General features: G+C 42.2%; 16 protein-coding genes, 5 long non-coding RNA genes and 1 pseudogene across 41 annotated transcripts in view; 9 read left to right on the forward strand and 13 right to left on the reverse strand.

The window, feature by feature from the left end:
• The window catches only part of LOC121629653 (kinesin-like protein KIF2A), a 20,507-nt gene extending 10,494 nt beyond the window's left edge, over positions 1-10,013 (forward strand). The window contains exons 8-21 of one of the 4 annotated variants that reach the window (XM_041969355.1): positions 88-142; positions 1,002-1,164; positions 1,239-1,329; positions 1,421-1,484; positions 1,558-1,649; positions 1,715-1,857; positions 2,785-2,989; positions 4,382-4,492; positions 4,597-4,664; positions 4,921-5,010; positions 6,434-6,578; positions 7,833-7,934; positions 8,369-8,504; positions 9,408-10,013. In XM_041969355.1, coding sequence (XP_041825289.1) covers positions 88-142; positions 1,002-1,164; positions 1,239-1,329; positions 1,421-1,484; positions 1,558-1,649; positions 1,715-1,857; positions 2,785-2,989; positions 4,382-4,492; positions 4,597-4,664; positions 4,921-5,010; positions 6,434-6,578; positions 7,833-7,934; positions 8,369-8,504; positions 9,408-9,493 — 1,551 coding nt within the window. In that variant the 3' untranslated portion in view covers positions 9,494-10,013. Of the gene's footprint in view, positions 1-87; positions 143-1,001; positions 1,165-1,238; positions 1,330-1,420; positions 1,485-1,557; positions 1,650-1,714; positions 1,858-2,784; positions 2,990-4,381; positions 4,493-4,596; positions 4,665-4,920; positions 5,011-6,396; positions 6,579-7,832; positions 7,935-8,368; positions 8,505-9,407 lie in introns of those variants that run through there. The other 3 variants (XM_041969356.1, XM_041969357.1, XM_041969358.1) reach the window with 3 other exon arrangements.
• A 5,962-nt stretch (positions 10,014-15,975) lies between these two features.
• LOC121630392 lies at positions 15,976-19,145 on the forward strand (annotated as a pseudogene).
• Positions 19,146-21,811: 2,666 nt separating this feature from the next.
• LOC121630393 (scavenger receptor cysteine-rich type 1 protein M130-like) lies at positions 21,812-120,339 on the reverse strand. The gene is made up of 8 exons (XM_041970677.1): positions 119,988-120,339; positions 119,613-119,894; positions 108,382-108,687; positions 108,273-108,288; positions 46,256-46,533; positions 45,073-45,378; positions 44,964-44,979; positions 21,812-22,157 (listed from the first exon to the last, which is right to left on the reverse strand). The coding sequence occupies exons 1-8, from the start codon at positions 120,301-120,303 to the stop codon at positions 21,812-21,814; spliced, it is 1,866 nt and encodes a 621-aa protein (XP_041826611.1). The 5' UTR covers positions 120,304-120,339.
• LOC121629654 lies at positions 54,496-61,130 on the forward strand. Of its 2 annotated transcripts, XM_041969359.1 has the most exons (15): positions 54,496-55,078; positions 55,813-56,261; positions 56,354-56,434; positions 56,649-57,029; positions 57,764-57,865; positions 58,189-58,421; positions 58,529-58,707; positions 58,834-58,927; positions 59,050-59,394; positions 59,466-59,583; positions 59,669-59,760; positions 59,874-59,988; positions 60,444-60,710; positions 60,806-60,965; positions 61,059-61,130. In XM_041969359.1, coding segments are annotated over exons 7-15 (1,251 nt in total). In that variant the 5' UTR covers positions 54,496-55,078; positions 55,813-56,261; positions 56,354-56,434; positions 56,649-57,029; positions 57,764-57,865; positions 58,189-58,421; positions 58,529-58,648; the 3' UTR covers positions 61,060-61,130. The 2 variants fall into 2 exon arrangements, 1 of the variants encoding a protein (XP_041825293.1); XR_006008400.1 differs by lacking the exon at positions 61,059-61,130 and having other exon boundaries at positions 54,497-55,078; positions 59,874-59,960; positions 60,441-60,710; positions 60,806-60,897.
• LOC121629666 lies at positions 75,676-76,310 on the forward strand. The gene is made up of 3 exons (XR_006008409.1): positions 75,676-75,761; positions 76,051-76,109; positions 76,187-76,310. It is a non-coding gene; the product is annotated as an uncharacterized LOC121629666 (long non-coding RNA).
• On the reverse strand, positions 77,109-89,583 carry LOC121629659 (scavenger receptor cysteine-rich type 1 protein M130-like). Of its 2 annotated transcripts, none has more exons than XM_041969369.1 (4): positions 89,235-89,583; positions 88,851-89,141; positions 77,411-77,493; positions 77,109-77,328 (listed from the first exon to the last, which is right to left on the reverse strand). In XM_041969369.1, exons 1-4 carry the CDS (start codon positions 89,548-89,550, stop codon positions 77,209-77,211), a joined length of 810 nt encoding a protein of 269 aa, XP_041825303.1. In that variant the 5' UTR covers positions 89,551-89,583; the 3' UTR covers positions 77,109-77,208. The 2 variants fall into 2 exon arrangements, with proteins under 2 accessions (XP_041825303.1, XP_041825302.1); XM_041969368.1 differs by having other exon boundaries at positions 77,411-77,502.
• Positions 120,340-120,770: 431 nt separating the features above from the next.
• On the reverse strand, positions 120,771-306,088 carry LOC121630394 (scavenger receptor cysteine-rich type 1 protein M160-like). Its single transcript, XM_041970678.1, has 15 exons — positions 305,984-306,088; positions 303,848-303,880; positions 303,462-303,749; positions 302,128-302,433; positions 301,753-302,034; positions 229,590-229,895; positions 229,487-229,496; positions 198,756-198,795; positions 181,339-181,570; positions 157,424-157,729; positions 157,315-157,330; positions 137,978-138,255; positions 122,611-122,916; positions 122,233-122,517; positions 120,771-120,778 (listed from the first exon to the last, which is right to left on the reverse strand). The coding sequence occupies exons 1-15, from the start codon at positions 306,066-306,068 to the stop codon at positions 120,771-120,773; spliced, it is 2,781 nt and encodes a 926-aa protein (XP_041826612.1). The 5' UTR covers positions 306,069-306,088.
• On the reverse strand, positions 124,156-136,415 carry LOC121629664. The gene is made up of 3 exons (XR_006008407.1): positions 136,359-136,415; positions 124,266-124,571; positions 124,156-124,172 (listed from the first exon to the last, which is right to left on the reverse strand). It is a non-coding gene; the product is annotated as an uncharacterized LOC121629664 (long non-coding RNA).
• LOC121629668 lies at positions 219,979-220,524 on the forward strand. Its single transcript, XR_006008411.1, has 3 exons — positions 219,979-220,064; positions 220,354-220,412; positions 220,490-220,524. It is a non-coding gene; the product is annotated as an uncharacterized LOC121629668 (long non-coding RNA).
• LOC121629665 lies at positions 232,956-234,788 on the reverse strand. Its single transcript, XR_006008408.1, has 4 exons — positions 234,430-234,788; positions 234,215-234,279; positions 233,307-233,383; positions 232,956-233,175 (listed from the first exon to the last, which is right to left on the reverse strand). It is a non-coding gene; the product is annotated as an uncharacterized LOC121629665 (long non-coding RNA).
• On the reverse strand, positions 252,238-255,586 carry LOC121629658. The gene is made up of 3 exons (XM_041969367.1): positions 254,405-255,586; positions 253,180-253,297; positions 252,238-253,087 (listed from the first exon to the last, which is right to left on the reverse strand). The coding sequence occupies exons 1-3, from the start codon at positions 254,470-254,472 to the stop codon at positions 252,335-252,337; spliced, it is 939 nt and encodes a 312-aa protein (XP_041825301.1). The 5' UTR covers positions 254,473-255,586; the 3' UTR covers positions 252,238-252,334.
• A 10,392-nt stretch (positions 306,089-316,480) lies between the features above and the next one.
• On the forward strand, positions 316,481-316,951 carry LOC121630222. Its single transcript, XR_006008490.1, has 3 exons — positions 316,481-316,510; positions 316,586-316,693; positions 316,849-316,951. It is a non-coding gene; the product is annotated as an uncharacterized LOC121630222 (long non-coding RNA).
• Positions 316,952-328,460: 11,509 nt separating this feature from the next.
• Positions 328,461-393,602, reverse strand: LOC121629854 (membrane-associated phosphatidylinositol transfer protein 2-like). The gene is made up of 27 exons (XM_041969695.1): positions 393,416-393,602; positions 382,641-382,682; positions 370,311-370,541; positions 350,962-351,176; positions 349,025-349,146; positions 348,440-348,673; positions 346,172-346,510; positions 345,485-345,580; positions 343,548-343,652; positions 342,799-342,863; positions 340,604-340,688; positions 340,156-340,309; positions 339,879-340,068; positions 339,655-339,774; positions 338,136-338,347; positions 337,879-338,054; positions 334,934-335,104; positions 334,716-334,856; positions 333,797-333,952; positions 332,846-332,994; positions 331,775-331,891; positions 331,160-331,276; positions 330,927-331,075; positions 330,696-330,845; positions 330,437-330,620; positions 330,225-330,353; positions 328,461-328,897 (listed from the first exon to the last, which is right to left on the reverse strand). Exons 3-27 carry the CDS (start codon positions 370,386-370,388, stop codon positions 328,529-328,531), a joined length of 4,023 nt encoding a protein of 1,340 aa, XP_041825629.1. The 5' UTR covers positions 370,389-370,541; positions 382,641-382,682; positions 393,416-393,602; the 3' UTR covers positions 328,461-328,528.
• Positions 393,603-394,215: 613 nt separating this feature from the next.
• Positions 394,216-430,100, reverse strand: LOC121629855 (M-phase phosphoprotein 9). The gene is given in 28 exon segments (XM_041969696.1): positions 394,216-394,974; positions 396,432-396,467; positions 396,469-396,501; positions 397,509-397,628; positions 397,631-397,707; positions 398,514-398,532; positions 398,534-398,563; positions 398,565-398,604; positions 399,007-399,127; positions 400,927-401,196; positions 401,822-401,991; positions 402,070-402,303; positions 402,542-402,643; positions 405,903-405,967; positions 406,087-406,134; positions 409,413-409,628; positions 409,841-409,928; positions 411,744-411,893; positions 412,609-413,075; positions 413,163-413,270; positions 413,470-413,573; positions 419,735-419,807; positions 419,946-420,108; positions 421,836-422,344; positions 422,418-422,507; positions 426,480-426,627; positions 429,031-429,302; positions 430,006-430,100. Coding segments are annotated over 27 exon segments (3,819 nt in total). The 5' UTR covers positions 429,267-429,302; positions 430,006-430,100; the 3' UTR covers positions 394,216-394,872.
• Positions 430,101-430,718: 618 nt separating this feature from the next.
• Positions 430,719-433,769, reverse strand: LOC121630116 (cyclin-dependent kinase 2-associated protein 1). 2 transcript variants are annotated; one of them, XM_041970200.1, is made up of 4 exons: positions 433,654-433,769; positions 432,369-432,460; positions 431,402-431,528; positions 430,719-431,327 (listed from the first exon to the last, which is right to left on the reverse strand). In XM_041970200.1, exons 1-4 carry the CDS (start codon positions 433,679-433,681, stop codon positions 431,260-431,262), a joined length of 315 nt encoding a protein of 104 aa, XP_041826134.1. In that variant the 5' UTR covers positions 433,682-433,769; the 3' UTR covers positions 430,719-431,259. The 2 variants fall into 2 exon arrangements, with proteins under 2 accessions (XP_041826134.1, XP_041826133.1); XM_041970199.1 differs by lacking the exon at positions 433,654-433,769 and adding an exon at positions 433,134-433,326.
• Positions 433,770-434,912: 1,143 nt separating this feature from the next.
• On the reverse strand, positions 434,913-456,426 carry sbno1 (strawberry notch homolog 1 (Drosophila)). 2 transcript variants are annotated; one of them, XM_041969864.1, is made up of 33 exons: positions 456,103-456,426; positions 454,228-454,347; positions 454,026-454,124; positions 453,507-453,734; positions 453,269-453,407; positions 449,328-449,428; positions 449,136-449,232; positions 448,741-448,901; positions 448,241-448,374; positions 448,034-448,124; positions 447,800-447,961; positions 447,522-447,657; positions 447,338-447,443; positions 447,081-447,234; positions 446,804-446,986; positions 445,349-445,446; positions 445,112-445,263; positions 443,987-444,187; positions 443,735-443,905; positions 443,475-443,644; positions 443,240-443,371; positions 442,103-442,238; positions 441,884-441,996; positions 441,728-441,799; positions 441,548-441,647; positions 441,377-441,451; positions 441,140-441,286; positions 440,924-441,018; positions 440,762-440,848; positions 438,656-438,793; positions 438,504-438,580; positions 438,193-438,386; positions 434,913-437,023 (listed from the first exon to the last, which is right to left on the reverse strand). In XM_041969864.1, exons 2-33 carry the CDS (start codon positions 454,345-454,347, stop codon positions 436,851-436,853), a joined length of 4,242 nt encoding a protein of 1,413 aa, XP_041825798.1. In that variant the 5' UTR covers positions 456,103-456,426; the 3' UTR covers positions 434,913-436,850. The 2 variants fall into 2 exon arrangements, with proteins under 2 accessions (XP_041825798.1, XP_041825797.1); XM_041969863.1 differs by having other exon boundaries at positions 453,269-453,410.
• Positions 456,427-458,261: 1,835 nt separating this feature from the next.
• kmt5aa (lysine methyltransferase 5Aa) lies at positions 458,262-472,944 on the forward strand. Its single transcript, XM_041970765.1, has 7 exons — positions 458,262-458,502; positions 461,731-461,884; positions 462,037-462,322; positions 465,135-465,222; positions 467,469-467,528; positions 469,219-469,409; positions 471,819-472,944. The coding sequence occupies exons 1-7, from the start codon at positions 458,494-458,496 to the stop codon at positions 472,027-472,029; spliced, it is 999 nt and encodes a 332-aa protein (XP_041826699.1). The 5' UTR covers positions 458,262-458,493; the 3' UTR covers positions 472,030-472,944.
• A 5,361-nt stretch (positions 472,945-478,305) lies between these two features.
• Positions 478,306-492,411, reverse strand: rilpl1 (Rab interacting lysosomal protein-like 1). Of its 5 annotated transcripts, none has more exons than XM_041970410.1 (9): positions 491,861-492,411; positions 489,240-489,387; positions 487,887-488,005; positions 487,297-487,542; positions 484,914-485,084; positions 483,705-483,755; positions 483,432-483,586; positions 482,421-482,519; positions 478,306-479,034 (listed from the first exon to the last, which is right to left on the reverse strand). In XM_041970410.1, the coding sequence occupies exons 1-9, from the start codon at positions 492,146-492,148 to the stop codon at positions 478,902-478,904; spliced, it is 1,410 nt and encodes a 469-aa protein (XP_041826344.1). In that variant the 5' UTR covers positions 492,149-492,411; the 3' UTR covers positions 478,306-478,901. The 5 variants fall into 5 exon arrangements, with proteins under 5 accessions (XP_041826344.1, XP_041826340.1, XP_041826343.1 ...); XM_041970407.1 differs by lacking the exon at positions 484,914-485,084 and adding an exon at positions 480,491-480,578 and having other exon boundaries at positions 478,908-479,034; XM_041970406.1 differs by lacking the exon at positions 484,914-485,084.
• A 1,037-nt stretch (positions 492,412-493,448) lies between these two features.
• LOC121630276 (huntingtin-interacting protein 1-related protein-like) lies at positions 493,449-511,408 on the reverse strand. 4 transcript variants are annotated; one of them, XM_041970467.1, is made up of 34 exons: positions 510,964-511,102; positions 510,417-510,480; positions 508,678-508,820; positions 508,528-508,584; positions 508,327-508,407; positions 508,059-508,135; positions 507,884-507,945; positions 505,794-505,934; positions 505,644-505,701; positions 505,411-505,486; positions 505,172-505,309; positions 504,975-505,097; positions 504,568-504,751; positions 504,402-504,490; positions 504,195-504,311; positions 503,994-504,095; positions 502,729-502,923; positions 501,013-501,123; positions 500,728-500,922; positions 500,501-500,648; positions 500,200-500,286; positions 499,224-499,331; positions 499,015-499,151; positions 498,655-498,765; positions 497,547-497,605; positions 497,424-497,454; positions 497,274-497,336; positions 496,823-496,923; positions 496,607-496,712; positions 496,380-496,503; positions 495,954-496,015; positions 494,268-494,614; positions 493,916-494,195; positions 493,449-493,832 (listed from the first exon to the last, which is right to left on the reverse strand). In XM_041970467.1, exons 1-34 carry the CDS (start codon positions 511,042-511,044, stop codon positions 493,797-493,799), a joined length of 3,894 nt encoding a protein of 1,297 aa, XP_041826401.1. In that variant the 5' UTR covers positions 511,045-511,102; the 3' UTR covers positions 493,449-493,796. The 4 variants fall into 4 exon arrangements, with proteins under 4 accessions (XP_041826401.1, XP_041826400.1, XP_041826398.1 ...); XM_041970466.1 differs by having other exon boundaries at positions 494,232-494,614; XM_041970464.1 differs by adding an exon at positions 511,330-511,408 and having other exon boundaries at positions 493,621-493,832; positions 493,916-494,614; positions 510,964-511,137.
• Positions 511,409-511,644: 236 nt separating this feature from the next.
• ccdc62 (coiled-coil domain containing 62) lies at positions 511,645-521,467 on the reverse strand. 5 transcript variants are annotated; one of them, XM_041970470.1, is made up of 14 exons: positions 521,376-521,467; positions 520,818-520,956; positions 520,674-520,714; positions 520,323-520,466; positions 519,689-519,881; positions 519,224-519,390; positions 518,748-518,849; positions 518,486-518,657; positions 517,402-517,503; positions 515,349-515,437; positions 514,776-514,876; positions 514,087-514,237; positions 511,928-512,131; positions 511,645-511,784 (listed from the first exon to the last, which is right to left on the reverse strand). In XM_041970470.1, the coding sequence occupies exons 2-14, from the start codon at positions 520,891-520,893 to the stop codon at positions 511,704-511,706; spliced, it is 1,623 nt and encodes a 540-aa protein (XP_041826404.1). In that variant the 5' UTR covers positions 520,894-520,956; positions 521,376-521,467; the 3' UTR covers positions 511,645-511,703. The 5 variants fall into 5 exon arrangements, with proteins under 5 accessions (XP_041826404.1, XP_041826403.1, XP_041826406.1 ...); XM_041970469.1 differs by lacking the exon at positions 521,376-521,467 and adding an exon at positions 521,129-521,172; XM_041970472.1 differs by lacking the exon at positions 521,376-521,467 and having other exon boundaries at positions 520,323-520,463; positions 520,818-521,202.
• Positions 521,468-521,523: 56 nt separating this feature from the next.
• Positions 521,524-527,610, forward strand: denr (density-regulated protein). 3 transcript variants are annotated; one of them, XR_006008521.1, is made up of 9 exons: positions 521,525-521,683; positions 522,710-522,822; positions 522,920-522,939; positions 523,048-523,132; positions 523,639-523,728; positions 526,766-526,882; positions 526,969-527,108; positions 527,292-527,398; positions 527,498-527,610. XR_006008521.1 is itself a non-coding variant. In XM_041970656.1 (8 exons), the coding sequence occupies exons 2-8, from the start codon at positions 522,720-522,722 to the stop codon at positions 527,334-527,336; spliced, it is 591 nt and encodes a 196-aa protein (XP_041826590.1). In that variant the 5' UTR covers positions 521,524-521,683; positions 522,710-522,719; the 3' UTR covers positions 527,337-527,610. The 3 variants fall into 3 exon arrangements, 2 of the variants coding, with proteins under 2 accessions (XP_041826590.1, XP_041826589.1); XM_041970656.1 differs by having other exon boundaries at positions 521,524-521,683; positions 523,648-523,728; positions 527,292-527,610; XM_041970655.1 differs by having other exon boundaries at positions 527,292-527,610.
• A 134-nt stretch (positions 527,611-527,744) lies between these two features.
• LOC121630380 (hydroxycarboxylic acid receptor 3-like) lies at positions 527,745-529,282 on the forward strand. The gene has a single exon (XM_041970653.1). The coding sequence runs from the start codon at positions 528,019-528,021 to the stop codon at positions 529,009-529,011; it is 993 nt and encodes a 330-aa protein (XP_041826587.1). The 5' UTR covers positions 527,745-528,018; the 3' UTR covers positions 529,012-529,282.
• The last annotated feature ends 3,903 nt before the right edge of the window (positions 529,283-533,185 follow it).

A 533,185-nucleotide genomic window follows, 5' to 3' on the forward strand; every position in this document is an offset into this window, starting at 1 on the left:
CAACACGAGAAACCGAGCCGCTGAAACGTGTACAGTCAACCCATAAATTCATAAACCGAATTTCCTCTGTTTATTCTGACGTTTCAGATCGAGGAGCACAGAATATGTGTGTGTGTCCGTGCACGTCCCCTCAATAAAAAAGGTAAGATGGCCTTCATAAGTCCAGAGAGACGGTGTCCTCTGAGTCTGACTGCAGGTCCTGTTTCTCCATCAGAGGGAAACGTTTAGCTCGACCGTTAGCGGGTTCCTCAGCAACATGAAGCACGTGCAGGACTTCTGCCGTGGATGCAGCTTCCAGGACATAAAAACGGACATAAAACCCTAAAACGTCGTCCGCAGCAGGATTTCATTTCATTTACTAGTATTTTTATTGTATAACTAATTTTATTTAATCTTAAATTCTATTGTTTTATTTTAATTTGTTTTCCTTTTCATTTAATTAAGTTAAATTTAATCTTGTTTTATTATTGTTTAAATTTTCATTTATTTTATTTTAATTATTTAATTCTGTTCATTTAGATCTTATTTTATTACTTTGTTTTATATCATTTCGCTTAGTTTGAGTTAATTCTAATATTTTTAATCAGTTCTATTTTAAATGGCAAATGGTCTGTACTTATATACGCTTCACATGTACGTCACATTCACACACACATTCACACACACATTCACACACTGATGGCGGAAGCTGCATGGCGTTCAACCGCGACCCATCAGGAGCACGTAGGGGTTTGGTGTCTTGCTCAGGGACACCTCGACATGAGCTCGACAGGCCGGGATCGAACCGGCAACCCTTAGGCTACAGGACGACCGCTCTACCCACTGAGCTTTAATTTAGTTTGAGATGTTAAATAAAGAACCACAGATTCATTTCTAACTGGCTGCTTCGTTTGTAGCAACAATGGTCACGTTAACGTTGTGGGAACTAAAGAAGAAATCAGTTACGATGCAGTTTGTTCCAGAAACTTCTGAGGTGAGTAAAAATGTGCTGATCTGTTCAGAGCTATCGGTGAAGGATCTGGACGTCATCACCATTCCCAGTAAGGACGTGGTAATGGTGCACGAGCCCAAACAGAAGGTGGACCTGACCCGCTACCTGGAGAACCAGACCTTCCGATTCGACTACGCGTTTGACGAGAACTCCACCAATGAAATGGTTTACAGGTACGCTGCTTTCCCTCTGCACCGCCGCACAGCAAGCAGAAACCTGCTCACTAACAAACTCACCTGTGCTGCAGGTTCACGGCTCAGCCGCTGGTGGAGACCATCTTCGAGAGAGGGATGGCGACCTGCTTCGCGTACGGACAAACTGGAAGTGGAAAAACACACGTGAGTTCTCTGTCTTGGACATGAGGAGAGTTTGCTTTAGTGCCACGTTGTCATGTTGTCTCGTTGTCATGTTGTCACGTCCTCCTTGCAGACGATGGGCGGAGACTTCTCAGGAAAGAACCAGGACTGCTCGAAGGGCATCTATGCCCTGTCAGGTCAGCTCCTCGTACGCCACCATTTCCACTGCTGCAGGATTCAGGCTGAGCTCATGTTCCTCTCTCCCCGCAGCCAGAGACGTTTTCCTCATGTTGAAAAAGCCGGTCTATAAAAAGCTGGACCTGCAGGTTTTTGCCACATTCTTTGAGATCTACAGCGGAAAGGTGAGCATCACTGAACCATCCAGAAATCACGAAGAAAAAAAGCTAAATCCAAGTTGTACTTGAAGGTGTTTGACCTGCTGAACCGTAAAGCCAAGCTGCGGGTTCTGGAGGACGGCAAGCAGCAGGTGCAGGTGGTCGGGCTGCAGGAGAGGGAGGTGAAGTGTACAGAGGACGTCCTGAAACTCATCGAAGTGGGAAACAGCTGCAGGTGAGCACAGGAGCAGATGAACCAAATGAACTAACTCCAAGCCATTTTCTGCTGTTTGTTTTTGTAAAACTACACGTAGAATCTGAAGCTTTTAATCCGAGTCAGCATCAGACATGATGTTTCTCAGCTGTCAGGTTATGAGGCTAAAATGATGTAAAATGAATGTATCAGTAGATATAGCAGCATAAAGGCTGACCAGAACATTTACCTTCAATTCATTTAAAAAATCTAAAAGAAAATAATGAAATGAGATCAAATTTAAATCCAGTTAGTATCTTTTTTATTTTACTATTTTTTGAAGAAAAAAATGTATAAAATAAAACATGAAATATTTCAAATACCATAGTGTACAAATATGACCCTAAAAGCAAAAAATATAATTAACACTTGTGTTTGAAAAGCAGCAGGATGAAGCAAAAGCTTTTCAAGTCCTACTGCTTGTTACTCTGATTAATCAATAACTATAAAAGACTTTTACCCAGGAGTCTTTTGCTGACTCTCCTGTTCATCAGCTCTGAGCTTCAGTCGTTAAAAGATGGCGACCGATGTGTACGTCCAAAAATACACACAATAAAAATTTGGTCTCTTAGCAACATAGTAGTGATGGTGATGTTTTTATGATGAAATGTGATAAATAATGCTGTTATCATGGATCATTGTGGATTTACCAGATAGAGTCTCTGAATAAAACTACATTTAAACCTCCCGGACGGGATAGAAATGCCTGGAAAACGTCCGTAGATCAGCTAAAGAGTAGCTATCCATCACATTTACCCACAGAGCTACACACCACCGCTCCTGAGACCCTGGTGATGGTAGAGAGAGGATGTTGGAGATCTAATGGAGTTGCATTTGTAAAGCAGTTAAACACCAACAAGCAGTGTGAGAGAACCTGAACTCAGCGTCTTGATTTTCTGTCTCCTCCAGGACGTCCGGCCAGACGTCTGCCAACGCTCATTCCTCTCGGAGCCACGCCGTCTTCCAGATCATCCTGCGGCGGCGGGGGAAGATGCACGGAAAGTTCTCCCTCATCGACCTGGCGGGGAACGAGAGAGGAGCGGACACGTCCAGCGCCGACCGCCAGACTCGACTGGAAGGAGCCGAGATCAACAAGAGTCTGCTGGCCCTGAAGGTCTGAGTACGGTTCTTCAGACATCCTGACCCTGGTGGTTCAGGACCCGCCATGTTCCCATTGATTTAACTCTAAAAGCTCAGAGATCATTACAGTGGAGGTCGATAGAAGTCTGGCGCGATCTTTTAAATCCGCACCGATGGATTTATTTCTCAGAAGGAGGCGGAGGGATTTTAATAAACACTTCTCTGGTCTGGAGCAGGAGCTCCAAAAGTTCTTGTATTATCAGGCGAAACCTTATTCTTCTTTCTCCAGAGTTTTATCAGGTTCATTTTCATGCATGTGCTTGTTTCAGAGTTCGTCCAGGTAGGAGGTCAGTAGACCACTGCTGAGGGAGTCCTCTAGTCTAGATTATGTGGACTTGGAGAAGCCTGACAACCGTGTCTGGGTGATTGTTGTGGCCCATCAGATGCTGTTTGGGTAAATCCAGGCTGAGTTTGTTCTCAGTGTGTTGGACCTTGTCACCGCTCCGGTTTGTGGAAGATCACTATGGAAAAAGCTAAAGGAAAAATGGTTATTTTAATGAATGAACACAGCGATTATAACTGGACTAATGTAGATTTGTTTTAATTAGATCTCAGTTAATTGGCTTGAATGGATTATGTCTGTAAAATTCCTCGAGATGAAGAATCTGCAGGCGGGGGTCTGCTTTGTGAAAGGCAGGGTTGCATCCCTGCTTTGTGCAGATGATGAGGTTCTGTTGGCTTCCTCAGACAAACTGGGGAGGTTCATGGCTGAGTGGGAAGCATCAGGATGAAAGTCTGGGGTCTGTCCTGCCCCGGGGGGCTTCCCGGGTAACGTGGGTGCCTGCTGCCACCATCGGCTCACCTTCTAGAGCAGTGTTTCTCAACCCTGGTCCTCAGCGACCACTGCCCTGCATGTTTTAGTTCTTTCCAACTCCAGCACACCTGATGCAGATTAAGTGAACTGCTTGTCAAGGTCTTTGCAGTCCTGCTAACGAGCCATTAATTAGAGTCTGGTGTGTTAAAGAAGGACACCTCTAAAACATGCAGGGCAGTGGTGGTGATTAAGAAACACTGTTCTAGAGCGAAGTTCGCTTTGGAACATTGGGGTGGGTGTCAGACGGTTGTCCTGACCTGAAACAACAAGGACCCCGTACTGAAGACATGTCCGCAGGAAGCACAGGACAAAATAAGACCAGAAACTCTTCATCTCCTGGACTCCTCGATGTAGGGAGGTCTTTAATGTTTGGAAACTTAAAAAGTGGGAAAAACGCTGCTGTTCAAACTAGTTTTGGAATTTGTTTAAGCCTGACATCCAAAGATGGATAAATAGTGATTAAAGAAAAGAAAATTAAAAAAATGAACTAAAATTGAGAATAAAACGTTGGATTTCTTTGCGATGTGAGCTGAGTATCTTGTGTTTGTTCAGGAGTGCATCCGAGCGCTGGGCAGGAACAAACCACACACTCCGTTCAGAGCCAGCAAGTTAACGCAGGTGTTGAGGGATTCCTTCATCGGAGAAAACTCCAGAACCTGCATGGTGAGAAAACACTCCTCATCTGTGGAGCTGTGGACAGAAACACAGATGAAAACACTGCCATGAGTTCGACTTCAGTTTCTGGTGAAGAATTTGTTTATCTGCAGATTGCAACCATCTCTCCCGGCATGGCGTCCTGCGAAAACACCCTCAACACTCTGAGATACGCCAACAGGTAAAAAATTTAAAAATCTGCATGTATCTATAAAATTTAATGAAACTTAACTTTCTGTGTATAAAAAACAGGTTGTTTCAGTAAATATCTGTAAATTTAATCCTTTTAAAAAGTTTTTTCTGTCTCTAAACTCTTCGTTCATTAGCTAAATATTTATCAGTGATGCTTGTAAATGTAATGAATGATGTTTTTTCATATAAAAGTCATCAGAGTCTCCAGCCTGTCTCCTGCTGTCTTTCCTGCTGTGTTTCTGCAGAGTGAAGGAGTTTGGGATCAGTCCCTCCGACATTCCTTTCTCCCAGAGCGGAGGTGGCGGAGGTCGCTCTGAGCTCTCTCCTACCTACGAGTAAGATCACAACTTATCTGACATATTAAACCAGACAGAATCTGGATGGATGGATGGATGGACGGATGGATGGATGGATGGATGGATGGATGGATGGATGGACGGATGGATGGATGGAAGGATGGATGGATGGATGAACAGATAGATGGATGGATGGATGGATGAACAGATGGATGGATGGATGGATGGATGGATGGACGGACGAACGGACGGAAGGAAGGATGGATGGACAGATGGATGGACGGATGGATGGACAGATAGATGGGTGGATGGATGGATGGATGGATGGATGGACGGACGGACGGACAGATGGACGGATGGATGGATGGACAGATGGATGGACGGATGGATGGACAGATAGATGGGTGGATGGATGGATGGATGGATGGATGGATGGACGGACGGATGGATGGACAGATGGATGGATGGATGGATGGATGGATGGATGGATGGACGGACGGATGGATGAACAGATGGATGGATGGAAGGATGGATGGATGGATGAACAGATAGATGGGTGGATGGATGGATGAATGGATGGATGGATGGACGGACGAACGGACGGACGGAAGGATGGATGGACAGATGGATGGATGGACAGATGGATGGAAGGATGGATGGGACGTGGCGACATCAGAGGCTCTAACACTCATCTGGCTGAAGTTCAGCCCAGTTTTAAACTCTGTGACCATTTAATTAACTCCACTGTTTTTGGTCTGCGTAGTTTTTTCTGTATATAAACCAGCCTGTAGAAGCCGAACCCTTTAATCCCAGTCAGCAAGCAGACATGATGTTTTCGGGGCAGCCTAAAGCAGAGACCACCAGCACCGGTCCTCGAGGGAGGGTGTCCTGCAGGTATTAGATGTTTCCCTGCAGCAACACACCTGACTCCAGTGATTGAGTCATTAACAGAACTTGACAACAAGCTGTTGGAGATCAGTTTTTTTCAATCAGGTGTTGCAGTAGAGAAACCTGCAGGACACCGGCCCTCAAGGACCAGAGCTGCTGATCCCTGACTTAAAGGCTGAACGATCCATCACATTTCACCCCACACACTTACCCGCTACCGTTCCTGAGACACTGATGTAAATGATGGCACTCTGGGAGATCTAGTGAAGTCTTAAAGGTTAATCATGTAACATCAGGACCACATCTGTCTGGTTTCAGCCAATAAAAAGCCAACGTTGCAATCTGAAATGGAGACTCACTTCATCCCATCTCTGACCTATTTTTTTGGGTTATTTTTGAAGTTTGCATCTCTGTTCTCCTGTTTCCATCAATTTTATTTTATTTTTATTTCAGATTTTACCTTAAATCTGCATGACGTCCACCTGCATCATGTTCATTTTCATCTTTTTGTCTTTCTCCATTTTTCTTCTTTACCAGCAGCGTCGCAGTGGTTGTTTTTCTGATGTGTTTTCAGGGTGAAGGAGCTGACGGTGGACCTGGCAGCACCGATGGAGTCCCATCAGGGAGGACACATCACCCAGCTGGAGGTGCTGGAGGCTCAGTGGGGAGTCGGCAGCTCTCCACAACGAGACGACCTGAAGCTGCTCTGTGAACAGAATGTGAGCTTTATTCACTCAACTCTGTCACCATGTTTGGACTATTGTAAAAATGGAAGCAAAATAAGAAAAGCTGTGAATTTATGTTGACTGAATTATTCTGTATTATTTTATTGAACTGGTAGATTAATTGAAACACAGTGTCTGACATCTGATACTGATACGTTCAGGAGCACCTGGTTCATGTGTAGCTGAGGAGATTCAGGAGGGAAAGTCTTCCTCCTCAAAGACGCTTTGTGGCGTAGCTGCTTCGTGAATCTGGCTTCGCATCTTGCCAGTTAGCTGAGCTGCTTTCTGTCAATCATTTCTACCTGTTTGTCCCGACCCGCCCACTCTCCGCTCCCTGATCACCCCACACCTCCCAACCCTGCAGTTTCATTTTTCAAATTCAGCAGTGGGTGGAGTTATGCAAAAACTAGGGGGCGGGGTTACACTTTAACCCTTGAAAGTGGTAAACATTCCGGACAGCTGCCATCTTCACAGGAGTGGATGTCTCAGCAACTTCTGAGCCCAACAAAAAACCCATGAGCTCCATCTCAGACTCTCCAGGCCTCAGTTAGCAGTTTAAATGTTAGAGTTCATGACAGTCCAGTTAGAAAAAGACTGAACCAGCATGGCTTGTTGGGAAGGGTTGCAGGGGAAATAGCAACATGGCAGCACGGCTTAGGCTGGCAAGGCTGTTAACGTGAACAAACCACCAGACTTCTGGAACATTGTTGAACAGACCGGACCAAAGTGGACATGTTTGGTCAGAAAACAGCATATCACACAAACAGCTCATAGCAGGTGTCAGCACGGTGGTGGAGGGCTGCAAAAACCAAATGATCGTTGGACAGAAGACTGGAGCACAGAACCACCACCATAAGAAAGACTGAAAACGTGATTACTGCGGCAGCCTGGAGGAGCCTGTAGAAGCTGCTGGACGCAGTTTTCCCCTAAACTGGGATCAATAAGAAAAGCCTTTAATGAAAAAGAGTGAATTTATGTTTGTTAGGGTTCCCACTTCATCTCTGCAGACTTGTAATAACAATAATTATAATAATAATAATAATAATAATAATGTAAAATGGTCCTAAATCTGGTTTCTAATCTTTAAAAAAGTTGATTTTTCTCTGTAATCAAATATTTTTCTGTAGGTTATGATAAGCTTTTATCTGTTAATGAGATTTGTGGAAGCACTGAAGACTCACAAAACTGCTTCTGTGGAGGGTAAAATGCGACGTGTTTGATATGTTTTCTTTTTTTCTGTGGTGGTAGGAGGAGGAGGTTTCACCACAACTCTTCACCTTCCATGAAGCCGTGTCTCAGCTGGTGGAGATGGAGGAGCAGATGCTGGAGGATCACAGGGCTGTTTTCCAGGTACAGGCATAAAAAACATATCTAATATTAATATTAATATTAATCCTCATTATAATCAAAGTAAAATAATTATAATGAGAATAATAATAAAAATCAGGATGTAGTTCAGAAGTTCAGTTTAGATAAAAATTTTAATAAAATAATTATGAAACATAACACAATGATAACAATAACAAAATATTTTAGATAGTGTTAATAAAAATAATAATTATAATGGTGATAAAACAGTGATGGTAATAATAATATGTATTTCAGGAAATTTAGATAAAAATAAAATAAGGACAGCAACAACAATAATACATTTGTAATTTAGATGAATTGAAGCCACGACGTCATGATGAGGTTTTAAGTGAACTGAGTGGGTTTTTCCTCCGGAGGTCGGTATGACGTGGAAACCTCTGAGAAGAGGCTGAACTGTAGCTTGTTGTTTCCAGGAGTCCATCCGCTGGCTGGAGGACGAGAAGGTTCTTCTAGAAATGACGGAGGAGGTGGATTACGATGTGGAATCATATGCAACTCAACTGGAGCAGATCCTGGACCAGAAGATCGACATCCTCACGGAGCTGAGAGGTAAACTTTGAATCCTGATCAGGTCAGATGATGGAGCCGCAGGAAGAAACAGTAAAACCTCCAATAGTTGATCAGGAAATGTTTTAAAAGAGAAAAATCGTTAGTTTCTGTCATGAAATATCGTGGCCACGCTGAGATTTCTGAAGAAAAGATCAGACACTGAATTTATGTCTGATGAAACTCAGGCACAAACCATCATAAAGGCTTCAGAACAAAGTAGCAGGAAGCTAAATGAGCCACAGACGTTCACGAGTAATGGTCGTTAAATGAGGTTGTAAAACTCATTCAGCCACAGGTCTGAGTCTAGATGATGCTTTAGCCCGAGCAGTTTAGTTTAGTCTTCATTACTTTTACTGGAATAAATCACATAAACAGCTGAAGCTACATGAGATCCACAGCCACAACCAGTGGCTCATCAAGGAGAGGTTAGCTTTTCCTGAATAGCATACTCAAACTGTAATTTACCCAGAATATATGACTTACATAACTACAAGGTTGTATCTATAATCCAGGTCTCTACAGGGAGCTGAGACATGTGAGATTACTACAGAAGTATCAGAGTAAATTCACCTGGAACACAGTAGAAAATGTAAATAGTTATCTGCTCTTCCAGTTTATCTAGGAATGACTAAAGTAGTCCCAGGAATGAGTAAAGTTATCCAGGAATGAATAAAGTAGTCCTTGGAATGAGTAAAGTAGTATTAGGAATGAGTACATTCTATTAGCAGAAGCTCTAAAGTGGACAGAGCTGTTCTCACATAGAACTGCTTGGGTTTGGGTTTATTTGGATGCCGATGCTTGGTGGAGTCTTTTAGCTGAGTTGCTATGCTACATGTTAGCATTGCTGCTACAGGTGTCTGCCGGATCGGACCTCTTTACAGACTGTTCTCTTTCTCACTTCAGATAAAGTCAAGTCTTTCCGTTGTGCTCTCCAGGAAGAGGAACAAGCTAGCAAACAAATAACCCCGAAGAGGCCTCGAGCACTATAGAAACCTGCGATTTAACTCCTGACTTGTCCTGCTGCAGAACGAAGGCGCTGACTGAATTCTGTCTGTGTCCACGTCTGTTCTTCATCCATCCATCCGTAAAAACCAAAGAGCCAACCACGTTGCTCTTCCATCCTCCTGTCAGTTTAATCTACAAGGTGTGTGTGTGTGTGTGTAAGTCACAAGTGCTTCATTATAAAACAAAAACCCTTTTGTTTTAAATCAATTTTATAGTCAATCATTGCTTAACCTTCACTTTGGCCAATTTTATAAGCAGCTGTTGCCATTTTGTGCAATATTTGGAGGATTTTCTTCCTGTTCTTCCCCCTCGTTTCAGCTCAGGGGTAAACAGGACACGTGGACTTCATGTTCAGACTGTATGTAAAAACTGGCAAAAAGCTGAAACTAACCCTAACATGACATGAATCAAGCAGAAGGTGCACTGTAACCCAACATGAAGCCATCCAGGCGACATTTATGTAAACAGATTTTTCATTGATCAAAATAAACAGACTTCTCCTTCCGGCTGTGTTTTAGTTTTTTATTGAACCTTCTGTGGAATAAAAGGACCCCAGCTTGGAAGTTGAGGCAGCATGTGCCGCAGGTAAACCTTCGTCTCTCCACCCACTCACATCCACCTTCATGGTGCTTCGCATCAGCTCATGTGCACCATTTCAATGAGAAGAATTTAGAAATCTAAAATATAATAACCTTTATTTCTATTATATTTATTTATTTAGACTATTATTTAGAACCAAAATTACTTAAATTGACTGCAATCCTTTCCACCTTTACTTGTTAGGACTTTGGATTTGTAGTGAAACAAATGCCTAAAAGAGTGAAGTTTACATTCAACAATTTGCCTGAAAATTGGCTGAAAATTCGATGAATTACGAGAGATTAATATTGTGTAACACCACTTCTCTCAACGATTCACTGTGAATGTCTCTAGCACTGTACCAAGATGGCTGCTCTGTCAGCACGTTTCTGCCCTGCTGATGCGGCGTCTACATATTTATGTCTGTTGTAACCCTCCACTGTGAGTTTTATGATATTTGAGCATGAAAACAAGAAATGTTTCTCTTAACTCAAACAATTACACTCTTTATTGAAAAGGGAAGCACTCCCATAGTCAGGGTTTATAATATCTGCTAATGCCTTCTCCAAACACGTGGCCACGACTACAGACTTACAGGCCTGAAACTGGAGGACTTTAAGTATCCCTGTCCTTTTTAGCTAAAACAGATATTAATGCTTATTAAATGTTAGAGGGACATCTATAAATTCTTTATAATACTATGCCAGGAATCCATCCAGACCAGGTGACTTTCCGGTTTTCATACCTGACACAGCGTTCCTAATCTCTCCTTCAGTTATTGTTTTCTCTAACAACTCCACATGTTGAGATAGCAGGATGGGCATATTGATCTCTAAAAAGAACCCTGTCACCTCTTCTTCATTGGGTTTTTTATCTGGTGTGTACAAGTCTTAATAAAACTTGTTTATTTCTCTTGTTCAAGAGACTATGGGATCCCCTTTTCTAATTGCTGATTTAACACTAAGAACTTTGTTGCTTCAGTTGTCTAGCCAGGAGTTTCCCAGTTAAATGGTAAATGGTCTGTACTTCATCCATCCATCTATTTTCTTCCGCTTATCCTGAGTCGGGTCGTGGGGGCAGCTGCCTAAGCAGGGAAACCCAGACTTCCCTCTCCCCGGCCACATTCACCAGCTCATCCGGAGGGATCCCGAGGCGTTCCCAGGCCAGCCGAGAGATGTAGTCCGTCCAGCATGTCCGGAACGCTTCACCAGGGAGGCGTCCAGGAGGCATCCTAACCAGATACCCGAGCCACCTCATCTGGCTCCTCTCGATGTGGAGGAGCAGCGGCTCTACTCTGAGCCCCTCCCGGATCACCGAGCTTCTCACCTTATCTCTAAGGGAGAGCCCGGCCACCCTGCAGAGAAAACTCATTAAGGTCGCTTGTATTTGCGATCTCGTTCTTTCGGTCTCTCTCCACAGCTCGTGGCCATAGGTGAGGGTGGGAACGTAGATCGACCGGTAAATCGAGAGCTTTTCCTTTTGACTCAGCTCCTACTTCACCACGACAGACTGATACAGAGTCCACATCACTGCAGACACCGCACCGATCCGCCTGTCGATCTCCCGCTCCATCCTTCCCTCACTCGTGAAGAGACCCTGAGATACGTGAACTCCTCCATTTGGGGCAGGACCCTATTGCAGACCCAGAGAGAGCACTCCACCCTTTTCCGGCTGAGGACCATGGTCTCGGATTTGGAGGTGCTGATTCTCATCCCAGCCGCTTCACACTCGGCTGCAAATCGCTCCAGTGAGAGCTGAAGATCACGGCCCAATGAAGCCAACAGAACCACATCATCCGCAAAGAGCAGAGACCCGATCCTGAGGCCACCGAACCGCATCCCCTCAACACCTCCATAAAAGTTATGAACAGAATCGGTGACAGAGGGCAGCCTTGGCGGAGTCCAACTGAAAACAATTCTGATTTACTGCCGGCAGTACGGACCAAGCTCTGACACCAGTCGTACAGGGACCGGACAGCTCGTACAAGTGGGTCTGGTACTTCATACTCCCGGAGTACCCCCCACAGGAGTCCCCGGGGGACACAAATGCCTTCTCCAAGTCCACAAAGCACATGTATATTGGTTGGGCAAACTCCCATGCCCCCTCAAAGACACTGAAGAGAGTGTAGAGCTGGTCCACTGTTCCACGACCTGGACGAAAACCACACTGCTCCTCCTCAATCAGAGGTTCGACTATCTGATGGACCCTCCTCTCCAGCACCCCTGAATAAACCTTACTGGGGAGGCTGAGGCGATCCCCCTGTAGTTGGAGTTGCTTATCTATTCAGCAACTAAACCAGAATGAACCACCATCAGCCAGCACCAGCCACCTGCCAGCACCCTCTGCCACCCTAGACCTGGTAAAAAAAACATCCTGTTGCATTGTACATGTGTCTTGTTTAGTGTCACTATATTACACTTCAAAATGTTTTATTTTAGTTGCTGCGTGTTAAGCACCTGTCTCCACTCTCCCTGTTTTTTCCATGACATAAAAAAGTGCTGACACTCTTCTGGCTGCTGTGCAGGACAAGCTGTTGGATGCTGAACAGCGATGCAGCTTCAACATGCTGCAGGTCTTCCAGGAACAGAGCAGCGGCTGGACGGGCAGAACTGAAGCCAGCAGAGATCTGTGATGGAGGGTCTCTGGATGTACTGACTGGACAGGATGGCAAGAAAAGCCAAAGTGATATGCATCATCATAGCACATGTAAATAGTTATTTCTGTATTCACTATAAAAATAAATGACTTTGTAAAGAGTCAGAAGTATTCAGTTTTTGTCAGATGTGGTTTGGCAACATCTATGAAATGTTAGCTAATAAAAATATTGAGTAGTTATTAACTATGAAATATTAAATAATCCATCTTTGCTCTACATTTTAAGTCTTATCCTGGGGTGTGCATTACATTACAGTTTAAATAACTTAAAATGCAGCACAGGATAAAGTTAATCATGTTCAATGAAGATCCAGCATCAAATACTTGTGGACACTTATAAAAGTTGCTTTGGATTAAAAAAAGCATCTGCTAAAAGACTGTCGAAAAGTACACACTTGTAAACATTTCACCACCCCGTACTACATTTTAACCCTCATACTGCTGATTTTGTGTGACTGTATCTCCTCATAATTCTAGACCATAAGTCAGTCACAACCAACCCTCCAGTGACAGATGACTCCTTCACCTTTGCTACTGATAGATTCCATAATGCACACAAAGCTTAAAAGCAGGTGATGAGATCTTTATTCCCTTATGAGATTTTTAATCTGCTCAACACAGACAGTAGAATACCGTCTTAAATGTTTACTCATACGACATGCATACAATCGCCGCATGTTTTATAAGTTAAACTTACATGTCGTCTCTTCTATCTGCTCGCCTTTCTTGCTCCATGAAACGAAGAAATATCGCCTGCCCCTGGATTCTCCATCTCTGGACTCTCTATGTGCATTTCCAGCCTCAACATTAGACGTCTGATTTTATCATCCATCAGTAACATCTCCATCAAGCAGAGCATAAACACAGCGATCGATTCGTTCTCTGTATTAGCTTGATGGTGTTGTTTTGTACTCTCCTTATTTTTTGGGGGTTTTGTTTTGTTGTTATGTGGCGCAAAAGTCATACGTCACTGTCGCAGACAGGTGCATCACACTAGCCCCCCCCCCCAAACTCATGTGTGAATGCAACATGAAACAGTTCCCCTGGGGAAGGTAGTTCCTAAAACTAGGACAGTTCTTAGAACTTCTCTGTCCAAATGTGCCTATTATCAGTTACACTGATTCTGGTAATGAAAGAAAAAAGTATACATACAGGTAAAGAATAATGTGTATTAAATATTTGCCTTTTATCCAACCCATTTTAATGCACTTGTATTGCTTTCTGCACCCTGCTGTAATGTTTTGTGTAAAGCACTATGATAAAAAAAATTTGCCTTGCCATGGGATGGAGGAGAAGAAATTCTTAACGATCATAAACATCACCTGCAGCTCTTTAATTTGAGCTTTATTGTTTGAGCTTTGAATATATGATTAAATAAACAATCTAAACAATAACAAATAAAATTCAGCTATAAGCTAGACTAAAAAGAAAGGTCTTGAACCTAGTTTTAAAAACATCAACAGTCTCTGCAGCCCTGAGGTTCTCTGGCAGGCTGGTCCACAGTCAAGTTCTCTGCCATCCATGATTTAATGTCTAAAATCCAGTTTATAAGGACGTTAACTGGTTCCAGGTCATCAGGAGACAAGGCGATGTAAAGCTGTGCATCATCAGCATAGCTGTGAAAATCAATGCCTTGTCTCCTGAGGATATCCCCAAGTAGCAACATGTGCAAATTAAAAAGAAGTGGGCCTAGAATTGATCCTTGGGAAACCCCACAATGGGTTTTATGGATTGTTGAGAAGGATGTGTCCATTTTTACATAACACTGTTGATCTGTGAGATAGGAATAAAATCATTGAAGAACAGTACCTGAGAGGCCCACCAGACTTCTGAGTCTATTTAATAAAATCTGTTGATCTACTGTATCAAAAGCAGCGTTTAGATCCAGTAGAACCAGTACTGTAAGTTTCTGTGCATCAAAATTATACCTGAGGTCATTAGCAATCTTTAAAAGGGCCGTTTCAGTACTGTGGTTTATCCTAAAACCAGATTGCCTTGCATTAGCGTGGCTACGTAAACAGCTAAACAGACCACCACTCATCCCGGACACAGCCATCAAGCTAGCAGGCCGCACAGCACGCTGGCATGATAGAACTGAGAGCTCCGGTAAAAGCAGAGGAGATGGCCTATACATGTATGTACGCAACAGCTGCTGTACAAACACCAAGACTATAGCCAGTCACTGCTCCCCGGACATGGAGTACATGATTGTGAAATGCAGACCCATTTATATTCCCTGGGAGTTTAATGTTGTCATGCTGACTGCAGATGCTAATGCTAGCTCGAATGTTGGACTTTTGACACCCTTAACATTCAGCAGAGTACCTAGCATGTGGCTATACACCTCATCACAGGGGACTTCAACCATGCTGATTTCAGAGCAGTGCTTATTAAATTCCACCGGCATGTTAAGTGCGTTACCAGGGGAAATAACACACTAGACAAGGTGTACTCCAACATCTACAGTGCCTACAGGGCCAAGCCACTACCACACCACTTGTCTCTGCTCTTGATTCCAGCATACACCCCCCTCAGGAAAGGGGCTCCCGTCTCATCTAGAACTGTAAAAACATGGCCTGAAGGAACCTCTCTTCAGCTCCAGGACTGCTTTGAGAGAACAAACTGGGATGTCTTTGAACAGCAGGACCTGGAGGACTACACTGCAGCTGTCCTGGGTTACATTAAATACTGCATGGACACTGTCAATGTGGATAAATGCACCCAGGTCTATCCCAAGCAGAAGCCGTGGATGGTCAGAGAGGTCAAGACATTGCTGAAAGAGAGGAACACTGCTTTCAGGTCTGGTGATGCTACACAATACAGTGCAGCCAAAGCCAACCTGAGGAGGGGCGTCACAAAGGCTAAGACAGCATTTAAGAGGAAGATGAAGGACCACCTCAGCAGTAACAACACAAGTCAGGTGTGCCAGGGGATCCAACATATCACCAATTACAAGATCTGCAACCTCTCAGTGGGTGAGGATGACGCCTTGTTGGCCAAGAAGTTTAATGTCTACTTCGCCTGCTTTGAGGTGGAGCCACCGGAGGTTGCATCCCTCCCCTCCGCCGATGGCCACCAAATCCTCAAGCTAGAGGAGCATGAGGTGCAATGTACTTTGAGAGGGGTGGACCCACCCTGTGGTGACTTGCCTCTCAGTTTTAATTACACTTAGACATCAAAACACAAGAAACATAACACACAAACAACTTCTGGGGGGAGTCCCATATAGCGCATGTCAGGTGGTTGCCTCTGGGCTCTTGGGGCCCTGGGCCCTTCACCACCCTGGATGGCCAGTGCCTGGCGGGGTCGGCAGCTGCCTATGTTGGCCCGCCTGGGCCTGTGCCCCATGACCTCTGGCTGGGACTCTGGCTGGGGCTCTCCTCAGTCCGCAGACGTCTTTGATGTTGGGTGGCTTGGGTTCATGCTCCAGGATTGCTGCTGAGGACCCAGGTCTCTGGGCTGCCCTGGTTTGTCTTTAGCCTCCGTAGACGCGTGGTCGCATTTGCACAATCTCACTCCCCACTCCTCATCACTGATCACTCCTCATTCCTCATACTCTGCATGCTGACACAGCCTCTGAGTTGTCCAGTGGGTCTATATACTAGTGGTTCCCAACCTTTTTTCCTAATGGACCCCCTTCATACATATACTAAAATGTCATGAACCCCCTGCTCCACCCTGTGCTGAAACGATGCTGGTTTTAGGCTTTCAAAGTAAGATTCTCCCCATAAATAATGTGTTCTGGTTGAGTCCTGTCCTTTGATGTAGCCAAAGTTAAATGAACAACAGACAGCCTTACTTTATATTCATTAAAATAGGGACAATTTGTGGACATTAATCACAATGGCTCTAATGTTCAAAGCCTCAGGGACCCCAGGTTGGGAACCACTGCACTAAGAGATCTTTTTTTTTTTTTCTGTGAGTTTGTATCTGGTTGTTGTTGTGATACTTTTGTGAAATGTCTTTTTGATTTGGTTATTATTTAAGAACTCTTCATCACTGGGCTTGGGTTGAAGGGTCGATGCCTTCTATTTGTTGTGTTTTTGTCTCCTCTTTTCCTTTTGCTGTTTTCCTTCTCTTTTGTCCCCTCTGGTCAGGTCCAGCAAGATTATATAGATTTCATAATTCAAAGTAAATAAATAACAGTAAATAAATAAATGAATCAGGTTATCAAGAGGAACCTTATATCCATAAACCTCCCCTTGGCTATCCCCAGGATACATCACTGATGATGTGTCCTGGCTTTCCATAAGTGTGGGGGGGGGTTCGAGCACCCCAGCCGGACAGATATCAGGTTAATGAACAACGGCAATGATAACCCTTCACTTGGGCTGCCCTGGGTGGCCGGTCCCTGGCAGGGCCAGTGGCTGCCGATCTTGGCCCACTGGGACATGTGCCCCAGGACCGTGGGGGGCTCTTGCTGGGGCTCTCCTCTGCTGCCCTTCGGGTGGGGCTGAAGTCGTCTTTGTGGTGGGGTGGCTTGGGTTGGTGCTCCGGGTCTGCTGCTGTAGGCCCGGGCCTCTGGCCCTGGTCTGCCTCTGGCCTCCGTGGAGGCGTGGTCGCATTTGCATGATCTCACTCACCACTCTTCATCACTGATCACTCCTTGTTTCTCATGCTCTGCATGCTGACACAGTCACTGAGTTGTCCAGTGGGTTTTAATACTAAGCGATAATTATTTATTTATTTATTTTTATTTTTCCTGTGAGTTAGTATCTGGTCGCTGTTATGTCTTTTAGATTTGGTTATTATTTAAAAACTCTTAATGACTGGCAGCCCTGTTTTTTCTGTGTGTGTGTTTCTGCTTTCGTAAAAGTTGTAGGAAATTTTCTGGTGTGTTCATGTACAGGTGTAACAGTTTATTGTCTGGTGATGGTGTGGACTGAAGGGTCGTTGCCTTCTGTCTGTGATCTTTTTGTCTCCTTTCTTCTTTCCCTTTTGCTCTTTTTGCTATTTTCCATCTTTTCTGTCCCCTCCGGTCAGGTCCAGCAAGATTACATAGATTCCGTGATTCAAAGTAAATAAATAAATAAATTAATCACATTATTAAGAGGAGCCTTACCCATAGGCCTCCCTTTGGCAGAGCAAATTTGTTCAGAACGATACTTGGGAAGTTCTTTGACAGCAGCCTCAGGAATACAGCCTCCATTAAGAACACCTGTGAGGAGCTAGAGGGTTGGCTGAAAACCATCGATAGGACAGGACTACCAGGCAAATTTAAGGCATGGATGTACCAGCATGGGATCCTGCCTCGGATACTGTGGCCACTGCTCCTCTATGAGTTCCCACTCTCCACCGTTATAGATCTGGAGAAGAAAGTCAGCCGCTACTTGAGAAGATGGTTGGGCCTACCACGGAGCTTATGTTACATCGCCCTCTATAGAAACACCTGCAAGCTGTCCCTCCCCCTTAAATCCATTGAGGAGGAGTTCAAAGTCATGGAGTCTGGGTGGGGACAGTGGCCAGAGGAAGAGCCGGGCTAGGAGCCATTCCAGTCCCCCGCTAAGATAGGGTACGGGGAAAGGAGCAAAGGCAACTGGTCCAGGATGAAGCAAGAGCAGCTGTGGAGGAAGAGAGGTCTAGCAGAGCAGTGGGGATGAGACAGCAAGGTGCCTGGACTAGATAGGAACAAGTTGTGGAGGGAAAAATCACATGGACTGATCTTTGGCGGGCAGAACCACACCGCATCAAGTTCCTTGTCCAGGCTGTCTATTATGTTCTTTCCAGTCCATCTAAACTGCACTGTTGGGGTTTGGCAAACACACCATCATGCCCCCTTTGCGAGAGAAAGGGGACCTTAGAGCATATATTGAACTGCTGCCCAAAAACTCTGGGCGAAGGCAGATACCATTGGCATCATGACCAAGTGCTAAAGGCCATTGCAGAGAGCCTCTGTGGTGCTATTGCCACCTGCCGAAGGTCAAAACCTAGGAAGCACACCACCAGCTTTATCAGAGCTGGAGAGAAGACAACAGCAACATCTAGAGAAACATCAGGGCTTCTCAACACTGTACAGGACTGGCAGCTGACAGTGGAACTAGGCAAGCAACCTCAGCATGTTGCTAAGACTACTCTCAGACCTGACATCATTTTGGTGTCAGAGGCAACAAGGAATGTTGTCATGCTGGAGCTCACCATGCCAAGGGAAGAGAGAATGGAGGAAGCGAAAGAGGTATCAGGAGCTAGTCAGCGACTGCCACAGACGAGGCTGGAAGGCTGAGTGCTTACCTGTGGAGGTTGGATGCAGAGGCTTTGTAGGACAGTCCCTATACTGCACTCGGCATCACAGACGAAAAGAAGAGGAGAGCCATCTCTAACAGCACAGAAGCAGCAGAAAAAGCCTCCAAGTGGCTCTAGATAAAGAGAAGTGATCCGTGGGTGGGCTGCCAGGGCACATGCTGAGGCCTGATCAACCTCGGCAGGGTCGCCTAAGTGAGGGTGTCTGATGTTCGAGAAACCCGAAACACCCAGTGACCTCAGGATACATCACTGATGATGTGCCCTGGCTTTGCATCAGAAGATGTATCATTACAACAATTGCATGGAAAAGTGCGTTAGATAATAATAATTAAATAATAAAAGGTGGAAAAAATGAGGACTGATAAAATAGACAAATATTTTCTTATAAAGGTTGTTTCTTAAAATTTCAAGAAACGTATGCTTTTGGACAAAATATAAATAAATATAAATAAATGTCTTGACTCAGCTGGTCTCAGTCCTACCTGACAGACCTGGTTCCATCAGATTGATTACTCAGATGGATCTGCTCACCTCAGGTGTTCCTCAGGGTTCTGTTCTTGGCCCAGTTTTCTACATACATACTGCTTCTGGCTTCAACTTTAGAGAAATATGTTATTAATATTTTAATCTGATGTCTGAATCTACTTTCCCCTGAATCTAAATACTAAAATCTCACTGGAAGCTTCAGACTCAGGATATTGTGAACCTGAAGCTCCTCTCCTTAAATGATTAAGGGACTGAGGTCAGAGTTTTGGACCCTCATGGTCCTCTAACCTCTTACATTCAGTCCCTCTGGGAAAAGTTTTGGGGATGATTTCAGTTCCGGTTTTAAATTCAACCAGCAGATTTCCTCAGCTCTCACGTTCAGCATCTTTTCATAACCAAAGTAAATCTCTCCCATAAAGAGTCAGAGGTGTTCCATCTGGTTTTATTATTCTTTATTGGTCCTGATCAGAGTCTATCAGTCATCAGATCTATATTCTGGACCATTCAGAGCCTTGTACACCAGCAGAAACAATTTAAAATCAATTATTTGTCTCATAGAAGGCCAGTATAGAGATGTGACAACTGGAGTGATATGATCCAATTTCTTGTTTTTGTGAGTATACAAGCATGTTGAATTTTTATTTACAGCTCCATTTTTACGCTCAGATCTCTAAAGGAACCTCTACCGAAGCCATGAAAAGAAAAACAAATCTTAGTCTGATAAAAGGGATTTATTCTACTGACTATCTGAGGTTCAAATATAAATTCTTACAAAAGCTAAAAATGTTGATGTCAGCAACTAAAATCTGCTTCAACTCATCAGGACATGAGAGGAGCTGCTTAGAGGTTCTCCTCTGCTTCCTGAGCTCCAGTCGGCCCTCCTTCAGCTGCAGCCACACCGAGGTTTAACTCAACCAGCTCCACATTCTCCTGTCTGCTCCACTTCTGCCCCCTGCTGGCCTGGAGAAACATGACAGTACATCACTCATCTCTTCAGTTTCCAAGCTGACTGCTTCATTCTCAGCTACAGATGTGTTCATACCCGGCAGTAGAAACACAGGACGGTGATGAGCAGCAGCAGAGTCAGAGGCAGGACCACCACTTTGATGAGAAGAACTGTTGGATCTGCTGGACCTGATCAAACACATTCACAATCACACAATTACAATATTTCAGTATCATGTCTGTAATATTTCTGGATTAAACAGTTTCTTTTCTGTCTTGGTTTGTGGGATCTGAGTTTTTATTCTTGGGCAGAACCATGAGAACCAGCGACTCCAGAAACTAAAGAAACTGGTTAAAATGTCCTGATCTGTGTGGAGATGAATCCAGAACTTCTGGAGCTGATTGTAGACAGAAAAATGTTTCCCAAACAAACGTTCGTCTCTCCCTCTGAAATGTTGATCAGCTTGGTCTCCATCAGCTGGTTTGGAGTGTATGAAGCAGTGTGTGTGGTGAGCAGGTGGCCTGTAGGCGACGTTCCACATGGCTGGAATAACCAGAGCTGTGGTCCAGAACCAGAACATGAGGAGAGAAGTCTGCAGGAGTTCTGATCATTACTTCCTGTCAGACATGTTTGTTCTAAAGCCTCATTTCCACCAACAGGTTCAGGTCCGGATGGGACAGTTAGGATGGGACCATAATCTCTTTGCGTTCCCACAGCCAACCGTAACCTTACCTGAGAGGTGGAGTATCAGCTGGATAGCAACAGATGCCTCAGCTACGTAAAAGCATGACGCCATCGCAGCGCCTTCCTTAAAATAGAACCAAAACAGACTCAGAAACAAAGGAGGAGGATGGAGATCATCCAACAGTTGTGTTCTTTCTTCTTGGCGGCGCTTCGTAACGTTATTTTAAACAGATTTAATAAATAAAAACAAACTCAGTTGCTCTAGAAACGGGTCTTGAGAAATCAATAAACTACGGCTCATCTTTTCCTGCAGGTTTCATGTTAGCTTCATGTGAAATGTGCTGTTGATGCATCAGCCTGGAAACTTCTAAACCAGCGTTGTGTAAAGTGATGGACAAACGTGATTTAGTCCAAACTATCACCTTTTCTGAGCCCTCACCAAATAATGTTGGTCCTAAACCTAACCAAAGACCAAGTCAGTGGTTGTACATACAGACTGAGCAGAAACCCAGGTGTGAGTTCATTTCTTCTGCATAGGGAAACCTCTGTTCACATGATGTCCATCAGGTTCACACCAAATTAAACAAATAACTAATAATTATGTGCTGATCATTTCTTAAACTGAATCAGTCCAGTTGGTTTTTTCTTGAAAACTAAAGCCAGAACTCTGATTGGACTTTACTCTTATTTACATGCTGGTTAATAAAAAGCTTTAAAATCTCCTGAAACAACTTCTTGACCAACCTTTGATGATGTCAGAGGTGATGTCACTGACAGGCTTGTCTGAACAGGTGAGATTCAGGATGGAGGAAGTGAAGATATAGGATAATGCACATTCCCTCAGAGGAGATCCAGACTGAACACAGTCCGATTTGATCCTCCACACAAATCTGTTTGAGGTCTCCTTTGTCTCTCCCACAGAAACAGCAGAACCACAGTCCAGAAGTTTACAGATGAAAGCTGCAGTTTTCAGGGTCCATCCATCAACATCCACTGGTGTCCATTCTCCTAGTTTCATCTCCAGTGTACCAGAACAGCGACTGGCTCCTCCCACCAACCTTAAAGATACTGAACAGAGATCAGAGAGTCATCAGTAAAAGAACAAAGTGAGTTTGATGAGAAGAGAAATGAAGCAGATCAAAGCTGCAGCTCCTCTTCTACCTGAACAGGTGAGTCCAGCAGCTCTGCCAGGTGAGCAGGTGTTTCTATCAGAGTCTGAGCTTCTACAGTCCAGCAGAGCAGACTCATGGCCTCCACACTGGAACTCTTTGGTCCACTTGGGAGCCTCCCCTTCTCCATAGAGCGCCCCCTGGAGGACTGAAGGAGGCCCACAGCCGAGCTCCCTGCAGACCACCTCTGCATCCTGCTGGTCAAAGTCAGCTTCACACACTGAGGACCAGGTCTGGTCAGACTTCACCTCCAGTCTGCCTGAACACAGACTGGATCCATTCAGCAGCCTGACAGAGTCTGGACACATCACACACCATCACACACACAGTTACACCATGATGAGGAGGAACTACTTTTTATAAATGGATCATTTTACACATCAAGAAGAAGAACAGATGATGATTTTAGCTTCAGTTCTTTTGTTTTATGATTATTATTTATTTATTATATTAAGGGATTGTGTAATATCTGCAGAATGTAATATGTGTGTGTGATGTTTTTATATCTATTTTAGTATGGTTTTTTATTTATTATTCAACACCGGAAAGATTAGCATTTTCTTAACTTTGTTGTACCTGTAAAATGACAATACAGGCATTGAATTGAATTTTTCTTTTTAAAATGAACATTTTATTGTTTTCAAAAGAAAAACCAACATAAAAATCAACAACATACACAACAGAATGTTGATCCCAGTAGCTAGTAATCCATAGTATACACTGCACTCTGACATGAAAACAGAGATTTAGACTGAACTCCTCCACTCTATCATGCAGCCAGTAGGTCAGACATTGGAGGGCAGCCAGCTGACTGAGGTAGGACGACCATGATGAAGGTGTAGGTGAAGATGAGTGAAGTGAAGCGGCCGACAAAAAGAAAGCTCCATGGAAAAATGCCACAGTGGTAAGAGCTGAAAAACCAGAATGTGGGAAAAGCTGAACGCAGGTGGTGGAAAACAAAGCTGCAGATTTACTGTGAGATCTACAAAGAGAGACTGAGGATTTCTAATCTGGAGCTGAGAAATGCCGGGCCATCTTTCTTTCCTGACATCATCGCTAAGAACAGCAATAATACTCGTGCCTTGTTCGTTACTGTTGACAGGCTAATTAATCCTCCTGGGTCAGTAACCCCAAAACTTCTATCCAACCGGGCCTGGGATGAGGCTTTGCTTCTTTCTTTGTGTTATAATTTTTTTTTTTTTTTTTTTTATAGTTTAGCATCATTTAAAGTCAACATATCTCTTGCATGAATGCAAATGTAATTGCTTAAATTACCATAAATAAATCCTATTAGGCAAAAACATATCACAAATAAAAACCAAACAGAAAACAAAAGAAAAAATCATCATGAAGAAAAAATATACATATAGGGAGTATAATTTTCTTCAAAATGAATCTAATCTTTTGTGAAAAAGAGACTTGGCTTTAGCGGCATAACACAATTAATCAATTTTGCCCAATAAGAAGAGAGTAACTCCAGTCTGCAGTTGACGAGGGCTGTTATCTTTTCCATACTGTGACTGTCTACTGTGATGTCCATCCATTCATTCAGGTCAGACTTTCCTGCCTCGCAGTGTCTTATATATCCCATCCCAGTAATCTTTAAAGGCTGGGCAGTCCCAGAAGACTTGACAATGGTTTGCATTTTCATTATTGCAGTTCCTCCAGCAACTCCCAGTTGTTTCACCATAGTGGGATTTCTGAGATGATGTGATAAAGAATCGAATTAAACATTTACAATTGTATTCCTTCCATTTCTGTGAACTAGTGCATTTCCAAAGGTATGACCACATCATTGTCCATTCCTCCTCAGTTATATTTATCCCTCCTTCCTGCCCCCACTTTCTCTTAATATTTGTATTTGAGTTTGCTTCATTCTTTACTGACAAAATTCAGAAAACCAGGCAATCAATCAGTGCTTCCATGCCAGGGGCAGGACATATGTCCCTGTGTCCACTCAGAGACATGAACACCATGACATACTTTTCTCCAATCAGTCCTAAAAACCTGGATGAAATCATTGGCCATCTGAATACCACCACTTGCTGTCTTGACGCCAGTTCCCCCTACACCCTTGGGGTAACTTCTTCATTCCCGCTTAACCCAAACCAAGCGTTAAAGAAGTCTACGGATGGAGGAATGTTTGTCATAGCTGCTCCCGTTTTTACCAGGAAAGAGAGGTGGGTGGATGTGACGAAGGAGAAGGCATGTCTGTCTGAAAAAAAAAGAAGTGATGTAAATATCAGAAAAAATGGGACAGTGAATTTACTTTCCTAATGAGGAGCAGGATGGGGCCCAATCGCACTCTGTAAGCATTATTCTAGGGGAGGTGGATGCAGAAGGACATCATGGCTGATGAAAAGCTCATTATAGGAGCAGACACAGAGGCATTCATGAAAGCACAGATCTCTGTGGGTCAGCCGAAAAGAAAATCTTTCAGTGAATATATTACCCAGCAATTTTATAATATGACATCTTTTGACAGTATGTGCCGAAAATGTTTCCACTAATGCATATTTTACTCTTATGCTGTTGTAGATCTGTGAGCAGATTCTATGAAGGAGTTCTCCTCCTTTCCCCTCGACCATCAACTCCTGAGGGACATGAAAGTGCTGGATCCTGCTGCTTACTCCAGGGACAGGTAGATGTTAGGGTCAGTTCCCATTAATAGAATGAACGAATTAATGAAATATTGCATGGTTTAGATCTGCAATGTTCAAACACTTGTTTTATTTTAACCTAGAAAAGCTAGGAGCTCTGTTCCCTCAGTTGAGCTTGAGTGAGGACAGGATGAGAAAGGAACTCATTGACTACCAGGTGACAGATAGCAAGAATCTCCCTGAAAAGCCAAAACTGACAGATTCTGGGGCCTGGTAGGGAAAGATGTGAAGTTCAGTGAGCTGCCAAGACTAATGGAGGCTTTACTATGCATTCCCCACAGCAATGCCAGTTCTGAAAGTGTGTTTATTATGGTGAGAAAGATTGTTACAGAGAAAAGGATGTCATTAGACAACAGCGCGGTTTGTGCTTTACTAAGCACTGTAAGTCTTTGGATAAAAGTGTCTGCTAAATGACTGTAATGTAATGACAGCCCTAGGTTTTACTAGTCAAATTATTTCTTGCCCCTTTGCAATTGATTGGGGTACATGTAAGGGTTGACCGCTCTCTCCATTCCTTTTCTCATTTTTGAACCCCTAGCTGCCAGCATCAGATAAAGCACACTGACATCTCCCATTATCTCACGCTCTATGCTGATGACATTCTTTTATATGTCTCCAATCCGCAAGCATCAGTGATTCCACTTTAAACATTGATCAGCAATTTCAGCAGCCCTCTCAGGTTTTTCTATTAATTGGGACAAGAATGAATTGATGCCCCAAAAATTAACTGATAAAATCTGGGATGAGTGTTTATGGAGTATGCATGATTGTTCAGTTAGCGCCAGACACAATCTTATACAGTTCAAAACCCTACACAGACTACTGCTTGAGGGAAAGTCTAAATAACTTTTTTACCAATGCGGCAAGTCTACTATCCACAAATTGATGTATTCCTTCTGATCATGCAGCAAACTGAATTCTTTCTGGAAGAGTTTTTTTCACTGTTTTTCAGTGACTTTTGGGAAACTCTGGGTCCCAGATTCACTCATTGCCATTATCGGAGCTTCCAGCGCATTACAATCAGCCAACAAGCATAAGAGAGTAACTGTTTCATTTGGTATGGTGATCGCTAAAAAGTTGATCCTGAGTGTGGAAGGAGAACTCAGTGGCTATGTTGACCTTTGATTTGGGATTTGATTGTGAGTGACTGACCTTGCTGTCTTTATCATATATACACTTTCTTTATTTGTTGTTGTTGTTTTTTGTTTGTTTTATTTATTATATAATTGTTCATTTGTGGCATATTGATTATTGCCTGGACTGTGTTACTCTTGATTCATTGATGTGCTGTGTTTGTTTGTTTTTTTCTTTGTTTTTTTTTTGTGTGTGTGTGTGTGTATGTGTTTTTTTTTTTTTTTTTTTTTTTTCATTTTGTTAAAATGAATAAATATATATTTAAAAAATGTTATCTGGATTGCAGATCCCTTAAGTCAGGAGTGCCCAACCAGTCGATTGCAATCTACTGATATAATCGCAGGTGACCGTAAGGCGTGTAGGAAAAAATAAATAATATCTGTTCCCTCAGTGCAGTCACTTGTCAAGCACTCTCAACAAGTTTGGAAAGACACCAGGGTGGATCTCTACACAGCCGAACTCAATCACTGGTTAGCAGATCGACACTGCACAACAGCTCCTGTCTATACCCCAAGTCAGTAAGTTTTGATGTTCTCTCGTCACATTTCTGTAAGGATTGAGTCAGGGAAGTTGTTGACCAGATTTAATGGCCCCTTTTCTGTTTCCAATTTAATTAAGCCATTTGCTGTAACACTCAGTCTATTGGTTCTGCCTGACCAGACCATCAATCGCTATTCTGCTTAGAAGGTCTGGTGCCTTGTGAATGTTTGCCATCGCAGGTACAGCCTCCAATATCTTGCGGATGTGGGCACACGCAGCGGCTCCAGGCTCTCGGGTATTTATGTTTGTTTTGATGTTTTGTTTTTAAGATTGGAAGCCTTAATCCAGTACAGATGGGCTGACCTGCTGGAATTGGGGGAAAACTAGGGTATTTCTGCATCTCCAAAGCCAGATTTTATTCCATCCAAACTGCAGCGGACCAGAGAGGTACATTCACATCTCGTGGTGTACAGCTACAAATATTATTACAACCTGCTCTCTCGACCTGGACTACCTGGCAGACCGTTTAAACTGGTTAAAGAAATTAGTTCGGCCCTGATTATAACAGCCTACATACCACCATGAGCCTGTTCATCAGGCAGATGAACACTAATTCAGAGGTGGCTGTGATAATGGCTGGGGACTTTAACCATGTAGAGTTAAAATCAGTCCTCCGCAAATTTCACAAATTTGTACACTTTCCGACAAGAGACTTTAATATATTGGAGCAGGTATAATGTAATATTCTAGGAGCATACACGGCTGCAGTAGCTCCTCACCTTGGGATGTCAGATCTAATTTTTGTGGAGTTGATTCCTGCCTACAGACCTCTGATCCTCAGGACAAAATGCACCACCAGAACCATTCAGGTTTGGACTGAGGAGGCGTCCTTAGCTTTACAGGACTGGTTTGAGCATACATACTGGGGAGTGTTAATAATAATAAAAGGTTTCACTCCTCAGCCATACTTGGTGATGGTAAGCTACATGTGTAGCCATAGCTGCCCTGGGGAAGACTGACAGAAACATGGCAGCCAATCAGTGCCTACAGCCTCTCCGGCCACAACCGAACATTCTTCTATTTTATTTACCAGCGATGCTGATGTTGTGCCCTTAAAAAAAGGGTGATAATGAGAGGAGTGAAGAAATGAGCACACACGCAGTTCTCTCGTTCACTCGTCTGTAATGAGTTTTTAACAATATACAAGTAAACAAATTCACAGCAATAACAGTAAATATATAACATAATGATGCATACATTGCATGATCTCTTCCGATCTCTGGGCAAGTACACAATGAAATCATTCTCACAGTGAGTACATATAATCTCAACTGTCGGGTCTCACAGCGGATCTTACAGCGGGCCACGAGGCCTCCAATAGCTAGCTTACGCACCGAACAGATTAGCCGACTATAGATTAATAATAAAACCTCTCGACTCACAATTCCCAGAAACGTATAGTGGCTTATAATGAAAGATATAAAACTACAAATAATGTATTAGCTGCTTAAAAGTGTATATTTTGAGGTAGTTACCTTAAAAAAAGGGTGATAATGAGAGGAGTGAAGAAATGAGCACACACGCAGTTCTCTCGTTCACTCGTCTGTAATGAGTGAGGAGGAAGCGTGACTCCCCCTAGCGGAACCCCGAGGTAACACCACAGACTAACACAGATAAAGTATACAGAAGCCTCTACTGGCTATTTGCTTTTGTATAACAGTAAAATAACAAAATAACAAGTCAACACAGGAATCCAAATTATGAATACTGAAAGAAAGAATGCCTAAACAACCTATTATACCTGTTACATACCCCCCCACAAAATAGATGTTGTCCTCAACATCTTGAGCTTTGGCCACTGCAGCCAGTTGATGTGAATTTTAAAGACATGCAATGCAACAGGTTAGGCATGGAAACATCTCAAAATACACCATAAAAATACAGACTGGAACTCTTTTCATACATTCTGTAGTGAGGGAAACCCTCAATGTCCATGGCAACTCCAGTTGCAGACATGAAATAGGAGGTGATTACTACACTGATATCCAAAAAAACATAATCCATGACACACTTGAGGAGGAACAAGTACATCAGTGTACTAAGACCGGCAGCCCGTATCATGGAAAACAAAATTCAGGGTTATAACCATGGCCAATAAATGTACCCCAGACACAGTCATCTTCGGGCTGAATTCCATATCCAAGAGTCCACCATATGCTGAATAAGAAATGTACAGGTACTCAGTTCCAAATGACGTATTCCACATCTCTAAACTCTCTGTGTATAAGGTGAGGAAATGTGGTATAAATGTACAGGGTAAGTCCATGGTCCATCATAATCTGAATGTGGTGATGATGTTCTCATGTTGTAACACACTGGTGATCCAAGTCTCTCATATGTGAAAACCTTTGGCCGTCTGCGCAGTCGTCGCGGTCTCTGCGGCTCCCCTGTGCTGTGGCCTGTCGGAGCAGGTGAGTGGGCAGTGTTTTTCACAGGTGACTCCTCAACATGACAGTCCCCTCCTTGTGAGAGGAATTCCTCTTGATCATTTGTTTCCACTCTGTCATTCGGCTCTGATGACGCTCTTTCTCTAGATTGCCTACATTCCTGTCCTGTAAATGTGCTGGTAGACGCAGGATCCCCTCTTTCAGGAGGACATGACGTAGCCGGTAGTTGAAACGATGCCAGATGGTACCCATAGTCGTCATCCTCCTCCTCCTCCGACAGGTCGGTTTTCTCACCCTTATCCACAGTTTCTGCCTTTTTCTTAGGCTGCCTTGGAATTTCCAGGGGGAGACAGTCACATGGAAGGAGAAGATTGCGGTGCAAAATCCTTGATTTCCTTCTCCCTGCCTCTGATCGGAGTTCATACACTGGGAGACCCTCATTCACTTGACGCACAACAGTGTGGACAACATCTTCCCAGTGATTTCGCAGTTTCCCGGGGCCACCACGGGGTGTTAAGTTCCTGACCAAAACCCGATCACCTGGCTGTAGTACTGAACTTTTTACCTTCCTGTCGTAATACCTTTTATTTTTCAGAGCAGCTTTCTGGGTGTTTCACTTGCGATCTCATATGCTTCCTCCATGCCCCGTTTCCATTTTTCCATATAGTCGTGAGGGTCACTGTCTCCCTGTTCAGCGGTCAAGTTGAATAACATGTCAACTGGCAATCGTGGGGAGCGTCCGTATAACAACTGAAATGGCGAAAAACCAGTTACCTCACTACGAGTACAGTTATATGCATAAATCAGTTTGTTCAACGAATCTTTCCAACCAGTTTTTTGTTTTTCTGTGAGTGTCCGTAACATTTGGAGTAACGTCCGGTTGAACCTTTCAACCTGGCCATTTCCCTGGGGGTGGTAAGGGGTGGTCCTAGACCCTGCAACTCCACAGTACTTCTTCAACTGTGCAAACAGCTGATTTTCAAACTCGCCCCCCTGATCATGATGAATGGGGGCTGGAAATCCATATCTCATCGCGTAGTCATTAAATATTTTGTTTGCTGCTGTTTTGCCTGATTTGGAAGTCGTAGCATACGCCTGGGCGAACCGTGTAAAGTGGTCGATGATTACCAGGATATACTCGTACCCACCCTTACATTTGTCAAGGTGCAGGAAGTCTACTGAAACCAGTTCAAAGGGTTGAGTGGTAACTATACTGGTCAGTGGTGCTCTTGTCTCCTGGTTGGGTTTCTTATGTTTAACGCACTCACACTTCCTCATGACATAGTCCTCGATTTCTCGTTGCATGTAGGGCCAGTAAAACCGATCCCGTATCAGCGAAGTGGTCCTTTCTGCACCTTGGTGGCCCATCTCATCGTGGAGCTCCCTTAACACAGTACCCCTATGTAGCTCTGGGAGCACCAGCTGCTTCCTGTTTGCCGTATTCCTGTACAAAATTCCATCCTCAGCAATCTCCAGTTTCTCCCATTCCCTGAGAAGACATGCAGTGTGTGGGCTGAGTTGCTTCAGTTGCGTGCCCAGGGGTCTGTTTCCTGCTCGTTTATGCTGAATCACTGGTCCCACCACCATGTCATTTTCCTGGTCATGTTTGATTTGTTCTGGTGTAAATGGGATGATGGGTGCATCTGCAGCCAATACTGGGGGAGTTGCTAAAACACCCATGGACCATGACACACTGGATTCATCTTGGTTTTCCACTGCTTGAGTCGCTGCTCCAATCACATCATATGGCACTTCCTCTGAACACGCTGTCATAAAAGCTTCCATGTCCAAAGGCATCCTTGACAGACTGTCTGCGTCAATATTCTCTTTGCCTGGTCGGTATTTGACTGTGAAGTGGAAATCTGCTAACTCTGCTACCCATCGACAGCCTGTTGCGTTCAGTTTGGCAGTGGACAATATGTAAGTGAGTGGGTTATTGTCACTATAGACTGTAAAGAAGGGAGCATAGTACAAATAGTCTCTAAACTTCTCTGTTACCGCCCATTTGAGGGCAAGGAACTCTAACTTGCCTGAGTGCAAATGATAGTTTTTTTCTGCCGCAGTTAGAGTACGGGACCCATAAGCGATAACACAAAGCTTTCCATTTTGTCTCTGGTATAATACAGCGCCTAAACCCTGGCTGGAAGCGTCAGTATGAAGGACAAATGGCTGTGAAAAATCTGGGAAACCCAAGATGGGAGGTTGAGTCAAGCAGTCCAACAGCTGTTCCAAAATTGACTGATGTATGGAAGTCCACTTAATTTTTGTGCTGGAAGGGACAGCTCTGTTGCCACTTTTCGCATGCCATCGTCTCTTTCGGTTCGGTGCTATTTCAGTTTCTGCTGGCGCTTTGAGTAGGTCATATAAGGGACTAGCAATGCGTGAAAAATCTTTGATATACTGCCGATAATAACTCAGCAACCCGAGGATGGCTCTCAGCTCACCAACATTTCCTGGCTGTTTATGTCTCAGGGCTGTTACAGCGGCTACATCAGCTGGGTCAATCCTATTTCCCTCCGCGGATACAATTCTCCCCAGGTACCGTATTTCCGCCTTGAATAGGTCACACTTTTTGGGTTTTAATTTTATCCCATGTTTTCTAAGCCGCTGCAGCACTGTCCTAACATGATCGACGTGATCTTCAAATGTCCTGCTGAACACGAGAACATCATCAAGGTAGGGCACACATATTTCATCTCTTAAACCCTCCAGGCACTCCTCCATGCAGCGCTGAAATGCTGCCGGCGCATTCATCAGCCCAAATGGGATCCGTACCCACTCATACAAACCCCACGGGGTCACGAAGGCGGTTAAATGCCTGCTATCTTTAGCCATAAACCCCTGATGATACGCTTTACCCTGATCCAGCAGTGAAAAGAGGTTGTTCCCTCCCAAGTTGTCCATTATGTCCTGAACCCTGGGGATCGGGTGGCGATCGGCATGAGTTTTTCTGTTGAGTTCCCTGTAGTCAATACATAAACGCAGAGTACCATCTTTTTTACGCACGCAAACAACTGGAGAGGAGTACGACGACATGGATTTTTCAACCCAACCCTGTGCTATCAGGTCCTGCAGGTAAGCTTTCATTTCCTGGTACAGCGGTTTTGGCACGGAAAGATATGTTTTTGACACAGGTTCAACATCTTTGAGTGAAATGTCCATTTGTAAGCTTCGCACGCACCCAATGTCATCATCAGATTTAGAGAACGACTCTGATTCGTCCCTCAACATCTGGCTTACTATTTGTCTCTGCTGTTCATCAAGATGGGATAAGTCAACCGGCGGGTCCCATGGTACGTGAGACGAGGTGCCATCGGCGGCACTCTGTGCCTGAATGTGGTTAACCGACATCTTATTGGTAGGAGTCCGATCTACTTCAAATATGCTAGCTGGGTAAACTGACTTAACCGGCTGCACAGTTCCAATAACGGTCCTGCCTGGTAAAATGACATCATGATTGGTAGGATTTTGTACACTAACAATCATTTTCGGATTTGCCCCGGCCTTTACACATACAAGGGTGTCGCAGAGTTCTAACCCCTCAGGGCCCTGTCTGTTTTCACATGCCTCAAAGATGAACGTTTTATCCTCACTAAAAGCTCGGGCTTGAATGCGACACTCAACCTGAATAGAGCTATGTTTTGGCACACTGACTCTTTCATTTACTGTTCTCACTGTGTACTCGGGTGTCTGTCCGGAACTTACAGCATTAATAAAAGCTTTTGCGTCATTCTTCCCAAGGTGAGGAAATGCCATTTTCACTGCTTTCACAAGTTTATCTGTTTCTTCATGCTTTGGCTGACCCCCTTGATTCTCTAGGACAAGACGCTCGATAACATTGAAACCAATGATAGGACATGGCTGCTGGTCGCCTTTTAACACTAGCATAGGTATTAGCAACTCATCGTCACTCACAGTTAGTTTAAAGGGTACTTCTATCCAACCGCTATATGGCATTTCTGTCCCATTAGCTGCTTCCACCTGTAGGGGATCAAGGGTGTCAACTAGTTCTGTAACATCCCTCAGCTGTACTCCTGGTAAGTGACTTTTCTTCCACACCTCATCTACTGCGCAGATTTGTGAACCTGTGTCCCAGAGAGCCTGAGTACTCTGTCCATGCAAGAAACACCTAATAAGGCACTTTTTCCCCACCAGCTCTCTTACTGTTTTTGTTTTTGCATCAGTTCTACTTTTTGTGAGTTTAGGTTTTCCACGGGGTGGTTTCTGTTTTCTAACACCTGAGCATGTATATGACTCACAGTCCACTTTATGTGTAGGCCAGTGGGTTCCCTGACACTTCTTAGAACAATACAGCATAGTTTTACAGAGAGAACAACACTTTAACTCCCTGTTCTTTCTCTCCTGTTGACAACTAGCACAAAATTGGGACTTGTCATTTTTTTCGGCTGCCCCTTGTCCCGCGGAGACAACCCCATTTAGTTTAAAGGGCCCCTACCCGTCTTAATTGGCCTCTCTGCTCTACAACCTGCCCTGAAATGTTCAGTACTTCCACATCTAAAGCAATGCTGGCAGTACTCACTGCCAGACTGAACGCAAGCAAAGCACCTGGGGGCGGGGCGGGGTTTCTGGTACCATCGCTGTGGGGCAAACCTTTGCTGAAATTGGGCCGTTTCCCCCACCCGTCCTGGGCCACAGGCTGGTCGATACTCCGGTTGCTGCTGGTGAGCATAAAATGGCGTAGCATGGGGGTGAAGAGTGTAGTGGGTAGGCTGTGACGCTGGAAGATCAGGGCAAGGAGCCAGCATATTGTGTTGTTCCTGATTTGGTGGGGAATAGTGCAGAGGTGCAGGCGTGGTCTTCTGGATTGTCTCCCTAATCTGAGAAACCTCAGCCCTAAGGTCCTTCAGTAGCACCATATCAGAACGCATTTCCTTAATTTCTGACAACAGAGATGGGGTAAGGGGGTTTGTTTTTTCCTGAGTGTCACTTCTGTTTTCCTTCACCTCACCACTTGACTGTCCTGTGTTCACACTAAATACTCGTGAGGGGGTAGCATGTTTCTTTTTGTCCTGCCTTTCCTTTTCATTGGTGCATGCAATGTTAGATTAGATTAGATTAGATTAGATTAGACTTTATTATCTCACAGTGGAGAAATTCACTTGTTACAGCAGCTCTTGTTATAGAATAAAGTACAGAGAGGCAAAATAAGGTGAACATGCATCACAGCAAGAAAGTGCAATAGAAATTATTTACAAGTCTAAGAAAAGCAAAAATATGTACCGTTATAATATAAAGATATATATATATATATATATATATATATACATACATATACATATACATACATACACATACATACATACACACATACACACATACATACATACACACATACATTATATATATATATATATATACATACATATATATATACATATATATATATATACATACACACACACACACTACATCCATACATAAAATAAAATAAAATATAACAACAACCTCACAGACTATATACATATTTACATGGTGATGGTGGGATATGAAGAATATGATGACATTGATAATGGGGGGTATTGCACAGTAAAATATAAATAAATATTGCACAGTATTATGACTATACAGATAAGTTGTACAGTCTGACAGCAGTGGGGATGAAGGACCTGCGGTAGCGCTCCCTCCTACACTGAGGGTGTCTCAGTCTGCTGCTGAAGGAGCTGCTCAGCCCCCCCACAGTCTGGTGCAGTGGGTGAGAGGTGTTGTCCATGATGGATGTGAGCTTGGCCAACATCCTCCTCTCACCCACCTCTTCCACAGAGTCCAGCCCGCAGCCCAGGACAGAGCTGGCCCTCCTGACCAGCTTGTTCAGTCTCTTCCTGTCCCGGTCGGTGCTGCTCGCTCCCCAGCAGACAACGGCGTAGAGGACAGCAGAGGCTACCACAGAGTCATAAAATGTCCTTAGCAGAGGCCTGCATACTCCAAAGGACCTCAGTCTCCTCAGGAGGTGGAGGCGACTCTGGCCCTTCTTGTACAGGGCGTCTGTGTGGTGTGACCACTCCAGTTTATTGTTGAGGTGAACACCCAGGTACTTGAAACTGTCCACCCGGTCAATCTCCTTCCCCTGGATGTTCACCGGTGTGTGGGGTAGTGTCCTTCTCCGGAAGTCAATCACCATCTCCATGGTCTTACTGGTGTTTAAGCACAGGTGGTTGCGCTCACACCAGTCCACAAAGTCCCTGATGACTGACCGGTACTCCAGCTCGTTCCCCTCAGACACACAGCCCACAATGGCTGAGTCGTCAGAGAACTTCTGGAGATGACAGCTGCTGGTGTTATAGGTGAAGTCCGAGGTGTAAAGGGTGAAGAGGAACGGTGAGAGCACTGTTCCCTGAGGGGCCCCCGTGCTGCAGACTACCACCTCAGACACACAGTTCTGCAGACGCACGTACTGTGGCCGGTTGGTGAGGTAGTCGATGGTCCACGCGGCTAGCTTTCCATCCACACCAGCTCCTTCCAGCTTCCCCCGCAGCAGCACCGGCTGGATGGTGTTAAACGCACTGGAGAAGTCAAAAAACATGACTCTCACGACGCTCCCAGCGGTCTCCAGGTGAGCCAGCGCCCTGTGCAGTAGGTAGATGACAGCATCATCCACCCCGATGTTTGGCCTGTAGGCAAACTGCAGCGGGTCCATCGCGGTGCACACCACGGAGCGGAGGTGACCGAGGATGAGCCTCTCCATGGTCTTCATCAGGTGGGAGGTCAAGGCGACGGGTCTGTAATGGTTCGGTTCCTTCGCGTGTGATATCTTAGGAACCGGAACCACACAGGAGGTCTTCCACAGGACAGGGACCTTCTCCAGGCTGAGGCTCAGGTTAAAGATGTACCTGAGCACCTCACAGAGCTGGTCTGCACAGGTCCTGAGCAGCCTGGGGCTGATGCCATCTGGTCCTGCAGCTTTCCTGTTCTTCAGCCGCCTCAGTTCTCTCCTCACCTGGGCCGATGTAAAGGAGAGGGGGGAGGTGGAGGGCAGTGGGGGGCTGGTGGTCGAGTCCATTGGTGTGGAGTGGAGATGGGGGGTAGGTGAAAGTGGAGGTGAAGATGAAGGTGGTCGGGGGAAGGTGATGGTAGACGCTGGACTGGGGATGTGTGAAGAGGGGGGAGGGGGGGCAGGGAGAGTGGGGTTTGAATCAAATCTGTTAAAAAACAGATTTAAATCATTGGCCCAGCGCTGGTCTCCATCAGCTGTCCCTCTGGCACCACTCTGTCCAAATCCAGAGATCTCCTTCAGCCCTCTCCACACGTCCCGCGTGTTCTTCTGCTCCAGCCGCTCCTCCAGCTTCTTCCTGTAGCTGTCCTTGGCCCGCCTGATCTTATACTGGAGTTCATGCTGAACTCTCCTCTGCTCCTCTCTGTCCCCTGAAATGAAAGCCCTCTTCTTCTGGTTCAGCAGGACTTTAAGCTCAGGGGTCACCCAGGGTTTGTTGTTGGAGAAACACCGCACCCTCCGGGTTGGCACAGTGTTCTCCACACAGAAGCTGATGTAGTCCGTGATGCAGTGGGTCAGGCCATCAATGTCCTCTCCATGAGAGCTGCAGAGTGTCTCCCAGTCTGTGGATTGGAAACAGTCTCTCAGTCTCTCATTGGCCTCATCGGTCCACACTTTCACAGACTTCTTCTGTGCCAGCTGTCTTCTCACCCTGGGTGTGTATTCAGGGAGCAGATGTACGAGGTTGTGATCAGAGCGTCCAAGCGGGGGGAGGGGGGCGGAGGTGTATGCGTCCTTCACATTAGCATACAGTAAGTCCAGCGTCTTGTTCTCCCTGGTGTGGCACTTCACGTACTGGACGAAAGTAGGGAGAGTGGCAGAGAGCGAGGTGTGATTGAAATCCCCGCTGATCAGCAGGAGGGACTGCGGGTGGCGAGTCTGCATCCGAGTCACTGCGCTGTGGAGCAGCTCACAAGCAGCTGCTGCATCAGCCGAGGGAGGGATGTACACATTAAACAGTATAACGTGTGAAAACTCCCTCGGGAGGTAATACGGCCGCATACCCACAGCGAGTAACTCAATGTCCCTGGTGCAGAGCTGTTCCTTTACACAGACGTGCGCCGGGTTGCACCATCTCTCGTTGACATACACCGCGAGTCCCCCGCCTTTCCTCTTACCACTCTCCGCTGCACTCCTATCCGCGCGCGAAAGTTTAAATCCATCCAGGGAAACCACAGAGTCCGGAATAAGTCCATTCAGCCACGTCTCCGTTAGACACATGAGGCTACATTCCCTGAACTCCCGCTGTAGCCGGGTCAGCGCCGTGAGCTCCTCGGTCTTGTTAGAGAGGGAACGAACGTTTCCCATAATCACGGAGGGTAAATATGGCCTGTACCTCCGTTTCCTCTCCTGGAGCTTTCTTCCTGCTCTGCAGCCTCTTCTTTTTCTCCGTATCTCCGCGGGAATCTCCGGCTTCTCCGCGTAGAGAAGATCCGTGGCTGAAACCAAAGGTGTCCCCCGCCGAAGTTTGGAAAAGTGCCAAAAGAAGCAGAAATCCAAATAGAAAAACAATAAAAGTAGGTTTCCCATGTGCAGAATTGCACCTGGTACTGACTACTGTAAAGGAAAAAAGAAAACCACGTCTAAAAACCATATAAAACACTAAAAAAAGGAATAGAGAAGGCAGAGCCGCCGTAGCACGCAGCTGCTCGCACAGCGCCATGTTTTCCATGTTAACCCTCTCCAGCAGGAGTTCATCGGAAGTATCAGGCTGCATCAGGTAAGGCTGCAGGTCACTCTTTATGTTGTCATTCTGTAAGCCAGTCAGGACAGTATGCATGAATAAACTCTGGACAAGGGCTGGGTCATATTTCAAGCCAGACTCCGCTTCTTGAGATGCAAAAAGGATTTTCTGTCTCAGGTCCATTGCCCTTATCAGGAAATTTTGAGGGGACTCTTTGCTACTTTGGGCTTCGGAAGTGAGTTGTTTGTATAACTCCGTGGCCCCTCTCTCCTGATAATGGGATCTCAGAATCCTCCGGAGAGCAGGTAGTGTCAGGTTTTCTTTCCCCTCTAAATAACTTCGTAGTTGTAACCCTGGCATTATAGCCCGAATAACGGCATCAATAATGTCTGTCTCTGAATAACCTTTGTTGAGCCCACTCTCAATTTGTCTAGCCAGGCTAGAGAATGTTAATCTGTCCTTCTGACCCGGCTCGCCGATCTGCCCTGCTATTTTGAAATCTTTCCGCCACACAGAATTGTCAGATGACGCTGGTGCCACGTTATTAACTGGGGTCCTGAAAGCAGGTTTTGAATTTCTGTTCATCAAGTCTTGCACAGTTTTTTCCTTCTCTTGTAATGACATTTTCAGAGCATCTATCTCTTTCTGGAGATTTTCCTGTTCGTCAGTTTGAATCTCCAACTCACTTATCCCTTGGCGTAGTTGTGTATTAGCTATTGTGTCTTGAATACTAAGGAGGTCTGACATGCCCTCATCCTCAAGACTGGCTAGTTCATCTCGCTCAATGTGCTTGGTAATGTATGAGATGAGCTGGCTGCGAGTTTTGCCCGTCATATGTTCCTCACCAAAGCCTGCGATCTGTAATGTGCTGCACACTTTCATTAGCTGTTCAGCGGTCAGACTGTACAATGTTCCTTTAATTTCCAGCTGAAGTTTCTCACTTTCTGACTCCATGTTTCCTTTTTCTTCTCCAAGTGGGCAGAAACAATAAGACTGAGGTTAATCTGGTTTGAATTGGGTTTTGCTGCTCCCTAGTGGTCGGTGCACACTTCAGAATACAACTTGCCAATAACTGCTCGACGATCACCAGCCATCTTTGTTGTGAGCCCTCCTCAGATATCTGGGTTGTTTTAAGGGATGATCAACGAGAGGATGCCACTCGCCGTTCGGGTCTTCCTCCAGCCAAACATCCCAGCAGTGCCTCCAAATGTTGTGCCCTTAAAAAAAGGGTGATAATGAGAGGAGTGAAGAAATGAGCACACACGCAGTTCTCTCGTTCACTCGTCTGTAATGAGTTTTTAACAATATACAAGTAAACAAATTCACAGCAATAACAGTAAATATATAACATAATGATGCATACATTGCATGATCTCTTCCGATCTCTGGGCAAGTACACAATGAAATCATTCTCACAGTGAGTACATATAATCTCAACTGTCGGGTCTCACAGCGGATCTTACAGCGGGCCACGAGGCCTCCAATAGCTAGCTTACGCACCGAACAGATTAGCCGACTATAGATTAATAATAAAACCTCTCGACTCACAATTCCCAGAAACGTATAGTGGCTTATAATGAAAGATATAAAACTACAAATAATGTATTAGCTGCTTAAAAGTGTATATTTTGAGGTAGTTACCTTAAAAAAAGGGTGATAATGAGAGGAGTGAAGAAATGAGCACACACGCAGTTCTCTCGTTCACTCGTCTGTAATGAGTGAGGAGGAAGCGTGACTCCCCCTAGCGGAACCCCGAGGTAACACCACAGACTAACACAGATAAAGTATACAGAAGCCTCTACTGGCTATTTGCTTTTGTATAACAGTAAAATAACAAAATAACAAGTCAACACAGGAATCCAAATTATGAATACTGAAAGAAAGAATGCCTAAACAACCTATTATACCTGTTACACTGACACTGGAGGCAAGGTGGTTGAAGTGTCTTGCCTAAGGACACAACAACAGATTACTGGGGGAGCAGGAACTGAACCACCAACTCTACGACTATTAGATAACCTGCTCTACCACATGAGCCTCTTCGAGTGTTCAAAGAGGAGGCTGACCTAGAGGAATTCACGTCACCTGAGCTGTCCTATGTTCACTTCTGCATTAATGCTGTCCTACCCACAAAGACAATCACTGTTTTCCCCAATCAGAAGCCATGGGTAGACAGCATAGTTTGGTTCCTACTAAAAGCCTGGGATGCAGCCTACACAGCAGGAGACAAACTGGCTTACAACAGGGCCTACAAAGTACTGAAAAAAGGACATCCAGCTGGCAGAACGCAGGTGTAAGCAACGCATTGAGGAGCACTCCAATGGAAACACACATAATATGTGGAAAGTCATTAAGACCCTCACAGAGTACAAGTGCAAAGACGATTAGGTCAGCCATGACCCCACACTGCTTTAAACCTTGAACACTTCGATACTCCAAGCAGCAGAAGTACTGTTCACCCTTCACAGCCAGAGGCACAACATCAGCCTCTTACCCTGCAGCTGCACCAAGTTACCTCCACCCTGAGGAGGATCAACATCAACAAGGCTGCAGGTCCAGATCAGGTGTCAGGTTGGACACTTAAATCATGTGCAAACTGGCAAAAATTTTCTGGACATCTTCAACCTTCAACCCTTTCCATGGTTTCTGTCTGGCTGAAGTTCTCCATCATTGTGCCTGTGCCCAAAAAACAACCATTACCTGCCTCAGTAATTAGTGCCTCGTCGCTCTCACCCCAGTCATCATGAAGTGCTTCGAGTGGATTCTCATAAAGCAGATCAAGGACACCATCCCTGCTCGACTGGACAGCCTCCACCCTGTAAATATTACTGTCTGCTGGAAATCCCCTCATTTTCTGCAAATATAGAGGTGTTCATATATATTTTGTATATTTAATATCTTTCATTTTTTACTTAATGGCAATAAAGATCTTAAATCTTTGAATCCTAAAGGGAAACAGACTTCACATTTGTCAGTGAATAATAAAATGACATGCAATGCTTTCAAAAAATAGCACCAGGGAGCAGCAAATAAAGACAGAACAAGAGAGGACCAAGAACGGAGCCCTATGACATCCCCAGTGGAATGCCGCTTTATTCCACAGCAAAAACAACGCCATCACTGTGCGTGCGCACAACACAAATCTTTTCTAGTCAAGAGCAATCAATCATGCAATCATTGAACTCTTATTAAATTGTTAATATTGTACCTAGTAATTTTTTCCATTTGTAACAATCATGAAAAACATCATGTGTGCGTGAATGACCGGTGAGTTTAACTAGCACAAAATCTTTGTTATGTTTGGGATGACATACTGTGGGGTATTTCTTGTTAGTTACAGCAAGCAAAGCTCAGAGCTTGGGCAAGTCAATTACTCTGCGCCTGCGGCTAATTAGCCACTTAGATTTCCCGTGCCCAAACCTAAATTGTGTTCCGTTCATCGGGTTCAGTACAGTAGTGAGAGTGTTATTCCTGTTGCAAAATGCGCTGTAACTAGCGCAAAGTAGTGTTTTATTGCCTAACGTACAAAGCTAATGTTGAAGTGTTATCGGAAGTAGCAAATTTAGAACTTCACAATAAGAGGGCTTTGCTAGTTCCGTTACCGGAAGTGCTGTTGCTATTATTGATGGTAACTTGACCAGACAGAAAACTCTGCACTGAATGTTGTAGTGGGGGGTTTAGTGTTTGTTTATCATATTGATCAAAGGGACATATGTTTTCAAGTTATTTGATTAGTGTTTATTTCTGGTTATGTCATTTACCCAGACCTAAGTTATGTTTGTATTGTTCCTTATAGAAAAACCACACATCCACACACAATTGAGAAATAAAGTGGAGAAGGAAACTTTACATCGGCCTTTACTTAGGCCATACTCTAAGTGGCATTAAGATGTGCTCTGGCCGGCAACCTTGTGTGAACTTGGTCATCAAACCCTGAGTCAGCACCTCCCAGCTAGTCCATTGCTTTCTCCACAACAGTCATGGTCGACTGCGTCAAAAGTAACTGTTAAATCTAAAAGCACAAATTAAACACAGTCCCCAGAATCAGTTGCTAGAAATATGTCTGTAAAACCCCTTTAAAGAGCCTGGTATAATGATCATGTTCTCTGGAGTTAAAAGCCAATGTAAAATCATTCAAGGTTCTGGCAGACCTCACAGAAAGATGGAGACCATTCCAGAGTTTAGGGGATACTGAGGAAGAAGCTCTGTCTCCTTGAGTCATGGGTTGAGTCCTAGGGACTAGTAACCACATATGATCTTCTCATCTCAAAGCTTTACGAAGACAACAATTGTTTAGAAGCTCAGACAGATGGGGAGGTGCCAGACCATTTAAACATTTAAAAGTCAAAAGTAAAATTTTTAAAGAAATTCTAAAAGACAGGCAGCCAGTGAAGGAAGCGCAGAACTGGAGTGCTCCCACCGTCTGGTCCCTGTTAATAGACAGGCACCTGAGTTCTGGACCAGCCATAGACAGCAGAGGAGAGACTGGTCAATCCCAGAATAAAGGGAGTTGCAGTAGTCCAGTCTAGAAAAGATAAAGGGGTGAATGACCCTTTCTAGGGCATCATAAGATAAGGCTTCATTTTGCTAATAAGCCTCAAATGATAAAATCTAGACTGGACTACTGCACTGACCTGGCTGTCAAATTTAAGGTTAAAAAAAAAGGCAACCCCAAGATTTTTAATAAAATGGCAGGTAAATGAGTCCACAACAGCACGGTTGCTTCCTGTCTGCAGGTAATTTATTCCCCAACAGTGATGACATCTGTTTTATTTTCATTTACAAAGAGGAAATTAATCTCCATCCATGTTGTCATGTCCCGCAAGCAATTCTGTAGTTTCTTTATGCATCGATCTCCAGCAGAAAGGCAGATAAATATAGATGTCATCTGCATAACAATGAAACATGTTTTTTTTTTTTTTTTTTATGAATGCTAGAGGAAGTAAATAAAGTGAAAATAAAATAGACCCTAGGATGGAGCCTTGAGGGACCCCGTAACGAAATGAGGCCTCTAAGGAAGAGAACTGCCTAGGATGTACAGAAAAACTTCTATTTCTAAAAGATGACTCAAACCATTTGAGTACTGTGCCAACATACTGTTTCAAATGAATTAATGAAATGTCGTGATCCACGGTATCGAAAGCAGCAGTGAAGGAAGAAGAACGCCGTCAGAGATGGCTTTCAGCGATCAGGAGGGTTAACTGGACACCGACTGCAAGTAGCCGTCTGTGCGGTGTACATTTCATATCAGGTGAGTTTCAATGCAAGCTAGGAGAGCTAGCTTTAGCTAGCGGGGTTTGATGAACAAACTTTTTAGAGAAGTAAGTGATTGACTAAAATTGACTCAGCATCATTGTGTGTGTGTAATACATGATTTGCTAACTGTGTAATAATTTGGGTGTAAATTTGGGTGTAACACATGGTTTGTCAACCTCATAAATGTAATATTTTTGTTTTCAAATAGGCTTGTACATATACAAATGGTTAAATACATGTGCACTAATCGCCTGGTACACATGGACAAAAGACATTTACATACAGATCGATTTACAAGTGCTCAAGAGGTTTTTAGACTGTTTCATCTTCCAGGAGCCTCACAGCTTTCTGCTGGATGGTGCGTTTAGGTGCTTGTGGAAAGCTGGGTCACGTGGATTTTAATCAGGTTTTCTTCTCTGGCTATGTCAAAGAGGAAAAGACACTGTCTATGACAGAATAGTTTTCCATTCAAGGTGGATAGTTTTTATTCCATGTTAATCTTTCCTTCATTTAACTGTTACATAGCTTCCTGTTAAATAGTGATGTTATGATCAAGCCTGTCAGCTTCAGTCTGCATGGACCTTATGAAGCAGAAGTGTTGCGAGGTAATCATTGTTTCAGTGATTCAGCAGCATGCCAAAAGTCACATGAACCCCCCCGTGCTTCAGATGCATGTCGAGCTGCTTCTCAGGGATTTAAAGGGTCTGTTCTTGTTACCGTCTCAATGCTTTAAAGGGGTTTCAGTTCCTTACATCCCAACTTTATAATTACAGTAACACAAGCATTATTCAAGTCACTGATATTAATATCAGCTTTAGCTCTATTCATACATCCATCCATCCGTCCGTCTGTCCGTCCATCCATACGTGTCTCCATCCATCCGTCTGTCTGTCCATCCATACGTCTCTCCATCCATCTATCCATCCATCCATCCATCCATCCATCCGTCCGTCCATCTATCCATCCATCCATCCATCCATCCATCCATCATTCCATCCATCCATCCATCCATCCATCCATACGTCTCTCCATCCATCCATCTATCCATCCATCCACCCGTCCGTCCGTCCGTCCGTTTGCCCGTCCATCCATCTATCCGTCCGTCCATCCATCCATCCATCCATCCATCCATCCATCATGAGGTGCAAACTATTCTGTTATAGCACCTTTCCAAAGAGAATCCAATGAAAAATCAAATGACCCAGCTTTCCACCAGCACTTAAATGCACCGTGCACATTTAAAGCTGTGAGGCTCAAATCCTCTTGAGCACTTGTGAACTGATCTGTGTGTAAATGCAGCTTTGTCCATGTTTATGAGGTGATTTGTGAACACATATTTAACCCTTTGTATACTTAGAATCCTTTTATAAAACTAAACTATTACATTTCTGAGGTCGAAGGTAAAACTTTGTGTGTAAAATATTAATGTTTGTGCATTTTTATAATTTGTGAATGTGTACATTTTTTGTGGGTAATTTCTAGATATTTGTGTGTGCATTTAAACACACATTTGCAAGTAACCAAAGTTACACACAACATGGTTTATACAGTTTATATATACACACATACACACACGGTGATATTGAGTCGCTTTTCTCTCCATGCTTTACTGACTGCTGCTCTGCAGATTAAAATGTAAATTAACAGCCAGAGATGATTTGAATGGTTTGAAAACTCGATTTTAAAAAACTGAGAATACCTGAGAAAACATTTTGCCAACCTGATCAACTTATGAGGATGTGACAGCTGGGCTTACCTGAGCAGGTGAGATCCAGAATAAAAGAAGAGACTGATGAGCTCACACAGTCCTTTAGAAGAAATCTAGTCAGAAGACAGTTAAGTTGGATCTCCCACACAAATCTCGCTGCTTCCTTTCTCTCTCCCACAGAAATAGCAGAACCACAGTCCAGATGTTCACAGACAGCAGCTGCAGCCTTCAGGGTCCATCTATCACCATACACTGGTCTCCATTCTCCCAGTTTCATCTCCAGTCTACCTGCACAGCGACTGGCTCCTCCCACCAACCTGACATCATCAGGATCTGAACAGAGATCAGAGAGTCATCAGTAAAAGAACAAAGTGAGTTTGATGAGAAGAGAAATGAAGCAGATCAAAGCTGCAGCTCCTCTTCTACCTGAGCAGGTGAGTCCAGCAGCTCTGCCAGGTGAGCAGGTGTTTCTATCAGAGTCTGAGCTTCTACAGTCCAGCAGAGCAGACTCATGGCCTCCACACTGGAACTCTTTGGTCCACATGGGAGCCTCCCCTTCTCCATAGAGCGCCCCCTGGAGGACTGAAGAAGGCCCACAGCCGAGCTCCCTGCAGACCACCTCTGCATTCTGCTGGTCAAAGTCAGCTTCACACACTGAGGACCAGGTCTGGTCAGACTTCACCTCCAGTCTGCCTGAACACAGACTGGATCCATTCAGCAGCCTGACAGAATCTGGACACATCACACACCATCACACACACAGTTACACCATGATGAGGAGGAACTACTTTTTATAAATGGATCATTTTATACATCAAGAAGAAGAACAGATGATGGAATCATGAACCAAGAAATCTGAATTCTTTCTTAGTTTTAGTTCCTCTGTGTTTTCTGACAGTTTGAACTCAGCAGTCACTGTTTTGTTACTGAACTTCTGTGTTCATCACAGATTGTCCATAACGAACATCGTGATCAAACATAGGATGTTCGATAATCTGCACCGATCCACCTGTAGATCTCCTGCTCCGTCCTTCCTTCACTCCTGAACAGGATCCTGAGATACTTGAACTCCAGCTCGGAGGATTGTTGAACGTTTGCTTTCATGAAGGATCACATCAGTAAACATTTGTAAACCTTTATTCCTGCTGTTGCTGCCTCGTCCTGGGTCCAGCCTCTTATATAAGTAGTTAGAACAGATCATCAGAAGTACGTGATAAATAATATTCATATTCATAATATCGGCCTTTCTTTTTTATAAACTATGAACATTTGTTTCTCAACTCAAGGTGAAGCAGATACTGATGGATCTTCACCTGCTTCAGCAGTGACAAGTTATGTTTATTTCTATTTATTTTGAGACAGAAACTGTGAAGATGTCCCCTAATTCCACCTTTACTACCCCCCACACCGATACCTGAACTCCTCCATTAGTTCTGTCTGAGGACCGAGGCTCCCTCAGAGAGAATGAAGGTGACTCCAGAGGTTTCATCACTAAATAAACCTCTTTTGTTCAGACGATAACTTTTGTTTTTATGTTTACCTGCAGTCCTTTTCAGATTGAAACTTTCCATCCTCTGGTTATGTCAGAGATGATCAGTGATAGGCTTACCTGAGCAGGTGAGATGCATTATGAAGGGAGAGCGATCTGACATTAAACATTCTCTCAGATCAAAACCAGGATAAAGACAGTCGGCATAGACTGTCCACACAGATGTCTTTGAGTACAGATGTCGATCTGCTGCAGAAACAACAGAACCACAGTCCAGATGTTGACAGAAGAAAGCTGCTGCCTTCAGGGTCCAGTCCAGGAGTTTCACAGGTCTCCACTGGTCTCCCAGGTGTTTCACCTCCAGTCTACCTGTACAGCGACTGGCTCCTCCCACCAACCTGACAGACACTGAACAGAAACCAGTCATCAGTTATTCATAGAAACTAAAAGTCAGACATGACTGCTGATTCTGGATGTTTTCATTTCTCTTTGATTTCTCTCTTTACCTGTTGAATCAAGTCTTCCTTCAGCCTGGAATCCTGAGGAGAAAACAAGCTTCAGGAAGATGAGAATTTCTAGAAGCTGTGACTTGTAGTTTAGTTTAGAAAGAAACAGATGAGCTGAAAGAGGAACGCTGGCAGAAAGGACTGATAGTGATGATCAGTTTCATGTCTAACACGACCGCTGCACATTTTTTAAATCATGTAGATTTAAACTCAAGAAGAGCATTTAGTTCTGAGACGCTCCATCATGGAAACGTAGGAAGTAATTAAAGTCAGAAACAACCACGGCTAATCCAGTATCCATCTTCATCCTGCCAGAGGAAGACTCCTGCTGGATCTCTTTCTTTCTCTCTCTTCCTCTTGCTTTTCTTTGCTGAATCAACTACGAAGCGTTTTCAGATCGGTCGGTGTGTTTATATCCGTTTTCTAGCGTGTGACGTGGTGCATGACGCTGCAAAAACAAAATGGCTGAGTCATGCTGCCCAGCATGACACAGATTAATGTACTCAGTCACAATATCTGTTATCAGGTACTCTTCATGTACTCTACTATAGTAAAGTGAAGCCCACCCAGGAGGATGGTAGAGGAGAAAGACTGAGTCAGGAGAAGCTACACCAAGAGGTAATACATCACAAGTCTGTACCAGCCAATAAGAAATCAGCATTATTTGTCGTCCCGGCAACAGTCTGGATCTGAACCCAGTTTGAAGAATATAAGGCGGCATTGTTAGTGTGTGTACGTGCATGTTTCTGTGCATGTGAATGTTTGTTTTGATGTGTTTTTATTTGCAGGGAGGAGTTTAGTAAAACTTTACTATAAGATGCTGGACTGCCTGTTTCTGACTGACTGACTGAATTTATGTCAGCAATAACCCTCCTTCCACCAGAGTTTCAGTCAAAGTGTTTTAAGTCGCTGATTGAGTAAAAAAAATCCCCAAACCAGCCTGTTGATGCAACTTTTCAGTGTAGTTTCTCACTTTGAGAGAAAAGATCTTAAAACCAGATAATTCTTCTTCATTTGAGAATTATTAATAACTAGAGCTGTCAAACAATTAGAATTTTTAATCAGATTAATCACATCTTTCAAATTAATTAATCATGATTAATCACCATTTGTGACTATGCCTGAAATTTGCCTGTTTTTACTGAATTGTATCAACAGAAAGAACCAATGCTTACAAATATTTACTGTTAACTGACCTTCTCTTGGGTAAACATCAGATGTCCAATGGTCAGTAAATGCAGCATGTAATGTACTTCTACATGCCGTTCTAAAACATCTCTACCATGTTCTAGACCATAATTCTTAATTAAAACTTTTATTTATATATTTTTAAGAAAATAAACCAGCAGATGTGACGACTGAAGTTAAACAGCCGACACTGATGAAGAAACTGATAAAACTGATGATCTGGATAAAAACAGCTTTTCCCTCTAGATCCTCTAGAGCAGACATCGCAGGATAAGTTTAAAAAAGAATGTGGGAAAAGTGTGTGTGTGGACCCCTGTCACCGGGAAAAGAGTGTGTGTTAATCCACCCACATTCTCCATGGAGGCGACGTCCATGTTGCTCCATTAATGTTGTTTATTCTCAAGTCCATCGATAGAGCCAGCTATCAAAGCTCAAAGTGTTGTTGTTGCCAGGACCTTCTCTAACTATGTAGCTGACAGAAAGTAGCTGTGCAAAGGATTTGAGCTATGCAGGGCTGGGTCTAGAAACGTTCGGACAGGGGCCCAGGCAGGAGCACTGACCGGGGGGGGACTTGTTAGAGACTTGATCTCAAACAAATCTCATGCTGCTGTAGGACTTTTATCACTGCTGCACAAACACCCACACTTCAAAGATAAAAGGAAAAAGCTGTTTTTATCCAGATCATCAGTTTTATCAGAGTTTCTTCATCAGTGTCGGCTGTTTAACTTCAGTCGCCACATCTGCTGGTTTATTTTTATAATTAATAAATATAGAATTATGATCTAGAACATGGTAGAGATGGTTTAGAACAGCATGTAGAAGTACATTACATGCTGCATTTACTGACCATTGGATGTTTACCCAAGAGAAGGTCAGTTAACAGTAAATATTTGTAAGCATTGTTTCTTTCTGTTGATACAATTCAGTAAAAACAGGCAAATTTCAGGCATAGTCGCAAATGGTGATTAATTCATTTAAAAGCTGTGACTAATCTGATTAAGAAATATATTTTAATTGTTTGAAAAAGCCCTAATTTTAACGCAACTAATTACATAAATTAGTTAACGTGTTATTTTTGATAGCCCTATCTAGAAGCTTTTTATAAAAACTGCTTCGGTTTTGATGTTTTTTCTTAATAAAGGATTTGAAATGACTGTTTCACATTTTGTTTTAAGATATTTCTCACGTGTCTAAAGTCCAGATATTTTCTCTTGTTTCAGGAAATGTGTGTGGATAGTTGGTGCTGGGAGGTCCTGAAACTAGTTTTACAGCTAAAATTGGGGGTGAAAGATTCTGTATGATCTCAAACAAGTCTCATAATTTAACTTTATATTAATGTAAAACAGCCAATTTTAAGATTCAGTTACTAAGTAAGAAATAAAAGACATGAATAATAATCGAACACATTCTGCTCTGGCTGAGTTTCTAACTCTCCAAACAACTTCTTGGCTGAATATAAGACGGTAAGACTTGGTTAGACGGACCGTTGCTGTGTGACATTACACAACACTGAAGCTCATCTGCTAACGACATTATCAGTGTTTGCTATCGTCACACTTCAGACTCCTGAAAGACTCGGGACAGCTGGTCTCAGTCCTTCACTCCAACCAGAGATGATGCTCCAGAAAGCCTCATTTCTAAGTCAGAATTCCTTCCATCCGTCAGACTCTCTGCTGGCTCCTCCTCATCCAGCGAGCTGTGATTGGTCCATCGTGTTGCTCTATTTTCATGTTGTTCTGTAAACAGCTGATCTTTAAAGCCGAGTCCTACCTGAGCTCCACAGCAGCATCAGCACCAACAGGTGATCCATGTCCAGGTGGACGTGTCCTCGTCTGTCTCGTCTGGCTCTGATCATCACACCAGCTGTCCTCAGAGTAAATCTGGAAGGGGCGGAGCTTCACCCACACATCTCTGACTCTGTCACATGATCAGCCATCCCACAGTTTCACCAGTGGATCAGACACTTTTCATACTGGTGTCCAGTCTGACACCAGTTCAGTCTTTGGACTGAATCAGATTTAGTTTTTCTCTGAAATCAGAGATATTTAGATATTTCTTCCAGTGTTTGGTCATCAGTAAGAATCCTGCTGTTCCATAAATCTTCTGTTTCCCTCTGCAGACGTCCTGGGCTTGATAACAACACATTTCTGCTTTAATTGATCAGTGATCAGAATGTTTCTGACTGGATTCAGAGTCTAGAAACATGGAGGTTGATGTGGGAGATGAAGCTCACCTGCAGAGCTGAACCACCATCTGTCCTCCTGAAGCCTTCATGGAGAGCTCAGAGCAGCTGGATGGAGCTTCTTCTTTCCTCTGTCCTCACCAGAGAGGACAGGAAGAGGACGGTGGACCAGAGGAAGAAGCCGATCCTCTGATCAATCAAACTTCAGGCTGTTTTCATTGTCAGGACGACCCAAACCCTGAAACATGGAGGTGGTTCTGTGAGGGTTTGTGTGCTTTTCTATCTATGTGCTTTCTATCTTTGTTTCTTTGTCTCCTTTCTCTTCTGTTTACTCTCCTCCTTCCTTTCTTCCACCTGTCAGGTTCAGCATTCATACAGAATGCAGCAATAAACAAATAAATAAGCAAAAATAGTACTAAAGTATCAAGAAGCTTCTATCTATGAAACTCCTCTTAGAAAGTAAACATGTTTGGTCCAACACAGCATCCAGACCATGATTCTGTCCTGATGTTGGACAGGACGGGGTTAAAAAAGGTGTCATGAGTTCCAGCTGCAGCTGATGTTATCTGTTTCAGCAGAAATGATAAGAGGATGCTGCTGCAGCTTTAAACTAACAGGAAAAGCTCAGCCCGTCCCGGTTGTCATGGCAACACGACCACAGCCTCGTCCTCTAATCTGACAGCAGCTTCTTATCAAGTTTGACTTTCTGAGAAATGTAGATCTAAGAAGTCCGCTACGGAGAGTGTTAGAAACTTGTGACCTTTTGACATGTGAGCTTAGACTCGTGGAACATGTCAGTGGGAGTTATGGTGCAGATGATGCAGATGTTTCATGTGTCCATGTGTCTCTGTGTGGACTCTGTTCTGACTGAGGAAACCCACCTCCCTCTGGGACCCTGTCAGTCTGAGTCCAGTATGAACCAGGTCTGGGTTCCTGGTCCTGCTTCTTGACCCTCAGACTGGCTTCTGGCCTGTTTTGTTGTCTCACTAACAGGCACGGCGCCAGGATTTTTTTTCTCCTGGTGCTAATGAGGGACTTGACCAATACGTGGGGGTGCTAAGAAAATAACAGATTTCCATGACTTAGGTAACTTTATACATAGGTTATCGATTTTTTCAATAAAAGTGGCTAAGATACACAGCAATTTAACTGAATTAGCCAAAGAACATTCAGCAAAATAACCAGGCCTACAACGAGCCACAAAGCAACGGCAAAAATGTTTTCACGTGGAAAGGTGCAAGATTCAGCACCAGACAGTGACCATGTGATAAACAAGCAACACATACAGAATGCAACAAACGCATTTATTCTACATGCATAATTAATGAAATCAACTATGCATTGCTTTTATTGCCTCGGATCACAACATAACTTAAGAAATTAAACTGATTGCGAGATAAATTTAACATACTACACAGTGCAGGCGCAACGAGAAGTGCAAACAATTTGTATCTAATGATTCGGACCACAACATGGTAAAAAATGGAGATAATAATACCAAAGCCACAGCGAGAAGTGCAACACTCCGTACCTGTTAATTAGGCACACACAACTCAGCCTAGCGTGAGTTTCAACAAAAAGTTTCCGCCCGCCCTCTGTCCCCTCTTAATCAGTGCACAGAAGAAACATGCAAGCGGAGAATCTCCGCAAACTGTTTTTAAACTAATACATTCCTTTATTATAATATTATATATAAATTCATAATTATATTTTTTATAATCTAATTTCTTGGGGGGGCTTAATGGGGCTACACAGATTTATCACGGGGCTGTAGCACCCCCTAGCCCCGGTGTGGCGCCGTGGATGCTCACTAACAGTCTTGAAAGCTGAAATCTCAGTTCTGGATTGCTGGCCTGCCTGTTGTGTCCTGTGTTGGGATCTTCTTCTCTGAACCGTCACACCTGAGTCAGGTGACCTGACAGCCTTGGCTGCAGGAGTTTACGCTGCATGAGCTGCTTTGTTTGCATCACTGATCCAGTGATAAACATGCTTCCAAAGTTCTGAGAGGTTCTTGTTGGACTTCATCTGAAGCTGTGGTCTGGACCAGTACAGCTTGTTTTCCAGCAGATCAGATCAGAGCCGTGTCCTTCAGGTCAGCATAAACATTCAGAGACGCAGACTGAACCAGAGAGACCACATTCATGACTCGGTTGAACAGTTTGCTCCTGAATCAGGTCTGATGTTTGGAGTTTTTCTCCATGAGGACACTGGCTGATCTTAACCTGGTTAACTCAGGTTCTCTCTTTCAGGTGGTCTCAGATCAGTTTTCAATAATAACTTTGTTTTAGAAAGAAATCCAACATTTCCTCTGAATCTTCTGAAGGATTCACCACGAGCTGAATGTTTCTGAACAGATGAAGCTTAAAAAATTTGGCCTGTTTTGTGCATTTTGTGAGGAACATGGTGGAGAAACAAAGTGGGAAATGAACAAAGGCGACTCCACCTGAGAGGGGGGTAACACCCCAGGAAGAACCTTAAACTGGAGACTTTTACTATAAAACAGTGTGAAATTTGAATGAAAGATGAAGGCTGGAACTTCTAGAACACAGAATAATTCAACTAAATGTTTCCAGAACTGAAGACGAGGACTGAACTATCGACCCCGATTCCAAACAAGTTGGGACATTTTTATGATGTAAATAAATACAGAATTCAATGATTTCCAAACCTCATCAAGCCAAATTTTATTTCCAGTAGAACACGAACATATCAGATGTTGAAACAGACATTTTACTGTTTAATGGAAAATATGAGCTCATTGTGAATCTGATGGCAGCAACATGTAAAAAGTAGATCCTGGACTAAACACACTGTTCTGGCGACAGGGCTGAAGGACGACACGACAGCTGGAAAAGGAACTTTGGAGGACGACCCGGAGGTCACAGCAACTGGAGACGGATCTCTGGAAGGATCCTAGAGGCCGGGCTGATAAGGGCCAGAGAGGCAGGGACCCCATTGGTGGATGGCCAGAGACCAGAGGACAGAGGAGCAGGGACTCCAGCAAGATACACAGTGAGCAGGAATCTCCTCAGAGACAGAAACCAGAGGAGGAGGAGGAGCAACCTCCTCAGAGACAGGAACCAGAGGAGGAGGAGGAGCGACCTCCTCGGAGACAGGAACCAGAGGAGGAGGAGGAGGAGGAGGAGCAACCTCCAGGGAGACAGGAACCAGAGGAGGAGGAGGAGCTACCTCCTCAGACTGGAACCAGAGGAGGAGGAGGAGCGACCTCCTCAGACTGGAACCAGAGGAGGAGGAGGAGCGACCTCCTCAGACTGGAACCAGAGGAGGAGGAGGAGCAACCTCCTCTGAGACAGGAACCAGAGGAGGAGGAGGAGGAGCAACCTCCTCGGAGACAGGAACCAGAGGAGGAGGAGGAGGAGGAGGAGCAACCTCCTCAGACTGGAACCAGAGGAGGAGGAGGAGCGACCTCCTCAGACTGGAACCAGAGGAGGAGGAGGAGCAACCTCCTCGGAGACAGGAACCAGAGGAGGAGGAGGAGGAGCAACCTCCTCGGAGACAGGAACCAGAGGAGGAGGAGGAGGAGCAACCTCCTCGGAGACAGGAATCAGAGGAGGAGGAGGAGCAACCTCCTCGGAGACAGGAACCAGAGGAGGAGGAGGAGGAGGAGCAACCTCCTCGGAGACAGGAATCAGAGGAGGAGGAGGAGGAGGAGGAGGAGCAACCTCCTCGGAGACAGGAACCAGAGGAGGAGGAGGAGGAGCAACCTCCTCGGAGACAGGAACCAGAGGAGGAGGAGGAGCAACCTCCTCGGAGACAGGAACCAGAGGAGGAGGAGGAGCAACCTCCTCGGAGACAGGAACCAGAGGAGGAGGAGGAGCGTCCTTTCCAGGGCTTTTCTTTGCATGATGGAGCTTTAACCTGCATTTGTGGGTTTCAGGGTGAACTGTGTTCACAGTGATTTCTGGAAGAGAATCATGTCTGCTTTTAATGCAGAAGATCACCAGCATCCAGCATTGTCCCATGAGCACAGAGATTCCTCCTGAAAACTTTGATGAAATGCACTGTAGATGGTGGATCTTTAAAGTTTTTACAATTTTACATTGAGGAACATTTTACTGAAATTGTTCCACAGTTTTAAAGCCAGTTTGTCTCAGATTGGTGAACCTCTGTCCATCTTTCCATCTGAGAGACTCTGCCTCTCTGAAATGCTCCTTTTATATCCAGTCATGTTCCTGACCTGTTGCCAGGTAACCTCTCAGTTTAAAGATTTATGTTCTGTGGGAATAAAAGAACTTTTTGTGGTTTTGTGGTGTTGTATTAAAACCAACACGTTCTCACTCCCAGTGCATCAACAGTCTGACGAATGGTCAGGGTTCCATAGCGTCACATGCCGACTCATTAGGTACCCGTTTTTCGTCATTTTTCGACGAGTTGAGTTACCCGACAGATTTACATTGAACTCCCACATAGTCTGAAATTGACGCCACGGGAAGCAGTCGGGGTGTCAACAAGGTCTTTGTTGTCATGGTAACGTGACGGTCTCTCCGTCATATAAAGTTATTTGGTTCTTTTATATGGTTTTATTTTTATAATTTAGGTTTTATATTTTCTGCTTACTTTATGAGTAAGTAAGTCTGAGTAAGGAAAATGTCTGAAACTACTGTTATTAGTCGTTTTAATTTAATCAGTCTATGTCACACCAATGATCAGGCCCATTCTAACTGTAAAATATCACTATTACTCCAACACAACCAAAGCGGCCCAAGACGATCATCTATGTCTACATACAGAATCCAATTTTTATTTAATCGAAAACTGTAACCTGTATTACATTGCAAATAAAGTTGTTTTTTTTTTCTAATTCAACAGTGCTTGACGTCATTGTATGCGACAGTATTTCTTTATGAAATACAACATTATAACACAGTTACAGGGAAAAAATGCACGTAGGAGTATCAGACATTTGTAGAAGTGAAGCAAAATATTATTTAAGTATTTTTATGTTTTTGAGAACGACTTTTCTGGAAAGAGCGCGTACACGGAGCAGATGCTCTGACCGGAAGCGTCGTGACGGTGCTGCTCTTTCGCTCCCAAACTACTGTGAAGGTAAGTTGTGTGACTCGTCTGTTACATGTTTTATTTAATGTGATAAATTACTTGCATGGTTTAAATGTTAGGTTGAAGATTAAATCCCCACCAGTTATTCACTATTTGTTGGCAAAAATGAAAAAGAGTCTTGAATTTAACCTTGCTGGCTGGATAGCATCGTTAGCATAAGCTAACACAATACAACATTAAATCCAATTGTGTAGTTGAGCATTTGCATTTAAATACGAGTTTAAAAACTGTGAGTAAATTGATTGTGTGAGCTCCTCTAGATGTTGACATATCATTGTGGCTCACTATTAAAGTTAACTGCTAGTGGGGGTTAACTCTGTGTTAAGTTGTTAATCAAGGGGCTGTCTATTAACGATTTGTTCAGCACCCATTGTAGGTTGTTCAATGCCTTTCCTGCACTATACTCCTATTGTATTGTGCCGGTCTTAAAATGGCAAAAGTTTCCCAGAAAGATTAAATCCGCTAAAATATAACGCTCCGTACTTCCGGTCTTCTTCAAAATAAGTATAAAAAGTATATTTCAGAGTAAAACGTCTTCTAAAACACTGTCCCTGTTTTGCAGATAGAAAAACGTGAACATTTACATTTTTTCATTAAACTTAAGTAGTTATGAGACCTGAATTCACAATTTCTGTATTTTAAGCCTTAAATATAAACATGCTGTTTCTAGGGATGATTGGCAAATAGAATAAGTAATTAATTTTATTGTTTTCTCTTAACAGGTGTTTCTGATCTGCCATAAAGTCTTTGTTTCATTGGTATTTCCACCAAAACCAACAACACAAAGGCACTTTTAAGAGCCACTTTGTCTTGTTACCACGTCTTTGCTGTGAGTGTACCTGTCTGTCTGTTTCTTACTCGTGTGTGTGTGTGTGTGATTGCCTCTTTTTGTCTTATCTGTTCATCTCTTTGTGAGTCCGTCTGTGTGTCTGATTATTTGTCACCATGAGTGATTCAGAAGATCCACTTAGGAGCCTGGATGACCTGGTTGATCAGTATGAGCTTCATGATCACCTCTACAGTCTTGGGGACTTAACTGGTGAGGTTGAGGAAGGGGCGGCGGCAGTATCGGCACCACCACCTGAACCAAGGGTGAGGTGGAGAAAGAGAGACAGCGATGGAAAAGTGCTCTCTCTGAGGCCAAGATCAAGCAGGAATCAGTCAAATCAGGGTCAGTATTTTTTTCAATCAAGATATTTTGATGATGTGATTTGATTTAATTTTAATGTTATGTATGGAGAAATTAGTTTCTTTCAAATACAGCTGTTCACAGTCGCAAGACTGATCCTCCCTTCAGCCCTCCTCACAGTACATGTGAGGTGGCCTTTGCTCCAGAAACTGTTGGTATGTACTTCAATGTCTCTCCAATAGCTCAAAGCACAATATTCATTTATACTCATGTATGAGTAATGTATCTGACACTAAGTTAGAATTTAAATGTTATGTTGTTTTTTTAATACAAACTTGCCAGAATAATGGACAACATAACTCTTAATCCTTTCACTGCCACAGCCACTCCATACAGTACACTTTTAGTATTGTTTTACTTTTTTAACAGAATGTTTTCTACGAGATCTTCAGCACTCGCTGAATGATGCTGGTGATGAGCAGGAAACATCAAGACCACCTCTTCAGTCTTCCTCCAACTGGAGCACACGAAAAAGTGTCTTGTTAGAGAGCTGGAGGGCAGAGAGACCCCGTCTTGTGAACACCGTGGTTTCACAAGAATATGTGGCTGCACACACATGCCAGCAGTGTGGGATCAATCCAGCTGATGTCCGTTGCTGTGACTGTCGACCACGGCCATTCTTCTGTGCTGAATGTGACGTTGACATGCACACCAGACACGTCCTTCATAACAGAGAAGCAATGACAGCCGGATTCTTTCAGCCATTACCGCCAACAACTGTTGTTGTGGATAAGGCTCTTTCCCACTGTGGTAAGTTGTGGCTTGTGAGTATACAACATACTCTACAGTACACATAATGTAATTCTCATTTTCTAACTCACTAAGCTCATTAGTTGTAGTATTTAAACAATTGCTTTTTATCTCTATTGCTTGATCTTGAATTTATGTAGATACTCACAAATACAAACAGAACTGAAAACGTGGTATATGAAACAAAACGAAACCAAAAATGCTGCTTTTAACCAAAATGTCACCTCACCTCAAACAGGGAACCTCAAACTCAGAACGTAAATAGACTTCAGCAGTACGAATTTAACACTCATTACAAAATTCCTTAGCATAACACAAGACACGAAATCACTCCCAAAAAGCAAACTGTCCCACTGTCCAGTTGCTGGCAAACTGTGTCCCACTGGCCACAGTCGCCCCAATTGCTGTCACAGGTGCAGGTTTAAAGACGAATGTCCTGGGGGATTGGTCGGCCTTCCTGGAACCAAATCGTCTGTGGGCCAATCCAGCGTAGAGGATGCTGAATCTGTCTGTCAATCTTGAACTTGTCCGGGTGCAGCTCTTTGGCTAATCAGTTCCTCATCAGTCTCTTGGGCTGAAGAGCTGTCAGCTGTAACATACTTCATGGCCATTCTTTTTCTAAATGTAATTTCTTCTTATAAAACTTAATTCTCTTAAACTGGTTCCAGAAATCTTTGTCTCATTGCAATGTTATATTTCCCATGGTAGTAATTCACATGTATAATCCCTTTCAGAGCGGCTTGCACCGCTGGAGATGCCTGACAAAATTTGTGGTTGTCAACCAGGGTCACTGAGGGTCAAACCAGGAAAGGCTGTTGCTGTGGTCACAATGAATGGTAAAGACGTGAAGAACTTTGATTTTGTCCCGTTTGAAAAGAAGCTTAAAACAGATCTGTCTCTACACGTTTTGTATCTGTTTTATTGTCCAGCATCCTTGGGCTCCTTGACAGTCAATATATAAATTGAAGTTATTATTTATTATTACATTATTATTATTTATTATAAAATCTATTATTAAATTCATCTACAGAACTATTAAGTAATGTATGCCATATTATACAAAAATAACTAACCCTTATTAAGTGTCTAAGGTTTACATTGCAGTGGATGTATTTTTGTTTTTGTTTTTTGTTTTGTTTTTTTTTCTTCATTTTTCTAGGACGATATGATCTCAGCATGCCTGAATTGGGTTATGATACATGCCAAGCCACTTGCCGTGCTGGACTGGACAACCTAATTAAAAATGACTACTGGCCTGCTACTCTTCACTTCGCCACAATATATTCGACAGATGTCTTTTATTCATTTGAAGAAATGACGATGGCGGCAGCAGGACTGTCCTGCCAGGCATTTTTAAGAATGCTTGATTGACGAACTCTCCGCTTTGGCCGTGTGAGCATTAAAGTTATTTATCTTGCAGCATTGCTCATCTCTTCCTATTGTGGGTCGAAGCACTGATTTGCACATTATTAGAAGTTGTTTTCCTTGGTTTGGAATAGACTGGGAAGGTATCAGCAGACAGCTTCCAAAAAACGTATTTTGAGTGGGAGGCTGTCCGATATGAGGTCGACAACATCTGCGAAGAGGAGCTCTTTACCTGTCCTGCATGCACCCCGAATATGCTTGCGGTTTCAGTGGATGGAAACCGCAAGCATTACCGTTTCAAGAATGCAGCTAGGTACTTCATAATGTGTATAATATCCTGTGTGTTTGTAGTAATCAGAAAACATAAGTCTTTAATGTTCACCAAGTAACCTTAGACTGTAAGATATTGTAAACTTCTGTGTACACTTTTGTTATTTAGATCTGAGGAACAGGCCATCTTTGAAGGCGTCTTCATTGCCAAGGACGAAGATGTAACAAAATTTGTGGACTACATTCACAATACAACCAAACACGTAAGACTACAGACTACAAATATATATACTGGGCCACAATAACCTTCTACTGAAGAGTTTTTTTTTTGTTTGTTTATTTATTTATTTTTAGCTGAATCTGTATATTATTTTCCATATTGTAGGTCTCTGGAAGAGGTGTTTGTGGAGGGGAGTGGTCAGCAGCCAGAGAGACCTCCCAGAAATCCACCAGCAAGATAGATGAGGAAGGACTGGAGCTTGCAGTGTGTCAGCATGGAGTGCTGCTCTGTGCTTTAAATATGTACAGAGGAGAAATTTTTGCTTATCCCCTGTTCCTGCAAGAAAAGCTGGCCAGTAGGCAAGTTACCTTTTTTTGTATGGATGTGACTTGCAAATATTGGCCCTACCTCCAAAGAGTAACAAAAAGTTGTCCAGAACTCCAGCACCTTCTTAACATGAAGCCGTTCCTTTCGGTATTTCATGCCAAAGCACATGATTTCAAGTGTGAGGTAAATAAATATTATTATGTGGTAGAATCACTTTATCTGAAGACCTGCATATGACACCAGCCTTTAACCAGGTGAAATGGAGTGGGGCATATCAGGAGGGAGCTGGTTCAACACTTGGGGAGGAGGTGGAACAATGTAATGCCTTCCTGTCCAGGATTGCAGTGACCACCAAGCATATGTCAAAAGCAGGTGCGATGACAACATACTGAACTAGTTAGATCATCTATTGTAATAAGCGAGGATGATAATGAAAACATATTTTCTGTGCTTGCAGGACGCACAGACATGCTGACTCTCATGGCCATGCGCTGGAATCAGCAAAAGTTTGAGAATTTGGCCGCCTCACTGAGTCACCGATACAGGAAGGTAATAACATCAGTGTTGTTTTTTTAAAATGTTTAATATTTCATGTTAGCAGTATTTGAAGTTGTCGGCTGGAGATTTGTTTCTCATTTCTTATTGTCTGTTTGTCATTGTAGACCGCAGATGCGCTGCACAGCCAACTTCAGAACCTTGAGTCCATGAGAGCCCAGTTAGCAGTAACAGAGAGCCAACTGGAAGATTGGGTCAGTGATGTCAAGGACTGGGCAGAAGGTTAGGAAATTATTACTGATAATACAGTTATTAATGGGTACATTAATTTTAGTTCTCTCAGAATTCAAAATAATTGCCCCAGACCACAGTGCATATGTAGAATTCAATTCAGACTCAGCCCATACCTTGTGTTATAAATACAAGACATCCTGGAGGGCAACATTTTGTATTGAGAAATACATTTTCTATTGATCAGTAAATTGTTAATTCTTATATACAGTTTAGCTCGAGATCATTCACAGTGACCCTGTGCCCATGTGAATGTGATTTTAAAATTACTTTTTTAACTATCTTTGACATTGTTGGCAGCTGGAGTGCTGGAGAGTGTTATTTTAAGTGTGTATTTTAAATAGTCAATTACCTTATCATTAAAGTGTTTAAGAAATACTTAAAATTTAGATTAAATTTCACCAGTCAAAGTTAAGCTGAACCCATCTTTTTCTCCTTTGCTGCAGCAACAACAACCACCCATGATGCCGATGCCTTGGCCAGCAGAATTGAAGTGTTGGTGGCTAGCATCAGGAGGCGGTCTCAGCGTCTTTACAGAGATACTGACGGCAACAAAGGTCGTGCCAGGGTCCGCCGCAATATCAGGGAGGAGAAGGGGATACTCACTTCTGTTGTGGAGAAATACAACAGAATGGTTCCAAGCACAGAAACTGTGTGCTTAGAAACCATTCTGTCGGGCGAGACAGTTTGGCCATGGCAGCTACCACACAGTGGTATGTACACTAACCTGTTGATTACCCATAAAGCCTTAAATGTATCCTTTAAATACATGACAGTGACTCAAGTCTGTGTCATACATGCATTCCAGACTCTGTTGATCTAAGGACGAAGAGACGAGCGTTTGACCTCGTCATGGCGGTGAAGAGACTTCAAGAAGAGAAGACCATTCTTGTTAAGGAGATGGACCACCACTGGCAATCTTTCAAGTCGTGCCAGTACCCTGAGAAAGCTGTCCTGCCTGCTTTCTGGTGATGCAGTAAACTAAATTACATGAACACACACAACATTGATGACTGTGGATACAGTTACTAACACAAGATTTATGTTATTGTACTTTTAAGAATCCCGGTGTGGCCTAAGTGAAGAGGGGATGAATGGTCTGAGAAGCATCATCCTCAGAAAGCAGTGGAAAATCAAAGAGATGAGGATGAGCGCAAGGGACTGCTACCCGAAAGTTTTGGGGAGTGCAGAGGACATCATGTTTCTAAAAAATGCCACTGCTGATGAGTATGACAGTGAATCTGAAATTTCAGATGAAGAACTGTAATTGACACCTTTAATTTGGGGGACAGTGTTGTTTAATCATTGCTGTAAAAGTAGTGGTTTGATCCCTCTGACGTTATCACATATGACATTTTATTATTGTTACCAAGGCATCTGTGTAGGAGCACATGGAGGTGGAGCTAGTTTACACTATACTTATACAGTTAGCTATTTGTATAGCGTTTGACAGTAAAATGTGATGTTTTTTGTTCAATTGTACATTTCAATGACTTATTGTCATCCTTAAAATATAATCTTCATCAATTAGGCCCATGAGCCATGTCATCCAATAAAGCACTCCAGCGCTGTGTCTTTGCTTGTTTCTGTGCATCAAATCTTCTACTTTGCTGGCTATGTCTAAAGGGAATGAAGAAGGGGTTATCAAACTGGACTTTATGTCACACAACCCACTAACTTGAACAATAATGTGATAAAATACCGTCTGACATTGTAATAACCCGTTTACTAATAGTGTCTTTTTTTTACTAGGTAGGCTAATGATTTATGACTATTTGTTTTTCTCGTCAGACAAAGTAGTATGATGTTTACATACCTGACATGTTTTGGCTGTCACCTGCAGCCTTCCTCAGAACAAGGCGTTGTCGACGTGTTATCAGCTGTTCTTTGGAGGCGTGGCCGTCCCAGCAAACCTGTCTGATCTGCTGAGACGGCCACACCTCCTGCCGTGTGGTGGTCTCTGGAGTAGGGAATCCCAGGTGTGCGAGCGCATGTACACCGCTTCGTCCCCATTTATGCTGTTGCTGGCCCGCTTCCTGATCTCTATGTAACTGATGTATGTCTGAAGCCGTTGACCACAATGAATTCCCGTCGGAATTAATAAAGTCTTAATCAATCAATCAATAAATCTTTAACCCAACGTTTGAAATAGCTTTTTCTCCGATCCAATAATCCTTGCGCCCTCCCAATCAACGATGTGGTCTGATATGACAGATTTTAAGTTCTCCTGTTCAGCCTTTAGTGAGCCGTCCAGCTGTTTCCCTCACATTTGTTTGGTTTAATTTTTATGTTGAAAGTCTTCCCTCTCTCTTTTATGTATGTTTAAAATTGAAATAAGACAAAATGAACATCCTGAGGCTACTGATTGGTTGGTAAACTGTAGAGTGGATACATAGCATAATGAAACACACACAAATGATTAGTAGCCTATTAATTAATTCTTAATTTCCAATGTGCGCTTTCATTGATGCGCTCAGCCGCAAGCTTTTGCTCACACTTTGATGAACAAGAACACACCTGATAAGGGAGACATAGCCTACCTAAATTAAAATAGTAGGCTACTTTGCAGGATGCTGCTTAGTTGCAACGTAACTATGGGCTACTAAGATATTCATTAAAAAGTTGGGCCCCGGCAACTTTTAGGTTCTACTTTACTTTGAAGCGGACTTGAGCCCTTTCCACTTAGCCATACAGGGTTTTCAGACTTTGTCCTAATCCGTATTAGGACATTAGCTCCTTTTTTGTTGAGTCAAATGCACTGTCAAGGACTGCAGAAAATACCACAAAAAATCGCAAACACTAAACCTAAAACCTAACCTATAACCTACAAACTTCAGGCCTTCCTCCATGCCTTTTGCTATGCCCTAGGTAGTCAACAGTTTTATAATCTCAGAAGGTGACTGCTTTTGATCACTGTTTGCAGGGAAAAAAACAAAAACAACAACAAATGAACAAAAAGCTTTATTTTCAATATTAGGCTTTCAAAGTGCCCTCTGAAAGTAGACTTGGCTTGACTTGTGCCCATGAAATAAAAAAAAAATCAAAACTTTGTCATAGAGCCAAACCAAATATGTCGTTGGAAAGGTCTAGGCCTGGAGAGTAACATATGTCACTATGAAGACTCTATATGGACCCTGCTTTGAAACACTGACCTTTGAACCTTTACCTTGGTGCATGTTTGAATGGTCATAATTTAGCAACAAAAGGGATTACAGACATGAGACCAACTGTTATAGAAAGCTCTGGACCTCAGCTACCATGTAAATTCAGTGAACAGTAAAGGGTGATTTCAAATAGAGTTAAAATAAATTTTCACCAGTATAATAATTCAATATTTAAATTCTAATTACAGAAATGTAATCATAAACCCCTTAAACCCCTATGTGCACTCTAAATACAGTACTTACAACTTCCAATTTAATGAAAAACACTATATACATTAAAAACTACAAATCCCTAGAGCCCTGCCATGTAGTCTGATACAAATCAGCAGCAGACTTGTATTTTTTTCTGATTTGCAAATGAGGGTTGCAAAAATAAAAAAGAAATGTCTTTACACTGCATCTGTATGATCTATGCAAAGAGAAAGGTAAATATACTGATTCTCAGAATCAAATGATAAATAATTAAAACTGATGCCCATAAAATATACCTATCGTATTGTTGAGTTATCAGTAACACCTTGGTTTTTGTGTTCATGTTAAAGACATCACAAAAAAAAAAAAAAAAAAAAAACAAACAAAAAAAACACACACACAGGTGAATAATTTCTGTGTGGGATTAATAAAAATTGCTTGGTTCACTTTGCAATCAAAGATACTTTGACTATTATGCATTTAACTAATTAAAATTTTAATACGTGAGAAGGATGTGAGTAGGCCTACTCCAACACCTTACAGAATCTGATGGGTAACCAAATACAGCGTAACACCTGTGGTCACCCATTCGCTCTCCCTCTCGGTAAGTAGAAAGGTAGATAATTAGATATCACGTAACCTACAGAGAGACAAATGCTAAATCTTTACCCCAAACCAATCGAGTCAGGGCAAGAAGTTATTGACACCTTCAGAAGTACAATGGTAGCAAGTTTGTAGGACTTTACGTTATCGAAGTAAAAGTTAGCCATCTGCTATTAGCTAACATCGCGCCTGGATGGGAAATTAGCATCAGCCAAATAATAGCAAAATATAAATGTGGCTGGTTGATTACAGACTGAAAAATAATGCTGTACCATTGAGTGGGTGTTGAATTTGAGCATTTTAATGATGTTAAAATGAATTAATTGGAACTGGCTAGCACTGAATATCAAAGTTGTGTTCTTTTCAAATTCAAATGTTTTTGTCAAGTAATCATACAATCAGGTAAAAGCATGATTTCCAGTTGGGATGTATTTCTAGTTACCTGTGTTATATCATCTCCAAGCAACCTGTAGCTATATAGCCACTTACTGATGTAAATATTCTGAGGAAGAGAATACCGGAGTGTAACATATCTGGTGTCTTATTCTGACTAGTTTATTGTTTTCTCTCCATAGGTCCTTTTATCATCCACTGTTTCATCCGCTTTCCTAAAATTTAAACCAAAGGCACTTTTAAGAGCCACATCTTGTTATCCTGTCCTAACCTGTTGCTGTCTGAGAGTCTTTCTCAGTCTTTGTTTAGCTTTTTGTTTGTTTTGTTTGTTTGGTTTGTCGGTCCATCTTTACTCTTGTTGTTTGTTCAGTGTTTTTCTGCCTGTCACAATGACACCACCAAAATTCAGGCCCTGTCCATCTTGTGACATTCTGAATCAGGCAGTCAGAAAAACATGTAGTGCCTGTTATGGAAGTCTGTCCACAAACAAAAAAATGAAAGAAAAGGTGGCATCGTTTGATAACCAGTGGGCAGAAGGAGTCCTCAGAAACAGAAACCATGGGCGTATAATTCATTCTGCCCGTATTGCAGTAAGTAAGAATGCTCTTACTGCATATTTGGCATTAACGGAAAGTTCATATTGTAACATCCTGTATATCATAGACTAGGCATAATATGATCTGGCCTTCATTGTCTCCTGTCACTGATCTTTTATCTTACTTTGTCAAATATTTGTAAGAATGATGTCAGTGAAAGAATGAGAAACAGCAAAATAAAAAAATATATATAAATGATAATGCAGCAGGGTGAACTAATGTGTGCCAACTACTTCTGTTATTTTCAGGTGAAGAAACTGGCGGCAATAGGCTATAAGCCCATTTTATTTATTGGGAACAAAAGAGCTACAAAGAAGTGGGAAGCAGACATAATGACACATCTGTCCCCCACTCCTTCTACGAAAACTTTATTGGAGAAAATGCAAAGAGCTTATGAGTTCATCTTGACCAAGGGTAAGAGAAAGATCTTTTTGGTTCAGACATGATTGTTTTATATACATGTAATTTTGTTCATTATTATGTGTAGATTTTAAAGAAAAGTAAACTTGTATTTTTGCAACCCACAGAAGAGCAGCATGACGGCCCTCAGAAGGAGCAGCATGATGCCACCACAAAGGAGCAGCACGCCAGCCCTCCCATGGATAATGCTGTTTTCACTCTTAATCTTGTTCCTGTATCTCCCACACTCCATTCCACTTCTTGCTCTCCATGTTCCTCTACCACTGACACAGCTGTTCAACCTCTGGACACAGCCGTGCCTCCTCTGGACATGGCCGTTCCTCCTCTGAACACGGCCGTGCCTCCTCTGGACACGGCCGTTCCTCCTCTGGACACGGCCGTTCCTCCTCTGAACACGGCCGTGCCTCCTCTGGACACGGCCGTTCCTCCTCTGGACACGGCCGTTCCTCCTCTGGACACAGCTTTGCCTCCTCTGGACACGGCCGTTCCTCCTCTGGACACGGCCGTGCCTCCTCTGGACACGGCCGTTCCTCCTCTGGACACGGCCGTGCCTCCTCTGGACACGGCCGTGCCTCCTCTGGACACGGCCGTTCCTCCTCTGGACACGGCCGTGCCTCCTCTGGACACGGCCGTGCCTCCTCTGGACACGGCCGTTCCTCCTATGGACACGGCCGTGCCTCCTCTGGACACGGCCGTTCCTCCTCTGGACACGGCCGTTCCTCCTATGGACACGGCCGTGCCTCCTCTGGACACGGCCGTTCCTCCTCTGGACACGGCCGTGCCTCCTTTGGACACAGCTTTGCCTCCTCCAAAATCTTGTCAGTCTTTGGGAAAGAGGAAAAGAGGGACTTTGAGTAAGGCGAGGCCAAAGGTGAAGGCTAAAAGGAAGGGTATGTTTTGTTTTGCATATTTGTTACCTGACACTATTAATATTTTGACTCCCAGACAAATTTCACTTTGGCAGTTATTGATAATTAATTTGATAAATACATAAATAGAAGAGCACACTGACACATTTGAATTTCTGTCAGAGATAAATAAAGTTTCTCTTATACTTATTGGATGGCAAATCCAGCTTTCTTTTTGGGGTCACCAAGCCATTACACAGTACACATTACACCACGCCAGCCAGTACACAGGCATATAGCAATAGTGCTATATGCCTAGATTGTCTTCTCTCCTCTCCAATCATGTCCACTGTTACTATTATTATCATTATTAGTCAGATTTACCGATTCTGTCTCTCTCTCAAGCAAGCTGGTCAGGGTAGATGAAGGGCAGTTTTTCCTTGCTGGTGTTGCTAAATGCTTTCATATAGTGCAGTCTACACCTGCACTATATGAAAGCATTTGATCTAGTGCTATACAAATAAACTTTTCTTGTTTTTCATTATTCTAGGTTGCCAAAAATGTAGTAGGCAGAAAGTCTTCATGTTTTACTGCATAACTGGGAGAAGGATAAAACAGGTAAGATGTTGAAGAATTAATTATTTTTATTTGTGGTATTTTCCATTAGGCTGCTTGCTTGTCTTAGTGACTCATCCTGGCCTTTCAAAGACACTAAAACAATATGATATGCTCTATGCAGTGATTGCTTAAACAGCCTAAATTATTGTTGGTATCTCTTTGTTTGTGTAGGGGAAAGCAGAAATGAAAATTCGCTGGTTGCCTTGCTCTGTGTGGTAAGAACAAGCTACTGTTGCATTCATACAATGGTCTCAGGGTGAAACCACTGTTAAGTGGTATTACAAGTATTTTAGGAAAGTTTGTTGGATCATACTTAAAGTAGCACACAGGAAGTAATGTATAGAAAATAGAGCAGGGATCTCCAACTCCGGTCCTTGTGAGCTACTGTCCTGCAGGTTTTGGATTCTACCGTGATGCAACACACCTGACTCAAATCACTGGACCATTAACAGGCTTGTGCAGAGGTGTGTTGTAGTAGGAGACATCTAAAACCTGCAGGACAGTAGCTCATGAGGACCAGAGTTGGAGACCCCTGGAGTAGCGCCTCAGGTAGAAATGATGAAGGATGCAGTAATAAATAAAATTTATTACTGCAGCATCTTGCAGTAAGAATAACAGCAATGACATCTATGTGATTTGATAAGATTTTATTGATGCCATTATTGATTCTGCTTATTAGTCCGATTCTCAATCAATTCCTTATCTGTTCCTGATAAAAATAGACTTACACAGGTGTTCAGTCTCTCAGTGCTACTGTTTTATCATCTTCTCTATTTACCAATGACCTTACATGCTGATAAAAATACGAGACAACTTTTAGATAAGAGAAATGGTTCGTAGCCATAATTTAACTGCATTAATGAATTAATTAATCTGTCTGTATGATAATGTCAAATTGAGGGAGAGGAGGAGATTTGTTCTGTTTTTAACGTTATATATCCAGCTGTGGAGAAAAGCCTCACTCTGGGGTTCCAAGAAAAGCCATTGTTGTAAAAGATGCTGAACAGGCTCAGCAGGGTTGCTGAGGTGAAACCAATAAAGCTCTAACTTCTTTTCTTCACCTCAAAGTTGGTTAAAGTTGGTTTAGTGATGCTGTGTGTGCTGGTCAGCAGGTCTCATCTCATTTGTCACTGCTGGAATTTGCCGCACCACTCCACCAATGTTAGTCTCTGAGTGACAGTATAGAAAGTTCATAATACACCACTACCTTTTCTGAAAATAAATGACAAGAGAGCTGTAGAAAACTACCCCCACAGTAGAGTTCCACCTTTTTCATTCTGTCAACATCACATCCCTGGGTATCAAAGAGAAATCGATAAGCTCAGAGGCATATGATACCGATGGATCAGACAATAAAAAACAATTCTCAACTGGAAACAATTCTTGGTTCCCATCCATAGTGTCAGCAATGATAATAAAATTCACAAGGAAGACAAGGGCAATGATAAAGATCATGGCTGTGTCCAAATGTCCACCCTACTCCCTAACCACTCCTTCACTACATAGGGCTGCACTATATAGCACACTACATAGTGACTCATTCTCTTGGCCATTCGGACAGGAAGCTACCTATTTTTCCATTGCTGCAGACCATTTGACTACCAGGCATCACCATGGCAACCACAAGGTGTGTCAAGGTGTTATTCCAAACCTATTCTAAAGTTGTGTGTAAATATTTTTATTTTTATTACTTATGTTGTATTTTATTCTTTGTTGCATATCTATTCAATAAAAAATGTTTTTTTGCCTCCTTGCACCATGTTGAGCTTCTGCCCACAATGCATTGTGGTCTATATTGACCCGTCTAGTGGCCATCAATGCTCACTACTTTTCAAGATGCATTGTGGGTAATTTTGAGTGCACTACTTTTTTCTCTCTGGACATTCGGACACCCCTACAAAATGGTGTGACCCCTATATAGGGCACTATGTAGGGAGTAGGCTGCACATTCTTACACAGCCATGGACAATGGAAGGGGAGAGCAGTGATAAGGAGGAGAACATTGGTGGTTTTACTGTTGACGCTAACCTCAAAAAGTTCTTTATTTCCTCTGCTACAATGTCATTGAACTCTCTAAAATAAACCCTCTTAAACATTTATCGGAAAATCATGGTTTTTTTTTTTCTCAAACAGCGATCTTGAAGTTTTTCCTGTGTAATGACACTGTGCACTAATGATACTTTACAGTGGCAAAACCTGGGATGATACATGGGAGCCGGCCAGTGAATTCAAGCACTACACTGCCATGGGTGATTCATCACCTTCCTCTGGTTCAGCCAACTAGCTTCCATCATTCCTCCCAAGCAGACTGCAGCATATAACAAAATAAAACATTGTTATTGTGTATATATTATTGCGTATATGTGCCTAACTTCACTGGCTATATTATTTTATTACTTTTATAGTCATTAAGTACCTTATTTAACATTTTTTTGTTTAAAAACTTGCCACACTAATGAGGTAGATGTGTGTCAGAGGATGTGTTAAATAAAATGCACGTTTGTTTAATATATGACAATGCTCACCTGTGGTATTTTTCTTTGTTGTGAATTTTCCTATAATTGCATAATAAATGATAATGTCAAATCACATGATTACTTGAGCACATACATAGAATGTGTTTTAATGAGAACAATAATAATAAGTATGAAAAAGATAAAATTACTAGATTGTCACTACTGTATGGGTTAGAATTTCAGTTAATTGATCATTTATGTTTATGATTTAACAGAATTAATTATATATCAATTTATGTTTATTTGTATTTGATTAGCACAGTTGAATCTGCTAATTGGAATAAGTTTCAGTCAGGTCTTGCTAGTTCCTGATTTGTCAATTTAGTCGTGTGCCTGTGCTTGCACATGAAGTTGGAATAAAAACGTGGTTGCACAAAGTTATCCGTCTCCGTCTGTGGACTCATCTCTTTGATGAGGGAACTTGCAGCCACCACTGAAGCCGCACGTTACATTATAATAACAAACTCAAGACGCTTCCGGTCAGAGCATCTCCTCCGTGTTCGCGCTCTTTCCAGCCCAGTCGTTCTCAAAAACAAACAAAACAACAAAAAAACAAAAAAAATACTTAAATAATATTTTGCTTCACTTCTACAAATGTCTGATACTCCTACGTGCATTTTTTCCCTGTAACTGTGTTATAATGTTGTATTTCATAAAGAAATACTGTCGCATACAATGACGTCAAGCACTGTTGAATTAGAAAAAAAAAAAACTTTATTTGTAATGTAATACAGGTTACAGTTTTCGATTAAATAAAAATTGGATTCTGTATGTAGACATAGATGATCGTCTTGGGCCGCTTTGGTTGTGTTGGAGTAATAGTGATATTTTACAGTTAGAATGGGCCTGATCGTTGGTGTGACATAGACTGATTAAATTAAAACGACTAATAACAGTAGTTTCAGACATTTTCCTTACTCAGACTTACTTACTCATAAAGTAAGCAGAAAATATAAAACCTAAATTATAAAAATAAAACCATATAAAAGAACCAAATAACTTTATATGACGGAGAGACCGTCACGTTACCATGACAACAAAGACCTTGTTGACACCCCGAATGCTTCCCGTGGCGTCAATTTCAGACTATGTGGGAGTTCAATGTAAATCTGTCGGGTAACTCAACTCGTCGAAAAATGACGAAAAACGGGTACCTAATGAGTCGGCATGTGACGCTATGGAACCCTGACCATTCGTCAGACTGTTGATGCACTGGGAGTGAGAACGTGTTGGCCAAAACAAAGGCCGCAGAGCAAAAAGAAATTCTTGCCCAAGAGGTCAATAAAGCTCTGGACTGTGGTATTGCAGTTACCACTGACATGTGGACGGACGAGTACAATAAACGCGCATACACAGCATTTACAGCTCACTTCGCGAGGACTGGAAATTGAGGAGTCGTGTCATAACAACGGCTGAATTTGACTCTACTCTTAAAAAAACAGCTTTTGACATTCACGAACAGATGATCAAAGAGCTTCATGACTTTGGAATTAATGCTGATCGTTTACAAAAAGTCATGTTTGTGAGTGACCAAGGAGCCAACATTAAATCTGCACTCCGGAGCTACAAGTGGGTGCCATGCACCGCACATGTAATAAACATCATCCTCAAACACACGTTTGCTTAGAAAGAAAACACACCACTATACATGCAAGACATATGTCAAGTTATTGACAAATGCAAAAGCCTTGTGACATACCTCAAGAAGTCCAGTACTGTGGTAAATCTCCCTCACGCTGTCATTCAGGAGTGCGAAACTCGGAATAGTAAAGTTGCAATGATGCAGTCTGTCACCAAACAGTATCGCGAAGTCCAACAAGCAATGCAAGAAAAGGACCAACTTCATCGTCTGGATGGGATTCCGCTGGACGTACTGAACACACTCACTGAGTTCCTGGTGCTTTTTAAAACAGCGAGTGATGAGCTTGAAGGGGAAAAATATCCATCTATTCAGCTTGTTGCGCTTTGGTTCTTTAAACTAAGAAAACACTGCGAGCCGCAATTTGCTGACCCCGAATATATGGTTTACATTAGAGCACGGGTAATGCAGCTATTAAACGAAAAACTGTCCATTACCATCACGCACAAGCTTGGGACTTTTCTTTGTCCACGTTTCAAGTCTCTGAAGATGTTTTCAGTTGAGGAGAGACACGCTGTGTACGACCAGGCCAGACGTCTTGTGAGAGAATTGGACAGAGCGCGTACACCGCCACCAAATGTGCCATCGGCGGAGCCAGAAGCCTTGCTCGCAGGTCAGTACAGAGCGTTATATAATTCTGTGCTTATAAATTTAAGGGGTTAAGGGGTGGCCCGCGCATCACTAATAGACATATATACTGTCTCCCTCTGGTGGACACAAGCTGTAACTACACTTCCAAACCCACATTAGAGTCAATATGTTAGACAATTAGAAAAAACTGAAACTGTGTTTGATCCACGAAGTATTTGATCTCATCGAGTTAACCTTAAAGTACAGATAGTTAAAGACAATACTTTCTATACCTTTTCAAAATAAAATGTAAAAGATATTATTATTTGTTTATTTATTCATTTATTCACCAAACATTTGTCTGTATAATAGAAGGCAAAATAGAGAATTCCAAATGTATCTACTGCATAGAAAAGTGTGTCAGAAGTCAAGCAAAGTAAATGAATCATGGGCAGGGAAAAGGACGACTGATTGAATGGACAAAGGAATAAATGTTTTCTTATAAACGTTGTTTCTTAAAATCTCAAGAGAAAGAACTTCCTCTATATACTGTTGGACAAAAAATAAATTAAAAAATGGAAGAAAAAGGCTCCTAGATTATATTTCTCATTAAGGACTGCTGGTGGAATATTACTTTAAATGGCTAAATCTTATTAACTAGAAAAATTAATTTTATTCTTTACCAGTGTATAAACCTTTTTTTCCTCATTACTTGAAGTACGAGTATAACTGCTTATTTCTGACTTTACACAGTTTTTAATACATAAACATATATGCAGTCTCCCTCTGGTGGACAAAACCTGTAACTACACTTTCACAGCCTTCAACCTCAGCACAGGTTCCCCACTTGGCTGGGTGCTGAGTCCCCTGCTACACCCACTATACCCATGACCCCCACCCACCACAGTAACAGCATCGTCACATTTGCAGTTGGTGGGCCTCATCTTGAGGGGGAATGAGACCTACAGGAACGAGATGGAGCGAATGACTGTGTGGTGTAGGAACAACAATCTGCTGCTCAACACCTCCAAACAAGGAGGTCATTATTTACACCAAAAGAACTCCACAGTTCCTGCTGTCTTAAAAGAAACAAGGACAATTTCCACCCTGGACACTCTGAGCTGCTGCCGTCACACAGACGTTACAGGACAATAAAGACCAGAACCAACTGATTCAGAACCAGTTTTTATCCAGCTGCAGTCACCACACTCAGTACTGGAAACACATCTAATGGCAACATGTTTTATAAGCATCAGTACAATAACAGAACATATGCTGGTGTGTTTTTTAGGTTTTTTTTTCTTTAATCCGTTTGTTTCTGCTGCTTTTATTTCTACGTTTTGTATCAGTTTTATATATGATGTATTGACTGGTTACACTTTTACATAATATTTCACACATAAAACCAAATGACAAAAAGCAGGAGGAATTTTTAACGTTGTTTATCTTTTTGTTTTAGTTTTTTTCTCTTTATCTCCAGTCAGTCAGTTGTGTTTTAATATTCCCAAATCCCAATCCTCCATCCAGTTCCAGGAAAAAGCAGCTGCCACTGTCCCAGTATTTTCCATACAGCTAAATATTTTCAGAGGGACTTGAGAAGCTACCTGCTGCTAATTCCAGCTTAGTTTTCACCAGCAGTTTTTACACCAGTTAGAGCTAAAAGTCAAAGACAAGAAGCATCATCCAACATTCATAAAGGCCCGTTCACCCAGGCTGCATCATCAGAATCCAGCTGATACATCAGTATCTTAACCAGCTGTCTGGCTCTGTGTTCTACCAGACACGTTTACTTTCAGTGTCTAAAATATTCACTGCTTTCACTTTATCATGTCCAGTATAACATGTGAGCTTCTGTTAATCAGCTGCAGTGATTTGTACTAAAGTTGCTGCACCTCCAGTTTAATTCTTTATGTGGTTAATTATGAGTAGTTTCATCTGAATGAATTAAAGCTCTGGTCTAGAGGTTGTTGGGTTGTTGAGGTTGTTCATGATGAGTTAGATTGAGCTCCTTTAGACTCCTGGCTGCAAGGACTGTGAATTGTCTCTTGAATGGATTCATGTTATGTTGATGTGTGTCTTTAGTATGTTGGTTATGTTGATTTTTACCCAGCACACTATCTCAGAAGCAGCATTGAACACATTTTTTTACTTAAGGCTGTTATCTTATGGGCTGTTGTGTTTGATTTGTTGATGGCTGTTCATGTTTCCTCCTGATACAGTTTTTAAAAATTGTATCTTGTTGAGTTTTTATTATACAGAGCTTATTCTGATTATTTTAAATTTTGCACAAATTCCCAAATTTAGAAAAAAGAAAACTAAAACTAATAACAACTAAAATAAAACTTAGCGTGTTCAAAAAACAAAAACTTGTAAAAACAAGAGAATCTGCTCTAAAAACTAATTAAAACTGAATTTGAAAACAAAAAGTCAAAAACTAGTTTTCTAACACCAAGAGACATTGACTTTTTCAACAGCAACTAAAAGGTTTCCTTGGCATACTTTAGCGTGTAGCTTTTATAACCCTTCTTTCTTCTCGTCGGTAGCGTGGACTTCAGTCTCTGAAGGCTGTGGATTAAGGCGGGCTACATTGGAAGTGTTTTATGTATCTTTATTTAGGCCAAACAGCAGAACAGCAACGTACAACCAGCCTCGTGTCGCTCACGTTCCAACCACACTTCTCAAGCTCCTCTTTTTACACTCCCCCTAAAACAAGGGGTGGGTAGGAACCAAAAACATGCAAATAATTATCACGGTCCTCCAACCAATAACCAAGATTACAAATGTACTGTGAAAAGTACTGGATTGGACTCCAGTGTTCACAGATTTTAGGATCACCTTGATAGGCAGGAAGCCCAGGTAGCACAGGTGTGATTCTGTTATGATGGATGGAAAAAAAACTACAAATTCAAGTAAATAAAAGGAGTAAAAGTATTTTTTCCACATCAGTTTGGATTAATGCAGTAATTTCAGTTTCATGGAAGTGATATTGTTCCCTATTAACCAGTTTATAAGTGTATTTTTAGGTAGTTTGCATATTTCGGGAGCAAAAGCAATACAGTAGCGGCAGCAAAAGAACGTGATCCGACATGATAGAAAATATCTGACCGAGTCAATGCGCAAGTAGTATTATTTTTTTATCTCGAGTGTTCCACTTATTAAACATTTGTATCGCACTCATTTGTTCAGGTTAATGTGATGCATCATTGTTGTAGAAGAAATTACAAAGAGTCTGGGATGAGTAAAAGTATATAAGGTTTATTACAGGAGAAGTATAAAAATACAGGCAATACTTGCAAGTTCCAGAGCTGTCTTGCTGACCCCAGGAGCCGACAAGAGGACTCTGCCTTCCTACATTTTAGGAATCAGTTTTATTCAACCTGATCCAAGAAGCTGAAGGCCAGTCTCTGAAGGAAAGGAGAGACTGTGAGGCGCCGCTCTCTTATTGTCTCGCCCAAACAGGCGACTGTTCGTATCTAGCAGCTGCCCATCAGTCTCAACTTTTCCCCATATCACGAGTCTGGAAGAAAAGTGGTCAGCTTGACCTCACACAAGAACACACCAGGAGAATAATAACTTCAATGTTCTATATAAGGAAAATACACATTATGAAATGTAATTGAGGATAATAAATGAATAAATGTATCGTATGAATAAAAGAATGATTACACTTGTTATTGTTATATAAGTAAATATGATCGATTACCATATGCATTAAAATTACTTCCACAGTCACCCATGTGTGTGTGTTTTTAATATGCAGGTGCAACCCAACAGGCAGCAAATGAAGATGAAATATAAAAAAAAACGGGTGAGGTATAATGTCATTGTCGTTTTGCCTTTTCTACCCAATTAAACAGCATTCGGTAGCTACAATCAACATGTGATCTAGTTAAGTGAAATTTCCTAATTAGAAAAAAGGTTTTCTATTGTTTTTTTAAGCTATCTCAACACTGTTAACCAGTATTTAATATTGTCCACTTTGAAACAAACCCACGTCTTTATACATAGCTTACTAGATGTTTAAAATGTTACCTTCATTATAGCCAATAGAAAAAGGCTGAGGGCTGAAAAACAGGGGCAACCACCATTCAGAGGCTGAGGAGATGGCCTCAGTCAGCACAGTGGACGTCCTACTGCAGAGGGAATATGTGGAGGAAGCTCATCTGACCCAACCAGCCCCCAGGACACAAGGGCCTACATAAGAGGTTAGTTCTTCAGATTAATGATACATGTACATTCATCCTTTTTTCCAGTGTTAATTCAGTGACGCACACCCATCCATCTTAGACACAGTGTGGCTGATCTTCTTGTAGCAGGACAGTTCTTTGTGACTGATGGTAGTTTTTTTTTATTCTAAGTTTCTATTTTAAGGTAACTCAGAGTTGTATGTTTGATAAATTGTGATGTGTTGTTAAAACTAGATTCTAATTAGGCTGGGCACTTTTCCTATGTGAAGTTATAATTTTAACTGTTTTAATCTACATTTTCTACCAGTTGCAGATGGTGTAATCTGTCTGGTGGAGCCCTCTGCCATAACAGACCTCCATGTAGCTGTAAGTACTCTTCATACTGCCCAGATTTTTAATAATGGGTGGGATTAGAACATGCATTCATTTAATTTGCATAACAGGAGGATGCAGACGCCTTGTCAGCTGCCACAGAGCGGGAGGGTTCAGAGGCCTATAGGCAAGGCAAATGTATTCGTACAGCACATTTCATATACAAGACAATTCAAAGTGCTTTACATAAAACATTACAGCAGAGTGTAGAAATCAGTACAAGTGCATTAAAAAAACAAAGATTAAAAGAAATAAAATTAATTAAATAAAAACAGAAAGAAAAAGCTAAAATAAAATGGATAAAATGCAAGAACTAAAGTTCCAGTGTGGGGAAAGACAATATTAAAACATGATCAAGTTTAAAGATTCCAGCTTAAAAGATTATAGATTTTAGAGGTTTTACAACTTGAAAATAACATCTTTCAGTTAATCATTGTGTGGTGCTATAATACAACTTGCACTTTTTTTTCTTTAACAGATAAATGTTGGAAGTGACACTGGGGAGGCGATGGGTCACTCAAAATGATGGTGGCATATTGTGTCTCTGACTGCTCTTCCATCTTGTTCATCAGCGGGGGGGTCAGGATGTTCATTATCAGCTGTATTCAGTGGCTGAGTCGGACGTTGCTCTCCTCTCATTGTGGCAGTGTTGTGGAGAATGACACATGCCACAATAATGTCACATGCCCTATCTGGGGAGACTCTGAGCCTACAAAGGCACTGGAAGTGGGCCTTAAGCATCCCAATAGTCATCTCTACCCTGGCTGGAATCCTGCAGTGAGCCAAGTTGTAACGATGCTGCGGGCCGGGCTCAGGATCAGGGTAAGGGGTCAGCAAATAAGGCTGGTAGAGGTACCCTCTGTTACCCTGCAGGTAACCATCAAGCTCCTATAACAGACCTGCAAATTTGTTGCTCTTCGGTGACAATTGTCGTTTATTTGGTCAAATGGGTCATTCACGTTAATCGCTTAGAACTGGAGAGATTTTTTGGGGGGGGGGATGATGATGATTCAGGGCCACGGTAGAGCCTCGGCTGAGCTGACGGTTGGTTGCGTGTCGGCTGTAAAACTCATCAGGACATGAGAGGAGCTGCTTAGAGGTTTTCCTCTGCTTCCTGAGCTCCAGTCGGCCCTCCTTCAGCTGCAGCCACACCGAGGTTTAACTCAACCAGCTCCACGTTCTCCTGTCTGCTCCACCTCTGCCCCCTGCTGGCCTGGAGAAACATGACAGCACATCACTCATCTCTTCAGTTTCCAAGCTGACTGCTTCATTCTCAGCTACAGATGTGTTCATACCCGGCAGTAGAAACACAGGACGGTGATGAGCAGCAGCAGAGTCAGAGGCAGGACCACCACTTTGATGAGAAGAACTGTTGGATCTGCTGGACCTGATCAAACACATTCACAATCACACAATTACAATATTTCAATATCATGTCTGTAATATTTCTGGATTAAACAGTTTCTTTTCTGTCTTGGTTTGTGGGATCTGAGTTTTTATTCTTGGGCAGAACCATGAGAACCAGCGACTCCAGAAACTAAAGAAACTGGTTAAAATGTCCTGATCTGTGTGGAGATGAATCCAGAACCTCTGCAGCTGACTGTAGACAGAAAAATGTTTCCCAAACAAACTTTAGTCTCTCCCTCTGAAATGTTGATCAGCTTGGTCTCCATCAGCTGTTTGAAGTGTATGAAGCAGTGTGTGTGGTGAGCAGGTGGCCTGTAGGCGACGTTCCACATGGCTGGAATAACCAGAGCTGTGGTCCAGAACCAGAACACGAGGAGAGAAGCCTGCAGGAGTTCTTATCATTACTTCTTATCAGACATGTTTGTTCTGAGGAGGCAACAGCTGATCAATCATGTGATCAGTCACATGAGGAGCATGCTCAGAACTGAGTCACAGAAGCTGTTTTCTTTTTAAACTTCTAAACACCACGAGAAAAACCTTAATGGAGACCCTGATCTGTTAGTGATGATAAGCTCACAGTGAGTTTTACCACCTAAATCAGCTGTTTGTTAAAACTATTCATTCAACCGTACATCCGGGGATATGTGAATCAAGTCTGCTCGACATCAAGTCAAACTACATCACTCAGACTTCAACAGGCTTCCTATCAGACTGTCCTTCAGAAAATAAAGCCTGGTTTCCACCAACAGGTTCGGGTCAGGACGGGTCAGTTTGGGTGCGACCAAAATCTTGTTGCGTTCCGACAGCCAACCAAAACTGTACCTGAGAGGGGGAGAATGAGCCGGATAGCGATAGATGCCTCAGCAATGTAATAGCATGACGCAGAGGCGTTGCTAGGCATAAAGCTCTACTGGGGCACAGGCCCCCTACCACATTTTCCCCGTCTTCCATACATACATACACACACACACACACACACTGTCCCATGCCACTGCCACATTCCTACCAAAAATACTAACTGAGATATTATTGAGTGTAAGAACATAGTTATTTTAACAAACATGAACACTTTCAACATGGCAGCAAAAGCATAAATTCCATAACAAACAATGGTAAGTCACCACTCTCTTCATACACACTCCAAAGTAATGGTTATCACCTAGTTTTCAGAGTGATAGTCCAACTCATTCTGAACAGTTTGTTTAATTTTTGAGCATTAGAGCGTACTGCCTATTTTTCAATTCCACAAATTGGTCGATCACTTGACTGTGACTCAGCTTCAAGAAAATCAGGAAGAGTTGTGTCTTGTTTGGATGTTCATCTGCTTCAATTCAGCTTTGCTTTGAAGTGACTGGGTCACTTGATTTAGAAGCTATTGGATTTTTTTTTTCTCCTCCCTGAGCCGCCACCTTATCATGGTGGAGGAGTTTACGTGTCCTGATGATCCTAGCGGCTATGTTGTTGGGGGCTTTATGCCCCTGGTAGGGTCACCCATGGCAAACAGGTGTATAGGGGAGGGACCAGACAAAGCGTGGCTCAAAACACCCCTATGATGATGATAAATCATGGACCCAGGTTTCCCTTGCCCGGATGTGGGTCACCGGGGCCCCCCTCTGGAGCCAGGTCTGGAGGTGGGGCACAGAGGCGAGCACTTGGTGGCCGGGTCTTTGCCCATGGTGCTCAGTCTGGCTCAGCCCAAAAGGGTGATATGAGCCCGCCCTGCAGGGGGGGCCATAGGGGTTGGGTGCAGTGTGAGCTGGGCGGCTGCCAGAGGTGCGGACCCTGGCCAGCTGATCCTTGGCTGCAGAAGCTAGCTCTAGGGACGTGGAATGTTACCTCTCTGGCAGGGAAGGAGCCTGAGCTGGTGAGCGAGGTTGAGCAGTTTTGGCTTGGTATAGCTGGACTCACCTCAACGTGCGGCTTAGGCTCTGAAACCACTGTCCTTGAGAAGGGCTGGACCCTCTTCCATTCTGAAGCATGTGGGGCATTCTCATTGCCCCCGGACTTGGCGCCTGTATGTTAGAGTTTACCAACATACAGGCATTGTTTGTGCTTATGCACCAAACAGCAGTTCGGAGTAACCACCCTTTTTGGAGTCCTTGGAGGGGGTGTTGGAGAGCACTCCTTCCGGGGACTACCTCGTTCTGTTGGGGAACTTCAATGCCCATGTGGGCAATGACAGCGAGACCTGGATGGGCGTGATTGGGAGGAATGGCCCCCCTGATCTGAATTTGAGTGGTGTTTTGTTGTAGGACTTCTGTGCTCGTCCATAACGAACACCTTGTTCAGGCATAAGAGTGTATACATGTGCACTTGGCACCAGGACACTCTAGGCCGTAGTTCGATGATCGACGTAGTCGTATCGTTGGACTTGCGGCCGCATGTCTTGGACACTTGAGTGAAGAGAGGGTTGGAGCTGTCAACTGATCACCACCTGGTGGTGAGTTGGCTCAGATGATGGGGGAGGATGCCGGTCAGGCCTGGAAGCCCTAAGCGTGTTGTGAGGGTCTGCTGGGAACATCTGGTGGAGTCCCCTGTCAGAAAGAGTTTCAACTCCCATCTCTGGCAGAGCTTCAACCATGTCCGGGTGAGGCAGGGGACACTGACTCCGAGTGAGCTGCATTCTGTGCTTCTATTGTTGAGGTGGCCAGCCACAGCTGTGGCCGTAAGGTCATCGGTGCCTGTCATGGCGGTATCCCCAAACTCGTTGGTGGACACCAGCAGTAAGGAATGCCATCAAGACGATGGAGTCCTATCGGGCCTTTGTGGCAGTGTAGTTTTCAACCCGGTCATGGAACAGTAGACCAGCTCTACACTCTCTTCAGGGTGATATAGGGGACATGGGAGTTCGCACAACCAATCTACATGTGCTTTATGGACTTGCAGTAGGCGTTCGACCGTGTCTGGGGACTCCTGTGGGGGATACTCCAAGAGTGGAGTGGGTCCCCTTGTATGAGCTGTCTGGTCCCTGAACGACTGGTGTCAGAGCTTGGTCCACATTGCAGGCAGTAAATCAGAATTGTTTCCAGTGAGGGTTGGACTCTACCAAGGCTGCCCTTTGTCACCAATTCTGTTGATGACTTTTATGGAATTTCAGTGACCTATGGTCACATGCTGTGGTTAGTGACCGAAAGAACAAGATCGTGAATACAAGCGGCCGAAATTAGTTTTCTCTACAGGGTGTCAGGGTTCTCCCTTAGAGATAGGGGGAGAAGCTCCGTGATCCAGGATGGGGCTCAGAGTAGAGCCGCTGCTCCTCTGCATCGAGAGGAGCCAGATGAGGGAGGGAGGGAGGGATGGATGGATTTTTTCTTAAAAAAGTATTAAAATCTCAATTAAAATTTGAAGCAATTCAAAAGATTTGGCACACTGTATGAAAGCAAAAAAAATGTGTTATTTGTCTCTGTTTACATCAGAAGTCCGCTTTTCTTTATAATGAAAATATAGTTTTATGTCCTTAAAGGGAATTTCTGTTTCACAGAAAGCCTATCATTTGCTGATGGCCTAAACCAGAGGCTGGAAGCTGGTATCCAACCCAAGACTGATTTCATCAGGATCTTAACTCACTCTATCTCATCTCATTTGGTTTCATTTTAAAAATTATATTGACTGTTTTTGTGACACGTTAACAAGTCAACAGATTGTGTGGTTCAGACTTCACCCTTGGTTCAGGTTGGTTAGATTGGTACCCCGATGGAAGGGTCCCAGTGAAGTTGGTAGGGTCAGGTCGGATTTTTTTTTTGCATGTGGAAACACAAAAGAATGCGTCGGTGGAAATGGGGCTTAAGAAATCAATAAACCACAGATCATCTTTTCCTGCAGGTTTCATGTTAGCTTCATGTGAAATGTGCTGTTGATGCATCAGCCTGGAAACTTACAAACCAGCCTTGTGTAATGCGGTCGACAAACGTGATTTAGTCCAAACTATCACCTTTTCTGAGCCCTCACTAAATAATGTTGGTCCTAAACCTAACAAAAGACCGAGTCAGTGGTTGTTAAACATGTTTATGTTAGAAAAGTTTTTCTCTTTAATTAATCTGACTTGATGTTATAGCTCCATGCTCCCAGATTTTTGTGCACTTATGGCAACACCAACTACAGGCCTGGGGTCTCATTTATAAAACTGTGCGTAGGATTCTTACTAAAAGTGTACTTACGCCCAAAACCGGAAGTTGGCGTACGCCATAAAATATTCTGATTTATAAAACCGTGCGTACGCACAGGTGCAAGCAATTTCCCCTTTATAAATCACACTCGTCCTTGAAGTTTGCGCAGGTGAATTTGGCCCACTACACACCCACTTTCCACCATAAATGGTCAATGCAAAGTACCTCAGCGTGTATTAAAATGAGCCAGCTGATCCATGTTGTGATCCATGAACAACGGCAACCGCAGGGAAGCGAACCAAAAACGCAACTTCACAGAGGCAGAAATCGATGCATTAGTGAGTGAGGTGGAGAGTCGAAAAATTATTTTGTTTGGTAGCCACAGTAGTGGCGTGACAAATAAGAGTAAGTGTCGTGAGTGGCAACACATAGTTACCTCAGTTAACTCTGTGAGCGGGACAGAGCGGACCATGGCGAGATCAAAAAGAAACCATCAATGAACTGAAGGAAATCAGAACAACACTGCATAATTTGTGTGACATTATGTTCGACATTTCAAACACATTAAAAGAGCTTGTGAAAAAGTGAACCTTATTGTCTGCTTAATCGCTGCATGACCTCCTCACGGAGCCGTGCCCCGTGTTGGAACTCCCTGTGTCTGGGAGGGGGCTGTGGGTGAGGGTCGGCATTCCGAGGAGGGGGGAGGCCAGGAGGTAGTTGGATGCCGTGCCTCAGTGCCAGGTTGTGCAGCACGCCACACGCCCTCACGATCCTGCGCACCTTTTGGGGATGGTACAATAATCTACCCCCTGACGCATCCAGACACCGCCACCGGCATTTTAAAAGGCCGATGGCGCGCTCTACAGTTGAGCGCGCACGGTAGTGAGCGGTATTGAACAGGGTCTCCTCTGCGCTCTGGGGGTTTGGGAAGGGGGTCAGGAGCCAGCGCCGGAGGGGGTAGCCACTGTCCCCTGCATTTCAATGAAACAGTGCATCAGTGGTCTGCATCTGGCTAAGCTGTGTTAAGATGTGAGATTTATCTGTGTACTCAAGTTGTGAATGTAACATGTAATTTTGTTAAGAGAAAGTGAAATGTAATATAATTCTTCACCAGGGTGTGGCGCAAGTTTATCAGGTCAGACGCTTGCTATGTCATCACGTTCATGTCCTAGAGTGCGCGCCCAAGGGACGCTCTCGTTTTCCCTCCCTTTTTTTTTTTGTACTGTTAATGATTCCTTCCTGATGAGATGTTACCAGGAGAGGGACGTTGCTCGTTTGTCTTCTTCATGACAAATAAATATGCCGGATAGGCTAAAGAGGATCACTGCCTCCGTCACACTTCTTCCTCGAGTGAACCGCTAATGAAGCTGCAAAGCTCAACAGGTTATGGGCCCAGGACTCATTCGAATTGAAGAAGTTTTTTTTTTTCGATGCTTAACCCCCGCTAGAAAGTCGCGACGGATAGCGTGCTAACGGCTGGCTAGCATCATGGACCAATGAGGGACAAGCAGGTCTCCTCGCCTCATGTTTGACGGAGATGAGAGCAAGTATGAGCTTTGGGAAACTAAAGTGCTCGGACATTTGCATTTATTAGGACTAAAGAACACCGTTTTGAAGGAACCCAACGGTGAGGCCGAAGTAGCGGCAGACGGCAAGAAAAATGCCGATGCATACGCCGAGCTGATTCAACTTTTGGATGATAGAAGCCTCTCATTAATCATGAGAGATGCCCCCGATGATGGAAGAAAGTCCCTGAAGATATTAAGGGAATACTACGACGGGAAGGGTAAGCCCCGCATCATCAACCTGTACACCACGCTAACGTCGCTGCAGAAGCTAAGTACTGAGGCGGTCACAGACTACATAATCAGAGCAGAGAACGCCATCTCAGCCCTACGCAACGCGGGTGAGACTTTAAGCGACGGCTTACTAATCGCAATGGTTTTAAAAGGGCTCCCGGAAAGTTTTAAGCCATTTGCAATACACGTGACGCACAGTAAAGACAATATCACGTTTCCCGAGTTTAAAACAGAGCTGCGTAGTTTTGAGGCCACTGAAAAGTTAACCGCAGCCGAATCCAGTGATAACATAATGAAGACCGCGGGTAGAGCCATGAAAACGGACATTAGACCGAGGACACAGAGCAAAGACAGGAGTGATGTCAACATGGTATGTTTCAAGTGTGGAACAAAAGGTCATCGAGCAAAAGCTTGCAGACGAAAGACGTGGTGCAGTTATTGCAGGAGTAGCTCGCACACCCATACCACCTGTAGACGCAAAGACAAACAAGATGGGGCGCGGAAGATCGCAGATGAGAGCGGCAACGGATCTGGAGCTGCGGCAGAGGATTTTGCCTTCAGAATCATGGATGCAGACATGAAAGTCCAGCAACCAGCACGCAGCATTAAAGAGAGGGGCCTGATGGTAGATACTGGAGCTACCTCACACATCATCAACGATGTAGCAAAATTCAAGAGCTTCGACGAGACTTTCAAGCCAGAGATGCACTGTGTGGAGTTAGCGGATGGAACCCTTTGCAGAGGCATCGCACAACAACGGGGGGATGCTGAGGTGGTCCTGATCGACAGTACAGGACAGCGACACAGAGCGACACTAAGAGGTGCACTGTTTATTCCTTCATATCCCCAGGACATTTTCTCAGTAAAGTCAGCCACTGCATTAGGAGCTACAGTTATTTTTAAACATGGACAAGACATGTTAACCCACAAAGATAGTACTAACTTTAACATTAATGTGCATGGCAAGCTGTATTATTTGGAAACTGAAGCTGACAACAATGATAAGTGCAACACTTGTCATGATGTACAAGCGTGGCACGTGATATTAGGCCACTGCAACTATGATGACATATTAAGATTGCAAAGTGTGGTTAATGGTATGCAGATAAAGGGTAAAGCAGAAAGACCCAGCCAAGAATGTGAGGTGTGTGTTCAGGGAAAGTTTTCACAAACCAGAAACCGAAATCCTGATGTAAGAGCAAAGGCTCCATTACAAATGGTTCATACTGATTTGGCTGGTCCAATAGCTACTGAGTCTATCGATGGGTACAAATATGTGCAGTCGTTCACTGACGACTATTCAAATGCAGTATTTGTATACTTTCTTAAAGCAAAAAGCGACACACTGCAGGCGACTGAGAGATTCTTAGCGGATGTTGCCCCTTATGGGAAGGTGAAGTGTATCAGATCCGACAATGGGACAGAGTTCATGTGCAGGAGTTTCCAGGACCTGTTAAGACAAAAGGGGATTAGGCACGAAACGTCCGCCCCATACTCACCTCACCAGAATGGCACAGCTGAAAGGGGCTGGCGCACGCTTTTCGAGATGGGAAGGTGCATGCTAATCGAAAGCCAGCTACCTAAACACCTCTGGAACTACGCTGTTCAAACGGCAGCTATAGTGAGAAACAGATGTTTCAATAAGAGAACAGGAAAAACTCCTTACGAACTGCTAACGGGTAAAAGGCCAGATTTATCAAAAATGCATAAATTTGGGTCTGCATGCTACACGTACAAGCAAGATAAAGGGAAACTTGATTCAAAATGTGACCAAGGATATTTTGTTGGTTATGATAAGAACAGCCCCGCCTACTTTGTCTATCATCCTGATACTGAGAACGTCCGAAAACATCGACTTACTAAATTCATGAACAAGGCAAGTGCGGAGAGACAAACACAGACATATGATGTAGAACTAAGTGACAGTTATGACAGAGTAAAACAGCCATCGATTGACAGAGTTACACAAGAAGCAGATGAGAACAATGAGGAGGCTCAAGAACCAATAGTGAGAGAGAAAAAGCCAGTAAATGATGCATCCGATGAGCTCAACCAGAAAGAGCCAGATGTAGCCAGTGATGGTCCTGGTGGGAGATATCCTACTAGGGAGAGAAGAAAACCTAGCCATCTAAGGGATTTTGTAGCTAGTAACAGTGATGGTGATGAGATCCACACTACCATAGATTACTGCTACAGAACACTGTGTGGTATCCCACATACATTCAAAGAAGCTGTAGAGTCAGTTAACTCAAAGAAATGGGTTAAAGCCATGGATGAAGAGGTACAGTCACTAAAAGAAAACAACACGTTTATCCTAACTACTTTGCCAAAGGGCAAGAAAACAGTGGGGGGTAAATGGGTTTATTCTGTTAAGACTGACGCTGATGGAAATGATAAGTACAAGACGAGATTTGTAGCTCAAGGTTACAGTCAGAAGTTGGGGGTGGATTATGGTGAAACATTCTCCCCAACAGCCAACTTAACAAGCATAAGAGTACTGTTGCAAAAAGCAGCACAGGAAAACCTGTTACTCCATCAAATGGACGTGAAGACAGCTTATTTACATGCTCCCATTGATTATGAGATTTACACAGACCAACCAGAAGGTTATGAAGAAGGGAAAGATTTGGTGTGTAAACTAGAAAAATCCCTGTACGGGCTGAAACAGTCTGGCCGAAACTGGAATATGATCTTACATGATTACCTGACTGAAAACGACTTCGTGCAAAACCCAGCAGACAACTGTGTATACACTAAGGAGACAGAGTATGAGAAAACCATCATGGTTATCTGGGTCGATGACTTGATCATTGCAGCAAGCAGCATACAAGTAATGATTGATGTGAAGAAAATGCTTTCTGCCAGATTTAAGATGAAGGACCTGGGTACACTTAAACATTTTCTTGGGATCGATTTCATTCATTCAGACGGATGTGTAAGAATGTCACAACAAAAGTACGTTAACAAGGTACTAACAAGGTTCAACATGCAAAACAGTAAACCCAGAGAAACTCCCTGTGATCAGAAACTATGTTACACAGAAGATGCTGCGAAAATGAGTGATGTGAAGATGTACAGAGAGGCTGTAGGCAGCCTTATATATCTTACTACATGTACGCGTCCAGACTTAAGTTTTGTGGTAAGCAAGTTATCACAATACTTTTGTGAACCAACAGAGGAACAGTGGGTTACAGTGAAGCACGTGATGAGGTACCTAAAAGGTACTTCAAATAAGGAGCTGTGTTTCAGGAGAAACAACAGTGAGAAGCTAGGTCTAGTGGCCCATAGTGATGCTGACTGGGCAGGTGACACTACCAACAGACGCAGCACTACAGGTTACTGCGTAAGCTTAAGTAAGGACAGTTCCTTAGTTTCCTGGAAAACCAAGAAACAGCCCACAGTAGCGCTGTCTACCTGTGAGGCAGAATATATGGCTCTAGCATCTACGATGCAAGAGTGTATATATTTAGAACAACTATTGAAAGGCATCGATGGCTATAACTATGCACAGACAGTAGTTTATGAGGATAACCAGGGAACGATCGCTTTAGCCAAAAATCCAGTGTGCAGACAGCGGTGTAAACATGTGGATATTAAATATCATTTTGTAAGATCCATCGTAAATGAAGGGAAAATGTGTTTGCTGTATTGCACTACTGAGGAGATGGTTGCTGATATCATGACCAAACCTACTTCTAAGCTAAAACTGAGAAAGTTTGCAAACATAATGTTTGGTATCTGAAAGAGTGGAAGAGATCCACGTCTGCAGCAGTATACACTGCAATTTTTTTTTTTGTTGTTCAGATTTACGCAACCTGAGTACAAGTGGGGGTGTTAAGATGTGAGATTTATCTGTGTACTCAAGTTGTGAATGTAACATGTAATTTTGTTAAGAGAAAGTGAAATGTAATATAATTCTTCACCAGGGTGTGGCGCAAGTTTATCAGGTCAGACGCTTGCTATGTCATCACGTTCATGTCCTAGAGTGCGCGCCCAAGGGACGCTCTCGTTTTCCCTCCCCTTTTTTTTTGTACTGTTAATGATTCCTTCCTGATGAGATGTTACCAGGAGAGGGACGTTGCTCGTTTGTCTTCTTCATGACAAATAAATATGCCGGATAGGCTAAAGAGGATCACTGCCTCCGTCACACTTCTTCCTCGAGTGAACCGCTAATGAAGCTGCAAAGCTCAACAAGCTGGTTGTCAATATAAAGTTATTGTCTTACCAAGAAGCCAGCCATCACGTACAGCGCCTGCCTGCAGTCTCTTCTCTACACTGCTTTGCGCTAGGATGTAAGAGTCATGTGTAGAGCCAGGCCATCGTGCAACTACATTTGTCAACATCATGTTGGATTGACATATGACTTGAACATTGATAGTATGCACATGCTTCCTATTGACATACATGAATTCATCGACATATGGGGCCCTTATAGCAATATGAGTGCAGTCAATTGCGCCGATTACATTAGGAAAACCGGACATTGCTGCAAATTGCCTTTTAATGTCGGCCTGTTCTCCTGCAATATAGAGAAATTGGATGTGGAAGAGTGTAGCAGGACGCATAGACAGCAGAGACGGGTTATGAACTCTTGCCGGGTTGAAGTCATGCAGGCTGACCAGTGAGCCGAAATCACATCTGCGGTCATACAGCCAGAGCGCAAAATTAATTGGAGACATGGTGACAGGACCCCACGCTGCCACAAGAGGACTCTGGATGCAGTGTGTTGTTAATTCCCCACCTCTCCATCTGTGTCGCCAATTCCCCCAGCCTCCAAAACCAGCGTACGCATGGGTCAGAGCTGCCGTGAAAGACCGCACATTTTCACGTCAAGTTTGTTTTTTATAAATCACAACCTTTGCGTGAAAAGAGGCGTACGCCAGTTTCAGGCCCCATTTTGTGCGTACGCAACGGTTATAAATGAGACCCCTGGTGTTGATGCTACAGAGTTCTACCTGGAACTGTGTGGACACACTCCTTCCTGGAAAAGCTTTGTCTACAGGAAAAACGTATTTTAACATGGAAATAATTGGTTCTGTGTTTGGATGTGGCCGAGTCCTCAGCTGGGAATAAGTGAGGTGTTAATGTTAGATGTTGTGGATCTAACAGACTGAGCAGAAATCCAGGTGTGAGTTTACTTTTTCTGCAGAGGGAAACCTCTGTGGATATCATGATGTCCATCAGGTTTACACCAAATAAAACAAATAATCAATAATTATGTGCTGATCATTTCTTAAACGGATTCCGTCCAGTTGTTGTTTTTTTTGTTTGTTTGTTTGTTTTTTTTCCCTGAAAACTTAAGTCAGAACTCTGATTGGACTTCACTCTCATTTACAAACTGGTTAATAAAAAGCTTTAAAATCTCATAAAACAACTTGACCAACCTTTGATGATGTCAGAGGTGATCTCACTGACAGGCTTACCTGAACAGGTGAGATCCAGGATGGAGGAAGTGGAGAAATAGGATAATGCACATTCCCTCAGAGGAGATCCAGACTGAACACAGTCAGGTTCGATCCACCACACAAATCTGTAAAAGGTCTCCTCTCTCTTTCCCACAGAAACAGCAGAACCACAGTCCAGATGTTCACAGAAAACAGCTGCAGTTTTCAGGGTCCAGTTAACAACACCCACTGGTCTCCATTCTCCCAGGTTCACCTCCAGTATTCCTGCACAGCGACTGGCTCCTCCCACCAACCTGACATCATCAGGATCTGAACAGAGATCAGAGAGTCATCAGTAAAAGAACAAAGTGAGTTTGATGAGAAGAGAAATGAAGCAGATCAAAGCTCCAGCTCCTCTTCTACCTGAGCAGGTGAGTCTAGCAGCTCTGCCAGGTGAGCAGGTGTTTCTATCAGAGTCTGAGCTTCTACAGTCCAGCAGAGCAGACTCATGGCCTCCACACTGGAACTCTTTGGTCCACATGGGAGCCTCCCCTTCTCCATAGAGCGCCCCCTGGAGGACTGAAGGAGGCCCACAGTCGAGCTCCCTGCAGACCACCTCTGCATCCTGCTGGTCAAAGTCAGCTTCACACACTGAGGACCAGGTCTGGTCAGACTTCACCTCCAGTCTGCCTGAACACACACTGGATCCATTCAGCAGCCTGACAGAGTCTGGACACATCACACACCATCACACACACAGTTACACCATGATGAGGAGAAACTACTTTTTATAGATGATCATTTTACACATTAAGAAGAAGAACAGATGATTTTAGTTTCAGTTTGTCTGTTTTCCTTTTAAAAATGAACATTTTATTGTTTTTAAAAGAAAAATCAACATAAAAATCAACAGCAAACACAACAGAATGGTGATCCCAGTAGCTGGTAATCCATAGTATACGCTGCACTCTAACATGAAAACAGGTTTAGACTGAACCCCTCCACTCTATCATAGAGCCAGTAGGTCAGACATTGGAGGGCAGCCAGCTGTCCGGGGTAGGAGGACTATGATGAAGGTGCTGGTGAAGATGAGGCTCTCTGGTCTTTAACAAGTTTCAGCCCAGCACAAGTGCAGTCTGAGTCCATCAAGAACTGTTGGGGACAGGTGATCTAATGCAGCAGGGTCACCCAGAATGAACAGGTCAGGAATAAAGGTGATACAGAAACCTATAATTTTTCTACTGAGGTGTGTATGACCAACCAGATCTGATCAATTATAGAGCAGCTTCAAAACAAATGCACCAAGGTGCCTGTTTAGGAGGGGAGGACTAGGTGCTAATTCAGATGTATGGATAGCAGGCACCAAGATGCTATGTCGGTCAGGACTTATGGACTGAAGACAAAGAGGTCAGGGATTGTCTTTCACAGGCTTCAGTGGCCAGGCACTTTATTATGCCAACTCAGTGTTGTAACAGTTTTCTGTGAACAATAATAAACATCAGTCGTTTGGAATACACTCACTTGAACATATATACTAATTTGGCAGACAGCACATCAATAATAATCACCCATCAGTCAACATCTAGCCATTTGGCAGTAAATTAAATTACACAGTGCAACAGCACCCTCTACTGGTTAACTCTGGTTATCTCTCCCAGCATAACGCTCTCCCACTGCGCACTCACTTCCCCCGCTCCCCCCTCCCCTTGCGGATCAATTAACAGCTTCTCTGCAGCGGCTCTGTCTGTCACACCCCGTTCACGTGAACACAAACAGAAATTAAAGCTGCAAGCAGCGATGAAGGCCCTCGCACCTCTGGCACCTTCCTCCCCAAGCAAGCTCGCTCTGGCTGGCAGCCTTACGCTCAGTCATCCCCATGTTTCTGCCTCGAGTGGTCATTGTTTCTCTCTGACCATCATCTCATACATCAATGGGCCTAATAATGACATCAGAAGTGTTCATGACCATGTTCTGACCAATAGTGTGAAACAAATCCAAACAAAAGCGTGGTTTTAAGATCTGCAGATATCAACATGGCCAGTAGGTGGCGCTGTAGTGTTTGATCATGTACTAACATCTTCAGGTTGGGACTTTAATGACAACTGCCAAGTGTCACGTCCTTGGGTCAACCGAGTCCAGAGTTATAGCCACTTCCTGTTTGATGGCGAGGGACAGAAACCTCACAGGCAGCCATTTTAATCATGATGGTGTAAGGAGTTTGTTATATTTTGAATCATGAGTTCATCATGGATGATATTGATGAGTTTGAGTTGGTGTGTAAGGTTTTCAATGGTAAAAAATGTGGTACTTCCTGTTTCCAGGGGGCGGGGCTTTGGCGTTGACAACATCTGGACATGTAGATGTGGTCAGCATGGAAATGACATCATATGTGGCCATTTTGGTAACGATACGTTGTTTTATATGTAAGTTATATCAGTATCGTCTGTCATGGCGAGATATCCAAGTTTGAGGCCACGCCCCCGCCTTGCCCTTTCTCCTTTGAGAAAGTTTTGCATAACTTTTGATCACACATGCCTCTGGAAGCTTCAGAGTGATTTTGAGGTAAATATGATAAAATCTGTAGGAGGAGTTCGTTCAAATGCAATGGCAAGAAACAGGCAAAAATTACCCTAAAAGTGACACTTTTTTCAAAATGGCCGACTTCCTGTTGAAATTAGCCTAGAGGTCTAATGGACAATTTTGTACATCCTGGCATGTTAAATGAATGTGGTGAATTTCATGCATGTCGGTCCACGTAGGGGGCGGGGCTGGTTGATAGAAATATTGTAGGGGGCGCTAGAGAGCCACTATGTCACTATTCCAGCATATGTCAATTTGGCTCAGTTCCACGTCTGACTATGATCCTTCTTACCGAGTTTGGTGGAGATCGATGGTACATTGGGTGAGTTACAAGTACTTCCTGTTTGATCGCGTCAGACCAATATTCGCCATGGTTACGTTTGGCGAAGGAACTTGAGATTTTTATTGTGGTATTATGAAAGGGTTTGACCTGTTGTGAAGCACTTTCTTTTTTTTTTTTTTTTTTTAAACCTGTCTTGTCCAGCATCGTTGCAAACAGAATGATTGTCTGGCTGCTGTCTGGTGCTGGGCAATTTTACTCTATCAAGCAGGGATTTATACTACATGTATAAAGTCCCTCTTGATGAAAAACTTTATTAAATCAGACTCTTAATGCTGGACTCGACCGGAGGGGACAGAGAGAGAGAGAGAGAAAAGAAAGTAGAGAGAAGAGGGAGGGGAGAGAGAGGGACAGAAAGGGTGTGGGGAGTGCGGGTGGGGACTTGAAACATCATACAGAAGACCATGTAATCCATACTACTTACAACATATATAGCTAAGATCATCCTAGCCAGTAGGTCATTACACAACTAGCTGATAATAGTAACAATAATAATAATAAGAGTAAGAGTAATAATAATAATAAGAACAGAAATAATTAAAAAAAGAAACAAAATATGATAATAGATATAAGTGAAACTGCTGTATTCAAGAACACGCGCAGAGAAACCTGTGTGGATGTGTTGGAGAACTCGGCCACACGGCGACGCAAAGACTGTGTGGAGACGTTCAGGAAGGAGTGACCATGCAGAGTGATCATGCAGATGCCACCTCACTTGAACAGAGGCCAGAGTCAGGCCAGCGGTCCCGAGACCCAGGCCACCAGCCCCCCCGCAGGCAACAGATCCCGACCGGTCCACAGAGACGACCACTCGCCCGCCCAGGAAGGCAGCAGCAGGAGACCCCAGCAGGAGCCGCCCCGCGGACACAGGGCACCGGCCCCGGCGGGCCGAGGCCAGCAGTCCCCGACCCCCCCGGGCACCGGCCGCCCGGGACAGACGGGGCAGAGGGCCCGGGCCCAGGAGCGCAGGGACACCCCCCTCCCCCACAGGCCGAGGGCCAGCACGCCACCCGGGGGGACCCGGCCCGCCCAGACGGCCACCACCAGAGGCCAGCCCCACACCCCAGCGCCCAGCCGCACACCCCGAGAACCAGTCCTGCCCCCCCCCAGACCAACACACACACACACACAAACACACACACTCTCCTTCCACTCCTCCATTTATCCTCCCACGCATACACCATTCAATCCTCACATACTCTGTCCTCCCACACACACACACCATCCTTCCACCATCCTTCCTCCCACACACTCACCATCCTTCCACCATACACTCTCCCACACCTATCCCATCCTCCCACACACACATCATCCCTCCACCACTCATCCTCCCACACATACACCATCCTCCCTCTCACACACCATTCATCCACCTTCACACCTCCCATACACACACACACACACCTTCCTTCCACTACCCATCCTCCCACACATACATCATTCTCCTACACCAAACATCCACCTTCACGTACCCCATCCTCCCACACACACACACCACCCCTCCATCACCCACTCTCCCAAACATACACCACTCCCCCACACACACACCATCCTCCCTCCCATACACCATCCATCCTCCCGCACACACACCATCCTTCCACCATCCATCCTCCCACACACTCCCCCATCCCTGCACCATACATTCTCCCACACATACCCCATCCTCCCACACATACATCATCCCTCCACCATTCATCCTCCCACACCCACACCACCCCCCCTCCCACACACCACGCATCCACCTCCACACACCCCACCCTCCCACACACCATCCCCCCACACCCACACCACTCTCCCACCCACACACCACCCCCCCCCCAACACACACACACACAAACACCATCCCCCCACCACCATCCTCCCGCCACCCCACGCCACGGGGGGACAGCCCCAGCCAGGAGGCGAGGAGACACAAGCCAGGCCCCCAACCCCCCACCCCGCCCCCGCCCCCCACTCCCCACCCCCAAAACAGCACCTTCCCCCCAGGGCCAGCAGCCAAAACCCCCCGGGACAGCCCGCCTACGCCCCGGGCCAACGCGACAGGCCACCCGGCCCGCCCCGCCCCCGGGCCATCCATGGAGACAGGGGCGCTTGAAGACCCCATCCCCCCTCCCTCCCCCACTAGTGATGGAATATATTATGTGCTGTTTGCAATTAAAAAAAGAGGGTTAAAATTGGGGGGCAGTAACTGCATTGAGGAGGGGGTGGGGCCACCTGAGCAGTCCCACCCACCTGACCTCGCATGTTCCACCCCCCAAAACGTGTTTGTATGTTGCAAATGTTATTTGTGCTCAGTGACTAAGTGGAATTAAAAGCTGGGAGGCATGCTGCCGCTCGGCGAAGCAACAGGGCCACTATGATGACCCCCCTGCCCCGCCCAGCGCAACAAGCACACCTCCCACAGCCCTACCTGTGTATGTAGTGAAGAGTGGGGGAGGGGAGGGGTCAGGAGATGTAGGTCCAGAGGGGAGTAAGCCTCCCCCCTGGAAGACGACCCGCCAGTGGCTTAGGGCGCCCCCGTCCCCCGCCGGCCCCGAAGGGCGTCACAGGCCCGGAGCAGGCACCCCAACCCAGGCACGCCACGAACCCCCCCAGGGGCCAGCCACCAGCCCAAGGGGCCACTTTCCGCTTTCTGAGTGGGAGGGGGGCGAGGCAAAGGAAGGGAACCCCAGGCCCACGCCCCCAACACCTGGCCAGGGCGCCCCCCAGAGGACACGTCCTAACCCCCTGCAAACGCACACACTTTTTTTTTTTTTTCCCCCAGCCACTCACACACCCTCTCACACACCTCTATACACCAACACCTCAATACGTGCACATACCTCCACACACACACTTCACGCACATACCTATAAACACACACACTGGTGCCCACATACACACACACTCTCATACCCCTCCATACACATACACCACTACACACGCACTCACATACATACCTGCATATACACACAAGCACCTCCATACATACTCACGCCTCCACCCACTCCTTCACTCCTCCACACACACCTCGACCTCCACGTGCACACACTCATATATACACACCTTCACACACACCCACACACACATCCCACATAGACCTCCACACACACACCCGCACACCACTCACACACACATACGCACACACCTAGACCTTCATACACACCCACACACACATACAGCACACACATCCCTCTACACCCACCCACACACCCGCATACCTACAGACACACACACACACACACACCCACCTATATACAAACACACCCCCACCCAGGTTCCGGGGCTGCGACCAAGCACCAGGGCACGGACCAACCCCCGGCACGGCACATCCGGACGGGCCCAGCCCCCCCCAGCAGCGGCAGACCCCCCACCCCCAGGAGAGGGGGGAGACCCGACACCCCAGAGCCCGGGGCCCCCACCCGGCCCACCCCGGGCCCGACCAGCCACCCGGCCAGGGGCCGACGGACACCGACCCAGGCACCCCGGCAGCCACCCCCCACCGCCACGAGGCAGTCCCACCCCGGGGCCCACCCAATGCCGCCCGCCCAGACCGGAACCCCCAGCCGACCCAGCAGCGGAGCAGCCGAGATCCCCACCCAGGAGACAACCGGAGACCCGAAGCCACCAGGGACCCCCCACCCATATCCACCCCCATCCCAGCGAAGCCGCAATCCTCCACCTACATTAGGTTATGTAGCCAGTCACAGGGGACCAGAGGGAATGAAAGTCATCTGATTGGTTCCTGGAGGAGGCAGACATTGTCTCAATGCTGATGTGATCTAACAGGAGATTTCTAAACTGCTGGATAGACAAATTATTCTTATCTTTCCAGTTCACAAGGATAGTTTTCTTTGCGATGCATAAGACTGCGAGGACCAAGTTTATGGAGTGTATTCCTATGTTAGTGTCACCCAGGTCGCCCAGTAGGCAAAGTGTGGGGTTTGCAGAAAAACTGGTTTTAAACCATTTTGAGAGATCTTCACACACCTTAATCCAGAACCTTTGGACAGGTGTGCAGGACCACAGCGCATGGATGTAGCTATCAGAAGTGTTCTCAGAGCAGTGTGGGCAGCTATCTGATGGTGAAAGGCCCATCCTGAACATCCTGTGTCCTGTATAATGAGTTCTATGGAGAATTTTGAATTGTATTAGTTGTATATTTGAATTCTGAGTCATTTTAAACGTGTTTAAACATATTTGTGACCATCTTTTCTGATCAAAGTTATTAGATAAATCATCTTCCCATTTTGAAGTTGGGAGAGATATCCTGTCTTCTAGCTTTGCAAGTAATCTATATATTTTTGATAATAATTTTGGAGTATTAAGATTCAAGAATTCTGCTATTCTGACAGGAAGCTGCAAGTCTAACTGTACAGGGGTATACTTCTTACATATAATTGATTTTAGTTGGTGGTACTCTAAGAATTTATTGCTGTTGATTCCATACTGTGAGACAATTGTGTTGAAAGATACAAAGTTTCCATTTTCTATTATCTGTCCTAACTGTTGTATTCCTTTAGTCTTCCATTGAGTGAAGTTTATCATCTTTTTGTTCTGCAGGATGTCAGGGTTGTTCCAGATGGGTGTAAGTCTACATGGAAAGAGGGAAGATCTGGTTATCTTATAGAATTCCCACCAAGCCATTAAGGAAAAACGGATGTTAAGGCTTTTAAAGCACTTATATGGTTTAATGGTTGAGCTGATGAACGGCAGGTCAGAGATGACTAAGTCCTCACACAAAGCCTGCTCCCCATCTAGCCACGGCTCATCCAGATAACTGGGTTTGAGCCACATTGAGATGTACTGCAGCCTGTTAGCTATAAAGTAGTGATTAAAGTTTGGTAGATCCAGTCCTCCTCTATCTTTAGTCTGCTGTAAGGTTTTAAGACTGATACGTGACGGCTTGTTTTTCCAAAGAAACTTGGATATGAAAGAGTCCAGAGATTTAAACCAACTGGTGGAGGGTTTAGTGGGTATCATTGAAAATAAATAATTAACTTTAGGTAGAATCATCATCTTAATGGTGGCAACTCTCCCCATTAGTGAGATGGGTAAGCGCCTCCACCGTAAGAGATCATCTTCTATTGTTTTTAGTAGCTGAACATAGTTTAATTTTGTTAAATCTGATAATCTGGGGGAAATATTTATACCTAAATATCTAATGTTTCCTGTCTGTATTTTGATATTAGGGATGTTTTGTAGGTCACAGTTGATGGACATGGCTGTAGTCTTAGACCAGTTAATAGAATAATCAGATATTGATGAGAACTTATTAATAACTGTGATTGTCTCAGAGAGTGATGTTTGTGAGTTCTGAAGGAAGAGTAATACATCATCTGCATAAAGACTTATTTTATGTTCTATGTTTTTGCCCTGGATTCCTTTAATTTCTATATTTTGTCTAATAGCAGCTGCTAACGGCTCTATGAAAATGGCAAAAAGTGAGGGGGAGAGTGGACAGCCCTGTCTGGTGCCTCTCTGTAAGCGGAAGCTTGGAGAAGTTTGATCGTTGGTTTTCACACATGCATTTGGGTTATTATATAATATTTTAATCCACTCTATGAAAGCAGGTCCAAACCCAAATTTGTCTAGTGTTGCAAATAGAAACTTCCAGTTTACCCTGTCGAAGGCTTTTTCTGCATCTAGAGAAATGATTGTGGATTCTAGATTATGTAAAGTAGAGTAATCTATGAGGTTAATTAGTCTACGCGTGTTAGTAGATGAATGTCGACCTTTTATAAAACCTGTCTGGTCCGGATGTATTATAAGAGGGGTTATTTTTTCTATCCTTCTGGCAAGAGCTTTACTAATTATTTTCAGGTCTACATTTATTAAAGATATGGGACGGTAACTGGATGGAAGTGTGGGGTCTTTGCCTGGTTTTAGCAATAGTGTTATATTAGCTAAGTTCATATTTTGCGGTGTTTTTTGTTTTTCCTGTATTTCTAACAACATATTATAAAATGTAGGAGCTAGCGTTGTCCAGAATTCCTTGTAAAATTCTGCTGAGTAACCATCTGGACCCGGGGCTTTATTGTTGGGCATATGTTGGAGAGCTTCGTGGAGTTCATCTACAGTAATAAGTGCATCTAAAGTTATTTTATTTTCATTTTTTAGTTTTGGTAGATTAATGTTGTTTAAAAATTGTTCAATATGTTCATCTGTTGGATTAATCTGTGATTCATATAATGTTTTATAGAAGCTTCTAAACGTGTCATTTATCTTGTCTGGGTCATGGCTGATGTTTCCGTCTTGATCTTTAACAGAGGAGATTGTTGTTTTCTCCTTGTTTGTTTTTAGTTGATTTGCTAAAAACTTTCCAGATTTGTTACTATGTTCAAAGTTCTCCAAGCGAAGTCTTTGCACTAAAAACTGTGTTTTTTTATCTATAATTTCTTTAAGCTGCAATTTAGTTTTCCTTATATTATTCATTGTGTGCTCTTCGGGGGAAATGCGGTAAGCCTCCTCCAATGATTTAATCCTGAGTTCTAATTCTAAAACTCTTGCTGTTTCCTTCTTCTTCTTATGTGAGGAGAAGGAAATTATTTTCCCTCGCATTACTGCTTTTCCTGCTTCCCAAAGGAGACACGCTGAAGTTTCAGGCATGTCATTTTTTTCTATATAAATTGACCATTCTTTTTTAAAATAATCAATAAACTCAGGATCTTTCAATAAAGAGGTGTTAAATCTCCAGCTTTTACCAATTGGTTTATTATTTTTGATTCTCAGACTGAATGAAACTGGTGCGTGATCGCTGATGCTGATTGGATGTATCTGAGTCTCTGAAATGTCGCCCATTAGTGAATTACTATTTAAAATATAATCTATTCTAGAGAAGGAGTGGTGAACTGAAGAGAAGAAGGTGTATTCTCTTAGTTTAGGATGGTGAGAGCGCCAAGCATCGCAAAGACCAAAATCCTTCATGTACTGTTTGATAGTTTCTGACGACTGCCAGACTCGATGACTACCTGATGTGCTGCAGCGATCTTGTTCAGCACTTTGTGAAGCACTTTCAAGTGTCTGGAGTTCATGCCTGAGGAGAAGGACCCCGGCATCTGCAAAAAAGCACTTCCTGTTGAAAGTGGGCGGGGCTTAGGGCTAGACCGGAAGTGGTCATATGGGTGTGTTCGGGACTGAACCATGAGTATTCCCTGTGAGTTTGATGATGATTGGGTGAAATTTGAGGGAGTTATACTGATTTATGATGTCATGGCGTCTTATCGAAGTTCGCCATGGCGGCACGGTCTCGCAACAGTTTTCACCGGATATCATCACCAACTTGTTTTCAGGTGTCTGACCCACTTTGACCCCGGCTTGATGTGTGTGCCAAGTTTCACAACTTTTCATGGGTGTTTAGCGGGTCAAATTTGGCCTCGAAGCGCTTAGGAGAAAAATAAACATTTCAGGAACAATAGGGTCCTTCCATACTTCGTATGGCTCGGACCCTAATAAGAAGAAAAAACGCTTGCATTACAATAGGCCTTCGCACCGCCTTCGGTGCTCGGGCCTAATAACTTACTGAGGAGATAAACCTATAGCTGTGGCCTTTGTGGTGAAACTAGAAAATACAAGGAGAGTGCGTGCATCGCGTATAAACTGCAACACAAGTATAAACAAACAGTACTCACTCTCGTCACTCACTGAACACTCGGAGAGGCAAAACAAAGGCACACTTGAACGAAAAAAGACCCAACTTTAATTAACTACAAGGAGGGTCGTCAACAGGAATGTGAGAACCGTCTGTTAGCGGCGCTGCATGTTCTTGCTGCACGCTCTAATCAAGTAATAAGCTGCTGAACATTACGTCACTTCCTACCAGCGGCAGGAAGGAAACGGACAATGTCCTTCAACAATAACAGCCTTTTATACAGTGCCATTTTTACACACCACCTCCAGCACTTGGAGCTGTCCACCAGGCCGGCTTTGTTCAGTCTACACGGAGCCCAATAAACTCTGTTAGGAACATGAAAACGAATCAGTCTAGTTCAGAGTGGTCTCGACATTTATTTTTTTCTTGCTTTTTGCGTTGATAACGGCTGGAGATAGACGTAGAAACAGATATTACTTTGGATGCGATTGTGATTAGATTTTGGTAAAATACTAGGGGTGTTCTTCTAGTACATTGATCTATTGATTATTATTCCTTTGATCCATTCACATTTATCTGTGCGCTGCAAGTTGTTAATGAAAATGACATATATCAATATAATTTTAAAAGGTAATCAATTGATTCTATCGATATTAAGAAATAACACATTGAATTGAAGCACGGTAGATTTTATTTAGATGTGATTTCTTTTAGCATTTTTATTGATAAAGACATTAAATGTGACTTGTTTCAGTCTGCCTGTCAATGAAGTCATAACCAGTGCCAGCAGAGAGGACAACAACATAGCATGGTGGATGGCGGCAGAGACGCCACCGAGTGAGAAGTTATCCAGCCACCGCTGCGGTCAAGTGTGTGGAAACATTTTGGCTTTTGCAAAGATTGACAAGTTTAAAATAAGTTAGCAGATAATGTAAAGGTCAAGTAAAATCCAGCGGCAACACGACTCATCTCTACAACCATTTTCTTAGGCGTCATGGAATTTCTCACAACGCTGAATGTCCAGGTTCCTCCTGCACCGTTCCCACTGCAGTAACGCCGTTTTAAGTATAATTCATTTGGATATGACCAAAGCAAACGATAATGCTATAAAATATCAGAGAATTGTATAAAATTAAAAGTTGCATGTCCAAAAGCATTTGCAATGTGATCAATGCAATAAAATATTCTACTCTAATGTGCAGAGTTGACTAATTGTTGTGGAAAAACTAATAGTTATGAGAATCTTAATTCTGTTGTGAGAAATGCACCAAAGTAACTGAGAAAAACTGTAATAAGAAATGAGAAACATGACTGTTTTTTTAAATACATTTCTTATATTGTAGCTCCAAATGAGTCACCTCCTTGTAAGAAGAAAGCCTTAGATGCACTGTTTGGTGTTTCCTTTACCCAAAGAGAAAGAAAATCCACAGGCGAGACAGCCAGAACACAGGTGATCAAGTACCGAACGAAAGATATGTTGCCTTTTACTGAAAATGCCATGTAGTGGTGGAGATCTCTGGAGGAAGAGCTACCTCTACTTTCAGCCCTTGCTGAACAGTACCCGGCATTCCCGGCACCGATGTGCCAGCAGAGCGAGTTTTCAGTACGGCTGGTGACATAATGAACTCACAGAGATCATCATGATATCTATGATTTCTTACATCATGAATGTCCTGCAGCCAGATCACGTTGACCAGCTGATATTTTTGAAAAAGTAAAAAAAAGTAGTCATTGAAGAGTATTTGGTTACACTTGATCTTTTGTTAGATAGGAGTGCACTTCTCTTTGTTTATTAAAACGACAGTAGTAGCTTGTTCAACCTGAAACAATCTCAGTTGCACTTATGTTTTTATATTAATGTTCTATTTGTAATGTTTTGTTGAAAAACAGCAGTGGAAGTAGCAGGTAAACCTACCTTTAATTCAACCTGAAGAGAAGCTGGTTGCATTTAGTTTTATATTAAAGTTGTAATTTTTAATGCTGAAAAGTAAACCTACAGTTAAATATTGTTTGAACTGACTGTACTTTTATAAAAATGAGTTAAATAATTAAAATAATACCAGAAAAGCCTAAATCCCTGTTAAATCAACCTGGAGTCTTTGTTGAACTTAATTAAAATAAAGTGTGAATGCATTTGCCATTAGTTCTTGTTTACTTGTTTGTTTATAGCCATATTTAAATTATACTTCATTCCCTTACATGAAACAACAGGAATCTTGGAAACTTTACCTGCACTCTCCAGTATCCAGGTATTTATTTCACAGTCACACTGGTTGAATCTTTGGCTAAAGATGTACTGAATCGATTTCAGGTCACTGAATCATTTCGGATTGTATCGTTCTAAATGAACCAATATCGTCCATGAACTGTATTGGCAATCGTGAATCATGATATGAATCGAATCGTTGTTAAAATGAATCGTTACACCCCTATAAAAAAAACCGTATTTATGAAAGTGATGCTTGATTTTTGCTAACAAAAAGCCAAACAAGCTACACACTGTACCTTTAACCAGCTTATACTTAAATTGGAGGCATTTGCATGAATATACTAACATTTCTCAAACCTTTGCATTTTAAACTAAGCCAGCGGTGGCAGGCGTAGACATAAATTTTGTCAAACAAGCCTGGTGGGAGACTGGACTGTCCTTTCAATAGGAGCAAATGGTTGTCAGCGGCTCAAAGTCACTTGGGTGGTCGGTATTCATAGTAAAGGGTCTTCCTTGGATAATGCTATTGGACTTTGCAAAGGAGAGTTTGAAGCCCTTGATCCTCCAATTGCTGAAACGGAGCCCAACACGTTTTTTACTGTGCGGATTTGACACTTTCAAATGCCATCCTGATGGGAAGCAGCAGGTGGGTTGAAAATCCACTGCATTCCCTTTATCATCATTGTTTCATTGATCAGAGACTGGTCCAGTTCAGTTAATGCCTCTCGTAGCTCTTTGCCTCTCAAGGCATTGATGATCACACCATCTTTCTGGGAATCAGCATTGTAATGCCTCATTATCACATCTTCAGTGTTCATCACCAAAATTTGGTTGACAAGGAAATTTAGTCTTTCACTTATCTGAGACTTTCTCTTTAGTAATCAGACCGTTGACAACCCAACCAAGTGACGTCTTCACTTCATATGGTTGGTCGTTTTGGTTACTGATGATCTCCCACGGCTGCATAGCTTTGTACATGTTGGCACCAATGAGAAGGCCATGGTCTGCTTCAAGTTTTTGTAGCTGGACTCCGCGCAGATAAGACCACTTCCCCAAATCTTTCTCTTGTGGAATGTTGGCTTTCTTAGCAAGTATGTTTGGTTGAGTGTACACATTTGGTAACTGTACATATTGTTGTTTCTCTAAGCCACACACTTCCAAAATTGGTAGGCAAATAGCTTCTGTTCTTGTGTCATAGTGTGAAGAACGAACTCTGTCTTTCTGCCTCTGACTTTCAACTTGTTCTTTCAGTCTTTAGTGCAGAAGGTCTCTGTGCTTCCTTGTTTGAGGAAAGCATAGGTCTTGACAGCCCTTTCAATCTTGTGTTTTATCAAAACAGGAATAATGGGAAGTATGCACTGTGAAGGCCGCGCTCTTCAATGGTGGCGTGAACACTGCTCTAGGCCAGAGAGCGTTGCTAAGGCAACGGACAGGGAGCAGAGGCCCTTATCTCGACAGATAACTCACACCTGCTGGAAACCCCCGCTTTCTGCTCTCAGTGAGTGAGGGAGGGAGAGGAGTTTTATTAAAGTTTGAATCTATGACTGTTATGACACACATGATGTGAGATGAGGTTTATAATCAAAAGACTGAGTTTATGGACTGCCTGATCAATACTCGGTCATGTTTTTCTATGTGTTATGCATTACCTATTCACATTTCATATATTCCTGTTTGCTTGCTTATTTACATTATTATCCTTAGATTTAGTGATGTTCATTAGGTTTTGGTTTTGATTAATAGAGCTACAGCTTAGTTGTTATTATTCTGCAGCTTACAGACAGTGCATTCACAAATAAGGTACAAATAAAAGGCAGAGTTTTTACACTGCTGAAGAAGTGGCAGAGAGGCCTTGAAGCAGGTCTGGGTGTCTAAGAAGGGAGTTACCTCTTATCTGCTTGCTCCAAAGCAGAGCGGAATTCCCCAGCAAACTCAGAAAATATTAACAAGCAGCCTTTGTGTAAAAACTGTGAGAATAGATAGATAATGGGACAGGGAAAAGTGTCTTCTTTTCCTTCAGCTCTGATGCAACCCAGAAGGAGGGACCACTTTGCAGATGCCCACATGTGCTTTTTCCGCTGATGGAAAAGTACTAAGTGGGTTGGTTCTGAGTGTTTTTCTGTTAGTGGGAAGGTATCAAGTGGGATGGTTTTTAAGTTGTGTATATATACTGGTGATAATTTGAAGAGAGTCAGATTGGAGATTTTGCGGAGGATCTGCAGAGATTTTTGGACCTTCATCCTTTTGCTGGGATAGATTTTTGCCCTTCTTACCAAGGGAGATTGAATTATTATTAAAGAAGATGTAGACCGTGAAAGCGGAATCACCCATTGAGGGAAACTTTTACTTTATACTTATTTCTTATATTCTGCTTTTCAACCCTCACTGAAAGGGAAGCCCCGAAAAGGGAATTTTATTATTTTTTCTTTCTTTTTATTTTCTCTGTATTGTACCAATAATAGAACATTTGAATAAAAGGGTTATAGTTAACTTCGGTTAACTTCCCAACCAAACTTATTTCTCTTATATTTGTCCACATTCACTGAGGAGAGGAGAGGACAACACAACAAGCAGGTGAGCCCCAGATTCCCCAATACCCGAAGAGACATAAGAATTCGCTAGTTTATTATTTCGACACCAGGTAGTTATCCTGTTAGGACGATAGTATGGTAGCTTCATACTCCTAGACCCAAAGGTTGGCTTATCTACCTGAATAACTCCTCAGGCCTACCTCCGCATGAGCGGACGATAATAATCAGGAATTCTAAAGGGGTAAAATTGCTTGTTCCCGCGCCGAAAGAATCGAGGTGGAAAGGTTCGCCCATCACTTCGCGACTGGAGTCTCACCGGTCGTTAAAGATCCAAGAGAGGAAGCAACAGGACGTGAGCCTGAAAGGTCGGTCAAAGAACTGGCAATAGGGTAAACATTCGTCAGCGGTTTCAACAGCACTCACTATTACCAGCCACAGCATGTTCACCAAAGCGCTTGTGACTTCACTTTTAGGACCACCTGAAGCGGAATTCAGGATATCTCCAAACAGTGGATCATTTGCAACTCTTGCTTGATGGTAAACAAATTCCATTAAATCTGAAAACATCTTTTTCTTGTTCTCTCTTGATTGTCATAAGCGTAGCTTCTCTTCTTTTCTTTCAGAATGAAAAGTAGTTTGGATCGAATGCAGTTGTAGATGAGACAAGCTGTTTAATGAGCATCTCAGTGACTTCATTTTGATGCTGTAGGACTTCATAATAATAATAATAATAATAATAATAATAGTAATAATAATAATAATGCTTTTTTCCAGACACAAATGGGAGGTCCATATAAAAATAATTAATAACAACTCATAAAAACACAGAGGAGGCTAGCCTAACACCTACATACAGTCTTACACCGCATAGAAGAACGGCTTATGCACCAGTGTCTACACATACTTGATTTCTATTTTGTGTTACTTTTCTCTGGGTTTGTTAAAGCCACAATGATGTTATTCATCGTCATGTCTAATCGACACATAAATCTGTGCATAAGATTACGTAAAAGTGCGAAAAAATGGGTAAGCTTAGACTGACAAACAGTGGGCTGGTTGTGTCCATCTAGGTAAACATAGAAGTAGACGCAGAGCATCACTGTATCCTAAATTGAGTCTATACATAGACTTTACATGGTAACTAACCCACAGTTGAACAGCATACAGCAGGGTGCAATATGCTCTGAACAGCGAAGCTTTGACATCTAAGGAACACATAAAATTTTCTCTTGAGCATGTTTTCCTGTGCATACAGTTTATGACATTCTCTCTTAATATCATTGTCATCAAAACTACAGTAACCAAGGTATTTCACCACATTTCATATATCAATGACATTTCTCAAAGAAGAAATAGAGAAAAACTATAGGGGCCCCTTGGCTGTGGCCTTCCTCTGACTTCTTCTGTCCGGTTGCATTGCCATTCTTATGGTGGACTGTCTCGGTTCTGTTCTCCGTGGTGGCTCCTGGTTGCCCAGGGCTTGGGTCCGTCTCAGTCTGCCTCTGATCTTTGGAAGTAGCGCAGTTGCATTTGCATGATCACTCAACACAACTCACCCCTAATGCTTAGTATACACCCCTACATTTAGACACATACACCAATGCAGAAACACACACACACACACACACACACACACACACACACACACACACACATATATATATATATATATATATATATATATATAGATAGATAGATAGATAGATAGATATACATACAGACGTGGACAAAATTGTTGGTACCCTTCGGTTAATGAAAGAAAAACTCGCAATGGTCACAGAAATAACTTGAATCTGACAAAAGTAATAATAAATAAAAATTCTATGAAATTTAACCAATGAAAGTCAGACATTGCTTTTCAACCATGTTTCAACAGAATTATTTAAAAAATAAACTCATGAAACAGGCCTGGACAAAAATGATGGTACCCTTAACTTAATATTTAGTTGAACAACCTTTTGAGACAATCACTGCAATCAAACAATTCCTGTAACTGTCGATGAGACTTCTGCACCTCTCAGCAGGTATTTTGATCCACTCCTCATAAGCAAACTGCTCCAGTTGTCTCAGGTTTGAAGGGAGCCTTTTCCAGACGCCATATTTCAGCTTCTTCCAAAGATGCTCAATAGGATTTAGGTCAGGGCTCATAGAAGCCACTTTAGAATAGTCCATGTCCATGTCCATGTCCCAGGTGAGGCGGGGGACATTGAGTCAGAGTGTGCTATGTTCTGTGCCCCTATTGTTGAGGCAGCCAACTGAAGCTGTGGCCTTAAGGTCGTTGGTGCCTGTTGTGGCAGATATCCCCGAACTCTGGAAACCAGTCGTCAACCTTAAGAAGGAGTCCTTTCGGGCCGTTTTGGCCTGTGGGACTCCAAAGGCAGCTAATGGGTATCGGCGGGCTAAGCAGAACGCAGCTTTGGAAATTGCTAAGACAAAAAATCTGGCATGGGCGGCTGTAGTTCAAGAAGAAGAGAAGTCATCTTCTAACTGGAAGGTTCGTGGATCAATTTCAGGCTTTTCGCAACTACATGTCAAATTATCCTTGGGCAAGACGCTTTCCCCACGTTGCCTCCCGATTTTTCTATAGGGGTATGTGTGTGTATGAATGTGTGTGTCAATGGGTGAATGAGCGGATATCGGGGGCAGTGTAAAGCGCTTTGAGTGCCTGGAAAAGAGTTATATCAGTACAAGTTAATTTACCATTTTACCATGAGAGGAGTTTGGAGAGGCCGTGGAGAATGACTTCCGGACGACTTCAAGAAGATTCTGGTCCACCGTCCGACAGCTCAGGAGTGTCAAGCAGTGCTCCATCAACACTGTGTACAGTGAGGATGGGGGACTGCTGGCCACGGCTCAAGACGTTGTGGATTGGTGGAGGGAATACTTCAAAGACCTCCTCAATCCCACCAACACATTTTTGGACAAGGAAGCAGAGTCTGGGGACACTGGCACTGGCTCCCCTATCTATGGGGCAGAGGTCGCTGAGGTGGTTAAAAGCTCCTCAGTGGCAGGTCCCAGGGGTGGATGAGGTCCGCCCAGAGTTTCTTTTCACACTCCTCAACTTCCCTGGTAAGGTATATTCAGGGTTCCTGGAAAGGGGGGTCTGTTGGATAGTCAAATCTCAGATTGAGGAAGAGCAGTGTGGTTTTCATCCCAGTCATGGAACAGTGGACCAGCTCTACATCCTCTTCAGGGTTTTGGAGGGGGCTTGGGAGTTTGCTGAACCAGTCTCCATGTGCTTTGTGGACTTGGAGAAGACGTTTGACCGTCTCCCCTGGGGACTCCTATGGCAGGTGCTCCAGGTGCCCCTAGTACGAGCTGTCTGGTCCCTGTACGACCGGTGTCAGAGCTTGGTCCGCAATGGCGGCAGTAAATTAGAATCGTTTCTGGTGGGGGTTGGACTGCCCTTTGTCACCGATTCTGTTCATAACTTTTATGGACAGAATTTCTAGGCACAGCCGTGGTGTTGAGGGGATCCGGTTTGGTGGCATTTAGATTGGGTCTCTGTTCTTTGCGGATGATATGGTTCTGTTGGCTTCCTCGGCCCGTGATCTTCAGCTCTCACTGGAGCGATTTGCAGCCGAGTGTGAAGTAGCTGGGATGAGAATCAGCACCTCCAAATCCGAGACCATGGTCCTCAGCCAGAAAAGTGTGGAGAGGCCAAATAATATTAATATTATCAAGAACAGAAGGACCAACAGTAGGAAAAACCTCCTTAAGAAGATATGGAGGAACAAACGTCACAAGGAGAGCCAGATGGCTTTTTTGCTGCAAACAGCAGCTGCAGTTTTCAGTTCAGTGCAGTGCTGAAGAGATATGGAGCATTTTTCTTTTATTCATCTGCACAGCTGCAACCACAGCTTCCATTAAAAGAAAATCTAGACCAGCTCTTTTCTTTAGGCAGCCAGAAAACACAAAGCACAGGGGTTAATGACATGAGACACACCTGTTACACTTACCTGAGCAGGTGAGATTCAAGATTAATTTAACATGATGTGGTGTTGCACATTCCCTCAGAGGAGATAGAGACTGAACACAGTCCGATTCAATCCACCACACAGGTCTAGGTGAGTTGTGCATTCTCATTCCCACAGAAACAGCAGAACCACAGTCCAGATGTTCACAGAAAACAGCTGCAGTCTTCAGGTTCCAGTTAACAACACCCACTGGTCTCCATTCTCCCAGGTTCATCTCCAGTACACCTGCACAGCGACTGGCTCCTCCCACCAACCTGACATCATCAGGATCTGAACAGAGATCAGAGAGTCATCAGTAAAAGAACAAAGTGAGTTTGATGAGAAGAGAAATGAAGCAGATCAAAGCTGCAGCTCCTCTTCTACCTGAGCAGGTGAGTCCAGCAGCTCTGCCAGGTGAGCAGGTGTTTCTATCAGAGTCTGAGCTTCTACAGTCCAGCAGAGCAGACTCATGGCCTCCACACTGGAACTCTTTGGTCCACATGGGAGCCTCCCCTTCTCCATAGAGCGCCCCCTGGAGGACTGAAGGAGGCCCACAGCCGAGCTCCCTGCAGACCACCTCTGCATCCTGCTGGTCAAAGTCAGCTTCACACACTGAGGACCAGGTCTGGTCAGACTTCACCTCCAGTCTGCCTGAACACACACTGGATCCATTCAGCAGCCTGACAGAGTCTGGACACATCACACACCATCACACACACAGTTACACCATGATGAGGAGGACCTACTTTTTATAAATGGATCATTTTACACATCAAGAAGAAGAACAGATGATGATTTTAGTTTCAGTTCTCTTGTTTAAAAGAAAAATCAACATAAAAATCAACAACATACACAACAGAATGGTGATCCCAGTAGCTGGTAATACATAGTATACGCTGCACTCTGACATGAAAACAGAGGTTTAGACTGAACCCCTCCACCCCATCATGCAGCCAGTAAGTCAGACATTGGAGGGCAGCCAGATTCCTGAGGTAGGAGGACTATGATGAAGGTGCTGGTGAAGATGAGGCTCTGTCCTTTACCAAGTTTCAACCCAGCATAAGTGCAGTCTGAGTTCATCAAGAACTGTTGGGGACAGGTGATCTAATGCAGCAGGGTCACCAAGAATGAACAGGTCAGGAATAAAGGTGATACAGCAACCTATCATTTTTCTACTGAGGTGTGTATGACCAACCAGATCTGATCAATTACAGAGCAGCTTCAGAACAAATGCACCATGGTGCCATTTTTACACACCTCCAGCACTTGGAGCTGTCCACCAGGCCGGCTTTGTTCTGTAGACTGAACATTGCTTTGTTCAGTCTACAAGGAGCCCAATAAACTCTGTTAGGAACATGAAAATGAATCAGTCTAGTTCAGAGTGGTCTCGACATTTATTTTTCATTTCTCTGTCTTCCAGATCAATTAAACATGGGATATGATGGCTGTGTCCTCCACCACCCTCTTCCCCTAGCCTTCAGCTAATGAGCTTGTGGATCATTTCAATGGTAATATTATAGCATTTTGATGTCATTGCTCCACCATGGTGAAAGTGATCGCTGCCAAAAAAGAGAGCTCAATGGAAAAAATGCCACACTCCTTGTTCATTACTGTTGACAGGCTAACTATTCCTCCTGTGTCAGTAACCCCAGAACTTCTATCCAACCGGGAATGAGTTTGTTTATTTCTTTACAGACAAAATTCAGAAAATCAGACAGTCATTGCTTCCTTGCCAGGGGCAGGACATATGTCCCTGTGTCCTCTCAGAGACACGAACACATGACACACTTTTCTCCAGTCGGTTCTGAAAACCTGGATGAAATCATTGGCCATCCGAAAACCACCACTTGCTGTCTTGACACCCTTTATGCTAACTTTGAAGAATGTTTCAGGATGCATGGCCTTAGATATCTTACAGATTGTAAACACGTCTCTTTTCAGGTGTCTTCCCTCAGACCCTAAAAGCAGCTGTCATCAAGCCACTACTGAAAAAGAAAAACCTGGACTCGTCCCTCATGAGCAGCTACAGGCTGATATCAAACCTCCCCTTTCTTAGTCAGATTATAGAAAAAACTGTCTTTGTCAGCTACACAACTTCCTGAAACTAAATAACTGTTCTGATGTCTACCAGTCAGGTTTTCGGCCACACCACAGCACTGAGATGCTGTAGTTAAGGTCTTTAATGACATCCACCTGAGCACAGATAGTGGAAACATTTCAGTCCTGGTACTGCTGGATCTCAGTGCTGCATTTGACCCGGTCGACCATAACATCTTACTAGACCAGCTAAAAAACTGGGCTGAACTTTCTGGCTCTGCAATTAATTGGTTTGAGTCTTGTTTAAAAAGACAGGGACTACTTTGTGCCTATAGGTAACTATAAATCTGAGCGAACCAAAATAACCTGTGGAGTTCCCAGTCTTCACTACTGTTCAACATCTTCATGCTGCCACTCGCTCACATTATGAAAAACAACTAAATATGTTACCACAGTTATGCTGATGACACACAAATCTACATAACCATCTCACCAGGAGACTACAGTCCGATCCAAACCCTGATCAACTGCATTGATCAAATTAAAGATTGGATGTGCCAGAACTTCCAGTTAAATGAAGACAAAACTAAAATAATAGTTTTTGGAGCCAAGGAAGAAAGATTAAAAGTCAGTACTCAGCTTCAAATAGCTAAGTTCAAAACTAACAACCAAGCCAGAAATCTGGGAGTAGTCCTGGATTCAGACCTAAATTTTAAGAGTTATATTAAGGCTGTTGTGAAGTCAGCCTAAAGGACATATCAAGGATTAAAGGACTGATGACTCAGCAACATTTAGAAAAACTTGTCCATGCATTTATCTTTGGTAGACTGGACTATTGTAATGCTGTCCTCACAGGTCTCTTGTTGTAGAGAAATTAACCAATTGTCTGGATTGAGCAGTGGCATCATCAGCCGATTTTTCTGGGACTTTAGCCCCGGGTCTTTTGAGTCTAGCCCCGACAACAAAGACCAATGTAAGTCACTGTATATAGATGCTGTTAAACTTAACTGCCGCCCGCTCCTCCAGCCACTCAATGAGACTTAAAGCACTTCTGCTGTGACTTCAAATCAAAATAGTTCAGTTTGATCTGTTAGGGGTATAATGTTAGGGGAAACACTGATAGTGTTTTTCTGAAGATTAGTTACGGAAATTGGGGGTTGTCTTTCATATATATATATATATATATATATATATATATATATATATATATATATATATATATATATATTAGGGCTGGGCACTTTAATGCAATGCTTAATTAAAGGCGTTAATTTTTTTTTTCTTTTTTCTGGCCGCCAGCCAGAATATATATATATATATATATATATATATATATATATATATATATATATATATATATAAAATGAAGCTCCCCTAAATTTTAAATTTACATCTGGTCCGGGCTAAGCCCAGGATGTCCTCAAAAGCTGAAGACGCCGCTGGGATTGAGTAAAAGTATATGAAGTTTATTACAGAGAGAATTACTGAACATGGAATTACTTGCAAGTTGAGAGTTGAGAGCGGTCTTCTGACCCACGAGAAGTCAGCAGAGAACTCTCCCGATTCATCAGAGAAAAACAGTTTTACTCAGCTGGTCCTCAGCAGAAGGTCAGTCTCAAAACTGATAAAGTTAGAGAAAGGAGACTGAATGGCGCCACCGTCTTCCCACTTCTCAGAGGAGAATCACACACCCAAGGACCAAAACAGACTGGTATCATAAACAGCTATTGCTATCTAGCAAGTGTGCGTCTTCAAAGTACCAGCCTTAACTTTCCCATATCCAAGGCCTGGGAAGTGAGTGGTCACTCTGACCCATCTCTGACCTCACACAAGCATGAGAACCCAGCAGAAAAAGAGTAGCATCAATATTTAGTAAAATGAGAACACACAATATAAAAATGTAATAGTGAATGGCTTAACAATAAGAAATGAATAAATAAATAAAGAAAAACTGAATATACGTGTGATTATTATGAGTATATATGAGTGATTACCATATGCAGCAAAATTACTTCCACATCTCCCTACAACATTTATCAGACAGCTGTAGTTAGTCCAGGACTGTCATGATCCATGGGTTTTGGTAGGCTTGTCATGTTATGTTTTTCTGGTTTCCTGTTTTGTTTTGAAATTTCATTCCCTTGTGTATTGTATTCTGTTTGGTTTCCTCTTTGTCGGCTCATCTGGTTGATTTTGCAAATTCACCTGTTTCCTATTAGTTCCTCAGTGTATTTGTACCCTTTGGTTTCAGTTTTCCTCTGCCAGTCCATTGTAGTCTTTATGTTCAAGTCTTCATGCCCTGTAACCGTTGTGTTTCCCCATCTTGTCTCCTGTTTCCTCCCAGTAATTTTATCATGGTTTTCAAACAAACTTACAGAAAATTGCAGGTCTGCTGGAACTCTCAGCAGTTTTAAATTAAGGGTTAAAAACTTTTCTAAAGATGACGTTTAGGTCAGGAAATAAAGAGGAGCTGAAGATTGTGCAGAGGGAACAGAGGAAGAAGATCAGGGAGGGAAAGAACAACTACAGAACAAAGACGGAGGCTCAGCTGCAGCAGAACAATGTCAGTGGAGGCTGGAGGAGCTTTAAAACCATTTCTGGCCATTTCTCGACGATGGCCTAATGATGGGCTCAATCTATTTTTCAACAGATTGATTAGCCATGTGCCCCATCCCCCCCTCCCCCGTCCAGGTTTCCCTGCTGCTGCACCCCCTATTGTCTGCCCTGCCTGTATACTGCCGCATGCATACTTACCACAAAATCCAGCCCACAACCACCCTGTACATCTACACTTCCTGTCCAGCACATCACATATGTCAAAAAGGAGCCCGAGTTTTGATACACGTTACTATAACAACAGATCCAGACAGAGACTTTCCTACTCAAGATTCACGATTGGTGCTAGAGCCCTGCAGAGAGCCTTGATTTGCTGAGCTGATGCGGAGCCATCCTACTGACGCTGCACAACCAAGATCCTATAAACAGATCCACAAAACCCATTGTATTGAGTGCATAATAGCAAACCACTGTGATTCATGATGGTTCAGTCCAACACAACCCCAAATCCATCACACATCTGTCCCTATGAAATCCTGAGTCCCTCACAACCCTTTTATTAAAAAAAATCTCTGATCCTAGAAGTTAATACTTAACAAGACAAACAGCATGGAAAAGCAACAGAAGCAGTGGACTCCCATCACTTAACTGGCAGCATAACTTCTAATCTTTCACGTGAAAATCATCTAATTTAAGTTAATGAGTGATGAGGATAACAGCCATCGTCTGGATGGTTTGATTCCTCCAAATGTTTAGTACCAATGACTTGGTCATCTGTTAGATTTACTTGTATTTTTGGCTTTGAAGTGATTGTTTTTCTTCTTCACGCAGTAAACTGATTGCATGCTTAGATCACAATTGCTGTATGTCAATGCCAGCATATGTGTGTTGCACATCTGGTTAGTTTAGGCAAGGCAGTTTATTTGTATAGCACATTTCATGTACAGGACAATTCAAAGTGCTTTACATAAAACAAAGACATTACAGATATTTAGAATAGTAAAAGGCATCAACACAATATCACAATAAAATAATAAATTACATTAAAATGATTAAAAACAAGATAAGTTAAAAAAAAGTTACCGTGCAGATTTTGTGCATAGGCGCAGGAGAAAAGAAATGTTTTTAACCTGGATTTAAAAATGTCTACATTTGGGGAAAGTTTAATCTCCACTGGCAGTTTGTTCCATTTGTTTGCAGCGTAACAGCTAAATGCTGCTTCTCCATGTTTAGTCTGGACTCTGGTCTGGATTCTGGTCTGGACTAGTTGACCAGAGTCTTTGGATCTAAGAGCTCTGCTAGGTTTATATTCTCTGAACATATCACAGATGTATTCTGGGCCTAAACCATTCTGGGATTTGTAAACAAGCAGAAGAGTTTTAAAATCTATTCTGTGACTGACTGGAAGCCAGTGTAAAGATTTCACAACTGGTGTGATGTGTTCAGATCTCTTAGTCCTGGTTAAAACTCTAGCAGCAGCGTTCTGGATGAGCTGCAGATGTTTAATGCTCTTTTTAGGAAGTCCTGTTAAAAGACCATTACAGTAATCCAGCCTACTGGAGATGAATGCATGGATGAGTTTCTCTTGGTCTTTCTGGGAGACTAAACTTTTAATTCTGTTGATGTTTAGACACATTAAGTGACTTGTGCACTGCAATGGTCACCTAGTGGGGGTTTTATCTCTCCACACCGTGTCACCAATAACTGCAAGACACCCATACCTGATGCCTGCAGTACAGGAGAGAATGCTTCCTCTGCTATGTCACCTAGCAGACGCAGGTGGATGTTGGTAAAAAGGTGCCCAAAACTTCTTCACACACTACACGAGGAGTCCAAGTCTCACTCACAAAAGGGGATGATCACCTTGAAGTTTCTGTTTATGGACCAAAGGGTCCATAAATGTAAAATTTTGAAAACCCCAAGCAAAAAAGCACTAGTTATAGGGTGGCACTCTTTGTGTTATCCTACAGTGTGTGTGTGAGTGTGTGTGTAATATACTGAGTTGTATGTAGTGGTGAAAATTCCCAGTCAGTCTTCTTCAGAACAGACTTGACTCAGTGGTGCTGACCTGTACTGCATGATATCCTAAAGGATATGCCGAACCAGGCAGGCTGAGAGGCCAACAAACGTCTTGACCAATAGTTGAACATTGCTGGGAGAAACCAAGCGACAACCTCAGACAGTAAAATGTGAAGCCTATGGGGAAGTATAACAACATATTACCTTTTCCCCCCTCATCCACCAGGGCCTGGCTCCAAAACAGAGCAAATCCCCATAGACTCCCATGTTAAAAAGACCAACGTCACAGCAGAAATAAACATGTTCAAAGCCTGGTACAAAAATCCATTTTAGGATTAATAAGTCAAAGAAAAAGAAGGAAACTTTGAGAATTTCAGAGTTAGAACTCAGAATTAAATCCTTAGAGGACGCTTACCATGTCTCCCCAGAAGAACACATACTAAATGCTATAAGGAAAGCTAAACTTGAACTTAATGAAATAATAGATAAAAAGACACAATTCTTGGTGCAAAGACTTCGCTTGGAGAATTTTGAGCATGGAAATAAATCTGGAAGGTTCCTGGCTAATCAGTTAAAAACAAACAAGGAGAAAACAACCATCTCCTCTGTCAGAGATCCAGAAGGAAACATCGGCCACGACCCTGACAAGATAAATAACACTTTCAAAGAATTCTATAAAACATTATATACATCACAACTAACTACAACAGATGACAACATTGATAAATTTATTAGTAACATCAATCTTCCACAATTAAAACATGAAGATAAAATGGTCTTGGATTCCCCCCTTTCAGTCGGCGAACTCCATGAAGCTCTCCAGCATATGCCCAACAATAAAGCTCCAGGTCCAGATGGTTACCCAGCAGAATTCTACAAAGAATTCTGGACAATGCTGGCACCCACTTTCTACAATATGATATTAGAAATAAAGGAAAAACAAAAAATACCTTCAAATATGAACCTAGCCAATATTACTCTACTATTAAAACCAGGTAAAGACCCGACACTTCCATCCAGTTACCGTCCAATTTCATTAATAAATGTAGATCTCAAAATAATTAGCAAAGCTTTGGCCAGAAGAATAGAAAAAATAACCCCTCTAATAATACATCCTGACCAAACAGGCTTTATTAAAGGTAGACATTCCTCTACTAACATGCATAGATTAATTAACATCATAGATTATGCTACTCTACATAACCTGGAATCCACAGTAATTTCTTTAGACGCAGAAAAAGCATTTGACCGAGTAAACTGGAAATTTTTATTTGCAACGTTAAACAAATTTGGGTTTGGGTCATCTTTTATAGATTGGATAAAGATATTATATAACAACCCAAATGCATGTGTCAAGACCAATGATCAAACCTCTCCAAGCTTCTGTTTGCAGAGAGGCACCAGACAGGGCTGCCCGCTTTCTCCATCACTCTTTGCTATTTTTATTGAACCCCTAGCTGCTGCCATAAGACAAAATAAAGAGATTAAAGGAATCCATGCCAAAAATATAGAACACAAGATAAGTCTTTATGCTGATGACGTATTACTTTTTCTCCAGAACTCACCGATGTCTCTCCCCCAGACAATCACACTTATTAACACATTCACATCAATATCTGACTACTCTATTAACTGGTCTAAGACCATTATTATGCTCATCAACTGTGACCTACAAAACACACCCAATACTACAATACAGTCTGGAAACATTAGATATGTAGGCATAAACATTTCTCCCAGGTTATCAGAACTAACAAAGCTAAATTATGTCCAGTTACTTAAAGCAATAGAGGATGATCTCTCATGGTGGAGGCGCTTACCCATATCACTCATGGGGAGGGTTGCTACAGTTAAAATGATGGTTCTATCTAAAGTAAACTACCTGTTTTCAATGATACCCACTAAACCATCCTCCAGCTGGTTTAAGTCACTGGACTCACATATATCTAAATTTTTATGGAAAAATAAGCCATCACGTATCAGTCTAAAAACTTTACAACAGACTAAAGATAGAGGCGGATTGGAGCTACCCGACTTTAATCATGTTTTCTTAGCTAACAAGCTGCAGTATATCTCCAAATGGCTTAAACCTAGCAGTCTGGATGAAACATGGTTAGATGTAGAGCAAGCATTGTACGAGGATGTGTTTATCTCTGACCTGCTATTCATCAGCTCAACCATCAAAACACATAAGTGTTTTAAAGGCATCAATATCAGTTCATCTTTAGTGGCTTGGTGGGATTTTCTAAAAATAACCAAATCCTCACTTTTTCCATGTAAGTTTACAACCCTCTGGAACAACCCTGACATCCTGCAAAACATAAAGCTTATCAATTTCACTCAATGGAAAAATAAAGGAATAAAACAGTTAGAACATATAATAGAAAATGGAAACTTCTTATCATTTAATATTCTCACTTCACAATATGGAATCAGTAGCAAAACATTTTTAGAATATCACCAGCTTAAAGCTATTATATGTAAAAAATATACCATTAATCAATTAAACTCACAGCTACCTATTAGGGTGGCAGAATTCATGAATCTCAATGCCCCAAAGCTATTATCAAAAACATATAGACTATTATCCAAACTAGAACACTCAATCTGTCTTCCGACTTCAAAATGGGAGGGTGACTTATCCAGTAACTTTAATAAAGATAAATGGTCACAAATATGTTTAAACACCTTTAAAATGACTAAGAATTCAAATATGCAACTAATACAATTCAAAATTCTGCATAGAACTCATTATACAGGACAAAGGATGTTCAGGATGGGTCTGTCACAATCAAACATCTGCACACACTGCAATGAAAACACACCTGACAAGTATCTCCATGCCTTGTGGTCCTGCACACCTGTCCGCAGGTTCTGCCTTCAGGTATGTGTGGACATGTCAACATGGTTTAAATGTAATATTCCTACAATCCCCGCACTATGTCTACTAGGTGACTTGGGTGACATTAATATGGCAATTAACTCTGCACACATGATATGCACAGCATTATGCATCGCAAAGAAAACTATCCTTGTGAACTGGAAAAACAAAAATAATCTGTGTATTCAGCAGTTTAGGAATCTCTTAGTTGACCACATCAGTAGTGAGACAATGTCTGCCTCCTCAAAGAACTATTTAGCTGAATCTCATTCCCTCTGGTCCCCTGTGCTTAGTTCCATCACTTAGTGTAGGTGGAGGACTGTGACCTCGTTGCTATGGGGGTTTGGGAAATGGCCGGGAGTTACTGGTGGTTGCGGGTTCTTTGTGGTTGTCCGTGGTGCGGGACCGGGCTGCTCTGCGGTTGGGGTGGCTCTGGGTCTGGCCTCGTCGGGGACTGTGGGGTCCAGCGGTTGGAGTCGCCTTGTGGTGGGGGGTGAGGCCACTGGTGGTGCCTGGGTTGGTGGGCGTCGGCCTTGGGCCGGGCATTCCGGGGCGGGCTGGGCGGGGGTTCTGGGCTCTGGTGCCCGGGGGTGGTCCTCCTCCCTTCGGGGTGGTGGGGTCCGTGTGTGCCGGGGGTCTGGGCCTGCCCAGATGTGCTGTCCTGGTGTGGGTTGGTGCATGCCCTGGTGTCTGGTTGACGCCCTGGGACCCAGGGTATGGCCCGGGGGCAGGGGGGGTGCAGGGGTTTGAAGGAGGGCTGAGTATGGCGAATGGGTAATGTTTGGGGTAAAGAGGGTTTTTTTTTTTTTTTTTTTTTTTTGGGGGGGGGGGGGGGGGGGGGGGGGGGGGGGGGGGGGGGGGGGGGGGGGGGGGGGGGGGGGGAGGGGGACCTGCGGACATGTTCTTGTCCCTGGGGTGCCTAGCCTTGGTGTTGGGTTGGCGTGGCCCACGATGGTTTTGCCTGGGGCGGTCGGGCCCCGTCGGGTTCCTGGGTGGGGCTTTGCTGGGGGGAAAGGGTGGCCCTTGGGCCTGTGGGGCGCCTGCCCTCCGTGCGGCCCACGCCGCAGCGCCCGGCGCCCGCTGGGCCTGCTCGCCGTCGCCCTGGGCTGCCCGGTGCCCCTGCCCCGTCGCGCCGGGGGTTCCGGTCTGGGGACCCCTCTGCTCTGGTCCAGGTGGGCCGCTGCTCTGTCTGCTTTGGCTGTCCCGGGCTTGGTACTCTGTGGATCTGCTTGGCCTTTGGGGCCTCGGGCTCCCCCCGTCCCCTGCTGATGCTTCGGGGTGCGGCGTGATCGCGGCCCCCTTGCGGGTACACATTTCCTCCCTGTTGCATGGCCACACATGCATATTAACACGTGCATGCTCACAAACGTGCTCGTCTCTCCATCCGCTTCTCACTAGATGTAGCTGATGTTTGTGTGTTGGTACGTTCATCTGCAGGTACGTTTGATGACTGTTGTAATTTTTTATATTATCATCATTCTATCTTTCTTTTGGTATCATGTAGTACTGTGGTAGTTTATGTTGTTGTTTTTTTTTTTTTTTTGTGATATGTTCTGGGCAGCATAGACAACTGTTATTTCCACATTTTAATCCTGTCCTTTTCTCCCTTTTTTTTTTTTTTTTTTTCTCTCTCTCTCTCTCTTCCTCTATCTCCCTGTCAGGTTCGGCACTGACATATAAGACTAAAGAAAATAAGATTACAATAAAAATAATAAAAATATCAAGGGCAGCCATGTATATAACATGTCTCCCTTGGTAGAGCAAATCTGTCAAGCAAAATATGGCACACAGACCACCGTTCTGTATGTTAGGATGCTGGACAGGACAGGGTTAAAAAAAAAAAAAAAAAGAAAAAGAAACCTGGCACCTGAGATTACCAGTCATCAGGTGTTTTGGCATTTGTTTTCAGTCTCGTTGCTGCAAACAGCAGCTGCAGTTTTCAGTTCAGAGAAGACTGATGTATTAAAGAGATATGAAGCATTTCTCATTCGTTCACCTGCACAGGTGCAACCACAGCTTCCATTAAAAGAACGTCTAGAGCAGCTCTTTTCTTTAGGCAGCCAGAAAACACAAAGCGCATCACACAGAGGTTAATGACATCAAACACACCTGTTACACTTACCTGAGCAGGTGAGATTCCAGATGGAGTCATCATGATATGGTGTTGCACATTCCCTCAGAGGAGATCCAGAATGAATACAGTTAGATTCGACCCACCACGTAGATATGTCTGAGATCTCCTCTCTCTGTCCCACAGAAACAGCAGAACCACAGTCCAGATGTTCACAGATAACAGCTGCAGTTTTCAGGGTCCATCTATAACCAACCACTGGTCTCCATTCTCCCAGTTTCATCTCCAGTGTACCGGAACAGCGACTGGCTCCTCCCACCAACCTGACAGGATCTGAACAGAGATCAGAGAGTCATCAGTAAAAGAACAAAGTGAGTTTGATGAGAAGAGAAATGAAGCAGATCAAAGCTGCAGCTCCTCGTCTACCTGAGCAGGTGAGTCCAGCAGCTCTGCCAGGTGAGCAGGTGTTTCTATCAGAGTCTGAGCTTCTACAGTCCAGCAGAGCAGACTCATGGCCTCCACACTGGAACTCTTTGGTCCACATGGGAGCCTCCCCTTCTCCATAGAGCGCCCCCTGGAGGACTGAAGAAGGCCCACAGCCGAGCTCCCTGCAGACCACCTCTGCATCCTGCTGGTCAAAGTCAGCTTCACACACTGAGGACCAGGTCTGGTCAGACTTCACCTCCAGTCTGCCTGAACACACACTGGATCCATTCAGCAGCCTGACAGAGTCTGGACACATCACACACCATCACACACACAGTTACACCATGATGAGGAGGAACTTATGATGATCAGAAACCTGATGATGGAGAAGAAACAAGAAACCTCTTGCAGCTCCACATTAGTTGATGTGAATGTTTCCATGTTCCTCTGGATGTCCAGAGATGTAGGAACACATTACACAGATTAAAGTATTTAATTCCACGAGGTAATAATTATACAGCGACTCAGATGGAGTCAGCAGCATTTAAATAAACTGTCAAAGTCAAACTAGTGACAAAGCAAAGCAGAAAATAAAAATAAACTTGTTTACTATGGAGAGAAAATTGACTCAGCATCATTGTGTGTGTGTAATACATGATTTGCTAACTGTGTAATAATTTGGGTGTAAATTTGGGTGTAACACATGGTTTGTCAACCTCATAAATGTAATATTTTTGTTTTCAAATAGGCTTGTACATATACAAATGGTTAAATACATGTGCACTAATCGCCTGGTACACATGGACAAAAGACATTTACATGCAGATCGATTTACAAGTGCTCAAGAGGTTTTTAGACTGTTTCATCTTCCAGGAGCCTCACAGCTTTCTGCTGGATGGTGCGTTTAGGTGCTTGTGGAAAGCTGGGTCATGTGGATTTTCATCAGGTTTTCTTCTCTGGCTATGTCAAAGAGGAAAAGACACTGTCTATGACAGAATAGTTTTCCATTCAAGGTGGATAGTTTTTATTCCATGTTCATCTTTCCTTCATTTAACTGTTACATAGATTCCTGTTAAATAGTGATGTTATGATCAAGCCTGTCAGCTTCAGTCCGCATGGACCTTATGAAGCAGAAGTGTTGCGAGGTAATCATTGTTTCAGTGATTCAGCAGCATGCCAAAAGTCACATGAACCCCTCGTGCTTCAGATGCATGTCGAGCTGCTTCTAGGGAATTTAAAGGGTCTGTTCTTGTTACCGTCTCAATGCTTTAAAGGGGTTTCAGTTCCTTACATCCCAACTTTATAATTACAGTAACACAAGCATTATTCAAGTCACTGATATTAATATCAGCTTTAGCTCCATCCGTCCGTCCGTCCGTCCATCCATACGTGTCTCCATCCATCCGTCTGTCCATTCATCCATCCATCCATCCATCCATCCATCCATCCATCCATCCATCCATCCATCCATCCATCCATCAATCCATTCATCCATCCATCCATCTATCCATCCGTCCGTCCATCTGTTTGCCCGTCCATCCATCCATCCATCCATCAATCCATCCATCCATCCATCATGAGGGGCAAACTATTCTGTTATAGCACCTTTCCAAAGAGAATCCAATGAAAAGTCAAATGACCCAGCTTTCCACTAGCACTTAAACGCACCGTGCACATTTAAAGCTGTGAGGCTCAAATCCTCTTGAGCACTTGTGAACTGATCTGTGTGTAAATGCAGTTTGGTCCATGTGTACCAGGTGATTTGTGAACACATATTTAACCCTTTGTATACTTAGAATCCTTTTATAAAACTAAACTATTACATTTGTGAGGTCGAAGGTAAAAATTTGTGTGTAAAATATTAATGTTTGTGCATTTTTATAATTTGTGAATGTGTACATTTTTTGTGGGTAATTTCTAGATATTTGTGTGTGCATTTAAATACACATTTGCAAGTAACCAAAGTTACACACAACATGGTTTATACAGTTTATACACACACACACACACACACACACACACACACACACACACACACACACACACACACACACACACACACACAAGGTGATATTGAGTCACTTTTCTCTCCATACTTTACTGACTGCTGCTCTGCAGATTAAAATGTAAATTAACAGCCAGAGATGATCTGAATGGTTTGAAAACTCGATTTTAAAAAACTGAATCTCTGAGAAAACGTTTTGCAAACCTGATCAACTTATGAGGATGTGACAGCTGGGCTTACCTGAGCAGGTGAGATCCAGAATAAAAGAAGTGAATGATGAGCTCACACAGTCCTTTAGAAGATATCCAGTCTGAAAACAGTTGTGTTGGATCTCCCACACAGATCTCATTGCTTCCTCTCTCTCTCCCACAGAAATAGCAGAACCACAGTCCAGATGCTCACAGATAACAGCTGCAGTCTTTAGAGTCCATCCAAAACTATGCAATGGTCTCCATTCTCCCAGTTTCACCTCCAGTACACCTGCACAGCGACTGGCTCCTCCCACCAACCTGACATCATCAGGATCTGAACAGAGATCAGAGAGTCATCAGTAAAAGAACAAAGTGAGTTTGATGAGAAGAGAAATGAAGCAGATCAAAGCTGCAGCTCCTCTTCTACCTGAGCAGGTGAGTCCAGCAGCTCTGCCAGGTGAGCAGGTGTTTCTATCAGAGTCTGAGCTTCTACAGTCCAGCAGAGCAGACTCATGGCCTCCACACTGGAACTCTTTGGTCCACATGGGAGCCTCCCCTTCTCCATAGAGCGCCCCCTGGAGGACTGAAGGAGGCCCACAGCCGAGCTCCCTGCAGACCACCTCTGCATCCTGCTGGTCAAAGTCAGCTTCACACACTGAGGACCAGGTCTGGTTAGACTTCACCTCCAGTCTGCCTGAACACACACTGGATCCATTCAGCAGCCTGACAGAGTCTGGACACATCACACACCATCACACACACAGTTACACCATGATGAGGAGGAACTACTTTTTATAAATGGATCATTTTACACATCAAGAAGAAGAACAGATGATGATTTTAGTTTCAGTTCTCTTGTTTAAAAGAAAAATCAACATAAAAATCAACAACATACACAACAGAATGGTGATCCCAGTAGCTGGTAATACATAGTATACGCTGCACTCTGACATGAAAACAGAGGTTTAGACTGAACCCCTCCACCCCATCATGCAGCCAGTATGTCAGACATTGGAGGGCAGCCAGATTCCTGAGGTAGGAGGACTATGATGAAGGTGCTGGTGAAGATGAGGCTCTGTCCTTTACCAAGTTTCAACCCAGCATAAGTGCAGTCTGAGTCCATCAAGAACTGGTGGGGACAGGTGATCTAATGCAGCAGGGTCACCCAGAATGAACAGGTCAGGAATAAAGGTGATACAGCAACCTATCATTTTTCTACTGAGGTGTGTATGACCAACCAGATCTGATCAATTACAGAGCAGCTTCAGAACAAATGCACCATGGTGCCATTTTTACACACCTCCAGCACTTGGAGCTGTCCACCAGGCCGGCTTTGTTCTGTAGACTGAACATTGCTTTGTTCAGTCTACAAGGAGCCCAATAAACTCTGTTAGGAACATGAAAATGAATCAGTTTAGTTCAGAGTGGTCTCGACATTTATTTTTCATTTCTCTGTCTTCCAGATCAATTAAACATGGGATATGATGGCTGTGTCTCTCCACCACCCTCTTCCCCTAGCCTTCAGCTAATGAGCTTGTGGATCATTTCAATGGTAATATTATAGCATTTTGATGTCATTGCTCCACCATGGTGAAAGTGATCGCTGCCAAAAAAGAGAGCTCAATGGAAAAAATGCCACACTCCTTGTTCATTACTGTTGACAGGCTAACTATTCCTCCTGTGTCTGTAACCCCAGAACTTCTATCCAACCGGGAATGAGTTTGTTTATTTCTTTACAGACAAAATTCAGAAAATCAGACAGTCATTGCTTCCTTGCCAGGGGCAGGACATATGTCCCTGTGTCCTCTCAGAGACACGAACACATGACACACTTTTCTCCAGTCGGTTCTGAAAACCTGGATGAAATCATTGGCCATCCGAAAACCACCACTTGCTGTCTTGACACCCTTTATGCTAACTTTGAAGAATGTTTCAGGATGCATGGCCTTAGATATCTTACAGATTGTAAAAATCTGACATCATCAGGATCTGAACAGAGATCAGAGAGTCATCAGTAAAAGAACAAAGTGAGTTTGATGAGAAGAGAAATGAAGCAGATCAAAGCTGCAGCTCCTCTTCTACCTGAGCAGGTGAGTCCAGCAGCTCTGCCAGGTGAGCAGGTGTTTCTATCAGAGTCTGAGCTTCTACAGTCCAGCAGAGCAGACTCATGGCCTCCACACTGGAACTCTTTGGTCCACATGGGAGCCTCCCCTTCTCCATAGAGCGCCCCCTGGAGGACTGAAGAAGGCCCACAGCCGAGCTCCCTGCAGACCACCTCTGCATCCTGCTGGTCAAAGTCAGCTTCACACACTGAGGACCAGGTCTGGTCAGACTTCACCTCCAGTCTGCCTGAACACACACTGGATCCATTCAGCAGCCTGACAGAGTCTGGACACATCACACACCATCACACACACAGTTACACCATGATGAGGAGGAACTTATGATGATCAGAAACCTGATGATGGAGAAGAAACAAGAAACCTCTTGCAGCTCCACATTAGTTGATGTGAATGTTTCCATGTTCCTCTGGATGTCCAGAGATGTAGGAACACATTACACAGATTAAAGTATTTAATTCCACGAGGTAATAATTATACAGCGACTCAGATGGAGTCAGCAGCATTTAAATAAACTGTCAAAGTCAAACTAGTGACAAAGCAAAGCAGAAAATAAAAATAAACTTGTTTACTATGGAGAGAAAATTGACTCAGCATCATTGTGTGTGTGTAATACATGATTTGCTAACTGTGTAATAATTTGGGTGTAAATTTGGGTGTAACACATGGTTTGTCAACCTCATAAATGTAATATTTTTGTTTTCAAATAGGCTTGTACATATACAAATGGTTAAATACATGTGCACTAATCGCCTGGTACACATGGACAAAAGACATTTACATACAGATCGATTTACAAGTGCTCAAGAGGTTTTTAGACTGTTTCATCTTCCAGGAGCCTCACAGCTTTCTGCTGGATGGTGCGTTTAGGTGCTTGTGGAAAGCTGGGTCATGTGGATTTTCATCAGGTTTTCTTCTCTGGCTATGTCAAAGAGGAAAAGACACTGTCTATGACAGAATAGACAGAATAATACCTCTAACCCTACTCCCCCATCCCCTCTACGATCCCCCAAGCCCCACTTAGCCTCCCTTAATACCCCTACACCCCTCCTGCCCCTGTGCCATACCCTGAGTCCCGGGGCAGCAACCAGGGCATGCACCAACCCACCCCGTGGCAGCACACCCAGGCAGGCCCAGAACCCCCGGGTACCGGAGCCCAGAACCTAGCCCACTGCTTTTCCTGCTTCCCAAAAAACACGTGCTGACGTTTCTGGTAAGTTGTTGTTTTCTAGATATAAGGACCATTCTCTTTTAAAGTAGCTGATAAACTCAGGATCTTTAAGTAATGACATACTAAATTTCCAGTTTCTAGTTACTGGTTTATTGTTCTTATTTCTCAGAGTGAATGATATTGGTGAGTGATCGCTGATGGTAACAGGACAGATTTTTATTTCTGACATGTCACTCATCAGCATAAGGTGTTCAGTGATGGACTTTGTAGTCATATCATCGGTTTTAAGGCCGCTTGTCTTGGGCACTCAGGTGAAGAGAGGGGCAGAGCTGTCAAATGAGCACCATTTGGTGAGTTGGCTCAGATGGTGGGGAGGATGCTGGCCAGGCCTGGCAGGCCCAAATGTGTTGTGAGGATCTCAAGAGAACACCTGGTGAAGTCCCTTGTCAGAAAGACTTTCAACTCAGTTTTACTCTGACGTCCTCCTGGATGCTTAAGCTTATTCTTCTCTTTCTAAGAGAGAGGTCAGCAACCTATCTCAGAAGGAAACTCCTTGCTGCGACTTATAGTCATTGACCAGAAAATCCAGAGCTTTTCATTTCAGCTCGTCTCCTTTTCCACCACAGCAGACCGATGCAGAGTCCACATCACTGCAAACACTGCACTGATCCACCCGTAGATCTGCTACATCCCTGCCTCCTGAACAAGACCCCGAGATACTTGAATTCTCCACTTGGGGCAGGATCTCATTCCCAACTTGGGGCCTCATTTATCAAACTGTGCGTAGTAAAGCAAACTACAGTTGGCGTCTGCTGTGCAAAAAGGAAATTCTGCTCACTTCTTTTTTTTTTTTTTTTTTTTTTTACCCTGTCCTGTCCAGCATCCTAACATACAGAACGGTGGTCTGTGTGCCATATTTTGCTTGACAGATTTGCTCTACCAAGGGAGACATGTTATATACATGGCTGCCCTTGATATTTTTATTATTTTTATTGTAATCTTATTTTCTTTAGTCTTATATGTCAGTGCCGAACCTGACAAGGAGATAGAGAGAGAGAGAGGAAAAAAAAAAAAAAAAAAAAAAGGGAGAAAAGGACAGGATTAAAATGTGGAAATAACAGTTGTCTATGCTGCCCAGAACATATCACAAAAAGAAAAACAACAACATAAACTACCACAGTACTACATGATACCGAAAGAAAGATAGAATGATGATAATATAAAAAATTACAATAGTCATCAAACATACCTGCAGATGAACGTACCAACACACAAACATCAGCTACATCTAGTTAGAAGCGGATGGAGAGACGAGCACGTTTGTGAGCATGCAAGTGTCAATATGCATGTGTGGCCATGCAACAGGGAGGAAATGTGTACCCGCAAGGGGGGCCGCGATCACGCCGCACCCCGAAGCATCAGCGGGGGACGGGAGGAGCCCGAGGCCCCAAAGGCCAAGCAGATCCACAGAGTACCAAGCCCGGGACAGCCAAAGCAGACAGAGCAGCGGCCCACCCGGACTAGAGCAGAGGGGTCCCCAGACCAGAACCCCCGGCGCGACGGGGCAGGGGCACCGGGCAGCCAAGGGTGACGGCGAGCAGGCCCAGCGGGCGCCGGGCGCTGCGGCGTGGGCCGCACGGAGGGCAGGCGCCCCACAGGCCCAAGGGCCACCCTTTCCCCCCAGCAAAGCCCCACCCAGGAACCCGACGGGGCCAGACAGCCCCAGGCAAAACCACCGTGGGCCACACCAACCCAACACCAAGGCTAGGCACCCTAGGGACAAGAACATGTCCGCAGGTCCCCCCCCCCCCCGCCCCCACCAGGGGCAGCCCAGGGAGTCTAGGGCCTGGTGGGCCCCAGACCCGACCCTCTCCACATACACACACCCACACAACCACATACATTCTCCCCGGGATCTCACCAGCCCCCCGATGCGGCACCGAGGGCAGCCCCCAGGGCAGATGGCGCCCAGCAGCACCCCACACAGGACTCCAGGCAGGCACCAAGCCTCCACCCCCCGCAGCCCCGAGTGCATCCCGGGAAACGAGGGCGTAGGAAGACCCCGGCCCCCCTGCCCCCCAGCCTGAGTTGTGTGTGCATGAGTATGGGCTATTTATAATGCAATTAAAAACTGGAAGGAGCCATGAGATGGTGATGGGTCCCACTGCTGCCAGGTAGCAGGACCCCCTCAGGACTCCCTCAGTGTGTGTGAGTGCAAGTGCATGTTATGTGTGTAGTGCAGTACTGTTAAATGTGGTAGTGTCTAACATGTAAATAAAATCGGGGGGAGAGAGGTCACAAAGGGAGGGGATGGAGGAAGGGCCACCTCGGTGGCTCCTTTCCGCCCACCCACAGCCCATGTGCCCATCCCCCTGAGGCCCTAAATGTATATTGATGTCTAGGTTTATTGTTTGCAATGGGGACCCCCCAGCCAAACCCACCGCCTCCACCCGCCCCACAGTGCCCTATGTGTAGTGTGTGTGATGTGGGGTGGCGGGGGAGGAGAGGGGCTCGGGGAGGGGCACAACTGGGAGAGAGATCCCCGTCCCAGCCGGGCCCGAGGAGGGGCACAACTGGGAGAGAGATCCCCGTCTCAGGCAGCCCACTCCCCAGCTGGCCGCTGTAGGCGCCCCCGCCCCCCCAAGACCACCCGAGGGAAGAGGGGCAAAGGCCCGGCCCCGCCAAGAGCCCAGCGCATGAGCGCCCCGGACGCCCACCCACCCCAGGCAACCCACGCCACAACACCAGGGGACCAGAGAGCCCCAGGCCGCACACACACATCCTGGTCGGGTCCAAGGCACAGCGCCCCCATCCCCCCCGAAGGAGCCCCCGGCGGGAGGGGAGAGAGCGAGAAGGAGAGCAGACTCCATCCCTACTGCCCACCAGGACTCCCGCCGCCCCCCTTCCCCCTACCCCCCTAAATTCTGCTCACTTCTACTTTCAGACTTATCAAAGTGCGCACTCACATCCTACGCCTGTTTTCGTTCAGAAATCAGAATCAACTCTAAAGTGGGCGCACGTAATGGAACACCTTCCCACACCCACATGGTGGCTATACATGGTCAGGTGGACCATTTATCAGTTGGCTGTTTTTCTGCATCCCACTTTCAATGTTGGGTTGTAAAGCTGGAGTTGCACAAAGTTGGAACTCTGACCGTGAACCCTCTTAGAGTGGCCTCTTTCAACAGGTTCCACAGTGTCTGTAGTACCTTGAATGTCCACTACTTTATAAACAGCTGGAAAAGCTGTAGGAAAAGCTTGTGTGAACTTTGTAAACACACATGAGTGACAACAAGGACATTTTCACGTCCATCTGAAGCAGACTCAAGACTGTAAAATCCACTGCCACAACCTCTAAAGGTCAGGAAATGCCTTGGCAGGAGCATTAATCTTTGGCTGAGGCATCTTAGACAAAATACACCTCTCGCAGTTCTTAACCCATTGTTCCACATCCTCACAAAACCCAACCCAGAAACACCTCTCTCTCAGCAGATGTGCAGTCCGTTCTATCCCATGGTGTCCTATTTTATTATGAACACTCTCCAGAACCTGATCCCTAAGACAAGTGGGTAGCAACAACTGCCACACCTCAGTGTGACATGGTTGTGACATAACTCAACTCTACAATAACTGTACAATAAGCCATCCTTCTGATGTATGAGGTTCCACAGTTTTCAGCAAGCCCTTTACTAGATCAGACAGGGCTGCTCTTTCCATTGAGTTTGGCTTTTTCCACTATCCCAAAACATTCTGAACTCTTTCAGGATAGGGTCAGTGCTCTGGAAAGCAATCAACTAATCCCTTGTATACCCCGGGAGAGTGGAAGTGTTGCCTTGCTCATGTATCCCATTAGACCCTGACTCTAAGGTGCAGATCTGCCTCACCATGTAGCATTCAAGACCTTTATTAACAAGGCCTGGTTCTAGAGTTGTCCCTCGGCTCATCAGATTACACAAGGCAATGCAATCATCCAAATCTGAATCTGGGTCTCTTTCAGGCTCCCCTGCAGACTCCAGCCTTGACAGGGCATCTGCAGCAGCATTACTACACCCAAGGGGTTGTTGTCAGTTAACACCACAAACCTGGAACCCAATAGATACCCTCTGAATTTCTCAGCAACTGCCCATTTTGGAGCGAGCAACTCAAGCTTCATGCTGCTGCAATGTCTGTCATTCCTTTTTGCATTACATAGCCTATGTCTAGCATATGTTATGACACGCTTCATGTCACCTTGTTGCTGGTACAATACAGCACCTAGACCACCCTGACTAGATCTGTCTCGACAATGAAAGGCTGAGTGAAATCAGCAAAGCCCAGAATGGGAGCAGAAGGAAATTTTTCCTTCAGTTGCTCAAAAGCTGAGGCACACTCAGGGGTCCACATGGCTATAAACTGGTGAACTGACTTTCCTGATTTCTTGTCACATGTACATGTGTTTACCAAATCATGTAGTGATCCGGCTATCTGTGAGAAACCTCTGATGAACCTCCTATAATACCCACAAAACCCCAGCAAAGTCTGAAGCTCCTTAACAGTTGTGGGGACCTCCCAATTTTTCACCACATGGACCTTGGATGTGTCTGTCCCAACTCCCTCAGCTGACATCTGATGACCTAAGAACTTCACAGTCTCCTGAAGATATGCGCACTTCTGCAGTTTCACCTTAAGACCAGTCTCAGCCAGCCTTTTGAATACAACGTCGAGCCTCTCCGGATGTTTGTCAAATGTTGCAGAGAAAACCAAGCTGTCGTGAGGATACACTAGGAGTATCTGGAAGATGAGATCATTCATAGTAGCTTGCATAAGTCTCTGAAATGTAGCAGGCCCATTACAAACACCAAACGGCATCCTAACATATTCATAGAGACCAAATGGCGTAAATGCTGTTTTGGGTCTGTCTCTTTCATACATGGCTACCTGGTGATACCCACTAGCTAAATCAATAGTGGAGAGAAACTTGGCTCCCCTCAGGGCATTAAAACTCTCATCAATTCTGGGAAATGGGAAGGCGTCACGTCTGGTCTTTGAATTAAGTTTCCTGTAATCAACACCATCTGTTTTTCTTAATAGCACTATTGGTGAAGCACATGAACTGGAACTCTCATGGATAACTCCTTTCTTCAGCAGCTTGCCGCTGTGTTCTCTGACCTCATTGTATTGGGTAGGAGGAATCCACCTGTAAGGCTGTGTCACAGGTGTATCATCAATCAAGTGTATCTCATGTTTCACCTTGTCTGTGTAGCCTAAATCTTCATCATCCACTGCAAACACATGAGAATACTTTTCAAACAGCAAAGCAAGCTGAGTCTTCTGTTCCGGAGTCCCACCCACATCAAAATGAAGTAAAATGAACTCCATCAGTCGGGCGGAACAGATTTCTTACTGATACTCACTTCATCTGTATCAGCTGCAATTCTTTGAAACTGGACCTCACAAATTTCATCACTCTCTACAACCTGTACTAAAACTCCTAACCTCATTCTTGGCTTTAACCAAATATCTTCTTCAGACAGGTTCATGACTTGCTCAGGGAAGAGGTGCCTTTCTGATTCCACCAAAGTGGGCACAACCACTAAACCTCTAGGTAATGGTGCACTAGTGGGCTCAAGCAACAGCAGGGGAGCATTTTCCCCACTGGTTTTAGCTCCTTTTGCCATGATGTGACTGCAGATGAAGGAGGTAAATGGATTACATCTTTACCAGCCACCCTGGCAAATGTCTATCTGCCACCTTAACAGTCTGCAATCGCTTAAAAGCCTCTCTCCGGTTTGAGTCAAGTTCACTCCGCATACTGGTTTCAAACTCACACTTTTTGATAATATCCATGCCTACGAGGCCAGGAACTGAGAAAAAATTATCTGAATATTTTACAATGAGGAAACCTCTCTGGGATAGTTAAACTCATGGCCTCCATATCAAGTTCAACATAGCCCACATAAGGTATGTCCAGTCCATTAGCCGCCCCCATCACTCTAATTGAAGCATCACCACATAACTACATGTTCACACATATGGCCAGGAAAGGCAGAAAGGGTGGTGGGACAGCCTCTATCCTGTCATCTTCCATTGGTTTTAAAGACATTTCGTTTGAAGAATACTCCTCTTTTGAATATCACACCATTGTTTTTAGCAGCCCACCTGTCCTTGGAGGAACAGTATATAGACCTCCTGGAAGGTGCTCATCATTCATAACAGACTTTTCAGAGCTGCTCTCAATCATTCACAACCAGTATGAGAGGATTGTTATTTTAGGTGATTTTAATTTGCACATAGATAATCAGTCAGACTCTTTCCCCCAGGACTTTTTAAATCTTTTAGACTGTATGAATTTTACCCAGCATGTCAGAGTACCTACGCACAACAAGGGCCACACATTAGACCTTGTTATTACTTATGGACTGTCTACCAACATAACATCAGTTGTTGATTTAGGTATTTCTGACCATTTCTGTGTCTTTTTTAAGGTTGAAGGTTTTATGAAACAAGCTATCCCTGAACAGACCATTAGGAAACGCTGTCTTAATGCTGAAGTGGCTGCAAACTTTACTGATCACCTTCACAGCTCCCCAGCTTTTATTTCCCCCTCATCCTGTGATTTTATTGTTAACCATTTTAACAGTAAATTACGTGCTACCCTGGACAAAGTGGCCCCACTAAAACTGAAGAAAGTAACAACAAAACCAGCTCCTCCCTGGAAAACTGAAGATATCAAAAAGTTAAAAAGGAACTGCAGAATAGCAGAGCGGAGGTGGCGAAAAAACAAACTAATAATAAATTATCAAATTCTACATGAACACTTATGTATTTACAACAAAGCTGTTAGAATATCAAGACAGGCCCACTTCTCCAAACTCATAACTGAAAATAAAAACAAACCACGTGTTCTCTTCTCCACAATCAACCGCCTAATTACCCTGTTTTTAACAATCCTGCTGATACACCCACTGATGCCAGGTGTGAGGAGTTTGCAGCCCACTTCAGAGATAAAATAGAGAAAATCAGATCTGACCTGCATCAACATCACATTGTAGATTTTAAACTGTCTGGGGCTTTGTTTACTTGTGAGGAAACACTGGAGAGTTTTGCCCTGGTTGATGCAATGCTTAGGGATGTTGTTTCACAGTTAAGATCTGCAACTTGTTTTTTAGATCCCATCCCTACTGCCTTTTTTAAAACTATGTCTATGGCTCTTGTGAGGAGGATTTACTGAGCATTGTGAATTGCTCTCTCCAGACGGGCGTTTTCCCTTCCTCCCTAAAGACAGCCGTGGTGACCCCTGTTCTGAAGAAGAGCAATTTAGATGCCTCAGTCCTCAACAACTACAGACCAGTATCCAACCTGTCGTTTTTAAGCAAAATTTTAGAGAAATCTGGTTTTTATCAGTTAAATTATTTTTTAATCTCACACAATAAATTTGAGAAGTTTCAGTCAGGTTTTAGGACCAATCACAGCACTGAGACGGCACTGGTCAAGGTTGTGAGTGACCTTAGGCTCAATACTGACATGAAAAAACTCTGTCTTAGTGTTGCTTGACCTCAGCACAGCCTTTGACACAGTTGACCACACTATTCTTTTAAAGAGACTCAACGACATGGTTGGCCTCACTGGTACTGTTTTTAACTGGTTTAAATCCTATCTAACAGATAGAGAGTTCTTTGTTAGCATGAAGGAATCCTCATCCAAGAGCTATAGACTGACCTGTGGTGTACCCCAAGGCTCAGTTTTAGGCCCCACCCTTTTTAATCTTTACATGCTTCCTCTTGGTGATGTCATCAGGAGACACGGCATAAATTTCCACAGCTATGCTGATGACACACAGTTATATGTTGCCGTGACTCCTGATGAGCACGGGCCCATTGATGCCTTGTTAGATTGTATTTTAGATATCAGAGGGTGGATGGCAAAAAACTTCTTGCAGCTCACCCAGGACAAAACAGAAGTTTTAGTGATTGGACCTGAAGCTGAGAGAGAGAGAAACTGGAGGCCAAACTGAAAACATTAGCACTCAACCATTTTAATCAAGTAAAAAACCTGGGAGTGATTTTAGATGCAGATCTCAGTTTTGAGCATTATATTAAAAACATAACTAAGACTGCTTTTTATCATCTAAAGAACATCTCCCGCATCAGGCCATTTTTCTCTCGAGCCAGTGCAGAGACACTTATTCATGCTTTTATCACATCAAGATTAGATTACTGCAGTGCTCTTCTTTCTGGTCTTCCAAAGAAGTACCTGAACCAGCTGCAGCTTGTACAGAACGCAGCTGCACATCTGTTGGCAAAGACCAGAAAGAGGTCCCACATTACACCAATTTTAAAGTCTCTGCACTGGCTCCCCGTCAGCTTCAGAACTGATTTTAAGATTCTTTTATTGGTTTTTAAGTCTCTTAATGGTCTTAGCCCACCTTATTTATCTGATTTGCTTTATCTTATGAGCCCACTAGACCCCTCAGGTCCTCTGGTACTGGCCTTTTAACTGTTCCCAGAGAAAAAACAAAAACCCACGGCGAGTCCTCCTTTCATTTCTACTGCCCTCGTATGTGGAACAGCCTGCCTGAGGACGTGAGGGAAGCACCTAGTGTGGATATTTTTAAAAACAGACTCAAGACCCACCTTTTTAGTGACTCAAGACCCACCTTTTTAGTTTAGCATTTTAATCATTACTTTTATTATTGCTATTGTATTTATTCATTTATTTATTCTTAACACAGGCTGTATTCAGCTTCTATTTATTTATCATTTATGTATTTGTTTTATCATTCTGATTCTCTTATTTCACGGGTTCTCTTATTTAATGGGTCTTAGCAATATTACTTTTATACCCAGGTTGGTTTTTAGATTGTTTTAGATTTGGTTTTACAGTGTTTTATCTCAGTGTTTCCCCGAAGCACTAGACCCCAGAATTTATGACAGCGTTTCCTTGGTCCTTTTACCTTGCTTTTACCCTCTGTGATGTGTGTGTGTGTGTGTGTTTGATGCTGCTATTGGGTTGGGGTTCTGGGGGATTTTACTATCTGTAAAGCACCTTGAGTTGCTATTTGTATGTATGAAAGGTGCTATATAAATAAAGTTTGATTTGATTTGATTTGCAGTGATCTTTAACCATTCAAATGCAGGGTGGACATTCCTGTCACTTTCTGGCCAGTGTTTTTAGAAAAAACTCTCTGAAAGGGTGCTAACTTGGCTACCAGTGTCAAGAAGACATGATGCATTAATACCCTGTAGCCTTACCTCCAGTTTTACATTCTAAACTCTAAGATACTTTGTCAATCTACCCTTTTACTGGGTGAGCCAGCCTCTTCCCCTCGAATTGTTTGGCTCATGACTTTCGAGGGTGCAAGTTTTCCTGCACTGCAGAAGGGCTGGATGTAGCATCATGTGGGGTGTGTCTATTTTGTGGACAGTTTCTGGCAATGTGTCCCACTCCTCTGCATTTAAAACAGAAAGGTTGGCCATCTGGGCTAAAGTTGGACTGGGGCCTAACTCTTGGTTTAGGCTCTTGTAAAGAAAAATGTGTGTACCTATACATTTCACTTACAGTAGTGGAGAGCTCAGCCAATATTTTACTTAATTTAACCAACTGTTCACCTGGGTGCTCAACTGCTCATGGAACTTCATCTAATACTGTATGATGGCCATCTGGGTTAGTTGTCTTTTAACAGAACACTGAGGACCTAAAGTCTCAGACTGAACCTGATGGTTTTTTACCATTTTAGGGCAAAGGGACTGACTGTCCTCCATTTCCCATAAAAGGGCTTCATTCCTCACTTGTAGCAGACTAGAAACTGGTTTTTCCCTATCCATCTTTCTAAGTTCACGTCTTAAATTTGCTTCTCTCATGCCCTCAATAAAATGGTCCCTAAGAATAATTTTCTCAGCGGGTATTAGAGTTGAGGACTGTTTGACTACAGAGCTCAAAATCTGTGACAATGCATGGGATTTGTCATGCAGATCTTCCCCATCTTCCTGTTTATGATTGTAAAAAGATTGTAAAAGTTGTGTGCGTCTTTCTCCAAAGGCGTTTCTCAGGTATGGAAATACATCGATTGGCCCCACTGACTGTCTCACTTCCTCTAGAGCAGGGCCACGCAACAAGGAGAGGATAAAGTCACATTGTTCTTTAGGAATCTGTTCCTTAGAGCTTAGGATTCTTTCAACCTCTTCAATGAACTCCACTACAGACCTTCCATCCTGAACACACTCCCCAGTAAAAGGTTGAACCTGATGTTCTCCAGGGACATAAATATATGAACGTGCAAGGGCATGATTACCATTTCCTCTCTGGGCCCTTGTTTCATCATTTAACCTGGTAAGCTCATCTCTCAGTCTAGTGAGCTCTTGTATCTGACCTTGTATTTCATCATTTGAATCCCTTATTGTCCCTGATGCCTCAGGGGTGCATTGATTTGACACATTATCTGGAATACTCTCATCACCTGAATCACTAGACATAATGAAATAAAACCTTTAGTCCAGTCCACTATAGTATATATATATATATATATATATATATATATATATATATATATATATATATATATATATATATATATATATATTCATTCGGTTTAAAGCATTGATTTAGTCACATTATTTAAAAATGTTCTGCTCTCTCCCCTTCTTATATCATGCAGCCAGGTTAATTAGTAAATGTAAAAAACTTTAATTGTCTTATTCTATGCTGCAACCTACAGTTGGGGACTGTAAACAGACAGGGTTACATTGCACAAAAATCCTCTTTAAGATAAAATACATGCAATTTTTTCTTAATATCTTGCCTGTGGAGAGACCCGTGACACACTGAAAACGAGCCCACAACACACTTTTGGGTCAGGAGCCACCAGTTGACAATCACATGAAAGCTATGTGCACCATCTACACTTACCTGAACAGGTGAGATTCAGGATGGAGGGAGCACTAGATGATGATGCACATTCCCTCAGAGGAGATCCAGACTGAACACAGTCAGAGTCGATGCTCCACGAAGATCTATCTGAGGTCTCCTTTCTCTCTCCTACTGTGACAGCAGAACCACAGTCCAGATGTTCACAGATAAAAGCTGCAGTCTTCAGGGTCCATCTATAACCATCCACTGGTCTCCATTCTACCAGGTTCACCTCCAGTCTACCTGCACAGCGACTGGCTCCTCCCACCAACCTAAATTCATCAGGATCTGAACAGAGATCAGAGAGTCATCAGTAAAAGAACAAAGTGAGTTTGATGAGAAGAGAAATGAAGCAGATCAAAGCTGCAGCTCCTCTTCTACCTGAGCAGGTGAGTCCAGCAGCTCTGCCAGGTGAGCAGGTGTTTCTATCAGAGTCTGAGCTTCTACAGTCCAGCAGAGCAGACTCATGGCCTCCACACTGGAACTCTTTGGTCCACATGGGAGCCTCCCCTTCTCCATAGAGCGCCCCCTGGAGGACTGAAGGAGGCCCACAGCCGAGCTCCCTGCAGACCACCTCTGCATCCTGCTGGTCAAAGTCAGCTTCACACACTGAGGACCAGGTCTGGTCAGACTTCACCTCCAGTCTGCCTGAACACACACTGGATCCATTCAGCAGCCTGACAGAGTCTGGACACAACACACACCATCACACACACTGTTACACCATGATGAGGAGAAACTACTTTTTATAAATGGATCATTTTACACATCAAGAAGAAGAACAGATGATGGAATCATGAACCAAGAAATCTGAATTCTTTCTTAGTTTCAGTTCCTCTGTCAGATGGTGGGGAGGATGCTGGTCAGGCCTGGCAGGCCCAAATGTGTCATGAAGGTCTACTGGGAACATCTGGTGAAGTCTCCTGTCAGAAAGACTTTCAACTCAGTTTTACTCTGTCCCCCTCCTGAATGATCAAGCTTGCAGAGTCCACATCACTGCAGACGCTGCACCGATCCACCTGTAGATCTCCTGCTCCGTCCTTCCTTCACTCCTGAACAGGATCCTGAGATACTTGAACTCCAGCTCGGAGGATTGTTGAACGTTTGCTTTCATGAAGGATCACATCAGTAAACATTTGTAAACCTTTATTCCTGCTGTTGCTGCCTCGTCCTGGGTCCAGCCTCTTATATAAGTAGTTAGAACAGATGATCAGAAGTACGTGATAAATAATATTCATATTTATAATATCGGCCTTTCTTTTTTACAAACGATGAGCATTTGTTTCTCAACTCAAGGTGAAGCAGATACTGATGGATCTTCACCTGCTTCAGCAGTGACAAGCCATGTTTATTTCTATTTATAATGAGACAGAAACTCAGAAGATGTTCCCTAATTCCACCTTTAGTACCCCCCACACCGATACCTGAACTCCTCCATTAGTTCTGTCTGAGGGCCGAGGCTCCATCAGAGAGAATGAAGGTGACTCCAGAGGTTTCATCACTAAATAAACCTCTTTTGTTCAGACGATAACTTTTGTTTTTATATTTACCTGCAGTCCTTTTCAGATTGAAACTTTCCATCCTCTGGTTATGTCAGAGATGATCAGTGATAGGCTTACCTGAGCAGGTGAGATGCATTATGGAGGAAGAGCGACCTGACATTAAACACTCTCTCAGATCAGAACCAGGATGAAGACAGCCAGCGGTGATTAACCACACAGATGTCTCTGAGGACAGATGTCTCTCTGCTGCAGAAACAACAGAACCACAGTCCAGATGTTGACAGAAGAAAGCTGCAGCCTTCAGGGTCCAATGCTGGAGTTCCACAGGTCTCCACTGGTCTCCCAGGTGTTTCACCTCCAGTCTACCTGTACAGCGACTGGCTCCTCCCACCAGCCTGACAGACTCTGAACAGAAACCAGTCATCAGTTATTCATAGAAACTAAAAGTCAGACATGACTGCTGATTCTGGATGTTTTCATTTCTCTTTGATTTCTCTCTTTACCTGTTGAATCAAGTCTTCCTTCAGCCTGGAATCCTGAGGAGAAAACAAGCTTCAGGAAGATGAGAATTTCTAGAAGCTGTGACTTGTAGTTTAGTTTAGAAAGAAACAGATGAGCTGAAAGAGGAACGCTGGCAGAAAGGACTGATAGTGATGATCAGTTTCATGTCTAACACGACCGCTGCACATCCTTTAAATCATGTAGATTTAAACTCAAGAAGAGCATTTAGTTCTGAGACGCTCCATCATGGAAACGTAGGAAGTAATTAAAGTCAGCAACAACCACGGCTAATCCAGTATCCATCTTCATCCTGCCAGAGGAAGACTCCTGCTGGATCTCTTTCTTTCTCTCTCTTCCTCTTGCTTTTCTTTGCTGAATCAACTACGAAGCGTTTTCAAATCGGTCGGTGTGTTTATATCCGTTATCTAGAGTGTAACGTGGTGCATGAAGCTGCAAAACAAAATGGCTGAGTCATGCTGCCCAGCATGACACAGATTAATGTACTCAGTCACAATATCTGTTATCAGGTACTCTTCATGTACTTTACTATAGTAAAGTGAAGCCCACCCAGGAGGATGGTAGAAGAGAAAGACTGAGTCAGAAGAAGCTACACCAAGAGGTAATACATCACAAGTCTGTACCAGCCAATAAGAAATCAGGATTATTTGTCGTCCCGGCAACAGTCTGGATCTGAACCCAGTTTGAAGAATATAAGGCGGCATTGTTAGTGTGTGTATGTGCTAGTGTGTGTAGGTACATGTTTCTGTGCATGTGAATGTTTTTTATGTGTTTTTATTTGCAGGGAGGAGTTTAGTAAAACTTTACTATAAGATGCTGGACTGCCTGTTTCTGACTGACTGACTGACTGAATTTATGTCAGCAATAACCCTCCTTCCACCAGAGTTTCAGTCAAAGTCTTTCAAGTCGCTGATTAAGTAAAAAAAATCCCCAAACCAGCCTGTTGATGCAACTTTTCAGTGTAGTTTCTCACTTTGAGAGAAAAGATCTTAAAACCAGATAATTCTTTTTCATTGGAGAATTAACAGCCGTTTTATAAAAACTGCTTCGGTTCTGATGTTTTTTCTTAATAACAGACTTGAAACGAGTGTTTCACATTTTGATTTAAGATATTTCTCACGTGTCTAAAGTCCAGATATTTTCTCTTGTTTCAGGAAATGTGTGTGGATAGTTGGTGCTGGGAGGTCCTGAAACTAGTTTTACAGCTAAAATTGGGTGTGAAAGATTCTGTATGATCTCAAACAAGTCTCATAATTTAACTTAATATTAATGTAAAACAGCCAATTTTAAGATTCAGTTACTAAGTAAGAAATAAAAGACATGAATAATAATCGAACACATTCTGCTCTGGCTGAGTTTCTAACTCTCCAAACAACTTCTTGGCTGAATATAAGACGGTAAGACTTGGTTAGACGGACCGTTGCTGTGTGACATTACACAACACTGAAGCTCATCTGCTAACGACATTATCAGTGTTTGCTATCGTCACACTTCAGACTCCTGAAAGACTCGGGACAGCTGGTCTCAGTCCTTCCCTCCAACCAGAGATGATGCTCCAGAAAGCCTCATTTCTAAGTCAGAATTCCTTCCATCGGTCAGACTCTCTGCTGGCTCCTCCTCATCCAGCGAGCTGTGATTGGTCCATCGTGTTGCTCTGTTTTCATGTTGTTCTGTAAACAGCTGATCTTTAAAGCCGAGTCCTACCTGAGCTCCACAGCAGCATCAGCACCAACAGGTGATCCATGTCCAGGTGGACGTGTCCTCATCTGTCTCGTCTGGCTCTGATCATCACACCAGCTGTCCTCAGAGTAAATCTGGAAGGGGCGGAGCTTCACCCACACATCTCTGACTCTGTCACATGATCAGCCATCCCACAGTTTCACCAGTGGATCAGACACTTTTCATACTGGTGTCCAGTCTGACACCAGTTCAGTCTTTGGACTGGATCAGATTTAGTTTTTCTCTGAAATCAGAGATATTTAGATATATCTTCCAGTGTTTGGTCATCAGTAAGAATCCTGCTGTTCCATAAATCTTCTGTTTCCCTCTGCAGACGTCCTGGGCTTGATAACAACACATTTCTGCTTTAATTGATCAGTGATCAGAATGTTTCTGACTGGATTCAGAGTCTAGAAACATGGAGGTTGATGTGGGAGATGAAGCTCACCTGCAGAGCTGAACCACCATCTGTCCTCCTGAAGCCTTCATGGAGAGCTCAGAGCAGCTGGATGGAGCTTCTTCTTTCCTCTGTCCTCATCAGAGAGGACAGGAAGAGGACGGTGGACCAGAGGAAGAAGCCGATCCTCTGATCAATCAAACTTCAGGCTGTTTTCATTGTCAGGACGACCCAAACCCTGAAACATGGAGGTGGTTCTGTGAGGGTTTGTGTGCTTTTCTATCTATGTGCTTTCTATCTTTGTTTCTTTGTCTCCTTTCTCTTCTGTTTACTCTCCTCCTTCCTTTCTTCCACCTGTCAGGTTCAGCATTCATACAGAATGCAGCAATAAACAAATAAATAAGCAAAAATAGCACTAAAGTATGAAGAAGCTTCTATCTATGAAGCTCCTCTTAGAAAGTAAACATGTTTGGTCCAACACGGCATCCAGACCATGATTCTGTCCTGATGTTGGACAGGACGGGGTTAAAAATGGTGTCATGAGTTCCAGCTGCAGCTGATGTTATCTGTTTCAGCAGAAATGATAAGAGGATGCTGCTGCAGCTTTAAACTAACAGGAAAAGCTCAGCCCGTCCCGGTCGTCATGGCAACACGACCACAGCCTCGTCCTCTAATCTGACAGCAGCTTCTTATCAAGTTTGACTTTCTGAGAAATGTAGATCTAAGAAGTCCGCTACGGAGAGCAAACCGGATCCTCTCTGGTCAGAGTGAAAAATGTCTGGATGATGTTCAAACGGGGAGCTTCAGGAACCAGAACCAGGTCAGAAACCGGATCTGGAGGTCAGATCAGACGTGTGGAAACATGTCAGTGGGAGTTATGGTGCAGATGATGCAGATGTTTCATGTGTCCATGTGTCTCTGTGTGGACTCTGTTCTGACTGAGGAAACCCACCTCCCTCTGGGACCCTGTCAGTCTGAGTCCAGTATGAACCAGGTCTGGGTTCCTGGTCCTGCTTCTTGACCCTCAGACTGGCTTCTGGTCTGTTTTGTTGTCTCACTAACAGTCTTGAAAGCTGAAATCTCAGTTCTGGATTGCAGGCCTGCCTGTTGTGTCCTGTGTTGGGATCTTCTTCTCTGAACCATCACACCTGAGTCAGGTGACCTGACAGCCTTGGCTGCAGGAGTTTACGCTGCATGAGCTGCTTTGTTTGCATCTCTGATCCAGTGATAAACATGCTTCCAAAGTTCTGAGAGGTTCTTGTTGGACTTCATCTGAAGCTGTGGTCTGGACCAGTACAGCTTGTTTTCCAGCAGATCAGATCAGAGCCGTGTCCTTCAGGTCAGCATAAACATTCAGAGACGCAGACTGAACCAGAGAGACCACATTCATGACTCGGTTGAACAGTTTCCTCCTGAATCAGGTCTGATGTTTGGAGTTTTTCTCCATGAGGACACTGGCTGATGTTAACCTGGTTAACTCAGGTTCTCTCTTTCAGGTGGTCTCAGATCAGTTTTCAATGATAACTTTGTTTTAGAAAGAAATCCAACATTTCCTCTGAATCTTCTGAAGGATTCACCACGAGCTGAATGTTTCTGAACAGATGAAGCTTAAAACGTTTGGCCTGTGTTGTAGAAAAATTACCAAGAGTCTGGAATGAGTAAAAGTATAAAAAAAGTTTATTACAGGAGAAGTATTGAATACAGAATTACTTGCAAGTAATAAGAGTGGTCGTCTCGACTTGCATGAAGTCGAGAGAGACTCTGGGGAGGCAAGAGGAAAAACAATCGTTCTACATTTCTGTAGAAAGAATCCTCCTTCCTGAAGACCTTGGGTGGACACACAACTCCAAGAGCTGGTGTCAAAACAACCTCACATAGTTGTGTCTCCACCAGAACCAGTCTAAGGGTCTGAGGAAGGACCAGATAAAGATCATCTTACCCTCGTAGTGAACTTTTAACAGAGCATGTATATGAAGAGAATAAACCTTAAAGTGAATTAAAGCGTGATGAGTGAAAATGTACAATGTAAAAAGTGTAATATAGTAATAATCAGTGTAAATACAATTTATAAATGAATATAGTAAAGGAAGTAATTATAGTTGTGATTATAATATATAGAGATCATAATAAGTAAAATTTCTTCCACACCTGTTTTGTGCATTTTGTGAGGAACATGGTGGAGAAACAAAGTGGGAAATGAACAAAGGCGACTCCACCTGAGAGGGGGGTAACACCCCAGGAAGAACCTTAAACTGGAGACTTTTACTATAAAACAGTGTGAAATCTGAATGAAAGATGAAGGCTGGAACTTCTAGAACACAGAATAATTCAACTAAATGTTTCCAGAACTGAAGACGAGGACTGAACTATCGACCCCGATTCCAAACAAGTTGGGACATTTTTATAAAGTAAATAAATACAGAATTCAGTGATTTCCAAACCTCATCAAGCCAAATTTTATTTCCAGTAGAACACAAACATATCAGATGTTGAAACAGACATTTTACTATTTAATAGAAAATATGAGCTCATTGTGAATCTGATGGCAGCAACATGTAAAAAGTAGATCCTGGACTAAACACACTGTCCTGGCGACAGGGCTGAAGGACGACACGACAGCTGGAAAAGGAACTTTGGAGGACGACCCGGAGGTCACAGCGACTGGAGACGGATCTCTGGAAGGATCCCAGAGGCCGGGCTGATAAGGGCCAGAGAGGCAGGGACCCCATTGGTGGATGGCCAGAGACCAGACGACAGAGGAGCAGGGACTCCAGCAAGATACACAGTGAGCAGGAATCTCCTCAGAGACAGGAACCAGAGGAGGAGGAGGAGGAGCAACCTCCTCGGAGACAGAAACCAGAGGAGGAGGAGGAGCAACCTCCTCGGAGACAGGAACCAGAAGAGGAGGAGGAGGAGGAGGAGGAGCAACCTCCTCAGACTGAAACCAGAGGAGGAGGAGGAGGAGCAACCTCCTCTGAGACAGGAATCAGAGGAGGAGGAGGAGGAGGAGCAACCTCCTCGGAGACAGGAATCAGAGGAGGAGGAGGAGCGTCCTCCTCGGAGACAGGAACCAGAGGAGGAGGAGGAGCAACCTCCTCAGAGACAGAAACCAGAGGAGGAGGAGGAGCAACCTCCTTGGAGACAGGAACCAGAGGAGGAGGAGCAACCTCCTTGGAGACAGGAACCAGAGTTGGAGGAGGAGCGACCTCCTCAGACTGGAACCAGAGGAGGAGGAGGAGCGACCTCCTCGGAGACAGGAATCAGATAAGGAGGAGGAGAAGGAGGAACAACCTCCTCGGAGACAGGGACCAGAGGAGGAGGAGGAGCGACCTCCTCAGACGGGAACCAGAGGAGGAGGAGGAGCGACCTCCTCGGAGACAGGAATCAGAGGAGGAGGAGGCGCAACCTCCTCGGAGACAGGAACCAAAAGAGGAGGAGGAGGAGGAGGAGCAACCTCCTTGGAGACAGGAATCAGAGGAGGAGGAGGCGCAACCTCCTCGGAGACAGGAACCAGAGGAGGAGGAGGAGCGACCTCCTCAGACTGGAACCAGAGGAGGAGGAGGAGCGACCTCCTCAGACTGGAACCAGAGGAGGAGGAGGAGCAACCTCCTCGGAGACAGGAACCAGAGGAGGAGGAGGAGCGACCTCCTCAGACTGGAACCAGAGGAGGAGGAGGAGCGATCTCCTCGGAGACAGGAATCAGAGGAGGAGGAGGCGCAACCTCCTCGGAGACAGGAAACAGAAGAGGAGGAGGAGGAGGAGCAGCAACCTCCTTGGAGACAGGAATCAGAGGAGGAGGAGGCGCAACCTCCTCGGAGACAGGAACCAGAGGAGGAGGAGGAGCGACCTCCTCAGACTGGAACCAGAGGAGGAGGAGGAGCGACCTCCTCGGAGACAGGAATCAGAGGAGGAGGAGGCGCAACCTCCTCGGAGACAGGAACCAGAAGAGGAGGAGGAGGAGGAGCAACCTCCTTGGAGACAGGAATCAGAGGAGGAGGAGGCGCAACCTCCTCGGAGACAGGAACCAGAGGAGGAGGAGGAGCGACCTCCTCAGACTGGAACCAGAGGAGGAGGAGGAGCGACCTCCTCGGAGACAGGAACCAGAGGAGGAGGAGGAGGAGGAGGAGCAACCTCCTCGGATACAGGAATCAGAGGAGGAGGAGGAGGAGGAGCAACCTCCTCGGAGACAGGAACCAGAGGAGGAGGAGGAGCGACCTCCTCGGAGACAGGAACCAGAGGAGGAGGAGGAGCGACCTCCTCGGAGACAGGAACCAGAGGAGGAGGAGGAGGAGGAGCAACCTCCTCGGAGACAGGAATCAGAGGAGGAGGAGGAGCGTCCTTTCCAGGGCTTTTCTTTGCATAATGGAGCTTTAACCTGCATTTGTGGGTTTCAGGGTGAACTGTGTTCACAGTGATTTCTGGAAGAGAATCATGTCTGCTTTTAATGCAGAAGATCACCAGCATCCAGCATTGTCCCATGAACACAGAGATTCCTCCTGAAAACGTTGATGAAAAACACTGTAGATGGTGGATCTTTAAAGTCTTTACAATTTTACATTGAGGAACATTTTACTGAAATTGTTCCACAGTTTTAAGCCAGTTTGTCTCAGATTGGTGAACATCTGTCCATCTTTCCATCTGAGAGACTCTGCCTCTCTGAAATGTTCCTTTTATATCCAGTCATGTTCCTGACCTGTTGCCAGTTAACCTCTCAGTTTAAAGATTTATGTTCTGTGGGAATAAAAGAACTTTTTGTGGTTTTGTGGTGTTGTATTAAAACAGATTATTCTCGACTTATTTAACCAGCACAGTTGACATTTGATGTTTGTGGAAACTTAAATTCAGAGTCTCACATCTACTTATAACTCGTGACTTTTTATCAGCCACGCAGGAAACTCAACTCTTTAATCTGATCCGAGCATATCAGTTTATTTTGGTCGCCATGGTTACACATCTACAACCACGATCTGTGAAGTGACAGCAGTTTCTTATCAAGACAATTTAACAGAGAAGTTCAAAGAAAGTTTATCTTTAAAGGAGGAAAGCTGAAAAATAATGAGGTTAAAACATGAGACTCTGCAGACTACATATATGTATATACAGGTATATTAACCTGACGGCCAGGAAAGCTCACCTGATGATGTCATCACATCTGTTTTTACTCCAGCTTTTCACAGATGAGTGTGTACCAACACACACCATCCTCTTTGTTTCAGCTTCAGTTTGATCCCAAAATGTCAGCAGATGATGGAAACTGGTAAACCTTAAATAGAAAAGAATCATTAGCTGTGATTAATCCAGCCAGGTAGGTAGATAATAAATTATTTAATGAATGTCCCACAGCACATAATCTGTTTAAAAGTAATTGAAAATAATAAAGTAGAAAAATAGTGGAAGTTGCTAAAGAAAATCCAAAAGTTAAGTTTGAGGAATATATATATATACAAATTCATAAATCACACTAAATCGTCATCTAAAAGAAAAATCATTGCAAGAAAAAGGCTCCTAGATTATTTTTCTCTTTAAAGAGTATGGGTGGGATATTAAATAAAACAGCAAACACTTAATACATATTATTCTTTTTCTGTTTGTATACTTTTATTTATTTTTCTTTCATCACCAGACATCAGTGTCATGGATCATTTCTCACTTTACAAACCGTTTGTATAAATAGACATATATATACTGTCTCCCTCTGGTGGACACACCCTGTAACTACACTTTCAAACCCACATTAGAGTCAATATGTAAGACAATTAGAAAAAACTGAAACTGTGTTTGATCCACGAAGTATTTGATCTCATCGAGTTAACCAGTTTATTATTTATCTAACAGCAAAGAAATAAAGTTTAAAGCCAAAACAAATGATGCAGTCAGGAATGTATTTAATTATATCTACATGTATTAGCAGAGCTCTGTGTTTCTTGCTGCCCTCTGCTGTTCAAAGATCGTTACTACAATGGCTTCTATGTACAGATAGTTAAAGACAATACTTTCTATACTTTTTCAAAATAAAATGTAAAAGATATTATTATTTGTTTATTTATTGATTTATTCACCAAACATTTGTCTGTATAATAGAATGCAAAATAGAGAATTCCAAATGTATCTACTGCATAGAAAAGTGTGTTAGAAGTCAAGCAAAGTAAATGAATCATGGGCAGGGAAAAGGACGACTGATTGAATGGACAAAGGAATAAATGTTTTCTTATAAACGTTGTTTCTTAAAATCTCAAGAGAAAGAAATTCCTCTATATACTGTTGGACAAAAAATAAATAAAAAAATGGAAGAAAAAGGCTCCTAGATTATATTTCTCATTAAGGACTGCTGGTGGAATATTACTTTAAAAGGCTAAATTTTATTAACTAGAAAAATTAATTTTATTTTTTACCAGTGTATAAACCTTTTTTTTTTCCTCATCACTTGAAGTACAAGTATAACTACTTATTTCTGACTTTACACAGTTTTTAATACATAAACATATATACAGTCTCCCTCTGGTGGACAAAACCTGTAACTACACTTTCACAGCCTTCAGCCTCAGCACAGGTTCCCCACTTGGCTGGGTGCTGAGTCCCCTGCTACACCCTCTACACCCATGACCCCCACCCACCACAGTAACAGCATCGTCACATTTGCAGGTGGTGGGCCTCATCTTGAGGGGGGATGAGACCACCTACAGGAACGAGATGGAGCGAATGACTGTGTGGTGTAGGAACAACAATCTGCTGCTCTACACCTCCAAACAAGGAGGTCATTATTTACACCAAAAGAACTCCACAGTTCCTGCTGTCTTAAAAAAAACAAGGACAATTTCCACCCTGGACACTCTGAGCTGCTGCCGTCACGCAGACGTTACAGGACAATAAAGACCAGAACCAACTGATTCAGAACCAGTTTTTATCCAGCTGCAGTCACCACACTCAGTACTGGAAACACATCTAATGGCAACATGTTTTATAAGCATCAGTACAATAACAGAACATATGCTGGTGTGTTTTTTAGGGTTTTTTTTTTTTTAATCCGTTTGTTTCTGCTGCTTTTATTTCTACGTTTTGTATCAGTTTTATATATGATGTATTGACTGGATGATACTTTTACATAATATTTCACACATAAAACCAAATGACAAAAAGCAGGAGGAAATTTTAAAGTTGTTTATCTTATTTGATTTGTTGATGGCTGTTCATGTTTCCTCCTGATACAGTTTTTAAAATTTGTATCATGTTGAGTTTTTATTATACAATGATTATTCTGATTATTTTAAATTTTGTACAAATACCCTAATTTAGAAAAAAGAAAACTAAAACTAATAACAACTAAAGTAAAACTAAGTATTTTCAAAAAACAAAAACTAGTAAAAACAAGAGAATCTGCTCTAAAAACTAATTAAAAGTGAAATTGAAAACAAAAAGTCCAAACGAAATAAAAACTAAAACTAATGAAAAATCCAAAACTATTATAACCTTGGATGGGTGTAGAGTTTGGATGGAGGAGTCGATCCTCAGTTATCTCACGTTCTGATATGTCGTTAAAGTTCACAAAGAAATTCAGAGGCATTAGACGGAGGTCTGATCGAAGTGATGAGATTAGAAGCAGTTTGAATATGATGAGTGGGAGAGAGAAACAACATGGCTGCAGGAGTGAAGCTCGGGAGTGTGTTTGTTATGGAGACAGAGAGTCTGGACTCCAGCTGTCCACCGGTGAAGATGTGTTAATGGTTGCAGGTCAGGAAAAACTCTGAAGCTTTAGATTCTAAGATGAGAAGAGCTTTAAATAATAAAAATGTTAGTTTGTCCCCTTCATTTAAGATTTAACAGAAGACTAAACTGTTATCAGCTAACAGGAGGAAAAACTAAGAGAAATGAAATCTTTCAAGTTTCCATCCACACCAGTCAGTGCTGGATTTTAACAACTCCATTAGACTTAGAAAACTTTATTAGTCCCACCAGGAACAATTATTTTGAGCAGCACAACAACACACAACACATAAAAAAACAAAGATGAATAGCCCGGTTTGTTTTAGAAAAGGATAAAACATAGTGACGTCCTGAAGGCAAGAAGGAAAACTTATTTTTTAAAGCATGACCAGATGATCACATCAGCTTTCTGGACAATGTGATTATTGCAGGACGAAGCCCGGTCCCTCTGCTGCAGTCCAATGATTATAGAACAAATTCTCTCAATACGGTTGAGACTGTTCTTGTCTTTGAGAGTGAGGCAGGCATACAGCAGATAAATGAGAAACCAGGAGCTTCTCCATGAAAGCCTGATAGAAGCTACACATGATGATGGGCCTGACTGAAAACCAGTTCAGTTTCCTCCAGAGGTCGATTCTTTGTGGTCCCCACTCAGAGCAGCTGCAGGTTGACATCAAACTTAAGTTGGTTGTCTAAGAAAGTACCAAGGTACTTACAGGAGGAAACAAGTTCAACGCCCTCGTTATGAAAAGTACTGTCACGCTGCACATTTTTAATGAAATGAAGAGAAAATGAATTTCCAACACGCTGCTTGTTGAGATGAGAGCGCCATCTTGTGAGGAAAGCCCTGTCTCACCGCCGCCTGCTACCCGACCAGGAGTCAAACAAACACTAGACTGGATATTGACCCTGACATGTTACCTGTATTCACATCTGGAACATCAGGCATTAAAACAGCTTTCTTCAGTAAAAGTCGCTGCACGTTTAGAAAACCACTAATTACTGAATAATCCACAGAGACACTGAGACGAAGTGGAAGACTGTAGATTTAGTCTGAGCATCATTAGGACTTTAAACTCAGTCATAAAAACCTGTTGGGATGTGCATTTCTCCTCATATGCAGCCCAGCTGCCACTGTTTCCCTCGGGGTTACAGCTTTGTGGAGGCTGAACTTATCACACCTCATGCATTTGTAAAACCAGTGACCACAGAATTAACATCTATTTCTGACTCGACGTGTTGTCTGGTAACAAACAGGAAAAATGGAAATAAAAACTTTATTAGGAATTCAAAGCAACAGTTGACTCTGGTTTTACACTGTAAAAGTTTTATAATAGTAAATATTAACAGAAAATAGCAGTATGTGCTGCACACGGCCATTCTCTCTGGAAATAGAGATGAAATATTTTGGTTGTGTTAGACCTAAAAGCATGAAGAGAAATTGGCTTTAAAACAGTCCACGTGTGTAGGACATAACTAACGGTGTCAACTATGTTGAGCAAATTCCTGTTAACTGCACAAATATTATTTTAATCTTGGAAAACTTTCCTCTGCATCCAAACCATTAAATGTGTGCGCACGTATTGCCTGATGCACACATCAGGTGCATGTGGAGGTTTGAGAATCCTTTCACACCTCCAGACTCCTCACAGATCCACAAGTACATGATGTGTTTAAGTGCAGGTGGAAAGCTGGGTCGTCTGTAATTTTCTTTCTGTAGTTATTTCTATGTGGGATGACGGAGGAGTTCATCCCACCTAGATTATAAGAGATACGTGTATTCTATAACAGCCATGTGCTTCCTGACTGAGTGCATGCTTTATGTTAATTGTCCCAGTTTTAGGACACATCCCACCCAGTTTGAAATAATCACAACAGCAAATAGCACTTTAAAAAACCCAGATGACCCATCTTTTTAACAACACTGAAACACACCTTGTGTTTGTGGAACTGTGAGGAGGCCCGAAGTGTCCAAGGAGTCTTAAAACTTTACGTGCACACACAAGCTGATCCATGCACGTCAGGAAGCTTTTTGTATTCAAACTGACCACATCTGTGAGGTTGGGGGTAAAAATTTGTTTGTGATGTGTGTATGTATAAAGTTATTTTACACATGTTTAGAACTGCTTGATGGCTGCAACCAGTATGAAACAAATTTCTCTCCGTGTGAAAGTCCTGGATGCTGAAGAAGGGGAGATGATGCTGCTGTTCCTGTGCACATACGTGAGCTCGCCCTGCAGACCAGCAGAGGTCCTGCACCCCTCCCAGTCTGGACAAGTAGTATTATTTTTTTTATCTCGAGTGTTCCACTTATTAAACATTTGTTCCACACTCATTTGTTCAGGTTAATGTGATGCATCATTGTTGTAGAAGAAATTACAAAGAGTCTGGGATGAGTAAAAGTATATAAGGTTTATTACAGGAGAAGTATAAAAATACAAGCAAAACTTGCAAGTTCCAGAGCTGTCTTGCTGACCCCAGGAGCCGACAAGAGGACTCTGCCTTCCTACATTTTAGGAATCAGTTTTATTCAACCTGATCCAAGAAGCTGAAGGCCAGTCTCTGAAAGAAAGGAGAGACTGTGAGGCGCCGCTCTCTTATTGTCTCGCCCAAACAGGCGACTGTTCGTATCTAGCAGCTGCCCATCAGTCTCAACTTTTCCCCACATCACGAGTCTGGAAGAAAAGTGGTCAGCTTGACCTCACACAAGAACACACCAGGAGAATAATAACTTCAATGTTCTATATAAGGAAAATACACATTATGAAATGTAATTGAGGATAATAAATGAATAAATGTATCGTATGAATAAAAGGATGATTACACTTGTTATTGTTATATAAGTAAATATGATCGATTACCATATGCATTAAAATTACTTCCACAGTCACCCATGTGTGTGTGTTTTTAATATGCAGGTGCAACCCAATAGGCAGCAAATGAAGATGAAATATAAAAAAAAAACGGGTGAAGTATAATGTCATTGTCGTTTTGCCTTTTCTACCCAATTAAACAGCATTCGGTAGCTACAATCAACATGTGATCTAGTTAATTGAAATTTCCTAATTAGAAAAAAGGTTTTCTTTTGTTTTTTTTAAAGCTATCTCAACACTGTTAACCAATATTTAATATTGTCCACTTTGAAACAAACCCACGTCTTTATACATAGCTTACTAGATGTTTAAAATGTTACCTTCATTATAGCCAATAGAAAAAGGCTGAGGGATGAAAAACAGGGGCCACCACCATTCAGAGGCTGAGGAGATGGCCTCAGTCAACACAGTGGACGTCCTACTGCAGAGGGAATATGTGGAGGAAGCTCATCTGACCCAACCAGCCCCCAGGACACAAGGGCCTACATAAGAGGTTAGTTCTTCAGATTAATGATACATGTACATTCATCCTTTTTTCCAGTGTTAATTCAGTGACGCACACCCATCCATCTTAGACACAGTGTGGCTGATCTTCTTGTAGCAGAACAGTTCTTTGTGACTGATGGTAGTTTCTTTTTATTCTAAGTTTCTATTTTAAGGTAACTCAGAGTTGTATGTTTGATGAATTGTGATGTGTTGTTAAAACTAGATTCTAATTAGGCTGGGTATTTTCCTATGTGAAGTTATAATTTTAACTGTTTTAATCTACATTTTCTACCAGTTGCAGATGGTGTAATCTGTCTGGTGGAGCCCTCTGCCATAACAGACCTCCATGTAGCTGCAAGTACTCTTCATACTGCCCAGATTTTTAATAATGGGTCGGATTAGAACATGCATTCATTTAATTTGCATAACAGGAGGATGCAGACGCCTTGTCAGCTGCCACAGAGCGGGAGGGTTGAGAGGCCTATAAGCAAGGCCGATGTATTTGTACAGCACATTTCATGTACAAGACAATTCAAAGTGCTTTACATAAAACATTACAGCAGAGTGTAGGAATCAGTACAAGTGCATTAAAAAAACAAAGAATAAAAGAAATAAAATTAATTAAATAAAAGCAGAAAGAAAAAGCTAAAATAAAACAGAAGATAGTATTAAAACATGATCAAGTTTAAAGATTCCAGCTTAAAAGATTATAGATTTTAGAGGTTTTACAACTTTAAAATAACATCTTTCAGTTAATCATTGTGTGGTGCTATAATACAACTTGCACTTTTTTTTCTTTAACAGATAAATGTTGGAAGTGACACTGGGGAGGCGATGGGTCACTCAAAAGGATGGTGGCATATTGTGTCTCTGGCTGTTCTTCCATCTTGTTCATCAGCGGGGGGGTCAGGATGTTCATTATCAGCTGTATTCAGTGGCTGAGTCGGACGTTGCTCTCCTCTCATTGTGGCAGTGTTGTGGAGAATGACACATGCTACAATAATGTCACATGCCCTATCTGGGGAGACTCTGAGCCTACAAAGGCACTGGAAGTGGGCCTTAAGCATCCCAATAGTCATCTCTATCCTGGCTGGAATCCTGCAGTGAACCAAGTTGTAACGATGCTGCGGGCCGGGCTCAGGATCAGGGTAAGGGGTCAGCAAATAAGGCTGGTAGAGGTACCCTCTGTTACCCTGCAGGTAACCATCAAGCTCCTATAACAGACCTGCAAACTTGTTGCTCTTCGGTGACAATTGTCGTTTACTTGGTCAAATGGGTCATTCACGTTAATCGCTTAGAACTGGAGAGATTTTTTGGGGGGGGGGATGATGATGATTCAGGGCCACGGTAGAGCCTCGGCTAAGCTGACAGTTGGTTGCGTGTCGGCTGTAAAACTCATCAGGACATGAGAGGAGCTGCTTAGAGGTTCTCCTCTGCTTCCTGAGCTCCAGTCGGCCCTCCTTCAGCTGCAGCCACACCGAGGTTTAACTCAACCAGCTCCATGTTCTCCTGTCTGCTCCACTTCTGCCCCCTGCTGGCCTGGAGAAACATGACAGCACATCACTCATCTCTTCAGTTTCCAAGCTGACTGCTTCATTCTCAGCTACAGATGTGTTCATACCCGGCAGTAGAAACACAGGACGGTGACGAGCAGCAGCAGAGTCAGAGGCAGGACCACCACTTTGATGAGAAGAACTGTTGGATCTGCTGGACCTGATCAAACACATTCACAAAAACACAATTACAATATTTCAATATCATGTCTGTAATATTTCTGGATTAAACAGTTTCCTTTCTGTCTTGGTTTGTGGGATCTGAGTTTTTATTTTTGGGCAGAACCATGAGAACCAGCGACTCCAGAAACTAAAGAAACTGGTTAAAAAGTCCTGATCTGTGTGGAGATGAATCCAGAACCTCTGGAGCTGATTGTAGACAGAAAAATGTTTCCCAAACAAACTTTCTTCTCTCCCTCTGAAATGTTGATCAGCTTGGTCTCCATCAGCTGGTTTGGAGTGTATGAAGCAGTGTGTGTGGTGAGCAGGTGGCCTGTAGGCAACGTTCCACATGGCTGGAATAACCAGAGCTGTGGTCCAGAACTAGAACATGAGGAGAGAAGTCTGCAGGAGTTCTGATCATTACTTCCTGTCAGACATGTTTGTTCTAAAGCCTCATTTCCACCAACAGGTTCGTATCCGGACGGGACAGTTAGGATGGGACCATAATCTCTTTGCGTTCCCACAGCCAACCGTAGCCTTACCTGAGAGGTGGAGTATCAGCTGGATAGCAGTAGATGCCTCAGCTACGTAAAAGCATGACGCCATCGCAGCGCCTTCCTTAAAATAGAACCAAAACAGACTCAGAAACAAAGGAGGAGGATGGTGATCATCCAACAGTTGTGTTCTTTCCTCTTGGCAGTACTTCGTAACGTTATTTTAAACAGAGATTTAATAGATAAAAAGAAAATCTGTTGCTCTAAACAAGGAGTCTTTCCTGCTTGTTTTTATGCCAGGTCACACAGGAAGTGACTTTTTTTTTCCAACCAGATTGCAGTGTGTCAGACGTCGCACTGTTAGGTCGGGTCGGTTAGATTAGCACCTCACTAAAAAGGTCCCAATGAAATAGGATGGGTCGGGTTGGGTATTAGGGTACCCTTCCCAGTTTTCGCATGTGGAAACACAAAAAAATGCGTCCCAACTCCCGACCCGCCCCTGTCGGTGGAAATGGGGCTTAAGAAATCAATAAACCACGTGCAGGTTTCATGTTAGCTTCATGTGAAATGTGCTGTTGATGCATCAGCCTGGAAACTTCCAAACCAGCGTTGTGTAACGTGATGGACAAACGTGTTTTAGTCCAAAATATCACTTTTTCTGAGCACCTCACCAAATAATGTTGGTCCTAAACCTAACCAAAGACCAAGTCGTGGTTTTTGGACATGTTTATGTTAGAAATCAGAAGTTTTTCTCTTGAATTAATCTGACTTGATGTTATAGGAGATTTTAACACTGTGAGTGTTACACTCTGTAAAGAGGAATAATGCAGAACAGACAGAAGTCCAGTTTTTCACAAGAACATTTTCAACAACACATCACATTATCACACAAAGAGATTACACAATGAACTAAATTACAACTTAATGCTAGCTGCTAGGATCTCTGTGCAAACACAGACCTAAATGGGTACTGCACCCTCAGTACAGGTAAACTACATTACTACAGTAATGTTTACAAGCAAGCATATGAAAATATTCTGACAACTAACAGTTACTACAGCCAGACTGATGCCTTCCACCTTTAAACTATTAACATTACTATTTTAACAATACAGAAATATAGAACAGATCACAATGATTTATAAAACATCTTCTCTGAGTACTGAACATCACACACAAACAGTACAATCGTCTCTACTGCAGCGCTGCTTCCTCCCTGTGATGCAACTAGAAAGAAAACTATGGTGAGTAAAACTTAACCAAACCTATAGAACACTTACTATAGACAGGCTTTACCTCAGCTTATTTCCTGAATCACAGAGAACATAAATATAGACATAAAATGCATCAATAAGTAAAGATTTAACCTGTAAAGGTAACAATACAGAACAGATGTTACTGCTGTCACTTCCAGTGTTGTGATGGACGAGCAGGAGCAACATGTTTCCCTCCACTAACTCAGGCATCATCCATTCAGACACCATCAACAGATAAAACTTCAAAACCACAAGCTTTGAGGAAAATACTCCATGAAAACTAATGTGCAATAAAGATGAACTAAATAACATTCACATACTGGCATTTTCGACATGTTAGTGTTCTAATGCATTTCTTCATAGCTTTACAACTCAAGACCAGAGTAGTCGATCATAGATCACTCTCTCAGTAATTCACATTAACTCTAACAAGTTTCTTTTAGAAAGGAATAAATTATCTTTTTTTCTCTTTTAGCACTATTATGGATTGAAGGAAATTACTTTTTTTTTTTACCAAATAGTATCACAATATTATATTCTTTTGTTTGTGTCTTAACATCAAGCATTTTCTAACCATTACAAGAGCAGATGATTGTGTGGAGGCTCCGATCAGAGGCTGATTTAAAGCCTGACTCAGCGAAGCTGCAGATGAATGACTTTGCAGGTTAGACGTGTGCAGCAGCTGGTCTGGCTCATTGCTCGCACACACACCTGGCTCATCACACACACCAAGGTCCACACAGGGACGAGTTTCAGTGGTTCTGCTACATTTCGTCTAAGCAGAAAGTGAATATGTCTGCAGACGCCACCTTTTCCCTCTGAGTGAACAACCTGGACGCATCTTTCTTTACGGCCCGATGATGCATTCGGTCCAGAAACCTTTCACACCTCTATCAATGTTCACACCAGTGCTGTTTTACATGCTGTGTTTCAGTAATGAATAAGGATGTACTCATTCTCTTCTGAAGCTGATTGATTATTTGGTCTGTGATTTTAGCTTTATTGAAACACAGCGTGTAAAACAGCTGTCCATCTTTCCAGTCACAACCACTGCAGCAGCTCCAACTAAAGAAGCCGACCAATCACAGCCTCCACTCACATGTACTGACGTCCTAACGTCTGATGACGTCCAATCAGTGGTCTGGATGTAGCCTGGTCTTTATTCTGGGAAGGCCCGGGTTCTACTGGACCCTGATGACTGAACTTTCAGAACCAAATCCACAAGATGTTCACTTTCACAAAGTTCTTTAGATTTAGATCTTTCTCACAAATGTAAGTCGCTTTGGATAAAAGCGTCTACTAAATGACTGTAGAATAGAAAAGAATAGAAAAGAATAGAACTGGTGTGAGTGTGACCCAGTTCACCAAAAACCACCGAGTTTCTGAGACTCGAGAACGAAGCCAGAACCAGAACCAGATCTGTGCAAGAGCCCGAGTCTTGGCCTCCCTCTTCTCCTTCTGCTGTGTGGTTATTACCGGTGGTTTAATGCATCTGAGCATGCTCCATGTCTTCCTAGGTTTTCATGCATTTGTGGCAGCGCCACCTACAGGCCTGGTGTTGATGCTACAGAGTTCAACCTGGAACTGTGTGGACACACTCCTTCCTGGAACAGCTTTGTCTGCAGGAAAAACGTATTTTAACAGGGAAATAATTGGTTCTGTGTGTGGATGTGGCCGAGTCCTCAGCTGGGAATAAGTGAGGTGTTAATGTTAGATGTTGTGGATCAAACAGACTGAGCAGAAATCCAGGTGTGAGTTTACTTTTTCTGCAAAGGTAAACCTCTGTGGATCACATGATGTCCGTCAGGTTCACACCAAATAAAACAAATAATCAATAATTATGTGCTGATCATTTCTTAAACTGAATCAGTCCAGTTGTTTGTTTTTTTAAACTCAAGTCAGAACTCTGATTGGACTTTACTCTTATTTACATGCTGGTTATCAAAAAGCTTTAAAATCTCATGAAACAACTTCTTGACCAACCTTTGATGATGTCAGAAGTGATGTCACTGACAGGCTTACCTGAACAGGTGAGATCCAGGATGGAGGAAGTGAAGATATAGGATAATGCACATTCCCTCAGAGGAGGTCCAGACTGAACACAGCCTGGTGCGATCCACACAGATCTACCTGAGGTCTCCTCTCTCTCTCCCAAAGAAACAGCAAAACCACAGTCCAGATGTTCACAGATAACAGCTGCAGTCTTCAGATTCCAGTTAATAACATGCACTGGTCTCCATTCTCCCAGTTTCACCTCCAGTTCACCTGCACAGCGACTAGCTCCTCCCACCAACCTGACATCTTTAGGATCTGAACAGAGATCAGAGAGTCATCAGTAAAAGAACAAAGTGAGTTTGATGAGAAGAGAAATGAAGCAGATGAAAGCTGCAGCTCCTCTTCTACCTGAGCAGGTGAGTCCAGCAGCTCTGCCAGGTGAGCAGGTGTTTCTATCAGAGTCTGAGCTTCTACAGTCCAGCAGAGCAGACTCATGGCCTCCACACTGGAACTCTTTGGTCCACATGGGAGCCTCCCCTTCTCCATAGAGCGCCCCCTGGAGGACTGAAGGAGGCCCACAGCCGAGCTCCCTGCAGACCACCTCTGCATCCTGCTGGTCAAAGTCAGCTTCACACACTGAGGACCAGGTCTGGTCAGACTTCACCTCCAGTCTGCCTGAACACACACTGGATCCATTCAGCAGCCTGACAGAGTCTGGACACAACACACACCATCACACACACACAGTTACACCATGATGAGGAGGAACTACTTTTTATAAATGGATCATTTTACACATCAAGAAGAAGAACAGATGATGATTTTAGTTTCAGTTCTCCTGTTTAAAAGAAAAACCAACATAAAAATCAACAACATACACAACAGAACGTTGATCCCAGTAGCTAGTAATACATAGTATACGCTGCACTCTGACATGAAAACAGAGGTTTAGACTGAACTCCTCCACCCCATCATGCAGCCAGTGGGTCAGACATTGGAGGGCAGCCAGATTCCTGGGGAGGGACGACTACGATGAAGGTGCTGGTGCTGGTGAAGATGAGGATCTCTGTTCTTTAACAAGTTTCAACTGTTGGGGACAGGTGATCTAATGCAGCAGGGTCACCCAGAATGAACAGGTGAGGAATAAAGGTGATACAGCAACCTATCATTTTTCTACTGAGGTGTGTATGACCAACCAGATCTGATCAATTATAGAGCAGCTTCAGAACAAATGCACCATGGTGCCATTTTTACACACCTCCAGCACTCGGAGGTGTCCACCAGGCCGGTTTTGTTCAGTCTACATAGAGTCCAATAAACTCTGTCTGGAACATGGAAATAAATCAGTCTAGTTTATAGTTTCTTGACATTTATTTTCCATTTCTCCATATCCTACACCAGTCTGCCTCTGCGTTCAAGGAGTAGCTCAAGGAAGGTGATATCAGGTGGGGCCTTCATGACCAAACTAAAAGTCTGTTTTAGTAGATGCCTCAACCTCAGGAACTTCCGCAACTGGTTCTGTGGGAAAAATTATTCTTGCATTAGCACCTTAAAGGATTCAAAGTGTTGCCATGATACAGATCCCCTAAAACTTTGATTCCCTTTTAAAACCAGGAATTCCAGAAAAATGTGATTTATGTGGCAAATTCAAACATGGATAAAAATAAAAATACTGGCTATTTTTTTCCAGATTAATTAAACGTGGGATATGATGGCTGTGACTGATTTCGTTCAGATTAGTTCTGCAGGTCATGTCATGGAGCATTCTTTTCAGTTTCCTTAATAAATCTGGGCTCAGACTGAGATCTGGACTGAATTCTGGCCATGTCATTGAGTTGATCCGTTTCATAAAGAAAAGGAAAAGGCAAGGCAAATTTATTTGTATAGCACATTTCATGTACAAGACAATTGAAAGTGCTTCACATAAAACATAAAAACATTACAGCAAGGTGCAGGGGAAGAAAAAAATACAAGTGCATTAGAAAAACAAAGATTAAAAAAGATTAAATTGACTTAATAAAAACAGCAAGAAAAAGCTCAGATAAAGAAATGAAGTTTAGATTTCACCGTAAAAGAACCAAATGCACATCTGGACTTCTAAATAAAAACTAGTGAAATGCAGCAGAGACCAGGTGGGTTTCAACCTGGATTTAAATAAACTGAGTGTTTCAGCTGATCTGAGGCTTTCTGGGAGTTTGTTCCAGGCATGTGGAGCATAGAAGCTGAATGCAGCTTCTCCATGTCTGGTTTTGATTCTGGGAACTAATAAGAAACTGGAACTAGATGACCTGAGGGTTCTGGCAGGTTCATACTGGGTCAAGAGGTCACTGATGTATGTTGATCCTAAATCATTCAGAGCTTTATAGACCAGCAGCAGAACTTTAAAGTCTATCCTCTGACGGACCGGCAGCCAGTGTAAAGACCTCAGAGCTGGACTGATGTGGTCCACTTTCTTGGTTTTAGTGAGGACTCGAGCAGCAGAGTTTTGAATAAACTGCAGGTGTCTAATTGATTTTTTAGGTAGACCCTATAGAAGTAATTTTAATACATATGGCAATCAATCATATTTACTCATACAATAACTACAAGTGTAATCATTCTTTTACTTGTAAAATGCATTTATTCATTTGTTATTCTCAATTACATCTCATGACGTATGTTTTCTTTTCCTTCTGATATAGAACATTACTGATATAGAACATTGACGTTATTATTCTCCTTGTATGTGAGGACAGACTGACTATTCTTTCAGATTCATGACGTGGGAGAAAGATGAGACTGATAGGCAGCTGATAGAAAACAGTTGTTTAGAGAATGACAGCCTGATTGGGGCGAGAATGGCACCTCTCAATCTCCTTTCTCCTACTGTCAGTCTGAGAGACTGATTTTCAGCTGGAACCAGGTTGAATAAAAACTGATGCTAATGATGCAAAGTCAGAGTCTCTCTGGACTTCACGCGAGTCTGGATGACACTCTCAACTTGCAAGTGAAATTGTTTGTATATTTATACTTCTCCTGTAATAAATCTTCTAATTACTTTTACTTATTCAGACTCTTGGTAATTTTTCTATAACAAACCTGTTAAAACACTGTTACAATAATCAAGCCAACTAAAGATGAAAGCTGGACTAGTTTTTCCAAGTCTTGCTGAGACATGAGATCTTTTACCCTTGATATATTCTTAAGGAGATAGTAGGCTGATTTTGTAATTCCCTTAATGTGTTTCTCAAAGTTAAGGTCTGAGTCCATCAATACACCCAGCTTTCTGGCCTGGTTGGTGGTTTTTAGGTGTACAGGCTGAAGAGCTGTGGTGACACTTAATCGTTTCTCTTTGGCTCCAAAACTCATCACCTCAGCTTTGTTTTTGTTTAACTGGAGAAAGTTCTGAGACATCCAGTCATTAATCTCTTCAATGCATTTCCCAAGAGCCTGTACGGAGCCTCAAACTCCTGGTGACATTGTAATATATATCTGTGTGTCATCTGCGTAGCTATGGTAACTAATTTTGTTTTTCTTTATGACCTGTGCCAGTGGGACCATGTAGATGTTAAACAGAAGAGGCCCCAGGATGGAACCTTGGGGAACTCCACGTGTAATTCTTGTCTGCTCAGATGTAAAATTACCTATTGACACAAAGTACTTTCTATTCTCTAAATAAGATTTAAACCAGCGTAAAGCAGTGCCAGAGAAGCCCACCCAGTTTTGCAATAGTTTAAAGTCGTTAAAAGGTTCATCTTTGCTCTGTCTGATCATTCCTGTGTTTTCTTTGAGATACTGTTATTGTCAATAAAAATGCCCAGAGGTTAGCAAGGAATTGTACATTGGTGAAAATCCCACTGAAATGTTTCTACCAGCTTTCTCTCCACCACCCTCCTCCTCTAGCCTCCAGCTGATGAAGGTGCGGATCATTTCAATGGTAAAATTACAGCATTACTGATGTCATTGCTCCCACCAAGGTGGAAGTAATCGCTGCCAAAAAGAAAGCTCCATGGAAAAATGCCACGCTGGTAAGAGCTGAAAAACCAGAACGGGTAAAAGCTGAACGCAGGTGGCGGAAAACAAAGCTGCAGGTTCACCATGAGATCTATAAAGAGATAAAAGAGAACCGGGCCTGGAAGGAGTTTGCTTCTTTCTTTACTGACTAAATCCAGAAAAACCAGGCAGTCAATCAGTGCTTCCATGCCAGGGTAGGACATATGTCCCTGTGTCCACTCAGAGACATGAACCCATGACACACTTTTCTCTGATCAGTCCTAAAAACCTGGATGAGATCATTGGCCATCTGAAAACTACCACTTGCTGTCTTGTGTCCCTGCCAACTGGGTTTTTTAATGATTCAGGATGCATGGCCTTAGATTTCTTCCAGGTTGTAAACACATCTCTGCTTTCAGGCATCTTCCCTCAGACCCTAAAAACAGCCATCATCAAGCTACTACTGAAAAAGAAAAACTTACGCTCGGCTTAGACCAAACGACTTTCACAGTTCTAGACTAAAAACTGAAAATCTTACAAGTTTAATTGGAGTCACAGCGGGCGGCTTTTATCTTGATCATTAAGTTTATGGTGGTATGCGCTGCATATCAGTCTTTTACTGGTCTTGAACTTGCAATAATATCAAACATGTTATATTATTGCAAGTCACAGTGATGTGACACAATCAACAACCAATAGATGAGCTCTAAAAAAAAAAAAAAAAAAAAAAAAATTGTTCTGATAACCTGGGGGAAATGTTTATGCCTAGATTTCTAATGTTTCCAGACTGTATTGTAGTATTGGGTGTGTTTTGTAGGTCACAGTTGTTGGGCATAACAATAGTCTTAGACCAGTTAATAGAGTAGTCAGATATTGATTAGAATGTGTTAATAAGTGTGATTGTCTGGGGGAGAGATGTCGGTGAGTTCTGGAGGAAAAGTAATACATCATCAGCATAAAGACTTATCTTGTGTTCTATGTTTTTGGCATGGATTCCTTTAATCTCTTTATTTTGTCTTATGGCAGCAGCTAGGGGTTCAATAAAAATAGCAAAGAGTGATGGAGAAAGCGGGCAGCCCTGCCTGGTTCCTCTCTGCAAACAGAAGCTTGGAGAGGTTTGATCATTGGTCTTCACACATGCATTTGGGTTGTTATATAATATTTTTATCCAATCTATGAAAGATGACCCAAACCCAAATTTGTTTAACGCTTCAAATAAAAATTTCCAGTTTACTCGGTCAAATGCTTTTTCTGCGTCTAAAGAAATGACTGTAGATTCCAGATTATGTAGAGTAGAATAATCTATGATGTTAATTAATCTACGCATGTTAGTAGAGGAATGTCTACCTTTAATAAAGCCTGTTTGTTCAGGATGTATTATTAGAGGGGTTGTTTTTTCTATTCTTCTGGCCAAAGCTTTGCTAATTATTTTGAGATCTACATTTATTAATGAAATTTGACGGAAACTGGATGGAAGTGTCGGGTCTTTACCTGGTTTTAATAGTAGAGTAATATTGGCTAGGTTCATATTTGAAGGTATTTTTTGTTTTTCCCTTATTTCTAATATCATATTGTAGAAAGTGGGTGCCAGCATTGTCCAGAATTCTGCTGGGTAACCATCTGGACCTGGAGCTTTATTGTTGGGCATATGCTGGAGAGCTTCATGGAGTTCGCCGACTGAAAGGGGGGAATCCAAGACCATTTTATCTTCATGTTTTAATTGTGGAAGATTGATGTTACTAAGAAATTTATCAATATTGTCAACTGATTTTATTTCTAGTAGAACAGGTTCTTGTAATGCCCTGTTCTCTGATCTTCCCAAAAAGTCTTTTTTTTAACCTACAATTACTCCAGAACTCAGCGGTACGAGTTGTGACGAGGACCAGAGTGCGGGAACACATTACACTAGTATTAAAATCCCTGCACTGGTTCCCTTTTCGCTTCAGGAATGGTTTTAGGTTGTTTTTCAGTTGTTTATAAAAATTGTTGGGCATGTTCTTTTTTTTAACTTGTCCTGTCCAGCATGGTGGCAGCAGAATGATGGTCTGGCTGCTGGGTTGTGCCAAACAAATTTGCTTTGCCAAGGGGAGCTTAATGGGTATAAAGCTCCTCTTGATAATCTTATTTATTTATCTATTTATATATTTATATTTTTTTGTTTTTATTTTGAATTATGACATTTAAGTAATCTTGCAGGACCTGACCAGAGTAGACAGAGAAAAAAAAAGTAGAATAATGGAGAGAAGTAAAAAGGAAAAAGGAAGAGGAGACAAAGATCCAGTAGATAGAAGCAGTGAGCTTCAATCCAACCTAATACCAGACAACCAGCTGCTACACCTGTACAGAAACACAACAGAGAAGTTTCTACAGCTTTTACAAGTAAACTAAGCCGACAATCATCAGAAACTCCTAAAATAAAAAATAACCAAATCAACAATAAAAATAAATAAATATGTTTTTAAAAAATTAAAAAACAAACAAACAACAAACATATCACAACAAAAACCAAAGTACCACAAACACACAAAAAACCCAAAAAAAAAGCATCTTTTAGTACATAAACCCACAGGACGACTCAGTGACATGACATGTATAAAGAGAAACTTCACTCTTATGATCTACAACTGAAGAATGCAAGAAAGTCCTATTTCTCTGACATTATTAGCAAAAACTATCATAATGCTCAGGTCTTATTTGCTATTGTTGACAGGTTAACAAACCCTCCTGTGTTAATATATATTACAATGTCACCAGGACATCGAGGCCCTGTACAGGCTCTTGGTAAATGCATTGAGAAGGTTAATGACTGGATGTGTCTGAACTTTCTCCAGTTAAACAAACAAAACTGAGGTGATTGTATTTGGCGCGAAAGAGAAACGATTAAAGGTCACCACAGAGCTTCAGCCTATACACCTAAAAACCACCAACCAGGGCAGAAAGCTGGGTGTATTGGTGGACTCAGACCTTAACTTGAAACACATTAAAAGATCTGATGTCTCAGCAGGACCTGGAAAAACTAGTCCAGCTTTCATCTTTAGTCGGCTTGATTAACAGTAACAGTGTTTTTACAGGTTCTACCTAAAAAATCAATTAGACACCTGCAGCTGATCCAGAACTCTGCTGCTCCAGTCCTCACTAAGACCAAGAAAGTGGACCACATCAGTCCAGCTCTGAGGTCTTTACACTGGCTGCCTGTTCGTCAGAGGATAGACTTTAAAGTTCTGCTGCTGGTCTATAAAGCTCTGAATGGTTTAGGACCAAAATACATCAGTGACCTCTTGACCCAGTATGAACCTACCAGAAGTAAGTAAGTAAAGTTTATTTCTATAGCACCTTTCACAGACAATGAACATCACAAGGTGCTTTACATCAATACAAATAAATTAAACACAACAAGTAATACAATACAAATAAAATACGTTAAAATAAAAAGCAAAATACATTAAGATCTGAAAGACATAATAAGCATAACACAGCCCTCGCACGTCAATTATTAAAAGTAAAAATAATGAGTAAAAGTCGACAAAGGAGACCAGCAACAAAGGCGTAGCCAGGCACAGGCGCCATCTTGGTCTCAGGGTTTTCTCCAGAACCCTCAGGTCATCTGGATCCAGGTTCTTATCAGTTCCAGAGTCAGAACCAGACATGGAGAAGCTGCATTCAGCTTCTATGCTCCACATGTCTGGAACAAACTCCCAGAAAGCCTCAGATCAGCTGAAACACTCAGTTTATTTAGATCCAGGTTAAAGACCCACCTGTTCTCTGCTGCATTTCACTAGTTTTTATTTAGAAGTCCAAATCTACATCTGGTTCTTTTAAGCTGGAATCATGTTTTAATATTGTCTTTAACTTTATTTCTTGCATTTTATCTATTTTATTTTTTTTAATTGCATTTCTTTTCATCGTTATTTATTTAATTTTATTTATTTAATTTTTAATATTTTTTAATGCACTTGTCTGCACCCTGCTGTAATAATTTATGTAAAGCACTTTGAATTGTCTTGTACATGAAATGTGCTATATATATAAATTTGCCTTTGACTTTGCTTTTGCAGTGACTGTGTCAGCATGCAGAGGATGAGGAATGACGAGTGATTGGAGATGTGTGTGATCCCACAAATGTGACCACACCTCTGCAGCAATCCCGGAGCAAACCCCAGCCACCCCACTATGCAGACCCACCCAAAGGGCGGCAGAGGAAGGCACCAGACATCCAAGGCGGCCAGAGCAAAGGGCCTAAGGCCCCAAGAGCCCAGAGGCAACTTCCCCCCCAAAGGCAGAGGGCCCGCACCAGCCAGAGAGGAGAGGAGGACCAGGCCCCCTAGACAACCACATAGAGCGGGCCAGCACCCACTCCAGTATACCAGCTGCACACCCAGGGAACCGGGGCACTATCTACCCATCCTCCCACAACCTCCCACCCCGCAACCACCCCATCCTACACCTACCTTCTCTTTACACCCCATCTATCCACCCCGTAACCCCTCACTCACAGCCTCCCCTGCATGACACTCACTGTCAAACACCCACATTGCACTTAAACCTCCCACCATGCCTTGTGGAAGACATCCCTGGTGGACCAGAGCACAGCATGCCCCAATCTGGCCCAACACCACCCCCAGCCATCCTCCCACTTAGATGCGGCAGACTGGGTATCCCCCTCAGGGCCAGCAGCCCTCCATCAGTGCAGCCAGCCTGGAGCCAGGAAACAGGGGTGTGAGAGGACTACATTGCCCCCACCTTCCCTGCTCATGACTGTTTGTGAACAGTGTGCCTCCCTCCCTACATACATGCCTAGATCCCTGCCCGCTCACGCTGGCACATGACACACATGCACACATATATCCACACACACACACACATACATGCACACACACACCTACACGCACACACAGCATACATACACACGTGCACACATATAAATACACACACACACAGCCACACACACCAACACACACACACACAGAGCATAAATACAGAAACGCACACACTCCAAGTCTCACCCCTAAATACACCCCAGCACCTCCCCCCACGATCCCCCGAACCTCACTAAAAAAAAAAGTAATTATAGATACTAGTTACTTTTTGCACAAAGTTACTGAGTTAGTAACAGAGTTACTGCGTTATAAGAGTAGCTTATTACTTAGGAAAGTAATTATTCTGTTACCATTTTATTTTTAAAGGAACTTCTAATTCATCTGCATGTTCATTTATTCATAATAAAAGTGAACATTAGATCCAACTAATAAATTCATAGAATAATATTAGAAACAGAAAAATCATGGGCAAAGTCATCTCAGGCTGCTGGATGTGGTGTGTCTGTGTCCTGTCTCAAAAAACAGGATTTTGTGGGTAAAAAAAATGGCTCATAACAACAGGGTAAATCAGGTTTTGTTTTTGTGATGTAGCGTCTTACTTGAGCTGTAATTGCTGTTTCTTTACATTACATCAGCATTTCTCTTTCATTCACCTGCACAGGTGCAACCACAGCTTCCATTAAAAGAATGTCTAGAGCAGCTCTTTTGTTTAGGCAGCCAGAAAACACAAAGCACATCACACAGAGGTTAATGACATCAGACACACCTGTTACACTTACCTGAACAGGTGAGATTCCAGATGGAGTAATCATGATGTGGTGTTGCACATTCCCTCAGAGGAGATCCAGACTGAACACAGTTAGATTTGATCCTCCACACAAATCTGTTTGAAGTTTCTTCTCTCTCTCCCATGGAAACAGCAGAACCACAGTCCAGATGTTCACAGATAACAGCTGCAGTTTTCAGGGTCGAGCCATAAGCTGACACTGGTACCCATTCTCCCCGTTTCACCTCCAATCTACCTGCACAGCGACTGGCTCCTCCCACCAACCTGACATCATCAGGATCTGAACAGAGATCAGAGAGTCATCAGTAAAAGAACAAAGTGAGTTTGATGAGAAGAGAAATGAAGCAGATCAAAGCTGCAGCTCCTCTTCTACCTGAGCAGGTGAGTCCAGCAGCTCTGCCAGGTGAGCAGGTGTTTCTATCAGAGTCTGAGCTTCTACAGTCCAGCAGAGCAGACTCATGGCCTCCACACTGGAACTCTTTGGTCCACATGGGAGCCTCCCCTTCTCCATAGAGCGCCCCCTGGAGGACTGAAGGAGGCCCACAGCCGAGCTCCCTGCAGACCACCTCTGCATCCTGCTGGTCAAAGTCAGCTTCACACACTGAGGACCAGGTCTGGTCAGACTTCACCTCCAGTCTGCCTGAACACACACTGGATCCATCCAGCAGCCTGACAGAGTCTGGACACAACACACACCATCACACACACAGTTACACTATGATGAGGAGGAACTACTTTTTATAAATGGATCATTTTAAACATCAAGAAGAAGAACAGATGATGGAATCATGAACCAAAGAAATCTGAATTCTTTCTTAGTTTCAGGTCCTCTGTCAGATGGTGGGGAGGATGCTGGTCAGGCCTGGCAGGCCCAAAATGTGTCATGAAGGTCTACTGGGAACATCTGGTGAAGTCTCCTGTCAGAAAGACTTTCAACTCAGTTTTACTCTGTCCTCCTCCTGGATGATCAAGCTTCTTACCCTCTCTCTAAGGGAGAAGCCAGCAACCTATCAGAACGAAACTCATTTCAGCCGCTTGTATTCTTGACCAGTAAATCTAGAGCTTCTCTTTTCAGCTCAGCTCCTTCTTCACCACATCAAACTGATGCAGAGTCCAAATCACTGCAAACACTGCACTGATCCACCCGTAGATCTCTTGCTACATCCTTACCTCTAACACGAACAAGATCACAAGATACTTAAATTCTCCTCTTGGGGCAGGATCTCATTCCTGACCTAGGGGAACACTCCACACTTTTCCAGCTGAGGACCATGGTCTCAAATTTGGAGGTGATGATTCTAAACCCAGCTGCCTCACACTTGGCTGGAAATCGGTCCAGTAAGAGTTGAAGGTCATGGCCTGATGAAGCCAACAGAAGCAAAATTTCTGCAAAAAGTAAAAACTCAATCCTGAGACCACCAAACCGGATCTCCTCAACACCTCGACTGATCCTAGAAATTCTATCCATAAAAGTTATTTACAGAATCAGTGACAAAGGGCAGTCTTGCAGAAGTCCAACACTCAATGGAAAGAAATCCATCTTACTGCTAACAATGCAGACCAAGCTCAGGGAGCAAGAAAGACAGAACAGCTTATACAAGGGGGTCTGGTACTCTATACCCATGAAGCTGAAGTCAGCAGCCCACCATCCACTGTACACAGTATTCGTGGTGCACGGATTTCTCCTCCTGAGGCACTGGACAGTGGAGCAGCCATTCACGGCCTCTCCAAACTCCCCCTCCCCTCCAATATCTGAGTTTCTGCCTAAAAAAAGCCACACTCTGCTTAGCCTGCTAATACCCGTTAGCTTTCTCCAGAGTCCCACAGGCCACAAAGGCCTGGTATGGACTCGTTCTTCAGCTTGACGACATCCCTGACTGCTGGTGTCCACCAATGATTTTGGGGATTACAGCTACAACAGGCACCAATCACCTTACAGACCCAGCTCCGCTCAGCCACATCAACATTGGAGGCACTGAATGCAGCCCACTCAGACCCAATGTCCCCCACCTGGCTCAGGACACGGTTGAAGCTCTGCTGGAGGTGGGAGGTAAAGATCTTTCTGACAGGAAACTCCACCAGACGTTCCCAGCAGAACTTCACCATTCGTTTGGCCTCCAAAACTCACAAAGTAGAACAAGGGGGTCCCCAGAAGGAGTGTTCTTCAACACTCCATCAAAGAACTCCAGAAAGGGAGGGGACTCTGTTGTTGTTTACAGCATAGACACAATCAAGGTCAGGACCTGTCCCTCCACCTGAAGCCAAAGGAAGGCTACCCTCTCGTTCACCTAAATGTACTGGCACCAAACTGGGGGGCAGTAAGTATGCCCACACCTGCTTGATACCTCTCATCAGGAGCAACTCCAGAGTGAACCAGAGTCCAAACTTCATACAGGTGTAGAGAGAGAGAGAGAGAGAGAGAGAGAGAGAGGCAGTCAGTGTGTCTGTGGTAATCCAGACTAGTATCTTTCCATCCAGGTTCCACGTAGCTCTTGTTTGTCTCAGACCAGCAGCTATGTTCTGCCCGGTGTGATCTGGAAAAAAATGAGTCTGGAGACATTTCGTTTTCACTTTGAAATCCGCGTCAATAAAATGTAGCGTGACATTTATAAACGGCTCTATGGTGCAGCTTGACCACAGGTCCATAGCAGTGTCGAAACATTGGCCTGTAACCACGTCCTTCACAAAACCCTCACCACACTCATCATCCAGGACAGGAGAGACACTCCACTAACATGAGGCGCATTCAGACAGAGAAGTTCTAAGAACACAGTCCTAAGAACTGTCCTAGTTCTATGAACTGTCTTCCCCAGGGGAACTGTTTCATGTTGCATTCGCACATGAGTTGGGGGGGGACCGGTGTGACACAACCGTCTGCAACAGTGACGTATGACTTTAGCGCCACACAACAACAAAACAAAACCAGCGAAAAATAACAGCACAAAACACCACCAAGCTAATATGGAGAAGGAAGAGATCGCCGCGTTTATGCTCTGCTTGACGGGGATGTTACTGATGGACGATAAAATCAGGTCTCTCATGTTGAGGCTGGAAATGCACATAGAGAGTCAGGAGATAAAGAATCTTCTTCATTTCATGGAGGAAGAAAGTTTCACTTATTAAACATGCAGCGATTGTATGCGTGTCGTATGAATAAACATGTCAGACGGTATTCTACCGTCTGTGTTGAGCAGATTACAATAAATGAATATTTTAGATTGCAGGTTTATTGTAACTTGTGTTCTGTTTCAGATGTTGCTGCGGCTCATTGAACAACATTTCTCACAGTCCGGCTGCTCCGGAGCAAAGCTGATGACTGGTGGAAAAAAGTTGTTCCCAGTTTTACCGATGAGCAGAGGATAGAGAATTTCCGTATGTCCAGAGACATTTCAATACATCTGTCGCCGCCTAAAGCTGCACTGGAGAGGATGGACACAACCACCTGCTGCAGATACTGAAGGAACTGGAGTGTGTGCAGCCTTGATGTTTTACCTCCTGCCTTCCAACTAATCACAACACACCTTTTTATGATAAGCATCATGTTCTGGAAGTTGGACAGACAGAACATACATGTTTACATGATGTTGTGGAAATTGTAGAAAGGAAGCGAAGAGACAATTTCTCACTTTAACTACACAACTCGTGTCATTTTATTCCAAACAGAAGAACAGACTTCTTTTTTTTTTTTAGGAAAAACAATATGGAGGCGCCCGTGGAGACAGACAACAGGAAACCCCAGATACAGTCTTGGGGTTACCGGGCAACAGTGAACAACTTGCTATAACATTAAACACCAGTCTATATTACTGCACGGTGAATTATGTACTTAAGAGTCCACTACAATGTACACATTTAAAGAGAAAATGTTCCATAGAAAATGCATCATTTGTTCACTTCTTTTGTTATGTGCAAAATAAAGATCTCATCACCTGCTTTTAAGCTTTGTGTGCGTTATGGAATCTATCAGCAGCAAAGGTGAAGGAGTAATCTGTCACTGGAGGATTGGTTGTGACTGACTTATTGTTTAGAAGAATTATGAGGACATACAGTCACACAAAATTAGCAATTTATAAAGGTTAAAATGTAGAAAGAGGTGGTAAGATGTTTACAGGTGTGTACTTTTATAAGTGTTCACAAGTATTTGATACCAGTCCTTCGTTAAACTTCATCCTGTGATATGCAGCATTTTAAGAAGTTGATAAACTGGAATGTAATGCACACCTGAGGATTAACACTTAAAACGTCGTGAGCAAAAATGGATTATTTAATATTTCATAGCTATTATTGGTTAATAACTACTTAATATATTTATTAGCTAATATTTCATAGATGTGAGCAAACCACATCTAACTGACAAAACTGAAAACGTCTGACTCTTTACAAAGTCATTTATTTTTATAGTGAATACAGAAATGCAGAAATAACTATTTACATGTGCTATGATGATGCATATCACTTTGGCTTTTCTTGCCATCCTGTCCAGTACATCCAGAGACCCTCCATCACAGATCTCTGCTGGCTTCAGCTCTGCCCGTCTTCTGCCTTCTTTGTGCCTGTTCCTGAAAGACCTGCAGCATGTTGGAGCTGCTTTGCTTTGCCTCTGCTGTTCAGCATCTAACAGCTTGTCCTGCACAGCAGCCAGAAGAGTGTCAGCCTTTTTTCTATTTCATGGAAAAAACAGGGAGAGTGGAGACAGGTGCTTAACACACAGCAACTAAAATAAAACCTTTTGAAGTGTAATATAGTCACACTCAACAAGTCACACTCTGGTGTCAAAACCAGCCAGACAAAACCCTCCCAGTCCATGGCTCACAGAGGCTCTAAGGGATCACAGAGCCGGACTCTGGGCTGTAGAAAGAAAGTGGCGCAAATCAAAAGAGCACACTGACTTGTCTGAGTACCAGAAAAACTTGTAACTTTCACATCCAGCCTAAAAGCAGCCAAGATAGCCTTTTATCAGAACAAGATCCGCAATGCTCCCAACACACGACATGTTCATGGTGTTTAACTCTCTTCTATCTCCACCACCTGCTCAGCCTCCCACTGTGCTGACTGCAGAAATGTTTGCTTCCTACTTCACTGAAAAGGTTGCTACCATCAGTAACCAATTCACTGAGCCTGACCAACTCAGCCTTGCCAAACCAGCTACTGGTGCCTCACTCTGCTCCTTCTGCTCTCTAAATGAGGACCAAGTCTCTAAACTTCTAGTCATCTCAAAACCCACAACCAGTCCTCTTGATCCTGTTCCCTCTGACATCCTGCAGAACATTTTACCTACAATCAAATCTGCAGTAACTCATATTATCACCTTCTCTCTTAAATCCGGTGTCTTTCCTTCTGCCTTCAAGCAAGCTCGGGTTCCCCCGCTGCTGAAGAAACCCACACTCAACCCAGCCCAGGTTGAAAACTACTGGCCGGTCTCACTGCTTCCATTCATGTCTAAATTACTCGAGCGTGCCGTCTTCAGTCAGGTTTCACAGTTCAATCTGGCTATAGGCAAGGTCACTCTACTGAAACTGCTCTCCTGTCAGTTACTGATTCCCTACAGCTTGCCAGATCCACTGGTCAATCCTCAGTCCTTATACTGCTGGACCTGTCGGCTGCCTTTGACACGGTCAACCATCATATACAGTTCTCCAAACTCTTGGAGCTTGGCATCTCAGGATCTGTCCTCTCGTGGTTTACATCCTATCTCACAGGGAAATCATTCAAAGTATCTTGGAGAGGGGGAATGTCCAGATCACATGGGCTGACAACAGGGGTGCCTCAGGGCTCGGCCCTCTTCTCTTTTCCCTATACACCTCCTCACTCGGTGCAGTCATTAGCTCTCATGGTTTCTCCTACCACTGCTATGCAGATGACACTCAGCTTTTCCTTTCTTTCCCACCTGATGACACAACGTCTCAATGTGAATATCAGCATGTTGCTGATATCTCCGCATGGATGAAGGATCGCCACCTTCAGCTAAATCTGTCCAAGACTGAGCTTATTGTCTTTCCAGTCAATCCTTCTTTACTGCCACAGATAAGCGTGCAGCTTGATTCAATCACACTAGTGCCTACGTCTTCTACCAGGAATCTTGGTGTCATGGTAGACAACCAGCTGACCTTTAAGGACCATGTTGCCTCAGTTTCCCGGTCTTGCCGATTTGCTCTCTACAACATCAGGAGGATCAGACTCTACCTGACTGAACACATGACCCAGCTCCTGGTCCAGGCTCTGGTCATTTCACGCATTGACTACTGCAACTCCTTACTGGCTGGCCTGCCTGCATGCTCAGTTAAACCTCTGCAGATGATCCAGAACGCAGCAGCACGTCTGGTCTTCAACCAGCCCAAAAGAGCTCATGTCACTCCGCTGCTAATCGCTCTTCTTTGCTCTTCTTTGCTTTTCTTAGACTTTGTCTTGTAAATAATTTATATTGCACCTTCTTGCTGTGATGCATGTTCACCTTATTCTGTCTTTCTGCACTTTATTCTATAACAAGAGCTGCTGTAACAAGTGAATTTCTCCACTGTGAGATAATAAAGTCTAATCTAATCTAATCTAATCTCTTCACTGGCTTCCAGTTGCAGCACGCATCAAATTCAAAGCTCTGCTTCTGGCTTACAAAACAATAACCCAAACAGCTCCGGTCTACCTTCACTCCTTAATCCAGAGCTACACTCCCTCTCGAAACTTACGCTCTACCAGTGAAAGACGCCTAGTGCTCCCACCACAACGTGGTGCAAAATCAGTAGCTAGACTCTTCTCCTCTGTTGTTCTCCGGTGGTGGAACGATCTACCAAACTCCGTCCATATCCACTTTTAAGACCAAGCTAAAGACTCAGTTGTTTAAGGAGCATTTCCACATTTAGCTTAATAAGTTAGAAAGATTTGTCCAGCTTTTTGGCTCAACCAAGCACTGAAGAAGCTGTGTGCACTTATGCCCAAGATGATATTATGTGATGCAATCGTGATCCTGTATTTAAATAAAATGATTTATTATATGCACTGCACTAGCACTACATGACAGCATCTGGGTCCAACTGGACTCAAAAACGGTCTGACTATCACTTAATTATGACGTCCCATCTTGTTTGAATTCATGCTTGTGTTGTTCTTACTCTGAAACGTAAGTCGTTTTGGATAAAAGCGTCTGCTAAATGACTGTAGAATAGAATAGAAAGACACATGTACAATGGAATAGGATGTTTTTTTTACCAGGTCTAGGGGGGCAGAGGGTGCTGGCAGCTGGCTCGTGCTGGCTGATGGTGGTTGACGCTAGTTCTGGTTTAGGTTCTGAATGGATAAACATTTTAGAATAACAAACAAGTTATAAACATGAAGGATGGCTAATAAAACTAATCTTTTCATTATAATATATAGTGTAAAATTCTCAATTGTCCAGGGGTGCACAAGTTGTAATAGCAGTCATTTCAACTGGAATTAAACATTAAAAAAAGTTTAAGTCCAGTTGAAATGACTGAGCCTGCTATTACAATCAGTTCTGTGTGGCTCTATCAGTTCCCCTTTATCCATTTAAACCAGTATCTGTATATGAGCATACATGGTCTGTTTACATTTGACTTTTATCTCCATTAAACCAAGAGCAGAGATTTTTATATGTGTGGCAGGATGGTGTTTCCCTCCAGGCCACTGTGGGGCGTTGGGCTTTTGATATTATGACACACTGACGAAGCAGTAGTGCTGAGTATTTAAGCCCAGGTGTAGTGTATTATACTGTACTCTTCTTCCTCTGCCTTCATGGTGGCGTGTCCGTGTGCTTTGGTCGGCGTGGCAGCTTTGGTCACACTATCTGGAACTAGCACGGCGATCTCCTGTGTGGGAGAAGTGTTTGTGGCGTGGGGCGCTCAGGTGCAGTACCGCTAGTGTGTGAGGGAGAGCGCCATTTGGTTTCCCTCCGTGCCCTCCGGGATTCACTGAAGCTGCACTGGTGGGTGCTGGACATTACAGATCTTCGGTTGGAGGCATTAATGCCTGGCGGCCTGCTGTTTTGGTTTTACACAGGCTACGTTTTGGTTTTAAGAGACTTTGTACGAGCAATCAAGTGTTCGTGCATCTGAACCTACCGGATCCATATATTTTTTTTATTGCAAATTATACAGTTTTATTATTTATTCTTTTGTGGGCATTTTTAATTGTTTTATAAAGTTTATATTGTTTGTTGTGGGTTTTTAACATTTTATTTGTATGCAGGTGCTGGGACCCGAGGCAGCTCCCCTTATCCTGGTGGTGGCTTTTCTTCAGCGTGTAGAGCACGGGTGGTTTGGTTTGTTTCTCCTGTTTGGTTTGATGCTGCTGCTGGTCCCAGCCCCAAACTTTTAGTTAGATTGTTTTTTTTTTTACTTTGTGCTCAATAAACTGTGTTTATAAACTGAACTGTTTCTGCCCTGTGGTGAAATAACGAATCAGCGAGCCTAAGAGCAATAAGAATAAGTGTTTCCAGAGATAGTCCTTTGTCTGGGTGGCGTTGTTGGACAATATTTCCTCGTGGCTATTTACTGGCCACTTAGACCCATCAGCTACTTCATATCACCACATATGCATTAAAGCTGTTTTATTTACCTGATCGATGCAGCAAGGTGTGCTGGTGGCAGCAGGAGCATCCAGGATGCTGTTCGGCTCCGTCTCTGATGAAGTAAACATGGATCAGAACCAGATTATATACAAAAAAGATGCAAAACAGGTGAAGTAAATCAGCTCAGCTATTTGGGTGATATCTGAGAACAACTCTTAGGTCTATACGGAAACTCTAACGCTTCTTGTCCTGTTTACTAACCTTCAAACTCCTCTGAGGTTGCGGTGTTTTCACTGCAGATGATCGCCTCCAGAAGCCCCACGCAGGGCTCATTTGCTGCGGCGTTGCCTGAGTAGGCAGGTCGGTGGTCCGAGTGGTGGAATTTTCTGGTTTTTCCTTTCATCTCACTCTGGTTGTTGCGGTTCTTAATTTATTTGTAGTCTTGTGTGAGTTTTCTCCATGTGCAGCTTCGCGTTGTGATAAATCTCAGCGTTCTCTAACTGAGAACTGATCATCCCGAATATTTATATATTCCGCTGCGAGCCTTCAAAACCTCTCGAATGTCCTCTGTGGCGTAGACGGTTAGAAGAGCTTCGACCTCCTCGTCGGTCCATTTATCGCATGCTGTTTTGCTGTTGTCGTTAATTTCTGCAACCGTGGTTTTTAAATATGACACGAATGCGGAAATCTTGCAAGGGGTGTAGCTACCAGTCACCAAAAACCTACCTCATGAGGGTTTCTATGGAACCTCGAAAAGACCCTACCACGGAGTAGGAGCTAAAATAGTTATAGGAACTGAGGGCCTTTACCCCTAGTTCTTATATGTCGGAATGCACAAAAAATGGCCTGGTTCCTGAAAAGGTTATAGGAACTTCAAAAGGTTCCTACAATCAGAAAGGGGCTATGGAGATGGGATGGCAAGTGGTACCATTTGTCCAAAGTGTTGATGAGTTTCTTAAATCCCAGATTGTTCACTGTGTTAACTGAGCACTGGTCTTTGGAGAGTAAAAAGTTATGTTTGTTCATGATATTTGTTATCTCTTGGTGTCTCTGGGAGCTGGTGGATTATTTGGTCGTGACTTACAAAAACTGAACATTTTTCTGTTTTCTTGCGTGGCGTCACAAGCCCCTGTATACACGTCTACGTGAACAAGCGCAAATGTCACCTGTGGCTTGGCTGGGGGAGGGGGGCTATTTTCGCCTCATCAAGCTAGTTCCATAAAAAATGGAACATTTCAGATTGAGTCCGACCAGACCTCATGGGCAAAGACCCGGCTAACCTGTGTCCTAGTAAGGGAAATGTAGGTCTACTATTAATGATCTTCATACAGGTCTTTTTAAACAACCACAACAAAAAAAAAAGACAGAAAATTACTTAATAAAGCAAATTAGGGAAGAAAAATCTATATTCTAATAAAATGAAGGAAAAATGGAAATTGAACAAAGGGGAGAAAAAAATCTATAAATAAATAACTCAGTTGTGCTGACTTAGCATATGTGTGTTTCACTAAGTTTCAGGGACCTCTTTAACAGTGTAAAGGTGCTAAGTCTGTTGCTTAAAGCGCCTGAAGTGTTGCTAATGGGAACTTTTCCTGATGCATCGTCGTCGCTGTCATACTTGTGTACAAAAGCCAAGTCCAAGCCATCTTTGTCGTTTTGTTCTTTTATTACTTAAAGTGCTCAATAAATCCATAAGTTGCAGTTCTCACCGACCATTCCCAATGTACAAGTATTACCTATCCATACAGCCACGTGTTTCATTCTTCTGTCCAACATTAAGGTGTAAGGATTGAGTGGACCATCAATGAATGAATAATGAACGGTCAAAAACTGTGTTCACCTTCCTACCAGCAACACCTGTCACCTGCAGAAAGGTTCCCACTTAAATAAGCAGCGACACAGGCTACACATGCTACCACCTAGTGCCCAAACTAAATATATATACAAGCACTTAAAATGGCTCCTACAAACAGTGTGAACTAGTATGTGAATGCCTTTAGTCTGTGTCTGTTTTATGTCTGGAGAGAGGGAGGATTCATAAGAATGCAAACTTTTAAAGTTGTTATTTACGTCCGGTAATCCTGCGCATGCGCACTACGCTGGAGGGCAAAATGATTTGCTTTCGTGATGGCCAAAACATTGTAGTGTACAAGTATATCATCATTTTGACCAAATCTGTTCCCATAATGAAAACTAAAGATTTAGGTATTACTAGTTTAGATCATCTTTGTGCAGATGATCGCGAAAGGTACAGTGCAAAGCTAACTGTATTTAGCGAAAAGCTTACAGACCCATTTAAAATAGCTGACAATCTATGGGTTGACAGTCCTCAGAAATGACTGCCAGTTCAGTATGGCGATATCTACAACTACCTCATTAACACGCCAGGAATTTATACAGCAGAGGCGATGAAGGCATACAAGTCACTAGATGGCTATAACTTCTTGTGGGGCAGATATTGTACCACAGCAATGAACGCATGACCGTAGTGTGTTTCTTAAAGTGTGCTGTAATGCCATCGCAGAAGATAACCGACAAGAAACAGAAGCATCAGGTGTGTATCTGCTTGGAAAAATTAAAAGGCTACGTAGTGTCTGCCCACTGCACATGCAAAGCAGAGGAAGAATTCATATCCAGTTGCATTCTCCTCATGGCTGTTATCCACTGCTTTCGGCGTTTTACATCCGCTGGAAACCTATTAAATTTGACATGACTGTCCTTCTTTCATCTATTTGTGCAGCCTACAGCGCTACACGTGTTAACCATACTGATTTAATATTATTTCAGGGCGAGAATTAGATTTAGCGTAACGTGCTGTCAACTTCACGTTTTATAACAGTGGAGGGCACCGGTTTTCTTGACCTCCAACTGGAAACTGGGTCAATGAGCATGTGGGCGTGATGTCACTTGTCAACGTGCATATATGTGTGTATATATATATATATATATATATACATATTTTATTATTTTTAAAGCATTAATTACAAATGTTGTGCTCTCTCCCTTTCTTATATCATGCAGCCAGGTTAATTAGTAAACGGAAACAAACTTTAAGTGTCTTATTCTGTGCTGTGAAATTGTGGGTATCAACCAACATTACTCAGCATCGCCACCTACAGTTGGGGAGTGTAAACAGACAGTGTTAGAGTAAGTTGACAGTTTAAAGTTAACAGTTTAAAGTTTCTCCCTTAAGGATGTGTAATGATTTGCGGTCTCACCCACCCTGCAAAGGACAGGATGTGGTGGTCACAGCTCTGTGTGATAAGGGTCATAAAGTGTTGTATGCTGATGTGTTTCCCTGTTTGAAGTTTGCGAGAACTTTGCTTGCTGTACTGAAGTGTGATAGCTGCTCAATAAAAAGGCTGCACATCGCGATGAAGCTGACTTCACTCTGAGTTCTTTGTTTTATGATAGAAAAATACCCATCATTTTTGGTGCCGTGACCCGGATCCCAACATACCCATTCGTTGACAGGAGGAGGCCTGAACACCAAAACCCGCACGGGCAGCCATCATCAGGACGGCTGAGAGGAAAGACCTGACGACTGAATTGTCCAACAGGCCGGTGATTTACTTCATGCTCATCCTGCCAGCGGTGGATTGACGGGATCCATGACTGAGGAGGACACCGAACCCGGAGTGAGTATAAGCAAAAGAGTGACGCTAGGGAAAGAAATAACAGACGGCAGGTTAAACCTGGGAGCAGTCTTTGTTATAACACGCCAGATTAAATCTGGGGCAGTGTTGGTAAAACACGCCAAGTGGTTCCTGGGAGCAGTGCTATAGACGCCAAGTTTTTTCTTGGGAACAGTCACTTAGTGCGCCAGACTAAATGTGGGAGCAGCACTATAGAACAGGCCAGAAATTTTCTGGGTGCAGTGTAAAAACGCACGCCAGAGAACCCTTGGGAGCAGTGTTAAAGGTAAAGCGTCTGAAAGAAGGCACAGGGACAGAGCCTAGGCAGAAGTGTGTGTGAGTGAGTGACTGTGAGAGTGAGTGCTCGAAGTAGATTTGACTGAAGCATCGCACTGGTGGAAACCTGACGGTGTTAACACAAGCCAGTGGTCTGGTGAAGTAGGTCAATTTACCTCTCGAGATTAAGGTCATAGTTTCATAACACAACGCAGACCCAATATGGGAAACAGTGAATCTTCAGTCGCCTTAGAGGGCGATGTGAAGTACATGAATCAGAGGAATCCGGATAACGTCAAGTTTCTGGAAAAATGGGTCCCCAAATATGGGGTGACAGGGAAGTTGAAGGTAGATGAGTGGCAGACAGTAGTAGATAAGCTGGAAGCAAGTGTAAGTGGTAAGACTGGGAAGAAGGCAGATGAGAAAAAGAAGGAGCTGGAGTGTGCGCACAGGTGGTTAGAGGAGTCTAAGATTCGCAGGGATAATATTAGAAAGTCTAAAGAAAGAAAGAAGGGCGAAGAGGCTGCTATGGCAGCTTTTGTAAGACCTGGTGATAACGAGACCGGTGCCGTCTACCCAAGGAGACGGGACCAACCTGTTCAGCCCTCACCAGGCCCCTCGGGTGGAGCTGCTTCGGCCACCCAGGGTACTCCCAGAAGAGGCAGCCTACCACCTACTCTGACCCCGACCTCGTCCCCGCTTGCATCTCTTACTGCTCCACCAGTAACAGATTCACCTAAACCAGGCCCGGCAGCTCCATTATATCCGGTGCTGCCACCTGCATATGACTTAAGACCATCAGATAGTGTGCGTCCACCAGCCAGATACACAGAGACTTTCCCCATGATTCAGGTTGCTAATCCTAACCCTGAGGCAGCTGACAGACACATGTATGTGTTCAGACCATGGACTCTTGAGGAAGCTGCCAAAGCAGTAGCAGGTGTGACTCCTCCTCGTGAGAATCCTGATGACTGGGTCCAGGACATAACGGACATTATACATTCCTACAGACTGAATGCTCACGAGGCAGGAGAAGCTATGATGTCCTCTTTGGGGAAAGACTGGGGCAGAGTGAGAGGAGATTATACAGGCAGAGATGCGGTAGGAGCAGTTAGCCCCTACCCAGCAGATGGTGACATAACTGGAACCTATAAAACTCAGTTAGATGCACTTTTTGACCGTGTGCGTGTTGCCTTTAAGAAAATGGCTAATTACAGCCACCTTGCAGCTGTAAAACAGAAGCCAAATGAAAAAGTGGATGATTTCCGCATATGGTTTGAGAAAGAATTTAAAATACACAGTGGCATTCCCTATGATACTGACGAAAAAGGCCCGTATCAGCAACAGCTTAAAACAGCCCTGTAAGACAAGATGACGTATCAACAGGAAACAGGTTTGCAGATGCAACCGCGAAGCAAGCAGCAGCAGGGCAATTTGGGGTCAATGATCTCTACTCTGCTGAGCAGCAGGGGGTCTTTATTGACCACACGGTGCTGGGTGACATGCAGGAAGCAGCGTCTAAGACAGAGAAACAACTCTGGCTTACTAAAGGAGCAGCTACAAGTCAGATAACAGGACTTTATGAACTTAATGGTAAACCTGTTCTCCCAAAATCTTTATTTAAAGCAGCAGCATTGGTGACACATGGTGTATGTCATGTGTCAACAGGGGGGATGAGTGACATTATAGAGAAGCAGTTCACAGCCTTTGGATTAAAATCTTACTTAAAAAACTTCTGTAAATCCTGCGTGATCTGTATTAAACATAACCCACAAGGCAACATGAGACCACAGAGGGGCAGGTTCCCTGAACCAAAATATCCTTTTCAGACACTCCACATGGACTTTATTGAACTAAACCAGAGCGGACCACATAAATACTGTCTGGTAATGATTGATGCTTATTCTAAATGGGTTGAAATAGTCCCAGCTAAACATGCTGATGCACTGACTGTGGCAAAAGCAATTTGTAAACACATTATACCTAACCATGGTATTCCAGAAATAATCTATAGTGACAATGGACCACACTTTGTGAACAAACTAATCTCAGACATGGCAGAACACCTCAAAATGACTTTGAAAAACCACTGTGCATACCATCCTCAAAGTGCTGGATTAATAGAACGGACAAACCCAAATACCCATCAGACAGCATTACGCTGCATGAAATTATCTTTAAAAAAACTACATGCAAGTTTTTCCTTAATATCTTGTCTGTGGAGAGGCCACTGAAAACAAACCCACAACGCACTTTTGGGTTAGAACCCACCAGCTGACAATCACACCAAAGCTATGTGTGCCATCTACACTTACCTGAACAGGCGAGATTCAAAGTGGACTCACTATGACCTGGTGTTGCACATTCCCTCAGAGGAGATCCAGACTGAACACAGTCAGAGTTGATCCGCCACACAGATCCACGTGAGGTCTCCTTTCTCTCTCCAACAGAAACAGCAGAACCACAGTCCAGATGTTCACAGATAACAGCTGCAGTTTCCAGGGTCCATTCAGAACCATCCACTGGTCTCCATTCTCCCAGTTTCATCTCCAGTGTACCAGAACAGCGACTGGCTCCTCCCACCAACCTGACAGGATCTGAACAGAGATCAGAGAGTCATCAGTAAAAGAACAAAGTGAGTTTGATGAGAAGAGAAATGAAGCAGATCAAAGCTGCAGCTCCTCTTCTACCTGAGCAGGTGAGTCCAGCAGCTCTGCCAGGTGAGCAGGTGTTTCTATCAGAGTCTGATCTTCTACAGTCCAGCAGAGCAGACTCATGGCCTCCACACTGGAACTCTTTGGTCCACATGGGAGCCTCCCCTTCTCCATAGAGCGCCCCCTGGAGGACTGAAGGAGGCCCACAGTCGAGCTCCCTGCAGACCACCTCTGCATCCTGCTGGTCAAAGTCATCTTCACACACTGAGGACCAGGTCTGGTCAGACTTCACCTCCAGTCTGCCTGAACACACACTGGATCCATCCAGCAGCCTGACAGAGTCTGGACACATCACACACCATCACACACACAGTTACACCATGATGAGGAGGAACTACTTTTTATAAATGGATCATTTTACACATCAAGAAGAAGAACAGATGATGGAATCATGGACCAAAGAAATCTGAATTCTTTCTTAGTTTCAGTTCCTCTGTCAGATGGTGGGGAGGATGCTGGTCAGGCCTGGCAGGCCCAAATGTGTCATGAAGATCTACTGGTAACATCTGGTGAAGTCTCCTGTCAGAAAGACTTTCAACTCAGTTTTACTCTGACCTCCTCCTGGATGATCAAGCTTCTTACTCTCTCTCTAAGGGAGAAGCCAGCAACTTATCAGAACGAAACTCATTTCAGCCGCTTGTATTCTTGACCAGTAAATCTAGAGCTTCTCTTTTCAGCTCAGCTCCTTCTTCACCACATCAAACTGATGTAGAGTCCAAATCACTGCAAACACTGCACTGATCCACCCGTAGATCTCTTGCTACATCCTTACCTCACTCCCAAACAAGATCACGAGATACTTAAATTCTCCACTTGGGGCAGGATCTCATTCCTGACCTAGGGAAACACTCCACACTTTTCCGGCTGAGGACCATGGTCTCAGATTTGGAGGTGATGATTCTAAATCCAGCCACTTCACACTTGCCTGGGAATCGGTCCAGTAAGAGTTGAAGATTGTTCACAAGGTTTCAGTTTACTTGTTTCGGGACACTTTGAATGCATTGGCATCCCATAATAGTTATGCTTTTTTTACACTCTCTATCCCATAATACTAATTTCCTTCTCTACGTGGCATCACTACATTCTGCTCAACCAATCCACGTCTCTCTCCTCTGTTCAACCACCGCCCTCATTAGTCAACAGGTAGCAGCCATGGAAGGACAGTGACTTCTCCCGTCATTACTCCCATTCTGGTCACTTGGACACTCAGGTTTTCATTTCTGAAGTGTTTATGTGTCCATGAGACTGTAAGTTTGCCTCCTTTATTGCACGGTCCATTCCTAAAGTATTGTGTATTGTTGAGTTTCTGTTCAAGCTAATCTGTTTTGGTACTTGTTTAAACTGTTCAATTTGTGGGTTTTTGCGACGTAATATTCTTTATTAACCCCATATCTATCACTCTGAATGTGTACTTCATGTTAATTGCTTCAGAAAAGATCATTTATTGTCCTTGTGTGAACCTCACTAGCGATGCATTCACTGATCGCTCGTAATCCAAAATTTCCCTTAGCTACATCCAATGGTGTATTCAGGGACCATTGGAGTTTTCAGTATTTGGCAAGAATTGACTCATGATGGTGGATTTCTATTATATTGCACTGTTTAAGTTCATGGGCAGTGTTCTCAATAATTGTTTGCAGTATCTTGGTATCATTTCACTTTGTGTTTAGATAGATGGTACATGCTTATTTATTTGATTGCTTATTATCTTTACTTCTGTTTTACAGAAACCATAACTATAAACCTCATCATGTTGGAGGGAACATATTGATTGATACTAGTAAACTCAATAAATCATTAGGAATCATATGGAAAGTTAGTCGTTTGATTGATACAAAAGGCTTGCTTACTCTATATTACAGTTTGATTTATCCTTATTTATCATATTGCAATATTGTTTGGGCAAGCACTTATCCATCTGCTTTGAATAAAATCTTGATCCTTCAAAATGTCACATCCAGAGCTCAGTTTTCTTTAAGATACAGAGGCTGCATATTATGGAAACAATTTTCACATCTGGCGGAAAGTAATAGATTATTTAAATCTTATAAGAAATGTTTGAAAAAAGTTCTAATTAAATCCCATTGTTCTGTGGAGCTGTAACTTATATTGTATAAATTGTAAATTAACAAAAATGTAATTCTTCTGTAAAGTAACTTTGAGGTGGAGGCTTTAAAATAAGCCCGTATGGGTTTTTTGCCTCTCCCTGCCCTAGTACTGTTTTTTATATAAATAATCTTTGTATTATGTCTTTTAACATGCGCTAAATAAATAAATAAATAAATAAATAAATAAATGAATAAATAAACCTTCATTGATCATCGAGAATCAATAATAAAGAGTGGCATGAGTGTAACTGACGTCTACTATTATTTGTTCTGACCGGTCAACCTGGGGAGATTGAGGATATAAATCAGCTTCGTGTACAGTTCTTTAGAGGTCACAAATTTGGTTCATATATCAACACTTCCTTCACAAAGATCATGGCCTGATGAAGCCAACAGAACCAAAACTTCTGCAAAAAATAAAAACTCAATCCTGAGACCACCAAACCGGATCTCCTCAACTGATCCTAGAAATTCTATCCATAAAAGTTATTTACAGAATCAGTGACAAAGGACAGTCTTGCAGAAGTCCAACCCTCAATGGAAAGAAATCGATCTTACTGCTAACAATGCAGACCAAGCTCAGGGAGCAAGGAAGACTGAACAGCTTATACAAGGGGGTCTGGTACTCTATACTCATGAAGTTGAAGTCAGCAGCCCACCATCCACTGTACACAGTATTCATGGTGCACTGATTTCTCCTCCTGAGGCACTGGACAGTGGAGCAGCCATTCACGGCCTCTCCAAACTCCCCCTCCCCTCCAATATCTGAGTTTCTGCCTAAAAAAAAGCTTGGAGAAGGAGCCACGTCGCCTCCCGTGTGTCCAGCCCATAACTTGAAAGGTGTTTGCAACTCGAGCTGAAAGCAGTCGGGGCTGTGGGAGGAGTCTGCAGCAGAGCGCTGCAATGCCAGTGGAACTCAATTTACAGCTGAAAACAGCACAAGAGTAAACTGAGAAGGAGCAAATAATCGGATCATTTCATTTTTATGATCATTGAAAACCCAGATCGTAATTGAGATTAATCGGCCAGCCATACTGCTCAGACTCCTTCTCCACTAGTGGGGTAACGTTCCGCATACCTAGAGCTAGCTTCTACAGCCAAGGGTTGGACCACCGCGGTTCCCACCTTCAGCCGCTGCCCAGCTCACACTGCACCCGACCCCTGTGGCCACTCCCAAAAGTGGTGAACGCACAAGAAAGAAGGCCCATGTCAACATTTCAGATTGAGTCCGACCAGACCTCATGGGCAAAGGCCCGGCTAACCCGTGTCCAGTAGTGATGCGCGGGTCGGAAAAAACCCTGACCTGCGGGTCCAGCTCTTTTCAAAAAATTGGACCACACCACACCAAACCGCCCCGCAACTCCGCTTCTAATTTTTTTAACCCAACCCGACCCGCCCCGCCTCCATTAAAACACATGTTATGATAATGATAAATGCTTTTATTTAGTCTGAGAAAGGTGCATATGGGCTCCTAAATTGGCACTGGAAACTGGCAACACAGAATGTATTTTCATTTGAACGAAGCCATTTGACCCTCCTTCTTCTTTTTAAGGACGTAAACTCCCGAACGAATGTTATTCAACACTTCTTCTTCCATCTTTTGTTGCTCGTCTGCTTGGCGCTTTCTGCACGTAGCCTGCTACGTGCCTACGTGGACATTACGTTATGAAACGTGACCTGTGTTTAAATAACTGATAAATATTTTGTCTTACATATTATAGTAATAAAATACAGACACTGATTAAGTTCTTTATTTTCAGTTTGACAAAAACAAAATTAATATATAGAACTAGATATTTCAGAATAGTAAACCACACCAACCCGCCCCACAGTGAAGCGGAAATTCTTTGACCCGCCCCAACCCGAACCTCGGGTAACCAACGGGACCCGCGGGTTCGGGGGCGGCCCGCGCATCACTAGTGTCCAGGTAAGGGAAATGTAGGTCTACTATTAATGACCTTCATAGAGGTCTTTTTAAACAACCACATCTACACAGTGACAAACAACCACAACAAAAAAAAAGACAGAAAATTACTTAATATTGCAAATTAGGGAAGGAAAATCTATATTCTAATAAACAAAATAAAGAAAAAATGGAAATTGAACAAAGGGGAGAAGAAAATTCTATAAATAAGTAACTCAGTTGTGCTGACTCAGCATATGTGTGTTTCACTAAGTTTCAGGGGCCTCTTTAACAGTGTAAAGGTGCTAAGCCTGTTGCTAAAAGCGCCTGAAGTGTTGCTAATGGGAACTTTTCCTGACGCATCGTCATCGCTGTCATACTTTTGTACAAAAGCCAAGTCCAAGCCATCTTTGTCGTTTTGTCCTTTTATTACTTAAAGTGCTCAATAAATCCATAAGTTGTAGTTCTCACCGACCATTCCCAGTGTACAAGTATTACCTATCCATACAGCCACGTGTTTCATTCTTCTGTCCAACATTAAGGTGTAAGGATTGAGTGGACCATCAATGAATGAATAATGAACGGTCAAAAACTGTGTTCACCTTCCTACCAGCAACACCTGTCACCTGCAGAAAGGTTCCTACTTAAATAAGCAGCGACACAGGCTACACATGCTACCACCTAGTGCCCAAACTAAATATATATACAAGCACTTAAAATGGCTCCTACAAACAGTGTGCACTAGTATGTGAATGCCTTTAGTCTGTGTCTGTTTTATGTCTGGAGAGAGGGAGGATTCATAAGAATGCAAACTTTTAAAGATACTGTATATAACTATGCTACTATAATCAAGGAGAACTTCCTGTAGCTCTCTCTCTCTCTCTCTTTATATATATATATATATTTTATTATTTTTTAAAGCATTAATCACAAATGATGTGCTCTCTCCCCTTCTTATATCATGGAGCCAGGTTAATTAGTGAATGTAAACAAACTTTAAGTGTTTTATTCTGTGCTGTGAAATTGTGGGTATCAATCAACATTACTCAGCATCGCCACCTACAGTTGGGGACTGTAAACAGACAGCATTACGCTGCATAAAATTATCTTTAAAATAAAATACATGCAAGTTTTTCTTTAATATCTTGCCTGTGGAGAGGCCACTGAAAACAAGCCCACAACACACTTTTGGGTTTGAACCCACCAGATGTTAATCACACCAAAGCTATGTGTGCCATCTACACTTACCTGAACAGGTGAGATTCAAAGTGGAGTCATGACGAGCTGGTGTTGCACATTCCCTCAGACGAGATCCAGACTGAACACAGTCAGAGTTGATCCTCCACACAGATCTGTAGGAGGTCTCCTCTCTCTCTCCAACAGAAACAACAGAACCACAGTCCAGATGTTCACAGATAACAGCTGCAGTTTCCAGGGTCCATCTATAACCATCCACTGGTCGCCATTCTACCAGTTTCACCTCCAGTGTACCAGAACAGCGACTGGCTCCTCCCACCAACCTGACAGGATCTGAACAGAGATCAGAGAGTCATCAGTAAAAGAATGAAGTGAGTTTGATGAGAAGAGAAATGAAGCAGATCAAAGCTGCAGCTCCTCTTCTACCTGAGCAGGTGAGTCCAGCAGCTCTGCCAGGTGAGCAGGTGTTTCTATCAGAGTCTGAGCTTCTACAGTCCAGCAGAGCAGACTCATGGCCTCCACACTGGAACTCTTTGGTCCACATGGGAGCCTCCCCTTCTCCATAGAGCGCCCCCTGGAGGACTGAAGGAGGCCCACAGCCGAGCTCCCTGCAGACCACCTCTGCATCCTGCTGGTCAAAGTCAGCTTCACACACTGAGGACCAGGTCTGGTCAGACTTCACCTCCAGTCTGCCTGAACACACACTGGATCCATTCAGCAGCCTGAGAGAGTCTGGACACATCACACACCATCACACACACACAGTTACACTATGATGAGGAGGAACTACTTTTTATAAATGGATCATTTTACACATCAAGAAGAAGAACAGATGATGGAATCATGAACCAAGAAATCTGAATTCTTTCTTAGTTTCAGTTCCTCTGTCAGATGGTGGGGAGGATGCTGGTCAGGCCTGGCAGGCCCAAATGTGTCATGAAGGTCTACTGGTAACATCTGGCAGAGTCTCCTGTCAGAAATACCCTCAACTCAGTTTTACTCTGTCCTCCTCCTGGATGATCAAGCTTCTTACCCTCTCTCTAAGGGAGAAGCCAGCAACCTATCAGAAGGAAACTCATTTCAGCCGCTTGTATTCTTGACCAGTAAATCTAGAGCTTCTCTTTTCAGCTCAGCTCCTTCTTCACCACATCAAACTGATACAGAGTCCAAATCACTGCAAACACTGCACTGATCCACCCGTAGATCTCTTGCTACATCCTTACCTCTAACACGAACAAGATCACGAGATATTTAAATTCTCCACTTGGGGCAGGATCTCATTCCCGACCTAGGGGGTGTGAAAGAAATTTTGCTGCATATGGTAATCACTCATATATACTCATATAATTATCACATGTATATTCAGTTTTCTTTATTCATTTATTATCGTTAATCCATTCACTATTACTTTTTCGCATTGTGTGTTCTCATTTTACAGAATATTGAAGTTACAGATATCAGCTTGTTGTTGTATGTGGGCTTTGTCTGAAAACTGGAAGAACGTGTCGCCACTCAGTCCTCTATTACTCATTTATTATGTTGCTGTTTGACCTTCAGCTGGTCTACAGCTGAAGGTCTCTCCTGACCTCACGTGAGTCGGGAAGCCCACTCTCATTACTTACAAGTAATTCTTTATTCAATATTTCTCCTGTAAATAAACCTCATTTACTTTTACTCATTTAAGACTCTTGGTAATTTTTCTACAACAGTGGACACTCCACACTTTTCCGGCTGAGGACAATGGTCTCAGATTTGGAGGTGATGATTCTAAACCCAGCTGCTTCACACTTGGCTGGGAATCGGTCCAGTAAGAGTTAAAGATCATGGCCTGATATAACCAGCAGAACCAAAACTTCTGCAAAAAGTAAAAACTCAGTCCTGAGACCACCAAACACCTCAACTGATCCTAGAAATTCTATCCAAAAAAGTTATTTACAGATTCAGTGACAAAGGGCAGTCTTGCAGAAGTCCAACCCTCAATGGAAAGAAATCCATCTTACTGCTAACAATGCAGACCAAGCTCAGGGAGCAAGGAAGACTGAACAGCTTATACAAGGGGGTCTGGTACTCTATACCCATGAAGTTGAAGTCAGCAGCCCACCATCCACTGTACTCAGTATTCGTGGTGCACTGATTTCTCCTCCTGAGGCACTGGACAGTAGAGCAGCCATTCACGGCCTCTCCAAACTCCCCCTCCCCTCCAATATCTGAGTTTCTGCCTAAAAAAAGCCACACTCTGCTTAGCCTGCTAATACCCGTTAGCTTTCTCCAGAGTCCCACAGACCAACAAGGCCTGGTATGGACTCGTTCTTCAGCTTGACGACATCCCTCACTGCTGGTGTCCACCAATGATTTTGGGGATTACAGCTACAACAGGCACCAATCACCTTACAGGCACAGCTCCGGTCAGCCACATCAACATTGGAGGCACTGAATGCAGCCCACTCAGACCCAATGTCCCCCACCTGACTCAGGACACGGTTGAAGCTCTGCTGGAGGTAGGAGTTAAAGATCTTTCTGACAGGAAACTCCACCAGACGTTCACAGCAGAACTTCACCATTCGTTTGGCCTCCAAAACTCACAAAGTAGAACAAGGGGGTCCCCAGAAGGAGTGTTCTTCAACACTCCATCAACGAACTCCAGAAAGGGAGGGGACTCTGAACTGCTGTTTACAGCATAGACACAATCAAGGTCAGGACCTGTCCCTCCACGTGTAGCCAAAGGAAGGCTACCCTCTCGTTCACCTAAATGTACTGGCACCAAACTGGGGGGCAAATGTCCTCTGTGGCATAGACGGTTAGAAGAGCTTCGACCTCCTCGTCGGTCCATTTATCGCATGCTGTTTTGCTGTTGTCGTCCATTTCTGCAACCGTGGCTTTTAAATATGACACAAATGCGGAAATCTTGCAAGAGGTGTAGCTACCAAGGTTATTATAGTTAACGAAAAAACGAAAACTAAAATTAAAAAAACATTCTTGTTAACTGACATAAAAATAAAAACGAGAGTTTTTAAAAAAAACGAAAACTGAAACTGTATTGTATGTTTACAAAACGAACTAAAACAAACTAAAATTAAAGCAAAAATGTCCTTCGTTTTCGTTTTTTGTAAATTTATTTAATACATAAGCCCTCGGGGTTATGACATCTATTTACTTCGCTCTGCCCGGATTTACGCCAGGTGTCCTGCGTCGTACGGCCGTCACGTCACATGTCAACAGCGAGTCCGCCTGCACCGCTAGCGTGATGCTACGGTCTACGGAGAAAGTTAGGAGAAAGCGAGGAGAGTCCTATTTGGGATTTCTTTTGTTATGACCATGTCAAAGATAAAGTGTCTTTTAGAAGAAGCAGGTGGTACAATATGTGGTAGGAAAAACCACGAATCTGAAAGTCCATTTGAAAAGCTGCACATGAAGGTTAACCAGGAGAACTTGGACCTGGTAGCCTCTCTGCCCCCCTCCACGGATTGATAAGCTTCAGCCAGGCGAAGCAGCATGGGGAGGGAACATGAGTTACAGACACACTCGTAGTTACACACACACAGAGTCTCGCACACGCACTCACACACACGCAAACAAACCTACACACACAGTCACACACAAAATCTTGGAAAGCTGAATTTGAGAGGCTTAAATTAGTTTTTGTTTACAGTGTTGGACAGTAGGTTATGTATGTTTAGCATAGAAGGAAAGGCAGTTTATTTGTACAGCACATTTCATGTACAGGACATTTCAATGTGCTTTACATAAAACAAAAGCATTAAAGATATTAAGAAATAGTAAAAGGCAGCGGCACATAGCAAGAATCACAATAAAATAATAAATTACATTAAAATGATTAAAAGCAAGATAAGTTAAAATTTACTGTGCAGATTTCATGCATAGAAAAGAAATGTTTTTAACCTGGATTTAAAAATGTCTACATTTGGTGAAAGTTTAATCTCCACTGGCAGTTTGTTCCACTTGTTTGCAGCATAACAGCTAAATGCTGCTTCTCCATGTTTAGTCTGGACTCTGGTCTGGACTCTGGTCTGGACTCTGGTCTGGACTCTGGTCTGGACTCTGGTCTGGACTAGGTGACCAGAGTCTTTGGATCTAAGAGCTCTGCTAGGTTTATATTCTCTGAACATATCACAGATGTATTCTGGGCCTAAACCATTCTGGGATTTGTAAACAATCAGAAGGGTTTTAAAATCTATTCTGTGACTGACTGGAAACCAGTATAAACTGAAAACCAGTATGAACTGGAAACCAGTGTAAAGATTTCAAAACTGGTGTGATGTGTTTAGATCTCTTAGTCCTGGTTAAAACTCTAGCAGCAGCGTTCTGGATGAGCTGCAGATGTTTAATGCTCTTTTTAGGAGGTTTTTAGGAAGTGTTTAGGAAGTAATCCAGCCTACTGGAGATGGATTCATGGATGAGTTTCTCTTGGTCTTTCTGGGAGACTAAACTTTTAATTGTGAAAAGAAAAGAAAAGCACATCAGCATCCAGCTGATACATCAGTATCTTAACCAGCTGTCTGGCTCTGTGTTCTACAGACACGTTTACTTTCAGTGTGTAAAATATTCACTGCTTTCACTTTATCATGTCCAGTAATAACATGTGAGCTTCTGTTAATCAGCTGCAGTGATTTGTACTAAAGTTGCTGCACCTCCAGTTTAATTCTTTATGTGGTTAATTATGAGTAGTTTCATCTGAATGAATTAAAGCTCTGGTCTAGAGGTTGTTGGGTTGTTGAGGTTGTTCATGATGAGTTAGATTGAGCTGCTTTAGACTCCTGGCTGCAAGGACTGTGAATTGTCTCTTGAATGGATTCATGTTATGTTGATGTGTGTCTTTAGTATGTTTGTTATGTTGATTTTTACCCAGCACACTATCTCAGAAGCAGCATGGCACACATTTTTTTTACTTAAGGCTGCTATCTTATGGGCTGTTGTCTTTGATTTGTTGTTGGCTGTTCATGTTTTCTCCTGATACAGTATTTAAAAAGTGTATCTTAAGTTTCTATTATACAGTGCTTATTCTGATTATTTTGAATTTTGCACCTGGCAAATACTCTAATTTAGAAAAAACAAACAAAAACTGAAACTAACGCTAAAACTAATAAAAACTAAACTAAAACTAAGCATTTTTAAAAAACGAAAACTAATAAAAACTAGAAAATACGTTCTTAAAAACTAATTAAAACTAACTGAATTTGATTAAATAAAAAGTCAAAACGAAATAAAAACTCAAAACTAATAAAAAATCCAAAAACTATTATAACCTTGGTAGCTACCAGTCAGCAAAAACCTACCTCATGAGGGTTTCTATGGAACCTCGAAAAGACCCTACCTCGGAGTAGGAGCTAAAATGGTTATAGGAACTGAGGGCCTTTACCCCTAGTTCTTATATGTCCAAATGCACCAAAAATTGGCCTGGTTCCTGAAAAAAAGGTCGTAGGAACTTCAAAAGGTTCCTACAATCAGAAAGGGGCTATGGAGATGGGGATGGCAAGTGTACCATTTGTCCAAAGTGTTGATGAGTTTCCTTAAATCCAGATTGTTCACTGTGTTAACTGAGCACTGGTCTTTGGAGAGTAAAAGTTATGTTTGTTCATGATATTTGTTATCTCTTGGTGTCTCTGGGAGCTGGTGGATTATTTGGTCGTGACTTACAAAAATTGAACGTTTTCTGTTTTCTTGCGTGGCGTCCACAAGCCTCTGTATACACGTCTACGTGAACAAGCGCAAATGTCACCTGTGGCTTGGCTGGGGGAGGGCAGCTATTTTCGCTCTCATCGAGCAAGTTCCATAAAAAATGATGGAGAAGGAGCCACGTCGCCTCCCGTGTGTCCAGCCCATAACTTGAGAGGTGTTTGCAACTCGCGCTGAAAGCAGCCGGGGCTGTTGGGAGGAGTCCGCAGCAAGAGCGCTGCAATGCCATTGGAGCATCAATTTACAGCTGAAAACAACACAAGAGTAAACTGAGAAGAAGCAAATAATCGGATCAATTTCATTTTTATTATCGTTGAAACCCAGATCGTAATTGAGATTAATCGTCCAGCCATACTGCTCAGACTCCTTCTCCACTAGTGAGGTGACTTCCTGACGCGTTCGTCATCCCTTTCATACTTGTGTACAAAAGCCAAGTCCAAGCCATCTTTGTCGTTTTGTTCTTTTATTACTTAAAGTGCTCAATAAATCCATAAGTTGTAGTTCTCACCGACCATTCCCATATGTTACAAGTATTACCTATCCATACAGCCACGTGTTTCATTCTTCTGTCCAACATTAAGGTGTAAGGATGAGGGGACCATCAATGAATGAATACTGAACGGTCATAAACTGTGTTCACCTTCCTACCAGCAACACCTGTCACCTGCAGAAAGGTCTCCTACTTAAATAAGCAGCGACATAGGCTACACATGCTACCACCTAGTGCCCAAACTAAATATCTATACAAGCACTTAAAATGGCTCCTACAAACAGGTGTGAACTAGTATGTGAATGCCTTTAGTCTGTGTCTGTTTATGTCTGGAGAGAGGGAGGATTCATAAGAATGCAAACTTTTAAGATACTGTATATAATATATAATATATATATATAAATTTTATTATTTTTTAAAGCATTAATCACCAAATGTTGGTGCTCTCTCCCCTTCTTATATCATGCAGGTTAATTAGAAAATGGAAACAAACTTTAAGTGTTTTATTCTGTGCTGTGAATTGTGGGTATCAAATAACATTACTCAGCATCGCCACCTACAAGTTGGGGACTGTAACAGACAGCATGACACTGCATAAAATTATCTTTAAAAATAAATACATGCAAGTTTTTCTTTAATATCTTGCATGTGGAGAGGCCACTGAAAACAAGCCCACAACACACTTTTGGTTAGAACCCACCAGTTTACAATCACACCAAAGCTATTGTGTGCCATCTACACTTACCTGAACAGGCGAGATTCAAGTGGAGCCAAATAATATGGTGATGCACATTCTCTCAGAGGAGATCCAGACTGAATACAGTCAGTGTGGATCAACCATGCAGATCTGTCTGAGGTCTCCTTTATCTCTCCCACAGAAACAACAGAACCACAGTCCAGATGTTCACAGATAACAGCTGCAGTTTTCCAGGTCCATCCATCACCATCCACTGGTCTCCATTCTCCAGGTTCACCTCCAGTGTAACCAGAACAGCAACTGGCTCCTCCCACCAAACCTGACATCATCAGGATCTGAACAGAGATCAGAGAGTCATTCAGTAAAAGAACAAAGTGAGTTTGATGAGAAGAGAAATGAAGCAGATTAAAGCTGCAGCTCCTCTTCTACCTGAGCAGGTGAGTCCAGCAGCTCTGCCAGGTGAGCAGGTGTTTCTATCAGAGTCTGAGCTTCTACAGTCCAGCAGAGCAGACTCATGGCCTCCACACTGGAACTCTTTGGTCCACACGGGAGCCTCCCCTTCTCCATAGAGCGCCCCCTGGAGGACTGAAGGAGGCCCACAGCCGAGCTCCCTGCAGACCACCTCTGCATCCTGCTGGTCAAAGTCAGCTTCACACACTGAGAACCAGGTCTGGTCAGACTTCACCTCCAGTCTGCCTGAACACACACTGGATCCATCCAGCAGCCTGACAGAGTCTGGACACATCACACACCATCACACACACACAGTTACACTATGATGAGGAGGAACTACTTTATAAATGGATCATTTTACACATCAAGAAGAAGAAACAGATGATGGAATCATGAACCAAGAAATCTGAATTCTTTCTTAGTTTCAGTTCCTCTGTCAGATGGTGGGGAGGATGCTGGTCAGGCCTGGCAGGTCCAAATGTGTCATGAAGGTCTACTGGGAACATCTGGTCAAGTCTCCTGTCAGAAATACCCTCAACTCAGCTTCACTCTGTCCCTCCTCCTGGATGATCAAGCTTCTTACCCTCTCTACCAAGGGAGAAGCCAGCAACCTTCAGAAGGAAACTCATTTCAGCCGCTTGTATTCTTGACCAGTAAATCTAGAGCTTCTCTTTTCAGCTCAGCTCCTCTTCACCACATCAACTGATGCAGAGTCCAAATCACTGCAAACACTGCACTGATCCACCCGTAGATCTCTTACTACATCCTTCCCTCACTCACGAACAAGATCACGAGATACTTAAATTCTCCACTTGGGGCAGGATCTCATTCCGACCTAGGGAAAACACTCCACGCTTCTTTTCCGGCTGAGGACAATGGTCTCAAATTTGGAGGTGATGATTCTAAACCCGCTGCTTCACACTTGGCTGGAAATCGTTCCAGTAAGAGTTGAAGATCATGGTCTGATATAACCAACAGAACCAAAACTTCTGCAAAAAATAAAAACTCAATCCTGAGACCACCAAACCGATCTCCTCAACACCTCGACTGATCTAGAAATTCTATCCATAAAAGTTATTTACAGAATAAGTGATAAAGGGCAGTCTTGCAGAAGTCCACCCTCAATGGAAAGAAATCCATCTTACTGCTAACAATGCAGACCGAGCTCAAGGAGCAAGGAAGACTGAACAGCTTATACAAGGGGGTCTGGTACTCTATACTCATGACGTTGAAGTCAGCAGCCCACCATCCACTGTACACAGTATTCGTGGTGCACTGATTTCTCCTCCTGAGGCACTGCGACAGTAGAGCAGCCATTCACGGCCTCTCCAAACTCCCCCTCCCCTCCAATATCTGAGTTTTTGCCTAAAAAAAGCCACACTCTGCTTAGCCTGCTAATACCCGTTAGCTTTCTCCAGAGTCCCCACAGACAAAAAGGCCTGGTATGGACTCGTTTCTTCTGCTTGACGACATTCCCTCACTGCTGGTGTCCACCAATGATTTTGGGGATTACAGCTACAACAGGCACCAAATCACCTTACAGGCACAGCTCCGGTCAGCCACATCAACATTGGAGGCACTGAATGCAGCCCACTCAGACCCAATGTCCCCCACTGGCTCAGGACACGGTTGAAGCTCTGCTGGAGGTGGGAGGTAAAAGATCTTTCTGACAGGAAACTCCACCAGACGTTCCCAGCAGCAACTTCACCATTCGTTTGGCCTCCAAAACTCACAAAGTAGAACAAGGGGGTCCCCAGAAGGAGTGTTCTTCAACACACCATCAACGAACTCCAGAAAGGGAGGGACTCTGAACTGCTGTTACAGCATAGGACACAATCAAGGTCAGGACCTGTCCTCCACCTGACGCCAAAGGAAGGCTACCCCTTTGTCACCTAAATGTACTGGCACCAAACTGGGGGGCAGTAAGTATCCCCCACACCTGCTTGAGCCTCTCATCAGAGCAACTCTAGAGTGAACCAGAGTCCAAACTTCATACAGGTGTAGAGAGAAAGAGAGAGAGAGAGAGAGGCAGTCAGTGTGTCTGTGGTAATCCAGACTAGTATCTTTCCATCCAGGTTCCACGTAGCTCTTGTTTGTCTCAGACCAGCAGCTATGTTCTGCCCGGTGTGATCTGGAAAAAATTAGTCTGGAGAAAAAAGGACAATGCACATTCCTTCAGAGGAGATCCAGACTGAACACAGCCTGGTTCGTGAGGTCTCTCTGCCCTTCTGTATATCATGCAGCCAGGTTAATTATTAAATGGAAAACAAACTTTAAGTGTCTTATCTTCTGTGCCGTGAAATTGTGGGTATCAATCGACATTACTCAGCATCGCCACCTACAGTTTGGGGACTGTAAACAGCAGCATTACGCTGCATAAAAATTATCCTTAAAAAAAATTCATGCAAGTTTTTTCCTTAATATTCTTGCCTGTGGAGAGGCCACTGAAAACAAGCCCGAACACACTTTTGGGTTAGAACCCACCAGTTGACAATCACACCAAAAGCTATGTGTGCCATCTACACTTACCTGAACAGGCGAGATACAAAGTGGAGCCACGATGATCTGGTGTTGCACATTCCCTCAGAGGAGATCCAGACCGAATACAGTCAGAGTAGATCCACCACACAGATCTGTCTGAGGTCTTCTCTCTCTTCCACAGAACAGGCAGAACCACAGTCCAGATGTTCACAGATAACAGCTGCAGTTTCAGGGTCCATCTATAACCATCCCATGGTCTCCATTCTCCCAGTTTCACCTCCAGTGTACCAGAACAGCGACTGGCTCCTCCCACCAACCTGACAGGATCTGAACAGAGATCAGAGAGTCATCAGTAAAAGAACAAAGTGAGTTTGATGAGAAGAGAAATGAAGCAGATCAAAGCTGCAGCTCCTCTTCTACCTGAGCAGGTGAGTCCAGCAGCTCCTGCCCAGGTGAGCAGGTGTTTCTATCAGAGTCTGAGCTTCTACAGTCCAGCAGAGCAGACTCATGGACCTCCACACTGGAACTCTTTGGTCCACATGGGAGCCTCCCCTTCTCCATAGAGCGCCCCCTGGAGGACTGAAGAAGGCCCACAGCCGAGCTCCCTGCAGACCACCTCTGCATCCTGCTGGTCAAAGTCAGCTTCACACCTGAGGACCAGGTCTGGTCAGACTTCACCTCCAGTCTGCCTGAAACACACAACTGGATCCATTCAGCAGCCTGACAGAATCTGGACACATCACCACACCATCACACCACAACAGTTACACCATGATGAGGAGGAACTACTTTTATAAATGGATCATTTTACACATCAAGAAGAAGAACAGATGATGGAATCATGAACCAAGAAATCTGAATTCTTTCTTAGTTTCAGTTCCTCTGTCAGATGGTGGGGAGGATGCTGGTCAGGCCTGGCAGGCCCAAATGTGTCATGAAGGTCTATTGGGAACATCTGGTGAAGTCTCCTGTCAGAAAGACCTTCAACTCAGTTTTACTCTGTCCTCCTCCTGGATGATCAAGCATCTGGAGACCATAGGTGAGGGTAGGAACGTAGATCAGCTGGTAAATCCAGAGCTTCTCTCTTCAGCTCAGCTCCTTCTTCACCAGGACAAACCGATGCAGAGTCCACATCACTGCAGACGCTGCACCGATCCACCTGTAGATCTCCTGCTCCGTCCTTCCTTCACTCCTGAACAGGATCCTGAGATACTTGAACTCCATCTCGGAGGATTGTTGAATGTTTGCTTTAATGAAGGATCACATCAGTAAACATTTGTAAACCTTTATTCCTGCTGTTGCTGCCTCGTCCTGGGTCCAGCTTCTTATATAAGTAGTTAGAACAGATCATCAGAAGTACGTGATAAATAATATTCATATTTATAATATCGGCCTTTCTTTTTTACAAACGATGAGCATTTGTTTCTCAACTCAAGGTGAAGCAGATACTGATGGATCTTCACCTGCTTCAGCAGTGACAAGCCATTTATTTCTATTTATAATGAGACAGAAACTCAGAAGATGTCCCCTAATTCCACCTTTACTACCCCCCACACCGATACCTGAACTCCTCCATTAGTTCTGTCTGAGGACCGAGGCTCCCTCAGAGAGAATGAAGGTGACTCCAGAGGTTTCATCACTAAATAAACCTCTTTTGTTCAGACAATAACTTTTGTTTTTATATTTACCTGCAGTCCTTTTCAGATTGAAACTTTCCATCCTCTGATTATGTCAGAGATGATCAGTGATAGGCTTACCTGAGCAGGTGAGATGCATTCTGGAGGAAGAGCGACCTGACTGTAAACATTCTCTCAGAACAGAACCAGGATGAAGACAGTTGGCTTGGATCACCCACACAGATGTCTTTGAGTACAGATGTCTCTCTGCAGCAGAAACAACAGAACCACAGTCCAGATGTTGACAGAAGAAAGCTGCTGCCTTCAGGGTCCAGTACAGGATTTCCACAGGTCTCCACTGGTCTCCCAGGTCTTTCACCTCCAGTCTACCTGTACAGCGACTGGCTCCTCCCACCAACCTGACAGACACTGAACAGAAACCAGTCATCAGTTATTCATAGAAACTAAAAGTCAGACATGACTGCTGATTCTGGATGTTTTCATTTCTCTTGATTTCTCTCTTACCTGTTGAATCAAGTCTTCCTTCAGCCTGGAATCCTGAGGAGAAAACAAGCTTCAGGAAGATGAGAATTTCTAGAAGCTGTGACTTGTAGTTTAGTTTAGAAAGAAACAGATGAGCTGAAAGAGGAACGCTGGCAGAAAGGACTGATAGTGATGATCAGTTTCATGTCTAACACGACCGCTGCACATCCTTTAAATCATGTAGATTTAAACTCAAGAAGAGCATTTAGTTCTGAGACGCTCCATCATAGAAACGTAGGAAGTAATTAAAGTCAGCAACAACCACGGCTAATCCAGTATCCATCTTCATCCTGCCAGAGGAAGACTCCTGCTGGATCTCTTTCTTTCTCTCTCTTCCTCTTGCTTTTCTTTGCTGAATCAACTACGAAGCGTTTTCAGATCGGTCGGTGTGTTTATATCCGTTTTCTAGCGTGTGACGTGGTGCATGACGCTGCAAACAAAATGGCTGAGTCATGCTGCCCAGCATGACAAAGATTAATGTACTCAAGTCGACAATATCTGTTATCAGGTACTCTTCATGTACTCTACTATAGTAAAGTGAAGCCCACCCAGGAGGATGGTAGAAGAGAAAGACTGAGTCAGGAGAAGCTACACCAAGAGGTAATACATCACAAGTCTGTACCAGCCAATAAGAAATCAGGATTATTTGTTGTCCCGGCAACAGTCTGGATCTGAACCCAGTTTGAAGAATATAAGGCGGCATTGTTAGTGTGTGTACGTGCATGTTTCTGTGCATGTGAATGTTTTTTATGTGTTTTTATTTGCAGGGAGGAGTTTAGTAAAACTTTACTATAAGATGCTGGACTGTCTGTTTCTGACTGACTGACTGACTGAATTATGTCAGCAATAACCCTCCTTCCACCAGAGTTTCAGTCAGTCTTTCAAGTCGCTGATTGAGTAAAAAAAAATCCCCAAACCAGCCAGTTGATGCGACTTTTCAGTGTAGTTTCTCACTTTGAGAAAAAGATCTTAAAACCAGATAATCATTTTTCATTTGAAGATTTTTAATAACTAGAGCCTGGGGCGCCGAAAAGTGGGGGTAAAGGGGAAGGATTCATGGGGCCCATGAGTGACAGGGGGCCCAGAAGGGCCCTCGATGCAATTGTAATAATGACAAAATTATCTGATACTTAATGATAAACTTACAATCATGCAAACAATTTAGTCACAATGCAACGGTTGTCACTAATTTTTTTTTGTTTTGGAAACATTTCTGAACACTCACCCCCCTCTATATTTTCCCTTAAATGGTTCAGTCCACCTGCTCCCTTCAGCTGCGAAGCAGCGACAACAGACAGCGAGTGGATGCTTAAACGGCAGCATGCCTCAAAAGTCAGGAAGCTTAAACGATAAGAAAAAATGCTGAGGCTGGACAGAGAAACAGAGGGGTGGACAGTACGTCCCCAGTTGTTTCAGAGGTGAGGTGGTCAGTTAGTTTGTCTGATGGAAGTTGTTCGCACATCAGCTTGTTGTCTCTTCTAAACTTTGTTCATATAAGCTAGCTCACTGTGCTCCATATTAGCTCATATTTCTGAAGAAAACTAGATTTTATTTAATTTCACTGTTGTTTTAATCAAATAAGCAAGGCAGGCAAACAATTAGCAAGCTGCTCTGCTAAAACATCATGCATGTCCGAACAGACACGAGAGCAGCCGAAGCAGATGCTCCCCTCCCTTCCCCACCCCACCCGAACATGTCCAGGTGGCCCCTGAGGAACGAGGTAAGCAGCTGAATTAATTGATTATTGTGGAGAAAAAACCTTATATAATAGAAAAAAAGTTCTGAATTATTAATTTTAAATAAAAATAGTTTGCATTTATTTTCTCAGCTATCAATGTAATGTTAGGTTAGAGTCAGTAGTTCGGGACTCATCCTCCTGCTTTGCAGTAGGAACATTTCTAGTGCAGCAGGCTGGGTGACTGCTTTCAATCCATTCAGAGAAATATTTACATTTTCTAGATATCAGAAGATTAACTAGCAACAACCATATAGCATCATATATGTTTCCCCCACTAATCTAATGCTTCACCTGTGAGTCTACAGATTGTGGAGATAAATTAGACTTCATGTGTTGCTACATGACGGCGACAATGACGTGGAGGATTGGTAGTCAAATCATTTACCTTCACATTGTTGGTGAAATCACTGAAAGCACCTTTAAGTAAAACAAATTAGTGGGAGACCACCAGAAATAATGATTGTGATGCTATTACACATGACATTACATGATTGGAGATACTATATGATAGAACAGCTGATAGAATAGAAAGCTGGACTTTAGGACTTGATAAGTGGTTTTTCAGGGAGAAAACTCCATGTTAGGCTCTTGGTGAAAAAGGCTGAGCAATGACATTGCAAGAGCTTGACTCAGCAATGGTGCACCTTTACCTCTCCTTGATATCTTATTACCACAAAGTTCTACCTTTTAAAATGAGATTATTTATTTTCAAAGACGGCTCCCAGCCGTTGTTTGGCTGTAAATCTCCACAGTGGTTTGCTTGTGACTGTATTCAGTTCATATAAAACAATAGAGTTGTTCTTACTCTCAAATGTAAGTTGTTTTGGATAAAAGCGTCTGCTAAATGACTGTAGAATAGAATAGAACAAGAAACCATGTGAGGTCCTGCTATTTTTTGTTTATGAGCCAACCTAATTTATATACCATTTGTATCTGATTTAATGATGATAATGTCGCCAATACAATAAATCATAAAAAAAATGAGTGGTCATTTTGTTTTGATGGTGTCTCAGCTGAGATTTGATTGTTTCTCCACAGATGATAAATGCATTTCATTTTCATAGAAGAGGTTATTTTGTATTTTAGTTTTGTATTTGTAATTTGTTTTGTAATTATCATGAGATAACTAAGTATTTAAAAAAAGATAGATGGGTTTTTAGATATAAAGTATCCATCTTGCAGCAAATAATTAAATCTAAATTAACTTCATTGTATTTTTAGTGCTTCCCCTACCAACTAGCCTGTCGTGTTTTTCTTTTAATTTCTTTTAATTTAATTTCTTTTAATGCTATTTTGATGGTCAAAATAGCATTAAAATTGCCAATTGGATGTATTACACTATTAAAATCTTCAGGGGGGGGGCCCACTGAGTTTCTTTTCATGGGGCCCAAAATCTCTAGCAGCGCCCCTGACTAGAGCTGTCAAACAATTAGAATTTTTAATCAGCTTTCAAATTAATTAATCACGATTAATCACCATTTGCAACTATGCCTGAAATTTGCCTGTTTTTACTGAATTGTATCAACAGAAAGAACCAATGCTTACAAATATTTACTATTAACTGACCTTCTCTTGGGTAAACATCAGATGTCCAATGGTCAGTAAATGCAGCATGTAATGTACTTCTACATGCCGTTCTAAAACATCTCTACCATGTTCTAGATCATAATTCTGAATTAAAACTTTTTTTTATATATTTTTATGAAAATAAACCAGCAGATGTGACGACTGAAGTTAAACAACCAACATTGATAAAGAAACTCTGATAAAACTGATGATCTGGATAAAAATGCTTTTTCCTTTTATCTTTGAAGTGTAGAGTGTTGTGCAGCAGTGATAAAAGTCCTACAGCAGCATCACCCAAAGTAAAACACCTGCTAATAAATGATGTCATTGGGAAGTTTTTCTTCACTTGTTTTACATTAGATGATCACTTTAGCTGTAATAATCAGCTCAATGTTTCATAAAATCTAGACCTAAAAAAAAGGTTTAATTTGTGCCCCCTGGTCAGTGCTCCTGCCTGGGCCCCTGTCTGAAGTTTTCTAGACCCGCCCCTGCATAGCTCAAATCCTTTGCACAGCTACTTTCTGTCAGCTACATTGTTAGAGAAGGTCCTGGCAACAACAACACTTTGAGCTTTGATAGCTGGCTCTATCGATGGACTTGAGAATAAACAGCATTAATGGAGCAACATGGACGTCGCCTCCGTGGAGAATGTGGGTGGATTAACACACACTCTTTTCCCGGTGACAGGGGTCCACACACACACTTTTCCCACATTCTTTTTTAAACTTATCCTGCGATGTCTGCTCTAGAGGATCTAGAGGAAAAAGCTGTTTTTATCCAGATCATCAGTTTTATCAGTTTCTTCATCAGTGTCGGTTGTTTAACTTCAGTCGCCACATCTGCTGGTTTATTTTTATAATTAATAAAAAGGAAAATAGAATTATGATCTAGAACATGGTAGAGATGGTTTAGAACAGCATGTAGAAGTACATTACATGCTGCATTTACTGAACATTGGATGTTTACCCAAGAGAAGGTCATTAACAGTAAATATTTGTAAGCATTGGTTCTTTCTGTTGATATAATTCAGTAAAACAGGCAAATTTCAGGCATAGTCGCAAATGGTGATTAATCATGATTAATTCATTTAAAAGCTGTGATTAATCTGATTAAAAAAATGATTTTAATAGTTTGACAGCCCTAATTTTAACGCAACTAATTACATAAATTAGTTATTGCTGTTAACGCGTTATTTTTGACAGCCCTATCAATAACCTTTTTATAAAAACTGCTTCGGTTTTGATGTTTTTTCTTAATAAAGGATTTGAAATGACTGTTTCACATTTTGTTTTAAGATATTTCATACGTGTCTAAAGTCCAGATATTTTCTCTTGTTTCAGGAAATGTGTGTGGATAGTTGGTGCTGGGAGGTCCTGAAACTAGTTTTACAGATAAAATTGGGTGTGAAAGATTCTGTATGATCTCAAACAAGTCTTATAATTTAACTTAATATTAATGTAAAACAGAAAATTTAAAGATTCAGTTACTAAGTAAGAAATAAAAGACATGAATAATAATCGAACACATTCTGCTCTGGCTGAGTTTCTAACTCTCCAAACAACTTCTTGGCTGAATATAAGACGGTAAGACCGTTGCTGTGTGACATTACACAACACTGAAGCTCATCTGCTAACGACATTATCAGTGTTTGCTATCGTCACACTTCAGACTCCTGAAAGACTCGGGACAGCTGGTCTCGGTCCTTCACTCCAACCAGAGATGATGCTCCAGAAAGCCTCATTTCTAAGTCAGAATTCCTTCCATCCGTCAGACTCTCTGCTGGCTCCTCCTCATCCAGCGAGCTGTGATTGGTCCATCGTGTTGCTCTGTTTTCATGTTGTTCTGTAAACAGCTGATCTTTAAAGCCGAGTCCTACCTGAGCTCCACAGCAGCATCAGCACCAACAGGTGATCCATGTCCAGGTGGACGTGTCCTCGTCTGTCTCGTCTGGCTCTGATCATCACACCAGCTGTCCTCAGAGTAAATCTGGAAGGGGCGGAGCTTCACCCACACATCTCTGACTCTGTCACATGATCAGCCATCCCACAGTTTCACCAGTGGATCAGACACTTTTCATACTGGTGTCCAGTCTGACACCAGTTCAGTCTTTGGACTGAATCAGATTTAGTTTTTCTCTGAAATCAGAGATATTTAGATATTTCTTCCAGTGTTTGGTCATCAGTAAGAATCCTGCTGTTCCATAAATCTTCTGTTTCCCTCTGCAGACGTCCTGGGCTTGATAACAACACATTTCTGCTTTAATTGATCAGTGATCAGAATGTTTCTGACTGGATTCAGAGTCTAGAAACATGGAGGTTGATGTGGGAGATGAAGCTCACCTGCAGAGCTGAACCACCATCTGTCCTCCTGAAGCCTTCATGGAGAGCTCAGAGCAGCTGGATGGAGCTTCTTCTTTCCTCTGTCCTCATCAGAGAGGACAGGAAGAGGACGGTGGACCAGAGGAAGAAGCCGATCCTCTGATCAATCAAACTTCAGGCTGTTTTCATTGTCAGGACGACCCAAACCCTGAAACATGGAGGTGGTTCTGTGAGGGTTTGTGTGGTTTTCTATCTATGTGCTTTCTATCTTTGTTTCTTTGTCTCCTTTCTCTTCTGTTTACTCTCCTCCTTCCTTTCTTCCACCTGTCAGGTTCAGCATTCATACAGAATGCAGCAATAAACAAATAAATAAGCAAAAATAGTCCTAAAGTATGAAGAAGCTTCTATCTATGAAACTCCTCTTAGAAAGTAAACATGTTTGGTCCAACACGGCATCCAGACCATGATTCTGTCCTGATGTTGGACAGGACGGGGTTAAAAAAGGTGTCACGAGTTCCAGCTGCAGCTGATGTTATCTGTTTCAGCAGAAATGATAAGAGGATGCTGCTGCAGCTTTAAACTAACAGGAAAAGCTCAGCCCGTCCCGGTCGTCATGGCAACACGACCACAGCCTCGTCCTCTAATCTGACAGCAGATTCTTATCAAGTTTGACTTTCTGAGAAATGTAGATCTAAGAAGTCCGCTACGGAGAGCAAACCGGATCCTCTCTGGTCAGAGTGAAAAATGTCTGGATGATGGTCAAACGGGGAGCGTCAGGAACCAGAACCAGGTCAGAAACCGGATCTGGAGGTCAGATCAGACGTGTGGAAACATGTCAGTGGGAGTTATGGTGCAGATGATGCAGATGTTTCATGTGTCCATGTGTCTCTGTGTGGACTCTGTTCTGACTGAGGAAACCCACCTCCCTCTGGGACCCTGTCAGTCTGAGTCCAGTATGAACCAGGTCTGGGTTCCTGGTCCTGCTTCTTGACCCTCAGACTGGCTTCTGGCCTGTTTTATTGTCTCACTAACAGTCTTGAAAGCTGAAATCTCAGTTCTGGATTGCTGGCCTGCCTGTTGTGTCCTGTGTTGGGATCTTCTTCTCTGAACCATCACACCTGAGTCAGGTGACCTGACAGCCTTGGCTGCAGGAGTTTACGCTGCATGAGCTGCTTTGTTTGCATCTCTGATCCAGTGATAAACATGCTTCCAAAGTTCTGAGAGGTTCTTGTTGGACTTCATCTGAAGCTGTGGTCTGGACCAGTACAGCTTGTTTTCCAGCAGATCAGATCAGAGCCGTGTCCTTCAGGTCAGCATAAAACATTCAGAGACGCAGACTGAACCAGAGAGACCACATTCATGACTCGGTTGAACAGTTTGCTCCTGAATCAGGTCTGATGTTTGGAGTTTTTCTCCATGAGGACACTGGCTGATGTTAACCTGGTTAACTCAGGTTCTCTCTTTCAGGTGGTCTCAGATCAGTTTTCAATAATAACTTTGTTTTAGAAAGAAATCCAACATTTCCTCTGAACCTTCTGAAGGATTCACCACGAGCTGAATGTTTCTGAACAGATGAAGCTTAAAAAATTTGGCCTGTTTTGTGCATTTTGTGAGGAACATGGTGGAGAAACAAAGTGGGAAATGAACAAAGGCGACTCCACCTGAGAGGGGGGTAACACCCCAGGAAGAACCTTAAACTGGAGACTTTTACTATAAAACAGTGTGAAATCTGAATGAAAGATGAAGGCTGGAACTTCTAGAACACAGAATAATTCAACTAAATGTTTCCAGAACTGAAGACGAGGACTGAACTATCGACCCCGATTCCAAACAAAGTGGGACATTTTTATAAAGTAAATAAATACAGAATTCAATGATTTCCAAACCTCATCAAGCCAAATTTTATTTCCAGTAGAACACGAACATATCAGATGTTGAAACAGACATTTTACTATTTAATGGAAAATATGAGCTCATTGTGAATCTGATGGCAGCAACATGTAAAAAGTAGATCCTGGACTAAACACACTGTCCTGGCGACAGGGCTGAAGGACGACACGACAGCTGGAAAAGGAACTTTGGAGGACGACCCGGAGGTCACAGCGACTGGAGACGGATCTCTGGAAGGATCCCAGAGGCCGGGCTGATAAGGGCCAGAGAGGCAGGGACCCCATTGGTGGATGGCCAGAGACCAGAGGACAGAGGAGCAGGGACTCCAGCAAGATACACAGTGAGCAGGAATCTCCTCAGAGACAGGAACCAGAGGAGGAGGAGGAGGAGCAACCTCCTCAGACTGGAACCAGAGGAGGAGGAGGAGGAGGAGGAGCAACCTCCTCAGACTGGAACCAGAGGAGGAGGAGGAGCGACGGAGGAGGAGCGACCTCCTCAGACTGGAACCAGAGGAGGAGGAGGAGCGACGGAGGAGGAGCGACCTCCTCAGACTGGAACCACAGGAGGAGGAGGAGCAACCTCCTCGGAGACAGGAACCAGAGGAGGAGGAGGAGGAGCAACCTCCTCGGAGACAGGAATCAGAGGAGGAGGAGGAGGAGGAGCAACCTCCTCGGAGACAGGAACCAGAGGAGGAGGAGGAGCAACCTCCTCAGAGACAGAAACCAGAGGAGGAGGAGGAGCAACCTCCTTGGAGACAGGAACCAGAGGAGGAGGAGGAGCAACCTCCTTGGAGACAGGAACCAGAGTTGGAGGAGGAGCGACCTCCTCGGAGACAGGAATCAGATAAGGAGGAGGAGAAGGAGGAACAACCTCCTCGGAGACAGGGACCAGAGGAGGAGGAGGAGCGACCTCCTCAGACTGGAACCAGAGGAGGAGGAGGAGCGACCTCCTCGGAGACAGGAATCAGAGGAGGAGGAGGCGCAACCTCCTCGGAGACAGGAACCAGAAGAGGAGGAGGAGGAGGAGCAACCTCCTCAGACTGAAACCAGAGGAGGAGGAGGGGGAGGAGCAACCTCCTCAGACTGAAACCAGAGGAGGAGGAGGAGGAGCAACCTCCTCTGAGACAGGAATCAGAGGAGGAGGAGGAGGAGGAGCAACCTCCTCGGAGACAGGAACCAGAGGAGGAGGAGGAGCAACCTCCTCAGAGACAGAAACCAGAGGAGGAGGAGGAGCAACCTCCTTGGAGACAGGAACCAGAGGAGGAGGAGGAGCAACCTCCTTGGAGACAGGAACCAGAGTTGGAGGAGGAGCGACCTCCTCGGAGACAGGAATCAGATAAGGAGGAGGAGAAGGAGGAACAACCTCCTCGGAGACAGGGACCAGAGGAGGAGGAGGAGCGACCTCCTCAGACTGGAACCAGAGGAGGAGGAGGAGCGACCTCCTCGGAGACAGGAATCAGAGGAGTAGGAGGCGCAACCTCCTCGGAGACAGGAACCAGAAGAGGAGGAGGAGGAGGAGCAACCTCCTTGGAGACAGGAATCAGAGGAGGAGGAGGCGCAACCTCCTCGGAGACAGGAACCAGAGGAGGAGGAGGAGCGACCTCCTCAGACTGGAACCAGAGGAGGAGGAGGAGCGACCTCCTCAGACTGGAACCAGAGGAGGAGGAGGAGCGACCTCCTCGGAGACAGGAATCAGAGGAGGAGGAGGCGCAACCTCCTCGGAGACAGGAAACAGAAGAGGAGGAGGAGGAGGAGCAGCAACCTCCTTGGAGACAGGAATCAGAGGAGGAGGAGGAGCAACCTCCTCGGAGACAGGAACCAGAGGAGGAGGAGGAGCGACCTCCTCAGACTGGAACCAGAGGAGGAGGAGGAGCGACCTCCTCGGAGACAGGAATCAGAGGAGGAGGAGGCGCAACCTCCTCAGAGACAGGAAACAGAAGAGGAGGAGGAGGAGGAGCAGCAACCTCCTTGGAGACAGGAATCAGAGGAGGAGGAGGCGCAACCTCCTCGGAGACAGGAACCAGAGGAGGAGGAGGAGCGACCTCCTCAGACTGGAACCAGAGGAGGAGGAGGAGCGACCTCCTCGGAGACAGGAATCAGAGGAGGAGGAGGAGGAGGAGCAACCTCCTTGGAGACAGGAATCAGAGGAGGAGGAGGAGGCGCAACCTCCTCGGAGACAGGAACTAGAGGAGAAGGAGGAGCGACCTCCTCAGACTGGAACCAGAGGAGGAGGAGGAGGAGCGACCTCCTCGGAGACAGGAACCAGAGGAGGAGGAGGAGCGACCTCCTCAGACTGGAACCAGAGGAGGAGGAGGAGGAGCGACCTCCTCGGAGACAGGAACCAGAAGAGGAGGAGGAGGAGGAGCAACCTCCTTGGAGACAGGAACCAGAGGAGGAGGAGGAGCGACCTCCTCAGACTGGAACCAGAGGAGGAGGAGGAGGAGCGACCTCCTCGGAGACAGGAACCAGAGGAGGAGGAGGAGGAGCAACCCCCTCGGAGACAGGAACCAGAGGAGGAGGAGGAGCAACCTCCTCAGAGACAGAAACCAGAGGAGGAGGAGGAGCAACCTCCTTGGAGACAGGAACCAGAGGAGGAGGAGGAGCAACCTCCTTGGAGACAGGAACCAGAGTTGGAGGAGGAGCGACCTCCTCGGAGACAGGAATCAGATAAGGAGGAGGAGAAGGAGGAACAACCTCCTCGGAGACAGGGACCAGAGGAGGAGGAGGAGCGACCTCCTCAGACTGGAACCAGAGGAGGAGGAGGAGCGACCTCCTCGGAGACAGGAATCAGAGGAGGAGGAGGCGCAACCTCCTCGGAGACAGGAACCAGAAGAGGAGGAGGAGGAGGAGCAACCTCCTTGGAGACAGGAATCAGAGGAGGAGGAGGCGCAACCTCCTCGGAGACAGGAACCAGAGGAGGAGGAGGAGCGACCTCCTCAGACTGGAACCAGAGGAGGAGGAGGAGCGACCTCCTCAGACTGGAACCAGAGGAGGAGGAGGAGCGACCTCCTCGGAGACAGGAATCAGAGGAGGAGGAGGCGCAACCTCCTCGGAGACAGGAAACAGAAGAGGAGGAGGAGGAGGAGCAGCAACCTCCTTGGAGACAGGAATCAGAGGAGGAGGAGGAGCAACCTCCTCGGAGACAGGAACCAGAGGAGGAGGAGGAGCGACCTCCTCAGACTGGAACCAGAGGAGGAGGAGGAGCGACCTCCTCGGAGACAGGAATCAGAGGAGGAGGAGGCGCAACCTCCTCGGAGACAGGAAACAGAAGAGGAGGAGGAGGAGGAGCAGCAACCTCCTTGGAGACAGGAATCAGAGGAGGAGGAGGCGCAACCTCCTCGGAGACAGGAACCAGAGGAGGAGGAGCGACCTCCTCCGACTGGAACCAGAGGAGGAGGAGGAGCGACCTCCTCGGAGACAGGAATCAGAGGAGGAGGAGGAGGAGGAGCAACCTCCTTGGAGACAGGAATCAGAGGAGGAGGAGGAGGCGCAACCTCCTCGGAGACAGGAACCAGAGGAGAAGGAGGAGCGACCTCCTCAGACTGGAACCAGAGGAGGAGGAGGAGGAGCGACCTCCTCGGAGACAGGAACCAGAGGAGGAGGAGGAGCGACCTCCTCAGACTGGAACCAGAGGAGGAGGAGGAGGAGGAGCGACCTCCTCGGAGACAGGAACCAGAAGAGGAGGAGGAGGAGGAGCAACCTCCTTGGAGACAGGAACCAGAGGAGGAGGAGGAGCGACCTCCTCAGACTGGAACCAGAGGAGGAGGAGGAGGAGCGACCTCCTCAGACTGGAACCAGAGGAGGAGGAGGAGGAGGAGCGACCTCCTCGGAGACAGGAATCAGAGGAGGAGGAGGAGGAGCAACCTCCTCGGATACAGGAATCAGAGGAGGAGGAGGAGGAGGAGCAACCTCTTCGGAGACAGGAACCAGAGGAGGAGGAGGCGCAACCTCCTCGTAGACAGGAATTAGAAGAGGAGGAGGAGGATCAACCTCCTCTGAGACAGGAATCAGAGGAGGAGGAGGAGCAACCTCCTCGGAGACAGGAACCAGAGGAGGAGGAGGAGGAGCGTCCTTTCCAGGGCTTTTCTTTGCATAATGGAGCTTTAACCTGCATTTGTGGGTTTCAGGGTGAACTGTGTTCACAGTGATTTCTGGAAGAGAATCATGTCTGCTTTTAATGCAGAAGATCACCAGCATCCAGCATTGTCCCATGAACACAGAGATTCCTCCTGAAAACGTTGATGAAATGTACTGTAGATGGTGGATCTTTAAAGTTTTTACAATTTTACATTGAGGAACATTTTACTGAAATTGTTCCACAGTTTTAAGCCAGTTTGTCTCAGATTGGTGAACCTCTGTCCATCTTTCCATCTCAGAGACTCTGCCTCTCTGAAATGCTCCTTTTATATCCAGTCATGTTCCTGACCTGTTTCCAGGTAACCTCTCAGTTTAAAGATTTATGTTCTGTGGGAATAAAAGAACTTTTTCTGGTTTTGTGGTGTTTTATTAAAACAGATTATTCTCGACTTATTTAACCAGCACAGTTGACATTTGATGTTTCTGGAAACTTAAATTCAGAGTCTCACATCTACTTATAACTCGTGAGTTTTTATCAACCACACAGGAAACTAAACTCTTTAATCTGATCCGAGCATATCAGTTTATTTTGGTCGCCATGGTTACACATCTACAACCACGATCTGTGAAGTGACAGCAGTTTCTTATCAAGACAATTTAACAGAGAAGTTCAAAGAAAGTTTATCTTTAAAGGAGGAAAGCTGAAAAATAATGAGGTTAAAACATGTAGAGACTCTGCAGACTACATATATGTATATACAGGTATATTAACCTGACGGCCAGGAAAGCTCACCTGATGATGTCATCACATCTGTTTTTACTCCAGCTTTTCACAGATGAGTGTGTACCAACACACACCATCCTCTTTGTTTCAGCTTCAGTTTGATCCCAAAATGTCAGCAGATGATGGAAACTGGCAAACCTTAAATAGAAAAGAATCATTAGCTGTGATTAATCCAGCCAGGTAGGTAGATAATAAATTATTTAATGAATGTCCCACAGCACATAATCTGTTTAAAAGTAATTGAAAATAATAAAGTAGAAAAATAGTGGAAGTTGCTAAAGAAAATCCAAAAGTTAAGTTTGAGGAATATGAATGAATGAATGAATGAAGAATGAAGATTTATTTGTCATTATACACAGTGCAGAACACAGGTACAACGAAATTGTTTCCAGTACAACCAGTCCAAGACTAGACAGCAACAACATGTAGACACAACAGGAACAGGCATACTGAGGCAGCAGCCACTTACAGCGCGCCTATAGTAGATATAGAAGGAAAAGATAACATTAGGGGAATAAGATCTGCTGGAGAGGATAAAAAAGGCATCTCCACACTGGGCCTAAGGGCCCATTATTGAGATGCAAAACACTCCTCAGTACATACAGAACATAACTCAGACAATCACAACATCAGAAACACGTGGCGGGGGGGGAGGGGGGGGATCTCCCATCACAGCAAGTGCAGACGCAGCTACATTCTCAGAGCGCGTCCAATGAACCCACTGCCCGGGAGTGGAAGGAGGTGGAAGGACAGCAAGGCAGTGAATAACGGGGAGGTGTATCTGTAGTGGTGTACTTGAGTGTGGTGCGTGTGTGTGCGTAGAAGTGAGCATATGAACTTTGCCCCAGTTCTCCCTCCCAGTCTCTGCCACCTGATGATAGTGGGGCATCCTTGAGGGCTGATCCAGGTTGAAGTCCATCGCCCGTGAAGAGGGTGAGGGGAGGGTGGGGGACTGAGCGTCCATCAACAAAACATTCTAGGGAGCTTTCAGCCAGCCATCCAAGGCCAGCACAGGGAGCCAAATTTGATAACAGCATTTGTTTTGGTTCAGGCCAGAGCTGTTTCGTCTGCCTTGAGTCTCTCAGTGGTCCCACTGGCGACTCCAATCATCCGAATTGTGGGTCAATTTCCATCCAGCCGAGCTGACAACTTCTCCAAGTTGGTGACCACCTCACGTACAAGCCCAGAAAGCGCAACCAGTTTGCCATCCAGAACTGGAATAGCCTCCAGTTTACGATTCAGCTCCTGTACCGCCACAGCCTGATTGTTCGTAGCTCGGCACACACCAGCACAGAAATCCGGCAGCTTGCCAGTGACTGCCGACAGTGTCCGAATTTTGCGATATGCCAGGAAACCGCCCGCTCCAAACAGCAGAAACCCAGTTATCATGAAACCGAATGTATAGATGTCCTCAGCGTCCTCAACAGAAAGAATCGACAGACACATGACTTTCCACACTCCCCAGGAATCCATCACATATCCAGCCGAAAACGTTCCGCCAGGGCAAGCAGGCTCCCCCACGCCTGTTTTCCGGTTCGAATAAATTTGGTCGATTGCATTTAGGGACCAGCTGATCAGATCCATATCCAAGATTTAGTTTTGGAAGGAAAATGCAGAGAGAGGCTCAGAGATGACAGGACAGTAGCAGGGCAGAGTGAGAGGGAGGGAGAAAAAAAAAAGCGTCTGCCTCGGTTGAGAGCCGGAAGTGATATATATATATACAAATTCATAAATCACACTAAATCGTCATCTAAAAGAAAAATCATTGCAGGAAAAAGGCTCCTAGATTATTTTTCTCTTTAAAGAGTATGGGTGGGATATTAAATAAAACAGCAAACACTTAATACATATTATTCTTTTTCTGTTTGTATACTTTTATTTATTTTTCTTTCATCACCAGACCTCAGTGTCATGGATCATTTCTCACTTTACAAACCGTTTGTATAAATAGACATATATATACTGTCTCCCTCTGGTGGACACACCCTGTAACTACATTTTCAAACCCACATCAGAGTCAATATGTTAGACAATTAGAAAAAACTGAAACTGTGTTTGATCCACGAAGTATTTGATCTCATCGAGTTAACCAGTTTATTATTTATCTAACAGCAAAGAAATAAAGTTTAAAGCCAAAACAAATGATGCAGTCAGGAATGTATTTAACTAGAAAATTTCAAAGAAATTTTGATGGGTGCCAATGCGCCGGTTGCCCCGCCGCCCCCCTGGTGTGGCCACCGCGCGGCCGCCGCGAGGGAGCCAGCCGGCGCGAGGGGGACGGCGCGAGACGGAGGCAAACCCGCCCGCGAATGCGATGCCGTTAAACATCCCGTACGGCCACCAGGTGGCGCCGCAGTCGCCGCGCGTGCACGAGCGCCCTCAGATCGGTTGTCAGATGAAAACTGCCAAACATCAGCGTGATCGGGAAATCTGCAGAAATCAGGCGGCCACTAGGTGGCGCTGTAGTCATTGTTCATGTGCAGAAATGTTTACATAGGGACTTTTAATAAAACTGCCAAGTTTCAAGTTCTTTACGCCACCCTGTCCAGAGTTAGAGTCACTTCATTTTAGCGGCGGGGGGTTGGGGTGGGGGGACATCTAGATGTGTCCAGGATAGAAAAGTGACAGAGAAAAAAAAAGTTTAATCTCAGCATGATTGCAAAATCTGCAGATTGACAGGTATAAAAGGGCTAAACAGTGGCTCTTTGCAATGACAGCAGCTGCTTCCATGGCAACCATGCCCCCACCCTTTCCCCCAATCAGCAGACAGGCAGGCTCAGGTTACACATACACACAGAGCACTGTGAAATCACTGTGTGCAAGCCTCCAAAACTTGTTGCTGCTGAAAGCAAACCGTAATACATATCAAAATAATTCTTTCACCGTTGCGTGCAGGAGGCTTTGAGGAACACGAGGATATAAGTCTGGTCACTGTACTGCAAACAGAACTTAAATGGCAGCAGTTTTAAAAATGGTTGCATCTCAGCAGAGTCAATGGAGATTTTGCATGGGGAGAGAAAACTTTGTGTCTTTCCAAGCTCTGTAGCTCCAAATCTGTACGTCCTAGCCCAAAATGAGCTCCTGATAAATTGAAGCCAACAAAAAAACCTACGTTTTGATGTAAAAATTGTGTCTGTAGAGCAAAAACTCTGGCCGTGTGAGAACTTTGTTTATGCATGTCTTTTTGAAGCAAAAGCTTGAGTGAGGCAGAGGGAGAGGATTTTGGCAGTTTTTGCTAAAACTTCAACAGTGATTGTGAATAAACTATAATAGATATGAAACTGCCCTTCAGACCAGTAATAGATTTATCTTTCGTGACCCGTTTAAACTTTGAGTGGTGTTTCTGGGTGAATGTATGGCTGAGCTGTAGGCTTCCAAAGTGACCTATGTTTTTGGGCTGATCTGACCAAAATCCCATTCATTCCTATGGGACCGAAAATCGCGGTTTATTGCGATTTACTCGAGAACCGCCAGACTTTTGTACAAGAAAAGTCATACCACACATGTCCCGATCGAGACGCACAGTTTGATGTAACTTTTGTGGGGGTAGAGTGAAAGCTGTAGGAGGAGATAGCCGCCAAAGTTTTGAGCGGACAAAAAAAGGCAATAGCAATATGTTGCCAATGCCTTACAGCATTGGCACCCATAATTATATCTACATATATTAGCAGAGCTCTGTGTTTCTTGCTGCCCTCTGCTGTTCAAAGATCGTTACTACAATGGCTTCTATGTACAGATAGTTAAAGACAATACTTTCTATACTTTTTCAAAATAAAATGTAAAAGATATTATTATTTGTTCACTTATTGATTTATTCACCAAACATTTGTCTGTATAATAGAATGCAAAATAGAGAATTCCAAATGTATCTACTGCATAGAAAAGTGTGTTAGAAGTCAAGCAAAGTAAATGAATCATGGGCAGGGAAAAGGACGACTGATTGAATGGACACAGGAATAAATGTTTTCTTATAAACGTTGTTTCTTAAAATCTCAAGAGAAAGAACTTCCTCTATATACTGTTGGACAAAAAATAAATTTAAAAATGGAAGAAAAAGGCTCCTAGATTATATTTCTCATTAAGGACTGCTGGTGGAATATTACTTTAAAAGGCTAAATTTTGTTAACTAGAAAAATTAATTTTATTTTTTACCAGTGTATAAACCTTTTTTTCCTCATTACTTGAAGTACAAGTATAACTACTTATTTCTGACTTTATACACAGTTTTTAATACATAAACATATATGCAGTCTCCCTCTGGTGGACAAAACCTGTAACTACACTTTCACAGCCTTCAGCCTCAGCACAGGTTCCCCACTTGGCTGGGTGCTGAGTCCCCTGCTACACCCTCTACACCCATGACCCCCACCCACCACAGTAACAGCATCGTCACATTTGCAGGTGGTGGGCCTCATCTTGAGGGGGGATGAGACCACCTACAGGGACGAGATGGAGCGAATGACTGTGTGGTGTAGGAACAACAATCTGCTGCTCTACACCTCCAAACAAGGAGGTCATTATTTACACCAAAAGAACTCCACAGTTCCTGCTGTCTTAAAAAAAACAAGGACAATTTCCACCCTGGACACTCTGAGCTGCTGCCGTCACACAGACGTTACAGGACAATAAAGACCAGAACCAACTGATTCAGAACCAGTTTTTATCCAGCTGCAGTCACCACACTCAGTACTGGAAACACATCTAATGGCAACATGTTTTATAAGCATCAGTACAATAACAGAACATATGCTGGTGTGTTTTTTAGGGTTTTTTTTTTTTTAATCCGTTTGTTTCTGCTGCTTTTATTTCTACGTTTTGTATCAGTTTTATATATGATGTATTGACTGGATGATACTTTTACATAATATTTCACACATAAAACCAAATGACAAAAAGCAGGAGGAAATTTTAAAGTTGTTTATCTTATTTGATTTGTTGATGGCTGTTCATGTTTCCTCCTGATACAGTTTTTAAAATTTGTATCGTGTTGAGTTTTTATTATACAGTGATTATTCTGATTATTTTAAATTTTGTACAAATACCCTAATTTAGAAAAAAGAAAACTAAAACTAATAACAACTAAAATAAAACTAAGTATTTTCAAAAAACAAAAACTAGTAAAAACAAGAGAATCTGCTCTAAAAACTAATTAAAAGTGAAATTGAAAACAAAAAGTCCAAACGAAATAAAAACTAAAACTAATGAAAAATCCAAAACTATTATAACCTTGGATGGGTGTAGAGTTTGGATGGAGGAGTCGATCCTCAGTTATCTCACGTTCTGATATGTCGTTAAAGTTCACAAAGAAATTCAGAGGCATTAGACGGAGGTCTGATCGAAGTGATGAGATTAGAAGCAGTTTGAATATGATGAGTGGGAGAGAGAAACAACATGGCTGCAGGAGTGAAGCTCGGGAGTGTGTTTGTTATGGAGACAGAGAGTCTGGACTCCAGCTGTCCACCGGTGAAGATGTGTTAATGGTTGCAGGTCAGGAAAAACTCTGAAGCTTTAGATTCTCAGATGAGAAGAGCTTTAAATAATAAAAATGTTAGTTTGTCCCCTTTATTTAAGACTTAACAGAAGACTAAACTGTTATCAGCTAACAGGAGGAAAAACTAAGAGAAATGACATCTTTCAAGTTTCCATCCACACCAGTCAGTGCTGGATTTTAACAACGCGATGAGACTTAGAAAACTTTATTAGTCCCACCAGGAACAATTATTTTGAGCAGCACAACAACACACAACACATAAAAAAACAAAGATGAATAGCCCGGTTTGTTTTAGAAAAGGATAAAACATAGTGACGTCCTGAAGGCAAGAAGGAAAACTCATTTTTTAAAGCATGACCAGATGATCACATCAGCTTTCTGGACAATCTGATTATTGCAGGACGAAGCCCGGTCCCTCTGCTGCAGTCCGATGATTATAGAACAAATTCTCTCAATACGGTTGAGACTGTTCTTGTCTTTGAGAGTGAGGCAGGCATACAGCAGATAAATGAGAAACCAGGAGCTTCTCCATGAAAGCCTGATAGAAGCTACACATGATGATGGGCCTGACTGAAAACCAGTTCAGTTTCCTCCAGAGGTCGATTCTTTGTGGTCCCCGCTCAGAGCAGCTGCAGTGTTGACATCAAACTTAAGTTGGTTGTCTAAGAAAGTACCAAGGTACTTACAGGAGGAAACAAGTTCAACGCCCTCGTTATGAAAAGTACTGTCACGCTGCACATTTTTAATGAAATGAAGAGAAAATGAATTTCCAACACGCTGCTTGTTGAGATGAGAGCGCCATCTTGTGAGGAAAGCCCTGTCTCACCGCCGCCTGCTACCCGACCAGGAGTCAAACAAACACTAGACTGGATATTGACCCTGACATGTTACCTGTATTCACATCTGGAACATCAGGCATTAAAACAGCTTTCTTCAGTAAAAGTCGCTGCACGTTTAGAAAACCACTAATTACTGAATAATCCACAGAGACACTGAGACGAAGTGGAAGACTGTAGATTTAGTCTGAGCATCATTAGGACTTTAAACTCAGTCATAAAAACCTGTTGGGATGTGCATTTCTCCTCATATGCAGCCCAGCTGCCACTGTTTCCCTCGGGGTTACAGCTTTGTGGAGGCTGAACTTATCACACCTCATGCATTTGTAAAACCAGTGACCACAGAATTAACATCTATTTCTGACTCGACGTGTTGTCTGGTAACAAACAGGAAAAATGGAAATAAAAACTTTATTAGGAATTCAAAGCAACAGTTGACTCTGGTTTTACACTGTAAAAGTTTTATAATAGTAAATATTAACAGAAAATAGCAGTATGTGCTGCACACGGCCATTCTCTCTGGAAATAGAGATGAAATATTTTGGTTGTGTTAGACCTAAAAGCATGAAGAGAAATTGGCTTTAAAACAGTCCACGTGTGTAGGACATAACTAACGGTGTCAACTATGTTGAGCAAATTCCTGTTAACTGCACAAATATTATTTTAATCTTGGAAAACTTTCCTCTGCATCCAAACCATTAAATGTGTGCGCACGCATTGCCTGATGCACACATCAGGTGCATGTGGAGGTTTGAGAATCCTTTCACACCTCCAGACTCCTCACAGATCCACAAGTACATGATGTGTTTAAGTGCAGGTGGAAAGCTGGGTCGTCTGTAATTTTCTTTCTGTAGTTATTTCTATGTGGGATGACGGAGGAGTTCATCCCACCTAGATTATAAGAGATACGTGTATTCTATAACAGCCATGTGCTTTCTGACTGAGTGCATGCTTTATGTTAATTGTCCCAGTTTTAGGACACATCCCACCAAGTTTAACAACACTGAAAAACACCTTGTGTTTGTGGAACTGTGAGGAGGCCCGAAGTGTCCAAGGAGTCTTAAAACTTTACGTGCACACGCAAGCTGATCCATGCACGTCAGGAAGCTTTTTGTATTCAAACTGACCACATCTGTGAGGTTGGGGGTAAAAATTTGTTTGTGATGTGTGTATGTATAAAGTTATTTTACACATGTTTAGAACTGCTTGATGGCTGCAACCAGTACGAAACAAATTTCTCTCCGTGTGAAAGTCCTGGATGCTGAAGAAGGGGAGATGATGCTGCTGTTCCTGTGCACATACGTGAGCTCGCCCTGCAGACCAGCAGAGGTCCTGCACCCCTCCCAGTCTGGACAAGTAGTATTATTTTTTTTATCTCGAGTGTTCCACTTATTAAACATTTGTTTCACACTCATTTGTTCAGGTTAATGTGATGCGTCATTGTTGTAGAAGAAATTACAAAGAGTCTGGGATGAGTAAAAGTATATAAGGTTTATTACAGGAGAAGTATAAAAATACAGGCAATACTTGCAAGTTCCAGAGCTGTCTTGCTGACCCCAGGAGCCGACAAGAGGACTCTGCCTTCCTACATTTTAGGAATCAGTTTTATTCAACCTGATCCAAGAAGCTGAAGGCCAGTCTCTGAAGGAAAGGAGAGACTGTGAGGCGCCGCTCTCTTATTGTCTCGCCCAAACAGGCGACTGTTCGTATCTAGCAGCTGCCCATCAGTCTCAACTTTTCCCCAAATCACGAGTCTGGAAGAAAAGTGGTCAGCTTGACCTCACACAAGAACACACCAGGAGAATAATAACTTCAATGTTCTATATAAGGAAAATACACATTATGAAATGTAATTGAGGATAATAAATGAATAAATGTATCGTATGAATAAAAGAATGATTACACTTGTTATTGTTATATAAGTAAATATGATCGATTACCATATGCATTAAAATTACTTCCACAGTCACCCATGTGTGTGTGTTTTTAATATGCAGGTGCAACCCAACAGGCAGCAAATGAAGATGAAATATAAAAAAAAAAACGGGTGAAGTATAATGTCATTGTCGTTTTGCCTTTTCTACCCAATTAAACAGCATTCGGTAGCTACAATCAACATGTGATCTAGTTAATTGAAATTTTCTAATTAGAAAAAAGGTTTTCTTTTGTTTTTTTTAAAGCTATCTCAACACTGTTAACCAATATTTAATATTGTCCACTTTGAAACAAACCCTCGTCTTTATACATAGCTTACTAGATGTTTAAAATGTTACCTTCATTATAGCCAATAGAAAAAGGCTGAGGGATGAAAAACAGGGGCCACCACCATTCAGAGGCTGAGGAGATGGCCTCAGTCAGCACAGTGGACGTCCTACTGCAGAGGGAATATGTGGAGGAAGCTCATCTGACCCAACCAGCCCCCAGGACACAAGGGCCTACATAAGAGGTTAGTTCTTCAGATTAATGATATATGTACATTCATCCTTTTTTCCAGTGTTAATTCAGTGACGCACACCCATCCATCTTAGACACAGTGTGGCTGATCTTCTTGTAGCAGAACAGTTCTTTGTGACTGATGGTAGTTTCTTTTTATTCTAAGTTTCTATTTTAAGGTAACTCAGAGTTGTATGTTTGATGAATTGTGATGTGTTGTTAAAACTAGATTCTAATTAGGCTGGGCACTTTTCCTATGTGAAGTTATAATTTTAACTGTTTTAATCTACATTTTCTACCAGTTGCAGATGGTGTAATCTGTCTGGTGGAGCCCTCTGCCATAACAGACCTCCATGTAGCTGTAAGTACTCTTCATACTGCCCAGATTTTTAATAATGGGTGGGATTAGAACATGCATTCATTTAATTTGCATAACAGGAGGATGCAGACGCCTTGTCAGCTGCCACAGAGCGGGAGGGTTGAGAGGCCTATAAGCAAGGCCGATGTATTTGTACAGCACATTTCATATACAAGACCATTCAAAGTGCTTTACATAAAACATTACAGCAGAGTGTAGAAATCAGTACAAGTGCATTAAAAAAACAAAGAATAAAAGAAATAAAATTAATTAAATAAAAGCAGAAAGAAAAAGCTAAAATAAAACAGAAGATAGTATTAAAACATGATCAAGTTTAAAGATTCCAGCTTAAAGGATTATAGATTTTAGAGGTTTTACAACTTTAAAATAACATCTTTCAGTTAATCATTGTGTGGTGCTATAATACAACTTGCACTTTTTTTTCTTTAACAGATAAATGTTGGAAGTGACACTGGGGAGGCGATGGGTCACTCAAAAGGATGGTGGCATATTGTGTCTCTGACTGCTCTTCCATCTTGTTCATCAGCGGGGGGGTCAGGATGTTCATTATCAGCTGTATTCAGTGCCTGAGTCGGACGTTGTTCTCCTCTCATTGTGGCAGTGTTGTGGAGAATGACACATGCTACAATAATGTCACATGCCCTATCTGGGGAGACTCTGAGCCTACAAAGGCACTGGAAGTGGGCCTTAAGCATCCCAATAGTCATCTCTACCCTGGCTGGAATCCTGCAGTGAACCAAGTTGTAACGATGCTGCGGGCCGGGCTCAGGATCAGGGTAAGGGGTCAGCAAATAAGGCTGGTAGAGGTACCCTCTGTCACCCAGCAGGTAACCATCAAGCTCCTATAACAGACCTGCAAACTTGTTGCTCTTCGGTGACAATTGTCGTTTACTTGGTCAAATGGGTCATTCACGTTAATCGCTTAGAACTGGAGAGATTTTTGGGGGGGGGGATGATGATGATTCAGGGCCACGGTAGAGCCTCGGCTGAGCTGACAGTTGGTTGCGTGTCGGCTGTAAAACTCATCAGGACATGAGAGGAGCTGCTTAGAGGTTTTCCTCTGCTTCCTGAGCTCCAGTCGGCCCTCCTTCAGCTGCAGCCACACCGAGGTTTAACTCAACCAGCTCCATGTTCTCCTGTCTGCTCCACTTCTGCCCCCTGCTGGCCTGGAGAAACATGACAGCACATCACTCATCTCTTCAGTTTCCAAGCTGACTGCTTCATTCTCAGCTACAGATGTGTTCATACCCGGCAGTAGAAACACAGGACGGTGATGAGCAGCAGCAGAGTCAGAGGCAGGACCACCACTTTGATGAGAAGAACTGTTGGATGTGCTGGACCTGATCAAACACATTCACAAAAACACAATTACAATATTTCAATATCATGTCTGTAATATTTCTGGATTAAACAGTTTCCTTTCTGTCTTGGTTTGTGGGATCTGAGTTTTTATTCTTGGGCAGAACCATGAGAACCAGCGACTCCAGAAACTAAAGAAACTGGTTAAAATGTCCTGATCTGTGTGGAGATGAATCCAGAACCTCTGGAGCTGATTGTAAACAGTAAAATGTTTCCCAAACAAACGTTCGTCTCTCCCTCTGAAATGTTGATCAGCTTGGTCTCCATCAGCTGTTTGGAGTGTATGAAGCAGTGTGTGTGGTGAGCAGGTGACGCTGTAGGCGACGTTCCACATGGCTGGAATAACAAGAGCTGTGGTCCAGAACCAGGACATGAGGAGAGAAGCCTGCAGGAGTTCTGATCATTACTTCGTGTCAGACATGTTTGTTCTAAAGCCTCATTTCCACCAACAGGTTCGGGTCCGGACGGGACAGTTAGGATGGGACCATAATCTCTTTGCGTTCCCACAGCCAACCGTAACCTTACCTGAGAGGTGGAGTATCAGCTGGATAGCAGTAGATGCCTCAGCTACGTAAAAGCATGACGCCATCGCAGCGCCTTCCTTAAAGTAGAACCAAAACAGACTCAGAAACAAAGGAGGAGGATGGAGATCATCCAACAGTTGTATTCTTTCCTCTTGGCAGTACTTCGTAACGTTATTTTAAACAGAGATTTAATAGATAAAAAGAAAATCTGTTGCTATAAACAAGGAGTCTTTCCTGCTTGTTTTTATGCCAGGTCACACAGGAAGTGACTTTTTTTTTCCAACCAGATTGCAGTGTGTCAGACGTCACCCTGTTAGGTCGGGTCGGTTAGATTAGCACCTCAATAAAAGGGTCCCAATGAAGTAGGATGGGTCGGGTTGGGTATTAGAGTTCCCTTCCCAGTTTTCGCATGTGGAAACACAAAAAAATGCATCCTGACTCCCGACCCGCCCCCGTCGGTGGAAATGGGGCTTAAGGAATCAATAAACTACGGCTCATCTTTTCCTGCAGGTTTCATGTTAGCTTCATGTGAAATGTGCTGTTGATGCATCAGCCTGGAAACTTCCAAACCAGCGTTGTGTAACGTGATGAACAAACGTGTTTTAGTCCAAAATATCACTTTTTCTGAGCCCTCACCAAATAATGTTGGTCCTAAACCTAACCAAAGACCAAGTCGGTGGTTGTTGGACATGTTTATGTTAGAAATCAGAAGTTTTTCTCTTTAAATAATCTGACTTGATGTTATAAGAGATTTTAACACTGTGAGTGTTACACTCTGTAAAGAGGAATAATGCAGAACAAGTCCAGTGTTGTAATGCAGTTTTTCACAGGAACATTTTCAACAACACATCACATTATCACACAAAGAGATTACACAATGAACTAAATTACAACTTAATGCTAGCTGCCAAGATCTCTGTGCAAACACAGACCTAAATGGGTACTGTACCCTCAGTACAGGTAAACTACATTACTACAGTAACGTTTACAAGCAAGCATATGCATGAAAATATTCTGACAACTAACAGTTACTACAGCCAGACTGATGCCTTCCACCTTTAAACTATTAACATTACTATTTTAACAATACAGAAATATAGAACAGATCACAATGATTTATAAAACATCTTCTCTGAGTGCTGAACATTACACACAAACAGTACAGTCATTGCTACTGCAGCGCTGCTTCCTCCCTGTGATGCAACTAGAAAGAAAACTATGGTGAGTAAAACTTAAACCAAACCTATAGAACACTTACTATAAACAGGCTTTACCTCAGTTTATTTACTTCACAGAGAACATAAATACAGGCATAAAAATGCATCAATAAGTAAAGATTTAACCTGTAAAGGGAATATTGTAGAACAGATGTTACTGCTGTCACATCCAGTGTTGTGATGGACAAGCAGGAGCAACATGTTTCCCTCCACTAACTCAGGCATCATCCGTTCAGACACCATCAACAGATAAAACTCCAAAACCACAAGCTTTGAGGAAAATACTCCGTCAAAACTAATGTGCAATAAAAATAAACTAAATAACATTCACATACTGGCATTTTCGACATGTTAGTGTTCTAATGCATCTTTATAGCTTTACAACTCAAGACCAGAGTAGTCGATCATAGATCCCTCTCTCAGTAATTCACATTAACTCTAACAAGTTTCTTTTATAAAGGAATAAATTATCTGTTTTTCTCTTTTAGCACTATTATGGATTAAAGGAAATTACTTTTTTTTACCAAATAGTATCACAATATTATATTCTTTTGCTTTGTGTCTTAACATCAAGCATTTTCTAACCATTACAAGAGCAGATGATTGTGTGGAGGCTCCGATCAGAGGCTGATTTAAAGCCTGACTCAGCGATGCTGCAGATGAATGACTTTGCAGGTTAGACGTGTGCAGCAGCTGGTCTGGCTCATTGCTCGCACACACACCTGGCTCATCACACACACCAAGGTCCACACAGGGACGAGTTTCAGTGGTTCTGCTACATTTCGTCTAAGCAGAAAATGAATATGTCTGCAGACGCCACCTTTTCACTCTGAGTGAACAACCTGGACGCATCTTTCTTACGGCCCGATGATGCATTCGGCGGGAACACATTACACTAGTATTAAAATCCCTGCACTGGTTCCCTTTTCGCTTCAGGAATGGTTTTAGGTTGTTTTTTAGTTGTTTATAAAAGTTGTTGGGCATGTTCTTTTTTTAACTTGTCCTGTCCAGCAAGGTTATAATAGTTTTTGATTTTTTTATTAGTTTTAGTTTTTATTTTGTTTTGACTTTTTCTTTTCAAATTCAGTTAGTTTTAATTAGTTTTTAGAGCACATTTTCTAGTTTTTATTAGTTTTTGTTTTTTAAAAATGCTTAGTTTTAGTTTAGTTTTTATTAGTTTTAGTGTTAGTTTTAGTTTTTTGTTTGTTTTTTCCAAATTAGAGTATTTGCCAAGTGCAAAATTCAAAATAATCAGAATAAGCTCTGTATAATAAAAACTTTTTAAAAAACTGTATCAGGAGGAAACATGAACAGCCATCAACAAATCAAACATAACAGCCCATCAGACAGTAGCCATAAGTAAAAAAAAAATGTGTGCAATGCTGCTTCTGAGATAGTGTGCTGGGTAAAAATCAACATAACCAACATACTAGGAGCTACCAAGGAGCTCATTCTGACTAATCATGAACAACCTGAAAAACCCAACAAACTCTGGACCAGAGGTTTAATTCATTCATTGAAACAATTCACAATTAACTACATAAAGAATTGCACTAAAGGTGCAGCAGCTTTAGTACAAATCACTGCAGCTGATAATCAGTACAGGACCTCACATGTTATACTGGACATGATAAAGCTGTAGATATTTTAGACACTGAAAGTAAACGTGTCTGGTAGAACACAGAGCCAGACAGCTGGTTAAGATACTGATGTATCAGCTGGATGCTGGTGTGCTTTTCTTTTCTTTTTAGAATTAAAAGTTTAGTTTCCCAGAAAGACCAAGAGAAACTCATCCATGCATTCATCTCCAGTAGGCTGGATTACTGTAATGGTCTTTTAACAGGACTTCCTAAAAAGAGCATTAAACATCTGCAGCTCATCCAGAACGCTGCTGCTAGAGTTTTAACCAGGACTAAGAGATCTGAACACATCACACCAGTTTTGAAATCTTTACACTTTCAGTGTAAAGTTTCCAGTTCATACTGGTTTTCAGTTTATACTGGTTTCCAGTCAGTCACAGAATAGATTTTAAAACCCTTTAAGGCCCAGAATCCATCTGTGATATGTTCAGAGAATATAAACCTAGCAGAGCTCTTAGATCCAAAGACTCTGGTCACCTAGTCCAGACCAGAGTCCCGACCAGAGTCCAGACTAAACATGGAGAAGCAGCATTTAGCTGTTATGCTGCAAACAAGTGGAACAAACTGCCAGTGGAGATTAAACTTTCACCAAATGTAGACATTTTTAAATCCAGGTTAAAAACATTTCTTTTCTCATGCGTCTATGAATGAAATCTGCACAGAAACTTTTTTATCTCATCTTGCTTTTAATAATTTTAATGTAATTTATTATTTTGTTGTGATTCTTGCTATGTGCTGCTGTCTTTTACTATTTCTTAATATCTTTAATGCTTTTGTTTTATGTAAAGCACTTTGAATTGTCCTGTACATGAAATGTGTTGTACAAATAAACTGCCTTTCCTTCTATGCTAAACATACATAACCTACTGTCCAACACTGTAAACAAAAACTAACTTAAGCCTCTCAAATTCAGCTTTTCAAGATTTTGTGTGTGACGTGTGTGCGTGTAGGTTTGTTTGCGTGTGTGTGTGCGTGTGCGAGACTCTGTGTGTGTGTAACTACGAGTGTGTCTGTGACTCATGTTCCCTCCCCATGCTGCTTGGCCTGGCTGAAGCTTATCAATCCGGGGAGGGGGGCAGAGAGGCTACCTGGTCCAGGTGCTCCTGGTTAACCTTCATGTGCAGCTTTTCAAATGGATTTTCAGATTCGTGGTTTTTCCTTCCACATATTGAACCACCTGCTTCTTCTAAAAGACACTTTATCTTTGACATGGTCATAACGAAAGAAATCCCAAATAGGACTCTCCTCGCTTTCTCCTAACTTTCTCCGTAGCATCACGCTAGCCGGCGCGTGGACACGCTGTTGACACGTGACGTCAAAACGTAAATCCGGCAGAGCGAAGTAAATAGATTTCATATCAACCCCGAGGGTTTATGTATGAAATACATTTACAAAAAACGAAGACGAAGGACATTTTTACTTTAATTTTAGTTCGTTTTAGTTCGTTTTGTAAACACACAATACAGTTTCAGTTAGTTTACGTTTTTTTAAAAACTCTCGTTTTTATTTTTATTTCAGTTAACGAGAATGTTTTTTTAATTTTAGTTTTCGTTTTTTTCGTTAGTTTTCGTTAACTATAATAACCTTGCTGTCCAGTATGGTGGCAGCAGAATGATGGTTTGGCTGCTGGGTTGTGCCAGACAAATTTGCTTTGCCAAGGGGAGTGTTTTGGATGAGTGAATTAGGACTGTACTCTTCTTATAGTTTATTATTGTGGCCACCAAGGGGGCATTGGTCAGAATGCATGAAGATAAGAGACTTGCTTGAACTTGAATTATTTATTGTAGCTGAGCAAGTTAAACAAGGAGATAACCATCTGTAGGCTTTTTGGTAGGGCCTGTGTTGGTTTTCGAATGTGTGTGGTTTCTGAAGCAGAAACATAACATGACTGCAAATAAGCCATACATATCCATTAGTTTGCTGTATAATTCACCAACAACTCTATAATAATTACAATAACATATTCCGCATGAAAAACACAGCCGAGGTAATGGGTAGCCGTCAAAATCTGGAAGTTTGCGGTCCCAGTGTATGTAAACGGTGGCAGGGGCTTTTAAAGCTGCTGTCTGCTGATCTATAACTGCTTTTGCGAGCGAGAGGGCTTCTCTCTGCTCCTCCCTGGCCTTCTGTAAAGCACCTGCCTGTTCTGTAAGTTTTCTCTGTAACTCTGTAAAATCCCTCCTCAAATTTTCGACTTCTGACATATTGAGCCTCTTGCCTGAAACTAAATATAATGCTGCGGATTTCCTAACTAGCTATTGGCTTAATCCTGTTCTTGAAGCCACTTTGTAGCAGGGAAATCGCCCCACTATGGGGGGGAAGAAGAATATAAGCCCACCCTGAAGGACAGAGAGAATACCAGATCTGAGTCTGTACCCCAGGTACCAATGGCCCCAGTATTTACGACAGTAAGCATGTGGATACCTTGCTAACTTGGGTTTTATCACCACGAGTGACGAGTGACCAGGCTACAATCCAAGGCTCCCTTGGTCTGAGTTGAAGCCAGCGCGTCCTCCCCCCCTTTCGTCTATACCCAGTTAAACAGGTGGGGCGCCCCTACTTCAGGCAGCTTGCACACAGAACTAAAACAACCAAAGGTACAACAGGTAATTTATTCTGAACCCTTAATAATAAGGAACCCAGATGTTGAACAGGTTTAACTTGTTTAACCCGTGAGAGCCCAATAATATGAAAATCACAAAACACAAATTGCACAACAAGAAAACAACTTAGTTCGAACCCATCCATCCATCCATCCATTATCTTGACCGCTTATTCCATTTCGGGTCGCGGGTGAGCTGGAACCTATCCCAGCATTAACAGGTGAGAGGCAGGTACACCCTGGACAGGTCACCAGTCTGTCGCAGGGCCAACACAGATAGAGACAAACAACCATTCACACACACTCACTCCTAGGGAGAATTTAGAGTGTCCAATTAACCTAACATGCATGTCTTTGGACGGTGGGAGGAAGCCGGAGAACCCAGAGAGAACCCACGCATACACGGGGAGAACATGCAAACTCCACTCAGAAAGGCCACCGCCCTCAAGGTTTGAACCTCCCCCCAGCCGAGATTCGAACCAGCGACCTTCTTGCTGTGAGGCTGCGGTGCTAACCACCACCGTGCAGTTCGAACCCCAACAAAGAAAAAAAAAAAAAATGTTTAAGAGTCCTTCAGCGACCTAAATTAGTCCGAATATGCTGTTTTCTGTACACAGTCTTTTAGGGAAAGCAGCGTTGAATCCAAGAAAAGTCTCTTCACAGCACTGGCAATAAGCTAGATCAACAGTTCAGAGTAAAAGGAAAACCGTACCTCAGTTCCAGGTGAACACAGCAGATGTGGGGATGACAGTTAACTTTACTTCACTCACACAGCATGTAATGGGGTGAATCGCTGAGATGGCAGCTAACTGGCAGGGTCTCCCTCACTTTAACTTTGTGCGCTAGCTCACTGGACTATTTCAGGAAACTTTCACAGGCCGGTGGTCCTCCGTAGGGACAATTCCCTTCTACATTTTTCGCGTACACAGACTGACGCTTACACATGCGGCGCCTAGCCTCCGCCTCCGATCGGCTGTGGGTGTAACTATGCTACTGTAATCGAGGAGAACTTCCTATAGCTCTCTCTCTCTCTCTCTCTCTCTCTCTCTCTCTATATATATATATATATATATATATATATATATATATATATAAATTTTATAATTTTTTAAAGCATTAATTACAAATGTTGTGCTCTCTCCCCTTCTTATATCATGCAGCCAGGTTAATTAGTGAATGGAAACAAACTTTAAGTGTCTTATTCTGTGCTGTGAAATTGTGGGTATCAATCAACATTACTCAGCATCGCCACCTACAGTTGGGGACTGTAAACAGACAGCATTACGCGGCATAAAAATTATCTTTAAAATAAAATACATGCAAGTTTTTCCTTAATATCTTGCCTGTGGAGAGGCCACTGAAAAGAAGCCCACAACACATTTTTGGGTTTGAACCCACCAGTTTACAATCACACCAAAGCTATGTGTGCCATCTACACTTACCTGAACAGGTGAGATTCAAAGTGGAGTAATGATGACCTGGTGTTGCACATTCCCTCAGAGGAGATCCAGACAGAACACAGTCAGGCTTGGTCCACCACACAGATCTGTCTGAGGTCTCCTCTCTCTCTCCCACAGAACCAGCAGAACCACAGTCCAGATGTTCACAGATAACAGCTGCAGTTTCCAGGGTCCATCCATAAACATCCACTGGTCTCCATTCTCCCAGTTTCACCTCCAGTGTACCAGAACAGCGACTGGCTCCTCCCACCAACCTGACAGGATCTGAACAGAGATCAGAGAGTCATCAGTAAAAGAACAAAGTGAGTTTGATGAGAAGAGAAATGAAGCAGATCAAAGCTGCAGCTCCTCTTCTACCTGAGCAGGTGAGTCCAGCAGCTCTGCCAGGTGAGCAGGTGTTTCTATCAGAGTCTGAGCTTCTACAGTCCAGCAGAGCAGACTCATGGCCTCCACACTGGAACTCTTTGGTCCACATGGGAGCCTCCCCTTCTCCATAGAGCGCCCCCTGGAGGACTGAAGGAGGCCCACAGCCGAGCTCCCTGCAGACCACCTCTGCATCCTGCTGGTCAAAGTCAGCTTCACACACTGAGGACCAGGTCTGGTCAGACTTCACCTCCAGTCTGCCTGAACACACACTGGATCCATCCAGCAGCCTGACAGAGTCTGGACACATCACACACCATCACACACACAGTTACACCATGATGAGGAGGAACTACTTTTTATAAATGGATCATTTTACACATCAAGAAGAAGAACAGATGATGGAATCATGAACCAAAGAAATCTGAATTCTTTCTTAGTTTCAGTTCCTCTGTCAGATGGTGGGGAGGATGCTGGTCAGGCCTGGCAGGCCCAAATGTGTCATGAAGGTCTACTGGGAACATCTGGTGAAGTCTCCTGTCAGAAAGACCTTCAACTCAGCTTCACTCTGTCCTCCTCCTGGATGATCACGCTTCTTACTCTCTCTAAGGGAGAAGCCAGCAACCTATCAGAAGGAAACTCATTTCAGCCGCTTGTATTCTTGACCAGTAAATCTAGAGCTTCTCTTTTCAGCTCAGCTCCTTCTTCACCACATCAAACTGATGCAGAGTCCAAATCACTGCAAACACTGCACTGATCCACCCGTAGATCTCTTGCTACATCCTTACCTCACTCCGAACAAGATCACGAGATACTTAAATTCTCCACTTGGGGCAGGATCTCATTCCCGACCTAGGGAAACACTCCACACTTTTCCAGCTGAGGACCATGGTCTCAGATTTGGAGGTGATGATTCTAAACCCAGCTGCTTCACACTTGGCTGGGAATCGGTCCAGTAAGAGTTGTAGATCATGGCCTGATATAACCAACAGAACCAAAACTTCTGCAAAAAGTAAAAACTCAATCCTGAGACCACCAAACCGGATCTCCTCAACACCTCGACTGATCCTAGAAATTCTATCCATAAAAGTTATTTACAGAATCAGTGACAAAGGGCAGTCTTGCAGAAATCCAGCCCTCAATGGAAAGAAATCCATCTTACTGCTAACAATGCAGACCAAGCTCATGGAGCAAGGAAGACTGAACAGCTTATACAAGGGGGTCTGGTACTCTATACTCATGAAGTTGAAGTCAGCAGCCCACCATCCACTGTACTCAGTATTCGTGGTGCACTGATTTCTCCTCCTTTGGCACTGGACAGTGGAGCAGCCATTCACGGCCTCTCCAAACTCCCCCTCCCCTCCAATATCTGAGTTTCTGCCTAAAAAAAGCCACACTCTGCTTAGCCTGCTAATACCTGTTAGCTTTCTCCAGAGTCCCACAGACCAAAAAGGCCTGGTATGGACTCGTTCTTCAGCTTGACGACATCCCTCACTGCTGGTGTCCACCAATGATTTTGGGGATTACAGCTACAACAAGCACCAATCACCTTACAGGCACAGCTCCGGTCAGCCACATCAACATTGGAGGCACTGAATGCAGCCCACTCAGACCCAATGTCCCCCACCTGACTCAGGACACGGTTGAAGCTCTGATGGAGGTGGGAGTTAAAGATCTTTCTGACAGGAAACTCCACCAGACGTTCCCAGCAGAACTTCACCATTCGTTTGGCCTCCAAAACTCACAAAGTAGAACAAGGGGGTCCCCAGAAGGAGTGTTCTTCAACACACCATCAAAGAACTCCAGAAAGGGAGGGGACTCTGAACTGCTGTTTACAGCATAGACACAATCAAGGTCAGGACCTGTCCCTCCACCTGAAGCCAAAGGAAGGCTACCCTCTCGTTCACCTAAATGTACTGGCACCAAACTGGGGGGCAGTAAGTATGCCCACACCTGCTTGATGCCTCTCATCAGGAGCAACTCCAGAGTGAACCAGAGTCCAAACTTCATACAGGTGTAGAGAGAAAGAGAGAGAGAGAGAGAGGCAGTCAGTGTGTCTGTGGTAATCCAGACTAGTATCTTTCCATCCAGGTTCCACGTAGCTCTTGTTTGTCTCAGACCAGCAGCTATGTTCTGCCCGGTGTGATCTGGAAAAAACTAGTCTGGAGACATTTCGATTTCACGTTGAAATCTACGTCAATAAAATGTAGCGTGACAATTATAAACGGATAATATGGAGAAGGAAGAGATCGCCGCGTTTATGCTCTGCTTGACGGGGACGTTACTGATGGACGATAAAATCAGGTCTCTCACATCGAGGCTGGAAATACACATAGAGAGTCAGGAGATAAAGAATCTTCATTTCATGGAGGAAGAAAGTTTCACTTATTAAACATGAAGCGATTGTATGCGTGTCGTATGAGTAAACATGTCAGACGGTATTCTACTGTCTGTGTTGAGCAGATTACAATAAATGAATATTTTAGATTGCAGGTTTATTGTAACTCGTGTTCTGTTTCAGATGTTGCTGCGGCTCATTGAACAACATTTCTCACCGTCCGGCTGCTCCGGAGCAAAGCTGATGACTGGTGGAAAAAAGTTGTTCCCAGTTTTACCGATGAGCAGAGGATAGAGAATTTCTGTATGTCCAGAGACATTTCAATACATCTGTCGCCGCCTGAGGCTGCACTGGAGAGGATGGACACAACCACCTGCTGCAGATACTGAAGGAACTGAAGTGTGTGCAGCCTTGATGTTTTACCTCCTGCCTTCCAACTAATCACAATACACCTCTTCATAATAAGCATCATGTTCTGGAAGTTGGACAGACAGAACATACATGTATACATGATGTACACATTTAAAGAGAAAATGTTCCATAGAAAATGCATCATTTGTTCACTTCTTTAGTTATGTGCAAAATAAATATCTCATCACCTGCTTTTAAGCTTTGTGTGCGTTATGGAATCTATCAGTAGCAAAGGTGAAGGAAATTTATGAAGGTTAAAATGTAGAAAGGGGTGGTAAGATGTTTACAGGTGTGTACTTTTATAAGTGTCCACAAGTATTTGATGCCAGACCTTCGTTAAACTTCATCCTGTGATATGCAGCATTTTAAGAAGTTGATAAACTGGAATGTAATGCACACCTGAGGATTAAGACTTAAAACGTCGTGAGCAAAAATGGATTATTTAATATTTCATAGCTATTATTGGTTAATAACTACTTAATATATTTATTAGCTAATATTTCATAGATGCGGCCAAACCACATCTAACTGACAAAACTGAAAACTTCTGACTCTTTACAAAGTCATTTATTTTTATAGTGAATACAGAAATAACTATTTACATGTGCTATGATGATGCATATCACTTTGGCTTTTCTTGCCATCCTGTCCAGTACATCCAGAGACCCTCCATCACAGATCTCTGCTGGCTTCAGCTCTGCCCGTCTTCTGCCTTCTTTGTGTCTGTTCCTGAAAGACCTGCAGCATGTTGGAGCTGCATCGCTTTGCCTCTGCTGTTCAGCATCTAACAGCTTGTCCTGCACAGCAGCCAGAAGAGTGTCAGCCCTTTTTCTATTTCATGGAAAAAACAGGGAGAGTGGAGACAGGTGCTTAACACACAGCAACTAAAATAAAACATTTTGAAGTGTAATATAGTGACACTCAACAAGACACATGTACAATGGATTAGGATGTTTTTTTACCAGGTCTAGGGGGGCAGAGGGTGCTGGCAGCTGGCTGGTGCTGCTGATGGTGGTTGACGCTGATTCTGGTTTAGTTGCTGAATGGATAAACATTTTAGAATAAAAAACAAGTTATAAACATGAAGGATGGCTAATAAAGCTAACCTTTTCATTATAATATATAGTGTAAAATTCTCAATTGTCCAGGGGAGCACAAGTTGTAATAGCAGTCATTTCAACTGGAATTAAACATTAAAAAAAGTTTAAGTCCAGTTGAAATGACTGAGCCTGCTATTACAATCAGTTCTGTGTGGCTCTATCAGCTCCCCTTTATCCATTTAAAGCAGTATCTGTATATGAGCATACATGGTCTGTTTACATTTGACTTTTATCTCCATTAAACCAAGAGCAGAGATTTTTATATGTGTGGCAGGATGGTGTTTCCCTCCAGGCCACTGTGGGGCGTTGGGCTTTTGATATTATGGCACACTGACGAAGCAGTAGTGCTGAGTATTTAAGCCCAGGTGTAGTGTATTATACTGTACTCTTCTTCCTCTGCCTTCATGGTGGCGTGTCCGTGTGCTTTGGTCGGCGTGGCAGCTTTGGTCACATTATCTGGAACTAGCACGGTGATCTCCTGTGTGGGAGAAGTGTTTGTGGCGTGGGGCGCTCACTACTTTTAGTAAGATTGTTTGTTTTTTTTTTTTTACTTTGTGCCCAATAAACTGTGTTTATAAACTGAACTGTTTCTGCCCTGTGGTGAAATAACGAATCAGCGAGCCTAAGAGCAATAAGAATAAGTGTTTCCAGAGATAGTCCTTTGTCTGGGTGGCGTTGTTGGACAACATTTCCCCGTGGCTATTTACTGGCCACTTAGACCCATCAGCTACTTCATATCACCACATATGCATTAAAGCTGTTTTATTTACCTGATCGATGCAGCAAGGTGTGCTGGTGGCAGCAGGAGCATCCAGGATGCTGTTCGGCTCCGTCTCTGATGAAGTAAACATGGATCAGAACCAGATTATATACAAAAAAAGATGCAACACAGGTGAAGTAAATCAGCTCAGCTATTTGGGTGATATCTGAGAACAACTCTTAGGTCTATACAGAAACTCTAACGCTTCTTGTCCTGTTTACTAACCTTCAAACTCCTCTGAGGTTGCGGTGTTTTCACTGCAGATGATCGCCTCCAGAAGCCCCACGCAGGGCTCATTTGCTGCGGCGTTGCCTGAGTAGGCAGGTCGGTGGTCCGAGTGGTGGAATTTTCTGGTTTTTCCTTTCATCTCACTCTGGTTGTTGCGGTTCTTAATTTATTTGTAGTCTTGTGTGAGTTTCCTCCATGTGCTGCTTCGCGTTGTGATAAATCTCAGCGTTCTCTAACTGAGAACTGATCATCACGAATATTTTTATATTCCGCTGCGAGCCTTCAAAACCTCTCCGAATGTCCTCTGTGGCGTAGACGGTTAGAAGAGCTTCGACCTCCTCGTCGGTCCATTTATCGCGTGCTGTTTTGCTGTTGTCGTCCATTTCTGCAACCGTGGTTTTTAAATATGACACAAGTGCAGAAATCTTGCCAGGAGTGTAGCTACCAGTCACCAAAAACCTACCTCATGAGGGTTTCTATGGAACCTCGAAAAGACCCTACCTCGGAGTAGGAGCTAAAATGCTTATAGGAACTGAGGGTCTTTACCCCTAGTTCTTATATGTCCGAATGCACCAAAAAATGGCCTGGTTCCTGAAAAGGTTATAGGAACTTCAAAAGGTTCCTACAACCAGAAAGGGGCTATGGAGATGGGATGGCAAGTGGTACCATTTGTCCAAAGTGTTGATGAGTTTCTTAAATCCCGGATTGTTCACTGTGTTAACTGAGCACTGGTCTTTGGAGAGTAAAAAGTTATGTTTGTTCATGATATTTTTTATCTCTTGGTGTCTCTGGGAGCTGGTGGATTATTTGGTCGTGACTTACAAAAATTGAACATTTTTCTGTTTTCTTGCGTGGCGTCACAAGCTCCTGTATACACGTCTACGTGAACAAGCGCAAATGTCACCTGTGGCTTGGCTGGGGGAGGGCAGCTATTTTCACCTCATCGAGCAAGTTCCATAAAAAATGATGGAGAAGGAGCCACGTCGCCTCCCGTGTGTCCAGCCCATAACTTGAGAGGTGTTTGCAACTCGCGCTGAAAGCAGTCGGGGCTGTGGGAGGAGTCCGCAGCAGAGCGCTGCAATGCCAGTGGAACTCAATTTACAGCTGAAAACAGCACAAGAGTAAACTGAGAAGGAGCAAATAATCGGATCATTTCATTTTTATGATTGTTGAAAACCCAGATCGTAATTGAGATTAATCGGCCAGCCATACTGCTCAGACTCCTTCTCCACTAGTGAGGTGACGTTCCACGTACCTAGAGCTAGCTTCTACAGCCAAGGGTTGGACCACCGCGGTTTCCACCTTCAGCCGCTGCCCAGCTCACACTGCACCCGACCCCTGTGGCCACTCCCAAAAGTGGTGAACGCACAAGAAACAAGGTCCGTGTCAACATTTCAGATTGAGTCTAACCAGACCTCATGGGCAAAGGCCCGGCTAACCCGTGTCCAGGTAAGGGAAATGTAGGTCTACTATTACTGATCTTCATAGAGGTCTTTTTAAACAACAGCAACTATACAGTAACAAACAACCACAACAAAAAAAAAAGACAGAAAATTACTTAATAATGCAAATTAGGGAAGAAAAATCTAAATTCTAATAAACAAAATGAAGGAAAAATGGAAATTGAACAAAGGGGAGAAAATAATTCTATAAATAAGTAACTCAGTTGTGCTAACTCAGCATATGTGTGTTTCACTAAGTTTCAGGGGCCTCTTTAACAGTGTAAAGGTGCTAAACCTGTTGCTTAAAGCGTCTGAAGTGTTGCTAATGGGAACTTTTCCTGACGCATCGTTGTCGCTGTCATACTTGTGTACAAAAGCCAAGTCCAAGCCATCTTTGTCATTTTGTTATTTTATTACTTAAAGTGCTCAATAAATCCATAAGTTGTAGTTCTCACCGACCATTCCCAATGTACAAGTATTATCGATCCATACAGCATATGGCAAGCCGTTTTAACATTTATTCAAAGCGCACTCCTCTCATTGTTCCCATTGGTAGATGTCTACATTACATTCTTCCTAGTTCTTACTAGTCAGAATTCTAATTAAATATATCTTCAATCACATTTTTGCTTGCAGAAACTGAATTTTAAGATATCTACAATTACAAATGTACTGGTAAGAACCGAATTTCAGATATGCACAAATCTTTACAAATTTTAGTTAGCCATTTTTAACATATATTAGCTTGACTGGATATGTATTTCAGATATCAGTAATTCAATTATTCCTAGTCAAAATGAACATTTCAGATATCTAAAATGACATTCTTACTAGGACAAATGAACATTTCAGATATCTAAAATGACATTCTTACTAGGACAAATGACATCACATTCCCCATTCATGTGTATTGCGTTTTTACTTCCAGCTATCCTAAATGACATTCCTCCTATCTAAAATAAACATTCTGGATATCTGAAACAGAATTCTTACTAGAAAAAACGAGAGTTTCTGATATCCAGAATCCAATTGTTTCTAGTCATAATTTTCATTTCGGATATTAGCAATGAAAAAACATTTCAGATAGCTACAAAATCATTTCTATTATCACAAATATATTTTGACTAGTAACAATGTCATTATAGATATCCACAATGGGATTTCTACTAGGAACAATGAAGTTGTGGATATCCATAACTGCATTTTTTCCTATTAGTTATGACAAGCCTTTTTTAACATTTAATAGCTAGGTAGATATCTGTAATTCTATTCCTCCTAGTCAAAATGAACATTTCAGATATCTAAAATGACATTCTTACTAGGACAAATGGACATTTCAGATATCTAAAATGACATTCTTACTAGGACAAATGACGTCACATTCTCCATTCATGTGTATTGCATTTTTACTTCCAGCTATCCTAAATGACATTCCTCCTATCTAAAATAAACATTGTGGATATCTGAAACAGTATTCTGACTAGGAAAAACGAGAGTTTCTGATATCCAGAATCCAATTGTTTCTAGTCATAATTTTTATTTCAGGTATCAAAAATCATTACTAAAACAAACTAATGTAATCACCCGCGTGTGACCCATAATGCTTGGCGGCTCACATTCCGTATTTAACACATTCAGCTTCGTTAACTCCGTTTTCTCCATGAGTTGTAATGGCATTAGCGGTCATTGACAAGAACAACCTAATTTAAAATCCGTCCTGTTTTGGGATTTTGGTAATTCCTTTTTTTTATTTTTCCTTCTAAATTTGAAAGATGAAGACATGTTAACAGGCAGCCCAGAAGTTAGACTATTTCTTTCAAATTAAAAGCCTAGATTAACACTTAGCATCGTGCAAGCACATACTGTGTTGACTCATACAAAACAATATGAATATGTTCGTTCGGGCAGACAGCGACCCCAAGATTATGACAATAATAATAATAATAATAAGAAGAAGATAATGATAGATAGATAGATAGATAGATAGATAGATAGATAGATAGATAGATAGATAGATAGATAGATAGATAGATAGATAGATAGATAGATAGATAGATAGATAGATAGATAGATAGATAGATAGATAGATAGATAGATAGATAGATAGATAGATAGATAGAAAGAAAGAAATAGGTAACAAGTAACCAGGATTATACTGATTGTTCACAGTGATCACAGTGCTGTGAACTGTTCATAGCTATTATTCCTGGCTAAGTTACGTTGAATGTTTGGAATTTATCTGTGCCAAGCCGTCATATAACATGGTGACCAACTTAACACTAGAAGTCCCAGAGAGGGGTCAATTGACCTTTCTACCTTTACAACCCAGAGATGGGTCGATTGACCAGTAGGATTTTAGCTAAAATCCTGTCTTAAGCTGCGAACAGCTTCTTTTGTTTGTAGACGAGTCAATTACTGGCACACCCCAGGAGGGCGCATACTTAGGGGAGACACTGTAGACTCTTGAAACTGGACTGTCAACTTTTGCCCAAAGCTTGGCTTGAGACACTGCTTGGTCCCCTGAGTATGAGATTGGAGTAGACCTCAAACAGATTCAGAAAGGTTTTCCTGCATTCTGGTATATTTCAAATAATTAAAAATATATTTGATATGATATATGATATATACCTCCTCGACACATTTGTGTGCTTTTAGAAGAAAAAAAAAAAGATAATCATTGTGGGCCTTCAATAAAAAAGCAAACAATTTAGAATGATATGACAAAATGATGAATTCATATTTTTTTAAAAAATCACTTTAAAAGGTCCAGCTCTCCTCTTTTCATACAAATGAAAAAATACAAATTTTTCAGAATTTTTTACCAATTTTTCAAACTTTCTAACCCAATGTTCATATGTCCAAAAAGCCCAAGCAATGAACAATTTTGAATATTTAAAATGAACATTTTTTGATTGTGGTGGTACAGGCAGGGTCTGTGAGTAAAATGTCCAGAAGCATTAGTGTCTAAGTCAAGAGGGCATAAATGTCAACATGACAAAGATATAAAAGAACAACTGTGAATTTTTTCCAATGCTTTTTATTTTTGTCATAAAAAAAACAACAAAACAGTTAAAATAATGCAAGTAATGAAACAATTTCACAAATATTTACACAAGGCTACAGTGGCATGCCCTTGTGTGAATGGCTTTTCTGCTCTTTCAGCAGTCCGTCTGTGCTAAGTCCAAACATGCTTGGCACTTCCATGGTATCTCCATCCTGCATTTGCCACATGTGTATTTGTAGCAGTCAACACATCTTACAGTTGCGCAATTGTTCTTGCATCGATGGTTGACCTGACATTTTGCCCTTTTCCCAGGGCTAGGTGTGGGAGGTTGCTGCTGAAGCAGTTGCTCCTTATGTGCCTTCTTCTGACTCACATGAGAGTTGGCCAACTCTTTCGCGAGCTCAACCAGGAAGTCCACTCTTCTCTCCTGCACTCCGGTGCATTCCTTATGAAGAACATGAGCGTTCCGTGCCGCCATGTCGATCATGTTGTAGAACACGGCGACTGGCCATCTCCGTGTTCCTGCACGCACGCTGTACTCCCGCACCATCTGGTCCATCACATCCACACCACACTTTGTGGTGTTGTATTGTGTGACAGTGTTTGGCTTCCTTTTGGTGGTATTCTCAGTCTCAACCACATTGTGCATGCTGCTGAGAAGATAGACAGTCTTTTTCCGTTTCGGCGCATATACTGTGAGTGTTGCACCAGTGGTGGAAAACACTCGAGTGGTGAATTTAGTGTGGTCCTTCTGTCTAGTTGACTGAGGAATTTCCCGGCGAATCTTGTTGACTGTGCCAAGGATGGTGGTTTTCCGGCTAAGCAGTCGTTGCGCAAGGGACAGCGATGTAAAAAAATTGTCTGTTGTTACAGTTCTGCCCTTATCCATGAACGGCTCCATCAGCCTCATCACTACACTCTCAGAGAGTCTCTCTCCACTGGGACGACTGGGGTCCTTGCCAAGATATGGCAGGATATTGCAAATGTACTTTGATTTCAAGTCACAAGCCAGCCAAAACTTAATGCCAAATTTGTCCGGTTTTGTTGCAATGTACTGCAGAAAACTGCAGCGAGTCTTTGTCGGGAAAAGCTGTTCATCAATAGTGATGTGTCGACCAGGGTTATAAGATCTGATGCAGTTATTGACAAAAGATTCCCACAGATTAGAAATTGCAGCAAACTTATTTGTCTCCACTCGCTCACTGCGTGTGAACATGTTATCAAAGCGTAGGTGTTGCATGATGTTTTGGAAGCGCTTTCGGGCCATAGTAGCAATGATTCGTGGGTTTCCCAGCTCTGCTGACCAATTGTCACGTAGTGATGGAACTTTCTTCACCCCCCGCAAGATAATAATTGCAATAAATGCCATTAGTTCTGGGAGGTTCATGAACCAATCTGCCTGCTCCTTTTGCCGTGCATGCTGAATGGTCCATTCTTGAATGCTACGAAGCATTTCAAGTGTTATAAAACAGAAGAAGCTTTGAAGACGAGTCCGGATACTTCTTCTGGCCTTAGCAGTTGGCTCTCCATCTGTGCCGTATGGTTCTATTGGGGTGAAATTGAGACATGTCCCCAGCTGTTCTTCATGCCACACTGTGCCATCTTTAGCCATCTCTGTCCTCTCACTTCCCAACCGAGCCCTCTTTTCTGGCAGTGGAGCAGTCTCATCATCTGCAAGGTAAACAATTTCACAATTTCAGAGGACGAAAATAGGATGTTTTGGAAATAAGATTAAAAAAATCCTTTATTTGTACCAAAATGGAGAAATTCCAGTGTTGCAACTCACAGTACAGGACAAAGCAGAAAGAAAGAAATTTGTCATACCAAAAAGTTCAATAATAGTTTCAAATCTTACCTGAAGACTGCTCAGAGTCAGAGTCCGAATCCAGCTGAATTTGTATCTCTTCTCCATCTGAGTCACAAGGGTTTGTATCGCTGAGGATCAGGTCCAATGCCTGCTGAGTTGTAAGCCGCCTCTGCATTTTGCTTCCTTCTATTTGTTCGAGGTGAAGCTAGCTACTATTTATCCCCCTCAGCCCACCATCCCCCACTGCCACAGAATTTACCAGACGTTTCAAGGTAACAAGGAGGGGCTGGATGCAATGGGTGCATTCCTCAGGTAATGGCTGCATTTACAAATGAAGAGATGCTAATTTTTGCCAGCAGAGTCGTCAGTTTGGACTAAAGGTCTTTCGACCCTTCTCTGGGACTTTAGGGAGACATCAAAATTCCTGGGACTTCTAGTGTTAATCTGCCAAAGTGGAAAATCAGCATTTTCATTCAGATGTTTCCAGTGGGTGGGTCATTTTGTGCAGTCTTCTCAATAGTAAATGTAAATGGAGTCTATAAAAGTTGTTTCATCAGTACAGCGCAGGAAACTTCTAATATTCTATTTCCTTACACAGCTGCTGTTACTGAATCACCACAAGGTGGCAGAGTACATGAGGGACATGGACTGGACTTTTGGCAGGCTACACATACTGAAGACTTTATTCCATGTGGGAATGCCAAAGATTGAACAATATACCATCCACTCCAATGTACAAAGGAAGCTGTTGCCACAGTTTCCACAACAGTGCCTGATATGGAGCCCGAGTGAAATTCGGGTGTAATCAAGACCTGTTTCTATGTTTATATCACCATAGAATAAAACTATTTGTCATGTCAGTATTGATGAACGTTTAAAAGTCCATTTAATAATTTACTACATTAGAATGAAACTCCTGATTAAGTTAATACTTAAATTAACTGGCTTTCCCACAGGAATCCTGGTAATAACCAAAAACACAACGGCTTGATTTTGATGGTGCACAAGCTCTTTAAGGTAGTTACCACTTGTATGGGAGATGATGTTAAATATGAAAGGCTGCTGGCAACAGCTGATGAAAACTAAGTGTATGCTGGTTTTACAGTGTATGCTAGTCTAACAGATGTAGCTGTCGAACGTATGCCTATCTGACAACGTATGCTAAACTGACAGAACATGGGCAGACAGACCAAGTGTTTGGGAGAGGACAAAATGGACAGAAGATAGAGGTGTACAGGAGGACATGGATGCTGAAGTGCTACTTCAGTGCCATGATTATGATGTGAAACCAGAACCAGGAGCTTTAGGTAGAGTGCACAAAATCATGGGGCTCAATATGTTTTTCACTTTTAAGGTTTGCCAGTTACCGTCATCTACTGACATTTTGGCATCACACTGTACAAAGAGCTGGTACACATCATCTGCCTCCAGTGCAGCAGCTCCTGACAAGGCCACGGATCCACTGCATCGACCAGTAGGAATAGTTTATAATTCAAGTTTTTGGTTTAACTTTTAAAACAGCTTTCTGCCAAGTAGCCCTTGAAAACACTGTTTTTCATTTTAATAAAGTTAAAATTTTCTTTTAAATGACCACTATCCCTTTTTCACTTTACCAGAACCAATGTCTTCCAACAACTGTTGAATAGTTCCAGTTCTTGGTGTACCTGTCTCTCGGTCTGAAGGAGAAAGATCTCAGTGACTGTTTCAAAGTTCATCAGTCCACTGTAAGCAGGATCATTACAACCTGGATCAATTCTTTGTACACTTGGCGAAGTTGGGATATGGATGTCTCCTGACATGATTAAAGCCACAATGCCAAACGTGTTTTGACAGTACTCTGACACCCCAGTAATTATTGACTTTACAGAGATGAAATGTCACATACCTTCATCTTTTCTCTTACAGAGTGAGATGTTTTTACAGTACAAATCCCACTCTGCCATGAAAGGAATGTGTCCCCACATGGTGCTATCACTCCTGCTTCTTTGTTGGATTCTGGCTCTATTAGTAACAAAGAATTGTTTAGGCAATCTGGCATTATCCCGCTTCTGGAAAAAGATATGGCCATTATGGAGAATTTTAGAATAGATGACCTGGTGCCCTTCAACGTTTACAAACCACCTTTTCTCACTAAAAACTCACAGCTATCACTCAGGACTTTGCATGGTTAAGGATACAAGTGGAAAGGGCCAATAAGGAGAACAAATTATTTGACACCATCATCCCCTGAACCATTGCTGGCAGTGTCAACCAGCTTTTTGCAGTAACCTGCCTCCTGAGTAACTATGAAAACAAACCCCCAGTCAAAACTTGGGCCAAGAAACTGACAGCAGGTTAAGTTGCACATGGGGTGATCAGATAGCTCAGTGGTGCCCTACTAGTTTACAGAACAATAACATGTTTGAAAATGCCATTTAGACAGGGACTTCTGTTTCTAATGATAAGTAATCTGTCACTTTAAATTTTAGTTGCAGACCTGATGGCCAGACCAGTGGTAGCACCCTGCTGACGCAGTCTGATTGGCTGAGACACCTGCGCTGCAGAGAGGGTGATGACTTCACCTAATTGCCCAAAATGCAGACAGCATCTTTGTGGACCTGCAGTTTCATCTAACAGGATTGGAGGATGTGATAGACATCCTCCAGCCTGTCGTCAGGGGATAGAGTTTTGTTGTTTTTATCTCAACTGGTGCTTTTTCTGCTCAGTTATAAAGTTATGGTTAAGTTGGGGTCGCTGTCTGCCCGAACGAACATATTCATATAGTTTTGTATGAGTCAACACAGTATGTGCTTGCACGATGCTACACGATGCTACGTGTTAATCTAGGCTTTTAATTTAAAAGAAATATTCTAACTTCCGGGCCGCCTGTTTCAATGGGCTTTATGCGCAGTCTCTTCCTGGTCACGATAAGTCAGCCCAACTACTTCTGGTTGACAGCTGCCAAAGCGGTTAATATGGTGTTTTTTAGCCGTTGTCTTCAAGACTTGCCTCGCATCAACGTGGACGATGTCCACAGGATTTTCCAGAAGCATACGGCGACGTCCGCAAGCAAGCGGATTAAAGGCTTTAAGTTGTTTATCACCAACTTTATACACGATTATGAAGGTAAGTGTTTCGCTAACAGTGGTAGCTCGAAGGTAGCATCATAAGAAGACAGGCAGCTAGTCAACGTGTTAATGTGATTAGGACACCGTGTAGTAAGAACATTAAATATTAAGCTCAAATTTTACACAGAAATATATTTGGTCTGTTTTTGACATATAGTAATGCTTTGCTACTTATATTGTGTGTTCTTTGGTTAGCACCATTTGCTAATAAGTCACTACTGCTTCTCTTCCTCAGTTTCCGACAAGAGTGAGACAGAAGTGACAGTGAGGGCAAAGTGCTTCAGATCCATGAAAAAGAGCCAGAAGCCGCATTCATTGAGTGTAGTGTATTAAATATGACCTCAAACGGTAGTTAGTTGCAGTTCTGGGTTTTCATGCTGCTGTAATTTTTGCTGTTAATGTCTGTCGTTCAGAGGCATTTTCTACTCTGGTTTATTAATGTGATGGGAACTATGTAGCTCTACATTTATTGTCAGGAGTTTTTTTTTTTTTTCATTTAGACGAAATAAGGGGAAACGATGCATATTAATGAACATTCAGTCAAATGTAAATATAGCTCAAGGCTAATTTCCATCTGTAGACCCCCTGGCAGGTTATTGGTACTACAGAAATGCACACTAGACAAAAATAATTCAGTATTTTATATCTATTCAGTATTTTAATATATAAGAATATTTGGCTAAAACATATAACAAGTTTAACAACTTTAGTTGCTGTTTTTTCATAAGTCATACCAGTGTTAGGGCTATCATTCACTGCATGGATATAAAAACACTTCACATGGTACTGTTTCTATCAACTTCTTTTACAGGAGGTTCTCAAAGACACTAAACCTGTTGAGCTGCTGACGTACCAGTGTTCATGTGTTGCTGGGCTTGCCCTGTGCAATCATGTTGCAGCCTTGCTGTATCAGTCTGCTGATTACAGCCAGAAGGGACTTACAGCTGTACCCCCAACACAAAGCTGCACACATTCTGAACAGCAGTGGTACAAACCTCGTAGTCAGGTGAAAAATCCAAATCTTTTAACATAATGTTTTTAGTTACACACATACAAAAACATCATCTTTAACTTTTACATTTCTTTACAGGGCTTCAAACCTGGTCCGACCAATCAGATGGTGATAGTATCAGCAAGACCCAAAGAAAGAAGACTGGCTGAAGGAATCCGGTAATACATTACACATAGAATAGTTCATTTATTTTCCTTTGTCTGTTTCATTGAATTTCCCTTTTATAAGCATGCACACATGCACACTCTTCTTCTTAACGCACACAGCTTGTTAACAGTGAGGCACAAGAGAAGGCATAGATGAAATGAAATGAATGAAATGAAATGAAAATGAAATGAAATGAAAAATACTTTATTAATCCCAAAGGGAAATTCAATATTGTAGTAGTAGTAATTTTTTTTTTTTTTTTTTTTTTTTTTTTTTAAACAATCACATTAATTAATTAAGGGCTTTGTTCTTCAGCCTGATAGCTGCTGGAAGGAAGGATCTTCTGTATCTCTCTGTCTTGCATCGGACTTGAACAAGCCTCCCACTGAACACACTCTGTTGTTTCGTCACGGCGTTGTGTAGAGGGTGTGAAGGATCTTCCATTATCTTCGTCAGCTTGTACAGAATTCTTTTTGTGATGATCAACTCCAGCGGTTCCAGAGTTACTCCAAGCACAGAACCAGCTTTCTTGATCAGTTTGTTAATTCTTTTCAAGTCTCTGGTTCTGATGCCGCTGCCCCAGCAGATTGCTGCAAAGCTGATTGCACTTTCAACAACAGACCTGTAGAACATTTGCAACATTTTGGTGCAGACGTTAAAAGATCTCAGCTTCCTTAAGAAGTAGAGTCTGCTCTGACCTTTCTTGTAAATGTACTCAGTGTTGCTTTTCCACTCAAGTCTGTTGTCCAGCTGAACTCCAAGGTACTTGTATTCCTCCACCACCTCCACCTCCTCTCCCATGATGGAAACACTTCTATGTGTGTTCTTGTTCCTCCTGAAGTCAACAATCATCTCCTTTGTTTTCTTGGTATTCAAGATGAGATGATTGTCACCGCACCATTTCACAAACTGACCGACCAGTTCTCTGTACTCTGCTTCTTGTCCATCACTGATACACCCAACAACTGCTGAGTCATCAGAGTATTTCTGCAGATGACAGAACTCAGAGTTGTACTGGAAGTCTGAGGTGTACAGCGTGAATAGAAATGGTGAAAGTACAGTCCCTTGTGGTGTTCCAGTGCAGCTGACCACCTTCTCAGACACACAACCTTTCAGTCTCACAAACTGTGGTCTGTTTGTGAGGTAGTCGTAAATCCAGGTGGTTGTGGAGGGATCCACCTGGAATTTCTGCAGCTTCTCACACAGCAGAGCAGGCTGAATCGTATTAAAAGCACTTGAGAAATCAAAGAACATGACCCTCAAAGTGCTGCCTGACTGGTCCAGATGAGAGTGGGCTCTCTGAAGCAGGTATATGATGGCATCTTCAACCCCAAGCCCATTACGGTATGCAAACTGTAATGGGTCCTGAAAGGTGTTCACCTGCTTGCTGAGGTGAGCCAGTAAGAGTCTCTCCAGGACTTTCATGACGTGAGATGTCAGGGCGACTGGTCTGTAGTCTTTTGGTTCAGCTGGTTGTGGTTTTTTAGGCACTGGAACAAGGCAGGATGTTTTCCACAGCACCGGGATTCTTCGCTGACTCAGGCTGGTGTTGAACAGGTGCTGGAGAATCGGACATAGCTGTTTTGAGCAGGTCTTGAGAACTCTGGGACTGACACCATCTGGGCCTGCAGCCTTGTTCTGGTTCAGTTTCACCAGTTGTTGCATGACTTGGTTACAGGAGACAGACAGAGTGGAGGTGGAGGCAGAGGAGGTTTCAGGAAGTCCTGATGTGGAGGGAGATGAGGTTGTGTCCAGGTCCTTGACTGAGCTGCAGGGTGACAGAGTGAAGGTGTGACAGGAAAGCTGTGGGCTCATGGAGGGTGTGTGGCTAGTTGGGGTTGAAGCAGGAGGTGAGCTAAACCTATTGAAGAACATGTTCAGTTCATTCGCTCTGTCCAGACCTCCATCAGTCTGATCCTCCTTTATCCCGAAGCCAGTGATCTTCTTCATTCCTGACCACACATCCCTCACATTGTTTTTCTGAAGCTTACTTTCCAACTTCTTCCTGTAGTCCTCCTTGCACTTCTTCATTTGTGTTTTAAGTTGTTTTTGTGTGGACTTCAATAACTCCCTGTCTCCATCCCTAAAAGCTTTCTTTTTGATGTTCAGCAGCTTTTTCAGGTCACTGGTGATCCAGGGTTTGTTATTGGGGAAGCACCTCACTGTTCTTGTTGGAACGGTGCTGTCCACACAGAAGTTAATATAATCTGTCACACACTCAGTCAAGGCATTGATGTCATCTCCATGAGGTTCACATAGGACGTTCCAGTCTGTAGCCTCGAAGCATCCTCTCAGAGCATCTTCAGCTTCATTAGACCAGGTTCTAATAGCCTTTCTAATGACTGGTTGTTGCTGAACGATGGGCTTGTAGGAGGAGGAGAGAAGAACTAGGTTATGGTCTGATCTTCCTAAAGGTGGCAGGGCAAAGGAGCTGTATGCATTTTTAATATTTGCATAAAATAAGTCCAACGTTTTGTTTTCTCTGGTGGAGCAGCTGACAAACTGTTGGAAAGTTGGTAGAGTTGCAGAGAGGGAGATGTTGTTAAAATCTCCAGAGATCGCCACAAATGAGTTTGGATGTTGTGTTTGAAGCCTGGCCACTACAGAGTTAATGACATCACAGGCAGCGTCTGGAGCGGTACCAGGTAATATATATACCGCTACCAGAATAACGCATGTGAACTCTCTGGGTAAATAATACGGGCGGAGACTCACAGCTAGCAGTTCAATGTCTCTTTTGCAGATCTTCTCTTTAACAGTGACATGTTCAGGATGACACCAGCGCTGGTTTACCAGCACCGCAATTCCACCTCCCTTCAGCTTCCCGCTGAGTTGTTTATTGCGGTCTGCACGGACCGTCCTGAAGCCGTGTACAGACGCATTACAGTCTGGGATGTGTTCATGCAGCCATGTCTCGGTGAAGCACATAATACTGCACTCTCTGTATTCTTTAAGAGACCTGGTTAGCACCTGAAGTTCATCAATTTTGTTAACTAGCGATCTCACGTTTCCCATAACAACCGTTGGAAGAAACGGTTTGAATCGCCACCGTTTTTCTCTCTGCTTCGCTCCTGCCCTGCATCCTCTTCTCTTTCTTTTCAACTCCGTTGGGATTTGAAGTGTTGTTTCACTGATAATCTTGAGTTTGGAGAGTTTTATCAGTTGATCCCGATGGTAAACAAGTCTCGTTGCCATGGAGACTCACAATAACAAGTCTTGCAAAAAAGAAAAAATATTCAGAAAAAATCTCCCGTATAGCACAGCCTCTGACCAGCGCGAAAAATCTACCCGAACAGACACAGATTGACAGCTGATGTCTTAAAAAAGACGGCTATATTGCAAAAAAATCACAAGTTAAAAACAGAGCTACTACAATTGCTGCTGCCACCTAGCGGTGCATTCTATGCAGTGAGTACATAGTACATGATAGATGATACCAAACCAACAAGCAGCGTGAACAACTTATTAAGAATAAAGTCTACTCCAAAGTTTGGCAGGTCAGAAGGTTATACTGAATTGATCTCATAAAATATTTGACTGAACATGTAAAACAATTACGCTATGTTGTAATTGCAGGAGTAATTTATACAAAGCAGCCTCAAACCTGACCTGCGAGCTCCCAGACATGACTGTGCTTCACCTGAACGAGGCCTATGAACAGATGCCAAGGGACACTGCTCCACTTATAACCACCATGGGGATTTCAGGGGCTATACCACTGGTGGACAGTGCCTTTGGCAAAGTTCAAGAAGGAAGTGTCCTCTCCTATCTCCTCCCAGCATGGAGCCCACCTAAAACGTGTTTGCATTCCACTGCAACACCACGATCATCTGTACCTCCCTCCAATTACTTCTTGGGCCCCACCAAGTGCTGCTTTGTACTGAGCCATCATCAGCAACTCCACATGATGTCTCTGGAAACATCACATGACATGGCCCACCGAATGGAGGAGAGCACAAGGCAGCAAAGCTCTCTGCAGGAATGGCACCTCTTAAGGAGGCTGCGTGTGACATCCTCTAGATTTAGGTATGTGCACTTTTCACCCAACAGGATATATAGTTGTAAACAAACATGATGATCCTGTCGGAATAAGAAATTGTGTTAAATATGATTTTGTTTTTAAAACTTTGCCTTCATATAAACATCTTTTTCAACAAACCGCAGCCTAGCAGACCTTGTGCATTTTGGTTTTAATAATAGTATAGTGTTTATATTATTTCATATATATATATATATATATATATATATATATATATATATATATATATATATATATATATATATATATATATTATACTGTTTAATTATATACTGTTTATCCATGTGATGTGCTTCAGAGAAGTTTGCCATGTGAGAGGACAGTCATCGGCAGAAAGCTTGGCCGTTCGAATCTCCCGGTCACGCTACAAAACTGCCGACATGAAGAGAGGCCTCGAGCTGGAGCCTAAGGCAATAGAGGAGTATTGTCTGGCGAGGGACGTCAACCACTACCCATGTGGCTTCATCATTCATCCCGATGCGCCGTGGTTTGGGGCTTCACCAGATGGTCTGATCTACGACCCAAAAGCTGAACCTGCATTTGGACTGGTAGAGGTGAAGTGTCCTAATGTCAGAAGCTATGTCGACTGCACTTACCTCAGGGTCTCTGATGACATACTTCAGTTAAAAAAATCACATGTCTACTAGGGCTGCCACGATTATTCGACGTAATCGACGACGTCGACGCTAAAAATTCGTCGACATTAATATTTGTAATCGACTCGTCATTTAATTTTATTTTACTGTGCTTTCTTAATAAACGCTTTGACTAAGGCAACAGCTGTTTCCCTCCGCACCACTAGTACGCGCAACTCGTGTGACGACAGCTTCACTCAGCCCCGGTCAAAGCTTCTCATCTCATTCAGTTTTCAAACTCATGGCGGCTAGAGGAGATGAGTCGTGTTCTGCATCAAACGAGTGCGCTAGTAAATGTTTTCAAAGACCGAAGAGTTCTAAAGTGTGGCAGTATTTCAGGTTAGGTGATGATAAAAAAGTGGTTTGCACTCTCTGTAAGGTGTCGCTAGCATACCACAGCAGTACAACCGCAATGCTCGAGCACCTGAAGAGGAGACACACGGGAGCTACCCTGGATGATGAGCCGCCTGAAAAAGCAAAGTCAACGTAAGTGTTTTGACTCACCTTTACTAGTTAAATCCGCTATCCTTTAGGCGGCAAGAAGCTGTTCTCTGTCTGCTGGCTTTTCAAGTGAATACATGTAGAAAACATTTAGGCTAGAATCTATGATCACGTTAGATTGACGTTGTAGCTGTGTGTTACTGCATAGGATTGACGAGCCCAGTGTCTCTGGTTATGTTACTTCTGCCTGTTCTAAAGACATTTCATTATGTTAATAACAGCATAAATAGCACAAGGAATAACATTTAAATAATCGAAATTCATATTGCATACAATTAACAAATTCATGTATACTATGAAAAGAGTCGATTTTTGAATGGTTGATTGAATAATAATAATTAAAACAATTTTTAAAAATTACATGTTAAGTAATTTTTTTTTTCCTCTTTCTCTCAGTTTTAGGCAAAGCCATGTAACAACCTTCCTCCAACAAAAGTACTGCTCACCACAGTTGGCTACAGTGCTAACTGATAGTGTCCTGAAGATGATCATAAAAGACATGAGGCCGCTTTCAATAGTAGAAGACGAGGGCTTCCGTGCTATGGTTAACACATTCCAACCTGGCTACGTTCTCCCTAAAAGAACATGCTTCACCAGCATGATGGAGCAGAGGTATGGTGATGAATTAGAGAGAGTCAAAAAAGCCCTGTCCTCATGCAATTTCATGGTCAGTTTGACAACAGATGCTTGGACAAGTATTGCTGCAGAGGCATATCTCGGCATAACCTGTCATTTCATAGACAATGACTGGAATGAGGGAAGGTTTCCTTCACTGGCTTTTCTTGCCAAGTCTTATTTGTGTGTACCTGCCACATCAACACCCTCCGAACGTCTCTTCTCCTCAGCAGGAAATATAGTCTCTAAGAAAAGAGCCAGCCTAAGTCCAGAACATGTGGATATGTTGACATTCTTACACTATAACACTGAAGTTTGAGTTATGTGATTTGGAGCATGAGTTGGACACTGTTGTCCTTTGCACTCTAAATATGTTGCACTGTTGTGCACTTTTTCCTCATGCTGAAGTTTCTTTAAATCTGTTTACACATTTCTAAGAGAACTTGCACTTGAATACTTGATTCCAATGCACTCCAAAGTGTTGCAATTGTTTAATGTGAAAACCCATTTGTTCCAGTTTTAACATTTAACATGTGTTAAATAAAATGAACAAAATTAAATGTCTTGTTTTTTTGTGTGGAAAATTAATCGTTTAGATTAGTCGATTAATCGATAAATTAGTTGATAGATTAATCGATTTAAAAATAATCGTTAGTGGCAGCCCTAATGCCTACTACTGGCAGGTGCAGGGGCAACTTTTATTAAGTGGATTTGAATGGTGTGACTTTGTAGTCTACACTGAGGATGACCTGTTCATTCAGAGGACTTACAGGGATGATGAAGTTCTACAAGCTATAAAAGAGAAAACTGATTACTTTTACTTTTATCTGCCCATGCTTTTGGCATGAAAATTATGATGCTTGCACTGCTTGTAAATAGAGGTGGGTAGTAACGTGGTACATTTACTCCATTACATTAACTTGGGTAAGTTTTTACAAAAAATGTACTTTTTATAGTAGTTTTAAAACGGTGTGCTTTTTACTTTCACTCAGTTATACTTATAAAGAACAAACACTACTTTTACTCCATTACAATTGCATGCATTCCACTTGTTGCTTCTATTTTTTTGGTCATTTATTAATACGAATCAGTTTTCTTCCACGACTTCCACATGACCATCTCAGAAAACAAACATACTGTGCTGGTGGCTACGTCAGTTTTATGAAGACTGTTTTAATGTGTTGGATGTTTTATTCATGTTCATTTTTTTTCATCACTGTTTCAGTTATTGATTTTTAGTTAAAAAGAATATATCTGATGTTGTTCAGAGAGCACTCAGTATTTTAGTAGTTTTTTTCAACAAGTACTTTGTCTAACTAGAGTAATTATTTGGATGACTAGCTTTGACTTTTACTTGAGTCATATTTTTCTCATGTAACAGTACTATTATTTCAGAATTTTTGGCTTCTCTACCCACCTCTGCTTGTAAATAACAAACACAAAACAATTAAAATTCCACCGTTTGTGTCCCAAAGGAAGGCTGTGAGATGGCCTTTTTTTATTGCATCAAAATGTTTAAAACAGCAATAACAATATCACATTCAATGACTAACTATTCTACAATAATCACTTGCAATGTCAGATTTGATTGTTCTACTTTGCCCAAGCCTTAACCAAGGGGCCATTTTCGTAGTTCAGCAGGAGACATGCAACAATGTACAGTTGATTAATGTTATCAAACATATTCAAAGGAATGACTGAATCCAATAACTTGTGTTCTTTCAATCTTCCAATCACACGCTCCACATGCACTCTGAGGTGTGCGATTGCCTGCGTTTCCCTGACCTCACTCTCAGGCATTTGATGTCTTCCTGAAAGAAATGCAGGTCTGTACATCTTACAGGGCACACAGTTGTCCATCAGGAAGCCTCTGTCCACCATGATCGCTGAGTCTGGACGGAGAAGCTTGCAAAGACCTGATTCCACAAACAGCTGCTTGTCACTGATCGAACCAGCATAGAGGGGAGAAACAAAGGTCACTGGACCATGTGGTGCTATACCAATCATTCCTTTCAGGGTGCAGTGGGACTTGTAGTTTGAGTAGACCTCACTCTGTAGCAAGGGAGAAGAAGGGGTTTGGCACCTCAGCTCAGTGCAGTCCAGAATCACAGTGGTGTCAGCATAGTCTCTGAACTCTACAGGTAGGTACTCCCGGATCCTCTCTTGTGTCATCCAGATTCTCTGTGCACCCAGGACAGAAAGCAAAAAAATGCTCCATGTGAGAATTATTCTGCTCACAGTAGATTGGTGGATTTGATAGCGGTCAGCCAGGTCTCTCTGCTTCAGTCCAAGGGCCAGGTAGTTAAGGAAAAGGAACATCTCATCTATTGGGTGTAGAGCCTGTCCCTGTGAAATACACAAGATAAGAAATAAATGGTTGGCTGTACTACTTTATTGTGCTCTAGTTGGAAAATCACATAATTACAAATAAGGCCTACCGTGGGAGCACTCAGTCGTCCAGCATCATCAGCAGTTAAGCTGGTCGCTCGGACCATGTATTTCAGTGATGGTTGAATGACCTGCCAAAACCGCATCAGGTGGTCATAAGATGCAAACCTGGAAACAGATGGAGGCCCAACTTCACCTGAGGGACATTCCATTTTGTTTTATTTATTATTTTGAAAATTACAATGAGCAGGATAAATGTTAACCAAACTACATTAGTCAGATATTCAGTCATTTTTTTCCCCACACGCTGTGTAAATTTTTTTTAGGTAGACATTTATTTATGCCTCAGTGGGGTAATTCATAGTGCTGTAGACAGCTGTACAATTTCACAGTAAACAAGTAAAAAAATATGAATAGATAAACAAGTTGTGTATACAAATATATACACAACTACAATATAAATACATCAACACTGCTGCGAACAGGCCTAATTGTGGAGTCTGACAGCAGAGGGGAGGAAGGACCTGCAGTATCTCTCCATTGCATGATGCTTTTGGTGTTCTTGACCTTCATCTGCGATCTGAAGTAAACCTTCCTGCTACAAGCAACCACCTGTTAGACCGGGGTCTTATTAATTTGTATTTCAGAATACATTTTTAATTTCCATGTTCATGGAGTCTAACAAGTAAACCAGTCTATCCAAATATAAGAAGACGACCCCTCATTTCCCCTTGATGTTTTACTCTCAGCAGATATCTGCATCTGATCATCCACCTGGCTGCTTACTACCTGCAGATTCTACAGGTGAAGCTCCTGCAAACTTCAGTTATACTGAAGGGTTACCTTATGAAATAAATGCTTAACATTTTCACAGGACAGGGCAGCCCCTTTCACCCTGCTGCTGTCAGACCTTACAATCAGACCTGCTCGAAAACATACCATCTCCTGTGCTATAACTCAGGTGTTTAATTTTCGCCAATATAAAAAATAAAATAATGGAGCTCCTCTTGTGACACTGTATTAATATTATTATTATTATTATTATTATTAAGAAGAATAGACTATGCATTATGTAGCGTGGCTATGTATTATTATTATTATTATTATTATTATTAAGAAGAATAGACTATGCATTATGTAGCGTGGCTATGTATTATTATTATTATTATTATTATTATTGTCATTGCTGTTATCGTTATTATTATCACTTTATTTCTAAAGAGGGGCTCCATATAACTGGTCTAAAAGTAGAAGATAACTAACAAATGTACTTACCGGGTGAAAAAACGAATGTCCATATCGGACCCATCAAATCGCTGTATCCCGAAACGTGACAGGGACATCTGCTCCAGCTGCTGCCTTCGTGGAGCGACTTCCTCTCGTAGCCTCTGCTTTTCCTCCAGCACACTGTCCACAACGGCAGGATCCGGACCCACGCAGTAGTCGTGATCGTGTGCACAATCTGGTTCCCCAGTTTCCACATTCTCTGGTTCTCTAGCTGTGCGTTCCCACACAGAAAGTCTTCTCTCACCAAGAGAAAAGTTGTTCCACGGAAATAAAAGTGGAACGGCGCCGGGCCTCAGCGCCTCCTCTTGCCTTCCTTACTCGGCTCTTTGATATCTTGCGCTGTAAAGTGTCGACTGCATACACGGGTGTGTGGAGTGATGATGAGATTATCCCTTCTGATGTTCACGATCAATCTCTTCCGTTGTTGATCATCCGAGGGAAACGTGTGGAAACTGATTGTTGAATTGTATTTAGCTGACGAGGTAACAATGGAACACAGCAGTGTTCAGCTGTCCACCTTTCACGCCGCTGAAACTTGTGTGCCTGCTTCATCTCACGTTATATATTATACCATTATAGTAATACACTCTTCTATAAACAACTATACTACCTGTTGTCTCGACTACGAACAATATCTTATTCCTTTGTTTCCCTCAGTGTTCAAATCTACAGCCACAACGTTACCCATAGCTTTAACCGGAAGCGTTTTTACTGGCGTGTCGTGAACCGGAAGTTAAAAAAACAGCACCGTGCATAAAGTCCATTCAGAAGGAAAAATAAAAATAAAAAAAGGAATTACCAAAATCCCAAAACAGGACGGATTTTAAATTAGGTTGTTCTTGTCAATGACCGCTAATGCTATTACAACTCATGGAGAAAATGTGTTAAATACGGAATGTGAGCCGCCAAGCATTATGGGTCACACGCGGGTGATTACATTAGTTTGTTTTAGTAATGATTTTTGATACCTGAAATAAAAATTATGACTAGAAACAATTGGATTCTGGATATCAGAAACTCACGTTTTTCCTAGTCAGAATACTGTTTCAGATATCCAGAATGTTTATTTTAGATAGGAGGAATGTCATTTAGGATAGCTGGAAGTAAAAACGCAATACACATGAATGGAGAATGTGACGTCATTTGTCCTAGTAAGAATGTCATTTTAGATATCTGAAATGTCCATTTTGACTAGTAAGAATGTCATTTTAGATATCTGAAATGTTCATTTGTCCTAGTAAGAATGTCATTTTAGATATCTGAAATGTTCATTTTAACTAGTAAGAATGTCATTTTAGATATCTGAAATGTCCATTTTAACTAGTAAGAATGTCATTTTAGATATCTGAAATGTCCATTTTAACTAGTAAGAATGTCATTTTAGATATCTGAAATGTTCATTTGTCCTAGTAAGAATGTCATTTTAGATATCTGAAATGTTCATTTTAACTAGTAAGAATGTCATTTTAGATATCTGAAATGTCCATTTTGACTAGTAAGAATGTCATTTTAGATATCTGAAATGTTCATTTTAACTAGTAAGAATGTCATTTTAGATATCTGAAATGTCCATTTTGACTAGTAAGAATGTCATTTTAGATATCTGAAATGTCCATTTTAACTAGTAAGAATGTCATTTTAGATATCTGAAATGTTCATTTTAACTAGTAAGAATGTCATTTTAGATATCTGAAATGTCCATTTTAACTAGTAAGAATGTCATTTTAGATATCTGAAATGTCCATTTTAACTAGTAAGAATGTCATTTTAGATATCTGAAATGTCCATTTTAACTAGTAAGAATGTCATTTTAGATATCTGAAATGTTCATTTGTCCTAGTAAGAATGTCATTTTAGATATCTGAAATGTTCATTTGTCCTAGTAAGAATGTCATTTTAGATATCTGAAATGTCCATTTTAACTAGTAAGAATGTCATTTTAGATATCTGAAATGTCCATTTTAACTAGTAAGAATGTCATTTTAGATATCTGAAATGTCCATTTTAACTAGTAAGAATGTCATTTTAGATATCTGAAATGTCCATTTTAACTAGTAAGAATGTCATTTTAGATATCTGAAATGTTCATTTGTCCTAGTAAGAATGTCATTTTAGATATCTGAAATGTTCATTTTAACTAGTAAGAATGTCATTTTAGATATCTGAAATGTTCATTTTAACTAGTAAGAATGTCATTTTAGATATCTGAAATGTTCATTTTTCCCAGTAAGAATGTCATTTTAGATATCTGAAATGTTCATTTTAACTAGTAAGAATGTCATTTTAGATATCTGAAATGTTCATTTTAACTAGTAAGAATGTCATTTTAGATATCTGAAATGTTCATTTTAACTAGTAAGAATGTCATTTTAGATATCTGAAATGTTCATTTTAACTAGTAAGAATGTCATTTTAGATATCTGAAATGTTCTTTTTAACTAGTAAGAATGTCATTTTAGATATCTGAAATGTTCATTTTAACTAGTAAGAATGTCATTTTAGATATCTGAAATGTTCTTTTTAACTAGTAAGAATGTCATTTTAGATATCTGAAATGTTCATTTTAACTAGTAAGAATGTCATTTTAGATATCTGAAATGTTCATTTTAACTAGTAAGAATGTCATTTTAGATATCTGAAATGTTCATTTTAACTAGTAAGAATGTCATTTTAGATATCTGAAATGTTCATTTTTCCCAGTAAGAATGTCATTTTAGATATCTGAAATGTTCATTTTTCCCAGTAAGAATGTCATTTTAGATATCTGAAATGTTCATTTTAACTAGTAAGAATGTCATTTTAGATATCTGAAATGTTCATTTGTCCTAGTAAGAATGTCATTTTAGATATCTGAAATGTTCATTTTAACTAGTAAGAATGTCATTTTAGATATCTGAAATGTTCATTTTTCCCAGTAAGAATGTCATTTTAGATATCTGAAATGTTCATTTTTCCCAGTAAGAATGTCATTTTAGATATCTGAAATGTTCATTTTAACTAGTAAGAATGTCATTTTAGATATCTGAAATGTCCATTTTAACTAGTAAGAATGTCATTTTAGATATCTGAAATGTTCATTTTTCCCAGTAAGAATGTCATTTTAGATATCTGAAATGTTCATTTTAACTAGTAAGAATGTCATTTTAGATATCTGAAATGTTCATTTTTCCCAGTAAGAATGTCATTTTAGATATCTGAAATGTTCATTTTTCCCAGTAAGAATGTCATTTTAGATATCTGAAATGTTCATTTTTCCCAGTAAGAATGTCATTTTAGATATCTGAAATGTTCATTTTAACTAGTAAGAATGTCATTTTAGATATCTGAAATGTTCATTTTTCCCAGTAAGAATGTCATTTTAGATATCTGAAATGTTCATTTTAACTAGTAAGAATGTCATTTTAGATATCTGAAATGTTCATTTTTCCCAGTAAGAATGTCATTTTAGATATCTGAAATGTTCATTTGTCCTAGTAAGAATGTCATTTTAGATATCTGAAATGTTCATTTGTCCTAGTAAGAATGTCATTTTAGATATCTGAAATGTTCATTTTGACTAGGAAGAATGTCATTTTAGATATCTGAAATGTTCATTTGTCCTAGTAAGAATGTCATTTTAGATATCTGAAATGTTCATTTTAACTAGTAAGAATGTCATTTTAGATATCTGAAATGTTCATTTTTCCCAGTAAGAATGTCATTTTAGATATCTGAAATGTTCATTTTTCCTAGTAAGAATGTCATTTTAGATATCTGAAATGTTCATTTTTCCTAGTAAGAATGTCATTTTAGATATCTGAAATGTCCATTTTAACTAGTAAGAATGTCATTTTAGATATCTGAAATGTCCATTTTAACTAGTAAGAATGTCATTTTAGATATCTGAAATGTTCATTTTTCCCAGTAAGAATGTCATTTTAGATATCTGAAATGTTCATTTTAACTAGTAAGAATGTCATTTTAGATATCTGAAATGTTCATTTTTCCTAGTAAGAATGTCATTTTAGATATCTGAAATGTTCATTTGTCCTAGTAAGAATGTCATTTTAGATATCTGAAATGTTCATTTTAACTAGTAAGAATGTCATTTTAGATATCTGAAATGTTCATTTTAACTAGTAAGAATGTCATTTTAGATATCTGAAATGTTCATTTTAACTAGTAAGAATGTCATTTTAGATATCTGAAATGTTCATTTGTCCTAGTAAGAATGTCATTTTAGATATCTGAAATGTTCATTTTAACTAGTAAGAATGTCATTTTAGATATCTGAAATGTTCATTTTGACTAGGAAGAATGTCATTTTAGATATCTGAAATGTCCATTTTAACTAGTAAGAATGTCATTTTAGATATCTGAAATGTTCATTTTAACTAGTAAGAATGTCATTTTAGATATCTGAAATGTTCATTTTAACTAGTAAGAATGTCATTTTAGATATCTGAAATGTTCATTTGTCCTAGTAAGAATGTCATTTTAGATATCTGAAATGTTCATTTTAACTAGTAAGAATGTCATTTTAGTTATCTGAAATGTTCATTTTAACTAGTAAGAATGTCATTTTAGATATCTGAAATGTTCATTTTAACTAGTAAGAATGTCATTTTAGATATCTGAAATGTTCATTTTGACTAGTAAGAATGTCATTTTAGATATCTGAAATGTTCATTTTAACTAGTAAGAATGTCATTTTAGATATCTGAAATGTTCATTTTAACTAGTAAGAATGTCATTTTAGATATCTGAAATGTTCATTTTAACTAGTAAGAATGTCATTTTAGATATCTGAAATGTTCATTTTGACTAGGAAGAATTGAATTAAAGATATCTGAAATGTTCATTTGTCCTAGTAAGAATGTCATTTTAGATATCTGAAATGTTCATTTGTCCTAGTAAGAATGTCATTTTAGATATCTGAAATGTTCATTTGTCCTAGTAAGAATGTCATTTTAGATATCTGAAATGTTCATTTTAACTAGTAAGAATGTCATTTTAGATATCTGAAATGTTCATTTGTCCTAGTAAGAATGTCATTTTAGATATCTGAAATGTTCATTTTAACTAGTAAGAATGTCATTTTAGATATCTGAAATGTTCATTTTAACTAGTAAGAATGTCATTTTAGATATCTGAAATGTTCATTTGTCCTAGTAAGAATGTCATTTTAGATATCTGAAATGTTCATTTTAACTAGTAAGAATGTCATTTTAGATATCTGAAATGTTCATTTTTCCCAGTAAGAATGTCATTTTAGATATCTGAAATGTTCATTTTTCCCAGTAAGAATGTCATTTTAGATATCTGAAATGTTCATTTTAACTAGTAAGAATGTCATTTTAGATATCTGAAATGTCCATTTTAACTAGTAAGAATGTCATTTTAGATATCTGAAATGTTCATTTTTCCCAGTAAGAATGTCATTTTAGATATCTGAAATGTTCATTTTAACTAGTAAGAATGTCATTTTAGATATCTGAAATGTTCATTTTTCCCAGTAAGAATGTCATTTTAGATATCTGAAATGTTCATTTTTCCCAGTAAGAATGTCATTTTAGATATCTGAAATGTTCATTTTTCCCAGTAAGAATGTCATTTTAGATATCTGAAATGTTCATTTTAACTAGTAAGAATGTCATTTTAGATATCTGAAATGTTCATTTTTCCCAGTAAGAATGTCATTTTAGATATCTGAAATGTTCATTTTAACTAGTAAGAATGTCATTTTAGATATCTGAAATGTTCATTTTTCCCAGTAAGAATGTCATTTTAGATATCTGAAATGTTCATTTGTCCTAGTAAGAATGTCATTTTAGATATCTGAAATGTTCATTTGTCCTAGTAAGAATGTCATTTTAGATATCTGAAATGTTCATTTTGACTAGGAAGAATGTCATTTTAGATATCTGAAATGTTCATTTGTCCTAGTAAGAATGTCATTTTAGATATCTGAAATGTTCATTTTAACTAGTAAGAATGTCATTTTAGATATCTGAAATGTTCATTTTTCCCAGTAAGAATGTCATTTTAGATATCTGAAATGTTCATTTTTCCTAGTAAGAATGTCATTTTAGATATCTGAAATGTTCATTTTTCCTAGTAAGAATGTCATTTTAGATATCTGAAATGTCCATTTTAACTAGTAAGAATGTCATTTTAGATATCTGAAATGTCCATTTTAACTAGTAAGAATGTCATTTTAGATATCTGAAATGTTCATTTTTCCCAGTAAGAATGTCATTTTAGATATCTGAAATGTTCATTTTAACTAGTAAGAATGTCATTTTAGATATCTGAAATGTTCATTTTTCCCAGTAAGAATGTCATTTTAGATATCTGAAATGTTCATTTGTCCTAGTAAGAATGTCATTTTAGATATCTGAAATGTTCATTTTAACTAGTAAGAATGTCATTTTAGATATCTGAAATGTTCATTTTAACTAGTAAGAATGTCATTTTAGATATCTGAAATGTTCATTTTAACTAGTAAGAATGTCATTTTAGATATCTGAAATGTTTATTTGTCCTAGTAAGAATGTCATTTTAGATATCTGAAATGTTCATTTTAACTAGTAAGAATGTCATTTTAGATATCTGAAATGTTCATTTTGACTAGGAAGAATGTCATTTTAGATATCTGAAATGTCCATTTTAACTAGTAAGAATGTCATTTTAGATATCTGAAATGTTCATTTTAACTAGTAAGAATGTCATTTTAGATATCTGAAATGTTCATTTTAACTAGTAAGAATGTCATTTTAGATATCTGAAATGTTCATTTGTCCTAGTAAGAATGTCATTTTAGATATCTGAAATGTTCATTTTAACTAGTAAGAATGTCATTTTAGATATCTGAAATGTTCATTTTAACTAGTAAGAATGTCATTTTAGATATCTGAAATGTTCATTTTAACTAGTAAGAATGTCATTTTAGATATCTGAAATGTTCATTTTAACTAGTAAGAATGTCATTTTAGATATCTGAAATGTTCATTTTAACTAGTAAGAATGTCATTTTAGATATCTGAAATGTTCATTTTAACTAGTAAGAATGTCATTTTAGATATCTGAAATGTTCATTTTAACTAGTAAGAATGTCATTTTAGATATCTGAAATGTTCATTTTGACTAGGAAGAATTGAATTAAAGATATCTGAAATGTTCATTTGTCCTAGTAAGAATGTCATTTTAGATATCTGAAATGTTCATTTGTCCTAGTAAGAATGTCATTTTAGATATCTGAAATGTTCATTTTAACTAGTAAGAATGTCATTTTAGATATCTGAAATGTTCATTTGTCCTAGTAAGAATGTCATTTTAGATATCTGAAATGTTCATTTTAACTAGTAAGAATGTCATTTTAGATATCTGAAATGTTCATTTTAACTAGTAAGAATGTCATTTTAGATATCTGAAATGTTCATTTGTCCTAGTAAGAATGTCATTTTAGATATCTGAAATGTTCATTTGTCCTAGTAAGAATGTCATTTTAGATATCTGAAATGTTCATTTGTCCTAGTAAGAATGTCATTTTAGATATCTGAAATGTTCATTTTGACTAGGAAGAATGTCATTTTAGATATCTGAAATGTTCATTTTGACTAGGAAGAATTGAATTAAAGATATCTGAAATGTCCATTTGTCCTAGTAAGAATGTCATTTTAGATATCTGAAATGTTCATTTGTCCTAGTAAGAATGTCATTTTAGATATCTGAAATGTTCATTTGTCCTAGTAAGAATGTCATTTTAGATATCTGAAATGTTCATTTTGACTAGGAAGAATTGAATTAAAGATATCTGAAATGTTCATTTGTCCTAGTAAGAATGTCATTTTAGATATCTGAAATGTTCATTTGTCCTAGTAAGAATGTCATTTTAGATATCTGAAATGTTCATTTTGACTAGGAAGAATTGAATTAAAGATATCTGAAATGTTCATTTGTCCTAGTAAGAATGTCATTTTAGATATCTGAAATGTTCATTTGTCCTAGTAAGAATGTCATTTTAGATATCTGAAATGTTCATTTTGACTAGGAAGAATTGAAATACAGATATCTGAAATACATATCCCGTTTACCTAATAAATGTCAAAACGGCTTGCCATATACAGCAACGTGTTTCATTCTTCTGTGCAACATTAAGGTGTAAGGATTGAGTGGACCATCAATGAATGAATAATGAACGGTCAAAAACTGTGTTCACCTTCCTACCAGCAACACCTGTCATCTGCAGAAAGGTTCCCACTTAAATAAGCAGCGACATAGGCTACACATGCTACCACCTAGTGCCCAAACAAAATATATATACAAGCACTTAAAATGGCTCCTACAAACAGTGTGAACTAGTATGTAAATGCCTTTAGTCTGTGTCTGTTTTATGTCTGGAGAGAGAGAGGATTCATAAGAATAAAAACTTTTAAAGATACTATATATATATATATATATATATATATATATATATATATATTCACTGTCTGACGGACTACATCAACTTCTCGCTGGACGTAGTCTCCCCCAATAAGACTGTCCGTTGTTATCCAAATAACAAACCTTGTATAACACAAGATGTCAAAGCTGCCCTCAACAGGAAGAAGGTGGCTTTCATGAACCATGACAGGGGGGCAATGCAATTAGCACAGCGGGAGGTGAAACAATGCCTGAAGGTGGCGAGGGACACCTACAGAAGGTGGAGGATAAACTGAGTGAAAGCCGTTTGAAGGAGGTTTGGGATGGTGTCAACACCATCACAGGCTTCAGATCAAAGGCCATAACAGCGGGTGGGGGGGGGGACAGTGGAAGAAGCAAACAGGCTGAACATCTTCTTTAACCGCTTTGACCAGCCCACTGGCCTCCGTCCCCCACTGCAGTACACATCCTCCCTACTTCATCCCCTGTACAGCCCCACTGCCAACCTTTACCCCTCCCCCCATCTCAACGCCCCCCACACATAACAGCTGAACAGGTGAGGGGAGAACTGAGGAAGCTCCACCCATGGTAAGCAGCTGGCCCTGACGGAGTGCCTCCTCGTCTGCTTAGGACCTGCATTGCTGAACTGGGGGAAGCACTCCAGCATGTCTTCAACCACAGTCTACAGCTGGGGAAAGTTTCTACCCTGTGGAAAACATCCTGTATTGTTCCAGTTCCAAAGAAAAAACGTCCTGGTGAGCTGAACGATTACAGACCGGTGGCACTTACATCCCAGCTGATGAAGACGATGGAGCGGCTCATCCTCAATCTCCTCAAGCCCCAAGTGCAACAGGCCCAGGACCCCCTACAGTTTGCCTATCGCGCAGGTGTGGGTGTGGAGGATGCTATTCTCTACCTCCTACACCGTGTCCAAGTACATCTGGATAAGGGGAGGGGCACAGTGAGGATCCTCTTCTTGGATTTTTCAAGTGCCTTCAACACAATCCAGCCCCTGATGCTTCTGGACAAACTGAGGGAGATGCAGGTGGACCCCTGCTTGGTGTCCTGGATTGGTAACTACCTCACAGAGAGACCGCAGTATGTCAGGCTAAAGGACATCACATCTGACACTGTTATTAGCAGCACAGGAGCACCCCAGGGGACGATGCTGCCCCCCTCCTCTTCACACTCTACACCTCAGACTTCTGTTACAACTCAGAGCTGTGTCACATCCAGAAGTTTGCAGATGAAACAGCCATCGTGGGGTGTATCAGGGATGATGGAGAGGACGAGTACAGGAATCTGGTCAGTGACTTTGTCTCCTGGAGTCAGATGAACCATCTCCAGCTTAACACCTCAAAGACTAAGGAGCTGGTTATTGACTTCAGTAAGTCCAGCCCACAACCACGTCCAGTGACCATCAGGGACGACAAGGTGGAGATTGTAGACAACTACAGGTACCTCGGGTTGTGGCTGGATAACAAGCTGGACTGGACGTGCTGTACAGATCACCTGTACAAGAAGGGCCAAAGCCGTCTGTACTTCCTGCAAAGACTGAGATCTTTTAACATCTGCAGGAAACTCCTGTGGATGTTCTATCAGTCTGTGGTGGCTAGTACGCTTTTTTATGCTGTTGTCTGCTGGGGGGGTAACATGACAAAAAGGTGTGCTAACCGGCTAGGAAAACTCATCAGACGGGCGGGCTCTGTGGTTGGCATGAAGCTGGACTCCCTGGTGACAGTGGCAGAGAGGAGAACACTAAAAAAAACTACTGGCTATTGTGAATGATGCCAGTCACCCTCTGCACACTGTCATCAGTGCACAGAGAAGCCAGACCAGTAACAGGCTGCTCCTCCCCAAGAGTAGGACCAACCGGCTCAGAGACTCCTTTGTCCCCCGAGCCATCAAACTGTACAACTCTGCATTAGGCAGGAGGGGGAGAAGGAGGGGGGAGAGGGAGGTGTGCAGTCCGCCTGATACAACACATGCACAATAACCCATACAAACAGTTGTAATAACTTATACGTGCAATAGTGAACTGGGAATCTGTCCCACCTCTACTGTGTGCAATGCTTGTTAATACTGTTTTACTTAACTTATCTTTTTGTTATTATTGTTATATTTATTGCATTCTATTTGCCTCTATTTTGCTTTGTACTTGTATATATTGTGTCTTGTGCTTGTCCTGCTTTACCGTTGGTGTTGTATTGCTACTGGTACCCAAATTTCCCTGAGGGCTCTTTGAAGGGATTAATAAAGTATTTCTATTCTATTCTATATAACTATGCAACTATAATCGAGGAGAACTTCCTATATCTATCTATCTGTCTATCTGTCTATCTGTCTATCTGTCTGTCTGTCTGTCTGTCTGTCTGTCCGTCCGTCCGTCCGTGCGTGCACTTAAAATGGCTCCTACAAACAGTGTGAACTAGTATGTGAATGCCTTTAGTCTGTGTCTGTTCTATGTCTGGAGAGAGGGAGGATTCATAAGAATGCAAACTTTTAAAGATACTGTATATAACTATTCAACTAAAATCGAGGAGAACTTCCTATAGCTCTCTCTCTCTCTCTTTATATATATATATATATATTTTATTATTTTTTAAAGCATTACTTACAAATGTTGTGCTCTCTCCCCTTCTTATATCATGCAGCCAGGTTAATTAGTGAATGGAAACAAACTTTAAATGTCTTATTCTGTGCTGTGAAATTGTGGGTATCAATCAACATTACTCAGCATCGCCACCTACAGTTGGGGACTGTAAACAGACAGCATTACGCTGCATAAAATTATCTTTAAAAAAAATACATGCAAGTTTTTCCTTAATATCTTGACTGTGGAGAGGCAACTGAAAACAAGCCCACAACACACTTTTGGGTTAGAACCCACCAGTTGACAATCACACCAAAGCTATGTGTGCCATCTACACTTACCTGAACAGGCGAGATTCAAAGTCAAGTCACGATGATGTGATCTTGCACATTCCCTCAGAGGAGATCCAGACTGAACACAGTCAGAGTCGATCCACCACACAGATCTGTAGGAGGTCTCCTTTCTCTTTCCAACAGAAACAGCAGAACCACAGTCCAGATGTTCACAGATAACAGCTGCAGTTTTCAGGGTCCATCTATAACCACCCACTGGTCTCCATTCTCCCAGTTTCATCTCCAGTCTACCAGAACAGCGACTGGCTCCTCCCACCAACCTGACATCATCAGGATCTGAACAGAGATCAGAGAGTCATCAGTAAAAGAACAAAGTGAGTTTGATGAGAAGAGAAATGAAGCAGATCAAAGCTGCAGCTCCTCTTCTACCTGAGCAGGTGAGTCCAGCAGCTCTGCCAGGTGAGCAGGTGTTTCTATCAGAGTCTGAGCTTCTACAGTCCAGCAGAGCAGACTCATGGCCTCCACACTGGAACTCTTTGGTCCACATGGGAGCCTCCCCTTCTCCATAGAGCGCCCCCTGGAGGACTGAAGAAGGCCCACAGCCGAGCTCCCTGCAGACCACCTCTGCATCCTGCTGGTCAAAGTCAGCTTCACACACTGAGGACCAGGTCTGGTCAGACTTCACCTCCAGTCTGCCTGAACACAGACTGGGTCCATTCAGCAGCCTGACAGAGTCTGGACACATCACACACCATCACACACACACAGTTACACCATGATGAGGAGGAACTACTTTTTATAAATGGATCATTTTACACATCAAGAAGAAGAACAGATGATGGAATCATGAACCAAAGAAATCTGAATTCTTTCTTAGTTTCAGTTCCTCTGTCAGATGGTGGGGAGGATGCTGGTCAGGCCTGGCAGGCCCAAATGTGTCATGAAGGTCTACTGGGAACATCTGGTGAAGTCTCCTGTCAGAAAGACCTTCAACTCAGTTTCACTCTGTCCTCCTCCTGGATGATTAAGCTTCTTACCCTCTCTCTAAGGAAGAAGCCAGCAACCTATCAGAAGGAAACTCATTTCAGCCGCTTGTATTCTTGACCAGTAAATCTAGAGCTTCTCTTTTCAGCTCAGCTCCTTCTTCACCACATCAAACTAATGCAGAGTCCAAATCACTGCAAACACTGCACTGATCCACCCGTAGATCTCTTGCTACATCCTTACCTCACTCCGAACAAGATCACGAGATACTTAAATTCTCCACTTGGGGCAGGATCTCATTCCCGACCTAGGGGGGACACTCCACACTTTTCCGGCTGAGGACAATGGTCTCAAATTTGGAGGTGATGATTCTAAACCCAGCTGCTTCACACTTGGCTGGAAATCGGTCCAGTAAGAGTTGAAGATCATGGCCTGATGAAGCCAACAGAACCAAAACTTCTGCAAAAAGTAAAAACTCAATCCTGAGACCACCAAACCAGATCTCCTCAAGACCTCGACTGATCCTAGAAATTCTATCCATAAAAGTTATTTACAGAATCAGTGGCAAAGGGCAGTCTTGCAGAAGTCCAACCCTCAATGGAAAGAAATCCATCTTACTGCTAACAATGCAGACCAAGCTCAGGGAGCAAGGAAGACTGAACAGCTTATACAAGGGGGTCTGGTACTCTATACTCATGAAGTTGAAGTCAGCAGCCCACCATCCACTGTAGTCAGTATTCGTGGTGCACTGATTTCTCCTCCTGAGGCACTGGACAGTGGAGCAGCCATTCACGGCCTCTCCAAACTCCCTCTCCCCTCCAATATCTGAGTTTTTGCCTAAAAAAAGCCACACTCTGCTTAGCCTGCTAATACCTGTTAGCTTTCTCCAGAGTCCCACACACCAAAAAGGCCTGGTATGGACTCGTTCTTCAGCTTGACGACATCCCTCACTGCTGGTGTCCACCAATGATTTCGGGTATTACAGCTACAACAAGCACCAATCACCTTACAGGCACAGCTCCGGTCAGCCACATCAACATTGGAGGCACTGAATGCAGCCCACTCAGACCCAATGTCCCCCACCTGACTCAGGACACGGTTGAAGCTCTGCTGGAGGTGGGAGTTAAAGATCTTTCTGACAGGAAACTCCACCAGACTTTCCCAGCAGAACTTCACCATTCGTTTGGCCTCCAAAACTCACAAAGTAGAACAAGGGGGTCCCCAGAAGGAGTGTTCTTCAACACACCATCAAAGAACTCCAGAAAGGGAGGGGACTCTGAACTGCTGTTTACAGCATAGACACAATCAAGGTCAGGACCTGTCCCTCCACCTGAAGCCAAAGGAAGGCTACCCTCTCGTTCACCTAAATGTACTGGCACCAAACTGGGGGGCAGTAAGTATGCCCACACCTGCTTGATGCCTCTCATCAGGAGCAACTCCAGAGTGAACCAGAGTCCAAACTTCATACAGGTGTAGAGAGAGAGAGAGAGAGAGAGAGAGAGAGAGAGAGGCAGTCAGTGTGTCTGTGGTAATCCAGACTAGTATCTTTCCATCCAGGTTCTACGTAGCTCTTGTTTGTTTCAGACCAGCAGCTATGTTCTGCCCGGTGTGATCTGGAAAAAAATGAGTCTGGAGACATTTCGATTTCACGTTGAAATCTACGTCAATAAAATGTAGCGTGACAATTATAAACGGATAATATGGAGAAGGAAGAGATCGCCGCGTTTATGCTCTGCTTGACGGGGACGTTACTGATGGACGATAAAATCAGGTCTCTCACATCGAGGCTGGAAATACACATAGAGAGTCAGGAGATAAAGAATCTTCATTTCATGGAGGAAGAAAGTTTCACTTATTAAACATGCAGCGATTGTATGCGTGTCGTATGAGTAAACATGTCAGACGGTATTCTACTGTCTGTGTTGAGCAGATTACAATAAATGAATATTTTAGATTGCAGGTTTATTGTAACTCGTGTTCTGTTTCAGATGTTGCTGCGGCTCATTGAACAACATTTCTCACCGTCCGGCTGCTCCGGAGCAAAGCTGATGACTGGTGGAAAAAAGTTGTTCCCAGTTTTACCGATGAGCAGAGGATAGAGAATTTCCGTATGTCTAGAGACATTTCAATACATCTGTCGCCGCCCGAGGCTGCACTGGAGAGGATGGACACAACCACCTGCTGCAGATACTGAGGGAACTGAAGTGTGTGCAGCCTTGATGTTTTACCTCCTGCCTTCCAACTAATCAACACACACTTCCTCATAATAAGCATCATGTTCTGGAAGTTGGACAGACAGAACATACATGTATACATGATGTACACATTTAAAGAGAAAATGTTCCATAGAAAATGCATCATTTGTTCACTTCTTTTGTTATGTGCAAAATAAAGATCTCATCACCTGCTTTTAAACTTTGTGTGCGTTATGGAATCTATCAGTAGCAAAGGTGAAGGAGTCATCTGTCACTGGAGGGTTGGTTGTGACTGACTTATTGTAGTAAAGATCGGGTTGTGGGTGTGTTGGACTGAGCCTCCGTGACTGTGTGAGGGAAGTGACGTAGGGAAGCGAAGGTTAGTTCTGGTTTTTTAGACACAAATGAAACACGAGGCATGCTGAATAAGCTCTCCCTTTGCCCACGGGAATGTTTTACAGAGTTGATGACAGTCTGTTTGTTACCCTGAGTGTTTAGTTGATGAAGAAAGTGAGGATCTCCTGTTCTATCTGTTATATGTGATCCGAGCTAAGTTAACCTCAGGCATGTATTTGTAGTAGGAGGACGTCTCTGTTTAGGTGAATATGTATGTGTTAGACAGCAGACACTTCAATAAGTCTGTCTGTATATCTGTGTCAGTTACGCAGCTCAGATTAACAGTTTAGTTCGGACACGCGATGTCATGTGGGGAGGGCGTGAGCGGCACGCTCTCTCATAGACATATACCTGCAACGGCCACTAGATGGCGCCAATGCGCTGGTACAACCAGCCAGAGTGCTCCTCAGTTTAATGCTGACATTATGTGGGGATTAGTTATGTTTATCTAAGTTAAGTCAGGCCTGCTGATTTAGGTGCTATTGTTTAGTGCAGGTCTGTTTAAGGATATATGTTTGTAATTTTCATGTTTGTGTTTGTGTCACATTGAGACCAGCTACTGATTAGAATCTGCTCATTGTTGCAGAACTGTTAAGACACTGCTGAGTGGAACACCTGTCAATAAACAGAGCTGGGCTCACAGTTCAAGAAAGATCCTCGCATGCGCCTCCTTCCTGTATCCTGACCGATACACCATCTTGTTACCATAAAGCACCTAAACGAACTGGCTGACCCCTCTACCTATACAACACTTATGGTTTAGAAGAATTATGAGGACATACAGTCACACAAAATTAGCAATTTATGAAGGTTAAAATGTAGAAAGGGGTGGTAAGATGTTTACAGGTGTGTACTTTTATAAGTGTCCACAAGTATTTGATGCCAGACCTTCGTTAAACTTCATCCTGTGATATGCAGCATTTTAAGAAGTTGATAAACTGGAATGTAATGCACACCTGAGGATTAAGACTTAAAACGTCGTGAGCAAAAATGGATTATTTAATATTTCATAGCTATTATTGGTTAATAACTACCTAATATATTTATTAGCTAATATTTAATAGATGTGGCCAAACCACATCTAACTGACAAAACTGAAAACTTCTGACTCTTTACAAAGTCATTTATTTTTATAGTGAATACAGAAATAACTATTTACATGTGCTATGATGATGCATATCACTTTGGCTTTTCTTGCCATCCTGTCCAGTACATCCAGAGACCCTCCATCACAGATCTCTGCTGGCTTCAGCTCTGCCCGTCTTCTGCCTTCTTTGTGCCTGTTCCTGAAAGACCTGCAGCATGTTGGAGCTGCATCGCTTTGCCTCTGCTGTTCAGCATCTAACAGCTTGTCCTGCACAGCAGCCAGAAGAGTGTCAGCCCTTTTTCTATTTCATGGAAAAAACAGGGAGAGTGGAGACAGGTGCTTAACACACAGCAACTAAAATAAAACATTTTGAAGTGTAATAAAGTGACACTCAACAAGACACATGTACAATGGATTAGGATGTTTTTTTACCAGGTCTAGGGGGGCAGAGGGTGCTGGCAGCTGGCTGGTGCTGCTGATGGTGGTTGACGCTGATTCTGGTTTAGTTGCTGAATGGATAAACATTTTAGAATAAAAAACAAGTTATAAACATGAAGGATGGCTAATAAAGCTAACCTTTTCATTATAATATATAGTGTAAAATTCTCAATTGTCCAGGGGTGCACAAGTTGTAATAGCAGTCATTTCAACTGGAATTAAACATTAAAAAAAGTTTAAGTCCAGTTGAAATGACTGAGCCTGCTATTACAATCAGTTCTGTGTGGCTCTATCAGTTCCCCTTTATCCATTTAAACCAGTATCTGTATATGAGCATACATGGTCCGTTTACATTTGACTTTTATCTCCATTAAACCAAGAGCAGAGATTTTTATATGTGTGGCAGGATGGTGTTTCCCTCCAGGCCACTGTGGGGCGTTGGGCTTTTGATATTATGGCACACTGACGAAGCAGTAGTGCTGAGTATTTAAGCCCAGGTGTAGTGTATTATACTGTACTCTTCTTCCTCTGCCTTCATGGTGGCGTGTCCGTGTGCTTTGGTCGGCGTGGCAGCTTTGGTCACATTATCTGGAACTAGCACGGTGATCTCCTGTGTGGGAGAAGTGTTTGTGGCGTGGGGCGCTCACTACTTTTAGTAAGATTGTTTGTTTGTTTTTTTTTTACTTTTTGCCCAATAAACTGTGTTTATAAACTGAACTGTTTCTGCCCTGTGGTGAAATAACGAATCAGCGAGCCTAAGAGCAATAAGAATAAGTGTTTCCAGAGATAGTCCTTTGTCTGGGTGGCGTTGTTGGACAACATTTCCCCGTGGCTATTTACTGGCCACTTAGACCCATCAGCTACTTCATATCACCACATATGCATTAAAGCTGTTTTATTTACCTGATCGATGCAGCAAGGTGTGCTGGTGGCAGCAGGAGCATCCAGGATGCTGTTCGGCTCCGTCTCTGATGAAGTAAACATGGATCAGAACCAGATTATATACAAAAAAAGATGCAAAACAGGTGAAGTAAATCAGCTCAGCTATTTGGGTGATATCTGAGAACAACTCTTAGGTCTATACAGAAACTCTAACGCTTCTTGTCCTGTTTACTAACCTTCAAACTCCTCTGAGGTTGCGGTGTTTTCACTGCAGATGATCGCCTCCAGAAGCCCCACGCAGGGCTCATTTGCTGCGGCGTTGCCTGAGTAGGCAGGTCGGTGGTCCGAGTGGTGGAATTTTCTGGTTTTTCCTTTCATCTCACTCTGGTTGTTGCGGTTCTTAATTTATTTGTAGTCTTGTGTGAGTTTTCTCCATGTGCAGCTTCGCGTTGTGATAAATCTCAGCGTTCTCTAACTGAGAACTGATCATCGCGAATATTTTTATATTCCGCTGCGAGCCTTTAAAACCTCTCCGAATGTCCTCTGTGGCGTAGACGGTTAGAAGAGCTTCGACCTCCTCGTCGGTCCATTTATCGCGTGCTGTTTTGCTGTTGGCGTTAATTTCTGCAACCGTGGTTTTTAAATATGACACAAGTGCAGAAATCTTGCCAGGAGTGTAGCTACCAGTCACCAAAAACCTACCTCATGAGGGTTTCTATGGAACCTCGAAAAGACCCTACCTCGGAGTAGGAGCTAAAATGCTTATAGGAACTGAGGGTCTTTACCCCTAGTTCTTATATGTCCGAATGCACCAAAAAATGGCCTGGTTCCTGAAAAGGTTATAGGAACTTCAAAAGGTTCCTACAATCAGAAAGGGGCTATGGAGATGGGATGGCAAGTGGTACCATTTGTCCAAAGTGTTGATGAGTTTCTTAAATCCCGGATTGTTCACTGTGTTAACTGAGCACTGGTCTTTGGAGAGTAAAAAGTTATGTTTGTTCATGATATTTGTTATCTCTTGGTGTCTCTGGGAGCTGGTGGATTATTTGGTCGTGACTTACAAAAATTGAACATTTTTCTGTTTTCTTGCGTGGCGTCACAAGCTCCTGTATACACGTCTACGTGAACAAGCGCAAATGTCACCTGTGGCTTGGCTGGGGGAGGGCAGCTATTTTTGCCTCATCGAGCAAGTTCCATAAAAAATGATGGAGAAGGAGCCACGTCGCCTCCCGTGTGTCCAGCTCATAACTTGAGAGGTGTTTGCAACTCGCGCTGAAAGCAGTCAGAGCTGTGGGAGGAGTCCGCAGCAGAGCGCTGCAATGCCAGTGGCGCTCAATTTACAGCTGAAAACAACACAAGAGTAAACTGAGAAGGAGCAAATAATCGGATCGTTTCATTTTTATTATCGTTGAAAACCCAGATCGTAATTGAGATTAATCGCCCAGCCATACTACTCAGACTCCTTCTCCACTAGTGAGGTGACGTTCCACGTACCTAGAGCTAGCTTCTACAGCCAAGGGTTGGACCACCGCGGTTCCCACCTTCAGCCGCTGCCCAGCTCACACTGCACCCGACCCCTGTGGCCACTCCCAAAAGTGGTGAACGCACAAGAAAGAAGGCCCATGTCAACATTTCAGATTGAGTCTAACCAGACCTCATGGGCAAAGGCCCGGCTAACCCGTGTCCAGGCAAGGGAAATGTAGGTCTACTATTAATGATCTTCATAGAGGTCTTTTTAAACAACAGCAACTATGCAGTGACAAACAACCACAACAAAAAAAAGACAGAAAATTACTTAATAATGCAAACTAGGAAAGAAAAATCTATATTCTAATAAACAAAATGAAGGAAAAATGGAAATTGAACAAAGGTGAGAAAATAATTCTATAAATAAGTAACTCAGTTGTGCTGACTCAGCATATGTGTGTTTCACTAAGTTTCAGGGACCTCTTTAACAGTGTAAAGGTGCTAAGCCTGTTGCTTAAAGCGCCTGAAGTGTTGCTAATGGGAACTTTTCCTGGCGCATCGTCGTCGCTGTCATACTTGTGTACAAAAGCCAAGTCCAAGCCATCTTTGTCGTTTTGTTCTTTTATTACTTAAAGTGCTCAATAAATCCATAAGTTGTAGTTCTCACCGACCATTCCCAATGTACAAGTATTACCTATCCATACAGCCACGTATTTCATTCTTCTGTCCAACATTAAGGTGTAAGGATTGAGTGGACCATCAATGAATGAATAATGAACGGTCAAAAACTGTGTTCACCTTCCTACCAGCAACACCTGTCACCTGCAGAAAGGTTCCCACTTAAATAAGCAGCGACATAGGCTACACATGCTACCACCTAGTGCCCAAACTAAATATATATACAAGCACTTAAAATGGCTCCTACAAACAGTGTGAACTAGTATGTGAATGCCTTTAGTCTGTGTATGTTTTATGTCTGGAGAGAGGGAGGATTCATAAGAATGCAAACTTTTAAAGATACTGTATATAACTATGCAACTATAATCGAGGAGAACTTCCTATAGCTCTCTCTCACGCTCTCTCTCTCTCTCGATATATATATATAAATTTTATTATTTTTTAAAGCATTAATTAAAAATGTTGTGCTCTCTCCCCTTCTTATATCATGTAGCCATGTTAATTAGTAAATAGAAACAAACTTTAAGTGTCTTATTCTGTGCTGTGAAATTGTGGGTATCAATCAACATTACTCAGCATCGCCACCTACAGTTGGGGACTGTAAACAGACAGCATTACGCTGCATAAAAATTATCTTTAAAAAAAATACATGCAAGTTTTTCCTTAATATCTTGCCTGTGGAGAGGCCACTGAAAACAAGCCCACAACACACTTTTGGGTTTGAACCCACCAGTTGACAATCACACCAAAGCTATGTGTGCCATCTACACTTACCTGAACAGGCGAGATTCAAAGTGAAGTAACCATGATGATCTGGTGTTGCACATTCCCTCAGAGGAGATCCAGACTGAACACAGTCAGAGTCGATCGACCACACAGGTCTGCGTGAGGTCTCCTTTCTCTTTCCAACAGAAACAGCAGAACCACAGTCCAGATGTTCACAGATAACAGCTGCAGTTTTCAGGGTCCATTCAGAACCATCCACTGGTCTCCATTCTCCCAGTTTCACCTCCAGTCTACCAGAACAGCGACTGGCTCCTCCCACCAACCTGACAGGATCTGAACAGAGATCAGAGAGTCATCAGTAAAAGAGCAAAGTGAGTTTGATGAGAAGAGAAATGAAGCAGATCAAAGCTGCAGCTCCTCTTCTACCTGAGCAGGTGAGTCCAGCAGCTCTGCCAGGTGAGCAGGTGTTTCTATCAGAGTCTGAGCTTCTACAGTCCAGCAGAGCAGACTCATGGCCTCCACACTGGAACTCTTTGGTCCACATGGGAGCCTCCCCTTCTCCATAGAGCGCCCCCTGGAGGACTGAAGGAGGCCCACAGCCGAGCTCCCTGCAGACCACCTCTGCATCCTGCTGGTCAAAGTCAGCTTCACACACTGAGGACCAGGTCTGGTCAGACTTCACCTCCAGTCTGCCTGAACACACACTGGATCCATTCAGCAGCCTGACAGAGTCTGGACACATCACACACCATCACACACACACAGTTACACCATGATGAGGAGGAACTACTTTTTATAAATGGATCATTTTACACATCAAGAAGAAGAACAGATGATGGAATCATGAACCAAAGAAATCTGAATTCTTTCTTAGTTTCAGTTCCTCTGTCAGATGGTGGGGAGGATGCTGGTCAGGCCTGGCAGGCCCAAATGTGTCATGAAGGTCTACTGGGAACATCTGGTGAAGTCTCCTGTCAGAAAGACTTTCAACTCAGTTTCACTCTGTCCTCCTCCTGGATGATCAAGCTTCTTACCCTCTCTCTAAGGGAGAAGCCAGCAACCTATCAGAAGGAAACTCATTTCAGCCGCTTGTATTCTTGACCAGTAAATCTAGAGCTTCTCTTTTCAGCTCAGCTCCTTCTTCACCACATCAAACTGATGCAGAGTCCAAATCACTGCAAACACTGCACTGATCCACCCGTAGATCTCTTGCTACATCCTTACCTCACTCCGAACAAGACCCCGAGATACTTAAACTCTCCACTTGGGGCAGGATCTCATTCCCGACCTAGGGGGGACACTCCACACTTTTCCGGCTGAGGACAATGGTCTCAGATTTGGAGGTGATGATTCTAAACCCAGCTGCTTCACACTTGGCTGGGAATCGGTCCAGTAAGAGTTGAAGATCATGGCCTGATGAAGCCAACAGAACCAAAACTTCTGCAAAAAGTAAAAACTCAATCCTGAGACCACCAAACCAGATCTCCTCAACACCTCGACTGATCCAAGAAATTCTATCCATAAAAGTTATTTACAGAATCAGTGACAAAGGGCAGTCTTGCAGAAATCCAACCCTCAATGGAAAGAAATCCATCTTACTGCTAACAATGCAGACCAAGCTCAGGGAGCAAGGAAGACTGAACAGCTTATACAAGGGGGTCTGGTACTCTATACTCATGAAGTTGAAGTCAGCAGCCCACCATCCACTGTACAGAGTATTCGTGGTGCACTGATTTCTCCTCCTTTGGCACTGGACAGTGGAGCAGCCATTCACGGCTTCTCCAAACTCCCCCTCCCCTCCAATATCTGAGTTTTTGCCTAAAAAAAGCCACACTCTGCTTAGCCTGCTAATACCTGTTAGCTTTCTCCAGAGTCCCACAGACCAAAAAGGCCTGGTATGGACTCGTTCTTCAGCTTGACGGCATCTCTCACTGCTGGTGTCCACCAATGATTTCGGGTATTACAGCTACAACAAGCACCAATCACCTTACAGACACAGCTCCGGTCAGCCACATCAACATTGGAGGCACTGAATGCAGCCCACTCAGACCCAATGTCCCCCACCTGACTCAGGACACGGTTGAAGCTCTGCTGGAGGTGGGAGTCAAAAATCTTTCTCACAGGAAACTCCACCAGACGTTCCCAGCAGAACTTCACCATTCGTTTGGCCTCCAAAACTCACAGAGTAGAACAAGGGGTCCCCAGAAGGAGTGTTCTTCAACACTCCATCAAAGAACTCCAGAAAGGGAGGGGACTCTGAACTGCTGTTTACAGCATAGACACAATCAAGGTCAGGACCTGTCCCTCCACCTGAAGCCAAAGGAAGGCTACCCTCTCGTTCACCTAAATGTACTGGCACCAAACTGGGGGGCAGTAAGTATGCCCACACGTGCTTGATGCCTCTCATCAGGAGCAACTCCAGAGTGAACCAGAGTCCAAACTTCATACAGGTGTAGAGAGAGAGAGAGAGAGAGAGAGAGAGAGAGAGAGAGAGGCAGTCAGTGTGTCTGTGGTAATCCAGACTAGTTTCTTTCCATCCAGGTTCCACGTAGCTCTTGTTTGTTTCAGACCAGCAGCTATGTTCTGCCCGGTGTGATCTGGAAAGAAATTAGTCTGGAGACATTTCGTTTTCACGTTGAAATCTGCATCAATAAAATGTAGCGTGACAATTATAAACGAATAATAAGGAGAAGGAAGAGATCACCGCGTTCATGCTCTGCTTGACGGGGACGTTACTGATGGACGATAAAATCAGGTCTCTCACATCGAGGCTGGAAATACACATAGAGAGTCAGGAGATAAAGAATCTTCATTTCATGGAGGAAGAAAGTTTCACTTATTAAACATGAAGCGATTGTATGCGTGTCGTATGAGTAAACATGTCAGACGGTATTCTACTGTCTGTGTTGAGCAGATTACAATAAATGAATATTTTAGATTGCAGGTTTATTGTAACTCGTGTTCTGTTTCAGATGTTGCTGTGGCTCATTGAACAACATTTCTCACCGTCCGGCTGCTCCGGAGCAAAGCTGATGACTGGTGGAAAAAAGTTGTTCCCAGTTTTACCGATGAGCAGAGGATAGAGAATTTCCGTATGTCTAGAGACATTTCAATACATCTGTCGCCGCCTGAGGCTGCACTGGAGAGGATGGACACAACCACCTGCTGCAGATACTGAAGGAACTGAAGTGTGTGCAGCCTTGATGTTTTACCTCCTGCCTTCCAACTAATCAACACACACTTCCTCATAATAAGCATCATGTTCTGGAAGTTGGACAGACAGAACATACATGTATACATGATGTACACATTTAAAGAGAAAACGTTCCATAGAAAATGCATCATTTGTTCACATCTTTTGTTATGTGCAAAATAAAGATCTCATCACCTGCTTTTAAGCTTTGTGTGCATTATGGAATCTATCAGTAGCAAAGGTGAAGGAAATTTATGAAGGTTAAAATGTAGAAAGGGGTGGTAAGATGTTTACAGGTGTGTACTTTTATAAGTGTCCACAAGTATTTGATGCCAGACCTTCGTTAAACTTCATCCTGTGATATGCAGCATTTTAAGGAGTTGATAAACTGGAATGTAATGCACACCTGAGGATTAAGACTTAAAACGTCGTGAGCAAAAATGGATTATTTAATATTTCATAGCTATTATTGGTTAATAACTACTTAATATATTTATTAGCTAATATTTCATAGATGCGGCCAAACCACATCTAACTGACAAAACTGAAAACTTCTGACTCTTTACAAAGTCATTTATTTTTATAGTGAATACAGAAATAACTATTTACATGTGCTATGATGATGCATATCACTTTGGCTTTTCTTGCCATCCTGTCCAGTACATCCAGAGACCCTCCATCACAGATCTCTGCTGGCTTCAGCTCTGCCCGTCTTCTGCCTTCTTTGTGTCTGTTCCTGAAAGACCTGCAGCATGTTGGAGCTGCATCGCTTTGCCTCTGCTGTTCAGCATCTAACAGCTTGTCCTGCACAGCAGCCAGAAGAGTGTCAGCCCTTTTTCTATTTCATGGAAAAAACAGGGAGAGTGGAGACAGGTGCTTAACACACAGCAACTAAAATAAAACATTTTGAAGTGTAATAAAGTGACACTCAACAAGACACATGTACAATGGATTAGGATGTTTTTTTACCAGGTCTAGGGGGGCAGAGGGTGCTGGCAGCTGGCTGGTGCTGCTGATGGTGGTTGACGCTGGTTCTGGTTTAGTTGCTGAATGGATAAACATTTTAGAATAAAAAACAAGTTATAAACATGAAGGATGGCTAATAAAACTAACCTTTTCATTATAATATATAGTGTAAAATTCTCACTTGTCCAGGGGAGCACAAGTTGTAATAGCAGTCATTTCAACTGGAATTAAACATTAAAAAAAGTTTAAGTCCAGTTGAAATGACTGAGCCTGCTATTACAATCAGTTCTGTGTGGCTCTATCAGCTCCCCTTTATCCATTTAAACCAGTATCTGTATATGAGCATACATGGTCCGTTTACATTTGACTTTTATCTCCATTAAACCAAGAGCAGAGATTTTTATATGTGTGGCAGGATGGTGTTTCCCTCCAGGCCACTGTGGGGCGTTGGGCTTTTGATATTATGGCACACTGACGAAGCAGTAGTGCTGAGTATTTAAGCCCAGGTGTAGTGTATTATACTCTACTCTTCTTCCTCTGCCTTCATGGTGGCGTGTCCGTGTGCTTTGGTCGGCGTGGCAGCTTTGGTCACATTATCTGGAACTAGCACGGTGATCTCCTGTGTGGGAGAAGTGTTTGTGGCGTGGGGCGCTCACTACTTTTAGTAAGATTGTTTGTTTGTTTTTTTTTTACTTTTTGCCCAATAAACTGTGTTTATAAACTGAACTGTTTCTGCCCTGTGGTGAAATAACGAATCAGCGAGCCTAAGAGCAATAAGAATAAGTGTTTCCAGAGATAGTCCTTTGTCTGGGTGGCGTTGTTGGACAACATTTCCCCGTGGCTATTTACTGGCCACTTAGATCCATCAGCTACTTCATATCACCACATATGCATTAAAGCTGTTTTATTTACCTGATCGATGCAGCAAGGTGTGCTGGTGGCAGCAGGAGCATCCAGGATGCTGTTCGGCTCCGTCTCTGATGAAGTAAACATGGATCAGAACCAGATTATATACAAAAAAAGATGCAAAACAGGTGAAGTAAATCAGCTCAGCTATTTGGGTGATATCTGAGAACAACTCTTAGGTCTATACAGAAACTCTAACGCTTCTTGTCCTGTTTACTAACCTTCAAACTCCTCTGAGGTTGCGGTGTTTTCACTGCAGATGATCGCCTCCAGAAGCCCCACGCAGGGCTCATTTGCTGCGGCGTTGCCTGAGTAGGCAGGTCGGTGGTCCGAGTGGTGGAATTTTCTGGTTTTTCCTTTCATCTCACTCTGGTTGTTGCGGTTCTTAATTTATTTGTAGTCTTGTGTGAGTTTCCTCCATGTGCTGCTTCGCGTTGTGATAAATCTCAGCGTTCTCTAACTGAGAACTGATCATCGCCAATATTTTTATATTCCGCTGCGAGCCTTCAAAACCTCTCCGAATGTCCTCTGTGGCGTAGACGGTTAGAAGAGATTCGACCTCCTCGTCGGTCCATTTATCGCGTGCTGTTTTGCTGTTGTCGTCCATTTCTGCAACCGTGGTTTTTAAATATGACACGAATGCGGAAATCTTGCAAGGGGTGTAGCTACCAGTCACCAAAAACCTACCTCATGAGGGTTTCTATGGAACCTCGAAAAGACCCTACCTCGGAGTAGGAGCTAAAATGCTTATAGGAACTGAGGGCCTTTACCCCTAGTTCTTATATGTCCGAATGCACCAAAAAATGTCCTGGTTCCTTAAAAGGTTATAGGAACTTCAAAAGGTTCCTACAACCAGAAAGGGGCTATGGAGATGGGATGGCAAGTGGTACCATTTGTCCAAAGTGTTGATGAGTTTCTTAAATCCCGGATTGTTCACTGTGTTAACTGAGCACTGGTCTTTGGAGAGTAAAAAGTTATGTTTGTTCATGATATTTGTTATCTCTTGGTGTCTCTGGGAGCTGGTGGATTATTTGGTCGTGACTTACAAAAATTGAACGTTTTTCTGTTTTCTTGCGTGGCGTCACAAGCTCCTGTATACACGTCTACGTGAACAAGCGCAAATGTCACCTGTGGCTTGGCTGGGGGAGGGCAGCTATTTTCGCCTCATCGAGTAAGTTCCATAAAAAATGATGGAGAAGGAGCCACGTCGCCTCCCGTGTGTCCAGCCCATAACTTGAGAGGTGTTTGCAACTCGCGCTGAAAGCAGTCGGGGCTGTGGGAGGAGTCTGCAGCAGAGCGCTGCAATGCCAGTGGTGCTCAATTTACAGCTGAAAACAGCACAAGAGTAAACTGAGAAGGAGCAAATAATCGGATCATTTCATTTTTATGATCGTTGAAAACCCAGATCGTAATTGAGATTAATCGCCCAGCCATACTGCTCAGACTCCTTCTCCACTAGTGAGGTGACGTTCCAGGTACCTAGAGCTAGCTTCTACAGCCAAGGGTTGGACCACCGCGGTTCCCACCTTCAGCCACTGTCCAGCTCACACTGCACCCGACCCCTGTGGCCACTCCCAAAAGTGGTGAACGCACAAGAAAGAAGGCCCATGTCAACATTTCAGATTGAGTCTAACCAGACCTCATGGGCAAAGGCCCGGCTAACCCGTGTCCAGGCAAGGGAAATATAGGCCTACTATTACTGATCTTCATAGAGGTCTTTTTAAACAACAGCAACTATACAGTGACAAACTACCACAACAAAAAAAAAAGACAGAAAATTACTTAATCAAATTAAGGAAGAATAATCTATATTCTTATAAACAAAATAAAGGAAAAATGGAAATTGAACAAAGGGGAGAAAAAAATTCTATAAATAAGTAACTCAGTTGTGCTGTAATGTAATGTTATGGTGTGTCAGTGTATATTTTCTAAACTTTTGCTTTCACTACAACCTAGGGGTGTCTATGCTCATGTAGGACCAGCAGCTCTTATCCTTCCTTCATTTCCCACTTGTTTTTTATCTGGGTGCATTTTGACCCTTGATTATAACAGTGGCATTCTGTTGTGTGAAGGTGTTATGGTAAATTTATTTGTGTTTTGTGTGGTTAACGGTCAAATGAGGTTTTCCTTTAATCAAAAGAGGGGAATTGTGAAAGAAATTTAGCTGCATATGGTTATAACTCACATACACTAATAATAATCACATGTATATTCAGTTTTCTTTATTAATTTAATATTGTTAATCCATTCACTTTTACATTTTCATATTGTGTGTTCTCATTCTACAGAATACTGAAGTTACAGTTTTCATTGTGTGTTTGCGTGTGTGAGGTCAGACTGACCACTTTCTTCCACAGCTCTGATATGACAGAGTTTAGACTGGTTTTCCACCTGCTAGATAGCGATACTTGTTTGGATATCTGTTCCTCATATTATTATTTTGCTGTTTGACCTTCAGCTGGGACCAGCTGAATTAAACAGTTTCTCTCTGATGAATCATCAGAGTCTCTCCCGATTTCATGCCAGTCGAGACGATCACTCTCTTACTTGCAAGTAATTCTTTTATTCAATACTTCTCTTCTAAATAAACCGTATATACTTTTACTCATTCCAGACTCTTGGTAATTTTTCTACAACTGTACAATAACAAACAACCACAACAAAAAAAAGACAGAAAATTACTTAATAATGCAAATTAGGGAAAAAAAAATCTGAATTCTTATAAACAAAATAAAAGAAAAATGGAAATTGAACAAAGGGGAGAAAATAATTCTATAAATAAGTAACTCAGTGGTGCTAACTCAGCATATGTGTGTTTCACTAAGTTTCAGGGGCCTCTTTAACAGTGTAAAGGTGCTAAGCCTGTTGCTTAAAGCGCCTGAAGTGTTGCTAATGGGAACTTTTCCTGACGCATCGTCGTCGCTGTCATACTTGTGTACAAAAGCCAAGTCCAAGCCATCTTTGTCGTTTTGTTCTTTTATTACTTAAAGTGCTCAATAAATCCATAAGTTGTAGTTCTCACCGACCATTCCCAATGTACAAGTATTACCTATCCATACAGCCACGTGTTTCATTCTTCTGTCCAACATTAAGGTGTAAGGATTGAGTGGACCATCAATGAATGAATAATGAACGGTCAAAAACTGTGTTCACCTTCCTACCAGCAACACCTGTCACCTGCAGAAAGGTTCCCACTTAAATAAGCAGCGACATAGGCTACACATGCTACCACCTAGTGCCCAAACTAAATATATATACAAGCACTTAAAATGGCTCCTACAAACAGTGTGAACTAGTATGTGAATGCCTTTAGTCTGTGTCTGTTTTATGTCTGGAGAGAGTGAGGATTCATAAGAATGCAAACTTTTAAAGATACTGTATATAACTATGCTACTGTAATCGAGGAGAACTTCCTATAGCTATTTTTTTTTTTTTTTTTTTTTTTTACCCTGTCCTGTCCAGCATCCTAACATACAGAACGGTGGTCTGTGTGCCATATTTTGCTTGACAGATTTGCTCTACCAAGGGAGACATGTTATATACATGGCTGCCCTTGATATTTTAATTATTTTTATTGTAATCTTATTTTCTTTAGTCTTATATGTCAGTGCCGAACCTGACAGGGAGATAGAGGAAGAGAGAGAGAGAGAAAAAAAAAAAAAAAAAAAAAAAAGGGAGAAAAGGACAGGATTAAAATGTGGAAATAACAGTTGTCTATGCTGCCCAGAACATATCACAAAAAAAAAAAACAACAACATAAACTACCACAGTACTACATGATACCGAAAGAAAGATAGAATGATGATAATATAAAAAAAAATTACAATAGTCATCAAACGTACCTGCAGATGAACGTACCAACACACAAACATCAGCTACATTTAGTGAGAAGCGCATGGAGAGACGAGCACGTTTGTGAGCATGCACGTGTTAATATGCATGTGTGGCCATGCAACAGGGAGGAAATGTGTACCCGCAAGGGGGCCGCGATCAAGCCGCACCCCGAAGCATCAGCGGGGGACGGGGGGAGCCCGAGGCCCCAAAGGCCAAGCAGATCCACAGAGTACCAAGCCCGGGACAGCCAAAGCAGACAGAGCAGCGGCCCACCCGGGCCGCACGGAGGGCAGGTGCCCCACAGGCCCGGGGCCCTGTGGGGCCCTTTCCCCCCAGCAAAGCCCCACCCAGGAACCCGTCGGGGCCCGACCGCCCCAGGCAAAACTATCGTGGGCCACGCCAACCCAACACCAAGGCTAGGCACCCCAGGGACAAGAACATGTCCGCAGGGGCCCGGTGGGCCCCAGACCTGACCCTCTCCACATACACACACCCACACAACCACATACATTCTCCCTGGGGTCTCACCAGCCCCGCGATGCGGCACCGAGGGCAGCCCCCAGGGCAGATGGCGCCCAGTAGCACCCCGCACAGGACTCCAGGCAGGCACCGAACCTCCACCCCCCGCAGCCCCGAGCGCATCCCGGGACACAAGGGAGTAGGAAGACCCCGGCCCCCCTGCCCCCCAGCCTGAGTTGTGTGTGCATGAGTATGGGCTATTTATAATGCAATTAAAAACTTGAAGGAGCCATGAGATGGTGATGGGTCCCACTGCTGCCAGGCAGCAGGACCCCCTCAGGACTCCCTCAGTGTGTGTGAGTGTGTGTTATGTGTGTAGTGCAATACTGTTAAATGTGGTAGTGTCTAACATGTAAATAAAATCGGGGGTAGAGAGGTCACAAAGGGAGGGGATGGAGGAAGGGCCACCTCGGTGGCTCCTTTCCGCCCACCCACAGCCCATGTGCCCATCCCCCCGAGGCCCTAAATGTATATTGATGTCTAGGTTGTGATTAAAATCTAGTGGGGCGGGCAGTCACAGGGGTCCACCCCGCAATGGGGACCCCCCAGCCAAACCCACCGCCTCCACCCGCCCCACAGTGCCCTATGTGTAGTGTGTGTGATGTGGGGTAGCGGGGGAGGAGAGGGGCTCGGGGAGGGGCACAACTGGGAGAGAGAGATCCCCGTCCCAGCCGGGCCCGAGGAGGGGCACAACTGGGAGAGAGATCCCCATCCCAGGCAGCCAACTCCCCAGCTGGCCGCTGTAGGCGCCCCCGCCCCCCCAAGACCACCCGAGGGAAGAGGGGCAAAGGCCTGGCCCCGCCAAGAGCCCAGCGCACGAGCGCCCCGGACGCCCACCCACCCCCGGCAGCCCACGCCACCACACCAGGGGACCAGAGAGCCCCAGGCCGCACACACGCATCCTGGTTGGGTCCAAGGCACAGCGCCCCCATCCTCCCCGAAGGAGCCCCCGGCGGGAGGGGAGAGAGCGAGAAGGAGAGCAGACTCCATCCCCACTGCCCACCAGGACTCCTGCCGCCCCCCCTCACCCTACCCCCCACCCCTCCCTTAGACCCAACGGACACATTGTAATCCCAAGGGTACCTGCCCGGCATCGGATCAGCCCGACCCCGATGGCATGCCCAGGGCGACCAAGCCCCCCCGAGGCCCAGGAAGGGCCCACCGAGCTGGAGGGAGGCAGCCCCCAGACCCCGGGGCACCCGGCCCCCACCCCAGCAACCCGGCCGCCCAGCCCCAGGCCAGCCCCCCAACCGCCCCGGACCCCCAGTCGCCCCCCGGCCCGCCCCCAGTGAGCACCAGCCCCCAGGCCCCAGAGCCAGTCAGCCACACCGTCCCCTACTCAATGGCCCCCCCGACCACTGACCCAGAGAAACGGCCAGGGCCGATGGACCCCCAAGGCCCCCCAGCCAGCCCCACCCCTGACCCCCACAGAACGACTACACCCCAGCACCCCTTCCCACTACGTGATGTGACTAATCAGCGGGGTCCAGGAAGACTGAGAGTTAACTGATTGGTGTTTAATGGATGCCGATACAGACTCTAGACTGATGTGATCCAACAGGAGATTTCTGTACTGGTTAATATTTAGATTGTTTTTAGACTTCCAGTTCACTAGAATAGTTTTCTTTGCGATACATAAGGCCGTGAGGACCATATGTGCTTTGTTAGTGTCTATATTAATGTCACTTAGGTCACCCAGTAAACAAAGTTTTGGACATGCAGGAATGTTACATCTAATCCATGTTGATAAATCCTCACAGACCTTATTCCAGAACTTCTGGACAGGTGCACAAAGCCATAAAGCGTGTAAGTAATCATCTGCTGTGTTACCTGTGCACTGTGTGCAGATATCGGAGTGATTAAGACCCATCTTGAAAATCCTTTGTCCTGTATAATGCGTTCTATGGAGGACTTTGTATTGTATGAGTTGTAAATTTGGGCTGTCTGTCATATTAAAGGCATTAAGACATATTTGTAACCAAAATGGTTGACTAGGATTGATGGATAAATCTATCTCCCATTTTGAAGTAGGTAGGGAATTTGAGTCATCTATTTTTAACATTAATCTGTATATTTTTGAAAGTAATTTGGGGGTACAGAGGTCCATAAAATCTGCTACTATTGGAGGAAGTTCCAGATCTGTTCGGTGAAGGGGGAATTTTGTGTGTATTACGGTTTTGAGCTGTTGATATTCTAAGAATCTGTTGCTGTTAATCCCATATTGTGATGAGAGTGTATTAAAAGATAACATGTTTCTATTATGGATAATATGTTCAAAGTATTTAATTCCTTGGTTAATCCATTGGTTAAAGTTTAGCATATTTTTGTTTAGTAGAATATCAGGATTGTTCCAGATGGGTGTGAGTTTACATGGTATTATTGAGGAGTTGGTTTTATTGAGAAATTCCCACCAAAACACCTCCACCCCCTCCACCGCATCTAAGTCCAAGAGACAGCGAAATGAGGATTCACCTGGAGCTATTTCACCAACGGGGAACGACTCAACAGATGTTCTGATCTCCATAGATAAGAAACTCAGCAGTTTTGATGCGCGTTTGAGTCTGGTAGAAATTCTCCACAAGGAGTTCCAGGCGCTACGTGAATCATTAGAATTCAGCCAGAAGCAGGTGGAAAGTCTGGCTGCAGAAAATGCCGGTCTCAGAGAGACGGTAAAATCCCTCACCGAGGGCTTGACCCGTCTCTCAGATGAAAATAAGAAGATTAAGGAAACGGTGATCGATCTGCAGGCGCGGAGCATGAGAGAGAACCTGGTGTTTGCAGGGATTCCAGAGCAGACGGAGGAGGACCCCGAGACCACGGTGAAAAACTTCATCAAAACCCACCTGAAGCTCCCGGAGGAAACGGTGAAAAACATCTCCTTTGACAGAGTCCATCGGCTCGGCGGGAGGAAACCCGGGTCCAGCAGACCAAGACCCATAGTAGCGAAGTTCGTCAGCTTCAAACAGAAGGAGCAGGTGAAGAACCAGGGCCGCGAACTGAAGGGGACCAACTTCGGAGTAAACGACCAATATCCGAGAGAGATTCTGGACCGACGGAGAGTCCTGTTTCCCATCAGAAGGAAATCTATGGCTAATGGCGCTCGCGCTGTCATCGCGGTGGATAAACTGTTTATTAATGGACAACTGTACCGCGACCCGGACATCACTCCGTGGCTCTTCTGATCCCAGGTGCTGTAAGTCAATCTCTCCAAATGATCACTCTTAACTCGCCATTATAGATCACTGACAGTAGAACACACTGCTCGTCTCACCACAGCCTCTACACCTAGATCGATGTATTTTTTTCTGTTTCACCACTCTTCTCACTTTTCACTTTTCACTATCTTTCTATTTCACGTCTTCACTGTTAATTGTAATCCAGCTCGTAATATCAGCAGCGCACGCAACACCGTCAGGACGCACAGCCGCACCATACATGATAAATATAAACACTCGCGTTTTATGTATGAGAGAACACGCATTAAGGTACATATACGGACATTTAACATACGGACAAACGCGCGCAATCAGGCTGCATGCAAACACGCGCGAACACGCAAGAGGGGCGCACAAAGACACACGCGTCAGTAACACGCATGAAGCATTAAACCGTTCACAATAACCATGTTAAAAATCGTCTGTTGGAATGTACATGGAGCCGGTTCCAGGGAGAAGAGGTTGAAGATCTTTAATAAATTACAGGAGCTGCAGGCTGACATTGTCTTACTACAAGAGACTCATCTAACAAACTCAACCATAGATCTTCTTAAAACAGCTCAGTTTCCTCATGTTTACTCAGCTTGTTATAATTCTAGGCAGAGAGGAGTAGCTACTCTTATTAATAAGAGACTAAATTTTGACATAGATAGCACAGTAGTGGATCCGGAAGGCAGATTTCTGATAACTTTATTATCTATTTGTAATATCAAATTATGTATTACCAATGTGTACGGCCCCAATGCAGATGATCCCTCCTTTTTCCACTCCCTGTTTGCTACACTCCAGAATTATTCAGATAACAGAATAGTGCTAGCTGGTGATTTTAATGTAGTCTTGACTGAACAAGATCGCTGCAGCACATCAGCCAGTCATCGAGTCTGGCAGTCGTCAGAAACTATCAAACAGTACATGAAGGATTTTGGTCTTTGCGATGCTTGGCGCTCTCACCATCCTAAACTAAGAGAATACACCTTCTTCTCTTCAGTTCACCACTCCTTCTCTAGAATAGATTATATTTTAAATAGTAATTCACTAATGGGCGACATTTCAGAGACTCAGATACATCCAATCAGCATCAGCGATCACGCACCAGTTTCATTCAGTCTGAGAAACAAAAATAATAAACCGATTGGTAAAAGCTGGAGATTTAACACCTCTTTATTGAAAGATCCTGAGTTTATTGATTATTTTAAAAAAGAATGGTCAATTTATATAGAAAAAAATGACATGCCTGAAACTTCAGCGTGTCTCCTTTGGGAAGCAGGAAAAGCAGTAATGCGAGGGAAAATAATTTCCTTCTCCTCACATAAGAAGAAGAAGGAAACAGCAAGAGTTTTAGAATTAGAACTCAGGATTAAATCATTGGAGGAGGCTTACCGCATTTCCCCCGAAGAGCACACAATGAATAATATAAGGAAAACTAAATTGCAGCTTAAAGAAATTATAGATAAAAAAACACAGTTTTTAGTGCAAAGACTTCGCTTGGAGAACTTTGAACATAGTAACAAATCTGGAAAGTTTTTAGCAAATCAACTAAAAACAAACAAGGAGAAAACAACAATCTCCTCTGTTAAAGATCAAGACGGAAACATCAGCCATGACCCAGACAAGATAAATGACACGTTTAGAAGCTTCTATAAAACATTATATGAATCACAGATTAATCCAACAGATGAACATATTGAACAATTTTTAAACAACATTAATCTACCAAAACTAAAAAATGAAAATAAAATAACTTTAGATGCACCTATTACTGTAGATGAACTCCACGAAGCTCTCCAACATATGCCCAACAATAAAGCCCCGGGTCCAGATGGTTACTCAGCAGAATTTTACAAGGAATTCTGGACAACGCTAGCTCCTACATTTTATAATATGTTGTTAGAAATACAGGAAAAACAAAAAACACCGCAAAATATGAACTTAGCTAATATAACACTATTGCTAAAACCAGGCAAAGACCCCACACTTCCATCCAGTTACCGTCCCATATCTTTAATAAATGTAGACCTGAAAATAATTAGTAAAGCTCTTGCCAGAAGGATAGAAAAAATAACCCCTCTTATAATACATCCGGACCAGACAGGTTTTATAAAAGGTCGACATTCATCTACTAACACGCGTAGACTAATTAACCTCATAGATTACTCTACTTTACATAATCTAGAATCCACAATCATTTCTCTAGATGCAGAAAAAGCCTTCGACAGGGTAAACTGGAAGTTTCTATTTGCAACACTAGACAAATTTGGGTTTGGACCTGCTTTCATAGAGTGGATTAAAATATTATATAATAACCCAAATGCATGTGTGAAAACCAACGATCAAACTTCTCCAAGCTTTCGCTTACAGAGAGGCACCAGACAGGGCTGTCCACTCTCCCCCTCACTTTTTGCCATTTTCATAGAGCCGTTAGCAGCTGCTATTAGACAAAATATAGAAATTAAAGGAATCCAGGGCAAAAACATAGAACATAAAATAAGTCTTTATGCAGATGATATATTACTTTTCCTTCAGAACTCACAAACATCACTCTCTGAGACAATCACAGTTATTAATAAGTTCTCATCAATATCTGATTATTCTATTAACTGGTCTAAGACTACAGCCATGTCCATCAACTGTGACCTACAAAACATCCCTAATATCAAAATACAGACAGGAAACATTAGATATTTAGGTATAAATATTTCCCCCAGATTATCAGATTTAACAAAATTAAACTATGTTCAGCTACTAAAAACAATAGAAGATGATCTCTTACGGTGGAGGCGCTTACCCATCTCACTAATGGGGAGAGTTGCCACCATTAAGATGATGATTCTACCTAAAGTTAATTATTTATTTTCAATGATACCCACTAAACCCTCCACCAGTTGGTTTAAATCTCTGGACTCTTTCATATCCAAGTTTCTTTGGAAAAACAAGCCGTCACGTATCAGTCTTAAAACCTTACAGCAGACTAAAAATAGAGGAGGACTGGATCTACCAAACTTTAATCACTACTTTATAGCTAACAGGCTGCAGTACATCTCAATGTGGCTCAAACCCAGTTATCTGGATGAGCCGTGGCTAGATGTGGAGCAGGCTTTGTGTGAGGACTTAGTCATCTCTGACCTGCCGTTCATCAGCTCAACCATTAAACCATATAAGTGCTTTAAAAGCCTTAACATCCGTTTTTCCTTAATGGCTTGGTGGGAATTCTGTAAGATAACCAGATCTTCCCTCTTTCCATGTAGACTTACACCCATCTGGAACAACCCTGACATCCTGCAGAACAAAAAGATGATAAACTTCACTCAATGGAAGACTAAAGGAATACAACAGTTAGGACAGATAATAGAAAATGGAAACTTTGTATCTTTCAACACAATTGTCTCACAGTATGGAATCAACAGCAATAAATTCTTAGAGTACCACCAACTAAAATCAATTATATGTAAGAAGTATACCCCTGTACAGTTAGACTTGCAGCTTCCTGTCAGAATAGCAGAATTCTTGAATCTTAATACTCCAAAATTATTATCAAAAATATATAGATTACTTGCAAAGCTAGAAGACAGGATATCTCTCCCAACTTCAAAATGGGAAGATGATTTATCTAATAACTTTGATCAGAAAAGATGGTCACAAATATGTTTAAACACGTTTAAAATGACTCAGAATTCAAATATACAACTAATACAATTCAAAATTCTCCATAGAACTCATTATACAGGACACAGGATGTTCAGGATGGGCCTTTCACCATCAGATATCTGCCCACACTGCTCTGAGAACACTTCTGATAGCTACATCCATGCGCTGTGGTCCTGCACACCTGTCCAAAGGTTCTGGATTAAGGTGTGTGAAGATCTCTCAAAATGGTTTAAAACCAGTTTTTCTGCAAACCCCACACTTTGCCTACTGGGCGACCTGGGTGACACTAACATAGGAATACACTCCATAAACTTGGTCCTCGCAGTCTTATGCATCGCAAAGAAAACTATCCTTGTGAACTGGAAAGATAAGAATAATTTGTCTATCCAGCAGTTTAGAAATCTCCTGTTAGATCACATCAGCATTGAGACAATGTCTGCCTCCTCCAGGAACCAATCAGATGACTTTCATTCCCTCTGGTCCCCTGTGACTGGCTACATCACCTAATGTGGGTGGAGGATTGCGGCTTCGCTGGGATGGGGGTGGATATGGGTGGGGGGTCCCTGGTGGCTTCGGGTCTCCGGTTGTCTCCTGGGTGGGGATCTCGGCTGCTCCGCTGCTGGGTTGGCTGGGGGTTCCGGTCTGGGCGGGCGGCATTGGGTGGGCCCCGGGGTGGGACTGCCTCGTGGCGGTGGGGGGTGGCTGCCGGGGTGCCTGGGTCGGTGTCCGTCGGCCCCTGGCCGGGTGGCCGGTCGGGCCCGGGGTGGGCCGGGTGGGGGCCCCGGGCTCTGGGGTGTCGGGTCTCCCCCCTCTCCTGGGGGTGGGGGGTCTGCCGCTGCTGGGGGGGGCTGGGCCCGTCCGGATGTGCCGTGCCGGGGGTTGGTCCGTGCCCTGGTGCTTGGTCGCAGCCCCGGAACCTGGGTGGGGGTGTGTTTGTATATAGGTGGGTGTGTGTGTGTGTGTGTGTCTGTAGGTATGCGGGTGTGTGGGTGGGTGTAGAGGGATGTGTGTGCTGTATGTGTGTGTGGGTGTGTATGAAGGTCTAGGTGTGTGCGTGTATGTGTGTGTGAGTGGGGTGCGGGTGTGTGTGTGGAGGTCTATGTGGGATGTGTGTGTGGGTGTGTGTGAAGGTGTGTATATATGAGTGTGTGCACGTGGAGGTCGAGGTGTGTGTGGAGGAGTGAAGGAGTGGGTGGAGGCGTGAGTATGTATGGAGGTGCTTGTGTGTATATGCAGGTATGTATGTGAGTGCGTGTGTAGTGGTGTATGTGTATGGAGGGGTATGAGAGTGTGTGTGTATGTGGGCACCGGTGTGTGTGTTTATAGGTATGTGCGTGAAGTGTGTGTGTGGAGGTATGTGCACGTATTGAGGTGTTGGTGTATAGAGGTGTGTGAGTGGCTGGGGGGAAAAAAAAAAAAAAAAAAAAAAAAGTGCGTGTGTTTGCAGGGGGTTAGGACGTGTCCTCTGGGGGGCGCCCTGGCTGGGTGTTGGGGGCGGGGGCCTGGGGTTCCCTTCCTTCGCCTCGCCCCCCTCCCACTCAGAAAGAGGAAAGTGGCCCCTTGGGCTGGTGGCTGACCCCTGGGGGGGTTCGTGGCGTGCCTGGGTTGGGGTGCCTGCTCCGGGCCTGTGACGCCCTTCGGGGCCGGCGGGGGACGGGGGCGCCCTAAGCCACTGGCGGGTCGTCTTCCAGGGGGGAGGCTTACTCCCCTCTGGACCTACATCTCCTGACCCCTCCCCTCCCCCACTCTTCACTACATACACAGGTAGGGCTGTGGGAGGTGTGCTTGTTGCGCTGGGCGGGGCAGGGGGGTCATCATAGTGGCCCTGTTGCTTCGCCGAGCGGCAGCATGCCTCCCAGCTTTTAATTCCACTTAGTCACTGAGCACAAATAACATTTGCAACATACAAACACGTTTTGGGGGGTGGAACATGCGAGGTCAGGTGGGTGGGACTGCTCAGGTGGCCCCACCCCCTCCTCAATGCAGTTACTGCCCCCCAATTTTAACCCTCTTTTTTTTTAATTGCAAACAGCACATAATATATTCCATCACTAGTGGGGGAGGGAGGGGGGATGGGGTCTTCAAGCGCCCCTGTCTCCATGGATGGCCCGGGGGCGGGGCGGGCCGGGTGGCCTTACGCGTTGGCCCGGGGCGTAGGCGGGCTGTCCCGGGGGGTTTTGGCTGCTGGCCCTGGGGGGAAGGTGCTGTTTTGGGGGTGGGGAGTGGGGGGCGGGGTGGGGGGTTGGGGGCCTGGCTCGTGTCTCCTCGCTTCCTGGCTGGGGCTGTCCCCCCGTGGCGTGGGGTGGCGGGAGGATGGTGGTGGGGGGATGGTGTTTGTGTGTGTGTGTGTTGGGGGGGGGGGTGGTGTGTGGGTGGGAGAGTGGTGTGGGTGTGGGGGGATGGGTGGTGGAGGGATGGTGTGTGGGAGGGTGGGGTGTGTGGAGGTGGATGCGTGGTGTGTGGGAGGGGGGGTGGTGTGGGTGTGGGAGGATGAATGGTGGAGGGATGATGTATGTGTGGGAGGATGGGGTATGTGTGGGAGAATGTATGGTGCAGGGATGGGGGAGTGTGTGGGAGGATGGATGGTGGAAGGATGGTGTGTGTGCGGGAGGATGGATGGTGTATGGGAGGGAGGATGGTGTGTGTGTGGGGGAGTGGTGTATGTTTGGGAGAGTGGGTGATGGAGGGGTGGTGTGTGTGTGTGGGAGGATGGGGTACGTGAAGGTGGATGTTTGGTGTAGGAGAATGATATATGTGTGGGAGGATGGGTAGTGGAAGGAAGGTGTGCGTGTGTGTGTGTATGGGAGGTGTGAAGGTGGATGAATGGTGTGTGAGAGGGAGGATGGTGTATGTGTGGGAGGATGAGTGGTGGAGGGATGATGTGTGTGTGGGAGGATGGGATAGGTGTGGGAGAGTGTATGGTGGAAGGATGGTGAGTGTGTGGGAGGAAGGATGGTGTGTGTGTGGAAGGATGGATGGTGGAAGGATGGTGTGTGTGTGTGGGAGGACAGAGTATGTGAGGGTTGAATGGTGTATGCGTGGGAGGATAAATGGAGGAGTGGAAGGAGAGTGTGTGTGTTTGTGTGTGTGTGTGTGTGTTGGTCTGGGGGGGGGCAGGACTGGTTCTCGGGGTGTGCGGCTGGGCGCTGGGGTGTGGGGCTGGCCTCTGGTGGTGGCCGTCTGGGCGGGCCGGGTCCCCCCGGGTGGCGTGCTGGCCCTCGGCCTGTGGGGGAGGGGGGTGTCCCGGCGCTCCTGGGCCCGGGCCCTCTGCCCCGTCTGTCCCGGGCGGCCGGTGCCCGGGGGGGTCGGGGACTGCTGGCCTCGGCCCGCCGGGGCCGGTGCCCTGGGTCCGCGGGGCGGCTCCTGCTGGGGTCTCCTGCTGCTGCCTTCCTGGGCGGGCGAGTGGTCGTCTCTGTGGACCGGTCGGGATCTGTTGCCTGCGGGGGGGCTGGTGGCCTGGGTCTCGGGACCGCTGGCCTGACTCTGGCCTCTGTTCAAGTGAGGTGGCATCTGCATGATCACTCTGCATGGTCACTCCTTCCTGAACGTCTCCACACAGTCTTTGCGTCGCCGTGTGGCCGAGTTCTCCAACACATCCACACAGGTTTCTCTGCGCGTGTTCTTGAATACAGCAGTTTCACTTATATCTATTATCATATTTTGTTTCTTTTTTTAATTATTTCTGTTCCTAATATTATTATTACTCTTACTCTTATTATTATTATTGTTACTATTATCAACTAGTTGTGTAATGACTTACTGGCTAGGATGATCGTAGCTATATATGTTGTAAGTAGTATGGATTACATGGTCTTCTGTATGATGTTTCAAGTCCCCACCCGCACTCCCCACACCCTTTCTGTCCCTCTCTCTCCCCTCCCTCTTCTCTCTACTTTCTTTTCTCTCTCTCTCTCTCTGTCCCCTCCGGTCGAGTCCAGCATTAAGAGTCTGATTTAATAAAGTTTTTCATCAAGAGGGACTTTATACATGTAGTATAAATCCCTGCTTGATAGAGTAAAATTGCCCAGCACCAGACAGCAGCCAGACAATCATTCTGTTTGCAACGATGCTGGACAAGACAGGTTAAAAAAAAAAAAAAAAAAAAAAAAAAGAGAAATTCCCACCAGGCTGTCAGAGAAGTGCTGATGTTGAGACTTTTAAAGCACTTTTGCTTTTTTATACTTAAGCTGAAAAAAGGAAGATCAGAAATTTCCAAATTGTCACAAAATGTTTGTTCTATGTCTATCCACAGGTCATCTAGTGGACTAGATTTGAGCCATTTTAGGACATATTGCAATCTATTAGCTAGGAAGTAATGTTGAAAGTTAGGCAAGTCTAATCCTCCTCTATCTTTCGGCTTCTGTAAAGTTTTTAAACTGATCCGGGGTGGTTTATTTTTCCAGAGAAATCGGGAGATGTGTGATTCTAGCGATTTAAACCAGGTAGAGGGGGGTTTCATAGGAATCATAGAAAACAAATAGTTGATTTTGGGTAGAACCATCATTTTTATGGTGGCGACTCTCCCCATGAGTGAAATGGGTAGAGATTTCCAGCGAGCAAGATCATCTTCTATAGTCTTAAGAAGGTGAGTGTGATTAAGTTTTGTTAGTTCTGAGAGCCTGGAGGGAATATTTACACCCAGGTATCTAATGTTACCTGATTTTAAGGTGATGCTGGGTAGATTTTGAAAGCTACAGTTGATGGGTAGAACTGTACTCTTAGACCAGTTAACGGAGTAGTCCGACAGTGATGAGAATTTATTAATTAGTGAGATTGTTTCAGATAGAGAGGTTTGTGAGTTCTGGAGGAATAGTAAAACGTCATCAGCATAAAGACTTATTTTATGAAATATATTTTTGGACTGAATGCCTTCAATAGTTTCATTTTGTCTAATTGCAGCGGCTAGCGGTTCAATAAATATAGCAAAAAGTGAGGGAGATAGTGGACAACCTTGTCTGGTACCCCTTTGTAGATTAAAACTTGGAGAGGTCTGGTCGTTTGTTCTAACACTCGCATTAGGAGAACTGTATAAGATTTTAATCCAGTTAATGAAAGATGGGCCAAAGCCGAATCTGTTTAGAGTAGCTAGTAAATATTTCCAGTTAACACGATCAAAAGCTTTCTCTGCTTCTAAAGAAACTATTATTGTTTCCAGGTTATTGATGGTAGAATAATCTATTATATTAATTAGTCTCCGCATGTTAACAGTGGAATATCTGTCCTTAATAAAGCCTGTTTGATCAGGGTGTATAATGAGAGGAGTTACTTTCTCTAACCTTCCAGCTAATGCTTTGCAAATTATTTTAAGGTCTGCATTTATCAGTGATATGGGTCTGTAGCTAGATGGTATTGTGGGGTCTTTACCTGGTTTTAATAGTACAGTAATGGTGGCAGAGTTTATGTTTGGGGGTAAGTAACCATTTTCCTTTATTTGTGTCATCATTTTGAAAAATGTTGGGGCCAGTATTGACCAGAATTCTTTATAGAACTCTGCTGGGAAGCCATCCGGACCTGGGGCTTTTTTACAGGGCATATGTTTAAGGGCTTCACGTAGCTCCTCCACTGTGAGGGGGGAATCTAAGGCCGTGACTTGTTCCTGCTGTAAACCTGGAAGATCTATGTTGTTAAGAAAATGATGGATATCATTGTCTGATGGATCTAAGTGTGATGTATACAGAGTTTTATAGAAATCTCTAAAGATGTTGTTTATTGCATCTGGCTCGTGTGTAATATTACCTATTGAATCATTAACAGCCGATATGGTAGATTTTTCCTTATTTATTTTTAACTGGTTAGCTAAAAATCTTCCGGATTTATTACTGTGTTCAAATGTCTCCAAGCGTAATCTTTGCACCAGAAATCCTGTTCTCTTGTTGATTATTTCATTTAATTCCAGTCTAGCCTTCCTTATTTGGTTCATCGTTGGTTCATCTGGTGAAGCACTGTAGGCGTCCTCTAATGATTTAATTCTTATTTCTAATTCTAATATTTTTGAGTTTTCGTTCTTTTTTTTATGTGACGCAAAAGAGATGATTTTGCCTTGCATTACCGCTTTCCCTGCTTCCCACAGAACACATGCTGAGACTCCTGGTTTGTCATTGTTTTCTAAGTATATAGCCCATTCTTTTGTGAAGTAGCTGATAAAGTCGGGATCTTTAAGCAACGCTGTATTAAATCTCCAGCTTTTAGTCGGTGGTGTGATTCTCGTGTTCCTCAAAGTAAAGGAAACTGGGGCATGGTCGCTGATAGTGATGGGGTGAATCTGGGTCTCTGAAATCTCACTCACCAAAGAGCTGCTAACCAGAAAATAATCTAGCCTAGAGTATGAATGGTGAACTGAGGAAAAGAAGGTGTACTCTCTGATATTAGGGTGATAAGACCGCCATATGTCGCAAAGTCCAAAATCTTCCATATATTGTTTTACAGTGTTTGTGGATTGCCAGTTTCGATGATTCACAGTGTTATTAGATCTATCAGCTGAGCCCAGAACCATGTTAAAATCCCCTCCTGCGATCAGTGTGCTATCTGTGTGTTCAGAAAGTGATGTGAAGAAAGAGTGAAAGAAGGAGGGATCGTCAACATTTGGGCCATATAAGTTAGCTAAGCATAACTTCATATTTTGAATAGATAATTTTACTATGATGAATCTCCCTTCTGGATCTGTGATAACGCTGATTTCTGTGAATGTTATTTTTCTATTTATCAAAATGGCTACCCCTCTCTGTCTGGAGTTAAAACAGGCTGAGTAAACATGAGGAAACTGGGTTGTAGAGAGAGCATTAACTGATGTTTTTGTCATATGAATCTCCTGTAAGAACACAATGTCTGCCTGCAGATCATTTAATCTATTAAAGATTTTTAGTCTCTTCTCTCTGGTCCCAGCTCCGTGCACATTCCAAGTGATAAATCTAAGGATGGTCATGCTTGTGGTGAAAAAGTGAATGTTGGATGCTTCTTGTTGATATAAATGTGTATGTGTGTGTGTGTAAGTGTATGAATATGTATGCGTAATGTTGTGTGCCTGTGTTGAATGTTATTAAATGTACTTGAATTAATAAATGTGAGTGTTGGGTTATATATGCGGATATTACTAAATGTACTGTGCAGCTTAGCATTAATGTTATATGGTTCCGTGAGGTGGCAGCTAAAAAAAAAGAAAAACAAAAAAGAGTGCAGAGAGAGAGGAAAAGAAGAATAAAGCAGGAAGAAAACGACAAAAAAGAGGGGGAAGTGGGTGAAAAAAGAAAATGAACCCATAAAATATAAGTCCATTTTGTGAACATTAGAGACTGGCAGTATTATTGTCTATTGTGAACAGACATTAAACTCTGTGACTTCAGCCCAGTGAGTCTGATTAGCGTTTATAACACCTGTGCAAAGTGTGCAGAGTGTGGATACATATCTGAGGTCAGTAGAGCAGGGAGTGGTGTTATGGTCACGATGTAGCTGTCCATTAACGTAAAGCTTGTCCACCGAGATGACAGCGCGGGCTCCTCCGTCCAGGAATTTCCTCCTGATGGGGAACAAGATCTTGCGACGCTCCAGGATTTCTCTGGGAAACTGATCGCTCATGCTAAGGTCAGTCCCACGAAGCTGTCTGCCGCAACGCTTCACCTCTTCTTTTTCTTTGTGGAGAACGAATTTAGCTACTATCGGCCTTGGTCTGCCCTCCGGTTTTTTTTTCCTTATGCGGTGAACCCGGAAAAGAGATGGCTTTTACCTTTTCCTCTGGAAGTTTAAGGTTGGATCTGATGATTTTTTTAACAGCTGCCTCTGTATCTTCCTCCACCTGCTCTGGGATCCCTGAAATAACTAGGTTATCTCTCATGCTACGAGCCTGTAGATCTAGGACTAACTCTTTCATTTTTTTATTTTCCACTGATAGTTGGCTTACTCCTTCGGTGAGGGTTTTCACCGAGTCTCTGAGGAGGTTGTTGTTCGTAGCAAGAGCTTCCACCTGCTCTTGGCTATATTCCAAACTTTCCCTTAAAGATTGAAACTCACGATGAAGAACTTCCAGCAGGGAGAGCCGGGCATCGAGGCTGGATAGCTTCCCGTCGATGGAGATTAGAATATCCGTCGTATCGCTGCCGGTTGGAGAGACTGGGCTGGTCGCTTCGGGGGATTCCGCCGGGCGAACTCTTTTAGAACTGGAGCCAGTTTTTGAGGCCGTCGCTGCAGCGTTAGACTTGCCCATTACGATCCGCTGGAAGCTTTCTTCGATGAAATCCGTCGGGCTGATGAGATCTTTTTCAATGTGATCCAGAGTGACCGGGTTAGTGTGGTTTGGAGTATATATATATCAGGGTTGGGCGATATGTAAATTTTTTTCAATCGCCTATCGCCAGTCCAGCAAATGGCGATAGGCGATATATTCGCGGACGTGACGTCAGAATTATTTGATTATTGATTAAATAAACGTAATTAATTTCCGAGTAGCCTACTTCTGTCATTTTTTCTTTCTGTTAAGTTTGAGTAGCCTAAATTGGTGCTGCAATTGGAGGCAGGTCACAGGCGGGGTGGGAGGTTATGCACGGTCCTTTAGTGTGTGCGCGTGTGCACGAGACTTCTGAAAGAAGGCAGCACCAGGTATGGAGAGAGGCTGGATGATGGAAAAAAAAAAAAAAAAAACTCCCGACACCTGCTGCACGAGCCACAGCGTGCGCCTGCGTTGTAGCTAACTAAACGTGTTGGCTCATGTACATACATACATATATACAGTCATGGACAAAATTGTTGGTACCCTTCGGTTAATGAAAGAAAATATCACAATGGTCACAGAAATAACTTGAATCTGACAAAAGTAATAATAAATAAAAATTCTATGAAATTTAACCAATGAAAATCAGGCACTGCTTTTCAACCATGTTTCAACAGAATTATTTAAAAAAATAAACTCATGAAACAGGCCTGGACAAAAATGATGGTACCCTTAACTTAATATTTTGTTGCACAACCTTTTGAGGCAATCACTGCAATCAAACAATTCCTGTAACTGTTAATGAGACTTCTGCACCTCTCAGCAGGTATTTTGGTCCACTCCTCATAAGCAAACTGCTCCAGTTGTCTCAGGTTTGAAGGGAGCCTTTTCCAGACGGCATGTTTCAGCTCCTCCCAAAGATGCTCAATACAATTTAGGTCAGGGCTCATAGAAGGCCACTTTAGAATAGTCTAATGTTTTCCTCTTAGCCATTCTTGGGTGATTTTAGCTGTGTTTTGGGTCATTGTCCTGTTGCAAGACCCATAACCTGCGACTGAGACCAAGCTTTCTGACACTGGCCAGCACATTTCTCTCTAGAATCTCTTGATAGTCTTGAGATTTCATTGTACCTGCACAGATTCAAGACACCCTGTGCCAGATGCAGCAAAGCAGCCCCAGAACATAACAGAGCCTCCTCCATGTTCCACAGTAGGGACGGTGTTCTTTTCTTCATATGCTTCATTTTTCCATCTGTAAACATAGAGCTGATGAGCCTTGGCAAAAAGTTCCATTTTTGTCTCATCTGTCCATAGGACATTCTCCCAGAAGCTTTGTGGCTTGTCAACATGTAGTTTGGCTTTTTTATGATTTGTTTTCAACAATGGTTCCTCCTTGGTCGTCTCCCATTAAGTCCACTTTGGCTCAAACGACGACGGATGGTGCGATCTGACACTGATGTTCCTTGAGCTTGAAGTTGACCTCTATTCTCTTTAGAAGTTTTTCTGGGCTCTTTTGTTACCGTTCGTATTATCCGTCTGTTTGATTTGTCATCAGTTTTCCTCCTGCGGCCACGTCCAGGGAGGTTGGCTACAGTCCCATGGATCTTAAATTTCTGAATAATATGTGCAGCTGTAGTCACAGGAACATCAAGCTGCTTGGAGATGGTCTTATAGCCTTTACCTTTAACATGCTTGTCTATAATTTTCTTTCTAATCTCCTGAGACAACTCTTTCCTTTGCTTCCTCTGGTCCATGTTGAGTGTGGTACACACCATGTCACCAAACAGCACAGTGACTACCTGTAGCCTATATATAGACCCACTGACTGATTACAAGATTGTAGACACCTGTAATGCTAATTAGTGGACACACCTTGGATTAACACGTCCCTTTGGTCACATTATTTTCAGTCTTTTGTAGGGGTACCATCATTTTTGTCCAGGCCTGTTTCATGAGTTTATTTTTTTAAATAATTCTGTTGAAACATGGTTGAAAAGCAACGTCTGACTTTCATTGGTTAAATTTCATAGAATTTTTATTTATTATTACTTTTGTCAGATTCAAGTTATTTCTGTGACCATTGTGATATTTTCTTTCATTAACCGAAGGGTACCAACAATTTTGTCCATGACTGTATATCTCTCTTAATATCGCTCTTATATAAACGATCGTCGAATGGCTCAGCCTATCGTCGATGGTCAATACATTCGTTCAATCGCCCAACCCTAATATATATATATTTTTTTTTTAAATATTTCCCTGTTAGCTTGTGGCGTTTTGTTTGTTTTTTAGTAGCACGCCATGTTGATTCTGCCAAGTCTCGCCGAGTCTCGCGTTACAGCATTCTCCGCCTACCTCATTCTCCGCCTATCCTATAGCTATTTTAAAGCATTAATTACAAATGTTGTGCTCTCTCCCCTTCTTATATCATGCAGCCAGGTTAATTAGTGAATGGAAACAAATTTTAAGTGTCTTATTCTGTGCTGTGAAATTGTGGGTATCAATCAACATTACTCAGCATCGCCACCTACAGTTGGGGACTGTAAACAGACAGCATTACGCTGCATAAAATTATCTTTAAAATAAAAAAACATGCAAGTTTTTCCTTAATATCTTGCCTGTGGAGAAGCCACTGAAAACAAGCCCACAACACATTTTTGGGTTTGAACCCACCAGTTGACAATCACACCAAAGCTATGTGTGCCATCTACACTTACCTGAACAGGCGAGATTCAAAATGGAGTCACCATGACCTGGTGATGCACATTCCCCCAGAGGAGATCCAGACTCGATACAGTCAGAGTTGATCCACCACACAGATCTGTGTGAGGTCTCCTTTCTCTCTCCCACAGAAACAGCAGAACCACAGTCCAGATGTTCACAGATAACAGCTGCAGTTTTCAGCTTCCATCTAGAACCATCCACTGGTCTCCATTCTCCCAGTTTCACCTCCAGTGTACCAGAACAGCGACTGGCTCCTCCCACCAACCTGACAGGATCTGAACAGAGATCAGAGAGTCATCAGTAAAAGAACAAAGTGAGTTTGATGAGAAGAGAAATGAAGCAGATCAAAGCTGCAGCTCCTCTTCTACCTGAGCAGGTGAGTCCAGCAGCTCTGCCAGGTGAGCAGGTGTTTCTATCAGAGTCTGAGCTTCTACAGTCCAGCAGAGCAGACTCATGGCCTCCACACTGGAACTCTTTGGTCCACATGGGAGCCTCCCCTTCTCCATAGAGCGCCCCCTGGAGGACTGAAGGAGGCCCACAGCCGAGCTCCCTGCAGACCACCTCTGCATCCTGCTGGTCAAAGTCAGCTTCACACACTGAGGACCAGGTCTGGTCAGACTTCACCTCCAGTCTGCCTGAACACAGACTGGATCCATTCAGCAGCCTGACAGAGTCTGGACACATCACACACCATCACACACACACAGTTACACCATGATGAGGAGGAACTACTTTTTATAAATGGATCATTTTACACATCAAGAAGAAGAACAGATGATCGAATCATGAACCAAAGAAATCTGAATTCTTTCTTAGTTTCAGTTCCTCTGTCAGATGATGGGGAGGATGCTGGTCAGGCCTGGCAGGCCCAAATGTGTCATGAAGGTCTACTGGGAACATCTGGTGAAGTCTCCTGTCAGAAAGACCTTCAACTCAGTTTCACTCTGACCCCCTCCTGGATGATCAAGCATCTGGAGACCATAGGTGAGGGTAGGAACGTAGATCAGCTTGTAAATCCAGAGCTTCTCTCTTCAGCTCAGCTCCTTCACCAGGACAAACCGATGCAGAGTCCACATCACTGCAGACGCTGCACCGATCCACCTGTAGATCTCCTGCTCCGTCCTTCCTTCACTCCTGAACAGGTTCCTGAGATACTTGAACTCCAGCTCGGAGGATTGTTGAACGTTTGCTTTCATGAAGGATCACATCAGTAAACATTTGTAAACCTTTACTTCCTGCTGTTGCTGCCTCGTCCTGGGTCCAGCCTCTTATATAAGTAGTTAGAACAGATGATCAGAAGTACGTGATAAATAATATTCATATTCATAATATCGGCCTTTCTTTTTAATAAACGATGAGCATTTGTTTCTCAACTCAAGGTGAAGCAGATACTGATGGATCTTCACCTGCTTCAGCAGTGACAAGCCATGTTTATTTCTATTTATTTTGAGACAGAAACTGTGAAGATGTCCCCTAATTCCACCTTTACTACCCCCCACACCGATACCTGAACTCCTCCAGTAGTTCTGTCTGAGGACCGAGGCTCCCTCAGAGAGAATGAAGGTGACTCCAGAGGTTTCATCACTAAATAAACCTCTTTTGTTCAGACAATAACTTTTGTTTTTATATTTACCTGCAGTCCTTTTCAGATTGAAACTTTCCATCCTCTGATTATGTCAGAGATGATCAGTGATAGGCTTACCTGAGCAGGTGAGATGCATTATGGAGGAAGAGCGATCTGACTGTAAACATTCTCTCAGATCAGAACCAGGATGAAGACAGTCGGCTTCGATTAACCACACAGATGTCTCTGAGGACAGATTGTTCTCTGTAGCAGAAACAACAGAACCACAGTCCAGATGTTCACAGACGAAAGCTGCTTCCTTCAGGGTCCAGTCCAGGATTTCCACAGGTCTCCACTGGTCTCCCAGGTGTTTCACCTCCAGTCTACCTGTACAGCGACTGGCTCCTCCCACCAACCTGACAGACTCTGAACAGAAACCAGTCATCAGTTATTCATAGAAACTAAAAGTCAGACATGACTGCTGATTCTAGATGTTTTCATTTCTCTTTGATTTCTCTCTTTACCTGTTGAATCAAGTCTTCCTTCAGCCTGGAATCCTGAGGAGAAAACAAGCTTCAGAAGATGAGAATTTCTAGAAGCTGTGACTTGTAGTTTAGTTTAGAAAGAAACAGATGAGCTGAAAGAGGAACGCTGGCAGAAAGGACTGATAGTGATGATCAGTTTCATGTCTAACACGACTGCTGCACATCCTTTAAATCATGTAGATTTAAACTCAAGAAGAGCATTTAGTTCTGAGACGCTCCATCATAGAAACGTAGAAAGTAATTAAAGTCAGCAACAACCACGGCTAATCCAGTATCCATCTTCATCCTGCCAGAGGAAGACTCCTGCTGTATCTCTTTCTTTCTCTCTCTTCCTCTTGCTTTTCTTTGCTGAATCAACTACGAAGCGTTTTCAGATCGGTCGGTGTGTTTATATCCGTTATCTAGCGTGTGACGTGGTGCATGACGCTGCAAAAACAAAATGGCTGAGTCATGCTGCCCAGCATGACACAGATTAATGTACTCAGTCACAATATCTGTTATCAGGTACTCTTCATGTACTTTACTACAGTAAAGTGAAGCCCACCCAGGAGGATGGTAGAAGAGAAAGACTGAGTCAGGAGAAGCTACACCAAGAGGTAATACATCACAAGTCTGTACCAGCCAATAAGAAATCGGGATTATTTGTCGTCCCGGCAACAGTCTGGATCTGAACCCAGTTTGAAGAATATAAGGCGGCATTGTTAGTGTGTGTACGTGCTAGTGTGTGTACGTGCATGTTTCTGTTCATGTGAATGATTTTTTTATGTGTTTTTATTTGCAGGGAGGAGTTTAGTAAAACTTTACTATAAGATGCTGGACTGCCTGTTTCTGACTGACTGAATTTATGTCAGCAATAACCCTCCTTCCACCAGAGTTTCAGTCAAAGTCTTTCAAGTCGCTGATTAAGTAAAAAAAATCCCCAAACCAGCCTGTTGATGCGACTTTTCAGTGTAGTTTCTCACTTTGAGAGAAAAGATCTTAAAACCAGATAATTCTTCTTCATTTGAGAATTATTAATAACTAGAGCTGTCAAACAGTTAAAAATTTTAATCAGATTAATCACAGCTTTCAAATTAATTAATCATGATTAATCACCATTTGCAACTATGCCTGAAATTTGCCTGTTTTTACTGAATTGTATCAACAGAAAAAACCAATGCTTACAAATATTTACTATTAACTGACCTTCTCTTGGGTAAACATCAGATGTCCAATGGTCAGTAAATGCAGCATGTAATGTACTTCTACATGCCGTTCTAAAACATCTCTACCATGTTCTAGATCATAATTCTGAATTAAAACTTTTTTTTATATATTTTTATGAAAATAAACCAGCAGATGTGACGACTGAAGTTAAACAACCAACATTGATAAAGAAACTCTGATAAAACTGATGATCTGGATAAAAACTGCTTTTTCCTTTTATCTTTGAAGTGTGAGTGTTTGTGCAGCAGTGATAAAAGTCCTACAGCAGCATCACCCAAAGTAAACACCTGCTGATAAATTATGTCATTGGGAAGTTTTTCTTCACTTGTTTTACATTAGATGATCACTTTAGCTGTAATAATCAGTTCAATGTTTCATAAAACAAAAAGGTCTAATTTGCAGTTTTACAGCTAAAATTGGGTGTGAAAGATTCTGTATGATCTCAAACAAGTCTCATAATTTAACTTAATATTAATGTAAAACAGCCAATTTTAAGATTCAGTTACTAAGTAAGAAATAAAAGACATGAATAATAATCGAACACATTCTGCTCTGGCTGAGTTTCTAACTCTCCAAACAACTTCTTGGCTGAATATAAGACGGTAAGACTTGGTTAGACGGACCGTTGCTGTGTGACATTACACAACACTGAAGCTCATCTGCTAACGACATTATCAGTGTTTGCTATCGTCACACTTCAGACTCCTGAAAGACTCGGGACAGCTGGTCTCAGTCCTTCACTCCAACCAGAGATGATGCTCCAGAAAGCCTCATTTCTAAGTCAGAATTCCTTCCATCCGTCAGACTCTCTGCTGGCTCCTCCTCATCCAGCGAGCTGTGATTGGTCCATCGTGTTGCTCTGTTTTCATGTTGTTCTGTAAACAGCTGATCTTTAAAGTCGAGTCCTACCTGAGCTCCACAGCAGCATCAGCACCAACAGGTGATCCATGTCCAGGTGGACGTGTCCTCGTCTGTCTCGTCTGACTCTGATCATCACACCAGCTGTCCTCAGAGTAAATCTGGAAGGGGCGGAGCTTCACCCACACATCTCTGACTCTGTCACATGATCAGCCATCCCACAGTTTCACCAGTGGATCAGACACTTTTCATACTGGTGTCCAGTCTGACACCAGTTCAGTCTTTGGACTGAATCAGATTCAGTTTTTCTCTGAAATCAGAGATATTTAGATATTTCTTCCAGTGTTTGGTCATCAGTAAGATTCCTGCTGTTCCATAAATCTTCTGTCTCCCTCTGCAGACGTCCTGGGCTTGATAACAACACATTTCTGCTTTAATTGATCAGTGATCAGAATGTTTCTGACTGGATTCAGAGTCTAGAAACATGGAGGTTGATGTGGGAGATGAAGCTCACCTGCAGAGCTGAACCACCATCTGTCCTCCTGAAGCCTTCATGGAGAGCTCAGAGCAGCTGGATGGAGCTTCTTCTTTCCTCTGTCCTCATCAGAGAGGACAGGAAGAGGACGGTGGACCAGAGGAAGAAGCCGATCCTCTGATCAATCAAACTTCAGGCTGTTTTCATTGTCAGGACGACCCAAACCCTGAAACATGGAGGTGGTTCTGTGAGGGTTTGTGTGCTTTTCTATCTATGTGCTTTCTATCTTTGTTTCTTTGTCTCCTTTCTCTTCTGTTTACTCTCCTCCTTCCTTTCTTCCACCTGTCAGGTTCAGCATTCATACAGAATGCAGCAATAAACAAATAAATAAGCAAAAATAGTCCTAAAGTATGAAGAAGCTTCTATCTATGAAGCTCCTCTTAGAAAGTAAACATGTTTGGTCCAACACAGCATCCAGACCATGATTCTGTCCTGATGTTGGACAGGACGGGGTTAAAAAAGGTGTCATGAGTTCCAGCTGCAGCTGATGTTATCTGGTTCAGCAGAAATGATAAGAGGATGCTGCTGCAGCTTTAAACTAACAGGAAAAGCTCAGCCCGTCCCGGTCGTCATGGCAACACGACCACAGCCTCGTCCTCTAATCTGACAGCAGATTCTTATCAAGTTTGACTTTCTGAGAAATGTAGATCTAAGAAGTCCGCTACGGAGAGCAAACCGGATCCTCTCTGGTCAGAGTGAAAAATGTCTGGATGATGGTCAAACGGGGAGCGTCAGGAACCAGAACCAGGTCAGAAACCGGATCTGGAGGTCAGATCAGACGTGTGGAAACATGTCAGTGGGAGTTATGGTGCAGATGATGCAGATGTTTCATGTGTCCATGTGTCTCTGTGTGGACTCTGTTCTGACTGAGGAAACCCACCTCCCTCTGGGACCCTGTCAGTCTGAGTCCAGTATGAACCAGGTCTGGGTTCCTGGTCCTGCTTCTTGACCCTCAGACTGGCTTCTGGTCTGTTTTGTTGTCTCACTAACAGTCTTGAAAGCTGAAATCTCAGTTCTGGATTGCTGGCCTGCCTGTTGTGTCCTGTGTTGGGATCTTCTTCTCTGAACCATCACACCTGAGTCAGGTGACCTGACAGCCTTGGCTGCAGGAGTTTACGCTGCATGAGCTGCTTTGTTTGCATCTCTGATCCAGTGATAAACATGCTTCCAAAGTTCTGAGAGGTTCTTGTTGGACTTCATCTGAAGCTGTGGTCTGGACCAGTACAGCTTGTTTTCCAGCAGATCAGATCAGAGCCGTGTCCTTCAGGTCAGCATAAAACATTCAGAGACGCAGACTGAACCAGAGAGACCACATTCATGACTCGGTTGAACAGTTTGCTCCTGAATCAGGTCTGATGTTTGGAGTTTTTCTCCATGAGGACACTGGCTGATGTTAACCTGGTTAACTCAGGTTCTCTCTTTCAGGTGGTCTCAGATCAGTTTTCAATAATAACTTTGTTTTAGAAAGAAATCCAACATTTCCTCTGAACCTTCTGAAGGATTCACCACGAGCTGAATGTTTCTGAACAGATGAAGCTTAAAAAATTTGGCCTGTTTTGTGCATTTTGTGAGGAACATGGTGGAGAAACAAAGTGGGAAATGAACAAAGGCGACTCCACCTGAGAGGGGGGTAACACCCCAGGAAGAACCTTAAACTGGAGACTTTTACTATAGAACAGTGTGAAATCTGAATGAAAGATGAAGGCTGGAACTTCTAGAACACAGAATAATTCAACTAAATGTTTCCAGAACTGAAGACGAGGACTGAACTATCGACCCCGATTCCAAACAAAGTGGGACATTTTTATAAAGTAAATAAATACAGAATTCAATGATTTCCAAACCTCATCAAGCCAAATTTTATTTCCAGTAGAACACGAACATATCAGATGTTGAAACAGACATTTTACTGTTTAATGGAAAATATGAGCTCATTGTGAATCTGATGGCAGCAACATGTAAAAAGTAGATCCTGGACTAAACACACTGTCCTGGCGACAGGGCTGAAGGACGACACGACAGCTGGAAAAGGAACTTTGGAGGACGACCCGGAGGTCACAGCGACTGGAGACGGATCTCTGGAAGGATCCCAGAGGACGAGCTGATAAGGGCCAGAGAGGCAGGGACCCCATTGGTGGATGGCCAGAGACCAGAGGACAGAGGAGCAGGGACTCCAGCAAGATACACAGTGAGCAGGAACCTCCTCAGAGACAGAAACCAGAGGAGGAGGAGGAGGAGGAGGAGCAACCTCCTCAGACTGGAACCAGAGGAGGAGGAGGAGCGACGGAGGAGGAGCGACCTCCTCAGACTGGAACCAGAGGAGGAGGAGGAGCGACCTCCTCGGAGACAGGAACCAGAGGAGGAGGAGGAGGAGAAACCTCCTCGGAGACAGGAACCAGAGGAGGAGGAGGAGCGACCTCCTCAGACTGGAACCAGAGGAGGAGGAGGAGCGACCTCCTCGGAGACAGGAACCAGAGGAGGAGGAGGAGGAGGAGGAGCAACCTCCTCGGAGACAGGGACCAGAGGAGGAGGAGGAGCGACCTCCTCAGACTGGAACCAGAGGAGGAGGAGGAGCGACCTCCTCGGAGACAGGAACCAGAGGAGGAGGAGGAGCGACCTCCTCAGAGACAGGAACCGGAGGAGGAGGAGGAGCAACCTCCTTGGAGACAGGAACCAGAGGAGGAGCAACCTCCTCTGAGAAAAGAATTAGAGGAGGAGGAGAGACCAACCAGATCCCCCCCCCCTTGGAAACAGGAACCAGAGAAGGAGGAGGAGCGACCTCCTCTCAGACAGTGACCAAAGGAGGAGGAGGAGTGACCTCCTCTGAGACAGGAACCAGAGGAGGAGGAGGAGGAGGAGCAACCTCCTCTGAGACAGGAACCAGAGGAGGAGGAGGAGGAGGAGCGACCTCCTCGGAGACAGGAATCAGAGGAGGAGGAGGAGCGACCTCCTCGGAGACAGGAATCAGAGGAGGAGGAGGAGCAACCTCCTCGGAGACAGGAATCAGAGGAGGAGGAGGAGCGTCCCTTTCCAGGGCTTTTCTTTGCATAATGGAGCTTTAACCTGCATTTGTGGGTTTCAGGGTGAACTGTGTTCACAGTGATTTCTGGAAGAGAATCATGTCTGCTTTTAATGCAGAAGATCACCAGCATCCAGCATTGTCCCATGAACACAGAGATTCCTCCTGAAAACGTTGATGAAATGTACTGTACATGGTGGATCTTTAAAGTCTTTACAATTTTACATTGAGGAACATTTTACTGAAATTGTTCCACAGTTTTAAGCCAGTTTGTCTCAGATTGGTGAACCTCTGTCCATCTTTCCATCTGAGAGACTCTGCCTCTCTGAAATGCTCCTTTTATATCCAGTCATGTTCCTGACCTGTTTCCAGGTAACCTCTCAGTTTAATGATTTATGTTCTGTGTGAATAAAAGAACTTTTTGTGGTTTTGTGGTGTTGTATTAAAACAGATTATTCTCGACTTATTTAACCAGCACAGTTGACATTTGATGTTTCTGGAAACTTAAATTCAGAGTCTCACATCTACTTATAACTCGTGAGTTTTTATCAGCCACGCAGGAAACTCAACTCTTTAATCTGATCCGAGCATATCAGTTTATTTTGGTCGCCATGGTTACATATCTACAACCACGATCTGTGAAGTGGCAGCAGTTTCTTATCAAGACAATTTAACAGAGACGTTTAAGCAAAGAAAGTTTATCTTTAAAGGAGGAAAGCTGAAAAATAATGAGGTTAAAACATGTAGAGACTCTGCAGACTACATATATGTATATACAGGTATATTAACCTGACGGCCAAGAAAGCTCACCTGATGATGTCATCACATCTGTTTTTACTCCAGCTTTTCACAGATGAGTGTGTATCAACACACACCATCCTCTTTGTTTCAGCTTCAGTTTGATGCCAAAACGTCAGCAGATGATGGAAACTGGCAAACCTTAAATAGAAAAGAATCATTAGCTGTGATTAATCCAGCCAGGTAGGTAGATAATAAATTATTTAATGAATGTCCCACAGCACATAATCTGTTTAAAAGTAATTTAAAATAATAAAGTAGAAAAATAGTGTAAGTTGCTAATATATATATATATATATTTTCATACATACTTATACTTACAAATACATACAAATACATATATCACACTAATTAGTCATCTAAAAGAAAAGTCATTGCTAGAAAAAGGCTCCTAGATTATTTTTCTCTTTAAAGAGTATGGGTGGGATATTAAATAAAACAGCAAACACTTAATACATATTATTCTTTTTCTGTTTGTATACTTTTATTTATTTTTCTTTCATCACCAGACATCAGTGTCATGGATCATTTCTCACTTTACAAACCGTTTGTATAAATAGACATATATATACTGTCTCCCTCTGGTGGACACACCCTGTAACTACACTTTCAAACCCACATTAGAGTCAATGTGTAAGACAATTAGAAAAAACTGAAACTGTGTTTGATCCACAAAGTATTTGATCTCATCGAGTTAACCTTAAAGTACAGATAGTTAAAGACAATGCTTTCTATACCTTTTCAAAATAAAATGTAAAAGATGTTATTATTTGTTTATTTATTCATTTATTCACCAAACATTTGTCTGTATAATAGAATGCAAAATAGAGAATTCCAAATGTATCTACTGCATAGAAAAGTGTGTTAGAAGTCAAGCAAAGTAAATGAATCATGGGCAGGGAAAAGGACGACTGATTGAATGGACACAGGAATAAATGTTTTCTTATAAACGTTGTTTCTTAAAATCTCAAGAGAAAGAACTTCCTCTATATAGGCTGTTGGACAAAAAATAAATTTAAAAATGGAAGAAAAAGGCTCCTAGATTATATTTCTCATTAAGGACTGCTGGTGGAATATTACTTTAAAAGGCTAAATTTTATTAACTAGAAAAATTAATTTTATTTTTTACCAGTGTATAAACCTTTTTTTCCTCATTACTTGAAGTACAAGTATAACTACTTATTTCTGATTTACACACAGTTTTTAATACATAAACATATATACAGTCTCCCTCTGGTGGACAAAACCTGTAACTACACTTTCACAGCCTTCAGCCTCAGCACAGGTTCCCCACTTGGCTGGGTGCTGAGTCCCCTGCTACACCCACTACACCCATGACCCCCACCCACCACGCTAACAGCATCATCATTTGCAGGTGGTGGGCCTCATCTTGAGGGGGGATGAGACCACCTACAGGAACGAGATGGAGCGAATGACTGTGTGGTGTAGGAACAACAATCTGCTGCTCTACACCTCCAAACAAGGAGGTCATTATTTACACCAAAAGAACTCCACAGTTCCTGCTGTCTTAAAAAAAACAAGGACAATTTCCACCCTGGACACTCTGAGCTGCTGCCGTCACGCAGACGTTACAGGACAATAAAGACCAGAACCAACTGATTCAGAACCAGTTTTTATCCAGCTGCAGTCACCACACTCAGTACTGGAAACACATCTAATGGCAACATGTTTTATAAGCATCAGTACAATAACAGAACATATGCTGCTGTCACGCAGACGTTATCTTTTTGTTTTAGTTTTTTCTCTTTATCTCCAGTCAGTCAGTTGTGTTTTAATATTCCCAAATCCCAATCCTCCATCCAGTTCCAGGAAAAAGCAGCTGCCACTGTCCCAGTATTTTCCATACAGCTAAATATTTTCAGAGGGACTTGAGAAGCTATAGTTAACGAAACATAACGTAAAAACAAAACTAGAATAAAAAAACATTCTCGTTAACTGAAATAAAAATAAAAACGAGTTTAAAAAATAAGTAAATAAAACTAAATTAAACTGTGTTGTGTGTTCACAAAACGAACTAAAATTATAACAAAAATGTCCTTCGTTTTCGTTTGTTGTAAACTGATTTCATACATAAGCCCTCGGGGTTGATGTGAAATCTAATTACTTGGTAGAGATGTGACGGTCATGAACGAATCGATTCTTTTGAACGACTCTTTAAAATGAACGATGGGAACCGATTCACAGCTGTGAGCCGTTCATTTGAGAGACTTTTTATATACAAATTTTTGACACTGCCTTCATCAAATCAAACTTTATTTATAAAGTTCTTTTCATGCCATAGGGAACACAAAGTTCTTTACATGATTAAAAACATAAGAATAAAAACACTCAATTAAATCTTTCACACAGTCACACGCACACACGTATACACTCACATGCCAAGCCCAAGGAACGTGAGTCACAGACACACTGTCAGTTACACACACACACTGTCAGCACACACACACACACACACACACACACAGTTACACGCAAAATCTTGAAAAGCTGAATTTGAGAGACTTAAATTAGTTTTTGTTTACAATGTTGGACAGCAGCTTATGTACTTTTAGAAAAGAAAAGCACATCAGCATCCAGCTGATACATCAGTATCTTAACCAGCTGTCTGGCTCTGTGTTCTACCAGACACGTTTACTTTCAGTGTCTAAAATATTCACTGCTTTCACTTTATCATGTCCAGTATAACATGTGAGCTTCTGTTAATCAGCTGCAGTGATTTTTACTAAAGTTGCTGCACCTCCAGTTTAATTCTTTATGTGGTTAATTATGAGTAGTTTCATCTGAATGAATTAAAGCTCTGGTCTAGAGGTTGTTGGGTTGTTGAGGTTGTTCATGATGAGTTAGATTGAGCTCCTTTAGACTCCTGGCTGCAAGGACTGTGAATTGTCTCTTGAATGGATTCATGTTATGTTGATGTGTGTCTTTAGTATGTTGGTTATGTTGATTTTTACCCAGCACACTATCTCAGAAGCAGCATTGAACACATTTTTTTTACTTAAGGCTGCTATCTTATGGGCTGTTGTGTTTGATTTGTTGATGGCTGTTCATGTTTCCTCCTGATACAGTTGTGTATCGTGTTGAGTTTTTATTATACAGTGCTTATTCTGATTATTTTAAATTTTGTACAAATTCCCAAATTTAGAAAAAAGAAAACTAAAACTAATAACAACTAAAGTAAAACTAAGCATGTTAAAAAAGTAAAAACAAGAGAATCTGCTCTAAAAACTAACTAAAACTGAATTTGAAAACAAAAAGTCAAAAACTAGTTTTCTAACACCAAGAGACATTGACTTTTCCAACAGCAACTAAAAGGTTTCCTTGGCATACCTTAGCGTGTAGCTTTTATAACCCCTCTGGGAACTGTTCTGAAAAATCCAAAACTATTATAACCTTGGATGGGTGTAGAGTTTGGATGGAGGAGTCGATCCTCAGTTATCTCACGTCCTGATGTGTCGTTAAAGTTCACAAAGAAATTCAGAGGCATTAGACGGAGGTCTGATTGACGCGATGAGATTAGAAGCAGTTTGAATATGATGAGTGGGAGAGAGAAACAACAAGGCTGCAGGAGTGAAGCTCGGGAGTGTGTTTGTTAACTTTCACCTTAAAAGGAGCAATAGCATCCATAATACTTAACATTTTAGCACTAAAACTAGCAGTAAGCTCATTGGCTGAACCCACTGACAGGGAAGGTGTTGAAGAGAAAACCTGGTTAAACATCCCAGTCGTGTTTTTAGTTATACAGCATTTTGTGATCATCTCTGTTGAGACATTTGTGTGAACAGAAACTGTACACTCAAAGAAAACACAGTAATGATCAGACAGGCCCACATCACAAACAGTAACCTTGGAAACATCCAAACCCTTAGAAATCACCAAGTCTAGAGTGTGTCCTTTAATGTGTGTGGGCTCTGTTATATGCTGAGTCAGCCCAAAGTTCTCCAGACTGTTACTCAGGTCTTTAGTCGTTTTGTCCTGAGGATTGTCTACATGGATGTTAAAATTATCAACAATAATTACACAGTCAGAATCTAAACAGATTGTAGCAGCAGTTCACTAAACTCATCATGAAATTCTGCGCAGTATAGAAATTTAGATATATTATTTTATAATCCTCCTCCTCTCCTGTTCAGTCTGACCTCACTGATTATTTTGGTTTAACCAACGTTAAGAGTTGTGGAACATGTTATTCTAGACAAGGTGACATCTACATAGAGACTAGACCGATTTCCCGACTAAAGCACAACAAGAAACGTGTATTAACACACAAAATTACTGCAAATGTTGTAGTATATACTTGGTCTGTAAGTGGTGTTATAATGCATCAAAATCATCGCACTAAATTTGAGTCTATTTTGAAAAATGAAAACAAAAACAAAAAAACATCTCTCAACGTATAAACTGATTAAAAAAATAAAGGGACCACATAAACATTAGCATGTAACTCAAAGTCAGTCCCATTTCTGGGATTTCAGTCTGTCCAGTTAGGAAGTAACAGTAAGCATTTAGCCAGACTACCCAAAGGAAGGTCCTGCAGGTGGAGGCCACAGGCCATTTCCCCGTCTGCATCCTTTCTGGATGATTTTTGGTCATGTTTGCATTTTGTGCTTTAACCACTAGAAGTAACATGAGACGATGTCTGTAACACACAGACACACAATCCTTTAGATTCCTCCAGCATAAACCAGCACACACATGCACAAAGAATGCTGCTGAGTACTTTTTCTAAGTCTTAATACTTAAAACATAATGACTGCTACAAAGTAAGGGAGACCGGGGCTTGTTGTCACACTTTTTACACTCTTGTATTTTTCTTGGAATCAATACATCATCGAAAATAAAATGTGTACTAGATAAAAGACCAATGTCTCAGGTATAGATTTTGTATTCATATATTATAGGCAATCAAATGGAGAGTGTGAACATGTGACATGTTGCCCCACCATGGGGGAGGTTGTCTCACTATAGGGTGTAAGATGTCACACTGGATTTTGCAACTAATAAAACCAGGACAAGTGGTATCATCTCTAATATACATTTTTTTTTTTTGCTATCTACAAATACAATATATCAGATTTTTAGAGGTCATTAGCTGCTGTTTCTCCGCCAAGTCTGCCTTTGAGATTTATGCAACGATGCGGGCTAACGTTAGCTTTGCTAAGAAGCTGTCCTTTTAATTAGAGGCTTGGCAACGTTGTATGGGAATTTAATTTGGTGGTTGTGGTGTAAAATATATTTGTGCCCAGTCACTTCCAGTACCTGACCTTAATCGGTGTAAACAAATAGCATAACAGTCACTGCTGATGGCAGTTTTAATAATTTTATGGATACACAGAATTGTAATTTCTCCTCTATTTGCTTTCTGTATTGGTAAAGGATTCTCAACCTGTCGGCTTGTATTACAAGCTGTTTACTAATAAGTCTTCTGTTGACCTTCTCTCGTCCAGATGACCCCTCTGGAGCGAAACCTGTTGTCTGGGTTTGGGTGTCCTCTCTGCCCTAATTTCAAGACTGCAAGTGACGGGGTGATCGAGAGGCGTTTAAGGAACCACACTGCAACCGCAGCACATTTCCAGGGTATGTTGATAAGAAATATCTGTTTCTGGTCTTTTACATTTTACATGTATCCGTTATGTTGAATTGGTATATTTGTTATTGCTTGTGTAAGGCTGCCATATTTGAACTAAATCCTTATCATCTTTACAAAAAAAAGCATCTTTTAGTTGCCTAAAACCATGTCTTTTCAGGACAGTCATTAAACATAAAATAATTTGGAGGTATTGTAAATCTGATATGAGCATTAGTCAGTTTTTAAAAACACGAAAACCAGTATTATCTGTTAGTACTATAAAATTACATTTAAAAAATGATTGGCCATGTAGTTTATAAAGTCACTACAGTCATGTAATCTTTCATTTTTGCACATGCTGCTTAAAATTCTTTTAAATATATATATCATCATTGTCTGCAGGACTGTGGATACAGTTGAGAGAGGAGGGGTTCTGGCCGTGTTTTCCAAGGATCAGATAAAGGTCATTATTAAACATATTCCCCTGATTACATGTTCACCCTTTTTTCTTTCAGACATTGCATGATGATGTGGTGAATGGAAAGACGCGTTCAAACAGTATCTGTGGCAGAATCCATCTCCCTCTGTCCACTAAAACAGCACCTAAAGCTGAGGACGCTGAATTTAAGTGACCAGCGGGTATGAAAATGTTATCAGTATGTTTGTATGTTCACATTTATAACGTATTTAAAGATGGATTTTTTTTCCCTACAGATCTTTGAGCTTCTGAGGGTGATAGAGGAGGTGACGGGTCTAGGAGCCAGGATAAGGAAAGGGGAGATCAAGCTTCTAGACTTCGTGTTTGATGTCATGCTCCCAGAGGTAATATGGTCAGTTTTGCTGGTTTGGGAAATGAGAGTAAATTATTGGTTGAGTTTGGTCAGTATTTTATTCATTTGAAACTTGTAAGAACAAACAAAGAAGTGAATTCTTTAGAGCATCACAAGGTACGATTGGATGATTTAACTGTTTTTCAGATCCTGATCAGCATCCTGGACGATGAAGGACTGACCCAGCTACAAACTGGGTTCATGATGGCCAGTGGCAGACTTCTGTAGGTGTAAACCTCCATTTTTTTATTCATTGTTCATTTTTGACTCCTAATTTTGGAATATTCAGTTTTATTTGCTCATCATTTTTGTTCAAGCTTTTGCCTTTTTTTTTCTTTGTTCTTAAAAGATTTAGTGATGAAAAATAAAGCTAATTGCAAATATGAGAACTTGCAAATAAGTCAATTTCTTAATGTTACCAGTGTGATGGTGTCAACAAAATACTTGATTAATTTCAAAAAGTCATTTCAAGGTTGTGACAGGGTGTTTGTTTTGTTAAGGAAACAGTTATGATGATGATTAATTACTTAATCCAGAGGACGAAGGCTACTGGCTGTAATGATCTCTTCTACTTTTCTGCTTTCAAGCAAACCCGAAGAAGACTGAACACACTGTTTCCTCAGTGTTGTGTGGAGGGTGTGCAGTTGTCCTTTATGTCCAGCAGCTTATGCAGTATTTTCCTCTGGACAGTCACATCTCCCTTTGCTCCAGAACTAATTGGCTGATGACTTCCTTTAGGGCTCAGGTTCTGGTTCTGCTGATTGCACTTTCTACAACAAACTTACAGAAGACATAAAACAATCAGACATTGAATGATTTTAGCTTCCGTAAGACGTACGCTCAGTCCTTTCCTCTAGACTACTCTACTCTAGGATACTCAGTTTGGGCCCACAAGGGACACAGTCCTGCAGGTTTTCAGTGTCTCCATAACTGAGTCAGCTGTTTTGGAGCAGGGAATCCAGGGAGGTATCTTCCTGGAGTTTATGGACTTTCTCACAACAGAGCAGCTGAATTTTATCAAAAGCACTTGAGAAATTGAAGAACATGATCCTCAAAGTGCTGCCTGATTGGTCCAGGTGAGTGTGGCTCTGAAGCAGGTAGATGATGCGTCTTCAACACCGAGAACAGCACGATAAGCAAACTGTAATCAGTCCTGAAAGTTGCTGACTTGTTTGGAGGTGAGTTTATAAAAGCCCTGAGGAGTGATACGCTGTCAAGTTGAGTTTAACTGGATTACAGGAATAACATGCTAACAATATGAAAATGCAACGGTTACCTGGATACTATGTCTCGTATATATGCATATATACATACTATTCACTACTAAGTTAGGAATATTCAACTTTCTGGTGAAATGGACACAAAATGTCTGTAGTTCACAAAACAATGATATATCATGAATGTAAGACATTTAAGTACAACCCCAAATGGTAATTCCTTCAAAACAATTTCTAGAACAGTTAACAGTGGTGGGTAAATGTACATAAACAGTGTCTTCTCAGAGAAACTCGCTGTGGCTCCCAGCTGTATTCAGAGCAGAAGACGTTCACCTGTTTCATGACCAGGCTTCCCGTCAGAGAGTAACGTCTACTCATGAAGAGTGTGGCCAGAAATATTTAAAAGTTAAATGTGTGAAATGTTAAAGACTCCTAATTAAAAAACAAACTACACTTAAAAAAACTGAACTAAGAAATAAAGAAAATGCTGAAAGAATAATTAAAAATAAATAAATAAATTATTTGTTTAATTATTCTTACAATATTTTCTTTATTTAATTAATTCTTACTTTTGAGGCATTTATGCACAACCTCTACATAAAAAACTTTGGTTTGTGTTATGTCTTATAGAACAATGTAGGGTTGGCATTAGTCTTCATAAAAATAAGAAAGAACATTTTAACCCTGGACAGGACGTTTAAAAACTGAGCTGAAACGGATCAACAAATGGATCATTCTCATCTAATAGAAGGGAAAAACACACATACAGTCATGGACAAAATTGTTGGTACCCTTCGGTTAATGAAAGAAAATATCACAATGGTCACAGAAATAACTTGAATCTGACAAAAGTAATAATAAATAAAAATTCTATGAAATTTAACCAATGAAAATCAGGCACTGCTTTTCAACCATGTTTCAACAGAATTATTTAAAAAAATAAACTCATGAAACAGGCCTGGACAAAAATGATGATACCCTTAACTTAATATTTTGTTGCACAACCTTTTGAGGCAATCACTGCAATCAAACAATTCCTGTAACTGTCAGTGAGACTTCTGCACCTCTCAGCAGGTATTTTGGTCCACTCCTCATAGGCAAACTGCTCCAGTTGTCTCAGGTTTGAAGGAAGCCTTTTCCAGACGGCATGTTTCAGCTCCTCCCAAAGATGCTCAATACGATTTAGGTCAGGGCTCATAGAAGGCCACTTTAGAATAGTCCAATGTTTCGTTCTTAGCCATTCTTGGGTGATTTTAGCTGTGTTTTGGGTCATTGTCCTGTTGCAAGACCCATAACCTGCGACTGAGACCAAGCTTTCTGACACTGGCCAGCACATTTCTCTCTAGAATCTCTTGATAGTCTTGAGATTTCATTGTACCTGCACAGATTCAAGACACCCTGTGCCAGATGCAGCAAAGCAGCCCCAGAACATAACAGAGCCTCCTCCATGTTTCAAAGTAGGGACGGTGTTGTTTTCTTCATATGCTTCATTTTTCTGTCTGTAAACATAGAGCTGATGAGCCTTGGCAAAAAGTTCCATTTTTGTCTCATCTGTCCATAGGACATTCTCTCAGAAGCTTTGTGGCTTGTCAACATGTAGTTTGTCTTTTTTATGATTTGTTTTCAACAATGGTGTCCTCCTTGGTCGTCTCCCATTAAGTCCACTTTGGCTCAAACGACGACGGATGGTGCGATCTGATGTTCCTTCAGCTTGAAGTTCACCTTTATTCTCTTTAGAAGTTTTTCTGGGCTCTTTTGTTACCGTTCGTATTATCCGTCTGTTTGATTTGTCATCAGTTTTCCTCCTGCGGCCACGTCCAGGGAGGTTGGCTACAGTCCCATGGATCTTAAATTTCTGAATAATATGTGCAACTGTAGTCACAGGAACATCAAGCTGCTTGGAGATGGTCTTATAGCCTTTACCTTTAACATGCTTATCTATAATTTTCTTTCTAATCTCCTGAGACAACTCTTTCCTTTGCTTCCTCTGGTCCATATTGAGTGTGGTACACACCATGTCACCAAACAGCACAGTGACCACCTGTAGCTTATATATAGGCCCATTGACTGGTTACAAGATCGTAGACACCTGTAATGCTAATTAGTGGACACACCTTGGATTAACACGTCCCTTTGGTCACATTATTTTCAGCCTTTTCTAGGGGTACCATCATTTTTGTCCAGGCCTGTTTCATGAGTTTATTTTTTTAAATAATTCTGTTGAAACATGGTTGAAAAGCAATGTCTGACTTTCATTGGTTAAATTTCATAGAATTTTTATTTATTATTACTTTTGTGAGATTCAAGTTATTTCTGTGACCATTGTGATATTTTCTTTCATTAACCGAAGGGTACCAACAATTTTGTCCATGACTGTATATACAGTATATTATCTCGTATCACATGTTTTAAGAAAGACTGAGGACATGGTGGACAACATAACCGCTTTATTATTGTTAAGTATGAAGATTAAGTATTTCCAATTTGATAGCTGACATGCAACAGATCATTAAATAGTTCTTTGTTATGGGTTTTGGTTTTCCATGCACTTACTTCTGACTGTGAAAAACAGCCTCCAGTTATATTTCAAAGGTTTTGTAAAATACTCCAGCTTGAAAAATAGGTACAGTAATTCCTATAAAAGGCTTAGCAGGTGCTTGTTGTAAAGACACAGCAGAGGTCAACAGGAGCTTGAAAACAAAGAGCTGAAAGAGGTGTGAGACTGAGCTGCAGGTAGTGAGTGTTTTCAGACTGCTTGTACTGTGGTAAATAATAATATTGCACAGATAAAGACAGAAACCTTCCTGCGTCGCAGGAAATCGCCTTAATGACGACAAAGTGACAAATAAAATGCTACATATCTCAAATATATTTCACCTGAAATGTTCAGATTAACATCATGATCCGTACGTAAATAGATGTCAACAATTTAAGTCCTACATATAGATCTTTACAGTATTTACACTGACACATCCGTGGTTCCCGAACAGAATCCAGGTGGTGGGCGGACATTCAACTCAACAGCCGAACGGAGACGAGATGTTTTCACCCAAAAACCAGCAACAAACTTCCTAAAATATCATTTCCATGATTTCAGTAAAATCATTGGGTGGATTTAAACCAGCAGGAAATGCTCCCAGTACAGTTTGTCCCCTTTATGGTTTTATAAAGAGATGGTACACTTTAAATCAGGGGTTTTCAGAGAGTGAGGACCCTCCAGAAAAGGTTAAATAGAAGATATGGATGAAGCCCGTCCTTCAGTCCAAGCCTGTGGTTGTTTCTACACATCTAACCCTCTAAAAACACCTTAAACCCAATAGCCCTTAAAATGAATAAATAAATAATAAACAATGACGATGTCCAGCACTGATAATCATCTGCATCAGAGGGGAAAAGAACATGGAAATATACAGTACACAGGAAATTTAAATTAGAAACCATAATAAATTAAGCCTTGATTGTTTTCTGTACAGTCATTAAAAACATTAATTTGATATCTTATCAAACTCTATATGCTACCAAAATGTGAACTAATATGCGTTTAAAACGTTTTAGCCTCATGCTAATCGTTTTTCTAGAGTATGCTAGCTTCCTTCAGAAATAAGATTCTTAATTTTCCAACCATTTGGCTAAAATATGAATAAAAATGGTAAAAACTCTATTAAATAAAAACAGTAAATTGAACCCGTATTTGGAGTTGTACGGAACCAGAGAGCTGCCATGTTTGAATATGTTTAAATGCTAATTACCATGTTTATCTCAAGATAAGTTTACTTTTACAATCTGATAAAAAACAAAGATGTCTTCCTTTGTTAAGAGTTAACCAGGAAGCAAACGGAGTAGCACATGCATGCCTCAACTTACTGTCAGAGACTCTGATCAGGCAATAATTTACAGCTTTGATTGTTCTCTCGAGATCTCGAGCTAAAGTTGATTATTACAACCGGTTGGTGGTTATCTCAAGGAAAGGCCGACTTCTCCAGAAAAGGAGAACAATTTAGTTTAATTATATGAAAATGAGATCCATAATTATTATTATTAAAAAATAATAATCTAATCTGAATTGGGAACAAATACTATTAATTACAATAAATACCCACAAACACCACCACAGTACATGGAAAGAAAATCAGTGCCTGTGTCTCAGTTTTACCTTCACATGAATATTTATTATTAAATGTAAACTATCAGATCTTCACTTCTACTCGGTCTGTCAATGTCAAACAAAAACTGGAGACAGTTTCAGATCTGAACTTTCTAGTTAAGCGACATCAGCTTTTTTTCTGAGAATGCTGTGAACATGATCCGGTCATGCAGTCCACAGACCCCTGAAGGATAACTGCCCGCTCAACAGAACGCGTGAAAACAAACTAATTCATCAGAAAAATATCTGCTTACTGCAGAATTTCTAGTTTTGAAGAACAATTAAGCTTGATTCCTTTATTATAATTCCTCCAAACATTAAAATATTAAGAAGTCATCTGAAAAAAGAGGCAAATAACAGCAGGAAGAGAGAACATGCTGGCGGTGGGTCCACAGAATCAGCTTCTGAAAACCCCTGATCTAAATACTCCTCTGCTCTACTGTTTGGCACATTCAGGATACTGACATTAATTTAAAATCTTCACAACATATACAGACATATGCAGATCGCCACAACATTTTACCCTGACATGAAGGAAAGTCGTTTTGCTTTACAGGAGTCTCTAAACATGGCGACATAAGATGTTAATTACTGGACATTTCCACCGTAAACTAGTGCAAAAATGATGAGGTTACACAGTTGATTAACTACAGTAGTAGATAATGATTTGGCTTCTGTGGTGGGTTGAAGAGGTTGCCGATCGCACAGCGTGGAAACAAATCCTTCTGCGGAGGCTTCATCCGATGCTTCACACATCCATCCTGCAAAAACTTCCACAGACTTGAAGGGTTTGTGATTTTTCAGGTGTATAATTCAGTCAGGTGTTTTTCTATATATATAGTTATACTTCCTCTCTAAGTGATGGGAAACAAAATCCTGTCTTCTGAGTGAAAGAAACATGAAGAGAAAGTGATTTTTTTCCAACATTGAAGAGTTTTAACGTGTGAGATTTTCCATTTAAATTTCAGTGGCAAGAAATTTTAAGGTATGTTGATTTTTACAGCTTTATAGATTCTTTTGGTTTCAGTCTGATAATGAATATTCTCTAACCATGTTAGAAACAAATAAAGGATCCTGGATGTATGATTATTTGGTTTGCTGCCTACATTAAGCTTAGATATGTGATGTTGGCCCATACTGCTACACAAACCACATTTCTTTTAGTTTAAGTTTGACAAAGAAACTTTGAAAACACTGTGAAAATAGGTGGGAATCATGAAGCGGAAAGGGCCGAGAATGGTGCCAGGTGGTACACCACAGGAGTTTAGAAAGGTTGAATGTTTTTTAGACCGGTCTTAACTTGTTTCATCACCACATGGTAAAAGCTTTGCTCAGAACCTCGTCTGACACTTATCTCTTCACGTATCTCTTTTGCACCACAATACACATAAAAACGAAGACGGAGATGCTTCCACCTGCTACCTGTGAGCACAATGTCAAATGTCAGGTTACTCAACAACTGGATGAACTGACACTTCGCATCAAATATGAGGAAGATTTTCCACACAGGAACCTCATGTTTTACTGAAACGTGGCTCAGACCGGACTGCAAAGTGGATATTGAAGGATCCGCCGTAATCAGAGCCGAAGATCAGACGAAATCTATCGGTGGGGGACTCTGTATCTGTACAGTTCACTGTTCTTGGTATCATTCATGCCCGTCTATCTGCCCCGTGAGTTTAGTCAGCTTACAGTTAACAACAGAGAAGCAGCCAACCAGACATCAGTGTTTTAACAGCGCGCTCTCGCAATCAGCTGACCAACCGGTGTTCATCTTGGGTGGTTTTATCTTTGCTCTCTTTGGCAGCTCACCTCCCTAATCTGTATCATTATGTGGACTGCCCAACCTGCTCATCACATAGCCTGGATCTCTGTTATGGTAATATACCACAACGTTATCCATTTACTCCTTAAGTCTAGGCAAATGGTAAAGAAGGAAAAGCCACCAGTCAAGAAAATCCAGGTCTGGAACCAAGAGAGTGAAGATAAGCTGAGGTCTTGCTTTGAAATTACAAACTGGGACATATTTTTCGACTGATGCACAGATCTACATGAGTTAACGGGCTGTATTACTTCATACAGTTCTTTGAGGACTCCCTAACAACAAGCCCTGGCTTTCTAAAAATTTAAAGACACATCTTAATGACAAAAAGATGACATTTATAGATGCAAGGAGGGAATTTAAGGCACACACAGCAAAAAACAAATTTAAGAGTAATTTGAGAACCAGATTTATTTGGAAAACCCCAGACAGGCATGGGAAGGATTAAACAAAATACGTAAGGGACAGGATGACATAGGCCCAAGATGCCCATCTTTGGAAAACAACGGTAATTTTTATGGACGATTTGAATCCCCAGACTGCAAGGACAAGAGTAATATCTTATGTACCAACAAAAGCCAGACAAATACAATCCAGCTCACTGAGGGAGAGGTTGGCAACTGCCTCTCCCGGGTCCAGCTCCACAGAGCACCTGGACCGGATGGTTTAAAAGGGCGGATTTTCTAAACATGCTCTAACCAGCTAAGGACAGTTTTAACAAGACTATTTCAGTTATCCCTGTTTGTGCCAAACATATGAAAAACATCTGTAATCAGACCGATACCCAAAAAGCTAGGGTCATGTGACCCAAACAGCTTCCGTCCTGTGGCCTTAACGTCAATAGTGGGAAGTTTACAACTACTTAACTTCATTCGCAGCACCAACATTGGATTCATTACGTTTCTATACAAAGCCCACAGACTGAGGACACCAACTATGCTTAACATGGCTGAAGAAGACTAATACATGTGTTAGGATTTTATTTACTGATTTTAGTTCAGCCTTTAATTCGTGCAGATTGATGTACTTCTTCAGCGGTTATTGGACTTTGGGGTGACGGGAGGCCTGATTCACTGGATTAAAGGTTTTTAACTGATCGTCCTCACAGAGTTCGAGTTAAGGATGTTCTTTCCAAGCAGGTCCTTTTAAATACAGGAGCACCACAAGCTTGTGTGATAGCACCACTTTAATTTTCAGTGTTTACAAACAAAATGGAAATGAATGACAGATTAGTGGCCTTTTTATAATGATGTTGATGACTGATTATGTTGCCGATGTCTCTAACTGGAGCAGTGGTGCAGAGCTAGCTCCCCACTAACTGATGTTAGTAAAACCAAAGAGCTAATCTTAAATCAAACAGCCCCCCTCCCCTCACCGACCCTGTGTGACCAGACTGTGGTTACAGCCCGATGTTTTAAATATCTGGAAACACACATAGATGATAAGCTGAGCTTCACTAACAACACAGATGAAATATGTAAGAACACCAGCCAGAGACTGGTTTTACTAGGGAGGCTAAAAGAGTTTGAGGTCACTACTGATGTTTTACAAAAGGTGTGTAAATCTTATTCAGAGCATCCTTGTTTTAACATCTGTCTGGTTTGGACATCTGACTGTGATAAACAGGAACAAAAAGAAAAAGATTTAGAAGAGTTCCTTTATTCCTAATGCGGTTACTGAAGTCAATAAATTCCGGTAGCTAATACGTCAGGGTGCAGGCTGCATGTACATGGCTGGTTGTGTTCGGTTGTATTCTAGTGTGTATTCTATGTAATGACTCCTATCTTTTTATTGCTATTGGGACCAAAGACAAATTTCCTGCCTTGGTGGGACAAAGTAATTCAACCAATATCGCATGGTAGTGTTACATATTTACAAAATATTGTTTAGTTCTTGTTTCCTGTATTTTTTAAAAATAAATTAACAATCATAATAATAATAATAATCTTTTGGGATAAAGACGCACTACGTAACTTTCAAACCTTAAAACCCTGTGACTCATTTGATGGCACAGTGACATTATGAAAATGCTTTCTAACCTTAATTATTAGGCTTATTTAAATGTTTCATTCATAATATTTGATGTTCAGCTCAGCTTTGCAGTTTTTTTATCTTTTCTAGATATATCTGTATTTTTTCTTTGTTTTATGATAGAAATAAAAATTAATAAACAGTAATTTGTACACCCTGAACCTGACTGGAAATTGTCCAAAATTCTGTTTTAATCTAAAAATACAAACTTAATTTCTTTGCATCTTCACGGTAAGAATATGTTGACATATTTTTACACTGCTGTGGATTTTGTCCACCATCACTTAAACTGGAAGCCTGGGAAACTGGGAAAACCAGGACATGACTGCTGTCAGACCTGAAAAGCTGCAGACTTTTCCTTAAAAGCATCAGAGTGGCTTCAGCCGTAGAAAAGTCTGTTTTGTGCATGTTGTTTGCGTTCTATTTGTTGGATCAGAGTTGAGAGGTGTCTTGTTATTCGTCCCCTTTGCATGAAAATAAACAGTTTAATAGATATAAGCAGCTAAATTATGGTAGCTCAGTGAAGTGGAAAAGAGGCACTGAGCATTTTTCTCACCTCCACATTCATCTCTGAAAAGATGGATCCAGGCTTTGCAAACATTCAAGCTGCATCACATCAATCGTTTTTCAGTCCTTTTGGTACAAATATTAAAAGAGGTCCTTCTGACTGAAAGCTATGCAAGTCCTGCTTCTGTTCCTTAGCCAGAAACCCCAGGTCCATCCTGGAGGAGATCCCATGAGCAAAAAGCCAGGGAACACCACTCAAGTGTCCCAAGCAGCAGCAGCAGCACATGTGGGGAACAGAACGCCACCAGCAGGTGGATCAGAGGTATTGCAAGCAGATGAATATATAAAGGGATTGTTGCTGAGGACTGTACAGAGTTTCAGTGGTTGCGTCGATGCTGCATGCCCTGTTTCTCTGCTTTCTGTCCTTTCTGTGGAGTAAAGTGTCTCATGGGATATTAAGGCCTTGGACGGCCCAGAGGCCACAATGAAAGGGAAAATACAATAAAGTCTTAGACACGGGTTGAATGAAAACTTTGTTTAGTGACAGAAACAAGAAGTACTGTCCTCTCTGATGCAATCCAACTCTGATTCAATTAACCCTCAAAACTCCACCAGATCTCCCCGTCTATCTCTTCTATCATCACCAGTGTCTCAGGAGCGGTAGTGTTTAGCTCTGTGGGTGAGTTATGATGGATAGTTACCCTTTAGGTGATCTACAGAAGTTTTCCAGCATTTCTATCCCGTCCAGGAGGTTTACAATCCAGCCACTAAATGTAGTTTTATTCAGAGACTCTATCTGGTAAATCCACAATGATCCATGATAACAGCTTTATTTATCACGTTTCATCATAAAAACATCACCATCACTACTATGTTGCTAAGAGACCTCTATTTAGACCTGGACATGATGATGAAGCCACTTCCTGTCAGACTTTCCACCAATCAGAGAGCTTAGATTGACGGTAACGTCCAATCAGGAGCAGCCAAAGATCAACCAGTGAGCAGAAAGTTCTATGTGTGTGTGAAAAGAAGAAAAATAATGCTCCTCTATGGCTGGAATAAAGCCAAGAAGACGTTTCTGATGCACGGTGGCGCCACAAAGCAGCTGAGCTGGAGTTGGTTTAGTGAGGATAGCAGGTAAATAGTAGCAGGAATAACTGGAAATGAGGAAAAAGTGGAAACATGGAAATAGTTTCTGTTGTGTGTTTGTTTCAATAACAATATTTTTTCTCTTGAAAGCCAAGACTTGAGAAAACAATGAGATGAGAAAAGGTTTGGTCACTGTTGGTCTGTGTGTTATTTCTACAAAGTTCTGTTAGTAATAAATTCTGCTTTCTTCTTCTGGTCGGCCTGTATGCTGCTACATCTATTCATACATTAATTTTACATCATTTTACCTCCCAATCTGACAGCTGAGGCTGGAAACATCATGACTGATGCTGACTGGAGTTAAAAGCTTCAGCTTCTACATGTAGTTCAATGTTTAAAAAAAAAGGAATCAGACCAAAATGAGTTAAAGATGGCTTGGAGTTTAAAGGGTTAAAGAAACAGTTCTTTCCTCTTTCTCTGCATCTAGAAAACCAGATAGTTTTGGTTTCTATGTTCAAAGGTTTAATCTCAAATTAAACCAAAACTATCTGCATGGACGCCTTCGCTCTCTTTGCATCGTGAGGGTTTTTGTACTTCCTGCCAGTCGTTGCTGGGCGCTGTGATTAAACAGAAGCTGCGGTGGAGGCCAGGCGAAGTCTGCGGTCGAGTAAAGATGGATCTGGCTCTGCAGTTTGTCCTGAGCTCATAAGTGAGAATGTTTGGATGATGTGTTTGAAGGGAAGGGGGGGTCACACAAGATTAATTTAAGGCTTAGAATATTTCCTCCTTCTTTGTCATTTTTTAAATAGTTAAATGATGCATCCTATAAAAGTATTACTGGAAAAGAGTCATGCTACAGAGCTGTTTTGTTCTCTGGGTTCAACTTAGTCTGATTAGTCCTCTCTTCTTAGAAATATACTTCTGCATCCCTTGTTTTAAATTTCTAGCACATCTCCATGGATTTATCCATTAGCTGCAAACCCTCCGCACTCCACCTCTCTTTCCCTATTTGTGGCTTTACTTTGAGCCAAGCAACCCCCCGCTGCCCTCCTTGGTGCTTCCGGTGCGACCCCAGCACCCTGCTGCTATACTCATGCTCCTCTGGGTTGCCGCGGCGATCCCTCGCTCCCGCTCCCCTTCACACTGGCTCAGCGTGCGCTCAGTCCGGCCCGGCTGGCTGGCACAGCCGGACCCCGACCCTCCGGGCTGCTGAGAGGAGATGGTGCGAAAGATGTGGTTGCGTTTGCGTAGGAAGTCTCCTCCGGCTGCACCCAGAGCGAAGCTGCCCTTCCGGAGGACCATCCGGGTGCTGGCGGACTTGGCGGGGTGAGACCTCTGGTTGTACTCCAGCTGGGAGAGGTGGGAAGCATAGCCGTCCGGGATGAACTAGAACAGATGGGAATGGATGAAGTTCACCAGCTTAAACAGAACAGAGACTTTTCATTAAAGACAGAAAACAGTGATGATTTTTATTTCCCTCTACAGTGCACCACTTTATTCTCTCTGTGGCTGTTAATGAGATATTTACTGCTCAAGGATGGTGCAGAAATATTTGAGTGTTTCTACGTTTTCTTTCATTTATAATGATGGATAGTGTGTGGCCTCGTGAAGCTCTGAGGTTTTCTTTACAATTGTGCTGAAGAAAAGACTCAAAACCTCAATGCTTCAGTGACATCTGGTGGACAAATGAAGCCAAAGCAACCTCAACCCTTTCAGGCTATAGTACATACGTATCATGACTTATCTTGATTTAATTTAATCTCATTTTAATCTTGGGATTAATTGTAATGATGTAACTGAGTTTGTCACATCAGCATCATGTCACACGCCAGCAACTGGACATCAACACACACACCGTTCTCAACAGGCCTGAACGATGTGGAAAATAAAATCCAACTGCTTTTTTATGACCAAGATTGTGATTTAATCTTTTAAATTCCAGCTTCTGTTCAGTGTTCATCAAGAAAACCATTTTCTATATGAGATGGAGGATTATCACATCTGACGCTACTAATCTGATCAGCAAGTGTTACGATCATATTAACTCCGTTCATCGTGTAAACACACAACTGATCGGATCACTTTATCCATGGTCCAACATGTCCGAAGAATCTTTGATCAGATTTATTTCAATCAGAAGAAATATCTGTCCGCGTAAACGTAGCTAATGATGCTAATTTGTTCAACTTCAGCATTAAAGAATTTTTGAATAAGTAGATAGGTTAGTGATGAAATGCAGTAAACATGGCGGACGCCAGTGTAGACCTGACGGTCGCACGCTGCCTCCTACTCAGGCCGCTGTTGCTCCACTTCCTCTTCATGTCCACAGACGGAAGTTAGTCGATGTTTTTGGTGTCATCAGGAGACAAAGTGAGCAATGCAGACCCGGTGCCAGTGCATCGCCTTCCAGTTTGCCCAGACAACCGCACAAATCCAAGCTGTTCGGTTTCTTCACGGTGATCAGTCCTGTATTGCTGCTTTAAGGTGTAGTTTGAAACTAAAACAATATCCGGTGTTTATTGGACTCATGTTGTTGACATTAGTATTCGTTAATGTTTGTCTCAGTTTGTCTAGAGGTGCTCCTGATGATTGTCTGCTTTTCTTACAGAGGCCATAAGATGTTTCCTGGTAGGTTCATTTTGATTAAATCTATAAACAAGAATCAGACGTTTTGAGAGGTCTTTGCTTTTTAGGACTTTTATTTTAACTATACCTGACACTGGTGCTGCATCTTCTTTGTGGGCCTTCCTACGATGTAGATCTGAGAGGGAGGCAGTCCGATAGAAGAGTACACTGAGATGTCCTTGGTGGAGCCGTAAGCTGCGAAGATCCTCATGTGGGCCTGTTCAAAAAGAGCAAAGTCAGCTTTTAGCGACTGGAAACATGTTGTTGTAGCGCTGCTTCGGTCTCACGTCTCTCTCTTACTTCATTGATGAGGGATTTGAGGAAGTTGGCCTTGTGTCTGAGCGGGTCGTGAACCAGCCCGTCGCAGAAGGAGACGATGCCGTGAGGGAAGTTATGCTGGGAGAGCCAGGCCACCACGCGGTGCTTCTGCATGTCAGGGCGGCCCGTGACGTACACGATCAGGTAACCCAGGTCCTGCCAGTACCTGGGTTAAATCAAAGAGTTCACCTGAATGATCTGCTTGTTCCTGTAAGATCGACACTGCTGGTGTTGTCCTTACCTCACCACATCTACCGCCCCAGCTCGAACTTTGGGGTCGCTGCCCATTATAGACACGCTGGCGGCGAAAGACCCGTCGATGCTGAAAACAACAAACTCCGTCCCTTTTGGTACAATAGTGAGATAACTGTCTGCGAACGTATGGTCTCCCCTGTCAGAGAGGGAAGGAAGAAGACATTACAAGAGAGATAATGATGAAAGGAGACTTGTTCTTTCAGGATGTTCAGCATACCTGACCACCATTTTGACAGGATACACCCCGATACCCAGCCTTCTGCTGGCAGGGATTACATAAGAGACCCGTCCGCTGCTGTTGGTGAGCTCTGTGTTAAAGTACACCCACTCACCAGAGGGAGGCTGAGTCATGATGTGGATGTCAATCTGCAGCAGAAAGGATGGGTGCTTTATGACATTACACAACCAGTCCTTGGTTCCTCACGGCTGAACGTCTCATTATTTATTTACCTTCTCTCCTGTGAGAGTGACCATGTCCAGAGGGCCGTACATGAAACGCCCCGTCACCGTCTGCACGCCGTCCTCCGTGAACACGGCGTCGTTCACGCGGTGGTTAGCCGTCACGTTCTGAGGAAGGAGACACAACAGGAAATCAGTCTCTGAACAGACTCTTCTGTCACGGTCCAGAAGAGAAGCGATTTCATCCTGTAAGGGACCAAATCCAGCAGGAAAGAGGTTTTCAGAGCGTAACATCCAGCTCCACGCTTCAGCCGGTCCAGCTCGTGATGGTAACAGCAGAAACAGGAGCAAACAGCAGGATTCTGGTGGTAAAATACAGCTGCACTAAAAGCTGCGCGCATGGCAACTGAAAGTTTTTACATATCAGGTCTTAAAATGCGGAAAATACAACCTCAGATTAAAAACTAGGCTACTCAGTTTTATCACTAATTCAACTAAAACAAAACCAAATGTTTTAGATAGACCCTAACTGCTCCAATCAAAGGCCACTCTAGATGCTGTTAAGCTGCTTCATGGTCGGGTACAAGACTGGAGTGAAAAAGCAGCCAATCCAAAGGAAACCTTTAAAAAACCTTCAGAGAACAGAAGATATTTAAGACATCTCACCCGAATTTTAACATGAGTCCGCTTGCGAAGCCACTTCTCCCGAGGTTTGGATGGAGTGAACTCAGACACTTCTTTACCATCCAGCTCCAAAATACCGGAGTTCTCATGTCTCATCACCTGCAGAGGTCGACAGAAGATCACATCCTGTTTCATCCTCATGCTTTAAAGGCTAACTTTATGCTTTGGTCTTTGTACTCAACAAGATTCTTCTGCTCGCCCTGAAATTCTACATTTCATCTTTAGTGCTGCATGTATACGGTGCCAGCTAGATGGACGGGATGATGAGAGAACAGGTGAGGTGGTACACACTGTTTTCTGGTTTCACGCTGGAACTCACATCACATCCAGTTTTATTTTAGAGTTCTTGTAATAAATAAATATACTCCACAAAAATATGAAATATACTTTGTTTTTACTCCGTTGCTTAAACAAGATGTTTGAAATGATTTAATCCTGTATATTTAGACATGAATCCCAGAACATATCCATTAATTCACACAGAAGAACAATTTACATGATTTCAGAATCAAACTATCAGAACAATAAATGTGTAACGAACCTATAAATGATGAGTCTGATGGTGAAGCCGAAAGTTTGTAGACTCGCAGGTTTTAATGCATCTGGCTGCATGAACAGTTTATAAATTCATGACGTAGGAACTTCCACCAAACACCAGTTAAAAACCGACATCTGAGACTGAAACAGGTGGAAACATCTAAACCTGAACTTCATTTCATGATCAGCAGCTTGTGAGGATCTGAGTTAATCGTTAGCGTGTCAGTGAGTCTACTGCAGCAAGGACGCTTCTTTCTAGTTTTTAGACATGATTTAAATAAACTTTACTGCTGTGAAAGCTGAAAGTGTCGATGGAAACTGAAGCCAGGTTCCCCCAAGAAGGTGGGCAAAGCCCCGGTGACGTCACATGCTCTTTCTCTGAGGTAAAAACTATGTTGACTTATGAAGAATAATGCTTCTTAATTTTAGGTAAAACATCCCTCTAGACTGTTCCATGGCTTTTTATCCAGCCGACGGCACCAAATGTTGCACACAGGAACAGTTCATGCCACAAACCTGTCTGAGTAGGAATGAGACGACGTCGGTGGACTCCCAGTAGGAAGCGTGGAAGAGATGAGGCAAAGCTACGGTTGGGAATGCTGTCAAAGCGTCAGGACAGTACAGAGCGTAGTCCATCCTCTTACTGCCCCACCACCGAGATGCAACTACAGCAGCAAGGAGGGAAAGTGACAGTTATTACTTCCAGTATGTTGATCGTAGTTAGCTGGGTTCATCCTGCCCACACAGAGAGGTTTTCTGGGGGTCAAAACAACACTTTGGGTTTAACTATGAGGCACTAAGAGTCAATATAGAGATGAAATGAACACAGGTGTGAAGCAAACTGGCAACGAGACAACACTAGAAAAGACTTGTCCAGAAAACTGATGAATAAATATAAAAACTGGTGTTTTAAAGGAAAGTGAAGTTTCAGAAGAAGTCGCACAAGAAGGACTGAGGATCTTCTGTATAATTTTCTGGAAACTGGACTACTGAGGACGACTATCAGAGAGAGGCAGAGGCCAGAGGAGGAAGGACACAGCACAGGGATCGAGGACAGAGCCTAGCACCCTTCCCTCTCGTCCTCTTAATGCAGCTCCTGGGTACCTTGCTCTATGTTCTTCAGCACCCCGGGCGACGGTGGCGCAGAGCTGAAGTCTGTGATGTCAGAGGTGACATCAGTGAGGTCAGAGGTCATTTCAGAGCTAATGCCCGAGCTCGGCTCAGACTCCACACCATTGCGTCTTGGGAACACCCGACGGATTTTGTAGCAGGAGCGTGTGGTTGAGCTCCGAGAGACAAACCTATTGTAGGGCAGAGGCAGCCGGGACAGCAGGCTGGGCCTTTTACAGTGGATGACTTCACATTTGTTGGCTGGTTGGGTGTTTGGAGGGAGGAAATGAGAGGGTCAACATGTAAACTGCCGCCCTGAGGACCAAAACCTGGGTCAGACGGAAGAGGTTAGCTTACTTGTGGCGATGTTGGAGGCCGTGTAGGACTCAGCTAGGCCGGACACCTGGCTGGCTATGCTGACCTCACTGGCCCTGCGGTTGCAGCGCAGGTGGGGAACCCCGGGGGACGTGGATGGTGGGCCGTCAACAAAAATGTGTGATTGAAGAGTTTCAGCTGGGAAGACAGAGAATCATATTCTTCACTGCAAAGAAGGAAAAAGATAAATGAAAAATAAAGCCTCAGCTGTCAGATTATGAGGCTAAAATGATGTAAAATGAACGTATCAATAGAAAAAATATTGTTATTGACACAAACACACAACAGAAACTATTTCCATGTTTCCGCTTTTTCCTCATTTCCAGTTATTCCTGCTACTATTTACCTGCTATCCTCACTAAACCAACTCCAGCTCAGCTGCTTTGTGGCGCCACCGTGCATCAGAAACGTCTTCTTGGCTTTATTCCAGCCATAGAGGAGCATTATTTTTCTTCTTTTCACACACACATAGAACTTTCTGCTCACTGGTTGATCTTTGGCTGCTCCTGATTGGACGTTACCTTCAATCTAAGCTCTCTGATTGGTGGAAAGTCTGACAGGAAGTGGCTTCATCATCATGTCCAGGTCTAAATAGAGGTCTCTTAGCAACATAGTAGTGAAAGTGATGTTTTTATGAAGAAATGTGATAAATAATGCTGTTATCATGGATCATTGTGGATTTAGAAATGGCTGGAAAACTTCTGAAGATCATCTAAAGGGTAGCTATCCATCACAGAGCTACACACTACCGCTCCTGAGACACTGGTGCTGAAGAGATAGACCTCGGGGAGATCTGGTGGCGTTAAAGGGTAAAAGACAAACTTCCTTTACAGGAAGTCAGACTGAACCAGAAAAGTAAAAAAAAAAAAAAAGATAAAAGAATAACAGGACTGATACACACTGTCTGTGTTGAGCTGAGAAGTTTGCCAGTTGAGGACAGGAACTGGGATGGAGGTCTCACTGATGGTGCTGTCCTGCCAGCGGTGGGACGCCGTGCCACCAGACTCCATCAGAAGCTGAGGGTTACTCTGCACAGTCTCAACTAAGAGACAAGACATGAAACACATTCAGAAACAGTATTTACTGCAGCTCAATGTTTCAGCATGTGTGCAGCCTCACCCAAAAGAGCCGAGTGTCCATCACCCAGGGGGAAGCGCTGGTAGCGGGGGATGCTGAAAGGAGGCAGCAGGTGAAACCTCTTGTCGAGTAGAGGCTCGAGGCGGGAGGCCGAGGGGTCGGCTGGATGGAACAGGTTGTAAACCTGCTGACAGGCTGGACGCAAAGCCGACACTGCAGCAAAGACAGAGAAGTTCGAGGTACTTTGGATTCATGAAACTAAGAGCTAAAATATTTATTAGACTAATATCATCAAGCAGGTGGTCTTCATGATTTAATAAACGGTCACTACCCTCAGCTACAAAGTTATTTTCAGTCCAGTATTTAGTCTATAAAGACTGAGTTTGGTCTCCACCACGTCCTGACTCCTTATCCTCTGTCTGCTCCAACATCAGCTTTGTCTGCAGGCTGTTTTTCACCACCCACTTTACCAGGTCCACCTTCTACTTCTGGGTTGGACCTTCTTTATCCTCCAGAACTGCCTTAATTCTTCAGTAAGGTGTTGGAAACATACCTCAGAGATTTCAGTCCATATTGACATGACAGCATCACAAAGTTGCTGGAGATTTGACCCATTCTGGAGCTCATCACTACATGACTAAATGCACTGAGTTGCTGCCATGTGATTGGCTGATTAGATATTAACAGGAAGTTGAACAGGTGAGTGTATGTAACACATGGACATCCCCTCTTGGGGAGCTTGGGGCCTGAAAATCTAAAAAGATGTCAGTTTATACTGAAATTAAAGGGAAAATGAGTGAATTTATGATAAATTTCTGATCTAAACTGCAGATGACCTGCAGTACTTCCACTTTGCTTCATGCAGACTTTGTTTTGTCTGTTAGCATCTCACTGCTGCTGTCTGGAAGCAGCCATGTTTAATATTCCGATTGAAAACATGATCGGAATAAAAATGCTTAATTTAAAGACATGAACTGATAGATTCTGATCTGATCAAATTATTCCAATGAAGAGGAGTGGGTTAAGCCGATTGTTGTTCCAATCGGCATTAAAACACATTCAGTAATTCAGATAAAAATGTTCCTTACAGCACATGCCTGTAACATGTTACATGACCCTGCACTGTTTGTTTTACTCAATAAAGTTTATAAAAATAACAAAAACGTTAGGATGAGTGCAAAAAAGAGAAGTGGTAAGTATGTGAGAGAAATACATTGCTAAAGATTTTAAAAGAGCTTAAAATTGTTAAGGAGGGGAAACTGAAAAGTACGATAAATGTTCACACACTGCAAAAAAAAAAAAAGAAAAGAAAAACAAAGGTTAAGTGAACTTAAAGTGAAGCAACCAGCATCACCGGGTTAGTCCACTAGACTTGGTATGACTGGGTACTTGGTTCAGTTTGGGGGTGCAGCACTCTTTCGGTTCGAGTTTGCTCTACTCAAGCAAATCGAACCTTTTCAATAATGTATTTTGGTAACACTTTACTTGAATGGGTGTGCATAAGACTGACATAACGCTGTCATAATCATGACATGACACCTTTCATGGACATGAATGAATGGTTATGACAGTTGTCATTAAGGGTCAATCGGTAAATTATGACACTTTTGATGCAGAGTTGACATTGTTTAAGATGTCTTTGTTATGACAACTTGACATTAACCAAGACTACATAACCTGTCATGAATATGACAAAGCAGACCTAGTTGTCAAACTTAAAAAATATTTAGTTTTGTAACTTAACATGACACTAAACTATCATATATGGTTTGTTTTGACATCAGCTGTGACGACAGTTTATAATTGTGTCATAACAGCTGATGTCAAAACAAACCATATATGATAGTTTAGTGTCATGTTAAGTTACAAAACTAAATATTTTTTAAGTTTGACAACTAGGTCTGCTTTGTCATATTCATGACAGGTTATGTAGTCTTGGTTAATGTCAAGTTGTCATAACAAAGACATCTTAAACAATGTCAACTCTGCATCAAAAGTGTCATAATTTACCGATTGACCCTTAATGACAACTGTCATAACCATTCATTCATGTCCATGAAAGGTGTCATGTCATGATTATGACAGCGTTATGTCAGTCTTATGCACACCCATTCAAGTAAAGTGTTACCTGTATTTTCATCCCAACCAGATGCGGCGCTGCATCAATAATTACTGAAGCAGAAGATAAGACAACCAACGAAGAAGAAAACTGGTTCCTCTGTTGGTTATTGCAGGACAACCCTTGTTTCCATCAGAGTAAAACATGGAGCTGCATCAGATCCTAGCGGATCCTAACGAGTTCTTCCACATTGGACCATGAGCCATTTCTGCCGACCAGAGCATCTGTCGTCCCCACATGCTCTATGTTTGTTTGTATTTACCCATAATTCTCTTTGCTTTGCAGTCCGCTTCACTACAAGCAGACCGAGATATGCATCTGTAGGTGGATTAGAGTCCTCCTTCATGATCCAAATCAGAGTTTGTTTGTGGATTCACAATTCTCCCAACTTTCCGAGCAAACGGACCTGGATTTGAACCTAAAAGGTTGGTGTGAATGTGCCCTTAGATGAAGATGAAGATGACTCACAGCAGGATTGAAAGGCTGTGATTACTTCGTACCGCTGTGAGAGACGTTCATCACTGCACAACAAACTTAGACTGAATGATCAGAAAATTCCGCTGTTTGGGTTCTTCCTTGTGCAGCAGTCATGCAGAGTTTAAAGTGTGATGGAGGGAAAAATGCTGTGTGAACAGCTTTAATCCTGTAACTGTAAATCTGTCCAAACAGCTGCAGCTCACCGATCGCCTCCCGAAGGGAAGAGGCTGAACATGCCTTCACGTCATGTTCGGCCTCAGAGATCAGAAAGTTGACCTCTGACACGAACTTCCCAGCTGCTCGGGATGTGCATGTCACACAGGAAAAACATCACATGCTTCCTGCATCAGCTCATCAGAAACATCAAAAGCAAAGCAAATAATCTTCTCACCATCTAACGAGGGGACCACAGTCTTCCTCAGTGCAAGCACCAGCCCCAGAGGAGAGCCGAACAGGAAGAAGTCGGTCACCTCGAAGTCGAACTTTCCCAAGGAGCCTCCCTCCAACATGGTGCTGTTGCTGGAGCGCCGTGATCCAGGATCCCCGTGGAGAACGCTGGAGTGAAGGCTGCTCACAGGAAGATGGAAACCACACGTCAGCTGAGGCTCTTGCAGGTTTGGACCACTTGTGTCCATTTCTGGGTCTTACCTGGAGAGGAAGGCATGGTGGTGTTTGATGGTGTCCAGCTCATACGTGGAGGAGTCGCTGCGCTTGCGTGGAAGTTGTTTCTTGGGGTCGTCAGGACCTGAGCAGCGGGGGATGTCGATGTTGCTGCGGCTGAGATGGCGACTTCCTTCCAGGGACAGCGACGGCGGAGAAATGCTGTTTATGACAATCCCTGGAGAAAGAAGCTCCGAGTCCTGAAAGACGGAGGGAACAAAGACGACTCTGTTAGAAGGATGGGAATATTTCCTGACATTAATGAGGGGAAACATATCTGCTGTGATATCAGATTTTCACAACAGCCAGAAGTACTTTTTATAATGATAGTAATACAATAAAAAACTAGAATAAATACATCCTGACTCTTGTTTTTAGCAGCTGAAATAAACTCAAATTAGGACATAAGGGACTTTTAAAGACCGCTTCTGATAATGTTATTTTATCCGCTGATATTAAGTCATGAATACATGTGCTGTGACAAAGAGCTAAACTTTTCCTCAAGTAATGAACTTCAGTACAACGATGAACATGTTCACACCTCATACTTACAATTTAATGTATTAGACCAGAAAGGTACTTTTTACCCCAATACATGTACTATATATACGCTCATCATCCACTTTCTCAACACAAATGTCTAACCAGCCAATCACATGGCAGCATGTAGTCATGTAGACATGATGAAGACGACCTGAAGTTCAAACTGAGCATCAGAACAACCATCTCCAGGGTTTCCAGAGAACGGTCTGAAGAAGAGAAAATATCCAGTTGTTGATGTCAGAGGTCAGAGGAGAATGGACAGACTGGGTGGAGATGATAGAAAGCCAATAGGAAGTCCAATCAGCACTGGTTCCAACTAAGGTCTGCAGAACAGCATCTCTGAACACTCAACACGTCCAGCCTTGAAGCAGATGGGCTACAGCAGCAGAAGACACACCGGGTGCCTCCTGCCAGCTAAGAACAGGAAACTGAGGCTACAATTCACACACACTCACCAACACTGGACAATAGAAGATGGAGAAACGTTGCTGGTCTGATGAGTCTCCATTTCAGCTCCACATTCAGATGCTAGACTCAGAATCTGCTGGAAACATCATGAAAACATGGATCCATCCTGCCTTGGATCAACGCTTCAGGCTGCTGCTGGTGTAATGGTGGGGGGAGATTTTCTTGGCCCACTTTAGGCCCCTTAGTACCAACGTGGCCTGGTTTAACCAGCACGGCCTACCTGAGTATTGTTGCTGACCATGTCCATCCCTTTATGACCACAGTGGAGCATCTTCTGATGCTACTTCCAGCACGATAATGCACCATGTCACAAAGCTCAGATCATCTCCACCTGCTTTCTAGAACATGACGATGAGTTCACTGGACTCCAACGGCCTCCACAGCCACCAGATCTCAGTCCAGTAGAGCAGCTTTGGGATGTGGTTTTTAGATATCTTGGACATAAAATTGGTCGATGAAAAGGACGGTGAGTGTATCTGCACAGGTGGAGTTTTACCTGGACGCTGATGGTGCTGCCCCGCCTGCTGCTGTTCTGGCTTTCTGACACCGTCACAGAGCTGCTGCACAAAGCATCAAAGCCCAGAATGCCTCCAACACAGTCCCCAATAACACACACCTGTGTAAGAAAGAAAAAAAACACAGAATCATAAACACGCCTATTTACACGTCTGTTTCATGTGTACATGTGAGAAACGTCTCTGCACTAAGTCTCACACTGACCTGGCCATTAAAAGATGCTCCCTCTGCAGACTTGATGAAGTCACTGTACACCTGATTGGCTCGTAAGATGACGGTTGCCACGGCGTCCTGGTACTGCGGCGCAGAGGTAGCCAGAAGAGGCAGCGCAGCCAGCGGGATGTGGTCCTGACTGCTGGACAGACAGCCCTCGTCGTAGCTGTAGGGGCTCAGGCTGCAGATCAGAGTGAGCGTGTATTTTATGCCTGCACAGCGGGTTGTGCATAAAAAACATCAGGTCATTAAAATGCCGTTCGCTCACTTGGAGACCAGCGAGAATGCATCGACACACACAGCAGGACACGGGACCATCCGGATGGCGATGCGGCTCAGTGCTGCAGGATAATGGACCCTCATCACGGTCTCAAAAGCCCCACTCAGGGTGTTTACGTCTCCCTGCTTGCTGTTCTGTTCACCTGGAGACAAACACAGTCAAGCAGGTGAGAGATTTAATGTAACTGAGCTGCCTTGCAAATCCAGACAGCAGCAACTACACAAAATAAACAATGACAAGGTTTTATATGAGTGTAAAAACTTTAAATCAAGTTAAGTTTTCTTACAGCTGATTTCATGTCTATAATGAAAATGCATTTAATTAGCTCGGTGGTTATGTGAGAGTTTTGACAGTTTAGCTGTTTTTGCTATTAAAATGATAACTGCTTAATGAGGAGCATGGGTGTAAATGTGAGAGGATGGAGTTGCTGCTGTACCAGAGCCTGAATCCAGTATGTTGCCTCCATGCAGGACCAGAATAAGGATTTTGGACGGTTGGGGACACTGCTGGGATGAGCAGTCCTGCAGAGGACAGAGGACACAAGAGGGAATAAACAACAGGAGGTTACTAGAAATGTGGTTCAAGGTTCAAGGAATCTTTATTACCCCTTGAGGGCAATTTGTTGTACAGCCAGCAGTCAAAAAACAATCAGTCACAAACACACAATAACACAACGTATTTAAAAGGACTATAATAAAAATGATATGTTTAAAAATAAATAAATAAATAAAAATTAAAACTCCTTATCTAACTCCTTGTGGGAGCAGTAGATAAATAAAATATATGTGGAGAAGACATCAGCCTCTACCTCAGTGGCCACAGTTTTTGGACTTGTGTCGAGCTTGTTTTAGCTAAACTAAAGTTTCTTTTTTTCTTACCATTGGTACCAGTTTAAAGAGCTATATTGGTGAAGGTAAGAAGTCAGATAAAAAGTATGTAGTTACAAGTCCAAAAAGTTTAATCACCAACTAATGCAAACAGAGAGCAGGCAATCAGCAACAACATGACATGTTAAAAGGTTAAAAATACAGGTGTAATGATTAAATACAGGTATAAAAGGAGAAATGTCAGAAAAACAAATATTTTTCTAAACCATTTTTATACAACAAACCCCCAAAAATAATATTATTCTTTTTTTGCCTACACATTATTAAGGTATGTTGTTGGAAGTAAATAGTCCATCCATCATTTATACCAATTAATTAGTCAAATTAATAGTTGAAAATAATAAAAAAAAATCAGCAAACCATCTGTAGCTAGCAACGATAGTTAGCTAACTGAGCTAGCTATCAGTATCAAATCAAACTGGATGATCTGTGTCCAGTAAAATTCTTCTTTGATTTCTAATTCTAGTAAAGCTGAACAGCGGCCAGAGATTGATCAGGCCTCTGATCAATCAGAGCACACTGTGTCCTGATCTTAGGAGTTTGTTTTAAGGTTTATAGTCTTGTCTTGTTTAGTGCTGGTTTCCTGTTTTATTTTGAAGGCTCATTCCCTTGTGTATTGTGTTCAGTTTTATTTCCTGTTCATTGGCTCACCTGGTTTGATTTTCTCATTCAGTCCACGTGTTTCCTATTAGTCCCTCGTGTATTTAAATCCCTTGGTTTTCATTTTCCTTGGTGGTATTTCCCTGTCATGTGGTCCTCGAGTTTGTTTTTTGGTTTATTCACAACAACTGGTTCCTGCACCTGTCTGCCTACCGAGTCCTGCTGTTAGGTCCTCACCTCCACCACACCATGACACACTGGGCTCTTTAGGTGGAGGCTCGTGTAAGACCCGAGTGTAGCTTGAAGTGAAAATGAAACTTTTAAAAACTTTGATCTCACATTACCTCTAAAACTGCCATTAATGAATAATGGAAGAGCTAAAACAACAGCTTGTAAAGGGGTTACGTTTCAAACTAGTTATCACCAGTATAATAGGACTTTTATATATTCCACACAACACTGTTTTAATATGATTAGTCTCTTTATGAACAGTACTGCAGTGTAAAAATACACCAAACTGCAAATATTACAGAAATAACAGTATGACAGAAAAAGCTGCAATTATACTATAAATATTAATTATGTAACTCACACAGTAGCCCAGACACACAAATCCAGCTAATGTTAATGTTTTAATTCAAGAGTAGCTACCTTTTATGATAATGACTGACTTATTCTACCAACTCTTTACTAAAAAACAAAAAACAGAAAAACATTTACTAAAATCTCAGCTCTTCAGATAAGACCTTTTGTCTGAGTCTCAAATGTAAAAAAAATGAATTTTTTCTTATGTGAAGACTAAAGAAAATTTAACTTTGAAAACGTTTGATGTTATTGTATTAAAGCAAATCTCCATCTTAGCCTGTTATTTTCTAATTTGTCAGTATGTCAGAGAAGCTAAAGTTTAAGAGTTAGGTGTAGTAAAAACCGCATCCAACCCTAAAAGAAGTGAAGCTGCCGAGCTGGGGTCTCGATCTCCTGACAGGAATAAAGCGCAGCCGAAGGCTACAGTGGAGCCTCATTTCACTTCACTGTCACGGTGAGTGGAAGCTAATTTAGAAGGTGGATCATCTAAAGTTTTTTAATCAGGGCTGTTAGTGTAAGAGAGACGGAGATAAATGAGGAAATGGTGGAGAAGCTGTACCTCCATCTGCGTCTCCTCGTTGCTCATGACAGCGTACTCCTCGCTCGACTCCTGATACAACGTTTCTGTAGAAATCAGAAATCATCCACTCAGTCACTGATACTCACATGGAAAAGCAGATTTAAGAGACGTTTATTAAACTTGATGTAAGCCTTTTAGTCGTGTAAACATCGCAGAGCAGCTGTTGTACCACAAAATATTAAGAATTTCTTGGACTGCATATTTGCTCTAAATACCTTTTTGTTCATTAGTAAAACTATGAATGAAAATATAACACTGACTATATTAAAGTAAGTTGTAATGCAGTTTTCATTACTTTATGTCGACGGCTGTTCAGATAGTTTCTCAGTGCAGAGGACATTAAAACATTTCATTGCTGTCATATTTATTCAGTCGCTGGTTTAATCCTGCTCACGGATGTTTCTAATGTTTTATTTTCTGCAGTGAAAAGGAGGCGTTACTAGAAAACTATACCAGCAGGTGTATTTTACATTTCTTTCTCTCTTTAGATGTTTTTTAAAAGATTAATTTAGATTATTTAAAACCTTATTGTAAATATAAATCATAGAAAATACATGTTTTCTATTTAACATTTGATCCTTCTGCTGAGACCAGCAGCTTTTACACATTCTAGCTTTGCTTGCTTCTTTTATCCAGTCTGTAGTTTACTTTCTATTTATAACCATTAGTCTTTCTCTTCATGGGCCACCACTGATGAGGTTTTAGCTCAGCACGTATAACTCACTCACCTTGGGCTTCATCCACTTCTATTGTTTCTATTTTGTCCATGAGATCGTTGGAGCTCCATTTAGTGATCTCCTTGGGAAACATGTCCTCGTTGTCAGAAAAATCCTCTGAAAACACAAGAAAGGCTCCAATAAAACCTGATACACTTTAACATCCATCTAGAGGCATAAAAATCTAAAAGTACATGAGGAGTCCTGCATCCGATGGCGAAGACCTCAGCAGAAATCAGATGTTTACAAATATGCAAACGCTTAGTGGAAATGGACCAAGACACAACAAATACTGTCTTGTTTATTTCGTTATTTTACTGAAGTCCATCGCTTCCTTCAGCATCACAATTCCACACCATCAGCCTCTGGTTCAGATGACCTGAACTCTAAAATACTGTAAAAGCTGTGTGAGCGCTCCTAAAAACACAACCCTCACAGAGATCAGGGCAGACCGGACTGATGAGTTAGGGGAGGAATGGAAGAGACGTGGGACAAACCTCTATTAATAATAGAAAATGGCAGTACTTCCTGTATTGAGCAGAATAGTTTAAGATTCTACATCACATCCACTACTTCAAACTAGCTAAAATATGTACTAAGACAGATGCACTCCTGCTGATTTAACCCACATGTTCTGGTCATGTCCAGCCCAGAAAACTTACTGGTGTAAGATTTTTAAATCATTGTCGCAGGCTCCAACCCAGCGCAGGAATCAGTACCACAGGTAGAAAATGCTCTACAATAAGGAAAGGTTATAAAAACATAACTGATTTTACTACCAGTATATGCAGAAGAATATTATTACACTGGAAATAAAGAAATCTAACTTAAAGGTCCAGTGTGTAAGGATCACTGACACCTAGAGGTAAACATGGGAATTGCAGGTAGTGAATCTACAGCGGCTGTCAGTGGCCAAAATTCTTCCAGATATTAAGATGTTTAATGTGTGTTTAGTGTGTAAGTGGATCAGTGGTCTCAGGTGCAGCGATGACTGCACTACAAGTAAATACTTCAACATCGTCTTCTTCTATGGTGCTTTTAAGGCGTTACTTATCCCAAATGGTGCTCTAGGTCCTATCAAACACATCTGGTAAGCTGCACACACAGAGTTGTTTGTCCATTCAGAGACACCGTAGTAAAAATAATGGCACAAATTTAGCAGCTGCCATATATGTGAACCCATAGCAAGTAGATATAAATGGTTCATTTTAGGAGAATAAAAACAGAAGTTATTTCAGTAGAGTGATTAGAAATCAATAGAAACAGAGTTTTTAATGATAGATTACATCTTTCTGGTATTGACCTTTGATTTTGTTACACACTGCACCTTTAAGTATCCTGGGAAAACTTTCAAAGTACCTCCTTTTGCACCTTTACGTGTAATTGTGACATTTATTTATGTCCAGTGTGGGTTCAGTGGAGTTGAGCTAATGAATATAATTTATTTATTTTTTATCTTCTATTCAATTCATGTGTTTTTTTTTTCTGGATGGGTGTTTTGTGTTTGTGTGTATTATTGTCAATATGAGCATTGTCACATGGTACATGTATGTAACCTGTATCACTGATGTTTAATAACAATAAATATGCAATAAAAATGGCCTAAAAAGAGGCAAAAATCAGGCACTGCAGATAAATGGTTCTTATCACCTGTACAGCCGGATATTTGATCCTTTCTCAGAGGAAATGTCCAGGAATCGTAGCAGGACTTCATTTTAACAGAAAATAAGTCAGAGACGGTCAAGAATCACTGCTGTGTGATTAATTTGCAACTTTGCATCCTGCCTGAGAGGCCTGATTTAAGCCCTTCACCTCACCACTGCTTAATGAATAATCTGATAACAGTATTAAACTCATTTAAATATCAGGCTAAATAAGGAAAAATAAAAATATAAAAGACTGAATCTTAAAATGAAGCATCATAACTCTGATTATAACTCTGTTTTTACCATGAGCATCAAAGAACTCGTCGTCTGTGCTGTCGTCGGAGTCCCGGGCGATGCTCTGCATCCTCCACTCTGAAATGCTCTGATGAGACGGACTCGCTGCAAACACACATGAAACACACAGTCAGCAGCTGCTGCAGCTCTAACTGAAACACAACAAATAAAACCAGCGAATGCAGAGCTGCAGGTTGATGTGTCGGTTACATGTTCAACCCTGAAACACCAGAGAGAAATGTGACTAAACCATGCTCCTTTAATCTAAGCCGGATATAATAAAAACAATCACTGGGTCCTTACCGGGTTTTAACATTTACATGAATACAGCCGGAGAGGAATGAATTACATCACTGAAAAATCAGTGTGGAAAAACTGCCTCCACCCTTAAAGTTTATTTCTAGAGAACTTTAACACAACCTCAGTTAAAAAAAGTTCTGAAAACATCATAGAAGCAAAAAATAAAGTAAAAACAAACAAAAAAAAAACAAGAAAGCAAGAGTCAGATTATAAAAATGGGTCATCAGGCAGGTTTTTAATTTATTTAATATTAAATCAAAAGATATATCATATTAATAAATAATAGTAAATAAAATAAATTTATGAATAGAATAAATGAATAAAACAAATTTGTGACACCAGATGTTAAACTACATAAATAAAAGAGGAATGAGGCTAAACCAGACTCATCCCCACCTCCTCTCTTGGAGGACCTGTTGGATGACCTGGAGGACGTGGACCACTGCTTGGTGAGCTCGCCCCGTGTCTCCAGCGAATCTCCCAGCTTCCCTCTCGCTCCCTCCACCTCCGCCACCGACCCCGCGGCCTCTGCTCCCTGATCCTGGTCCTGGCTGGTGGCGCTCCCGTTGGCCTCCGCTCCTCCCTCCTCACTGAGGCTGTACTGAGCCATCTTCTTGGCCAAAGCCAGCTGAGTCTCCAGCTCCAGCAGCCTGATGTCCTCGATGGTCAGACCGTACCACTCGTCCTGCCAGCACCACGCCTGCCGGTGCGCTCGGACCATCACTTTACGCAGGCCTGCAGCACAAATTCACAGCATATAAATTCACTAAAAATATATAAACACCTGATTCTTGTTAATGTGACAGAGACCACACTGTCTATAAAAATGTGTCCCAAAGGAGTAAAATGGATTAAAAAGGTTGTATTTTTAAAGGTTTGATGGTTTTTTATGTGATTTGCTGCTCCATCAACCATCTGTGGAAGATAACTTCATCTAAATCAGTGTTTTATAAGCTAAACAAGCCCGGTGGTTAGAGAGCCTGATTAATGATAAATCTTCATGTTTTTAACGTCCAACATGGCTAAAGTCAGCAAACAGAGCATGACTTTATTCTCTGAATCTAAACACAGATGAACTGGTGGATGAAGGCTGATGGATGGATGATGCAGAGGTGAAACGTGAGCATCAGGAAAGAAGAGACATTTTGTTTTTAGACGTTCTGATTGGATGACTGAGTGCCATGAAGATGCAGCAGCTGCTGCTTCATTAGCCTGGAAGTGAAATCTGTGAGCTGAGGGAGAGGAAATTAATCCTGCTGGATGCCTTATCTCAGAGAGCCAGACGCCTCCTCGGCCAGGTAACCTCCGCTTTGCTTCTACTTTTTCTCTGATTCACCTGAAACATCCTTCATTTCCTTATCACCCTCTCAGGAGGAGAGTTTTCATTTCATCTTCATCGTCAGAGATTAAAGGTTTTCTGGCAGGACAAAAATAGTGTTTTGGGTTATCAGCTGTTTTCAGGCCTGTTTTCAGGTTCAAAGAAGAGATGTTTAAAACAGAAGATGCTGATGTTTGGAAGTAGAATTTGTTTTTAGTGTCTGCAGGGCTGGAAGCAGCAGTTTCAGGACCCTCAGCATCACACATCAAGTCAACCTCTTGACTCAGGTTCAGGATCGGGATCAGGTTCAGGTTAGGCCACGCCCCCACCTCTGACCACCTGGTAAGTCTTCTACCTGCTCCATCCACTCAGCTCTGTTTATCTTCTCTCAACCCCACCCTCCCTTTACCTGACCTCCGTCATCCTCCTGCATCCATTTATTCTCCCCCTCTCTCTTCCATCACGCGTTCATTTATAGATGGAAGGATGAATAAACTCCCTTTCATCCTCATCCTTCCTCTCCCATACGTCCTTCTTCCCACTTCAACCCCCTCATTCATCCATCACTCATCCATTCCTCTTTCTATCCTGGCTCGTCCAGCCATCCTACCATGGACGGATGGACAAACGGACAGATAGATAGATGGATGGATGGATGGATGGATGGATGGATGGATGGATGGATGGATGAACGGATAGATGGATGGATGGATGGATGAACAGATGGATGGATGGATGGATGGATTTTACTCCAGTAATTGAAACTTTATTTATTTATTTATAATTTAACAACATTTTGTGATCCTGGACGTTTTCACCAGCTTTGCTTCATGGAGGGATGGATGGATGGATGGATGGATGGATGGATGGATGGATGGATGGATGGATGGATGGATGGAGGGATGGATGGATGGATGGAGGGATGGATGGATGGATGGATGGATGGATGGATGGATGGATGGATGGATGGATGAACGGATAGATGGATGGATGGATGGATGAACAGATGGATGGATGGATGGATGGATGGATGGATGAACGGATAGATGGATAGATGGATGGATGAACAGATGGAAGGATGGATGAACAGATGGATGGATGGATGGATGGATTTTACTCCAGTAATTGAAACTTTATTTATTTATTTATAATTTAACAACATTTTGTGATCCTGGACGTTTTCACCAGCTTTGCTTCATGGAGGGATGGATGGATGGATGGATGGAGGGATGGATGGATGGATGGATGGATGGATGGACTTCCAGGATGCTGACTGACATTTCTCAGCATTATCTGGTAACCCGTCTCCTTTCTAGCACTAGCTGCGGACACACTGTCCCACCTACCCACATCGTGTATGAAGCGCTCGATCTTGGACTGCATGCCCCAGTATCTGAACTCCACTTTGCAGAGTTTGTATGCACACATGACGGCGCTCTGACCGAGGTTCTCGTTGATCTCCTCGATCCAGTCCTCTGACAACGGACCCCGTTTAGTTTTGACTGACTGATACAGTTTAGGGTCTTCCTCCACCAGGTACTCATTAGGAGAGATGTAGTCCTTGACGATGTCTATGGGGTCTACAAGGGAGAGGAAAAGCAGTGGAAAGTTAAAATGAGGCCTCAAGAAAAGTGTGATTTTGTGTGTGTGTGTTATGTAATCAGTCCCTGCAGGAACATGTTGGCAGCAGACTCCACTTTCTCCACTTTCTTTCTGCTCCCCAGTGAATTTTAGTATGCAGAGGCTCAACACCCGCTCATCCTCCCCAGCCTGTTCCTCTCTCATCACACTGACGGCGTTTTCCCTGCAAATAAAGCTCTGAAATCTGATTCCTGCTCAGGAGATGACGACCGGCTGGAGGATCCCACAGGCACTATTGCAGAGTGATGATGCACAGCGTGCGTGTACAGATAAATAAAAGAAAAACTTACCCACAGTCCTCTGTCTCTTCTCCGCGGAGGACAGACTGAAGACATCTGCTTGATTTCCGGTGTCTGGTTTGTAGTATGTTTCGATGTCGATGGAGAATTTCTCCACAAAGGGACAGGTGTACCTGAGGCCGGAGACAACTGATTAGAAAAACAACCTTTGCATGTATGAATTTATAAAAAAGAAAAAAAGATAAATTTCATATACAGACATGCACAGTGATGCTTTATCAAATAATATTTACATTTTTATTTTAATGGTATCTTAAAATAAATCCATAGAATAAAATGTTATATTTATTAAATATATTGTATCTTTAAATCACTGAGGCTAATCTGGTAATTACACTGTATGTATACATATAAAAAAATATATATATATATATATAATTACAATGCTTTATATATATATTTATATATATATTCTTCAGTGAGTGTGTATTTATGGAGGACTGAAACATCAAGAATAAATACAGAAATATAAAAATGGCTCAATAAACAAAATGACATGGTAAAAAATACAAAAAAAGTTTAAAAATAATTTTTCCATTAGGAAATCAATAAAATGTGACATGAACTTATATTTCTATTGTCATTTTAAAATGTTTTCATTTAATTCTTAATATTTTTATTTATTTACTTTTCTGTGTAATTTTCAGTTTAAATCATATTTGGGCACTTTTTTAAAAATGTCTTTCCTCGTTTTTTTGAAAATAAATAATTTTGGGGATGAGAAAATGTAAAATAAGAATAACACAGAAATAAATACAAGCTATAAAAATAAAGGAGGAAAAATAAAACTGTTCTGTGGAAAGCATGGACGGCGTGTCCTGCAGACTAAAGAGGAGAGGGAGCATCCAGCTTGTTATCAGTGGACAGGTGAAAAGCTGCATCTCTGATGGGATGGGGCTGCATTAGTGTCTATGGCGTGGGCAGCTTCCACATCTGTGAAGCTCCATCAATGCTGAAAAGTACATGGAGGTTTTAGAGCAACATCTGCTCCATCCAGACAACGTCTCTTTCAGGGAAGGCCTTGCAGATTTCAGCAAGACGATGCTGAACCACATCCTGCATCCATCACAGCAGCATGGCTTCACAAGAGAAGAGTCCGGCTGCTGAACTGGCCTGCCTGCAGTCCAGACCTTTCACCAGTACACAACATCTGGAGCATCAGGGAAGCAGATGTTTGCAGACAGTTGTTAAAAGAAGAAGGGATGCAGCACAGTGGGAAAAAGAACCTGGAACAACTTTACGAGGTGTGCTGCTGCCATCAAATTCAAGATGAGCTCGTTTGAATGTTTAAGAATTTAGTTTGCAAATCATTAACACGGCATCCAGCTGTTGGGATTAGGGCTCCATTTCTCCTTCAGAAGTAATCATTTGGATTTGATTCAATAGAAATGAGGCAGTCTGTTTAATAACCAGTAAAACCTGTGCAGAGGCTTCCAGGTGGGAAGAGCAGCAGTACCATCCAACAGCTTGTAGAAAATGACAGAAATGCTCCTCTGAAATGTTCCTCAGTTTAAAAGAAGCCACAGAATAAAGTACAAACTGCAGCCAGGAAGCTGATGGGAAAGACTGCAAATCTCATATGTGAGGATTTAAACTGATGCCACCAAAAGCACATAAAAGTATCTGGACTGGTTCATTTAGACCAATAAAGCCATCAGGAGGATTTACTGTAAAATATAAACCTGTGAAATCACTCCAAATAATGTAAAAAATGTTTGCATCAGCAAGCAAACCCCTTTTCTTTCATTAAATGTGTGAGTCAGGAGCCAAATAATAAAAAGTATTAACAACATTTCATCACTACAAGGTCAGTGCCTCCTCCAGCTGCATGAACCAGCTGATGTGATGCATGCAGCAGGGTCAGAGCAGGGTGGTGTATGAATGTGCTCTGAGTCATTTTGCAGCTGCTCTGCGTGTGGTGGCCTCACCGGGTTCGCGTGTAAGGGTAGGCGTTCCAGGACTCCTCCTCCACTCGAAGGGCAGCTTGAGGCAGGATGGCACAGAACCAGGACGGGATGTGTTTACCGATGTGATAGACCTTGTGAGTGTACTGACCCGAGCCTCCGGGGCCGTCCTCGTAAGGCTTGTTCTCCAGGATCTCCACGCCGCTGCCCTCGCCACAACTTTCCTCTCTGCTCTTTTTCTGCAAAGGCAGCAGAAAGATGACAGGACGGAGGAGGAGGAGGAGGAGGAGGAAGAGGAGAAGGAAGGAAGGTTCAGATTAATCAGAAAGTAAAAGAAAACCTGAGATTTCTTCAGAGTGCTGTAGCAAGTCTGAGTGAAATACAGCATTGTCATTGTGGCTGGAGATAGAATGTGAATTATTCTTCATATTTTCATAAAAAACAAAACAAAACAAAACAGTTTCTGCTCTTTTTGTAGATAAATAATCTAAATAAGGCAGATTTTCATGTGCCTGTTAATAAAAATAATAAATAAAAATAAAAAATAAAATGATCAAATAAAAGTAAAAATTGAATTAAACAGAAGATAGAAACAGCAGATAGCCCCCCCCCATAAGTAAATAATAATCCAACCTAACCGCCTCGTGGTGGCCCTGTACTAACATCTGACCTTAAAAAAGGAGGACGAGCTCATGAAGAAACAAGCTAATTCCAGATTTAATTCATTCATTTCAGATCTTTTGAGAGAAAAGGTCATTTAGAAATAAGTCTAAGATTGGAAAGGACTGTAGGGTCCAGGTTCAGTCTGTTACTGACACACATGCAGCACGTTAGCACACACCAGCACTTACACCAGCACATACACCAATCAGCCAAAACATTACAAACATCTGTTCTATGTTGTATTAATCTTCCTTTTGTAACCAGAACAGCTCAGTCAGGGCGTTACAGAAGACCTGAGGGGGTCCTGGACTGTTTGGTTCTGGGAATTTAGGAGAAGGTCCTTTGGGTCTTGTGGGTTTTGGGGGTTTTGTGGGTTGGGCTCTCTTCTGTCAGATGCACCAGATTCCATCAGACTTGGCTGGTGAGTGGAGGCATGAGCAGCATTCCTCACGTTAATGTTCCCCCGCAGCATCAGTGATTTTCTCTTCTTCTGCACGTTATTTGTGTTTATTTCTGTCATCCTCTTGTCTGTGAGACCTGCATGTGGATCTCTGCTTACGCAGAGAGTGAAAGCAGTTCAGGAAGCAAAGAAAAAAGTTGTTCTCTACATACTCTGAACTAGAGGTATAGTGGCTGCCAGAGCCTTTGTAAAAACTAATACTTGCTTGTGATTTAGAAAAAAATTGCACACTTCTTTCAAAGTAAACCGTTCTTCCATTTTCATCACACAAATTCCAGAGCTTGTGGGTTTTGTGTTTAATTTATGGGCCAATTTAATGTTTTAGAGGACAATTAACTGCAGCTTGGCACCATAAACTCCTGGGTGAAGCCAACTTTGTGTTTGTCTCCTTTGATTCATGAATTTAGTTTTCTGGTTCACAAACCTACACACACACACACACACAATGCACTTTGTTAGAAAACTAAAAGAAAGGCAAGCTCAAATATCCACATGAAACTTCTCAGTTTCACACATTTAAAGCTGTCAGTAAATGTGAGAGCCGCATCGGAGTTTCTGTTTGGGGAAAAAACAACTTGTTTCCCATTTTGCAAGATTTCTGATGGAGGTGAGAAGAGTAACAGCCGGAATGACATCCTTCTGCCCTCCGTCCTCCAACGGCCAGTTCAACCCTGCGGTCCTTACAAAAGCTCTCCTGTCTCTCATTTGACTTTTCCCCAACCAGCTCATCACATCCCGAAGCTGGACGGATGATGCAGCAGATGCAAAGTGATGAGGCAGAAAGAAAACAGCCACCACATGGAAAAAGAAACCTCCTGCTCAGACTCCTAAAAGCTACTATTTCAAACCTTCCTGGTTTCTCTGTAGGTCGCTCATCTGTTGCTTCAGCAACAAGTTTGGGCTCCTTGTTTTCTCTAAAATCGTCCCCCATCCAGCCGGTTTAGAGGTGGATGAGATGTTTCTGCATGCAGCGCCATCATCTGGGAGCAGAAATGCAGCATGCTGAGGATGTTTGGTGCTTCCTTCAAGCCTCCACACTTGGCTCATTCTGCTGCAGGTTCATGCATCTCTCATCGTCACAGTCTCTGAAAGACTTGACAGATACGCAGCCGTCCTGGTTCTGTGGATTACTGGAGGCTTGCAGAAATCTTGAAAAGAGTTTCTACTGAGTTACTAAAACTCAGCTTTTTCTTTGCTTTATCCTTTTCATTCAGACACAGTTTACAGTCTAAACACCAAACATCTGTATTTTTCATGACACTGCAGAACAATAACATGTTAAAAATGCTTCTAAGACGACATATCAGATCTGACCTGAAGCTTCATCTCCACCAACACCCGCCTACAAGACTGGACATAAAGACCACATGGGAGGGAAGGACTGTTAAACTGTACTAGACAAGGAACCGCTGGACAATTCCTGCACCTTTAACCATGCACATGTAAAAAATGCACATTTGACACATTTTCTTGTCAAACTGGACTAAAATACATCAAGGATGAAGTTATTTCTAAACCATTTTTGGGTTGTGCTTTATTGCCTCCATTTCCATGGAAATGGCTAACATGAGCAAGAAGGCTTCTGTGCTAACCTTTTCTAAAGAGATTTGCAGTTTTTCTGCAAACATGTGAAGAGTTATTAGGATTCTGAGGATTAGAAGTGTCTGAATGTGCTGCACAAACAACCACATTAGTTTAATGTTTATGGACAGGAATGATTTTACAGGTTAATTTAACAGAATGAAAACATTTTCCTACTGGTAAGTTTACAGAGATCCTACAACATATTGCCTAAATAATCCATAGTTCAACACCTGGGATGATTTAAGGACTGCCTGAGTGACCTCACAGCTGTGGCTGGTCTTACAGGAACACTAACAGGATGACAAAGGTGTTTTCTGAGCTCTACAAGGTCCAGGTTGGTCTGAGCTCTGCTGTTGTGTGAAACGTTCCAGGTTGTGTTCCTATTTTTGAAGCTTTGCATGAAAAACCAGCCATGTCCTGCCTGATAAGAATATGATGTTTTCTGCAGCTTAAGCTACAGTATGAGGAAAGGAACTAAAACAAGGAAGGAAAGCGGCCGTGATAAACATATAAAAAGAAACAGGAGGGAGAGAGTAACTCTGTAACAGAGGTCAAGGGATCAGAATTGTACAGTACTCTATTTGTCAGACTTAAGCTCTTAATTAAAAATCTCAGACTTTGCTGAGGAAAATCTGTGTTACACTTAACATGTCCCTGACTCATTCTTTTCATAAGGATAGTAAAAGGGAACACAGCCCTCCTAATCCACGGAGATGACCAGGTTCTTCCTCTCCACCGTGAAGGTAAGTGGTTCCCCGTCTAAATAGAGACTGCTGCTGGCAGATGATACCATTCAGGACTGATACAGACAGTCTGACCTCCATGTACCTTAATGCACTGCCTAAGGAAACTACTCACTATTAAGAAAGGAGGGCTTCCCTGGACAAAAATGCTTTAGAGTCTGACACCCTCAAAGGTACCGGTGAAACACTACACAATACAACCAAAAGCTATCATATATTATATATCATATTTATAGAAAACAAGCTGCCAGAAAGATAAACCAGATACTTTAAATCCCTTTGGGAGAGATTCTGGAGGTTTGAGAATAAAAACATATCACATGTAATGTCACTGAGTGAAGCCTCCAGCTAGAGGAGATTCCCACTCAGAGCAGCTGGAAGATCCCAGCTACAGCGTCTAACCGAGCCAGAGCCACCCTGAAACTGCAGGTTTTAGATGTTTCCCTGCTAACATTCAATCTCACAACGTTCACGTGTTAATTAGAGTCTAGGTGCATGTATGTTTTTGGTCATGCATGTGTTGGAACTGGTGCAGAAGAGTTGTTTTAACTGTCTGCATCTCTCACATCGTCATTTCTTCAGAGATGTCCAAATGTGTCATGGCTCCACCTGTTGAAACTTTTCTTATGTGTCTAAACAGTTTAGAAGACACAGTAAACATGTCATGGAAGAGCCGTTAGTAAAAATAAATGAGTATGAGAGCCGAGAGGCCATGCTTGAAGAAAACTCAGTTTCATCTTCTCCAGATCCGGACTTAATGATCTCATTATCTGGAGATGGCAGGTTGATATATCTTGTTAATTAGCTCCAGTAAAGTTCGTTAAACAGTGGAACAGCCTGAAGGGAGCAGAGTTACACATGCATGCTTCCATATAACGAGACAGATCCTCCACAACTTCCAACAGAACCCAACAACGAACCCTTTTCTTATGTGCTTTTATATAAAATTAACATGAGATTTAAGTTGGTGGCTGCTCTCATTTTTCTTCATTTAATGCTTTCACTGAGTTGTTTTAGCACTTAAGCAGTAAATCTTCCCCATCCCTCTTATTTTCCTCCTCTGGCCTGAAACTGTTTAACCTCTGTCAGGATTTTAATTACTGTTGATGAGTTTATATGTAGGAGGTCAAATCTCTGGTTTCCCTTGCTGCCCAGCATGTTGACTTCCTCTAACAAGCAGCAGCAGATGGTTCGAGCCACAGATCCTATAAGACCGAGTGTGCATTAAGCCTGTTGCTCCACAGAGGGAGTCTGGGATTACAGCATCAGTTTATAAACAACCTACATCTCCTTAAGAGGCTCGGAACCATCTGGACTGCAACACTTGCACAGATACATGTTTATTTTTCTGGTATTAGACTCATCCAGGATCTGAATGAGACAAACAGGACGGAAAAGATAATTAGATCATTAACCCTTAAACTCCAAGCCCACCTTTTATATATATATATATATATATATATATAAAGCAGCCAGTAGAAGCTGGAGCTTTTAATCCCAGTCAGCATTAAACATGATGTTTCCAGCCTCAACTGTCAGATTATGTTTGGGAAAAAAATAAAAGACATCTGCAAAACACTGGAGAGGCAGCTGGTAAGAAAAGATATCCTTCCTGATTTTAAGGATGATGGCTGATCTGCCAGTTGTGGACGGGGTGGTTTAATGCAGCGCTGTGACCAGGATGACGGCTCTCTGCCGCTGTGAACTTTCTGAATCACAGAGCTTTCTGTGCTGGACTCATGAGGATGATCAAGTGTAGTTCATGTGTGTAAGCAAATGTTACTGTGATGAATGGTGATTTTTAATTTAATAGTAATATTAACATTAGTTTCTGGTTTAAAAAAATCCTTTGCAGAAATTTTGTAGTTACAAATCAAATTTGATATTTATACTGTATATATAGAAAAATGAAACACATTTATTTTGTTTGGTTTTATTCTAAAGAATTGTTGTGTGAACCACAACTTATGTGTATTCCCTTTGTTTCATTTCAAGGTTTTTCATTTCATTATTATTGGATTTTTATTGTACTGCTCTACTAATGTGCTTTTTATTTTAGATGTATTTTAACTTTTAAAAGCACTTTGCGCAGCAGACCTGCTGGAAATGTGCTATACAAATAAACTTGACTTTACTTTTATATATTTTGTAAAATATTGGATGTTTACTGCTCTGGATTCTGAATAGTTAACTACTGAAGTGCATAATATAGTTAGAAAATACAGTTTATGAGCCTACAAAATAAATACATGAATGACAGATGTCAGTCTGTCACGTCGGACTGAATGAAAAAATACTGTATATACAGTTAGATGTAATAACAGAGAAATAACATCTGCAGAGGTGTGTGTGTGCTCCTATGTGCTTCAGTGGGCAACAGCTATTAACCAAGCAGAAATAAGGTTTTATTTCTGTGAGAGCGGCTCTGTTCTGTAACTCGAGTCGGACAGCTCATGCATGTTGAACATCTGCTGACAGACAAAAACATAAGAAGCAGCGTTGCATTTATAGTCAGAAAAAATGCGGCTTTACATGCATTTAAACCCGTATATTAGAAGGTATGCAACAAAAAAATGCATTAATCTGGTGGTGCAAGCCCAGTTCAAATTACACCATAACACCACCTGAAGGTACTGAAAGGTCATTTTTGGCTTGTGTTGTCATTCATGAGATTCAGGACGGCAAGTTTACATTTAAATTCAACAGTAAAAAAGCTAAAAACCAAACATTTATTGCCCTGATTTGCAATTTTAGAGAAACTCCTAGGGAGAATTTAGAGTTACCAATTAACCTAACATGAATGTCTTTGGACGGTGGGAGGAAGCCGGAGAACCCGGAGAGAACCGACGCATACATGGGGAGAACACACAGAAAGGCCACGCCCCTCCAGGTTCGAACCTCCCCCCGACCGAGGCTCGAACCAGTGACTTTCTTGCTGTATAAATACACAGTATAACTCTTTTCTTTTCCATTTTGGCTCAAACTGTCTTTGAAAATATAACTCTGTCCCTTAACTTGACTCAAGAAAAAGGTCAAAGCACAAACACTCTAAGAAACTGGTTTAGAGACTTTATTATGCTGTCTTACGTTAGCTTGACGTCCAGCTTGAACCACAGAGGCGTGTAGAACTCGTATGGGGTCTTTCCCTTCAGTCAGTGTGGTATATGGTTTTATTTTCAGCTACAGAGCACATTACTCCTGAACTCCTTCAGCAGCCCAGGCGTTGTTCTGTTGCTAAGTGACATCATTGTAAGGCAACTGTCCTGCAGGTCAGTAGTTTCAGCCAACCAGCACACAGGTGCTAAAAGCATCCCCCTAGAGAAACCCCTCCTCCATGCTGCCCGTTTCTGAGCAGGCCCTCCAGGGTTAATGGCTGAAAAACAAGGTTCAGGTTCATAACCTTCATTATCTGCTCAGTGTGCATCGTTTCCGTCTCATTGATAAACACGATCCTTTAGGAAGAATGACTCGTTTGTTTGTTGGTTGGCCCCGTCATGGTTTTTCATTAGTAATTTTATTGTAATTGTACTTAAATAAAAGTTAATAATCAATAACTAAAGCTGGTCCTACCACTACGCTTAGTTATCATTAACATCAACATATTACAGGTGGCTTATTTTTTTGGACAGGCAGTGTAATTTAAAGGATAATTGTAGCTCATTAAAGAGTCTCTATGGGTTCTGCCAGCTTTGCACTCAAGTCCATATGAGGTCACGCCTCGCTGATCTGAGGTCAGTATCAGTCCTTTACTAATCCCATTTTAACTCCGGTGGGTGAACCGTGCGCCTTCAGGGTCTCTGCATGAAACTGCCCTGATAGACTGGGGCAGGCAGCTTTAGGTAGGAAGGGCTTTTTAATTTAGCCTTTTCATTAGTGATGCATGTTTTTAGTTTGATGGTGTATATATTTGTCTTTAAGACAAGTTACCGAAAGAAATAAAGACTTCTTCTTTCTTCTTCTTGTGCCAGTGATCTCCTGGGTTCAACTCTTCAAACAGCCCCAGATCAGATGATAAATTACCAAAGAGACTAAAGTTTTAATGAGGAAATTATGCTTGAAATTTGAATCCTATCACTGAATCAGTGAAACCACACAGATACTTGACTCTGATTTCCAGCAGATGATTGAAAAGCTATTTCATTCCTCCCATTGTCATGTGTAATGCAGCAGGATGAGGAATAGCTCTGCATGAATACAAATCATCAAGATCGTTATTAACAGCAAGAGTGGGGTGTTCAGGGTCAAGAATGAGAGCTCAGATTGACAACTGAGCTCTCTCCTGGAGACTTTAGGGAAGTCATATCAGTGATGAAGGTCAGAGGAGGCGAACAGCTGGAAAATTGCTGTAATCTAGCAGGTAATGTAATTTAGGTGAGGAGCTAAGGGCTTTAAATGATCCTCGTCCTGTCTGAGCCGCTTCTGGGTAGAGAGCGCTGATGATCTGTGTTAATAACATCTCAGAGAGTCACAGCATTACAGATTCAAAGATACAACCCAAACTGGCAGGCAGATGTAAAGCTACAGATGATGAAACTGGAGCATGCTGCCCTTCAGACTGCAGCTTCCTGTTGCACTGCAACAGCTGTCAGGTGCAACTAACCAGCATCTAAAGCTGGAGCATCCCTCACACGACGAGCAACCAGAGCACCTGCTGGTTGCTAAAATTCATTTGTTCACTTGTGTTCACATAACATGAAGCATGAAATTAACCCCATAGGAGGGGGGATCATTTAAGTTCAGGAGTCAAATTCAGCACAATGTGGTAAAATGATGACGTAGAAAAAATAAAAAATCCACACTTTCCCTTTTTTTTAGTACAAAGAAGTAAATTATCAGGATGTTTACATTAACTGAACTATCCTTTTACACTTCCGTCCGTCTCCTGCATCGTTTACGCCTGCTTTGGTCCATTTTCGGGATCTGTGTGGATCATTCCAAAGGAAACCGCCATGCTGAGCAGGATAGCTGCTAGCAAGATACCCGTCTGAAACGTTCTGTGATTTTAGATCTTTTCTGGTTTATAATTTAAATTTATACTGACGGCTGAAACGGCACTTATCACTCTTAAATTTATTATTCATTAAATCATATGTTTCTATTAAATCTAAACATTTTGATAATGCACTTTGCTGCACTAAAAAAGGAGCTTTAAATATTTATATATTATTTCACTGGTCCGACCCAGTGGAGATCAAACTATGCTGTAAGTCCCAGTGTAGGAGCAATCAACACAACTATACATGAATCCAGGCTGCTGCTCCAGGTGAGGGTAGAAGCTTTTCCTGACTCGTTTAGTTGTTTTCTTGTGTTGTGGATGCTGCATCCTCCAGGCTGAAAAGCAGAGGGACCATCACACATATGAAGGTACGTAAGTGCATGTTCTTCTGTGGAAGCACCAGCTGCATCATATATCAGGTTATCGGAGTCCTTTAACATTCAGATGATTTTTTATGGTCTCTTTTATATATAAATATATTTGACAGTTTATAGATGGGTAAATAATAGGAGGATGAACGGGAAACATGGAAGACAAGGTGAAAACTTTGGGTGTCAGCTTTGTGTATTACATCAAAAACATTTCTCAAATATGAAAGAGCACATTTATAACGTGGTCAGGAGGCTGTTGCCCCATCACTAACGGCAGGGTTCATTCATTTCTCTGCAGAGACTGTGCCACAGGCAGTAAACACTTCTACTTTTACACTTTATTACTGTAATTCATGTGTTTGTCATCATCTGTGAAGCTGGCAGGTCAATATATCTCCATCTGGCTCCAGCTGGTTTGTTTTATCTTGATTTCCTTATGCACCGTCTGAAACCATGGTAACCATGACATTGGGCTGTCTCGGGGATGTATAAATAACTGTGTCTATCATTTCTTTAGATTTCCCCTCACTGTCAGCCTTGAAGGCGCCAGGACGCTCCCTCCATAAGGGCTGAATTAATGCAGAAAAGACGAGCGTCTCCATTCTTACTTCATCCGTCTCCTCCGTTTCCATGACAGTCTACAAACTCAACTACTTATGTACATTAATAAATGTTTGCCTTGATCCTTCCTGAAGTCAGAGTAACTTGTTTCTGTGACCGACATCCCAGCAGCTGCTGTCATTTAAAACTAACCTTCACAGATTCAAGCCACAGACACAATCCTGCTTCATGGAAATCTCAGTAAAGACTCATTACAGAGCAGAAACATTTTTATTTATTTCAGACTTTTCTGGGAAAAGTTTCTGAAAAATAAAGCGTAATTTGGGGCTGATGATGGGGATAAAGCAGAATTCAGTAAGTACATTATATAAGGCTGCAGAAGGTGGAGCACAATAGATGAGATTTATTTCTATTTTTTTAAACAGTTTTTCCAGGGAACCTAAAATGCTTTACTTCTTGCTCAAAAATGCAAATTATGTTAAATATAGTAGCATTAAAATAAATTAAAAAATGAACAAATCTGGATTTTAAATGGTTTAAAAGCCTCTGCCAGGGCCCGGAGAGGAGCTCCTGGCTGGACACTCTGTTGACCATGTCAGGTGAATTATAATGGGCCGGGCTTTGCTGAGGGTCTGGTTTCTGCCCAGCCAAGCTGACCCTGAATAATTTATGTGACACCACAAGGTTAGCATTAACCAGGGGAACACAACGTCTCTCCTCAGGCCTTCTGGATCTACAGGACATGTTTTAAACACCATCTCTAGATGCTCTGAGGTTTCACGCACCATATCAGCTATAATTTTTACAACCATCAAACAAAATTTCCCCCTCTTTGCAGGAGGTTTGTTAGGTGAAACTGGAAGTTTGCTCAGCAGAGTGCTTCTTCTTCTCCGTGCTGCACCACAGGGATTAGCATGCACCACCATGCATGCAGAGCTGGACCTGCAGCCACGACTCATGAGCAGGAATAACAAGGAACACAGGCAGGGGCGGAGCTAAAGGGGGGGCAGGGTGACACCAGCCACCTCTAACATCTGTTTGGACACCCCAGGTGCCACCTCAGGTGATTGACAGGTTACTGGAGGAGGACAGAAACATCTTTTCAGACCTGCATGGATCACCAGCTACGCTACATCAGCTTTAAGTCAATTTAAGTAGTTTCCTAATTATTCATCCTAAAAGATGATGTGGCTGCACATTTCTAAAAGAGATTATGTCCCTGTGCAGGTACAACTGCTAATTTTATTAACCTGGTTTTAGCATAAAGCTACATAGCAGTGCTAATCTAGTTCAGTGCTGAGAGCATGTCATACTGAGTGTATTTAGGGACTACACATCATCTCAGTTAATCAGGATTTTCACATTGGAGACATAAAGACTCTAAAAGAGAATCAAAGAGTAATATGCCACAGTCTGCTTGTTGTTTTTGGTAAATTGTCATTTGATTTGATCTTCAGCATGCTATAACCAAGCTTTGTGAACTGATGGATACTGCAGGTTGCTGAATGATAACTGATCCTTACTCTGATATCTCTGCTGGTCTGGCAGCTTTGACTTCAGAGCCTCTGTGGTTCAAGCTGGACGTCAAGCTAACGTAAGACAGCATAATAAAGTCTCTCAGTAAAACAATTCAATGAAGCAATGAGCTTCTGGGGTTCTAGGAGCTAAAATGATTCATCAGCCGGGAAAACGTATTCCTGGATATAGCAGCTCTGCTTTGAGGAAAGTCAGAAGGAAGAACAAAATGTCTGTAACCGGATTTTTAGCTACTGCACATTTTATTCTTATTCTTATAGTAGGTCAGACTTGGTGACCCTGATCCATCCTTTAGTCCTGCTTCTATAGGCCGGGGCTGCTGGGGGACGTCCCATGATGCACTGGGCTCCTCTCTGCTGGGGGACGTCCCATGATGCACTGGGCTCCTCTCTGTTCTCTTTACTATCTATGTAGACAACGTACTAGCACACACACTCATATCCCAAAAGACAAATCTGGATCCACCAACTTTCGGTTGGTAGACAACTGCACTTCCTCCTGAACCACAGCCGCCCCTAAGCCAGGTATCACTCCATCTTGTTGATCCCTCTTTCCTGCCCCCGCCCCAACTGGTCCAGGAAGATGGCCATCCTTCCTGGTTCTGGTCCTGATGGAGGTTTTCCTTCCTGGTTCTGGTCCTGATGGAGGTTTTCCTTCCTGGTTCTGGTCCTGATGGAGGTTTTCCTCTTTTGAATCAACGAGAATATCTGATCCAATCTCTTGGTTTCTTAAACTAGTTATTATTTCATGAATTGTTTTATATGAACACAGTCATTAAAAACTGGATCATGGATTTGTTTTAATTGGACCAGAACTGTATCTGTAAATAATCCAATATTTCACATTGGATCTTCCCATCTCAGTGACAACAATCTGATGACATGTTCACACATTTTTTTCTGTTATTGTAAAGAAGAGGTTAAAATCAGTAATAAATATTAGTCTATTAACATCTTCTGACTTCCCCACATTAATGAAACATGCAGGTAGATTCTAGAAAACATTTCTCAAACTGCAGGAAGTTGTAGAGGATTACTTTATGTGGCATAAAGTAATCAATCAATCATCAGTAATCACATCTGAGCAACATCAGCAGAGGAATCAGACGCCTCAGTTTCTGAGTAACATTTGGGATTATTTAATTCCGATTTAGTTTGACTAATAAATTAAAAATAATAATAAAAGAACAATTCGGATTAATCCTAAAAAAACTCAGTAAAGTCTTTTTTTCTTGTCAGAACCTGATCATAACATGAGCTGCTGGTGTTGTCGTGTCCACCTTCATGCATGAAACATGAGTGATGCATGTTTCATCAGCATTTGGGGGGGTTGGACACAATGTTGCCATGGTGACTGCAGCACCATGTCCGGCGCTCTCCATGTTGTCTGCACTACAAAAAAAAAAAAAAAAAAAAAGATGGCAGCAGCTGCCACGCTGCAGCTGATGTCACCTGTTACCGTGGTAACCGGCACCCAGCTGTGACACTGAGCAGGAGGAGGGGTGTGTGTGTGTGTGTGTTATGTGCATTAATACTTTTCTCTGCAACATTTAGAAACTTCTGGCAGAAACAAATTCAGTCTGTGACGATGAAGCGGTTCGACTGCTGCTGTCATTAAACCGAACGAAGGTCATGAACCTTTTGCAGATTCAGCTTTTTTCTTTTTAATTTTAAAACTGGTCCAATCAAATTTGACACGAGTGCAGCATCTTAAAGTCTCAGACTTTGCCACAGTGATGAGAAACGTAATAAAAATGTTTTAACTGCACCTGTGGAGTAGTCGTCTCTCCTCCTTCCTCGTGTGGTGTGTGTTCTCTGTTTTATGACCACGATCTAAAATGAAAGCTTTTGTTGACTTTACCCTGATTTATGGCTCATAAGAAAATTTGCCTGAAACACAGAGGCAGCAGTCACAGGCAGAGGATTTTTTAAATTAAATTTTAGTTGTCTGTGTATTTGCACAAAGTTATGAAAGGAAACATAAACCCAGACATATGGATCGCCATCTGCTCTGCAGAGCGTCACCCTCCCTGCAACACGGCCGCCATGTTTCCTCACGCAACACGATGACACCCTAAACCCCTGACCTCCTTCACACACTCCCCTGAACTATGACCTGGATCAGCTGGAGACTCCACAGCTTCCCCATCCACAGCCAGTCCTCCATTAAGATTTATGTATTCAACTATTCATTACCAACTACATCAGCTTTACAGAGCAAAGATACCTTATCTGGTAGTTAACAGACTTAACGCATCAAGTCTTAAGTTTCATTAAATATAAATGTGTTAAACATCTACTGACAACTGTTTGGGTGATTTGTAGGGATGCATCTGTTTCTTCACTCTGGATGAAGCCTCTGTGTTAAACTGCTCTAAACTGTCATAAAAAAAACTAATTATCATTAAACGTGCAGTTACTGTCTGCTCTGTTTGTTCCCAGGCTGGATGCTCAGGTTAGAAGTGATGACTGTTGCAGCCTTTCTGACTGGAGTGGCCTCCACTCAGAACTACAAACCAAATGCTGAGGAAAAGTTTGATGGTAGGAAAGAGAAAACAGCTCAGCAGGGTGTGTTAGAGATGCTGAAAAAGTACAAACTGACAAATACGCAGGTTGCGTTTTCAGGGGGAAGTAAGTTTCCTGCACACTTCCATGTCAGTGCATGTTCTGTACAATAAATAAAACTGGCAAATAAACTGGATCTTTTTCTTGCTTAATTAAGACAAACATTACATTTTTTTCTTTCAGTTATTTTTAAAGGATAAGTGTGACCAGAAGCAGACTTCTGGGGCTTCAGCCCCGGATGTTTTCAGTCTCGCCCCGAGTAGACAAAACAACTAGACCCTGTACTGTCGGCTACATGTACAGTTAAACTTACTTCCATAATGGTCACATCTAGGTGGCATATGTTACCAATTACCACTCTAAATCAAAGCTTTGCCACCCCTGCTGCCTCCCCACATGGCAGCGTCAAATTCAAAGAAAAATAATTATGGCAAATCTGACATTTACAAGTGTGAATTTCTGATGTCCGACTGGACTGAATGCAGCACGGGGTAACGCGAAAGAAGTGAGGAGGGAGCTGCAGGACCAGGAGGCAGCAGCCCGGATGGAAAGAGGTAACATTAAATAACTGCATCAATAAGGAAATAAAATAACAACAGCTCAAAGTTTGAGTCGACTTAAAGGTCGTTATTTCGCCACCTGGACAGGCAGCCGAACGTTACAGCAGGTCTGAAGTCAGGTTTGTCTAAGATAGAAAAGATACTTTGATTGAACATTTGTCAATAAAAAAACACTGTAAAGTTAATTCCAATCTCACATAAATATAGAGGAAAGACAACATCAGACATGAGAGAGATTCAGAAACAACTGAGCCAGGCTGATGGAGAAAAAAAAGAGCAGTGAGATACTGCAAGGCAGGATGAGGAGGGACAGGAGGAAGAGGTGGTGGTGGGAGACCACACTGACGAGATGGAAGAGGATCTGCAGGATGAGGAAGGAGAGAGTGAGATGCAAACAACATGCAGGGCCCAGAGAGCGAAAGGAAAACTGATCCATCACCAAACATCTCCATCTGGTCCACATGGTTTAGGAACTACATAGTAAGTTATATCTGAACTAGAACATGATGGAAAAAGACGTTTTGCTGTGCAGCTTATTTGAAGGAACATCACTAAGCCCTCTTCAAATAAACATTTTCATTAATCCTAATTATCATGTTTGCTTTAAGTAAGAGAATTTTATTGTTTTGTGTGCAATGAATTTTAGACTCATTGCTCAAGTTAAATTCTAAAATTAAACAAACTCTCCAAAAAATCTGCTCCAAGACAAAATTCTGTTATGCTGTGCTTGTTAACAGCCATAACATTCCTAACTGTGTTTTTACTTTTATTGTATAATTAGCTTTGTTTCCTGTAAATTTCACCTGGAAGGTAAATACCTCTGACGTTTGGTGAGTAGTGTTTGTTGGTGAGTCTTCAAGCTGCTAAAATGACCACATGTAGACAACTGCTGTACAGCCCACAGCTTTAAAAAAGTACATGCAACTTCAGAGCAATGAACCAGGAGAACGAGTTTTTAAGAAATAATAAACCGATTGTACAACCTCGATGGAAAGATGCTGCATTTTTTTATGCATATTTCATTTTTGTCATTTTACTAAACAGAAAAAAGTAAAGTGTTTTTTGCATGTTTTTATTGTTATAAATAAAAAACTTTAGGATTACGATTTGATTATGTTAATAAAGTAGGTTAAAGTGGAAAAACGATCAGATCATAGTGAGGTTGTGCTGAAATAGTGGTACCAAACAGGTAAAGGAAACATTTTTCTTCGTGACCAAATTCAAAGTATTAAAACAACCAACGTAAGTCTCAGAGCTCTCAGGGTTATCAGGACTTTGTTGAGGGTTATCCTTGAAAGTCAAAGTTTAAATGTCAGTTCTGGTGATAAAATCCTTTTACAACAATAGCTGCTACAACTCTACAATAAATAATACAAATTATCTTAAATTCTATCTTTTCATTAATACTCTAGAGCAGGGGTAGCCAACGTTGGTCCTTGAGGGCACCAATCCGGCAGGTTTTCCAGATTTCCCTGCCCCAACACACCTGACTTAAACTAACGAGTCATTGTGGAGATCCTTATAGGTTGTTGGATCTATTTAATTTGAGTCAGGTGTGCTGGAGCAGGGAAATCTGGAAAACCTGCCAGATTGGTGCCCTTGAGGACCAACGTTGGCTACCCCTGCTCTAGAGCAGTGGTTCCCAGCCTATATTCAGACCTGTACCCCTAATTATTTCACAAGTCAACATTTTTTTTGGGATGCTTTGTTTATCTCCAGCACCGCCTGCAGGCCCCTGCAGTCCTCCCATTAGAGAACCACGGCTATAATTAATCAGGAAGGCTGAATGAGTCGTTGTCGAACATGGTGAATGTTTTTGATCTTATGAGCAATTTAATGTTAAACATTTTATTGACTTTTTGGTAGTTTTCTGGTGGAAGGAGAGATGGTACAAGATGAGGAAAGGGAAGGAGGAAGGAGCAGCTGAACTTTGTAAAGTTTCTATTTTTATTTTTTTATACTTTAAATGTAATTTTTCAAAATACAAAACATTAGATATAAGATCTAATATTAAATTTAACATTATACATCATCATGCATTAGATGGAACATCCCACTGTTAACATGCATGCATCTGGATATTAAATTATAATGTAGGTACTCTACACTCTACTACAATAACATCTGTTTTATATTTGAAAAAAAAAAAAAATCCTTGGCTCATCATCCGCCCTGGGCTCAGCCCAGGGTGTTCTGGAAACGCCCCTGAGCATGACTAAGCCACCTGTCACACCTATAACTTCAAATTTAGTTAAAGATATCATTTAATTATAAGCCCCTCCTTCCTGAATTTCTTATACAAACCCCTTATAAATGGTTTTGGCTCAATAACACTGTCCCCTTTTCTCTAATTCCCGTGTAGATTCCTGTGAGCCTTTATACATGAAAACAATCTATTTCAACCTGTGGCCGTCTGGTGTTTAGGTTTCCTGTTCCTAGCTTAAATTCTACTTTAAATTCTGTTTCTTTATACCTGCTTCATGTGCAGAGGAACTGGAGCAGACAGCCTTTTAAATTGTGTTTTCTTTTTCACTGAACCCATTTACAAGGAATCTGGGAGTAATCAGATTACTGTAATAAGCTGATCTGAACCATCGACATTCACTTCTGAAATTAGCTATTTGAACAAAGCCGGGGTGTATTTACCAGTTTATTATCAGCTTTCTACTGTCTCAGCGTTAGCTGTTAACGTGGGAGTTAATTTAATTTAGTTAATATGCTACAAATTATACTCTGACTTCCTGCTGCATGCCATCATATTTGTCTTTTGTGTGTGTGTTTGTGTGTGTCTTTAACGGAAGACGTTGAAAAGAACGCAGTGACACAGTTTTTGTACATGTTCAGATGTTAAAAGACAAAATAAATCATATATCTGTGTCTACATGCACAAAGACATCAGAGTGGAGAGAATTCTATGTGTGTTCATGAGTTTGTTTCCATACACACCAAAAATCTGATCATTACCTGATATCTGGAGTTATCAGATTATTTAAGTGACCATGTAGACGGCATAATCGGATTATCCTTTATAACTGCCATGATCTGATTATGTGAAACACCACTCAATTCCCCCCATACTCTGATGTCTTCATGCATGCAGACCTGTATATTTGATTTAGTCTTTTAACATCTGGACATGCACAAAAAACTGCTTTGCTTCCGCCAGTTCGACATTTTCTATTGAAAAGAAGAAGAAGAGACGTGTGAGTGGAACGCAGAAGAAAAACACGATGCCGTGCAGCAGCAGGATGTCAGACTACAGATGAAGTAAAACCTTCACATTTAGTCTATTCAGCATCTTCTTAGCTCCAAGATCGCGGGCGGGCGCCGCCAAGTTCAACACAGACGGATGTTTTCACAATAACACGAAGTTATGTCACCACGTACGAACTCTGAAATAAATCGGAGAATATACTGGTAAATGTAGACCTGGGTTTTTTAAAAGCACATTTCAGAAGTGCATGTAGATGTATAATATCAGATTACAGTAATCTGATTACTCCCAGATATCAGACTTTGAGTCTATTTACATGACCATCAATCTGATTAGTCACAATTCTGGACTTTCTTTGGTTGCCACACATGTTAATATTTACATTTACAGACCTGACGTTACACCCGTAAAACCGGATATTAACCCCTTACTTCCCAGTACCGGAGGCTGCAGGCGCAAGACTTTCAGCTAAACAGTCAAGCTAAGAATGCAAATTAGATACTTTATAGGCCAGAAATCGAACAGTTTTCATCCTTATTTGTCATAAATATTTTATTTTATTACTTAAATATTTAAGATGAGATTTACAAGAGATAATTATTTACTGTCTAAAGTTAAAACTGCTGCTAAAAGTTGTTTATTTGTTCAGTGTTTGTGAACCAAAACTTACTGCATTTTCTTTATATAGCAGTATTTTTAAAGGAAAGGGACATTTTGCGTGTAACAATGCGATTAATCAAGATTTATCGCAAAATTTTTATACGATTAATCACAATTAAAAATTTGAATAGTTTCCCAGCACTAATTATTTCACAATGCTTAACACAAGAGACGAAGATGTTCTGCTTTGTTTTGTTTTTTTCTTTTTTTTTTACCAGGACACATGCATTAAAACAAGGCGACTAAATCATCTCCCCAAGCCAGTGGCAGTGTGTTCACTCAACACTCCAACACTGAAGTCTAGTTTTGACTAAAACCTCTCAGAGGAAAGATTGGGGAGGCATAAAAACATGAAGGAAGGTATTACGCTGCATTGGATGACAGCCTCTGTTAAGTCTGATATAATCAGACTTGTTTATCAGAAGTCAGTTCATAACTAAACTAATCTCATTCTGGATGTTTCAGAGCTTCATGTGAGACATTACAGCAGATAAATGTGTGTTTCTGTGTTCACACATACAGCCCAGATTACAGCATCCTCAGTAAAAATAAGCATGTCCACTCAGGTTTGTGTTCCCATCAAAGCTGATAAACACCAACGACTGATGCAAATCATTTGATATGAAACCGATTGTCAAGATTAACCCTTAAAACTCCACTAGATGTTTCAGCATAATCGCTTTTATCATTATCAGTTTCTCAGGAACGGTAGTGTGTAGCTCTGTGATAGATATTTTACCCTTTAGGTGATCTTCGGAAGTTTTCCAGGCATTTCTATCCCGTCCAGGAAGTTTACAATCCAGCCACTAAATGTAGTTTTATTCAAAGACTCTATCTGGTAAATCCACAATGATCCATGATAACAGCATTATTTATCACATCTCATCATAAAAACATCACCATCACTACTATGTTGCTAAGAGACCTCTATTTAGACCTGGACATGATGATGAAGCCACTTCCTGTCAGACTTTCCACCAATCAGAGAGCTTAGATTGATGGTAACGTCCAATCAGGAGCAGCCAAAGATCAACCAGTGAGCAGAAAGTTCTATGTGTGTGTGAAAAGAAGAAAAATAATGCTCCTCTATGGCTGGAATAAAGCCAAGAAGACGTTTCTGATGCACGGTGGTGCCACAAAGCAGCTGAGCTGGAGTTGGTTTAGTGAGGATAGCAGGTAAATAGTAGCAGGAATAACTGGAAATGAGGAAAAAGTGGAAACATGGAAATAGTTTCTGTTGTGTTTGTTTCAATGCCAATATTTTTTAAAATGATACGTTCATTTTACATCACTTTAGCCTCATAATCTGACAACTGAGGCTGTCCTGTAAACAGCATGTCTGCATGCTGACTGGGATTAAAAGCTCCAGCTTCTACAGGCAGTTTTTACATTAAAATCCATGTGGAGTTTTAAGGGTTAATAAAAATGTGTGATGTTTGCATTCAGAGGAAAGCTGCTCACCTGGATCATGTAGAGCTGAGCGATGCGGTACTCCTCCACGCTCATCGGCATGGGGATGCGATACTCCTTGATCAGCATGGTTGCGTTTGAACCGAGCCGACTCTGCGTGTCTCTGTGTGTGCGAGCGTCCAGAAGCAAAGCAGTGCAAGAGGTGTGGCGCTCCTCTTAGCCGGCTTAGCTATCAAGCCTGCATGTTCACACAGCGAGGACGAGGTTTGTCATTTTTCACACCTGAGGCAGAAAAACAAAAAGGGCTTTCAGTGGGAACAAGTACCAGAAGACATGTCTTTTCAGCTTCCAGCTTACTTACAGACAACAGGAGTAAGAACACTTGTCTGAAGGATTAACCCCCCATCCAAGCAAACGCATCTTGTGTGTGTGTGTACTGAAGCAGATCTATTACAAGGTAATCCACTGACCCAGCAACGGCCTTAAATCCCCCTGCAACCTACATCTAATTCTGTCACACAGACTAACCAAGTTGTGGTCAACCTACGCTCAAATCACTGATCTTCTGCCGAGGCTGCACTCAGTGCTGAAGCATTCATTCATTCTGCTTTTCTATCATTCATTTCAGGAATCAAATATCTGCTTTTGGCTTTGATTGACTGACTGGAGAGAGACAGGGAGTAGAGGAGGTGTTGACATGCAGCCAACAGTCGGGATGCAAAACAGGAACTTGCTGCTTAGAGAATTAGCAGCCAAACCACCAAACCATCAGGCTGGCCCATTTTCACAGCATATGGGGAAATATGGAGCGTTTTACAACTTGACCCACAAAGTTATTCATATTTCAGAGGAGTTTAAACATAAAACAGTTTATTAAATATGAAGTTTCCTTCAGTTCACAAAATCGGCAACAACTGCTGGTTTCAATGCTGCAGAGCACCAGATGCATCACTTCTCATGACTTTCCCTGGAACAGCGAGCAGACAGCCTTTTACTTCAGAGCTAGTTAAGCAACATGCAGTCCGTAAACTCCCTCTTCTCTGACCGGTCGGCTCCATTTGCCTGAAACAGCATACAGAAAAAGTTGCTTTATATGTCCCAGAGGTCTAATGTGCAGTTTTGTTTAGACACAAAGCTTCACTATGTCACTGAGAAAACACACAACTCTGCAGCTCCGCACTTTAAAAACACTTTACAAAGCATGTTGTGGAACCTTTCAGGGTTCGGATAAACTTGCTGTGAACACAAGGGTTCATGTCAACATTCCAATGTTTGTGTTGTGTTGTTTGTACTTGCTGCAAACAACAGAAGCATGACGTGGTGAAAACGCTCAATACTGGAGGTCACCACTAGGGGCAGGACTTTAAAAAGTCCTTTAGTGAAAAGGTCAATCTACCAGTCACATTGTATTTCTCCCAAAATGCTTCCAATTTGTTGCCAACAGTTAAAGCATGAATGTTTATGACTGTGCAGCGGGAAGGAAAAACTATACGCATGGCGGTAGTTGCAGACAAGATCAGAGAGACAGTCTTCAAAAGCATTCAATATTGCAACTTGCGCATGTGACATGTTACCTTGCGTGAACACAACCAGCCTATAGGCCAAGTGAACGCTAGGCAGCCATGATACGTATGAGGATGCGTCGCTAATTGCAAGTATATCCCAGTCCTAAAGGTCTTCATGGTGGCACAGAAGCAGGTGCTGAGCACCAAGGTGAGTTTATTTCTATAGCCCTTTTCATGTACAGAACAAAAAGTGCTTTATATAAAATATTAAAAGCATTACATCAGTGTGCAGAGCGCCAGAGAAATAAAAACCCAGGTCTACCGCACCAGGCAGAATCCCAGATCTACCACAAGAGTAGATAGCATAAAGAGTATGTAGCATGAAGCTAATATGCAGCTCTCTTCCCTGGTTGGAAAGGGAAAAAACAAACATAAAAACCTGCACAGTATAAACATAAAACAGTGCAGACAAAACTAATTCCTACCTGATATAATCTAAAAACTTACTAACATACTTCACAAACATCATGACCATGCTGACATTTTTAGGCAGGTTTTAAACATCTGATGTGAAAGTTTTAAAACCTGTTCTCCTTTTTATTTGGTTTGACCTGGTCTTTCAGATATGATGAGCGTTTGTGGAAAAGTTCCTGGTGACTCTGCTGCAGTCCTGCCTTTGGATGAGTCCACAAACTGGCTTTGGTGCTGACTTATTAACACATTTAAATATTAATTTCAGAAAGCAGAGATCCTAAATGAAATTTTCTTAGTATATGACAGTGATGAGACCAAACCAGCTTTTTATCCATAATTTTCAGGGCTTGGTTATATAATGAGACCACTTGTTCATGGAAGGGGCTGCTTGAGCCCAGACTGTTGTAATAAAGAATATTTCACCTGTCCTTTAATATTAATGGCATTTCTGGTCCATAAATCATGAAACATTTGTAGCCCTCTGATAGCCAGAGTGCTGCATCGGCTCTTCACAGAATGAATCCACAATCATGAGACCAGTAATCTGGACTTTATTTTTAATCCGCCAAACATTAATCTGATCCTCTGAGCTGGTTGAAGCTCCACTTACAACTGCAGTACCTCGACCCAAACTTTATCTCCGTCTTTATCTCATTATTCAAATAAAGGTGAACATCCAAAGTATAGAAAATTCTGGAGTTGAAGTAAGATGCCATTGATTGTGTCACATGATGTCACATCCACCTCATTAGCTGAGTGCAGCTTAAACGGTGGTCTACCTAGCTCAGGGTGTCCAAAGTCGGTCCTCGAGGGCCGCCCTCCTGCAGGTTTGGGATGTTTCCTGCTGCTGCACACCGGAATCAGATTACCTTAACAAGCTGTTGAGAAAAGCAATTTCAATCAGGTGTGTTGAGGCAGGGAAACATCTAAAACCTGCAGGACCCTGGCCCTCCAGGACCGGAGCTAGACACCCTGAACCTAGCTTATTGTAGACCGGACTGTGTGTGGCGAACATGTTCCTGATCGCTGGAAAAGGCCTCATGTTTGTGTTGCTTTTAGCTTCTCCAATTGTTCAGGTCATGAAACTGATGGAGGATACTTCAGGGCTCATCGGAGAGTCAATGATTTCTGAAAATACGAAAAGTGTTTTCTGAACGTTTGGTTGGGATGAAAAGGAACCGAGTCAGACCATGTCCGTTTACAGTGATCACTTGGTTCAAGGTTTGGAAATCCCATCAGATGGTTAGGATCTTCTGCTTTTATTCATCAACATTGCAGTTGCTAAGCAACAACATACGAGTTGAGCTAATTTTAACTTCATCCACCAGGACATCTTAACAATCTTTCAGATGAAGACTACGTATACTGGGTTCCTACGAAGAATCCAGACCATTATAGAGTCAAACAGCTGGTCGTGGTTTATATATACACGTAGCAACGCAGCATTAAAACACCAAAGCACATGTTTCCAGGAGCAGATACAAAGCAGGTGTTTCATGAAGGGTCTAAATTCCAACTGCTTCCACCCATCCACATACCAGGACGTTGTAGACTTCCAAGATTATCCATGTTTTCATCTGCTTGGCCACATAGAAGCTGGTCTGAAGCAGCAGATTGATCCAGATACCAGGAACTGAACTAGCGAGGGGTTTTCAGCTCATAACATAAGGATCTGACATCACATAGCTCAACTTTTTTTTACTGAACATGTATCAAAGCTGTAAAAAATGCAATATCTCAGCAATAGCAATAACATCAGCCATTTTTTAACCACTATTTGTTGACTGAAGAAGTTTATCTGAATACAAGCAATGCTAAAGACGGAAGAGTCAGCTAGCTAGTGCTCAAATACATCTCGACTTGTTGCAGATCAACAGGCTGTAATTTTTTTTTAACATTGCAGTTTAACGCAGCGAAGTTTGGGCCTAGAGAGCTGCAGTCCTGCCAGTTTTACGTGTTTACCTGTTTCTACAAACCTGATTCAAATGAAAGAGTCACTGAGCAGAACTTGATAAGCTGTTGGATCCATTTAATTTGAATTGAAAGTTGGTGTGTTAGAGCAGGGAAACATCTAAATGAATGAAATGAATGAATGAATGAAATGAAATGAAATGAAATGAAATGAAATGAAATGAAATGAAAAATACTTTATTAATCCCAAAGGGAAATTCAATTAAATCTAAAATCTGTGCCTCTCAAGGACCAAACTTGCCTAACCCTGGTTTAAGAGGTGGTGTTGGGTTTTGCTTGCCTTTAACATTAACTCCGATTGATCTAGGTTCAACCAGTTCAACCAGTGCTGTCTTCGGTATGTTAGAAATACCTGAGGATCACTTGCTTCAGTTAGAGGCACAGCCTGCAGAGATGAATCTACAGGGATTGAGTGCATCTTTAAAGGGTTAAACAGCCCCCGTGTCCATGATCAAATATACTAAACTCAGACTACTGCATGGGATCCAACACACATTTGGCCAAAAACAAAAAATTGACAATTAATTAACATCCTGCGTGGCTTTAGATGAGGTGGGATGAAGAGCAGGGACTGTTTGCAGTCTGAAATCACCTTTAAAGTCCAGAGTGTAAGAACTGCTGACTTCTAGTGGTAAATAGAAATTACTTCAAATACCAAGCACAGTAGTGAATGTATGGTGGCTGTCAGTGACCAAAATTCTTCCAGAAACAAACATGTTTTTTGTGTGAGTGGATCCAGTGGCCTCAGGTGCAGCAATGACTGCACTACAGGTAGCATACTGTCTTCTTCTGTGGTGCTTTTAAGGCTAATTATTCCAAACGGCGCTCTATCTTGTATCAAACACAGCTGGTACTGCAGTTTTAGAGCTTCACAAACACACACAGCTGTTTGTCCATTCAGAGACAGAAATGCTTCATTCTAAGAAAATAAAAACATGTTATTTTAGAAAAGTGATTATATACCAATAGAAACAGTTTTTAATATATTTTCTTCTGTCATTGACCATTGATTTTATTATGTGCTGCACCTTTAATCTCTTAGAAATGCTCTAAAAATCAACTACAATCAAAAAGCAAAAGCAATGTACTTTTCTCAGGAGTTGTTGGACACTAAAAACAGAACTGAAACCAAGATATTTTCTTACATGGACTCAAACATTAATCAGCTTTATGCAAAAAGAAAATCCAAGAGCACTTTTAGAAGCTGCAAATGTTTGGCACAAACAGCAGTGAATTGATAGCCATCATTACAGATAATGACTTTCTGTCTAATGAATTTAAACTTAAAGCATGTTAATCAGCTGCTGTCAGAACTGGGCTGCATTAAGAACAACTACATTCATCTCATTACCAAACTGGTGAGCCTGTCAGAAAGAAGACGTGAGATCAGGTCCTTCCTGCTGTAAAATGGTTCACATGTTTCCGGCTCAGAGGAAACAAACAGTAAAACACGTGTTTTAATAGTAGCTACAGGCATTTCTCAGAACAACAGGGTGAATTTTCTGCATCAGAATCTGACTTTTCAATCCAGCTAATTGCTTTATTCAACCCCTTTTTAGTTCAATGATCAGTTTCCAAATCAGAAAAAGTTCTGTTTTCCATGTGCACCCCCATCCACTCAAATCCATTAAGCTGATGAGTTCTGCAGCTCTGACTGTAACACTCGGGATAAAGACATCCTGTAATATGACTGGCCTCCATCTGTGGCATGACGACATTAATTACAACATCAGTAAAAATTAAACAGGGTTCTTAAGGAAATGAGTAAAATTCTGAGCTCTGAATCTGGGTGTCTGCACGGCCTGTAAAACAACAGCTGGCAGCCTGAGGTGAGGCTGGGGAAGCAGCTGAAGCAGCTCTGGTCTATTAAACACAGATGTTTGTTTCCGGGAGCGGACTTTCTGCTCGACACCAACCCCTGTAACCTTTCTGTGTCACAGCAGACCTGAAGAAGCCTCTGACAGAACACACTGTGTCATGTTCAGCAGCTTTTGCAGCATTCTCCTCGGGATTATCGGCTCCAGATCAGGCCCCAGAACAGAACCAGAACTTCGGGATCAGTTTCTGGTTGTGGTTCTGCTGATCCAGCTAATGCTGCAAAGCAGATTAAACCCTCCACAGCAGACCTTTAGAGGAAATTTTGGTGCAGACATTGAATGATCTCAGCTTCCCCCAGAAGCAGAGTCTGCTCTGTCCCTTCTCTGTGCTGCAGTTCCAGTCTAGTCTGTTGTCCAGCTGAACTCTGAGGTACTTGTATTCCTCTACCGCCTCCATATCTTCTCCCAGGATTCCTCCTGATTGGAAGAACAAGATGAGGTGATTGTTTCTGCACCATCTCACAAACTGACTGATCAGTTCTCTGTACTCAGCTTCTTGTCCATCACTCCTCACAGCTGCATTAGAAAGAACCTGAACCAGTAAGGCTTCACTGGAAGGGTTGCAGGAGAAAGCCTTTTCTCCCCATAAACAACATGGCCGCACGGCGTAGGCTGGCAAAGCTGGGTCTGAACAAAGCACAAAACTTCTGGAACAATGTTGGACAGACCAGACCGAAGTTTACTGAACAACATGTCAGCACGGTGGTGGAGGGACGATGATCTGGACACCTTGCCGTCATTGGGATGAACTCCTCTGGATACCAAAGTAGCAGGACAATGATCCCAAACACAGCAGCAGATCTACAACAGAATCAAGGTGCTGAGATGATCCAGTTTAAGTCCAGACCTCAGCCTGGATGAGATGCTGTGCAGAGCTCTATAGAAAATGGCTGAACTGAAGCAACGTTGGAAAGAAAATTGGACCAAAATTCTTCCACAACCATGAGAGAGACTGACATCATCATCCAGAAAACCATGAGTGCAGCTTCTGGAAGCTGCTGGATCCTGGACTGGAACCAGTTTTTACACAAACTGCTTCTGACTTTTAGTTCTTGTTCAGTAAATGATGACTCGGTGTAATATACGATGAGATGCTGTTCATCTGTTGTACTTAACATAATTTTAATATCTAATGAGGATCAGATTTATCAAGTCCTGATACTTAAAACCTGAGTTCATATTTTCTTTTTCACACAACTAAGTAGGTAGAAAAAAAGAAAAAGGTGAAGCTGTTTCATTTAAACTAAAATGTCTGCACTATGTCACCATCTTGTCTCACACCTTTTGTCCTCTATTTAGTTTATTTTCTCACTCTGTAAACTCAGTAAAGCTGAGAAGAGCTACCATCATGCTGTCACACAACTTCAACATTTCCCCTGATTAAAGACACTTAAAGGCTCAGAAATAGCTCATCTACCTGAGACGCTTTATTTTCATGTGTGCACATCTCATGGAAAACCATCTTGTTTAACATGTGGCAGCGTGAAAGTCGGGATCATCAAAGCAGATTAAATTGCACAGCAGAATGCATATCAAGGCATTATGATAATCACAAGGACATGCAGGAGCAGCTTATTTGTGGGCACATATAAACAGTATGAACCATGTTTCTGTCACATTGTGATCAGATACAGCAGGAACATCATCACAGTTTGATGCACCTGATCGAGTCGTGCTGCTCGACCAACATCCTCTGACTCGGTTCATCTCGGTTTCTTAATCACAACAAACATGCCCAATGAATCAGGTGGCATCTGCAACAAGTACAACAACAAAAACACAAGATCATCACATGTAGATGTAGAGTTCATTAACGAAAACGAACACTCACAAAATGTTGCATTTAGCATAAAATAATCAGCCATTATGTGCAGAATATAACCTCATTTAATGCTTAATTATCACTGTGCAGCACATCATCTCCACCCTGCATCACCGTTCACACATCCATGATAACATGGATGCATTAAAATGGATCCACTCCTGCTGATATTTGTAAATCACAACAATAAAAACAAGACAGAACAGGAACAAATGACAGCTATTGTGTATAAGATTAATTAAGTGATTCATTTAATCGATTCAGAAAATTTGCAACTTGAGTTATTTTTTCCTGATTTTATTTAAACTAAACAGAAAACCACAACCTGCTTCAGGCAAACAGATTGTTTTCATATAAACATGCAAGCAGCTGCACCTTTTTCATCCAGAGGGTGTTTGAGGTTCATCAAAATACCAAAATCCACCGTTACTGAAGGGGAAATTGATTTGGACATGAGGCAGATGCTGCAACAACTTATTTCTCATCTTTACAAACACATCAAACATGGATCCACAGCTATTCTACAACATCCCAGGAGAAAAATGACGAAACTGCAGCCACCTGCAGATGTGCCCGTCAGCCTGGACTACAGGCAGCATCGTCTGTTTTCCTGATAATGCAGCTAAGAAGGAAACATGATACGCGCTCTGGTCTGCAGTCATCAAGCTGAACATGTGAGAGAAATGTTTACCTCGCAGCTACCCAACTGATCCACTGAGCACAGGCTCCGGGGCCATTGCAGATCCCAGTCCCAGAGAGACTCCCAGCTCAGGCAGCCCCCTGCCACATCCCAGCCCTCCGTCCTCTGCGGTGGGCTAGTCCACACCGGCTGACCCCCCTCTGACTGAAGGGAGCGTCGCTTCTTAAATCCCCCACCGTGAAACTAAACAAGGTATGGATTCTGTCTCTCCTCTACCTCTCCTCTTTCCCATCTGCCTCTCTGCTCTCCTCGTTCCGCTGTCTCCACCTCCTCGGGACTGAAGAGGCTCTGTTACCATGGAGACGCATGAGGCTGAAGCCCGATTGGAGGGGTTTGTTGTGATGCAGCGAGTCCGCCGGCGCAGCCCACCAGATTGATTGCCTTTTCAGTGAGCATCGTTGTGTAACGCTGAGCCAGAATCAGCAGAGATGCAGGAATTTATTCAGAGTTGAGACGGAGCTGCACCTCCTTCACTGAGAATCCCAGCAGGGCAGCGAGTTAGTGACGGATAATTTAACTCCAACAATTATCCTGATTTTATCTGCCTTTACAAACAAACCCTCATCTTTCATCTGACAGATATTTTGCCTTAAAAATAAAAGAAAATGAAAACTACATATTCGTACATACAATTAGTCAATTCCTTCTAAAGATTCATTTAGACCAAAGCAAATCCAGGAGAAAATATTTATTTTACAGTTACAATTAACAGGATAAGACATTTGCTCCAAAAATAAATAAGGTTAAAAATGACTTATTCAAATAAATCTGATTAATTTAAGTAATAAATATATTAGTTGATCATTGCAGCTGTAGTTCATGCAGCAATAACAAACATCTTCACATCTTAGAAATGGGGACTAACACATTCATTGTTTAATTCAAGTGGGATGCAGTTGTCTGAGGACAGTTTAGCCAAATAATCGATTAACTTGGTCTATTATAATTAAAGGGTACTAAATATATTAATTTTATGAATTAAAAGAGAAAAAAACAGCACGACTCAATCAGTTGCATCAAACTGTGATGATGCTCCTGCTGTATCAGCTGTTAATGTCAGATTTCTGCTTCATAAAACAGTTTACGTTGAACCTCTAACTTTTCTTTATTGATAAAATAGCGATCTCAAATACTCAAAACCTTTTTTAAACTGATGAAGTACAGTCAGTCTCACTGCATGGAGTTATTAAAGCCACAACTTATCAATAATCAATAAAACCGTGATGTTTAATTATGTAAAGTGTCTTTTTTATTTTTATTTATTTAACCTTTATTTAACCAGGTAAAAAATGTTTGAGAACCAGTTCTCATTTGCAAACATGACCTGGCCACGAGGCCCCAGCAGGAATAAATAACGTACATACATACAAACATACACATCTTTTTGTCTGAAAAGCTTAAATCAACCTACAAAGAAAAAGATTTCCACATTTTACATAAATTTTTATGTAAAAACTTGGCTGCAGCCAGATATGATCATATTTTCTGTAAACATAAAATCAGGAAAACCAGAACTGATCTGAATCAGAGGAAACTGGTACTGAAACTACTCATTTATCATAAACTTCTAACCGACATCCAGGAGAAGAAATAATGAGGAGCAGTCGTAAAAACCTTAAACTAATTAAACCGGCCGTTAAACACAGCGACAGGCACAAATCCTCCACTCACATGTGGTGGAGCTGAAAGCAGAGCATGCATCGAGCCAGGTTCGCAGCTCTGATGACTGTGCACATTTGCAGGGCATCGCGACCGTCCTGCTGCCAGTTTTACCCTCAGAACCAGAATGAGGGGGCAGCTGGTTCCAACCAACGTCTGCAGAACAGCATCTCTGAACACTCAACACGTCCAACCTTGAAGAAGATGGGCTCCAGCAGCAGAAGACACACCGGGTGTCTCCTGTCAGCTAAGGACAGGTAACTGAGGCTTCAATTCACACACACTCACCAACACTGGACAATAGAAGATGGAGAAACGTTGCTGGTCTGATGAGTCTCCATTTCAGCTCCACATTCAGATGCTAGACTCAGAATCTGCTGGAAACATCATGAAAACATGGATCCATCCTGCCTTGGATCAACGCTTCAGGCTGCTGCTGGTGTAATGGTGGGGGGAGATTTTCTTGGTCCACTTTGGACCCCTTAGTACCAACGTGGCCTGGTTTAACCAGCACAGCCTACCTGAGTATTGTTGCTGACCATGTCCATCCCTTTATGACCACAGTGGAGCATCTTCTGATGCTACTTCCAGCAGGATAATGCACCATGTCACAAAGCTCAGATCATCTCCACCTGCTTTCTAGAACATGACGATGAGTTCACTGGACTCCAACGGCCTCCACAGCCACCAGATCTCAGTCCAGTAGAGCAGCTTTGGGATGTGGTGGAACGGGAGATTCTCATCATGGATGCAGCCGACAAACCTGCAGCAACTGTGTGATGCTGTCATGTCAATATGGAGAAAACCTCTGAGGAAGGTTTCCACCACCTGCTTCATCTACCACACCAGGATTAAAAAGGTCCGACCCGGTAATAAAGTGGAGTGTCTATAAAAGTTTATTAGAGTAAATCTTTTTATTTTACATAAAGAAGCCAGTTAACCTTTTATTTCTCTGTTCTCTGAGCATCAGCTGTGACATCTGTTCCTCATAAATTCAGCTCTCTGGATGTAAACTGTAAAGTAATTTCTGTGAAAGAAGCCTGTTGATGTGTGAGCAGAGGATCAGCTCACATCATTTATAAATGTATAAATGTGTAATTACATCAAGCCAGCGCGTCTCTGTAGGTTTCAGGTTAAAAATATCCCACCTGCAGCCAAACCTGCTCTGTGGGGCATTCTGTAGCTGCTGCTTCATCTTCAGGGTTTTTTTTAATGCTGCAACCAGCACGAGAAGAGACCTGAAGACATTTTCCTCCAAGCACACGCCTGGATTACATCAGCTGTCAAGTCGGCGTGCAGCATAAAGAACAAGCTTCACAGTTTGTGCAGCAGCAGCAGCTTCGTCTGGAAATGACTTGTTGATAAGTGCTCCACCCTGCATGCACTCAGTTTATCTGAGAATCAGCAGATCAGCGCTAACAGAATCAGCTCCTGCTCTCCACGACGACAGCATCTGCTGTCATCACAGCTGTCAATTTGTGATCTTGTCAAACACACCTTTCCTCAGCTTCCCCTGCTGCTGCTCATCCTGCACACGGCCACCTCAGGTCTGGGCTGCTGGGATGTAACTGATGGCATCTGTTGATGCATCACTGCAGCGTATCTTTGGTTAAAATTCCAGCGGAGGGAGGTATTTATAATTCACAACAGCTCGCATGATGGTTTACAGAGTTCAGCATAATCACCACGGGGAAGAACGTTTACTTTAAATGCAGCACTTAAACCAGGATCCTCAATCCTGGTCTTTGTGGGCTAGTGTCCTGCAGGTTTTTGAAGTTTCCCTGCTCCGAAACACCTGATTCAGACTTGAGCAGAGGTTGATGTCAAGCTTTGACATCAGCTTGAAGAATTTGGTGCGACCTACCTCCTTCACATTACTTAAAAAAAACACACAACGACCCAGAAATGTTTGAGATGGACCATCTAAATCAACCCAGATATATACATGGGACATTTTTGGTAAAAACTTTGCTTATTTCTGCACAACAAGGCTAAACGTTGGTGTGAACTTAATACAGCTACAGCACAGAAGGTCCCAAACTCAATCAGTTGGAATCTGAATCCAGCAAAAAGCACCATTTTTATATAAAACAACTGATTAACGGATTAAAAATATATGCATATCAGTCATTTTAACACAATAATTTTTACTGTTTTTCGCTCTGGTTCTGTATGTTTAACGTTTGTTAGAATGAGTAATTTGTGCTCTTTTATTATTCATCTGAAGACCTGAAAAGAAGCAGATAATCTTTTATACTGATATGCAAATCATTAAAAATAAAAGGTGAGCTCTTTTTTCTCACGTGACTGTAAAATAATAAAAAGTTGGCTCATATGAAGCAGCTGCAACATAAAACTGAGACACACACTGACCTGCAGCTCATCTACAGCAAAGGTTCCTTCGTCTTCTTCTTCCTGTGAACAAAAACAACCAAGATGAGACTTTTTCATGTATGTCTGAGCTGGATTAACATGAACATGACGACCAGTAACGCAGCTCTGTTAAAAGAAGAAGTGTTCAATAAAAAAAGTCACATTTTGAAACAGTTTCCTTCCTCAATTAAGTTTGAGAAAAAAAACTAATCTAAACTAAACAATCACTTTAGGAGACCAGATAAATGAACATGATACACGTGGATGTGATTGGTGATTTTTGTGTGTGAAGTGAGCTGGGAGCCTACTTTCCTTCAAGGATAAGCTGGATGTTCATCCAGAGCTAATGTGATCATCTGACACTGTTAAAACATGGCAACATGAAGAGAGGCGTGAGCAGCAAATCAGCGACCGCAGCCCTGACGCCATGGCTGGATGATGAGAGGACGGGCTATTTTTAGCTCAGGGAGGTGGGCGTGAGGGTGAGGCGGGTGCAGGGGGCAGAGTGACGGTGCTGGAGTTTGTAGTGACGTTTTGCAGATTGCTCTGCTTCTCGGCGTTCTAGTAAATGACGGCGATGCATCACTGTCTGAGGAGGGAGGGTAGCGATCAGAGCACAGACGGAGCCTCCGGTTACTCGCTGCAGCTCCACAAGCTTTTCCACCCCATTTAACCATTAAAACTCCAAGTCTTTTCTGGGCCAGCTGGTTTCTTTTTACTATGTAAAAGTGCATGTAGAATTCCAGCCCTTTTAACCCCAGTCAGCATCAGACATGATGTTTCTCAGCTGTCAGATTATGAGGCTAAATGATGTAAAGTGAATGTATGAATAGATATAGCAGCATAAAGACTGACCAGAAGAAGAAAGCAGAATTTATTACTAACAGAACTTTGTAGAAATAACACACAAATCAACAGTGATTAAGCCTTTTCTCATCTGCACATCATTCTCACGGTACCGCATCGCTCAGCTCTACATGATCCAGGTGAGCAGCTTTCCTCTGAATGCAAACATCACACATTTTTATTAACCCTTAAAACTCCACATGGATTTCAATGTAAAAACTGCCTGTAGAAGCTGGAGCTTTTAATCCCAGTCAGCATGCAGACATGATGTTTACAGGACAGCCTCAGTTGTCAGATTATGAGGCTAAAATGATGTAAAATGAACGTATCAATAGAAAAAATATTGTTATTGAAACAAACACACAACAGAAACTATTTCCATGTTTCCACTTTTTCCTCATTTCCAGTTATTCCTGCTACTATTTACCTGCTATCCTCACTAAACCAACTCCAGCTCAGCTGCTTTGTGGCGCCACCGTGCATCAGAAACGTCTTCTTGGCTTTATTCCAGCCACAGAGGAGCATTATTTTTCTTCTTTTCACACACACATAGAACTTTCTGCTCACTGGTTGATCTTTGGCTGCTCCTGATTGGACGTTACCGTCAATCTAAGCTCTCTGATTGGTGGAAAGTCTGACAGGAAGTGGCTTCATCATCATGTCCAGGTCTAAATAGAGGTTTCTTAGCAACATAGTGATGGTGATGTTTTTATGGTGAAATGTGATAAATAATGTTATCATGGATCATTGTGGATTTACCAGATAGAGTCTCTGAATAAAACTACCTTTAGTGGCTGGATTGTAAACCTCCTGGACGGGATAGAAAAGCCTGAAAAACCTCTGTAGATCACCTAAAGGGTAGCTATCCATCATAATTTACCTCACAGAGCTACACACCACCGCTCCTGAGACACTGGTTATGATATTAGCAATAGCGCTCTGTGGAGCCGGCTAGCTGAGTTTTAAGGGTTAAACAGCTGCAGCTGCATGAACGGTGCAGAACAATCTGTTGTCTGACGGCTCCAAACCAAAAACATTGATGTGTTTTCTTTTTCTGCAGGCATTTTAAAAATAATATTTTAGAGTTTTAATGTCCAGAAAAAATTATATTAAAATGTTAATGACTTATACAAGCTTTGCATCCAATAAACATATTCTTTTACTGTAAAAAAGAGCTAGAGCCAGTCTGTGTGTAATCCATACAAACAACTGACAGGTGAAGTAAATAACACTGATTATATCTTCCTCATGGCACAGGCTAGTGGGTGGGAAATATTATACCCTCTTTACACGACTGCTCCATGCAAAACTACTGAATTTTTCCCAAAGCTGCATTTACAGTAGAATGAAAACTACTTCCATACAGACAGAAAACACCGACAGGACTAGAAACGATGTAGTGTGCATGCCAGGCCTGTAGAGGGCGATGAAGCAACGACACACCCGGCGCAGGCACGACATCCTTATCACACAACCGCTGATCTGTGTTCAGCCAGGTGACAGAAGGTACTGCACATCATAGAACTTAAACGTATGTTTGTTCCATCAAATATGGTTCATATGAGTGCAGAAAATATCACTCGCAAATAGAAACGCTCAGTAGAATGTGAACACAGACCGGTGTAGGCTCTGAAGCAGGACACAGTTTTATTATTGACTATTCTGGGTTGTCGCGCCTTTTTCATGCTAATTATGTATCATTAGCATCCCAGTGTTTGCAGCTTGGTTACTTGGTTGATCACTTGGCTGAGATGATTTTCATTCAGAACTGTTGCTCTCCAAAAAAAGTAAGGCATTGAAATTTAAATTTTGGTTCATCAGATGCAGCACCATCAGCCTAATGTCTTAGATTAGCCCTTAAAGCAACAATAGCATGTAAACGCAATTCAAGAGGAAGCAAACAACATGATCAAAAGCAGAGAGCAGACAGCATGCAAAGTAGAGCAGGCATGCAAAACAATTAGTCCTGACAAATAAACCACAGCATGAAAGGTAAACACAGAAGTCATTACTCAGGATTTATTTAGGCCATGTGAGCCTGCTGCTTCATTTACATGGAAAAAGTTTTAAATGATTTAAAGTAAACACTTAATAAATAATAAATAAATATATTTTTAAAAAAGAGACCAGGGTACAACCAAGAACCAGGCTAAAGAAGAGGAAGACTGCTGCTCATTTGGAGGAGTTATTTGAAGACTCAGAGCTAAATGAGGGAGGTTTCTCTCCACCATTAACGTTTGGCCCAGCTCCCGGCCTGGCTAATATCAGCCATCTTCAGGCAGCGAAGGGAGGGGGCACAGAGGTGACTCCAGGTTCTTTCAGACACTTTGACTTGTCACGGAGATTAATATCTATTAAACTACAGATCCATCCCATAATTACTCATCATGTCTGTTATTAGAAAACTTTTTTCAAGGCAGAATTTCTTGTGATCTGTAAAATGAATCTTTGTGGTCTTAGTGATCCAGTCATTCTTCCATCAGAACAGTGATTTTTTTTGTTCTCTTAACTGGTGCTGGGTGGTTTACTGGTTCATACTGGAAACCAGTCTTTATTTTTATGATGTGAAGTTGTTTTATACCACAAACACTGGTTTAAAGAGGCACTATTGAACTTTTCTCACTTTAATTCCTCCTATCGACAGTTAAACTGGCATCGTCTTCATCCCATCTCTTCTCTGAGATCTCCCCTAACAACGGCTAAAGCCTGGTACACACAACGATTTTTGGGCTGTTTTTGTCCCGATTTTACCTCTTCCCGACCTCGGACAGCAAACGCCCGATCATCGTGAGATTTCCCTGTCCAATCGTCTCTTCTCTGAGATCTGTCCAGACAGTAAAAGTCAGTCTGATCTTTACTGTTGTTATATCTCTTCCTTTGTCCTTTTCTGTATTATATCTCTTCCTCTGATATGTCCTCTTGGGTTTCTTTGCTAAATCAACCAAGGTTGATTCAACCAACAATCAAAACCACTATTGTGTTGATATCCAGTTGCTGGCATGTGATATGGTGCCAAGAAGGAAAAACATGTAAGGCTGAATGAATGTCTGTCATCACAACTGATCAATTTAAGGTATGCAACTTGAGTAGTGTTGCTTTAAATAAAGATAGGAACGCGGTGCAGCAGGACACTGTTTGAAGGGGGACCTTTTTCACTGCTGCACCACTAAACATGCAGCACAGCAGCTGTGTTACTGGAGATGTTAAGCTAGACGAAGAAAGTTCAGAAAGAGAAGATGTTGAAGGCAGAGGCACTGCTTGCCTACAGGCAAATGCCTGAGGCCCCGAGCCAGAAGGGGGCCCCAGAGGGCCGACCAACTTTAAATCTAGATGGAGCAGTGACAGTGAGTTTGCAATGACAGCGATCAACCAGAACAGAACTGCCTAATGGGTCCCAGAGATGTATGTTACGTGAACAAACGTGGGGTTTATCAGAATAAGAAGTTTTCCGTCTGGCAGTAAGAAAATAAAGATCCACAGTCGTAAGTAGTGCTGATAATAAAGAAGCTAATTTAGCTCAGAGCAGCTCTGTCTTCCTGTGGATACCCATCTTGGGTATCAAATTAAAGCTTGTCCAGTTAAGCTGAACTGTTCAGCTAAGAATGATAAATTATAGATTTCATAGGTAAGACATCTGATATTTTACCACCAAAGTGTATAGATGGAAGTTATTGTGTGGTTTGCAAGTAGTGTTTATATTTTGTTTTCCACATGTGCCGAGTCAGCTTTCGGCTACTGAAAACTATTTATTTATCCATCTATCTGTTTACTTACATGCTGTATTAGCTGTAAATGTAATCCTGAAGAGTCATAATGCAGGTTTCAGCATATTGTTAAATCGGTTCTGGAACATCGTTAAACCATATCCCCCCTGTTTAATCAAATGGAAATGGTGAATAATGATGTAAAAGAACAGTAAAAGCTGTCAGCGAACATTCAAATGTGACAACACTTTAAAAGATAACACGTTATTGTCATTGTTAGAATTGAACATCGTAGTAAACGGAGAATGAACGCTGGTGGGGGTGGGGGGTGAAATTTGGGCTTTGGCCTGCAGAGACCCAAGAATCGCCTCTGGTTGAAGAAGCCATCTCTGCTGTCTGGAGAAACTTTAGTTTTAAAAAGGTCAGACGTGGACCAAACAACTAGTTACTGAAAACTTTGTTGACAAGTTTTCGTCGAACATCAGCAAACTGCTGCAAGACGCGCTCCAGAGAACCAAGAACGTCCTGAAACTAAGAACATCCACATCCTCAGGTAAACTGGAAAGCTGGAGGACTCTCCAGCTGCGGTTCCAGATCACCAACACCATCACGGTTCAAAGATCTGGTTCCAGTAAGCCAGGGGTCGGTCCTAGTGAACCACAGTCCTGCAAGTTTTACATGTTTCCCTGTTTCAACACAGCTAATTCAAACAAAGCAGAACTTGATCAAATGTTGGATCCATTTCATTTGAGTCATTGTTTTGGAGCAGGCAAACATCTAAAACCTGCAGGACTGTGGCTCTCTGGGGCCAAACTTGCCGACCCCTGCACTAAGCAGTGTAGGAGAAGGACCGATTTAGGGTTATATTCACACTGGTTATTAACGTGCACAATGAATTTAGCTAAAAATGACTCGTCTACTCCAGTAATTTAGTCAATCAGTGAAAGAATCTGTGAAAAATGTGGAAATTGTGCTCATCCTTGTTATTCTAATAACCCATTCAAGCTAAATATTGATGTTACTTGCTTCTCTGTTGTAATTTAACTGGACAGACCTCATCAAAAACAGCAGCTTATTAATGAAAAGTATCTTATTAAAGCATTCAGTTGATATAAGTTAGTTAACACAAATCCATGCATCATGTAATAACGTTCATAAATCTCTTTCTAAGGCCCAAAACCCCATAAACCGTATATACAACAACACATATAAATGAGCATTTTTATAAATCCTGATGGAAATTTGAAGTTTAAGTCTTAGACCTGTCGGCAGTCACGTTAATCTCTGAGAAAATGGAAGCAGAGAGATTACTTTTAGCTACCACGGTGACACTCAAAGAATGACATAATCCGGCTTCTCCTCCTTCATCCAAACCCCCGAATCTGTGTGAGGCTGAATATTTAATGAGCACAACGCCTAGTTGAGTCTGAACAAAGCTGTGGGCTTGTTAATTAGACTGAGTGCTCAGAGCACGGTGAATGTGGCCAAACCCCACCTCCACCTCCCTCCAGCTCACATGACCTCTCCCACCCCATCGGTCCTCGCAGATCCTTCCCAGAGCAACTGGGGGTGTCATGTAGGTGTGGATCTATATTTAAAGTGTTCATGACATCTGACCGCCTGCTGTACATCCTGACAATGTGAGTCTATAAACAGTCCGGAGCAGCGGTGAAAGAACAGAGACACAAATATCCCTTTAACCAAGTAGGAGCTCTGGCTTATTACAGGAACAATGAAGAGTGTATTATTTTAATTCCACACAATTCATCTCTTCTGTTTCATATCAGGTAAAATAAGTACTGAACATCCAACCATTTTCCTCAGTAAATATATTTCTGATGGGGTTATTGAGATGTTGGTAACAAGCCAACTAATCCAGACATACGAAGAAACCAAAAACAAAGAAGTTCAGGAGTGAAGTTTTTGTAAAGACAGCTTCAAGAATCCTCCTGAACGGAGAAACTGGTCTCATTCACCAGTCTGGAGCGCTTCTGGTCCAGTTTTCCATGCAAACAATCTTTAAAGGTGCAGCGAGGAACAAAATCAAATGTTAGTGGCAGAAATTTAAAAACTGTCTTTATAATAACATCTCTTAAAATGAAATCATTGCATCTACTGCTGTGTGCCCACAGCAGATTTTTTCAGTAATGTCTCTGTACATATTTTCATTCATCCCTCTTTTAATTAAATTTAATGTGTTTGTACCACAGTCCCACACCATGATGCTCACACCTCCAAACTTCAGGACACTTTTCAGGACCACCTCAGTTTTCAGATTATGAGGCTAAAAAATCTGGTAATGTCTCTTTAAATGAACTACAGGTACGCCTGCGGAGCTTGTAGCCACTGTCTGATCTGTGCTTTATGTGGAAAGGTTGTAATTAAAAAAGAACAGAAAACACTTGCAGACAAGAGTGGAACAACTTAACGTGCAAGAAAGTACATGAAGAATAAATAATACACTTCTAGTTGAAGTAAAAGGTAATGTAAAAAAAACAAAACACCTGAAATAAGGACGACTGAGTAAAACAACCACAATGTCTCATAAACTGACTTCAATACACAAAACAGCCTCTAACATGGACCAAAATACAACACAATGATAGTAAAACCTGCTTAAAGACTAAAGAAATAAAATAAAAAATAAAGTCTGTGAGACAAAGCCTGCAGTGGTTGTGTTTATTTTTATGTAAAACCAATTTATTGGTGAAACTACTAGTTTTCTAATTAGAGGATGCATGCAGAGGAGGATGAGGAGGATGAAGAGGACGAGCAGCAGACAGGCTGCTTGGACGGAGGGGAGGCAGACAATCATTCACATCCAACGTCACCACCGCTTCCCGCGTGATCGGTGGGCTGGAATCCCTCTGTTTACGCTACTAAAAATAGATTCACACACCGAGATGACGTGGCTTCTCGTGACAGACCCCCACCCCTCCTCCAAAGCTGGAGTCATGTTGTTATCGGCATGCAGCCCTCCGCCTGGCTGCACGCTCCCTCCGCTCAGATCTGTACAGCAGGATGGACGGATGGATGAATAAAGAGAGAGGAGAGGAAAGTGGAGGCGGCAATCAATACAATGAGTCATTCTTTCTGCAGAGGCTACTTCCTAACAGCATTCATTAAAGCAAACCTAATCATTCTGGCTGTGAAGCTCCATCTTCCTCCACCCTCCTCTACTATTCAGATCAGAACACAATGAACCTGCGATGGGAGAAGTGGGACCAGTACATCATGTACCTGGTCTCATGGTTCTGATGGGAGATTTGCATTTATAAGTTCACACTATAAGAAAAAATATTTCTTTGCTTGTTTTCTTTTCATTTTGACAATAATAAGAATTAATGTCTTTTTAACAAATGGTTGAGATTACAGTTACTAATTTACTAATAGTGAAATGGTAAAAACAGTGATGAGATAAAGAATCCTTACTTTTACTATTAGTTGTGGTAGAGATGCTCAGACGGGTTTATTTCCACAATTACTTTAAATAAAATTCACTGGAAAATTTGCTCTGCCAGACGGGCGACTGTTAGCAGGTATTTGCTGTATGTCACCAACACGCTACAGGATCCCTCCTCTGGTTTAAGAGCAGTCTGCAAGATTTTCCATAATAATAAGTTAGCATGAACTTCTAAAATACGTTCCCGGTGAATCCATGTAAAAAGGTGTGTGAGCGTCTTCTGTCAAACATCAACAGCTATTAACTGATGAGGTAAATAAAGGCGGGAGGAACCTCATGATTGAATGCATTTGTTTAATTACTCATCAGTGTGAGAAAAAAAAAGCTGCTCCTCAAGGAGGAAAGACATCAGCAATGACCTTAGAGAAGCAGCTGTTGATGCCTTTTACTTTAGGAAGGGATTTAAAGTCATTTCCAAACCATCTACAGTCCATCACTCTGAAGAGAGAAAGATTATTCACCAATCTTCCCAGAAGTGGACATCCCACCAAGTTCAGAACCCGAGAAAAAACCCAAGACCTCCATCTCAGACTCTCCAGGCTTCAGTTAGCAGGTTAAACGTTAAAGTTTAGACAGTCCAATAAAAAAAGACTGAGCCAGTACAGCTTGTTTGGGTTTCAGTAAAAGGTCTCTTCTTTCTAAAAAGAACAGACTGGACCAAAGTGGACACGTTTGGTCCTTAAACTCTTCATAGCAGCTGTCAGCACGGTGGTGGAGGGATCATGATCTGGATGCCTTGCAGTCACTGAGAGGACCATGAACTCCTCATCTGTCCCACAGTTAAAGCTTGGCTGAAACTGTCTCATGCAGCAGGTCAAAGATCCCAAACACAGCAGCAGAATCCCAACAGAAAAAGAAAAGATGATCCATCCAGACAACGACCTAAAGTTCCTCGTCATCGTTCTACTGTAGATAACACGGCTGCTGCAGGTCATGATTTGACTCCTCAGTGTAAAATGTGTTACTTTTAATTTTGTTAATGATCTTTTCTGCACAACCATCTCACAACTCCCATCTGAGTCCCAACATACAGGGAGAAAAAAAGCACCTCTGCAGTAACTACTCACAACCCGAGTTGCTTGGTTAAACTATAATCTCCAGCATTAACACACAATATTTATAGATTCCTGTTCTCTGATACTCGGATCCTGACCAGCATGCATCCACTGATGGATGTAGCCTCTCATTTGTTTATTCTTAACGTGCAGATGACCTGACGTTGCCATGGAGACAGCCACACACCAACATCATCATGACTAATCAATAACTAGCCAACCTCAATGTAACCCCGTGCTTCATCTACTTTACTTTTAATGGGAACATAATTTATTAAAATAAGCATCATGCTGTACCAAAAATGGCTGGAAGTAGCCTTTTAGACCTTAACGCAGCAGGAAAACGTTTGCTGAGGTAATAAATCAAGCTAGAGGCGTCGTCCTCCACCCCCCCACCCGCCTCCCACAGGCAATTAGAAAGAAAACTCAACTGAAAACGCTTTTAAAATCAGTAGAAATGTCCACATCTTACAGAAGACGCATCCTCTCCTCATCAGTCAGTGGGTCTGTTCAGATGTCTGCTGCAAGAGTAATTTCCTGCTTTACTGCACAGAAAACCAGAAGCTCGCACTGATTACTCAGAGATGTGTGTGAACAGTCAGGCTGACAAATGTTTTCCAACTTTCTAGTGTGTTCCTACAAAGTTCTGGCTCCACCGAAGCATCCGTCTGAATAAGTTAAGAGGTAGTTTCAGATCACATAAACCTGCTGCACTGCAGATGCTGAAATGTGAGCAGGAGATGAGGAACAAGACGTCGAATGAGCAAATGTTTAAATAAAACACAGACTTGCACAACAAAGTCACACCAAATAACGATCATCTGAAATGAAGCAACACAAAATTACACCAGACAACTTCCCCGATGAAGGGATGAAAAACAACCACAGACACAACATGGTCCAAACCAGCAGAACAAACTCAGCACTCACAACATGTTGGAGATGGTCGGCTTTTCTCTATTTCTGTATCCAACCTGCACAGGTAAACTTAATCTTTCTTTTTAAGTCTTCTTCTTCACAGGTTCACATTTTAACATCAGACCAAGACGCCTAAACCCATAAAACACGTTATGTTGTGGTTTAACCACCACTGTTAGTTTCTTTCAGTAATTGTTTGAGAAGAAGGAATTAGCATGGCACCATTCTACCAAAATGTCCTTCATTTATGATAACATATCAGTGTGGCTTTTTTGAAGGATAGTTTTTTCCTGAGTTGTGTAAAAATAAACAAAATAAAAACTAAATACAATTAACTGAAATTTAATAAGATGAAAAGTAAAAATTAAACAAAATAAAATTCCAAAAGAAAAAAAACAAAAAAAGTTAAATGAAAACTAAACTGAAAATAAAAATAAAAAGATAAGATAAATGAGAAAAAAAACACAATAAAATGGGAAATCTAACTAAAATAAAATGAATATATTCTAAGATCAGATTAAAATAAAAATAAGATATATTAAAAATAAACTAAAAATGAAATTAAACCTAAACTATAAAATTAACAAGATAAACTTTAATAAAATGTAATGAAAAAATTAAATGTAACAAAAATATAAGAAAATAATAAAGTATAAAAGCTGACTCGGGTCAGTGGACTGTGGAGCTGCCGCCTCATTCAGCACAGAATTAATCATCTGAAGCTTCATCGATCTAATTAATGACAGATTGATGAGTCAATCAGAGCAATCATCTTCATCAGCGGCTCACCTGCAGCTGTTCAGCAGGACCTCCTCGCGCCACACATCACGCGCATCGCTGTAATTAGCGGAACTTTCTCCCGCTGATGGTTTCTGGAACATTCGGCGGGGTGCCGCCGTCCTGCTGCCCCCACACACAGCGCTCATTCCCCGGCGAGCCTCCACCAGCTCCTCCGACACCCGGCTGCTCCGTCCGGGTTTCTTCTGAATGTCGCGCGCTGCTGGCGGCTGTAGTTTATACAGCAGGTTACAGAGCAAGACACCTGGTACAGGAGGAAGAGCGCCCCCCAGCGGTGAGCTTATCCTAGTGCATGTCAACTATTAACATCTTAAACGATAAAATCAAGATTTTGCATTTTCCAATTCATTTAATGTGAGAATAAATTTAGTTTTATGCTGTAAAAGAAAAAATGTCTTGATCACAATTTCTTTAGATTTTAATTTCCAGCAGTTATTATATAACTTTTTGGTACATTTTCTGTTTTCTGTCCTGATGCTTTGACGTCGTCCTTGCTCCAGATGGGACGACTAACCTCTTTTCTCCCTTACCGCCTCTAGGCTTTCTGATCCTTCCCACCAACCGCTCCTTACTTTTTACCTGCAGGCTTATTTGAATATTAAGATTTTTGCAGGTATTTGATTAAAAATGCAAATTACAGTTGATTATATGATCTGTTTTTTGGTATAAATTTTTGCAGAATACACCCCTAGCACAGGATTCATGTCATTTTTCCACATTTTCATCCTATTTATTTTATTGTTCTGATTTTCCTCATTGATGTAAATGAAGAGATGTACGTCTAGTTATTAAAAAAGGTTCATTTATTGTGCTGACGTTACAGGTCCAGTGAAGTCACGTCATCGTGGACAAAAGGAAGCGGTGGCAGAAGCTTCATGCACAGGCATCCTCACTGAAGGAGAAGTGAAATTGTGTGTGTGCGGTTTGGTTCTGATCAGGGTGGTCCGGTTCTGCATCATAAAGCTAAATAAACCACAAGTAGGAATGGAAAGTAAACAAAGGAAAAAGGCAATTTGATTCAAGTAAAGATTTCCTTCAAGCTCAGGAAGTTTGATCCAAAACTGATAAAATATAAAGAAAAAATTCAATTTGACACATGGAATAAAAATAAATACGTCTATCATGTCAAATGGAGAAAACCATAAAAATCTCCATGAAGAAATAAAAAATGGCAGTGAGATTCTGAACGATGAGCAGATTAAAAACCTTCAGGCAGATAAAACACGTTTACAATTCCAGTGGCTAAAAAAGTAAACGGACTTTACAAATCTGTGCTTTACTAAAAAATATACTTCAAAAATTGCAATAATTTTCCGACATAAAAAAATATCCCAGAGTAATAAGTACTGCGTATAAAAAGATGTGATGGGGTCTGTACAGGGGAGCTCATGGCACAGATAAAGGCTGCAGGACACCGAGCTGCAGCTGGTGGAAGAGGACAGACGTTGCTATATGTTGGCAGAAGAACGGAGGACGTGGAATCTCTTCAAGGTCATCCGGATGGATCCCAGATCCCGGTTCAGCCTCTCCAGACGGTTCTCCAAGGCCACCTGAAGATGAGACGGGAGCAGAAACTTAAAAAATCTCATGAATGTAAACATGAACCGTGTCCCTCCAGTTTGCTTCTGACAATGTTGATGAACCACCGACAAAAACAAATAAAGGTGAAGCCGAGCTTCTGTTTTTATGATGATCATGATCATTATGTTTTAACAAGTTTTCCAACATTTTAAACGTGTAAAATCACAACTCTTTACAGGTCTTTAAGTTTATTTCTATCTTATGGCATCAATATAAAATAACAGAAAAAGGAAAGTGACTAAAAACTCCCGTTCAAATTCATATTCACATTTTATTTATACAGCACTTTCATGCACCGAGCAACACAAAGTGCTTCACACACCGAAGAATATAACAAAAATAAAAAAACACACCTCATAATAGTTCACAATCACACACACCACACAGTACATGTACCCCCCCCACCCACCCAGACCCACTTCTGTACAAACAGGAACTCCATCCCTAGTAACCGTCTCTTGAGAAGCTTGTATCCATACTTGTGTTAATTTCGGTTAACGAAAACTAAATGAAAATATTTTTTGTCAACGCACATTTTGCACCGGCACGAAAACGCGGCGAGACTAAAACCCCCGTTAATAAACAATAACTTGGGACTAAATCAGAACGCATGTTCGTGGACTAATAAAGACGAGACGAAAATTATCTGATTTAGTCAGTTCCTGTCTCCTCCTCGGCTCTTCCACCACACACACACACACACAACCACACACACCACACACACCCCTTTCAAACTTGCAGCGGGCAGGTTGACAAACACAAGGGACAGACAGGAGGTGGATTCACGGTGAAAAGTTAAAGATTACCAGAGTTTTGTTATATTAAAATGGGGTTCCAAGCTAACAAAGACTGGGAACCACTGGGGTTTGTATCCCAGTGTATTTTCTGCTGTTCTGTTTGTCTTCAGGTTACCATCACAAGGACATTTGATTTGAATTGGCATCAATATTAATATAAATAAATGCATGTAAACATAAACATGCAATTAATTCTGCATAAAATGGATAGTTATGTTTTTAGTATGAGTTTAATGGATTGTTAAATGTAGTTTAACAATGTTCTCTAATAACTACTAACAATGCTCAATATTATCTGCTATAAAGACTAAAATGCTCGACTTATAGTCGACTAAAGATTGAGATGACTAAATGTGATACAAACTAATAAGCGCAACTGAAACTGGACTTAAACAGAGTAAAATTAAAAATGGCTGATAAAATTAACACTAATACTTACATAAAACTGTCAATCTGTGAGAGTAAAACCATTTAAGAACAGGACCTGAGAAGCCACCAGACTTCTGAGTCTGTCTGATAAAATCTGGTGATCAAATAAATATATATATAAATAAAACATCCACCTGAACGTTTCAGGCTGAACACTGAGAACAAGCAGCATTAACACGAGTGTTTCCAAGGTGTCTCACCTCGTCCAAGCGGGTCTGCAGAGTCACTCTGCCACCCTGCTCCAGGCATCCGACTCAAAGCTGCTTCAATCTGCACAACAAACACATTTCAGGTTCACCGTTTATCCTCAAAGCAACTCACCTGATGAAGCAGCCAGCAGCTCTCCCTCCATCTGCCCCCACTCTGCTCCATTTTTAGAAACTACAGAATTTATTTTCACTGAAGAAGAAGAGTGATCCACACTCTACTATTATTCTGCTTGAGTGTCTTGGAGACAATAAAGCCTGGCTGGCAGCTTTGATGAGAAAAAGACATGGTTGATGGTTTATGGTGGGACTGCTATGGACCTGGGGATAAACCTTTGGGTAATCCGCACCTTTGTGACCACTAGGCTGGATGACTGCATTTTATGCTCGTTTGCAGTCGGTGCAAAATGCTGCTGCTCAGCTTTTAACTGGCAAACAGGAGGATGTTTCACCCATTTTACCCTCACCTTACTGCCTGCCCTCATATTTTAGGATTCATTTTAACATGTAAAAGATCCTCAGTCCCGGTCCTCAAAGGCCCGTGTCCTGCAGGTTTTAGAAGTTTTCCTGCAGGTTTTAGAAGTTTTCCTGCAGGTTTTAGAAGTTTTCCTGCAGGTTTTAGAAGCTTTCCTGCAGAACACACCTGATTCAAATCAACAGGTAATTAGCAAACTTGTGCAGAACTTGATCTGAATCAGGTGTGCTGCAGCAGGGACACATCTAAACCTGCAGGACACCAGCCCTCGAGGACCAGGATTGAGGGTCCCTGCCCTAAATGGTCTTGCACCACCCTACCTGTCTGCAGGTGGCTGCAGCCTCCTCAGGTCAGCTGATCAGCTGCTCCTGAGGGTCCCCAAGAGGAAACTTAGAGGGGATGGAGCCTTTGCTGCCCTCAGCTATGGAAAGTCACCACTACACATTAGATAGCCCTCCTTTCTCTGATTTTAAAGCCCATCTTTTCTCCTTGGCCTTTGACACCTCTTGAGACTTTGATTTTATTCATTGATGTATTTTACTGTGTTTTTACTCTTTTATTTTTTATCTCATGTCTTATTATATCATTAAACTTACCTGCAGTTTCTCCTGCGTCAGCTCATCAAACAGCCTCTCTGCCTCGGACAAGGACAGGGATCTGTCCAGGACCAGAAGAGCCGAGTCCTCGCAGGAGTCCTGCAGATCAGGTCCAGCACAGACTGCTGCTTGTCCCAGCCCAGCTGGGAGTTACTGTCCAGTGGTTTCATGCTGCCAGAGGATTCAGGCTCTGGAAGATCTGGAGAAAAGCAACGTCAAATATAATGAATGCACAAATACAATGAACTGCTTTTACAAGCAGGCAGGAAGGAAGTCGTCTTCCGTACATCCCTGTACAAAAGTCTCATTTCTTCTCGTTTCTCTTCCCAGCAGGCAGACGTTCAGTCCAGTTTTGTACCTGAATGTGTTTTCTTGTTTTTCAGCCGTTAGAGACTCCTAACTGACGGCATGAACCAGAGATGTGTCCACACACAACAGACAACTTGGCAAAGAACCAGTTTAAACTGGATCTTTAAGCTCTTTGTCAGAAAGACACCATTTGTTCCCATTTTCTTTAGTTTCATCTGTGAAAAGCAGCAACGATCAGAGTGACAGAAAACAGGATTTCAGCAGCAACAAGGTGATTCCCAAAGAGCTGTTAGCTGGAAACCTGGTGTGTCTCAGCATGGAGGCAGAAACTGGACACGTGGAGGACAGAAGAAGAAGAGTCAGGACTAAAAACCAATTACAGTATCTGCTAGTACTTTAACTTTTAAATGTTCACCTTATTTATTATAAATCCCACTTTTAGAAAGAAAAAAGTTGTAAAACTGTCTTTGCTTCTCTACTGAAAGCTCAGCATCACACCATCCGTGTTACTCAGTTTTATTAAGAGGTTTGAGGCAGAAATAAAACCAGAAAATATCAAATAAATGTGATGAAACCACCTGAATTTATCTTTTTTATCCTTCTATTCTGCTGCTAACTGACAGGAATTTCCCCGCTGGGGGAGAATTAAGGTCTTGGTCTTATCTGAAGAGACTGGTTTAAGCTGGAACGACTTACCATCTCTGTCTGCTGACGTGGAACTGGAGTCTCTTCCTGGGACTGCTGCTTGTGGAACGAGTGACGTCTGTTCTCCACTAGTCCATCGACCCTGTAAACACAAAACAGCCCATAATGAAACTCAATTATTTATTCATTCATTTGTTCCATCAATGGATTTTCTTCTGATTTAGTTTTTGACAGTAGATACACAGAGGAGAAAGATTTGATGTCTAGTCCAGTTTATATCATTGTTTTCATGGATGATTTAGTCTTTAAATGAAATGGAGACATGGAAATACTTCTGCATGGACCTTTATATCCTCCCCAGGTCATATTTTCTGAGTTCGTAATGACCTTCAGACATCTTAATATCTCCTCTGAACCACAGAAAAAGTTCTCTCTTATGTTAAGCGAAAACTTTATGGCCTCAGTGATGGAAAACGAGCCCAGCTGAGGTGGTACACTGGCTCCACAACCAGCAGTGATGAAGCTCCAGCTGATCTCTTCTCACCTTTGCAGCAGGTGTTCTTCTCTCGGCATCAGGTGACCAAAAGCGGTGGAGTAGTTCTCCGTGGGGCAGCGTTTAGGGCTGGACTTGGCAGACATGGGCATGAGTAACGTTTCTCTCTTAGCTGCATGGTAGAAAGCAAAACACCAAGAATTAAAACCAGTTTGGAATAAAAGATTCACCATTACTCACACATGGACATGTAGAAGGAGAATATTATAAATCCCTCGTTCTCTTGTCAGAAAACAGAAACTAATCTGGTTTCTGGATGTTCCACTAATCCAACCTCCGCTGCAGATCACCACGGTTACGGCAGTTTTCAGTGTTAATGAAAAGCTGGACATGGATTTTCTTTGTGGTCTCAATAAACCAAACAGTCTGTAAACAACGATGTTTCCTCCCAGTAATTGTTATTACCTAATCTCACCGGAACCTCCCTAATCTTTCCAGCGCGTTAACGGTATCTGCATCTGCTGGTTTCTACTCAGCTTTGACATGAAGAGGAAATACTTTGTTTGGGTCACTTTCCACAGCCGAAGGTCTGATTCCCATCCTGCCACAAAATATCTGTAAGCCTCCAATCTGCTTTTAATTCTGCTCCTGTGAAGTACGACTGTTGATTGACCAGGTAGCTGTAAATGGTAAATCAGGTAGCAACATCTCCATCAAAATAAGACGGATTTTGAGCACCAACAAGCCCGTTTTTCTAAATATCGCTGCCTGACCACATAAGTGCTGAGCTGGTTTGGAAATCTGACCTCCACTAGCGCCGTCTCTGAAGGGAAACTGGTGATAGTTACTACAGCGGGAGCGTGTCCCAGCTAGCTTTTTGCCACCCAACATGGCGGCGGAAACGAACAGTGTGACGTCACTGAGAATGGTCCATAAAATGTAAGAGGAGGGACCATCACTGGTTCCCTTTCCTAAAGATGATAAAGAAACCACTGAGGCTACAAAGCAGGTCCACTAACAGCAGGCCTGGAAAAACATGAGTGAGATGCATGTCACGGAATTGTTGAGCCATGAGGATTCAAGAAGAACTTTGCTGAGAAAAGTGGGAGAAACTGACTTCATACAACGACATGATAAGAACGACTACATTAACATGGGAGCTAACAGCAGAGACATGGACAAGCCATTGTTATGTTTCTTTTGTATTTTACTCCTTGTTCTTCCTTCTGTATGTCCATATTTGCTGCATGTTCTTAAACAAGAAACTATAAAAAGAAACCACTGAGGCTCCTTTTCTTCGTACGTAAACTGCACTCAGGCTGGCGCAGTTTGGTCCGCTTTAGGAAACTCTGGTCCACTTCCACGGAAAGCCCGGACCGTTTGGAGCAGTGTGAACACACTATCGGACTCTGGTGTGGACCAAGGAAGTGAATTCTAGTCCACAAGAAAGTCGACAGTCTCGCTCCGCTTGCAAGTGAACTCTGGTCCAGTGATGGTGTGAAAGCAAACGGACCATCCAGTGAACCAAAGGGAAGATGTGACGTTTTCGAACCCGGACAATCAATGAGCTGGATTTTATTCTACTTGGTCAGTGGACTTTTCAGGGAATACCTCCCTCTAGAGAGCAGCTGTTGGAACTGTGCAACATGATGGGTCCAGGTTAAAGACCCACCTGTTCTCTGCTGCATTTCAACAGTTTTTATTTAAAAGTCCAGATCTGCATCTGGTTCTTTTAAGCTGGAATCTTTAAACTTGATCATGTTTTAATACTGTTTTTATCCAGTTTTTTATGTTAAATTATGCTTCCTGTATTCTGTAAAACACTTTGAATCACCTGGTGGTTGAATTGTGCTACAAATAAACTTGCCTTGCTAGAGTAAAATTCAGTGTGAAAGGAAACCAAACGAGGGAGTCTCCGGACTATCCTGTGAAAAACTCGAGTCAGGACCTGAAGAACCCTGTGATACTCACTGGGTGTAGCAGAGGGAATGTTTCTGTGTGCTGGAGGAGGCAGTGAGGAGGATCTGTGGCCTTCTGGAGACAGACTCCTCTGAACTTTCAGCAGAGCTGCAGTTTTCTCTGCCTCGCCATGACTTTTCAGACCTCCTCGCTCGGCTCTGGCAGCGACGCCTCCCGATTTGGTCGCCTCCTTCTCCGCCTGGAGGAGCTCGGCTCGCTCCTGAATCAGCTCTTTGTGTCTTCGCTCTACGAGTCCCACCGTAGTCCTCTGATGGCTGCACCCTACAGACACAAACCCCTGAATTACACTCAATAAGAGGAGTTGCTGTCGTCCATTTATTCTCTACACCACTTAGTCCACTTCAGGGTCTCAGGGCAGCTGGGGCCTACACCATCAATTAGCAGGGGAGGAGCACCTGGACAGGTCGCCAGCTTGTATACAAGCTTTTCTTTGTGTTAATAAAAGTAACTAAACTTTTTTATTCTTTAAGATGGCCACTTGGAGCCACTTGGCACATCTTCAGGTTTTATGTTGTCCTTAGAAAATTAAACTGGGCATTATTTACCAATTTAATTCATGTTCTTGTACTTCAATTTATAACTTGATTTAAAAATGTACCTAATGCAGAATAATCAGATCATTTCCAGTATTTCCACAGGTTCCCAGCCTGAGCTTGTAAGAGTTTTAACTTCTCAGTGTTAGTTTCATACGTGTTAATTACATCCAGGCTTAATAAACATTGTAAATACCTTCATCACACCTTATTCACCAGTGGACGTGGTTCACTATTTGAGCCAAAAAGGCTGATTTGAATTTAACTTTATCTCAGCTTGTGTATAATACATCTAAAAACTTAAAGAGTAAGAAGCTGTCTTCATGAACAAGTGAAGGTCCTGCAGTGCTTACAGGGGGCCCGGGCCTCCGTGGCTTTGGTCTCCTCCAGCTCTATCAGAGCCCTCATCATGGGCGTCAGGGTGCCGGTCCCCTCTCTTCGACCAGCCTCCCGCTGGCTGGCAGTCTGCTCCAGGTGTTTGGTCTGAAGCAGAATCTGTTCGCACTCCGGAGGAGACGGACACCTGCACACCAGGACATCAGTAAGTCGTTGAAGTACATAATGGAAATGATGGAAGACAAAACAGTAGAAAAAAATCTACCTCCAGCTCCCACCAGCTGAGGAAGCATCCACAGAGCTCCCAGCTCCTGATGACGGATCTTTTAACAAATAAGCCGAGCGCTTGTGGACACCTGACTGGCTGGTTTGAGAGAACTGTGGTTTCCTGCAGCCGTTCAGCTGGTCAGACAGAGAACAAGGCGACTTCCTCCGGGTGACGTCAGGCTCTGCTCTGCTTTTGCTGGGTGAAAGCAGCAGGTCCGGATGGTGGAAAAGGCTGCAGACAGTTCAGGATCATACCGGCAGAAACTGTTAGGAGCAGTTCTTATTTATGCTGAATTAACAGATAAAACTGAGACAAAAAAATTAGAAAAGACCTGAAAATTTCAGTAATATTTATATTTAGCATCTTCATGTGAATTTTTTTTTTAAATGATAATATTAAGTATAATTATTATTAATAGTATTATTACAGAGAATCTTCTGTGAAATAAACATCCTTTTGAAGAGCTTACCCGGCACCCGAGGGCTGTGTGTTGCTGTGGGAAGCGTAACGGGCCCTGGCCTGGTTCTCATGCTCCAGCTGCTTCACCTGAGACTCCAGCTTGGAGACGACTCTGAGGGTTTCACACAGACACACATGCTAAGAGCTCATCTGACATCCGGTGGACACAACAAAGCATGCATGTAGTACTTTTCCACCGTGCCGTGCAGCTGTTTGCATTGATTACTGGTGTCTTGATAAGTGCTCTGTGCAGCTCTGTTGCCTGCAGCTCATCATGGATGTTTGTTTGTTTTGCCCTGAAATATTAAAAATTGATGTATTCACTGTATAAGTGATGTACATGTGAACACCTGGATGACTGAGAACAGAATAGCTGATGAATCTAAACAATAAAAAACAACCATTAAGTTGCATCCACCCACTTTTTTAGTTTTTTTTCCAGGGATGTCCCAGCAGACACCAAGCAAGAGGCGGCTGCAGCCTAAATGAGCCGGCAGTCCATCACATTAACATTTATTGAATCTAAATACTGAATTTGCCCACTTTCCAATATTTATATGACTGGAAGAAAGTAAAATGACATAAATGTCTGTCCCAGCCACAGTATTATAATTACATCTTTCTTCGAAGTTTAGCCAAATAAAACAAGCTGGTCACAGAGATTCAGTTAAAAGTCAGATATTATTCTAGATAAATCGTGTGGACAGGAGAATATTTATGTTACATGTTAGAGATAAGAAAGAAACAAAACTCAGTGCAGCTATCCAAACATCAGGATATGAATAAATCAAACAGCTCCTGGTGGCAGAAAGACCGCTGATGGGAAAAGAAGTCCTGAATCTTCATCACTGCAGAGAATAAAAGCAGAGTGGTGGGAAAAATGGGCCCACATTCATTTATTATTGGAAAGGCTGAAGATGAAAAAGTACTAAGAAATGTGAGTCCAGTGGAAAAGTGATGTGGGGACTCAGAGTTCAACAGAAGGATGTGGATCCAAATCTAAGACCAAGACAGAGGGGGTGAAGACAGACGATGGTCTGTGAGGCTTATAGATTAACAACCTTTTATTTAAATATATTACCCTCCCATCTCCTCTGGGTTTAACCCCTGTGCTTCACTGTTGTGTGATGCCTCCTTCTCTCTTATGTTTTTCCAGTACTGTCCAGTCTCCAGCCTTGGTGGGTTAGCATGTGTGGCTGCCACTAGGAGTACACTTTAACCAGGTTAGTGGAGAACAGCCGGTTTATTTTCCTGGCCTCTATTTCTCTCGTGTATCTCCTCAGTCTGGAGTCTTTGTTTGGCAGTTTCCAGAGCCTCAGGGACATCTGGCTGTACCTCTTGGGTACCCCTTTTCTGGATTTCTGACTGTTGACTAACTCTCCTCTGAGCTGCCTTGATTTTGGCTTCCAACCTCCTCCTCCATGGTGCCTCCTTCTTGCGCTTCATACTGATGTTATGTTGGCCGAGCGTCTCCAGGACCACTGCTGCTGTACTGTATGTCAGCTCACTGGTTTCAGTGATGGTTGCAGCAGCGATTGTTCTTAGTGCTGCATTCACATCAGCCAGAAGACTTTCTGGTGGAACTTCACTCGTCCTTTCTAGTCGGTGTTTACAGGCTCTCATCTTAGCCATGATCTCCCCCTTGACGTAGCGCTAGCGTGTTGTATCTCCTCAGCCTGTAACTGTGGTAGCTGTTGTCGTTTGTGGATGTTTGAACACTGAGCTACGAGTTGTCTCCATGTCAGTGTAGAATGTGGGTACTAAAGTATCCACATAGCCCACATGCTCTTCATGCATCCCGGCTCACCAGGTTTACTAGAGTGGCAGCTTTCTAACAGAGCCTTGTTCGCATCTCGTGTCCAGTGGCGTCTATTTCCTGTTCCAGTAGCCAGTTTCTCGCCATATTACCCTGGTTCCTCAGTACCTGAAGCAGAACTTGTTTGACCGGGCAGCGACTGAGCCGGTATGTCTCTGTTCAGTGGCCATCATGATGAGGTGGTTAGGCAGCAGCATTAAGGTGCTGCCTAAGGAATATATATATATATTTATTTGCTTATTTGGACCATGTGACAGCAATGAGGAGAGTTTATCTGCATGTGCACTGTGGCATCAGGGAAGGGCTGTCGTGTTTAATCCAGAAGTCATGTGGAGAGAAACGAGGAGCTGTGGTGGAAATCAGATCAGTTACATCAGACCGTTTAGTTTTTACTACAAGGTAAAGGAAAGTTCAGTGTTTTGGCCACAGGTTGCATCATGTAGTTGGTAAGCGAAGCCGTTTGTATCTCAGCTTTAAGTCCTTGTTAGAATATAGAGCAGCTCATATGTACATGTCATCTCATGTTAGAAATATACTGTATTTCTGCATCAACACTGACCCGAAGCTGGAAGTTCAGAGATTAAATGACTATATTGGTCAGAAAAGTCTTAATTAGATTTTTTTCTGTCCATATCGTTCAGGCTTATTATCCATCTAAGTATAAGTTTCTAAATTTAAATTCCCGTTCAGACTTCCGTTTGGGTTATAATGAAGGAATTGGTTCAATCTAAGACATTTTTACCTGTCAACGCTTTGTCTGCATCGTCTACATTAAGAAAATGAATACACTGTCCTCTTAATAATCACATCTCCTCATAGCGGGCCAGGAGCAGGCCTCTGGGCCTCTGAACCTTTTCATGTCTGCCAGACGCGCCAGCCCTCCTGCTCTTCATCACAGCAAAAGTACCGCCTGAGTCAGAAATAAATTGATGCTCTGCAAGATGAGCATAAATTCATTACATTTACCCAACAGACAAATGCAAGTAGACTGGTGAAAATTTGCAGGCAGAGCTGAAACTAAAAAGAAAAGTCAGCAGCTAGGGCCATTTTCTCCTTTCACCACATCATTAGGACACTATTGATTACTGCCTCTTGTTCCTCATTCAGTCCATCACGTCACTCTGCAGCTCTGCTGGAAGCAGCAGAGATGAACCTGGAGCTAAAACTGGCTTTTCTGTGTTCGAATTCTATTAATAAGACATCACATGTTGAAATAATTACTTCCCCTGTGCTGGAAAGCAAAATTTACAGAATCAGATGAGCTCTGTGTCTCTGTGACGGGTCGCTTTGTGTTCATCTCGGACCGTACATCAAATAATTACCATCCTGCTGCTGACGCAAGATCAGCTGCTGCCTAGTGATTAATCCGTTATAATTAAATTATACTTATCATCATCATATATTTGATCAGTTACTAAACAAGCTATTTAGTTGAAGTCTGATCTCCTCAGTGTTTAATGACCTGAACAAAGACATTTCTGGAAAAAGAGTTTGGACCTCAGTTCAGTCGGAGAACTAGCGTAGAAATGGAGGAAAAGCCTAATAATACGCTCACCTCTTCAACTCAGATATGTGATCGTTGGCATCAAAAAGCTTGTTCTCTGCCGACACCAGGTTGTTCTGTAGAGACAAAAACACAGAAAAAACACATGAGACACAGAAACGTTTGATTTAATTTCATCTCTTTGATAATGTGAAGAGATTAAATGTTGAAAAGTAACTCCAGTGAGAGCGGTTACCTTCACAGCTTCATGCTCCTTCATCAGAGAGTCGTATTCTCCGAGCAGCTGAAGCAAACAAAGACCACAACATGTTTAAATCACCAAGATCAGCATCACAGTTATCAGACTAATCAAGGATGCAAAAGATCAGCTTTTTCTTGACCTCATCAGAGCAAAACTAGCATTTCAGAGAACTCATGAATTTTTTCCACAGATCAGAATAAAAACAATACTTCTAAACTAAGTTGATGCCAAAATCCGGAGAATAGTAGTATTAAAGCTAACAGATCCTGGGTACCAGTCATATGACCTGTTCTTCTGGGACTTAACCCAGTTCACATTATAAGACAGGGGTGTCCAGGTCCAGTCCTCGAGGGCTGCTGTCCTCCAGGTTTTAAATGTCATCCTGATCCAACACACCTGATGGCTCACCTCAACAGCTGGTTATCATGTTCTGTACTATCTTGTTGACCCATCAGTTTGATTCAGGTGTGCTGCAGCAGGAAACATCCACACCCTCAAGGACCAACTTTGGACACCACGGTTGTAAGGTTTAAAGCGTGATGTGCTTTGCAAGGCTTCTCTTTATATTCAAAAGGGGTCAAATGGGTAGGAGCTATTCAGTGAACTGATAGGTGACCCTGTTTTTGGTAAGAGAAATAATCACAATTTTACGATTATTATGCATCAATTAATTTCCCAACACTATAAATGTGTAAAATCACATCAACACTCTTTAAATGATCTAATTAGTTTTAATTAGGGCTGTCAAAATGAAAGTAAATCGTCTCGGCAAGAGAAGCTGATTTTGGGCATATAGGTGCTTCTTCACAGCGGTGAGCAGAATATACTTCAGCAGAATAGCTTAAAATAATAAAAAAGACCACTTATCTGGAATTAAATACGCTTTCTTCTACAGACCATTAAACAAAAACTAAGACATCGACCTCCACCAAGTTTGAACGTAACGTTGGGTGAACGCAGCTTAACTCATTACACTGCAAGTCCAACCCGAGCCTTTGCAATTACAAAATAACAGATGTTAACATTTTATTTCAACATTAATGTCATTTAACCACATTACTGAACATTTACTTTTACTTTAGCAACAAAGCTGGTGGTTATCCTGCAGGTGAAACATCCATCCACTTATTCTAACGCAGGGTCACAGCATGGGACTGAAGCCTGTCCCAGCGGCTATTAGGCCAGAAGCAGAAAGACAGATATGCAGCATTTTGTCATTCACAAGCAGAATTTGGTCCGTTTTCTGGGCCCCTGATGAGGCAAGCGGAGTAGTACCACTGGAAACCATGGGGGCAGTGTTGAGTGGTGGAGGAGGAGGAGGAAGAGGAAGACGACAAAGACGAAGAAGAAGAAGAAGAAGAAAAGGAAGAAGAAGAGGTTTGCTGTTGTCTCAAACTGATGTCATAATTCAGAGGTGAACTCTACACTGCCCTCTGGTGGATGTATTAGCTAAGGACCACTACAACATGAAAGCTCGAGGGCAGTCGGGTTTTGAAGACACGTAGCTATTTACGTACATTACGGGAGCATAAATGACAGTCCTCTTCTGCATCTCCAGCGCAGAACTAAACCAAACCAACACGCATGTTGTGTAACTTTGTCTTTGTACACGAGTTGCTCTGATCTGCTGATAAAGTTCTTTTTTTTTTAACTTGTCCTGTCCAGCATCATAGCAGCAAAATGATAATCTGGTTGCTGTATCGTGCTGAACAAATTTGCTCTGCCAAGGGGAGGCCTATGGGTAAGGCTCCTCTTGATAATCTGATTTATTTATTTATTTACTTTGAATCACGGAAACTATGTAATCTTGCTGGACCTGACCAGAGGGGACAGAAAAAGAAGGAAAATAGCAAAAAGAGCAAAAGGGAAAGAAGAAAGGAGACAAAAAGATCACAGACAGAAGGAAACGACCCTTCAATCCACACCATCACCAGACAACAAACTGTTACACCTGTACATGAACACACCAGAACATTTCCTACAACTTTTACAAAAACAAAAAAACACACAGAAAAAAAAACAGAGCTGCTAGTCATTAAGAGTTTTTAAAATAATAACCAAATCAAAAAGACCTAACAGCGACCAGATACTAACTCACAGGAAAAAAAAAAAAAAAAAAAGAATTATCTCTTAGTATAAAACCCACTGGACAACTCAGTGACTGTGTCAGCATGTAGAGCATGAGGAAGAGGAGTGATCAGTGATGAAGAGAGGTGAGCGAGATCGTGCAAATGCGACCACGCCTCTACGGAGGTCAGAGACAGACCAGGGCAGCCCAGAGGCCCGGGCCCTCAGCAGCAGCCCCCGAGCACCAACCCAAGCCACCCCACCCCGAAGACGACTCCAGCCCCACCCGAAGGGCGGCAGAGGAGAGTCCCAGCAAGAGCCCCCCACGGTCTTGGGGCACAGGTCCCAGTCGGCCAAGATCAGCAGCCGCCGGCCCCACCAGGAAGCAAACTTCCCTCTGGATGTTGAGCCTCTAGTGGCATTAGGCACCCCCGCTCCCCAGGAGGCCCCCCAGGGCAAGACAGGCCAGGAGAGGCTGCCCCCCACGACCGGGCCATTCAGGGACCACACCCAGTGAGCCGTCACCGACCCCAGAAAGTACCACCCTCCCACATCCCTAATGGGGAATGAGAGGATGGGGACAGCGGCAGACCCACGGCCCACCACCCCAAGGCCCGCCCAGGTCCCCCCCAAAAGTGCACTTAACCCCACCCCAACCACACACAGAAACACATGCACACACCTGTTTTCTTGCACACTCCCACTCATCCTAGCACATGCATACGCACGCACACAAACATACCCCCACACCCACACAAACATCATCCAAAGTATAGACACACACACAACATACAAGCATCTGCTGATATAGTTCTGATGTGATCCTTTATGAAAAGTGATGGCACTGACGATCTTTACAATCTTTTAATTGTCATTTAATACTGTGATTAATTGTGAAGTCAAGTAATCGTGATATCCCGAGCTGCATTCAGCCTTTTGTCGTAACTTCCTAATGTGGAAACACACAAAGTCAATCTTTAGTGAAGCTGACGGTACAGTTGGGTCTTCTGGTTTGACAGAAAGTAAACTGGCTGATGTCCAGTCTGATGAAATTAATCAATATTAGAGCAGATGCTGATTAATCTGATCGGTGCTTCTTATACACATCTGTTAACTGCTTAATGAGCTGCAGGTTAAATGAGTCCCTGAACGACTCCATTGAAGGAAAACACATAAAAGTTTGTTTCCCAAGTTACAGCTGATGTGTTCTTCTGGTGATATGTTGTCTATTATAATTTCTCTCACAGACTCACATCCTGCAGCATCTTGTACTCCCTCTCCCTCCTCGCCTCCCTCTCGTCTGCCTCTGTGCAGGCTTTCTGCGCCACCTCCTCCAGCTGCCGTACGCGGGTCTTCAAACGTGCTGCCAGGGCGTCTTTCTCTTTGCCTGAGTGTTTGCTTTCTTCCAGTCGCTGCTGCAAGGACTTCACAGTGGCGCCCGCCACGGCGTAGCGCTCCGGCCATTCTGCCTAATGACGACATGTTATATCCAAATAAATCCAGTTTTCACACCAAAAAGAAGGGACTGTATTAAATATCCCTGATGAAGCTGCAACTTAAAGATTAACTGTGGTCATTGATGAATGGGATGCATACTCTGCAGCATTACCCAGGCTACAATATTAGAATAGAAATTTTACTTAAAAGTGAATAAAAACTATGTAAAATCATCTAAGGATACCAGTTTTTTCTCCAGAGAGCTGTTTGTTGCCTCTAGTTCTTGAATGCGACTCGTGGCATCAGCGAGAGCTTTTTCTAGATGTTTACACCTGCAGATAAACAAAAACAAACAAATAACTGAAGACAATGAATCCAGAAAAACCACGTGAAGTCAATTTGACTTCATTTGTGTTTTTATATCAACATAACCAGTTGTAACCAGTCCACTTTTACAGATTCTAACATGCACATTTGACACACTAAAATTTCATTTATTGATGTTTTTATTTATTGGAGACGATGCATAGAAACATAAAAGACAGATGTTTTGCATAAAGAATATATAGCAAAAAAGCTAATGTGCAACACTGGTTGGACTTTTTAAAGAAGAAAGAAGGGAAAAAACAAACGTAAAAAACCTTCACAATATAAACACCAAGATAAAACAGCATTATTAAGAAAACATTTTAAAAAAATGTTTCTAAGTAAATATAAAAAGCAGTTTCTAAATAACTTAAAGCAGCACGACTGAACTTTGGCAGGTTTTCTCCCCCCTAACGAAGGCTTATCCAGCATCCATCTTCATCCTGTCTTTTTTCTGAGATCTCTCCAGACAGTAAAAGTCAGTCTGACGTTAATTCTTGTCTTATCCTCTTTTTCTGTCACTTTCTCTCTTTTCCTCCCTTCCTCTGTTAACATCCTCTCGTCTTTCTTTGCTGAATCAGCAACGGTGTACATTGAAAACATCCAGTGTGTTGCTATCCAGTTGCTGGCATGCGATGCAGAGTCATCCATAAAGCAAAACGCAGCTGTGACGTGATGCTCCAGCCTGGAAAAAGAAGTTATGAAGTGCAGTTTTTCAGCTCCAGGATGCAGCAGGGCGATGACAGCTCCAGGAATGTGCACAATGAATGTCAGCGCAGCATCAAAACAAGTCCGGGGCTCAAAGTTTTAGGATTAGAAACTCATGTAACGTTGCTTTTAAAGAAAAGAGTGATCTCAATCACCCTGGTCCAATACGAAAAAGTAACTGGTCCTCTAAACCTTAATAACTGAGCATCTGCAACCGAGCATGAACAACCTGTTTATTCAGAGGTGGACTTGTAGGTGAGTTTCAGATCATTTTCTTGCAGAATAACCCAAGCGCTTGAGCATCAGGTCACAACTGATGGCCAGACATCCTCTTTTAGGATTTTCTGGTTGAGAACCAAATTTATGGAAGGACATCCAGGTCCTGAAGCAGCAAAGCAGCCCCAGACCATCACACCCCCACCACCATGTTTGGTTGTCGGAGTCCTGTTAGTTTGATGTAACAGGATGAAAACCTTCCATCAGTCTACACAAAATTTTCTCTCAAGTCTTCGAGATCATGGATTTGATTTCTGGCAAACGTGAAGCGAGCCTCTGTCTTCTGTTTGGTCAGCAGTAGTTTATGTCTTAGATCTCTCCCATGGACGTCTTCTTTGCCTCGTTCTTATTGTTGAATCATGAACACGGATTCTGAGGCCAGTTTTTAGATGCTGCTCTGGGTTCTACTGTGACCTCCGGGGTGATTCTCCCTCTGGTTTGCCTTAGACATGCGTTTGTTTCTCAGCTGTTTTTGTATTTCTTGAGATGCTCTTGGATCTTTTAGCCGACTTCATGTTGTCAAACAGGTTCAGTGTGATCTCTTTTCTCTGCTGGTCTGGATGTAATCAGATCTGTGTGCAACTGGTAAAATTTAATTCATGCTCTCAAAGTAAGGCTGTTGTTACCTTTTATTGTGTAAGACACAAAGTTTTAACTGTAAAACTTGATTTAGTTTGTTTTTTCTTTTACTTCATATGTATTACTTTATTTATTCAGTTGCATATTTCTGAGTGAAAAGCTGTTTGCAAGGAGGGAAAAATAAACTGATTTTGAATAAAATAAGAGTGAATACAAACCTTTCTGTTAGCGTTTGATTGCTTTTCTCTAAATCTTCGGGCAGGTCTCTGAGTTTGAGTTTCTCTCGCAGGATTTGGATCTCAGACTCGTAATATGCTTTCAGATCAGCAACATGTCGAGAGTGCTTCTCTCTCAGGTTCTGCCTCAACCTGGGAAAAAGTAAAGGGAGGGATCAAGGAAGGAAAATACCACCGTGTCACATCTTTAACTTCCTGTATTGACACACCTGTGTCTGTAGATCTAACAGGAAGTAAAGAATATCACAAAACTGCTGGATGAAATTAAAGATGGAGAAATATAATTCGGACTCTATGCAATCCATTTTATTTTTTCCCAAATTACCTGGTCTCCATTTTATCCTCCCAAATTCTGTGTTTTAAACAGTAAACATGGTGTCAAATCATGTGGTGGATATATAAAATTTCAACAGTTAAATAAGATTATTACTAATATTTTGGCTTTGGAGGCCTAAATGACAAGTTTCTGAACAAAAAACCAGAAAAAAAAACAGAAAAATAGGTTGTAACGCTTCACCAAAAGCAGAAGCAGCTTTTTTATTTCGTCTAGATACACTTGGGGCAGCACTTCTTCGTGTTTCTGTTGGGCTGTTAGCCGTCGCTGACTTCCTGCCAGTTCAGGTGACGTCACACAGACAGGAAGCTGTCTGTTTTTCATCTTCAATTGGCTCAGAAACTGTGAAAAACTCTTAAACTACCCTAGATTACAACCTATTCCATTTTTAATGTCAAATTTCACACTTCCGTCCACGTTTTCTGCATGATAGAAATGCCAGGACCCTGTATAATGACTGTATTCAGACATGAGCACCTGGCTGTGAATAAACATCATGGCCGTTAGACTCACAGTGAAAGGACGACAGGATCCTCTAGTGATGACGTTTTCTCCACGTGTGGACCGACTGCCGCTTGCTGAGAAGCACCAGAGGCCGAACGATGCTTCAGGGTGCTGGTGTGGGTGTTACTTCCCTCCTCTTCGCTGGCTAAGGGGGCACCGGCTCGACTGGCTGTGTGAGAGGGCTGGTTCTTGTCCTGGGAGGTAAACAGGCCTGACTGGGATACAGTTTCCCACAAGCGTTGTACCTTAGTAGGAAAAGGTCCGACAGCAGAAAGACTGGAGGAATCAGAGATGCAGTCTGTATCTCCAGGGTTGGGGCTGCACTCCACCATGCTGTCGGGGGTAACGGGGGTCCTGACTCTGGGGTAGAGGAGGGGCTGAGCGGCGAACGAGGGGCTGCTAAAGTGAGAGGGGGAAGTGAAACCAGAGGTGCGATCTGACTGCCGTGTGTTGGCTGCTGGGTCCAAGGTCAACACCTGGAGCAGAGTTAGAGGCCGAGTTTAATGATCTTACCTAAACACCAGGTGATAAAGAATTTGTTACATGTGAGTCATGTGACCTACCTGTGGCAACAAAGGGCTGGAAGTTACAGAACAATCCCAGTCGGGTTGTTTACAATCTTTCTGCTTGTTCTGATATATCTCTCTGAGAGACAGCCGAGGCTCCTGAGACTGTGAGAGACGAAAGGTGAGACGTCTAAAAAGGTTCTACAGATTATCAATCACCATGAAAATAAAAAATGGCTGGTTTCCAGCTGTGTTTTTGATCCCGGTGTTTAATTTTAGGTCTCATAAAGAAGCTCTGGACTACCGTCTATCCAACACCCCCTCATCAGACCAGTAACAAGTGAACTGTAATGATGTTACTCACAAGACTCATGGATGCCTCTTGCAGGAGGAGGTAAGCGTCACTGTCAAAGCTGTCCGGTAGGGGGTGATAAAGTTCACACTCATTCAGACGCCAATAAGTGAGGCCTAAGAAACAGAAGACTTTCTTTAAGCAAATCACTCACATCATACCTTTATTATTCTGTATATTTTGGCACCAAACATCAAACAAAAGACCTTTGCACACATGAGATATCCACTCACTGGCCACTTTATCATCTCCACCTTTTAACAAATATCTAACCAGCCAATCACGTGGCAGCGACTCAACACATGTAGTCATGTAGACGTGGTGAAGACGACTTGATGGAGTTCAAACTGAGCATCAGAATGAGGAAGAAAGGGAATTCAAGTGACTTTGAACCTGACATGGTTGTTGGTCTGAGTATTTACTGGGATTTTCACACACGACCATCTCCAGGGTTTCCAGAGAACTGTCTGAAGATAACATATCCAGTTGTTGATGTCAGAGGTCAGAGGAGAATGGGCAGACTGGTTGGAGATGATAGAAAGACAACACAGTTTTTTCTTTTTATTGTTTTTTTTTTTATTGTTTTTATTGTTTCTTATTGTTGATGATTGTTTTGTCTATAAAGAACTTTGGTTGTCCATAGGCTTTTAAATGTGCTATGTAACTAAAGCTGACATTGAAAAATAAGCACTGGTTCCAACCAACGTCTGCAGAACAGCATCTCTGAACACACAACACATCCAGCCTTGAAGCAGATGGGCTCCAGCAGCAGAAGACCACACCGGGTGCCTCCTGTCAGCTAAGAACCCGGTGAGAGCACTCCACCCTTTTCTGGCTGAGGACCATGGTCTTGAATTTGGAGGTGCTGATTCTCATCCCAGCCGCTTCACACTCGGCTGCGAATCGCTCCAGTGAGAGCTGAAGATCAAAGCCCGATGAAGCCAACAGAACCACATCATCCACAAAGAGCAAAGACCCAATCCTGAGGCCACCAAACCGGATCCCCTCGACACCTCAGCTGCGCCTAGAAATTCTATCCATAAAAGTGATGAACAGAATCGTTGACAAAGGGCAGCCTTGACGGAGTCCAACCCTCACTGGAAACGACTGATTTACCAAGCTCTGACACCGGTTGTACAGGGACAGGACAACTCGTACAAGTGGGACTGGTTCAGCGAACTCCCATGCCCTCTCCAAGACCCTAAAGAGGGTGTAGAGCTGGTCCACTGCTCCATGACCAGGATGAAAACCACACTGCTCCTCCTCAATCTGAGGTTCGACTATCCGACGGACCCTCCTCTCCAGCACCCCTGAATAGACCTTACCGGGGAGGCTGAGAAGTGTGATCCCCCTGTAGTTGGAGCACACCCTCCGGTGCACCGTTTTGAAGAGGGGGACCACCACCCCAGTCTGCCAGTTCAGGGGAACTGTCCCTGATGTCCATGCGATGCTGCAGAGGCGTGTCAACCAAGACAGCCCTACAGCATCCAGAGCCTTAAGGAACTCTGCACATAAATGTTGTCAAGTGTCGGCGTCGCTCGGGATGATGTCATTGTGCCGTTTCTCCACTAGACGGAGCTCTGACGCCATTCAATCCTCACCGCTGTCCTGCAGCAGCTAAAGCCAGGCAGCAGTACGACAGGTACGTTTATAATGGCGTGAAATTAAGAATCACTCAGCATGTCTACAGTTTTAGTTTAACTCTGTCATGTGTCATGATAGTGACCTGTGCAGCAGCATTTGCTTCAAATAGTCAGAATTGGCCTCAAAAAATCCATTTCAGTCGGACTCTAATTTATGTAATGGATTGTGTTAAATTTTTAACATATTTAACGCATGCGCAGCATCCGTCATTTATGAGAGAAACGGAGGCGTCTAGAGGCAACATGGAACAAGCTGGTTGGCTCTATAGATGGATTTCAGAGCGTCACACCTTTTGTGGATGAGGATGGTTTAACACCCACATTTTTCCTGGTGAAAGGGTTCAACACCTGCACTTTTCCTGCATTTTTAAATAAACTTTTCACATACTTTTGCACAAACATTACTGTCCTCATCATCTCTGTGTCAGCCCAGCGCAGCCTCTTCCTCCCCCTCCCCTCCTGTTGTGAGTCATGACAACTGTCGGTGATCAGCTGATCATGTTGGATTTGTCTATCGTTCAGCTGAGAAGGAGGAAACTTGTGGTTCGGGGTTCACACCTGTACATATTTACCCAAAAGTTCTGTTTGCGGATAAACTGGCTAAGGTAGGCAGTATTTATTCTCATGTCAATCAGACCCATGTCACTGTTGAAAAATGTGACAACAACCTATTTCAGTTAGATATTGTTTGTCTTTATTTCCTATAACTTTTCAGTATTAATGAGGTTTGCTAGTGAAACAGCTGTAACATCTACTAGTCATCAGACAGCCATGCACACACATATGAAGATAGATCAGGTTCAGATATCTAGTGAGAGTTAAACAGGCTCCAAAAATATAAATCAGGGGAGATCTCCTCCCTAACAAAGCAGCTGACAGGTGGTAGAAATTTATACTTAAGCAATGCAACAAAAGGTCTTAAGGGGGCCAGGCAGGATCACTGGCACAAATTAGATATCTATTTATTATCTATTTTTTAAGGTCTTGATTTCCTGCAATATTGAACTGAGCCCTGTCTCTTTCTGTTGATACAATACAGTAAAAACGGGCAGATTTCAGGCATAGTCATGAATGGTGATTAATTAATTTGTAAGCTGTGATTAATCTGATTAAAAATTTTAATCACTTGACTAGTAATTTAAATGGTACTTTAGATTTTTTATGACTAGCTAGTTGTGGTACATCAGCAGTGGATGGCATCTGTTAAAAATATCCACATGCCAGTATTAGATTTGTAGGGTTTAAATTCACCACGGTAACCGTGTAGTTATCAGTGACTGTCACCTACGGCGACTGTAAAATGCTTCATCTGTAATAAAACTGACATTTGAATGACTTTCTAGAATGCGCCGCTAGATTCTAGAATGCGCCGCTAGGTGGCAGCAGCAATTGTAGTAGCTCTGTTTTTAACTTGTGATTTTTTGCAATATAGCCGTCTTTTTTAAGACATCAGCTGTCAATCTGTGTCTGTTCGGGTAGATTTCTTCGCGCTGGTCAGAGGCTGTGCTATACGGGAGATTTTTCTGAATATTTTTTCTTTTTTGCAAGACTTGTTATTGTGAGTCTCCATGGCAACGAGACTTGTTTACCATCGGGATCAACTGATAAAACTCTCCAAACTCAAGATTATCAGTGAAACAACACTTCAAATCCCAACGGAGTTGAAAAGAAAGAGAAGAGGATGCAGGGCAGGAGCGAGGCAGAGAGAAAAACGGTGGCGATTCAAACCGTTTCTTCCAACGGTTGTTATGGGAAACGTGAGATCGCTAGTTAACGAATTGATGAACTTCAGGTGCTAACCAGGTCTCTTAAAGAATACAGAGAGTGCAGTATTATGTGCTTCACTGAGACATGGCTGCATGAACACATCCCAGACTGTAATGCGTCTGTACACGGCTTCAGGACGGTCCGTGCAGACCGCAATAAACAACTCAGCGGGAAGCTGAAGGGAGGTGGAATTGCGGTGCTGGTAAACCAGCGCTGGTGTCATCCTGAACATGTCACTGTTAAAGAGAAGATCTGCAAAAGAGACATTGAACTGCTAGCTGTGAGTCTCCGCCCGTATTATTTACCCAGAGAGTTCACATGCGTTATTCTGGTAGCGGTATATATATTACCTGGTACCGCTCCAGACGCAGCCTGTGATGTCATTAACTCTGTAGTGGCCAGGCTTCAAACACAACATCCAAACGCATTTGTGGCGATCTCTGGAGATTTTAACAACATCTCCCTCTCTGCAACTCTACCAACTTTCCAACAGTTTGTCAGCTGCTCCACCAGAGAAAACAAAACGTTGGACTTATTTTATGCAAATATTAAAAATGCATACAGCTCCTTTGCCCTGCCACCTTTAGGAAGATCAGACCATAACCTAGTTCTTCTCTCCTCCTCCTACAAGCCCATCGTTCAGCAACAACCAGTCATTAGAAAGGCTATTAGAACCTGGTCTAATGAAGCTGAAGATGCTCTGAGAGGATGCTTCGAGGCTACAGACTGGAACGTCCTATGTGAACCTCATGGAGATGACATCAATGCCTTGACTGAGTGTGTGACAGATTATATTAACTTCTGTGTGGACAGCACCGTTCCAACAAGAACAGTGAGGTGCTTCCCCAATAACAAACCCTGGATCACCAGTGACCTGAAAAAGCTGCTGAACATCAAAAAGAAAGCTTTTAGGGATGGAGACAGGGAGTTATTGAAGTCCACACAAAAACAACTTAAAACACAAATGAAGAAGTGCAAGGAGGACTACAGGAAGAAGTTGGAAAGTAAGCTTCAGAAAAACAATGTGAGGGATGTGTGGTCAGGAATGAAGAAGATCACTGGCTTCGGGATAAAGGAGGATCAGACTGATGGAGGTCTGGACAGAGCGAATGAACTGAACATGTTCTTCAATAGGTTTAGCTCACCTCCTGCTTCAACCCCAACTAGCCACACACCCTCCATGAGCCCACAGCTTTCCTGTCACACCTCCACTCTGTCACCCTGCAGCTCAGTCAAGGACCTGGACACAACCTCATCTCCCTCCACATCAGGACTTCCTGAAACCTCCTCTGCCTCCACCTCCACTCTGTCTGTCTCCTGTAACCAAGTCATGCAACAACTGGTGAAACTGAACCAGAACAAGGCTGCAGGTCCAGATGGTGTCAGTCCCAGAGTTCTCAAGACCTGCTCAAAACAGCTATGTCCGATTCTCCAGCACCTGTTCAACACCAGCCTGAGCCAGAGAAGAATCCCGGTGCTGTGGAAAACATCCTGCCTTGTTCCAGTGCCTAAAAAACCACAACCAGCTGAACCAAAAGATTCCAGACCAGTCGCCCTGACATCTCACGTCATGAAAGTCCTGGAGAGATTCTTACTGGCTCACCTCAGCAAGCAGGTGAACACCTTTCAGGACCCATTACAGTTTGCATACCGTAATGGGCTTGGGGTTGAAGATGCCATCATATACCTGCTTCAGAGAGCCCACTCTCATCTGGACCAGTCAGGCAGCACTTTGAGGGTCATGTTCTTTGATTTCTCAAGTGCTTTTAATACGATTCAGCCTGCTCTGCTGTGTGAGAAGCTGCAGAAATTCCAGGTGGATCCCTCCACAACCACCTGGATTTACGACTACCTCACAAACAGACCACAGTTTGTGAGACTGAAAGGTTGTGTGTCTGAGATGGTGGTCAGCTGCACTGGAACACCACAAGGGACTGTACTTTCACCATTTCTATTCACGCTGTACACCTCAGACTTCCAGTACAACTCTGAGTTCTGTCATCTGCAGAAATACTCTGATGACTCAGCAGTTGTTGGGTGTATCAGTGATGGACAAGAAGCAGAGTACAGAGAACTGGTCGGTCAGTTTGTGAAATGGTGCGGTGACAATCATCTCATCTTGAATACCAAGAAAACAAAGGAGATGATTGTTGACTTCAGGAGGAACAAGAACACACATAGAAGTGTTTCCATCATGGGAGAGGAGGTGGAGGTGGTGGAGGAATACAAGTACCTTGGAGTTCAGCTGGACAACAGACTTGAGTGGAAAAGCAACACTGAGTACATTTACAAGAAAGGTCAGAGCAGACTCTACTTCTTAAGGAAGCTGAGATCTTTTAACGTCTGCACCAAAATGTTGCAAATGTTCTACAGGTCTGTTGTTGAAAGTGCAATCAGCTTTGCAGCAATCTGCTGGGGCAGCGGCATCAGAACCAGAGACTTGAAAAGAATTAACAAACTGATCAAGAAAGCCGGTTCTGTGCTTGGAGTAACTCTGGAGCCGCTGGAGTTGATCATCAAAAAAAGAATTCTGTACAAGCTGACGAAGATAATGGAAGATCCTTCACACCCTCTACACAACGCCGTGACGAAACAACAGAGTGTGTTCAGTGGGAGGCTTGTTCAAGTCCGATGCAAGACAGAGAGATACAGAAGATCCTTCCTTCCAGCAGCTATCAGGCTGAAGAACAAAGCCCTTAATTAATTAATGTGATTGTTTTAAAAAAAACTACTACTACAATATTGAATTTCCCTTTGGGATTAATAAAGTATTTTTCATTCATTCATTCATTTCATTTTGTGCAGACACAGGTTTCTGGGTTTTACGTCCACCCAGGCCTTGTAGCTCTGAGTCAGTGAATCATTACCTGATGCCTCAGACATCAGGCTGTCACTCCTCCTCAGGGGGAAAGCAATGGACGACAGCCCGGCCGCTCGATGCTGCAACCCAATACAAAAGAGTGGATTAGACTTGGCAGCATCACTAATGCAATCAGGACAAACACAACAAAATTACCAAAAACAGAAACACTGCTGAACCATCAGCACTGTTCAGCCTGGCAGTACTTTGTGATCTACCTGGTCCAGGGAGTCTGTGCTCTCCTGTGGGGTTTGTCTGGTGGTCCTGGGGTTGTGAAGATGCCCCTGGTCCTCAGGGATCTGAGGTGAAGCCTGTCCTGCTTTGCTCTTCTTGGGCTTGAGCTTCTGCCTCTGGGCCCAGGAGGTCAGCTGCTGGCTGGTGCTGCCAACAGAACAGGTTGGTTTAGGAAGAGATGTAGTTTCTCAGGTAAGTATTTTTTCTAATTCTCACATGTTGTATGCAGGGATCAAATCACAAAGTCAAATTTAAAGCGATAGCAGGATGATCAATTTATAGTTTAAAATATCAAAGATATGAGCAATCAGAGCCAGGACGATGCTTGAATTAAGTGACTTTTTCAACATTTATTATAACACGCTTTAATGTCATTTTATTAGGTTGAAGATGAGGAATATGAAGAAAAACTTTCAGGGAAAATTATAAATAATTGAGCGTTGATGTAGTGCTTATTAGTAATAATAAGATGAACTCTAACCCTTAAAAATCCAATCCATTTTTTGGTCCACCTGTTTTTTGTTATTTTATATTAAACTGCATGTAGAAGCTGAAGCTTTAACTCCAGTCAGCATCAGTCGTGATGTTTCCAGCCTCAGGTGTCAGATTATGAGGCTAAAATGATGTAAAATGAATGTATGAATAGATGTAGCAGCATAAAGGTCGACCAGAAGAAGAAAGCAGAATTTATTACTAACAGAACTTTGTAGAAATAACACACAGACCAACAGTGACCAAACCTTTTCTCATCTCATCGTTCTCTCAAGTCTTGGCTTTCAGGAGAAAAAATATTGTTATTGAAACAAACACACAACAGAAACTATTTCCATGTTTCTACTTTTTCCTCATTTCCAGTTATTCCTGCTACTATTTACCTGCTATCCTCACTAAACCAACTCCAGCTCAGCTGCTTTGTGGCGCCACCGTGCATCAGAAACGTCTTCTTGGCTTTATTCCAGCCATAGAGGAGCATTATTTTTCTTCTTTTCACACACACATAGAACTTTCTGCTCACTGGTTGATCTTTGGCTGCTCCTGATTGGACGTTACCGTCAATCTAAGCTCTCTGATTGGTGGAAAGTCTGACAGGAAGTGGCTTCATCATCATGTCCAGGTCTAAATAGAGGTCTCTTAGCAACATAGTAGTGATGGTGATGTTTTTATGATGAAATGTGATAAATAATGATGTTATCATGGATCATTGTGGATTTACCAGATAGAGTCTCTGAATAAAACTACATTTAGTGGCTGGATTGTAAACTTCCTGGACGGGATAGAAATGCCTGGAAAACTTCTGTAGATCACCTAAAGGGTAAAATATAAATCACAATTTACCCCACAGAGCTACACTCCACCGCTCCTGAGACGCTGATGGTGATATAAGTGATAGACCTCGTTGGTGCTGGAGATTTATCAGTTTTAAGGGTTAAGGTTTCTTTGTTTATCCTCAGTAAATCTACACAAGCCTCAGTTAGCAAACAAAGCCAAAGCAGAAAAGAGGGCACTGCCCTGGTGTGACTGTAATTAAATTGAGGTGATGCCACTTTGGGAAACATTATTTTTGTTAAACGTAATGTGATCAGACTTCCCTCTCCCTAGTTCTCTCTAGGGAAGTCGGGTTTTCCCTGCTTAGGCAGCTGCCCCCGCAACCCGACTCCGGATAAGCGGAAGAAAATGGATGGATGGATGGATGGATGGTAATGTGATCAGAATTCAGCCTGGAAGCTGTACAGCAGTTTTCTGGGGATGGTGAAGCAGATGTTGAAGAGCTGGAGCTCCGTGATAGCAATCACTGTTTTGTTTGTATGAAAAACCTTCAGAGAACCCGTTTAAAGAAGTGTGGTTAATATGCATGTTGAAGATCTCTGACATACCCAGGAGTTTTCTGCTGGTACACTAACGGATTAGGATTATTCACTTCGACAGCCTTCTGACTGGAAAACTCCTGCTGGCAGCCAATCACAGCCGTCTCTGTGACTTCCTGGAGGTTGCCGCTCCACTGATGCTTCTCTCTGTCTTGACCATCCTCCACATCGCCCCCTGGAGACTCAGCCAGCTCCAGGCCGGTTTCCCAAGCAGACAGGGTGCCGTATCCACTGCTGAGCACTGTGGTCGCCCGCTCCTCCCCCTGGTTGTGTGCCTCTGATCTGGGAAGTGGAGGTGAAGGGGAGCTAAAAGGAGTGTGGACGGGTGCTGCCAGGCTGTCATTGTCACTTGGCACATTTTTGAGAGCTGTGCAGCCACTGGGGATCAGAGGGAATATATAGTCCTTTGTGTCTGTAGTACTTGTGGTCAACAGAGTTGGCGAGAACTCAGTGTGTGGTTGGACGCTGGCCTGGCGGTTCTGGAGTTGAACCAAAGCCTTAATTTCATCCTGAATCAACTGAGAAAAATTATATGGTTATTTGACTGGTGAAAACAGAAACATCCACCCAGCACATGATGACCTGCATTACCTGTATTTGGCACTGGTATTGTTCCTGCTGAGCGAGTATTTGCTCTTGGTATTGCTTTTCAACCAGCTGGAACAGGTGCAACCATCGACCCTGTTGCAGAAAAAACAAGCAAGATGTTACCTCATGGCAAACCAGCTGGAGCAGAGGCAGATTTGTTTTTATCACCATCGAGTTACATAGTTCAAAGTCAGCCAGATGGTGTAGGGAAGTTGCAAAGGTGCACATGAGTATATATGCACATCTGTCAGGCACCATTAACACTGAACCTTATATTAGGATCTTAGACCAACTCATCCTACTACCCAAACAACAGCCTTTCCAAAGAAGAGCTTGTTTATTCCAGCAACACAAACCACATTCTGCATGTTTTACAACTGCAATAATTAGTCGACGTTGTCGACAGTAGTCGACAATAAAAGTAGTCGACAATGAATTAACCTGTCGACTACTGTCGGCAAAAAAAACAAAAAAAAACAAACAAACCTACAGAGTGAGACATCGTCTTCTTTTCTTATCTCTGCTGAGAGTTGCACATGCGCAATAAAGTCCACCAGGGGACTTTACCTGGCCGACCAGGGAGTAAAACGGCATCAGAGGACGTCAAAAGTCTGGGATAATTTCATGTTAAACTTACAAAATAAATTAAATACATGTGAGATTTGTACAGCAGACCTTGTGTACCACGGAAGTACATCTGCAATGCTCGAGCATTTAAAGAGGAGGAACGTCAGACTTCCATAACAACCTCATGTAGATGTCAAAGCTGGAAGTGAAATAAGATCCATTTAATAATTATGAGATACATAATCCGACTGGTCGACTAGTCGTTTTAATAGTCGGGGACTAATCGACCATCAGAATTGTCATTAGTTGCAGCCGTATTTACAACAAATGTTAAACTCGCCAGCCTGAAGTTTCAATCTGTAATCCACTGAAGCATTAAAAAAAAAAAATCCAACCAAAAAGGCTCCAAACTGTTCCCATAATTCAGGGGTATCCAAGGTCGGCGCTCAAGGGCTGCAGTCCCGCAGGTTTTGGATGTTTCCTGCTATAGCACCTGAATCAGGGGTCAACGTGCTTGGGCAGAACTTGACAACAAGCTGCTGAAGAGTCATTTGATTTGAATCAGCTGTGTTGGAGCAAGGAAACATCTAAAACCTGCAGGACCTTGGTCCTTGAGGACACCCATTTCCATAAACTTACAGAAGAACATGTGATTTATGTCCATGTTACAGATTCTTAAACCAGTTGCTGACATTGAATTTTAAACCTTAAAAGAATCTACACTTTAAGTAATAAGCAAAGATTCCTCTCCGATGAGCAGGTAACAAGAAGAGGAGAGGTGGCAGCTCCTCCCAACACAAAGTCATTTCCTTTGTGTGTTCTGGAAAGTGATTTCTTTTAACTATTTTCAAATAAGTGTAGGCTTTTAATCTACTCATCGCATTATGTTTTTATTCACATCTAACTCAGCATCGGGACTTTCGAGGCAACACAGATGTATTACACAACCCTTCAAGCTACAGGTAGTGCAGATGGACGTTAGCTCAGAGCTACAACCTGGTACAAAGCATATCTTCCTCCATGATTGATGCTCAATAAATCAAATAAACTAAACAGAAGGGAGTGATCTAAGTATCTGTGAACTTTACAGGTTTAAAACATCAAACAGGATTCATGAAACCCAGTCTCTACTGAACTGTCACAGATAACCCTGATAATATCTTGCAGCTTATGCGCAACTGCTGCACCTAAAATAATCCAGAGAGATTTCACACTTTCTTCTCCAACAGACTCCAGGCTAGGGATGTCATAATTGATTTCACAGTTAATCACAGTATTAAAGGCTATAATTAATTAATAGTAAAAATCCCTTAATATTGTCACTTTGCATGAAGTCTGATGTTAGAAGCAGCACAACCTGTGCATGCATGAAGTTAAACAGCATGTGTGTGTTGCTGCTGGTGTTGCTGTCTGTTGGGTCCATGCAGGAGCTGCAGCGAGGAGTGTTGGAGTGAGAAAGTACATGAGAGGAAGAGTTATTCCATCCAAACAAACTGTTTAAGTAATCCTTGTCACATTTCTTTGGTTTAATAACAATTACCGAGATGTCACAGTGGAGGACGGCTCACCAGTCTGTAGAGTACGACATAAAAAAGGAAATCCATCCAATATGTTTCACCACCTGCAGGACGACCTTTAAACATGTTCAGTAACTGGCTTTCTGCGTCTGACTGATTAGCACCTGATTGGATCTCAGTTACTTGCTCTGTATGCAAATAGTCTTATAGATTAGGTCACTATCAGTGGAGCAAACACAAGTTTATGTAGCTGAACTACATCATTATTCAGACATTAACATGTCCCAGATTCACCTGAGATGCATGTATGCTGAATTATTTACAAGAATTTCATTAAGGTCTGACAGATAGGTGCTTCCCAGGATGATGGAACATATTCAGAGGTTTAGAGCACAAGATGAGCAGGAGGTGGGCCTGGATGATATGGGGAAAAATCTAACTGCCATTTTTCGGACTAATATTGCGATTGCAATTTGGTTTGTGATTTAATTTTTTAATTCCAGCTTCTGTTCAGTTTTCATGCAGAAATAGATTTTCTATATGAACTGGAGGACTATTACTAAACATGAACTGCTCTATATTCTAACAAGGACTTAAAGCTGAGATACAAACGGCTTCACTTACCAACTACATGATGCAACCTGTGGCCAAAACACAGAAGTTTCCTCTAGAACAGGTTTCTACTTTGTCCTTGTAGTAAAAACTAAACATTCGGAAGTTATTGATCTGATTTGCACCACAGCTCCTCCTTTTTCTCGACAGGATTTCTGGATTAAACACGGGTAAGCAAACTCGAACCAGACAGAGAACACATGTGGAAAATATGTAGGAGAAGATGCTGAGAGCTTCATGTCCGTCAGGGAGCTGAACAAGTTAAATCCTACATTGTAGGAATTTCTGAGACATATTACAATTTAAAATGGTCCAATATTCTTTGTAGGATTTATTAACGTCAACAGATCTGAACTTTAAGAATATTTAGATCAACTCCACTGAATAAAACCGTTTCATCAGGACAGTTAAAATTAAATTTTTTTCTGTCCTGAGTGTTTTTATCACAGCATTTCTGGCTGTGAGCCTGTAGGAAACACTGACTGAGCCATCAGACCACATTCAGAGAGACCGCCTTTATTTTGCATGTCCTCCACGTCTGTACAGCCACTATGGCTCACATGTAAAACACTGGTTAGAAAACCAGTGAAAGTCGATGTTTATCTTCAGCAGCCTCAAACATATGACGCAAAAATCATCATCTGCCTACATCCATGTGGTCCCCACAGACCTTCAGCCTGCAGCCCAACATGTGTGAACATGTCTGAGTCCACAGACACACAACAACCACATGCACAGCAAACATCCTATTCATTAGACTATAAGGCCTGAAAATAAGCCTTCCCCTGGAGAAATTAAGCCAAGAAATAATTAATACACAGAGTAAAAAGGTAGCTGGGATGATGTGCATAAAAACACATTGTTAGTGAAGTAGTGAAGGAAGGAGCTAAGCACTCCTGACATTTTGATCGAAACTCCCACCAAAGAGTGAGAAAACATCAAATAAAGAGCAATAATTCTCTGATCCTGACAACAGTAATCAGAGAAGTGTTTTCCCCAGGTATCCCCTCTGAAAGCCTGATGAACTGTGCAGCCGAGGCTTTCTGCATCACAGTTGTCTGTTCCCTGCACATCACATCCTGTGTCTGAAAAGATCAGCTGCATCGTGGTGTTGTGTGGGGTGCTGGGGTCTGTAAATGTCTATGTGTGTGCAACTGTGCGTCTGCCTAACTGTCAGGTGTGAGCCACACAAAAATAAAAGTGACAGCTCCAAAACGAGGCTGCCAGCTGCCGAATGAGGCTGCATGAAAACAGCTGCCAAAGCAGCAAACCCAACTTCACTCAGAATACCATCAGTGTGTACTTATTTGCCTTATTTAAATAATTTAAGACAAGCTATTGTCTTCCAAACTGTGCAGTGACTTCCTACCTCACAATCCTTCCAGATCTCAGGGTCCGTCTCTCCACTGCTCTGGATTTCCTGCACCAGGGCCCTAAGGGTCTCAAGGGAGCTTGGGTTGATAAATGGGAGGTTCTTTCCTTGATCAAATGCTTCATCTGTGCTCAGACAGAGACTCCTGAAACAAAATCATACAAAAACATATTATATCACATTGCAATTATTTATTATTTTATGCTACCTGTGCAACACGTTTCCTCACTCCTAAATATTCCACAGTCGGTTGTCAGTGGCATCACAACAAAGTGGAAGCGACTGGGAACGACAGCAACTCAGCCATGAAGTGGTCGGCCCCTAACATGACTGAGCGGGTCGGCGGATGCTGAGGAACACGGTGCTCAAAGATCGGCAACTTTCTGCAGTCGACTGCTACAGACCTCCAAACTTCATGTGGCCTTCAGATCAGCTCGAGGACAGAAGAGATCTTCATGGATCGGGTTTCCACGGCCGAGCAGCTGCATCCAGGCCACACATCACCAGAAGCAATGCAAAGCGTCGGATGCAGTGGAGAGAACGCCGACACTGGACTCTGGATCAGTGGAGACGCGTTCTCTGGAGGGATGAGCATTTCACCATCGGGCGATCTGATGGAAGAGTCTGGGTATGGCGGTTGCCAGGACAACGGTACCGGTCTGACTGCATTGTGCCAAGTGTAAAGTTTGGTGGAGGGGGGATTATGGTTTGGGTTGTCTTTCAGGAGCTGGGCTTGGCCCCTTAGTTCCAGTGAAAGGAATACCAAGAGATTTTGGACATTTCCATGCTCCCAACTTTGTGGGAACAGTTTGGGAACGGCCCTTTCCTGTTCCAACATGACCAACCAGGGTCCATAAAGACATGGATGGGTGAGTTTGGTGTCTGCACAGAGTCCTGACCTCAATCCGATAGACCACCTTTGGGATGAATTAGAGCGGAGGCTGAGAGCCAGACCGTCTCATCCAACATCAGTGTCTGACCTCACCAATGAGCTTCTGGAGGAACGGTCACAACTTCCTACAAACACTCCTAAACCTGTGGAAAGCCTTCCCAGAAGAGCTGGAGCTGTTATAGCTGCAGAGGGTGGGCCAACGTCACACTGAACACATTTGATTAAGAATGGGACGTCTGTTAAGTTCATAGGAGAGTCAAAGCAGGAGAGCCGATACTGTTAGTAATATAGTGTATGTAGGCTAGGTATTCATGAACTCTGCAACAGGTAACCTCACCATTACAGTGTTAACATGACATATGTGATAATGATTTCAACATCATATGACAGCTACACGCTGTGAAGTCACAATTCCAAACTTCATCACTGTAAATGTTCTTAAAGTTCATATCTCAGATAATGTGTTGACATTAATAACACCTACAAATAATACTAAATCAATTTTAAACCGTAACACAAGTCTGAAATCACTACAGTCACAACAGGGTTCAGCTGTACATGATCCTTTGTTGTAAGATTTCTTAACGTTCTCAGCTTAACGCCACAGCAGGAGAAAAACTTCGGATCCTCCACGCTGGATCGAGTGTGTCCATCTTCACCTAAAAAAAACACTAATATTTGTGTCTGATTTTTAGTTGGCTGACATGTTTTCTGACGCAAGCTTTGTCTGTGGTGCTGGCAGAAGTGTGTTCACCTTTTTTGTACATGTGGTTGCATCAGAGTGAAACATAGAAAGCGTGACACAGACAGCAGCTATGACCTGCTGCCATGTAAATCAGATAAATATCATCACTGTTTTTATTCTAGAAGAAACAAAACCTGATATGACTTCTTTTGTGACTTGCCGCTGTTTAGAAAACCAGATCAAAATGAATTAACTTGACCTTGCAGGCGGGCGGTGGGCCTCGTAGGAAGGGCAGGGCGCCCCGCCAATAATTTGGTAGGGGAAACACTGCATCTACATGCCCCAAATCAGCTTCTTTTGCCGAGATAATGACAAATTCAGATTTTAAATAACATGAGTAATAACTTTGTTTATGCATTAATGAATTAATAATAATAACAAATTAAAGAACTGTAGGGAGTGTTTGTGTGATTTTACACATTAATAATGTTAAAAAATTTATTAAGAAATAACAATCATGGTAATCTAAAAAGCATAATTATTTTTAGACAATAATTGTGCCAAGAGACAATCTGAAATCATGACATCCCTGCATACACATGTATCATCTATGAAGAATTTAGGATTTACCAAATGAATAAAAAACAGACAACAAAAGGCTGAAGAAGACGATTATTCTTCAAAAGTGCGTTTCGCCTTTCAAAACATCTATACTTAAAAACAAAACTGTCACTTTGCTGGCCACATAATTAGGCATTAGATTTGAGTTTTTCGTTGGAGAACTGGTGATTCTGAGTTGTCGTAACTATATTTTCATTATACTGTCTGCCTAGAGGACATGCTAATAGACTCATCTACAGAAAGATGTAATACAATTACATACCGAGTCGACAGTCAGCTATTTCTTGGTTTTCTGCTGTGTAAAATCACAGTTAGCTCCATTCACAGTAGTTTGATTAAAGTTACTCCACCTGATCTTGTTGCATGCTGGTGTGATGTCCAAAGGCCTTCTCTCCACGGTGCCTCCTGTTGTTTGGGAGGTCGTGTACTTCTCCTCTGAGACGGCCAGCCCCGAAGCTGATGTCCCCTCGGAGGACACCAAAGAAGTTTCACTCTCTTTACCCACATCCCCGTCTGGACTGACATGGCAATGACTCAGAGCCCCCGAGCTGGACACATCCTCAGAGATACTGTCATCTGTGGACATGTTTATGGGTCCATATGGAGGGGGTCGGTCTGACAGCTGGACAGGAAAGGACAAGAAAGTAGTGTTAGGCCTCTAAATAACACCCCTTTTTCCATAAATTAATGTTTGTGTTATCTGCTGTCAAGACAGTAGGAAAAAGCATGAATAAGCCCATAATGAATGGAGCACAATATAACACGTTATACCTGAGGATAAATATGAAATTCAAGTCGTAATTCTGACCTCACTTCTACAATAAAAATTAAACAGGTGCCACAAGATAATGTGTTAATGGTGAGCATTGACATTCACCTGTCATAAATTGTGTTTCTGACGTTAGCTCTGATAACTAATTAACTTTGCATAATTAACACTGCAGGGACAGATAAATCCTTTATATGATGGTTTTCATCTATCACATAATAACAATACGAGCTACATTAGCTGCTTCATCAACGGTGTCAGCCATCACATCCAGCCATCTGGAGGGTTAAAGTTGCCTGTTAACTCCGCAGGAGCCCGCGTCAGTCGGGCTAACTTATCTAGCTAAAGCGAGATAGCTGCAACTAACAAGCGTTCAAATGGTTAGCTAGCTAGCTAGCTCAGTTTGGCTAAGTTGGTTTTTTACAGGTTTGTAAGCAGAGCGGGGGCAGGCTAGACAGAGCGGGTGAATTAACAGGACAAAAAAACGCATTGTAAATACTGCATAAAACACGACAGCCAGGCGAAGACGCTCTACATCAATTAGCAGCTGACGTACCAGTTGACTTGTCTTGATATTTCATCCATATTTCTCTAAGTAGTCAAGCTGGCTAGCTGGTTGCTGGTTGGCTACTGCACTGCAGTGTTCGCTGCCTGCTGTAACGTTCGCAGCACGCGACGCTATTGGTCTAAATACGATCTGAAATAAAGAGCTATGATTGGTCGGTACTTTCAGTCTGAGTTTCTATTGGTTGGTTGGAGGAAGAAGCAGTTCACATCTGTTGGGACAAAAATGAACAGAGAACTCGTCTGGCAGATGTTACGAAGGATACAAAATGATAATAATTACGTTTTATATGTATATATATAAAGAATATATGTTTTCTGAGTACAGCAGTTCTTTTCAGGATGGGTTGTGCTGTATTATGAAGAGTGGAGAGTTTATTGACAGTGACTGAAATAAAAAACACATAAATAACATAAAAATAATATTACTAGTAAATGATTGCATTGAGGGGTTTATATTTATAGTTATTGTATGATGAAATTGCAATCTTGTATTTAAACAAAATGACTTACAAAAAACTACAAATAGATGTTAGCTGGAAACTTCATATCTCAGCATGGTGTAAACTGGAAACGTGGAGGACAAAAGAAGAAGTGAGTTTAAAAAAAGGAATCTACAGCAGATAAACAGGATCTGAAAGTGTTTTTTGCGACACAGTGAACCACAATGACAACTGTATTGAAAATACAATTTATTACACAGAGTAATAAATACATACAAAGATGCACGTACCAGCATTTTACTTTTTTTCCTTTTAATACCAAAACCAACTTTAACACGGATGATGCATTTGGCACATCTGTCCTGTATTCACTCAGTCATGTGTTTTGAGGACCTGAAAATCAGACCAAATACTATAAAAAAAAAAGAATAAAAGTTATCTGTCTACTTCTGTACAAGCCATGCAGTTTCTACGATTAAACCAGGGCCTGTTTGCATGCAAAAAAAAAGTAAAGAAAAAAACAAAAGTAAAAAAAAAACAATGTTTTAAATGTGAAGTCAGAACAAAGATCCCAAAAGTGGGGCATAAGACCACATGACATCCTCTCATTTGACTCCCAATAAACCACCTGTGATTGAATTTATCCTCCAGAACCCTCAGGAGTCATGAGCTGTGTTTCTGTACTTTTTCTGCTTTTCCATCCTTTGTTCATTTACTTCCTCCTTGCAAAGGAAATACCATGCAAGTTACTTTTTTGTTTTTCATAAAGTGGAATTTTTGCAGGGAGGAATGTGTGTTTGTGGCTAGGACCTGGCGTTTCTCTCCGTCTCAGCCAAGCACTCGCGCACCAGCCCTCTGGCATGAATTATCCCTTTAAAGAAAAGAAGCACATTTAGAAAAACAAACTCTGAATTCATTAAGACTTTAATGATTATGCCACATTACCTCTTTTCAGTCTTTCCATGGCACTCTTGCTTCCAGCATATGTGGGCCTGATTTCCTTCCCAAGCTCTTCGATGATGGCCAGCAGCTCTGCATATTTGTTTTGAGGCACTTGGCTGCCAGTCGAGCCCTGAGGTTAAAGGAAATAAAGACAGATTCAACACATTATTCATTGTAATTTCCTGAGAAAAATAAAAAAATTCAGACTATATAAAAAGTTAACTGATAAATCATGACCCTCCACAGGGTTATTAATATTTGTTTGAATCCTCAGAGTTCAGGCTTTCATGTTAAAATCAATTCATTGATGCAGGGATACATTTACGTCTACAAACTGCCTTAACTACAAATCACATTTACACCCCCCAGTATATACATGTATACTGTATATATGTGCATGCATGTATTTTTTCACAAAATTTCAAATTGTTTATATTTTCTAAAACAATATTACATTAAACACAAACATTGATCATGTGCTTGTACATTTTTGCACCAGAATAAAAGGGAAAATTTAAAGTTCTCATTATTTAACTAACTTCTTTATGTTGTTTTTCCCTTGTATTTTTGCCTGTATTTTGCTTTGTTTTTAACTTGTTCTTTTATCTTGTAAAGTGTCTTTGGGTTTTCTAAAAAGCACTATATAAATAACATGCATTATTGTTATTATTATTATTAAAGGTTATTATATAATTTAATCTCAATTACCTCCAAAATTCTCTAAAGTTAAAATCACTCATATCCATTCATGATTTTAAGGGCATCATAAAGAATGCAGTGAAGGAGGAATGCTATTGTTTCTAATGAAAAAAATACCACATGAACAGCTGTTTTTTTGTATTTCATATATGTGTTTTAAATAGTAGATTAGCTGATCTTGTATGGCTGCTACCTTGGCCAGGTCTTTTTTGTAAAAGAGATTTTTAATCCCAAGTGGGGTACCTGGTTAGGTAAAGGTAAAATAAAATACCTGTGAGAATCCCAGAGATGGAGGTCCATAGTCGCTCAGGAGCGGCCTGTAGGACTGCAGGTTAGCTGCTGCTGGAGACTGAAGGTTTCCAACTGGTGCAGGAAAAAAGGTTTGTTAATGCTTCAATGTCAAAACCAGAATAAATCCATTTATTTACACAATCTCAAATTAAATGCTTGAACAAATAAGGTATTTAAAATATAATTTATTTTGATAAAGAAGTCGCACTTGTACGTGATATTTTGGGTAAAATTAGTAAATAAAACTTGAAAACTGTCCCAGAAGGAGCGCTCCCCGCCGCTTTGTTCGCCTGTAATGACCCGCTTCCACCGCCAGAGGTCCTCGAAGAGGCATAAAAACACTCAGAAGCAGATCAATCGGCAGCTCCGACCGAGGAGCATCATGGAGGAAACGGAACAAGGCTGGCTCAAGAAGACATAAGTGATACATTTTTGTCATCGTGTAACGGCACCCACGCGGCGGGACCGCGACCCCGGACGACGGAGAACCACATTTTCGGAACCGCCGCCGCCTCGTTTCTCTTTCCCACCGTGTTTCTGCGCCGACTCGACTCACGGATGGCGCTCTTTTACATTAGTAATAATGGCGGATATGAATTAGCCTAGCTCCCAGGATCTGACCCTATATATATAACTGGACAAAAACTACAGACACGGTCTTTCTCCAGGTATTCTCCGAGACCCCGAATTTAACACTCGATTTAACAGACGGATACTTTGATTTTCTCTCCTATTTTCTCCTTACCCTGGTTCCCCGAAGTTCCCGGAATGTGCTGATGGACATTGGGTTTGTAAGACATTCCCAAAGACATTGTAAATTAAAGAAATAAAAATGACCCGAAATTCAGTGAAGCGTCTGTGTCTCACTTTTTGTTTACAACAGCGGCACCGGCAAATATGGCCGTCACTTTATATTGACACCCACTGTGCTTTCTAACAGAGCTGCCATCCACTGCGGCTTATCAAGAAAATGACTTTAAAACGGGATTTCCACCAGGAAGCCATGAAATTCACGCGCACGCCAGCACGCGTTTCATCACATTTAATAACATTTATCACCAAGTTACCCACGCTTTTATGTACTTTTGATCAATTATAAAACCTTAAAACGAGCTGTGTTTTAATCACAGTAAACTTATATTTTAACGTGCAGAAACCGAGTTTAACTGGAAAATAACTAAACACAGATCTGTTTATCTTATTTACTCCTGACATATTTCACTACATTTTTAAGTAAATTGAATAGGAAAAAAGCATGTTTATACCTGTTTTTGTCTGGGGGTGCGCATCCATTACCAGAAAATAGTAGAAATAAATAGATTAAAGTAAAAAGTAGCCGATCTGGAAGCATGTGGTCCTCTTCCATTTAAAATGAGAAGTCCTTTCAGGGCTCTTCACCTCCCATCAGTCCCAGTGGGACACATGGTTGGACACAATGTTTGGTCCAATCCTGGCCCACAGTGTCATGACCCCAACCCCCCCGACACACACACACACACACACACACACACACACACACACACACACACACAAGGGAGAAGCAACAATAGAGGCCAGTTCTATTGTGTTAATTATATTATTAAGGCTTCTGTTGAGTTAAAAGACCAATAATTTTTTGTTTTGTAGGACAATAATTACACAATTTATATTAAATTATAAATGAGTCTTTGTTCCAAGTCCACTTAGTTTTTTATGGTGTAAAGCCACAAATTACCAGAATCACCTGCCAATTTTACGTGTGTGTGTATATATATATATATATATATACATACATATATATACACATATCTATATATATATAGATATATATATATATCTATATATATGTACACATATCTATATATATATCTATATATATATATCTACATATATACACATACATATATATATATACACATATCTATATATATACATATATTTACACACATATATATACATACACACACACATACATATATACATAAATATACATTTTTTTCGTTTTCTCAACTTTTTTCAAATTACTGTAATTTCCCCAGTGGGATGAATAAAGGTCGTACTTTATCTTAAAAAAAGAGAAACACTTTAAGCATTGTCATAATAAGCTATCCACTTGACTGTGAATTATAAGGTAAATGTCAACACTACACAGCAGCACAACCATCAAATTTGAGATGTTTTTTGTATTTTTCTTCTGTGCTTATATTAATTTGGTTGCTCTTTTACACATTGTATGCATCATTTACATGTTTTTGCATTATCTGTACATTTTATTTTACACAAAACATTTTTCTGCCATTGTCAAGATTGTTTGTGACAAAAAAAAACCGAAACCTAAAAACTCAAAATGTGGATTTTTCTTGCATTTGGTCATTTCTGAGTGTTGCTAATCTTCCCAGTATATTATTAACAATATATATATATATATATTAGTGATTATGAAGCAATAAAGGAAATATTCTATTTGATTATCCACAATCTCTACATGTACGACACCAGTAAATAAAAATGCATGTAATAAATATTCTAAAACATGAAAGAGGTAGAAGTTTACCAAGCTTTATTGAGCAGTGCACTCATTCATGTACAGGTAAAACTGGATTTTTGTACAACTCTTGTCAGTAGTGCAACTCGTGCGAAGAACTGAAAACAAAAAGAAAAAAGTCCTTCAAGTGTTTCATGTCAGAAGAGCTGATCAGCCGAGACTTTTGTTCTTTAAACAGCATTAAAAAACGTAAATCACTCAGCCTGTGTACGCAACAACCCAAAAGACAAAAACAAGAGAATATGGATATTTTACAAGGTGCACATTCAAGTTACAACACTTCTAACTCAGGAGAAATGCATCTCGGGGACTCTCCGCCCGCTGGGATGTGCTGCGTGGAGACGGTCAAACTGTACAAATAATACAAAGTTTAAATGCATCATCAGTCGAGCACAGAGGAGGACACACCAAACGGCAACGACTCCACAGATACGGGGTTAGGACGCCTTCCAAAAACACTTCCTGGTTTAAGTCTCAGACATCAGGACAGCTCCAGTACCCAGACTTTGGTCTCTCTCCTTCAGTGCAGCTTTAATAAAATGCAGTACAGGACTGAGGAAGCCAAAGAGGCGCGCTACGCCACAGAAGCAGGTTTTAATTACACTTGGCTCAAGAAAGAAGAGGAATTAGATGAGTGTGAACCTTGAAGACAGAAGCGGTAAATCCAGCTAAACATGGAGAAACAAGACTGAGCAGATGCAGGAGAAGAGTTCTGGTCATGCTTTCAGATATGCTTCTTTGTTTTGGGTTTAACCCCTGAGCAGATTATTAAAAAACTAAACGTAAATAAAATAAAAACTTAAGTAAAGCGTGCAGCTGGCAGCAGCTCGGCTGATTCATCTGACCACTTCGTCAGCTTCAAATATCAGCAACGTCTGCAGACTCGACACAAACTCAAAATCACACAGACTGTAATAGACCGAAGGAGGAAAGTTAGAATGAACAACGTTTAATAACTGATTTACAACAATGTGATGTTTCCTGGGGCCAGTCAACAGTAAATGACTGCATGGCTCTCAGAGCAGTTCAAGATGAAGACCACCTTCATCTCCAGCCAGTTATTAAAAGTCTTCACATTGCTTAGAAAGGCTTACAGACGAGTCATGAACTCCAACTGAAAATTCTTAAATGATCTTAGTGAGATATTATGCGAGTGACACACTAAGTTCATGCAGTATAAACAGAAATCAGCTGACGGTAAATAGATTTCTCCTGGTTAGTGCTCTGTACAGGTGCCTGAACGCAGCACTTTCATGTACTGACACAAGGCACGTTTGACAAAGTCCTGGATGTTCGTATATTACAGACAGAGGAACAAGTCTGAAACTGAAGCAAGAAACTTTGATGAGCTTGAGACACGTGAAGAAAAAGATGAAGACTGGTCTGATTCAGACGGATCCTGATGATGACATGTTGGTCTTTGTTGGTGAACGTCTTCTATTAAACTATGTCTTTATTTTTTCTGATTCTTTCAGTGCAGTGATGCTAGATGATGTCTGAGTCGTCACTAATCCACATGAGATTGTAGCTGAGAATTAAACGCTTGTCTGGAAGAGCCCTCAAACTCTGACAGTGGTTTTAATCCATCCATCTTCAGCCTGGACCCAGAGACTTGGATGAAATGGCTTAAGTTGCGGGCGGCGAGTGGAAACCTCAGATCAGCATGCCTTCTGGGTATAAACAGTGTATCCATCACATACTACAAACCTCACTCTGAATGTCAGAGGACAGGTACATCACCTGCCAGATCTCTAGGTGAAGAGCATCTGGAGATTAAAAAAAAAAAAAAAAAGTCTCTGTACAACCACCGTTTAAATCCAACAGCTTGGTACCACGCCTCTGACCCTCTGGGGCGACAGCAGGGACGAGAAGCCGCCATCTTTCAGTGCAAAGAGACGTTGATGGAGCCGGATCCCTTCAGAGTGGGACGTGGGCTCGTCAGGTGGAGATGGGGCTGAAGACGCCGGGCTGTGTGTTGGGTGTGTGACTGAGACTCTGCGGGTGGAGCTGCTGCCTCTTCTGCTGCTCCTGCACAGCCAGCTGCTGGCACTGGTCCGATGTGGAGAGTTTGTTAATCAGTGGAGACACGCAGTTCGCTGGAATGATCAGCCCTGAAAGACAAACAAGGTCTGTAGACTCTGTTTTTATTCCCTAAACATGGAAACTGAAAAAATGTTCAGATCATTAATGCCAGGAAAAATATTTTCATATAAGTCTAATATTGTGCCCTGAATAGTGCTGGGTTAAAAAGTAAATCAATAAATATACTGATTCATCAGTTTGAATAGATTCTAATTTAATAAAGCCAATGTCCATTCATAAAACTTGGAGATAAATTTTTTATACATCGTCTTTTCCGGTGACGTGACCGTATTCTAGTGTGACTTTGTGAAGCTCAGCGAGATCTCAGCATATATACACACTCCGTCCTAAATCAGCTTCTCTTAGAGACGACGTTAAACTCAGATGTTTTCAGACATAAGAATATAATCTGGACACTGATACAAACCTGCAGAAGTTCTGACATGAGCCCAAACCAACAGGACACATTGAAAAATATCATCTGAATCTTGACTAAGACTTTGTAGACTGGCTTAGAGACAGGGCAGTAGCCCACACATGATGCTGGTAATGAGTCCTCATGTAGAGCCGCACCGTTGCTCAGGCTGACACGGCCTTAAATCCCTCCATATTAGAGGGAAAACCAAAACCTGCACCCAATGTTGCACTTAGCCTGTGACGTTTGTTTTGTTTTGGATCACAGAACCATCAAGGTGGGATTTTAGTTCAAAGATTAAGATTAATTCAAAGATCAATTATGGTAGCAGTGACTTGTTGATAAGGTCTGAAAGGCTTCAGTCGCAAGGCAGAGGTTTCCCAACAGGCCTCAAGGCTCTGGCATGCATACCCTACCAGACCCTGATCCATAGCAAACAGAACTTGTTCTTTATAAGATGTAATTCAACCATTACAGCGCCACATTACCTGTATGTTCTGTTTAATACTGATTCATAGTAATAAAGAATATTTTTACCTGTACCTTACATTAACGACATATCTAGTGCATGAATCATGAAACAGCAGCTGGCAGAGGCCACAATGTGCCCTTTCAGTCATTTCTAGCAATCATTTTGGTAAACGGCTGCCACAGTAACCAGATTATCAATCTGCAAAGTGCCAGTCTCCTGATTTGTTCAAACAGTCTTCATGATACAGGATGCAGCACATTTACTACTCATTTTGCCACCAACGGCTATGACAACGCAGAGTTTCAGCTCACCAACTATCCTCTGACCATCTTCTGTCCTGAGGCGGACAATCTGGACCTTCACATTGGTTCCACTGACTGGCGTCAGAACGTCTTCCAGCTCGTTCCACACGCTGAGCACCGAGCCACACAGAACGTAGTACGTCCGACACCGAAGACCAACTTCACACTGAAGACCCACCGAGGCTTTCTTACAATTGCCCCGCCTGCAGCAGAACAGGTGATGATTGTTGTATTAGCTGTACTAGTTACCACGTACTAGGTTTGTAACTAACGTCTACAGACACACATGAAGGTATCATGGAGTTTTTACGTGCACGTACCAGAATGCATGAGAGCATATTTTTGCTGACAGCATGTACTGATCGGTCCAGTACTGCTTGGCGTCTTCCGACAAGACCTAGTAAAGAAAAACACAACAGTTATCATATGAAAGTTAAGGTTTGTCTGGTGGTTAAATAAAACAAGATTTGACCTTTTTAAACTTCTTCTTGATGTCTGTGTACGTCTCCAGTTTGACTTGTCTGCCGGTGTTCGGCCTGTACACCAGGAACTGCCTCTTCTTGTTGTTCACTTCTTTAATTAGTATGGCCGTTTTCTTGTTATTCCTCATCTGAAACCAAACCACACGAACATGGAAGATGTAGAAAAGGGTTAAACTGTTTATGCATGAAAATGATTTAACGTATCTGAACAAACTCTACATCTAAACAAACTGAGGACAAGTCCAAATAACCCGAAAATTACAGCTTTAAGGATAAACTTGAGAGGTATTAAAGCAGGAAATGGATCTGTGGTGAAAACAAAGACTGTGGTCACCTAGTCCAGACCTGGGTCCAGACCAGGGTCCAGACTAAAAATGGAGAAGCAGCATTTAGCTGTTATGCTGCAAACAAGTGGAACAAACTTTCACCAAATGTAGACATTTTTAAATCCAGGTTAAAAACATTTCTTCTCTCATGAGCCTATGCATGAAATCTGCACGGTAACTTTTAGCTTATCTTGCTTTTAATCATGTTAATGTAACATTTGATTTTATTGTGATTTTTGCTATTTGTTGCTGTCTTTTACTCATTTTAATGCTTTCTTTGCACCATCTGTTATCAAGTGTAACGTGGAAAATTAATTCAAACGCTTCACGCTACAACTGATTGGTAGCCTAACGACTGGAAGCTTAGACGGGTCTCATTTTACAGCACTCGTCTGTCTGAAAGCAGCATTTACTCAGATTCTAGGCTTATTTGATACAGATGCCTCTTTTTAAAAATAGTTTGAGGGCGAGTCAAATGCAACTCGTTCATGTACAGAGAGACGAGGTGAAAACGCAGGGAAAACCGGACATTTTATTAATTTAAAATGGCCAGAGCACATTGATAAAACATCAAAATGTGAGGCGCCAGAATTGGCCAAATGTAGCGTCTGTTGTCCACTGATCGATGTTAAAAGTTCAGTCCTGAAATATAAATAAAAATAAAACCTACAGCAAAATATAAAATGTGTAGATTAGCCCAAAACATACGATCATGTCTGCTGCTGTATGTTCTGCCTCGTGTCCACCAACGGGTCCGGCTTGTACAGGACGGGTCGGGATGCATTGATTTTAAGGCCGTCAAAAATAACGTGGTAATGGTGGCAACTCATTTTTGTAATTACTTGTGTTAAAATTTTTAAAGCATGTAACGCATCAGCTATCATATACACATGTGCAGCATCCGTCATTAATGACGGCGAGACATGGAGGTGTCTAAAGGCAAGATGGAAAAAGTGAGTCGACTGGCTCTATGCACGGATTTGTGGGCATCACACCCGTTGGAGATGAGGATGCTTTAACACCCACACTTTACTGGTGAGTGGGTTCTGCACCCACACTTTTCCTGCATTAAAAAAACTTTTCTGTTTGTGCTGCTCTGGTCGTCAGGGCACGCGTGGCAGCCTCCTCCTCCCTCCCCTTCCTGTTGGTAATCAGCTGATCGGCTTTTCTGTCATTAGTACCGTCTCTCTCGTGTTTATCGTTCAGCTCAGAAGGAGGAAACCAGCGGCTCACGGTTCACACTGCGAGCTAAAGTAAGCTACATTTAGAAGTCTCATGTAAATCAGATCCATGTCACTGTCACGGAAACAAGGACACGTCTTCTGAGTCATTGGTGCGGTTTCACCTTCAGCCATAGACTCCAACCTTTTCACTGAGTTCTGTCTTCAGAGCAGCGTTAGAGGAAACACTAACATACCACAGAAGAAGAGGAGGGGGTGGTAATGAAAGGGCCGTTGTTCAGAGACCAAGCGGCTTCTTCTGAGTTTGATTTTAAAACAATTACATCAACACTAATAATAAAAATAAATACCAATAAATTTTCACAGAAGCATATTCAGGTAATCAGCATTTTCTTATAACATATACTGAATAAAATGTATTAATTGTTTAATCTCATTTTAGAATAATTATTAAAATAACTTAGTTTTAGCTCTAGCTGCCACTGTTTTGTTCTGAAAAACACATCTTTCACATCTCAGGAGACTGAATTTAACGAGTCAAATCAGCCGTGTTGCAGGTCTAACCGAGCTCCTCCCCGTCATCACATACCTGCACATAGAAACCATCGTCTGGTCCATTTTGATCTGCCCACACATGCGTGGCCTCTTCCCAGGACATGCCCCTCTCCACCCCGACCTGAAACCAAACATCAGGTGACGACATTCCGACTTAACGATGATCTGAAGGTCTCATTAACAAACATGGACTTACAGTGTGGAGCTCTACGTGACCCGCTGTGGTGTAGCCTGGTGTTAAAAACTTCCTGCAATCAACCTTCTTCACCTTCTCATCACCAGAGCCAAGATCTAAAACAGAGTTTGACACATTTAAGGCCTAATGCAGCCCAGAAATCCAGCCATCAGACAGAAGATGGTTTAACACTGGGGACAGAACTTCTTTCAGTTTGACAGCATCACACCAACCTACCCAGAATACCCATGTCATATCTGCCATTCTTCTTGGCTTCCTGAATTACAGCTGCCAGAGTGTCAGAAAAGTACTGGAACAAAGCGTTCTGCTGCTGGACCTCCATGCCCAAAATACGGTTCAGGAACTTCCCAATGTTGTTGTAGTCTGCAGCAGAAGCAAAGCACTTGATTTATCACACATTTCTGCACATTTAATCAGACAGATCGCCTGCAACATCATCCACAGTTTCATCACCTTTGTCCAGGGTAAGTAGGCCAGATCTGTCCTCCACATTTATGAGGCCCACGCCTATCAACCCACTCTGAATTTCTACAAAAGAAAAACGAGTGACATTCAGTAACTGACAGCAGCTGATTTAAAAAGGAAATAAAGCAGCAGCTACAGTGTGGTAAAGAAGAGTCAAACCTTTGAAGAAATCTCCTTTAAAGTCGGAGGGTGGAGACACTAAGGGACAATCGAGCTTTACGATGGACTTCATCACGATTTCCAGAGCATTTCTGCCGTACTGCAGCAGACAGAAACTCAGTAAGTCGCTGGCTAACAGACATGAAATGCTTCTCTCTGAAAAACGCTGGCTGTACGTACTTTGTTGTCAAAGTTGAACCTGCTGAGATCTCGAGTTTCCGTCGCCCTCCGGTCCCCATGAGTGAGAGCACCCTGCCGGAGAATCAACAGATTAGATCCAGGTGTTTAAAAAGTTCTACCAGAATAGAAAAAAAATCGTGAACACGTAGTTCTTACCAGGCTTTCGAGCCTTTTGGCGACAATGGACGCAAACCTCTGTTCTCCTGCGAGCTCCGATATGAGGAAGACGTACTCCGGAGCTGTGACCTGGTTTGACCTGTGGGTTCTCCCTGCAGCAACAAAACAACAACTTCAGCGCTTTATTCTACAAAGGAGCAGGAATTCATCCTACAGGAACAGAGGTTCTAGCTGAAGATGGGTCCAGTATGCACTGACCGAACTGCTGTATGGCTCTGTCTGCGCTCCACGGCAGCTCCAGCGTCATGTGGACTCTCCGCCGCTGGTTCTTAACCCGCCGATCGGCCTGCAGGGAAATACCCGAGCTGGCGGCTTCAGAGATGATGGCGATGTTCTGGTGGAAGAGAAAAATAACAGTCTGGTTTTCACAAAGAAAAGTGGTGTGACTTCTGGTTAAATGTCAGCTTGGTCAACAAGACTTTTCCACATCTTGTAAAGCTGGAACAGTTAGACTTTGGATCAGGAGTCTGCGTTGTTCACCAATAAAAGATCAATGTGACCACATGTCCCACCAAATAAACTGTTTAAACCCATTTGACTTAAAAATAACTTGGAATAAAAAGTTCACACGTACAGAGCAGCGTTGCTGCGAGACATTCGTTTTCATTTTAATGGTCCGTTCCTTGGTGGTCTTTGCAGAAAGACACATATCTCTAACTCAGTCAAGTCCAAGAACAGACACTCTAATATAATAATGACTTTCTGGTGCATTCTCCATTTGAAAACAGCCTAATTCTCAAGTTGAAATAAAACCAGCAGCAGCATTTGCTTGGCACAAATTAAGCCTAAGGGTAAATTAGCATTGTTAGCAATGAATGCATCTGTCTGCGTAGAACGACAGTATTTTCCTCTGGAGTCAGAGAGGAAGGGATAAAAAGCTGCAGGCTGAAGACCCCTGTCTTAGCTGCATATTTCATTTGCATGGCATGAACCGGAAATCTGTGTGTGTGGCTGCAGATATTCTGTTCTCCCAAACTCATGTTCCAGAACGTTGCTGAGAGGAGAAAAAATAAAATAAAGACAATTTGTGATTCAGCAGAATTTCAAACCTATTTTTTTTTTTTTTTTTTAAACCAGGGTAATGTTGGTGGAAATGCACAGATGTTTTTTAAAATCTAAAATAAATGAAACAAGTTCCTGTGGTGGAAATGGCCCGTCCAGTACCAAGGATAGTTTGAGAGTAAACCACTGATGTAATGGGGATGAGAACACAAACAGCTGTGTTTAGCCAACAAACCAGTTTAATCATTTATGATTTAAACCGCGAGTATTTAGGGCTGCAAGGACACATTAATGTAAATATGCTGAAGATGTCATTTAGCGAGTTTACTTTACCTTCTCTCCATCCATGAACCTCTGCTTTTCTGTGAGATTGAGGATCTCCACCGGGACGTCCAGCTCAGAGCGAGATTCGTAGGTGATGCTGCCGTCGTCGTTGCTGACCACTCGGCCTTTACGGCCTGTCATCTGAAGCACAGCGATGGGACAGAACAGTCAGCAAGCATCTCCCCCCAAGCTTTAAAATCAGGAACAAACAATAAAAAGTTGTACAGAGTGAAAATGTTTATACCTCAGCAACATTTTCAGGCCCTCCCAGTTCATCTATGAGCTCATCCAGAGTGTTGGGGGGTAGATGCTCAGCCAGCTCCTCCAGTTGTTCCAGCAGGTCTCTCTTCATTTTCTGGGCGACTTCCACTGCGTCCTGACTTGTCTGAAAGCCACCCTGACTCTCTGCCTTGACTTACGAACACAGATTGACACACTGGTTAACCATGAAAGGGCTCAGTCAGGACATACAGGCTTTGCTTGTCCATGCTGCAACATGCTCACCTGCACCAGGCATGCTGGGAGGGTTAACCGAGGCAGTGAAAGCAGGCCTGGTGGAGCCCAGCCCGGAGGCTAACAAGGCACTCTGGATGGAGTCTGGATCGATACTCCTCCTCCTTTTTTTCTTCTTCTTTTCTTTCCTTTTCTTTGGCTCCTTCCTGATAAGCCACGGATCTACGAGAAGACAAAGTTTGCTGTGTTCTGGATTTACGATACAAGTTTCTCCATTCAACTTCACACCCTCTCTGTGCTCACCATCTTCCTCGTCATCATCAGACTCATCTCTGAAGGGGTTAAAATCATCGTCTTCATCCCCTGAGCTGACAGATTTGAAGCTGTCGTCGCTGTCTTTACCAGATTCCCTGTCCGATTCCTCGGACTCACTCTCCTCTGAACTCGTCCCTGACAGACCACCGTGCTTGCGACGTTTCTTCTTCTGTTTTTTGAGCTCTGAACCTGGAAAGAGCATCAAAATGAGTTTCAGGAATTACAGTTCCTGAACAGAGAGGCTTGTCTCATTATCTTAAAATTACCAACCAAGTTCGTAACCTGGGAGTGTTGATAGACTCAGATCTGACTTTCAGCAGCCATATCAAAGCTGTCACTAAGACAGCTTTTTACCAGCTCAGAAACATCAACAGAATTAAAAGTTTAGTCTCCCAGAAAGACCAGGAGAAACTCATCCATGCATTCATCTCCAGTAGACTGGATTACTGTAATGGTCTTTTAACAGGACTTCCTAAAAAGAGCATTAAACATCTGCAGCTCATCCAGAACGCTGCTGCTAGAGTTTTAACCAGGACTAAGAGATCTGAACACATCACACCAGTTTTAAAATCTTTACACTGGCTTCCAGTCAGTCACAGAATAGATTTTAAAACCCTTCTGATCATTTACAAATCCCAGAATGGTTTAGGCCCAGAATACATCTGTGATATGTTCAGAGAATATAAACCTAGCAGAGCTCTTAGGTCCAAAGACTCTGGTCAACTAGTCCAGACCAGAGTCCAGACTAAACATGGAGAAGCAGCATTTAGCTGTTATGCTGCAAACAAATGGAACAAACTGCCAGTGGAGATTAAACTTTCCCCAAATGTAGACATTTTTAAATCCAGGTTAAAAACTTTTCTTTTCTCATGCGCCTATGCATGAAATCTGCACGGTAACTTTTTTTTTTTTTTTAACTTATCTTGCTTTTAATCATTTTAATGTAATTTATTATTTTATTGTGATTATGTGTTGATTATGTGTTGATGCCTTTTACTATTCTAAATATCTGTAATGTCTTTGTTTTATGTAAAGCACTTTGAATTGTCCTGTACATGAAATGTGCTATACAAATAAACTGCCTTGCCTTGCCTTGCCTTATCTCATTTTTACCTTTTCTTTTCTTTCCCTTTGGCTCAGGCTCGGCTGCAGCGTCACTGGGGGAGGGTGTCTTCTTTGCCGAGAGGTCGATACCAAGCAGGCTGTAAAGCTTCTGCCTGTCTGGAGCTGGAAAGTGCTTCTCGATCAGAGACTGCAGCACACCTCTGCAATAAAAACATTTTTCAGTGTCACACACACACACGTCGCGTTTGCATTTTGGTAGAAAAATCATCTTCAGCTGATCCGTACTTTGCTGTTGACACAAAGTCATTGAGTTCTCCTCCTCCTTCCTCCAAAGCCTCCAGCGTTCGTGCTTCACCAGTGGACTGAAGACCGATCACCACACACTGCACAGGAAATATCTGGTCAATAAATCATCCGCTGAAGAGACGAATCAACAACTCGGAAAAGACTTGTTTGTGATTTCTCTCATTTTCCAGAAAGTATCATTTCAAGACACGTTAAGCTGTTTTCAGCAGCACGATTTCAAACTAGAAGCACTCAGAGTGCTGACATCCACCAAGCCGTTTCATTTTTTAGCCAGTGACTGTGGGTATTATTTTTGCATTAGAAGGTCCGATGGCAAAATTATCCCTATTTCTCCCACAGTAAAAAAGAATCCAATAAAAGTTCCTGGATCTCGGCGATGCTCTGGATCGCCCCAACATCTGTTCCCTGGTTCCTTAGTCCATTTCTGTGCTTTCCTGAAAATTTAATCAAAATCCATTCATAACTTTTTGAGTGACGTTTCTGACATGATTCTGGTTCTGGCTGCTAGCTCCAGAGTTTCTGTCCCACCGTGATGAGACAGACGTCTTTGTAACCAGCAGAGTCTCTGCTGTCATGTGAGCCTGGTTTGTGTGGAGAAATGAGCAGAAGCTCTAAAGTGGACAGAGCTGTGCTCATGTTTTCTACATTCACATAGAACTGCTTGGAGTTTAAGCTGTTTGGCCACGTTTACTTGTTTTAATTTCCTTTAATTCAGAACAAAAACTACATCCCCTTTAAAATGACCATGAACACCTAATTCTGAACGAAAACGGCCATTCTGAATTAAATCTACTTAAATCCGAAGTAGATGGCTGATTTATTCTGATTTTAAATCAGAATTGAATAATTCCTCGATCATGTAAACGTTCATTACAACATCCCGTTCTGAGCATGCTCGTTCCCTTGTCCTGCTGCCATGACGATACGGTACTCTACCTCCCTTCTACTCCTCAGCTGACCAAAGAGAAGTAGTACGCTGGTAAAACTAGAATCAAAATCAGAGCGAAAATGGTTTTCATTAAGTGATCTTCCATGTAGACAAAACAAAGTTTGTTTTCTTCCGGTAGACGTAAATACATCACATCAGCCTCCTGTCCAATCAGAACCCTTACAACCCCCAGATCTAAAGCGATTAAATGTGTTTTCCATGTAAACCTTAATTTGGAATTACTATTTCCATGTCAACGAGAAGGAGAACACTTTAATTCCGAATTATTTAAATCTGAATAATTCATTCTGAATTAAAAAAACTTCATGTAACCGTGGCCAATGCTGGTAGTCTTCTAGCTGAGTTTCTCCCCATTGTGTTGCTATGCTACATGTTAGCATCGCCGTTTCCTGGTGTCTGCAAACATCTTCTGTATTGCATGAATTTCATGCTGCCTCCTGTACAGGGGGTCTTGTCATAAAAAAGGTTACCAGGAGACGTTTCACCTTTCCATTCTGGACATCCTCTCTGGCCAGCTGTACCACTCGGCGGACTTTGGACGCAATGCAGAGATATTTAAAGAACCTCTGGTGGGCCGACCAGAACTGACCCCACATGGACTTCTTCATGCGTTGCTCTGCATCCATGAGGTTTGCAGCCTGCTGAAACTTCTCACGAGCACTCACCCACTGAGTAGCCGGACAATAACAAAAGAAATTTGTCACCTTTAAACTGAAACGGGTGAATGAAAGTGAAGAGCTGAAAACAGATTTCCACACTCACCAGCCTCACAGACTTGTTGTACATGTTGATGTACTGCTGAGTCAGAGGAACCTCCTCTATTTTAAACGTCACACCTGTAAAGCTCAGCTGTCTTGCGATATACATGCCTCTCAGCTTCATGTCCATAGCAACTATCTCCATGGCTCCAACGCCTCTGTAATTGAAAAAACAATGTATGAAAAAAATCTGTTCAGTTTATGAATATTTGTTTTTTCTTGTGTAAAATGTTGCCGCTACCTCTAAAAACAGAAACTTACCTGCGCTCCACAGCTTGGATAAAGTTGCCAAATTCTCTGAAAGGTGTTTTATGGCCCCAGATGCCCAACCGGTTCATATAAGCCATGTTTCGTGGTTCAGAAGCACCTAGATAATATAGAATCTCATGTTTACTGGAGCAACAACAAATCCTAAAGTAAAATGTGTTGAATAACATCAACAAACCTGTAGCGCTTGCATACACAACTCGAGCTTTGGGGAGTTTGTTCTGCAGCTCCAACACGGCCAGCCCAGTTTTTGTTGGTTTGGAGGATCCAATGGGACACACATTTTTGGCTTTGTGACACTCGTCATAGACAATCTGAAGACGTACAGTTCAGGAAGAGCACCACATTTCTTATTAAAGCTGCTGTGATATTATCTAAGATTTCCACTTCTAATATTTTAACTCAGTGAGATAAAAAGCATCGTCCCTTTTGGAAAAAGCTTCTAAGAAAGGATACGGCTCCATCAAAGTCCTCCCCGCACCAGTGGAGAAGCTGTTGAAACCTGGTCTTATATTTCCCTCCTGACTGGCTTTCTCCAATCAGGGACGAGTAGGTGGCGAAGATGACGCCTTTCTTCACACTCCCGTTGTGTTTTGAGGAGATTTTGCCATATTTGAACTGAAAATGTTGAAAATGAGTATTTCCAGCGAGTTAACACTTCATTTTGTTCTGGTCTTTTAAACATCGTACCTTGTTCAGTGAATGAACCTGGATGTTCTTGGCACCGATATCCCTCAAATCTCTTTCAGCATCATACTTTAAATCATTTGAGACACTAAACCTGAAAAATATAAAGAGCAGAAGAACGGTCATGTGGAGACAATCGGGATTTGTATTTTAAAGAAATGTTATGCAGCAACGTTGAAATCGAATACATGAAGATTCGGGTATATTTACCAAAGTGACCTCTTTCTTCCCAAAAGATAATTCTCATATATGATTCCTGCAATGGTCCTGCCTTTTCCCACACCAGCACCGTCACCAATCAAGTAGGCGGCTCGGTCGCCGCTAGGAAGGAAAGTCTCATGTTGCTGAAAAGCACAGTGACAAAATAAATTCACAATAAACCAAAAAACAACTTCATTTCAGGCAAACGCTGAAAACCCCTGTGAGACACAATGTTGATTTAATTCTATTAATGTTCCTGTTTGGCAAGACTTTAAAAATGTACTTTATTTATGGTTTTAAAAGATCTTGGGAGTAGCTAAAAACCAAAACAGGACAAAGTCAAATGTTAAATACAGTACAAACAGCCAGACTAGTTGTTGTGACTCCTGAAGGTATGGCAACTAAACCAAAGAGCATGGTGTAGTAAGAAGGAACGAGCATCATCCTGTAGATGCAGGCGGTGGATCGGCCTAATATTAACGCTGGACAAATAAAGAATGTCTGCTCACCTGAGCTGCATATGTGATGGCTTCCAGCTGCAACGCAGACAAGCAGCCACGATCGATAACTTCCTCTGGGATGGACAGTCTGTACCACACATCTGGAGGGTTCACACTGGACAGAGAGCTGGTTTCCACGACTGGATCAGGATGTCTCAGGCCGACTTTTACTGCAGCGACAAACTCACTCGTCAGTAAATTGGTCCACATATAACAGCAGAGTCCATTTTGATTTAACTCTCCTAATTCATCATCACAGTCTTACACAGTTACTCGATAATCCTGCATGATGAACACAGACTGCCTGGACAAACACGTCTTCATCTCTTCTTTAAATTAACATGCTTTGGCCTTGTGTGGGTTTTATTAATGTAAGACACCTTAAACACAAAAGTCTTACTTACATTTCATTGGCATGTACTCAGCATAGGTCTCTGCATGACCCAGCTCTTCTTCCTCTTCCTCCTCAGGCTCATCCTCCTCTTTCATCCCTGGGGGTTTCTGTAGATACAAGTTTGCACTTTAATCATCTGCTTTCAGGTGGATCCTACAAATAAAAAAACTAAGATTTCTCAACCAATAACATGATGACTTACCTGAGAATGTGTAAAGTTTTGTATTTTTAGGTCGTCTTTAATCCAGATCCTGGCAGCATCTTTACCCAACACTTCCTTTTTGATTCCATTATTCATTTCACCTGAAACACCAACAGAGGAAAGCAGTTCAGCCATTTAAAGCTCTAAAAATTAAACCAGCCCAGGTGTGAATAAAACCAGAGGAAACTATAAACACCGTTCAGCAAGAAAACCACTAAGGTCAACTTAAATTTACTATAGGGATGTTCTGATGCCGGTCGAATACCGATCGGGAGGCGTTTAGACAGAAATACTCGCTGGTACAGATACCCTTACTTTTGGCAGGATCGGAAAGTATTTCCGATACTAGTATTGGAACTGGCCCAACTCTAATTTACTACCATTCAGGCCATTAGAGGACAAAAAATGTCCTCTCTCAAAACCCAATATAAAAACTAGTGGTGGGCAACTATTCATTTTTAATCGTGATTAATCGCATGACATATTGCGATTAATCACATTGTTAGGCACAAAATGTCGTCCCTAAGGCCGACGACAGGTGTCTCCAACCTGCGACTCTGGACAAGTGTCTCTCTGGACCTTCCACAATGCCTCTAAATACGTGGCTAAAATATTTTTTAAATTTATCTTTCCTGTCATTAGGTTGGAAACCAGGAAACCTTTGAAGAAAGTCTGTTTATCCTCTTCTTATAAAGGTTTTATGTTTTTCTTTATTTTAAAACCTAAAAATGGAAATAAAAATGTGGTTCTTCAAAAATAACAAACATCCTATGGTGGCTCTTCATTAAAATAAATATTAAGTTTCCTTTTTTAAAAGTCTGGTAACATTTGCGTCTCTAAAGGAGTTTTATTTAGCTGGCTGAGGGAAAAATGGCTCTTTGGATTGGAAAGGCTGCAGACCCCTGCACTAAACACATAAACAGGTTTAGCAGCAGTTTTCTCTTTAAACAGTTAAAATATTTCTTCATATATAAAATCACATATTTATGAGAAAGAAGGATGAAATGTTCAGGATTTACTAACTAAAAGGTAAAAAGTCAGCAGGATGAATTTAAAGCTGTGAAGCTGCTTCCTTCTAAACACAGAAGGAACAATATGTGATGAATATCAGCATCAGGTGAACAGACAGAAAGCAGGATGAGAATCTCACAGCTTCTAGATGGTGAGGAGAGAGAAATATTCACAATATGCACAATAACTTCCATCCATGCAGCTTCACTGCTTCATTATCCAGATTTCTGGATATAAATTCTCTAAACTTTCATTTTTAGCCTGACTGCACCTGCAGCCTCCGCTACCGGGAGTAAAGGGGTTAACATCTCGTTTCCAGGTGTAGCATCAGGTCTGTAGATGTAACTATAAACATGTGTGGTATCCACAGAAAGTCCTGAATCTCAGCTACCAGCTCAGTAAAACCTTTTCTATCACCAACTACCAATTAACACGAACAATCGTCTCCTCTACTGAAAGCTCACATCTCACAGATTCCACAGCTGGAAGTTTCATCTCAATATGACCAAGGTTCACCAAACCAGAGGCAGAAGAAGACCCGATTTATGCTGCACGTTTGTAAAAGCCAGAAAAACCTCTTCAGCCCAGTACTTCACAGTAATGCACAAATTAGCTCCTGGTTTGTCGACTCAAACCAATTTCAATACGAGAAAAGAAGACGAACACCAATGAAGAAGACGACAGCCAATGTGCATGTGAGCGTGGACGAACGACCACTGTGATTGGCTTATGTGTGGAAAGAAGCGGGTCTTGGGGGAATTAATTATTCCTCAGTGTTGCCAACTTAGCGACTTTGTTGCTATATTTAGCGGGTTTTGAGACCCCTCTAGCGACTTTAAAAGAAAATAATAAGCGACTAGCGACAAATCTAGCGACTTTTTCTGGTATTATTGGAGATTTTTGGAGACTGACGTGAATGAACGTAGTTTACTCTTCCCCGTCCAAAAGCACTCAAACGAGGTTTCTTCTCGCAGCTGCACAGCTTCAAGCTGCGTTCAGAGCAGACGTTCACCTCTGTTTCATGACCAGGCTGAAAATGAAACGTACAAAGCTGCTGCTGGAGGATCCAGCGCTTACTTACTTCAGAGTAACGTCTATTAATGAAGAGTGTGGACAAAAATATTTAAAAAGTTAAACGTGTTGTGACATGTTCCAGACTCCTTATTAAAAAAACAAAATACACTTAAAAACTGAACTAAAAAATAAAAATATTGACAGTATTATTATTTTATTATATTTTTATTTATTTATTTTTTGCCATTCTAAACCTTTTTAGGTTGTCTTTATCAGTTTTTGCCTTTCCCACTACATCCCTCTTCATGGCAGCATCTATTACAACTATATGTACCAGGCTGATGATGCTAATTAGCGACTTCTAGGACAGCCAATAGCTGCTGTTCTTACTGAGGCGTGGGAACAGTGGCTGGAGGAGCATCAGTCCCTGAAGCTGTTTATTTCCAGGAACTACATGGACCAGTCATACATGCCCTGTGGGGGATGATGGGGACAAAGTTGCTGTTCTGCTTCGACTACAAAGTGGAAATCAAATCAAATCTGATTTTATTTTATATGACAAGTTCTATGTCTACTTGTTTTGTATGAGTGCGGCCAGTAAGATGTTTTTTTTGTGTTTGTTTTTTTTTTGTTATGTCAACTGCTGCACAAACAAATGTGAATTGAAAACATTGTAATTTCAGAATTTATCACCAATATAGTAAAAATGAGAGGAAATGTGAATATTTGCTGAGCAAGACAATTTCATTGTGCGCCCTAAATTTTCTGCTTGCGCTCCTAAAATTTAACTTACAGGTCCCTGTGCTCCTTGTAAAAACGTTAGTCTGGAGCCCTGGGAAGGGAGACAGGGACGCCATGTTTCAGTCATCAAAGCCAGCGGCCGGCAAAAAAATAAATAAATAAAAATTCACGCTGTTAACGCTGTTAATTAATCGCTGCGTTAACGCGTGATTAACACGTTAACGTGCCTAGTCCTAATAACCAAATATATAATTATTTAAATGATCTTAACCCTTTAAACGCCAGGCTGCTCAAATAAAGTCAATGCGTTTATGAAAAGAACACAAAAGCTTCCAAAAATGTTTGGGAGCTAGGTTTTCATTATTTAGGGAAACTACTGCTTTTTTTGTCCACTGACCCAAAAAGGTAGTAAAATTTTCCTCTGTGTCCTGTTACCCTTTAAGAAAAATTGAAATGGTTCTTTCCATGTTCTTGAAGAGACAACAAAAACTAATCCCATGCAGGGGTAACACAAACAGAATGGCAGCCAAGAACTGTGGGAAAAATGAACTGAAAATGAAAGGATTCTTTACTTTGGGGACATGGGAATAATTTTGCCGTTACAGCTTCCAACTCAAAACTAACTGGCAAAAAAGATCACCATGCTGGTGTAGATCTGCGCTCTCCTAAGTGCTTCTAGTTGACTCTTTGGTTAGTTGACTAATGTAAGTGTCTTATTGAGAAAGTGAAGGTGCATCACACCAGGCCGCCTGCTGGGACAGGAGCATGAACGCTCTCCTGTTAGCTGTGCCTGCCACAGTTGTCTCTTTAGCTTTGGTTGTTGGAGGATGACATGGTGGCAGGAAGAAAAAACAGGCAGAAATTCAGTATTGCTGTTAAGAAACTAGAGACCAAAAAACGATCCAAACACTGGTCTGATCACTGACCCAGATCCTCTCCCACCACTCTGATTCCTGCACATTGTAAACCGTGTTTTAGACCGAGTGGATTCACCCTGGGGGAGTTTAAAAGCTACAGATCCAAGAGAGCATAAGAACAATTCTGCAGTAAATGTGTGTAAAATCTTCTGATTATCAAGTCAATGCTTCTACAATCTGATTCCTACAATGCCTCCACCCACAGTAAATACATTCAGGTTTAAATTAATCAAAGTGTATGAATGTCACACTCATTACCTGGACCTGTGGATGCTGCAGTTGCCACAGGTGGAGCAATATCAGGTGGAGGCTTCAGCTTCATGAGCTCCATCAGGCTGTTGCCCTTTATGCCTGTGGTCTTCACATTACTAGTCCGAAGGAGGTCTTTCAACTGGATCTGCTGGGAGAATATCATGCGTGTCAGCGTAATCACGAGGAATAATAGTTTTCATTAACTGTGTTCAGATTTCTATAAGATATTTAGTACTAAACGTACCTGATCTTTGTTAGAAGGCACTACTATGGATACTGAAGGAGGAGCACTTGCAGATGAGGGGGTGGATGAATCCCGCAGTGCTGAATTAGCCACATGGACCACCTTGGTGACAGTTATGGTATGCTTGATTGGGTTGGTAACTGACTGTTTGGTAACAGCAGCTCCAAGCGACGGCAACTGATTCAGTTGATTTAAGACAAACGTGGTGGTTGACGGCTGAGGTTTGTGCTGTGTGAAAAAACGAGGGGGGTGTGGGTTAAAACCATGGTGCCAACAACAAACAGTCTTAAATTGTCAGTTGGAACCATAATCTTTTGGGAATATTTATCTATCTGGATTCAATTTCTATTATATCTATATCACATTCCATATATTCGATTTCACGTGGACACTTATTTCTCCATTTTCTTCTCATTTTCTCTCATTATCTTTGTTTTAAGGAGCACTGCAACGCAGCTATTTCCCTCTAATTAAAGTATTTCTGATTCTGATTAAAGCAACAATATTCTGTAACCTCACCCTGATTGTAACAATGGGAACTGCAGCTGGAGGCTCAGGACGAACAACCTCCACCGACTCTGCTCCCACACCGACATCCAGGGCACTAATGGAAATAGGCTGGAAGAAGGCCAACAATCAGAACGTCAACATTTTTATAGCAACAGCAATGTCAACAAATGATCTACACTCTGTAAAAACACACATCTGAAGATCATCTTACCTGCTGGATGGTTAAGGGCTGCGTAATATCCTGAGAATCAACATCCACCAGACCAATATCACTTGGGCAAATTCCACTCTCGCTTAGAGCAGCAAGGAGTAAATCCTGTCCGGGATCCATCTGCCAAATAAATAGATATAGCCTTAGAAAAACATTGTGTACAATACTGACTTTTTTTTTTATAAAATGAGAAAAGTATTTAGAGATTAAACAATTTGTAGATTAACTGATCTATCACCGGTTCCAGCCTGTCAAATGTTTACATTTCCTGCTTCAATTTCATATTACATATTAAATTTCTCTAAACAAGCAATTTTCAGACGCTTTGTCACTTTTAAATGTTCCTTCAAATATCAGACAATAATACTTTATTATTATTAACAACAGCCAAAATCACAACAATTATGAATTCTTGAACTTGCTGTCTTTATCAGCAGTCAAAACTGAACAAATACACATGCCCTGATAATAAAGGTGATCCAACACAGTATGTTTTTTTTTTAACCCAAATTTTAAAAAATTTTACATAATAATGTAAAAGATCCACATGTGTTACACATGTGGTGTTAAACCACCAGAACAATTACATCTCAAGTCCTCTTTTCTACAATAAACATTCACAGTAATAAGTCCAAACTTGCCTAGTACAACTTAAACAAGCAGTTAAGATGGTTTCAGTCTAATTCCCTAAAAAGGGTGACTAGTTTAATACTGTACACAATACTGGAACCAGACTGCACACTGTAGCAACAATAAAATACTGAAAAATAAAATAAAAGGTAAAAAATAAATGACTCGGGTATCTTTAAATTACCTCCTTCTTTGGAACAACACACTAGAATTAAAGTTATGTGTTGATTATTCCAGAGCTCCACTTAGCTGTCTGGTCCAAGAGCGGTTTCAAAGTGACCCAAAACAAGACACGTGTTAGCAATGCCCTGGCTTCACTTCCTGCTCCCTCTGACTCAACGTAGCTAGCCCCCGACGTCTACTTGGCTGTTATATAATATTTACACAGATAACACCTACAGTGTAATGCTGTGTAAAACATCTTGCCTGAGGATACTGTTTAACGCGTGCTTGTTAACCTTTGTCTTTCACTTTGTCAGACTAGCTAAACTGGCCTGGTTAGACCAGGGTGACACAGCCAAGTTGTGCTAGCTTGCCCACGATCCGCAAGTCAAAACGATACGAGTTACTTTCACGTGCTTGTCACTGACAAAATTCAGAGGTGAAGTTTACAGTTTTACAGTTTAATTTAAGCTAACGCAATGCTAAGAGCTACTTAGCTAAACATGACAAATTCGTGTTTTAGCCATTATGGCTAAATGATACTGAAAGTCAGCACGGATTAAGCTTATGCCAGCCCTCTTTAGACATCGTCTTCATTGTAACAATATTGATTAATGCATGATGTACTTTAGTACATGCCTTAAAATGTTAAAATACAGTTCGTTAATAACGGTTTAACGTGCAGATTACTTCATCGGCACTGCTCGAAGTTCATAACGTTTTGTTGATAAATGACGTTTGCAAAATTATTAAACACTGACAGAGTTTTTAAATACATTTATTTATTTCTCAATGTGGCCTTCATACGCTAGTCCAGAGCAACTAGACACGGAAACAACGAGCAATTAACAAGCAAACGATCCCTGTTTTTATAACGTTATTAAGGATGTTTTCGTGCGCAGAGTGGTTTATGTTGCTAGCTAACGTTAGCAACCAGGACAAGACTAACGCTACCGGCCTCAAAACCCCTCAACTTATTATTTATTCCAAATATATTACAACAAAATGGGGGCCACGAGTTTTTGACAACTCTTGATTTAAGCTTAAATCAAACAAACAGCTCCCACGCTGGTGTGAACTTACTTGGAAGCGGAACGGCCGCTGAAGCTCGCGATCGGCAGCGCTCAGCAGTTCGGTGCTTGTTGTCCTCTCGGCTCCTCCGCGCTCACGCCATCTTTTTATCAAACGCTCCGCCGCATGTTGGTCACGTGACGTGCAGGCCGACCGCGGCTGTTTTCGCAGCCAAACTTCTCGAACTGCGTCGTAAAACGCGGGTCTTTGGACGACCACGGTTCGCCCTTCGACGACAATAAACCGATATAAGCGAGATATTTAGCATTTCTAATAAATTAACACAAACGAGAAACATAGCAGAGTCAGCGAGCTAATACAACATCACGTGACCACGCCAGGTCTCAATAGGAAGTGACGATGGACAACTTCTCTTCTTCTTCGTCATCTTCCTTCTTTTTTATATTCTTTCTTCATCCTCTTTACTTCATAGAAACAATACTTATTTTGTTCCCTTTTTCATTCATTGTTGTCTGATTTAATTTACGATTTATTCTATCATTTTCTTATGTAAAGCAGTAAAAGGAAATGTAATAATAAAGTTAAATGATGTGTGTTCTTATTTAATCATAACATTGATTAAAATATTAATATAATCTAATTATAATTTTAAAAGCAAAGTTAAAGATTGGTGTGCAAAGTTATTATATACTGAACTTTGTTACTCATGTAGAGCATGCATATTGTCTCTAACATGTCATGTATCCTGCAGATTTCTGCGGGGATTTTCCTCCATGACTTCTCTGTATTCTATCTTGTCTTGTTGACCACTCAGAGCACTGCTGAATAAAAACCATATTCTTCCATTTGAAATAAACCTCCATAACACCCATTTTCATTCTGAAAATTTAAGTTGTGCATACTTACACCACTTTCTTTTTGATGGGTAGCTCTACCTCCTGAGATACAGTTGCCTTGACCAGCTTTAAGAGACTTTCAGGGTCAAGTGCAGGAACATTAGCTTGTATGCTAAGTTGTGCAGCATTTCTTAAGACCAGAAAGCTCAGCTGGTGTCTTGCTAATCAGCTGGTACAGAGACTGAAACGGTTTCATGCACAGTAAACCTGGTATTTAGACGCATGTGCACAAAAGTAATTATTTGTAATTGTAAATTTCAGTTTGACGTTTACATTTAAACCTTCCAGATGGGATGGTTAACCCAGTGGGATGTCATTTCTGCTCAACAGTGGAAAGAATTCACCATTGAAACGACATTTTCTGGCCATTACTCTCCGACACTGGTGAATTTAAAAATGGATAGAAGGACCTAAATAAATTTAAGTGAATCAAGTCACAGAAACTTAAATACAACAATCCAAAAGTTTTATCATTGCTAATGTTCTGTTATTATATCAGAATTTACTCAAATAATGGTAAGATGTGGGCAAATATCCAAAATATACCGGTAATACATAGTACACTGTAAGTGACAATGTTATAATTTGTTATTTTTAGTTTAGCTATTTCCTTGCTAGAGAAATAAAATATTTTTTATTTTTATTAATTGGAATAATTCGTTATTGATGGTTTTACAACTGCAGCCATCACTACCGCTCTTTCTTATCATCATGTTTCTTCTTTTAAATGCATCTAACTAAAGAAGACATTCACAGAGACAAGAAAAAGTGGGGAATAAAGGGGGAAAACAAAATACAAAAAAAGAGAACTGGAAGGGAGGTGAGGTAGGGCAAAGGGGAAAAGAAAAAAGTAAAATAAGAAGAAAAACATGAAAAATAAAAAAACAAGACTGATAGATAGATAGATAGATAGATAGATAGATAGATAGATAGATAGATAGATAGATAGATAGATAGATAGATAGATAGACTTTTTATTGATATCAAACTGGAAAATATGGGGTTTTTGCAACAAGTATACAAAGTATTCAAATAATTTGGACATATTTTAACTTTTTTTCACTGCACTTTTTTACCCTTCATTTATGTGACATGTGCTACAGCGATAAATGAATAAAAGAAATCATGAAAAGGTTGAAAACATGGCTAAGAAAACATGATATTTTTAAGAAATGAAAGAATGGTCGACATACTGGTTAATGAAACTGAAAATAAAATAAAAAACAATTAGAGGAAGTAAGAACGCTATACAAACGCAGGGGTAGTACCACTGCCGACCTGCAGGGGGCGACATTGTTCCGTCTCTTCCCATTCATTTAACACACACACACAGAAACATGGCGGAGTGGAGCAGTGGGGGTTTCATCGGCTGAGCTGTCGGCAGTTCTAGCCCCACAGAAGTACACTCAATATCAGTGGAAGGGTGCCACCGTGTTGTGAGGACACTGCGTGTGGAGGCGGGCTGAGGTTGACCTCCAACCGGGTGTTTGTCGGATTTTTTCCTCCGAAATAGAGGCGAGAAGGGAGCCACGAAAACAAGTCAGACATGAACGGGGTAAGTTTGCTTCTTATGCATCAACAAACCGAGGCAAAACAAAGCCAAGTGAACAGGAAAACATTATATTTCACCACAGGACTTGTGTGTTTGTCTTTGAGGCTGCGTATAGAAGATAATTTTATCATATAAGAGAATTTTCACAGGAAGTTTGTGCAGTTACACAAGCTACAGATGGGAGCTTTTTGTTGGAGATTGCTAACGTTAGCTAGTGACTGCTACATGTCCCTCTGAACTGAGGACACTACGGTTTTTTATGGCCTCAAAAGACGTATAAATATGCACGTGTTAGTTGTGATGGGGGGCTAATAATTTAATATAGACTGCATATTTAACTGCGAGTTTGTTTGGCAAGTAAGATGAACCAGGAGGCCTGACTGTGCTGGAGCTGTGGATTAAAGGGACTGATGATGGGCTGGCTGGAGGGTGAAGTGGGTGTGGATTCAGCGTGGTCTCGTGTCTCCGGCTCCACCCACACCACCCACAGGGTTAATATGAACACAGCTACTTTCCATGGTTTAACTTTACTATAAAATAACTTTTTAAACGTTTATCCATGTTTCATAAAAATGGCATCCAAGGTTGTTGAAAAAATCCTGCTTGACAGAGTGGGTGTGTGTATTACTTCCACTGATTATCAGTTTGGTTTTAAACCAGTGCACAACACTGATGTGTGTGTATATGCTCTTAAAGAAATAATGAAGCTCTACAAGGCCAAAACTCTTCTGTAATCGTGCGTTTTATTGATGCTTGATTGACAAACCATTTATTAAGGTAATATATATATATATATTTATGAGGGTTCATGCCTACTGGTATGCAAACCAGAAAATGCACATCATATGGGGGGTCCAGTGGCATCAGTGTGGAATCTCGTCCCCTGTTTTATTTAACCTATACGTAAATGAGTTTTTATGAAACTGAAAGCATGTAGCACTGGCTGATTGATTGGTGAAATGCTGGTGATCTGTTTAATGTACACAGATGACCATGTCACCTTCAGTCTGAGCGGTTACAGCAGCAGCTTAATATATGTACAGAATATGTTGTGCAGTATGATATAAAGTATAATGCCAGAAAGAGTGATGCGTTAATATGTAGAACCAAACAAGATAAATGGCTTAATTTCCCAGTGCTTAAATTTAAAGTCAGTCAAAAGATGAAGTACCTTGGTCATTTTTTTAAAGGTCATATGAGTGATGATGTTGTAAGTTATATGCACAGGCAAACACCATTGCACGCAAATTTAGTTTTTGCTCTATTCAAGTTAAAGTGTCCTTGTTTAAAGCATAGTGTGCACCACTCTACACGCCCATCTATGGTCATCTTATGAAAAATCTTCCATGTGGAAGTTGCATACAGTGATGCTATAAGAGTAATTCTTAAGGTTCCCAGAGGAGGACGTGCCAGTCAGATGTTTGTGACTGCAGCAGTGAGCACACTCGAAGCACTTTTAAGAAACTTGTTTACATTTATGCAACTTAAGGAAATTTCCACAAATAGTGTCACTGTAGCATCTCACATCCTTCTGAGAGTTGCTCGCGTTACTCGTCCAGACTGAAGATGCACTGGATGAAACGTCTGAATGTTATTAGGTGATCCTGATGATCTTTCTGTGATTTTATATGTATATAGTTTCTTTCTTTCTCTCTAAATATTCTGTTTTATGTATGTTTTTTTTATTGACTTGAGTCTGTTTAATAATTAATTTGGTTTGATTAAACACATTAATGTTTAATAATATATTGATATAATATATTAATGTTAAAATGTAGTATATGAGGCAGACACAGGGTGTCCAGGTGTAAGCTCGCTTGAAAGCCAGTATTTGTTCTTAAGAGCTTAATACATCAACAGTCTAAAGCCTCTAAGACAAACTTTGTCATGGGATGTCTATTAAATTCATACGAGAGTCAAGGCAGGTGAGCCAATACTTTTGTATTTATATACATACTCTGTATATACTGTACATACTCACCCTGTCAGACCAGACACCGTACATATTATTTATTATTGTGTGTGTTCTTTTTTATCTCATCTGGTTGCTTCTGCTTACTGCACCTGTACTGTTGCAACAAAGCAATTTCCCCACTGAGGGACTAGTAAAGGTTTCTTATTCTTATTTTCAGATGTTGAAACTGAGACATTTTACCATTTCATGGAAAATATGAGCTCATTTTGAATCTGATGGCAGCAACACATCTCAATAAAGTTGGAGCTGGGTCAGCAAAAGGCTGAAAAAATCATTTGCACAAATAACAGGAAGAGATTTTGACACCATGTTAGGTTAACTGGCCACAGTTCAGTAACGTCACTGGATCTAAAAGGAGCACTTCAGAGAGGCAGAGTCTCTCAGATAGAAAGTTGGACAGAGGTTCACCAATCTGAGAAAAACTGTGTCTAAAAACTAGAACAAATTCAGAAAAATGTTCCTCAATGTAACATTGTGACGATTTTGAAGATCTCACCATCTACAATGTTTAATATATTTAAAAGCATCAGAAGGAATCTCTGTGCGCATGTGGACAAAGCCGAACGTTAAAAGACCTTCAAAAATATGGAGAATTATTTTAAAAATTACAAGAAATTCTGTCTCTTTTAAAGCTAATAATAAAAAAATTAAGGGGTAGATTTAGACCTTTGTACAGTACTGTTCCTTTAAAATTTCAGAGTAATAACTGTTTTTGTTTTCAAACTTACCAAACCCAGTAAACCCCACCGAGAGAAGCCTCTGTCAAAATACAGTACCATGTGGGCCAAACTCAACTCCCATTAGATGAGTGAAACTAACAGAATTTTTTCATAATTTCTCTTATGTTTCTCACACTTGATATGCACAATGTTAGACTTAGATGAGAATATCTGATTATTATGTACAGTTTAGAGTCTGTAGTTGAAACCCACATTCATTATTTAACTGGAATAATTTTTTTTAACAGCTAGAAAAACAGAACTTCCATTAGCTGCCATATTTGGAAAATTCCCACACAGGAAACACTTGGGTCTGTAAAGGTTTATTTAAAAAAATAGTATCTAGGAATATTTTCTCACTTGTAATTATGAAATATTTCATAATTGGGAGATAAAATTTGTAAGTCACAGCAGTGTTTTGGAGTTGAGCCACAGAAGAAGTGTTGTTATATTCCTACTAACTGGCCTCATTTAAGAGTGTTTACCAGAATGTTCTGGAATAAACTCTTTTCAGTGATGATCAACTCTGTTTCACAGGAAATTGTTTGCAGCGCTCATTCAGTGACAGTCTTAAGCTGCACCAAGCCCACATCAGCAATCCAGGATGAGAAGACGACCATCAGGCTGACCCAGGAGGGGAGATGCTCTCCCATCCACCCCCTGCAGAGTGATGCTCAGAGGCAGGCAGAGGGTGAGTATCCATGTCCTACAGCCTCCGGAGGGTTGCTTTGTTTTTACTTATATCCACTGTCCTGCAATAGTTTGCAGCAACAGGAGCTGGGAACACTAGACCAAACAAGCAGGAAAGTCTGTCTCTCTGTTTACTGTGCTCCTCCGTCCCAGGCAGGGCAGCCGACACCATCAACGCTACGCCGAGAGACGCAAAGTCTGACTTCACGGAGACGGCGAGCACCTATAGCCAGCGTTCACCCTGCTGGTCAGATGAACAGCTGTTACCTCCGCAGCTCCACTGCCTTCGTTCCCCCGCAGAGGCCCCCCTGCCCCTCGGTAAAACCTTACCTCACACCCCCCTCCAGGCCAGCAACAGCAGCTCGCTTCACCAGAGGAGAGGCGCTTGGACCAACAGCAAGGCAAAGAAAACTTCACAGAGGACACATTCTCGTCCTAAGTACTGCTCTTTTATTTCATCTTGTTTTAATACAAATGTGTTTTTAATTAAGGATTTTATATTTACATGAAGGATTTTATAGTTAACATGAAAACACATTGATAACCCACAGTAGGAAACCTGGTGTCAACAAAACAGGGCAGTTGATTTTGTGAAAATAAGGATGTTTTTGTGTGTTTATTAACCCCTTATTGACTAGAGCCTGCTGTACAGGAGGCAGCATGAGATCCTACAGTCTAGAAGATGTTTGTAGACAGTAGGAAGCAGCAATGCTAACATGTAGCATAGCAACATGACTAACAGGAAACAGCAATGCTAACATGTAGCATAGCAACATGACTAGCAGGAAACAGCAATGCTAACATGTAGCATAGCAACCTGACTAGCAGGAAACAGCAATGCTAACATGTAGCATAGCAACATGACTAGCAGGAAACAGCAATGCTAACATGTAGCATAGCAACATGACTAGCAGGAAACAACAATGCTAACATGTAGCATAGCAACATGACTAGCAGGAAGCAGCAATGCTAACATGTAGCATAGCAACCTGACTAGCAGGAAGCAGCAACGCTAACATGTAGCATAGCAACATGACTAGCAGAAAGCAGCAACGCTAACATGTAGCATAGCAACATGACTAGCAGGAAACAACAACGCTAACATGTAGCATAGCAACATGACTAGCAGGAAACAGCAATGCTAACATGTAGCATAGCAACCTGACTAGCAGGAAGCAGCAACGCTAACATGTAGCATAGCAACATGACTAGCAGGAAACAGCAATGCTAACATGTAGCATAGCAACCTGACTAGCAGAAAGCAGCAACGCTAACATGTAGCATAGCAACATCACTGGAGAAACTCAGCTAAAAGACTCCACCAAGCATCGGCATCAAACCAAACACAGTTCAAACCCCAACAGTTCTATGTGATTGTAGAAAACATGAGAGCAGCTCTGTCCACTTTAGAGCTTCTGCTAATTTCTCCACACAAACCAGGAGTCACATGACAGCAGAGACTCTGCTGGTTACAGAGACGTCTGTCTCATCACTGTGGGACAGAAACTCTGGAGCTAGCAGCCAGAACCAGAATCATGTCTTACTTTTGCTGTTTTGTAGTGAAAAGGTCTTGCTGGTTTCCATGGAGATAAAGGAGGTTTTACAGTGAAGGATTCACTCTTCCTATCATAGACTATTTTGGGCTTCACCTCTTTCTGGATCCTCATGGTGTTTGTAAGGTGAATGTGGGGGCTATCCCTGGATCCTCCTGACTCTGACCATTGATAGAGGTGTCCATCATCATCAACCTGCTCATCTTCACTTTTTTACCTTCTACTTAATAATACCAAGAGTCTGTTTGAGAGAAAGTGAAACAAAGTTTATTTAGGAAAAAGAATGGATCAATACTTACAGCAAGGTGAGCGTCACCTGACTCACATAAAGTCAGAGGAGTCTCCGGGGAGGCAGGAGGAAAACAAAAACTTCTACATTTCTGTACAAAGAATCCTCCTTCCTGAAGACCTTGGGTGGACACACAACTCCCAGGACTGGCTTCAAAGCAACCTCATAGTTGTGTCTCCACCAGAACCAGTCTAAGGGTCTAAGGACCAGATAAAGGTCGTCTTACCCTCGTAGTGAACTTTAACAGAGCATGTATATGAAGAGAAGAAACCTTAAAAGTGAATTAAAGCATGATGAGTAAAAATGTACAATGTAAAAAGTGTAATATAGTAACAACAAATTAATAAATGTATATAACGAAAGAAATAATTGGATAAATGAACTCTTAACAAAGTGAATATATGAAGCAATAAGGCATCATGAGTAAAACATTTTCTACATACTGCAGCACAGTTCCTCATCAGATAATACTTTACTTATTCCTTGGATTACTTTACTTATTCCTTGGATTACTTTACTCATTCCTAGGTGAACTGGGCTGCTATATTCTGGTTTTCACTAAAAGTAATGTGGTTTTCTTTTAGGAGGAGATAACATCAAATTTTCTACTGTGTTCCAGGAGAATTTACTCTGACACAGTAACGCATGTTGATTCTCACATGTCTGAGCTTCCTGTGGAGACCAAGGTTATACAACCAGCCCTATTTTAATTTTCACTGATCAACTTAATTGTATTTAGAAAATGTATGACTTTAAGCAGTAGCACTCCCTAAAAGTTGTTATAGAGACAAAGTAGGACAAAAACGTTTCTGGACGATTCTCCAACCATCAATAAATGATAGGTAAGGGTGTCAGGATGTGATATAAAAGCAGCACTCGCCAAATGTTTTTTATTTCCAACAAAGATGGGTCATGGCTCACTACTCTGGCCTAAACTCCATCAGAGAGTTGTCAAATAAAAAGTTGTAAAGAAGTTTGATCCTTCACCATCTACAATATAGTAAAATATTTAGATTCTGGGGAAATCCCCCTTTCAAGAAAAGGAAAATTTCTAAAGAATTGGATGAATTAAGTGACCATCAAAAAGATGCTAATGAACAGCTTATCAATTCATTGAGTAATTGCTCCATCATAGCCTTTAATCACAATTAAACCTATATGATTACATCATGGAGGTGTATTTAAGTGGTCCACCTCTGCAGTCAGCTCCAGAATCCAGCTTCCTGTTTGGTCTTCATGTTGCTGAGTTTAGTGTTTCCTCGTGAGAAGCCATGAGGTGAAAGCTTTGGCACTAAATATAACACTTTTATATGATGTTTACTGTGACCATTTATCTCATAATCAACATGTATGAATAGCTGTGAAACTTGTTTTAATGATAGTAATGTTTATACTTGTTTTTCATACAGGACTGGAGGAAAAAACTCTCAAAACCGAAAAGTTACTGACTTCTACCCAATAAGACGAAGCTCCAGAAAAAGTAAAACAGAACTGAAGGTAAGACTGTGATGAGGAGGATGGTTTTCTTCATCTGTTTACTTTTACAAACAAGTAAAACATGGTTTGGTTTGTAGGTTTGACTCTGCAAGTCGTCCAGTAAGTCGTGATTCATCCCTCGTTTCTTTATATTCTGTTCTCATCTTAAACTTAATCTTCTCTGAACATTTTCTGCTTTTTCCCTCATTTTTGGTCCATGATTGTACCGCAGCCATTTTCAGAGAAGCTGCTTAACTCTGACCTGCGAATCATTCAGTATAAAGCAGCCCGTTACAAAGACACATAATTAGTTTCCATCTCTTTAAAAACCAGCAAAGATCAGACAGTCTGACAGACAGAAAACAAGATGATTCCCAAACAGCTGTTAGATGGAAACCTGGCGTATCTCAGCATGGAGGCAGAAACTGGAAGCGTGGAGGACAGAAGAAGAAATCAGGACTAAAAAATATCTACAGCAGATGAACAGGATCTGAAATCCAGCAAAGGCCTGAACCAGGACCTGGGAGATGCATCTGGACCTTCAGCTGATTCATCTGCTGTTGGCTGAAGACTCATCAGAAATGGTCTCCATGGAAACGTGGCCGTCAAGAAGTCGTTGTTAAGGAAGGGAAACAGGCAGAAAAGATTGAGGAAGGTCACATGACACAAGAACTGGACTGAAGATCAGTGGAAACGGGTCTGATGGAGGGATGGATCCTCCTCAGAACCGGACCTCAACAGGTCTGATGGAGGGATGGATCCTCCTCAGAACCAGACCTCAACGGGTCTGATGGAAGGATGGATCCTCCCCAGAACCAGACCTCAACAGGTCTGATGGAGGGATGGATCCTCCCCAGAACCCGGACCTTAGCACTATTGAAGCAGTGTGGTATCATATAGATAGAGAAAGGAACAAAAGGCAGAAACAGCCAAAGAAGTGCTTTGGAAAGTCCTTCAAGGATCCTGGAGACCTATTCCTGGAAAGTCCTTCAAAGGTCCTGGAGAACTATTCCTGGAAAGTCCTTCAAAGGTCCTGGAGAACTATTCCTGGAAAGTCCTTCAAAGGTCCTGGAGAACTATTCCTGGAAAGTCCTTCAAAGGTCCTGGAGAACTATTCCTGGAAAGTCCTTCAAAGGTCCTGGAGAACTATTCCTGGAAAGTCCCTCAAAGGTCCTGGAGAACTATTACTAAAGACTTGACAGACAGCTTCTCTACGAGGGATCAGACGGATGAAGACTAACTGCTCAGCCCTCTCCTGGACAAACTGGACAGATTTATTGTATTTACATTTATTTTTGCTCGTTTCTGTAAGTGCAGCTCCCATTTCCTGGTTTCCTGGAAATATATAAAGAAATGCGAGCTGGATGGAGACTTTCTCCCTTCAGTTATCTTTAGAGGAGGTTGATTATCGAGACCAGCAGAAGTTGGTGATGAATCTCCAGAACTGCTGGATGTCACTAAAAAAGTCCCAGTTCAACACAAATGAAGGAAAACAAATCATAAACAAATTCAGCCACATGTGGCACAGCAAACAATGGACGTGTCATTATTTATCCACTGAACCTGCTTCTGTTAAGTTACATTTAGCTTTTACTGATGTTTTATGTTTTCTACTGGTGGTTTTCCATTGCATGGTGCAGTATGGGTAGCAGACGTTTAATTTTCCCCCACAGCTGGTCATACAGATGGTCTTTGATCTGGAACTGAGCTGAGAATAACTTTGCTTTTCGTTTTATATCCTACAATGATTCTCTCCAGCCAGATGGCTGCAGGGTCTTAAGTCCGATCAGTTCGGCTCATCAGGAACTCTGAGACAGTATGAAAACAAACCAGCTGCTCGGTACCATCTACAATAGAAAACAATAAAAAACAGAAGGAAGGACAGGAAACACGTACATCTTCCAAGACTAACAGCTGTAACAAAATGTTAAAATGTGCATGAAACCAGCCAGATAAAAACTTAGAAGTCAGCTTTGTCATAAAGGAAATAAACTCCTAATGATGCAACTGAAAATGAGAGTTGAAGTGTGTTTACTGTAGATTGATCACAGTCTCTCTGTGTGATGGTTAATGCTGACAACAACACCACCATGATGAAAGTTCAGGAGGAACCAGTCAGGACTGGTGGGAGTGGGAAAATGAAATGTCTGGAGATTTTTCTGTGAGAAAAGGCAGTTAGCGTTGAACTCGGCTTGTTTTGATGTTTGTTTGTAGAGAAAGCTCCATCCTCTGTCTGAATCTCATGTCCTGTTTCATTTTGTCTCCAGTGTGAAGAAAAGAAGCTCATAGACGACCTGATCATGAATGGAATAGAGGAAGGAATGGAGGTAAACTTCGGTTTCTAACATCTGTCTAAACATGAGAACTCGCGCTGGGATGCCGCCACATGAGGCAAATGTTCATCATGCTTCATTTAATTCCAAATTAGATGTTTTAGTCTCTGACTGCATCAGAATTAACAAGTTAATGCACTCACCCTCCACTTTATCCACCTTACCAGTACCAGGTTGGACCTCTTTTTTCCTCCAGAACTGTCCTAATTCCTGGTGTGATGGATTCAACAAGATATTGGAAACATTCCTGAGACTTTGCTTCATAGTGGCATGATAGCATCACACAGTTGCTGCAGATTGGCCACCTGAAGTTCAATGTTTGAAGTCACTTAAATCCCCTTTCTTCCTCATTTTGATGCTCAGTTTGATCTTCAGCAAGTCGTCTTCACCACGTCTACATGACTACATGTGTTGACTTGCTGCCATGTGACTGGCTGGTTAGAAACAAGCTGGTGAAACAGGTGGACTGATGGAGACAGTGAGTGGAGGTGTTGCTGCAGTGTTATGACGGGGAGGTGCAGCAGGGCTAAATAACTTATAGTTGCTGCACTGCTAACAATCAACAGAGATTTCAACTTCCATAAAAAAAAAAAAAGACAAGAAAATATGGATAAGGCATATTTTACCCTAGGCTTGGCCAGGTCATGGTCATGTAATGGTAATGGCCAGTGGTGGGTATTGAAGAGCAACCACAGGGTTGTATGTCTCAGAATACCAGCATCTGACAGTATGAAGCTACTTGGAGACGTCTCATCCCGAACACAAAGACAAGCCTGTGGTTTACTTTAGAAATGTTGTATATAGTTTGTTTTACTAAAGCAGCATCTGACTCATCAAAAGCTCAGCAGAAGCAGTTTGCAGAGTTTCCTGGTTTAAAAGGGCTCACACTGTAGCAGAGGAACCGATTCCTTCTGCCACTGGCGGGATTTTAGCTGTAGTTAACAGCACATTTGTGGCACATTTCTTCGTACGTGTCTTTGTAAACATCGGGGTGCATGTAGGGATTGGACGGGAGGAAGTGCCGACATCATCTGCAGAAACCACTGTTACTGTAACCGGATCAGTGCACATACGGATGCACATATAAATCATTTGTCTGCAGAGGAAACTTTTATTATCGTCTTCTGTAGTTAGACATGTTACTGGTAGTTATTAATATCACCTTCACACATCTGGAGGGTTGAACATGTTGGTATTTGTCAGTTAAAGCATACATTTATAAATCCTCAAAGTTACAAGCAAACATCAACACAGCACATTTATTACATGTAATAGGAAATATTTTACAGGTTGGACCCACATAAGAAGATGTGAACGGTTTTTCATCCACCTCTTTTAAAAAGTTTTAACACAATCATGAGCTGCTGTGTTGTGAATAAATCATGTGTCGCCAGCAGGTGGCAGTAAAGACAACGATGCATAATGTGGTTATAAACAGAGGAAGAGTAGCCACAAATATTGATGCTTTAATCATAAACTAAAGAAAAACTGGATCACATTTTCTGTTATTGCAGTACTTATTACTCTAAGAAACAACATTGGAGGAGTATTTTTAAGCATTTAATGCTGGCTTGAATCTTTAAAGATGAATAGTGAGCGTCCATAACAACACGTTGAAACAGTAAATGTATGAATGTTCATGAGTTTTCAGGCTGTTTCACCGTGTAAATCCTCCTGTGTGTAGGTGCAGCATATAGAAGGAAAGGGGAGGGCGGTGTTCACCAATCGTTGTTTCCAGAAGGGCGATTATGTGGTGGAGTATCACGGAGACTTGCTGCAGATCACCGACGCCAAGAAGAGAGAGGCCGAATACGCTCAAAATCCCGCTACTGGCTGCTACATGTACTACTTCCAGTACCTCTGCAAAACATACTGGTATGTGTTTGTTTGTTTGTTTGTTTAGACCACTGTTTCTCAAATGGGGGCTCGCGTAAACATGGGGGTACATCGAAGCGATCCAGGGGCGACGTGAAATTTTTATATCTATGTATGCTTCTTATAAAAACAAGAAAAGGAAAAAATTCTTCAATAAAATGTATCTAATATTTAATAAATTAAGTATATGTTCATAAACTGAATTTACACTTAGTTTCACACTATTTCATTATCCTTTTGACCCAGCCTGTTACGAGCTGAATGACATCGACTGTCAATCACTGTTGCCTTGACAACGTAAACAATGGAGTCGTGGTTGAAGCATAGTAGAGATGCAACTGAAAACAGAGGGCGAAGGGCCAAAGACAGCTAAACCAGACCCAGACAAATTCCAGTAGTATTCAGAAGAAAATGCTTTTAAAGGGATTTCCCTCCACAAATTGCAACCCAGCCGAGGTCCCGTGTTTGTTCTGCGGGGAGAGATTAGCTAACAGTGGCATGAAGCCGGCACATCTTCAGCGGCATCGCAACACGAAACATCCACGTCATGTTGGTAAGCCACCTGAGATTTTGAAGAGAAAACTTTCTGAATTCAGGTTATTTCAACTGGTCATACTATTCTGCAAAACAAGAGAGGCTATATCTGATGTAGTTAACGCCTTCTGTGAAAAAGGCCTGAGGTGGAAATGCTGCAGCAGCATCACATAGACTGTAAGATGGACGGAGCCTGCGAGACATCACCCGTAGGTTTCTGAAGAGCTGAACTGAAGCTCGTTGGTCGGTTCCCACTGTCGCCATCTTGGCAGCGTCACGCGTGTTGTCAGTCCTGCAAAATCCAAAAGGCTTTAAAAAATGTTAAAAAGGCTTTAAACATGTTTATTTCTGCTGTGAAGTTGGTCTTTTTAACATGAGAGTCTATGGGGATTCGTTTTTGAGTCAGCCCCTAGTGGATGAGGGAGGAACTGCAATTTTTTGCACTTCCACATAGGCTTCACATTTTACCAGCGGAGGTTGCCGCTTGATCTGCACCCACACAGCCGCATCAATGATGGGCAAAGCGAGAGGACTCGTAGCCCGTGTGTTTTACACAGAGAGGCACTGACGTCCAAGAAAATGAGCCCTGAGTTACATGACGTTTTAAATGACAGCGTTTTGAAGTGATCCGCTTCATGAAGTCAAGGATACTTAATGCAGCCTGTTTCACCGTCTGTAAAAATACAGAGCTGAACACCCAGCTGCTACCGCACACAGAAGTGTGTTTGCTCTCTGGAGGAAGAACACCCAAACTGCTATTTGAGTTACAATCTGAAGTACACACCTTTCTGGCTGAGAATCAGCCTCCCCTGCCACCTTGTTCCAGGACAAAAACAGCTGTGCTGCTTGGCCGATTTTCAGCAAACTGAATGAACTGAAGAGTCTCTGCAGGGCGAAGACAGCAGCATTTTAAACTTGCATGACAAGGTGGGTGGTTCCTGAAGAAAGCAGAGCTGTGGAGAAGGTCTTGTGCACATGGAAATTTCACCTGCTTTCCTCAGGTAGATGATTTTCTCACTAGTGAGGATGTGGACAGATTGCTAGTGACATCAGTTATAGTGGACCATTTGACCAGCTTGGTTCAGAGCTTCCAGTCCTACTTTCCTGACACGGAGAAGGAATCTTAATAACGGGTGAGAGTGCAAGCGGTCCATGTACATTATTTTTACATTTAATAAACTATCCTTTTATAAAACGGTGAAAGTGCAGCTTCAACAACATTTTGCCTCAATTACGCATTTATAGATGGTGCACAGACAAAAGTTCTGCATTGCTTGGACCGCAAACAGATTAAATACGTTGATTTTTTTCACTTTTTTTTTTTATAACTAATGAATCGTAACTCATTAAAATCCCTAATAAATATATAGTTACAATTTTTTTATTTTTTAAATGTAAATATTTTAGATTTTTTTAAAACTTTATTTGTATTTATTTAATTTTATTTTACATATTCACTTATGTACACATACAACTTCCAGATCACACTGGAAAAACATCAAATTCCAGGTATCTGGGAGTAAAAATCCAGTATTTCACATCATGATCAGAGGAACTTTTCCAGATATAGAGGTTATTTTAAATGTACATACGTGTACATTTCCACATGTGTGTCATCATCCTGACCACCTGATACAAACTGAAGTCGCATCTTGTCCTGCCTTGGAAATGTTTTACATTCAAACAGAAAAAATAAAACCTCGTTTTACTTTACTGGAGTTAATGTCTTTTGTCATTTTCACATTTATTAAATTCATGTCTCGGGCCAGATTTGATCCTCTGGCGGGCCAGTTTTGGCCCCCGGGCCGTATGTTTGACACCCTTGTTTTAACTAAAAAGAACTTTGTATGTTTCTGGTGTTTTTGTTTTTACCAGCGTGGACGCCACCAAAGAGACGGGCCGGATGGGCAGGCTCATAAATCACAGTAAAAACGGGAACTGCCAAACCAAACTCCACGACATCGGCGGCATCCCTCACCTCATCCTCGTCGCCTCGCGAGACATCGACAAGGGGGAGGAGCTTCTTTACGACTACGGAGACCGCAGTAAAGCCTCCATCGATGCCCACCCCTGGCTGAAATACTAACACCCAGGAAAGGGAAGCAACACTTGTGTTTCTTATTAGCTCGTGTACAAAATGCCTTAGAAACAGAATGTGTCCCCTTTCAGTAGCGATGAGGATGATGAAGGTGGGTTTAGTTAGTGGCGGGTGGGTTTATCGGGTTCGTGTTATATTTGATTGAGCTTCATCTACTCCGTCAGAGGACATGTGTACTTTTATTTCTGTATATGAACCATTCTGGTTGCTCTGCAGCTTTTGTTTTGTACATTTTGTACTTGGTCCTGACCGACGACAGCATGCAGCCGGCCGGCGACACTCACAGGTTTTATACAGATTTTTTTAAGGATCAGTTAGCAATACTCCACGTACGGCCTCCCAGCTCCTCCTGGATCACACACAACTACCAGATGCAAATGATAAAAACTCTTTTAAGAAATGGGTTCTGCTCAAGTGGCTTTCTGTCATCGAAGCGGCGTGTCTCTGCTGGTGTGTGTGGTGTCGTCACACAGACCAGACGCGAGAATATGCGGCGACACTGGATCCAGTTAAGATGTGAAGCAAACTTGTGTTGAACATTAAGAACTGGTGAGGTGACACAGAGAACAGAAATGAACTGTATGAGTTTATTTCCTTTTGTTTTTTTTAGGATAAATTGTATTTTAATATAAATGCAGCATACATTTGGATTCTCGTGTAGTTTTTCCTAATAAGACAAATGTGTGTGAAGATTTGTTTGATTAAACATCTGCAGATCTTTAGCTTCAGTCTTCCATATTTATATCAGAACCTCGAGATTAGATTTTATCTGTTTAGCTTCACGTAGAATAGAAACTCTCCAGCTCTCTGTGTTCCTGCTCTGTAAATATATTTATTTGTTTGCTGTCATGGATCTGAGGTGGATTACTGGAATAAACTGTAATGAGTTTCCAACAAACAGAATACCAACCTGATTACGTTTTGTTTTGGGAAGCGAGAGGTTAAACTTAGCTTTAAGAAACACGGCAGCCTGGTACACACAAGGATTTTTTTACTCTTATGAGATTTTTTATCTGGTCGACACCTCACACGAGATGATAAAAAAAAATCTGTTTTGTCCCGCAACTGATCTACAATCTAGTTCTCTGAGCCGGACGAACGTCGAAACGTAGAAGAAGAACCATAGCAACAACCAGCAAAAAACATAGAAGAACCATAGCAACAACCGGCAATAAACAAAGAAGAACCATAGCAACAACCGGCAAAAAACGAAGAAGAACCATAGCAACAACCGGCAAAAAAAACATAGAAAAACCATAGCAACAACTGGCAAAAAACAAAGAAGAAGAACCATAGCAACAACCGGCAATAAACAAAGAAGAATCATAGCAACAACTGGCAAAAAACAAAGAAGAAGAACCATGGCAAGAACCGGCAAAAAAAACATAGAAAAACCATAGCAACAACTGGCAAAAAACAAAGAAGAAGAACCATAGCAACAACCGGCAATAAACAAAGAAGAATCATAGCAACAACTGGCAAAAAACAAAGAAGAAGAACCATAGCAACAACCCGCAAAAAAAACATAGAAGAACTATAGCAACAACTGGCAAAAAAAAAAACATAGAAGAACTATAGCAACAACCAGCAAAAAACAAAGAAGAAGAACCATAGCAACAACCAGCAAAAAAACATAGAAGAACCATATTTACAGCCGGCAAACAAACATAGAAGAAACATAGCAACAACCAGCAAAAAAACATAGAAGAACCATAGCAACAGCCGGCAAACAAACATAGAAGAAACATAGCAACAACCAGCAAAAAAACATAGAAGAACCATAGCAACAACCGGCAAAAAAACGAAGAAGAACCATAGCAACAACCGGCAAAAAAACGAAGAAGAACCATAGCAACAACCGGCAAAAAAACATAGAAGAACCATAGCAACAACCGGCAAAAAAAACATAGAAGAACCATAGCAACAACTGGCAAAAAAACATAGAAGAACCATAGAAACAACCGGCAAAAAACGAAGACGAACCATAGCAACAACCGGCAAAAAAACATAGAAGAACCATAGCAACAACCGGCAAAAAAAACATAGAAGAACCATAGCAACAACTGGCAAAAAAACATAGAAGAACCATAGAAACAACCGGCAAAAAACGAAGACGAACCATAGCAACAACCGGCAAAAAAACATAGAAGAACCATAGCAACAACCGGCAAAAAAACATAGAAGAGCCATAGCAACAACCAGCAGAAAAACATAGAAGAACCATAGCAACAACCGGCAAAAAACGAAGAAGAACCATAGCAACAACCGGCAAAAAAACATAGAAGAACCATAGCAACAACCGGCAAAAAATGATGCAGAAGAACCATAGCAACAACGGAAAAACACAACACACAGCATGGAGGAAGATATATAGGACGATGGAATGATGGTGGTCTTGGGACTATTGTTAACAGACAAATACAGAACTGAAAAAAATAAACTGGAGACGGCGTGAACACGGACTTTATTTACTTCCTTGTTCCCCAGCCAACTCGCTCTCTGATTGGCTACATTCTGTACGTCACCATCCACGCAGTCACAATGCATGAGTCATCGGCGTTCCTCAGAAATCGGCTCTGAAATATTAAACATGTTCAATATTTCCGATAGTCGGCTACGACCTGTTTTGGAGCGGATTATCGGGACAATCGGCTCGTAACCTCAGACCAAATGATGATTGGACAGGGAAATCTCACGATGATCGGGCGTTTGCCGTCCGAGGTCGGGAAGAGGTAAAATCAGGACAAAAACACCCCAAAAATCATTGTGTGTACCAGGCTTAACGGGACGGGGCTGAAAACATTCACCTCTTTCAGCATTTGACCCAAGTGGAGGGATCATTTACTGAAATCTGATTCGGTTTGGTTAGCAAAGCACTTCACTCTGAGCTTTAACTTTTACATTTCAGTCTTCAAAGGACAGAAATGTCTCATTGTGAGGGTGTAAATCACTCAAACTCACACAAGGAGAAGCAACTTAAAGAGAAGCTGGCAAAAAAAACGTTTTTATCCTCGCAGGTCGCTCTTTTCTTATTCTTTGGCCACCATTCTGCTTGTTTTCCATAAGGAATATGTCGTTTTTAGAACTTTGAAATTTCTCTTTGTTTTTCATGAAGGTTTTTCAAGACACTCGGGACAAATTTACCAGCCTTTCAGATCATTAGTGAACAAAACGTCCTCTCCCAAAAGCTGCTATAAAAACATTACAGATGAATCATTTTTAATTCTTTTTTAGATTAGATTAGCCTTTATTGTCATTATACACAGTGCAATGAGATTTAAAGAGCAGCTCCACACACAATTACTATAATAAAGAGAAATATAAATACACAATAAAAACGCCTGAGGTAGCTCATGCTCATGTCACTGAATTAACTCGTCTTAATGAAGCGTACCAAATATGTAATTATTCAAAATATTTTAACCCTTTAAATGCCAGCGATGAAAACAGTGATCAAACTGGCCTTTAAGGGTTAAAGTGATTAAGAATAATTATAGGATTCTCTTTGCAGCCATTTTTGGAGCAGCAGCTTCACCGTTCAGACTCTGATGAACATCAGAGCTTCTCATGGAGAAGCAGCGAACGGCTTTGCTGACGTTTTACCGCCTGCACTGTAAATGTTTACATGTTGTAAACAGTCATGACAACATGACTGTGTGGGTTGAGCTTTATGCAGAAATCCGGGTCATTCCAAAGCTTCGTATATTCTTTCTTTTCTTATACTTTACACAGGTAAATTATCAGTTTATTAATATTTTCCTTGAGGAAAAAAGCCAGAACGTGAATGAATTTCATCCCCAGGAACAGAAGCTGCTGCTTCTGTAAATGTCTGGGGGGTTGCAGGTGTGAATCCAGAGCAAATAACTGGACTGTTTCGGGTGATTAACCCGCTTTGTAAAGCGACTCATGCAGTTTGATCTCTTCTCTCGGCCACTAAATGAATAAAAACGTAGAAAATCTGAAGGTTGTTCATGTGCTTTTCATTCTATTTGTGTGTGTTTTCAGTTAAAAGGACGTTTATCCACTTTGTGTGCAGGTAAATTACGATCTATAATTGATAACTGGTCATCCTTGTAGTTCTTAATAACATTTCCTAATCGCAGCTGCAGATTAAGTTTGTTTTAAACACGTCTGAAACTTTTGATATTTAAAACTTGAGGTGTTTTATATTTTCATTATTTTTAGCCTAACCCTTTTATGCAGGAATTAAATGAACTCTGCTCCATGTTTTTCACATTTTTCATGTACACTGATGCTTTATTCATTAACCCCTTAAACAGTTTTATAAAAGCAAAATAAAACAGGAAGCAATGACAGGAAATAGCAAAAAGACTGAAATAAAATACATTATAATTGTTAAATTAGGTCATACAAAATAATACTAAATAAAAAAAATATTCAAATATATTAAATAAAAAGTAGTAAAACAAAATAAACAGGTTTGTTGCAAATGTTTGCCAGCAGGCATGAAGGGGTTAATCATGATTTTTTAATAAAAATATGTTTATTTTGAAAATATTCCTCATGTTTGCTGTTTATGAAGAGGAAAAGTGACTTTAGACACAAAAAGCAGAGCAAACACATTTGCAGGATTTTATTACTGAACAAACACGTTTAACTTAATAAAGCAGTGAATATCCATCTGAACGGGTTCAGGAGATGAAGGGAGGAAAAGCTGCTTTCACCTGATTTCCCTTTAGATGCCTGAACTCTGCAGGTCCCTTTGACTTCATACGAAGTTTTCATCAGGTCTGATTTTGTAAAACTAGAGAAGCTGCTTTAAACACACACACACACACACACTTTTTAAGTGACTCCATCTTCCTGGAGGAGCGGAAATGAAGGTAAAGTGCTGCCAGAAAAACTTGCCGCCGCTCGGCTCTGCGTCTCTCAGCTGTTAAAGCTCAAGCAGAACCCGGAACCAAGCCTCAGCTTCACTCATTTCTGTGGGAATATTTTCTTCAACAGTCAATTTTTTTATTCTAATGTAGTTTCTGCTTCATATAAATCAGCTTGGAAGAGTCTGTATGTGGAGGCCTGGTATGGATGATGCATCAACAGGTTTAATATTAACGCTGCTTTGCAGGAAACGCCTGCAGAACTTTCTGGGTCTTTACATATTGGGGGAAAAGTGCAAATAAAACCGACTGATTACACGTTTCTGGTGATGTTTGGGATCTTCATCAGCAGCTGGTTTCTGGATTTTAATGCCAGAGCGTCCTGCAGACTCTGAGGTCCTATTTAATCCTAAAACCAAACTAAAATCTCATGTTATTAAAATACAGGTTTGCAGGTCTGTTAGAAAGAAAATTACAGGAGGGTAAAGATGAACTGATGTTCCATCTATTCCTTCCTGAAGGGGCCAACATCTGCAGTCTAAAAACAATGTAGGTGAACACAGGCTTTAGTTTTCTATGCAAATGGAACATGGATCATCCTGGAATCTCAAACCTTCGCTTATGAGACTTTTCCATCAACCTGGAATCACGTCAGAGTTCCTGATCATGTGTTTCCAACCGGAGTTAAAGGTTATATTCTGCTCTCTCTCGCTGTTGGAAGGAAAAAGAGCTGCTTAAATGATTTAATTCTCCCTTTTTTAGGGTTAATGTGGGACATTTCTGTCCTTTCAGGTCAGTTTTCCTCCATAGTTCTGGTTGTTTCCCCATACGGGAGAATTTTGTTTTCCTCTTGATTCCAATTACAGTTTTTTTGTAAAGGTTAAATTTACTGCTGCTTTGGGTCATTTAAGGACAAAAAACATCAAATGTTAAAATTTGTTTCCACTTTTGTTTAGCTCAGATCTCTCAACTTTATTCTTAATTAAAACTATGAAAAATGTTATTTTAACCCTTTAAATGTCTATTTGATCACATGTCACTGTTTAATGAAAGAAAACAAAATAAGTTATTTTATGTATAATACATGCAGGATGAAGGATCAAAATGAATGTTTTTCCAATTTTTTCAGTACATTTTAAAGAAAATCTCCAGCTCCAAAAGATGTATTTTATAGATTTTTTTCCAGAAAAAAAACTGTGTTATCATGTAATTAAATTAGCATTTAAAGAGTAAAAGTTGACTAAAAGATCTGAGCACAAAAAGGGGCAAAAGATATTAATTTGTTTTTATAGCAGCTTTTGGGACTTTTTTGTCCACTAATGACCTGAAGGGGTAATAAATTGAAACCTCACGAGTCAACTGATAAAAAAAAAGCTGTTAAATATTTATTTAACTTTAAATTAGGGAATAAGAAACATTGATCATATAAATTAAATTCAGGATGTTTTCTGTGAGTTAAAACAAATGCAGCTAAATGAAGGTCCAACCTGATTATTTTCATTTAGCTGTGTTAGGTATCGGATGCTGCCGCAGACGTTCAGTCTTCTGCTTCTTTTATGCTTTTTTCCTGCAGGCCTCACACTCACCCAGCTGATGAGCAGCATCATGATAAAAACACACAAGGGGTTCAAAAATAAATCTCCAGTTTTTCCTTCATTAAAGTGGATTTGCAGCTTGTTTTAAAGCCTCATCTGTTCGCCCACCTCGCCGTTACCTCTGGACCCTCAGCAACGTTGCGCTCTCCTGCCTTCAACCTGAGTTTACGTCTCTGTTCTGCACACAAACAAAAACACTTCCTGCTTCTTTCAGAGCTCCAGTCAATCTGAGCCACCTCCCACGGGCGTCAGCTCCTCTCGTGGTTAAATAACCTTTGAAAATGTGATTTTATTGCATTTCTTCTGGACCATCCTCTTCTGTCTGAGCGCTCTCATCTGAAGCAGATGATGCTTCAGCTGCAGCAAGTCTTGGTGGTGGTTTGGTGTGTGTTGGAGTGATGGATGTGGAGTGTTACCGCTCCGGAGCCTACAGGTGCTGTAGAGCCTCCTGGGCTTGTTCTGTGTACACGTCGTCTTTCCCCGCCCACGAGCTGAAGCTGGAGTCGAGCTGCGCGCCCCGCTGCGAGGTGCGCTGCTTGTCCCGCGAGAAGAAACTAAACCTGGAGAGAACAGAGAGGAGTCACGATGACGTCACATCAGGTTTGCTCTGAAATCAGCGACGTGTAAAGCAGAGTTAGAGGGAAGCCGGATTTTACTGGAACGTCTGCTCCTGATGACTTCCTAACACAACAATTACACACTGTTTTTCACCGGAAGTCACAGGAAGGGTGTTTATCTTATAAAACAAAGTATTTGCTCAGTTTGAATCTGACACCAGCATCATTCTTATATCTTCTTCTACTAAACCAGGCTGGTTCCAGCTCTGGTCCTCGAGGGCTGCAGTCCTGCAGGTTCTAGATATTTCCAACATGAAACTGCTCTCCTCGACGGCTTGTTGTTAAGTGCTGCCCAAACATGTTGAATCATTGATCTGTTTCTGGTGCTGCAAGTCTGAATAAATCTATTGTTGCACCATTTTCAGTCCTGGCCAATCAGGGAGCTGGATTTTTTTCTTGTTTGTCCCCTTAGCGAGCATGACGTTATCCAGGTGGCTTTAGTGTCAAAGCAAAGCAGACAAAGGTGGGAAAGTTTTTCTAATTCCCCGCCCACTGTGCTGGTGCAGCTGGTCGCTTCACCAGTTTGTGAGAAAAATCAGTTTCATCATCTTTGGTTTATAGAAAAATCAGAAAAATCCCAGAACTCTGATTCTGTGGTGAAATCAATGGACAGACTCAGGAACTCTTCAGAAAACTCTGCCATGCAGAGAAAAGCAAGCACAGCAACCAGATCCAGGACCAGCGCTGCCACCTGCGGGTCTTTTTAAAACCCTGTTCGTGCAGGCGGTCCTGTCCGTGGATCTGGAGGTTTGCTGATTCGGCTTCAGCTCAGCTGTTCAGGGAGGTTTTATGATATAAGGAAGTAAATCAGACTTATTTTTCTTTAAACTGTCTGAGCCAAATAAACTCGTGAATTTCTTCTATAGACAGAGGAGACGCTGAACTGTTAAATATCTGAGATTTCTATAAAAAAAAGCCTGGAAAAACATCCATCATTTCCCTGTAACAACCCCAGCAGCTGCTTTCCTCACTTCACATCTTCAGAGATGCAGTTCAGACGTAAACATCCATCTTTTAAATGTGCTGCCATTAAATTCAAACTGAGCATATATTGAATAAACTGTCCTGAATAAACTCTGAGCTCAGTGATGATGAGTGAAGGCAGTGAAACACATTTAATCAGCAACTCGGAGCTAAAGTCTGAGCTGAGTTATTGTGTGAGTTGCAGGAGTTCGTCAGTGAGGAAAAGATGAGTCAGCAGCCTACACGTCTATTCTGACTGGCTGATTTTCATGATCCGCCATCACCCTGTTGGACGACCACAATAAGACAGCCCCACAATCAGCCAATCAGAATACGACACAGGCGTGAAAAGAAAGCCCACCCCGGCGCATGCGAGGGGACGGAGGTGGTTAGCGAGACAGAGACGGACCGAAGCCAAACAAATACAGAGTCATACAAGCGACATGAGACGTCTGATTGGCTGTAAAGTGGGGTCATCTGGGATCAAACCAGCCGCCACCATCGGCATGATGGCTGTGAAGATCCTGTTACACACAGAGGAGAGAGGGGAGGGGCAGCGGGAGACAGGGACCACATCAACCTTTGACTTGTGTTTGACCCACAACTCAAAATAACACAAATCATATCTGAGTTGATTCAGGCAGAAAACAGAATGAAACAGTCAGTAAGTTGGTGTGAGTGAACGAGTCAGACAAAAGCTGGATGTCAGCATCATGGCCGACTTTCCGACTCATCACTGAGTTGAGTAACATCCTGCAGAGTCCACCACAAATTCCTCACACACACAGATAAACGACCAGGAAGGACCTCACTGTGCTCAGATACACTCATCAGCCACAACATTAAAACCACTGACTGCTCACTGAGGCGTGAACAATGTCTGGTTTTACAAATCTGATTTTATTTTACATTTCAGTCACTTCCATGTTGTTTATAATCTCTTCTGACAGAGTTCAGGTTCCAGGACTGGACTGAAAATGAGTGAACAAGAATAAAATGTGCAAAGAGAAACTGAAAGACCTTCAGAGAGCAGGAGAAGTACTGATCAAGGTTGTATTAAGAGATAATCAGACAGCTCAGGACTGTTAGCTAAACTGGAGTCTGTAGCTGTAGGAAATTTAAAACTGGTGCATATTGTGCTGAGAAAAAAAAAGAAAGAAAAAAGAAAGAGTGGTCATGCTTTTGGTTGTTGGTGAATCGAGTTTGTTTATAACCCGTTTCTTGGGATCGTGAGTCGGTGACAGTTTGAAGCAGTGAATATTTAAGTGAATGTTTGAAGCAGTTTTCTGAACAAATCATTAACAATGAGTTTAGTGTCAGTGGTACAGATCACACACCCCATCAGAAATGATATGACTGGTGGTAACAAGAAAACACACCTAACAAAGACGCCAACAAAGAGCTGCGAAATACCATAAAAATATATTAAATTATTTTATTTCATTTTAGTTCAACCTGATGTAGTGAATGAGGCAGATGACCAGACCCTTGTGTTCTCTCTGTTTCACCTGGTTTTAATGTTCTGGCTGATATACTCGAGTATTTTCAGTTTATTCTACAGCGCACAGGAGGAACTCTGCAGCATTTACCCCGAGAACAATAAAATTACACATAGTGAGCGCAGGGGTCTTATAAAGTATGATTTAACAACAGGCTCACGATGTTTACGAGTTGTTTTTAACTCAACTAAACCTCCCACATGGTGTAATCAAAGCAACGAAGAAGAGACAGAAAGCCGTGTTAAATGTCATTTTTCTTTTAGGACATATTTAGAACTTCACAGATAGAAAGTAGACCCATTCAGTGGGTTAGACAGCAGTCTGTAGAAAGAATATTACGAGCTATTTATGTATTTTCCTTTAATGATGGTACTTTGGTGATTTTAGTCACTCGGGACTGTGTGTGAGTGTTTTGGGGATTTTCCCACAGACAGCTCTGATCTGTCTGGAACAGGAATTCAGCGTATTTCAGGGAGCCAGACAAACACAGGAAGTGGCTGTTTGAATTTGCCGTGGCCGCTTCTTATCAATGAAAGCTACAGATAAAGCTGAAACAGGAATTCTGTCTTCACGGCTGCTGACATTTTCCAAGCTGCTTTTATCTGCTTCACAGTTCAAAACAAAATCATCTAAACCAGGCAGAAAGCAGACGTTATCAGCCTGAAATATGCTCACATTACGGCTGCTGTAGAGACAAGCATGAGGGAAGTAACGTGAGCATGCAGGACCGAAGACAAGCAGCCTCTTCTTAGCACATGCAAAGCAACTTTTCCACAAGATCAAGATTTTAACTGGTGTGTGTGTGTGTGTGTGTGTGTTTGACTGATAAGCAGATGCTGCAGGAGTGAGTGTGTGGGTTCAACATACAGGCGTTTGATTCCTGATTCGGGCTGGGCAGAAGAACGGGAGCGAGTCCTCAGTTCAGGGGAGGGAGACGGAGTCAGAGCCTCATCCTCGGCTTCATCGCTGAGAAGAAACACACCACTTCAACCATCAACACCACCCTGACAAGTTCATCAGGACTTTCAGGGACAGAATAATTATACTTCTAAATGGTGAAAGCCAACTTTAGAACAGCTGTAGCTTTGTTTTTTGTGTTGTTTTTAAAAACTGCGTGTAGAAACTGGAGCTGTTTAATCCCAGTATAAACCAGCTGGCTAGATATGCTGTCACCTTTTACCCCACAGACTTACACACTCCCGTTCCTGAGACACTAATGACGATATAACATATAACATCGGGGGCCATGGTGGAGTTTTAAGGGTTAAAAGTCAAGATTAAGACGATTATTTTTAAACTGCACCGATCCCACGTCTCCTCTTCATCTATGACTCGTGCACATGGATGTATTCATGACAAATCATGACATTCTAACTGATAAAAAGACCGAAAACATCCATCAGTCAAGGCCCAGGATTGATGATGCTTCTGAGAAAATGCTGGACTTTTTCTCACCTCACGCCCTCAGACGTCCATTTCATGCCGTTTAACTGTTTCTGTAACACAAGGCCTCCACTAGGGGGCACTACTGCGCTCAGGATGTATAATACACAAGCAACTTTGAGACAATAAAATATGTTTTTAGTTTAAAATCAAAAGCTGCAGGGTTATAGAGGCTTTTTGTGACCTCTAAATGAAAAAGTTAAATAAATGCTGACACTTGACCCCATCCTGCCTCCTCTATATCATACATGTGTTCATTTGTAAAGGTATGCACAACAGACGCTCCACACAAACACATAAATTAAAAAACCCATTAAAACCCATTAAAGATCTCCTCCAACAAAGAGGAGATCAAACATGACCACAGAGCAATTGTGTGGAAAAAGACTGGAAGCAAAACAAGAACCATAAAACAGTCGTTATGACATTTAGTACCTTTTGTAGTATGCTAGCTCCTCCTGCAGCAGGAAGACTTTGGCTTTGAGCTCATTCCTCTCATGGAGGACGTCCCTCAGCTCCTGCAGGGTGAAGCGAGGCCTGTTGGGGTCCTTCAGTTCGGGGCCGCCTGGCTCCTCCTCACACAGGGCCTCCTGCCAAGACAGAAAAGCATCATAGAGTCAATGAAACTAGAAAAAAAGGAAGGAAGTGAAGGAAGGAAGGAAGGAAGGATGGATGGAAGGAAGGGGTGGGGGGAGGGGGTGAGGATACCTTGGTGAAATATTGGAACACAGCAGGCATGTCTTCATCACACATCGCCTCCTGTTGGCAAATGTTGAACTTTAAGTCAGACACCAGCCTTTTTGTTCCAATACATTCTGTTTAGTTCACTTCCCTCCTCTGTGAAACCCTCTTACCTGATGTTTAACTTAACACTCCAGAAAGGTTAAAGGTTAGCTTAAAGACAAACACCTGAAACACGAGCACTCCACTCAAGTCACTCATGCACCGAGGAAAAAAATAGTGTCCAAGTCCAACTGAAATCTGTAATAAATGATGTTTTTACATTTTTAATGCTCAGCTTGAAGTCAATAAAGTTTGTATTTTATTAGCTTTGATCCAAACATGATTTGGGATGGAAGCCCACGGCTGCAGAGCTGAAACATACCACATGCTCATTTATAAACACGAAGAACCGCATGTCTGACGCTGTGTTGCTGTGGAGATGGCGGTCCACGTAAGTCCAGCTGAACTCACAAACACGTCTTTTAGCTGCGTTATTGGTAGTTTAGTCAGACGATGCTGAGGTTAGAAAATCAGGATTTAATTGGAGTGGTGACAGTCTGGATCAGGACTATTCAATTTGGTCCACAAGGGCTGTAGTCCTGCAGATTTTCATTGTTTCCCTGCTCCAACACTCCTGACTCAAATTTATGAGTCATTGTGCAGAACTTCATAGGATCCATTTAATCTGAGTCAGGTGTGTTAGAGCAGGGAAACAATGAAAACCTGCAGGACTGCGGTCCTTATAGGACCGAACTGAGACGCCCTGGTTTAAGGTGTCTGACTTGTCTTTGTCTAAATGAGTCGGAAACATAAAACCAGTTAAAAATAACTCATATATCTCCTCTTTACTTTAGACGAGTGAAGTGCAGCCATAATAAAAGAACAATGAGAAGTTGGCCTAGAAACTAAACTGGTTTCATTTCAGCTGGACTTTAAAACCAGTGAGTGAAGGGCGACTTCCAGTGCTGTTACACGCCGAGCTGTCACACTTGTCTATATTTAGATGTTCATCAATGCATTCATCTAAAAAATTTCTGACATGGTTAGTTTCCACACTGCCATGCAGAGCCAGGCCGCCTCTCCTGGGTCACAGTGTTAGTCTCTGCAACAGATTCTTCAAACCTGCTGCGGGAGCTGCACGTTCACAGTTAGACTCACAGCACTCTGCTTTACTAACTTAAACTGCTGCATTACCCAAAGCAACACTGCCTCTTCCTCGGCCTCCTCATCCTCGCGTCCCTCTGGACTGAGGGAGCCGGACAGGGGCCGCAAGGTGGGATCAAACCCGACCGGCATCAGCTCACAGAGGTCGGGTCTGTCTGCCCAGCCCTCGGCCCCCAGCGGCACTGCTGCAGCTGTACCACGCTGGTGGAGTAAGAGACACTTTTATTAAACTTGTGTTGAACAGAGGCAGAGCTGATCCACCACCGTCAGGTTTAATGGACGATGCAGCGCCTCAGAACAGCGCTGGAGATGTTTGACAAGCTGCACAATCATTTTCACAAGTATCCTGGACTAAAACTAACGGTGTATGAAAGCAGCCATGACACTTTCTAACAAGGTTCGAAGGTGGTGTTTATATAAGGGCTGAAGGTTGGAATTTAAAGAAACTAGAAAAGTCAGTGGAACTGACCGCTGTTCCATTAACAGGTTTTAACAGAGTTTAATAAACAGTGAGATATGATCCTGCCTCTGATGATCTACAACAGCTGCTTTCCTTGAGGACCCTCCTTGATGCAGCTACTAAAAGCAGTGGACCCCCAACCGCCCTGCTGAAGCCTTCATGTCTGCATCAGCTGTAGGTTAAGGTGACTATCAACATACAGCCTCGTCCTTTTTTTTCTTTATTGATGGATCCTCTGCACTGTGCTTCTCAGACATGTTTCATTAATCAAACGTTGCAGGAAAAATCAAGGTTACCAGGACAGACATGAACTACTGTAGCTCCACCAGCTCCTTGACCTCCTAAACCACAGGACCTGGACCAGAACTGAACTCACTAACGGCAGCGGCTCAGGTGGAAGAGCGGGTCGTCCAATCCTCCCAGTCATCTGTCATTGTGTCCTTGGGCAGGACACTTCACCCTCCTTGTGGTGAATGTTCGGTGATGGTCGGAGAGGCCAGGGTTCCTCAAAGTCTGGATCCGGACCACAAAGCACGTCAGTCCGGACCCAGCCCAACTTACATTTTGAATTACACATAATCAGAAGAATTTTTCTAAATGAGTCTTCCATAAATAAACAATAAATAGTTTATAATGTGAAATAAAGTGTCTCTGGATACTATTCCCGGTGATCTAGTGATAACAGCTGTCTTTGTTCACCACCTTTTGCCGTCTCGCCCATAAAGCGATGCCAACCTGCCCTCTGCCTGGGGGAGGACATGAGCAGAGCTGCTATAAATGACAGGACCCAGCAGCCTATCAGTACAGGGCTTTGTGACCTTAGAGCCAATCGGAAGCAGAGTAGGGAGGGCGTTTGTAACAACGCTGTTAATTAAAACTAAAGGAAACCAGAGCCATGTCTCCCGTCAGCCTGGATGCATCTGAACTGTTTTTGACTTGAAGTTAAGAAGTAAAATAAAACAAAACAGTAGTCAGGTGTTCACGTTCATGTTGACCGTTTTTCTTTCTCATCTGTCTTTCTGAATTTTATCCAGAATGTGGTGAATTTATGTTAAATATTTATTCATTTGTTTATTTGTAATATTTTTGTTGTTATTATTGTCCTAGTTTTGTATGATTGTTCATTCATGAAAAAGTTCGATCAATCAATTTGTTTTCCAAATTCTTTCAGACCTCTGGCCCTCCATGGAGGGTCGATATGCACCTTTGAAAAATAAGTTGGAGAACCCGTCTTATGGGCTCGACACACGAGAGGCGACCAACGACAGAGACAGGCGAAACTCATCGCCACCCCGGTGAAACCAAACACACAGGACGCGACAAACTGCAGCAACGGCAGCAGTGTCGTGCATCGCGCTCTGAGATCGCTTTTCTCCAAGAAATTTGATTGGTTATGATATTGGAGGGAATTCTGAGATTTTCAAAGCAGTCCGTGACAGAAAAAGTGTGATGGGCGAAGAGTCAGAACCCTGGGTTCATCCGAGCTTACAAACCAGGAAACAGCAGGGGGAATTTCAGCATTTGATGGCGGACCTCAAGGCTGACCCAGATAAATCCAGAACCTATGTTCAGACAAAGCCACCCTGGCGCCACGCGGCTGCCTCTTACTGACACGTCTATAATCTTTGTGTGAAGTATCGTAAAGTCAGACAACTAAAACGATCTGTTCCTCGTGTTGAAAGTGTTTGCAGACTGCGCTGTCGGCTGCTCTCATTGGTCCGTCAATGAAGACCCTCGCTGACATTTTCTATTTTCATGCGTCTTGTCGCATCCCCCCGTGTGCACGTCTACGTGACCGAGCGCAACATTTCACATGTATGAAAGTCGTCTGTCGCTTGGCTGGAGGAGGACAGCGACGTCGCCTCCCATGTGTCCAGCCCATTAGACTGAACTCACCTACAGGCAAACATCTCAGATCATCTGGCCTCCACGTTACCTCCTGTCCCGTCTTACCTCTGCAGGTGATGGGGGCAGATTTGGGGGTTCCTCGGGGTTCTGCGTGGGCAGCTCTCCTTGAAGCCGTTCTCGTAAGCGTGTGACTTCCTGCCGAAGGGCGGCGACTTCCTGCGCTTGCGCCTGAGCGCCTGCCTCCAGCTCCACCTTCTGCCCGATGAGCGCCTTCCCCTGAGCCTCCACCACCGAGATTTTGTGGCGCAGGTCGTGGTTGATCTTCATGAGACGAGACTGCTGCTGCTGGAGCTGCAGAATCAGAAGAAACGAGGAAGGAAACGTTTTTCACGCTGCTTCTGGTTGGTCAGGACATGATGTACAGTGTCTTGTGTTGTCCGTCTGAGGATGGATTTATTGAGTTTTACAACCCTCAAGGAAGGTGTACTTTCGTTTCACTCGCCTGTCTCCACATAGCTCAGTTGGCAGAGCATCCGTCTCCCAAGGGGACGAACATTAACACCTTCCAGTTGGGTCCTTAGGAAAGACCCTTAACGCTAATGCCGAACCACTGTAACCACGCTTTGGATAAAAGCGTCTGCTAAATGACTCTAATAACATTCACAGTCAGGACAGGACAGTCTGTGTGTCCTTACTGCTTCTATGTCCTCGTTCTTCAGCGTGAGCTCCCGGTCCTTGGCTCGGATCTCGTCTCTCTGCTTGTCCACCACCTCCTTCAGCTTCAGCATCACCTGCTTCTCAATCTCCGTCATTCCTGGAGACCACAAACAGAGGAGGGGACAGAATGAGTGTATCCATGAAAAAAGCTTTATCTGAAACTCAGAACTGGTTTGTTTTCCACACAAACAGTGTTTTTATCAGCTGAGGTCAGCAGGACCTCTGATTAGCGAGTGATTCTTGCAGGTGTGCGTGTGCACTGAGGCTGGTCTGTCCACAGTGAGTCCGGCTGACTGTGGCCTCTGTGTGAAACCACCAAGAGACGAGACCGTCACACAAAAAGCCTTCTTTGTGTGAGAGATGATGCAGAAAACTGGAAGTGAACTGAAACAAACATTCTGTCCAATTATAACAAAAATCTTTAATCTAATTTCCACAAAATCTATAAAAGTTATGTAAGAGTGTCTGTGGGTTTAAAAATGGTCAATTTAATGTATTTTCCAGTTTTCTAAAGTGAAATTTTAAGAGCAAATGGGATCAGTGATTTTTTTTTTCTTCTAAAACACAGTTTAGGAATCAATGCGCTCCGTTTCTAAGAAAGGTCTGATATTTGTTTTGTGACTATTTCCATTCACAACCTTTATGAACAGAATGTCCGGCTGCAGCTGGAGGACTGACGTTCCAGGTCAGTCAGCGTAAGACTCCGTCTTTATCCTGCTGTTCATGACCGACAGCCGGCTCCATGGTGGTTTACAGCTCAGTCTGAAGCAGCCAAGACCAAGACCCAGGCCTTGTTGGAGAAATTAGGCTATGTTCAGAGGTCTGCATGCTTAGCTCCATTTTTTTTACTGAGATTTTTTTACATCTCTGTTTACATTATAACTTATATGTGACCTCCATCAGACTCCAGTGTGACCAGTCCACAGCCATGAGGTGACACGTGTGCAGAAAGACTTGATGTCACACGGAGCATGCTGTGTTTGCTGAGATAAATATGGATGTAAGTGTGCATCAATTTCATAGTTGTTCTGCAATCAGAACTCATAAAATTATGACATAATATTGTTTGTTTGTCTTACTTCAATGACACAAAAGTCGGATTAAATGCGACATGAGCATTTAGACCAGATGTGGGTGGCTTGCTGGCTGGATGGATGGATGGATGGATGGATGGACTGATAACATATTAGTTGTTGCACCATCTTTTTCCCATTAATCCCAGGCTTCAATCCAAACTAAACCATAGTTTTTCCTTTTCAGCAGGAAGACCGATGAACGTCGACCATCCACCAGAAGACACCATGAGCTTTGCTTTCCGCACACGTCCTCACCTTCATGTCTCTGCAGGTCCTCCTCGTTCATCGAGTCTTTAATCGACATATTGGAGAGGAGGTTCTTGTTCTCCTCCTGCAGCTGAGCGATCTGGGAGAGCAGATCCTGAGCTTCACCCCTCCACACATCCTCCACCCGCTCCAGCTCCTGGACACACATTTTTAAACACACATACCAACAGATTAGGGAAGTTTTTCTTCAGGTTGAACGGCAGTCTTCATGATGCAAACACCTGAAACACTCAGCTTTTCTACTCATTTTAAATGGTTGACACGTAACAGAAACCTACATAGAAGTGTGTGAGAGGAGGCCATTTTTAACTCTATGAATGTGTCCAAGCCTGTCAGCTCGCAGCTAAAATACTGACAAAACAGGAAGTATAAAACTGCTGTTTAGTCACATTTATTCTTATTTTAACCTCTGGAAGTGTTCAAACTCAGCAGAACTGCCTGTTTGCAGGGTTCTTGTCCCAGTACCGATGAGTTTACTGCAGAAAAGAAGATGTTATCAGACCAGGACCTCAGTACTGGAGGAAAGATGAAGAGTTAATAATCAGATTTGTAGACATGAATGACTGGAATGTGACGCTTGTGATGAACGTAAAACATGTGAATCAGATCTCACTGAGCTATAAATCAAGAAGGGAGTTTGGTCCCATTTAGTCGCCATGACAACCCTGAGAAACAGATCTCAGTTTCAAAACTCTGCATTCAGTTTCACATCAACAACAAGCAACAAAAAGGGGAATAAGTCAGTTTTTCTGCTTATTGGGTGTTTTGAAATTTGATTTTCTAGATCAGGGTGCCCAAAGTCGGTCCTCGAGGTTCCTGCTTCAACACACCTGACTCAAATTAAATAGATCCAACAGCCTGTTAAGTTCTGCACATCTCCATGTGAAAATCCTGATAGCAGCACAGCAGACACCACATCCACTTTATCACAGTCATGAGACTCAGTTAATCAGTGTCCTGCTGACTCAGTCAGTCACGGGAAACTGACATTTTACTGGCTTACTGGCTGACCTACTGGCAGGCTGATTTAAAACCACAGGTCCCTGAAGTGTCCACACCATAATCTAATTTACAATTATGTAAAGTGAATTCTTTCATTTACCTTTTGAGAGGCTTGTATTATTTCATTTTCTGCCGCTTCATACTGATATTTTGTTTGATTTAGAACGGAAATTTTAGTTTTTCATCCTCAAAATCTAACTTAGTTTAATGTTTTCTTTTGTTGTTTATTTAAAAACAAGCACAATCCCAAATAAAGAAAGTTGGATAAAAGGTAAATAAACAGAATGTAATGGTTTGCAGAACTCACAAAACAAAGCTTTATTCATGATACAAACATCTGATGCTGAGAGACATTTGACTGCTTCACGTAGCAACACATATTTAAAAGGTTGCTCCAGGTCCATGTTTTAGACTGCAGAGCATCACTCAGCTGGAGACCAGCTGCTGGCCTCTGGGAGATGAATGATGTCCCTTCCTGGTCCGATAGAGGATTCTTCTTTGTGTTCAATGATGCTCCAGATGTTGTGTACTGGTGAAAGGTCTGGACTGCAGGCAGGCCAGTTCAGCAGCCGGACTCTTCTCCTGTGAAGCTGCTGTGATGGATGCAGGATGTGGTTCAGCATCGTCTTGCTGAAATCTGCAAGGTCTTCCTGAAAGAGACGTTGTCTGGATGGAGCAGATGTTGCTCTAAAGCCTCCATGTACTTTTCAGCATTGATGGAGCTTCACAGATGTGGAAGCTGCCCACGCCATAGGCACTAATGCAGCACCATCCCATCAGAGATGCAGCTTTTCACCTGTCCACTGATAACAAGCTGGATGCTCCCTCTCCTCTTTAGTCTGCAGGACACGCCGTCCATGCTTTCCACAAACTAGTTCACATCTTCATCCAGGTTCCCACTTTGCCTCAGAACATTTTAAATGAGCTTTGGTCCAGAGAAGACAGAAGAAGCTGGTTCTGGATCCTGTTCACATCTGGCTTCTTCTCTGCATGATGGAGCTGTAACCTGCATTTTTGTGGATTTCATGGTGAACTGTGTCACAGAAAGTGGTTTCTGGAAGTGTTCACAAGGACATGCTGTGATTTTCACGACAGATCATGGAATAATATCTGTTTGTAATGTGGTGAAAGCTGAGGGCCACAAAAGCATCAATATTCCAAAGAGATTTTCAGCTGTGTCCCTTGTTTGCAGAGACGTCCCCAGATTTCCTAAATCTTGATCATTTTATGGACTGTGGATTATAAAATATACAAAGTTTTGCAGTTCTTCTGTTGAGGGACGTTCAGAAATTGTTCCACAATTTGCATATGCAGTTTTTGGCAGATTTCTGAACTTCTGGTTGCCTTTACTGCTGAGAGACTCTGCCTCTCTTAAGTGCTCTTTTTACACATTACTGACTTCTTGTCAATTCATTTATTTAGCAACATGTTCTTGCTATTTCTATTTAGCATCACTTACTTTTCCTACCTTTTATTCCCCTTTTCCAGTGTTTTTTGCTTAGCTTTTTAAATGTATTTAAGAGTTTTATTTATTTGTTTTGAGCTGAGTAGCATTTAAACGTTGAACCCATAGTTGTTACTGTGAATACGGGTGTGTGTTTTCTGACCTGTCTGTGTCTCTTCTCCTTCTCCAGCCGGTCCAGCCGCTCCAGCCGCAGCCGGTCCAGCTCCAGCCGCAGCTCCTCGGTCTCCGGGCTGATGCTGTTGCGGCTCACCATCACCTCCAGGATCTCCAGGACCCGGACTACTTTGGGCATCAGCCTGGACAGAGCCTCGCAGCCATACTGGTCTATGATCCGCTCGAACTCCTGGCCCACCACCGCGGCGATGTCATACACGTCCATGACCGTGAGGTCAGCCACATTTTTCTCCAGGGCCGACACCGAGTCCTCCATGTCGGGATGTTTTGTCCCTCCGCGGTTTCAATGTTTCCTTCGCCACAGCAAACTTCCTTCCCCGGGTGGAACAAGTCCGATAAGTTCGGCTATACGGCTTTACCTTCACAGTCTGCACCGAAATAAATCATAAAACAGCATAAAACAACTAAACTATCGATTACCCATCATTTGAGCCCGAGTTCAGGCTTTACGTTGATTTATTTGGATCTGAAAACCGATGAATCCCATCTCTGTCCTACCGGAGCGACCGGAACCTCAAAGCTCTCGGTTTTTTCAACATAGCGGTCAACACTTCCGGTAAGAAATTTTAACAAATAAAATACAAAAAAGGTGATGCATCAATTTTAATAAACAACCAAATAAATAAATAAAAACAAACTTTTACTTGAGGAAAAGTTGCAAAACCTTTGCAGAAAAAACTAAGAAAATATTACACAATATAAACTATTCCAGACAAATGTTATTTATTCATATCCTTTAATATGTTTTATGTAATTGGTAAATGCAGCTTTTGATTTAAATGTTCCTAATCTGACCTTAAGCTTTTTCCTTTGGGATCAATACAAATTCATCTCAATCAGTATTATAATAATGCATTTCTAATTTTACTCTGAACTGTAACTGATAACATTACAAATTACTGAATAAATTTAGTGTAAAACAGCAAAACATACTAAACTGTAGTACCTCAAACTGTTTTTAAAAAGGTTACTAGAATGAATCTGTTTTACTCTTTGCAGCTGGTGGTAAGTTAAAAGTACTGTGCCTTTGTATATTGCTATTTCTCTCTAGTAACAACTTAAATCCTTAATCAATTCAAATGAATTAATTTATTTATTTCAGAAGTGATTTGGGTTCTGGATATCTTCCTAAACTGTTGAAAATCTAATAATTATTTCACTTAAAATATATTATCTACAGATCAGAATTAGCTGCTTTGATCCACAACAAAACAACAAATCAGTGGTTAGACGTGAATGCATGGGTTATAATAATTAAGTGCATTTACTTCTAATGCTTTTACTTAACATATCTGCCACGTCATTTTAAATAATAAATATAATTCTAATTTATAATTCATTCAAAATAAATCAACAGTAACAACACCATAGTAATATCTCTACATTTAATCTGAAGGTGGTGACTTCTACTTCCGGTATTGTAGCCTCTTCTGACTTGACGCTCTGAATCTGCGGGTCACGTCCATGGTGGTGAGATTGCAGTTTGTACTGCGCATGACTGAAATAACAGACTGATGAAGTCGTTGTGAGAACACATTACAGCATGAGACCATCACTTGGTTTAAAACTGCAGTTTAATTATATTCATCAATCCACTAACATGTTCATATTATAATTAAGTTGTATTATGTTATAATAAGAGTTTATTACAATAGCATTATCAACATTCATCCTGCACAGAAGCTTTAACTCAATCAAGAATTTTAATGAATCACTTGGATTATACAGAAGACAAAATATTAAATAGTCATTAAATTTGCAAGTGTAGTTCAGATTAAAGCTGTTTTTTTTTTTGTTTTTTGTTTTTGTTCAGATTCATTATGATTAAAAATCATTGTTATTATACAGGACAGTGTTTCTGAGGTGCTTTAATAATGAAGCCGCTTCCTCTTCCCCAGTCAGCCTCATGACTCCCCTGCTCCAGTTTCCCCTCGTTTGAACTGTCATCCAAAGAAAAACAGATTCAGGTCTTTTCAGATTATCCTGTGAGATGAAAGTTTGGTCTGTGAGGATAAATACTCACTGCATTCTTCAGCAGGTTGCCAGACTTAGTGAAGATGTTTGGTTTCCTTAAGGAAGGTTTGGTGGAGTTGGTGTTCTGGTGGGACGTCTGAGAAGCTGCTTTAGGCTGCTGGATGCTGGATGAGAGTGACGATGGTTGTGACAGTGAGTAAGACTGAGGCTGTAAGTAGCTCTGTGCTGGGTTTGTGTACGGCTGAGACGGAACGAACGGCTGAGGCGGGACGTAGGACTGTGAGGGAATGTAACTCTGAGATGGCGTGTAGTTTTGGGGAGATGTGTATGTTTGAGATGGCGTGTAGTTTTGGGGAGATGTGAATGTTTGAGATGGCGTGTAGTTTTGGGGAGATGTGTATGTTTGAGATGGCGTGTAGTTTTGGGGAGATGTGTATGTTTGAGATGGCGTGTACGCCTGTGTTGGTGTGTAAGTCTGCGGCAGAGAGAAGGACTGTGTTTTAGCCGGTGCAAACGCAGCGATCTGTGAGAGGCTCTGGGTGTTTGCATAGGGCTGTGTCTGAGAGAAGGATGGAGGTACTGGGGTGGAGTCAAGCAGAGACGGTGGTGGCGGCGGCGGGAAGCTGTCAGCTGCATCATCTCCGCCAGGGTTGCTCTCGGTGGCCCCCAGGTCATAGTGCCGCTTCCTCAGCTCCCCCAGGCGGACTCGCTCCTGCTCCAGCTGGCTCTCGAGCTGCAGCACCTTCACCTGGGAGATGATTTCAAACTGGATGTTAGTTTGCACCATTTATCATTAATTATGACGTTAACTTATATGATGTTAATGTCTCCATATTTGCTGTAAAAAAGCATTTTTAATGTGATTGAATGTTTTAAACATTTACTAGCTTTCCCGCGACCCTGAACTGGACTAAGCCGTATAGAAAATAAATGAAGTATTATAAGTTTGAATCAAATGGATCATATAATGGATTTGGTTTACTTTAATTATAATCAGACTACAACAGCTGTGTTAACATTTAGCATGTTTGAGGCTTGCAATAAGTTCACTCAGGAATTTGAGAAATTTGTATAAAATATTCTTCTTTCACACATTGTGCATGTAAAATAAGTTCAGATCATTTGAAATCTTTCCCTCATGTAAACATCCAACAGATCATTTCACTTTATCATCCATGTAAACATTTCAGCTAGAAACTCTGACCCGAGTGATTTCAGTCGGATAGAAGAAATATTTGACCGTGTAGACGCAGCTAAGGAAGTGGACGGAAATGGACTATCTGTCAAAGTGCTCTGACATGACTTTGTTATGAATTAGTGCAATGCAAATAAAGATGGGTTGAATTACAATTAATTTAGGTGACTTATATACAGGTCACAAAGACGGGGTCGAGCACCACAGCCAGCAGCCTCATTACAGCAGATTCAACTTTTTTTTCTAGATCAGTTTATTTCTGCCTTCTAAAAAATTGTCCATCACTCCAGAATCATACCAGTTACTGTCCGGACTCAGTGTGAGAGGCTGCTTGACTGAAGAACTCTTAAAGGTCGGAAACTTATAAGAGTTAAGCGACCACCTGGAAATTCAGCCAGTCGACCAAAATGGAAACATGGTACAAGACTGTCGAACGACTGTTTAGTGCAGGGGTGTCTAAAGTTGGTCCTCGGGGGCCACAGTCCTGCAGGTTTTGGATGTTTCCTGCTGCAACACATCTGAATCAGACTGGTCAACATGTTTGGGCTACAAGCTACTGAGGGGCAATCAGGTATGTTGGATCAAGGGGACTTCTAAAACCTGCAGGATCCCCCAAGAACCAGAGCAGGTCACCCCTGATTTAGCATGTCTGCTTTGCAGGTTCTGTATATAACAAGCATGTCATGTTAGTTTCATTTCCATTTGCAGTCTACAGCCCAGATGTAGAGAAGCTGGTCCATCCTTTCATATGATCTAGTCAGCTATGGATAATGGACTTTTAGTACCGTTACAGTTGCACTGTGATGTCCTTGGAGACACCACTTGTGCTCTTAGTTGGACAAGCTGAAGCTACTGACCATCAGACATAAAAAATTAGACGGAAATGTCTCACCTGAGCTTCCATTTCCTCCTTCTTCAGTTTGATCAGAGACATGCCAGAGAAGTCCATCACTCCTACACAAAAATACAACCCTGAAGTTAAAGCTGCAGCATGTTCCCAAAAATAAAATTAATTATGAAATAAATGACATGTGAAAGAGGTCATCAGTACTGATGAAGCCACAGAGAATTTTCATCCGATCCTGTTTAATTTTATGTTCAATAACTTCACTGTTTTGCCTTGTTTGCCCGGTTTTCAGTGTCAGTTACATCAGCAGAAGAAAATCTTTAAAACATTAGCTGAGATCCAAATAATGAACAAAACTAAAAGGCAGGCTAGTGAGGAAGGTATTTAATTATTTCCTGTCTGAGATTCTGGAGACCAAACATGGGGTGAGTGTGTGCTGTGAGCTCTTCCTCCCAGAGCTGCTGCTCTCACCGTGGTCAGATATCTGCTGCTGCCCGTGTTTGGTGGAGGTGACGACCACGGCAGCCATGTCGTTCACATGCCGTGAGGCCTGCTGCAGCGTGTACAGTTTCTTGTTGCTGCGGTCGGCCTTGACCTGAAACAACAGCAGGATTTATTTAACACCTTCATGTTATGTGGACGTATTTGTTTGCACACGCTGGTTTTTATAAAGAGGACGTTTTGGCTCGTGTTCGTACCTTGGAGGCAGCAACTAGCTGGGCAGTGCTTGCAGCGATCTCATGCGAACAGGCAATCAGCTCCTCATATGTACCATTTTCACCCACAACCCGATCAGCTGAGTCTCTGAAGGATAAACACCAACATACAGGACTTCAGTCACCACGAGGTGTGATATTCTGAACAGCTTTTAAGTCACTCCGAACATGTTTGTGTTGATGGTTTTGGATACTTACAGTAGCTGAGTGGCGCCCCAGCCCACAGCTTTGGAAGCAGAGATGAGTCCTTCAGTCCAGCGAGAGTTTTTGGCATAAAAATCTGTAATAGATGCAGCTCCCTGCAGTAAGAAAGAAGAGGCACAAATGCATTGTTAGGTGCAACATCATGCTACTGATGTGTTTTCCAAATTAGATGCAGACTCTTAAGACCTTGTAAAAATCATAAACAATGATTTTTAAACCCCATTTCATGATGATAAATGTATAAAATAAGAGAACGTTTGCAGACGTCTTCAGACAGACAGTAACCTCACACAGAATATAAACAATTTTACACGTTTAATGTCTTCTAAGGCCCAAAATATTTAAGGTTACTCCTTTGATCTGATATACTGTATAGAACCAAGTTTTACATAATCCGAAAATCTCCTGCTGTTAAAACTTGTGTGACAGTTTTACACCAACTCACCCTGCCACTTTCTACGATGTCTTTCTGTAGGTCGGTGGAGGCAGTCACCAGCATGTGAACAGCCTGGAGGAACGCAGGAGAACATTGAGGATCAGAAAGTCTCAGTCAACCTGAGTATGCAGACAGTGATTTAATAGACGGACTTCTTACCCTCATCAGGTCTGAACAGGACCCCAGGATACTGTGTGAAGGCAGATAGAAACGTCAACAGGACTGGGGTTAGAAAAAGAAAGTGAAAATGGAACGGAACCAGAACCACAGCGCTGGTCTTACCTCTGGTTGACCTCCAGCTTTAAACCAGTGGTGTCCTTCTTTGCCTGGTTCAGAATTTCCTGTGAAACAAACGAACAGAAACTTCAGCATCAGAGTGTAAATATGTCATATTTATCCATCCACCCGTCCGTCCGTTCATCCATATTTCATACCTAAATTACTGTGTGGAGATACGGGGTATATATATATATACATATAGACAGACAGACAGACAGACAGACAGACAGACAGACAGATAGACAGACAGACAGACAGACAGACAGACAGACAGACAGATAGACAGATAGACAGATAGACAGATAGATAGATAGATAGATAGATAGATAGATAGATAGATAGATAGATAGATAGATGGCATGTGTGAGTGGTAGAAATTATGGAGGTCTTCTCAGGCTGAACACCCTGGTTGTGATGATCCTAATCAGACTCGAGTTGGTGGAGATCTTGGGAAAACCATCACATATGAATCACAGAATATAATTCAAGCCCGTCTTAAGCATGACACTGTTTATGTTAATGATGCTGATTAATGAGGGATCTAAACCAACATAGTGCTCAAAATCCCCCAGTTTCTGAAAGACAGGACTGCACAATATTAAGAAAACATATTAAATCGGTGATATAATTACTAAATATTTAGACGTGAATCTGATATATAAACAAAGAAGTCAACATATGGCGCTAATCTGAAGTGCATTAATGAGGACTGTGTCCACTTCTGCACCTCTGCATGCTGGTTAGTTGCAGGTAATGAAAAAAACAGAATGCAGTCCCACATTAACACACCAGTAACTGTTTACGTTAAAATGTCTTTGTCATGTACATGTTGATGCAACCATAACAATAAGTTTGCAATATATTCTGCAGCCCTGCAGTGTGATGGAAGACTCTGAACCTTAACCATGTGGATGATGGACATCATGTGTCTCACTGTCAGTCGACAGCCATTTCTAGGACACTGCAGCTGGAAGTTGAGTTGTGTGGAGGGGCGGAAGGGTTGTTTTTGTCTTTATTTCACTTACATGTTTGTGATGAACTATATTCTCTGATCATTATCTGTGCTTTTCATTCACTAAGTAGAAAATAATCCTGCCGTGTTTGTCCTTACATCCATTCGAAGAACAGCCTCTTCAATGGCAGTCGATGTAGCGACCATCTCTTTATCCACCATGTTTCCCAGCTCTTCTTTCAGCACGTCCTGCCCTTTTGGACGCAGATCCTAAACAATAATCACACAACAGCAAACACTGAAACCATCAAACAGGAAGGCTTGATGAGAAAGCCAATGATGTGCTCCATTTTTATTTTTATTTTCTTTTTGTCCAGCGTGTTTAGTGTTAATGTCAGCATCTGCTAAACATTGTCACCATGAACAGTTTCTACGATTAGCTTCTCACACAGTGCAGCTAGTTTGCTACTAGACTCTTGTTTTTTCATGTTTCTGCATAATATTTAGACAGCATCCTACCTGTCCCATAGCAAGCAGGCGCTGGACGGTGTAGCGAACTGCAGACGGGTCTGCTCTCTGTAAACTGGCCTGAAACTTCAGATCCTTCAGGAACTGAAGGCTGTGATTCGCGCAGTCCCGACAGCTGTCAGTCAAACCTGAAGGAGACAAACAGAACTGAGTGTTGACTGTTTGTACATGGTGTATAAAAGGGACCGTGTGTCTCTTACTGTCGGCCTGATCTGTGGGAGCCGAGTGTGACGTCGCTGCTGCGTTGACAATGGTGTCTGCAGCGAGGTGGGAAAACTGTGTGACAGCTCTCAACAAACCGCTGGCATCTGAAGAACAACAAAAAACAACATACAAATAGAAGCACATTTAGTAAACTTATTTCACTAATCTACACAAAAAAAGAGCAAAACAAAATATCCATTAAACAAAAATGAATGAAGGACACGTGTGGGCATACGCTGCTTATGAAGGGGCAGTGGGAACTGGAAGCTAATACAGATGAAGTCTGAGGATGATGTCTGGAAAAATGCTTTCTTGAAATGTCACCAGGGTATCAGGAAGTCAGCCGTGGAAGGACTTGAATTGGAAATGCAAACTGAGATTATTTAGGACCCTACTCCCAGTTCACAGTTACAGTTTAAACAGCTTTAATAAATGTTGGACTGGGACAACTGGGACATGATGTTCTGGGACTGCCCAAAAGTAAAAACATTTTGGACACACATCAGGGAAGAAATGGAAAAAATCCTGAGGAAGGACATACCTCTGGACCCCCCCTACTGTTCCTGTTGGTAATAATGACAGAAATACATACTGCATGTCTTGATGGTGGGAAGAAAATCCTTCACAGTGAACTGGATGAAACCTAACACCCCCCCTGAAATTTAGCAACAGGTCGGCAGTCTGAGAAACGTCTACACGATAGAAGACTTAACGGCTCAGTAGCAGCTACAGCTTCCTTTATTCAGAAGAAGATGGGCCCCAGTTGCTAAATATCCTAATTAATTTCTCATCCTTTTACTTTTTATCATGTATTATTACTACTGTTTGGGCCTAAATAACCTGATGTACACGTAATTACTCAAAGCCCACACGGTAATAATGTTGAGTTACACATAATTGCCTGTCATTGTTCTAAGCTGGCTATAAAGAAAAGACCCATCACCTCAGGTAAGCACACAAAGTCCAACTCACCACTCCTGTTTCCCAGGTAGACCAGGTGGCTCTGCTGCATCTTGTCTATGGAACTCAGAGTAATTTCAGCTCGGTTCACCAAATAATCTGAAAAACAGGAGAATTGCTAAAGAAACCGAATGAAAATGCAAAAAAAAAAAAAGAAATTGCTCTACAATATAAACGACAGCACTCAGAGGCACCGTAATCAGAGTTTAAGGGTAAAAAAAATTTAATGTTTTTATTGACAAAGAATGAGCAGCTTATATCCAAATATCTCCTGGTCGCTCTACTAGGCCACTACAGCTACAAGTGTCTGTACCTGGGGAGCTGATGCAGCGGACATGTATGGGGTCGTCCAGCTTGGCCACGGCATCCAGTATGATGCCCTCAGCTTCCACCACGGCACACTGCAGCAGACAGAACTGCTCGTCCTGCAGCTTCTGGGCCAGCTCTCCTTCCCGACAGGCCTGATTTAACAAACACAACGTCATCAGTAACTTAACAAATAAAAAGTTTAACGGTGCAGACAGAAACAGAGCACAGCACCTGCTGGTGAAGCTGGGAGTGCAGGTTTCCCAGCTCCATGCTGCTCCTCTGCCTCTCCTGCTCCAGGGAGCTCTGCTGGAGCTGAGCTTGCTGTCTGAGGGAGTTCAGCTCGGCCTCGTGTTCCCGAACCGACCGGAGCAACATGTCCTTCTCCGCCTGCAGCGCCGCCACGGTGCTGCTCATGTGAGTTCCACTCTGAGGACAATAAGAAACTACTGAATTACCTCCATTGCTTCATCTCAAGGGGGCCTCATGCACTGCAAACGTTTGCAGAAACCTTCCCACCATTTCTTTGCTTTGCAGCATGTTGTTTGCTCGCGTCAGCTCTGCTCGTGTAGAGTCCAGCTCTCGTCTCAGCCTGTCGATCTCCAGCTTCTGCTCTGCGTTGATGGCAAGCTGTAAAAACCACATGAAGGCAAATGTTAAAATAATCCTTAGTATGTTACACAGCTTTGTTTTTGTTTCATCCATCCATCCATCCATCCATCCATCCATCCATTCTCTTCCGCTTATCCGGAGTCGGGTCGTGGGGGCAGCTGCCTAAGCAGGGAAACCCAGACTTCCCTCTCCCCGGCCACATTCACCAGCTCATCCGGAGGGATCCCGAGGCGTTCCCAGGCCAGCCGAGAGATGTAGTCCGTCCAGCATGTCCTGGGTCTTCCTCGGAGCCTCTTTCCGGTGGGACGTGCCCGGAACACCTCACCAGGGAGGCGTCCAGGAGGCATCCTAACCAGATGCCCGAGCCACCTCATCTGGCTCCTCTCGATGTGGAGGAGAAACTGCTCTACTCTGAGCCCCTCCCGGATCACCGAGCTTCTCACCCTATTTCTAAGGGAGAGCCCGGCCACCCTGCGGAGAAAACTCATTTCGGCCGCTTGTATTCGCGATCTTGTTCTTTCGGTCACTACCCACAACTCGTGACCAAAGGTGTTAGTTTTTGTTTGATTTTCTTTTTAAGAAATTATGACATAAAAAAACAATTATATAATGAATCATAGTTGATGAATATAAGCAAACAGCAGACATTTTCTGCAGAGTGAGAAACCCAGGCATAAGGATTTAATTCTAAATCTGATTAAATGACAAGTAGTGCTCTGATATCATTTGGTAGCTCGTTCCACCATCTTTGAACCTCAAATGAGAACAGTGTGGACCGAAACAACCTTGTGTGTAGGGATAGCAGAACCAGACAACCAAACGGAAACATGGAAATAGTTTCTGTTGTGTGTTTGTTTCAATAACAATATTTTTTCTCCTGAAAGCCAAAACTTGAGAGAACAATGAGATGAGAAAAGGCTTGGTTACTGTTGATCTGTGTGTTATTTCTACAAAGTTCTGTTAGTAATAAATTCTGCTTTCTTCTTCTGGTCGACCTTTATGCTGCTATATCTATTCATACATTCATTTTACATCATTTAGCCTCAGAATGTGACAGCTGAGGCTGGAAACATCCTGACTGCATACTGACTGGGCTTAAAACCTTAAACTTGCATAGGCTGGTTATAAAAAAATATAAAAAAAAAATTACTGAGTTTTATGGGTTAAACAGCTGCTGCAGATTCAGAGGTCTGTCTGCAGCATTAGGACCACAATTTGATTCAGGCAGCTGTGGGCAGCTAGTGGAGGTCAGTAAGTAGTGGGGCATTATGGGTCCTCTTTGGTTGCTGGAAAGCAGGTGTACTGTTGGACTGTGAGCCGTCTGTGGGGGTGCTGGGCACCTGCTAGAATAACATTGCTATAATAATGATGAGAATTAAATTCTGGACTGTACCAGGAGTTGATGGCATACTAATGAATCATGATCAGAGGAGAACGATTAGCTGTCACTGGCATTAATTCATCCATGTGAATGTCAGAGAAAGACACAGGAAGACTGTGCTGAAACTACGGGGTCATCTGGTGAGAATGAAAGGTACAACGTGGCATCACAAGAAGCTATGAGAGTAAATGACCATGTCCCCTCTGAACCTGGAGGGCATTGGATGTGACTTTAATGCTCACCTGCTGCTGTAGCTGAGCTCTCAGGGCCTCCAGTTCTCGGTTGGCTCGGTCTCTCTCCAGGTCCAGAGAGCTCTGCTGGTGCTGCAGCTGTTGTTTCAGAGAGGAAAGCTCGGCCTCTTTCTCTCGTGCAGAGCGAAGCAGCACGTCTCGCTCTGCCTGCAGAGCCGCCAGGCTGCTGCTCACCTGAGACCCCTCCTAAAGAAAATTACACAGAAATACGCAATAATAAGACAAAATATTTAGATTAACACCTCCCAGTGTGTTATTGGTCCACTCTAGCACATCATTAGCACATCATTTATTTTTATTTATTTATTTATTTAGGTATAATGAAAGTAAATAAAACATAAAAAAAAATACAGAAAGAAGATGAAAAAAACAAAAGGGTGTAGGCAGAAGCCAGTAGCTTATAAAAAACCTACCCATTACCAAAACAATGTTACCAAATTACCATTACCAACAAAATTAACATTGAAAAAAGATTTACATCATTTATAAATAAATAAAATTTATAGCTTAAAAGATGCTAATTGGTATGTGATGGCCCGCCACACATGGTAACATCCACACCTCCCCACAGGTGTAGATCTACTTTAATTTAATTTGCAGCCCTGAGTCTGAACACCACACATGGTATTAGTGTACCACCACCAGGGTTGTACTGCTGTCATTAGAGAGGATGAAGCGTTTTCTGTGCTTCATTTCTTCTGCATCAAACATGTTGGACACTATTTCTAAGTCTCCTTAGAGGATGTGCACGGGGCTCTCTGAGGACGAGCGTTCCCCTTGTAGCTTGTTGCAACCTCAGACTTGGTTCACTGAGTTGGTGTAACAGGAACTCTGTCACATGTTTGTGGACACGCGTGGTAAAACGGACCCGTTATGCAGTTGGTGTTTAAAGTCTACGTTTTTATTATAGCTTTATTTACTAATGCATGTTTACTTATATCATTTCCTCTTTGCTTTGACCACCTTATTTCTCCAAGTTTTCTGTCATTTCTTTCTGCATTTCTGCAGGATGTGGTCCTTCAAAACGTGTAATGGGGTCAGCTTCTCACCTGCTGGCTAATCAGTATCACGGTGCAAAGACTGACTTTACACGTTTCTCCTTTAATATTCCAGATTTACTGGCATGTTGATTCACCATTAATTTTTGCCAGTTTCAGTCTGCATCACACACTGATGATCTCAGTAGATTATGGTTTTGAGCCTCTCATACTGGGATAGAACTAGCTGTTGTTGTGTTTATTTTACCCTAAGGTTACCTTCTCTTTATCCTCCAGAGAGCTGTGAAGCAGGGCCAGCTGTGCGCTTTGTTCCAGCAGCTCGTTATTCAGACGGCTGATCTCCTGCTGCTGCTGATTCGTCTGAACGGGAGACACGTTGTCAATAATCAGAACGTTGTCAGCTGTGTTTGAAATGGATCATATCAGGTCATCCCAGCTGCAGGGATGATGAAGACTCACCATCGCTCTTTGCTCCTGTCGTAAATTTTCCAGCTCAGTTTGAAGCTGCTGTTTGACCCTCAGTAAATCCTCCTGATCTTGTTTTGTGTTCGACAGCATCCTCACTGTTTCTGCATTCTGCACAAGAACAAAGACAACCACAGATATCAGTCTTTCGTGGTAGCTACAAGGAGTGTTTAGGTGAGAAACCAACAAGCTGTCATTCACCTTCTTCATCAGGCCGGCGTGACTGGTAACCAGCTCCGCGTGTCTCTCTTTTAGTTGAGTAAATCGAAGCTCTGCAGCCTGAGCTCGACCTGCGCAGAGACCCCGGGATGAAGAAGAAAAACTTTCTCTGACGTTCGGATATATTTGTGATGAACTGCACACTCACTGTCGGCCTCCTTGTATCCAATCTGAGCCCCGACATTGGCCACGTTAGCGTTGCGTAAAGCCTCCACCTCCATCCGCAGGTTTTCGTTTTCAACCATCGCCATCTGCTTGTGGGTGCGCTGCTCCTCGACTTCAGCTTCCAGATGGTTGACCTGAGCTTTTAACTCCGTAACGCATCTCTGAGCCTGAGGAAGAGGAAAATCTCATCCTGAAATAGATCTTGGAATGCCGTGTTGTTGGACAGGATGCTAACATCTATCAGTCATTACAGCAGCAGAAGTTAGACTCAACTCTGTGATCTCATCCTGGACAAAAGAGGAACTGTTTAGGATTTTTATGGACAACAAAAGAAAAGTTAAGCTGTAAAAGTCTCAATTGAAGCTAACAGATGAATAATCTATGACTTACCTCACTCTTGATAAGTTGTAGCTCTGGTTTCAGGACCTCCAGCTCCCTCTTCAAACTCTCGTTGGCAGTTTCTTTCTGCTCCAGCTGAGCTTCGGGTGTCGCCATCTGACTGAGCAAATAGTACTGCAATGATAAAAAGCTAAATGTAAGCACTAATTCAACTCAAATGTTATCTTTTGGTGTACAAGTAAGTGTACCTGTGGGACCTGAGGCGCTTCTCTAAACTCCGGCTGTGGCTCCACTTCTTCGTCCTCCTGCTGGTCCTCGGTGGGAATCACCACCACCGGCTTTTTGTACTCAGCCAAGGCAGCAGCTCGGAGGAAGTTTGGAGGACCCTGCGGAGTCGGAATGAACAAAACACACAAAGGGAAGACAAAGTTTAACAGATTCATGTAGATGCAGGGAGAATTTCCAAAACTCAGACGGTGTGCCGTACATCTGGGAGGTCGGGAATCTGGATGACGCTTTTAAAGAACTCCATCTCTCTGGCTCTGTTGAAGAACTGTGTGAGGCTGCAAAGGAAAACACAGCTATAAATAAAACAGATCTGGAACATGAAATGTTTTCTGTATCAGCTGGTTTAAATGGAAAACAAACAAATAGACGAAAGAGTGAGTTTTCCTAATAATAATAATAATAATAATAATAATAATAATAGCAACAACCAACCTCATGAAGAGGTCGCGGAATCTCTCTCGATGTCCCAGAAGAACTTCTGGAGCAATACCTACAACATGGAGATTATAAAGGACTTAAAGCTTGATCTGAAGATCCAGTTGTTTGGTTGTTTTTCACTAGAAAGACGCACTGATCACTCACGGCTGTGAAGCTTGAACAGTAGTCGGACTGAGAAATGGTAGAGGAAGCTGCAGTCCAGTATGAGGGGTATAAGAGGAGTCAGTCTGCACTTTCCAGCCGAGGTGGTAGATTTGGCTCCGTTTGCATCCAGCTGACGCAGAACTTTAAAACGAGAAAAACACATCAAAAGTTCAATTTAAGGATGATTCAGTTTCAATATCCTGTTATTTATTGTCCAAGAATAATTACGACACATTCATGAGCCACACAGCTGCACAGGCTGACTGTTCAAACCAGTAACACTTTTCCACACGCCACCTTTGGTCTTTCTCAGAAACTAACAGGTGCTTACCACAAACATACGAAAACTACATTTTCTTTTAACATCCTGAACTGAGGAGCACATTTGCTCCCAGATAGATTTTTTAGTTTAATTATTATTATTTACTGTATTTTTGTGGTTATCCAGCTCTTCAATAATCTTTCTTTTTCTAATCTTTTTCTAATAATTTTCTTCTTAAATTACATAAAATCATATCATTTATCATCTTTATCAAACTTTATACAATATTTTTGTGCAGCACTGGCCCGTAAAACATACACGGAGGAAAAAATAAATATATTTTCAATAAGATTTTTGGGACAGTTATATTTTCTAGTGAAGTAGCAACTGTTTCAGGTCTACATACACTTGGCTTCCACTTTATCAGCTCCACCAGTTCAATTACATGTTAATTATAAAATGATAAAAAAGGAGAATAATCAGTTTATTTGGGGCCAGGATGTATCGTGGCCTTCAGGTGGAAAATCCAAAATGTTTCCCGTTGTAGTGGTAATACCAGGAAGTGACATCATGAGCACGTGAACAAGCAGGTGACCCAAATGAGAGGGTAAAGAAAATACACACACACAAAATTAAAAAATAAAAAACAATCACTATCATCAAAGACAACGACACAGCACCTCTGCCATCAGCGTATAGATCCCTGCTAAACAAATATAGGATAATTATAAAAAAGGAGAACAAACAGTTTCCTCGGGGGGCCAGGATGTATTATAGCCTTCAGGCCTTAAGGTCATGGGCATTGAAGTGGTCTCTACTTCTCGGGGAGGTGATGACCGCCTTCTACAGGGGAAATATTCTGGATTTTCCAACTGAAGGCCATGACACATCCTGGCCCAGAGGAAACTGATAATTCTCCTTTTCTGTTTGGCAGGGATCTATACGGTGATGGCAGAGGTGCTGTCAGATATGGTGCTGTGTCATGTGCTTTGATGTTAGTGATTGTTTTATTTATTTATGATTAATGTGTTTTTTTCTTCTCCCTCTCATTTGGTCATGTGTTCATGATGTCACTTCCTGGCATTACCCACCTGTTTCACCTGTATCCTCATGACTGACTGGTCACCCTGATGAAGGCAGGCAACATGTAGGTGCATTTTTTAACTTTTCCCATGCATTAGCCACTTTTAATAAAGGCTTTTTTAAATTTTGGACCTCGAGAGTTGCCTTGGTCACCTTCTCCTTTCTTTGCCACATCATTAGTCCTGTACCAAAGAGCACTTTGAAGGTTTTCTTTTTTCACTCATCAACCAAAAAGAAGCACTCCTTTCAGTTTTTTTCCCTCATCTCCACCTGCTTTCTAGAACATGACGATGAGTTCACTGGACTCCAGCGGACTCCAACGGCCTCCACAGCCACCAGATCTCAGTCCAGTAGAGCAGCTTTGGGATGTGGTGGAACGGGAGATTCTCATCATGGATGCAGCCGACAAACCTGCAGCAACTGTGTGATGCTGTCATGTCAATACGGAGAAAACCTCTGAGGAAGGTTTCCACCACCTGCTTCATCTACGACACCAAGGATTAAAAAGTCCGAACCGGTACTAGAAGGTGTTTCTGATGAAGTGGAAAGTTGATGTACACAGCAGGAATCCCAGCAAACATCATTAACTGAGGTGAACAGATAATGTAGGATTTTTTTCTTTTTAACTGAACTACATGTTGTTTTTCTGACTTGTCTGACAGAAAATCATGTTAGGGAGAATTTAAAGAGTTATACTTTTTTTTTCACAATGAGAATGGGTAAAATAAGGTGAGGTCTTATTTACCCGTCTCAGCCATCTTCAGTCCAGCATCCAAATAATCCAGCAGCTCCTGTGTCATGTCTAACCTACAACACATTATAAATCATCTAACCACATGTTTAATCAGGTAAACACAAAAAATGTAAGCTAGCAGCAACACAAACTGATCACATAGCTGTGGTTGGCAAAGGAAACTCACACTTTGGTCATGTCAGTTCCTGCTTCCCTCTCCAAAGTCTCATCGCTGGCCTCCAGGTTACCTGGGATCACCTTGTGCTGCAGAAGAGCCAGAAGAGTTTTAAAATGTGTGCACATGAATTGCTGCAGAAACTATACCTTTTCCCCATGGGAATAAATAAGGTTCATCCCTCACATGAGAAAAACTGGTTTTCCAGTTGTTCAAGCTAAAAAAAAAAACTGTCCAGTTTATCAGTGTACAACCAATAACACACAAAGAAATGTATTACCTTTGCATGAAACTCCATTTTGAGGTGAAGGAATTTGGCAGCCAAAGCAACAATGTGACCATATCGATCATGCAAGTTTCCCTGGGAAAACACAATTTATTGCATTTTACAATAACAACCATAATGTCCCTGAAAATTAAAATCTAGTTCTAAACGCTCAGTCTGAATATAATCTGCAGCTTCGCATAAGCAGCTACTCACCCACAGCACCCCCATGTCTCGTATAGTTCGACTGTGTCTGTGAGAATCTACAACAGCCTGTGGATTGGATGGAGATGACATCACCATTAGGGTGAGGAAGTGGAGGTAACACAGAAAGGAAGATGGAGGGAAAACAGAAATGTGACGTACATTTTTGTGTCCATCCCTGAGAACTTTGTGCACCAGATAGCAAACCTTCCAGCTGACCATGGAGTTGCTGGACAGAGGCAGGTTCACAATGTAGGACCAGAAGGTGGTGGCTCCACCTTCTTTGTGAGTTCCCAAGATGATAGCTTCACAGATGTTAAGGAAACACCATAATCTCTCAAGCACAAGATGAACTCAGGGAGAAATGCACAGCTTTTGACAGTGAAGATGTCATAAGACAGACAGGAACATTTCTGATTTTTAGGAATATCTTGATCAGTTAAGTACTGATGGCTTGGCACTACATTTTTCATGGTTTCCCAGATGAGGAATGATGCTGATTCAAAGAAGTAGTTTATCTTCAGCCTCTTTAAAAAGCTGCTTGAAATCTTTAAAGAAATTTTGGTTCCAATCAAACAAGTTTGGATACACAAATGTTTTATCAAATAACTCAGAATTTTGTGGGATTTGTTCCAATGTTTTCAGAACATCACTTTCAGATCCTGTTCATCTGCTATAGATATTTTAGTCCAGACTCTTATTTTTGTCCTCTATTTGTTCAGTTTCTGCACCTCATGCTGAGATATGCCAAGTTTTCAGCTCTTTGGGAATCACCTTGTTCCTGCTAAAATGCTATTTTCTGTCTATCAAACCGTCTTTGTTTTTTTAAAGAGATGAAGCTAAAGAACTTGGAACAAATGATGCATCTTTGAGACAGGCTGCTAGTAACAACAAGCCTAGAGATCAGATTTTAAAATGGTTCTTTGCTAAATTATCTGTTATTTGTCGACACAACCCTGGTTCATCCCTTGAGTTAGGAGATTTTTTTTCATGCTTGAAAAATTCATAGGTCAGTGTTCTGTGGCGCCTTTCCTCTAAAAATTGTAGGGTACACGGGCTGAACTGAAAATGAGTGAAAAAGCAGAAAAAATTCAAGTAAAGTTTTTGATAGATTCTCATAAATCTGTAGAACTTTTTATTGAGGCTACTTTAAAAGTTTACACTGATGTCTGGCTGCTGGGAAGTGAAGTAGGAATGTGTGGTGGTTATAGACTTTTACATTGTGCTAAACATCCACAGAATGATGCAGTGCATCCAAACTTATTAATTACACTCAGAAGAAAACCAAACTATTTTAGGGATTATTTGAACAACATGAAAAAATTGTACTATATCACATGAAACCAACAAATAATCTGCTGTATGGACCATTGTGATTTTTTCCCCACTGATGTTCATGATCCACCAGAGGAAAACTCTTGTTAGCGTTACTTTCCATCACCATTTTAAATTTTAGTTTTCTCAAATCAGTGGATTAAATTTGATAAACATTCCCCTTTGGATGGACATTTCCTTTTGGAGTTAAAAAAAAAACAAAAACAAACAAAACAAACAAACAAACATAAAAAAAACCAAAACAAACTAAATGTTAAAAAAGAATGTCCAAAATTTTAGTCTAAATAACAAAATTTTATAATTTAGTTACTTAGCTTAATTTACAATTTGTAACTACATTTTATTTTTTCTGTCATTTGCAAATATTAGCATGCTAACCTGCTAGCACACCATGCAATGCTAACAACTTTTTTAGCATTACTGCTAGCATGTGTTTGTTTAGATTTCACAAAGTGACTTTCATTGTTAAAAACTATTTTAGATATTGAAAAAAAAAAACATTTATAAATAAAGTATTTGTGTTTCTTGATATTTTTGTATTTATGAACCATTAGCTAAAAGGATACTGCGCACATACTTCTCTTTTGGTGGCACCTCAGCAGTGCTGACAGTTTTACTGATGCATTGAAGCTGTAAGAGACATAAATCTGTTAAAAGAAATTAATTTTCCATACAGGTCTAGATTAAACTTATTAATAATTATAGAAATAAACTATCCCCAGTGACATTCAAAACCATAACTTCTTGTTAGAGATAGTTATTAGTAATTAATAACATGGTTAGCCTTAGCTTCAGCCTACAGCACCTCTTATTATCAAAATAACGTCAATGAAAAGCCAAACTGATCAGATAAGTCAAAATAATTCATATACATCGGTCTAATCCCAGTTCATCCTTTTGAGTTTATTCCTTTGTTTATTCATTCTTGCAGGTGTCCCTTTCCACAATATTTGGATATCAGTGTGTAGGCCACTTTTTTCCCAGTGGTTTTCAGCTGAATGATAAATTAACACTTTAAATAAAATAAACCTTAAGTAAAAGTTTGTGTCCACAAAATGAAGAAAATTAGCCCAAAACAGTCAGGTTTAAAAAAAGGTATTTCTATTGACTTACCTGTTGTTTACCAAACTGTTCCTTCTCCGCAGCCAAAGCCTTTTCTGTCTTATTTTCACTTTTATTCTTTGTTTTGCTCATGTTTTCCTGTTAAAATCACATGTATTAATCCCAAAAAGATCCCAGTCAGGGTTCCAGCTCCTCACCTGAGCTCTTCTTCCTCAAAAAACTCACCTGTCCCCAAAACACTCCTCTTTAAGTCTGATTCAAATCAAAGCCAGTAAAACAGGTTAAAAAAAAGTATTTATAAAATGTGTAGGGAAAAAATCCACCACTAACAAGACTTTAAAGTGCCTCAGTCTGAAATTAAAATACCAATGACATGTAGTTTATATAAAAAACATTTTATCAAAAAGTAGAACATACAAGTTAGAAGATTTAAAGACGACTGACATCGACAGACATTTCTTCTGAGTCACAAGGCAAATCTGGAGGCAGTGAAACTGGAAAGACAACGTCCGGACACACCAGCCCTGTAAAACTGGTTTCACATCTCCACACAATGCAGGCCTTCAAGAACCTTAAGGTTTAAAATCCACTTTTTAAGTCAGATATTGATTAGATAATAAAAATGTACTTAATATCCACAAACAGCATTTATAAAATACAAGTGATGTATGAGCATCATAGTTTTTTCTTTGGTGTAAGCACATTTTTCTGATTCAAATACTTCAAAGTTAAGCTGTTGGTGTCACTGATACACACTGAAAACTTTCATTAGGAAAAAAAATCCTTTTCATTTAAATCAAGCCATCCACATGGCTGGCAGGCTGGCTGGAACCGTGACGTGGACAGGCTTTGGGTGGAGTTTCACTGGTCTGCTGGGAAAAAAAGAAGACAAAACCATTAAACTCTTAGGCCTTACCACACCCAAACTAAAGGGAGGAACATTTTACACCCTTTACGTCACTCCCTGTTTATACAAAGACACATAAAGACCCCTAACAACAGGAAACTTCTCTACCTTGAGTATCGGGGTATTTGGGAGGTGGTGGGGTGTCTGGTACTCATGAAAGTAAAGTGGATCTGAGGTCCCACAGCTCAGAGTAGGACCAAAATGCTGCAAACAGCTGTGGCGTCTGGAGCTGCTGCTCTCTGATGCTGCCATGAGCAAACTGGACTCGTCCAACAGCTGATGCAGAGAGCATGAGGACAGATGATCAACCCCCTGATGAGACACAGAGAAAACAAACTGATATAACTCCTGCAAATCTGAAGTACACATACTGTTACTGTGAAGCCAGCGGCTTATTTGGTTAGAATCAAGGCTTAAAAACAAGATGCAAAACAGAAGGTGTAAAAACAGCAATGATTACAAGTAATCACTGTCTCCAGCCATGAAATAGTTCTGCAGTACTACTGAATTTTAAAGCTTTAAACTACTGAACTTTAGCAGAAATTCACACTGCAGCCCCCCCGACAACGGTTAAAGCCTGTTACTCTGCCAGAGGCGAGAACTTTTTTCTCGCCACAAGAAGAAAATTATGTAATTTTGTTCTCAGGGACGTGGTTGGGGGAGGTCTTGCAGCTTAATAATAATACATTTTATTTGTGGGCGCCTTTCTTGACACTCAAGGTCACCTTACAGGATAAAACACAAGAATAAAACAAATCAATAAATACACTCATAAATTAAAGGATGCATAAAACAATAATAAAAGCAGTGTGAAATATTACAGTGAGTATGCCAGTTTAAACAGATGTGTTTTGAGTCTGGATTTGAACAGTAGTATAGAATCAGAGTTATGGAGGTCTGAGGGGAGGGAGTTCCAGAGATGAGGAGCAGAGCAGCTGAAAGGCGGGTGGGGGGGACAGTGAGGTGGATGGAGGAGGAGGATCTGAGAGAACGGACTAGTATGGAGACATGGAGGAGATCAGAAAGGTAGGGAGGAGCGGAGTTATGGATGGCCTTGTAGGTGAACAGCAGGATTTTGTAGTGGATGCGGTAGGTGACGGGGAGCCAGTGGAGCTGCTGCAGAACAGGGGTAATGTGATGGGTGGAGGTGGTTCTTGTGATGACCCGGGCTGCTGCATTCTGAACCAGTTGAAGTTTATGAAGTGTTTTTTGGGGAAGACCGAACAGAAGGGAGTTAAAGTAGTCAAGACAGGAGGTGACAAGACTGTGAATGAGTATGGCGGCGGTGTGAGGGGTGAGGGAGGGGCGGACGCGGTTGAAAATATGCTGACCGGGTTATGTTATTGATATGTGATGTGAAAGACAGAGTGCTAACGAGGATGACACCCAGACTCTTTACCTGAGAGGAGGGGGAAATGGAAGAATCATCAATGGGAATGCAGAAACTGTCAGATTTGGAGAGTGGATTCGGTGCCTACCAATAACATTTCTGTTTTACTGTTGTTTGATTTAAGAAAGTTTGAGGTGAACCAGGACTTAATCTCTTGAAGACAATCTGTGAGGGAAGATGGTGGGAGTAGAGTTAGGCTTGGTGGAGAGGTAGAGCTGGGTGTCATCTGCATAGCAATGAAAATGTAAGTGGTGTTTTCTAAAAATATAACCGAGGGGAAGGAGGTAAATGATAAACAGCAGGGGCCAAGAAAAATTGTGTGATTGTCGGACATTTGAGGTGAGTGTGGTTAACTTGGAAAAGCAGAACGTTGTCACTTCCGCATTTCTAGTGAAGCGAGGTTGATTGGATGAGCTTTCATTAAAGCTGATAGAGGCCATAATGTTATATAGTGTTGCTTTAAAGGTGCTAATTTTGTTAACTTTTATCAGAACCAGGCTAATTGCTCCTCTTTCCAACCTTTATACTGAGATCAGTTTGAGTTTATTCAGTTGCAGAGATTGAAGTTCTACAAACTGAGACTAATAATAAATATGCTGGTGTACTGAACTTACACTATCTATACGTACCTATGTAAATGGACAAGAAAAACAAAAACAATACTATGAAACCAAAGTTTAAAGGAAGTATGCTCTAAAAGATTTGAAGAAGACGTTTTACAATCCCCTTGTGGCTGTCAGAGCTAATCGCTTGCTAGCTTTAGCTCCGTGTTATTTTCATCAAACTGTCTCCAGGATCATTTCTGAAAATGGAAACTGATGTGATCTGAAGTATTCAGTCTTCTATGTGAGAGAGGGCTCATTACGACTGATCTTACATCAGTCAGATGTGCTGAATGGGCTCCCAGTTCTCTGGTTGAGTGTTGTGGATCAGCTGTTGGTAGAGAATCGCGAACAGGTTTCAGGTTCTTCCCTCTGTGCGATGAAGGTGACCGACGGTCAGCACAGTTACATGTTAGCAAATCCTGGCTGGGGCACAAACAGCATCTCATTAACTGTCGTCAAAATACAACCATTAAAACCACGGCCCTCATTTTTCCATTCGTTTGTATAAACTGTCTAATCCTAACAATGACATCTAAAACAACTGAACTAAATCTGTATTTATTAAACATGCAGAGACCAGTTGTTTGACATTATTAAGTCTGTGGAAGCTGAGATTCCTGTGACAACTGCAAAAAACTGCAGAGTCCTTGTTCTACCACCAGATTCAGTGCTTACGAATGGTCCAGGCTGATATTTAAGAACATTTCTCAGATGGTAAATTCTACTTCGTGGGAAAATGTTCTCATGCACTAAACATGCACAGATCTGTGCGTAACCACGGTTGATAAATGAGGCCCTGCTCTATAGAGACATTGCATGTTTAATCATTGATAGAATTTCTCAGGTTCTTGTGCAGATCATACCACAGATTGCCATCAGACCATGAACGGTATTTAAAGCTCTTCAAGCAGAAGAAGTTTTACTCTTTTTAATTTCTAAGTTACACCTGAGTAATATCCACCTGCTGAGTAATCCCTGACTTGTTTTCTCCCTAAGAGTTTCTCGTGAACTTTCCTGGTTGAGCCGCAGCAGCTGGAGGTCATTCCTCTGATTCTCACACATCTGGAAACACACACAAAGAAATTCGTTTTAGTCGATTCATCAGCATTTCAGACCATCAGTTTTCCATGTCAGTCACTTAAAGGATAGATTATAAAAACTGTAATGTGACATCTTTTTAAGAGATATAAAATTAGCACAAAACAACTAAAATATTAGATTTCAGTTTGGCCAGCTCACTGAGAATCCTTAAATTTGGATTCTGGGGTTTGTACTGAAGGCTTTGTTGGACAGTTTTTAATTATTTTGTCCATGACACTGACCCAGAGCCACACAGTAATGGTGAGGAAACCGTGGGAATAATCTGAGGAATGTGGACAAACCAGAAAGTCCCCTCTAATCAACAGCAGGGTGAGCAGGAGGAACGAGGAAATATGGGCTTCTCTGTCTGTTGTGGAGTTAAACTGCTGCTTGTTCTTGATCTTGCTGTTTTCTAGGTTTCCATCACTGATGTGTTTCCTGTCCGATCGTTTACCTGTTGCAGGCAGCGCAGCTCAGACATGATTCGTTCCTGTTTGGAGCGGGAAAGTTCCAGCAGCTCGTCTTTCCAGCTGTCGCCCTCCCCTGGTGAAGAAGAAGAAGAAATGCTGTGTATTTTTCAGCAGAAGCAATTCTTCCTCATAGCAGGAGGCATCTGAAACAGCTGCTGTTAGATTAAAGACAACATCCTCAGATTCTTTCTCTCCACATCTACCAGCTACTGAAGTCAGCTCCAAGTTCACCACTGACTTTCTGCATCATAAAAATGCAGAAACAGACAAAAGTATGAATGCAGTCATAATTTTAGTTTAAATTGGTTTATAGACTTTCTCAGCTCCACCTGCTCACCGGCTGTTAACACAAATATCTAACCAGCCAGTCACATGGCAGCAACTCAACACATGTAGTCATGTAGACGTGGTGAAGACGACTTAAAGGAGTTCAAACTGAGCATCAAAATGAGGAAGTGAATTTCAATGTTGGATGGTTGTTGGTCTGAGTATTTACTGAGATTTTCAACCACAACCATCTCCAGAGTTTCCAGAGAACGGTCTGAAGAGGAGAAAATATCCAGTTGTTGATGTCAGAGGTCAGAGGAGAATGGGCAGACTGGTTGGAGATGAAAGACAACAGGAAGTCCAATCAGCACTGGTTCCAACCAAGGTCTGCAGCAGCAGCAGAAGACACACCGGGTGCCTCCTGCCAGCTAAGAACAGGAAACTGAGGCTACAATTCACACACACTCACCAACACTGGACAATAGAAGATGGAGAAACGTTGCTGGTCTGATGAGTCTCCATTTCAGCTCCACATTCAGATGCTAGACTCAGAATCTGCTGGAAACATCATGAAAACATGGATCCATCCTGTCTTGGATCAACGCTTCAGGCTGCTGCTGGTGTAATGGTGGGGGGAGATTTTCTTGGTCCACTTTGGTCCCCTTAGTACCAACGTGTCCTGGTTTAACCAGCACAGCCTACCTGAGTATTGTTGCTGACCATGTCCATCCCTTTATGACCACAGTGGAGCATCTTCTGATGCTACTTCCAGCAGGATAATACACCATGAGTAACTTATTATGGGATAAAACCTAAACTAAAATCAACATAAAATTATGCTGTGTTCATTTCTGCATGAAATGACTAACTACATTAATACAGCAAAGGGAAACAATGAGATTAAAATTTTTCTTTACTGATTTTATTATATAGGCTTTTATATGACTTATATCAATTAAGACTTGTATTGAAGTCACAGAAAAGCATTAAAAAGACCATCAGCAATACAAAAACAAATAATGACTTCTTACAGGTTCAGTGTGCAGACCTGTCACCATCATCACATAACTGCATTGTTTGTAAAAAAAGCCTGATCCTCTTATGTAATGTCTGGGTAAAACTAGAAGAAATGTTATATTTTCAGACTGGTTTGCTACTGTTTTATAGAGTCAAGTCTTTTTAGATGGCATCGATCAGTAATGTCCGTTATTTGCTGTAGACAATGTACTGTATATCCACAATGAAAATTATCTGTTTAAGAGCCTTAAACACAAACAGAACTATAAAATTCATTCATACGTTCCTGTATTTTACAGCCAATAAACGGATTTATTGTTCATGAAGTGTACATGGAGCAAATAAGAAAATTAAATAATTAACTGTAGTTATTTGTCACATAACTTTGTCCTTGTGTAGTTAGTGGTGAGTGACAGCTATGACAGTGTGTTGGATTTAGTGACACCTAGTGGCAAAGTTGCAGATTGCAACCACTCCAATAAAAGCTTTCACCATTGGGGTGGGGGGGGGGCTTGTAATTTTATTAATTAATTCCTCCTTAATCAGTGTTTTCTGCTTCCACACTTGGGGTCACTGCTGTTCAGGTTTTCCCTGCTCCAACACCTGATATTAAATTAATTTCACCAACGCCTGTCCTGAAGTCCTGCACAATCCTGTTAATGACAGGATAAATTTGAGGAAAGAAAACATCTAAAACCTGGAGGTCTGTGGCTCTTGAAGAAGTCTTTGGTGTGGTATGTGTTTGTGTCGTACCTGTCAGAGCCAGATCTGTGTGAAGCAGCTGGAGCTCCTGTTTCAGACGGATGATCTCTTCTCTCTGGGTGCTGCTCTGTGTCACCTGCTGCTGCAGCTCCTCTACAAACACAACGTCACACGGAGGAGACGGAACAAGAAATGCTATTTCATTATTGTTTCTTTCATTTTGAGGTAAATGTGTTTAATACTTGGAAAAGTTCAGCCTCTAAATGAAGATTTTCTGCTTTTCTTGTCATATGCACAAAACACAAAGTAGGTCAAGCAACTTGTTTTGAGTGTTGGTAAATTAAAATGACTGATGTGACAAAAAGTTGTCTCCAAAGTATATTAATGCTGTACAGTTAATTTATAATCAGTGTAATCAGCCTAATCTGCCATATTTAACCTACCAAAATGTGTCATATATTATTTATACTCACATTTTTATTCTTACTGGGGGCTATTTTTTATGTGAGAATTTCTACAACTTGTCTTTATGTTAGTCCCTACATTCACCTTAGAAACACCATGAGGATCCAGAAAGAAGTGAAGCCCAAGATAGTCTATGATAGGAAGAGTGAACCTTTACTATAAAACCTCCTTCATCTCCATATGAAAAACCAGCAGAACCGTCACAATTCTGCTGTCATGTGACTCCTGGTTTGTGTGGAGAAATTAGCAGAAGCTCTAAAGTGGACAGAGCTGTTCTCATGTTTTCTACATTCACATAGAACTGCTTGGAGTGTGAACTGTGTTTGGTTTGATGCCGATGTTTGGTGGAGTCTTTTAGCTGAGTTTCTCCTGTCATGTTGCTATGCTACATGTTAGCAGTGACTGCAAACATCTAACTGCAGGGATCTCATGTTAAAGCTTGTACAGGGGGTCTGGTCATGAAGACGTTATATGAACATATAAAGCTGGATAGCTTAGATGGCAGAGCAGCCATCTCCCATTTGGGAGACCTGAGTTCAAATCCCCCAGGGGGAGGAACACTAACACCTTCCAGTTGGGTCCTTAGGCAAGACCCTTAATGCTACTGCCTAACCACTGTAAGTAGCTTTGGATAAAAGCATCTGCTAAAATGACTGTAATGTAAAAGTACCTTTGAGCCGTGTGACCTCGTGTTTGGTTTCTTTGTGTCTACGTTTATTATCTTCCAGGTCTCTCAGGAGCTTGCTTTCTTGTGAGCGACTCTCTTTCAGGGCAGTCTCCAGGTCTCGAAGCTGCCCTGAGAGTTCTAGTAGGTGACTCGAGGCTTCTGTCACATCTTTATCCTGTTAAAGGTTTAAACATACAACATGATGCAAATACGTAGCTCAGTGCTAATCTCATCAGCACCTGGTACAGATAAAACAGCAGCATACTTTTAGTTTGAGCATCGAACTCAGTTCTTCCTCTTTGACCTGCAGAGAGCCGACCTGAGTGGACAGAGCCATGACCGTGGAGCTGAGACTCTGGTTCTTTTCCTGAAAGACATCACAGACACTTTCAGAGCAGAATGTTTATATAAGCCTAGTTGAGAGAAACAGAACACAGAGCTACAATTCTGGGCCTTTTTGGATTAAATCAACTATTTATGTGATGCTTTTGGACACCAATGTTTTCAATAAGAACATATATTCTTGGACTAAAGGGACAAAAACATCTTTAGGAAGTCTGAGAACTCAAAGTCAACAAATTATTGTTTTACTAATAAATGTTAAAGACTATTTATTTCACAGTCACCAAAAAAACAACCTTATTAAATTGGTAAAGGTGAACAGAGGTTTTCCTTGATGAGCAGTTTCCACAGGATCTGAAGCACGATGAACGTTTGTGTTAATGCTGCAGTATGACGTACCTCATAGTCCTGACATTTTTCACTGATGTGTCGTTGTTCCTTTTCTAGCTCACAGAGCTGCTGATTGGCTTTGCTGAGCTCCTTTTGCACCACCTTCTCTCTGGTTTCCACAACGCACACCTGTGTAGTCAGGACTCCGATCACCTCGGTGCGTTTCTGCAACTCCTCTGTGAACATATTAAACATATGTGAACATGTGACTTTTTGTCTGGAGCATGTTGTCACTTTTATCTCTGAAGGAAAAGAGTTTGACTGAGTTGATCTGGTCCGTATACATGACTTACACCGTATGCAAGAAAATCCCTTATCTAGCACTCTTCCTGGGCTTTTTCCATTGTCCTTCCTTCCTCGATCGAGAATTCAAGCTTCAGAAACTAACTTAAGACTGGTAATATTGGGCAGTTTCAGTGAAAGCGAGAGCTGGATTTGTATTAAATCAGTAAACATAACCTTGTGCCTCCTCACCTTCCAACCGAGCACATTTTTGCCCCAACATCAGCACCCTCTGGCGGTCCTCAACCCAGGCCTGATGCTGCTTATAATGAGAGGCAGCCATAGCATTCAGCTCCCTCTCTCTGTCCTTCAGCTCAGCCATCAGCAGCTGGAGCTCCCTCCTCTGCCTCCGGATGGTGGAGCCACTCAGGTCTTTGACAGGAAACTAGTGCAAAACACACAAAATATATGGTGCATCATTTATAATTTTCTAGGTGCAAGGAAACATCAGAGACCTCGAGAGCAACCAAGAATGAAGACGACTTGTGGTGTGAAAAAGCTGTTTAGTTGAGAATGTTTTTTTTTATTTTTTATGGGAGTATAACTACAGCATCTGTCTGTACATGTCCACAATATTAACAAGTGAATACCAAAAGACATAGAGGTCAGAAGAAAATTTTATGAAGCACAAAGTATTTCCTGCAAATACATTGACTTACATTCTGCCTGATTTTAGACTGTAGTAGCAATGCAGACAACCATGGTCTAATGAAATCTATACAGGTCCTAGGAAAAGTCCCTGGGACTAACAGAACATTATATTTTTGGCTAAAAATGCAGCTTCAGTAATAAAGGTACCCAGTACATCCAGAAGGATGGATCTCACCTCAGTTTCCGGCACACTGTGAGGAAAGCAGGTGTCCGCAGGGATGGTGGAAGGACCTCTGCCCCATTGTGAAGCTGGATTGTCCATCTTGAAGTTAGTTATACCAGATGCTTGGCCACCATCACGTGCAGCATCATCCTCCTTCTGAAGCGTAACATACAAGTTTAGTTACACCTTCGTTACATGCATCTTACAACTAATATCATGTATTACAACTAGAGTATGATATAATTTCCTCTTCGGATCTGGTTAGATATTATCTTCACTTATATTTCAGGATTGTTATACTGGCTACGTCACACATTACTCGTCCATGTGGTTCATGAGGACAGCAAAAGTTACATGTTTTACCCTTTTAACTGGAGTACTGTGCCACAGCTCAGCCAGGACATCTGAAACAAAGTTAAACTGGATATTACATGGCTGAACCTCCACCTTGTGTATCATAATGCACCAGGAGGGATCGTTTAAACTATCTAACTATCAGCTGTTTACCATCTGAGCAGCGTGAACAGGCTGCTCTTCCAAAAGTGCTTCCAGTTGAGGTCAACAATCTCCTCCCTTCGTCCATCTGTTCGTGTTAATTCTCCTTCAAATTCCTTCATTGTTGTTGTTTTGATCTGGTTTTGGGCATCTTTAGAAAGCAAGTCAGTCAGCTAGCTGTAAGGGCTAACACACCTTTAACTATTCATAACTAGTAGCAACGAAACGTTAATTACACTGCCAGTCAGTTAACAAACCTATATAATAGGTCATTTAGTAATAAGCTTTAAATTCTATTTAAATATCAAAAGCAAACTACTAACTCTTTTAGGTAAATCAGTTGTTCTCTATAAAACTTTGTTGTTTTGCTAACTTTAGCTTCTCAAAGTTCTACCAACTTTTAAATTCAGTGACGTAATGACGTACAGATCGGGCAAGTAAACGTATCCTGCTGAGCTTTCAGATCAATTCTGAGCATTAATTACATAGATTCATATATAAAAAGATATTTTAGAGATAAAAAAAATCACTTGGGTCACTTTATAAATTAAAATTAAAAACAAAACTCACATTTTTAAACTCTTATTTCACCTTGATCAGCAGAGGACGCTTCTTTCGACATAACAGGATATGAAGCGCAAAAGAATCAAGTGAAGAAAAAGCTGCGTCCTGTTTGAGTTTGCCCTCCAAAACAGCAGGTGGCGCTCTAGTACACCAATCACTTTAACAACTCCAACAAGAAACGCGACTAGGCGTGCTCAAAGTATGCCAAGTAAACCTTCTTCACTAAGAATGACATTTTAAAAGTCAAAATAAGATTAATAATGCAACCTGCTCAGATCCTGAACAAACAGCGGTTTTAGAGTTTACTGTCCGTGGTAGGTAACAGGGCATTTTTTTTGTACCTATATTAATTTATTCAGCTAGGGGAGCTAACAACGATGCGTTAGCTCCCCTAGCCTGCTAAGCTAAATTGAGGTGCTAACTGTGACAGCTGGTGAGTCAACGTAACCTGATCAATGAAACAACAGAAATGAAATCCTAGGAACCAATTATTTTTAATTAAAGTCTATTTAGTCTCTTCGGTCATAATATCCACAATATTTTCGATAGTTAATTATCATAGTTAACGTCGACTGTAGGAGAAACTGGTGTGTTTAACAGTGCTCCCACTATAAAACAACCGCATGTGTTAGCAAGCTAAGGCTAACTATTTTCACTTCTGTGTTGGTGTTCTGCAGCTGTGCATTAGATTAACCTCTGTGAGCCCGATTAGTAAGCAATTTCAGTTTTCACAAAACAGTTTTTTTTAAAGAAAAAGAAATGCTGTCCTTATTTTTGAACAGTGGAGGATGAATTTGCTCAGCATGATGAAATACTTTAAGTAGCTTTCTTCATTCATAAGCTACTTTAATGGTTTTCAAGAAATCGCACAAACTATTTGCTTTTTTAATATGATCCAGCTAAATATCTTGTGCTCTTAGCTGTTCTTGTGAACATAAATAGCCTAAAATCAATATCTGCATTTTAAAGTAAATCTTGAAGTCCTGTGGATGATCATTCAGCAAGTAAATTATCCAATTATTTTTGGGGTCAAATGTGGGGATTTAATGATCTTTATTGTCACATGATGATAAACAGGTTTTGAACTACTCATTAATTAAAGTCTGAAGAGTGTAGATAGAGATGTGGGAAATTTCTCATTTATTTCTGTTATTTAAAGAGGGAAGAAAAGGTTGAAACATAAGCCTATTACTATTCATTACTTACAGGCTGTTAGTTTTTGGTAAATAAATCCTCTTTTGTCTTAATTCCTGCACATTATTTATTAAACTAAAAAGAAGAGGAAAGTCATACCAGCACGAACCATTTGTGTCTAATTGTTTTCTCTGTTTTTTATCCAGATACTTTGTGATGGCTACTACTGAGATGGAATCTGGGTCTTCAGAAAGCAAATTAGATCAAGAAACAGCTGACCCTGATTCAAAATACCCCCTGAAAGTTCTCTATTGTGGAGGTACAGTTAAAATACTTCAACCTATTTTTGCTTATGTCATTGTTCATCTTGATGCCTTGGACCTAAGTTCCCTTTTTCCTGTTTTTTTTGTCTGCAGTATGCTCCTTGCCAACGGAGGTAAGTTTGATTATCTGAATAATTTCACATTTATGTTTTAGGACCAACTGTATTGTAAATGAGCTGGATTTTTCTGTTGAGATATAAATAAATGTGAACTGTTTGTAGTACTGCGAGTACATGCCTGAGCCAGCCAAATGCAGACAGTGGCTTGAGAAGAACTTTCCAGATGTTTTTGCCAGGATGACTGTAGGTGAGTCTCATTTAAAAATTTCAGCTGGTTTTTGTTCAACTTCCACAAAATATAACAAGTGTGGGGCTTAAACTTTGTGGTTTAAATTCTATTTTCTAAAACTTTAATCCCAAAGTTTACGTTTTGTATCACAGGCGTAACGTAATAAAGATGTATGTAGTCATCATGTTTAAATTCTGCCAAACTCTAGCACAGTTGTTTGTTGTCCTAAATATTTGTTTAGTTAATATATTTGAGCAAATATCTTTTGAAATGGTCTGACATGCATTGACATTGCTATATGAACAACGCCTAAAGAGAGCGATGATCTTACCAAGACATTAATAACATAGAAAGCAACGTCAATTAAAGAACCAATTAAAATGTTAAAGGACAGAATAAGTTAAACTGAAAATCAAAGAAGTAAATAAACATATCCATCAATGTAAGTATGTTTTATTTGGTCGATGGGATGCTTTGTTTCGTGTTTGGTTTTAATATCCATCCATTTCTTTTCTGGTCCACTGGTCCTGCAGCAAACGCACCCAAGAAGGAGTCCGGTTCTGGAGAAGCGCCCCCTGCAGGTGAGGAGGAGGAAAAGAAGAAACAGAAGCGAGGTATGTTGTCAGACATCAGGAGGAAGGTTTAGAATGGTTCTGCTCCTTTTCAGTCTGCCGCTCCATGACCCTGCGTCAAGTGATGATGAGTTTGTTACTTAAATTGAGAGGGGAAAACGTTTGCCGATGGGAAGAGATGTTACCGAAGCAAAGGCAGCTTGGACCTTTCAGAACAAAGTTAATATTAAAAAAGATTAAGTTAATACCGTACATTTTCATTTCTAAAGCATAAAAACTGCACAGATCAAGAACAAGAATAAAAATGCAAGTAAGACCATAAATAACCACATATGAGCTATAAGAAATTTAAAATAACACACGTATAAAGAGTCAAAGTGTGTTTTTAAACAAGCCTTAAAACCAACAAGAGAAGGAGCCTGTCTGACCTGCAGTAGGCTAACTCCGTATATTAGGAGCTGAAACTAAAAAAGTCTGTTTCCTCTGAATTTATCAGATGTTTTCGGGACAGTTGGAAGCATCTGGTCAGCTCATAGAAGAAGACGTGATGGCGTATATTGGTGAAGCAGCTCAGACATAAAAAAAAGAGCAAGACCATTAAGAGACGTAAAAACAAAAGAATCAAAATGGGTTCGTAGATAAACGAGAAGCCAACGAAGGGACGCTAAAACTGGAGTTATATCATCTTATTTGCTTGAACCAGTTAAAAAATAATAAAACCATAATTTTAGACGTAATTTTACAAATTGCAGCAGTCCATTGAGGTCTCTTAACAAATAAAGACAGTGCAGTAAAAAGGAGTTGGATTGGGACAATCCTTCGCTTTTTAGAGCAGCTGAACAGAATCATAATACACGCTTGTGTTCATAAGTTTACATACCATGGCAGAATTTGATTTTTTTTTTCCCCCATTTTTCTGAGAATATGAATAATGAGACAAAAAAAGTTTGACTCATGATTAGTGGATGTGTGACGCCATTTATTATCAGACAACTGTGTTTACTCTTTTTAAATTATAATGACCACACATGACCCTGATCAGAAGTTTACGACCCTTGTGATTTTGGCCTGATAACATGCACTGAAGTTGACACAAACAGGCATAAATGGCTGTTAAAGGTAACCATCCTTACCTGTGATCTGTTTGCCTGTAATCAGAGTGTGTGTGTGTGTTGTGTGTGTGTGTGTGTGTGTGTGTGTGTGTGTGTGTGTGTGTGTGTGTGTGTGTGTGTCAGTGAGTTTCTGGGCTCCTGGCAGATCTTTGCATCTTTCATCCAGTGCTGCACTGACTTTTCTGGATTCTGAGTCACGGGGAAAGTAAAAGAATTGTCAAAGGATCTGCAGGAAAAGGTGGTTGAACGGTTTAAAACAGGACAGGGATAAAAAAAGATATCTGAGGAATTGAGAATGCCAATCGGCAGAGTTTAAGAAGTGAAAAATGAGGGATTCTGTTGATCTGTTCATTCCATCTTCTCCACCCTTCTCATGGGGACCTTGTAGATGGTGAGTGGCCACGTTAAAGACGGGAACAGTCCAAATTGCAGGGACCAGAGTTTGAGTTTCCCAGGAAGTATGGTCTTGCTGGTGTTATTGAGATCGTTGGTTATGTCCTGCCCTAACTGCTGCACTGGATCTTTGTCCCTAGGGTTTGCGTTGTACTTTTGATTAATTAATTACCAAGAGTCTGGAATGAGTAAAAGTATATCAAAGTTTATTAAAGGAAAATAAACAAAGACAATTACTTGCAAGTAATCAGAGTGGTGGTTCTGAAGTCAGGAGAGACTCTGCCAGGCCAACGTCAGGTCAAAAGTACCTTTCTGTTGATAATTAGGGGTCATCCTGACCAGATAATGTCAGGACAGAGTGGATTGGTGCCATAAAAAACCTATGTTCAAGAGCTAAGCTTTGTTCCAGATCTGCGACCTGCACCCACCATCAGAGTTCTGAGGAGACTGGGGGTGTCCCTGTCCCTTCAGTTTAAACAGAACACAGTGCACAATCAATAAAAAGTTGAAAAAGTGTAATATAGGAACAATCAGTGTGAATACAATTAATAAATGAATTAATTAATGTATAAAATAAAGGAAATGATTACTAGTGTGATTATAATATATAGAGCGTAAGTAAAATTTCTTCCACGTGAGACAAGTCAAATTTCCTTTTGGGGACAATGAAGTGTATATTTTCATTTATCCCATGTATATTATTATTATTATTATTATAGACTTAAATTTCCCTAAATACCTCATGTTTGTCTTGCAGGTTAGAAATTCATTGTTCACTGTTCTCCCTGCTGCTGTTCAGCTAAGAGATCATTTTTTAGTTTTCCACTGTCCGGGTCCAGTCCTGCAGCCTGTAAAAGTCACTGGGTCTGCTGGACTAAATATTTGTCTGACAGCGCGGGGGTCTGGGTCATCTTTACCTAAAGAACTTGGTATAGAGACACAGTTATACTTCCCCAGAGTCCCAGTAGCTTGGTGTTCATACAACGTGTATAAATGTTCCTCTGGTCCAGTCACTTCTCCACAACACACCAGTCTCTTAGTTTGAGTTTCTTGCCATCTTGTTATGGGTCCAGTCGCTCCTATAAAAAATATTTCTATTCCTAACTAGTAATCTAGCGCTTGTAATTATGCTAGTAATTAGAATCCTAGCATATGCTAGGACCTAACATCTTTCCACGTCATTTACCATCTTAAAAAAATCTTCCATAAAGACATTTTCCGCTCGGATCTGCACAGTTTTTTTTTATGCTCTTGAATTAAAATAATTTTAATTCAGCATTTTTTTTCTCCTTTTTTATTTGTTTTTTTTATGGACTCGGTCTGTTTAATAATGAAATTATTGATTGAATAGTCACATCTGTGGACATCTGGGGGATGTTTGACTCCAGTCAGGGAATGGGAAAACTCCCCCAGTTTCTGCTGTATTTAACACTTAAACTGGGTTCTGATTTTCTGAAAATGAAAACTTTTCTGTAACAATGGCTTGTAATTATCTAAAATGTATAAAACTGATCTTTTTTACATCCCAGTTGTTTAAAAGCTTTAAAATTGGTGCATTTTCTGTTGCCTTTCAGGTGGAAGAGGCCAGATCAAACAGAAAAAGAAGACGGTGCCTCAGAAAGTCACAATAGCAAAAATCCCAAGAGCCAAGAAGAAATACGTCACACGGGTGTGTGGCTTGGCGACGTTTGGTGAGTTTGGTGTTTTATCTGATCAGTTCTGCTGCTCACTGTTCTTTCTGCTCGCTTTAATCTGAACTTTGTGTCGACTCCTGCAGACATCGACCTTAAAGAGGCTCAGCGGTTCTTTGCCCAGAAATTCTCTTGTGGTGCCTCAGTTACAGCAGAGGATGAAATAATCATTCAGGGAGATTTTACAGACGACATCATTGACGTCATTCAAGAGAAGTGGCCTGAGGTAATTTAGTCTGTCTCTGCAGGAAACCCACCGGCAACTTCATCAGGACCACCTTCTAGATTAATTCTTGGTGTGATTGGTTGAACGAGGCGCTGGAAGCAGAGGTTTAGCTCCATGTTGACATGAGACAGGAAAACTTATCTCCCCTCACAAACCCACCAATGCTGTTCTGCTCTTTTCCAGGTGGATGACGACAGCATTGATGATCTGGGTGAAGTCAAGAAGTGAAGACCAAATATGCACTTTTACTGAAACAGATGTGACCTGTAACAGCAACAACTCGGCCAAATGTACACATTCAGTCATTTTATACCTTATTTTATTTACTGTACATAAAACGCTGCGGACTTGGCCACTCACTTGGCATTTTCTTCTTCTTTTTCCTTTAGTTAATAGCTGCTTTCTCTCATTTGCCAAAGGTGTGGTTTAACCTGAGTCCATCACAAATGTTCTTCACTCAAGCGACCTGTAGGCTAATAAATTTCAGTCTCTTTGGCCTGTACACACACTCCTTGTGAGTTTTTCTCTTCTGGCTCGCGTGTCTGTTTTCTTGTTTTGGTCATAGTTCCCTGCTTCCTCTGAGATGGCCTGAGGTTACTTGTTTTTCATGCTTCCCACTCCTTGCCCATGAGTAAACCTATTTCCCAGTGTAATAGTTTTATAATGAAGGCACCGTCCCCAGATGGATAACATTTACAGTTGTTTCCATGCTCCTTTGGGTCAATACCACTTCCCCACAGATAACGCGGGGCACAGATGCTCACTCCACTTACGAATTAGAATGTTTATCTGTGAACATTTGCATGACTGCAAACAGATCCCTTTTCCACCAACCGCGTTGGGTGCCGCGTATCTTTATTGACTCAGTATACAGCAGCAGCAGGTGTGTGTGTCATCCACGGGTCAGAAGATGAATCTCACACACTCAGACGGTTGCTGCGCCTTTGAATCGCCCATCCTGGACCAGGTTTTGCCTCCTGTGCTGATCCTGGAGTTCACGTTTGGCCTGATGGGGAACATCGTGGCCCTGTGGATGTTCATTTTCCACATGGACGACTGGAAGCCCAGCGCGGTGTACCTGACTCACCTGGCTGTTGCCGACTCCATCGTCCTGTTTTGTTTGCCTTTCAGAGCCGATTATTACAGCCGCGGGAAGAACTGGATCTACGGAGACATCCCGTGCCGCATCCTCCTCTTCCTGCTGGCAGCCAACCGTGCAGCGGGCATCTTCTTCCTCACTGCCGTGGCTGTTGACCGCTACTTTAAGATCGTCCACCCGCTGAACCGGATCAACCGGCTGGGCCTCGGCTATGCTCTGTGGGTGTCGCTCGGCCTCTGGGGGCTGATTTTTCTTGCGACCGGCTACCTTCTTGCCGGTGAGCACTTCTACTACAACAGCAACCGCACCCAGTGTGAGAGCTTCAACATCTGCATGGGCTTCACCCCCCTCTCCACCTGGCACAACGCTTTCTATGTCATCCAGTTTCTGCTTCCCACCGCCATCGTGGCCTTTTGCACCATCAGGATCACCTGCCAGCTCAACAACAGGACTCTGGACAAAAAGGGGAAAATCAAACGTGCCGTTCAGTTTGTCCTGGCCGTGGCTCTGATCTTCATCACCTGCTTCTTCCCCAGCACCGTGTCCCGCATCGCCGTGTGGATCCTCAAGGTTTGGTACCATGAATGCAAACACTTTGAAGAGGCCAACCTGGCGTTCTACACGTCGGTGTGTTTCACCTACTTCAACAGTGTCCTCAACCCGCTGGTGTATTACTTCTCCAGCCCGGCCTTCAGCGGCACCTTCAGAAAGCTGCTGAACAAACTCCTGAGAAGAAGCAGCGACAAAGAGCCGACCGAGCTGACGGAGAATGACATTTCCACCATTGATGGGAGAAGGATTTAAAGGCAGGCGGTAAAAATGACCTTTTTATGTTAACGTGAGTTTAAATGATAAACGAAGTCGTGCTGTGATTAAAACACATTTACCCTCCTGACGTGTAGCACCTTGGTGGTGTTTTAACTTGATCCTCGTCCCAGAGTGAAATTATAAACAGTGATTCAGTCCTGTAGGAATAGTGATTTGTCCTTTTTTGTCTTTCTTTTTCAGTATAGTAGCTCATATAATCTTTTATGTGGCAATAAAATGAAAAATCAGCTGAGTATCTGTGAATTTAATAAACCACAGTACACCAAATAAAAAGGGTCACATTTTTCTGTTCAGCTGGAAAACAATATTTTATTATCTGATTTTTTTTTTACATATTGTAAATAATAATCCATTCATTCATTTTCTATATAACTTATTCCAGTTCAGGGTCTGGGGAAAGCTGGAGTCTATCCAGCGATTAGCAGTTGGGAGGCAGGTGCATCCGGACAGGTCGCCGGTCCAGGCAGAGAGAAACCACTCGCACTCACTCTTAGAGAATTTAAACCCAATATAAATGTTTTTGGACGGAAGCCGGAGTACCTGGATAAAATCCACTCAGAAAGGTCCCAGTTCGGACCCCTTCCCAGCCGCGGTGCTAACCACCACACCACCATGCCGCCCATTTATTTCCTCCTGTTCGGTTTTATTAACTAAGCAGGCTGATCATTTGTGACTGGCAGCTTGGACACGAGGAAATAGAGAAATAATGAGGAAAGAAATAGGAGTTAAAAATAAATTAATAAAAGCTAAACAATGAAATTATATGAAAATTAATAAATGAATATAGAAAATTAGAAATATGAATATTTTTATGTTTTTGTATATTGTATATATAGAAATAATTTTTTTTTCTGCTTATTCTTTTCCGAATTTATTCTTTTCTGTTGCACTCCTACGCGCATAAGCTCAGATATGTTTATATACCAAACAGAAGTAAGAAGACAGTAAATATTTTGGCTATCTTTCTTCTCTGTGATCATTTTGCATGAATTTTTCTCTGAGTCTAATTGTTATATTTATACTCTGATCATTTTGAGGGCTCGTGTTTCGACCCCTTTACTCACCTTTCACGTCTCAGACCAGTTCTGTTTTCAAACACAGTCATTATTTTAATTTCAAATACACACTTGTGTTGTAGAAAAATGAATTTCCAAGAGCCTGGATGAGTGAAAAATAAGTTTATTACAGAAAAGACAATCAAAGCTTGTGCATAGAGTCAGACTCATTATGAAAGAATAAAGCATAAGATGAATAAAACAAATATGGATAATGTTTAATAAATAATAAATGTAATCAAAAATTACTGATGTGATAAAAGAAATGATTGTGTATAATAAGGAAAATTTCTTCTACAATTCTCTTTAGATTAAAAGAAAACTTGTTTTATATTAAGCACACACGTAAAACCACCACTACAAAGATCCTGTATGACAACACATACATCAAGGATTCAAATAAAAAACAAGAAAAATGAATGAGAGAAAGAAGAATAAGAGCCGCTGTTTTTGCATAAAGACTGGAAACAATAAACTGGAATCTGCAAGCTGAAGGTAAACCAGTCACCACAGGTAAAAAGTTGACATGTCATCAGAAGCAACCGTTTCCATGGACAGGACCCTGATACAGGAAATAAACATGCAAAACAAACAAACAGAAAAACCTGAGTGACTGCAAACCTGTGTCAGCGGTGCTGGGTGGGCGGATTGATTCCACCACCTATGAAATTTTAGAAAACACATGGGCCAGGGGTTTGCAGTAAATCAGCACTGAGTCCTCACAGATGAAGGGGCCTGTGTGCTGGAACAATTCCAAGACCAGGAGATCTGCCAAAGAATCTCAAATGGACTAAGGTTCGCCCTACCCGCTTTCTCATCCTCATGTAGGTGAGGACAAGTAGGAGACCCATTTACCCATTTAGAGGACATGTCCACTGAAACCAGGGCACATTTCTTTCCTTCTGAGGGGTTCAATTTCACAAAATCTGCCTGGAGGTGTTCAAGGGGAAACCTGGGGAGAGCACGACCTGCAAGGGGCATTTTCTGTCTTACCTGCAGAGCACAAATCATGAATGTCTGACAGAAAGGTTGCATGTGCTGAAACCCGTGTGTACCAGCGGTGATCCAAACCATGCGTTAGTTTAGCTAATGAGAGAAAAGTGGCGTGGAAGACAGGGATTCCCTGTTGGGTCCGAACCAAATCTCATTCTGGAACCACATCAGCAGGAGGGGTGGAGCGGGAGGAGTTTTGTGAAGGAGGGGTGGAGGAGTGAGTGAGCAGGGCAGAGCAGGAAGGATGGATGGAGGCGGAGGAGGGGAGGAGACATGAGCATTTGTCAAAGATTTAAACACCGGCATAATTCCCCGTATCACTTCTGGCTTCACAAGATACTGTTTTTGACACGGTCTAAAATCTGCTCGCGGTGCAACAACAGGTGGACACTTTTTAATTAACCCGGCATCATACGGGTCTTTGGCCCAGAGGGATTCTGACACGTCTATCAATGCTGGAATCTCCTCCATTTCTGTTTCTGTACTCAGAGGAATGTGTTGTAGAAAAATTACCAAGAGTCTGGATTGAGTACAAGTATAAAGTTTATTACAGGAGAAGTACTGAACACAGAATTACTTGCAAGTTGAGAGCTGTCTTCTGACCCACGAAAAGTCAGAAGAGGAGCTGGTCCCCAGCTGATGGTCAGTCTTAAAACTGATAAAGTCAGAGAAAGGAGACTGGATGGAGCCACTCTCTTCCAGTTCTCAGAGGAGAGTCACACACCCAAAGACTAAAACAGGCTGGTATCATAAACAACTATTGCTATATAGCAGGTCTTCAAAAGCCAGTCTTAACTTTCTCATATCCAAGGTCTGGAAGAGAGTGGACCTCACACAAACCTGCAGAAAAACAGTAACGTCAATATTCTGTAAAATTAGAACAAACAATATGAAAATGTAACAGTGAATGGATTAACAATAATAAATGAATAAAGAAAACTGAATATACATGTGATTATTATATGAGTATATATGAGTGATTACCATATGCAGCTAAATTACTTTCACAATTCCCCCTTTTAATTAAAGGAAAACCTTGTTTTACTATTAACCACATAAAACACAAATAAATTTACCATAACATCTTCACACAACAGAATGCCACTGTTATAATCACATCAAGGGTCAGAATTCACACAGATTTAAAAAAAATCATAATCAACACAAGTGGGAAATGAAGGAAGGATAAGAGCTGCTGATCCTACATGAGCATAGACACCCCTAGGTTGTAGTAAAAGCAAAAGTTTAGAAAATATACACTGACACACCATAACATTACACTGAGGTTCAGGAATCATCATCATCACTGTTAAAACCAGTAAACCGATATCATCATAAGTACAAGTCATCACCTGTATGAGGTCACGTAAATAAAGTAAAACAGCTGAAATGTAGTCAGAAGCATCAGGAATCCAAATACAACACTCAGCACCTGTTACCTGACAGGCTCCGCCCAGGTCAGCTCAAAGGAATCAGAGCATCCCATTCTCCAGAGAGGACACATAGAGCTTTAAGCTCAGGGGTCAGGGACTCAAAACCAGATGAAACTGGTGCAGAGAGATTCTCAAGTTCAATAGCCAACTGATCCATGTGAAAAGCATTATGACCAGAACCATAAGAGTAATCATACCACCTAGAAACTTAGACCATGGAGCCGACCTCTCCCTCTTATGGAGGCCAGAGTGACGCCTGCAGGAATAGAGCAATAGTTAAATTAGAGGCCACACGTGCATAAGGAATAAGGAAGGCTAAGTAAGAAATACCACACCAGTTACCTGAAAGGAAGAGACAGGCAAGACGGTGACCACAAACCTACACAACACCTGTGGGAGGGTCAGAACCCGAGAAGGTGTGTGTGAAACAGCATATTCATACCATGAAGACCCAAAGAAGTAAAATGCACATCATACAAAGCAGCAGCAGGACTACGAACACATGTTGCATGGAAATCTGTTTTCACAATAAAATGACTAGATGCAGGTCTGCACATAAGACGAGTTCACAGCTGGAACAAGAGACACATACATGTACACACATATTTATATGAACAAACACACGCACGCTCACTGCAACGAAGTACCTGCTTGCTGCTGATCACATGA

This window comes from Melanotaenia boesemani, chromosome 19 (genome assembly GCF_017639745.1).
Source record: "Melanotaenia boesemani isolate fMelBoe1 chromosome 19, fMelBoe1.pri, whole genome shotgun sequence".
Lineage (NCBI taxonomy): Eukaryota > Metazoa > Chordata > Actinopteri > Atheriniformes > Melanotaeniidae > Melanotaenia > Melanotaenia boesemani.

Excerpts from the sequence above, each read along its gene's own strand:
- rilpl1 (XM_041970410.1), bottom strand. The coding sequence starts at position 492,148 with ATGGAGGACTCGGTGTCGGCCCTGGAGAAAAATGTGGCTGACCTCACG. Across the intron at positions 489,388-491,860 it reads AGGAGAAGAGACACAGACAG|GAGCTGGAGCGGGTGGAGGA; the intron begins GTCAGAAAACAC and ends ATGTGTGTCCAG. Across the intron at positions 483,587-483,704 it reads TGTTCCAATATTTCACCAAG|GAGGCCCTGTGTGAGGAGGA; the intron begins GTATCCTCACCC and ends CTGTCTTGGCAG.
- LOC121630380 (XM_041970653.1), top strand. The coding sequence starts at position 528,019 with ATGAATCTCACACACTCAGACGGTTGCTGCGCCTTTGAATCGCCCATC.
- LOC121630276 (XM_041970464.1), bottom strand. The coding sequence starts at position 511,044 with ATGAGCAAAACAAAGAATAAAAGTGAAAATAAGACAGAAAAGGCTTTG. Across the intron at positions 508,821-510,416 it reads AAAAGAGAAGTATGTGCGCA|CTATCATCTTGGGAACTCAC; the intron begins GTATCCTTTTAG and ends ACATCTGTGAAG. Across the intron at positions 504,752-504,974 it reads TACAACTTATCAAGAGTGAG|GCTCAGAGATGCGTTACGGA; the intron begins GTAAGTCATAGA and ends CCTCTTCCTCAG.
- sbno1 (XM_041969863.1), bottom strand. The coding sequence starts at position 454,347 with ATGGATCCCGGACAGGATTTACTCCTTGCTGCTCTAAGCGAGAGTGGA. Across the intron at positions 448,125-448,240 it reads GGAAGAAAGAGGTCACTTTG|GTTTAGTGTCTCAAATGATT; the intron begins GTAAATATACCC and ends TATATTTTTCAG. Across the intron at positions 447,962-448,033 it reads AGGTTCATTCACTGAACAAG|TTCAAATATGGCAAAATCTC; the intron begins GTACGATGTTTA and ends CAACATTTTCAG.
- LOC121629658 (XM_041969367.1), bottom strand. The coding sequence starts at position 254,472 with ATGTCCCTGTCACGTTTCGGGATACAGCGATTTGATGGGTCCGATATG. Across the intron at positions 253,298-254,404 it reads GACATTCGTTTTTTCACCCG|GTTTGCATCTTATGACCACC; the intron begins GTAAGTACATTT and ends ATCTGTTTCCAG. Across the intron at positions 253,088-253,179 it reads GACGACTGAGTGCTCCCACG|GGACAGGCTCTACACCCAAT; the intron begins GTAGGCCTTATT and ends TGTATTTCACAG.
- kmt5aa (XM_041970765.1), top strand. Across the intron at positions 467,529-469,218 it reads GAATAGAGGAAGGAATGGAG|GTGCAGCATATAGAAGGAAA; the intron begins GTAAACTTCGGT and ends TCCTGTGTGTAG. Across the intron at positions 469,410-471,818 it reads TACCTCTGCAAAACATACTG|CGTGGACGCCACCAAAGAGA; the intron begins GTATGTGTTTGT and ends TGTTTTTACCAG.
- denr (XM_041970655.1), top strand. The coding sequence starts at position 522,720 with ATGGCTACTACTGAGATGGAATCTGGGTCTTCAGAAAGCAAATTAGAT. Across the intron at positions 523,133-523,638 it reads TTTTGCCAGGATGACTGTAG|GTCCTGCAGCAAACGCACCC; the intron begins GTGAGTCTCATT and ends TCTGGTCCACTG. Across the intron at positions 523,729-526,765 it reads AAAGAAGAAACAGAAGCGAG|GTGGAAGAGGCCAGATCAAA; the intron begins GTATGTTGTCAG and ends GTTGCCTTTCAG.
- ccdc62 (XM_041970470.1), bottom strand. The coding sequence starts at position 520,893 with ATGGACGAAGGGAGGAGATTGTTGACCTCAACTGGAAGCACTTTTGGA. Across the intron at positions 520,715-520,817 it reads CTGTTCACGCTGCTCAGATG|ATGTCCTGGCTGAGCTGTGG; the intron begins GTAAACAGCTGA and ends ACTTTGTTTCAG. Across the intron at positions 512,132-514,086 it reads ATTCAGCACATCTGACTGAT|GGGGTTGATCATCTGTCCTC; the intron begins GTAAGATCAGTC and ends GTGTCTCATCAG.
- LOC121629854 (XM_041969695.1), bottom strand. The coding sequence starts at position 370,388 with ATGCTGATCAAGGAGTATCGCATCCCCATGCCGATGAGCGTGGAGGAG. Across the intron at positions 340,069-340,155 it reads GCATTCTCGCTGGTCTCCAA|CCTGAGCCCCTACAGCTACG; the intron begins GTGAGCGAACGG and ends TCTGATCTGCAG. Across the intron at positions 330,621-330,695 it reads GGGGCGGTAGATGTGGTGAG|GTACTGGCAGGACCTGGGTT; the intron begins GTAAGGACAACA and ends GATTTAACCCAG.
- LOC121630116 (XM_041970199.1), bottom strand. The coding sequence starts at position 433,200 with ATGTCTTTGGGAATGTCTTACAAACCCAATGTCCATCAGCACATTCCG. Across the intron at positions 432,461-433,133 it reads GGGAACTTCGGGGAACCAGG|TTGGAAACCTTCAGTCTCCA; the intron begins GTAAGGAGAAAA and ends TTCCTGCACCAG. Across the intron at positions 431,529-432,368 it reads CATCTCTGGGATTCTCACAG|GGCTCGACTGGCAGCCAAGT; the intron begins GTATTTTATTTT and ends CTTTAACCTCAG.
- LOC121630393 (XM_041970677.1), bottom strand. The coding sequence starts at position 120,303 with ATGTGTCCAGACTCTGTCAGGCTGCTGAATGGATCCAGTGTGTGTTCA. Across the intron at positions 108,688-119,612 it reads CTGGAATCTCACCTGCTCAG|ACTCTGTCAGGCTGCTGAAT; the intron begins GTAAGTGTAACA and ends TGATGTGTCCAG. Across the intron at positions 45,379-46,255 it reads AATGCATCTCACCTGCTCAG|ATTCTGTCAGGCTGCTGAAT; the intron begins GTAAGCCTATCA and ends TGATGTGTCCAG.
- LOC121629654 (XM_041969359.1), top strand. The coding sequence starts at position 58,649 with ATGCTTGCGGTTTCAGTGGATGGAAACCGCAAGCATTACCGTTTCAAG. Across the intron at positions 58,708-58,833 it reads CGTTTCAAGAATGCAGCTAG|ATCTGAGGAACAGGCCATCT; the intron begins GTACTTCATAAT and ends TTTGTTATTTAG. Across the intron at positions 59,395-59,465 it reads CACATGATTTCAAGTGTGAG|GTGAAATGGAGTGGGGCATA; the intron begins GTAAATAAATAT and ends GCCTTTAACCAG.
- LOC121630394 (XM_041970678.1), bottom strand. The coding sequence starts at position 306,068 with ATGATCAGAGTCAGACGAGACAGACGAGGACACGTCCACCTGGACATG. Across the intron at positions 303,881-305,983 it reads GATGCTGCTGTGGAGCTCAG|GATTCCAGGCTGAAGGAAGA; the intron begins GTAGGACTCGAC and ends TTTTCTCCTCAG. Across the intron at positions 157,730-181,338 it reads TTTGAATCTCGCCTGTTCAG|ACTCTGTCAGGCTGCTGAAT; the intron begins GTAAGTGTAGAT and ends TGTTGTGTCCAG.
- LOC121629659 (XM_041969368.1), bottom strand. The coding sequence starts at position 89,550 with ATGTGTCCAGACTCTGTCAGGCTGCTGAATGGATCCAGTGTGTGTTCA. Across the intron at positions 89,142-89,234 it reads TGCTAGACTCACCTGCTCAG|ATCCTGATGATGTCAGGTTG; the intron begins GTAGAAGAGGAG and ends ATCTCTGTTCAG. Across the intron at positions 77,503-88,850 it reads CCTGGATCTCACCTGTTCAG|GTCCAGCAGATCCAACAGTT; the intron begins GTAAGCCTGTCA and ends GTGTTTGATCAG.